This window comes from Anolis carolinensis, chromosome 4 (genome assembly GCF_035594765.1).
Source record: "Anolis carolinensis isolate JA03-04 chromosome 4, rAnoCar3.1.pri, whole genome shotgun sequence".
In the NCBI taxonomy this organism is placed as follows: Eukaryota; Metazoa; Chordata; class Lepidosauria; order Squamata; family Dactyloidae; genus Anolis; species Anolis carolinensis.
The window spans coordinates 144,030,375-144,605,752 of record NC_085844.1 but is presented as its reverse complement, the minus strand read 5'-3'; the positions used below and the strand labels follow the sequence as shown (position 1 = coordinate 144,605,752).

Genomic DNA, 575,378 nt, shown 5'->3' with positions numbered 1-575,378 from the left:
GTGGGGATTCAATGAGCATTAACTGCCATAGCTCTATGCTATGAAATCATGGGACTTGTAGCTTTACAAGGTCTTTCACCTACACTGCCAAAGTGTGCTGGTGCCTCGCCAAACTAGATTTCCTACAGCACTGAGTCATGACAGTTAAAGTGGTGTCAAATGGCATTAATTCTACAGTGTAGATGCATCCAATGTCATCACAGCTGGTCTAGGCCATTTTATTGTTTGTGGCAAGAGAGCAAATACTTCATTTCCAGAAACTGGCATATAAAACCATTGACAACTTTGTATCAGGGACATAGTGCTTTCTCTTTCCCTCATATGTCTTTTCATGAAAAGGAATAAATCATAGTTTTCAAATAGTTCCCTCACTTGAACATCTACAACCAGGGAGATAAATCCTTTTAAGTCATGGCATCCTCTTTTTCACAATATAACTTGTGTTTTAGTGAGTAGCTGGTCTTGCTTAGCTGAATGTTTGCCAGTTTTAATAATACTGTTAGTGAGATCCTTTGTCTTATCATTGATCATCTATGTTGTATCCTGATGGTTCTGTTCAATAAATTTTGTATACTACCCAGTGGCGCGTACCGGTTAAACTACTGGGCTGCTGAACTTGCTGACCAAAAGGTTGCCAGTTCGAATCTGGGGAGTGGGGTGAGTTCCCACTCTCAACCCCAGCTTCTGCCAGTCTAGCAGTTTGAAAACATACAAAATATGAGCAGATCAATAGGTACTGCTTTGGCAGGAAGGGCGCGTCATGCAGTCATGCAAGCCATATGACCTTGGAGGTATCTACAGGCAACTCCAATTCTTTGGCTTAGAAATGGAGATGAGCACCAATCCCCAAAGTTGGACATGACAAGACGTAATGTCAGGGGAAAACCTTTACCTATCTTGAAATTTGCAAACAAGGGGCAAAATAGAAATACTTTGCATTTGGCAGCTAGTACTACTGTTACCACTACTACTACTACTAATAGCATAAGCCTACATTAAATAGCTAGCCATTTATTGCCTTTTCATAAAATCTTCCTTTTGTACTGTTATAGCTAGCTATGATTGGTCATCCATATCATTCTCATATCATTTTATGGCTGTTCCATAGAGCTGCTGCTCCCACATGGGAGCTATAAGATGAATATTGGATTCTAGTTACCCAGGCAAACTGAAAACTATTCTACAATCTCTTCTCTGCAGCAGGCAGGTTTGCTAGCAGTTACCCAGTCAGAATGGTGTAGCTGTTTTGACTACAACTCTGGATACCAGAATTCATATCCCTCCTTGGTCATGAAAACCCACTGAGTGATCTTGGGAAAATCACACTCTTTCAGCCTCAGAGTAAAGCAAATACAATCCCACTCTGACCAAATCTTGCCAAGAAAACCCATGACCTTAAGGGTCTCATAAATTGGAAATGACTTGAGGGCACACAACAACACATAACTTGATCAGTACTAAATATGTACTGAGTTCAGTAGAAGCCATGTTACATTCTTTTTATATTAAATGGTTGTGCACAGTAACTTGAGCATTTCTTCTTTGGTCATTTCCATAGAATGATCAGTTTCCCCTTGATACTGATGGCATATAGAACAGAAGTGGTTCTGACTTTGATAGAGATATGACTTCTGAGATCTTGCTTAGAGCCAAGTGTCTATCATGGAATTTCCAATGAGTGTTGAAAGTGGGTAATGAGGAGTGTGCCCAAGAGTGTCTGTAAACTCCATCAAGTCCCTGAAGACTGCTGCAATTATTCAGGAAAGAGGTGGGAGTTATTTCCAGGAGAATTCAATCTGCTCTTCTTGCTGTACAGAAGCCCTAATGGTTCATTAAGTCATCATCACATTCTCTTTTTCAACTATCATCCCATTGATACTGATTCTTGGACTCAAGAATAAAAAAGAAGCCTTCATGTCAGTGATTATTTAGTGCTTTTGGTGATTTCCAATCCTTTTGTAGTTCACAAGAGAAATACAATGGACTTGTTTCAAGCAATGCTATGGTTGTGAATTGAAAGCAGCAAATCTTTTAAATGTGAAAAGGGGTGTGGAGTCCTAAAACAGAACTTTGAAATGATGAGAATAACTTTTTGAAATATGAAGGTTGGCTGTTTTTGTATGTATTTTTGCATTTAGAATTGGATGTAGAAAAAGAGAGAGATGGACTTGTCATGAGAAAAGAAGTATTTCTACTCTGAACTGGAATCGGATTTTGTGGTAGTTACAGTTAAGCTCTTATATCAGTGGTTCTCAACCTGTGGGTCACCAGGTGTTTTGGCCTACAATTCCCAGAAATCCCAGCCAGTTTACCAGCTGTTAGGGAAACACTGTCTTAGATGAAACAACAGAAGCTGACTATCTGATTACAATGCTGTTTTAGAAGAGATGTGCTAAAGACTACAAGCTGAAGGTGTTAACTCTCCATTGGTTAAATGAAAGTAAATGCAGTCACCAGATGAAGAGATGGAGGCAGAAATATGACAAAAGATATGGAGAGAAACTAAAACATACAGCCTGTTTTCTGCTTTGATTGAGGATATGTCAGAGATTTGATGGAACAGTAGAAGAATCAACTGGAAGCAGGTGGAATGATGAAGCTGCAGAACCAGACTAAGAAAACAACACAAAAGAAACTTTTCACCTAGAGAGAGCGAGCAATAGACTTTGAAGGAAGTGCTGGGATTATGGTTAAAATAGTCGAAGGGAGGAATACTGGATTTAAAGAAAGAAGGACACATGGGTACATCTCAGAGAGGGGAAGCTGGTTGGGTGAATGCTGGCCCTTCAAAAATTAAAGGAAATTGAAAGCAGACTTCCAACAGCTTTTTGTTTTGTCTCTTTATTTCTTTTCATTATTATAAGGCCATGGCAGCTTCTGGGGATGGGAGATTGTACCCAGACCATTCACAAGTGCTGACCTCTGCTACAGATTCAGCAAGATAGGTACAGGAATAAAGGAGTTATGCTTTGTATCAAAGTAACAGGAAGCATAATGAGATGAAGTAAGTTATGGATGTGAAGCATTCAGTGGCAGAAGCAGAAGGGCTTGAACAGCTCATGTGCTCCAGTGCAACCTTCATGACCTAGACTCCACCAAAACATTTTTAATCTTTGGAGAAAAAAATCTCAATACTAAATCAGTCTTGTGATATATTATTTCAGCCTCTTTCTCCCAAAGCACTGGGATTGGGAAACCCTGATATAAAAAAGCATGCTGATTAGATGCTAGACCGGTTCTCCACTCCTTCCATCCTTCTATTTTCCCTTTATGGAAGGCTTTAGGTAGAAATATATCAACTGTGGGATAAGAACTCTCAGTGTTCTCCAGTGCCCAGTTTCCTGATGAATGCTCCAATATGGATTTGTTCTGCTCTGAAGATATCCAATTTTAGTTTGGACATCTCTCAAAGTAGTCTAAATAAGTTGGATTCAGTTCTGGCTTGGGGAATTTTTCCACTATGAAGCAAAACCATAATCTCTAGAATTTAATTATTTGATTGGAGATATATGAAGCATCCTCAATATAGATTAGGGCAAAGGACAATAAATATAAAATAGGGTTGCAGACCCTGGGATTTTATATCCCAAACTGAGACCTAGTGATATCACTGGGAGCCAGGCCCTGATGAGGTTGTTAAAACAAATCATTAAGTATCAACAGGGAGAAAATTCTGGAGTCTCTATACTATAGGCTTTTTTAGTGCAGATTGTGGCAATGGGCACTTACAGTTTACAGAACAAGTCACTTCTTTTCAAGGCATAACTCTTTTCCAGAGATTTCTCCTCTCATCCTGAGACCCAGAAGAGGGGGCTAGTCCTGAGACTGAGATCTGGGACCTGAGATCTAGGGCCTCTAAAATGGTGAAGCAAACACAAAATGCAATAAATATAATTAAATACAATCATTGAAACAGCATTAAACGTCAGTAAAAGAAGAACACTAAAGAGGAGACTGGTTAATTTAAAAGCTCTAGAAAATTAGAAAAAGTTCATTTGGAATGAAAACAAACCCTTTTCTTGGTCCGAACTTAATGATATGAATTAGATTTGCAATCCAAGATGGCATGGAGGTGTTTTACCAAGACACATTCCTAGCAATGCTACTGAAATTGGGCAGATAGTTACACAGTATGCTTGCATATGCCTACAAGTGTGGACAAAGGAATAAATTGGTTCATTTGATAGCATGCACTGTGCAAGCCACAAAAATGATATTCTCAAAGTGCAACTTTTATTCCTGTTAAAAATACCATTAAAACAAACAAGCAAACATCAGTGCTCATATTTGGTAACATCTGTATGCTTTCAAGCTGCATGCCAACATATAGAATCTCAGTGAATTTCATAGAGTTTTCTTAGGTAAAGAATACTCAGAGGTGGTTTTGCAAGTCCCTTCCTCTATAACACACTTGTCAAATGCAAGGCCCATAGGCCGAATCTGGCCCACCACATCATTTTATGTTACCCACAAGGCTTTCAATGCCAGTGCATTTGTACTGTCTTACAAATACAATTGGTCCTTTACCATTACAATTACATCCGTAAGACTGATATGACCCTTGGTGAAAATGAATGTGACACCCCTGATCTATAATATATCCAACAGCAAGTGGTCTTTATTGTGAGTTTCCCATTCAAGTACTAACCAGACCTGAGGTTGCTTAGCTTCCTGGTTCAGACAGAATTTTGTAATTTTAGGGGGTTTAAGCCCTAAATAGGCAATATTTGACTCTCCTTCAGTAGAGATAAAGTCGGGTATAAATAAACATAATAATAATAATAATAATAATAATAATAATAATAATAATAATAATAATGTGACAGCAATTATTTTGACATTCTTTTGTGCATGGCTTGGGTTATTAAAACAGCACTCATTCCTATAAAATGTAAGCAGTCAACTCTGTGTAGGATTGCAATGAAAATAGCTATACCTGAAATGCTTTGAGAAAATAACCCAGAATTTGCATTATTTAATTGAAAGCCAAGGTTCTTTGAAAGATTCAGATAATGGGATTGGATAAAAGTGACGTCTGAGCTTTCTCTATCTCAAGGCTCAATGTTGCAGGTCCTATGCTTTGAAATAGCCTTCAAATAGACAAAGTGAAAGCCAGCTTACCTTAAGTAGGCTCTTTCCTATATCAGACTTTTGCCTGTCTTGATATATATTGTACATCTTCTGCTCATGTTACAGAATTCATCTCTGACATTTGCTTTGAAGTCATTGGATAATGGTATAAGAATAGTACAGCCAAAAGGGAGAAACTTTAATCCATAGAAAGAAACTTGAAAAAGTTTGAACACAGTTGTCCATCAGTATTGTGGTATTTTGTACATGGGGACTTTGTAAATATGATAAGGAAGACAAATGGGAAAAGAGAACAAAATGGGAAGGCTCTGAAGGTGAACACAGGTTTGTTCCTAAACAAGTCACAATAAAATCAGATCAAATAGAACTATGTCCTAATCATAGTGATATGGATTGTGGTGGAATTTCTTTTAAAAAAAAAATTAAACAGGTTACTTAATCCCGAATACCATTTTTGAAAATGTCATAAGCACTAATTTTTCCATTGCCAGCTTTCAGTATATTGATATTGTCATTTTGTCTGGAGAGTTTGGGGAGGTACACTCCCAGAAAGCAACAATTCTAGGTTCTGATTGAAATTAACAGAACCTCATAGGACCTAGAATATAATAGAATAGAATAATTTATTGCCATTGTTTATTGTACAACAAAATTAAACGCTTTCCCCAACACACATCACAAAAACAACACACACACCCCTCCACTTTCCAACTACCACTGCACAGCCCCCAATGCCCCATCAATGTGAAGGTTCCTGCTGACTAAGGTTATAGTGCTTACCAGAGTTGTTTCCTTCATGCATTACTTGCAAGAAGTGATACTTTTGATGTCTGGGCTCAATTTCTGAAAATAAACTGGCATTATGGTACCAGTTTACAGCATAGCCTCACTCCAGATTCCAGAATAATTCTGCAATATTTCTTTGCCTGAATAATGCATGAAGGGGCGTCTTTTCGGTAGCTCTAATGTCTGGAAGATATTTCTGGAATATACCATCCAGTTGTGATTATGGCCATATCATTATCTACACATGCTGTAAAATTCAGAATGCTGTGGATTATGGGAGGAAGGCTTTAAAATGCACACTTCTAATGTGTGCTGCAATGACATTCACATGGGAAACATGTATTAAAAAGTTAGGAGAAAGTCCAAAATCGGAGATAAAGTGCAGTGCAGCAGATTGGTGTATGGATGCTACAGAGCAGAATTCGGGAGGAACATGTGCAGCACTTGTGTAAACAGTGCCACTGCTGGAGGATTCAGATAAAGAAATTAGATATGGCATTCTCAGGAAGGTAAACCAACATATTTTCCCTCCTTCCACAAGAAGAAATCTCTTTCCCCTTTTTTGTTTTTGAGTTCGAAGATGAGCTCCATTGCTGATTCTCATCTGATAGGCTGCTGCAGTTCAACACATTTCTCCAAATGGGGTAAGAAAAATGTTATTTTGCAGGATCAATTTGGTAGGGTATGCATAATTTTGTTTTTAATAAATCTTTCAGTTCAAATTTGTTAGATTTGTGCATACGAATTGATATTAGAAACATGCAGGAAAGGTGTGTGTGTGTGTGTGGGGGGGGGGGGGGGTGATTTAAGAATTAAAATACTCACCAATAATTTTCATTACGATTCTGTAACATTTGTATGCCTTCCAACATAAGTTTAATTTTCATTATAAGCCTTAAGCAACTTTGGTAAAGCCAAGAGAACGTATAGTGTATTAAAAACCAACCCAATTTCTTTGGCCCAATTGCCATAAGCAAAGACACTGGGGAGGCAAGACTAGGAAAGTTAATGGGCAAGAGACTGAGAACACAGCATTCTTAGAAATGTAGTTTGGGAAGGTGAGGCCCCCATTGGCAGGGAATGCAAAAGGCCCTGCCCTAAACTACATTTCCCAGATTGCAGTGCTCAGTATCATAAAGCCCCAATGGCACCAGCCATTTAGAGTCAGTCTAATAATAATAAATACAATTATGAATCTGCAAAGAGAACTAAAGTAAATAAGTAATAGTATAAATCTATACTAAGTTCAAGTTATGTGGTTATGTGTCATGAAGACAGACAGACATTCAAGGGGATTGCTATCGTTTTTTGGCAGAATATATTGTTTTTGTCTAAACTTTTAAAAATCCCCCAAAATCTGTAGATTTGTCAATCTTTCTGAAACTTCTAGGGATTGATTCCCTGGTTATCTTGTGCATTGTATATAAAATTCAAGTAGATCGCTCTCGTACTTTTAAAAAATGTTGTTTATAAAAAAATTGATAATTCTCCAAAAATCTGTGGATAAGTGAAAGATTCCAAAATTTGGTGGGCTAACAGTGGTAAATGTGTTCTACCATTGTCACAAGTTTAACTCCAATAGCTTTAAAAATGAGGGAGAAAGGAGCCCCTGAAGTTTCCCCAATTATAGTAATTATGCGCAATTACTATAATGAAAGAGCAATGAAATTTCATTACTCTCGTTACAGTAATGAATTTTTCACAAACTATAGAAACACTTTAGAAATTAAATGCCAGCACCACCAGTTTTGTAATGACTTTTGAACTATTTTAATGGATTGTACATCCCTACAATTTGGCAAGAGAGGAGCTTTGTGGATGCTACAGGAACTTTTTCACAGTTTCCAGGTGGTGTGGAGACTCTCCAGAGTGGAACTGGGTTTCTTTAATCCCCATTCTGATCCAGTTTATGTAACTGAGTAGAAGCACCCTTTGATGTTTAAACTACACTATATCTATATAAATTCCAATGCTTTAGAATCACTAACAATAGTAGTTTTACTGAATGCTACTATGTAGTTGTACCTTTTTCAAAATACATTATTGATGGTGGAATACAGGCTTCGCTATAGTTAATCATCAGATACTGTATTATTTTCCATTTTATTCCATTCTGCTGCTTTATCTTTTCCCCAAGGTTTGGGGAAATGGCTCACAAAATTAAAAAAAAACAGTTAGAAAGATATGTTTAAAGTTGTCTTTAGATTCAATTTGAGGATTCAAAAAAATGTTTCCCCTTGCCTGAGTCTTCTTGCAATTATGTGTACTACTAGGCTGGCTTTCCAGCCCAGCTTCTCTTAACTGTGGGAGATCCTTCAGGTAAGAAAAGCAAATCAGAAGATCTAAAGCTTGTAAATACATTTTCAGATTCTGGCTTAACCACAGTCCAGTTCTGCCAAACAACTGAAAATTAATGACCTTTAATTAGAGAGGCTTAGTAACCCTTTCTTCCTGTTCCAAAAGACTTTGGTCCCTATGAGAGTTATTTCGGGAGGCAGTTTAAGCTATGTTAATTCACACAACAAACTCCCACTAAATTACACCTGTAGAAAAGCAAGGGGGGAGGGAGAGATAAAGAGATTAATGAAAGCCACAAGTTATCATTTTTTTCTCTAAACAAAAAATATCTTTAACTTAGAAAGGCTGTGAAGTAAAGAATAATAACAAGTAAATCTCCTAAAAGTTGCTACTGTTTTCAATGGGTTTCATTAGAAATGATTCAGTGTCTTGATAACAAATCCCCATTCTAAATGTCTTCAGTATTACTTTATGAAACAGTCCTCTCTCTAATGTCTAAATTAGCTGCATATCACACATTATTTTCTAGTTGGAGAGTGGAATAGCATACCTCTCCTTAAATAATTTATCCCTCTATAATATACCACTAAGACAGAAAAGAATGCCCTTTGCCACTAAGCAATAGGCTTTAAAATGATCTGACAAGAGACGGTATGATTCTGGGCTCCATCTCTGGTAATGATCTCTCACTGTCTTTTTTTCCTTTTATTAAAAAAGTGTCACAAAGAAGATTCCTTTGTGACATTGCCTTTTGTAAAGTCCATAGCAGGCTTGTAATCAGTTGTAGTGGTTTATTCATACATGCACAAAAACTAGGAAAGATGTTAAAATAAAAGAAACTGATTGACAGCATTACCCAGGCACTGTACAAACATTAGAGTAAAACGGATGGTGTCCATCTAATAACGTTTCTTCTACAATGAACATAATAGCCTAGCGGCAACTTCATACAATAGGGTACAGCCAATCCCATTGCAAAACCATCTCTGAGAAGGAAAAAGCATTATCTTTCCCCTAAATTTCTCTGTTTTCACAACAACTTTTGGGACATGTCTTAACATTGCAATACAGGAGACTTTTAGAAATGGTAGTGACAGTTCTTCTTAAACAAGTTCCAGTTCTGAAATCAATTAGCCATTACAAGCTGAGCCTCACAATGATGAAAACCTGAGATGGAAAGAGTATTCAAAAACGTATTTGAAAATAATGGCAAAATACATTTGTTCTTCTAGTGTTAGGGAACGCTGGTAAAAAACTTTGCCATCTAATACTTTTTTGTACAAAGTTTTCCCTTTTTGAACATAAAACACATCTGCACAGAAAATAACATCATAGGCCAATATTCTACATTAGCTGTTTAGCTAAGTTAAAAAGGCATATACATTATAACTAATTAATATCTACAGGGCCAAACCTTCTGAAATCTGATAGAAAGTAATTTTCCCATGATCCAGTCACCAGCAGAATGAACCATGTTATCCCCATACAGCTGATGCCCAGTAAAGTAGGTGGTGATAGGGAATTATTACTATGATAATATTGTGACAATTGTGACTGATTGTGCATATGGACCAGTATTACCTAGATTTACTCATCTGTAACTGTTCTGTATTCATGACTGCTTGTCAGAATTGTAACACTATTACCATGGATTGCAATCCACCATAATCGACTTTACTGCATAAGAGAAAGAGGTTAATGTTAAGGTTCATCCTGTTGATCAACAATATCTCTGTTGCACTTTATTCTATTCCTTCAGTTGGAAATAGTTCTCATGTTTACCTTATCCCAAGCACCTAACCATGATAACAGTCTCGGGTTATTTACCTCTTCCTCCAGTTTACATCCCTCACTGTATGCACTTTCTCTGACCCAGTTCATTTTTATGAGCTTTCCCAGGTTTTTATCTATGTTTTATTGCAAATGTGATTTTAATATGTTTTATAGATTTGTTTTTTTACTGCTGCGTCTTTTACAGTGTTTGTAACTACCTGGGCTTGGTCCCATGTAGGCTGCCCCAAGTCCCTTCGGGGAGATGGAGGCAGGGTATAAAAATAAAGCTATTATTATTATTATTATTATTATTATTATTATTATTATTATTATTATTATTATTCTGATAGACATTGGAGCATGAGTGAATGACATTTCGATCCATTTGGGGGGTGGGAATCCAGGATACATTGCTTACTTAAGTATACTTTCCTAAGAAACTGAATCAGAATTGTCATCATAACTTTCAGCCCAGAAAACAGTATTTCTGCACATGTGCAGCTCATGTGCAGAAATGCATGCTAATTTTGCAGAGAATAAGCCTGAACAGCAACCACTATTTGGAAACTACCTTGTTTACAAAGACTTTCTCATTGCAGAAGAAAATTGCTAAAATTACTAGTTGCTTTTTCTGAGAATGAAATTAGCAAAGAATGACATTTCAACATCAATACCAGTCCTTTGTCCACCAGTTTCCTTTTTCCTCCCCACGTAAGCACACATTTACCAAATCTGCTTGTACAAAAAGAAAACAGCAGCTGAGGTTAAAGCAAAAGGATCTTGTGGTCTGTGACTATCAACATGAATTCTGCCTATAATTGTTTGTGATATTCCTCTTTACTTACTGTGAACATTTGAGCAATACCAATCAGCTCATTGGAATACAATGAGATGCTGTCCCTGTCTCCAGCAGTATTCCTGTACATCCACAACCAGATGGCCAATTACAATTAAAAATGAAAAACCAGTGTACTAAAATAAAAACAACCAAGTAATTAAAAAGTACAAACCAATTGGGAAAATATTTGTTATTTTAATGTGTTTGGTCCTTTTTACTTGATCTCTTTGTCGGAACTCTGTAGATGTAGAAAAACAGTGGAGGCAAGAGTAGCTTGAGAGAGGCCTCGCTCAATGCAATATCCAAGCTAAGACAATAACTAGATGAATAAAATACTACCCATCCCAAAATTAAGCCCCAAAGTGGTTCTTTGACACTGAGGCCTTTTCTACACCGCTGGCACAGTGGGTTATACTGCTGAGCTGCAGAACTTGCTGACTGAAAGGTCAGTGATTCGAATCCGGGGAGTGGTGTGAGCTCCCACTGTTAGCCCCAGCTTCTGCCAACCTGGCAGTTTGGAAACATGCAAATGTGAGTAGATCAATAAGTACCACTCAGGCGGAAAGACAATGGCATTCCATGCAGTCATACCAGCCACATGACCTTGGAGGTGTCTATGGACAACAGCGGCTCTTCAGCTTACAATGGAGATGAGCACCAACCCCAGAGTTGGACATGACTGGACTTAATGTCAGGGGAAAACCTTTACCTTTACCTTTTTTACCCTTTGTACACTACCATATAATCCAGATTATCAAAGCAGATAATCCATATTACCTGATTTGAACTGAATTATATGAGTCTACACAGTCATATCATCCAGTTCAAAGCAGGTAATCTGGATTTTATATAACAGTATAGAAGGGGCCTCAGGGAAAGGAAACTGATAAAGAAGGATAAGGTGCTGGCAGAGCTGGCCCTAGGTATTTTTCAAGTGTAGACGAACAGAATTTTGGCGCCCCCCCCCCCACCAATCACTGAAAAATAAAAGCGTTGGATAAGCGAAAATGTTGGATAATAAGGAGGGAATAAGGAAGAGCCTATTAAACATCAAATTACTTTAAGATTTTACAAATTAAGTACCAAAACATTATGTTTTACAACAAATCAACAGAAAAAGTCTCGACTGCGCCCCCGTATGTTTTGTGCCCCAAGCAACCACTTAATTCGCCTCATTGTTGGACCGGCTCTGGGTGCTGGTAAGTGTGAGAGGTGAATCAATAGATAGATGGACAGATAAATACATGATAGATAAATAGATTCCCCATATTTTTTTTGGTCATACACATTTTACAGTGTATTCTTGATTTTCTGTTTACTGTGTTTCTCCAAAATTTATCCATTTATCAAAACATGTATAATCTTTCATCTCTCTGATGCCCCCCAAGTGGTGCACAGCAGAGTAAAATGTAATTAAAAAACCAAAATCAAAACAAAGTCTTGGTTAAAGCAAAAACATTTTAAAAGGACATTCCCTGCATCACAAGCCTGACAAATGTGTGCATTTCCTAGGAAGAGTGTCCTTCATTTCGTAACAAATCTCAACAGGAGTGCAATGAATCCTTTCATCAAGAATTACATACCCCCGCTCCCATCCTTAATTACTACATCTTCTGTGAAATCATCTCAGCTGATCTGCTAGCTTCCTTCCTACTTATTTTTATTTTTTATTCATCTTGCCTCAGTCTGCTTTTATTGTCTTTTACAGCATCTGTGAAGTCCACATGCAGACATGTCACCTATTTATTTATCGTGTCAGAAGCAAATTGAGAATGCAACTATAATGTATAAAAAAAACACCATCAAAGTTAAAAACTTGGCGTTATACTAATTTTCCTTTGACCGGAAACTAGCCACTTGGAATGCTTCTGGTGTTGCTGTGAGCAGGTCCTCTATTGTGCATGTGGCAGGGCTCAGACTGCATTGTAGTAGGTGGTCTGTGGTTTGCTCTTGTCCACACTTGCATGTTGTGAGTTCTACTTTGTAGACCCATTTCTTAAGATTGGCTTTGCATCTCATGGTACCAGAGTGTAGTCTGTTTAGTGCTTTCCAAGTCACCCAGTCTTCTGTGTGCCCAGGAAGAAGTTTCTCATCTGGTATCAACCACTGATTGAGATTCTGGGTTTTTGGACTCTCGCAGAGTATCTCTGTAGATCTTAGGAAGCTGTTATGCTGGTTGATATCCAAACAGAGGATAGGCCAGAGATATTAATGCCTTTGTCTTTTCATTACTGGCTGCTACTTCCCGGCAGATATCAGGTGGTGCAATACCCGCTAAACAGTATAATTTCTCCATCAGTGTTGGGTGTAGACATCCTGTGATAATGAGGCATTCATTAAGAGCCACATCCACTGTTTTAACGTGGTGATATGTATTCCATACTGGGAATGCATACTCAGCAGTGGAGTAGCAAAGTGCAATGGCAGATGTCTTCACTGTATCTGGTTGTGATCCCCAGGTTGTGCCATTCAGCTTTTGTATGATAATATTTCTAGCACCCACTTTTTGCTTGATAGTCAAGCAGTGCTTCTTGTAATTCAGAGCAAAGTCCATACATGTCGCCTGATAATGCCGAAGTCTGTCAGCTCCTGAAGCTGAAGGCAATACCCTAACTATAGATGTTCAATGTTACTAAGTATGTTTATTCCAAATATATCCATTAAATGAAGGTGACTGATACTCTATGAGTATAACTGATAATTTCCTGTACTGACTCTTTGGACCATTAACATCATCTATGAAAGATTAATGAAGATTTTAGCAGTTAACATTTCACTTTGATTTTTAAAGGGAGAGGAAAGAAATTGCCTGTGTTTAATAATGTCAACATTGCAGTGGTTCTAATTACATCCTGAAACCGACAAGTTATGCTGAACAAAGTGAGAATGGCAACCCTTTCATTAGGTATCGGGTCTCAAGTTCACACACTAATCTTTTATCTCATCCTCAGGGCAAGTGGCCATGATTTGAACTAGTAATAAAAATATTCAGAATCTTTACCAATGTATCCAAGCGCTGCTTTTTGGCTATGGCAATAACATCTTGGTAGCTAACAAGACAAAATGCTGTGATCCTGTTGTGTAAGGTTTACCTAAACTGTATTTCTAAACACCCAAGCAATATTTTATATTACTGCAATGCTAGAAATTAGTAAAAGCAAGTATTATTTTGAGCAAAGATAATTCTTATTTGGAGGGTAATGCTCTCATTTTCCCCATAATTGCACCATTGACCACAGGTATTCATAATATACACAAACACTTAAAAACAAATTCCACTCCAATAACAATTAAAAATAGGATGGATCATATAATGTGTCTGTATGTGTGTGGGTACATACATATTACATAGGGATGAAATAGGAATTTGTAGGAATTTGTGTAAAGATTGGCAGCCAGATTACTAACTAGGGCTAGCTGTAGGGAGCACACCATGCCCATATTGAAGCAGCTCCATTGGCTGCCAATAAGTTTCTGGTCCCAATTCAAAGTGCAGGTTATTACCTATAAGGCCCTACACAGTTCGGATCCAGCCTATCTTCGTGACTGCATCTCCCCCTATTAATTGGCGCAGGTTCTAAGATCTGCCAGGGAGGCCCTCCTCTCGGCTCCACCTCCGTCTCAAGCACAGTTGGTGGGGACAAGGCAGAGGGCCTTCTCGGTGGTGGCCCCCTGGCTCTGGAATGCCCTCCCCCGGGAACTTAGGCAAGCTCCCACACTACAGCACTTTTGCAAAGAGCTAAAACCTTTGTTTTTTCAGCAGGCCTTTAACAATGTTTAAAATAGTTGCCAGACTTATTGTCAATTACTTTAACACCTTATAACTATTTTTAATGGGCATACAGTCAGGATGCTAAATCATTGTATAGATCTTTTAATCATAGCTATAGCCATATTTTACTGACTCTATTTAATAGAGGTTGCTTTTGTTAATTTTATATGTTTAGTTTTAAGGAATGTGTTATTGATTTTGTATGTTGTTGTATTGCATTTATGTGCTCTATGGCATCACTGTGTGTTATTTTCGAAGCTGCCCCGATGGTCGGAGATGGTGGAGTATAAATAAAGTTTATTTTTATTATTTTTATTATTCATTAGGCACTCCATGCAGTCATGCCGGCTACATGACCTTAGAGGTGTCTACGGACAACGCCGGTTCTTCGGCGTAGAAATGGAGATGAGCACCAACCCCCAGAGTCAGACATGACTGGACTTAACGTCAGGGGAAACCTTTACCTTAGGCATGAAATATCAACCCTACTACTCCCAATTGAGATGCAGAGCTAGAATGAGCCCTGAAACTGAGCAGGAAGGTAAACAGTCAACAAACAATGGCTTTAGCCGAATGACCTATCAAACTCCAGCACAGCTTTCAAACCAACTACTCACAGCATTGGTTGAGACAGGAAAAGTTTATTTCAAGCGTCAGTATTCTATAGAACTTCAGAGTTATGCAGACAATGACAAAGTGTGCATGAGTAATATCTGTCTAATGTATATGTGGTAGTCCTTATCTGAGATCTATGTGATGAGTAAAGAATATCCAGAACTTGTTTGTTGTTTAAGACAATGTTCTTGGGGTCTGGCACTATGTGTAACCATAACTTGTGGTGGTTGGTCATAGTCACATCATATTGCAATATATGTAGAGAGAGAATTGTGACATTAGGGGTGGCAGTTCCTTGTTGCTGGAACTGGGGAACAAATTTAGGGATACATGTGTGTGTGTGTGTGTGAGAGAGAGGGGGGGAGGGAGAGAGGGGGGGGAGAAATTTCATACATTTTATGGACCTATAGGTGAGTGTACCCTTCTCTCATAGCTGTATGGTAAAAAAAACAAAAAACTATTTGCTCTCTTTGGGAAAGTTCTGCATAATCTGTCTGTTTAGTGTTCATAGCAGTGTGGGAAAAGAAATGGAGGAGATATTTGTATTGATACTGTTCCAGTGGTTAAGCATTTTAATATTAAAAGTAAGCACACAACTGAGATTATCCCAGAATATAATTAAGTATTGGTCCACAGATTCCAAAACACATTAGTATTACTGTTTACTTAGTTTTCCCAAACTGTATTTTTTTTAGAATTTGAGAGGGTTAAACTTCTAATGATTTCCTTAAGAGAGCCTTTGTCCACAGATTAGCAAAATAAATACAAATGAATGAGAGGAAACTTTATGGAATTAAACTTGTTCGCTGCTGCCCTGGAGACTAGGACGCGGAACAATGGCTTCAAACTACAGGAAAAGAGATTCCACCTGAACATCATGAAGAACTTCCTCACTGTGAGAGCTGTTCAACAGTGGAACTCTCTGCCCTGGGCTGTGGTTGAGGCTCCTTCTTTGGAGGCTTTTAAGCAGAGGCTGAGTGGCCATCTGTAGGGGGTGCTTTGAATGAGATTTTCCTGCTTCTTGCAGGGGGTTGGACTGGATGGCCCGTGAGGTCTCTTCCAACTCTATGATTCTATGATTCTAAATCCAAATTTCCTTTTTAAACTGGTAATTTCTGATTTTGCTAGATGTTGTTATTGCTGGCATGGTTTTGAAATTTTATTTTACATTAATATCTGTTTTTAGTAGCTAAGAGACAGTAAATAAACAATCATTGACACGGGTCCTTTGACTGATCTGTCTTGTTAAGTGTCAGGTGAATCTGGTTTCTTTTGCCAGGTGCAATGCACTAGCTGTGGATGAGTGAGTTATGTTTGAGACTTTTCCTCCAGTTTACTAACATTTGCAAATTTCATCACATTTGAGATAGAAAGTACTTGTGATTTTTTTTAAAAAAAATTTTTTTAAATCAAAACTGATATATTCATTCACCTACACCCAGGACTTGAAAATGTAGCCTTCCGTCCCTTTGCATTTGGCCATCTTAATGCTGAATTAAGTTTGCAACTTCTCTCCTCTGTCCATTGACTTTTTATCTTTAATGCCTATAATGGCAGATAGGTTCTGAAAATACTTACCAAGTTCAACTAGTATAAACAGGGATGAATTTGGTTTTACTTCACTGATAACAAAGTTCCCAAAATTCCAAATGTATTTATATTCAGGAAAGAAATAATCTGCAGAGTCGCTTTTTTAAGTGAACAGGAGGGAAATGGACCTGGTAGATTATTTTCCATTCCTGATGAGAGCTCATCATGGATATCCTTTATTCTATTATTCAACCTGGTGCATAGAGAAGCAGTGTTTAGGTTTCATTTTAATTCCCCACAATGATCCTAGTGTAACTGTCTGGAATATTTCAGCAATATGAAATAATTTTCTACCACCAACCATGCCATATTAATTAAGAACCTGCCCACACTATTGCCAAATATGACATCAAGGGCACATGGACAGAGAAGAGGTCCCTCCAGACCTAAACCTAGGTCTCTCTCAGACCTTTAGCCAGTGTTCTCTCCAACTTATAGCTAGTTTTAGAAATTCTGAATGGTTATTGATCAGTGGAGAAAAATGAGGCAGCTTTCCCCAGAAATGATGCCACAGGCCAAGTCTTAGTTCCTATTATTGGGAGACATGAAGGATAGGAGAGGATATCTTTAGCAGAGTTATCAAATTGGCAAAGTAGAATGTGAAGAACAGTCAGTTTGACATCCACCTGTACACTTTACTTACAAAATAGCTGCATGATCAAATGCATGATTCAATGATGGACAGAAAGATTAGACAACACTTCTGCTAGATAGAGTGTAAGTGTGGTGAAGAAAACTTTCTCTAAATACACATCTATACTTTAAGGCAGTCACATGCAAACTATCAATAGTTGAGCATAGACATGCAAAAGCTGCTAATGCTAACACTTGGGTAAAATATCTAACTAGTTCCACTGGGAACTAGTAAGAAGCTCAGCAAACCTACTGTATATACTTGTGTATGTCATTGTCTAGAAAATAGTTAAACAATTTGTTAGATAGAAATGACAAAGCATTTCTAATCACAGAAAAATACTGTTTGATGAACATGTGGAATATTGATAGTACCTGGGTAATAACTGTGAATGTCATAAGGCAATATCTAAAGGGGTGTAGTAATGGCTGAGTCACAACAGTCTTTGTCCCTTACTAATGACCTATCCACAGATAGATATAAAAGGGGGGGGGGGGTGAAAGGTTGCATCTTTCTCTCTCCGCGGTGACTCAGTACGAGTATCTGTCTATGCTATCTATGACTATTTGATCACTAATTGTTTGCAATGACAAAGCTGAAAGTGGACCAGTGAATCCTGGTTGTATATTTGTATATATTGTAACTAAGAAGATTAAAGCCTCCGGATATTGGACTCTGCTGATAGATGAGGTGAAGCATGTTTTTGCTGTGAAAGGATTCTGCTATATTTTTGCTTGTTTCTGGGACACTTGCTTTTAGTGATTCAGGGAGGTCATGATTTGGAAACTATCAATCATTTCACATACCAGCATCCCTTGACACATTAACATCCAAAAATGGGGTGACTTATCCATAAGTATGTAAATTTCCTTAACCCATTTTGTTTAAAGGAACCATTCTTTTCCATTCAGTAAAGTGACAAAAGGCAAGAACTTGGGAGAACCCAAAAGAAATACCGACTCTCACTATTTTCTTCATGACAATGTAGCTTCTGGGCTTTTTGGAATGCCAGGGTGGGAAGGTGGTGGCAGCAGCCAGGGATGGCTTCACCACTAAGGCAGGATGGGCCCTTTCCACTTTTGGCAGAATGACCCCCTAGTTCAGTGGTTCTCAACATGGAGTCCCCAGATGTTTTTGGTCTTCAACTCCCAGAAATCCTAACAGCTGGTAAACTGACTGGGATTTCTGGAAGTTGCAGTACCAAAAACAACTGGGGACTTAAGGTTGAGAACCACTACTCTAGTCACTTACCCATGGGTCATATCAAAATCCATAATTTTGGGTCCAAAATGTACACTTGACTAATAGTTGATCTTGACTTATACATGAGTGTATATGGTACAGGCAATCCAAAGTTATAAACAAGATAGGTTCTGTAGGAAAATCTTTATTTTGCTATCTGCACCCCTGTTCAGAAGATTTCACCTCACTTTTTGTCCATGTGATAATTGGATTTTGAAAAATTTGGCTTGTTCTGGAAATAAGGACTGGTGAGAAAGATTGAGTGGAGACCTCTTTTCCCCATGATAACTCTTTCAGGAGTGAATTTTGTTTCTTAGGAGTAGAGTTATCTCATTTCCTGTTGTCACACCTCAATTCTTAATTAGAAGTCATTCCAAGTTGGATGTTTGTACCTCAGGGACTGCCTGTACTAGCATTTCTTCGAAAAGACAGCTCTGATTCTATAGGTGTTTGCTATGGTTGGCTTATTTATGCATTTGTGAAATTCATTGTTCCCATCTTGAGAACATTACAAAATCTGCTCAAGATCACCTAGGATTATTAGGCCTTCTTTTTGTACTGAAAGAGTTGCTGTTTTTTAAAAGCAACAGGCTTCTGTGAAAATTCAAGGGGGATTTTTGTCTTAGCAGGAAGAGGTAACTCATAGAATCATACTAATTAAGTCTTCCGTTGCTGTTTTAGACTCATCCCGGTGAAAGACTTCTATTGTAGAAGCCAGAAATAATTCTTGCTAAAATGTCTGCAATCGGGTCATTCATATACAAGATAATGCATGTAGAACGGATATCTAAAACAGCAAAATGGCATATACTAAAGATGTCAGATAATGTATTTGTGAATAAGCACTGATATAATAACTAACACATTTTTTAGCCAGAGGAGGAAAAATGCTAGACCCAACTATTAATCTTCCCCACCTTCAATTCTGAATATCCTAATGAGCTTTCTGGAGAAAGATGTCACAGTTAGACAGTTGAAGTTTCAAAGATAAAAAAATAAAAATGTTATAAAAGAAAGTTAGTTATTATCCTTTAAACCAAATGAAGTATAACTTCACATTAACATGTTTCTCTGCCGCAGAAGAGAAATGAGTTTGTACACATTAATAACCTATCATTTGGGGGAAAGTGAAGTTAAAAAATGAACATGTGTTAAGGCAATGTAAATGAGCCTCGCAAGAGGTTCTGCTTTTTTAAAAACTCAAATAAGCAGGTTCTGTTTTGTGTGCTGCTGCACCAAATGAGAACAATGTCATCATTAAACAGCAATATTTCAATGCAAATCAGTAAGAGGGGAAAAAAGAAACAGTTGAATATACAGTAGAGTCTCACTTATCCAACACTCGCTTATCCAACATTCTGGATTATCCAACACATTTTTGTAGTCAATGTTTTCAATATATCATGATATTTTGGTGCTAAATTCATAAATACAGTAATTACAACATAGCATTACTGCGTATTGAACTACTTTTTCTGTCAAATTTGTTGTATAACATGATGTTTTGGTGCTTAATTTGTAAAATCATAACCTAACTTGATGTTTCATAGGCTTTTCCTTAATCTCTCCTTATTATCCAACATATTTGCTTATCCAACGTTCAGCCGGCCCGTTTACGTTGGATAAGTGAGACTCTACTGTAAATGGTGTCTTAAATGCTCCAAACAGTGCTGCATATAAAAATATGTTGAGCCCTGCTTGAGATGGTTTACACAATGAGTGGCGCTGAGAATATTAAAGAAAGGTGTTATAAACTTACTTCTTTTTGGCATGGTATCTAAGTTCTTTTTAATTCTTTTTATTTTTTCCAAAAGCATATAAAATTAACCATTTTGAGAACAGGATCTAAGTCAGGAAAGTACACTGTATTTTTTAAAAGAAAAAAAAAGAAAGAAAAGAAAAGAAATGTCCTAATACAGCTTATATGTAAAATCATTAAGGATGTTAACATTTTACATAATCTAAAATAACTATAAGCATAATAATATGATGCTTCCCATCTAGTTTAGAACTTTCCCCAGTTAAAACATATTATGCTTATTATTCTATTACAATCTTCTATCTACTTAAGTATATATTTTTTATTTCCTCTCCCCTCCCCCTTATCCCTTACCCTTTTCTTGTGCCACCTCAACTTGGACCAACTCATCTTTTAAATCCAAAATGTTGTTTCTGTTGCAGGTTTGCTCCCCTTTCCTTCAATTAATATAAACTCAATAAATTTACCCCATATACTCCAAAACTCTGTTTGCTTTCCTATTTCCATTTAAACTTTAATGTCACAAGTCAGTTTATCATTATGTCTTATTTTCAGGGTTTTATTGCGCAAATGCTTAGAAATCCTGCTAAGGCTTATTTTATGGGTATGTCTTATCTTCAGGGAAACATGGTATTTCCCATTATGTGGATAACGGTAACTATTTAAAAAGCCTTTTCATCAGAAACCATCATAGTTTTTTTTTTCTAAATCAAAGTATTGTGTCTATTTCTATGCACTTGAGCCATGTCAGGTGAATGGGTGAAGAGAATCATTCAAAAAGTACCATCTTAAACTGTGTTATTCTGCCACACAATGTTATATCAATGAAACTTTGCACACATCTGGCTAGAATCCTATTCCATTTCCTATTGAGAACCTTTTTACACTATACCTATGTCAAATGTAATCCTTATTGGCTTCAAACCAGTTCTACATCTGTCAAACTAATTACATCTCAGCAAAATCTGTTCCTTTTTAACCATGTCCAAGCTATCAGGATTATAGTATCAGTGTAGACGTGCTCTGAAAAGTAAATTATCATATAAATAAATCTCATTAATTCAATGGCTCTACTCAAATTGCATAATAGACTTTAGTCCACATGTTGAACAAGACTTTAAACCAGTGGTTCTCAACTTGGGGTCCCCAGATGATTTTGGCCTACAACTCCCAGAAATCCCAGCCAGTTTACCAGCTGTTAGGATTTCTAGGAGTTGAAGGCCAAAGACCCCAGATTGAGAACCACTGCTTTAAACAAATGATGTGAACACTGTGCTCCTTCAGATACAGGCCCTTTTACACATGCTGTAAAATCCAGAGTATGTGGATTATAAGGAGAGTGGCCACAAAGTGCACACCTTTAATGTGCACTGCAATATGCATCCACATGGGAAAAAGCATTTAAAAGTCAGGAGAAATTCTGACTGCAGCTGATCAATGTACGGATGCTGCAGAGCAAAAATTTGGGAGAAACATGTGCAGCACTTGTGTAAACAGCACCACCTGTGGAAAATAGGAGCCCCATATGGCACTCTCAGGAAGGTAAACGGCCACCCTTTCCCTCCCTCCCCAAGAAGAAATAGCTTTACCCTTTTCGTTTTTGTGTTGGAAGATGCGGTCATTGCTGATTCTCATCCAATGGGCTGCTGCAGTTCAGCACATTTCTCCATATAGGGTTAAAATATTTTGTTGGATTGATTTGATATGAAGGGAGCTTTGAGGATGCTGCGGGAGTTTTTTCAAAGTTCTTGGGGGGTGGGGGGTGGAAACTCTCCAGAATAGAACTGGATTTATTTAATCCTCATTCTGATCCAATGTATATGGCTGTGTAGAAGCAACCTCAGTGGAAGCACTTCAAGTCCTACCAGCCTAGACAATACTCTAACCAAATTGGGGGAGCAGAGAAGTCCTCCATCTTTTGCACAACATTGAAAGAAATGTTCCTATTTTATGCCAATCTTTTGAATGTTGACATTTAAAAAATAAAACACTGAGCAAACTAATACATGTCTTGCCTTCACCACCAGCCAAATTCCCATCATCCCTTTGTTGTCTCCCTTTCCAAGCAACTACTGACATTCCCAATGCCCAAAAAGCAAGCAAAACATGATTTGAAGCTAGCCATGTGAAAATCATGACTGCTGTGGACTAGTCATGAAGATCTCCAAGTACCCATATTTGCTTAGCTTTTGTAATGGGAGAAAAATAGTTGAACTGTATTATATTGTTTTATCTCGGAATTAAGATCTCTCTATGAGAATTAATCTATAAATAACTACCTTTCTCTTGAGAGTTTTGGTGTTTTGCTTTTTCAAGTGCAGGAAATTGTATTGACTTGTATTTCAGGAGGCACAAAGGCTGTGAGGCTCCATGCTTCTATGCGTAACAACTGTCAGGTTGCCAGATGTTATGTTTGAAACATATTTCTCCCCACAGCTGGGCCGTTTTCTTCAGTTGACATTAAGCTTGTCAGCACTGCAACCTGCAATTGTATCAAGCTGTTCTTCACATGTAATTCATGCAAAGCTATGTAAATAAGGGCAGGTCAGAATTTCACTAGGTTCAGGTTTTGCTGGAAAATTTACCAATTTCACACAACCAAAACTAAATCCCTGAAACTAAATCCCAGTACAATCCCAGATGGCACTATTTGGAATTTCATACTCAGCCATTGGTTTGCTTGATTGTTACCTTTCTCCTGCAGATGAGACTCAAGTATGTTCTGAGAACAAATTTTACACATCTTATTATAGTATGCAAAATGTGGAAAATAGTGTTAAAACCCTATAAAATGCTGTACACTATCACATGCATTTTACAAATCACAGTTGTAGATCTGTATGGGCTTCTTTTAAAATAATTGACAGAAATATGGAATCAGGGCAAACTTAATTTGGGAAAAGAAATCCCAAGAGCCATCAGGAAACAGATTAGGGATTCTATTAGTGTACCATCCACCCCACTGCACTACAGTCTCCCTGCCTGAGTTAGCCGACGTGGCCTCGGGTCTGGCGTTGCAGTCCCACTGGTTTAAAGTGCTAGGGGACTTCAATGTCCATGCCGAGACCAATCTTTCAGGTGCGGCTCAGGACTTCATGGCTTCCATGCAACCATGGGGCTGTCCCAATTAGTAACAGGCCCTACCCACAGTGCTGGACACACACTGGACTTAGTCATCTGTGAGGGATGGGAGGAAGGTGGCGGTGTGGAGGAGCTGACCATCGCTCCATTGCCATGGACCGACCATCACCTGATCAGGTTTAGATTTACCGCATTCCCTAACCTCTGCAGGGGTGGAGGACCTATTAAAATGGTCCACCCCAGGAGGCTTATGGATCCAGAAGGATTCCTGATGGCTCTTTGGGATTTTCCCACCTTCTCGGTAGGTGATCCTGTCGATGCTCTGGTTTCTCTCCGGAATGGGGAGATGACTAGGGCAATAGACACGATTGCTCCAGAACGTCCCCACTCGAGTAACCAAACTAAACCAGCCCCTTGGTTCACTGAGAAGCTGGCAGCGATGAAGTAAAAGAAGAGGGAACTAGAGTGTATGTGGCAATCAGAGCGCAGTGAATCAAACCGAACACAGCTATGTTCCTATCTTAGGACACATGCCACAGCAATCAAAGCCACAAGGAAAGCCCACCTTGTGACCAATATTGCGTCCACAAAGAACTGTCCAGTGGCGCTGTTCCGTGTTGTCACAGGGTTGTTAAATCCCACCACACAAGGGGGGAACCCTGACAATGTGGCAGCCCGCTGTGAAGCATTTGCTTGGTAATTTGCAGACAAAGTCACTCTGATCCACTCTGACTTTGATGCCATATTAACAGCAGTCTCTGAAGATGTAACACAAGAACCTGCTTGTCCAGTTTTGAAGGATTCATTTCAATTGGTTGAGCTTGAGGATGTGGACAAGATCCTTGCAGAGGCGAGACCAAGCACATGCATCCTAGACCCCTGCCCATCCTGGCTGGTGAGGGAAGCCAGAGGGGGTTTGGCCGAGTGGGTAAAGGTGGTGGGTGAAGGTGGTGGTGAATGCCTCCCTTCAGGATGGCAAGTTTCCGGCGAGCTTAAAAACAGCTGTGATCAAACTGCTGTTGAAGAAGCCATCATTGGACCCCACTCAATTTGTCAACTTTCAGCCCATTTCCAATCTCCCCTATTTGGGCAAGGTCATGGAACATGTGGTGGCCTCGCAGCTCCAGAGATTCTTGGAGGACACTGATTTTCTAGATCTGGCACAGTCTGGCTTTAGACTGGGGCATGGTACCAAGACAGCCTTGGTTGCCTAAGTCGATGATCTATGCTGGGAGCTGGACGGGGGAGGTCCCTGCTGGTTCTGCTGGACCTCACAGCGGCCTTCGATACAGTTGACCACGGTATCCTTCTGGGACGCCTCGAGGGGATGGGGTTTGGAGGTACTGTTTTGCAATGGCTCCACTCATTCTTGGAGGGTCGGACCCAGATGGTGTCATTGGGGGACACCTGCTCAGCCCCAAAACCATTGTCTTGTGGAGTCCCGCAGGGCTCTGTATTGTCCCAGATATTTAACATTTACATGAAGTCGCTGGGAGAGATCATCACGAGTTTTGGAGTGTGGTGTCATCTCTATGCAGATGATGTCCAACTCTGTCACTCCTTTCCACCTGTCACTAAGGAGGTTGTCCACGTCCTGAACCGGTGCTTGGCAGCTGTGTTGGACTGGATGAGGGCCAACAAATTGAAACTGAATCCGGAAGGCTGAACAGGGTATAGAGATACAGCCTGTGCTGGATGGGGTGACACTTCCCCTGAAGGTGCAGGTTCGCAGTCTGGGGGTGATCCTAGATTCATTGTTGAACCTGGAGCCCCAGGTCTCAGTGGTAGCTAGGGGAGGCTTAGCACAGTTAAAACTTGTGTGCCAGCTGCGCCCCTACCTTGGGAAGCCGGACTTGGCCATAGTGGTCCACACTCTTGTTACATCCCAGTTAGACTACTGCTACGCACTCTATGTAGGGCTGCCTTTGAAGACTGTTTGGAAGCTTCAACTAGTCCAATGGGAGGCAGCCAAGTTGATAACTGGAGCGGCATAAAGGGAGTGTACTACTACTCTGTTAGGCCAGCTCCACTGGCTGCCAATTAGATACTGAGCAAAATCCAAAGTGCTGACTTTAGCCTATAAAGCTCTAAACAGTTCTGGCCCAGCTTACTTGTCCGAACGTGTCTCCCACCACGACCCACCACATAATTTAAAATCTTCAGGGGAGGCCTTGCTTTCAGTCCCACCAGCCGCACAGGTGCGGCTGGCAGGGACAGGAGACAGGGCCTTTCAGTGATGGCTCACTGCTTATGGAACGCCCTCCCAAGTGAAATCAGGCAGGCTCCTTCTCTCCTATTATTCCGTAAAAGAGTTAAGACTTGGCTGTGGGACCAGGCCTTTGAACAATAGTAGCAGCATCAACTACAACTATATGCCTCAGGACACAATGACAGACCCGGTTGGGACTCGCTACGCGCCCAAATATAAATGTATATTTATATGTATATTTTATGATTGTTTTAATGTAATCAAATTTTTAAAACTGAATTGAAATGTTATTGTAATTTTTATATGTTTGTTCGTACTGTAAGCCACCCTGAGTCCCCTATTGGGTGAGAAGGGTGGCATAGAAATACCGTAATAAAAATAAAAAATAAAAAACAGAGTCGATGGAAATAATAATAACAACAACTTTATTTTTGTTTCCCACCCCATCTCCCAGAGGGGACTCAGGCGGCTCACATGGGGACCAGGCCCACAGTCTACAATAAAATACAACAATATAAAATACAATCATATAATATATATATAAATCACACAAATTAATTATCAAACTCTACAACACAACATCACAAAATAAATAAAATAAAAATAGAATTACCCGTTCTTAGGTGAATGTTAAGTTACTGAGTTGCCATTCTCAAGAGACTTCCTTCTATGCTAATCCCAATATTTGAAAATTCAACTCCATCCAACCCTATTCTGATACTGATGCTACCCAGCTGGTGCTATCGGCATTTTAAAACATGTATGTTAAAAGTAAATATATCATTAAACTGCATTTTTTTGTGGGCCTGGGATTATGTTCCCAGGGCACAGCATAAATGGGGTCAGTGATCTGACCATGAATAGGAAGATCCAATCTCATGTTTCTTCTTTTAAACACCTGCTAACTCCTTATCCTGTAAAGGAACAAAAGAATGCAGCAAAAGAGAGCATGAAGTTGAGGGTGTGAATCTACTGTTAGTTGCCAGCCATTTTTCCAAGACATAGACAAATTGAGACATATCTTTTTGCAACTCTAACACCTCTCTGTAAAGGGGGAAATCTATGTAAAGGAAGAAATTGGCTGAAAATTTATTCTGACAATACTTTCACTTCAAGAACCATAGAAAATAGGACTGACACAGATAGCTAACTCGCTTTGCACCTTAAGCTCTTTTCAGTTCTATGTGACTTGGTCTGAGACTTTTTACACAAAGGATTTTTTAAGCTTGCAGCTCAATAAAAAAACAAGCATTAAATCATTTTGGCTTGGATCACTGGTTGTCAATGAATGATTCTTGATATTGGGCTTTAAGTTCCGTCAAGAATAACTAATCACCAAAGATTCTGGGAACTGAAGGTCAACTATATCTGGATCTCCCCCTTTCCCTGAGCAAATTAAAAACTACTGTCCAATGGTATATCTGCAGTGCAGAATTAATGTAGTTTAGCATCACTTTAACTGTCATGGCTCAATGCTATCAAATCCTGTAAATTGTACTTTGGTGGGGCACCAGCATTCTTCAGCAAAGGAAGTTATATGGGTGTTGGGTAGACAGGATGATTTTTTTGTATTATGTGTCCTTTTTTTGTAACCAATGACATATTTAAAACTTTAAAAATGGTCTATTGGATTTCTAATATGAATGTAATTCAGCACTAATTTTATTCTTAAATTATTTTATTCTTGAAATGAAGAGCATTCTTCTTGAAATGAAAGATGTACTGCAGTGAGAAAGACTTCAAAAACTAAGCAAGTTTTTCAAGTAATCTAAGACTTATTCTGTATAAGATGTGCATGTGATTGATTTGCAAAGAAAACAGCCTTTTCTGTGCAGGAATGATAATTTTCCTCCATTTCCCCTTTCTTCCCTGCATTACTTCCTGCACAGCGAATGCAGCTTTCATCAACTGCATGTGAATTTTGCATGAAATGTCTGTTTGTATAACACCTTATGTGCAGTAAAAGTTTTTTCTGCACAAAAAATAATATTCTGTGCAAATCAACCATATTCAGATTTTGCACAGATTAATCCCTGAATGATGAAGATTCACAGCAATCCAGATTTTTCCTGACATGCAAGAAACCTTTCCCCCAATATTTTGTTATATTATTTCCATCCTCAAACAGTAACTGTTCCTACTCTTATTAGTACCCTGATTACCTACGGTGATGTCTGTTGCATATTAACTTCAGATTTACTCACTTTTCTTCAAGGTTACTCTTGTCTTAATTTCCCCCTGTTTCTCTTTATTCCACTCTTTTCTGGAAGGCAGCGAGAATTCACTTTTAATTTGCCTGATATGTGTTTGACTCGTCAGAGGTCTGTTTGCTTTATATATATAAAAAGATTTACTCCATTCATTGTGTGACTTCTCTGGCAAACACAAAGTCAGATAAAACTGTATTAGATAATAAGAAAGTCCCATTTATCATGCAGACTGATTTTTCAAAACACCAAGCTATAACAAAAGCAAGTGCCATCCATCTTTGCCTGGCATATAAATCTTCCAAACATAGCCTCTCATAGAGTAATTTTTAATGAAATCTAGCTAATTTCTCTTTCCTATCATCCTTCGGCTCTTATTGCCATGACAACTAATAAGCGCTCAAACTTCAGGTCAAGGTTGATTGCTGGAGATGCTGTTTTGCAACCTGCTGCTTTGCTTCCCAATAGACTTCAAGTACATTCCATCTCGTTAATGATGTAAGCATTCATTACCCAATATTTGGCAATATTAGTTAATCAAGGAACACATTACCAGTGATTAAAGGAGTATCTGAATGTGTAATTACTGATGTGGAGTCAAGACTATATTTAAATGTTATGGAAAATCCTAAGATCTTATTCTTACCGTGAACGAACTAAGAAGATTTGGAGGGAATGAAATGTCAAAAGGGCAAGAAACTAGGTGGTGGTGGTGCGGAGGGCTATATGTGAAATCCTGCTCAATGCTTGGCCTCTCACAAGTAACATCTGCTTATTTATGGCCATGTTAGTGACTGTGTTTATTATGTCTTCTATATCTCTCTCATTTATCTTGTATCCCTCTTTATGTGATGCAGCCAATCAAGGATCCCAAGGGACAATGATATCACATATACATGGTGACATCAATAAAACAACCCCATCGGCCTGCTGATTGAAAGATCGGCAGTTCAAATCCGGGGAGCAGGGTGAGTTCCTGTCTGTCAGCTCTATCTCTCCATGTGGGGGACATGAGAAAAGCCTCCCATAGAATGGTAATACATCAAACATCCAGGCGTCCCTAGGCAATGTCCTTGCAGATGCAGTTTCTCAAGTCGCTCCTGACATGAAAAAAAAATCAGACTAAGGAAGAATCGGCAGCATGCTCCACTTCACTGCCCCTTTATGCACGGAGACTGCTGGCTCCCATTACATGTTGCACTACTACTTCTGGCAGGGTGCCGTGCTTAAAGGGGCAATGAAAAGGAGGCTTTCCATGCTGTCTTGGATTGATGGGGAGAAATCGGAAGGTCGACTCTTCCCTCTGTGGGATCACCTGGCTGGTTAGCCGGGCGATACGGGATGTGGGGTGACAGGTTTCCCTCTCCACCTGGCAGCAGTTGCTGGATTTGCTACAATGTGTGGCAATTCAGACGGCTAGTGTGAAAAGGTCAAAAGTGACCCAAATCCTTACAATGTGATCATGCAGTATGAGGAGGTAAGGAAGGCATCTCCATCATTAGGTAATGGGGTAATTTCCCCTTTTTTTCCCAATGGTGGTGTTGGTTTCATCAGTGGAACAAAACAGAAATTATTGGATGGCATATGTATCTGTTCATTGTGCAAATACCTGTTTACTTTTTAATAGCATCCTGCAAGACAGAGTACACTTTTCACAAATGTTGAAAGAGCTAGCAAATAGTGCTTTCCTGATTAACTTCAACTTAGTACAAGGGATTACATGTAATACCTAACACAATGAGGCCCCCATAATCATGGATCCTACACTCTTGGTTTTAGGTAACCATCAAATAGATGGAAATGTAGATCATGTGGATACAAGATCTTCTGTACATATAATAAGAAGAATTCATTATACAAAAAATATACAGTTCTCTTGAAATTAAAGAATTATTTAAATGATCATCAATAACATGCTAGCCGTATATTCAAGGAGGTAAATTAATATGCTGCTTCAATATTATCATAAAAAAGAAATAAGAGTGAAGTTGGAATTATGATTAAAATGATTAAAAATCCTCAATCACAAAAGAAAAGGATTATGGATTGTCTGCTCATCACCCCACAAGGGAGTACTGCCATAGCTAGGTATAGAGGTGTGCATTTTTTTAGTTAGTCCTCGTAATTCAGATCAAATTCATTACAATTGTTCATAGCAAAAAGTGAACCAAATAAAAGGAAGGAATGGACTGGTAGAAATCTCTAGAGATAAAAGAATGAGGAAAAAATAATCCAATGAAAATACCCTGTTTCCCCAAAAATAAGACATTCCCTGAAAATAAGACCTAGTAGAGGTCTTGCTGAATTGCTAAATATAGGTCCTCCCCCAAAAGTAAGACCTAGGAAAGTTTTTATTTGGAAGCATGCCTGCCAAACAGAACACCAGAGCATGCAGGATCAGTAAATGTACATATAATAAAGTGTTGTGCATGAAAATAATGGCAGTAACAAGAAATTCTTGATAGGATTCACAGTTTGTCTGGTTATGCTGGTTTGTGATGACAACTACTGTACAGTATATAATAAATGTGCCCCCCTGGCTCTGGAACTCCCTCCCTAAGGAGATCAGGTTGGCACCCTCTCTATCCTCCTTTAAGAAACAATTGAAAACTGGGATCTTTAGGTTGGCCTTTGGAGAGACAGCCATTGCATGACCAGCCTCATTATAATTCTATTCTGAATTTTACTAGGTCCCTCTTATCTGGGTATTTTAATCTAATGATTCTATCTTTATATTGCTGCTGCAGTCCCCCCACCTATAAAGTTTGACTGAATTGTATTGGTGGTTGTTTGATATTATTACTGTTGTATTAACTTTTGTTTTAACTTTTGTTTTATTACTTTATTGTGTTTTAACCTTTGTATATTGTGCTAATGTATTTGTGTTGTTACTTTTGTAACAATGTGAGCCGTCCCGAGTCCCCATGGGGAGATGGTGGAGGGGTATAAATAAAGTTTTATATTATTATTATTATTATTATTATTATTATTATTATTATTATTATTTGTTCAACAATAAATGTGAATTCTTTTTCATGGAAAAATAAGACATCACTTGAAAATAAGGAGCAAAAGTTAATATAAGACACTGTCTTATTTTCGGGGAAACACGGTAGTGGAAATCTTATTAGACCAGAAAAATGGAGAAATGGAATAGACAATGTTTGAAAGAAATTAACAAGAACTACTGTCTGGACATGTAATGATTAGATGGAGGCATACATATGCTTAAAGTAAATAATCAGCACTCTCGACTGTTTACCACTAGAAAAATTTCAATAATTATCACACAGAAAGTCTTAGACTTGCCTACCACAATGACAGAAGACGTGGAAAGAAGAAACATGAATGTGGAAAAAATATAAAAATATTGCCAGTAGCAAAAAAAGTTCATTAGATCTAGAAGCATGAGATAGCCTATTGAATGAGAGATGAAATTAAATTCTTAATAATTAATATTCTTTGCATGAGTACAAGGGAAGAATTGAAAATGGCTTGTAATTATAAATCGGATTTGGGTTGAGATCCTTTTGCTGCTAAGATCCTTCTGCCTTAAACCTCATTAATTTCCACATAGAGAGACTAAAAACGCATGATATAAAATCTACTCTGTTGAGTTTTGTACCTTGGTCTCTATATGATTTGTTTTTATTATTGTCTACAGCAGGGGTCCCCAAACTAAGGCCCGGGGGCCGGATGCGGCCCTCCAAGGTCATTGACCTGGCCCCCGCCCTCAGTTTTAGACTTAGGCTTGCCCAAAGTCCGAAATGACTTGAAGACACAACAACAACAATCCTACTTAGCTTGACTATCTCATTGGCCAGAAGCAGGCCCACACTTCCCATTGAAATCCTGATTTTACACAGTATGTTGGTTAAATTTGTTCTTATTTTTAAATATTGTATTGTTCTTTAATTTACTAATACTGTGCAATCCGAATAATATAATATATTGTGTATACATATAATATTGATGATAATCTTATAATATAATACAATATAATATAATATTTATTTATTTATTTATTACAGTATTTCTACCCCTTCTCACCCAATAGGGGACTCAGGGTGGCTAATAATAATAATAATAATAATACAATGTAATAATATTGTGTAATATAATAATATTAATTGCATATTATATATTAAATGTAATATTACTAATAATATTACAGTACAATGATATAGTACAATATAGTAATATATAATGCTAATATTGTGCTATGCTAATAATATAATATATTGTATGTACACACAACTTGTAAGCCGCTCTGAGTCCCCTTTGGGGTGAGAGAGGGTGGGGTATCAATGTAGTAAATAAATAAATGAATAAATAAATAATTGTTGCGTTTTTTTGCACTACAAATAAGACACGTGCAGTGTGCATAGGAATTTGTTTGTATTTTTTTTCAAATGATAATTCGGCCCCTCAACAGTCTGAGGGGCCATGAACTGGCCCTCCACTTAAAAAGTTTGGGGACCCCTGCTCTACAGCAACACACAGTGACTGACAAGATAGACTCCAAAATATAGACATTGGGAATATCCTTCTTGCCAAATCCAGACCTGCTTGGAGACCATCCACAAAGCAGAATTATTGTGATTTGACATCTCTTTAACCACCCTAGCTACAGCTTACAGAATCCTAGGATTTGTAATTTGTTAAGGCACCAGAACTCTCTGACAGAGAAGGATAAAGATCTGGCAAAACTACAAAATCCCATAGTATTGAGTCATAGCAATTCATATGGAATCAAACTGCTATAATTCTATGCTATGAATACAGCCTTGGATGGGACTTGCAGTGTAGATCCATTTCATTTTGAGTGCTCTATTATGGGGCATGAAAATGATGGCTGCCCGCACCAAGGGGAATTAAATGTCTGCTCATCACCCCACAAGGGAGTACTCCATAGCTAGGCATAGAGGTGGGCATTTTTTAAGTTACTCCTCGCAAATAATAATAATAATAATAATAATAATAATAATAATAATAATAATAAAACTTTATTTATACCCCGCCACCATCTCCCCAACGGGGACTCAGGGCGGCTTACATGGGGCCATGCCCAAAACCATACAATATGACAAAATATAAAACAACATATCCTAACACAATTTAACAATACAATAAATAATAACATACATTACAATCCAAAATTCAGAAAAAGCAATAAAAACCAGGGCAGGCCACATGAACACTAAATTAAAACTTGATGAGAAAGACATATGAATAAAACCACGGGGAGCAGGGACATAAAATAGTGGAACAGTCTAGAGGATAGATATCCCAAGGGAATAACCGAAGGAAAATATGACACTCTCCAAAGGCACACCGGAAGAGCCATGTTTTTAAGTCTTTCTTAAAGGCTAGCAAAGTGGGGGCCTGCCTAATCTCAATGGGCAGTGAATTCCACAGTCGGGGGGCCACAGCAGAAAAGGCCCTCTCCCTTGTTCCCACAAGACGGGCCTGAGATATAGGCAGAGGCAACAGGAGAGCCTCCCCTGACGATCGAAGAGGTTTATGATAGGAGATACAGTCACTAAGGTAGGCGGCTCCCAAACCGTTTAGGGCTTTATAGGTGATAATCTGCACCTTGAATTGGGACCGGAAAATGAACGGCAGCCAGTGGAGCTCCTTGAATAAGGGAGTAGATATTTCCCTGTAGTTCGCCCCCGTTATTAATCTGTTATTAATAATAATAATAGCAATTCAGATCAAATTCATTATATTTATACTTAGGAGGTGATATCCAATACAGGACGTGGTCAGTGCCAAAAATTTAAGAATTGAAACCTACCCCATGCTTTTTTGTTTTAGTTTTGTAAATCTTGGAATGCTCCCAAACTCAGTTTCATATTCAGTGCAAGGAAGCAAAGCTGAAAGCAAAGCCAAAAGCTGCCTTAGTGCCTTTCCTTAGTGCCTTGCCTTTCTAATGGAGTCTCTGCATTAGAAGTGGGGAAAGAGGGAGCAGTTTTTCTGGGAACAGCACAGAATTCTGGGAAATGTAGTTTGGAAATGGAGAAGCCCTATGACAGAGAATGCAAAAGACCCTGTCCTAAACTACATTTCCCAGAATGCAGTATACTGCTCAGCATCAAAGAAATTTGCTCCTCCATAGCCAGCCAAAGTTCCAATAAATTACAATTTTTGTTCCTGGGTTATAAATGTCATTTCCTAATTGGTTCTATCATAAAAAAAACATGGCAAAGGTTTATTCAACTGCAAAAACTTTGTCTCTCTAATTCTGATTATCCCCAACATATTCCTGGTTACTGGTTTTTGAGGTTTGGTTTTGATACATTTTAATGATGTTTTATACCCTGCTATTTTAATTTTTTATTAGTCTTTTATATGTTACTATGTTTTTAATTGTATTTTAGTTTGTAATCTTGTTGTATGCTTTGAGTTTGGTCTCGTATGTAAGCCGTCCCAAGTCCCTTTGGGGAGATGGTGGGGGGTATAAAAATAAAGTTGTTGTTGTTGTTGTTGTTGTTGTTGTTGTTGTTATCGTTGTTGTTATTATTTGCATGAGGGACATCATGTTATAGCACATTTTGCTGTAGTCTCCAGCCCACCAATTTAACATCACCATCCACCCATTTAGCAAAGTTTTTTGTGCAAACACAAAGTTTCTGGTGTAGAACTACGACTTTCAATGTAAGGACTACACAATTAAACAGGAAATAACATTTTCAAACTAGGAATATGTTTATTATTATTATTATTATTATTATTATTATTATTATTATTATTATTATTAATTATTCAGAGGCTAGATGGCCATTTGTCGTGGGTGCTTTGATGGTTTCTACACTATGGTTTTTGTTCCGGGGTTATAAATGTCATTTACTAATTAGTTCTATCATAAAAGATGGCAAAAGTTTATTAAACTGCAAAAACCTTGTCTTTGCACGAAGGACATCATGTTATAGCACATTTTGCTATCCAGTTCACCAATTTAACATTGTTATCTGACCCCCTATTACTACTGACCACTGTGAGACATTCTTCATTCTTCAGTGCTAAAAGTGTTGCCGCATTTCTTTTTTTATATATAAATAATCTTTATTGCTATTTTATCATACATAGTTAAAATTCCAAAAAGAAAAAAAGAAAAGAAAAAAGAAGGGAAAATGGAAGGGTTGAATGAAGAGTAATGCCTCCACCTTCGTTACTTGGGTTTGGACGGGAATATTTTAATAAATCAAATGCAGAACTAATCCCTAGAATGTGCTCTTTAACTACCACTATTAACTTTTCCACATAATCACCAGACAATTGGATACATTTCTGCCAACGATGAATACGTTTTCTGAAGCCGTCACGGAAGAAGTCGACATGCTGTTTCCACAACCAGCGTCTCGCAGTACCCATCATGCACAGATCTTCCGATAGCGAAGCAAAGCAATAATGTGACCCACACGTTCTTGTGAAATGCCGATTATGCTTGAAATTTCTCTCTGAGTGATACGACTATCATCCTGAATCAATCTGTCAACCTTTTGCTTGTGAAACTCGGTGGTTGCTGTCACAGGACGTCCAACTCTTTGTTTGTCACACAAGTCAGATGTTCCCACCTCAACATCTTTAAACTTACTCGCCCAACGATGCACAGTACTCACATCAACACAAGCACCATAAACAGCTTGCATTCTCTGATGGATCTCCTTTGGGGTGACACCTTCTGCTGTCAAAAATTCAGTGCCTGCTTCTATGCAGGGCTCCATACTTCGCACTTTAACAACACAACCGTTCAATGCTAAGGCTTCCCACCAAATGGAACTGTAGAGGAGAGTCTACTGAACAAGCCGGTACCTGCCGCATACCAGTACTGCCGTCTGTTGAGGAGTTACAAAGGTGGAGGCATTACTTTTCATTCAACCCTCGTATATAAAAATATAAAAAATATGTGACTTCTAGTCATTCTCAATGTGACTTTTTCTTTCTTTTCTTCCTTTTTTTACACAATTGTTCCCCTCCTTTTCAACCCATCTCCCGGGATATCTATTTCTTCTATTTCTTCTTATGTTTATTTACTTCTTGTTTTCTTTTAATATATATTTCTGTATTAGGCTCCAATCCATTTCATTTTGAGGTCTTCCTTGTTGTTTTGTCATTAGGAATGTCGATCTGTCCATGTTGTTTATTTCTAATAGTTTGATTAACTATTGTTCTGTATTAGGGATTTCTTTTTGTCTCCAAACTCTGGCGCATACAATCCTCCCAACTGTTGTCATACAATTTAAAAAAATTCTTTTTTTCCAATTTCACATCTGTCTTTCCTAGCAGATATATTTCCGGTCTCATCTGGAAGTTAGGATTCAGTATTTTTTGTGTCCTTTCGTGTATGTTTTGCCAATAATCTCTCGCTTTTTTCCATAACCACCACATGTGGAAAAAAAAAACCCTTCTTGTTTCCCACACTTTCAACATTTTGTGTTTATGTCTTTGTAGCATTTTCCTAATTTATTTGGTGTTATATACAATCTATGCATCATCTTCGGCCAGTATTCTTTTAAGTCGTATGCATAAGTGCATTTTTATTTCCTGTTCCAAATTTTTCCCACTCCTCTAATTGTATTGTTCTCCCTATATTTGTGGCCTATTTGACTATACACTCTTTGATCTGTTCAGATTCTGTGTAGCTGCATTTCCAGCAAAATTTGGCATGGTTTGATAGTCATGTTCTTGTAGTGCACTCTTGGAGGCTCTCCCCCAATTTATAAAGGAATGCAAGATTCAGTTCTACAGTATGCATGATGCTATAGAATATGCACACAGAGGTGGTGTAGTATGCTCATAATGTTTCAAATAAAAACTTAATGCAGTCTTCATTAGGACTGTGATCTCCTTTTTATTTCTCCTTGTGCAGCTCATAAATATCCTAACCTCAGCTTCACAAAGTGAAAACCACTTAGAAGATGCAAACATTAACAGAGATCTTGCAGTAGACTCACTGTTGATGAAAAGGCAGGAGAAAAGAAACTGATACATTTGATAGTTCCTAATATGGTAGGCTAGGAGGATCAATATTTCATATATACCACCAAAAGGAACTTTGGGAGCTTTAGTGTTACGCAAATTAAACTACAGTTCCTAGAATCCTAAAGTCAGCGTAATAATTAGAGAATGGAAACACACCAGAAATTTCCTATGTGATTAAATATCATACGCATAATTGTTTGATTCTCCATCCTCTTTTTGCTTTTGCAAATAATGATAGGATATTTTAGTGCATGCTCACTTCAGTGAAATTGACTCACTTCAGTGAAATGTCTTCTCGATAAATAGGAGCAATTTCTGTAAACAGATGCAGTCATGTGAACTAATGCATATTTTATAGATTTGTACAGCCATACAGAAACAGGAATATATCTTTCAGCTATTTGCAAAATATTGCAGGTTAAAGCTCCAAAGTTGATATTTATCTCTTCTGTGTGTATTAAAAATGAGAAAATATTTTCAGATTACTGGCTAATATTTAGCTGTCTTCCTAAATATTTTCATAAGCTAACTGCAAACATAAAACTACTAAAGTGTCATCTGATCATTGAGCACACGATGTGTCACTTTCTCTAGAGCATGAAAAAATTAGCATTTTTAAAAAATTATGAGGAAATTAGACTGAAAGAGCAAATAAACAACAAGAAAATTAGCAAACAGAACATGGAAGGTTTTTCTACTTTCAAACAGCTAAACTTCTAACAAAAAATAATAGAAGCCAGACACAAGTACAGTGCAAATTAAAATGATCTTGGCATTTTATCAGATGTTATATTATTATCAGGCATTCTTTGTTAAGGTTATTTAATTGATATAAAACAAGACTCTATAATTGCCCTTATGGATATTACCACATTAAGCTTTGTTAAGAAGAGAAATTAAGAGGAAAGATAAATGGAAAACATAGTTACATATTGGTGATAGAAACTCGACAATACAACATGAAAACAAATTAAGAATTAGAGATGGAAGGGTACAATTTACATTGAGATTCATATAGACAGCGTGCTGTGATGAGCATGCACTAAAGCAAGAAAGTTTGGGATCTGGATACATTGTTTATTGGCAGATTTTTCTGAATGGTATGATTTGGCAGACATGGACAAACTGTTGACTTTGATTCAATAAAAATCCTTCTATGGCATTTAAAGCTCTTCACATATAAGGAAAAGCATGTTCAACAAGTTCATGTAATAAGCAGGCCTACTGTTTCTGTTGCTGTTGTGTGCATCCAAGTCCTTTTCGATTTCTTGCAAACCTAAGGCAAAACTTTAGTGGGAATTTCTTGGCAGGGTTTGTTCAGAAAGAGTTTGCCATTGCCTCCCTCTGAGCCTTGAGAATAGTAACCTATATATATATATATGAGATGAAGTACTATTTGCACTGTGTCATGCTAACTAAGGTAACTGCTGGATTGCAGAGAGGACCAAGAGGGCCAGACAGAGAGGGTGATTTTGTGCCCTGCCATCATTCTTGAGATCCCATAGACTAGTGGTTCTCAACCTGTGGGTCCCCAGATGTTTTTGTCAGAGTAATTGCAGTACAGCAGTAGTTGTATGGAATCAGTGGAACGCAGAACGAAGAGACACCCAGAGACTTTGGTAAAATTATATACAAGTTTTAATGTAAGCAGTAAAAATCAAGACAAACAGACTTGTAGACAAACACAGGACTCTCACTCTAGGCAGACAGAACTGAACTGAACAGATGTAATCAGTAATGCACAAACACTTGTGTCTGGACACTCCCCAGTTCCAGCCACACATCAAGGACACCACTGCTTCTTAGGAATTAACTCTTTACAGACTATAGTATACTCTGGATGATGCAATCAGCATGCAATACATGCAAGACACAAATTGCATTTAAACACTATCAATACACAAACCCCCAGTTTTGGCTTTATATTCCCAGAAACCATAACAACTGATAAACTGGCTGGGATTTCTGGGAGTTGTAGGCCAAAACACCTGAGTACCCACAGGTTGAGAACCACTGCCATAGACTATTCAGTCACCTGAAGTAGTGCTTGCATTAGGAGGATTCTGGGTCGTCTTTTCATAAGCCAGTAAAATACACAAATGCTCATATAATTGAACAGTTATGCGGTTGTAAAATCTCTACAGGGTTCTCCTATGTTGGTCTCTTTTGAATAGAATTGTGATTTGCAGAGAGTGAACTCGGATCTCATTATTATTTTAAATATAACCATATCCATTTGAGGTAGCAAAATGCTTTGCCATAACATGGAGGTTGGGGGAGATAACTTTCTTCATTGTAAAGTTGTATAATAATTGCCTTGAATTAATGCATCAACTAATTCTCCTTGCCTTTCAGAGGGTTTATATAAAATTGAAAGTAAGAGGGCAGCAACAATCAAGCAACTCTAAAGGAAAGCAATTATATTAGTTCTTCAGTTCTGAGAACATTGCTGAGATAAATTTTTGGATGCAAAGAGTTCCTTAATGGTTTTAGCTATAGTATTATCCCAGGAGGTGTCACTATTCTCTATGGTTGGTACAAGGTTCCCCACCTTTTCAGCTTCCTTCATATGCTAAAAATCATGTCTTTGGGCAATATCCTTTGATGTTCAAGTGAAAAATATTTCAGTCTCAGGGTAGGCATGTATTTCTCCAGCTTCACCAAAACTGCTCCAGGCAAACACCGGAAGAGAAAAGCATTGATCTTGAGGGATTTACGTTCTAATGACCAGTAAGCCCAGTCCAATGAGGCCTCATTAAAAGTGTTCTCTCTCTCTCTCTCTCTCTCTCTCTCTCTCTCTCTCTCTCTGACTCCTTCGTGACTGCACAATATTGTGGTTTTTTTTTCCAATAGATATTGGAAAGAAGGCTTTCTGCAGTCTGTTGGCAAAAGCAGTTGTCAATCAACAAGTTATCAATCAATAAGTGGCCTGCTGTTGGTTACAGATATTCTATATGTGACTTTTAGTTCATTCTCAATCACTGCTGGCTTTTCTTTGGGAGGACTGAAGAACTGTTTGTGGTCATATCTACACAGCCAAAATATAGGGGACTCCCTGCTCAGCTGCTGTAGACAGTCTATATGATGCATGGCTGATGGAACAGCAGCAGCTTCAAGAGACTGAGTGGCTGGCTGTGTAGATGGCCAGAGGGCTCCAAGGATGCTCCTGGGCTGCATCAAAACAGATCTGGAGTCTTTTTCACTAGATTTATCCAGCAGACGTAGATATACCCTATACTGTGGGTTCTCCCTAATACTATAGTTATGAAATTGCTCCTATATCAAGATGCCCACAATTGCATTGTATTCTGGGATGACCTGAGGATCCCTAGTAGGTCATAGAAGAGGACTTTCCAATCCATAGCTTCTCCACCATGTAAGTGGGATGTTTCTTCACCATGATGTCCTTTCTACTGCTTAGGAAATATCTGTGTCAAGAGGGGGCTGTATCAACAAACATAATAGGTTTTGAAAGGAACAAGGGAGGAGAGATACCACAATTCTGTTGGTTTAATTCTTGGTTAAGTTTTTATTTGATTGGAAATTTGCTGAATATTAAAGCAAGATGAACTAAATCCCATATTTAGCTTGGAAACCCCAATTTTTGCTCTCATGTGAGCACACAACAAGGTTGTATTGACTAGAATGCTGTTGGTGTCTTTTGCATGTGGACATTTATCAATGGAAACCATCAAACATTTTTGCCTAATGTGGAATGACTGCATTCAGTTTAGGGTTTCATAAATGACGTTGTGCATGTGATGCCACCAATCTGGAGTACATATGAGTGCATTAGTGCATGAATTCCCCACAAAGCAGAGATGTTTATTGCAATTGCATATGTAATGGACTGAACGAGGGCAAACAAACTGAAGTTTAATCCAAACAAGACAGAGGTGCTCTGGGTCAGTCGTAATATAGATTTGGGAATAGAGAAACAGCCTGTGGTATATAAGGTCACACTCCCCCTGAAAATGTAGCATCACACTTTGGGGGTACACCTGGATTCAGCACTGAACCTGGAAACCCAGGTGTCAGAAGTGACCAGAAGTGCTTTTGCACAATTAAAGCTAGTGCATCAACTGCACTCATTCCTAGAGAAGTTGGATCTGTCCACAGTGATACGCACTTTGGTTCCATCCCAGTTGGACTACTATGTAGGGCTGCCTTTGAAAAGTGCTCAGAAACTTCAGTTGTTTCAAAGAGCAGCAGCCAGATTGCTAACTGGCTACAGGGAGTGTACAATTCCTCCATTGCAACCATTCTACTAGCTGCCAACATGCTTCCTAGCATAATTCAAAGTGCTGGTTTGGCCTACAAAGCCCTATACGGTTATGGTCCAGGTTTTCTGAAGAACAGTTTCTCTTTCTCTGAACCTGGTAGACATCTACAATCTACTGGGGAGGGACTTCTCTCTGTCCCAACACCGCTCAAGTGCATTTGGTGGTCACATGGCGGCTCCCAGACTGTGGAACTCCTGCCCAAAACAGACCGGAAGGCCCCAATCCCTGCTTGCCTTTTGCAAGTAGATCAAGACCTTTTTCTGCCAGCAGGCATTTGGGAAAGAATAAGAGGCATGCTGCTGGGAAAATGTGGGTGGAGTTATGGAGGGAGGGGCCGTGAGTTTAAAAGGCTATTTTAAGTGCATTTATTATATCCTAATCTGTTTTTATCTTAATCCACACTATAAATTGGTTTTTTAAATTTGTATTGCATTTTTTAAAACTATGACCAAAGTGTGGGATTTTTAACCACCTTGAGTCCTCACAGTTAGAAAGGTGGGGTATAAATAAAATGAAGAAGAAGAAGAGGAGGAGGAAGAAGAAGAAGAAGAAGAAGAAGAGGAGGAGGAGGAGGAGGAGGAGGAGGAGGAGGAGGAGGAGTTCCTTTGTTGAACACTACCAAGCAACACAAGGAAAGGAATTAACACATAATTCTGAATACAGAGATTTATACTATGAAACAAATTAATGCGGTCTGACACCATATTAACTGCAGTGGCTCAGTGACTCCTAGTATTTGTAGTTTGGTGAGACACCAGCATTTTTGTTCAAGAAGATTACAGACCTTGTAAAATAACAGCTTCCATGTTTCTATAGAATTGAACCATGCTGGTTAAAGTGCTGTCAAACTACATTAATTCTACAGTGTAGATGAACCAATCGTTTTCACTGCATTTGAACATCTTTCCGGCCCATCAAGGACTTTTGGAAAACCTTGGAGAAGTAAATCTATGTCTGTGCATATTGGCCAATTGAGATATGATGGGAAGTGAGCACATTCATTCATAGCTCCTGGAAATTCAGGGCTAATATTACTATAGAGTGGAGAGAGACAATTAGGCAATCTATTCCTGTATTCCATAGACATCATGTTCCAAAGGTTTAGAGAGCCTATAGTGAAAAGTAAGAAAGGAAAAAAGGAACTAATAACCAAACAACATTGATTGTTGAGCATATTTCCTGTCTGATGAAAATAAGTGATTTACAGCGCAGGATGCAAAACGGATTTAGGTTTGCAAACAGGAAAGGAAACAATTTGTAAGAAAATTCAATCAAAACTAGGAGGATTAAGATAATCATCTTTTCTGACATTGTATGCCAGTAAATCATTCTGCTGTGTGTCCAAAATATTCAAGCTAGCACTGGCTCATTTCCAAAAAAACAGATGTTTGTGAGTGCTTTATGAAGCTTTTTATAACTTTTTCATGACAGCCTTCCCAAAGCAAATTCTTAAAAGAGAGAGGAAGGAACACTTCATTCACTGCATTTGCCATTTGCCAAGTGCCTTGAATGCGATTCTGTATCATTCTCAAGATGAATGTCATGGTAGCTCCTTCTTATTTTTCCCCCAGGAGGTTCTGGCAAAGCAGTCACCTCATTGGGAAGAAAATAAAACATAGACTGGTGGAATCATTGAGATGGATGGGGACTACAAGGATACATATGTAATAGAGATTGATAATATGTGGCCTTTCCAATGTTGTTGGATTTCAGCTCCCATGATTCCGCACCATTGGAGATGAATAATGGGAATTACAGTGTCATGGTCAGCAGTTTGTCTGCTGCTGGGGGCAGTCTCCAGCAGAGTAAGACTCTTCTTGGTATTACAGATAGTTTAGAAGGGGTTAATCTGGCCTTCCCCTTAAAAAAAGCATCACTGGTTTCTGGGATTATCTGTCAAGGCTTGCTGAAATGAGCAGCAGTTGAGATCTCTTGATACAATGAGGTCTGGAAAAAAATAGCTCTTTGGTAGAAGATAATTTCGTATCTTGGTACTCTTGTCCTGGATCACAGCTCTGCTGCCCCTGAGTTAGAATATTAGATTCTGAGCTTGTTCCTGTAATCCTGTTCTAGACCCTATTGTATCCTAAATTCTTGACTCTGATTCTTTGCTTTGATTTATGGACCTGGACTTCAGTTTATACCCAGACTTTCTGGCTTGACTTCAAAACTCTGACTTTGCTTTGTACTCTTGAATTCTTGCTTGTTGTTTTATGAACTCTAATAAATTCCTGGCAACTTGTTGTTTTATGAACTCTGATAAATTCCTGGCAAGGGTTCGAGAGCGCGTGTGGCACTCGAAGTGGAACGAATCAGGCTGCACCTCTTTCTGAAGGCGTATGCCGTGGCAATAGATGCTGCAAAGAACGCCTTCTTTGCAGCTAATATTGCGTCCGCGAAGAACCGTCCGGCGGAGCTGTTTCGAGTTGTCAGAGGTTTGTTAAATCCCACCACTCAAGATGGGATCCCTGACAGCTCGGCAGCTCGCTGTGAAGCATTTGTTCGGTTCTTCAAGGATAAAGTCGCTCTGATCCGCTCTGGCTTTGACGCCATATTAACGGCAGTCTCCGGGGATGTAACACGAACACCTTCTTGTCCTATTTTGATGGATTCATTTCAATTAATTGAGCTCGAGGATGCGGACAAGGTGCTTGGAGAGGCGAGGGCCACTACCTGCATCCTAGACCCCTGCCCATCCTGGCTGGTGAGAGAAGCCAGAGGGGGATTGGCTGAGTGGGTGAAGGTGGTGGTGAATGCCTCCCTTAGGGACAGCGAGCTTCAAATTGGCTGTGATAAAATCACTGTTGAAAAAGCCATCACTGGACCCCACTCAATTGGATAACTATCGGCCGATTTCCAATCTCCCCTTTTTGGGCAAGGTCGTGGAACGGGTGGTGGCAGCGCAACTCCAGGCATTCTTGGTAGATGCTGATATTCTAGATCCGGCACAGTCTGGCTTCAGGCCGGGGCATGGCACCGAGACAGCCTTGGTCACCTTAGTCGATGATCTTCGCCGGGAACTGGACAAGGGGAGTGTGTTCTTGCTGGTTCTGCTGGACCTCTCAGTGGCCTTCGATACCGTTGACCATGGTATCCTTCTGGGACGACTCGCCGGGTTGGGCATTGGAGGCACTGTTCTGCAGTGGCTCCGGTCCTTCCTGGAGGGACGATCCCAGATGGTGTCACTGGGGGACACCTGCTCGACTCCACAGCCATTGTCCTGTGGGGTCCCGCAGGGGTCGATATTGTCCCCCATGTTGTTTAACATCTACATGAAGCAGCTGGGAGAGATCATCCAGAGTTTTGGGGTCCGGTGTCATCTGTATGCAGATGATGTCCAGCTCTGTCACTCCTTCCCACCTGTCACTAAGGAGACATCCAGGTCCTGAACCGGTGTCTGGCTGCTGTGTCGGACTGGATGGGGGCCAATAAATTGAAACTGAATCCAGACAAGACGGAGGTCCTCCTGGTCAGTTGAAGGCGCCGAACAGGGAATAGGGTTACAGCCTGTGTTGGACGGCCTAAAGACGCAGGTTCGCAGTCTGGGGGTGATCCTGGACTCATCGCTGAGCCTGGAGCGTCAGGTTTCAGCGGTGGCCGGGAGAGCCTTCGCACAACTCCGCCTCGTGCGCCAGCTACGCCTGTTCCTTGGGAGGTCTGACTTGGCCACGGTGGTCCACGCTCTGGTCACATCCAGGCTGGATTACTGCAATGCACTCTACATGGGGCTGCCTTTGAAGATGGCCCGGAAGCTCCAGCTGGTGCAGCGGGCGGCAGCCAGGTTAATAACGGGAGTGGCCTACAACCCCCCTGCTAAGCCAGCTCCACTGGCTGCCAATATGCTACCGAGCCCAATTCAAAGTGCTGGTTTTGACCTACAAAGCCCTAAACAGTTCTGGTCCTGCCTATCTATCCGAACGTATCTCCTCCTATGAGCCTGTTAGAACCTTAAGATCTTCCAGGGAGGCCCTGCTCTCGATCCCACCTGCCTCGCAGGCGCGGCTGGTGGGGACGAGGGACAGGGCCTTCTCGGTGGTGGCTCCCCGGCTGTGGAACTCCCTCCCCAGCGATATCCGGCAAACCCCTTCCCTCCTGGGATTTAGAAGAAAACTAAAAACTTGGCTCTGCGCCCAGGCATTCAGCGAATAAGCTCACTGGCTGACGTAATCAGGTCTCAAATCTGTAATTGTAGCAGTAGTGAATGACTGAGGATGGTGCAATATCGCTGCCTTGCAGTGTTTTAATTTTTATATACTTTTTATCACGTTTTTATCATGTTTTTATCATGTTTTAATTGTTTTGTTTTATAGTATATTTGTTGCTGGCCCTCGTGGCAGAATGTAAGCCGCTCTGAGTCCCCTCGGGGAGAAGGGTGGGGTATAAATGCATGTAATAAATAAATAAATAAATAAAACTGGCTATGGGATTGTAACATTGGCTATTGTTTATTCTTGCACTTCTTGCACATACAGGGTTAGCCCCAGCATGTGACATAGAGGCTGGCAAAAATTCCCCGGATCTGAAGAATTGGGAGAAGCAAATCCACTTTTGATTTTAATGCTGCTTTTCCTGGAGGAGGAGTTCTGCTAATGCCAACCTTCTAAAGTAGGAGGTGGGCAAAGTATAACCTGTGGATAACATATGGCCCACAGGTCAATTTCTTGGCTTCCAAAGCTCTCTAGAAATAAGCAAAAGTTTGACTTTTAAAACATTGGTTCAAAATATCTCCTGGGAACTGGAGCATTTTTACTCCTTCCCCATCCACCTCCAGTACCATTTGAAGCACAGAAGAAATAAAAGGCATTGGGCTAAGATATCAGATGCTAATACAGCAAAATAGTAATGCTCTAGAAATAGAAACTTCAAGAAGTGTGACTTCTGGTGACCCATGAACTTCATGAGGTTTTCTTAATAAATACTCAAAGGTTGGTGTACCAATTATCCCTCTGAATTACCACTGACAATATCTGGCTTTTGATTACAGTCTCACATCCAGGTAGCGATGAGGACTGAGCTGCTTATTTTTTAGTGTATTTAGACCAAGCATGGGAAAACTTCGACCCTCCTGGTGTTTTGGACTTCAACTCCCACAATTTCTAAAAGCTAGTAAGCTGGCTGGGATTTCTGGGAGTTGAAGTCCAAAACACCTGGAGGGCCAAATTATGCCCATGTCTGATTTAGACCATATTTTTCCAAATGTACTTCAGCAAATAGTAAGAGTCCAACAACTCAATCTACAAGACAATGGCAGCTTGGCTTAGCCAGTCTTCGCAAGAGGTCTCACAAAGTAAAAACACAAGGAAGTTTCAATCCAGTACTAATGGCAAGGATGTGTGTGTGTGTGTGTGTGTGTGTGTGTGTGCGCATTCTCACGCATATGCCTTCAAGTCACTTATTGATTGATGGTGATTCCATGAATTTCATTTTCTTAATTAATGAAAACTCAGAGCTGGTGTTGTCAGTTTCTTCCCCTGAAATATAACCTATAGCACCTGGTATTCATTAGTGATCTTTCATCCATTTACTAACCAGAGAAGACCCTGCTTAGCATTCCAGATCAGACAGGATCTGGTGTCTTTAGGGTATTAAAATGGTTTTGTTTTCTGAGGAGGACTGTGCTGGAGAATTCACCCCTTCAGTGACATCGTAATTTGAAGACTAGAAAAAAAATCAAGTACATGTGTTTATTACAAATGTTGACAGTCCGTTAATTGTATTTTATTCTGTTTAATTGTATTTATATTTTTTTATTTTAAAACTCAGGAAGCTGGGCAGGTAACTTTTCATGCTTATATTGATAATTTTTAGAAGCTTTCTCTGGAGTGAGCAATGCCTATTGATCTCATTTCAGGTTCAGAGATGTTTCTTTTGGAGTTCTTGGTCTGTATTATCCACCACAGATTGTCAATTAATGAGACAGAATGTGAAATTTCCACTTCTGAAGATAATTAAATGCCAAGATGTCATTCAAATGAGTGGATATAGTGGAAAAATACTTCAAAAAGACCCTGATTCTGAGAGACAGTCCTGCCATAACCACATTAAAGTAGATGACTTCCCTCAGAGGTGCCAAATACCATCAAAATTTAAACAAAGGGACGCCAGATTGTTGAGCTTGCTAGCAGCCTCCTTCTTACATAAGAAATGGCTTTTTGCTTCTAATGTCTGAATAGGCCTTGTGCAGCCTTTTATCTCTCCTCCCCTTTAAGTACCATAGGTTTTAGACATGTCTGTCTTGATAGAGAAAACCAAAGAAAATGTATTCATGCCAGCATTATCAAAGTCGGTGAGAATTCCATTTGAGATATAATTCAAGTTCTGTCAAAATGCTCTACCATTTGTCTCCAGGCTAAGGAACTGTGTGTCTATTGTGTGCCCAACCACAGAGAAGGTCACACAAAAGGAAGATTTCTCTTATGGTGTTTATCTGCTTTTCTTCATAAAAATAGATCCGCTGTGAGAACAAAAGAGTGATCTTTTCACCTGCAGCAGTATTTAAAAGCTAGCTTACCTGCACAGTAAATGAGATTACACCAGCCAGAGGGTGCTGAATGTTGTCAGGTGGAACATGCCATTTTAAACTCGCCCTGCTGAAAGGGATTTACAATCTGGCACTGTCCAAGGTAGCCTTCGCATTTGGCAATTCCTGGCCCATTCTGTTCTTCTCTGGATGACTGCATAAAAGCTGGCTGTTTTTAGTGAGAACTCCAATCAGTACAGCATCTGTTGTTCGAGATTTGTGGCTCTTTTAGAGACCAACTGGACATATTGCACGCTTTTTACATTACAGCAACGTATGGCCACTCCAATGAATTTTTCGCATTATCTCTGAGCTTTGACTAGAGATGTTTGTCCTTCATGTCCACCTGGACTTTGACATGCAGCGTGTGTCTTCATTAATTCATTAATAGTTCCTCTATTTGATAAGTATGCACAATCTTTTTGCAGAGACAATGCTGTTTCCTCCACAGAGAATGCTAATTTTGGTGCAAACAGTGTGAATTTCATGCAGAATAAGTCCTCAGCTGCAAAGAGTTCCATTGATCAAGGATTCTCTGGGATTCTCAACATTCAAGAACACTTTTTAGCAATTTCTTTTTATTTTCTGGGTTTTTTTTTTTATATTGTTCCACCATTACAAAATGATGTATGATTCACAGGAGGGGAGTGTTTTGAAAAACAAAATTTGGCACAAAAATGTGATTTATGCAAAATGCCATTTAACCATAAGTGCTTTCACAAGCATTTTATTTTCCAAAAAAGAAAAGGTTTTATCATTGCATCAGAACATACTGCAAGTCGCTTCTGGTGTGAGTGAATTGGCTGTCTACAGACACGTTGCCCAGGGGACACCTGGATGTGTTACTGAAAGGCTTTTCAGCTAGAGCTGACAGATGGAAGCTCACCCCGTCTCACGGATTCGAACCAGCAACCGTCAAGTCAGCTACCCAATCTTCAGGTCAGTGGTTCACAAGGGTTTAACCCATTGTGCCACTATCTTCTGTGAAGAAAGAGTGCCTTCACAGTTGAGGAAGAATCTGCTATTGCTTGGCCCTCTGGGATACAAAATCTACTGCCATTAAGGTGACATCAAATTTGACCCTCGGTTCTTTCTTCTCTCTTTTCAGTAACATGTGGTGTCTTTAAAAATGGAGTGATGAATCTGCTCTGGATTTTTTTCTAGGCCTCAAAAGGGCTGTCCAAGGTGCTGCATCTTAACCCACATATAGGTTCAGCACTTTGAAAGTTCAGACCTAAGCCCACAGTAGATTCACCATTCAATTGACATTGAAACCACCAGTGGCTAATGAAATTTATTCAATATCTGATCTTTCTGGTCAAATCTGCAGGATTTAGTCCTCCCTTCTGACAGATAACAAGATAGGATCTGTTTCCTTTCTTACATGCATCCAGCTTGGCTATAAATTACATCTTAATTGAGAAATGGTTATGGTAGAAGGTGCAAATTTAAGCAGAAGCACAGAATAATATTTATAGATACAGGTATTGTTTTCATCATGAAGCTCATTCCTGCACTCTACCACATATATAGCAGTAGTGGCCAGAACCTGATATGAATACACTGGGTCACTTGCAGTAGAACAAAATCTGCCAATAAAAGCAGACTACTCCTCTGGGTCCATCCAGGGGCAATTGGCAATTGATTTTTGTGGGGAAAGACTAGCAGCTCAATTCAGTTCTGGTAGCTGAAAAACCTTCCTGGGCTTAGAAGTCTTCAATTCTATATATTGATATGTCCTTTCTCGTGGTTTACTGACATTCAAGCCTGTAGATGTATTATGTGAAAGGAAACCTCTTGAGACCCTGCATTTGAGATCCCTTTGAAATCAATATTTAGATGCATGATTGATCAAGACCAGACAGGGCTCTAGCCAAGTGAAACTACTATCTCAGAATTAGCTTATTGATGGACTTATGTTCACTTGTCCTTCTTCTCTTGAGGCCAGAATCGGAAAATTGGTAAGACAACATCACAGTATAAACCCCATTTTCCCAATACATCAACTAGCATAACAGAACAGTCATGAAGGATAATAAGATATCTTGGGTGTCCTTGAACATTTTTTCTGTATTCAGAGCAAATATCTCAACCACTTTTTCTCTAATAAACAAAAGTCTTCCTGAACTTGCTTGAATGTGTCTGTGGAAGAAAGATTAAATGTCCTAGTACAATTCTAATTTCTGTATGTATAAGTCTTTATTCCGACCTTCAGATTAGTGAACCAAGATTACGGAATGAGGTAACACATTATGTCCAATTTTCTGTTCTTCATTGGTTGAAAATACCTACAGGATTTCTTCTGGAAACTGATTAATCTCCCTTGACTTGCACTGAAGTCATCTATTTTGTAAAATCTCTTCACACCATGTAGACACCTGATGTAAGTTTTTTGGTCTACTAGAGCACACTGACAGAGATTTTTGGGTGTTGTAATCCAATTTTTTCCCAAATTGATGTAGACTTCAAATCTTGTGGCCCAGTCAATGGTGCAAAGAGACTCATGTTTCCTTTGTTTTTCCAGTACAGGTGTGCTCATCTTAATGAATGTAAATTCATGCCTAGGGGGAAAAGGTATAAACTTGAATAACACTCCACCTCCATTTTGGATTCTCTGTTCTCTTTGCTGCTTTTTTATGACTTAGATCATAGTTTACTGAAAATCAAACAACATATAAAGGAGATTAAGGACCTAATTTTGCCTTACAGATACAATAAAGACAAAGATATATAGCATGACACTTCTTTATTAATTAACTCAGGCTGGATAATTAGACATCCTTTGTCATAAGTCTGTTAATAAATTGCAGTTTGACAGGTAGTTGGCTGGTCTCCATACCCAGAGGAGACTGATAATATATATTAAAGATGGCAGGAAAATGCAACCATGGACATAAGAAATTCAAGCAACTTCCCCCTTTACCACCCAGCAGGCAAAAAACGAGTAGGTTCTAAATGTAGATATTTCATTATTCCAAAAGTCTATTCTGTTGATGGAAATGCTGAAATTTTTTTTCTTAAGATGATTCTTGTGGTTTATTCCTTCCCCTAATTATATGATGTATCAATATCAAATGTTCAAAAAGCCAATCTATCAAGAACATCTACCCTTAATAAGTATATCCTAATTAACATTCATTCTCTTGTCTTCAATTCACTATTGTTCTCTGGGGCTTCTTTAGCATGAAGTGGCAGTTGTTAGACAAACATTATGATAAATCTATCTGCATGAATTCCTGAAGTAGCAGTCGGATAAGTAGATGTACTCTCGGGAGTAGCTGTGCATTGTTTTTTAACATATGTCTGCTAGAGGGGTGCATATTTACAAGGCAATAACTACAAGAGGAATAATTTCTTCAACAGCTGGGAGATTGTCACTAGACAAAGAAACTTCAGGAAAGAAAGCTAGATGCAAAATAATTGCTTTGCTGATTTTTTAAAAATGTTGTCCTGGAAGAAACACATTCTTGCAGAAAACTATAGAACACTTTTTGAAGTGTTTTCAGTTCTAGGAAAGAGATTTCCATTGTTTCCTATCAAGACAGCAGGTGTCCTGAATAGAAGAATTTGCACTTGAAGGCTGTATTTTCCCAGGTATCCATTAACTTTGTCTTTTATCCCATCATATTCTATTTCTGAAGGCTTGGTTAACATTGAGTAGGTTAAATGTCACAGATAAGGTATCATAATTCTCTGAGGAATTGCTAATGACCTCATCATACTGGCCACCAGAATCACATCGCCCCACGCCCCACATCACCAGACTCACCGGTTGCTCCATCCCATGGGGGGAATAATTGACTACCTTGTTTCCCCCCATTGATTCCAATGTACAATGTGACTCCTCCCATGATGCTGCGGTGGTGGCATATGCCGGTTGAACTTTCCTTTTGCAATAGATTTGCACTGGAAGTAGTTTGTTATCATGAGATGGGAGCCATTAGGCTCTGTCACAAAAGGAGAGTTCAGTTGGTGTATGCTGCCAATTTGGACCCTGTCTGATGATGTGGCCTGTAACTAAGTACATCACTAAGTAAGGTCTCCCGGCAAACCCCTCAAAACCTGATAGAAACATAATTCAATCATGCTTTGGTTGTCAACATAATGGCTATCCTTCTCCCCATGAACCTGCTGCTCTGAGTTGGATCAGAGGTTATTTAGTTAAGTATAAGCTCGTTGAAAATTACAGCCCTTGGCTGCACATTGCATAGCACATTTGTGATCCACCTATTTGATTCTTGCTTGTTGATATTTCCAAAAGAAAATACAGCAAGGCTTCCTTATGCACTGGGGATATATTTTATCCCCTGCTTCCAACTTTTCTCTTTTGCTTCCTCAAGAGAAAGGGAGAATGTAAACTTCTGGTCCAAGCATACTATACAACACTGGAAGATGGAGAGAGGCTATTAACATTTCAAGTATCAATGACTGCCGCCAGAGCCAGCCCTAGGTAATTTTCAAGTGTAGGTGAACAGAATTTTGGCGCCCCCCCCCCCACCCAAACCAATCACTAAAAAATAAAAGCATTGGATAAGCAAATAGGTTGGATAATAAGGAGGGATTAAGGAGAAGCCTATTAAACATCAAATTAGGTTATGATTTTACAAATTAAGCACCAAAACATCATGTTTTACAACAAATCAACAGAAAAAGTAGTTCAATACCTTGCGGAGGCAGGCCACAGGAGACAGGAGTTGGCCTAGTGGTTGAACTGCCTCTGACTGCAGTTAACTGAAATCAGACACACACAAAAGAAATCTATGGATAACTTGGTCATATGTTTCATTACAGCAGTGAGCCATTGTGTATTCAAACTTTCTGTGTGTATCAATTTCCCAGTCACAATAACTTCTAATGGCTATTTATTTATTTCAAGTATTTTCAGGCAATCCTTTAGGGGAAAAGCTCTCCCAAAGTGCCATATATACAAAAAGATAACACATGAGTCAGAGCAATGGTCTTTCTAGTCCAGTGTGTTTCTTCACAAAGTGGTCAACCTATGACAAGAATGCAAGCTTAGTATGAGGACAACAGCATCCTCCTTTTCATTAAAACATGCAATTGTACACAATGTAGATATACATATGTACATCCATTCATGGCAGCAGTTGCAATTTACTTTTGTAAAATTATGATGGTGTGGATGTTGTGCTTTGAAAAAAACATTATTATATGTTATTTTAATAATGCTTACTTACAGCCCTGGCATCCACACTGATAAAGGGTAGCTTTAAAACCTTTCATTACTAAATAAGTGATTTTTCCAGCTGAAGAGTGGCACTCAGAAGAATAGGAAAAACTAAAACACAGAAAGTGTTTCTTATTTTACATGGATTGTATCGTATCATTATTCTGCTTTGCCTGACCTTAAGTGTTAGAGCATGAAGACAGACAGCTATATAGACATACCCATAAACAGACAGATAAGTAGACAGTTATAGATAAAGGTAAAGCATAATGTTCTATTCCATCAGGCTGAGGGTTGTGGTATTTGAGGTGAAATGCAGTTTATAAAGCTGCGGATAAGAAGAAAAACTTTACCTGTCATACATGGTGAGGATCTGACACAAAAGGACTTGGCATAAAGCAAATTTTAACCTTCCCTAGATAGAAAGGATTATTTAAATCTTATTTAAAAGAGCATTTTAAAAATCTGACACCTCCAAAAACTTCATGTGTTTATCTACAAACAAGGGGGAAATTTATACAAGCTTTCTTCAGTTAGAAATTGAATGGGCAGGCTTGTCCACACATTTCACTGTATGCACTGACAGGAAACCTTTGCACATTTTATCAGAGATTGGCTGTTTTTCTCATTACACTTCAGAAGTTATTCTACATGTTAAACAAAGATATAAGCAATAGGACACAGAAGCCCTTGCCACGTGCTCTCTATGAGGTGAGAGAAGAAAAAACAGAAAGAATTGAGGTAGGAGATGGTCAAGAAGACAAGGGACAGGTAAAGAAGCATAGGTTTTGCCAGATGATTGCACTTGTAATATGATTTTTGCTGAACCACCAGCATTTTGGTACAAGGTTTTATCAGTTGCAAGGCAGCACACCAGGAATGAATGGAAGCTAAAGAACTGGGAAGGACGCCTGAAACTTATGGGTGACATCATGCCCACTCCTCACCAACATCCTGTAATAAAGCATGACTTATGACACGGATGAATGAATATTTCTCCATGGAGAAGACTATCTCCATGATGGCTGTACGATGTACACCAGTATTACACAGATGACATTACACTCTATTACTCCTTTCCACCTACTGCTAAGGAGGTTGATTGGATCCTGAACCAGTCCTTGGCAGCTGTGACAGTCTGGATGAGGCTGAACAAATTGAAATCGAATCCAGACATGTGAGAAGTACTCCTGGTCAGCTGCAAGGCCCAAAAGGATATAGGGTTACAACTTGTTTTGATGGTGGCCGGGGGGGGGGGGGGGGGGGGCTTTTCCACAATTAAAACTTGTGCACGAGTTGCACCTGTACCTTGGGAAGTCAAACTTGGTCACAGTAGTCCATGCTCTGGTTACATCCTGAATAGATTACTGCAACATGCTCTATGTTGGGTTGCCTCTGAAGACTGTTCAGAAGCTTCAAATGGTCCAATGGGTGATTTCTCACCAGAGTGAAGTACAGGGAGCACACAACTCCCCGTTACACCAGCTCCACTGGCTGCCAGTCAGCTACAGAGCAAAATTCAAAGTGCTGGCTTTAGCCTATAAAGCTCTAAATAGTTCTGGCCCAGTTTACCTGTCCAAATATATCTCCCTCTATGAACCACCTCTCAGACTAAGATCATCTGGGGAGGCCCAGTTCTTGGTCCCACCTCCTTTGCAGGTGTAATTGGTGGGGATGAGAAACCGGGCCTTCTCAGTGGTGATCCCTTGGTTGTGGAACTTCCTCCCCAGTGAGATCAAATCTGCCTCCTGACCTTCAGGAAAAAACTTAAGACATGGCTCTGGGACCAAACATTTAACAATTAACTGGAGCAGTGCAATATGTAACCATGAAAGAATGTGATTGACAAATGGAATGCCCTGGACTATGTTTTGGATGGCGTTAATTTAATTTATGTTTTAATAATTTGTTTTTAAATTATAGGTTTTAATTGTAATTGTTTATTGATATGTATGTATGACATCAAATTGTTACCTGTTGTGAGGCCACCTTGAGTCCCTCCCGGGGTTGAGAAAGGCAGGATATAAATATGGTAAATAAATAAAAATATTACATTCCTTTGTGACCTGTTTTATGCAGAATAGATTTGCCAGAAAATTCTAAGACAGTTTGCATTATTTATTATATCTCATAGCCAGATGAGCCAATGGTCTGGTCCTTTCAGATCAAATGTTGAGCCAGAGAAGCATTGGAGCTGGAATAGGTGTTTCTGCTGAGATTTGGGAAGGAAATTTGAGCAGGTGAGGAATTATTTCTTTACATTCATCCTTTACAATGCAACTGACCTTTTCAGCATTTTGTGCCTCTCCAAATTTCACAGTTCTCTGCTTTTAATAGTACCAGTTGTTAGCTGTATTTTAGATGAAACTGTATTTAGAAATAGGTACATTTAAGTAAATCAGTTCACAAATATTTTTTTATGATAAAAGAAATGCAAAAAAAATATTTAAATAGAACATTTCATAGTAAATTTCAACAAAGGAAACAGGATCATTAATGGAGTGGTATGATTTAGGATTACACATCAAGGTTGTATCTCTGGAGGAGGTCAAATGAGTGCCTATGATTTCCATCCCCGTCCCCAATGAAAGCTTTCTTCAGTTCCCAAATTTCCACCAGTGCAAAAAGTAAGACACTGAAAATCATTCACCCTTAGAACTCTTATATTTGCTGTGTTTGAATTCCCTTTGTAAACCTTGCCTAACTTTCTATTTTGGCTACCCAAACTGCATTTCTAATGCTCAGCTAAAGTTTTAAGGTGCTGCAATGCCTGTAATTACACCTCTGGCACAGATAAAATAGACATCAGCCAGAGATAGATGGATTCATCTGTGCTTGTCCTAAGCTTTGGGACAGACGGCTGTTTTGTCGTTGCGACATAATTATTGGTATTTTCTGAGTAAATGTGTTCAGAAATGTACATCTCAATACAATTTTGTGCTGATTTTGACCTAAATGAGAAAGTGTGGAGAGCACTATGAATGCACATGAAAAATTGCTATGACTGAGAATTAAATTAACTCCATCCTTGCACTAAACTCTTAAGAGAAGTTATCTTTCCCTATGCCATCACATTTCCACACAACATTGTAATTAGCTATGTATTGGAGAAGTGCTCAGAAGAAGAAAGGGGATGGCATTACAAAAAAAGTAGGTGTATCATGTTCATCCGTATCTTTGGTTATCATGCAGTATTAAAATGGTACCATAAAATGCTATTTATCATATGTAGTGACCAGTACTTACACAAAAAAAACAAGCTCATTCTTCTTACTTCATAATGGATTAACTCCTGCCCTCTTTCCAGGTTTCCTACACTTAGGAATGTTAACAATCATCACAAATTTTTCTCATCCTGAACAAGAAAGAATGAATAAGAAATGGTCAAAAGGTTTGAAAACATTCCACTCCTCCTGGTCTGAAGAGAATTTTTGCTATTCAGAATATATTATACTCAAAATCTGCATATTTTTGTGCAGAAATACAATCTCCTGTGCAGAAAATGTTGTTTTCTATGGGAGAAACTCTACTTACACTCCTATGTGTCAATTTTGTGCGAAATAAACCCCAAACTGTAAACCTTTTCCAAAATTGTTCAAATAATTTCTCGCAATAAGAAGAAATTTGCTAAAATCCCTCAAACAAATCTCCTCATCCTTAGTAGGAAAAAATAAAGAGCAAACAATTGACTGCCTTTTCTTGGCACTCAGATCTGACCGATTTGGGAGGCTACTTCAGTCTCTCCAGTGTTAGGCCTAAGTCTAAATATTAGGGACACAGTTTCACAGAGTGGTGATGATAAATGGAAGAAACATCTTTTTAAAAAGACTTCTTGTTTTCTAGACTATTCCTGGGATATTAGTTTGGTCTTTTGATGTTATCTATGCACTCTCAGTCCCAGAAACCCCATGATGGGTTTGCCTTTGGGTTACCATAAGTTGGAAACAACCTGAAAGCAAACAACAGCAACATCAGCAACAACAAATGATGTGAATCATCAGTTTGCCTTTATAGTGTATAGCATAATTTTCCCAGAAAAAGAAGAAAAGCAGCAGGATGAGATTTGTGTGAGTTTAATCAGTTTCTGTTGCAATCACCAAGTGGCAAAGGGTCTTGTCAGGCATTAATGAGAGAGACAGAAGGTGCTAAAATTGAACATGAAGGTTTCTTGGCCTATTAGTATCCCTGCCAAGTGAACAACTTTACTGCCGAGGCTTTTAAGAGGCTCATGTAGTTAAATGGGTCTGTCACATAATCCTTGCCTTGAGAGCCCCAACAAAGGAGTTGTTGGCCAAGACAATTCCAGAGATTTCCCTTTCTTGTTAGGAAATGTTTCTCTCCCGGAGATTTATACTTCAAGTAGGGGTACAAATTCATTTGCTCAAAATACAGGCATACACATTTGAATTTTGTTTTCCCAGGAAAATACACAATATTGGCATCTATAGAACTACAGGTTGTGTTCCATAATAAATGCACAATCCACATATTATACACACACCTACCCCTCCTCTCATGAGGATAACACTAAATGATGCATAATGCATACAATCTGAACACCTGCCCCCTTTCCTTTCACAATCCCTTATCTTGTGTTATGAATAGGGAACATTTTCCAATCGAACATTACCTGAAATATGAATAATCTGCCTCTCAAAGTTTCAAAGGGGCAAAACAAAACAAAAGGAACAAACCCCAGCAATCCTGGATTTGGAGACTATATGATACATTTCGACACAACTTGTGCCCACTTCCATCTTGTGTCCTTTTCCCCTCATTTAAGATCTTCTTTATAAACATGCACAACCAAAATACATTCCTTGATGCTGTTCAGGGACTCTTTAAAAAGGTGCCTTTCGGGAGTACATTTGACATTTTGTTCAGTACTCCTTCAGTCTTCTGAGTGTCACACGGCTTTTCACTTCCATGCATATACTCTAGTGAGTGCCAGTTGAAAAACTAGGTTGCAAATTCAACAAATTTCATTTATTTTTTGTGAGAGAAACATAAAACAAATGGAATGGGGATGATGGGTTTGTGGGGATTTGTAAAAGGCAGCATGATGTAATGGGTTGACTGGAAAGACAAATGTCAGCAGCTGATTGGCTAAGCGTGCCAGGAGCCAACATTCTGATTGGCTACTGCTTCTGGCTTGCTGCTGAGAGAAACAGTTTGAGCAGGCACTTTTACCTCAGAGAGGGAAGACGTAACAGCTAGGGAATTAATGGCTGCCAACTTTCTGAAGCCTTATCATTTTTAAGGCAATGAGGCATATTTAAAGACTGTTTTAAAAGGACTGTTTATTCCCTCTGTTCTCTGTAAAAAAAAAAAAGACTACTGTATATATTGTTGCTCTGTTTGACCTATTGAACTGAAGTAAAGTTACTGTTACTTATTTCACAAACCTGAGTGGCACGTTATTAGACTGCAGGGTAAACTTTGGTTCAGAAGCTGTGGTAAAGCTACTATTTATTTGCATCTACAACTTCCAACAGGGTTCACCTAGTTCAGCTGCAAAACCTAGAAGTCACTAACATTACTAAGAACTAAAATGTTCACGATATCGTTTTTTGATACTGTATATCGGGGATTTGGGTGACCTGGATGCCTGGAAATGGGATGGGCACAGGGGGCAGTCAAAGGTCAGCAATAACAGAGCATGTAGCAGCTGATCTTCAGCTGCATCTAGCTATCACATAAGAAGAGCAACCATGAATATGTGAGTTTTTCTTCCCCTTCTCCCCCCCCTATTAGCTTTGCCAGAGCCAATCACAAGAAAGAGTATCACGTGTCTATATATACCAGGGTAAGTTCTGCCATTTTTCTGTGACGTCCTGGCATTTGAGAGAGAGATATTGTGGGGTTGCTAGCTCTGTGTGTTCTATCTCAGTGCCATTGCTGCTTCTTAATGCTTACGGATCATTTTTTTGAAAATTCCAACCTTTTTCTTCTGCATTAAATTTTCTTAGTTAATATCTCTCATAGTCCTTTTCTTTTTCTAGTAATTTAACTGGGGGGCATACATTTTGGGGAAGGCTGTGAGTTTTAAAAGGGATTTTAATTTGTTTTTGTTTAAATCTTTAAGATTTTCTTTCTTTCTTTCTTTTTTTTTTTGCTTTAAGTTGACGAGTGTAGATAGGCTTAGGAAATAGCTTGATTCCCTTGAGTCCCCAAGGGGAGAATTTCCCCAGCCTTACTTCTGGCTTCTGTATTGTGTCCTGTACCAGCAGCCTAAGTTCCTTCCCACAAAATAAAAAGCACTAGTTCAACTCTTTGACTCTCGGTCTCTGCTATTCCCTCCCCAGACCCTACCTTCTGGCTTGTGTATGTACTTCTGCACCAGTCCAGCAGCCTTCTACCTTTATTTGTAGAAACATTAAACATTTCCTAAAAATCAGTAGATGACCCAAACATTCTGAAACTTGGAGTGAGGAGTGGGTTTGCAGTCATAAATGTGTCCTTCAATTGTGGCCATTTTTGTCCTGATAGCCATAAAAATGATAGAAAGAGGAGCCTCACCAGTCACCCCATTGCTGCCAATGGGCCAGATCTTCCAGGAGCAAAAACAGAACTTCCAGCCAATGGATCACAGAATGGTATTTTTTGTCTCCCAATTTTGGGAATTTCCCAATAAATGGAATGGGGTGTGTGTGTGCTGAAAACAGACCAGAATTTTTTTTAAAGAATCACACACTCCTACTAAGAACTTAACAAGACCTGAGACCAGGCACTTAGTCTACAAAGTCACATAAATTGTGTGCATAATAATTTATATGCATATATGCAAATTTAGAAATAATGACTTGAATTTACATTTCACAAATGGCAAGACAATTAATTTCCTATTCAAGTCGCCCCAAATCTAAGTTCAATTAGTTTGCAACCCACCCTAGATCAAGTAATTCAGGTTAGCTAATATATTAATTTCATCCATTTCCACATCTGGCTCCCAATTCAATTTCTCTTCAGTTGCCCCTATTCATTAATCTTCATATTATTACTGAATCCCATTCAGCTGAATTACAAAAAGACCCAATAGGGTGCACATCACAAAACTCTTACTAAGAGGTGAAGCTGTGGTAGTCCTTCCTTTTCTCTTTTTTTTTTTTATTTAAAAGATATTTCAACCAAAAGAAGCAAGTGTTGACATTCCTACCCCTTGCAGGTTGTAAACTGAGAGGTTTATCACGTGAAGTTGTTCTACCATAGCAGCTTCATGATACATATCAGTATGAGATCCCTTTCTATTTCACACTTCTCCATTCACACAACTGTCTCTTAGTAGAACCAATCTGTGGTCCTGCACACATGCCTTTAAACCTACTCCCACCAAATCCAATGTATGCAACCTGTCCTTCTACTCAATCTTATTCCTTTCATATTCCACCCAGCCAAAAAACCCTCTTCTTCCAAAGGAAATCCAGACACATTTTAGACCTGCTTCCGAATTCAGTGGAACCAGTTTCTGCTTCTGTACTTGTGTATCCCTTCTGTCTCTCACACAGCAAAAATCGCTATCCCCTTACTCTCAAAAAACTCAGTCACCTGATCCTATTGAATCCTGTGGCTCCAACCATTCTTTCTATTCCAACTTATCCATTCACTCACGTAACCAAAATCACATCCTTCCTTTAAAGCAGTGGTTCTCAACCTGTAGGTCCCCAGGTGTTTTGGCCTATAATTCCCAGAAATCCCAGCCAGTTTATCAGCTGTTAGAATTTCTCAGAGTGGAAGGCCAAAACATCTGGGGACCCACAGGTTGAGAACCACTGCTTTAAAGAAAACTCAGCCAACTTTTAAACTTGCTGCTCCCAATGAACCCAATCATTCCAGCTTCTCCTTCTACTCCAGTTCATCCCTTATGTCTTCCAATCAAAATTAACTCCCTTGCTCCAAAGAAAACCCAGGTCCCAGTGAATCCAATGGTTCCAACCACTCCTTCAATTCCAGTTTACTCCTTCTGTTTCCCCTGACATCACTTCAATGGAAGAAAGTGGTGCAGTTAGCAGATATTGACAGTTTTTTTCCTATCAACAGCAGGTTATGGGTTACTTATGGAGATAAGGCAGACCTGCTATGAGATGTGCATGCAATAAGGAACATCACCAAAAGTGAAAGCCCTACTTCAATGACAGTTTATCTCCTTCATGTGAACCCCACATATTTTTGGAAGAGAAACAACGTAATTTTTAATTTCCTTTGCAGGGAAAGAAAAAGAAATGGAAATGATGTCATTTTCTATCTCATGCACATCCAACTTGTAAAGAATGAATGAATAGATTTATTTCAATCACAAACCAGAACATACATAAACAAAAAAAGGTGACTGATTTACAATGTTCTTATACCCTGTTTCCCCGAAAATAAGACAGGGTCTTATATTAATTTTTGCTCCCAAAGATGCACTAGGTCTTATTTTCAGGGGATGTCTTATTTTTCCATGAAGAAGAGCTCACATTTATTGTTGAACAACAAAATGAACATTTATTATATACTGTAAAGTAGTTGTCATCACAAACCAGCATAACAGACAAACTATGAATCCTATCAAGAATTTCTTGTTACTACCATTATTTACATGTACAACAATCTATGGTACCTCTTGCAATTTAGGTTTCACAAGGTTTCCATGCTGATTTCTCTCTATTCTAGTTTCAATGTAGTCATGAATGATGAATAATATAATATACTATAATAATAATATGATAATATAATAATAATATAATGATATACAATATATTAATGAGATAATATAATATAGGATATAATAATAACAGAAAATGATAATAATATGGTATTAATAGGATAATATAATAATGGGATATAATAACAGAATAGCATAATAATATAATAATAATAGGATAATATAATAGAATAATAGAATGGAATAGAATGATATAAAATATATTAATAGGATAATATAAAATGGAATATAATAATAATAACAGAATATGCTACAATAATAAAATAATAATATGATAATATAATAGAATAATAGTATAGAATATAATGATATAAAATATATTAATAGGGTAATATAAAATGGAATTTAATAATAACAGAATAATAATATAATAATATGAAAATATAATAGAATAATAATAGAATAATAATATAATGATATAATAATAATAATAGAAAAATATAATATAATGATTTAAAATATATTAATAGGATAATATAATAATGGGACATAACAATAGTAACAGAATATGATGATAATAATATGGCAATAGAATAATAGTATAAAATAATCAGTTTCATGGCATAGGATAGGAAGATGAGAGGAGAATCCCAATGCGTCCTGTACTTTTAAGGAGCAAAAGCCTTGGGGACGAGTGGAAAGCCCTCTTCCTTCCTTCCCTCCCTCCCACCCTCCCTTGCCCTGGCTCCAGGAGCCAATCAGAAGCCTCTGGGAAGCAAGGCAGCATGGCCAGGAGGGAGACGGAAGGAAGGAAGAAACGGCAGCAGCCAAGGAAGGTTCTTCAAGCCTCAGCTGGGGGACAGGCAAGGCAAGGCAGGGAGGGAGGGAGGCACAGAAAGCAAGCACTTTCCCTCCCTCCCTCCGGTGTATGAATGAGTGCTGCTTCTGCCCTGCAGCCATGCTTCCCAATGGAACTCTGCTGCAGCCTTAGTTGCTAGGTCTTACTTTCAGGGGAGCCCTTATATTTGGCAATCCCCCCAAACCCCTGCTAGGTCTTATTCTTTGGGGAAGTCTTATTTTCGGGGAAACACGGTAGTATATTTAGCATGCCAAATTTACTTAGTACATACAAATCAAACAGTACTTTAAAAATATCAACACTAACATTATCCACTTATCTCCTCAGTTTTATAACAGCTGCACAAAACATGGCCACTTTTAATGTGATCTGCTGATTCTTCTGCTCTGTTAAGCATTTTAAAGAATAATAAGCACATTTACCTGGAATTCGCTGCATAATAGGAGTAATACATTTAGACCGCATGTCCCTGTAGAAATGGCAATATAATAGGACATGGCTAACCTTTTCCACCTCACTCAAACCACACCGGCTTACCTGTTCCAGATAAAGTATACTTCCAAATCTACTATGCAGTGGTGCTGGTGGCAGAACATTAATAGCTAAGGTGAAGGATTTATTAAATTTAGTAATATCAAACTTGAACAGATACCTTGCCGGTATCTTAATAGCATATTAAGTATTTCATTGACAACTCAATTCAGCTTTCCTTTTGCTGAGAAGTGTAAGAGGACCTGGCAACTTTATCTGCATACAACTAATGCAGCAGATTTAGTTGCCACTCCAGCAAACCTAGTAACAATTCTCTGCTATAAGATCCCCAAAACATTAGCACAGGAAAAAGGGATGTGGCTGCTGATGGGCAGTAACTCCCATCATCAGTGGCTATGCGGGATAGGGCTAATGGGTGTTGCACTCCAACAGTGTCTGAAAATGTACATGTTTACCATCTCTACAATAGTGCTTCCTTATTGCCTGTACTTAGAATCTTACGAGTTAGGAGTTAGAAATTGGAGATGAAAACCTATTTTGGTTTCATGTCTCTTCTCCATAGATTTCCCTCACTACTTCTTAACTAATCGACATCACAATATTGTCCTATAGTGGTAATGACAGCTTTAATATACATGTTATGAAATGTTATTTTTAATCTGTAGTACCAATTGAGTCCATTGAATTACCCAGAGATCTACTGCTTGATCCGACAAAGATTTGAGTTGAAAGAAAATCACAGGCCATTTAAGTAGCCATTTTACCTGGGGTGTTGTTCAGGGACTCAAAGCCTCTCCTACAATTTCTGAACTCTGTCCTTTTAAAGTGCACATTCTGAAGATTTGTTTCCAAAGATATAGAATAAGTATGAAAGCATAAAGATTAAAATTAACCACACATTTCTTAAAATCGCCTATCTGATTTTAGTTCAATAATAAATTAAACAGAGATATAGTTCTGAGCATACTAAAAGACAAGTGCATTTTAAAAAGAGCAAGATACCAGGCAGTACAAGAAATTAATGCTGCCCTCATCACCAGAAAAAATATAGATGCCCTTGTTGCCAGAAGATAAAAATGCCATAGCTCTAATAAGTCCTACAGTATGACCCCTGTACCTACGGGAGATGTATTACAAGATACTTGAGGTGGCTACTAGCAAACCCTACGTTTTGACTATACCTGGGCTGAATGTAAACTATAGAATGTAAACTATAGAGAGGCCCACAAACACTTCCACGAGGAAATATTTTTTGGGAGTATGAATAAGTGAAACCATAGATAGCAAATCAATGGATAAGTACTGAACTATATTAACACACTAGAACTATAATGGCTTTAAAAATAAGTTTTGCAGAAGATGAAGAATGAAAGTTAATTGTTTTCAAGTAAGCTGCCTCAAGTTCTGCTATACATAGTTCCTATGAATATTGAAGCCCTGTTATATTAAGTCTTCCCTGTTCCATCTATTCTGAGTCTGATTGACAGAGGCTCTCCAAGGTCTCAGGTTGAGGTCTCTTTGCAGACGTATTACATGAGATCCTTTTAGCAAGGCAGAAAAGGGACTGACTGAGCCTGAGATCTTATGCAAGCAAAGCCTTTCTTCTTAAACTAAGATATGCTTTCTCCGTCTCCTCTTCTGCTTTTCTAGCTGTTGGCAGGAAAGCCAGATTTTCAAGCTGGGAGGGAAACTAATCCAGGTAGTTGGAGATATCTGTTTCTTGAAAGTTTTTTTTTGTATCAAACTTAATAGAAGCAGAGGAACATGCCCTCCGTAAAGCTTCTAGTTCAACGGATCTTTAAAGAGATTGAGGCCAAAGTCATTCTCAACAGTCAACAATGGGGCCAAGACATTTTGATGAGAGCAAATATTTAAGTTGGGACATGCAGAGTTGATTCTTTGAATTCAACAATACAATAAGCCAATAGGATAGAGAAAATGGATCATATCAATTAGTTGCAGGTTCAGTACAGCTGATAAATTAGAGAGCAGCCCTTTGCGCATTTTCACTTTGGGAAGTCAGCAAGAAGAATGTGATGGAGTCAACAGATGTATCCCACAGTTACTAATATATTCAGTGGAATACTGTCAGTGAACATGGAGATCCTCTAAAGCATAATAATCTGGAATATTTCTTTTTCCAGATGTTTTAAACTATCATTATCATCATCCCTTCCCAGTAGTTATCCTAGCTCATGCTACTGGGAACTGGAAGTCCAAAACACACGGAGAGCCTCTGATGTATCCATTTTGAGTGATTGCTTTTGTTTGACCTGTTTTTCATGGAAATCCTCTTACATTCCCTTCACTGAAAGTTTATTGAGCTCTATCGTAAGTCATTCTTGAAAGTAGAAAGCTGTTCAAAGATGTGATAAAGCTTGGAAGGTAGTCTTCAGATAAGTTAGTTCAAAAGTCACTTAGGAGCTCATCACATTAAAGTCCACATGGCGGGCAATAGCAGGGGATTTACCATGCAGAATGGTGGATCCGGCAGGCAGTGTGGGGAACCCCACATCACCCACATCATTCCTAACTTATTCCATGGTGAGAAGCGTCACTGCCCGGCTTCCCCACACACTCGTCCTATTCTTCTCAATGAGACCATGGAAAGCCTCCCATGTTCTCACTGCTGCCTCTAAGGATGATTTCACCATTAGTTGAGGGACAGAGCCCTGCCAGAAGTAGATGTATGTTTTATGTGAAAGTGTCATACGATGGGTAAATTTACCCGTATGATAAGGTTATTAATATGCTATAGGCATCTGATCTGCATGCCCACAGAAACATTTTGTTCAATAAAACTACTCTCTTCATCATAACTTCTAATTTCCTTCTAAGGTTGAACTCTCACAAAGATGATAAATGAACCCAGTATTCATCCTATGCCTTCTCTAAGAACAACATGCCAAAAAAATGGTGCAATGCTCTGTGTAGTGCTCAGTGCTCACACATATAAAAAATTATGCTGCATCTTGAGCAGTTCAAACCAAGTCATCTTTATTTTACCACCATATGTTTAGTGAGGAGGCTGGATGTGGGCATAACATTTGGTCTTTAAACGTTTTCAGAGAAAATAATCCAGTTCTCAGAAGTTCTTAGAAGGAAGAACTTCAGAGAATTGCAATAGAGGGAAATGTTAGATAAATGTTGGTTAAAATGCTTTTAAAGTCTCTAACCTTCACTTCGTTGCCAGTAGTCTAATTACAAGAGATAGGTCATGGACGTGGGGAGATGCACCTGCCTACTTTTCGAAATGTATTTAGAATGTAATTAGCTTCATTACTCTACTCGATTGGAAGGGAGGAATCCCACAGCATTACAAATTCATTCAAGGTGTGTGTGTGTGCCTTCCTGCTGACTTACGGTGACCCCATGAATTTCATAGGGATTTCTTTGGCAAGAAATAATCAGAAGTGGTTTTGCCAGTTCCTTCCTCTGAAATATAGCATACAGCAATTCAATTACTAAGCAGGACTGACACTTCTTAACTTTCAGGATCTGGTGATTTTACCTATGTTAAAATTGATTATTAAACACAGTCTGTACCTGCAGTACAACCACATGTTTATGAGGAAATATACTCCCAACTTATCTATTTCCCTGTGTGCTGTAAAAGAGTAGGGAGATGAAGGCACAGGGGATAACATGGTCATGAGAAACCAAGGGTTAGTATCAAGCGGACAAATCATGTTTGTTGATTCCTCTTTTCTCAGACACACACACATTCATTTGCCTTTTTGATGACAGAGAAGTTGAAATATCCACATTAAATGGTAGAGCACAGGTAATGGGGAGTCATGAACGTCACCTTCCTGCCAGGATTTAAAATTTGAAGGCATATTCAGCAAATGCACTATTTTAATTTATTTAATTTGAATTTTATATATCCTGGCACAGAGACAAATTTGGCAATCAATTCAGATTCCAACTAATTCCATCACCTCTGCATATTAAAGAGATTTGGGCTAGAGGTTGAGGATTGCTATGATGGCTACATCAACTGTGTGGCAGTGGTAAACTAATGGTTTCACAAGGTCCCTCCATGCTTTATAGAAGCAGAGTCTCTATTGTGCAGAGTTTATATATGGTAAATCTCTCCACTCCACAGTGGCAATGAAAGCTTTACTTCTGATAGTTCTACTGATCATTACGATGCTGATATGGATGCAACCCATCAATTATTTCACCATCACGTGAAAGGATAAATGGTCACCATAGTTTTCTCCTCATATTTGTGCATCCCATATTATTTTGAAAAAAAATTCTGTTCAAAAATGTATTTCGTTTTGCACAATACCATTTATGCAGGTTTTTTTTAAAAAAAAACATTTTATGCATAGAAAATCTCCTAGAACACTTTAGTTCATCTGAAAACTGGAAGAAAACTGTTTGAAGGTTTCACTTATGTTTCCCAATAAGTCTCCCAGCTGTTTAGAAACATTTTTGTGAATTAGAAAACAAATAATAGAGAATAGTCTTTCCATCCTTAGCTAACGATATAAAGTATTGCCCAAGACTGAAGTTTACAACTTTCCTTAGAAACCAAAATGTTTTTAACTTTCCTTAGAAACCAAAATGTTGAAAGCTCTATGTAGCGAAGACACTTTCCATGGAAAACATCACCCAAAGTGATGTTTTTCTCATCACTATTTCTTTTTAAAATACAATTTGCACAAGTTCTTTTGTTTATATTTATTATTGTTTATATTTATATCGGTATTTATATGCTTAGACAAGCATATTTAAGAAATGTGAAAATATTTTAGAATATGTAATATAAACATGTGACATTTTGACATCTGAAACAACAGCAAATATGAACCTGTAGGATGCTGAAGAGGCAAAAGTGGAAATATCTAAAAAAAATTATGTCCTTTGATTTACACACAAATCAGGTATACTGAAGAATGAATTGTTGATGAGCTTAAAGATATGAGGATTTACTCTGAAGTAAACACCAGTGCGATCGACAGAGTGTGCATCTACACTGTAGAATTAATATAGCTTGAACCCACATTAACTGCCCTGTCTCAAGTGGAAACATTGGAGTTGTAGATTGCTGAGGTCCTAGCACTCTTTGACAAAGAAGGCTAAAGACCTTGTAAATTGACAACTCCTATGATTCCCATTGCATTGAGCAGGAGCAGTTAAAGTGATGACAAACTACATTAGTTTTTCAGTGGAGATGCACCCAGAGCTTCAGACAAAAGCAATGCACCACAGGACTAAGAGTTTAAAGAGGAAAGTGTGTGTTTACTTTGCATTTAACTAAAAAGATTTTAGAATGCAGCAGGAACTCAATTTAAAACGATGCATACAAGAATGCACGGTTGCCAATTGGATTCAATTTATCCTGACTTAATTTGAATTAACGTGACGGGTCTTTTGACACAAGCTGTACTGACTAATTGTTGCCTGTTTGGGTGCACTAAATCAGCGAGTGCAGCAATCAGGGGAAGGAAGCCAGATGTTCAGTTTCTTTGATTGCCCACAGCCTTAAGGTTGGGAAGGAGATGGGTTCTGCTGATTGACTTTATTAGCATCTGTCAAGGCACTGCTTGCATTCCAGACACAACTGTCAAAATAAACAGCATGACCCCGTGTTACGTTCTGGTACCATCACCTGAAAGAATGAAGGAAATAGAATGATGGCAAGAGTGCAAATCAAGAAGCCCCAAGAAGAATAAAACCCTGTGTTGCTCTCGTAGAATTCTAGAGTTGGAAGACACCAACAGGGTGACCCAGTCCAACCACCTGCTGGGTAGGACAATACAATCAGAAAACAAGCTTGACCCCTCCTCAAAGTGACATTCTTTCAGCACCTGTTAAGAACTAAAATGCATATTCACACACAGATTTGTCAGTACTTAAATGCCCCTTTGCTATTAGTGTTTGATAGCAGAGACAACCAATCCACTCATCCAGAGAAGCAAATAGTCTGCTTCCACTGTCACTGTGTTGTGGCTCAGCCATCATGGCCCAGGTTTCATTGAGAGTTAGAGTTAGAAACAGATGAGGCGATGGATTTCGAGGGCATTCCTGCTTCAGTTCCAGGCCCCATTGCCTTGCAGGTGCCGGATATTGTGGAATCACAGGATCCGCTAATTGACCAACATTCCAAAGTCTCTCCAGTGTTACCTGTACCAGATGGTACAGACTTGGGGGAGAATGGGACTTTTAATCAGAGAGATTTTGTTACAAAAGATAGAAGCAAGAAACAAGGGGTGAGAAGAAGTCAAAGACTCGCTCTCAAATTGGATAATGATTAAATTTCCCATGAGAACTTTCTGGGTCCTGTCCTCCCTAATTCTTGCAGACTTGGGATTCTGTTAAAAGTACTCCTCACACTATTCTGATTGCGGTGTCAACTTTGCCTTTCCTTGGAAGAGGTTCCAGTTTCCAGCTCCTGCCTTGTCTCCTGAATCTGTGCTGAGTTCCTAGTTCCAGGCGAACCGCGTTGAGCCGCAACTCCTGAGTAGACCTTGATTTGTTACCGTGACTTCCTTGTTCCTGAATTGAGATTGACTCTGCTTTGTTTACCTTGCTTCCTTGACTTTGCTATGGGACTTTTCAAGTGGATTTGCAGTGCTTTGTTTCTGCTACTGCTTCATGGACAAACTTTAATTTCTAAAGGAAGCTATTGAGCTTCACTTGTGCATTATAAATTGGACATTCATAAACTCTTTCTGAATTGCAATAGACTATATATTATGGACTATTTCTTACTCTGACTGTTCCACATTAAATGCATGTGTATGTATATGTATGTGTGTGTGTGTGTGTGTGTGTGTGTGTGTGTGTGTGTGTGTATATATATATATATATATATATATATATATATATATATATATATATTCTGCTTCAATTAACAGTTTCTGTGTTATATTGGCTCCTGCCTGGTTTTCGGGTGCTCACGCTGTCTTGGGGTGCAACACACTATAGATTGATATTTCTTTATTCACAAAGGAAGTACTGGCAGAGCAAAGAAAAGCAAGAGACAGCTCTACCATTAGGCAGCAGCAGATGTTGGAGGAAAAGGAAGTGATAGGGAAGTGTTTGAGGACAGAGCTGTGTATATATCTCCATCTGCATCTTCTCTCCAATTTTTCTATGCTGCCGAAACAGAGTCCCACTGAATCTATCACATGACACAAGGTAACTTCTGCGTAGAGAAACAAAGCACTGAGTGCCTTTTGAGGAGAACACAATGAGGAAGTAGGGAGATGGGAGGCCATCCCAGAAGAAAGGCAGGGACAGTTCCTTTCACTTTCCCCCGCTTTGCCCTTACCCATCTGATAAAGTCTAAAGAGTGGATAAGTGCAATGGCTAGCTATCACAATGAATAAGGAGAAATGACACCAGTGACTATGTGAAATAACCCACACTTTTATTATTGGGTCTCTTCAAGGCTGATAGGCTAAAGTTAGAACAAGAAGAGGATTAATGGTGCATCTTCACTGTAGGATAACTGCAGTTTGATGCCACTTTGGCTGCCATGGCTCAATGCTATGGAACCTATGCTATGTAGATTGTTGAAGCACCTGCACTATTGGCAGAGAAAGCTATAACTCCCATAACTCCATAGCATCTGATCATAGCAGTTAAAGTAGTGCCAAATAACACCGGTTCAACTGTGTAAATGCATGCGAAGATGATTGATGACTTCATTGCTCTATTTTTTCTTCTCAGAAAACAATCAAAACATCAACACTTGTTAGAATAAATACCTATTTGTTATCTTTATATCTTGAGTATAAGCATATATCAGCCTTTCCTTGGGTAAAGCACTTCTCAAGGAACATCTTATTCAGCTGTTTGTCCCATACTCCTGCTGGAGTTTACACACAAGAGTGATTTTTTTAATCTTCCAAGCCAAAGGTTGCTCTATGTAAATAGCCTCTTCAATATCTCCATGTAGAAAACCTGTCTCTATGTCTACATTTTCAACATGTATTTTTCATGCAGCTGCAATGCTCAGAGTGTTCTTATTGCAATGTTTCATAACTGGTGCAAATGTCTGATCACATTTTTCTTCAAATTCTAATGAGTATTCTTCACCATTTAGCCTTGCTTTGTACCTCTGAATTATTCCATCTTCACTATGCTTGATTTTGAAAACTCGTTTGTATCCTACAAAATTCCTTTCTTGTGGTAATTCTGTGAGGGCCCATCCATCCATCCATCCATCCATCTCCTCTGGTTTTACTGTAGGCATCCAAACAACATCTCCGATAAAACCAAATTAATTTGAGACAAAGCAGAAAAACCCTGCTTTGTCCCTAATGAGTTTGATACTCCATTAGACACGGATCTTCCTGAAAGACCCGGGTCTAATGTATTATGGGCTCTGTGGGGACAGACCCCTGGGTAGTCCTGGGACTCCTGAGGGGTCAGTCACCACAGTCCAATTTGCTTCTTCGGGCCCCACACTTGGACTTTGTTGTCATATGTTGTTGCTTTTTTTGGCTTTAATTGGCAGTCTATTTTGCAGGATAGGTTGCTGATGTAAATGCCTCTTCCCAATTGTTTCCTAAAATAGGTTCTCCCATCTTGGTTGGGATTTTGCCTAAGGACATCATCAGACATGTGGGGAAAAAGCAAGGGAAAGCAGACTGAATTGTCTTAAACTGTTCCATCTTTCCCTATCTTCAAGGATGGCCAGCCATCCCATGTGCTTACCGTGCTTTCCTCCATCTTTCCTCTGCTTTATCCCATCTTTCTTTGTCAGAGGTCGATCGAAACCCAACTCCTGATAGAGGCTTGGAAAATGGAGTGTCATGGAATTCCACCAAAAGTGTAATTACGTCATTTGATGGCCTCCAGGGTACTCCCATGAGGATCTATTCTCCAAGTGCATGGAAATGGAGCTGAAAGATCATGGGACAAAGTCCTAAATTGGCAGGGAAGAGCAAGATTTAACTCCCTACTCACACTAAGTTGAGTGCCCAGTTATTTTGCACTTTGAATTCATTTTGTAGCAACTGAAATAAATGGTAGAGAAATGGGGAACGTGAAAGGAGGAGGAGAGAGAAATTGGGACATTGGAAAAATATGACAATATGCGATCAGTTACGTTCATGAATGGAAAACTAAGTCTGAACAGCAGTCTATATGGGGACTTCCACATGATCGGTGAGCCTATATAATCAGTATTTCCAATCACGCATAAACCTTTACAGGAAAAATTCAGTATGCATCACTGCTTCTTTGCAGGCAGAACATGTGGATGTTGTGGGAGGGTGGTGTGGTGGGGTGCAGAGCAGATGTTTACCATTCTGTTTTGTTCTGCTCTTGGGCTAGTAGAATTAGTAAACCTCATTTTATGGATGGAAGTAAAGTTTCACATCTGCTCATATATTCCTTTTCCAATATCTTTCCACCATGTTAAGTTCACATAAAACTTTCTTTATTCATTATTTTCCTTATGTATCAAGCCCAGCTTCAGCATGCAGCCTGGTGGTGGAGGTGAGTTACAGAGCTAATATGAGGCTCTTCTTTTCAAAAATGCTTTTTAAAGAACACTAGCACTCTTAAAAGGCACTTTGGGCAAGCAAACTATAGTTGCCTCTTGCAGCACCAGCTTTGCTCTTTATCTGCAATGTGTACCTTGGGCATGGTCTTAGAGACACAGGAAATAAAAAAAGGATAATGGAGATATATGACTATTTCCCTTATTGCATTTGTATTCTGCCTTCCTTCCAGTGTGTCATAGTGGGTCTCCTATTCCTGTCTATTTTATTTTCACAACAAATCTGGGAGGAATATTAGGCTGAGAGAAAGAGAATGACTTGAGGATATGTAGTGAGCTTTTTGATTTATTGGAGATTAGAATCTGGATCTTTCAAGTCCCTGCCCAGTTGTAACCACTTTACCGCTGTAGAAAAGGCAGTGGCAGGAACAACTATAACTGGCTTTCCCATGCTTCAGAGATGAAGAGAATATGGCCAGTGTGGCACATGCAGCACTATGGCCATGTTTTTGTTATAGCCTGGAAAAATGATCCTGAAATGTAGGGCAAGGTCAGAACATTCCTTTAAGATTGGATCTACATTGCTATATAATACAATTTCTGAAGCCACATGATTTGCTTTGAACTGGATCATATGAGTCTACACTGTCATATAATCCAGTTCAAAGAAGATATCTGGATTCAGAAACTGGATTATATAGTAATATATATGGCCCTTAAGGTGAGCCTTTAAAGCAGAGATAAAGTTCGTGGGAAACTCAAATTGTTTTTGTGAGCCTAGAACCAATTTCTTTGATTTTTAAATAAAACTTTTTTTCCATCCATCAAATGTACCCAGACACATTTGAGCTATAATCTTCTGATTTGCCTCCTACTGGCTAAAATAAATCTCTTCTGGGGCTAAACATACTGGGGAAATGCTTCCCGTGTTTCTCAGATATATTCTAGGGCATTTGGAAGGGGAAAAATGTAAAAATGTGTGTACATGAAGCAGGAAATATGTGTCTCTCCAAGGTCTCTTGAGGGCAGGTGTGGCCTCCTACTCTTCAATGTTGTTGCTTTTGTGTATCATTAAATAATTTATGAGTTATAGTGATGCTAAAAAAACTTATATGGGGTTTTACAGAAGCTAATGGCAAGTGATTTGACCGAGGTCACCCAAGGAGTTTTGATAGCTGATTTGAAGAGTTATAGTTCAATGCTAAAACCAAAACATGCTCATCTGTAATTTAAAGAAATAAAAAATTCAGTAGTGTGCTTTGTTGGTGAATTTTGGCAGAACAGGAGCAGAAAATGTAATGTAGGACTTCACCCCATAAGCTTTGGGCTCAGTTTCCATGCACTTAGGAAACACAGCCCAACTGGAGTCCAACAAAGGCCATCAGAGGGCACTTCTGGTTGGAATTCACGGGGCTCTGCTTTTGCAGAGCATGGAAACAGAGCCTGAAACCCACCTTCAGGAGTTACCTGACTCCAAGTAGATTCAAGATGGGAGAAAGCAGAAGAAAGACAGGGGAAAGATAGAAAGATAGAATGTGAGATGGTTGACCTTCCCTCAAGGCAGGGAAAGACATGAGGGAATAGGGTAAGGTGCTTTCTCCTCACTCCATCTAATAAAGTCCCACAGTCCATCACAAAAAACCTAATGTGACCCCTTGGAGCCACTAACACTGAGTGAGTGAGGTGTTGTTGCTTTTGATTTCATGTCCAGATGCCTTGGTTTCTCCCTTCAGTTGAAATTCTCTGCTGTTCCAAATTGCATCCCTAGTAATCTTAGGAGGTACCACCAGAAGGCATGGGGATAGCTGGAACTCACTCAGAGTACCCTCAAACCTGAAATCAGTCTTATAATTATCACATGATACTCCTTCCCTTCTGTGTTTATTACATTACACTCTAGTCAACACAGGTTCCCAATCAACACAAATTAAGCATTTACCTAGGCAGCAAAAGATGAAATGTCTTGGCAGGTAGTGTCATCCCCATTGCCCACTGAGAAATGGACTTGCTACCTACAGAATGTGACATTTATTCAGGGTCTATTGTTTCTGTTCTTATAAGAGGTGGCAGTTCTTTGTCATTTCAGCTGAGAGTGAATTGGGGAGGGGGGGGGCGGGTTAAGCAGAAGGGAGATTTGTTCACTCCTCCCCAGCATTTCATTAGTATTTAGTCCAACAAAACATGTTCTTATTTTCAGTAAAGTCACTGATTGTTTTCATGGAAAACAAGTGACAACAACAAAAACACAAAAAGTTTTAGTGTCATAAAATGTAATAGTGTGGCTTCTTCTCAGCATCCATCCTCCCAGTCCCTCTGGCTAATGTAGCTTTAGTTCTTCCTTTTGTACATTGTTTAGCAACTTCAATGTTGAAAAGATAAATTTAACCTGACAACACAAGATAATAGGGGAAGGATTCTGGAAGCATTACTTTGGGTGATGAGCTGTAACACCAATTAATTTGGGAATTAAGTTTACTGAATGAAACTTCTATTGCACAATGTTATGTGTACCTCTAGTCTTTAAGGAAAGCTGTTTTGAGGTGGTGATTAGCTGGAACTGATTCCAGCATAAAATCGTTTTTATGTATTTCAGTGGGTGAGAAGGAATAGCAGGGGAGAGGGAGAATGAGCTCTGATCTCAGAGAGTGTACTTCCTATTAGGCTTGGGCTTCATATCCAGAAGTCTTGTTACTCGGAAATAAATTAGGAAGTTTTTTTTAGATCTGAGCTGGTTTCTGACGCATGCACGTGCATCAGAAGCACACTTCCAATTTTGAACCATTTGTCTCTCTTGATCGGAAATAGCTCGGAACCGCTCAGAAGTTTGACTCAACAAACTGTGCACTCTCAGTCAAGCCTCATGGCTGGGAGGCAAAGCCTAACATTGGGATTGCCTCTCAGCCAATCAGGGCTTACGTTTGAGGGACAGAGGGGGTGTGTGCTCGCCATAACGCAAAACCCTACCGCATGGCCAGAAAGGCTCATTGTGGCCAGGAAGGAGACTGTGGTGGGTGGTTTGGCTGGCTGTGTCTGGCTGCCAGGCTCATTGCTGCACTGCTTGCTTTTGTTTTTTGTTTTTTGAAGAAGGAAGGGGGAAGAAGAAGATGGGGAGAGAAGGGAAGAAGGTGAGAAATCGAACAAAGGGAGAAAGAAAGCAGGGTTGGTTTCCAGGCTGTAAGAGAAAGAGAGAGAGATTGTTTTTAGGGGCAGGAAGGGGAAGGGGGCTCTTTTTTTTTAAAAAAAAATAATCTATTTCATTTTTAAAAAAATTCCTAAAAATTAGTGGATCCAAATGTTCTGAAATTCTGTGAGCTAACAGTGGATGATGTGTTCTAATCTGTAGTAAATTTAATCAGGGTAGCTGAAAAAATGAGGGCGGGAGAACCCCCTGAAGTTTCCCTCCCGGCAGTGCATTTTTTTTCTCTATTGCACATGCACATCTGCCATTAATGAACCACTTACAAAGATTCCGAAGTTTCATAAAATTTTGAACTTTTTACCTTCAAAAATCGGAAATGACTTTAGAAATGAAGCACCAGCACCCCGTACTTCTGAACACAGTTTAGAACCAATTTTTTGTGGATTGCACAAGCCTACTTCTTGTGCTTCTGCTTGGATCACTGTTATGTATGTGTATCTATGTTTTAAGGAAAGTAGGATAAACAAGATGGAGCAGAGATACAACTGGCATCCCCTACTCAGTTTGGATCATTCTGCTCTACACTGAGATAGAATGATTTGGGACAGCATAGAAATGTATCAGAATCACCTGACTTTACGAAATAAAGGCACCAGTGGATCTCCAGATATTGGCTGGAAACGTACTACTGACAGACTATTACACCAACCTATGTTGCTTTATGGTGCGGGTAGAATGAAATAGGGATGTAAATCCTTGCCTATTTGTTTCTCATATGTGAGGATGAATAATTTTATGGTAGGCATCTCTTTGTTGTGGAAGAAGATAAATATTCCATTGTGGTATTTTCCTGGTATTCAGGCATCCTGAAGTGTTGAAGATAAATTATTGTACAGAGAAAAACATGCAGAGTTTTTGCATAAAAACCTACATGTTTCTTTACACAGAATGGTTGCTTTGTATCAGGAGAAAATTGTATGAAATCCTCACTGATCTATTATTCCTAACTGTTAGGAAAACTGATTTTCAATCTGAGGGTGAATAACTATCAATATTAATTCAATTCCTAGAAAAATGTTCTCCACTACCTCATTCATATCTCACTTTCCTGCAAAAGAAAGGCTGAACTCTGGTGAAGATGTGTCGACTCCACTGTAATATAGTGGTCAGGGTTGGATGGGAAGTGGCACAAAGATTTTGTGCATCCAGACATAGAAAGGATTGCAGACCACTTGAGTGCAAATGCACCTGTCCTGCACAACTGCAGCCACCCCAAGATGTTTTATTTATTTATTTATTTATTTATTTACAGCATTTATATTCCGCCCTTCTCACCCCGAAGGGGACTCAGGGTGGATCACATTGCACACATAAAGGCAAACATTCAATGCCATAACATAGAACAGAGACAAGACGCAGGCACGGGCTGGCCTCAAACTCATGACCTCTTGGTCAGAGTGATTTGTTGCAGCTGGCTTGCTATCCAGCCTGCACCACAGCCTGGCCTTGTTCTGTCCTGTTCTGTCCTCCCTGGGACACAATCTGGCTGTGGAGCATGCACTCTCCTACCATGTGGCCTTCCTCATGACTGAAAGGCACCCTGGGACAAGTACAGATTGCAGACCATTTTTGAACGCCAGCTCCCATTGGCCCTGGAAAGCATGACTAGTGTTCAGGAAACATGGTAGCTGGAAGCCAACAAGGGCTACATGATGACAAAGTTCCCACCACATTATTTGGAAGTGTGAGCTACAACAAACCAGTAATTTTGAATCAGCACTCTTGCAGTTATTCATGTGAGACTTACTGAACATATATAGGCCAACATTTCCTTAATGGACATTTCCCAACTTGGTTTAACATGGGGTAAAAAATAGATGACTGTGTGGACTAGAAAACTAGACATTCAAAGTGGATAAGAAGTTTTGAACTTGGTCTGGAAATTTTTTCTCCATTCCTGTGAACAGAATTTCTCCAGGAAAAACAAAATTCAGGTCATTCTGATTTGTTTCAGACTCTGAAAATCTGCCAAAATTGAGATAACTTTTCTTATGCTATCTCTGCTTTACAATACATATTTCAAGAAGATCTGTGAAAGAATTACCTAGACCTGGGATAGGAAACCTTGGCCCTCTATATCTCATGAAATATGATTTCCTTATCAAGAGCTAATAGCTATGCATAGTAGAGAGCTACCAGTCAAAAATGCCAAATATTCCTCTCACAGTAACTACGCTGCCTTCCTTTAAGTGAAAAATGTACCTTTGTACACACTAATAATGTCAAGGTCATTCTGCAACTATCAGAATTGTCCTCAGCTAGAAAGGGGTGCCAGAAAAGCAAGAAAGTGTATTGAGAACTTTAGAGCATATGGGTATCCATGAAGTTTTGTATCCCATTAGAGTTAAATATATCATTTTGAATACAGTGGCAGTTGTATTCCAGTTGAGTAACAAAATTGGAAATCTGTTGTATATTTCTAAGATGTTTTTGGCAATGTGCATATTCACAGGTCATTATATGGCTAATTGGACTTGCATATATTTCAATCAACTTCAAGCTCCGTTTTCAAAAGTGTGATTTTGCTTTCATCTTACATTTCATAGTAGCTAATCCCAACCTGCTCATTAAATTTAATGAGCAATCACACCAGTTGCTGCTGTTTCCTCACCCTGCCCTTTCCTATTGCCAGCACTGCAAAAAGTATGAGAAAAGAGCAAGCTCACACATGCACATACAAGCACGCCTTCTCGCACATATTGATATATTGTACATACAAATGTAAAGCAATGTCCAAACATTGTTTCATCATCAAAGCAAAATCTTAAAATCATTTTCATGTCTTCTCTTAGTCCTTTTCTAATTTTTTTGGGGGAAAATAGGGACTAGGAAACGCTGGTGACTGATGTTTCTTGTTTCTTGGTCTGGTTGTTACCTTTAAAGCCCTTAATGGCTCAGTTCCAGACTATTTGACAAACCACATCTCCCACTATAGACAAACTTGGACACAAACTTGGTTGAGACCCTGCTCTTGGTCCCACTCCTGTCCCAAGCGTGGCTGGTGGGAACGAGAGAAAGGGCCTTCTCCGTGGCCACCTCCTACCTCTGGAACTCCCTACTTAAGGAATTAAATATGCCCCCCTCCCTCCCCGTCTTTAAGAAACAGCTGAAGACATACCTTTGCTCACTGGCTTACGAGGAGGAGGAGGAATAGATGATAATACTACCATTATTCCTTGGATTAATAGCTACCATCTGTATTCATGCCCTGTTCATCCCACCGGTTCAATAGACTACTTGAGCAATGATCAATCTATTTGCCCCCAAAGAACTCGGAAGGCTTCTGTTCAATATTTTGATGTTTTGTTTTTTGTCCAATATAACAGGTTACATTTTTAATTTAATTTTAGTTCTTAAGTCATAATTTGCTTTTATATGTTGGGTTGTCAATTTTCATCATTATAGGTGTATTGTTGTGTTCAGGCATTGAATGTTTGCCTTTTATATTTGGAATCCGCCCGAGTCCCCCCAGGGAGATAGGGCGAAATATAAATAAAGTTTTATTATATTACTAGCTGTGCCCGGCCACACGTTGCTGTGGCGAAGTATGGTGGTATGGGAAATAAAGTATTGAGAAATTGGTGGTAGTTAAGGTAAAAGGTAAAGGTTTTCCCTGACATTAAGTCCATTATAAATGGGTTATATAGCTGTGTGGAAGGGCCTTGAGTCTACACTGTGATATAATCCAATTAAAATCAGACAATCTGTATTTTATAGGCAGTGTAGAAGAGGCCTAAGTGAGGCCTAACTCTGCCTGTCCCCTGGGCTGAGTAGGTTGCTAGGAGACCAAGTGGGCGGAGCTTAGCCTTCTAACTGGCAGCAATTGGATAAAAACAATTATTCGTCTCCCTCTAATTTATTTATTTATTTTTCTTTATTTTTCTTTTCTTTTTTTGTATGAACGTAGAGGCATGGATGAAGGGTTGTGCTGCCAAGTTTTGTGTTTCTGGGATGTGTAGTTTTGTTGTTTTGTCCTAGGCCGAAATTTCATTACCCTTTTATATATATAGATTGGTTTCTACCTTATATTAAAAAGTATGCAAAATATTTCTAAAGTTAAACAATATGATTTCAATTAATGCAGCTCTTTCCTTGTTATTGCTGTACATCTTGAAGTAATGGTGATCCTAAGTCAACCCTACACAGAGTTTATGTAGGAAAATTTCTACAAAGGGGACCTGCCTTCCTCAGAGGCTGAGAGGTCTCTGGAGTCATAGTCCAACATCAAAAGACTATACCACACTGGCTTTCTGCCATTTTCTTAAAAATCTTCAATTTTGAAAGCATATCTGAATTAAAAAGTCTCCATGTGCTGATGGAAGGAGGAGCCATCCTAATCTACTTAGGGAGTGACTTCCAAAGATCCATTCTTGGTTTCTGCCAGCCTTACCTATGATGATGATGGGACTGAGAGTAGTCTTTCTGTGTAGTCTGTCAGATGTGGTCAAAGTGCCAGCTGACAAATTCACAAACCTAAAATTTCAAATTTAGGACCAAGTTGCCTGTCTCTGAGATTGCAGTTTTCAAGAACTGGGACAGCAGGTTCTATTTTTCCTTTCTTTCATAGCAGGTCATCCCGCCTTTTTTGATCCAGCACCATATAGAATAGGAGTCTGTAGAGAGTGCCCCTTATAGTTTCCAGACTACACATGTGAAAAGGTAACATAAAATTCCATTTAAAGGAAACAAAAGCCTTCTGGCAAAGAACGTAGATATGGTTTTATCTGTTGTGAGATCAAAGATATAGCAATAGAGATAAGTGTGTACTGTGTTGGGGTTACACAAAAGAAAAGGAAAATTATAATAACAGAATCTTCTGTTGTTGTTAGTGCTAAAGGAATGACCCTGAATGTCTATAGTAAAGTCAGTATTTCTAATATTCTTTTTTAAGTCCCAAGAATATTGATTAATGCAGCCATCCTGCATTTTGGTCTTCTTTATTTATGAGTTGGGAGGGGGGCTTTGGACAACAGGAAAAAACATGGTTTCAGATGAATCAACATGCAGAAGGCATTCTAATCTAACAAGAAAGGGCTTTCTGAAGCTGCAGCAAGATAAGATTACAAAATCTCCTGTAGGTTAATTATTGATATTTTGGAAGGATAAGCTTTTTACAGCCACTCCAAGATTTCCTCTGCTCATTCTGAACATTTCCATCCTATAGTGCAGTTCAATAATAATATAAAAAAGGCAGAGCGTAGGAGGTAAAGAAAGACTGGAACTATTATTTGAGTTATCAATTACGCCTTTGACTGTTGAGGATCTATTTGGGCTCCTAGTATCTGCTTGGGTTTGCTTCCAGGATGTCTCATGAACACCACCATCTGTAGGTCCTCAAGTCCTAGGATAACACCAAATTTTCTTTCAGTCAGTAAGCTGCATCAAAACAAACAGACAGCAAGGTAAGTGAAACACAATTTCAGGCATCAAAATGTAACCTTCAAAAAATGACAAAGTCCGAGTTGCTCTCAAATGAATTCATCCTTTTTCTTCCCCCAGGAGCTCTTCTACTGCAAACCTGTCTTTGCCATTTCTTCCATGTCTTTCTTCAGTAATTGTCTTCAGATCCTCTGAAGATGCCAGCCACAGATGCAGGTGGAACATCAGGAGAAAATGCTGCCAGAACAGCCATATAGCCTGGAAACCACACAACACCTCAATTGTTCCAAGTGTTTGCTATTTTTTAGTACTATTATAGTGTCATGTGTATATATTAAATTACTGATGTTCCTTCCTCCAATGTTCATGCCTCCTTCCTCCAAGTCTAATCATGCTTTACATATGATGCATTCAGTGTTCAATTTCAATAGATAGCATGATAAAAATAGCAATAGGAAAAAGCCTGAATAACCTATAGAGCCCTAGAACTGTATATGTGGAGTTTGTTTCCAAAGGGTACCAGAAAGAAAGAAAGAAAGAAAGAAAGAAAGAAAGAAAGAAAGAAAGAAAGAAAGAAAGAAAGAAAGAAGAAAAATGAGTCATAGGTGGCAGCAGTGGCAGAACTTTGTTGGTTAGGAGTAGAATAATGAACATGTCCATTTGTATTTTAGAATGTTTTTATGAATGTTGATGTAAATTAATAATTTTTAATCTGATTTATGCGTACTGTATAATTTTTATATGCGTGTTTATTGTAAGCCGCCCTGAGTCCCCTCTCGGGTGAGAAGGGCGGGATATAAATGTTGTAATAAATAAATAAATAAATAAATAAATAATATGTGCAGATCAAAATGTATCAAAATGTATCAAATCGCTTTGGTATAGGGCTTCAAAAATTGCAAAAGAATGCATATCCTCAACACATTTTTTCCAATTCCTATAACGTTTTTCAAATGGATTTGGTTCCTTTTGGAAACAAGCTCCACATATTAGATGTGGTAAGAATCATAATCAGAAGGCAGGTTGTTCATAAGTTTACCTATTCACAGTACTTGCAAGCAGAGGACAAGTTATCTTATTCTAAACTGCTGTTAAATTGATTTTAACTTATGGTGATCCAAGGCACTCCATCCTCAAGAGCTCTGCTCAGGTCTTGCAGAGCCAGAGCTGTGGCTTCCTTGACTGAGTCTATCCACCTAGAATGTGACCTTTCTCTTTTCCACCCGCTTTTTGTGTTCATAGAATCATAAAATCATAGAGTTGAAAGAGACCTCATGGGCCATCCAGTTCCACTGCTGAACAGATCTCACAGTGAGGAAGTTCTTCCTAATGTTCAGATGGAATATCCTTCCCTGTAGTTTGAAGCCATTGTTCCATGTCCTAGTCTCCAGGGCAGCAGAAAACAAGCTTGCTCCCTCCTCCCTATGACTTCCCCTTACATATTTATACATGGCCCTCATCATGTCTCCTCTCACCTTCTCTTCTGCAGCTAAACATGCCCAGCTCTATAAGCCGCTCTTCATAGGGCTTGTTCTCCAGACCCTTGATCATTTTAGTCGCCTTCCTCTGGATACTTTCCAGCTTGTCAACATCTCCCTTCAATTGCAGTGCCCAGAATTGGACACAGAAGAAATTGCACAATTGCCCACTATGATATAATAACTTGAGGACTTTCAGGTAGCCGATGTTTGTAGAGTTAATAATAATAATACTGTAATAACTTTATTTTTGTATCCCGCCTCCATCTCCCCGAAGGGACTTGGGGTGGCTAACACAGGGCCAAGCCCAAAACAATTACAATGAAACAAGATAATATACATACAAGACACACAACATCAATCGGATAAAATGCTTATACAGTGTCAAAGTAAAACAAAACATATTAACAATAGCATAGTAAAACAAAGCAGTTTGACATTTTGAACAAGGGCAAACTGGGCCAAAATGTGAGGCACAGAAATGGTAAAACCCGTGGGTGAGGGAGATAGATAAAGTGCTGCAGGTAGTGTGGAACTCGGGTGGGATAGACAATGAAATTATTCTCAACTGAGGGATAAGATAAAGTGCATCAGGAACACAGCTTGACAGTGGAATGAAACCTGACATGGGGATTAGTAGTTCAGTCTTTGAAGGCACACCGAAAAAGCCAAGTTTTTTAACTTTTCCTAAAAACTGCCAGAGTGGGTGCATGCCTTATCTCCCTAGGGAGGGAGTTCCAGAGTCGGGGGCCACCAAGGAGAAGGCCCTCTCCTTCGTCCCCACAAGCCGCATTTGCGACGGAGTCAGGAGTGAGAGGAGGGCCTCCCCTGACATTCAAAGGGATCGAGCAGGTTCGTAGAGGGAAATTCCTCCTTTAAAGTGTCATGAGGTTTTGGAGTTCTGCAATTTTGAAAATTTCCCCGAATAAAAGAAAGACTATGGAATGAGCAAGAACTGCCCTTGCCTGTGTGATGGTTCCAAACATGAGGCACAATGATAGAATGGCTGGGGAACATACGTGTCTGATGGGAATTCTAAAACAAAACCATCTCTTTTGAAATGGAATGCTACGATACTGTGCTAAGATGACAATTTCTCCTGCTTTCTACAGTTCATCTGATGAGTTCCAAAGCATCATGTTTTTGTGCTTCATGAGTGCATCAACTTGTCTCATCCAACACAGCAACCAAAGCAGGCATACATTTTTTATGTTAAGACAGAGAAAGAGAGAAGAAGAAAATTAAAGTGTGAGAGATAGAATGAAATCATTTATATTTTGCCATACCTAGGTTGCAGTCCTGGACTCAGTGTTACATTTCAGTAGACCATTTTTGGATTGTAATATTAATCAATGAAACTAACCATTAGTCTTAGAGAACCAATGAATAATTTCCACTATAAATTAAAATGGGTGTTGGGAGTAAGTGTTTGGAAAGTAATTATAAGCCCACACTCTCACTTTAGGTAAGCAGAAGGCAAAATGATGATAAATGTTCTATCAAGTTTGGTGTTTACAGTATATTTAGGCAAGTGATTAATTTCTCATTTTCATGTTATCTGTCTACAGCTTTTTCAGCACAGATGTTTTTGTTTTCGAGTCATGAAGAAGCTGGAGTGATAATCCTTTCTCTGCTTGATGCTAAGAAGAAAATACCAGATGAGTGTGAGGATGGTGACATCCTGTGAGTCACCAGGGAGTATCATGCTTAACAATCGGAAAATGTATTTTAAAAGCAGCTGAGTCTAGGTTGGTCTATTGAAGGGCAACATTTCATGAAATATTAACAGAGCTTTCCAAACCTCAAGAGCAGTCAATCTCAGTCACTGATACAGAACGTAATCAGATTATAAAGAAAAGAAATTGATATGGCTGTTCAAAATGATGGCTGCTTACATAAATACAGTTAAAATATGGGAATATTCATTATACCAGAGTAGCGATCAACCATCCTTGCCAACTGTGTGTGTTATGGTTTTGAGACTGGGGTTTAGCTACAAATATGTCGTTACTTACTTACTTAGGCGATCCCTCGTTGTCCGAGGATGATTGTCTTCTAGGTGTAGTGCTCTGGCAGTGGGAACGTAGGTGACTATGAAGCCCTATTCTTGACCCACAGTTAAGACATCAGTTTCCAGATGGAAGGCAGTCCCGGTCAGGGTTGACTTGACGCATCTTCCTTTTGGCACATTTCTCCCTTTCACCCTCCATTTGTGCCTCTTCAAATTCCACAGCACTGCTTGACACAGCTGACCTCTAGTTAGAGCGCTCAAGGTTTCCCAGTTCTCTGTATATATTCCAGTTTTTGCGGTTGGCTTTAAGCAAATCTTTAAATCTCTTTTCCTGTCCACTAACATTATATTTCCCATTCTTGAGTTGGGAGTATAGTAACTGCTTTGGGAGATAGTGATCAGGCATTTCGACAACATGGCCAGTCCACCAGAGTTGATGTCATAAGAGCATCATTTCAATGCTGGTGGTCTTTGCTTCTTCCAACATGCTGACATTTGTCCATCTGTCTTCCCAAGAGGTTTACAGGATTTTCGGAGGCAACACTGATGGAATTGTTCCAGGAGTTGAATGTGACGTCTGTAGATGGTCCATGTTTCACAAGCGTACAGCAGGGTTGGGAGGGCAATAGCTTTATAAACAAGCAGCTTGGTCTCCCTGTGGAGGTCCCAATCCTCAAACACTCTTTGCTTCGTTCAGAAAAATGCTGCACTCACAGAGCTCAGGCAATGTTGTATTTCAGTGTCAATGTTGACTTTTGTGGAGAGGTGGCTGTCATTAAGAAAGTGGTGGGAAAACGGGCTCCTAAAGTTTGTGTGCTGGAGCATCTGGAAGAAAGTGATTATCAGAAATTAGGGGCATTTCTCAATTTCCTCTCCTCCTTAGAGTCCATGGTTTCATCCCTGCAACAGTGTCCCAGGAAGCCACATTGCTCCAGTCTTTCCAGGCAGTCCTAAACTCAAGGATCAGTATGGTGTAATGATTTGAGCATTAGATTAGGTATCCATTAGACTAGGCTTCAAGTTTCCACTCACTCATAGAGATACTCATTGGGTCACCGTAAGCCAGGAATGTCAAAGCCATTTTCATCAAGGGCTGCATCAGCCTTGTGGTTCCCTTCCAAGGGCTTTTAAATCCATGGATGGGGATAGTGATCCGACTATAATTTTTTTACAAGGTGGCAGGTATGCTTTAGATTTGAATCCCCAGATGTTATAAAAAAATAACCCCACCACTTTTCATTATCTTCCATGCAGACTGGGTACAGTGGGAATTGCAGTCCAACAGCACTTGTGCCTCTGAGGTTGGGGAAAAGGTAAATGACATATTAAAGTCAGGCATCATCTCCACAAGCCCTGTATCTAAATTCAAACCCCACAATTCTTACAAAATAGAACAAATTGCAGCCTTTCAGATGTTACTGTATCCCAACTCCCATCAGCTCTAGTCATGAGGTCTAAAAAGGAGGAATACAGGAGTAATAGTCCAGCACCTGGAGGGCCACGTGCAATGACATGGTAGGCTGGATTCAAACTGCGGGCCTTGAGTTTGACACATGTGCCTTAAGCAAATCAAATTTACTCAGCCTAAGAGGAAGGCAATAGCAAACCTCCCCTGAATAATGTTGTCAAGACAAGCCTAGGTTAGCGTGCTTGTAAATCAGAGTTGACATAAAAACAGAAACCAATCACAAAGTCCTAAATCCCTTTACTTTCCAGATCTCTGCTGTGCTTCAACATGCAAGTATGAACTTCAAGAATCACCTGTTTATTTAGAATACAGTGGAGGCAACCTTAGGCCATGTTTAATTCACTGAAATGTAAACATGCTGAACTATGTCTAGATTTATTGATCCTGGTTGTTAAATATGCCATCTTTCCTCTCTTTCCTTTTGCTCATTTTGATGGTTGCAGTTGCAATTGCTTGTATTCTGTGTTGTGCATTAAAAAAAGGTTCCCTCAAGCCTCTTGAGTTTTTATGGTGTATTCAGCCCTTGATAGTCTCCAGTATGTGGTTTAAATTAGCATTTAAAAAAAATTATAACCCATCTCAGCGCATAAAGCGAGCTAAATTTAATGGGCTGTAACCAGGCCCCAATCTATGGTGTTGCTTAATCCAAAGAAACTTGGTCTCAGCTGGAGATTATAGTTTTCAGAACAATAAATGCAAATGAAAACTGTCCAAATATATTTGTAACTGTGAGCACAGTGTTCCCACATCTACATGTCTTCTTCAGTTCTTGAAGGGAAATATAACATTGATATAAAAAGATCTGGATGTCTCCCAGCATAAAACATTCTGGTACATTTCAGAACTGCTGGATCAAAGTCAGTCTGTTATCAAGTGATATTATGCATATATCCCTCTAGGTTTCAAATGGGAACACAGTTGCTTTAATTTACAAATATAAAGTTCCCGCCTTTTGGATTCATGTTTAATTTATGCCAGTCACACTGATGTCTGGAGCAAGTTATCTAGTTTTCAAGGTGAACGTGAACCCATTATATAGAAAAACATAAGAATCAAGGGCCATTTCACATGATACACTTGCAATACTATGATTCCTATGCTGTGATTTGTAATTTAGGAAAGGAAACTTTAACCCCAGAATACTACTTGAGGCAGCTATGGCAGATAAAATGGAATCATAGACATATAATATATAGTGTGAAAGGGCTCCAAACAAAGATTTATCCAACCCAAATGTTCTCCACAGTGATTACCAGATGCATTTAGAAAGCCCATAAGCCAGTGGTTCTCAACCTGTGGGTCTCCAGGTGTTTTGGCCTACAACTCCCAGAAATCCCAGCCAGTTTACCAGCTGTTAGGATTTCTGAGAGTTGAAGACCAAAACATCTGGAAACCCACGGGTTGAGAACCACTGCAAGCAGAACATCCATTCAAAAACAGTCCCTTGCTCATGGTCTCCAGCAATTTGTGTACAGAGGCAGTTATCTATTACTTCTAACATATATTTGAAGGACTATATCGCCATCCAGATTAGCAGCCATGGATGACCTCATCCTCCATGAGTTCTGCATAATCTATGAACAAAGCTCTTCATTTTTTCAATTCACTTTAATGGAAAGAGCAGTTTTATGTCATTGAAGGTTGTGCAACAAATGTTAAAATGCTAAAATACTCTGACAATTGCAAATTCCTATAGGGAACATCTTAAATTGTCATTCTTGGACTAATGTGATTCTAGATTTTCAATGGTTTTGACATTTCTAACAGGGATGGAAAAGCATTTAAGTCAGTGGTTCTCAACTTGTGGGTCCCCAGATGTCTTGCCCTACAGCTCCCAGAAATTCCAGCCAATTTACCAGCTGTTAGGATTTCTTGGAGTTGAAAGCCAAAACATCTGGGGACTCACAAGTTGAGAACCACTGATTTAAGTGATTTTGATATTCTCACTGATATTTTCCATTCCACACCTCTTAACACTCTTGCACACCTTACCACAGGATTTCTCACAGCTATGAGACTTTTAACATGGCTCAGATCCAAGGTTGTGTGTGAAGTGGCGACCAACCTCCCCCTTCCAGGAACCCACAAGGAAAGACAGATACAGTAGGTTTGGGATAGCCAAAGGCCACAACTTGTTTATTGGTTACAATGAGAAACAGGGTTGGAAGCCATGCATGAGTCCTGGGTCAAGAATCGGACAGCCCAATGCTGACCGATGCAGCTTCACAACATTAGGGGTCCCTGGTAGTGAGCTGACCGGTTCTGGCCTGGGACACCAGTACTACCACACCCCCACACCACGAGGATACTCCCCCCTCACCGATAAAGGGGGTAGGTACACAAACCAGATCCAGGGCCCATGCCATCTGGCCCCAAGTTGTGACAAAAGAAAATGCTGAGCAAGCGAACAATAAATGCATACAATGATACAATTTCATGGTGGGGGGGATGGGACCATTGAGTGCACCAAAAAGCACAGGGTGCAGGGGCTACTGAGAAGGAACCCTGAAGAGAGGATAGTAGGTGAGGTGCACCAGCTGCCGCAATCTCCCTGTCTGGTAAGTCAGGCAGGGCATTTTTTGAAAAACCTAATATTCTATTAGATATTCTGATCAATCTCTAAGATTTTTGGGAAAGGCCTTTTTCGTAGCTCCAGCCCTTTCTCAGACTGATTTGGTGACAACACAGAAAAGGATCTTCTCAGTGGCAGCTCACAGATTTTAAAACTCCCTTCCTAGAACAGCTAGAATGGCTCACTGATTGCTATCCTTCCACTGCCATAGGATTTTTTTTCTATTTATATGTGCTTTTAGGAAATGACTACAGTGGACTTTTGATTATGATGATGACGATAACAACAACTACAGTAATGATTTTATTTCTTACTTACCTCTCCTTGAGACTTGAGGCGGGGCACAACATAGTTAAAAAGTCATCATCATAAAACATTATGTAAAATACATAGAATAAAATGTCTATGAAATATATATACTAAAATACACAAAACAAAGATTAAAATAAAATTAACACAGGGCATGAGTTTAAAATTCATACTTAAAAACTCAGTAGGTCTGCTGGAAGAAATAGGTCTTCAAATATCTCTTAAATTGCAACAGCTGATTTAGCTGTCAAAGCTCTCCCAGCAGGTTATTCTACAATTTTGGGGCAGCTGATGAAAAGGTCCTCTGAGTGATGTTAGCCAGTCAGGTTGTGGCTGGTTGAAGTAAACATCTCCCAGGGATCCTTAGTGTCCTAAGGGGCATATTGTTTGGAAGAAGGCAATCCTATAGGCAACCAGGACCCAAGTCATGTAGAGAAGAGGTGTGCACTTGTGGTCCTCCAGATGGTTCAGAATCCAACTCCCAGCAGCCCTAGCCAGCTTGTCCAATGGCCAGAAATTCTGGGAGCTGTTCCAAAATACCTGGAGGGCCACAAGTATGACACCACTGATGTAGGGCTTTTAATAGTTAAAACCAACACTTTGTACTTTGCCTGGAAATTAATTAGCAAAACTTCGGACCTCCATTTTGTAATTCGGAGATTCATATGATTAATTAATATGAACCTCCAAATTACTAATTGGAAAGGGATCCCTCTGAAGCATTTCAAATTGAAACACAAGCCACAATTTGAGAGATATCTCTTGTGGATAGATATATATGTTTATTGATTAGTCATCTGACCATATCAACAGTAAAAGACAAATACAAGTATAAAGACACAATAAACACAAATCCCTATCCTAACCCTCCTGTAATAGTTAGCTAAATACATTCAGGCACTTAAAACTTGATTAAATAATAAATTTAGTAAAATCAAATTAAATTAATTTACAAAATCGATTTTTTTAAAATATTCCTAAAACTCAGTAGATGAATGAATTTTTCTGAAACTTTGCACAATTGATTTTCTGATTATTTTGTCTCATTGTGCAGAAATTCAAGGAGATACCTTTTATAGTTTTTTTAAAAAAATTTTTTGTAAAAACTTTAAAAAATTCCTAAAAAATCAGTGGATGACCAAAACATTCTGAAACTTGGCAGATTTAAAGTATTAATGTTTCTTACAAGTGTGCCTAGCTTAATCCTGATAACCATAAAAATGACAAACAGGCCTCAAATTTTTCCCCATTGCCACTAATGGAACACATCTTCACAAAGCAATTAGGAATCTTCAGAGTATGAATTGGAACACGACCCTCGAAATCTTTACAAAATGAAACAGGGGCTATCCAAATCTCCAAAACAAATTACTAATTGGATTTCAACCATTTCACACACTTCTAGGCAACTAGTAGAGTGACTTTTGCATGGGTATGATATGCTCACATCTAGATGTTCCTGTAACTAGTCTAGAGGTCATCTTTTGGATTTCTAAACTTGGTACAGAGGTAGACCAAAGTAAAGCTCATTGCAAAAATGAGGTTACCAGCATGTACACTACCAAGTTTTAATGTTGTGCCATTTTGTTGTTTTTTATGTCTCATTCTCCAATTATTTGTAAGTAACTTCAATTCTTCCCCCCCCTATAATTGTTGAATTTCTTTAAAAATAATCTTGATATAGCTAACACAGCAACAGTTCCCAACCTTTTTTGAGTCACGGCCTCATTTTATAGAGGCAAAGTGACCTGCAACCATGATATATAAAAAATTAAAGCTATTGGTGCTGCTATAGTGATGACTATGGTGTCTGGACCTTACAGCACTGCTTGACTCATGGTTGGTTGCTCTTGGATGGCTGCTTGATTGGCCAAAGAAGGGAATTAATACGATGTGCTGGGCATGAGATTCCTGGAAGCAGTATTATTCAATTTGTGTTGACATATGATTTATTTTATTTCACAGAATTTGCTGGTACTGAAGAATAATTGTTGCCCCCCATAAGAAACAAGGCTAGGCACTCAGCATGCAATCATTACTAAAAAAAATCCACCAATCACAAGCTCAGCAGGACCTGCATTCTGTAGAGGAAATCATTGAACTGTACATGAACCTGGACCTCACAAACGAACTTGGTGAACAAAGTATTGTTACACAATTATGCAAACCAATTTCTGTGCAGGGTGCGATAACATGATATTTTGTAATCACCTTTTAAAAACATTCATAGTCCACCCTTGCCTGGTGGCCCCACAGAAAACTCTTCGTGACCAATGGGTTGGGAACCACTACAGTATGAACTCCTTATTGTCAAACTCAGTACCCATGGTTTAACTTAACATTCCAGAACATATTTTCCCAGAAGTGTTTGTGGACTTCACTAGGTTCTCCAGTTCTATTCTATAGTATACCTGCAACGCAAATATAATCAAACCATAGGAATTGCTTTTATCTGTGGTTCCAGGGGTGGGTGGTTCTTGGAACGTATCCCCTGTAGATATGGGGGTTGTATTTTTAAGGCTAGAAGTGGTGCCATAGCAGACAGAATACAGGGGATTGGTGCTTCTCTTAGGTTCTCCTGGGATGAACTATCCTCTTGTCTTTTGCCACTCTGATCATAGAAAGAGATGTTTCCTTTTTAAACAAGAGTTAAAGTATAGTACTTAAATTGATCTGTGAATAAGTTGATCCAAGCATTTTGGAATTATTTTTGACTAAAATTCCTAGATTTATATTTGAGTATATATGGTAGTTTATTGGGAGAGATGGCTTTAGCAGAAGTAGCCATGGCAACAGAACTCTGTTGTAGTTTCATCTGATGTTGTACTATCTCAACCAGATATCTTGGATGTTTTAAATATATATTTACCCCTTATGGGAAATTAGTGATGCAGAAACCAAATGAAATGAAACCGAGGGTTTAAAAAAGTGAAACTGAAAGTAGAAAGCTGCACCAATTCCACCTATATTTCTACTATGGACAGTTCTTTTCTCTGCTGACTAAATGTTTTCCTGGTGTGTACATCAAGTTATGAATGATAAATAGGAGCTAGAAAGATCTTTTTGGTAGTCTAATCACATGGTAATTCTAGTGTACCTACTTCCCCCAAACTGTATAACTACAGTTTTGCAAGGCTGTCTTGACCCAATTGGTCACAGTTAGTTTCAGGGATGTACGTCCCCAGTGCTCCTAATCTTTGTGCTTCCTCTCTGAATCCCAGATTTCCATGTTAAATATTCAAGTGAAACTTTATGTTCCATCAGTTTCAAATAGGTCTTGGCTGATATTTTTCATAATACATTATAATAGGCAATGTAATAATAAAATTAATGATTTTTCTTCTACACAATGAAAATGATTTTGCCTCTTTAATAAATGTTCAAATCTTAATCCCATTTACTGAAAAATGGTTAAGCATTACGTTTCATGTGTATCTTTCAAAGTCAGTTTACTTTGGGAACAGAATTTAATACAGCAAAAATTCTCTGTAAGAATGACTATTCTGTTTATCTATATGTGTGTGTGGAAAACGTGATGCAATCCTTTTCTTAATTACCATTTTCTCTTTCTGGCAGGAGCAATTTTGCTGAAACATATGCATTTAATCCATATATTTATGCCTGCTTTGAGCTTGTTTGGAGGTTCTAGCAGGGGAGCACAGCTATCGTATACCCGGAACCGAAGACTGGAGACCTTGGTACACTCCTTCTATGGACGAAGGATTGGGGGAAATCCAACCCCAAATAGGGAAACAAGTTGTCCAGGAACACCTTGCCTCTCTAAATGAATTCAAGTCCCCAGGGCCAGATCAGCTACACTCCAAGAGTATTGAAGGAACTAGCAGAAGTTATTTCAGAACCACTGGCAATTATCTTCAAGAGTTCTTGGAGAATGGGAGAAGTACCAGCAGATTGGAGGAGGGTGAATGTGGTCCCTATCTTCAAGAAGGGAAAAAAGAATGACCCAAACAATTACCGTCTGGTCAGCTTCACGTCGATACCAGGCAAGATTCTGGAAAAGATCATTAAGGAAGTGGTCTGCAAACACTTAGAAACAAATGTGGTCATTGCTAATAGTCAACACGAATTTACCAAAAACAAGTCATGCCAGACTAATCTGATCTCTTTTTTCAATAGAGTTATGAGTTGGGTCGATACAGGGAATATTGTGGGTGTAGCGTACCTGTATTTCAGTAAGGCCTTCGACAAAGTCCCCCACAACCTTCTGGCAAACAAACTAGTAAAATGTGGGCTAGACAAAACTACGGTTAGGTGGATCTGTAATTGGCTAAGCGAACGAACCCAAAGGGTGCTCACCAATGCGTCGTCTTCATCATGGAAAGAAGTGACAAGTGGAGTGCCGCAGGGCTCCATCCTGGGCCTGGTTCTGTTCAACATCTTTATTAACGACTTAGACGAAGGGTTAGAAGGCACGATCATCAAGTTTGCAGACGACACCAAACTGGGAGGGATAGCTAACACTCCAGAAGACAGGAGCAGAATTCAAAACGATCTTGACAGACTAGAGAGATGGGCCGAAACTAACAAAATGAAGTTCAACAGGGACAAATGCAAGATACTTCACTTTGGCAGAAAAAATGGAATGCAAATATACAGAATGGGGGACGCCTGGCTTGACAGCAGTGTGTGCGAAAAAGACCTTGGAGTCCTTGTGGACAACAAGTTAAACATGAGCCAACAATGTGATGCGGCAGCTAAAAAAGCCAATGGGATTCTGGCCTGCATCAATAGGGGTATAGCATCTAGATCCAGGGAAGTCATGCTGCCCCTCTATTCTGCCTTTGTCAGAACACACCTGGAATACTGTGTCCAATTTTGGGCACCGCAGTTGAAGGGAGATGTTGACAAGCTGGAAAGTGTCCAGAGGAGGGCGACTAAAATGATTAAGGGTCTGGAGAACAAGCCCTATGAGAAGCGGTTTAAAGAGCTGGGCATGTTTAGCCTGCAGAAGAGAAGGCTGAGAGGAGACATGATAGCCATGTATAAATATGTGAGGGAGCAAGCTTGTTTTCTGCTGCCCTGCAGACTAGGACACGGAACAATGGCTTCAAACTACAGGAAAGGAGATTCCACCTGAACATCAGGAAGAACTTCCTCACTGTGAGAGCTGTTCGGCAGTGGAACTCTCTCTGCGGTGGAGGCTCCTTCTTTGGAGGCTTTTAAGCAGAGGCTGGATGGCCATCTGTCGGGGGTGCTTTGAATGCGATTTCCTGCTTCTTAGCGGGGGGTTGGACTAGATGGCCCATGAGGTCTCTTCCAACTCTATTATTCTATGATTCTACCTGGGACCTTGCCCTCTTCCACCAAGCACACAGCTTCGAGAGGGATGCACATGGAGCGGGAGGGAGGGAACAGCCGCCTAGCCAGCCGGAACAGCCGAATCAACCCTGGCGATCAATGGGGTGATAGATGTCACAGCCAGATCGCCCTCACATTCTACCACTCCAGGGGCAAACAATATATTTCCGCAGCCCTTCCAAACAAAGGTGAGAGCACAATGCTGTATGGAGCCCCTATTTGGCTAACCCCAAACAACAGTGCCATTAGATCACTTCATTCAAAACTTTCTGCACAAACTATTTGACGTACCAAACTGCATTCTGTATGCAGCTCTATGTTTATAATCTGGCCAATGCTCTATAGAGGCCACCATTTGGTTAACAATCATAAAATTTTAGTTACATATCCATTTCCTTAGCTCCAGTAACTCATAGACCCAATTCACCTTGAGTGAACTCCACCACTCAAAATGGTGCACAACAGTCCTAGCAAAGATCAAGAAACTGGGCTATGATAGCGACTACTTAAATATGCTAACTTTCACTGAGACTTTTACCCTCATTAAAGAGAGGCTACTAGCAATGGACCACCAACTGCAGAGCTTGGTCAATAAATCTTGTTCGCCAATGAACATGGCAATTCCATTCACTCAGGGAAATCCTGCCTATTATATTACAGTGCTCACTAACCCCATATACAGGAGGGCCTATAGACTGGCCAGATTCAACATTATGCCATTCCTGCTTCATAGAGGAAGGCTCAAGGGATTACCGAGCAACAACAGGCTCTGTCTCTGCAGCTCAGGACAGCTGGACTCCATCCCACATATTCTTCTCCACTGCCCACTCTACCAGGAACTAAGATCAAACTTGCTACTGCAAGCTATAGATTTTATGAAACACCAATCAGAACCAGACAAAGTAATCATGCTTCTAAATTCCCAAGATTTTAACTGCTGCCTCACAGTGGCAAGCTTTTTAAACAAAGTCTGCAAATTGAATGCTTGACAAACATGAATTTTTCTATTGTTTTTCTATTGTATAATATACTCAGCATTTTACACTTTCTTGATACATATATGCCAATAAAGGCTTATTGGAAATTGAAATTGGAAATTGCTTGCCAAAATATGGCTTATAACAGTGTTAGCAACACAGGATACAGAAATCTCATGATTATCCCATATCCTGGCTAATTTTATTAATTTTCTAAAAGAATGATGTTCTGATATTCATCATGGCCTGGGATATATACATACATTAGCTAAAGATTTTTTTAAATTACAGATAAATCTATCTACATCTTAATAGAGAAATATTCTTAGTAAACGCTCTCTGAATTTTAATTTACAAGGCAATGAATAATGAGGTAGGAGCTTGTTTCAGTTCAATTTTTAAAATTGATCTATTACAAGAATTTTTAGTGAAATCCTGGATAAACTTTTTGTTTCTCCCCTGTAAAATCTACATTAATTTGAACCATCTGCTATGAGCTATGCTCAATAAATATGGCTTGCAAGCAGGCCTTTAAGTGAGAGGATTTCATATTCTGAACAAGAGAATATAGGGAGTGCTCTTTTCTGGATCCTTGGCCATCTTGGAAGACAGCAAACCTGATTTTTTTTTAAAAAAAGAAACTTGATTTTTCTTATGAAACCTCCTATCTTACTGACAAGGAAATTGTTTCCTTGTTGCATTTAATAGAGCAATCTGTGCTGAATTATCTTGTTCACTTGTAGTGGATAGAGATCTTGCCAAATGGAATACCTATACTTGGTTGGCTTGGTTCCATGTCTTGCAGCTCCATTGTATGCTCAGAGAACCACCTAGGAGCCATTAGATGTTACCATAGAGTGTCAAAAGAGGTCATGTTCATATGTGTCCCTTCAAATACATGGAGGCAGGACTAGCAAGCTAATGAGTGGGAGACTGAGAACACAGTTTGGGAAAGCGAGGTCCCCTGTGGCAGATAATGCAAAAGATGCTGCCCCAAACTACATTTCCCAGAATGCAGTGCTCAGCATCTGAAAGCCCCAATGGACAGCCAGCTGTTTAGAGTAATTCTAATAATAATAAATAAAATTATTGAATCTACAAAGAGGACTAAAGTAAGTAATAAATCTGTGCTTAGTTGAAGTTATGTGGCCGTGTGCCATAAAGACAGACAGGCATTCAAGGGGATTGCTATTGTTGCTTTTGGGTTGGGGAAAATAAATTGTTTTTTTCTAAACTTTTAAAAATCCCCAAAAAAGCTGTAGATGTGTGAATCTTTCTGGAACTTTTGAGGATTGATGTTCTGGATATCTTGTGCATTGCATATGAAATTGAAGTACACAGCTCTTGTAGTTTTATTTTTTTAATGTTATTTATAAAACTTTGAACATTTCCCAAAAATCCATGGATAAGTGAAAAGTTTGGAACTTTGATGGGCTAACAGTGCAAGTGTAGCAAGTTTCACTCCAATAGCTTTAAAAATGAGTGAGAAAGGAGCCCCTGAAATTTCCCCAATTATAGTAATTATGCACAATAATAAAGAATATTCGTTACTCTTGTTATAATAATGAACTTTTCACTAACTATACCTTAGAAACACTTTAGAAATGAAATGCCAGCACCCCCCGTTTTGTAATTACTTTAGAACCATTTTTTATGGATCACAAATCCATACCCATTAATATTTCTAATATTTCTTATACTCTATTTAGCACATCATGTGAACCAAATGTTTAATAGTGGGTGTCTCTGATGTTAATGGAGTAGTTTGCTGCCTTGAGCCCTCACGAGGAGAAAAGTGGGGTATAAATAAAGACAATGAAGATGATAATAATAATCCATTGTAGGCTTCAACTTGATCTTTCATGGAACTATCCGAAGGAAAACACAAAGGTGGTGCAGCATATTATTTAGCAACTTTAATGGTCACACTAAACCACAGAGAAGATTCATCTACTGTTATGAGAGCGACCAGCTGCTGAAGCAAGCATTTAGATGCATGGGTACATGGGATCCTGCTTTTATGAAAATAACATTGACTGGACTGAGGCTTCTGTTCATTAAAATTAATGTCCTACTCAGATGGCCTCTGTGCAATTTTAATCCAGTGAAGGAAAAAAGTTAACTATCTCTTGTCTGGGTCTCTCATTGGCCATAGTCCCTATTAGTTAATGAATATATATTCTCCAATATGGGTGGCCAAGGGTTAGGGGGTCCACATACACTCTTTCTCCATTGTGTAAGCACAAGTTGTATGAAAGCAAATATCTAGTAGAATTTGTTGGATGAGACAATGTCTTAAATATGGCTAGTTGAGGATGAGAAAGACACAATTGCTTGCACTGTATGATAAGTCACTGCACATCGTTAAATCGGTGAGAAATTTTCCATTATTTCCATGCTTTCTTCATGTCTTCTTGCACCCCAAAAACTAATCTTCTGAAGTGACTGTAGATCCCATGACTTTCTGAACAGTATTGTAGCAAAACAACTGTAAACTGAGAGCTGAATCAAAAATATTTTCTATTTACGAGTGACCAGACCTGGAAAAACTGCTTGTTCTAAACAACTCCTGGAATCCCTTAGCCAGAAAACTATTCCACACTTGCTAGCAACTTCTGCATAGACCAGTGATTCTCAACCTGTGGGTCCCCAGATGTTTTGGCCTTCAACTCCCAGAAATCCTAACAGCTGGTAAACTGGTTTCTCTGGAAGTTATAGGCCAAAACACCTGGGGACCCACAGGTTGAGAACCACTGACATAGAAACTTGCATGAATTTAGTGTGTAGATAGTGATGCACATGTGTTAGCTTATCTACAAATGATTTTAGCTACAGGTAGATAAAAAGTGAGAGCCAAAAACCCTGTGGCCCAATCTGAGGAAGATGTCATACAATTCAGTAAAATAAGATTAAAAAAAAAACCATTCTCAGGTTTTGAAAATGAGAATTTGGACCACTAAAAATACCTTTCAGTCACATCTTGGACTACACTGACCTATATTCTTTGGTTCATGTGATGGAATATCTGGAGCCACAATAGCATGATATTACTGAAGCAGATATAACATTTCATATATAAGAAAGAAAGTGATCAGTCCAGGTAGACAAGACTTGATTTTATTAATAAAATGTATACTTTTCCTCTTTGAGGTGACAGATACAAACTTTGGTCTTTTTAAAAAGGAATTCTGAACAGCAAACAGTTGACTTTAAAATCTGTTTTACATATAAAATGTTTCCACGATTTTTTTTTAAAAAAACAGCTGGAAATGAGCTAGTGGAATCTGATATCAATTAATTTAAACAAATTTATATAAGAAATAGTAACAAACATTTACTTTTCAAGTCTTACATATATTATGAAAAATAGGTACAAAAGGATTTGTTTTGTTAAGTTAATATCTATGTCTGACTACCTGGAAAAAATGTCTTGAGGTCAGGCCAAAACAGCCATTTAGGGAAAAAAAAGTATGGATTGCAAATTAGAATTTCTTGGGTCTGAAAACAAGCTCCATAGGTAGTTGGTCCCTCATAGGTTGCTTGGCAGCTAGGTAGAATCACATGACCTAGACTTATTTGCCACAAATATAGCAAGGGGGAATCCATAAGCAGAGACATGGTCCCACTTTTGTCATCTCCCTTGCTAGAGAGGTAAATAGATTCTAGGAATACAATGAGGCCACTCTAATATCCGTACATCACTGAAAGGACAGTCAGCACAGAGTGTAGTTAACCTCCAATAAGGGTCATCAACACTGTAGAATTAATGCAGTTTATCACCATTTTAACTGCTATGGCTCAAGGCTGTGGAATCCTAGGATTTGTAATTGGGTGAGGTTCCAGCACTCTGGCAGAGAAGACTACAAACCTCTTACAGCTACAACTCCCATGATTCCATAGCTCTGAATCAGGGCAATTAGAATGTAAACTGTATTAATTCCACAGTGCAGATGCATCCTAAGTGGGAAATAGGTAAGACTGACATTCATGTAGATAGCTTAAACTGGTCCCCACCAGTGATTTTAGGAGCCATTTGATGTGCAGAAATCAGCTGGTGAAGCATTTAAGGTTTTGTTTATTTTTTATGTTTTCAGGCTTCTTTTAAAGGTACATCTATTCGGTCAAAAAGGGGAAACTTCTTTAAACATAGATCATTTTAGCAGGAAGAACAGATATACAGTTTTCTTGTATGTTCAATTATTACTTGATCAGGACTGGAGACTCAAAAGCTCACCCAGATGTTAACTGGAGAGTAAGATAAATACATATATATTATTGGGATGGACAGAAAAAAAATCTGGGATTGACTGTATCAAATGATGCCAAATGACTCAGGGAAGTATCTATAGCACAGATATAATTTAAGCACACCTGATATGAATGAAGATAAGATAACCCACAAGTAAATGTTTAGAATTTGGTTTTCATATGGATGTGAAAAAGTTTAGACTTGTTGAAAGGGATGGCTATGTGACTAAGTATTTAGCTATCCTTCCGGAGATGACCTGGAGGGTGCAACTACAGCACTTGCTTCTCCATACAACTCTAGTAAAATCTGAATATCTAGCCTTGTGAGAGAAGTTTATATCACACCTCTTCTACACACCAGCATTGCTTTAGTTTGGGAAATTGACAATAGAAGTTGTGAGGCAAGTATCCTCATCTTGAGATTTACATGGTCCACGTTTTCCGAAGTTACCAGAATTGCTGAAGAAACAGTGCTGCAATGGATCCTTAAAATTTACACTAGTAGAGGTTTTTTCTTACATCTTTTATTTTAATCACATACATATGTTCCCCATTCCCAAACATAAAACTTGCTTATTGCACACACACTCACTCACATTTCTGGAAATATCCTGGCATCAGAAACAGAAAATGAAGAAGCTTGAGGTATAGCACCATGGAAGAGAACCTCAAAGGGTCCCTTTCCTTTTCGGATTTCCTTATCACAAAGTAGTAACAGCAGACAAGTGTGCTATTCAAATGTTTCCAGTTTTGCCACCTGAGGTTTTGCTGGTGACTTCAAATAACAGAGCTCTTGAACATCAATATATACAAAGGGATTTATTATTATTCATAATAATAATATTACTATTATATCAGAAAAAATTGAATTGGATTCACTGGAAATTACAGCTTTATTTTTCATAATACATACACAGTATTGACAACATACTTTAAAAAATTATTATAGCATAAGAGCCAGTTGCAACTCAGGGACACATGCAAGTTTTGGAAATGGACAGAGAAAGGGCAGTATTGTACTGTACATAAAATAATTACAGTTTAATAAACAGACCTTCGTAGCACCTCTTAGGTTGAAATAGAAAGAGCACCGTGACACTGAATTTTACAGCACCATGAAATCAAGGGAGGCATAGTTGGGTTGAGTGGCATGGGATGGGGTGGTGGAAGGCATTTATTAAATTAACCCCATGTTGCCTGTCTCTGTCACAGGATCCTTTATATTTGCCAAATATGTTTAAGTCATGTGATTCTGGTCCTATGGGGCACTGAGTGTTCCTAAAGAAGACATACATACATGGTGAAACATAATTTTCTACTCCATTCTTATTCAAAACTTGCATGTGGCATCAAGTGGATTGGTGGTAGCACCAAGGTGCATTTTTTCTGGTTGATCGTCTTCTCAATGCTCTAAACTTAACCAAGGAAACAGACCGAACCAATTTCAAATCCAAACTTCTGATTCTGATCACCAAAGTCATTGATCATCACATCAAAAATGGGAACCTGGTCGATTTTGGGAGTGTTGATTTCGATAACAGTCTTTCCATAGCCTTTTCTCGACTGCAAATACAAAACACATACAACAAACCTTAAGCTTTTGGTAGATGCAGCAAACATTTTTAGTTTTTGTGTAGACAGGTTCATTGGACACAGACAATATAATCTTAAGTTGATTCTTCATGGGAACAAACAGCAACAACATTGGCTGTCATTATCTAGTGAACTGAGGCAGCAATAATTTTGGCTGTTCATACCAGCACGAACTTCGAAAAGTTAAAGTATATGCTGGGTTTTATAGGAGTTTGGCATTCAAAATCCAAAAGTGACCTCATATTTGCCTGATCACATACAGTTTTGACTTTTTATGTAGTAGTATGTGACTAAATAAAATTAGTAATGACATTGAGAGAACTATGTGTGGTATAATGTTGTTATTGTGCTTTTAGAATCCAGCACCCCAAAATGCATTACAAGCAGCTAAAATAATGAAAATATTTTTTCATCACAGGCCTGAAGACTTTTAAATTGGTTGAGGAAACATAGTGGCCAGAAAGAAAGCTATGAGTTACTGGGGTACAGAGATGATAGTAAGGGGGCCAGTGAAAAGCATGGGCGGTGGGGCGGCTGGTTAATAGCCAGCAAAAATATATCACTGCTGACTGAAAGGTCATGAGATCGAAGCCCGCAGACAGATTGAACTCCCGACTGTTTAATAGCCTAGCTTACTATCCACCTAAGCAGTTTGAAAACAGCTGTAGCTGTAAGTAGAGAAATTAGGGATCGCTTAATGCGGGGAGGTTAATTCAATTTAATTTATGACACCATAAAAATTGCCGGTGAGCAAAGAGTGAGGAGGAAATACTACGATCAAAGGATTTGGCATCATAGTGGATGAAATGACATCTCCCCCTGTGGCCGGAATCAAGCATAACCTCCTGAAGCCGGAAGTTGGAAAAATATTGAATCAGCTCTACTGTCTGTCTATATGTGTGTTGTATGTCTAATAATGGTATTAAATGTTTGCTATGTATACATGCATCATGATCTGCCCTGAGTTCCCTTTGGGGTGAGAAGGGCGGAATATAAATACTGTAAATAAATAATAAATAATAAAAACAGGAGACTGAGTAAATAAGGAGAAGACCTCATTTAAATAGAAATTTGTATCAAATAACCTATACAGAAGAAGGTGTCCTGGAGAGGCAGTCACACTGTAGGGCTTCAGGAGCTATGTAACACACTGGGGCTACTTAGGGTGCAATGAATAATGATTCAATACTTGTGAAGCTTTTCAGACATCTTCTCTTTAATACCCTTCTATCTCTATCAGATTGCAATTCCACTTCAAACAGCAGCTCATTGCATACGAAGAAGAACAGATACAAGATTTTATTTGACTTTTAAAGAAAAAAAGTTTTTGCACTTCTGCACCTGTTATCTGCTTTATAGTGAAATTATATTAAAATGGAGGAGGGAGACCTTTCATTTGCAGTATTATTGTTATTCATCTGCCCCACGTCATAGAGTACAAATGCTTCCCAATTACCATTGCATATCTCAATGCTCTTCCTCCAGTGACTTTCCTTACAACTGCATTTTGAACAAACAGAGCATTGTCTGTTACTTTGTGATTTGCCTTTGCTTTAATGTTATGGCTAAAGTCCCTCCTTTCTAACTCCCCCCCCCCCTTAAAAAAAGACCAATTCTGTGTAGGCGAAGAACATACAGCAGCAATGAAAGGACACTTTGAACTATGGAGATGTGAGTCATAATGGCATTAAGCCTGAACTCATTTGATTACTAAACTAACCTGCCATCTTAAGTAGAAAAGAGTATCCTGAGCTTATACTTACCGCACAGCCATCATGAAGAGCTTTGATGTAAGGATTGTTGTCATAAGACATCTCTTCATCATTTGAGCCTAAGAACCTCAGTGCTTTGTCATAGCTGTCGGAAGATACATCATGCCACGCCACTGACTGGTGACAGTTGTAAGTGAAGTTTTGTCGGGCGGAGGCACTCAGTAGTTTAAGGAATGTCATTTGGACCATATTAATGGAACTGCCTTCAGCATCAACATAGGAAAGCTGAGTTGTTTCAAAGAAAAAGAAAAACAAGGGCCCGCAAACAGGCACATCAATATGTGGTTGGTTTTCCTTTCATATTGCAAAACAAGATTACATTTGACGCAAAAACACATTAACTGGCCTGCCTGTAAATCAGCTGACATACACACCTCCTGTTTGTTCTCCAATTAAGAATGCAGTCAAGCTATGAATCAGTAAACAGATTTTTCTTTATGTAGCAATTACATGTTTATGCTTTTGGACTGTATATAAGCGTCAGCAACCTGAAAAGTATCCTAAAATTCTTCCAACGACACAACTTCCCTTTGATGTATTTCTGCAGGCTGGTTTCTATGTTCACATAAGTCAACGTTCTCCTTTAATAGTGGAAAAGCCACTGAATGCTTCCTTCCACCACAATTATGATATATAATGGACATCTGTAGGTATGCATGGATGCACATACAGAGAGGCCTGAAAAACTCTGTCCTTCATACACACACAATAAGAAAAACATAACACAATTTGGCTTTCCATGCACATTGCTAGCTGCATGGATCCCCTTATATTGTGAACCTGACAATGAAACCTTTGACTACTGAACACATTCAAACCTTGAGGAAGGGCTTGTGGGACATTCAAAATGTATACTGTCACTGAATGTTTAATTTTAGTTCAAGGCAAATTTCAGTTGGTTGACATTTTAAAGCAAACTCACCTCCCAGAATAATTTGTGAATAATACTCTGAATTTTCAGATGGATTTCTTGGTTCAAATATTATATAAGACAAGTACAATATTATATTTGTCTAACAGCCGTTGCAAGCCGCATATGGAAATCAATTTTTAAAACAATGAAATGCATGCAAAAGTCAGGTTAGTGAGCCCCTTCCACATTTCATTTATATGGTGGTGATGCTTCTGTGGTTTTGCTGAGAAGCCAAGTCAAATATGCCAAACAGCTACTGGGCAATAGCAGTGTGGAGGGTGACTCTCTCAGGACCTCATCATAAAGGGGTAAGGATTCACCACACACCATGGGACCCAGGTAGGGGGCGTGGCAAACCTGTCGCTCCATGCCTTGTATTGCCTGACTTACCTGCAACCCCAACCCACAGGGCAAGCATTGCTGCCTGCCTTCCCCCCATTGCTCGAAAGATGAGGGGTTCCTGCCATGGTGGCGTACGCCTCTTGCTCTCCCCTTTCAGCATGGAGCCAGGTTCGAAGTACACATACATCATGTAATGGGCTCAGTGTCGAACATGGAGAGTAAGCAGCATATGACAGGCAAAACAGCCTGCCTGATGAGGTGGTAAGAGACAATGGCAGGGCCATCATATTTATTTATTTATTTATTTACAGCATTTATATTCCGCCCTTCTCACCCCGAAGGGGACTCAGGGGGATCATATTACACATATAGGCAAACATTCAATGCCTTTTAACATAGAACAAAGACAAACAAACATAGGCTCTGAGCCGGGCCTCGAACTCATGACCTCCTGGTCAGAGTGATTGATTGCAGTGATTGATTGCAGCTGCTCTCCAGCCTGCACCACAGTCCGAGCCCATAGCTAATGCTTGTTAGAACTATACAGAGGGAAGGATGTAAACCTGCTTTTGTTCTCTTGTTCATTGTCTTGATCATGTAAACCTCTTTTTGAAGATCTTCAAAAGAAGGTTTACATGATCAAGACAACGGACAAGAGATAATGCTGGAACATGAAATTTATTGGCACTTAATGAACTACTAGGTCAGATGGCACTTAATGAATTACGAGGATACAGCAGAAGGCAACTATGACTAGAGCTGTGGCTTATGACACAACTGGACTTAAGTGGAAAGGACATTTAGTTATGGACATTGTCAAATGTGGAAGGAAAACTGCACATATTATAGGGACATGGGATGTGGATCAGGATGATTGAATTGGGACTATAGTACTTTATATTACAAGAAGAACTGACTGATTAGAAGAAACAATAATGTCTGGTGAGATAGAAGACAGTATGAAAAGAAGAAGACTGCATTCTGGATGAACAGATTTAATCAAGGAAACTACAGCCCTGAGTCTGAAAGATCTGAACAGGATTGTTCAGAATGGGATGTGACTTGGAGGCTTCTTATTCATGGAGTTGAAGTCAACTTCAGTTGAAGTTGACTTTACAGGAGTTAAACACAACAAAATTTAAGAGACAGAACTTCATATTCAAAGGAAATGTATAACCAGAAGCCCTTTTTAGTTCCAATACTTCATTATTTCCCCTTTGTTATTAAAAAAAACAACACATTTTATACTAAAACATTTTTGTTCCTGGCAATGTTCCTTCATTAGCATTTCAGATCAAATGCAAAATGCATATACATAACTTTTACTGAGCTGGCACCTAAAATCCAGATTTGACTTTGTATGAAATAAAGATCTTTTACTATGTTGAATAAATTCCACAGTGGCAACATGTTTTGATAATTCAGCCATACATTCTCCAGCAAAAGCATGAGGAGAATAAATTCTTCAGCAGAAAGCCTTTTTGAAATTTAATAATATTGCTTCATACATTGAGACAGCTAGTCTAAAATATCTTGTCTGAAAGAAGCAGTTGCTTTCCATTGGTAATAAGATAAAATTATAGTTTGACATGTAAAATAATTCTTGGATTTCCTCAAAACATAATAAACTCGGAAATAAAATTAATTTTAAAATATGCCTTCTCTATGGGTTGAAGAAATTTACACGTACATTCTGAACTAGTCAATAAAGCTAGAATCTCTAGTCTGTGATGGATACTAGCATCGGCTATATCTTGGGAACTTTGAACAGAACATAATACTGGATGTGTATTATTAGTTTTCAGGCCAAAGGGTGTGCTATGACAAGAAAAAGGTTATCAAAATGGTATAACATTCTGTGCCACAATTAGACATACTGTATATATTCATGTGCAAGTCTAGAAATTCTAAGTAAAAAATTGCCACCCCCTTTTCAGCACTTTCTTTGAGCTGAGTGTTGAAAGTTGAGAGCTTAGTTGGCTCCAAAAAAATGTAAAGTAGCACCTCTACTCTCTCTACTAAGGAGCCACTTCTAGCCTTTTTAAATGCCTCGATAGAAAAATGGCAGTGACAGCTAGGAGTGGAGCTGGCACTTATTCCTCTCTGCTTTAATTTATCTATGGATCATATCAAAATCCATAATTTTGGTATCAAAACCTAGTCTCAATTCATACATGTGATCGTCCTCTCCACAAGTATGGATGACAATACTGAATGATGTTTCCAGTTCATGCCTTTGATGACCACATATCTGATGGCTTTTGGATAGCACATGGCCACATAGCTAGGGTTGTGGCTGATAAAGGCATCCTACCAGTATGGAGGTGCTGCTCCTCAAAAAAGTATGTCTACTCAGTACCAAAAGCAGCAGGATGGGTGAATGCATCCAACCCAAGGAGTAAGGCATTTTTGCATACAACTGTATGCAAAAATGCAGAATTGTCTGGGATATTTTGAACTAATCTCTAGATTAAGAATGGGGAAAATATAATCTGTTGGTGGCTCAATGTTCCTTTGGTCTTACAAGGGGGGGGGGGGGGACAAGTCTTCTTTTTTTAAAGGAGAAAACATGATTTTGGAAGCTTCCAAGATCAATGTTTGTGTGTTTTAATAGGTTGTAAGGATTAAAAAAGTTTAATATGAAACAGATTCATAACTATTAAAAAAATCAGAAGCAATCACAATAGGTTCTGGGAATGAAAAAGTGGACCTCATACCTCCTGAAGGCAACTGTCTCCATTATAAAGATGCATTGGGTGGGGGATCCTAATTGCTGTGCCTTAGTTGTGGAAAGCACTTTCTCTTAACACCTAGCAAAGCCTGATGGTTATCCTCACAATATACAGCAGATTCCACTGAGGATCCTGTATTTTTTTCCAACTTAAACCGATTTTGCCCTGCTTCCAGCAAGTTTGGGGGATGCTCTGGAGTTTGCTGGAAACTATCCTGGACAGCTGGGATGGATCCAATTTGAACTGTCCAGACTGGACACCAGTGCCACCAGTCTTTGCTCAACAGCAATGGGAAAGGGGATGGATTGTGCCCGTGTTGCAGCCATTCCCTGTTGACCATGGAGTTCCATGCAAGTGCCAGACCACTGTGATCACATCTGTGATATCAGAACAAAGTCACTGCATGACCAGGAAGAAGAAACAAAGATTGTGGGTACCCATTTTGACATCAGCAGAGATATCTGCAATGGCCAGAAACTTGGATGGTGGCAACATCAAAGAGGTGAGATGCAGGCTGTCCCAGTCTTGGAATGACTATGCCAGATCCAGGTCTGCTCAAAGGCAGACTTACGTCGGGATAAACTGCCCAGTGTAGATGAGCCCTCTGAGAGTAACTTGGCCCTGAAATACTGCTGGTTGAATGGAAAACAGGTTGCACATTTCTGAGGATACTCTTTGGCCTGAGATAGATACAAACAAACCATGGGAGTGATATGCTGATTTTTTGGAAAAGAAAACTAAATGTTTGCATACACTTAATAACCTTGTGCACTTAGATTTGGGCACTTAAATCTGGACAACATCACATATTAATTCCAAAGGAAATAAATGGCAACTTACCAGTTTCCCTCTCTTAAATTCACTGAACCAGGTTCCTGGATTTTCTTTCGGCCATGATGAAATCCTTACCTATTAGAGGGGAAACATAGCAAAGGGAGTTAATTGTATTAAACAGGAAACACTACTATAGCAATACTTTTTAAAAGAAAAAAAAACAACCATAGGTGCTGGGGGGGGGGGGGGATCAGACAGAAAATGCCTGGGCTTTCTGCCCAGTTTTAATAATATTTTGAGATAGCCGAAGAGAAATTAAGTAACCAAATATGTTAATTAGACTGTTCAGGCAGATCTGTGGGAACTGAATTGTGGATATTTTGACTTTTGGCAGAATATAGGCCCAGATGGCATCTTGTTCCCTTCAGATATTATGGTTCTGTGATTCTCATTGAATCAGTTACATTACCCTCAAAGAGAGAAAGATGGGTCACTAAAAAGTAGCAAAAATATATCCGCTGCAGTTGCTATTCAGTGCCAGGGTAAGAATCTATGTAGTGGTGTAAAGATTGTAAAGTGTTTAGGATCATGGAGAACGGTGATTTAAAAACGTAATACATGAACTCCTTGAATCCCTAACTACTGCCCATATAGACTGAAATTCTGGGGAATTCAGTCTAATCCGAAACACTGGAAAGCCAAAGATTTAGAACCATTTGAGCAAAGTTTGGAAAAATGGCTTTTTGGACTATAGCTTCCAGAATCCCAAGCCACCATGGCTGTGGGATACTTGAATTGTACGCCCCTCCCCCCCCCAAAAAAACACCAATCTTTCTAATCGTTTCCATTACTGCTGATCAATTTTCTCTTCCAAATTCTCCTCTGAATCTTGATGCTAAATATTTCTAGACATTTAGATATCTGATTGTGAGCAGCTCTGATTTGGATATTTGATATAGGTAATAAAAAAGCAAGAGCCAGCATGGTATAGTGGGCTGAAGGTTGAACTGTAACTCCAGAGACCAGAGTTCAGATTCCTGCTCAGTCATGGAAACCTACGAGTTGATGTTAGGCAAATAATACTCTTTCCATCACAGAAGAAGGCAAAAACAAACCTACCCTGGACAAACCATGTCAAGAAAACCACGTGACATGTTTGTATTATTGTCACTGTAAGATGGAAATATTTTGAAGATACACAAGAAATATAAAAAGACAACAGGAGTTCTGCTATATCAGATTTTATTTATTTATTTGATTGATTGATTGATTGATAGTTTACTTTTTTTCCCTAAAAGAGCATGCAAGGCTTCAAGACTGTGTGGCATATTTACTTTGATTTTCATTTGGGTGTAGATTTTATTTATGACTGTATAACAGATATGGAGAAATACTTGAGGAATTTAATCTCCATGGATTCCAGAATGAATAATTTTAACAAAAAAAAAGGGGGGACTGACTTCTTTGGGCGACTGGCTGTGCTGGTTATGGGGAAAAGGTAACTAGGAACTGTAATTTATTTATTTTTTAAAAAGTTTTCCAAGGTCTGGGCCAATCTCAGAACAATTTGCCCTTTTCTCTATTTCCTGAATGTCCTCACACAGTTCTCATTTCACAATGCATTTAAAGTCCGGATTTTGAAGAAAAAAAAACTTTTTTGGAGATCGGCAAAACAATTCCATAAATTATGTATTTAAATATGAATGGCTGCTGTCTTTGTCACAGACCTTTCCCAAACACATGCTGGACTGATTCCAGGAAGGAAATGAAAATGAAAATCTTAAAAATGACTTCATTTCCCATGAACCAGAGTGTGCTTTCTGCATCATTAAAATGGCTGCACAGCTGTGGCAAGGGGTGGGAGGAAAATGTTTCTAATGAACGACTGCATCTGCATTGAATGAGCATTTCTGTCAGATGGAGGATGGACTTTCTTAATGGTGTATTATCATTTCACCGCCTTGTTTGAATATATGTAAATGTGGCGGACTAAATATCTTACAAATAAAGAAAAGAAGCCTGAACAAATATGTGACTGCATTTGTCTGCCTTTTGTCCCTATCTCAAAACAACTCAGCAGGAACCGTCAGCAGTGAATGAAATAACAAATTGGTACTTACTCCTTCTGACTTCTTATCTGGATAGATGCAAGTTTCCCCACCTGCTGTGAAATTACAGTACACTTTGAAAGAATCCCCAGAACAACCCTGGTTGGGATCAATCCAATATTCTCCTGAAATGAATAAGAAGAGAATTGCATCAGAGGATTTATTTGCCTGATTCTAAGGCTTTACTGCCTCCTAAATGAAAGTGTAAAAATTTAGTGATAAAATTAGATGTTTTGTACCTTTTCACAGAATAAAATGGTCCTCATTTCCTTTATTGTTTCCAAAGCAAAGTTGGTAAGTATGCCTTCTGTTTCAGAAACTTTAGGCAAAGGTTTTTTAAATAACAGTTCTGTAGTACTGCATGGGATCAATACGCTCAATAGGAATAAGAAGATATAGGTAAAGGTTTCCCCTGACGTTAATCCGACTCTGGGGGTTGGTGCTCATCTCCATTTCTAAGCTGAAGAGCTGGCATTGTCCGTAGACATCTCCAAGGTCATGTGGCTGACATGACTGCATGGAATGCAGTTACCTTCCCGCCGGAGTGGTACCTATTGATCTACTCACATTTGCATGTTTTCGAACTGCTAGGTTGGCAGAAGCTGGAGCTTAACAGCGGGCACTCATTCCGCTCCCCGGGTTTGAACCTGGGACCTTTCGGTCTGCAAGTTCAGCAGCTCAGCGCTTTAACACACTGAGCCACCGGAGGCTCCAAGAAGATATATAAAGAAGGAAATATGCACCTTCTCCCTTGGGATACACTGTATTTGTAGAGTGAAGCCATAGGCTGCACTGCATGTTCTGGATTGTAACTGGATCTCCCTGTCAAATATCAGGACTGTTGGAGCAGATCTAAGCTGGGCAAGCATAACATATGGTGTCTTCCTGTGTACTGACTGCTCCAGGACCCATCGTTCTCTTGGAGTTCTTTGAACACTTGTTACAAGTGTAACAAGCAATAATTCTTCTAAGGTTTAGCAAATAATCTGAGCCTTGTAGGATTGTGCCACTTCACAATGCATCCCGTGTTTGAATTTCCCAAGGTTTCCAAATGCTATATGCATGTAGGTTGAGAACCACTGACCTAGCAGCACTCAGAGAGTAGATCTATGTCCCCATTTTAAATTGTTTTACAGCAATGAGGAGATATTGGGAGTCTTCCTCCTCCATTTCCACTGGATTCAATTATCAGCCCTGACTGTCTGAAAAACCTTTTTTCACACATTTTAAAAATACCTAACATATGCAGAGTACCCCGCAAAAGTTTGGTCGCACATGGATTATTTCTCAAACTTGAACATATTTTATGGCGGTAATGTTTTCCTCCCCAGACCCCAAAAAGTGAACAGTATTTCTATCCAGAAGGTTTCTTCCATTATTGTTAAAGTTTGAGCTTTGACTTTAAAAAAAGATTTAAAAGATTTAGCAAGTATTTTGCTTATTTCTTTTTTAGAACTATATTAAACATAAAACTAGAATAAATTACCTGACATCATCACTTAGCAAACTGTAATTTCAGCACATTTACTTTCGCCATGTAATATTAGCGTACCATCTGGGAAGTCTGGGTGACAGAGCTGGAGATCCTTGCATGTCCGTGCTGGGTTGTTCTGAGTACCCATGGGATATTTCATGTGTTCTATGTCCTGCTTCAGAGCATTAAGGGAGCCAAAGATCTCTTCCATGCCATCAGTGTAATCAAGGAGGCTATCGGCTGCATCGGACATCATGGCATCTGAAGATCTTCTGGTCTTCTTGGGTGACTGGATTGGCAAAGGCTGAATAACCTCACCTGGAGGACCCTGAGGAACATAATAAACATGCCATTTTTCAACCTTTCAGTATTTGAGAACCACAGCATTCAGATAAGCAAATCAAGGTAAAGATCCTTATATTACTTATTTAGACTCAGAGTGGGAAAAAGAGAAAACCTTTGAAGAAACAACATTACTGCACCAAGAGGCCAATTACTAAGTAAATAAATATTTTGACCCTTCCTGTAGCTGTGGGGGATTGGTGAAGATATCTCACCCTGAGAGATGTATGGAATCTGAAGGACTCCTGAATACCCTGAAACTGACAGGGCTAACAATTTGATCGAGCTCTTGGTTTCACTGTAGAATTGTGACGTTGAAAGGGATGTTGAAACTATCTTTTAAACCCAGGCTTTAAAGGAACTATCCAAGGTGCTTAACTTTATTCTTAAATATATCAGCACTGTACATTACATTGTACAATATATCGCTATCTAAAAGCTGGCATGGATTCACTGACATAGCAACCACCAGTTGCTTCTGATCAAATGAAGGGATGGACAGCTGCAGAAAGTCAGGTGGGAAGGAATTTGTGAACCTGGGGCATTTAGAGAGACTTCAGAGACTACTAAAAATGTCATCTTGAAGTGCCACTTCTAATTTTGAAAAATAGTGATTGTAAACACACATACACACTGCTGTGGTAGGAGGTTTAACCTATATAATCAATACCAGTAGCTTGTTTCTTCTGGATGCTTTGAAGACAGATAGTTCACTATTCTTTGATAGTAGTGGTTTAGAAAAGGAATTGCCCAGGGAGTTGGTCCAGTTTATTTTATAACTGTTTCAGCAAGCATGGCACATGGACTTTCAAGTATATTTCAAATTTTGGGGAACTATCTTTTTCTGAACCATGGCTTCCATACTCTCTTAGTGTCCAACCATCAATCTGAGTGTAGGGTTCTGCATGTTCCAGAATCTTCCCGTTAGTATCATGTCACTGGTCAAGTTGACTATAGGATGCTATAAACCGCTTTTCTAAGCCTTGACTCCTTTCCTAGGTTCTTAACTATGCAAACATAAAGACTAAAAATAATTTTGGAAGCCAAATTATCCTTCTGTGCTCCCAAATAAACACAGCACAAGGGATCTGTCTGTCTGTCTACCTGTATGTCTGTCTGTCTATCTCTGCCTCAGAGTTATCCACAATGTGGCTTTGTTTACAGTAACAATTTCTTGGCCAGCTTCTCTTACAGAGTATTGGATGCCACATATATTACACTACAGTCAAAGTGATATCTCCTTCTGGCTGGAACTTACATCCAAATGTAGGATAGGCTATACATATAGCATGAATTATGCAAGATGTTTTACTTACAGGAGGCCCAGGAGGTCCAGGTAAACCACCATCACCTTTCTGACCACCAGGACCCTATGAAGGAATATAAGAAAGACAATGTGAGCAACTATATATTTTTCATAAATGGGGAAAAGAATAACCAACAATGGAAAAAGATTTATATAAAAATGTGACTACTTACTGTCGAACCTTTCGAGCCTTTGGGACCTAGAGGGCCCTAAAAGGGGAACAAATAGTATATAGGTAGGATCAAGCCATTATGAATTTATCAAGATGTTAATGTTAAAATAGATAAAATAATATGCATGGAAAGTAGCTACTTACAGGTAAACCAGGTGGTCCAGGAGGGCCAAGTGGGCCAGCAGGACCAGGAATTCCCTTCAAAAATAATAAGTAAACAAGTCAATTCCTTCTGATCATGCTTTAGTTGTTATTTTAAATAAAATAGAAACATGAAGATCTTATACACCAGCAAAATTTCATAGGATTTCTGTAGGTATCAAGTGATGGACCTAGATATTATTCATTTATGGCTAAGAACTGGGGGAGGGGTTGGGTAATCATCAAAAGGATAATATAAATCAATACTTATTTGAACACAAAAATCTCTTTTAAAAGTTGCATCAATCAGATAGGAACAGAACCGACATGTTGTAGTGGTTAGACTACTGTAACGCAACTTGGGAGATCTAACTTGAATTGACTATGGAGCCATGAAGCTCACTGAGGAACACTGGATATCATTCTCTCTCATTCTGACCTCATAAGGTGTTTGCAAAGAAAAAGCAAGGAGGACGACTATTTACAACACTATGAAGGCTTTTGAGGGAAGGAAAGATAGGAATGTAGATAATAATTCAGTAATTATAATATAACATGGAAAAAGATGTAGGGAATTTTTGATGGTTTCTTCAACAACTTTTAAACAGTGATGCTTAGTAAGAAGATCTGGAGTGTAAGATTGATGAATGGGGAAACAACCTTTATGCTAATTTTATTAGAAAAAGCTAAATATACTCTGATTGTCAGTCACATATTGCTTGCGAAAATAAGGCTAAGCCTAGCTGAAGTAATATTGTGTCTCTGCTTATTGTCAGTGTTCTAATTTAACAGAAAGTACATTTGCAAACATCTTGCATGCAGAACTAATCTTCTTTGTTTTGAGCTTGCATTCAGGGAATATTTTTGTTCTTTTACTCTTGTTTGATGTGTTCCTCAATTGCTTTTGGTACTTTTGTTTTTCTGTAGCACTTTCTTTATGTAAATAAAATATTCATTAAGGAAACAACCAGGGACACTTGAAGGCACATTTTTTAAAAAATATACAGAAGCAACATTAAAATAAAAATGAACTGGACAAGGGTGTTTCACATGTGAAGTTCTGGGGTGCTTTTTTAAAAAACTTGTTTAAGATTAAAATGCATTTAATTTGTAAACCAGTTGATGTAAATTGGAGTGCCAAGCAGTTTATTTTTAAAAGCCAGTAGCACACAAACAATTGTTTAAAACCCTTTCAAAAGAATACATTGTTATATAATTTAAAACATTCCAAATATCAATAGAAGAGAAAGAACAGTGAGAATTATTACCATTAAGGAAATGTGTGCATGGTCACAAATATTTTAAGGAACTGTTTGAAAATTAGCACAGTTCTTGCAAAATATTAGCAACTCCAATTTTCAGGATGCCTTATTTTGTAAGTGAAATGGTGTTTCTGCTTGTTCTTTGCCTATAAAAACCTGAAAGGTAGGTCTAAAGTTCCAGCAGTTGGGACTTTGTTCTTGGGAGACCTCCCTCCTGCAGAGAAGATGGATCCAGAATAACTTCCGGCTGGATGAAGAAAGGGGGGAAACTGCTGTTTTCCTGCTGTGTCTAAGATACCTCACTATATAGAAGGAATTATTCTCTTTGCACCAAGGTAAACCTAGATTCAACCCAGTGTTCTCCGAGATCAAACAAGCCTACAGGAAACCCAGTATCTGTAATAAAATACTACATTCAAGACAGACTGAACAGTTATATGACAAAGCTGGTAAGATAAAAATATGCGTTTTCACTAACCGCATCTCCTTTTTGTCCTGGGATTCCCTGGGTGCCAGGCAGACCCCGGTCACCCTTTTCTCCTTGTTCGCCTGGAGGTCCAATCAGTCCAATTAGGCCAGGATGTCCCTAGAAAATATATAAAATATATGATTGTAGGTCCAATATGAAAATGGAATTGACAATCAATACATAGAGGTATCATAACCATGCTGTGAGAGAATACTGCATGAGCTGATCGACTAATGCAAGAGTTATATAATATAGATATAGTTTTACCTACCTTTTCACCTTTGGAACCTGGATCACCTTTCAAGCCAGGCAAGCCAGGTGGACCCTAGAGATAAAGAGGGAGAAACTGTAAATGGAGGCAATTCTATTTTTTGATTCATAACATTCACCTGAGCCATAAAACATTCCACAAATGCAGATATAATTATTCCTTGAAGTGTTCAGTGAGTGGTGTCTGTCTGCCTACCAAGGAGGAAAAAAGTTATATGTAATATCTTTTTACAATAAAAGTAATTCACTTGACTAATAGTACCTGTGATTTTGATCCACAATTAAATGGCATGTAAAGCCATTCAATGAGCCATTCAATGAGCCATTGAAACAGGTTACATGTTGCCAAACCCTGTTTTATAACTTGCTTGGCTACATTGGTACTATTATCCCCTCTGGATTTTGCACTGGAACATACAATTGGTTCTATCATCTCTAATAACAATACTCAGCTGTCAATGAAATCTTGTTTTAAACACCCTCCTGTGACCAGTGACTAGTGGTCTGAGGAAGGGTGGGGCCAGACTCTGAAGTAGCAGAGCATATTCTGTAGGGAGTCTTGATTCACCAAACCCTGCCAAGAAGGTCAACTACAAAGGATAATTGGTCTGAGTCTCCAGAACTGAAGGAAAGTAAATTATGGCTTCAGCCCCTAGACAGGGCATGGACCATTGGGAGACTCATCCTTTGTGTCTTAGGTAGATCATCATGCATGAAGGGAAGCCACCAACCCTACCCACTGACCAGGAAAGAAGCAGCAACAAGCAGGTGTTTTGTCCTCCTTTGCTACAAAGAGTACGTATCAGAACTTAATCAATGCAAGTCTGTTTACAAAATACATCAGCATTGGGAAGATTTCATTAACATTGGTTAAGCTGCATGTTTAAAAGGTGATATCCAAAGAATTACAGAACAACCCAAATGATTTCTACTGAAAAGTAGATACAATGGGGTTTACATCTAGAGAAGAGGATATGGGATTACAGTTCAAACACCATGGGACTTTATGAGCAAGTCTGAACTTTTGAGGGCTTGGGGTGACATGGAAGGAGGAAGCAGTGGAGTGATGCAAGCCATAACCCTGTATACACTTATCTGGAGGTAAGAGGAATGGAATTCAACTGGATTTACTTCTGAGTAGGACTGCACTCTTGCTTATCAACAAAAATACATAGGAAATAAGGTTTACGTGCAAGGTTTATGTGGACGAAAAGATTAAGTATTTGTATTGTACTGTTTTAAATGTATTTATTGGATTATTTTAAATTGATTGTTTTAATTGCTATGTTTTATTTTTGTACTGTACACTGGCATTGAATTTGCCAGATTGTGAGCCGCCCTGAGTCCCTTCGGGTGAGAAGGGTGGCATAGAAATGATGGAAATAAATAAATAAATAAATAGGAAATGTTCAGAATCTGATTAGTATGAGCTGCTCTTTGCCAGTAATGGCAGTCAGTGCAATTTTGGGATGGCTAGCAATTACAAAGAATTCATTTCAACCACGCTGAAAGATTGGTGGAGAGGGGAGGAACTAAAACTGAAAACAGCCCAAACTCTCCTTGTATAGGGAGGGGGGGGGCAATCATTTCAAGTGTTATGTTTCTCATCCCTTCTTGAGGATATCATTAAATGAAAAGAGCCAAAAGTAATACATAATTCATAAACAAAAAGTGAAGTAGTCATAGTACTATTTTTTTTAACGGCTTCTGAGATGCAGGGTGCAATTTTTGCCTTCAGGAGGTTTTATCCTCCCACCTTATCTAATATTCTACTCACAGAAGCAGTCTACTGGATATAACCCGAAGTCAGCATCTACAGTGTCTGAACTTAAGTGGCATTCAAATTTTAAAGTCTAAATTTTCAAGGATGAATAACTAATTAATAATAATATGCCTTCTCCTACCCGCTAGAATTCATTTTAGATTTGACTCTTCATATTATTATGGGGGGGAAAGCTAAATTATTTTTCTCCTTCTCCTTCTTTCTGTTCTGTTTAAAATTCCTTTCAAATCCACCCTCAGGCAACCATGTCTGTAAGATGGGCAAAAGTTAGCCACCACTCCCCTTCTGCAAATGAATTGAATGGAGGGAACTGGATGAGAGACCCACTTCAACAATAACTGTTCAGCTGTAACATTTTCTATACATCACACATTTGTTTTACAAATGAGACCTTTCTCTTCCTATATTCCATATTACTTTAAGTATAAGGTGAATTTTAGCACACATTCAAGAACATGGATTCTCAATCTAACAAAAGAAAATGTTTCTTACTGCCTTTTCCTCCTTGATTCCACATTACTCCCCCCCCCCCCCCCACACACACACCAAATATTAGGGAGGGAGCTCTTGTAAAGAGAAGATGGGAAACTTTTTGCGAAGTTTAGGATTCAAACCACTATCTAAGTGCATGTATAAAAATATATGTAGCACAGTTTTCTTGCCTTTAATATTGTGTAAGGCAAATAATGAGGACAGAGTTCAAAGTCAGAAAAATAAGGCAAACATTGCAGACATTTACTTGCATGCAAGTTTCCTTGAAGTCAATAGATATTATGTTTGAAAAGGTACTTATAGGACTGTGCAGCAGCTTCCTAATAGCTTATACCAGTTATGACAATCTTTTGCGTTTTCAGAAGTTTCCATCTGAAGATAGATGAATGAGGTTTGCTGAAGTAAAAAGCAAGGACTTTGGTAATAAGTATGAATTTCTCTCTTTTTTTAAAAAACAAAAAAACTAGAGATGTAATGAGGTCCTGAGCAGGCAATATCATAAAATAGTGATGGGTGTACTGTCACCTTTTGCAATTGAAAACAGATCCAGAAACATCTATTAATGATACTGACCATGCACTTCAATGCCATGGCTGTTAACTATGGTGTTGAATGTCTAGACTATATCCTGGAGAAAACTGTCTAGTAAGTGATACAGTGATGTCTTTGTGTCATGTGATGCAGTACAGCTCAGAACAAATTTGAAACTATGTGACTTAAAAGGGTGCTAGAACAGGCCTGGTTCACGGTCCCTCAGACTATTAGGGGTGGGTCGTGGCGACTACAGTTTGAAAAAAACTGAATGAATTTCTATGCACACTGCACATATCTTATTTGAAGTGTGTGCATATCTATTTATGAAAGAACAGTACAATATTTTAAATGAAGACAATCTTAACCAACATAACTTTACCAGGATTTCATTGTGAAGTGTGGGTCTGCTTTTGGCTGAAGAGATTGTCAAATTAATGAGGATTGCTGTTGCTGTTGTATGCCTTCAAGTTGTTTCAGACTTAGGGTGGCCCTAAGTTTAGAGTGGGGATGCCTGCTCTAGGAACTCTTAGAACTGAACAGACCTAGTAAACATGTCTTTTAAACCAGATGAAGACCTAATCATGTCTCAACTGAAATGGCAAAAGCCAGAAGGAGTGCCCATTTAACATATATTTGGGCTACCTCATGAATACAGGATGAATTATTGAGTACCCTTCTTTTATGAAAATGTCCCACAGGGAAAGTAACTTACCATGGGGCCTGGTGGGCCATCCTGACCTGGTGCTCCAGGTAGACCTTGTTCTCCCTGTAGAAGTGACATAAATCAGGATTCTTCAGTAAGAGTATAATGTAGAAAACAAGCCAAAATTAAAAATTATATTTAAATCTACTCACCACAGGGCCAGGAATACCTCGAAGCCCCTCTGGACCTGGCTTCCCTGCAGGACCCTGTGGCCCAACTGGGCCTGTTTTTCCTGGAGCACCTTCAGAACCAGCTTCACCCTGTAAAATATAAAACAGTTAAACAAAATGGAACAAAGTAACAATAGTGGATTGCTTTTTCATGTCCTCTATAGCTGAAGAAATACAAGGAGGCTAAGAAGTGTTCCTTATAGGAATAGGTCAGTGTATTTTCTTATAATGTAAAAGGCTCAAGGTGTTGTGTATTACTAACTTGTATTTGCACATACGTGCATAATGGGATATCTTAATATTTAAACATGAAATTTATTTATGGCTTATATACATCTTATACACTAGCCTGAAATTTTTTACAGTATTTATAATTATTTATGTTTATGAAATAATGTTTGTGTGCATTGAACTATCAGAAAGCAAGTGTGTCACTGCCTCAGCCACGCATGTAGACAATTTCAGACTCTAGAGCAGCATTTCTCAATCTGGGGGGTGGGATCGCCAAAGACCATCAGAAAACACATATTTCGGATTTTAGGAACCCAAACCCCTCCAGTATTTTCTGTTGGTCATGGGGGTTCTGTGTGGGAAGCTTGGCCCAATTCTATTGTTAGTGGGGTTCAAGAGGCTCTTTGATTTTAGGTGAACTATAAATCTCAAGAACTACAACTCCCAAATGTCAAGGTCTATTTTCCCCAAATTCAACCAGTTTTCAAATTTGGGCATATTGAGTATTTGTGCCAAGATTGGTCCAGATCCATCAGTCTTTGGAGTCCACAGTGCTTTCTGGATTTGGGTGAACTACAAATCTAAAACTCAAGGTCGATACCTACCAAACCCTTCCAGTATTTTCTGTTGGTTATGGGAGTTCTGTGTGCCAAGTTTGGTTCAATTCAATCATTGATGGAGTTCAGAATGCTCTTTGATTGTAGGTGAAATCCCAGCAACTACAATTCCCAAATGACAAAAACAATCCCCTCCCAACCCCACCAGTATTCAAATTTGGGTGTATGGAGTAATTGTGCAAAATGTGGTCCAGTGAATGAAATACATCCTGCATATCAGATAATTACATTACAATTCATAACAGTAGCGAAATTACAGTTATGAAATTGCAATGAAAATAATTTTATGATTGGGAGTCACCACAACATGAGGAACTGTATTAAGGGGTCATGGCATTAGGAAGGTTGAGAACCTGTTCTAGATTATTTTGGGTTTTGGAATTCTGGATAAGAGATGCCTAGTCTGTCCAAAGGGGACAGCACAGAGTATGTTAATGCCATTTATTAGGATCCCTGATATTTAAAAAGTGTTGCATGGTGGTATAAATATTAGGTACCCAGGGAAGAAACAAGTCATCCCACAATCTGGGATGGTTTGTCGTGGGTTGATATACTTCTGAAGAAACAAAAGGGTTTTGACTTCTTGTTTCCTATCCAGTCCCCTACTTTTTGTGCTGTCATACTTGATTAAAGACTTCTGGGAGAATTTTAAAATTCACAATAACTTTGTACCACTTATGTGAAATATTTTGTAGTCCTAATAAAAGGTGCTACCCTATTCTGCATTTTATTTCTTGCTTATGGACCTCATTGCTACTTTGTTTTTTCACTTTAGGAAAGTTCCTTCTAATTGGCAGAAAACCAATTGGATTCACTCTTCACTTTTTCTTTTGATCTAAGCATGGGTAAATGCTGGGTAGAGCTGGAGGGTCTGGCAAGGAGTTAATCCATTCACTCATTATTTTTCTATTAGAAACCTACTTACATTTTGAAATATCTACGCCCCCCCCCCAATCTCAGTGCTGTGATAAGTATCCTGATATGTTTTTCATATACATGTTCATCACAATTACACCGCTCATGCTTGGGACGTATTTGAGTTTTATGTAGGTGTGACTTGCCATTTTCTTTTTCAGTGCCTGAGCATTTTGTTCTCTTTCCAGCATTATTTTCCTCATATGGAAAACAATAACAACATGTGAAGCAACTTTTTTCTTATTACATTTTATACCAAAAAGGAGATCTAGGGCAGAAAATAGTGGAAGACATTTCAAAAGAGTATTTTTTCAAGGCTTCCATCCTCCCCCCCCCCTCCCAAAAAAATCCAAATTGCAAAAAGACTTTCTGTATATATTTCAGATTTCAATATTAATGTCCAAACTACATAGTATGATATTACATAAGATTTGTGTTACATTAGAACAGTAAAGAAAAATATCACTTAAGTAAAATAAACATTAAATATTAAATAACAAAAAAATAATAAAATAAGGTGTAAACACTAAGCTAATCTGGGAATCTGCTATTGCAACACATCTAAAGAAGTGGTTTAAAACCAGTATAAAAAAAGATTAGGACTTTAGCATTTTGAGTTGGAGATGCTCAACCTGTAAATATGCTTCTGTGACCTCTGTTGATCAGCTACTAGTTTTAGAACCTTTCTATTTTCTCTTGTGGATGAAAAAATGCACACACATATATATCCATATGATCCTGTTCCTTCCTGTTGCCTCTACCATATCTAACTCAGACTGAAAGCAGACGCCACCCACATCTGGTCTTTCTTTTGATCGTTTGGGCAAGGCGTAGAGTTAAAGGCCTTTCTTAGGAGATTAAGGTGTAGCAGAGTGCAATCTCGATACAACAGGCATAACATTCCTATCAGGAGGAGCAATTGTCCATCAGCAAGAATCAACCTGCCAGGATGATGAACCTCTTGTCATGTGAATTGGTCCCCAATCCATCTCGGTGAGTCGGCAGATTTATTTTATATTTAAAATGCAGACATACAAGTCAGGCACAGAGTGGGAAACATGCACTTTGGAAATCCATTGCTCCTGTAACAAAAACATATCAGTTTTACCTTTGCTCCTTTTTCGCCTTGCCTTCCTTCTGCTCCTGCAGCTCCTGGTGGACCCTATCACAATAGAGGGAAAGTGATGAATTGGGATATATTCAAGCAATGGCATAGATTCAGAATTTGAACTGACTGGGGAATCCACTGGTGGCAGGGGAATAGGAAGTTACTTTTGTGTTGTCAAAGGCTTTCATGGCAGGGATCACAGGGTTGTTGAATGTTTTCTGGGCTGTATGGCCATGTTCCAGAAGTATTCTCTCCTGATGTTTCACCCACATCTATGACAGGCATCCTCGGAGGTTGTGAGAGTGCCTGTCATAGATGTGGGTGAAACGTCAGGAGAGAATACTTCTGGAACATGGCCATATAGCCCGTAAAACATTCAACAATCCTGAAGTTACTTTTGTTGATTTGCCACCCACCTCCCTGCAACCTCTTCTGTCTTCCAAATTCTCATCCAGAGGATTGGAGACTCCCCAGAACACTATTGGAAGTTGTACTGGGGCTGCAGTGGGAAGAGCCTTATGGTAACAAAATAATATTTTCCATTCATGGAAGACAAAATCTGGATCTATCTCATTTTAAAATGTGCATCAGATTGAATTTGAACAAGATCAGTGAATTTCCTCAGTTTTTTAAAGGCAGGAAATAATAATAATAAAAAGAGATCAATAGTAATATTGAACATATTTTTTATACTTGCTGAAAAGTTTTTTTAAGCCAGTTCAAATGCTGATTGTAGGTTCAGTGATTTATGACATTGGAAACAAATATCTTTATAGATATTACAGCTTTTCATATAACCACGTCCCAAGCAGTTTAAAACACATAACCACACACCCCAAATAAGAAATAAAAAATGGCATAAGGTAAAACACTATTATGCCACTGTCCATATTACAATTTGCTATTATTACTATAGGATTATAGTAATTTGTGTGTGTGTGTGTGGGGGGGGGGGGTTGCGAGTATCAGAGTACAAAGTTTAGCACCCTAATACAAGGTAACTGCCTGGCAGAAAATATGTTCTTACAGGATGTTTAGAAAAGTGAATATTCACTTGGGGTGTTATACTTCCCTCCTACTCAGATTAAGGCATGGAGTCCTTGCTCCTCCCAAATTAGCCCCCCTTCCAGACTAGGAAATGCCATCAGTAAGGTTCATACACCATCTACTACTATTTGAATAGGATATCTATTTGTCTTCAGAGCTGGTAGAAGGAATCCCATCCTCATGATCAGATGTCAACCCTGAGTACTTCAAGAGCTAGTTACAAACATTTGGTGTTCTTATGCTGCTGCTACTTCTTCCTTTACCTTCTTGTAAGTGAACTGAGAAAGAGTGTAGGGCAACAACAGCTACTATTGGCCTACTGGACCCATGTGGTGACAAGGTGGGTGGTTGAGTTGGTGGGGAAGAAGAGGAGATAGAACTTTGCCAAAGTGAAGGGTGTTAAGAACAAACACCACTGATGATATCTTTATAAAGATCCTCCAAAAACTAGGACTGGTGCACTCATCCACTTAATGAAAAAAAATATTTTTAAACACAACTATATTTTGTCAGTTGTAAGGGGCCACAGTGATGCAGCAGGTCAGCAGTTCAAATCCACGATACGGGGTGAGCTGTTGTTAGCCCCAGCTTCTGCCAACCTAGCAGTTCAAAAACATGCAAATGTGAGTAGATCAATGGGTACCACTTCAGGGGGAAGGTAACAGTGCTCCATGCAGTTAATCTGGCCACATGACCTAGGGGGCATATACGTACACCGGGTTTTCGGCTTAGAAATGGAGATGAGCACCACAACCCAGAGTCGGACTCAACTAGACTTAATGTCAAGGGGAAACCTTTACCTTTATACTTTGTCAGCAAGCAAACAACACAGTTGGTGCTAGATTATATTATAAACCTACTTATTTGCTTTGACATACACTTTGTGGGAAAAACTAGCTTATAACATATAAAGGAACCAAAACCTCATCAATTTACTTTTTAAAAAAAGCATTGAAAAAAGGAGAAAATATCAAGTCATCCATATTCAAATATAAAATATACTATCATATAAAATAAGTAAGCACATTTAATATAAGATGCCTTTTATATACAACTAGGAAAACAAACAATTATCTATTCATATCAATACTCTGACAGCAATAATGGCTTTATTTCTGTATTGTGTTCAATTAGATTTTTGAACTAAACCTTCCCCCATACAAATACAAATACAAATAGCATACCTTTCCAATGCTTGAATTTCCTCCGTTATAAACATGTAACAAGAGGCAACTTTTATAAACATATACTAGATGCTTTCTCCTAACAACAAGGCAGACAATCAGAAACTGTCGTCTGCCCATTTGCAGCTATTACATGCTCTAATGTTTTAGATATACTGCACATATATTTTATTATGTACATCTAAAAATGTGAATATGTTTATGCAGTGTTTTTAAAATACCTGCAAGGTAGTCGACAAAAGGCTGTGAGCACTCTGGTCAGTCAAATACAGGTTACCTGTTATGTAATATGCGAGACAAACCCTTTCTATAGGACAATTAGTGAGTTATTTCACCACACAAGACTCACTTCAAGCACACTTCTATGCTGGTTAAAGCCAAGTCTTTTCTGGTAAGAGAAGCCATGAAAGACCTTCATAACAATTATAAATATGTTTCTTGCATAATCTAGGAATGCAGCTGCAACATCAATTAGGAGAGCTTAAGAACACTGTGATCGCTAAATTATAAGCACAATGAATCATGATTGCTAAACAAAGGGGGTGAATTCATTATCCAACAGTGCCAATTCTGCATTGAATGCAAAGTGGGTAAATGAACAGCACTTGTTAACACCCTCTGATTGCGGGCAATGGGCAGATGGCACTTTTACAAAGGAAAGATGGCTAATTGTTATTTATCTTACTTCCCTACACTTGGGTTTTGTAGCATTGGGAGAAATTAGCCAGTATAAATTTTCTCAAAAACCAGAATATAGAAATAACGGATTAAAGAATACGTCATCCATTTCCCTACATCCAAACCTCAAACTAGTTGTATCTTAGGCTCAATGGATAACCTCAGGCAGGTTACTTTTTCATTCTAATCTATCCCAGTACAGTTTTGTGCTCCTTATAGAAGGGGGAATTAAAAAATGAAAATAAAATATACGAGTATAAATAATCACAAGAAATTGATGTTACTTTAAAAATAATGACTGGCAATCTATACCAGAGTTATATATTTGCAACCCAGAGTTACAGATCCATAACTGCAGCATATGCAATGGCATTACATAATCATACTAGTGGCATTACTGCCGTGATTATAAATACCCTCTCAAACCTATTTTATCAGGTAGAGGTCACATTGAGAGATGGAAATTGGGATGAAGCATGTTTCTATCCCCTTTCCACCAGAGAGAGAGGTAGCAACCAGAAATTTTGGCAAGACCCCTTCTTCCTGATTGTCTTGAAGTGGGTTGGCCTGGAGACATTAGTTACACATTCATAAACTAAGTAGGTACTATAAAACAAGGGCCAATGTCTCAAGGGGTGCATTGTTGTTGTCATCAGTATTCATCTGGTCATTTCAAGAAGATATTGGAATGAGAATCAGGTGTGAATTCAAATGTGCACAGATAATGCAAGTTGAAAGCTGTTTACCAGAGCACATGCTTACATTTGTTGATGTCTCTTTTAGTGTAAATTATTCTTTTTTCATAAATGTATGACTTCACTTACCTTACAGATCCCATCTTAACCTGGGATCCCCAGATGTTTTTGGCCTACAACGCCCAGAAATCCCAGCCAGTTTACCAGCTGTTAGGATTTCTGGGAGTTGAAGGCCAAAAACATCTGGGGACCCCAGGTTGAGAACCACTGCCATACTCTTTTCATCTTTCTACATATATCTGGGCAAAGGAACCGAGATATCAGGAGAATAGGAACACATGGCAAACAGAAAGAGAGAAACTCACATGTACTTAACAAATACCACTTATTCTGTGAATCCAGTTCCTCCTTCTCTCTTCCTGTGTGTTGCATATCCCCAATCCCACCCCTGATATCTCACTTCCTTTTTCCAAGTAAGAGAGATATTCGCTGAACACAGGACGAGGAAAAGGAGTCGGCTCTTCTCCTCTTTCTGCATGTCATGAGTGTCTGTTTTGTCTGGGCAAAGAAAGAGTGGTAATGGGCAAAACAGGAACAGTGGTAATGGGCAAAACAGTACCAAGCTCATGTGCAAAATAGCCATCTAGCTCACATTTTGAGCACAAGGCTGACATGAATATTCACACAGTAACTCCATCTTTGGGAACCTCAAACTTTGGGAACCACAGACATTTATACTTGATTCTATACATCATTATTCAGGGATGAAAGCATCTAGTTCAGTGGTTCTCAACCTGTGGGTCCACAGCTGTTTTGCCTACAGCTCTCAAATCCCAGCCAGTTTACCAGCTGTTAGGATTTCTGGGAGTTGAAGGCCAAAAACACTGATCTAGTTTACTTTACATAATGCTCTATTTTTTGGAAGGTTTATTACATCTCCAGAAATTTCAGTGTAAACGTATGTTTTTTTGGTATAGTCCCTAAGGAAGGCCAACATTTTCAGTGGCGGAAGCACTGGCCTTTTTGAAAAAATAAAGGAAGGGATAATCTATTAGCAAATGAAGCTCCTAATTTGTTTAGACCTTAGCATACCACCAAATTGCCATGCCCTCAGCTTATATTAGGCCTAGGTATATACAACAACATGGAATAGGAACTGTGTTCACTAGCCATGTGAGTACATCTCTTTAACATTACAAGTGCGTTCAAAGAATGACAAACTCTTTAGCAACAAAAGACTTCTAATCTATAAAGATTGATTCACAAATTATATTACATATATCTATATGGATATATCTATATCTATATATCCATATACAAATATATATGTCATCAAATATCATGTTTTATACATGAATTGATTTTTGTAAATCTATTTTGCATGATTAATAGGCTATTGAAAGCAGAGTCACATGAAAAGAGCAGCTATTTCCCTTTTGTAGTACAAAGGATCCTGCCTGAAATGGCTTGGTTATGAGATAACTTAAGAAACTTCCCTTAGAAGGTATGGTGGAAAAGAAAGAAATGGCCCCAACTGCAGTATTTGTGGATAGCTAGATAAGAGTCATAGATTCTTGAGGATTTAGGGAAATTGAATTCAACTGCCAATAACATCACAGCTGATTCAAGGGCTTTGGAGGATGACTAATTGACTCTGGTGGCAGGAGGTGGGGGAAGAAATTGATTTGGGGAGACAAGCAAGAGAACAAGGGAAAAACAGGGAAAAGGAGGGCTTGTGCCTGGGAAAATGCAAGAGAGTTAGAGTAGAATTGGGAGTGCAGAAGTAAAAGAGAAAGGAGACTAAATGGATCAGTGTATTTAAATGTGAAGATGAAGCAATGAATTTGCATCTTTCTGTTAGTGATAGGTAGAAATATAAATTCATGGTGGCACTGCTTTCCAGCATTGTTTTAGAGTTACCAAAATCACACATCACATTAAGCATTGGTGTCTATTGCATGGAACAGCAATTTCTGAATAGAATATATTTTATGCAGTAGTATTGTTTTCTGCACAGAAAATGTTTCAGGTGCAGAAAATGCTGTTTTAGGACCATGTGAAAAATCTGCACAGAATGAATCCTGAATAGCAAATAATCTTTGCTATTATTTGCTATTAGTCCCGGGCTGTGGCGCAAGTTGGTGAGCAGCCAGCTGCAGCCAACTGAGACCAATCACTCTGATCAAGAGGTCATGAGTTCGAGGCCAACTCGGAGCCTATGTTTGTCTTTGTCTTTGTTCTATGTCAAGGCATTGAATGTTTGCCTTATATGTGTAATGTGATCTGCCCTGAGTCCCCTTTGGGGTGAGAAAGGCGGAATATAAATGCTGTAAATAAATAAATAAATAAATAATCTTTGAAGATTTCATGGTTCGTGAAGACTTTCTTACAGTGGGAAGAAAATTGCTAAACTTGCCTATTTCTTCCATTGAGAAGAAATTTGTTCTATGATTACATCTCTACTGGAAAGCAATGCCACCATAGATATAAAACATGTTTCCTTACAGAAACATTTAGGCTGCAGATATCAGTGCAATCTATAGGTGATGAAATACCCCATTAAAAGGTAAAGGTAAAGGTTTCCTTGACGTTAAGTCCAGTCGTGTCCAGCTCTGGGGGTTGGTGCTCATCTCCATTTCTAAACCGAAGAGCCAGCGTTGTCCGTACACACCTCCAAAGTCATGCGGCCGGCATGACTGCATGGAACGCTGTTACCTTCCCGCCAGATCAGTACCTATTGATCTACTCACATTTGCATGTTTTCGAACTGCTAGGTTGGCAGAAGCTAGAGCTTAACAGCGGGTGCTCACTCCGCGTCCCAGATTTGAACCTGGGACCTTTCGGTCTGCAAGTTCAACAGCTCAGCGCTTTAACACACTGAGCCACCGGAGGCTCCAAAATACCCCATTACAGGAGAACAAAATATTTGAAATAGAAAAGTCCAGAGCTACAAATGCAATTTCCCACTCCACACCTTTCTGATTATTTTATCTTTTAACAAATGGCATGCATAGATCAGTTCCACTTCAAGCAAACTAGTTGCCCCTTCACATCTCTGACTTTGATTTATGTGGACTTGATTATTCATGGATTTGATTAAAATGTTTTCTCTGGAAATCTCCAGGTCCTCCAGTGTGGTCAACTTCCACTAGAGATTGATCACAAAATCACATTAAGGGACCTAAAATCCTAGAAATATACTCTTCCAGTTGAAACAACAAAAGTGTTTTCTTTTCTTTTCTTTTTTCCCCACTTTTACAGAGATCCTGTGCTTTTTGTGAGAGTCAAATGGAACAGCAAGTTCCTCAGCAATTTAAGGGGAAATTATAGAACGGACTGTCAATTTTCCAGTTTGGGAAGCATGTGTGAAATAGTCTTTGCCCTTATGTAGTTGTTCTCAGTTTTATTTGGTTTCAGTGATGTCAGCAAATAGACAATAGTCAAGTTAGCTAATGAGACACTTCTTTCTTCTTGGCATATCCTTCCATTTTAGTTGTTTTTCAAGCTTTCTTTCTGCTCAAATTCAACTTTCAGCTTTCATCCAGTTCTCACATTCAATCTCCCTCCCCTGTTCCTAAGCGAAGCTCACTTGCATATAAAATTTTGATTCCATTTCCCATTCTTTATAAGCCCTTGCATTTTGCAAGAAATAAACTTAGCTTGTGAACATTAACTACAAATAGACTAATTCAAAACAAAACAAAAATACTACATAATGGATTATATATATATATATATATATATATATATATATATATATATATATGAAGAACAGAGGACCCTAAACTGCCCCATATAGGGGAAGAAGATTTGTGCAAGGCCAATGGGTTTCCAAGAATGCAGTCTTGGTTTGACCAATTTCCTGATTCCAAAGAAAACAAAATTTGATTTCTTTTATGTTTCGTTTTTCTGAAGTTATTATTTTTATTTGGCACAAAACATTACCTTCTTACATCCTGATTTTGCTTGGGAATGAAGTTCCACTTTTTCCCAAAAAGGACTAATGTATTGCCTATGCCAGGGGTCCCCAAACTAAGGTCCGGGGGCCGGATGTGGCCCTCCATGGTCATTTACCTGGCCCCCGCCCTCAGGTTTAGACTTAGGCTCGCCCAAAGTCTGAAATGACGTGAAGGCACACAACAACAATCCTAATTAACTTGACTATCTCACTGGCCAGAATCAGGCCCGCACTTCCCATTGAAATCCTGATAGGTTTATGTTAGTTCATTTTTTTAAAAATATTGTATTGTTCTTTCATTGTTCTTGTTTTTGTTCTGCACTACTAATAAGTGCATAGGAATGTGTTCATATTTTTTTTCAAATGATAATTTGGCCCCTGGACAGTCTGAAGGATTGTGGACCAGCCCTCTGCTTAGAAAGTTTGAGGACCCCTAGTCTATGCAATACAACTGTATGGTTTGCAGGTTACATGCCTTTTGAGTTAGTTCTGAAGTCTCCTTTCTGGTTCTTCCCATCACTGAAAAAAAAAAGGCTCCGGGAAAACATCTCTTTAGAGCAGGCATTCTCAAACTTTGGTCCTTCAGCTGTTTGGGTCTCCAACTCCTGGAATTCCTGACCTTTGAACAAGTTAGCTAGGGCTTCTGGGAGTTGGAAGCCCAAACATCTAGAGGACCAGAGTTTAGGGATGCCTGCTTTCGAGGGCTGCATTAGATGAGTGTGATTCTGTTATTTGGCTATTCACCTTTCCATACTTTTGTTTGACCTCAAATAGCATTATGGGGGGAAATCAGAAAGAAATAACTAGTTATTTTTTCCTTATGTGGCCCGCCTAGATCTATGGCTGGTGAAAAATTGGTGGAAGCAACCTATGTATCAGGTACAGATATATGCCCTATTTTACACTCTTTGTCATGGAGGTAACAAATATATTGGGAAAAGTATAATTGGTCGCAACTCTAGCAAATACATTCATTGTTAACATTTCTACTGAGTTCTATTCTAGCCCCAGTGAAAAGATTACTAATACCACTGTAATTGTTTTCAGCATTATAAATGTGAAGTAAGTTGGTGGAACAAATAGATTATTGTGTAAAATTGATAAAACTAATTAAGCATGTCTGCTCACCCAAGCCTATTATATAGAACAGTTTATCTCATTTTGTTAAATAGATTATGGCTTACATTCAGTGGGGTTTTTGAGGGGGGGGAACTGTTAAGAATTAAACTAATTGCTTGACAGAGAACACTTAGCTGTTCACACATCTGCAAAAAATTATTCAAAGTGTATATCTGTACTGCTTCAAAGGCTAATGATAGTGGGATAATTATAAGCCTATCAACTTTTCTGATGTAACTAAAACATAGTTGTTTTTCTGAAGTTACTTTTTATTTGGCACAAAACATTACCTTCTTACATCTTGATTTTACTTGGGAATGAAGCTCCACTTTTTCCCCAAAAAGGACTAATGGATTGTCTATGCAATGCAACACAAGCTAGTGATGTGTGGAAACTCACCATCACTACTGCTGTGATTTCTTGCCAAACTAAAAATGACATGACTAATTTGAGACAAAATGAACACTGTCACATTCAAATTGCAAATGCGACACAGAATATCCCCCAACTGGTTTGTTAGTCTTCATTCACTTAACCTGCGATCCCTACATAACTGCAAACCACTCTCCTTCCTTGCTGTGCCCTGCTCATTTGGAATCATTTGCCCTAATGCCCTAAGCTTGGAACAGGTTTGGGAGGAACCACTTTCATTGCATGAGTGATTAGATTGACAGGTCTAGAACTGTTTAATGCCAGGGAGGAAATATATTATCCCTTGAGAACATGGCAGTCCTTGAACTTGTTAACACCAGACTGTTACAGCACCCACATCTGGAAAATATTTTCAGCTGTGGCAAAGAAGCTTTCAAGATTAAATGATGAAACTTCCAGATACTTTGATTCTTAGGCCTGCATTCTATTGTCAGACCCAGCTACACTGAACAGTGAGTTAACACTTATGTAGATCTTATTGCTTCAATGTGTTTCCCTAGTTAGAACTATTAATGAGATTCTGGATATTGATATAAACATTTCCTCAAATCAGTGAATGAACACATCTCACGGGGCTGGGGAAAGAGTATGAGCTGCCACGTTTTCCCCCATTCCAGCATACACACACCCTTGACATTTTTGCCCCCAAATTATACTTTGTGCAACCTCCCCATTAAATATTCACCAAAATTTCCAAATTAAGATACAATACAAAATCTAAACAACTCTTGCACATAATATCCCCCTCTACAAGGTAAATAGACAGGGACCCTTCAGTTAATTCCAAGATATATTTGTCTTAGAAGCTAGTAGTGTCAAGCAGCTGATTACAAGAGTCTACCTGTGTGACAATCAACCTAGCCAAGTGGGCTATTTAAGGAGAAAAACCAGGTGGGAAAATATAAGAAATTCACTTATTTGATCTCAACTCACTCCATAACCCAATCCCAGTAAAAAGTCAACAATTGTGTGACTAGTAGACACATGCAAGCTTATAAACCAAACCTAGAGAAGGACACTAACCATTTCTTGTAGTTTCTTAAAGATAAAATTAATCTGTGTCTATACTCTAAACTGTAAGCCAATGCATTTTAACTCATCACTGACCTTTTAACTAGCAGACTAAATTTAAATGGAACTGTTTAGGACTCAAATTTCCCTGTTTTCCAACTTTTATAGGATGTGTGTGATACCATATAATCAGTGTTAAAAAGAAAAAGGCAATCATTAATATTTTAGTTTTTACTCCCTGTTGCAGCAACATACCAGAACCATAATAGCCTCAATATATAAACCGGTGTGCCCTCAAGACAAGGGCCTACCAATTAAAAATGTTCTTCACTTATTAATCAACTAACTCTTTAGTTGATTACTATACTAATTAAATGGATCAAAGACTGTTGCTCTAGTTTAAATGGATTAGCATGTGCTAATGGGCTACTGCATTTTTTTCTTTTATAGAAGATTCAGTAAAAGAAAAAATGGTGGAGAACGAAGAGCTAAATAATACATCTGTGCTAGGATTGCTTAAAATATAAAATCACCATGTGCTCATTATATAATGCACTCAGCATGTATTATAGGAATGCCAATGCTGTTCTAACACTGAATAATTGGTCATTATCACAAACTTTGTGATCTATAACTCAGATAAGCTGATGAACTTAACCTGAGTGCATTTATTCTCATAGAGATCCCAGGTGTCTATGAGTGTGATCTGATATACTTTTGCCCGCAATTGATGCTCCATTTGTATTTACAAGCATCTTGTAAAATGGTTAAAGGGTTGGGTGTTGAAATTGTAAGAAAAGCACCAAATTACCTTCTAGATTGTGTCACATATATTAATTATGATTGTATTGGCTACAGTATGCTTCCCATAAGCATGGAACTGGTACCCTTGGTTTCATTTACCAAGTCCAACAAAATATGCTCTCTCCAGGCATTTTAAGTGCTCCAGTGTGACTCTGGTATTTTGAGGTAAGAAGTTCTTCCTTTAAATCAAATTCACTATTATTTAGAGTTTTGCATGAAGTCCAAGAATATATCCCCTGTGAAAATTATGGTTATAATTTTGGTTATTATGGTTATAATAATGGGCTGCAATTAACTGCAATGAATCACTCTGACCAGGAGGTCATGAGTTCGAGGCCCGCTCAGAGCCTATGTTTGTCTTGTCTTTGTTCTATGTTAAAAGGCATTGAATGTTTGCCTATATGTGTAATGTGATCCGCCCTGAGTCCCCTTTGGGGTGAGAAGGGTGGAATATAAATGCTGTAAATAAATAAATAAATTATACTGTATTAATATGTAACTAAAAGGAAATACAGTGGCTATGATAGAGCTCCCAGTGGTGCAATGGGTTAAACCCTTGTACTGGCAGGACTGCTTATCAACAGGCCAGAGGTTTGAATCCAGGGAGAGGTGAGCTCCTGCTCCCCATACGGGGATGTGAGGGAAGCCTCCCACAAGGATGGTAAAACATCAAAACTCTGGGCGTCCCCTGGGCAACATCCTTGCAGACAGCCAATTATCTCATACCGGGAACAACTTGCAATTGCTCAAGTCATTCCTGAGATGAAAAAAAGTGACTATGATAATCATAAAGAGATTAGCCACCTCAGTGATGATGGTTCTTTTTTACTATATTTACTAAGAATATGAAGTGGTTTGCCACCAAATGCCATTTTTTTAAAATAATATTAAAATGTCAACATTATCATTTGAGTATTAAGAGATATCATTTTAAAGATAAAGGGAGAAGGAGAGAGAATATGGGACACAAGCAAGGCTTTTCCACTTGCAATTTTTTATAGCTGTTCATGTGCTTCCAGCAGACATGTCATGTCACTTTTGGTTTGCAGTCAGTGATTTGTTTAAGGAAGGGGAGGGGGTAATTGTGAAGATTGCAGTTGAGGGAGCAAAGTACCACACCTTTTAAGCTGATGGGGTATTTTGTAACTAAACCTTTCTTGCACATTTTAAAAATCGGGTCTGCAAGCCTTGGACCTCCTTTGTGCCTGAGTGGCTTTGAGCCCCAAAAAGATGGATCCAAATGTCATGTATGGGCCATACTTTACCTACCCTCAATTTCTAGTTGTGCTTTGTAAATTTCTTGGTGTGCAGTAAATGGTGGAGAGCCATTAGAATCAAATGATTGTTAGTTGTTAGGTATAAGCTCAAGACATATTGATAGAGAAGAAACTTAAGACTGTTGTATGCATATTTATGAAAGCCAACACTGATAATGAGTTTGAGCATTGCAGTAGGACTCTGGAAAATAGGGTTCAAATCCCTGCTCTGTCCTGCAAACCCACTTGGCAACAACTTTGGCAAGTTCTTGGCCTCCAAGAAAAGCAAAGGCAACCCTGCTGTGAACAAAGAAAACTCCATGATATGATAACCGTAAGTCAGAAACAACTAGAACAAACAAAACAGTGCATTTACATATACCTAGTCTTACCAAGCCAATGGGGCATGAGTACACAATTCTAATTTTAATAACAGACGATGGAAAGGTGTATCTTTTTACATAAGGTCGCCCTTTATTTTACATATATTTAAATTAACACTAACTGCATTGACTAGAGCAAAAGTGTTGAACCAATGGTACTGTAGTTTTGAGTGCTGGAATGTAGGACGTTTCAAATCCCCACTCAACCAAGAAAACCCACTAGATGAACTTGGGACAAATCACACTCTTTCAACTTAAGGGGAAATAAATAGCAAGCCTTATTTAAATGAGTCTTACTAAGAATATCCGAGCATGGCCTTGCCATAAGCTGCAACATTCACATGAAAGGCACATATGAAACTGTACTAACATTGTACAAGACCTTATCTGATTTTAGTGGTATCTCACCTCCGATCATGTCTTAAAATACATACAAAGAAATAATATTGAGATTAATTGCCAGCGGAGGTTGTAAGGATTGCAGATAATATAACTTACTCTCTTTCCTGGTGGGCCAGGGGGGCCAGCTTCTCCTGATGGACCTGGTGGACCCTAAAGAAAAAACAGACATGTGTTATTATGACCGTGGTTCTGAAAAAAGACATAGTTGTACTGGTAACAAGTTTCCAAAGGCAAAAACTTCAAGTGTGCTTGACCTGTGGCTTTCAAGATGTCCACAGAACTAAATTGTGTGTGCCTCCATTTTGAGGGGAAAACATCAAAAGAGGTCACACTCTTTCTTATCATCTATATTTATGGGGTCAGCTAAGTTAATTAGAAAAACAGAACCTTTATCCTGTGCCATAGTATCTCCTGCAGTCATCCTTAAATATTTAGCTACTTCCCTACTGTGCCATGCAGAACACTAAGCACCAAATGTGAATCCATGAAAAACATCTCAGATGATCCACATGGCAAGTTGGGACACATTCAGAAGTTGGGACACATTCAGAAGACAGGTATGGGACTCAAATCACATACAGTGATAAAGCAATATAGTACAAAAGATAAGTGGAAGTTTCCAAAGTAACTAGCCAATCAACAATGGATTGGTATTATTGGGGATAGTATGTTTATGAATACTCATACAATATACATTTCCAGGTTACTTATAAAACTTACATATTTCACAGTAAGTAATGAACCTCCTTCAAGTGTTTTTCACACACCCCCCCCAATTTCCTCATGTATGAGTAAAAATTTTAGTTGAAAAAAATCACTTCAAAAGCCTGCATCAACTTATCGCCGGCCAATGTGAGTACTGTGCATTAACACATAACGAAATGGATCATCCCCTTCTCTGAGTGGAGTGGCAAAAGACAACAGTTTAGTCCATCCCAGGAAAAACTAAAAGAAACACCAACCCCTTCTGTTGTCTCTAATGCTGCTCTGTTTCAGGCTATTCTGAATGTCTGGGTAGGGAAATGATGGCAATGGCCCCCTAAGACTGCATTGGTACTGTCTGCTCTCCATGGAATTACTCTCATTTTCTCCACAAGTCATATCAAAACCCATAATTTTAACCGCAAAACTAGCTCTTGATTTATAGATGAGCTGAATTTATACATGCATATATACAGTACATATAAGTTTTAATCAGTGGTCTCCCTTGTTTCACTAATGCTCTTTTTATGTTTACACACGTTGGTTCTTGATTTTTGTTGCATCTATTTTTCATATTTATTTCAAAATATAGGGGAGGATAGGTTCTTCTGAGATTGCCTAACATTCCCAATTTCATTGTGGATAAAGTGGGACCCCTACCTTCTTTTGAAGTCCTCAAGCAGCTTGAGAACCTGCTCCAAGAATTTGAAAAACAATCTAGAACAATTTTTCTGCCATTTTCGGTGTTTCTAGTTGAAGAAGATGCATGGAAATTATGTGACCTACACAAGTGTCCTATTTGATTGAGGCAGATTTTCAACTGACCACCAGAAAGTGAATTGGGGCCCATCAACATTGCAGAATTACAGCACTATTGTGCTATTTTAACTGCCATGGTTCTTTCCGATGGTATCATGGGTAGACAGTGCTTGGCTAGAGAACCACCAAACTACAGACCTACAATATTCCATATGGTGGGGTTATGACAAAAAAACTGGAATAATAACATAGTAATTGTGTAGCTTGATTGGACTCCAGGTTGTTCCATATCACATATGACTTTCTGCAAGGTTCTATCTTATTGTACATTCACTAAATAATTGCACCAAAGCATCAATTCCAAAGTAATACTATCTTGTTCTAGGCAAGCAAGCCTGAACTTGGAAGTATCAAAATATTCTAACACTCAGAAAGACTGGGGGAAAATACAACAGAATGAATTACTTCTTCTGGTGCTTATTCATCCATGTTCCTCATTCCACAATGAGGAAAAAGTTAAAACCTGACAAGAAAATGTGACAATGCTAGGAAAATGTGTGCTCTTGGATACTTATATGATTCAGAAAATAATCGTATAATGTTTTAAAGCAGGCTATATCTAAAACATTATTTGAAGTACAGGTTGAAGTGCAGGAGTAAAGGAATGTCTGCAGGAAAACACTTGGTTTTCCTGCAGACATTCACCTTAACATTGAAGATGTGGGAGCATTATTACAGAGGAAAATCACAGAAACTCTACTTACAGGTTGGCCTGGGTCACCATCTTCACCTTTCTCTCCTCCTGTACCATCGGTCCCCTAGGGGAGGCAAAGCAAATAAAAGGAAAAAGAAAGTTCACCTTGTACAAAAGTCTAGGTGTGATAGAGTTGTTACAGACTGGACTGGGATTTGGGACTAGAATCTGCTTCAAATCTTTTCTCACGCACCAAAAGCACTAGGTGACCTTGAGCCAATATTTTTCTTTTTATCAGCCTCAGGATTGTTAATAACATGATTCAGGAAAAAGTTATAAGCTCTTAAATATAGATGAAAAACTTCTTTCAAGCTGACATGCGAAGTCAATTTCAGAGAGGTTCTTTGGATGTGCATGTGTATTCCAATGCACTAGAGGAAAGTTAAAAGAGTGTGGCCAAAAATATCAACCATACTGTGGTTGCTGGTGAGAAAAATGGGAGCACAACAGTTCTGCTCCATGCTCTAGCTGCCTATTATTTAAGATAAAGGAGAATAAAACCAGAACACTAAATAAATAAGATTGGAAGTATATTCTAAGGTGAAATGATGAAAGAAGGAAAACATCCGAAAGTAAGGTTTTAGATAGTTTCGGAATATGAAAGTGATATGGCATTTGGCAAGTTGGATGGAGGAAAGATAAACTGGCAACTGAAGTAAACAAGGCTTTGATAAAGCAGTTAAAGACATTTTGCTTTCATCCCAAAAAAATTTCAGGCTAGTCTGACTCAACATGGCATCAGAGTGATGACCAGTTGGATTATTTGCAATACACAGTAAGCTTTATTTAAAAAAAAAAAAACAGGCAGAGAGGGGAAAAGAAGTAGGTACTCCTATGAAAGCAGTCACCCTTGCTGTTTCTACAACAGTCTGATATATTCAGAGTATTACTTGGCCATAAAATAGATTTATACTTTCTTTCCTTTTTTAAAAAGATACTTACAGCTGGACCAGGTTCACCGGGGGGACCAGGGTCACCAGGAAAGCCAACAGGGCCCTAAACAAACAGACAATAAGATAAAGCTCATATTATCCAATAATGACAGATGCAGGTAACTTCAAATGATGACAGATCTAGCTCCTTCTTTGGAGGCTTTTAAGCAGAGGCTGGATGGCCATCTGTAGGGGGTGCTTTGAATGAGATTTTCCTGCTTCTTGCAGGGGGTTGGACTGGATGGCCCGTGAGGTCTCTTCCAACTCTACGATCCTATGATTATATGAAATAGATAAAATCTGGCTAAGATACACATTGCGGAAATAAATAACTCTCACTAGAAAATTTTGAAAAAGAATGAACCTATGGGACTACTGCACCTTAAATCAATAGCATTATACAATGTTTACCGGATTTCCTTTAGGTCCATCATCTCCTGGAGGTCCTTTAATACCAGGTGGTCCAGCTGCACCTGGTGGTCCAGCTTCACCTTTTTCACCTCTTTCTCCTTTTGGACCCTAAATGACAAACATAATTTCAGGTGAGAACATATGAACAACCTTTAGTTAGATTTTATTTACTATTGGACATTTTTGGTAGCAAATGCATTCTGAAAAACAATCTGTTCAATTCCAGAAGATCCACATCAGAATCAGTTAGTAAATTGTGTATTTTGGAGACGATACTCCCAATTACAAGCAAGTTTGGGATACAATTTGAAAGCAAATTATTAATAACAGAGAAATTAAACACAAGAGCACTGATATTGGTATTAGAAATAATGACAGGGAGGCATTTCACAAAAGGTATGCTGTTAGAACTCCATCATAGCGCTTCAGCCAAGTACAATAAATAGCTGCTGTGTATGTTCAAGTCATAGTAGAAAGAAATCTCAGTCAAGTAAACCTGGATCAGACATTTTTATATATATTACGCAGAGTTCTTTGATGCCACATTAGTTATAATGATGCTGTCCTGTAGATTTTTGTAGATTTTTTTATAATGTACTAGCTGTGCCCAGACACGCGTTGCTGTGGCTTACAGGAATCATTTGTTGACCAAGTGGAATAGCAGTGAATAGCCCTGCAGCCTCAAAGCCTGGCCGTTTTCTTCTTATGCGAATCCTTGTTTGATGAGCTGGAATACAATGGAATAGGCTTGCTGCTTGGAAGACTGGGTACTTGCGTTCTAGGGGAGTGGTTTTTTGGCCAATATGAATTGCACTGAATAGCCTTGCTGTTTCAAAGTCTGGCCGTTTTCTATATAGGGGCATCCTTCCTTGGGCAGATTGAATGGGACGGAGTAGCCTCGTGGCTTCAAAATATGAGGGTTTTCTATCTAGGGGAAATCTTGGTAGGCTGTTAGGAATGGTCGGAGTTGAAGTCCAAAACACCTGGAGGGCCCAAGTTTGCCCATGCCTGCCTTAAATGTTGGATCATGGTTTTACGTTTCTGAATCGATGTCCCTAACAGGTTAAGTATGAATTTTTGGAGACTTTCATGGCTGGAATCACTGGGTTGCTGTAAGTATTTTGGGCTGTATGGCCGTGTTCCAGTAGCATTCTCTCCTGATGTTTCGCCTGCATCCATGGCAGGCATCCTCAGAGGTTTGTTCAGAATGATTGGAAACATTGTGTACATAAAATTACCTTCATGCTATGTGAATAATAAAGATAAAGGTTTTCACCAACGTTAAGTCTAGTTGTGTCCAATTCTGGGGGGTCAGTGCTCATCTCCATTTCTGAGCCAAAGAGCTGGCATTGTCCATAGACACCTCCAAGGTAATGTGGCCTGCATGACTGCATGGAGTGTCGTTACCTTTCCGCCAGAGTGGTACCTATAGATCTATTCACATTTGCATGTTTTTGAACTGCTAGGTTGGCAGAAGCTGGGGCTGACAGCGGGAGCTCACTCCGCTCCCTGGATTCGAACTGCTGACCTTTTGGTCAACAAGTTCAGCAACTCGGCAGTTTAATCTGCTGTGCCACCTGGGGCTATGTGAATATATGGTGTATATGAAACATATCGTAAACCTCTGAACGAGCCTCTGAGGATGCCATTAGCCACGGGTGCAGGCAAAAAGTCAGGAGAGAATGCTACTGGAACATGGCCGTACAGCCCAAAAAACTCACAGCAACCCAGGTTGAGTATGCCTTATTTGTAATGCTATGATTTCTGGCATTTAAATTTGAATTGCACTGAATAGCCTCATTGCTTCAAAGCCTGGCCGCTTTCTATATAGGGGCATCTTTCTTTGGGCAGGTTGAATAGGATGGAATAGCCTCATGGCTTCAAAGCCTGGGGGTTTTCTATCTAGGGAAAATCTTGGTTGGCCAGGTTGAACAGCACTGAATAGCGTTGCTGCTTGCAAGCCTGGCTGCTTTCTACCTTGTGGAATTCTTGGTTGGCCAGGTTGAATAGAAATGAATAGTCTCGGTGCAGCAAGTATGAATGCTGCAATTAGTTACCAAGATTAGCATTGAATGGCTTTGCAGCTTCAAAGCTTGCCTGCTTCCTGCCTGGGGGAATCCTTTGTTGGGAGGTGTTCGCTGGCCCTGGTTGCTTCTTTTCTGGAATTTCCCTGTTTTCAGAGTGTTGCTCTTTATTTACTGTCCTGATTTTAGAGATTATATTGTTCTATATTATTATACCACAGTAATTATTATATATTATATTTATAATCTTATAGTATCTGCTTAGTACTGGATTATATGAGGCCCCTTCTACACAGCTGTATAAAATCACACTGAACTGGATTATATGGCAGTGTGGACTCAAAATAATCCAGTTCAAATCAGATACTGTGGATTATCCTACCTTGGCATTCTGGGTTATATAGGTGTGTGGTAGGGCCTTGAGTCTACACTGCCATATAATCCAGTTCAAATCAGATAATCTGTATTTTATAGTGTGCAAGAGGCCTGAGTGAACAGGCCCTGGGCGCCATTTCTGGCTGAGTGGGTTGCTAGGAGACGTAGTATGCGGCGCCTATCTTTCTAACTAGCAGCAAGGGGGAAAAAACAGTTCTTTCCCGTCCTTTAATTTGGGCTTAATTTTTCTAGTTTTTTTGTTTGAAAGACGTATTTTGGATGACTATGTCTTTTGTGGCCAAATTTGGTGTGACTGAGTTCAGTGGTTTTGTTGTTTACTCTATAGTAAAACGAACATTACATTTATATATATATCTAGATTTAAAATTCTTTGTCAAATGGTTCCAATGTTTCACCAACCAACAGATCTAAGTACTCCATAGGATGCGCCTGGAGAGTCAAAATGGTAGCAATGTGCTATAATGATATAGAGTGAAAGAGATCTAGACGCATGAATCAACCACAGACAGTAAATCCAGTCTGTAAATTGATTAAAATGAACCAGTTTCACTGCACAGTGCATATTGAAACCCCCTAAGAACTGATTTTTTGATTGCAGGTCAGAATCAAACTCAGGAATCACAGTATCCAGAAAATGAGTTTTTTCTCTCTCTCTCTTATTTTTTCAGCGAGCTGTGTTTCAGGGCACATTGGGAGTGTGTATTTTGTGGACACCCCACTCTCAAGTTGGCTTTGAACTGGATTATAGTGTCTATGTAGACCCAAACCCTCATTTCAAGTCAACAGGCTAGAAAATCCAATGGATTAAATAACCAGCTAGTGGTCTGGTAAGCAGACAGCTAATGAGAACCTAGGAACTGTGGTAGAATAAAGATTTGAAAAAAATAATCACACACCCAAATAAAATAAGGACAATCTACAGCACATAAGACGGAATGTCCAGACATTAGCTTTGAAAGGTCAGACAACCTTACCATGGACCTAACAGCCAACCAGCTTACATTTCAATAGAAACAAAATTGTGCAGTTGAAAGTATTTACACTATAAGGGCCCATGCATGGGTGAATTTGGTGAACAACATGGCAGGGTTGAGACAAGGGCCAAGGTTACCCAAGGACATGAGGAGAGAAGGCTTGGGCTTGTGGGAACCAAGCTGACCCCATTGTCAGCAGTCCTGACTTAACACAAAAGAATAAAGCATGGCATATAAATATCCTTACAATTGTATTTGCAGAACTGATACTTACACCTGTGCCAGCTTCTCCAGGAGGTCCAGGATTACCAGCTTCTCCAGGTTCACCCTAGAAGAAGACAAATTAAAGTAGTTGTTTTGACTTCCGTCTTTCTTATTAGAGAAAAATAAAACATTTTATTTTTTGCTTGAACTCTCTTCAAACAGAATTTTGTTATATTTTCTTTTTGAGTCTAGAAGTACATCCCTGCAAATTAGAAAATGCTAATAGAAAACTACTTTAAAGTGATTTAGTTTAATTGAAAATGATGTTAGGTGCTCAAACTAGGAAAGGAATCATAAACAAACAGAATGACAGTAAATGAAATAATATGCTAACAAATAATAAAATCTTCATTGCAGGTCTCAAAAGTAAACATTGCACTATTTATTGGTGATGATAGCTCTTTAGTAAACCAGATGGCTAGCAAGACATCCATAAAAATTCTCTGTGAAAGCAAAATTTAAACAGTATGAAATAAATGCTTAAGTTAATTTATTCTTCTCTTCAGCTCAGAATCCCACAAAATCTGAATATATCATTTCGGTAATGAGGAATGACGGGTGAGCTCTGCTCAGTTTGTTTTGAAATTAACTTGGTATTTATGAGCTTTCTTGCTATTTGTGAACATTCTTTCTGGTATCTGATAATTTTGCCTTGACTGATAATGTTGGTGTGCCTGAATACACTGTCAGTACTATCGTATACCATCACATTGGTACCTAGGAAGTGTTGTTTAATTTGATATCACCTGATTTTTGGGAGCTGTGCTAAACACAATTGCCACTATTTATGGCTCAGACACTGAGCCCAAAAACTAAGTTATTGAACATTCAATGTTTATCCCTAATCTGCTAACATCAATTACGCTTTAAAAGTTCTTATTTTAATAATTGGCAGCAGTTTTAATTCTTTTCATTTTAATTCATTCTTTATCCCTTTTATCATTAATTTTGTAAAATTTAATATACTAAAATCAATTCTATAATTGTGATGTAAAATCACTTTCTTTAAAGATATGGCATTGGCACATTTACAAGATCACTAAAGTTTCAAATCTCTGTTTGCACATTTACCTAGTTTATTCAACAGCTCAGTACTAGGAAATACAAAGCTTCAATTATTTTGTCATTGCATGAAAAAAATGAGGAATTTCAAAATGCCTCTTCCTGTTAGGAGGGATTTCAAGAGGTATGTGTATTTTTGATATTTTTTCTATTTTCTTTTCTTTTTTTGGGGGGGGGGGGGAGTTGTGCAAAAAAAATTCTCCAAAAAGTGCAAAATTGGGAGGAAATTTGGCAGGGACATGAAAATTCATTCAGCAAAGTGAGTTATTAAGGATTCTGCCAAAGACTTTGGGGGGTGTACAGAAGTATAAATCCACTTTTAAAAACATGTCTTGCTTGATTCTGCTATTTGGCACTCTCTGAATGAAGTATCAGTTTGAAAATACTGTGTTTTACAACAAAACAGAATACATTTGTAAGAAAAATACGCCCTATACTGATGAAAGTATGCATGATTATTTGTATTTGTGAATACTACACATATGTTGAGAAGAAACTACTGTAATATATGGAGAATATCTAATCTTAAAGCATAGCCAGACTGTAGACATTGTTAGACTGTAATTTCCTATCACCCCTCACCAATGGCTATGATGGTTATGATTTATGGGACCTGTAGTCCAACAACATCCTGTCTCAACTATTCCAGTTCTACGAAGGACAAAAATATGGGGGACTAAAGAAAGGGTCATTGAATTTCTTTATTATTACAGTAAAGTCTCACTTATCCAACATTCACTTATCCAACGTTCTGGATTTTTGTAGTCAATGTTTTCAATACATCGTGATATTTTGGTGCTAAATTCGTAAATACAGTGATTACTACGTAGCATTACTGCATATTGAACTACTTTTTCTGTCAAATTTTCTGTATAACATGATGATTTGGTGCTTAATTTGTAAAATCATAACCTAATTTGATGTTTAATAGGCTTCTTCTTAATCTCTCCTTATTATCCAACATATTTGCTTATTCAACGTTCTGCCGGCCCGTTTATGTTGGATAAGTGAGACTCTACTGTACTTATATTGATTACTTGAATCAACAGTGAATTAGACAAAAGTCAGTATTTTCAGGCTCCTACCTAAGTATTTTATTGTATAGTGTAAACCACTGGTCAACCAGGATAAAGACATGACTTATTACTAAAATAGCACTCTTGAACAATATCAATGGATGATGTTTCCATATGAATCCAGAAATCGAGTTCATCCTTTCTTGTTGCTTTATTGCAAAATAAAGGAAGTGATTGTGGTAGGGAATCATAGAAAGATGGGGCATCATCTGGGCTATTTCTGAACTCTGGATACACTACTGATTTGTGGGTTCACTCATCAAAGAGGCCTCTTCAGCTTCTATTTGGAAGTGGATAAAGAAAATAGGTTCCATATGATCAGGTGCACCACCAATTCATCCATGTGTTAGCTTGCATCCATCTCACATTTCATATATTGAACAAGAGCTTCTCCTCAATAGCTTAAAACTGTCCTTCCTTTCCCACTGCTTTAATTTCAAACACTTCTCTAAAAGAGTGTATTTGGGGGAATAGTTGGTTTCAAGTAGTTTATGTTTAAATGTAATGGAGACTCTTTATAGAGTTCTTACACTTATGGAGTCTGGAAACATTAATCATTTGGCAATCCACATATTTTTATAGCAGCTGTATTTTAGTGCTTTGGTATACACAGCAACATACTTAATAGAAGATGACAACACATTCCCATATACACAATAGTTGTGTACAAATGAAAAAGCAATGACAAAAACTGATCTTGAAACCTGGATCCTCTTATACATGAGTCAATGCTGGAACAGGGAACTGACATGAAGGCTATGACAAGAGGCAGAGGCAACGAGTTCCCATTCCTTGCCCAACCCAGAGAAAGAAAGGCATCCCTATTTCCTTCCTTGCTTCCGAGGCTGGAGAATGTGATGCAGTCACAATTTTGGGCACTTGAGTTGGAGTGGAATGGTAGTGACTGTTTTAATAAGGGCTCTGCAAAGAAATTGTGATGGTCATTCTGGAACATGGCTATACAACCTGGAAAACTTACAGGAACCCTGTGATGGCCATTTTTAATAGACACTTACTATAAAAACTTGTGTGCTCCTATTAAAATGACTACCATATTTCCATTTCACCTTAAGGTGTACCACATTTTTCAGGTTCTCCCATGTTATTTCTGAACGCTGCTCAGAAAGTGGGGTGAAGGGGAGGAAGTAGGAATATGGGAGGCCTGCCTTCTTTTCTTTGGGTTTGGGCAAAAGAGAGGTAATGGGGAGAGAGCTTCTCTCTTCTACCTCTTGTCACTGCCTTTGTGCTGTGTCTGTATTTATATAGTTGTAAAATTAGCAATGGAATTTGCACTCTTCTTCATCATAACCCCTCAAATAAAAAGATCATCTCCTTTAATATAGGTCTTCATAAATATGCTCACCCCATGCATTTCTAAAAGGAGAGGAAAATATTTGTTACATACCCCTAAGTTTTGCCCTTTACTTATCCATGAGTTAAAGAAAAATACATAAATTTGTCCCCCAAACATGCCCTTGATTTATACATAAAGTCAACTTATACATGAGTATATATGGTAGTTAAAATCGAATCACCAGAGAACATCAAGGTCTGAAGTGTTTAAAAGGACTTAAAAAAATTAGTTTCAATGACTGAATATTTTATTTCCACCGACCACATAGTTCTTCATACTCTCTCAGTCAACAATAGTCAGCCATAGTGACCACAAAGTTGACAAAATGTTCTTCCACTTCTTTACAATAGACTGCAAATTGTATTATCTAGGATGCAGTACAAGCCTGGAGGAACTTTAAGGTAAAACATGCTTTCACAAAAATTTGCTCCAAAAATGGAGATGAGAAGCAGAAATATTATGTGTTTTCATGGTATGAGGAATGCAGTCTGAGCAGCTTTTGACTCTAAATTGTGTGGAAATTCAGATGAGGAAAAACACCATCCATTGTATTTTTGCATAGATTCTAAACTTATATAATGTGCTTGTTGTGATAGGTAAGTGCCATGACCCAGGCCTGTAGCGAGGGGGGGGGGGGGGGGTTTAGGGGTTCAAACCCCCCCCCCCCCCGAAATTTTTCAGGTTATAAAAAAAAACCTGGTTTACTCATGAATTTTAACAGGTTAACCAAATCCCCATGCTAAATCTATGAGACACAAAACATTGAGTCCTTCCAGGCACTAACTCAAGCAGATATTGACAGGTTTGTAGCGGGTGTGGGGGGTGTTAGGGGTTCAACCCCCCCCCCCCCCCGAAATTTTCAAACCCCCCCCCCCCCCGAAATTTTTTTCTGGCTACGGCCCTGCCATGACCCTACACCTAGTCCCTTCATCATCTCTGATAATTAATTGGTTTGTTTTTTCTAGACTTTCTCAGAAGCTTTTTGGTCTTCCCAAGCATTCCCCAAAAAGCCTTAGTGTTTTTTCTCATTCTTCATCTCCCTAAGCAAACTTTATTTTGCTATTGTGGGTTGTTATGTGTGTCATTGAACTGGGAGTAGCAATAGTTGTCTGTAATAAGAAGGACTTTGTGGCCCCAATTCAGAAGCCGGAATCCTCGTGAGCATTCTTTGCTATACAGAATTGTTCTATCCAATGCCTCCTTTTGGGACAATATCACTACTTATTAATAAAGTTTAGTTGCAAAGTTTGATGATTTGGTATGATGACATCTAGTATAATTAGCTCACAATCCATTTCTCTCAGAAGGGGGAAAAGATGACTCTCTTTCATAAAGCTATCATGATATATTTATGGTTTCTGCACTGCTCATCTCTGAACCTCAGTATTGATCAGTAAGTGATTTATTCTAACAGGTAAGTAGGAAAATGATGAAGCATTGGGAATGATTCTATTAAGAGAATAGTTTGAACACATTGGTTCGGAGTCTCTGATTTGTTTTGACATGATGCTAATAGAAGAGAAGTTTTCCCTGAAGAGAATCTATACAAATAATGGGGAGAGAGGACGGAAAGTTACTCTGAACCAAAGTTTTGTGACAGATGTCAACACTAGTGGAACATATCATTAAAAAAGATTGTAAGAAGAAAGGATAACCTTGGGTATGGTAAGGTGAACTGCAGGTTATTTTACTGGATTGAAAAAAGGAAATAAAAAAGGCAGGCATCCAACATAAGCAGATGCACCTTCACTTGCAGAGAAAAGTAAAGCACCCGAAGGCTCTGTGACACCCAACTGCCTACATTTCTGAGTGTGATTAAGAAGTGCTCCATGACAAATCCAAATTATTTTGACTCACCTGTGATTTCAGACAATGTTTCTGAACTTAGAGCTTTGACAGATTTGTACCTGGAGGGATAGAAGCTGTGTAGTAGTGCATTAAAAGAATGTGGGAAGAACTCAGTATGTTTAAGAAGAAAAATAATTTAGAGAGGACTTCAACTGTGTGGAGTGCAAAGAGGAAAGTTCAAGAGGTCCCACTTTTTTTTAGTTAACCGTTAGGTCAAAATCCAAAAGCCGGACTAGAATAGCTATCTTGTTTGTCTTGCTGTGTCAAACCTTCACACCAAACAAACAGAGCTCCGTGAGTTTAGGTAACCACTTACTTGTGAATGTTTACAAAAATAATGAAATTACAGCGGCAGAATTGCATAATTTTCAGTTTCCAAAAGGGCAGCCATATGATCAATTGACTGCGTCAATATCACTTCTCACGTCATTAAAGTACCTAAGGTTGACATGCAACAGATTTTTTAATTAAAAAAAATAAAAAATATTATTGTATGTATTTTCAGACCTTGGCTTATTTCATCAGAAATATGAAATGTTATCCAGAATTTCAGGTACAAACTCACAGGTACGTAATGAACCTAAAAAGTTCACGCTACATTATATCTGCCAGTTTTTAAGATAATTTTTACTCTGGTATACTTCTATTAGCACTGAACTGCTTTTGATCTATCACTTTGTCATTATTTATGTTATACTATGAGGCTATTTTTCAATTTAAAGCTTGATTAGCTTTCAACACTGTGGTACTTTAATTTGCTTAAGCCACAGTACTACCTGAGTCCTCTGCACTTCGAAATGTTTCAGAGAATTTGCTTATGGTCCAATAACAGGAATAAATGTAAAAATCTGGCAAATGTGATAACACTGAAATGCAGATTGTTACTCAAGTTTTTGAGAACTGATAATTAAAAATCTAGCTGTGTTCTATATTCTTAATACGCTTTTGCTTATATTGTTGCTTACATTAGGAGCCTCCGATGGCCTAGGGGATAAAAGCCTCGTGACTTGAAGGTTGGGTTGCTGACCTGAAAGCTGCCAGGTTCGAATCCCACCTGGGGAGAGCGCGGATGAGCTCCCTCTATCAGCTCCAGCTCCGTTTGGGGACATGAAAGAAGCCTCCCACAAGGATGGTAAAACACCAAAAACATCCAGGCGTCCCCTGGGCAACGTCCTTGCAGGCGGCCAATTCTCTTACTCCAGAAGCAACTCTTATTGCTCCTGACGCGAGAAAAAAAAAGTTGCTTACATTGTATGGTGTGTGTGTGTGTGTAATTTTGCTTAACTAAAAAAAAACACAATGAATGTAAGAGCTTTCTTTCCCCTCACAATTGGTCAAAAATAAATCTCTCATGACTGCTAATTGACTTAGTGTTTCAAGGAAAATAGCAAAATATTTCAAATAGGAGCAATATGGGTTCAGTTGAAACTTGTGTGAAATATTCACAGGAAGACAGAACTTTTAAACCAGTTTTAATTTTAGTACAGGCAGTCCCCAAGTTACAAAGAAGACAAATTCTGTAGGTTTGTTGTTAAGCTGAATTTGTTTGCAAGTTGGAACAAGTGCATTTTTAAATGTAACCCCAGTCAAATAGATAGATAGATAGCATAGGGAAGGGTTACCATGCCTGTAGTGTTTGTTTTGCTGTCTGTGCCCCTGTTTAGAAGATTTCATTGTACTTTCTGTCCCTGTGATAATTGGATTTTGAAAATATTGACTTGTGGAAACAAGGATTGGTGTGATAGTGCTTTAATGGAGACACCATTTCCCCATGATAACTCTTGCAGGAGTGAATTTCTCTTCCTAGGTGTAGATTTCTCTCACTTCCTGTTGTCTCAGTCCCATACTTAATGTGTGTCATTTGTAAGTCAGACATTTGTAACTCAGGTACTTCCTGTACAGAAGTGAAACTGACGCTCACACGGTCATAATGTTATGATATTTATTTATTTATTGACTGCAGAGAACTGCTATCCCATTCTAAGATTAGCAGGAATTGCACGGTAGGTGCAGGATGAGGGGGTGTAATTTCCCTTGGAGCAATACATGTTCTGATATTGATAGAGGATGATGGAGTTTACAGTCTAACATATCTGAAGAGTGATTGATTTTGAAAGGGGTAATAATTTGCCCTGAGCACATTGGCAACTCTTATGGATCTTGAGGAGCAACAATTATTCCAAAATGGGGCATAGGGAATGACTTTGTTACAGGTTTTCACTTTCCCCTGAGGCTATTTAAAGCACAGAGCATGCCTTTTTAAAACCAGAAAGTTAATGAGATAAACTCCTGGTTCTGAAATAGATTTGTCCTCATTCAAACTGGCCCTGTGTGTGTGTGTTGAAATTGCTTGCAGGGGGCATTTTTATAAAGGAAAATATCAAGAATTTTACATACTGAATGAGTTGTGAGAGTGTTCTCATGGGCACAACAACAGCCTTTAAGAGTTGCTTGTTACTCATGGTGTACAGACGTAAGGTAAAGGTAAAGGTTTCCCCTGACATTAAGTCCAGTCGTGACCGACTCTGGAGATTGGTGCTCATCTCCATTTCTAAGCTGAAGAGCCGGCGTTGTCCATAGACATCTCCAGGTCATGTGGCCGGAATTACTGCATGGAGCGCTGTTACCTTCCCACTGGAGCGGTACCTATTGATCTACTCACATTTGCATGTTTTTGAACTGCTAGGTTGGCAGGAGCTGGGGCTAACAGCGGACACTCATTCTGCTCCCGGGATTTGAACCTGGGACCTTTTGGTCCGCAAGTTCAGCAGCTCAGCGCTTTGACTCAGTTTGCCACCAGGGGCCCCTATACAGAAGTGTACTTCAATCTTGAATTTGCTACGAGTTGACCTGGTTGCCTCCCCCCCCCAACACACACACAGATTAATGTTGGTCCCCTCTGGACAATATTTTTGACATGCCAAACTTGTGCTGAAAAGATTTTGCCATGCCATTTTAACATGGCAAGGTGTTCTCATTGAAGCAGCTCCCTGAAGCTACCCTGTTTCCCAGACTGGACAGAAAAGCAATATTCCTGATAAGCATGCTCTATTGCAGCTAATGCAACTAAAAATAGAATGACTGATGACTGTGTGAGTAACACAAAAAGTAACAATTGCCAAGACAAAACACTTGCAGATTTCCCTGCTGCAGTAGGAAGAAAACTTCCATCACTATATGTAAGATGCTGGAAGAAAAGGAACCTGGGGGAAATGTCTTGTGTGTTGCTCTAGGAATCCACAGGTGAGAAATTGTCTCATTTTTTCCAGTGCTTTCACAATGCATTTTCTTCATTTCAGTTTGGATCACAGCAATAAGGGCAATGAAGGGCTTTAAGGAAGTGGCTGATCTACATTATTACCTGCTGCAAGATTTTTGTCTCTAAAGGCTGTTAATGCTAAAGAAAATGTACCATTTTGTACTGCCTAGAAAAGATGTGCACTGACAGCAGTTTCCTCGAAGACAGCCTAAATAGAGAGATATTTCCCTTAAATACAGTTATGGTCATGGACCTTCTATGGAAAGTGCTGTGTTTTTGCCCATAGTCTGTTTATTGCCTAGAATGTCTGCATTGTGCAATCTTTAAACCAAGAAAAAACCACAAAGAATGAACCTTATTTCTCAGTGGCTCACCTAAAAAGCTTCCAGTAGTGACCCGTTGTGTCACAGTACATTTATTCTCCTAAACAGCAACAAATATCAAGTCCACACTAGTTCAGATCTGGATGTCTATGTGGAAATGTTTGGGAAGAAGGCAGGGAAAGAAATGTCTTGTGCTCTACAGAATGGAGAATTCACTTTCAGCACAAATGAAGGGTCAGGCCATTAACACTGACTTACTAGAATGAAAAATAGCAGGGACTAAGAAAACAGAGCCAGCAATTGAGCAACGAGAAAGGGAAGCTATATAACTGAGCATAAGGCTATCCTGCTTGACAGCTAAGTAATACTGCTGGGAAGAATTTTCTATTTATCTTTGGTGTCTTCACTTTGCCTTGTCTTACATAACTCTAGTTGGTACCACTGAAAACTTTGAATAGCCTCTGGAGAATGAAAACAGTAGAAACAACCAGTTTCTGGGCCTTCTATATTTATCTTCACTCATGGAATCTCTGCTACTTTTATTTTGAATTATGAGTTTGCATTACAGTCTTCTACACATTCCCAACATTTTCTCTTCAGTCCTTAGTTACCAACAAGGATTTTGGGATATAAAAATAAGTCAGCTGAGTAGAATACAGACACACTCCTACACCATAAGCATGCTAATGACTGAAATTGTTGACATGCTTGTGGTTGTCACAGTTAACTTGCTTACCTTTTCACCGACACCTCCAACAGAGCCAACTGAACCTGGAGGACCTTGAGGACCCTAACAGGATAAAAAAAAAACCTTAGTTGGAGCATGTGCTGCTTGTTTATTAACAAATGTAAAAACCATTAGAAGGAGGTGTTTCTTACATCAGCTCCATTTGGACCCTGAGGACCTCTTGGACCAGGGGGACCAGGAGGACCCTGTATGACACAAAAACATCAAAAGCAATCAATTAATAAATTAATATTATTAATATGTAATAGATTGTTTGACAGAAATAAATAGACTAGGAGCTTCCAGTACATGGAAAATGTAATCACAATTACAATGCATGTGCTAATGATGGTATTAGTCCTAGTTGTGTGTTTAAGTTTTTAAATTTAATAAATGAGGAAAAAACCTGAATTTACATGAAACATCCTCCCTGCAAAGACAATATTGGCTGGTTTCTTAACTAACTTCAACCCCCAGGACCATTTTAACTTTTCTGAAAGTTTATAACCAAGGGACAACCTTTTGACTAAGGGAAAAAGCAATTATCATATGGGAAGATATGCCTCCCATTTTGAGTAATTCACTCAGTAGTATCTAAGTATGGAGGGCTGGGTGAAGTGGAACTCACCATTGGACCAACATCACCATTTTCACCTTTTTCACCTGGTGGTCCAGGAAGACCCTAGTGATAGAAAAAAAACATAGCAAATTATTTTATATTAAGATCTAATAAATTACTATGCAATCACCAAATAGACCATCTTTACATGTACGTGTGTGTGTGTGTGTGTGTGTGTGTGTGTGTGTGTGTATACACATACATACACACATACATACATATATATATTCCTGCAGATCTTAGGTAGTTTGCATTTATTTCTTGTATTTACAGGGCAGCTTACAGTACCTAACAAATACAAAAATGAAAATCTCATAAAAATTGAAAATATTAAACACTAAAAATACTACTAAAACATTAAGGTGCATTTATCATCATAATTCATTTTTATATTAAAAATATGCAGGAAAAATGGCTTTATCTGAAGAGACAACAAGGATGGTGCTAGGCTAAACTCTCTGCTAATGTTCATAACTGACATTCTGTTAAAAAAAGGGGGGCCTCTCTCTGATGGTTACTTGAATTTATTTGGAAGGAACAAACTACTTGAACATTGCTTGAGTTTGAAAGCATTTAATTCTTTATCTGTGAATCATGATGGTGTGTGGCAGTTAAAGAAAGTATTGTTAAAATTAGCAGAATAAAAAGTTAAAAAGCAAATAATCCACCATAAAATTGAAACCAGTTAAACAAATTATTAAACAATGACAAATAGATGTCTAGTGCATCATGCAAGGCCTTGTTTCCAATAAAAATCAAGAACTGTGAGCAGCATAAGACTTCTCTGTTGGTCTCTAAATGTCTGTATGATCATTCATTGTTTCCTTATTTGTGTGTTAGCATAACTTGAGGTCTGGGCCTCTTTTCACACAATATTGATAGTGCTATGAGTCTGATTTGACTGCTGTAGAGGAATCCTATAGAATCCTGGGTTGTGTAATTTGAAGAAGCACTAATGCTCTTTCTAGTGGAGAATTCAATATGTCCCTAAACTGCAAATCCCAAGATTCCTAAGTATTGAACCCGGATTGTTAAAGTGGAATTATAGGCGTATAATTGTACACTGTGAGATGACACCATCATTCAAACTAAAAAGGGTTGTAAGGCTGTATTCAGTGATGGAGTTTGCTTGTTGGAACCAGAATAATTCAGCATAAGAGGGAGACAATTTACATTCCCAATACAATTTACGTTTCCCAATGTCAAAAATCCCAAAACCTCTTTGAGGACCAGAACCTCTGCCCCCAGGTATATAATTAGTTCACTCTAAAACAGTGCTTCTCAACTTGTGGGCCCCAGATGTTTTGGCCTTCAATTCCCAGAAATCCTAACAACTGGTAAACTGGCTGGGATTTCTGGGAGGGCAAAACACCTGGGGACTGACAGGTTGAGAACTACTGCTCTAAAAGGTCATGGAAGTGTGATTCCATTTCAACTGCCATGGTTCCATTTAGTGGAATCCTGAGATCTATAGTTTAAATAGGGTACTCTGAACTCTCAGTTAAAGAGTAGCAGTATCTCACCAAACTACAAAACCTAGAATTCCATAAGATATTGACACGGCAAGACTGACACTGGATAGTGTGAAAGGGGCCAGGTTTTCAGATGGCTTATATGGTTGGTGGGGAGAATGGAGAATAATAATAATAATAATAATAATAATAATAATAATAATAATAATAATCTTTATTTATACCCCGCCACCATCTCCCCAACGGGGACTCGGGGCGGCTTACATGGGGCCATGCCCAGAACAATACAATATAACAAAATATAATAGAACAACAAATCATAGCACATTAACAACACAATAAAAGAAAATATACACTACATTAAACAAGATCAAAAGAACAATAAAACCAAGGGTGGGCCACATGAACACTAGATTAAAACTCGGGGTGAGAAAGGAAGTAGGAGTAAAAACCACAGAGGACAGGGTCATAAAGTGGCGGTGCAATCTGGAGGACAAATATTGAAGGAGAGCAGCAAAAGGGATGTATGTAGTGATTACTCTCCAAAGGCACAACGGAAGAGCCATGTTTTCAGGTCTTTCTTAAAGGCTGCGAATGTGGAAGAAGGAGGTTCCATAATGCAATTTGACATAACCATGAGTTGTTCCTTTAAATTTAAGAAACATTATTTGTGCACCTGCACAATCCAATTTTTTATGGCAAGACATAGAAGAATTTCAGAGGTCTGAATCACATTGATTCCAGGCATTAAGACACTATTCAGATTCGAATACCAAGCCAGGTAATTATGTGTTGAAGAGACATGACTATACACAGTGACTAATCACGCAGAACTCCTTTGTAAAAGTTCTTTATCAGCCTGAAAAGGAACTAAAAAGTAGTTTTGACATGAGATTCAAATCACCCACCGGGCACCCAAATCTGGGTCCCCCCCTCCATTTCTCTCCTCTGGCCAATTAAGAGTTTTGTGCAAATGGGATTTAAGTGAAACTGAGGACCAAACCAGTAATTCTGTTTTGGAAAACGAAGGAGTAATAGGAGGAAGATTTTTATCTATAGGAATGTGGAGAAAACCAGTCAAAGAGCATTGCAGTGTTCTATTGTTTTGTGTGTTTTTTCTGTGTCATTTTCTAGCATGTCTGAATGGGACAACATCACCTTTCTTACTGGACAGTTTGTCCACTTCATCCCTTGGTTATTTTAAAGTTTAAAAGACTATACCGTATTTTTTTAAAAAGCTGGAACGAACAGTAACAAGCCTAATGAAAAATATCCATTGCTTGACAAAATGTGTGGACCAGAAAAGTTGATGAATTCTTGTCTCATTACTATCTCCTAAACAGCATACAGTGGTAGGTGTTTTCAGTTATTTAGAGATGCACTAAATGGATATTTATCTTTAGATACATGACTGTATGTCCTAGCATTTGTGTGCTTTGAATTTGTTCATAACTTCAGCATTCTCGCTCAGTCTTTTGGGAGAAACCATCTGCCTCTTCTAGCAAATACACAATTTATTACATTTTACTCCAACAGTCTGCAGCCATTTGCTACAGTCATGTAACAGATCCTTTTTTTAAAACCTTAGCATCTCTTTAACCAGTGGTTCTCAACCTGGGGTCCCCAGATGTTTTTGGCCTTCAACTCCCAGAAATCCTAACAGTGGTAAACTGGCTGGGACTTTTGGGAGTTGTAGGCCAAAAACATCTGGGGACCCCAGGCTGAGAACCACTGTTTTAACCAGTGCTTGTGGTCCTCCAGATGTTTGGACTTCCACCACCTAGAAGCCCTTGCCAGCTTTCTGGGATCCAAAACACCTGGAGGGCCACAAGTTCAACACCTCTGATAGTTGAATCCCACAAAGTTTCCCACCACCATTTTCTGTTTAAAGAAAAATATGATTTTCAGACAATTTCTTGTTCCCAAATCATGCATAAACCCACCAAATGCATGAAAACACACAGAATGCCCCATAACTTCCTCAAGCACCCTAGACTCCTGTACAGTCCCCAAATACTGTTTTTCTCTAAAGTCCCTCTTAAATTGTCAACTTGGGAGTGGTGCCAAAAAGAAAAATAGAGATATATGGGCTTGTTCTTGGGGTACAGTCTGCAGGGAATTTATAGAAAATTGCTCCCTGCCTTTTCCTGCAATTCTCAACTATTGCTTTCAATATTCCCTTCTGAGGGGAAAAAAGGTAAGAAACAGAAAGAGTCTGACTTTCTATTTAAAGTCCCCTATATATATGTACCAAGGAGAGGATGGGGAAAATGAGGGAAGAAAGAAGTATTCATTGGGTTTTATAATCATTCTGCTACATGTGCACATGCAAATAATAAATTCTTCCTTCACCTTTTATGCTTTCTGGTAAAATCAGACAGCAGGCATACTTTTCCCCGAAGCAGAGAATTCTCAACTTCATTGCCTTTATGAGAAAGCATGGGGTTCTTTTTTTGACAGGCTGAAAATACAACATTGTGGAACCAAGTAAAGCTGTCAATAAATTACCTATTTAGCCTGCAATTCATTAAGACCAATGGGAGTTTCACTATTTCCTTCAACAGGAGTAGTATCTCATTTGCAGTGGTCTTATTCTCTAGGGGGCAATAGAATCTCAAGCAGTTTATGAAGGATTGTCTTCAAAGGCGAATTTGATACCAAGATACACAGTCAATAACCAGTATTTCTATCAACCGAAACCCCACATTTTACAACGACAGCAAAGACTAGGGCCCCTTCCACACAGCTGAATAAAATCCCACATGATCTGCTTTGAACTGGAATATATGGCAGCGTGGACTCTGATAACCCAGTTCAAAGCAGATACTGTGGGATTTCCTGCCTTGATATTCTGGTATATAGGGCTGTGTGGAAAGGCCCTTGGTTGCTCCATTCTCATTGATAGTGTGTTAGTCACAACTATCAACAACTTCATGATGATACTTCAAAATGACCCTAGTTAAACTGGCAATATTTACTTCAGGTTGATTAGAGTCTCACTAAAGTCAGTGGCACTACATTTAGTTTAAATGGTAGAACTTTGATGTACCTGGGTCAGACATATGAGCAATAGGGCTTGTCTGTGCTGCCCAACAACTCCAGACTCACAATAAATTCACTGATGGCTGCCTCCATGACACATAGTGACTTCTCATGAGTATCTTTGGGTATTGGGGGGGGGGTCTTTACCCAACTTTAGCCAATGTTGGAAAACAATCTGGAGTTTGCTAGAAACCCCATAATATCCTTGGCCTTCATGGCAGTTTGAACTGGGTCAATTTGGACTGTCTCTCCCTACCAGCTATGGAGCCTTGTTCAAATGTCTGGTCATCATGGTCTCATCTGCTGGTGTCAGAATGGGACAACTATGTGACTGGAAAGAAGAGGGTAAATTCTTGTGGGTTATTAAAGTGCCCGATTCTGATATCAACAGATGGGACCACAAATGGCAAGCCATTCAAAGTGATCTCCACAGTATCTACATCGACCACTTACTGTGATCTGTGATCAGCCCTGCAAAGGGTTAATGCTGCATTGGGGCTGATCTGGATTAACTCAGGGGGAAGTCACTTAATGCAGCTTTTCTCTGAGACCCCTTCCACACAGCTGTAGAAAATCCACATTGAACTGGATTATATGGCAGTGTGGACTCAGATAATCCAGTTCAAAGCAGATACTGTGGATTATCTGCATTGACATTCTGGGTTATATGGCTGTGTGGAGGGGCTCTGAATTAAGTCAACTCATCAGATAATCCATATCCTGATGCAGGATTCAGGCTGCCCGCTGATTTAGGGACTTTTGAGAAAACTGGCTGATTTTAAGTGGAACCAGATGCCGCTATTTTGACAACCATCTCAGAGGATGGCTGAGCCCCCCCGCCCAATCCTGCATCACAGCTAGCCACAACATATACACCAACCTTGCAATCAGTGGTCTGGTAGCCTTTTGCCATTCTTTGGGTCTTGCAGACCCAAAAGGCTAGAAGTGAGACCCAGGGTTGGGGGGCGGGAGGGGCGGTGGTGGATTTCCATGTTTGACAGAACTGGGTAGAGGAAAGTCCCTGGTGTGGTTTGCTGAATCAAGCCCGCTTTTTTTTTTTTTTACACCATGCAGAACTACCCACAGAGGATGAGGCAATAGCCCAGGAGGGTCAATGTAGCCCCAAATCAAGATGATCATTGGCCTCAGATTTAGCAGCAGAGCTGCTCTGGGGAAGATTCACACTGAAGTAACCTATTTGATGTACACACAGCCATAGCTACTTATTTGGGAAGGACCCAGATAGATCCATTATCATGATATCATGAAGTACAGCTTTCTACTATTCAACTATTTAATATTGGATCTAGAAAGGCAGCCTTGATACTAAACTCAATTTTCCCAACATTACATAAGAGAAAACTACTACATAAAAGCAAAATTTCATCAGAAGGCATGCTCATACAACTTCTCAAGTGGATTGAAGCAGGCATGAATGGGACCATGACATTGGAGAAGTCATTATCACAATCAAATAGTTTGTTGGTCTTGCAGCATTGTTAAAGAGTGTGGTGTGAGAATCAAGGATAAGAAACCTGTTTTATGACAACACTCTGTTTTATGATACAAGTATGCCTTTGGTTTTCCCACTGAAACTACTTTGATTCAAAATGCCTCAGGTGTAAATGGTTTGCATTGTTAAGATAAGGATGCGATTTCAAACAGTACAATTAATACCTAACCACAGAACAGGTGAAGGAATATCACAAGGGTGAAGACAACACAGTCGTAAATATTTTCAATGAAAAATGTAGTATCAATCACTAATTCATAAGTGTGACTGTAGTAAAGGTAAAGAAGACCTCTTTGTAATGGATGCAAGTATCTCATCAATTACAATTTGCTGTCATGACAGATACTAACAATCTACCCAGAGCTTTGTTATTAAGATTTATGGGGCAATAAACTTGCCTTTAGTACTTCAAACTTAGCAGACCTATTTATTTTGAAAGTTACATATAGGTTCAATTTTAAATCTATAAACTAGGCCATTAATTACCATGGGAGACTTAGCTATAGTTCAATTTACATTTATTGATGTTTGCCAAATTATCATCTTGCAAATAAAAACACATAATTACACTGAAATATTTTCACCCTGAAACTTATGAGAACGTTGACCAGTTTGCTTTCAATGGAGACAAAATTTGTTAGTGGAATGTACTCTGTTGTCAATGAAGGTTCAGATGAGGACAAATAATTCAAAGCCTAATCCAGACAAGACAAAGGTGTTTCTGGTCAATCAGAGGACTAATCAAGAAATAGTGATTCAACCTATGCTGGCTGTAACTTGGGCATATTTTTTTATTCATTCCGGAACTTGGATGCTGAGGTTTTGGCAGTGGTCAAGAATGTGTTTCAGGAGTTAAAACGATATACCAACTGCACCTGTTCCTTGAGAAGCCAGATCTGGCCACAATAATATGTGTCTTGATTACATCTCAGTTGGATTACTGCAATGCTCTCTATATGTTCGTAAACTTCAGCAGGTTCAAAGTGCTGCAACTAAACTGCTGAGACTGATTGTAAGAACATAACCTCCTTGACTGAAACAGCTTCAATGAATATCTGTTTTCAGGCATAACTCAAAGTACAGTAGAGTCCCGGTTAAACAAGTTCCGGTTAACCGAGGCTCTGTATTATCCGAGGCACCGCCGGGGGAGCCCCTCCCTCTCCCTCTTCTTCTCTCAAGTTTGAGAGGAAAGAGAGAGGGAGGAGGAAGTGCCCCATGATGGCTGCTGCCTAGCAACGCTTGCGGTGTGCTTCCCAAGGGGCGAGCCCTTGTCAGGCCTTTACTGAGGGGAAGGGTTTTCCCTTCCCTTCAGTAAAGGCTCTGGAGTTTGGGGAAACGAGGCGCCCGTTGCGGTCGAGCAGCGGCCGCCTCATTTCCCCAATCCCCGTCAGGCCTTTACTGAAGGGTAGGGTTTACTGAAGGGAAGTGTTTCCCCTTCCCTTCAGTAAAGGCACTGGGCCGGGCCTCCCTATTATCCAAGAGATCCGGCTATCCGAGAGCGGCCTGCCCGTTTAACTCTACTGTACTCACATTTTAGGTCCAGACTATTTGGAAGACCATATATTCCCATATGTGCCTGCCTGAGTGTTATGATATTTGGGGGAGAGCTTTCTCTCAATCCCATACCCTCCAAGTCTTTGGGCTCATCTACACTGGCCATCTAATGCAATGGTTCTCAACCTGGGGCCCCCAGATGTTTTTGGCCTCTGACTCCCAGAAATCCTAACAGCTGGTAAACTGGCTAGGATTTCTGGGAGTTGTAGGCCAAAAACATCTGGGGACTCCAGGTTGAGAACCAATGTTCTAATACAATTTAAATCTAACATGCTAGATAAAGCATGCTGCCAAACTGTGCTCTAGCATGGATTAAAGAGTTTAAATCACATCAAACTAAGTTGGAAGAAAGTCTGAGATAAGCCTTTGAATGTGCATCAGCAATCCCAACATGTAAACTATATTTTATGGAGAAATCAGTTTTGCAGAATGTGCATTGTAGCCTGTGCTGAAACATTTTGTAAAATTCAGAACATGGAGATGGGGGCTGCTGAAAAATTCCCCAAAGGCACAGCTGGGCAGCAGTGGGCCAAATACCCCCCTGGGAAGGGTAACTGTTTACCTCCACTGTCAGCTGTCACTTTCCCTTATTGTTTCATCCTCATATGGTTCTGTAGCACACATGCAAATGGTTTGAGGCCACCTTCCATGATTGATTTTATCATCTCCCAGACTCAAACCTGTTCCAGAAATTGCAATCTAATAATCCACATAGTGAAACTGGGTTCTGCAAAAGCATCCCAAACTGACCTAAGTAGTCAGTGTAGATAAGTCCTTTGTTGGAGCTATCTTTCAAGAAAGGTTTGATCTGTCCCATCTCTCTTGTCTCTTCACTGGTAAGCTAATACCTTTTTGTTTAAACAGGTCTTCAGCCTTGGCTGACCAGAATGGAATGGTGTATAACAGGACATAGGGTAAAGGTTGTTAATGTGGGATTTGTGTATTGATAGTGTTTAAATGCAGTTTGTGTCTTTCCTGTATTGCATACTGATTGAATCATCCAGAGTGTGACATTGTCTGGAAAGAGTTAATTACTAAGAAGCTGTGATGTCCTTGATGTGTGGCTGGAACCTGGAGAGTGTCCAGACACAAGTGTTTGTGCATTACTGATTGCATCAGTTCTGTTCTGAGTCGAGTTCTGTCCGCCTAGAGTGAGAGTCCTGTGTTCATTTATTGTCTGCAAGTCTGTTTGTCTTGATTATTACTGCTTACAGTAAAACTTGTATATAGTTTTACCAACGTCTCTGGGTGTCTCTTCGTTCTGTGTTCCACTGATTCCATTCAACTACTGCTGCGCTGCAATTACTCTGACAAAGGTTTTTCCCTGACGTTAAGTCCAGTCGTGACCAACTCCGGGGGTTGGTGCTCATCTCCATTTCCAAGCCGGCGTTGTCCGCAGACACCTCCTAGGTCATGTGGCTGGCATGACTGCATGGAGCATCGTTACCTTCCCGCCAGAGCGGTACCTATTGATCTACTCAAATTTGCATGTTTTCGAACTGCTAGGTTGGCAGGAACTGGGGCTAACAGCGGGCGCTCATTCCGCTCCTGGGATTTGAACCTGGAACCTTTCGGTCTGCAAGTTCAGCAGCTTAGCGCTTTAACACACTGCGCCCCCACCAGGGGCCCCATAACAGGACATAGTGTATATAATATGTCTATGTAAAGCTTTTTAATTGTTTTGCATTTTTGTTTAAAAATAATGTTTTAACTGAAATGTATTACAGTAGAGTCTCACTTATGCAACACTTACTTATCCAACGTTTTGGATTATCCAACACATTTTTGTAGTCAATGTTTTCAATACATCGTGATATTTTGGTTCTAAATTCAAAAATACAGTAATTTCTACATAGCATTACTGCGTATCGAACTACTTTTTCTGTCAAATTTGTTGTATAACATGATGTTTTGGTGCTTAATTTGTAAAATCATAACCTAATTTGATGTTTAATAGGCTTTTCCTTAATCCCTCCTTATTATCCAAGATATTCACTTATCCAACGTTCGGCTGGCCCGTTTATGTTGGATAAGTGAGACTCTACTGTATTTAATGCCCTTTTCTCTTTTCTACTTCATACTGTTTTAGCTGCTGTGTTACAATGTATGGTATGCTTTGGATTTAATTTTAGTTTTAGTTCTACTGAATATTTAATCTACTGAATATTTAAACTGTTGTTTTTTGTTAGTTACTTATTACACGTGTTGCGGGTTTATAATTTGTTCATATATGTTTAGATCTGTTGATTGTGTTTATTTTTATATGTTTTCTTTACAAGTTGTTTGCCGCTTTGAGTCCTGGTTCAGGAGAAAAGTGAGATATAAATAGTATTAAATAAGACTTTCTCTTAATTTAGGTCTGTTCAAGCATATGAAACCTGATTTGGATTGACATGGGCATTAGCCGTACAAGAGAATGCTAGTTCCAATCCTTATTCTTATTGTGACTGGAGCCACTCACTGAAACAAAGGACTTTACCTACTTTAGTTCAATGTACATTTTTAAAATAATAATAATAATAATAATAATAATAATAATAATAATAATAATAATAATAATAAAATGGTAAGTAACTACTCTTTCAGTCTATAGTATCTTCAAGTCATCTATCAACATGTGGTGACCCTATGAATTTCATATTTCTTTTGAAAAACAAAACAAAGAATACTCAGAGGTGATTCTGTAAGTTCCTTCTTCTGAAAAGAAGCCTACATTATCTGGAAAAGATCTTACAGAATGGAAGTCTGGATAGAGAATCTCTCACTTAGGAGTACTATGCAACCTCCCCGATTTTAAGGACTATAGCTTTCAAATAATCATTTGTACTACATTTATTTTTCATTCCTGGTATGAATGGTATCAAAATAAGACACCATGAAGACAATATCAATAGGTCTGGTGTGTATCATGGAATATTATGAATAACAGCAGCAGCAAAGGACAGGGTCTACAAGAGTTTTGCTTGTTACTATGAGAACCAACCCAGTGACTAATAAGAGCTCTTGATTGCTCAATGGTCCTTTATTACCATTACAGCCTGAGGCATCCAGGTGCATAGAAACAATGTACTTGAAGAAAAATGAGAAGCAAAGAAATGTCATTCAACAAGAACACATTATTCATTTGTTCAAGATGCAAACTAATGGGTGCTTGGCCTTATACAGCTTTTCACTAAATTAAAAAAATACAAAGGTGAAGTACATCACTCGTCCCAGTGCATACCAAACTGAAATTGTATTTACATTAAAAAAACACTGAAAAAGAGCAGCATGTGTTAGTCATCTTAGAATTCTAGGATGTTTAATGCAGTCTTATAGTAATATAATGGCTTTAAAAACAAAAGCAAGGCAAAATGCAATTCTCCTTAGCTGGTAAATATTAGAGAACCTTATTATGCTATTTCATAACAAGAAAAGGGTGTTAAATATTGCACTGAATATTCACTTCAAATGTTGCATATGTGTTTATATACATTCTGTTGTAAATGGAATGACTGATCCACTCTCTTCCTAAGCTTCTCTGAAGCTGCTATTGCTGAAACACCATGAGGATGAACCTCAGGGAATAGGTGCTCATGAGGCTCATGTGAATCATGAGAATATCAAACAGCTTTCCTCATCTTTGGTGTTCTATTTTGAGTAGAAACAAGTGAGATGCCTCATAAAGGCTCTTCCCCACTTTGGATCTTCAACAATTGGTATTTGGGAACAAGGTGTACCTACATACACTGGTTTTATTTTGTTCTATTGTGGTAGAACCTTCATATTATAGCTTCTTAATAGAATTTATCTATCAGGAACAGAAGAAATTGCCTTACACCTTGTCAAATTATGGGTATATGCAGTTCTGTATTGTCTGTCCGTTGAGGTGGAGCCACAAAACCATTAAGGGAGCCACAAAACCATTAGATCTGGATCTGACCTGCAAGACTTTTTGAGACACATGACTCCAAAATACCCCAATCATTTGTCCATCCCATGTAAAGGCAACTAGGATGTGATATCATCATGCCGTCACCATGAACAGTTTCAGATAATATGGGGCTTTGCTACTTGTCCATTTGTCCTCCTTGTTGGGAAGAAACAACAGGTGGAGAGAAATGAGTTCATCTACATTTGGGCTGTTGGAACAAGCCTATAGCTTGGCCCTAGAATTAGCACTAGAAATATGGAAAATATTAAATAATAATAATAATAATAATAATAATAATAATAATAATAACAACAATAATTCTCAATCTTGATGGAAAGAGGGCCAACTGCCAAGATGTTTTTTTCAGCCCCAAGTACAAATGAAAAGGACCACTATTTTCTTCATATTTTTATTTTTTTCACACAAAAATTTATTTTGTACAGATTGAAGTATTTTCTGCAAGCACACACACAAATTGCAAAAGAAGTTGTGAAATAGAAAAAAAGATGTATCTTTAGTGCTTGCAAGTCCAACTGACGAGGTTTTACTCTTCCTCATTTAACTCTTCCTCAAACCCAAAACATTTTCTTTGTAGTAGTTGTGAAGAAGTGTATAATTATATTTTGTTTATAGATGATATGTGTATTTGATTTTGTTTAAACAGCCAGGTTTGGCTAAGTTTAAAATGGTGAGTATTTGAATTGATTATGTATGGGGGAAGGTAGCCATCTTAGAGTGCTAGAGCAGGTTACCATAGCAACAGGGGCGGAGCCAACCGCCGCCTGGAAAGGAAAAGGGGGAATATTTTAAAACCCAGCAGTCTGTGATTTCCTAGTCACAGGGAAGAATCTGATTCTTGTGTGGAGAATCAGGCTGGCTTAAATAGGAAGATTTGAGTCAGATTTAGGATAGACCAGACTAGGCAAGTTAGGTGATTTGTCTAGGGTCTTTTATAGAGCCTGTGGATTAGGGAGAATTAATCCCAGGGGATCCAGTAGGATCAGGGTTTAGTGTAATCCAGGGAAAGAAGTATTTTGAAAGTTTAACCACCTCATATCTGTTTGTAACCATTAAGCGAAGTGCCTTTACTAAGTTATCTGAAACCAGCAAGCTCTGTACCTGCAATAAACTTGTTTTGATTTTATTCTAACCAAGCCTCTGTCATACTCTTAAATTAAGTTAAGTAACATCAACACCTGAAGTGGAACAAATAGAGAAAGCTTATAAGAACCAGTACCATCTGCCTGACGTCTCCATTGGTGGCAGCGAAGAAGATAATCAAACAAATCATTAATTAACATCACCTCTCATAAAACATCTTTATTAAGTGGTGGTATCTGTGCGTGTGTGTGTGGGATCAAAAAGGGTTCCATCTCTGACACACATTCCTGTCTGACACCTCACCTCTGTACATATTGGTGGCAAAGCTGAGGGGATTCAAAAGGGATTCCATTCCCTGTCACCCTCAGCATCTCCACATAAGTTCTCCACATTATTTGGTGGCAGCGGTGGGATTCAAAGAGGGATTCCATCCTCTGTCACCCTCGATTCTCCACATAAATTGGTGGCAGCGGTGGGATTCAAAGGGGATTCCATCCTCTGCCACATCAAGTCTCCACAGTAGTCTACACTAATTGATGTTACTACTACAGGGTTTCAGGCCAGATTTCCCCCTGGAACTTGCAATACAAAGCAGACATGCTTCAAATAAACAATGGCCTCTCATGTAATGTTATATAAGATTTTGGTTTTATCTGCTTGCCATTGCTATGCTATATGTTTACAATTTGACAATAACATTAATCAACTCTGTATCTTATGTCAACTAATTTCAAATGGGACTCTTCACATTCTTGGACCTAATGGCTTCTGTTGCTGCAAATATGGCCCTCGCAATTATTGGATTTGTTATTCTCTTACTTTTACTTGATGTCAGAATTTTAACTTACTTTTTATCTCCTCTTATTGCTAAAAATCAATCTAAAGGTATTTTTAAATGTGTGCAGCTATTTATGCATTGATATTTCTATAAATATTCATATTCCTCAACAAGTCATTCTTTTTTCAAATAAAAACAAAAAACAAAAGAAAACAACCATGCCAACCTTTTCTTTGTAGAGCAAATGCTTCCAACTAACTTGAATCAGTTTGACTTTTCAGGAAGTCCCTGATTTAACTCTTGTCTGTAGAGAACTTATTTATTTGAATCTTTGCTGTCTAATTCATCTGGAGGGGCAGGGTTGGAGAGGATGCTGAGTAGAAGCTATATTGATTAACATATCTTGGTTGTGTTTATGTGCTTTCCGGTCAGCTCACATTTATGGAGACTCCCATCCTAAGGTTTCCTTGGTAAGATATATTCAGATGAGGTTTGCCATTGAGTTCTTTTTAGGCAGAGAGAGTGTGACTTATCCAGTAGGTTTCCTAAGTAGGTTTCTCAGATCCATTGTCTAGCACGCAAATCACACTACATGGTTATAAATAAATTTGGTGTTGTTGTTATGTGTGTATATGCCTTCAAATCACCTTTTGACTTATACAACTGCATGAATTTCATTGGGTTTCTAAGGCAAAGAATACAAGCAGTCCCCAAGTTACAGACATCCAACTTACATATGATCCATACTTAAGAATGGGGTTGAGACAAAAGGAAGTGAGAGAAATTTACCCCTGAAATAATGATCATGGGGTAAAGGTGTCTCTACCGAAGCTTTATCACCAATCCTTGCTTCCATAACAAGCCAAATTTTCAAAATCCAATTATCACAGGAACAGAAAGTGAGATTAAAATCTTATGAGCACAGACAGTAAAAATAACACCACAGGGATGTTAATCCTTTCCTATGCTATCCAAATTGTGTGTGTATGTGTGTATTTGTGTGGCTGGAGTTATACTTAAAATGTACCTGTTCTGATCTACGTAATTTCAACTTCCGAACAAACCTATAGAACAGTGGTTCTCAACCTGTGGGTTCCCAGATGTTTTTGGCCTACTACTCCCAGAAATCCCAGTCAGTTTACTTGCTATTAGGATTTCTGGCAATTGAAGACCAAAAACATCTGGGTACTCCAGGTTGGGAACCACTCCTATAGAAGCTATCTTGCCTGTAACTCGAGGACTGCCTGTACTCAGGTGATTCTGCCAGTTTGATCCTACAGCACCTGATATATGTTCATTGTCTCCTATCTGGGGCTGAGGCTGCTTAGCTTCTATGATCAGGCAGGATCTGATGCCTTTAGTATACTTAGTCCATTTGATTGTTATCCTTTATGTTAAGAGACAGCATTGTATAATTATGGAAACAGAAACAAGGACATTATTTTTGGTTTTTGAAAAAAGGAAAGTATCATACCTGAAGACCAATGGGTCCTGGAGGACCAGGGAAGCCTCGAGGACCTTCATCACCTTTCTGCCCAAACATCCCTTGCTGTCCTCTTGGGCCAGGCTCTCCATCACCTCCCTAGCAGATTTAAGCAGACATAATGAGTCATGAAACAAATGAACAGCAGCAGCAGAAAAAGCCATCATCTACTAATCTCACTTATGTTCTAATGCTAAATTACGTGGCACTAAAAGCAATGGATTTTAACTGCACATTTAGTTATTTATTTGTTTATTATGCACTAGAAATACTCCCCAGCATGCCATTTGCACAAATCTTGATGCAGTTTACACCACTATAATAAATAATAAAATTACTCAACAAAAACCCAGTTATCTAATATATATGAGGGAATTCCAACAAGATCAAATGGCAGCAAGCCAAGGCAAAACATCATTTTCAATAAATGGCTGAAACACATCACCACCAAGGCCCTCTGTATTACAGAGAGGACATCTTTAATTTAATCTTTGGAATTATTTTATTCTTGCTGTTTGGCTCACTCTTAGCAATTAAAGTGGTATGGAAGTACAAGAAGAGGAAGATACGTAAAATCTGCTTTTTATTTAATTCTTTCTGTTATTTGGTTGACTGTTAGGAATTAAAGTGTAGCATGAAAATACAAGAAGAAGATACTTTTTATTTCATGGGTAAATAAATGCATTAAACAATGTGGTGGGGATAAGAATCTGCTTTATAGAAAGAGAGTGGCACTGTGTGCCTGTATTCTAACTCATTCACTCAGCAATTACAGTGAACTAAAGACTCATGTTCTCCAGAAACAATTAAAGTAAGTGGCCCAGTCATAATAAAGTCAGCAAATGAGATTTTGTTACGTACTTTATTGATCAGATATTTTGCTGAGAGTTGGCAGATGCTGGCTAATTCTAATACAAGCATATTAGAATTGTTAGAAAACAGTGAGGTTCTTAACCTATTAGCTGTGTTATTTCTGAAAAAAGTCTGTTTAGAGAATGGTGGAAAAATACTATGCACAGGTTTGGACTACAATTCTGAAGGCTGCATCAAAATCTCATTGACTTCAGTTGCAGTTTAGCAACTTAAAGATGCGCATGATGGTAACATTTATTCCATCATTGCAAGTAAGTCTATAGAGATTACTATCTTGCAAAGCATACATTTTAAAAGAGGCCATAAAAAGTGTGCAAGTCCAGTTCTCTATCACAGTAAAGTCATAGAAAGTATCTATTACAGCACACTGCATATAAGCAGCATCAGTACTGCTCTATTGTTAAATAAAAGGATAAAATTCAATGCAGAGTAAACAAAGCCACAATAATGGTTTAGTGCTATCTTTCAAAGGGATCTATTGCTATAGGTAAATGATACACTCTGCGTCTCTGAAGAGATCTGAAGTGAAGAAATCATCCAAACAGCAAATCTAATTGCTATCCAATTAGAGAAGACCCAGGCTGCATCTACACTGTAGAATCAATGCAATTTGGAATCACTATAACGGTCTTTATTCAATGCTATTGAATTATTGTAGTTGTAGTTTTACATGGTCTTCTCTGCCAAATAATTCCATAGCACTGAGCCATTTAAATTAAAATTGTGTCAAACTGTATCTGTGTAGTTGCATCACCACTGTATCAGTTGGGTGAAACAAATTACTTAATAGATAGATGAGAATAGCAACTGGATTTAAGTCTAAACATCTACATTTCATTTGTCTCATTATTTCTATTTTTTTTAAAAAAAATCATAAGGAAGATACTTGTAATTTGCAGGTACTATATTTTATGGCCTCACAGAACATATTTTATTATATGGTCCAAAAAAGGAAGTTTGAAGAACAGCTTAACCACTGGATATTCACTAAACCATGAACTTTTCTCAAGGCAATGCAACAACACGAAAGGGCCCTGGGAGCGCGTCCAGACAGGGCACAAAATACATGCCCTCATGGATATTCACGGGTGGCATCCAGATGATGCCCCACAAAATCATGAATGCTGCTTTGTAGTGAATTAATTTGTTAGTGGATTTGTTCTGAATCTCCTTGGAAGGCGTGGGGCAAACCCACTATGGCCGTTGTTTGGACTGGCCAATCAGAAGTCCTGGGACTTCTGAAGGGGTCATCCAAACAGCCGTCTCACATTTTTTGGGTTGAATCTAATCCCTTCCCCACCCCCATCCCCAGTGCATAGGAATGATGTGCTTGCACCCCCTTCTACTGGTGTGTCATTCCTACTCACCAGAAGAGCTCCGGCACCATGTTAATGGAGACCAGGTAAGTTATTTTATTTTTAAAAAGGATTTTGGGGGTTTGGGGAGGGGTGGGGGCTATGTAGACAGCGGATATGTAGACAGAGGATATGTAGACAGCGGCCTCAGAAAGTTGGGCTTTGTTGACAGTGTGCAGACTATAGTCCACCCCAATCTGGGTTTTTTAAACCTGGGTCGAAGCGGACTTTACAGCTGTCTGGAACCGCCCTGGGATTAAGTAACTGTTTTAAATTCTGTCTTTTCAGTCTCATCTTTTCAATGACATCAATGACAGCATTTCCCCAGTTTTCTGCTCTTATTCAGGCTTTTAAATAGTTTCGCTCCTATAAGGCAGAAGCAGGAGTGTGTTGACCCAGAACTGGAACCTGTGGTAAGCGTGGAACTGCGTGCACACAAAAAGCCTTGAGGAGGAGATTTAAGATCTTCTTCATTTTAAGGTACATAAACTGCATCTGAGGTTCTGCTATAAATAATGAGGATTTGGGGTAAAGATACTCATTTGCTATGCGCAACAAGGAGGATACTTACAGCTATACCAGGAGCGCCGACGGGACCTTGAAGACCTGGTGGTCCAGGAGGACCCTGAAAGGAAAAGAAAATAAGCTAAAGCTGGCATCTAAAGTCAAGCAAGCAGGGGATTCACAGGAGGGTATTTTACATTATTCAGGCCTAATAAGCATCTCCACATTTCTTTGGAGGGAAGCTGCTGCTACTCCAAGGTATTTTATATTCAGGGCAGTCGAGCATTATTTGTTCATCTCCCAAAGTCTCTGCCTTTCTTGTCTATAATACACTGGAAACTGACATTTATCAAAGATAATTATGCTTGCAGCATTTCAGGGTGTTTGAAAGTGGATTTCCATACAAAAATGAATCATGGCCTCTCCTAGTTTTTCCAGAACTAGAAAATATCTACCAGTCTATCTACCTATCAGGCCTTTTTGAGATTTAACAAGAAAAAATAAAGAGATTTTTTTTCTTGTTTGTTGCCAAAAGAAATGCTTCTCATTAAAATCTTGTTTCCTGAATTAAACTATGATTTGTTCTTGTGATTGGCTTACTCTCCTTTCTATGTTAATTTTCATAATAAATATTGATCTGCCTGCCTATCAATTATCTACCCCCTTTCAAAACTCTACATTTCAGTAAAGTAGGCACTCAACTCTCCGAGTTCCCTTCCAAAAGGCATGACATGAAAGGAAAAGGACATTAGAAGAAAGACATAAAAACTACTCCTTCTTACAACAGGGCACTAGATTAGAAAAAATTGAGAAGGTGCTAAAATGGAGCTGATTGATTACTCCTTAGAACTGACACTGTGTTAGCATCCCTTCCTCTGTATTGCCATATCTGTTGAAGAGGGAGAGGAATGTTCTCAGCAAGATCAATAGAGTGGCCCTGCTTCCTCTTTCTTTCTCTACTACAGACTGTTGGAACGACATGCACAATCAAAATGTGCATGTCACAGGCTTGTCTACACTGGCCCAGGGACACACAAGAGTTTGCTGGAAACTCTAGAATATCCTGGGGTTTTTGGACAGTCTGGACAAGAATTTGAATCAATCTGCAGCCTAGATAGACAGAGTGCTATCACTTTTTCCCAGTGCTCATCAGTGCAAGGAAAGGGGGTGGATCTGCTATCTCCAAAGTATTTTGCAAAAAGAGATATTCACCCACTACTGACTTTGTTGTATGGGTCTGGTGTGTTCTACAGAGAGTCTTAAAGAACCCAAAAATGTTATCTGGGCCTATAAAATATGCCCACACTGTCATGTTACACAGCAACAGCAGCTTGTGGAGTACACTTCCTTGCCTCCCATCTTTCCATTAAAAGTGGTCAGATTTAGAGGAGTATTGGGAGACCCTGAGATAGCAAAACCCGAAGATGGGTACTTTCTCCAACTAAAAAGACAAGGGCAAGGAGGGACTTGCAGCTATAATACTGGAGGATTACTTTCCCATGGATGGACATCTGTCACATGTGCTTTTGATTGTGCTTTTCCTGCATGGCAGGGTGATGGACTGGATGGCCCTTGTGGTTTCTCCCAACTCTGTGATTCTACAGTTCTGTAATCAATTGAGACCTCCTTCTATTTTTGCTTCCACATATGGGACATGTATATTTAGAAAACTGTAATATTTGGCAGGCTCAGGGATCTGAATGTATGCTTAAAATTAGAAATGGGAAAGAAGCTGAGCTGTATGCATCTACTTAGTGCGTCATAAATTTAGTCACAAAATTCTAGTAGTTGTAGCTAGCATAGGCAGCAGTGAAACATGGTGGAAGTTGCAGCTGGAGGACCATGTCTCTCATCCATAGTCTAGGGGTGGTTCTACACAGAGACATAATGTGGGCCTGAACCAGCATTGAAAACCTGGTTCTGGCCTGCATAGTGGCCCAATGGGGCACACTGAGCTACCTCGGCAGTGGGTGGATGGTCCTTTTTCCAAGCTGTACAGAAAATGGTTCGGCTCCACTTCTCCCCCATCCTATTTCTCCCAAGTTCTTTTGCTAGTCATAAGCTATGAAATCAGGAAGAGCTACAGACAAGCACCAGGTAGGCCTCATTGTATCAGCTATAGCTGGGAGCAGTGAGGTATGAGAGGGTGGAAGTGGACAGCCATCCCACATCCCTGTGCTGCCTGAGCATGGGGAGTGTGGGATGACTGTTGAGACCCCCATTATTGGTTCCTCGTAGGAATCGGCTGTAGGTATCTTGCTCAAACATACTGGGGGGTTGATATAAGTATTCATTTAGTCATTCATTCAATTAATCAGTTATTCAAATGTCATAAAAAGAAAGGAGAGGGAAATAATTGCCAGAGGAAAAGTAACAATATACCCACATTTTCTCCTTTGTCACCTTTGCTCCCTTTCTGACCTGGTTCTCCAATTTCACCCTGTAATAGAAAGAAAAGTGTGACATTTCTCCTTTAGAAAGGCTGGCTTTTTGGTTAACTGTGTCAATACTGTAGTACTTTTAAATGTCACCTCATTATTCCTTCTGCTTTATGCCACAAATTTAAGAGTGACAGCCTAAGGAGGGCAATTTTTTACATTGATCAGTATGACAGATTAGAACATGCATTGACTACTGTGGCTCAAAGCACAGCATGGCCTCATGTCAAAACCTACTATAATTAGATTTTAAAGGAATGACCCTCACTGCCATTCCTTTCACTATAAAATAATTGTGAGTGATCAGCTGAAGGTGAGTTCCTCCTCCTGTGCACAAACAGCATCACAATTCAGATTATAGACAATTAACAAGAGATAATTATTGCTTTTGGCTATATTTGGATAGTTCTATCAGAACTTAAAATGCCAACAGGCAAATGAGTGTTCTGCCTGGGCACATAGCTCTTTGCTCCTCCTTTTGCAAGAATTGCTATTAGAGGAAGTATCAAATGTTAGTTTCTCATTCAATCGAAAACAGAAAATGATGGCTGCCAGCTGCCAAACATGTTGATGAGCCTGGCTTGGTTTATTCCAACCCATAGTTTCCTGATTTAGATAAAATAGGAAAACTGTGAAAGGCTGCAATTTCACATGTATTCAGGTGTTGCAAAAAGGCAGGACCCAGAGGGCACAAATCCCACAATTGTATCCCGATTTACTACACCATGAAATCATGGAAGCTCAGGGAATGGACACAGTTAATATATGCCTGTATTTCCCCATTTTGGAATGAGGCATCCCTGCTCAGGCTTTACATATTGCTATTGTGAAATACAATTTCCCAAATCAGTTCAGTAGAAATTTCAGCTGCATGGTAATAGGTCTGCAATGTATCCATGGGTCTTCCCAATGTATGTGGCAAGAAAAGTAGCATTTGCATAAGAGAAGCAGTGAGCAGAAAACAATAAGGTTCACTCTTTTGTTGTTTGCCACTTTTCCTTTGTAGTACCTCCTCACAACCAAGATACTAGCTATGTTTCTTGAACAACTGGGATAGCTTCATGTTTGGATTCAGGAAAAGGAAAGTGTCCCAGGGGGCCCCAAACATGGCAAAATGCCTCCACACCTCCTCTAAAGAGCATGTGGGGGCATTATTTGCTATACTTTTGACTTTCTGGTCCATGCTGAAAGCTACAAAAATTACCACTTTGCCCACCCTTGCAGTAGACCTGGGACCCTAAACTAAGCCCCGCAAGCCAGATGCAGCCCTCTAAGGTCATTTACCTGGCCCACATTCTAAACTTTAGACTTAAGATCACCCTAAGTCTGAAACAACTTAAAGGCACACAACAACAAAGTTGACTATTTAATTAGCCAAAAGAAGGCTCACACTTCACATTAAAATACTGGTAAGTTGATGTTGGTTCTTCATTTTAAATATTGTATTGTTCTTTCATATTTTTGCACTACAAATAAGATATGTGCAATGTACATAGGAAATCATTCATTTTTTTTTCAAACTGTAGTCCAAATACCCCCCCCCCCCCCCCGGCAAAAAAAAAGTTTGAGGGATTGTGAACTGGTCTTCAGTTTTAAAAGTCTGAAGATCCCTTCACTAGACAAATAAATTTTTGGCAGTGAAGAACTGACCTTGTCCCCATCCTCTCCTGGTGAACCAGCTGGACCTGCAGGACCAGGAAGTCCTACTGGTCCCTGTATTCCATCACGTCCAGCAGGGCCCTGAGGACCTTTTTCACCCTGTTTAAAAATAAGAAGCAACTATTATCCATCCTGTTAGATGTTAATGGGCAACGTAGGACACTGAACACATTAAACAAAAGATCAATGATGTTATTAGCCAAACATTTTAAAGGAGGCTCATTGAATCAAAACTTGGATAAAATCTGACTCAAAGATAGGAAAGTTCTGGATGGCCTTGGAATCATTGTCTCTCTATGTATAGTGATCCATGTAGCCTCATGGCACTCTTTGAAGACTCTTCTCTGTATCCACTTGCCATCTGAAGTTAGCTGGATGTTTACAGGAAACTTTTGCCTTCTTCATTATGGTGCTCCATCTCTGAAATCATTAGCCTGATGCTATCTCAATGTCAGGTGAAGATCTTTTTTTTTAAAAAATGTCCCTAGGCTTTATTTGAAAGGTGAATATAGATCTTTTTTATGTATGCTGCTGAATGATATTATCACTTTTAACTGCTCCTTCTTGCCATTTTGTATAATGGGCACTTGTTACAGCACATTCATTTTTGCCTGTATGTATGTGTGAACTTTATATTATTCTGTTCTAAGGTGCCCTGTAAGATTTATATCAAAATATTTTAAGTACAAATAAAGATAAAAAATGGATTTGAAAAAATATCTCACAAACTTTATGGTCTGAAAGGTAGCATTCCATTTCACAAATGAAAATACATTCTTGATGGGGATGTGCTTACCAATAATCTATATTTTGTAATATGAGGATACTCAGGAAAATCAATAGCAATTTTGAATGTAAGTGGTTTGCTGATATTGCTATTTGCTGAAACAATTTCATACACATGTGTGATCAGAATTTGAAAGCACTAGCAGTAAATAATGTATTAATCCAACTGTTAATTTCAATTAGAGTAGTTACATTAAATCAATGGGAATACAGAAATGTTGATTTACCATGTTTCATCATTCAAATCTAGTCTGGACTTCCAGTGTAGTTATTTGTATTTCGTTCTTTTTTAAATAACCAAGCTGTGAATTACATCAAGATGTATAGGCAATTAGGCATACATTAGTTAACAAAGCTTCTGACAGTGAAGTTCTCTTTTATAAAGGCTTTTCATGTCTGGGTTGCTGTGAATTTTTGGGGCTGTATGGCCATGTTCCAGCAGCATTCTCTCAGCGCCTGCTTCCTATTTATCCCCCTCTATCTGAAGCTTTTTAGCAGCATCAGGGTTGGGAAGGGAGCTGAATGACTGATGTGAAGATCTGAAGGTCGGTGGTTCAAATCCGAGAAACGGGGTGAGCTCCCATTTGTAAGCCCCAGCTTCCTATGCAGGGACATGAGAGAAGCCTCCCACAGGATGGTAATACATCCGGGCATCCCTGTAGACAGCCAATTCTCTCACACCAGAAGCGACTTGCTCACTTCTGACATGATTAAAACAAAGAACTGGGAAAATGGCTAAGGTAGGGTTAGGTGGAAGAAGACTTTGGCATCAGGTTGCAGAAGGGCATCTATAGCAAATAATATAGTAAAGCTTGAGTTGAGAAGATCATCCTATTGTGGATGTGTGCCTGCTTTCAACAGGTAAGGCAAACAGCAGATGCCTCCAAAATCTCTTACTGAGCATATATGAATGGCAAAACACAGTGGAAGGGGAGGATAAGATCATCTTAAGGAGGTTCATATAAGGTGACAAGAAGGACCATGTTGAAATCAAGCAGAATGATATTTTAGAATAAATTTTAAAACTTGTAAATGGCACCTAACCAGGTCCCTTGGTCTCATTGTTTTTACAAGGCTATAATGCAGACAGATTTATCTTTTAGCTGCCTAGTGGGTAATTGTCTGCATGGAATTTAGACTGTGAATCCCAAACCATCTAAAGTCTGGGAGATATGCCAACAGTTTGATTGGTTATCTCCAGAAAATGGAGCTGAATTCATATTGTTGTGTCTCTGTGTACTATTTTAACACAGAATTCAAAGAACACGTTTTGTATACACTTTCCAGCAAATCCCTGCTGTTATCACTATCACAATTCCATTTGCACCTTATTTTCTTTCCCTCTTCCAGATATCTGTCATCTGTTACCAACTCCACCTTTGACTTTTGCTGTCACTTCACATCCCATTCTTGAACTATATTGCTTCCTCTCTTTGTTCATCAATACACTATCCTAACCTTCTCTAAGTGCTTTGTAAAATCCAGAATGCAATGAATATACATGACTTTCTTTTTGGCAGGCAAACATCACAGGTTGATAACTAAAAAATACGCTTTTTGAACTGCTATGCCTTTGCCCAAGAACAATTCACTGCCCACATTATCTGCACCTTTACTGCCACCTAAATCACACCATATCCATCTTTACTTCTCATTTGCACTCTTGGCTGCTCTGTTTCCTCTGCTATCTCTTTTGTCTCTGGAAAAAGCATCGAGCAGAGACTGTTACACTTCTGTATTCCTATTAAATACTAAGTAGTAACTTTGTTATTTTTTAAAGTCTGTTATTATAACATTTGATCCATTTTCAATCATAGGTTTCACAAAGCATTTAACCAATGAAAAAAGGGGAGTTTGTATGGGGGAGAAAAGCAATAATAAAAGAGCAAAACATAAGCAAGGGTTTAAATTAAGCCTGCACTGAAATATTTGACCGAGGATTTTTTTGTCAAAGCTGGGTGAGCAACATCCCCCTTCTTTATAATACTCTTCAGACTTTGGCCTCTTCTGACAGGTTGGGGAAAGCCGAATTGGCCTCCCACTTTTGGTGGTGAAATCAGAGACTTTTTTGAGGAAGGATGAGTGATTACAAATGCTTCTGCCATTACTTCAGGAAAGCTTCAGTGTTATTAAGGTGAGAATGATTCAGCCCTCTTTCCCCCTCCCCAAAGTAATGACACGATGTTACACAGCTCTCTTCAACTTTGAGAAGTTTGAGGAACATAAAAGAGTTGAATCATTACAAGTGATAAGGTACCCTCTTCCCCAACTATCATAAATCACCAAATAATTTTAACTCCCATATTTTTGAAGAGGAAGAATGTCAGTGTGTGGTGCAAGGATTCAGCAATACTGCAGTTTAAATAGTTATTAAAAACCCCAAGAATTTTTTAAAAGCCTGGCATCAAAATTCTGCCTGACATGTTGCCTCAAAGCAAATGGCATCAAAATAGATACCAGACCAACTTCCCAGCAGAATTTATTCCAGGTTCGAACGCCCCAATTGAAAAAGGCCCTAATTCTGTCATCATCCATTTCACTTCTCAAAGCTGGGCATCCAAGAAGGATCTTAACTGAAATATTTAAAAGATCAAAGGCAGCCGCTCATTACAATGGACTAATATAGGGCTGTCTACCCTCAACACTACCCCAAAATCAGGATAGAAATCACTCCCAGACGTCCACATGATGTTGAGAGATTTCCAGCACATAATGTGGGGCAAAATCAGTTAACCTGGTTTTACTTCACATTAGCAGATGTCAGAGTTTTCCTAAAATTCAGAGCAGCACCACACTTAGTCACTCGGGTGAATGATTGGTAACAATTCAAAGTGCTGGCTTTAGCTTATAAAGCCCGAAATGGTTCTGGTTCAAAATTTACCTGTCCGAACGTATCTTCCCCTATGAACCATCTCAGAGGTTAAGATCGTCTGGGGAGGCCCTACTCTCAATCCCACCACCCTCGTAGCTGTGACTGGTGGGGACAAGAGACAGGGCCTTTTCGGTAGTGGCCTCTCGGCTGTGGAATTCCTTTCCCAGGGAAATTAAATCACCCCTCTCTCACCTGACCTTCAGGAAGAAAGTTAAATCCTGGTTATGTGACCAAGCACTTGCACAGTGATTCCTAGTGCAACAATTGGTATCTCAGTGCAATAATGAACAATACAAATGACAATTGGAATGGCTCCTGGCATTTTTATCAGACTGTGTGATTTTAAGTACTGTATTTTTCGCTTTATAAGACGCACTTTTCCCCCCAAAAAATAGAGGGAAAAAGTCAGTGCGTCTTATAAATGCAATATGACCTCACGTGGGCGGAGCTAGAGGGGTTGTGTGAGAGTGCTCGGGCATTGGCCCCTGGGCTTTCTCCCGCTGCCTGGAGGCAGCTGAGCCGGTTGAGTGGCTCTTTCCCTGTGCCTCCTTCGGGAACACGGGATGGGCGGCTGAGCTCCGCCTCTGCCCTTTGCAGCCTTCGGGAGCGAGGGCAGAAACATAATACCACCCTCTGCCCCTCTGTCTCCAAAGCGGCTTGCCCCCCCCCCCCTCTGCCCCTCTGCATTCTTCGGGAGCAAGGGCAGAGCGGCTCAGTACCGTCCTCCTCCGCTCTGCCTCCATCGGGAGCAGAGGCAGAATGGTTGAACTCCACTCCTGCCCCTCTGCATCCTTCGGGAGAAAGGGCAGAGAAGCCTGATGCCGCTCTCTGCCTCCATCAGGAGCAAGGGCAGGGCGGCTTGGCCCCACCTCTGCCCCTCTGCTTCCCTCGGGAGCAAGGGCAGAGCGGCTCGGTACCGTCATCTTTCCCTCTGCCTTCCTTGAAAGCAAGAGCAAAGCAAAACAATCGCTCCACGAATTGCTGATAAAAAGCGCTCAACTCTGCCCCTAGTGGCTGATGTTGTGGTACAATGCGCAGGCATTTCCCTGTCTGCCTGGCTTGTACCGTGTTTCCCCGAAAATAAGACAGTATCTTATATTAATTTTTACTCCCAAAGATGTACTAGGTCTTATTTTCAGGGGATGTCTTATTTTTCCATGAAGAAGAATTCATATTTATTGTTGAACAAAAAAAAAAGAAGAACATTTATTCTATACTGTACAGTAGTTGTCATCACAAACCAACATAACTAAACCAGACAAACTGTGATTCCTGTCAAAAATTTCTTGTTACTATCATTATTTCCATATACAACTGGTATGTAAGCTGCCCCGAGTCCCTATGGGGAGATGGAAGTGGGGTATAAAAATAAAATTATGATTATGATTATTTTATTGTATGACACAGCAAACAAGATAGACATATTGGATTTCGTATCACAAAATCAAAAGTCAAACACTTCCCAAGTGTCTAGGACTGTGTGATTTATTATTATTATTATTATTATTATTATTATTATTATTATTATTATTATTATTATTATGTACATTTACCAATCCTGCATGCTATGGTGTTTTCTTTGGCGGGTGCTGGGCATGCTTCCAAACAAAAACTTTGCCAGGTCTTACTTTCGGGGGAGGCCTTATATTTAGCAATTCAGCAAAACTTCTACTAGGTCTTATTTTTTGGGGATGTCTTATTTTCAGGGAAACAGGGTATGGATTGTGCCGGTTTCGACTGCCTGGAGGCCTCCGAGTCCTTTTCGACAGCTGAGGAGCTCTTGCTCTGCACTGCTCCAATGCCGGCCCCAGCAATAACAGAGGCTCCAGAACCTGGCCACCTGGATTTGTTGCTGGCCCTGGTGCGTCTTATCATCAGGTGCGTCTTATAAAGCGAAAAATACGGTAATTGTTTTAATTGATATGTTTTAATTATGTGGTTTTAAAGTATATGTTGTTTTATGTTGATATGTATTGAATTAGTGCCTTTGTTGTGAGCCACCCTGAGTCCCCTCCAGGGTGTGAAAGGTGGGATATAAATACAGTAGAGTCTCACTTATCCAAGCCTCGCTTATCCAAGCCTCTGGATAATCCAAGCTAAATTCATAAATACAGTAATTACAACATAACATTACTGCGTATTGAACTACTTTTTCTGTCAAATTTGTTGTATAACATGAAGTTTTGGTGCTTAATTTGTAAAATCATAACCTAATTTGATGTTTAATAGGCTTTTCCTTAATCCCTCCTTATTATCCAAGATATTCACTTATCCAAGCTTCTGCCGGCCCGTTTAGCTTGGATAAGTGAGACTCTATTGTACATTAAATAAATAAATAAATGACTGGTCATTGGTAATTGATTGGTCTTCTTATCAGCTGGCTCTAGGCCATTGCTGGGTACCTTTGCTAATGTTAGCAAATGTACTTGTAAACTTAGTGGAAAGATGGGAGAAAGGAGAAGGATTGTCCCCTCTTTTTTTCTAAGTCATATGGGTCCCTTTGCTGACATGAGGAAAGGCATCTGGCAGAGATTCTCCAGTTGGGCCAAACCAGGTTTGATCCAACTGAATAGTCAGGACTCCATCTTTCTGCCACAGAAGTGCTTAGTGTAGCTACCCCTGGGTGTTGTGACTGCGCCTTCAGGGATTATGGTTGATGGTGATGGGATTCGAAGAGGCAGAAAAAACCCTCGTGATGAGGGTTCACTGGAGGAGTTGCGCAGGAAGCGACTTAGAGAGCTTAATGGGGGATCTTCTGAGGAAGATTCAGATGGGGAGTTTGGGGAAATGGATGCTGAGGAACAGGTGGTGGCTGGGGAAGTGGGCACTGAATGGGCACAGCCACCGGAGATGTCTGGGGATTTGGGGCCTATGGATACTGCTGAACCTGGGGTTTCTGCAGGAGCAGATCCCACTTGGGATGCTTGGAGAAGGGAGGATGGTTCTTTAAGTGTTCATGGGGCTAAGTGTGGGCAGGATGATTGGGACTCCGACAAACTGTTAGGCACTCCTGATCCACGAGCCCTAGCTGTGTGGAGTTCGGAATCTGAGTAGATTTGGGACACCTGGTGTTTGGGTGTGAGTGTTTGGTCACCCAAGAGGAAGGGGAATAAAATGGGAATGTTTGGCCACTGCACTTTGCGTGTGGCAAGATGTTGCTGAGGCGCCATTGGGATCTCTGTGCTTTCGTGAAGACTGGACTTGGACTGTGATTCGGATGTAAGTTATCTGGGACTGCTCGGCAGCGGAGGGATGGAATGTGTGGGTTTCCCTGGACTGCACTCTGATTACTATTTCTAGCTGCTGATATCATCGTTGCTTGGCTCTTTGTGCCTTTTCGTGGACCTGGTTTGGATGACTGCACCCTCTTCGGACTCTGGATTGGAATTTGACCTGGCTTCTGTCTACGCCCTCTGACTGACGACTACTCCCGGCTTCTGACTACTGGTTTGCCTTTCGGAATTTGCTGCTGCCTCCTGACCTGACCTTAGATTCTCCTGACGACGGCTATTCATCATCCCTTTGAAGCTCTCGGCTTTATCTGCACCGTGGAAGCAGTTTACTGCACTTCTAGTTTGTTTTGTTTTCAAACCAGTTTGCTGTTTTTCTTTTGGGAACTGTCCCTTTAAATCCGCAGAGCTGGCTGGCTGTTTCAGAAATGGTTTGGAGCCAAAAGAGGCTTTTGCACTTTCAGTTATACTTTGCAGCTTTTGGAAGGTTTCAAGTCTTTGTTTATTTTGCATATTTTCTAGCAGTCAACTCAATTTGTTCTCTAAAGCTGAATTGAAGCGTCTTTTAGTTTTTATTGAATGCCAGCGTGGAAAAATAACTTGGCTTGTTTTTGAGTTATATTTTTGTCCGAACTACTCTTGAAACACTGATAAGTGAAGTGTTTCAAGGATACCCTCTGTGTTTATGTTACTTTTGGCTTATCTTCTGAATAAACTCTGTTTTGTTTGTTAACTGGCGTCTGACTCTTGACACTGGGGCTGATCCAAAATAGTAACACTCCAGACTGGCCATAGATTTTGTGAACTTAGTAGATGGGCCCTTAGAAGTATCCTGCAAGGGGTTATATTTACTCTAAATGAGTGGCTATAAAAGACAATGCTAAATATGAAAGCTAGAAAAAAGTCTTAGATCATAGTACAGACATATGTATTCACAGATCCACTTTGACAGTGAAGTCAGAGCATTCAAGTTTTCTATGAATTTTACTCCTAGTTACTTACTCAGGCAAGATAAGGACTCATACATATAAATGACAAAATCCAGAAAGTTACCCTGCAAACCATCTTAAACTGTTATAAGAATCCTGCATTTCAGGATTTCAATACTTTTTTATGATAAGTGCAATAGAAATAAGAGTTAGAAAATAGAAATGGAAATACAGATAATATATCCTGTTAGAGATTACTGATGAAATTACAAATAAAAATATAGGAAAAGAAAATAATAAAAAAGCTCTCATGAATACAATTTTCCAATCTTACAGTATATCAGATAAGTTGTCACTATAATATGGTTAGTGTCACAGCAATAAAACTGAGGAAGAATGGAATGAAGCATCCTACAAGAAGCCATAACTGGCTGAAAACCTGAATGGAAATACTGCATCCTGCAACATTTTAATATAAGTTCCACTTGTGTTTAAAAAGAAAATAAAGCGGCTTCGATCAGAATATTGCGAGCATCGAGAACTCATTGAGGACCCTTCCACAAAGCTGTATAAAATCCATATTGAACTGGATTATATGGTAGTGTGGACTCAGATAATCCAGTTCAAAGCATATATTGTGGATTATTTGCCTTGAAATTCTGGGTTATATGGCTGTGTGGAATGGCTCTGAGTGAAAGTTCTGCTAACTGGATCTAAACACTGTATCTATAATATTTTTTCTATTACACAGGGCTTAACAACGGAGGCACTTTCTACACTGCCCTATATCCCAGAATCTGATCCTGCTTTAAACTGGATTATATATGAGTCTCCACTACCAAATAATCTGGGATAAAAAGATAATCTGGAATCATATATGTGTGTGTGTTCTAGACTTATTTAGTATCCCAGTATCCGGTTTGGGTTCTAGACTTATTTAATATCCCAGTATCCGGTTTGGGACCCACCTACCTCCGTGACCGTATCTCCTACCATAAACCTGCCCGACCATTGCGATCATCTGGGGAGGCCCTTCCATCACCGCTGTCTATATCCCAGGCCCGCCTTGTGAGTACAAGGGAGAGGGCTTTTTCCGCTGTTGCCCCTCGACTATGGAATTCACTACCCACCGAGATCAGGCAAGCTCCCACTTTGTTAGCTTTTAGGAAAGACTTGAAAACATGGCTCTTCCGCTGTGCTTTCGGTGAGTAATTTCTGTTATATATTTCTGTATTGCTCCCCCCTTAACATCTACCCTCTAGATTGCCCCACTATCATGTGTCCCTGTCCACAGTGGAGTATTCCTCTGTCCCTCTCACTTCGAGTTTTTATTCTTGTGTTCTTGCGGCCTGCCCTGTTTTTACTGGTTTTTTCTTTTTTGATGTAATGTCTATCATCATGTATTGTATTGCTTTTAATTGTGTTATGGTATGCTGTTTTATATTGTATTGTATTATATTGTATTGCTCTGGGCGTGGCCCCATGTTAGCCGCCCCGAGTCCCCGTTGGGGAGATGGTGGCGGGGTATAAATAAAGTTTTATTATTATTATTATTATTATCCAATATAAGCTAAACTGTATTTTAGAATATAAATAATACAATGTGAATATGACATTGATCATCTAACATAAAGGCAGCTTCCCCAAGAGGGATATGTCTATCTTTCTATCTGCAGCTTTTCACTTAAGAATTGTGCTATAATAAAAAGACAGCAGGGAGTAGTAGTAAGTAGTAATGAAATCTGATGGGTTAAAATGAAAAGTAAAGGAACACTTCATAAAGTTGAGCATTAGGGCACTAAGTTAAAATCAAAGCCTTGGTTTGACAATACATTTTATAATCAAAGGCCACCACTATTGTGCACATAATTATCAGCTTTGTTTAACCCTTTTCCTTAGGCCTTAGGGTTTGATAAAGTGTGCCAGAAAATGTCATTGAATTTAATTAAACTTCTCCACTACTCTACTGTAAATAGAAAGGGAGTATGCTGGGCACATATGCAATAGAAAGGTATTGGAGTGTGAAGAACTAACATTATTGGATATGAAAAGCAATAACTTCTGTAATATAACAGTCTTATATGCTTTCTCTTCAGAATTACTCACCGGAGCTCCTTTTTCTCCTGCTGGTCCAGGGGGGCCCTGGGGGCCTGGACGGCCAGGCAAACCAATTGGACCAGCGGTCCCTGCTGGCCCACGTTCGCCAGGTGAACCCTGGAATAAAAATAAATATTTGCTATTATCACTTCTTATGAAAAAGCCTGAAATCAGGACTGCTAAAGCAATGAAATGCTTCAAACAAGGTTATTTTTTCTTGATATGTCTCTGCCTGCCTCTGTCATAACTGCAAGTCACTGATGCATAGATACCCAAGCACATTGTGGATAATAAGTGAATGTTAGGGTTGCATATTTTGGGGTATATTTTAATTTTAACATGGGTGAATTAATATTAGTTAATAACTGCCTGTAGCCTTTGTTCTATACGGGATGACAGCTTCCTTAAGTAGCACATCAGTGTACATTTGAGACACCATAGACAAGGATTGTAAACATGAGGCCCCTGGTCAAATAACCACATGTGAGCATATTTTTCTTTCAATTTCCTTTCAATTACTCTGAAAGTTGTGTTTAAGAAAAAAAATTAATGAGGAGGGTGAACATTATTTTCTTAGATTCTCAATGATCTATATATACTGTCATACTGAAGTTACCCTGACCTCCCCACCCCCAGGAAATAAGTAGTTTCAATGGGTAGTTTCAAATGGGTAAAATGGGTCGGTCTATCAAACTCAATGTAGTCTAACCTGCATTGGCAGCATTTCTTCAAGATTTCAGACAGAAGAATTTATCAACCCTCTCTGGAAAGACAGAACTTGGGGATTTCTGTATTAAAAACATGTGGTTTGCCAATGTACCACGAGAAACACATATCTCAAAGACCAATTTCAAAAGAGGTTAAAAAAAATTATATGAAACGTCTCTCCTTTTTCATTCTGGTAGGTGATAATGCAAAACTTCAAGCTTCTGTACTAGTGAAGTGTTTGTATTTGTATTGGTGTGCATTTTAATGAAAATATTTGCACTTGTGATACCTCTTCTCTTTTTTCTTTCTTTCTTTTTTGGCACAAATTGGAATTTTGACCTGGAATATGATAGCAACTGTCATTTCCCATAAACATTTAAAAATGAGAAATTGATAGTTTGTTTATATGGCACCAGCTGGCATTTCTAGGCTTGCTGTGGAGATGTTTTGTTTCACCAGCATAAAATAGACTAATTTTATCAATGACCTCCTGCACAAATTGCAAAAAGTGCCAGTTGTTTCACTCTCACAAAGATGCAAAAGGATCTTGTGGCACCTCAGATATTAACAGAGAGAACAAAGTTCATAGCATGAGCTTTTCAGATTAAGGGTGACTCTACACCAGTTGTTCCCAATCTTTGGGCCTCCAGGGGTTTTGGGCTTCAACTTATCAGCTATTAGGAAATGTGGGAGCTGAAGTCCAAGATACCTAGAGGCCCAAAGGTTGGAAACCACTGCTCTACACTAATTCTAAAAGCAGGCCCAAACTGATGTCCCAGAAACCAATTTGAGCCCACTTGGATGCTTAAAATGAACTTCTGAGCCACAGACATACGTAGGACCCAGCAGAGGACTGCTGGACACCTAACGGTAAGGAAAGTGTCTGTGTTGCCAGCAGTGGCACAGGGGAGGGGAGGGAACCATCTGCAGAGGTCTGCACTGCTACTAACTTGGAAGACAACCTGAATCCTGCTTCAGAATTTGGGTTTTCCTCCAAATTAGTTTAACTTCAGGTAAAGACAGAAATGGGCTTTTCCCTATTTTAATGTGGATCAGCCCAAAGCAATGATTAACCAGGACAAATTGTTTTGTGCACCAACCTACGTGGTCAGTCTAGATGTGCCCTATGTTTACTTCCTCAGATACAGATTTGGTCTATGAAGCCTTATGCTACCAACTTTGTTCTTTCAGTCAGTCTCCAGAGTGCTACAAAATCCCTTTGCATATGGACATTCCTGATTAATATGATGATGTCTTTGAATTATTATAATGCAGTGCAAGAAATCTTGGAAAAGTTCCTTGAAGAGCCAGAATGAGACATTTTGCTAATGTTTCTTACTATTCTTTACCCAAATTTTGTAAAAATACATTAAATTTAAAACAATCTCTTGGAAAATTGTGCATGACTTTGAATTGTGTGTAGCTTGGCACTCAGGTGGAAGGCTGAAAAGTATGACAGAATGGGTCAAGGGTGAAGCCAATGTTATTGATTCCTCAGTACATGATCAGTTAAAAATGTGACTTTTCTTTAAAAAACAAAACAAAAATGGTTGCCAAAAAGGGAAGAAAGTAGAATAACTGTTTTTGGGTAATAAGAAATCCACATACAGATAACAAAATAGCTTAGCAGTTCCCTGACTTTGGTCCACTAGATGCTTTGGACTTAACTCCCAGAAATGCTTAGCTTGCTGGACTTCTGGGAGTTAAAGTCCAAAACATCTGAAGGACCAAAGTTTGAGACTCAATGGGATGGCTGATGATTTTTCAATACAGTAATTTCAAATTTCTGATGGTTTAATATTCTGAAAATCTTTTTCTTTGTTTGGACTTTTCAAGATCACAGAATCCATTTGAGGTTGTCTTTGTTCCTTCTGTACTAGACAATTACCATGTGCTTGAAATATACAAGTCAGAAGCTAGATTGCGGAGGATAAGGGCTGGTCTTAAATATTAACATGGCATGACTGTAAAACATTGAAAAGGATTAAAGCTGCTTGGCTTTGATCATGATTTCCAGAGAGCAAAAATTAAATTTTATGGCAATTACAGTCTTATTCCACAGAGGTTGGTTGGTTTGTTTTCAATGCTCGTTGAGAAATGTATATGTATGTGTGACTTTAAAACTGGGGACACATAGACATGACTTCAAAATTGGGCAAATCATCCCCAAACAGAAAGATAAAATACAAGCAACAGGATTCTGAACCTTGCCCTGTATGAACTTCACTGAAACAGAGAACTGAAAGATGGATTAGAAGAGTCTCACACAATAGAGTTCTGGAATGTGAAACATTTAATGTTATTTACAGAAAGCTAGTATAACATTGTATCACTCTTTTGTCAGTTTTGGTATCTAAAAAGTTCTTAGGATATACCACATATAAGTATGCAATACCCCACCTGAGAGTAAAACTGGTATAATCCAGTATGGTATGCATACACAATTCTATTCATGTGATGCTATCACTCTCCACCTGTGGATTTCACTTTCCACTTTCTCATTGTGGGGGTCAATGTTTTCTAGTGGCTTTCATGATAATAAGGAGTTGTTCTAAATTTTAAAAGGAGGTTTCCTGAACCCATTTTGAGGATAGATTTGCAGTTTGAATGAAAACCTGGAGCAGATACATTGCACCAATGACATGGGAGACATCATGGTTGTGTGGACCAAAGTAATATTGGATGATTCTGAAACTGGGAACAATTATTGAGACAGGTGGGGGGGGACATATAACCTTTGGGATGGACAGGATCTTCTGTGCCCTCCTGCAAGCAATTTCCCCCTGTATTCCATCTCTTCCCAGAAACCCCACTATCCAGGCAACATTTAAACCAGAATACAGCTCAAAAAGGAAGCATTTTTGCATGTTGTGTGTATATGGGAAGGAGGGAGGTGCAGCTTATGATGGAGTTGGCGAGATAAATTGGCACTCAGTCCCACATAGTTGTCCATCCTTACTTCAAAGGCCTGAATGAATAGATGTGGCGCATGGGAATTCAAGGACAATGGAAAATGTAACAGAGGCAACTTATGGACCCTTTGCATTTACAACTACTAGCAAAGTGTTAAGCATCTTGTAAGCAACTGAACATGCTGAGCATACATGAGGAAATTGATATCATTTATGGATAACTATACTGTTTCCCCAAAGATAAGACAGGGTCTTAAATTAATTATAGCTCCAAAATATGTGTTATGGCTTGTTGTCAGGGGCAGTCTTATTTTTCCAAATTGACTTTTTAAAAGAACAATATCTAGGGCTTGTTTTTGAAATAGAGCTTTCATGCTGAAAAATCATGGTTTTATTTTCAGGGTAGGCCTTATTTTGGGGAAAACAGGGTATCACAGTAGAAATACCACTATATTAGAGTTCCCAGGGTAAAACTGGAGATGGATCTTGTACCTTTAATGGCTGTGAAGAAGAGCAAATGTCAGCAAGTATTGCTCATTACTTGGTTGCAATACAAACGACACCTTTTCTACATAACCATTAAAGTCACAAGAATCCTCTTCCGTTTTTTTTCCTGGTGACCTACACTACAGCCATACTGATTTGGTATTGCATGCAAATAGAACAAAAGTCCTTTTGAGATCTTTTGCCTAAGTCTCTTTTCACAGTAGAGCATTGCAGCTTCCACTGGACAATGCTTCCCTGCAATGGGTTCCAGTCCTTGAAGTGCACACCATATAGGTCTCTTCACAAGATTACTGTCAAAACCATTTCCTAGGCATGGCTAGGCATCAGCAGTTAGGTGTTCAAAAATCCCAAGACCATTTGGTGCTCAGGCCAGAATAGTTCACACAACAGTGACAACTGCAAGCCTTCCTCAGCATGCTATGGGACATGCTGTCACTCACCTCAGCTACACATTAAAGAGGCCAAATGATATGACAGAGCCCATTACATTTTCTTTTTTAATATCCCTTTTTCCTGAGCAGCTCTTACCAATTTCCTAAAGATAACTTTGCTTCATAACAGGAAAACCATTCCCTTCACAGTTTTACTTTCAGATGAAATTTATATTTAATATAAGGAAGTCATTATCAGTACTTAAAGTTTCCTCTTTTTATAGAGTCATCAGTTCCCCGAATATGGAGGCGATTACTTGTTACAAACACAAAAGCCTTGCATTTGTGTACTATTCACAGACAGAGGTCTGTTCCTCGCTATGCCTGGGAAAGTGATTTTTGGGGATCACTCTTCTTTGAACCCAGAGCTGCATGGTCACTAACCATGCTTTAGCTATTGTGGCTAGAGGATTCAAGGAGGCATGGTTTTAAGAAATAACAATGTCAAGCTCTGTGGAAATCATTGCATCATTCACCTTCTCTCAGCTCTTTAATTGTCTCTGAAGATGCTGTTCAAAGGAAAAAAGTATTTTCATGTGCAAATCTCAACAGAATATTGTGTGACAGAGGGATGGAATATAATTTTCAGAAGGAAAGTGTCATACTTCCCTGTCTAGACAGCTTCAAGTTCCCACAGCTAGTTTAAGCATAATGTTTTCAAATCATGAGTAACATTATCACTTGTTTGCCCTAAGCCCCAGATGATTTCAGAAAAAAAACAATTGCTGGAGAGTTTTTATTGTGGCTTCTTTCCATTCTTTTAGAAACGCAGTTCTCCTCTTTCAATCCCAGACCACGAGAGATTGCTTTCTTACCTACCTTGTATTATCTAAAGCAACAAGAAAAGGCTTTTTGCTCCCTGCCGATAACAGCAGGTTTTAGATAGGCCAATATGTTTATGCTTATAGTTTCTTCTGTTGATGGACTCATTGTCTGCCATAATTACCAGGAAACTAAAATTGACAGATATGTGGTGCATACATTTGGGTACTCTTTGCAAGGAAGCATTTATATAACAGCATGTAAGAACTTTTTTTTAAAAGGGGACACATTGTTCATGCTAATACATCCTTCCAAGGGAAATTTCATTGTCCTTTGCCCATGCAGATTGTACTCACCACTGGGCCAGGTGGACCTTGGGGACCTTCTCCTCCTTTCAAACCAGCTGGACCCTATCAAAACAGGAAAATATTGTCATCATCATTGTCACTACCTTCATTTGACAATTGACACTGTACTGCATTTTGCAACAATTTTTTTTGTCACCAACCGTATCCACAGAATATGAATGTTGCAGCATATGGATTATTTACTCATTAATTTTTCAAAAGATTGTAGAAAAAGAAAGCAAGCAAGCAAGGGAAAAAACTCACATGCATTCCCAAGAACATACAATCCTCGACAAGGTTTTTATCAAAACCTAGTTTAATTAACAGTCCATTCACCTGCTGCCAGGCAAGCATTTAACCATTAACTAAGGTGGTTGGTGCTAAACAGCCTACACTTTACTAAAGTGTTTCGGACAGGGATAGTCAATTTTGTGAACCTGGAAAGATTCTTTCCTTGGTCAATAAACTCACTCTGCCCTTGTCCAATCCACACCATCATTTGTTTGTTTAAATGTTTCTATCCTGCCCTCTGTCTAGAGATCTCAGGGCAGTGTAAAAATGGTTGTCATCTTCTCCAATCCAAACATCCCCCTATTCTCTCAATAGGGGAAAAAAATAAATGAAGGAGTACTGAAAATTTTCATATACTGCCATATGCCACCTCTATAAACTGGCATGGAGAAGATCATAATAGATTACCAAAAAAAACAAAAAAAAAAACAAAAAAAACAAGAGGGCTTTATAGTCCATGTCATTCAGTATTGTCTACTTTGATTGTCAGTGGCTCTCCAGAGAATTGACTTACATTGCCATCAGTTCAAATACCTGAAATCTCTGTAATTGGAGATGCAGGGTGGTGTGAGTGAGATTTTCAAGCAATTTCCCCACTGAATAAAATATTTTGCAAACATTTTTGCAAATGTGTACAATTTTGATATGCAGAATACAAAATGTATACATTTTGTGTGTTCTTTTTCAAATGCACAATTCTTTGCATCTAACCACTCCAAAATATGGTAATTTCAGACGAGAACAAATTTTTAGGCTTGCAAGCTTATGTTCATTCATTATTCTTGAATTACATATTTTGGGAAGTGAGTCAATTAATCTCTTACCCATCCCTTGATGACAAGGAGCCTTTTTTCACAAAATCATTACAGAATTGTGATTCTACTTTAAGTGCTGCTGTTCCTTTTAATGAAATACAGAGATTTGCAGTTTCAAGGGGCATGTTCAGAATAGAGCAGTGGTTCACAACATGGGGTCCCCAGATGTTTTTGGCCTATATCTCCCAGAAATCCTAACAGCTGGCAAACTGGCTAGGATTTCTGGGAGCTGTAGGCCCAAAACATCTGGGGACCCCAGATTGAGAACCACTAGAATAGAGCTTTAGTGATTCCCTGAATACAACCCCCAGGAATACATAGGACAATGGGCAACAGTGAAGATGGAATCATAGTGCTATAATTGTCTAGTGTATAAGGGCCCCTTGATTCTGAATTATTTTGTGATATTATTCCATCTCAGTCCCAAGATGATTACATTCCAGCTGCTTAAGTTACACAGTGGTGGTTGGAGGCTTCCAAACCATTGGGACAGTGAATGTATTCTGAGTTTTTGTCCAAACTCCACTACAATCCCCAAATAAGTATAGCATCTTAGAAAACAGCTCTGGATTTAAAAACATAGACAAAACTCCAGGATAGATTCACTGTCTTTGTACAACCAGCCTTGGTAGTGCAGATTTGCACAAATTGTGATAAATGCTGAATGCAAACCACTTGCCATTTATTATGACCTATGAGATGCTTTACTTCCCTTACTTTGAATTTCCAAGTAAGCAATAAAAACACAAACTTGATAGTGTCTCTATGGGTTTTGTTCATTTTGTTGAATCAGAAGTTGTGCAGGTGTGAGGTAATATGAGTCCTCGGCTGAAATAACAGACAAAATTCAGAAAAAGGGGGAATAATATATCCTTGTGAAATTGACTTTTGCTTATATTTCATAACAACTTCGCCCCACATTGCCTTTCAACCTATTAAGGTCTCACAACTGAGAAGCAGTTGTGGAGTAGCTGGTAAGAGTATTCAACTTGGACCAGAGAAGAAATAAATGGAATGTCCCTGGGTTAAACATGATCTTCACAGAATTGCTGTGGAGATACTGTGATGATATTCCAAACAGTTAGACAAAATGCATGATACAAAGGCCTTGATCCAACTGCAAGTCCCAACTGGAATAGACCAAAAGAATCAATGGCATTTGCCCAAATATTGACAAAATATTTGAGGCCCCGATGGTGTAGCAAGTTAAACCGCTGAGCTACTGAACTTGCTGACCAAAAGGTTGGCAGTTCGAATTCAGGGAGTGGGGTGAACTCCCGCTGTTAGCCCCAGCGTCTGCCAACCTAGCAGTTTGAAAACAAGCAAATGTGAGTAGCTCAATAGGTACCACTCCGGTGGGACGGTAACGGCGCTCCATGCAGTCATGCCAACCACATGACCTTGGAGGTGTCTATGGACAATGCCGGCTCTTCAGCTTAGAAAGGGAGATGAGCACCAACCCCCAGAGTCAGACATAACTGGACTTAATGTCAGGGGAAAACCTTTACCTAACCTTTACCTGAAACAAATATTCAGTGACTGATTCAGTGGAACTACTGTAGTTAGATTTATGCTGAAAAGTATGAGGCTTCACACTTTCCTATACATGCGCAATCTTTTGGACTGATCTTTTTCCCCCTATAGTAAAGAGATGTATCAAGTTAGATGCTAGGATGAACATCGTTGCCTCAACAATAGCACATCACTGTACCTGAGCTCCAGGCAATCCTCTTTCTCCTGGGAAACCACGGAGTCCTGGGGGTCCATCTTTTCCAGAAATGCCTTGAGGACCAGGATCACCCTAAGATGACAAGCAAAGATCAGTTTCAAAACATATTCCAGAGAATTCATCTATGAACATTGAATCCTCCAAATTGAACACTGGATTACATGTCTTATCTAGGGATTCTACATCTTGTTCTTTGTGAAATTCTGCCAGATGGAAAGAGAAGGGAGAAAGTGATGTTTTGGAATTTACTTCTTTTAACACATGAGATGGGAATACATGCAAGTGCAACACCTTGTATGAGTAAGCTTCCTTTTGTTAACTTTATTTATCTTTTCTTTTGGTCACAAAAGTAGTTACCTGGGAGTTGTTACATCATTCATAATCAATGAGTTTTATATTACAATAGATCGACATTCTTAAGAACAGAAGCACAATATTTGAGCTTGTGCTATTATATATCCTAGATTAAATTATATCTTAATTGTATTACGACCGAATTATTAGCCGTTGTTATGATTGTGAACCAGATTGTCATTATAAAGGGGAATCAGGACATATTAGGTTCCATTTTTTTTCAGCAACTGATATTCAAAATTGTTTCATGCCCCATAACTCTACAAATTAAAATCTTCAGATTCACTCTGAATTATATTAGCAGTGACACTCCAATTGTAAGCAAGTGTTGCAGCTCTGAGTTATAGAAATAAGCATATACAAATGAAATATCAAATCCCACAGGGGTCCTTAATATCTGGGGCAAACTGTCCTTAAGACTATTTCAAAAGAAACATTCATGGAATCACTGAGTTAGAAGATCAGCTAGTCTCCTTCTCTCCGCAGCATCTGTAGTGCAGGATTCAGCAGCGGAATCCCTGGCAGGAAGCCAGATATGAAACCCATTCCGCTTGCATTATATTCAAAGGCAACATAGACTTTTACACATTCTTCATACCTTAGCACCTTCCTTCCCAGCAGCACCTGGAAGGCCTTGTTCCCCTGGTGGTCCTGGAGGGCCGGGATGACCTCTTTCACCAATTGGACCTGTCTCACCAGTGGGGCCCTAAACGCAAAACATAATATTAATTATTTTATGCCACAAAAATATTTGTCCTCTTTTGCAAAGAAACATATTTAACAAATTGTCTTGTCAAGCTTAAATTATCATCAAGTCTCTGAAGCATTATATAAATAGATCATGGGATGTAATGGTGTGCTGTTTTTCATATTTTAAAAGAAATATTCTGTTTTTTTTAATGTTTTTAGATTATTTTAATTTTAAATATGGTTTAAGATAATACATTTTCAGCAGTACAATTCTGTTTTCTCCTAGTACCATTCTGCTTTAATTGCCATGGCAGCATCCTATGGAATCCTGGGATATGCAGTTTAGGGGTACACCTTCAGAGAAGTAAGTGCTTCACTGCCAATTCAGGATTTCACAGAAGTAGATATGACACTTAAACCGGAATCATAAAGCTGTAATTATGATATGGAGAGACAAATGATCCCTACTTCTGGCCCACGGTCTCCTACATTTCTATATACAACATGATTAGCCTTTATACACAGACAGCCTAATTCACTGGAATGTGGCTAACAGTATGGAACTGTTGACTTTACAAAACAATAAGCTCTCTGCAGCAAGACCAAATTACTAAATGCAAGGAAATATTATGTCTGAAGTACTTTGGTAATATGGATGGGCAGCTGTAGTGTGGTTCCATTTCTCATACCACAGGATCTGACAAAATGTGCCTTGTTTAGTTTTATGTGCCCAGGGTCTAAATTAAGATACAAGGGATTTTCTAGCTTTACTTAGAAGCCATGCCCCATAGAGGCTTCTGGACAGGCACTGGAACTGGACAGGGGCTTTGAAAACTGGCTTCATGGCCCAATGAATGGTTTTCTTCTTTGGCAGGTGGTCCATCAGTGGCACTATTCCTACATTTGCAAAAGCCTGATTAACTATCCTTGCTTTGTTGTAGATGTGTTTTCAAATACCCTGGTGAGGCAATCCCGATTTAGTTCACCATTGACAGTGTTCCTTTCAGAATTTAAAAGACAAGCGCTGCTGGCTTCAAAGGATTCTAACTATTCTTCCTGTTTGTTAAAAACTGTTTCAAGAAAGATGCAAAGAAAATACAGCCTTTTGCCACAACAGTTTAATTACTGCGATGTGATGATAAATATCAAACAGCCACATCAGAAACATAATCACAGCATGATAATTATGTTCATCACAAAAATGTATGTCCAATCATCGTATACACACAGATATAAATGGTAAAATAGAATTTGTTGATTCTAATTCATAGATTCCAATTCATGGTAACAGTAGGTGTTATATTTTAAAATGCACATAGACTGAAAAAAAAAGTGATTCGGACTCCAATCAAGTTTTGGGAATAGAAAACAAAGGAGGATAACAGCTAAGATTTCATTAGTCTTTACAACAAAATCATAGCATGGACAGATATTAGATAAACAAAACCTGGTCAATAAGACAGGAAAACAAATATAATTCTGATCAGATTGCCATCTCAGTAAGGCTGGCTGCTGTTTCAGTGCACTGAAGTGCTGAAACAAACAAAAAAACTGATTCATAAACCTTTCATAGTTGAGCTGGAGCAAAGACAAGAAAAGAGGCTGACATGCTAAAGCATTTCTTAACATATTTGCTACAGCCATTTTATAGCCTTGTCATTGTGATTCCTGACAATGCTCTTAATTCAACATGAAACAAAGACTGCTCTCCATGAATCCTGCTGCCTAGCATCATCTCTCACACAGGCCCAGCTTGTTAAGATTGCCTTGGAACACTTTAAATTCCCCTCCAGTGATACTGGTGAGATTTCTATCGATTTATCGATTCCACTGATTTCATGTTCCACTAAAATCAGCTGAAATCTCCAATAAATGAATTTAAAGCTAAAATTCCATATCCACTTTCCTAGCAGTGGGGTTTACTTCTGAGTAGATATCCACTGGATGATACTTTAAATTTTGAAAATCAAGACAGTTTTAGAGGGCTAAATTATTGTTTCTAGTATTTTTATATGCAAAAGCTTGATATACTGGTACTCTGTACAAAAGAACAACTGTTATGTCTTTGTATTGGTTTGATATAGGCCCATCTGGATTTTGATGTAATGGAATCTTTGGATATATTCCCCTCCAATCTGCTAAAAGATGTTACAATCAAGGCTCTCTCTTGTTTCTTTACTGTCTATTGTTTGTTGGCAGAGAAAGCTTCAGTCTTAACTGATTTTCAATGACATCTCTAGCTCAATGCTATAAAAACATATTTATTTGTATAGATGATAATAGTTTACCATCACCACACTGCAACTGTGCCATATTCTGTTGTCTGTGAGTTCTGTGGTAGTGATATGAGGAATCCTATGAAATGTTTCACCTAACCTTCTATTTTTCCCCCAGAGTTTCCTTGGATGTTTATTCCATTTGGAAGCTTTCATATTTTGAACCACTTTAAAATTGGGGTTCAGACTACTCTGTTTCCGAGACTTGATACCCGGTATACATACTATTGGAAATACCTCCATAAAGAAGATTATTTTCATTGGCAGTATATCAATGACTGGCTATATATAGTGTAAAATTAAGCAATATTGAAAATCTAACAAACTGATCTAGATGTCTCCAATGGTGAAAGATGCCTGTTTGTCATAGCACATGCTTTTCCTCAACTAAATGTATTAATTTTACATACAGTAGAGTCTCACTTATCCAACATAAACGGGACGGCAGAACGTTGGATAAGCGAATATGTTGGATAATAAGGAGAGATTAAGGAGAAGCCTATTAAACACCAAATTAGGTTATGATTTTACAAATTAAGCACCAAAACATCATGTTATACAACACATTTGACAGAAAAAGTAGTTCAATATGCAGTAATGCTACATAGTAATTACTGTATTTACGAATTTAGCACCAAAATATCACAATGTATTGAAAACATTGACTCCAAAAATGTGTTGGATAATCCAGAACATTGGATAAGCGAATGTTGGATAAGTGAGACTCTACTGTATATTTGTTTCAGTGCATGGTCACTGGAAGCTAAGCATGGGTAGAATCGATCAGTTTGATTGCCCAAGTCAAAGTTTCATTGTGGAAGGGAATGGGTCTCTCTTGAATGAGTAATTTGCTCTGGAGATAGAGTGAATATGAGAGCGTTCTCAACATGACCTTCATGATCATAATTTAGGCCACATCTTGGGTCATCTTCAGATAGACATGACAGATAACATTAAATATTCTCTTCACATTTTGGAAATATAAAAGTAAGACAGAAATATTATACCTGAGGTCCAACAACTCCGCCTGGGCCTGGTGGCCCAGTTTTGCCTTGGAAACCCTAGAATAGGAAACAAAGAATGGTTACTAATGCTTCTGCATATTACAATGACATTTATATATCTATGGAAGAGATGGTAAGCAAGAAGTGAAGTGTCAGGGGAATTTGTCTTTTTGAAGAATAAAGTTTGCCATTTCTATTAGTACTCTGCACACTTAAATGTAAAATATTGAAGTGTCTTTTCAATCATCTGAGCTCAGTCACTTCAATTGTGAGGTTCAAAGGGGCAGTTAGTTTTCACAGATCACACTTTCTGAGAAACAGATTAGATGGCTTTGATTGCGTTGATGGTATTCCTCTAGTTCAACTCTAATATATTTTCTGCAGATATACACATAGACATATTCAAAAGCACACAGGCAAGTGTATGTATATACATACGCAGACACAGAGGGACAAGCAGATGATTAAAAGTATGCAAGGAATGCTGATTGAGAAAGAAATAGGTTTGGGAAGGTGAAGGCTCAAGAAGCCCTCCTTTGTGAAATGGAGGAGTAACTTGGGGGGGGGGGGAGAAATCTGTTATGTCTCAGATAGAAATGAATTGAATTTTCTCTAAGAAATGTCAGTGGTTTCACAAAAACACTTCCAGCTTCACTTGAAAGTCTTTTTCACTATTGCAACAGCCTCCAGACTTGTCTTCAAGCTTTGCTGCAAGGAAAAATCCAGTAGCAACTCTAAAATTTGAGTAATTTGATACAAATACTACGCGTCATATCACTAAAAGATAAGTGTGCTACTAAAGCAGTGTGGCAAAACATTCTTTAAAAGAAAGAGGTCAAGTACTGGGAACTGATGGATGGTTCTCTAAGGCATGTTTTTCTGAGAGCATGTGTAATGTCTAGCTCACTGTGGTCCAACCTGCAGCCCATGGGTCGCATGCAGCCCAGCAATTCATTTTGTTGGCCCTTCCCCTTCTTATTGAAATTTTTTTTTTGGGAAAAATCATTTACCCTTCTTACTGCTTTAAGTTTTAAAGAATTTGTTTTCTTTCTGGAATGTCTCTGGCCCTCACATTCCTAAACTAAAGTTTGATTGGCCCTCGGTTAACTAAAGGTTGGACCACACTGGTCTAGCTAATTCTTTTCCAGTGTGGAACTGCAAAAAAACCAACAACTATATAATCTACTATGGAGTTCTATGAACCAACTGCTCTTCATTAGTATAGCTGCTATGTTACATTCCAGGGTATACTGTAGCATTAATGCAGTTAGATGCCACTTTAACTCCCATGTCTAACACTATGGAATCCTGGGTTTTGTAGTTTGGTGAGGAACTTGCACATGTATATAGGTTGTTTATAATTCAAGTTTCCTTTATTCTTCAGATTTTTGTAGCTTCAGTGTAAGAAACAATACATATTTTTAAAAATTAAAATCAACTTTTAATCATTATCTGAAAAAACTGTAGTTCTAATATTATTCCAAATGAACAAATATATAATATATTTATATTACGTAAATAACAAAGTGATTCTTAATATATAAAAATATTTTTCCCCTCAACATTTCCATTTTCTCCCTGATACCTTCTCCTTGTCAGATTTTCCACATGGGATTCTTGTGTCTCATGGCTTCAAAGAAACTTTTATCTCTTTCCAAACACAATGACTACTAAAAGTTCACAAAAAGTCTGGAAAATTGCTCAAGAATGGAAGGTGAAATGGCCAGCAGTTGAATTCTGGAGGGTAGACGGAGACATGTGCATTCATCTCCAGAGTTTGAGGTTTCCCATCCCTGTTTTTGGGATAGAACCAGGCATTTGGAATTAAAAAAGTGTCTTATACATTTCTATCACAGTGAGAAAATTGCAAAGTGAAATATAAGGATGATTATGTTTGATTATTTTTCCTTACACATGAGAATAGGAAAAAAATCTTATTTCACCCACTTGGTGAGATCTTTTGGGTGAACACATTTTAATTTTTTTAAAATTAAAAACCAAAAATGTTTGTGCGGAAACAAATATATTTGTGTGAACACATTGTAAAAAATAAGTTGTCCAAGTGAAATTTTCACAAAAAGTTCCCATATATGAGAAACACCTGAAAAAGTACACAACACTCCAGCTTTTATAACAGCAGAAGAGCTTTGGGATTAAAATGGCAGATGAAGGGAAGATTAACACCTTCTGCTTAGCTGCTCATTTCTTCATTGGAAATCGCAGCCTCCTGTTTGACAGCTGCTCGGCTATGCCTGCTTCCAGACATCTAATTCTGTTCCAGAGTTAGCAAATGTAGACATGTGAGTAATCTGCATTACTTTTGGTAGACAAGACAGTTAGTGGAAGCAAAACTAAAAGGGTAGCTCATGTAATTCCAAAGGTCACATTAGAGTACATGTGGTTAATAAAGTTTTTTAAAACTTTATTAAGTTAACTTTATCTAAACATAGAATCAAGTCTGTGTATGTGTTTAGTCTGGTTTTCCATTGCATGAAACATTGACAATACCAGTGCAATCAGCTTAAAAACATTTATAAAATATAAACTAAATCATCATCTGTCATTTTTATATGCTGTCATAATGCAATCAAGTACAAATGACTGACACACATATAAAGTTTAGCTTTCCCCACATATTGTAAATTCATATTTAGTTTAATGTTATGAACAAATACCAACAATTAAAATGGCTGTTTGACAGAGGCTCAGAATTCAGGTTATTCCACCAGGTCATTACAACCTTAGGGAAAGCTGTGTTAAGTAGCTTTCCCCAAATAAATCTGATCAGCCCCTGTTACATGTTAAACCATCATGGGGCTGGTCAAAGGTCACACTGACCTAAGTGTTTTGACCGATGTGCCAGAGGATATAATGCTCAGGGGAAAAAAAACCCTTGGTTACCTGAATGGTGGTGCCTTTTTATAAAGAGGGCAATGAAACCTCATTGCACAAGTTATTCTTCCAGGACATAACAGCTCTCAGTATAAATACACATGGCCACTGACTGCCCAAGCATAGTAGGATACCATACTGGGACAGATGTCATATACTGCTCTAATGTTTTGGCTATGTTGGAAAGCCTCCACAACAGCTGGTTGATACAGTGTCAGTACAGCAGGGCTTTTTGATGCCAGTGTTTTATTCATCTCAGTCTAAATGAACAGCAGTTCTCAAAAACAAATCTCAGTGTAGCAGAAGGATTTTGTGAAAAACAATAGGAAGCACACACTTACAGTTTCGCCCCGCTGCCCTGGGTGTCCTGGCAAGCCATCCTTTCCAGGTGGTCCCTGCAGTGGGAAACAGGAACAATGAAATGCTGGTTTAGGGGGAAAAAACAGGTACTACCAAGCCAACCATCAACCTGACATCTCCAGGGCTTCCAGGTGGTTTTCAGGTATATTACTCTAATACAAACTTAGTGGCAGTCCTTTATTAAGCTGATTGCTTGCTCTTGGACAGCAATGTTCATGTTACCAACAGGAGTTAAGAATGGGAAATATTTCTCCTCTGTCTTTGGATGGCAATTGTGTTGTCACAGCTTGAACTGGAAGTCAGAGAGCCAAGGGGATTTTTTTAAGGAGGCAGCTGGGAAGAAAGTTGCTACTTTCCAAGTTGCTACTTTCCAAGTTGCTACTTTCAAAATGTAATCTAAAACTGGTTCACTGGTTTGTAATTTTTTTGCTGCTCCCACGCTTCTACCTTTGAGGAAAGAATGGTAGCTAGCTACACATTAAGACCCAGTTTTCTGAAAGATGTTGCATAACAGTCTGAAATTTGATGGGGAAAAGAGAAGATGGGAATTCTGGGATTGATGGTTGACTTGCACAAATCCCAATAAAAACTACATCTCAGGGGAGGGAAAATTCCAAAGGTATCCGGCAGCAACAAGCTCACAGAATGTTTTTCCATTCTGCTCTGATCTTAGTGGGGCAGGCACCCTGGAAATGGGGTTCCAATGCAGTGTGGATTGGCTGAGCTGTCAGAAATTTGCCACAGGTTGTAGCAGATTAATGCATTTGAAATTCTCCCTCCCCTGGCACTTGTTTTTTACAGGCACAACCCAGAGTCCTCTCCTTTTCCCCATCAAGCTTCCGATAGTAGCAGAGGGAGAGCTCCCTGAAAAAAAATAGCTGGGGCTGGATGTGTAACTAGACCTGTCTCTCCCATCCCCATTCACTATATCAATATCACTATCTATCTATCTATCTATCTGTGTGTGTGTGTGTGTGTGTGTGTGTGTGTGTGCATATGCAAAACAATAAAAAAGACAACCTGAAAAAAAATCGTTCTGCTCCAAGCATTTGGGAAAAGGAGATTCAACTTGCATCACCTTTTTGTTTTTTTAGCAATCTGGGGGAGAAGATTCAGAGCAGAGAAAACTGATGGGATGACAGCATTTGACCCACTTCATTCTAGCCATTTTTCTACCCCCCCTCCATTTCCTTCAATCATCACATGTGTTTGCAAGCGTAATTACGTGCTTTCAATGGTTCACATTATTACAGTAGGACCTACGAAGAATGAAACTGGGAAATTCTACCAGAAATCCTATCAACCAAGGATAATAAAAGCAAGAATGATAGATCAATATGACTTCAGGCAGGTAGTTTCCTTCTGTTTGCTGGTACAAACCCATGTTATAAGTAACACTAAAAAAAGGGTTCTTGCTTCCCATGAGTTGCATTTAAGAGAAAGCAACAATACAACCCATTGAATAGGACAGATCAATTCCAAAAAGGCAAATGGCTCTCTAAAAGTTTTGACTGCCTAGAACATCACTCTGAACCACCAAATGCTTCCATTTCATTTATGAATACAATATATTAAACTCACTAACCCACCCATTGTCCACAGCACACTAATTCTGGTGACTTCCTGCAAATAGGAGATCATGTAACTTTCTTATTAACTTCAACCTTTTTTCTTGCCAAGATTGACACAAGAGAGATGGAGAGAGACCTCTAGTGGCATCTGATCACTCCTACAAAAGAAGTGTTTCTGCAAACGTTTGCGTAGCAAGCTAGTTCTGTCTGCATGGCAGGTAGTCTGGAGTAACCTTGTATATCCTTATAAATGGACTACTTCAGGGCAGGAATGGGAAACACATTGTATTCCACATGTGGGTCAAATGAAATTTCAATCAGCCCTCTCCAGCATAAACAATAGTGAAGAGTGCTAGAAACTTTAGTCCACTGACATGAGGAGTATTGTACTTTGCCTATTCTCTTTTAGAGCATGCAAGGAAAAAATAAGAAATGTCTATGTGTACATGATGAATACCATATATTTCTTTGTATAGGCTACAGTACACAGAATGATGAAAGGGGATTTGACCTATGGGAGCAGCTATGAATTTAGCAATGGGAAATTCATACAGCGAATCAGCAGCAGTTACAGAGCACGACTCCTGTGAAAGCACAACACTCTGTATTCTATGCAGCTTGTACTGTTTGGATTTTTATCTCTGCCATTTCTGTTGCTTGTTTTCTAGCCATTTCCAATTGTTGCGATCCAATTTCCCAGAAAACTCATTTCATTACATTACAGAACCAGCCCAGTTTTAGCTACTTACTTCCTAACCGGTGAACTGCCCAAGGCTAATTTTGTGAGGTTTGAATTCATTTCTCAATTCACTATAAGAGACACAAAGCACGTACTGGGTTGGCCCTGGGCTGCCACTCCACAATTTTAGCTAGTTTCATACTCTAGATATATCAGTCCAATTTGCTGACTATTCAACTCCCCTGAGCGAATTGTGGGAGAACTGAATTGATCAGACACATTAAAACAGAGCAACTAATCAACTGGGAGAAGGAAATTGCCCTATGTTTCTCAGGGATGATACTATTTGTCCATTTTTTTCAGCACTCAGATTAGTTAATCAGGGAAAAAACACAAAGTCCATAAAAAGTGACTTGGCAGCTTGACAGGGCTGGTGTTGCACCGAGTAAAAGGCTATCTGAGGTCATTATGATTTCTCTGTGGACACATATTCACATTCTATGTCGGAATAAGGGATGGCAATAAAGGAAGTCAGCACAGTGCAATGGTTTAAGTGTTGGGCTAGGATTCTATGAAACTAAGGTTTGAATCCCCGCTAAACCATGCAAACATAGCAGGCAGCCTTGAGTAAGTCACAAACTCTCAGTCTCAAAGGGTGGCAATGGCAGAATCCTGAATGAAAACTGCCATGAAAATCCCATTACAGGGTCACCATAAACTGGAGTTAACAAGCTAAACCACAATGATAAAGATGACAAGAAGCCATGGCAACCAATAAGAGCAAATGGCTCCCTCATCCAAGAGGTGCTGAATCCACTCCGATTTTGAGGCCAAATGTTGAAGCAGTTACCCAAGATGCCAAAACTATTTTAAGGTTAGCACCTTCCTTTAAGGTTTGGACTATCTATGGCAAATTCAGAGTACAGCTGACATGGAAGTCACGAGCTGCCCTAGATACCAATAGAGAGAACTGCCCCCTTGTAAAGAACACTTTATATAATGAATGCCTCTGACAACAACTGTTGTGAGACAAATGGTGGCTCCTATTTAGGTCGAACACACTCCTTTGGAGGTTGGTTAACTCCTATTTAGGGCGAACACACTCATGTGGAGTTTGGTTAACTATTTATTTCACTCAATAGTCAGGAGCACTCTAATTCAGGTTAGAAACATTGGGTAAGCTAATTACAGTAAAACCAATGGGAGCTAATTCTGAAATGAAAAATACAAAGCTAGATGAGAATTTACACATATAGGCAACTTGGAGAAGAGAATTAGATAAAGAATCTACTCCGCTTCTTTCTGCCAGTCTCCCCAAACTTTTTAGGAGACGAAAGGAACGTGTATTAGAACCTAATGGTAAACCTTCGGATAATTTGAAGTACATCATCAAGGATCTTTTACTTTTTCTGAATTAGACTAATGAATTAAAGAAAACCTGGGGAGAAAGCTGAAGTGGGCTGAGTTCAGTTCTCGCAGGATGAGAATAAACTCAGAGGCACAGTGTTTCTTAAACAAGCATGGGGTAATCATTTGTATGTTGGATTAGAATTTGAGGAACTGGGGTCAAATCCTTTCTCGGACGGAAATCCACTGGATGATTTTGGGCAAGCTGTACTACGCAAGTCCAAGAAGAAAGAAATGGCAAACCATTTCTCAATAAATCTTTCTAGGAAAACCCTATAATACGGTTACTTGAAGGTACACAACAAGTACTTTTCCTTAATAGTAAGTTGATATATACCTACAGATACTCTATTTCTACTTGGTTCCTTGTGGTTCTGGGAGAACATGGGATTCTAATAAAAAGAAAACCCCACAAGCATGAATCTTCCCACCCTGTTTGCAAACCTCAGTATAAATCACTTCACAGTGAGAAACCTTAATTAGTTGTCACTCATCTAATGGCATGCTATTTCTGTGCATTCGATATTTCAAATTTGAAAAATGATGTTTATATTTACTTTGAAATAAATACTTACAGGAGGTCCCTTTGGTCCAGGGAACCCAACAGGCCCCTGTGGTCCTTGTGGTCCCTAATAGGAAAGAAATGAGAAAAACACAGATTTTTTTTCTTAGTATCACTACCACCCATAGTAATATTGAGAACAGTTTAAATATTTTAGGGGAAGCCCTGTGATGTAGAAAATGAAACAAATGCTCCTATACCTATAGCATCAACATTGCTGCAAATAAACAGGGATGTAATTCTTCCCTAAGGGTGGATCAATACTGTAGAATTAATGCAGTTTGACACCACTTTCTCTGCCAGCACTCAATTTATATATGAAAAAATCTTCTGCATAGAAAAAGTTTGTTTCCTTATACTCAATAAGCCCCAATCACGGATTTTTCTGGCACGGAAAAATATTTCTGTTTAGAATAATTATTTTCTATGCAGAAAATGCTGTTCCCTGTGGAAAACAACAATGTGCAGATTTTTTGTGAAACCAGTTCAAAGCTGTGAAGATTACCCAGGAATTCTTCATGACAGGATTTCTTTGCAATAACAAACTATTACTATTTTAATTTTGTTTTACATTTTTGAATGTTTTCAAATACTGCTTCCCTCTCTACTGATAAGTAGAGATTGCATTGTACAAAATATTTCAACAATAATGTTCCAGTGCACACATGTATTCATAGGCAAAGCAAACAAACACATTTACCAATGACATTACACATACAGTAGAGTCTCACTTATCCAACACTCGCTTATCCAACGTTCTGGATTATCCAACGCATTTTTGTAGTCAATGTTTTCAATACATCGTGATATTTTGGTGCTAAACTCGTAAATACAGTAATTACTATGTAGCATTACTGTGTATTGAACTACTTTTTCTGTCAAATTTGTTGTATAACATGATGTTTTGGTGCTTAATTTGTAAAATCATAACCTAATTAGATGTTCAATAGGCTTCTCCTTAAAATCTCTCATTATCCAACATATTCGCTTATCCAACGTTCTGCCGGCCCGTTTATGTTGGATAAGTGAGACTCTACTGTACTTATCTTTACTATAGGATATTTAGACATTCCAGTAATATTTTGGTTCTTTAAAATGGAAACGAGCATCCTATATAATATATATAGTAAAACAATAATAATGTCTAATGAAAATACACCAGTTCTCACTGATTTCTCTGACACGTGCTTTCAAGTAGGAGAAAAATAAGACTCCTGTAGCTGCTAAATCTATATCTACAATTTAACTTACTTGTGCCAGGGAGGAAATGGTTTCCCCAGGAATTTGGTACGTTGTCCAAGCTATTCTATGATATGCTTCCCCCAGAACTTTACTATAGAGTTGTATTGTAGGACCTAGCAAATTCTTGAGCTCATTAATTCAACTTTATGGTATGCTAGGGACAAAAGAAAGCCATTTTAATGGCAGTTGATCATATCCATGGTTTCAGGCAACCACAGTCTGGCCGGGAATGCATCCCCTGTAGATATGGTGGTCATATGATTGTAACCTCAAACATTTTGACACTTCTGTATCTGTTTTTTATTGTGTTTATTCATAACATCTAGAGATGAAGGGGAATAAGGAACATGTATCCCAGCATCTCCCCCACAAGAGATTTAATTGCCACTACAGAACCTGGAGTAATTCTTGCTGCTGTGGCAGAGAATGGCTTGCCTCAGGAGTTCTTTTAAATTCTCTCATGTAGGTTGGATATGAGTGAAACATACCGAGAGAACAAATTGCACCTGTCTCTGGCAACTGAAGAAATGTATGAGGCATGTGCAAGAATTCTGCATGCAAGAGTAAACAAAAACAATTGGGCAAAATGCAAGCTGGGCTCCTGTTAAAAAGTGATTATCATTTATATACAGTTCCTGTTGAGCCAGGTGGCTGCTCAGCAGAGGTTTTATAGTGCGATCTACCATTCCTATACTCAACTGACAGCATTACAGCTCAAAACAAATTAAAGTGCTGAAAACTGCTTACAAAGCAAGAAAAAAAAATGCTTGCCTTGATTTAAAATCACCTTTAGAGGAGGGGGAGTCTTATATTTTAACGGTTCATTGACTGCTCAAATTATATGAAAATATTCACCTCCTATATTGAAATAAGGCTAGTAAATATCACTTATAATGATGATTTGTTGTTATTCATATATTTCTGCTCCCTGTGTTTGATCGTCCAAGCCTGACAAGTTTTAATGTTATTAAAGTAATAAAAAAGTAAACCATATCCATCATAAAGTAACTATATTTCACCCATTACTCAGCCCTGAATTGGGTTTGCTTCAAAGAACACATGACCACTTAAGTATTATTTTAGGGTCTTATGTATAGACTCAAAAATAGCTATACAGGTGCGGGAGTAGGGTGGAAATATTTGAAAATATTCAATAAAATCTTAGAAAAACTGTTATCTCAAGTGTTGGGAAATCTTGACAAGGCGAGTTCTAGATGGGCATCTCTGAAAGCATTATATTTTTTGCACAGGAAATGATACCGTATTTCTACCCATGGAATCTATTTTCTTTAAAAAAGAAAAAGGATATTCTATGCAGAAAATAACATGATTTAAAAACAGCAGTATTTCATGATTTTCTAACAGCAAGGAGAATAACAGGGAAATGAGAACAAAAATTTATGAAGATCTGTATCTCTTGTGTGAAACAGAATCCCAGAAGACAGCTGATAGTCATGTTTGGAGAAGCTATCTATCTAAGCATGCACATTGTAATTGCTGGATTTTTATTTATATTGCTTTATATAAACTGCTTTATGAGCTTCATCTAAAAATTGGTATAAAGATGCTGATAACAAACAGAAAAGGCACTGTTGGATAGCAAATATGTCTGTAAAATACACATATATTATAGTAAACACTGCTAAATTCGCACTTTCTATTTTAAGTGTACATATTCCTTTCAATTATGTGTATCTTCAATGAAAACTGAGCAATTCCAACAAACCTCTCCTCAGTACAGGGATGTCTTTAATTTTTTTCCCAAAGTGAGGAGAAAGTCTCTCCTCCTCACTCACCTTTTTCTAGCCCTCCACCACAGACATGTAACAGTCAGCAATAGAGAACAGGTGCAATGAAGTAAGCAGTTCAGCAAGGAGGACTATGCCATTAGCTGTCATGTCGGTGATGGAGGAATCCCACTCAGGTGTCCCTTTGTCTTTTCTCACTAGCAGAGTCATGTAATCAGAAGAAGGGGAGAGAGGCATGCAAATGGGGAAGATGGCCCATGCATATATTCTTCACTCTTACTTGCATGGCCACTGGCTAATGGGAGAGGTCAAGGAACATCTGCTATGCAAGAATCACCCTTGAACAGCTTTCATAGCTAGTGTCCAGTGGTGAAGGCACACTTTGAGGGTTCCAAGACCATAGAAGATGACACTATATTTTTCTGCCAGTGTTAGTCTTCATCACTCACCTGTCCCAGCCTTCCTGCTGGTCATATTGAAGGGTCATAAAACAGGTCAGTCTGGGCTGTGGGGCAAGTACAATCCTTCAATCTATTTGAGAATTTGGGGTAGTGGAAATGAGAAAGGGCTTTCAACAGAACTCTGCTTGTTTCCTCACATTCAAGAAGCCAGTTCTGCATCCTGCCAGCACAGGTTTTGAATGTGATTTCTGTGTTTAATGTACACATAAAACATCCTAGTAGATCAGTGACCATTTTTGTCTGGCATATCACCTTTCCCCCCTTTTATTTTGTCAACAGAGATCACAAATCATAGGTTCTAAGCAGGGTACATAAAACCGATGCTTCTGAACTACATTGAAAAAGAAGAGCATAACCTTATTAACCAGATACTGTGTTTTCAATGGATTTCTCTAATGGATTTTCTATGTAAATTAAAGGCTTTCCAATCCAAAGTGTTAGCTTTTCTTTTATGAAATGATCTTTTTAGCAGGACTGCAGTGTTTACCTTTGCATATCAATGCACAGCCTGTGTATGTTTCATTATAGGGTTCTGGAGATGTTTGTGGAAAAGCTTATACCGCTTTGCTAGCACTAAGATAGGATGAGGTAAATGGAATGCACAACAGAGAAAAAAAATCTCCTGTGACTGGTTCTTAGTCAATTTATGTAAATCAAAGGTTGGGCACTATACAGTATTCAGTTTGGAGGTCAGAATCTTCCCTTGGGATTTTTCTGAGGTTGCTTAGACCATCCAAAATGCAGGATGGAGAACTGAAAGTGCCTAGAAGTTGATAAGCTTTCAGAACAAAACTGTAATTTGGGAAGTCTCTTTCTGGGAGCTAAAACAGCACTAACAAAGGGGCTCCTAAATATGACAATGACTTTAAAGTCAAAAGGATGAACCAATACAGTAAAATAGAGGAGGAAGTTACACTTTTGAACTACCATTTCCCAATTTCCTAACAGTGTCAATGATGGATAGGGAGAATTTGACAGCGCTGTATGACTCAGTTTTAGGCTATCTGGCAGACAGTACAAACCTGCCTGGGTCTTGAGATATTCAGGAGGGACTCTTCTTTATTTCCATCACCATCACAAGCATAGTCACATAATATAAGAGATTGCTTTCTTGGAGGCTGCCCCTAGAATCTGGACTTCACAGATTAGAATGTCCCCTACCTGATGATGTTCTGTTGATAGACAAAAACCTTTTTATTCCAACAGGCTTTTAAAATAAAAAAAAGTTTTTAAATAATAGGCTGAGGGAGCAGTGTTATTTTAGATTGATCTGGTTGAATTGTTTTTAATCTTTTAATAATGCTCATTTTCATTGTTTTGAGTTTTTAAAATCATGTCAGAAGCGATTTGAGAACACACTTTAAGTCGCTTCTGGTGTAAGAGATGTCTACAGAGAGGTTGCCCAGGGGATGCCCGGATGTATCACCATCCTGCTGGTAGGCTTCTCTCATGTCCCCACAAGTGAGAGCTGACAGGTGGGAGCTCACCCTGTCATGTGGATTTGAATCAGCAACCTTCAGGTCAGCAACCCAACCTTTAGATCAGCAATCCAGTCGGCACAAGGGTTTAACCCATTGCGCCACCGCAGCTCCTGTTTTGAGTTATTATAGTATAATCAATAATTCAATCCCATTTCATTGTTAATATTTTGCAAGTTTTAGCTGTGTTGTGTTTTAAAATTGTAATCCATGTCGACTCCCAATTTTGATCGAATTGTGAGATATAAATACATCATCACCTCAACACCGTCTAAAGTGGTAACTTCTCCAAGTTTTGGGCAGAGACAATTAGGCTCCTGGAGTGAAGGTGTGGCTCTAAAAAGCAACATCTACGTATTCTTGATAGTTACATAGGTAGATCCTATTTGGATATCCATTGCTAAATGGATGTAAATACCATTGGCCATGCTAGATAATGATTCTAGGAGCTATAGCCCAAAGGAGTAACTTATCCAAGATCTAGAAAGCTTTTTGAGATGGCTCCCAGCAGGAGCTGACCTTTGCCCACCTCTTACTAATGAAGGAGCCAGGATGAAAGAAACAGATGGTAAAATACATATCTCCTGTAACAGGAGATGGATGTATGACTGAGAGTGCTACTCAATGTTTTTCATTTATTCTGACTCAATCAATGAAGCCAAGTCTGGAACAAAGCAAGGACATAATGAGCAGTGACAGCTTGAGGCTTCCATGATAGGAACTCACTCTGGGCTTCCCGCCTTTAACTAACTATCCAAGGTTCTAGATCTTCTTCCCAAAATTGATCCCGTACTTTGGATAGCTCCCATATAGTTTAAACTGAAATCCCAGATGGATTCACCACTCCAATAATATGAAAGCTATCAGTCACTACTGAGAGTGAGAGCTCTTCCAGACAGGCCCTATATCCCAGGATTTGTTCCCAGGTTTTCTGCTTTAAAGTGGATTATATGAGTCCACACTGCCAGATAATCTGGGATAAACAGAAACCTGGGATCAGATTCTGGGATATAGGACCTGTCTAGAAGAACTCTGAGAAACTATGTCACATGGGAGAGGCATAGCGGATATGCTCACTGTAGCACATAGGGAAAAAATCATTTTAGCAAGTGTATATAATTTGAAAATTTGAAATAGTACAGAACATATACAGTCACGGTGCTTTTAGTTGCCTTTGTCATTAGTTAAGTGAGCCAGAGAGCAGCCAGGAGCATAGAATAGCTAAGAGAGTAAGGCAACTGTACTAGCTTTGTTGTCTGGCAAGGGCTTCAGGTCAACCTACTATATTTTGTTTTGGTCAGACCTCATCTGGGGTATTGTATTCAGTTCATTTTGAGAAGGCTTTAGAAAAGTTGGAGCAGGTCCAGAGAAAAGCAGCAAGGATGATAACAGAGAAACAATCACATGAGGAAAGGTTGAAGGAACTGGGTTTGTTCCGCTTGGAGAAGAAAAGACTAAGGGGGTGACATGATTGCACTCTTTAAATACCTCAAGGGCTGTCATAGACAGGAAAGGGCAGGCCTGCTCTATGCTAATGGTTTGAAGTTATAGGAGAACAGGTTTTGATTAAATATTAGAAGCAGCTTCTTTACAGTAAGAGAAATCTGGCAATAAAACAAATTCCATAGAAAGGTAGTAAGGTCTACTTTGGACAACTTTAGAAAGAGTGGCCTGCTGGGGATCATTTAGCTGGAGAGCCTTCACTGGTGGTTGGATGTGATGTCCCCAAAGAAAACGTCCAACTCTATGATTCTATGATTTCATAATCCTATAAGTTTTGCTTGCAGTCTACATGCATACAACCATATCTGATTCCTTTCACAAAGAAAAATGGCACTAAATACATTTTCTACACATATTGAGCAAAACTATGTGAAAATCGATCTGGTGTCTTGTTCTCACAATCGGGGAGGAAATTGCTTAAGGATGCTGGAGAATCCTGCCACATTGGTTTGACTCACTCTGACTTGGCCATAAATAAGACATTAGTCAAACTTCTTCATACAACAACAAAGAGAACTATATGAAAGCAATGCTTTGTTGCATATAGTCTGAAAACAGCAGCTAGGCCCAGAGGGAACCAAACAGAAAGTACAAAGTAGATTCAGCAGCAGGAAGCTAATAACAGAGGTATCATAGATAAGAACTGAGTTTCAGCTAGAGAAGAACTTCCTCAATCTAGCATCATCTCTAACATCTAAAAGAAGAGATGTGAGTCAGAGATTGACCATGAGTCAAATATCTAATTTGAAGGCAGTAAATGAAAGGTGAGGAGCACACATTAGTTAAAATGGTGGAAGGGGAAAATAAATTATAAGAGAGATACACAGATTTGGAAAAAAGAGAAAAGAAACATGGAAATAAGTATGACTTGCAAGCTTAATGCTATACAAGAGAACTTAGAGGAAGAACAATTACAGCATACAGCAAATACAGCTTGACTAACAAACCAAAACAAAATCTGTAAATCCATGGAGGAAGCAAAGTCTGAAACCATGAAAGAAATGGAAAAGATGCTTTTAAAGCAATGTTTCAAAGGGAGAAGTAGAAAAAGGCTTGTTGGAAATTGAAAATTGGACACAGTATTCCAGTTGTGGTCTGACCAAGGCAGAATAGAGGGGGAGCAGGACTTCCCTGGATCTAGACGCTATTCCCCTATTGATGCAGGCCAGAATCCCGTTGGCTTTTTTAGCTGCTGCATCACATTGTTGGCTCATGTTTAACTTGTTGTCCACGAGGACTCCAAGGTCTTTTTTTGACAGCAGTGTGTGCGAAAAAGACCTTGGAGTCCTCGTGGACAACAAGTTAAACATGAGCCAACAATGTGATGCAGCAGCTAAAAAAGCCAACGGGATTCTGGCCTGCATCAATAGGGGAATAGCGTCTAGATCCAGGGAAGTCCTGCTCCCCCTCTATTCTGCCTTGGTCAGACCACAACTGGAATACTGTGTCCAATTTTGGGCACCACAGTTGAAGGGAGATGTTGACAAGCTGGAAAGCGTCCAGAGGAGGGCGACTAAAATGATTAAGGGTCTGGAGAACAAGCCCTATGAGGAGCGGCTTAAAGAGCTTGGCATGTTTAGCCTGCAGAAGAGAAGGCTGAGAGGAGACATGATAGCCATGTACAAATACGTGAAGGGAAGTCATAGGGAGGAGGGAGCAAGCTTGTTTTCTGCTGCCCTGCAGACTAGGACACGGAACAATGGCTTCAAACTACAGGAAAGGAGATTCCACCTGAACATCAGGAAGAACTTCCTCACTGTGAGGGCTGTTCGACAGTGGAACTCTCTCCCCCGGGCTGTGGTGGAGGCTCCTTCCTTGGAGGCTTTTAAGCAGAGGCTGGATGGCCATCTGTCGGGGGTGCTTTGAATGCGATTTCCTGCTTCTTGGCAGGGGGTTGGACTGGATGGCCCATGAGGTCTCTTCCAACTCTACTATTCTATGATTCTATGAAAAGCAGACAGTGTTCTGTGTTGGACTGTGATCTAAAACAATCACAGCAGAAAATGTATAAGTGGCTTAAGCAGAAAGATAAATTAAACAGGGATGTTGAAAACTTGACATTGAAATTAGAACATGAAACAACAAAGTGCTGTCTCACATGAAATGACCTCAAATTGCAAACCCAGCAGATCAATGCACTGAAAATGACAGGAAAACAGTTAAAATGGGAGAAAAGAAAAGGAGAAGATGGATTTTATTTTGATATAAGTGTCATCCCCCTTGGATTCAATTCTTGTGATACTTAACTTTAACCAGTCTGCTTCACAGCCTGTCTGTTGATGGTTCTTTCAAATGCCAGCCTTTCCCCCCCTGTGCTGCCTATTTTGCAATTCTGTGTCAGTTTTCTTCTCATTTATATGACCAATTGATTTTTGGACTATTAAAATGTATTATTTAGCTTTTATTTTTCATTTGCAAGATCAGTCACAATGCTAGTCATTCTCTCAAATGTTTCTTCAAAGGAAGCAGTATCATTTGCTTCTTCAAAAGAAGAAACAAATAAGTTGTGGTGTTCATTTCATCAAGTTCTTATTTATATCAAACATAATTTCTTTAAGCAATAATGATTCATGAAGAAAGAAGCTACCAGTAGCTCTAGTTATGATGGCTCTGAATTACCTCTACTATCACAGGGTGAGAACAGAGACTATAGATCACAACTGGAAGAGTTCTTTGACCTCCTTGTGGGCCCCTTAAAGGAACTTCATGATTGTTATGTGAGCAGAATGGTATACAACATAGACTTTTGATCTGATATAGCAGCTCACTTCTGTCCTTCCAGTCCTATCATTTTTCCTTCTACTACTTCTTTCATACTTCACATGCCAATGTTATTAGGCATGAAGATCTCAGACATGGTTCTAAATCCAGAATTGATCTAGAACTGGGCACATTTCTGAATGATCAGTTAACAGTGAAGGTTTTATCCATAGCCATATGAAGCAGTGTGGTTGCTACTGGAAATGACTTTTGGACAGTAGGCATTACCGGAACCTTGGGCTTGTTTACCATCTCAGTGACATTTCACATTACATGACTATAGCACTACATTTCCATTTAATTATTATGATGGGAACCTAGATCTGGAGGTTTGAACAGGAGAGGGCTATTTGGAATTTTTTTAAACTTTAAGATTTTCAAATGAGAATTGTCTTTCAACCTCACTGTTACAGCTGGTGAGAACCCAGGAGAGAACCATTTCTGTAGAACCCTCTTCAAAACCTGGCTCAGTTGGCCGCTTCTCTACTCTCTTTTTACCAGCTGGCAAATACTTTCTTATTTAAGCAAGCCTTCAGCTTCTACCTAGCTGGGGTAATGTGCCGGGTATGCTGTTTCTTAATATACAATAGGTTTTTAAGTAATTTTATTCCTACAAATTAATGTTTTAAATTTAAGTGGAATGAGTTTAAAATGTGTTATGGAGTATTTTAGTGATACTGATTTCACATTCATTGTATGCTTTTTGAGATATAAATAACATGAATAAACCAACAGAAAGTATAAAATGATTTGATATGAAAGTTTCTTGTTGGATAATCTGCATCAATTATTACATGTTCCTGCAGGTGCAATGGTAAGCAATCCATATCTGCCACACTAATGATACTGTAAGAACTAGATAATTGGGTTTGGCTCCTTGTATACTTCTATTGAATTAAATCTTTCAATGGACCATTTATTTTTATTAAAAAAAATGTGTTTACTGGAGTGTTGGTTTCTTCCACTTAAAAAAATAAAAAGCCTTTTCTGCTGAACAAGAGGCACTTGTGAATGAAGAAGAAAAAAGACTAATTGGACAGTTGTTTAAGATTTCTTTTCGAAATCAATACAATGGGTAGTTGGCATTCACTGGGATTTGTTTCTAGTGGCAGTTTAGAATACTGCTTTGAATAGTTGTTGAGAATGATGTACTTGATGGAAGATAAGATGTAAATTGCTTTAATAAAAAAGACAAAGAAACAAACAAGTGAGTGTTTGTATGAGTGCAATCATTCTGTGTTAATAGTTCCCTCAATCACAATAAGCTCTGAAATCTTCAGTTGGTGCAGATATGTATTGATGCATATGGAACCAGGCAGGACGGTTAAGATAGCAGACAGAAAGAGAAATGTATTAACCAGGAGAGAAGACAACAGGTTTAGGGAACAGTGGCCAGTAAGCGACTCAGCATATCAGTAAAGAGACTGGGTTAGAAAACAGAGACAGATAGGAGTTGACTTCAAACTTGTTTAAATAAAGCTCCTTTTTATATAAATCCTGCTTTATTCTTCAGAGTAACAAAAGCCACATGAAACAAGGCAAACCTAACAACCTAATTTCTTGGTCATTAAGTCACTAATAAACTTACTACTCAAATTCTGCATTGATACTTTCATATATGCTGGGTCTAATGTAACATGCAATTGCCGATTTATGAAGCACCAAACAAAATGGGTATTCCATAACAGAGGAACTTCTCTTTTGTTCCACCACACAAACCAAATGGAACCCATTCAGAACCTGCCTGCCTCATCCTTCGGTGGAGCAGAACCAGTTTCAGTAACTCTTCAGAAAGTTTTTTTGATCTAACAGACGTTCACAAGCATATCAAGTTATATGCTGAGTCTGCTGAGAAGGCTTTAGTGCTTGTAACTCAGTTATTCCCAACCTTTCAGCCGCCAAGCGTTTTGGACTTCAGCTCCCAGAAACCCCAGCCAGCTTACCAGCTGTTAGGAATTGTGGGAGAGGAAGTCCAAAACATCTGGAGGCCCAAAGGTTGGGAACCACTGTTGTAACCTGAATCATCAGCACATGCTAAATGTGGCCATCTTTCTTAGCTATCCCAGGATGGGTGAAGTATTCTGAGATATGCAAAGTATTTGGCTGTAATTCTATGGATATGCATAACTATGAGTATTTCTTCTAGCATCACAAAGTATCTACAGATACCACAAGCTGTTGAATACTAAATGCTACTAGGTGATTATGCATATATTGCAATTGTTAAGAGAGTCCAATCTGTGCTACACTGTGGTTGTGACAAGAAAAAGGCATCACTTGCCTATGGTTTAATTCTGTAGCTGTTACTCTTCTGTGACAACTACTCAGCAATTCAATTCAATTAATTAAAATATTGTAATTGGATAAATGGGAACTCTTTTACTTGGCAGATTTATATTTATTTGCTTTTTAAATATGTTAAAAATAGCAATTAGTACTTCTTCCTGTGAGAAGAGAGAGAATTCTTTTATAAGACAATGCCTCCCTGCTGGGGCACAGGTGTTCATCTTCTAAAAGCAAAGTATTTTTCCCCATATTAATGCAGGCATTAGCCCCATTGTGTGCAGTAAGGCATACTTCCAGGTACATATGCATAGAACTGGAGTTTTAATAGATCAATTTATCAACAGCCCATACTATATACTAATTACAGTACATGTGTGTGTGTGAGGATATAGTGTGAGGGTCAGGGATCAATTTTTCAGTCCCCTTAGATGCCCCTGACTAAATGCACAAAAATACCTTCCTTCTCCTTTGCTTCCTCTTCTAAACAGGGATTGAAAGTGAAATAATTTTGTGCTGCCAAAGGCTTTCATGACTGGAATCACTGGGTTGCTGTGAGTCTTTCAGGTTGTATGTCTCCTGACATTTCACCTGCATTTGTGGCTGGCAACTTCAGAGGTTCTCAAGATGACAGCCACAGATGCAAGAGAAACATCAGGAAAGAATGCTGCTGAAATATATATATTTTTGAAGTCAAAAATCAGAAACTCCTCAAAGCACAGCAGACAAAAAACCAGTACAAGAAAACCGCACTACAAACTAGAGCTGACAGCTGGCACAACAAAACATTGCATGGAAAGTTCCGTGACAAAATTGAAGGAAAAGCTGATAAGGAGAAGACCTGGCTATGGCTCATGAATGGGACACTGAAGAAGGAGACAGAAGGCCTGATCCTTGCAACCCAGGAGCAGGCCATCAGAACAAATGGCCAAGATCGAAAAATCAGCTGATGACCCAAAATGCAGACTGTGCAAGGAAACCGACGAAACCATTGATCATATCCTCAGCTGCTGTAAGAAAGTCACACAGACAGACTACAAACAGAGGCACAACTATGTGGCCCAAATGATTCATTGAGCTGCCCAAAATTGGATACAGTATTCCAAATGAGATCTAATCAAAGCAGAATACAAAGACACCATGACTTCCCTCGATCTAGACTCTATACTCCTTTAATGCAGCCCCAAATCCCATTGGCTTCTTTAGCTGTTACATCTGTAGAACTTTAATCTTATGTTAAGCCTTACGTTAACTGTCTCATGTTCTACTTGTTGTCCACGAAGACTCCAAGATCTTTCTCACACAGGCGGTTGTCAAGCCAGGCGTCAACCATTCTATATCTTTGCAATTCAATTTTATCTACTTAAGTGTAGCATCTTACATTTGTCCTTGTTGAAATTCATTTTGTTAGTTTTGGCCTAGCTGTTTAATCTTTTTGACATCCAGAAAGTGAGTGATCCAGGAGGCGGGCTGCTTCCTAGAAGCCCCGCCCCTCAGCTCTCTCTTTCAGTGGGAGGGGGCAAAGCCATTTCCCTCCCCCAGCTGCGCGGTGGGGGAAAATTTATTCAAAGCACCAAGTCATTAATTAAAATGTTGAACAGAATTAGGCCCAGGACTAAATCCTGTGGCACTCCACTAGTCACTTCTTTCCAGGATGAAGAGGAACCATTGGTGAGGACCCTTTGGGTTCAGAAACTTAACCAATTACAGATCCACCTAATCGTAGTATTGCGTAACCTACATTTGACTATTTTGCTTGCAAGAAGATCATGAGGGACTTTGATGAAGGCCTTATTGAAATCAAGATATGCTATGTCCATAGCATTCCCTTCATCTACCAAGCTTGTAACTCTATTGAAAAAAGAGATAAGATTAGTCTGGCATGGCTAGTTCTTGAGAAATCCATGTTGACCTTTAGTAATCACAGCATTCCTTTCTAAGTGATTGCAGACCTACTCCTTAATGATTTCCTCCAGAATCTTTCCAGGTATTGATATCAGGCTGACTGGATGGTAATGATTTGGGTCCTCTTTTTTCCCTTTTTGAAAATACAGACAACATTTGCCCTCCTCCAGTCTGCTGGAACTTATCCTGTTCTCCAAGAATTCTCAAAGATTATTGTCAGTGGTGATTATCCTATGTTAAAGGGTTGGAAGATGAAATGACATTTCATAAAACTTAAAACAGGCTTATAGGAAAACAGTTGCATGAAAATAAAATACTCTCGATGTTTGCTCTTGATTCTGTGTGATCATTATTCCAACCACAAAAGGCTAAGTAAGAAAGGTTCACAAACCAGAAAGGGCAAAAACATGAGGAAAACATGAAATATAAATTGCTCTTAACATACCCTTTCACCTGGTGGGCCAGGAGGTCCATCATTGCCAGCAGTGCCCTGAAAAATATCAATTTATTCAGAGATTACATGTATACTTCCATTAGAAGAAAATGTGCCAATAAAACTGACACTGGAACAGATTCTAAGATTCTGCCAAATTACCTTTGGACCAGGTTTTCCAGTTGGGCCTCTTGGACCTCTTGATCCACGTGGTCCCTGTTGAGCAATAGAAGACATGTGCCTGATTGCGCTTAGTGTTCATTGCATTCACTGAGCATTACATGCATAAACAAACTGCCATTCAATTGATATGGAAATCATTATGATAATGTTAAAAGAGTGATGGGCAGAAATACACAATACATACTGTTGGTCCTCGTTGTCCTCTAGGGCCTGGTTTGCCATGCAAGCCCTGGAACAGAAAGTTCATTCAAATTAATTATAGCATGAGGGTGTGCTGCTTCAGAAGACTGCTAGGATCAAAAGCTCTATGCTATATCTGACTACCTGCTTTGCATTCAGGTTTTGATAACTAGCTTATACAAATATTGGTCACTTTTCTTGAAAATGCAGAACTACTTCTTGTATGGAAAATGTAAGGAGTTCTCATTCCATGGCTATTTCTTAAGGCTTATAAGGAAGCAAGCTGCAGTTAGAAAAGATAGAGATGAACACAGCTTAATCCTTCTCCCTGCAACTCATCCATCCATCCATTCCCCATTCCCTATTATTTTTTTGCTAAGATCAGAAATTAGCATGGCAAGAAGAAGCAAGAGGACAATGGCACTCCCTTCCTACATAATTCTTCTCTCCTTTCAAATGTCTTCAATGCAACTGAGAGTGCGAGCTCATTATGTGTATAGCCTTCCCCAACCTGATCTCCTTCACATGAAGAACTGTGTTGGCCCTTTTGCGATATGGCTTTTCATAACTCGTCTCATTATATTTGCAAAAAATGTACTACATCTGCACAATTTGTACTGGTAAGGTAGCTTAAATTTGTCCAATTTCTCCTTAGCGTTGTAAAACTCTGCCTTCTTGCCCATTATTCTGGACTTTGAGGTTTGGTCCCTCTGCTCAAAATATGCTCCCTGTTCTACATTTTAAAGCCTAGTCCTTGAGAAGCATGAGTTAATCCCACTATTGACACTGAAACTAAATTTCCTTATGCCTAAAATCAAACCCCATTAAATCCAAATCAGCAACATTGTGAAACCTGGCAATTTTTCCTGTCCTGCTATTCCTTTAGTAACAATAATGACAAAGCAAGAAATTTACTTTTCAAATCTCCAGTGGTTAGTGGGTTTTATCTCAGCGGGAAAGCATATATGCCCTAGGTTTATTTGCTACATTTACATCCTACCTTCTTCACTAAGCAGGATCCAAGGCAACTTCATTTGAGCCTTCAATTGAAAGGCATTATCCACCATGCTGAACTCTATGCCGAAAACAGAATCAGCACATTGTAGAACTCCTCTCAAGTTCCTGCTACCATTTAAAGCAGATTCACTATCTCACTGTCCTAACCTGTGGAAGAGTATCTTGCATAAGCAGCACTGCAATGAATGGGAGATACCAGAACACTATATTGTCCTTCATTTCAATAAGGTGTCCATAGGAAAAATGTGCTTGAATGTATTATCCTCAAGATTGTCTGAGAACTACCCAAAACAGCTATGCAGTTAGTCTCAGCCCTAGATCCAGTGAGCCGGGCATCAATTTCAAAGCACTTCATCAGTATAATCCAGTCATGCTCTCCCCATTTCCCCCACTTTAGCCTCTTTTAATCAAGACAGTAACTGCAAATCCATACAGCAAGAAAAACAGAATACTTAAGACCACACACTCTTCTGGAACAAGAAAGAAGAGTTGGAGAGGAGCTTATTTAGAATCTCAAGAAATGCAAATGATAACTGAGAATTACAAATTTTAAAAGCCAATCTTAACTTCTCTGAATAGATGATGCAATGTAATGCCCTGCACTTTATAAAATATCACAGTCTTAGGGACAAGGTAGAGGTGGGAAGTAAAGCCACCTAATATGAGGCAAGGTGGTTTTCTGTTTGACTTTCTGTTTTGGGGAAATTGTACTAAGAATTAATGGCACCCAGGTTAGAGAAGAGATGAGGTCTGTGAAGAGAAAAGATATAAAAGAGAAAAGATGAAGGGAGAAAGTGGGTTTCTATGCAGAGAACAGAAGATGGAAGAATAAATAATGCAACTAAGATTAACGTGAACTATATACGTGGAATAATGTCTTCTTTTCAGGTTATGTTGGTTTGCATGAATTATGCCCATAAGAGATGGGCACCTAGAGGAAACTCTAGGTGAGATGCAAGAGTTTCTATTGGATTAGAGATATGTTTTTCAGTTGGTTAATCAATGAAGCATATTTGCTTTAGAATAATGAAATATCTGTATAAGGGTGCTTCTGGCTATACTTAAAAATGTTATTGGATATATGTATTTGGTAGATTTTCAATTATATTTTAACTGAACTGATTTAATTACTGAATTTTAATTATATTTTACTTAATGATTAGTATTTTTTCTTTTCAATTTGAGTTTATTAATGTTATTCTGTATTGTTTTTGATTTGTTGTTTTTTATTACTATGACATTGAATGCTTGCCTTTTTGTATGTTAAACTACTCTAAGTCCCCTAGGGGAGAGAGGGTGGTCTATAAAGTATTTATTATTAATAATATTTTAATATTTACACTCTTAAGTTTTAAATTAAATTTATTTTATGTTGTCAGCTGCTATGGATCTCAATCATGGGGGAGCAGGATTGTGATGATGATGATGATGATAGCTGCCAAATACAGGGTTGTCTTACTATAAGAAAGTAAGCATTATTTGTCTTATCATAAGGAAGGAAGAATCATCATTCAAAATGTCAGTATTGTAATGTTAAAGGAGAAATGTGGGTTGTTGTTATAACCTGATTGAGTAGATATGGATGGGCTGTATATGTCCATTAGAGAAAAATCGCATATTTTTAAAGGATTGGAAGTTTCTAAATATTTATTGGTGAAAAAAAAATGAGATTAACAAGTTGACTCTAGTTTTTAACAAGTTATTTTGCAGAAACATGAGGCTAGTATGTTACTAGGGATTTTGAACAAGGAAGTAGCAGTATATAATAACAACAACAACAACAACAACAACCTATCAACAATCTTACAAAAAACAAACCTCGGCTATCAAAAATCTAAGTAATCTCACAAAATTTCACATCTGATGTATATGGATGACCTGAAGCTTTACAGGAAAACTGAAACTGAAATCGAGTCTCTGACTAACACTGTCCGAATCTTTAGCGCTGATATCAGCATGGAGTTTGGTTTGGAAAAATGTTCAACAGTGGCACTGAAGAAGGGAAAAAATCATTGAAAGTGAGGACATAAATATGCCTAATGGCCAGAAGATAAAGTGTTACCAGCCAGAGGCCTATAAGTATCTGGGTATATTGCAGCTGGACAACATCAAACATGAACGGGCAAAAACTGTGGTCAGCAAAGAATACGCTCAAAGGGTCAGAAAAATTCTCAAAAGCAAGCTCAATGGAGGCAACACCATCAAGGCCATAAACACCTGGGCCATACCTGTCATAAGATATACTGCTGACATTATAAATTGGACACAGGCAGAACTGGACAAATTGGACAGAAAACAAGAAAACTCATGACCATTCATCATTCACTTCATCCTCGCAGTGATGTTGATCTAGAAGATCTAGTGACAGAGGACTTTTACAAGTAAAACAAGCAGTCAAAGAAGAAGAACATGCCCTGGCAGAATATGTAAAGGAAAGTGATGAACCTGCTTTGATTGAAGTCAAAAATCAGAAACTCCTCAAAATACAGCAGACAAAAAATCAGTACAAGAAAACTTCACTACGAACTAGAGCTGACAGCTGGCACAACAAAGCATTGCATGGACAGTTCCCTGACACAAGTTGAAGGAAAGGTTGATAAGGAAAAGACCTGGCTATGGCTCACAAATGGGACACTGAAGAAAGAGACAGAAGGCCTGATTCTTGCAGCCCAGGAGCAAGCCATCAGAACAAAATGCAACTAAGGCCAAGATTAAAAAATCATCCAGTGACCCAAAATGCAGATTGTGCAAGGAAGCTGACGAAACTATTGATCATATCCTCAGCTGCTGTAAGAAAATCGCACAGACAGACTACAAACAGAGGCATAACTAAGTGGCCCAAATGATTCATTGGAACTTATGCAATAAGTACCACCTGCCAGCAGTAAAGAACTGGTAGGATCACAAACCTGCAAAGGTAATGGAAAATGAACATGCAAAAATACTATGGGACTTCCAAATCCAAACTGACAAAGTTTTGGAACACAACACACCAGACCTCACGGTTGTGGAAAAGAAAAATGTTTGGATTATTGACTTCACCATACCAGGTGACAGTTGAACTGACGAAAAACAACAGGAAAAACTCAGCCGTTATCAGGACCTCAATATCGAACTGCAAAGGCTCTGGCATAAACCAGTACAGGTGGTCCCGGTGATGATCGGCACTCTGGGTGCCATGCCAAAAGATCTCAGCCGGCATTTGGAAACAATAGACATTGACAAAATCATGATCTGCCAACTGCAAAAGGCCACCCTACTGGGATCAGGCCTAAACACCTGGGAAGTGTTCGACTTGTTATTTTGTAATAAGAAATATAGCATATATATCTTGTTTGCTGTGTCATACTATTATAATAGTAATAATAATAACTTTATTATTGTATCCCGCCCCATCTCCCCGAGGTGACTCAGGGCAGCTCACAATAAAAATATATTTGTTATAATCTGAGAAGTAAAAATTTTACATACTATACCACGAGGAAAGTCAAAAGTTTATGCATTCTTTTTCTAACCTGTTTTTCTTATTCTATTTTTTCTTTTTGTCATATATTTTTTCTATTAAAGTAAAGAAAACCTTTTAATATAATAAAGATACTAATAAATAAAGGAAAGTTCCTGTTGATCTTGTGTGAGATGCTTTGCTAGCCTTTCTGGCGAGGAAGAAGGTGTTTTTAATAAATAAAAGGATGATGTGAACATCATTTAGCACTCCCAGTTCTGAGATTTGGAAAAAGAGTCATGCATGCAGCTCAGCTAAAATCATTCTTGGAGAAAATGAATACAGTTAAGAACCTTCCAAGGATGCTGGAAATACAATTACCTCACATTAATTTCATATCTGAAGTGATGAATCTGCAGACATACTTTTGATTTAACTAAAACTGAGTGAGGGCAGAATAATGATAGACATTATTTCAGTTTTTTAATAGCACACTAAGCTACCATCAAGCACAATTTTCAAGTCATCTTTTTTCCCCTTTGATGACTTCATCCTATTTCTACCACAAGTGATCAGCCACATCCAGTTGAGCTTTATGGATAGCGATGCAGTGACCTTCTAGCACTTGCCGACTCTGCATTATATATTCCACCTACCCAAACCAGATAAACAAAGCAGCTCCATCTTGACTTTTTACTGCCATTTAAATATGTATTCTTTTGCATACTTGCTTTAATTTTCCTATTACTCTCTATGTGTGTGTATGTGTTAAATAAAATAGTGCTGGTAAATTAGAATGAATAAAAAATTCAAGAGAAATCCCCCTGAGACGAAGCTGCAGACTTGTTTGATAATTCAATTCAAACAAGGGAAGTGCTGCTAGTTCTTAACTACAATTGCCTCCGCTGCCTCCTACTCCTCTCCGTCCTCCTCTTCCTCTGGTTTCTTACCAATATTCACTTACTGGAAATAGATCTGTGTCGGTGATTAAAAAACCAATGTACAATGTGAAATTATGATGAGAATACAGTTTGTCACAAGTGAGTCTTTCTGACCAAGGCACTGGACCATGAACTCACCATCATAGATATACCACAACATATATAACTTTCAAAGATATGTATTTCATTGACACTGAAATACATGTGGGGAGATGTGTAGGCTTTCCTTCCTTTGCTGCACTGAAATATGCACCATCTCCTCTTCTGAAACCCCCAAACCCGGTTTAGTAAGCTAGGAAACCCTCCAGACCTCAATGTCAGGGAGCTACATGAAGGAGGCAAAACAGCTCCTCAGAACAATGCTGGATTCAGGTCACTATGTAATGGACATCCACTGAGTTTGCTGATGCTTTGAATTGACTAGCAGTGTGATCTTCCTATTCATAAGCCACATTATGAAGAATGCATATCATACCCTTGCACCTTTCTCTCCATTGGCACCTGGAAATCCTGGGAAACCTGTGGAGCCCTGTAGGAAAAACACAAACATTTAGGTTACTGAAAATTAAATAACTAGATAGTAACAGACATTCCATATATCATTTATTCACTACAGATTATAATATGGGTGATCACATTTTTGGTGGATTTATTAACTACTTGGCCAATGGCAAAACATTTTATACTGCACCAGCAATTACATCAGGAAAAACATGTTTAATTGGGAGACATCATAGAATCATAGAAAAGTAGAGTTGGAAGAGACCTCATGGGCCATCCAGTCCAACCGCCCGCTAAGAAGCAGGAAATTACATTCAAAGCACCCCTGACAGATGGCCATCCAGCCTCTGCTTAAAAGCCTCCAAAGAAGGAGCCTCCACCACAGCCCATTTTTGTAAAAGTCCTAACAGAAAACACAGGGACAAGGCTTCTGTTGAGTCAGATGATTGATCCATTTAACTCCACAGAGTCCATTTTGACTGGCAGAACTTTTCTGGGTATCCAACAAGGGCTACTTTATAGCTATACCTGGAAATGCCAGGAGTTGAAACAAGGGTCTTGCCTATGCAAAACACATGCACAGCCACTGATGTTCATGTAAGTTGTACAGAGTGCATTACATTATTTCATATATTAACCTGACTGGACAACACACTTATCTGTATGAAAATCATTATTGGCAATTGGCGTCTTGTTAACTTACCATAGTTCTTCAAGTCCAGAATGCAATAAAAACATTAACAATGGAATCATTTAAATACATCTATATCTTGGGTATTGCCAGTAAAGAAAAGTCAATGAATCAAAGATCAGCAACAGAGAAAAATCATATATAGAGTACAAATATATACTTATGGTCTGTACAACAGATAGCAACCAACGAGGATAAATTGTAACAATATGTATAAAAAAAATCAAAAGGGTGAGGCAAAAAGTGGTAAAATTATAATGTATGAAACTGCCATACTAAATTGATTCATTCAACCCAACACTGGCTGCTCCACAGGCGGGGAAAGTGTGATCCTCTGGATACTATTAATGAGAATGCAACTCTCATATGTTTTAGCTAGCACAGACAGTGGTACTTTCACCCTTTGCTTGGTCTGCCTTTTATTTGCAGGAAGATGATACATTTTTAATTACTCATGATTATAACCAAAAAGTAAAGGAGTACACAAGTGCCTCTGGGCTTGAGGAGTATCCCTATAAAGTTCCTCCAACCCTACTCATCCCTCTTTGGTCATTTTTTGCTGGAAAGACTGTCCTCTACTTTGCTCCTGATACCTGGCACTTAACTTTACAGAGATAATGAAATCTATTTCCAGGTGCCAGTTTTGTGTTAATTCCAATACTCACAATGCAAGAAATAGAAAGGAAAAGAAGCTGAATTGTCTGTATCTTTCATTATGTATGAACCTTTAAATTTTAAACTTGGATTTATTTGTTTTTGTGTAGGCCCTGAAGGTGACAGTTGAACTATGCATAAGGGAAAATATGTTGGGCCTGTTCCAAAATAAAAAAAACAGCCATTCACTGACCACTGGGATATTTATTCCCCCCCCCCCAAAAAAATCCATTTTTTCTTGTGAATCCCATGTTAATGGTAAAGTGAATCTTCTCTGAATATAATTCTGAAGCCGAAAGAGCTCCCCATGATACTGGTAGTGCTTAATGCAACAGTTCAGCACCGTGAACAGCTCCTTTTCACTCTTCTACCACCCCAAATGTATATATGTCTGTCCACTGAGGCATGCCACTGACAGAGTAGATTAAGTCTCTGTAAAACCTTCTTCCCAGTCAGTCAACTAGACTCCTTGTTTTGTTATTCTATGTTTTGTTATGCTAAAACCAGTAGTATTCTCATTTGAGAACTACTTAAAATATTGTTACAATATCAAATAAATATTTGGGATGAGATGTACTTTATCTGTTAAATGTTGGATTGCTGTTGTTGAATGCTTTTAAGTCATTTCTGACTTATGGCAAACTTATCATGGAATTTTCTGGGGCTCTGTGTATGAGACTTGTCCGAGATCACCCAAAGGGTTTCCATGACCAAGCAGTGAACTGAACCATGCCTTCCAGAGTTGTATTCCAGTACTAGATATTATTTGAAGAGAACAAGCACTTATAGTCATGGGAAAGAGTAGGATTAGAGAAATATATTTTCCTCTGCTACTCTTAAAGAGTATGGTCTGTATTCTGGCTAATGCAACAATCATCAGCATTCAATTTTTGTTACTAATGTAGGGTATAGTGGGTGATAAAAAGCAGGCATTTGAACAGTTATTATCTTACAAAAATTTTGTTCTCAGTGAATATAGCCCATAGACCATATGTTCCTTACTTCTGATGAAAGAGGAGGATAAGCAACGTAAGGTTTATTGAAAAACAAAGTTGCCCATAGGATTAAGAACCAAAGGGGAAAGTATAGTATGTATCAGTGATCCTGTGAATCTCCAAGTATTTATTACTTTTGTTCCCAAATTATTGTCCATTGTCTGGATTGGCTACAGCTTTAGGGGGTTGAAATCCAAAACTAGAGGAGCAAAGTGTAAAAAACATTAATATATGTAATACAATCTAATATAACAGTCAGAGGTGGTCTAAGGGCCCTTCCACACAGCCCAATATCCCAGAATATCAAGGCAGAAAATCCCATATTATCTGAGTGTGGATTCAGATAACCCAGTTCAAAGCAGGTATTTCGGGATTTTCTGCCTCGATATTCTAGGATATAGGTCTGTGTGGAAGGGCCACAAGACATTTCAATGATCGAGATGCATCATCATCATCATCTCAGCAAGCAGAAAATCCCAGAAACAATTCCCTCTATTCCTGATCTTAAAAAAAAATCACAACAATAATTGATGTAATCATTTCCACATATATATTTAAAAGACTCTAGAGGTCTTAGATAATTGATTTAACAGTACTTTCTGATTAGAACAGAAATGATTGTAAGCCTTGTTATTTAGATATTTTAGAAGGTCATACAGTTATAAAAATACATAACTTTTCTGAAGTGTTTTTAAAAAAGAAAAAAAATGAATATATGACAATGTAATACAGTGAATTCTCACGTATATAATACTAATTTACTAATAAAGGGAATTGATTTCAATGGATATATAGGGCAAAAATTAAAACTAGAACAATATATCCAAAGAACTGAAAAGAATATTGAAAGAGTACTGGATACAAGAAGATACGACAACAAGTTTTGACATCAGATGACAAAAATAATGTATCTGCTTAGCTTTAGAGGACATTTGGAACTTTAAAAAATGTAGATGATGTGTATATAATAATACTTGTGTGGAAGATATGGATGTAACAAAACTATCTATCTATCATCTATCTATCTTTTATTTCTCCAAACAGCTTTCTCTTCTTCGGTGATAAAGCAAATATTTGTATAACTCTAATCTACTAATTAGAGCTCCACAACCCCACCCCCTTTTTATTGTTATCTTTTTGTGAACACTATTATATGCTTCAATTTTTAAAGGTATAATAATATTTTTTTAAGTTTCTTCCAAGGCTGGTGTACTACTCAGCAGAGTGGACAGGGGGATTATGGGAGTGCCTGTCAACCTCTACTTCTACTGCTAACATTTTGCCTTTAACTGTTGGAGCAAAGAGCTGTTCTGGGCCACACTAACATAGCCCTGGTATTGCAGCCAAGCAACAGACTGTGAGGCTTATAGATGAAATCATAGCACAAAACCTGAAGCTTGCAATATAATTTAATGGGCATATACTTTTCAAGGGTTTTCAACACTTTCAAACTTCTTGGAAACATTAAGCCATGAACACTGCCTAATTTCAGTTTTAATGTAATGAAGATTTGGCTTAATAAAATTCATACTGACACTTCAGTTCCAGGGGGGAAGGCCACAGATTTTCTTTGAAGTATGTCGTTTGTGTTCATACTTTGAATAGCGGAAGATCTCTTTGATCTTAAGAAACTGCCTGAGAGTTTTGAAGCAATGGCAGTCAAAAATAAAGAAAAAGAAGATAAAAATCACAGGCGTTTAGGTTAAAAAAGCAGGTGCATCAAAGCCCTATATTTGAAGATGAATATTCTTGATGAATACTTTCCATGACAAAAGCAGTATATCACATTAATACAGACTGTTGCCTTTAAAAAAAAAGGATGAAAAGTTCACCTGAAGAAAATGAAAGGAGATTCATAATAAACATGGACTTCTAATACTTAAATGGAAAGACAAGATAAGCCCCTTTTAAAATTTTACAAAAAAACACTAATAATTTTTTAAAAATCTGTGGTACCTTTCATGCAATGAATTAGCAAACATATCACACAGAACCAGGTAGTTATTCAAGATAGATGTCCTAGCAGATGGGTCTATGATTCCATCTGTATCTATCCATCTATTTTATGTGCTTTAAAGATGTAACACTAACTTCCTTTTAACAGCGGTTAACTAATTAAAAATCTGAACTGAGAATGTGTGGTTCTGCTATCTTTTTCTCTTTGAAGTGTTTTTCTTTCTTCCCCCACAGGAGGAACTGTGATTAAGGTTAGTGTTCACCAAGGTCTAAAGCACAAATGAATCTACCTCTCAGATTCTCCTCTTCAATATCACAAAAATTATAGCAGAATGTCCTGGAGGATTGACAACATTCTTACAGATTTAAATGATCAAGAATGTATCCAAAATGTTGTAGAGCAGTGGTTCTCCACCTGTGGGTCCCCAGGTGTTTTGGCCTACAACTCCCAGATCTCCCAGCCAGTTTACCAGCTGTTAGGATTTCTGGGAGTTGATGGCTAAAACATCTGGGGCCCATAGGTTGAGAACCACAGTTGTAGATGATCTGAGTATAAAGTTCTATTACACCTGGCCCGCCACACATGCAGCTTTGATTATTATAGGTTCAGGGAGTGAAGCAATAGTGATATCAGTCACTCATCCTCCCAAGGTCTACTGATTTGTAGACTTGGTGGTAAGGGGTGCCAACAGCCATCACTACTGCTCTGCTTACTGCAGCTTCAGTGGAGTAGGACAGTAGTTATTTCAGCTGTCCCTTCCCCAAATCTCCTATTTTATAGGCTGGAAGGAGGTTGGTATAATCATTGCCACTGCTCTGCTCTTCACAGTTTCCATCACCAACTCCCTGCCCAAGTTGGCTGCTTCCTAGATTTTTGTGGGTGCAGTGGTTGGTGACAGCCACCATCGCTGCTCTTGACCCCACAGCTTCAGGGTGCCAGCAGTGGAAATCTCAGTCACCAGTTCGTAGACTTTGGGTGGGTGGTTTGGAGTTAGCCATGGTTTATCCCCTTTGGTGGAGATTTTACACTCTTAATCCCCACAAATATGGAGGGTCCATTGTATTTCATGCTTTTGGATGTCATCTCTGAAACATTCAGCACGAAAAACTATTTAAAATGTGTTTTATATATATATATATATATATATATATATATATATATATATATATATATATTGTGACTAAACTTCTAGGTTCCTATTTGATGATGCTTATGACAGGAATGGGACTTTATCAGAGTCAAGCAGGCCATGTTATTTCCACAGGGGAACACAAAGGACCACATCTTATGGAGGAGGAATAGTATATATTCATACATATCCTTGTTTACGTATGGGAATTCCAACTTAGTTCAGTTGGTTGCCAATAGTCATTCCATATTTTAATGTTTTTAACTTCTCGTCAATTTATGTGGCAAATGTTTGGGAAGTATAATAACTTGTTTACTCAAAGTGTTAATTTTTTAATTTTTGTTTCTTTGGGTTTAGTTATCATAAATTTTATATTGTGATATTTATTGTTTTTGATTTTATATGCTGTTTGTATATATGTGGTTTATATACTGTAAACCACCCTGAGTTCCCTCGGGGAGATAGGGTGGGGTACAAATAAGCTATTATTATCTTTTGACTATGGCAGCATATCTACTTTGTTTTATGCCCCCATCTCAGCAAAAGCCATTATACAACATTTTAAAAATACTACACTTTGCATACCTCTGGCTTACTGGGACAATACCAGAAAATGTAGATTGCCCATTCTAATTTAGCATTTTTGCATGTGTGTGTTCCATCCCCTGGTTTCCCTACAAATCATACAAATCTGTCACCCTTTTACAAAGGGATGACTCCCAAATGCAATGGTACAAGCACATATTGTTGCTTCAGGAGTACAGTACAGTGTGCAAGATTCAACTTAAACAGGCATCTTTCCCAAGAAACAAATTTAAATGCTAAACGAGAATGGGCAGTCTTCAAATTTTTTCTTTCTTTTCTATCATTCTAATGGGATCTGTCCCTATGGAAGCCAATGTGCTTTCTACACAAATAAAAGTTCAAATGTAGCAGCCTCCTCTCCCTTTTAATCTATGCTTATTTTTCTAGACTTGTAAGGTAAACATACTTAAAAACTAGAAATGAAAAAGAGGCCCAATGAATCTACTATAAGACAGAAAAAATACTGCCCCCTGGTGGGTGCTGCAGTGATCCAGGGGGGCAGTGATGGCTACAGGTGCATTTGCCATATGCATTAATACATATATCTTTCTGTTTAATTGCTATTAAAATTAAAAAAGTAATTTCCAGGAGGTGCTGAGTAATGTTTTTTCTGGAAAGGGGGCGGTAGGCCAAATAAGTTTGGTAACCACTGATTTATAGCAAAGTGAGACCTATTAGGGTCGTTTTACAGTTTTCAAGCCTCAACAAGAACTCCCATGATATTCACAATTTTCAAACTTTTTTTTCTTAAGGAAAATGTGTTTTTGTGAGACCTCCAGGAACTGCAGATTTTGCACATTTTAGGACTGCAGCTTCCTCCTTAATAATATTTACTCATACAATAAACCCTCACATCAAAAATGAAAAGAATAGTCCTATATTTATGTGTCTTATGATTTATAAGTTTGATGTGACAGCAAAGAAGGCTGGGGTAGAACTGATCTGTGGCCCCAGACGTGCAAAGCCTGCCCACCCACTGTGATTTAGAATGGGGCAGTGCCATATATTAGCTTCATAGCTGTATGGCTCTTAACACAACTCATTACCATCAGCATGATTAGGGTGGATGAACTGAACCAAAATGAATTATTAGATCACATTCTCATTTAGGAAAATGTAAGCCACACGTGTACTTCATTACTGATATAATATAACTTCTCATTTAGAATGATGAATTCAACATGTGGACTTCATTATAGATACAATATAACTGAATATGATTACCACTTGCTTAAATTTGCTGTTCCATGTAACTCAAAAAACCTTTAACACTCCATTTAGCACATATGTTTTCCACACTGTACATTTAGAGAACAAATTTACCTTTGGCCCTTGTCTTCCTGGATATCCTGGTAATCCTGGAACACCAAGCTTGCCCTGTAGGTAAAGAGGGGAGAAATAATAGTTTTGAACTCGATTCATGGTGCTCAAGTTACAGTTCACTGAATATCCCATCCATGCCCAAAGAATGGCAATTACAAAATTTGTCAAATTAGACCTGAATCCAAAGAGTTATCAATCCTTATAGGTACACTAATCTTCTTCCCACCTCGAATTAAGGCTCTGTCTACACTGATCATGTAATGCAATTTGAAGCTAGATTCAAACTGTGGTGGCCAGGGAGCAAACTTCCACAAAAGCACAGTAAATAAATCCCTTAATGTGCATTAGTTCTTGTGGTTCTGCATTTATCATCCAGGTCTCAAACTGGTTCCAGAATTTCCTATGCAATTATCTGCACAGTGAAATCACTTTCTTCAATACTGGTTTGAAACTGGATTTAATGATCAATGTAAGATGTTAATAGACCTTTTTATTTCCAAAACTCTGTGAAATCCATTCGATCAATGAAGACAATAAGATGGTGAAAGAAATACAGGTATATGATATGCAAAGATTATTCTGTTAGGATGAATGTAGCTTGTTCAAAATCCTTTCAAGTCTTGAAGTTTCTGGGTCAAAATTTGCGACCTAGGAACAGCCCTTGGTAATATGATTACACCTAAAGTTTCAATAACAAATGTTCACAGCTCATCACTCAGACCCACACACACATGAAGAAATTTTCCTGATTGAAAATTAAGAGAGCAATCTTAGCTAAAGTGGCTTTGACAAATGTGAAATTAGTAGACTACTCTTATTCATTCAAATAAAACAATATAAGGAAAACTAAGGCCAATTCTACATGCTCACAAAATTGTGGCCCAATAGGGACACCCAAGCCATCTTGGCTGTGGAAGGATGTTCCTTCTGCCCAGTCACAGACACCAGTTTGGTGCCACTGGGCGGGAGCTGAATATCATTCTGTCTTCCATATTATTGCTGCCAGCAAGTAGGAGGGAAAAGACACCTATATGGTCTACAACTATTCTTCCTAGTCCTTTGCCATGTGACTGAGACAGTCATCCCACATGCCTGGGCCTTCTAAGCATGGTGAACATTGGATAGCTGTTGAAACACCTATTGCCAATTCTGCATAGAAATCAGTGGTGAGATTCTACACTTCCCAGATGCAGGAGGAAACTTGGTGTAGGATTCAGGCTTTACCTTGCATTTTTCAAACTTAGGATAGAGCCACATTAAGTGGTTTTCCCAGAGTGAAATTGGACCAACCTGCATGCGTTTTATAGATGCCTTCAGGTTGATCCAATTTCACACTGACCTCAATGGTCACTTTAGATGTGCCTAAATGTACTTGCTTTGAGCCAGAAAGTGAATGCAGAACAGAGTGAAATGTGAGCCTTGGATCCAGCCAGATTGGAAAGGAAAGAGGAAGTAAACAAATAAATGGACTCCTTGGTGAGGTTCTACTAGTTGCAGAAAGAAATCAAATAATCTTAGTAAATTGGAATGAAAAAAAGATTTTGTGCATAGCCCTTTCCGCTTGTCCATCTCTTTCTTTCAGAAACAAAGTTGTTAGCAGCACTTTTTTCACTTTCAGACGTAAAAAATAAATTGCCCTCATTCCGAATTGATTACATTGTCATGTAGTCAAGTGTGACTAATGACATGTCAATATGACATACCATGCTAGCAAAGTAAGTGCATTTTAGCTAAGATCATATTGTTAGCAAATTTACAATATGCTGTCATAGATTTTTTTCTGGAGTGTTGGAGTATCACTGCATGTCAACAAACAGGCATGAAAAACTAGAAATGTACAGGAACTCTTCACTCACCTACAATCTCTATTCTGTGCTGAAACATTCATTTACAAACAATCTAGCTTTTGGGTCCACTTATTGCAGGGCAGACATGATTTGCCAAAATAAAACTAGCAAGGGAATTTCTTTCTAGTCTCTACAGCTGTATTTATCAAGCCTACAGGAAAGAACCAATAAAAAACCAGAACTAATAAAATATAGTTTATCGATCTGAAGACTATACCTCCAGGATATAAAATTGAATTCCACACACAATTATGTCCATTTTCTAGTGTGATCTAACACTCCAAATCAACAGAAATAGGGGCAAGCAATGAAAAATCAGTTGCTCACAGAAACAAAACATGGTGATTTATAATAATTTCACTGTAATTTCTCCCAACTTTACTACTGCTCTTAGCTCTATCTTTTAGAAATGTTTGTAAGACTTCAAACCTAAACTTTTAAATTGTTACACTGGGTTACTGAAACAACATTTAAAGGTGAAACAGGGTGGCCCAAATAGGAATATGAGAGAGAGAGGGGGGGGGGGGGGAGAGAGAATGAGAGAGCGAGAGATTGAGATTGTTGCTGTTCTTGATAGTGTGGAATGACCATTGTGGTACACAAACATTGTATATCTTTCAAAATAATGCATAAAATACCCCCTTTGCAATGCTATATTTTTATGAAAAGTCAATCAATAAAAAATCATGGATTGGATCCAAAGCTGTCCCTCCAGCAGCTTTGACTCAATCTATAATGGATGATAAAGCTACCATACAACAAGGGTTAAACTAAAACCAAGGATCTTATTCCATCTGTGGAAAAACATTTTGTTGTGCAGGGCCGTCTCTGGCTAGTAAATAGTATTTCCTTTTATTTATATCATGGCTACAGATGCATCTTTAACTATTAACAATTACTTAATGAATTAATATACTCATCTTTTTATCTTGCACTTCATGTTTGATTGATAATTTAAAAGGAAGATAAGTGAGAACCAGTGAGATATAATGGTTTGGTGCTGGACCAGGATTCTGGGAGACTTCAGTACAAAACCAACTGAAATCCAGTGGTTCACATTCTCTCAACCTCAAGCAATGAAAACTTCTCTGAACAAATCATGCTTTGGAAATCCTGTGATATGTTTGCCTTAGGGCCACCGCAAGTTAGAAAAAAAAAATAAGGCATGCAAAAAGAGCAACAATAACAACAGCAACAGATAAATGTAATAAATAAATAGAAGTACTGAGGATTTAGCTACTGCTCCCTCACATATAATTTTACAAGTAAAAGCTGAACTCCTGTAGAACCTATGTATTCTAGTATTATGAAAACTACTATAATTCCTTTGCAAACATCCAAAAAATAAAAGAGCAGTCTTCCCCTTTCACTCATATCTATTTGCATCCAACTCTACATTTCTCATCATATTTCTAAACCATATACACAGATGGAAGAAGATGAATAGAAATTTTCCTTTTTTGGGAGGGGGGAGGTCAGAATTGATAGTCATTTATCCTATTTTTAATGGAAGCTGATTTGAATTTGAATTCAATCATGAAATTCCAATTATGCTTTCATTCATCCATAATTATAATATTAGCTTTCTTGATGCATGACCTTGTTAACAGCTGGCAGGATGTCTTGCAACATTATGGGGAAACATTAATTCCTGCATAGTTCCCAAAGTTAAGTGAAGCTGAAAAGAATGCCTTCTGGAGAGAGTGACCTGACTTTTGAGGCATTTTTATGATACCTTATAAAGGTCACCAGAATCAAATAATAAACAAAGTACTTTCCTTCTCTTTTCAGAATTCTAGTTCATTGGCTGGTCTTTCTCAGAGGAACCCTGAGAATCATTGAAAGATTGGAGGAGTATAAATCCTTACAATGAAATATCAAGTCAACCTTCCAGTAAAGCAGAAATATACTTGCATGAAAACTCAAATTCAGAATTACAGTAGCTTGTGTCTAGCTTGTGGCAGGGCATGTGAAAAGAACTTGTGAGTGGTGAAAGAAAAGAACACATTTAGTTCCATATACATGGTTCAAAGACAGAGCCAGAATCTAGCAAGAATCAATCAAGATGTTCATATTTCCAAGACATATGTGTATACACACTTATATAAAGTTGTGTGTATTCAGCACCATCATTACACAGAAATAAATAAATGGGGTTAAGCTATAAAAAAAATGCTTTAAATTCTGGTGTAAAGAAATATATTGGGAACATGAAAATGAACAGGGCTCATTTTAATTAGGGCCAACAGCAAAAAGTTTTTAAAAAGAAAGGAAGAAAAAACAAGATTTCTGATGCAGACTGGGGTCACTGCATTTTTTTAATTAGAGGGGAAAATACTAGTCACAAGTAAATTTTTTACAGAATGTGAAGAGAAAATGGTTCTTACTTGGAAATCTACAAACTGTCCCTCTTTTCTGTTCCTTTGACTGATATCTTTCATGTTCACAAAAAAGCAACAGTAACTTTATCATTATCATTCAGCACCAAATGCTCAACCCCTCCACATTCATTACGTTAGCAATCTTCTCAACATACTGTATATGCCTGTATTTTATCTCCATTTTTGTATAGATGGACTGAAAGCTGAGACAGTGGATAAAATAAAATTTGAAACTAGAGATTTTCCCGTTCTCACCTTCTCCCCACCCCCATATTTTAATTATTTTTAACTGAAAAACTTAGATAAACAACACACAGACAAGCCTAGCAATTACATGTTGAACTACACAACGTACATCTCTACTCTAATTACACCAGTGTTTCTGAGACTGTGCTCTTCTGGATGTTTTGGATTTCAGCTCTCAAAAATCCCAGCCAGCTTACCAGCTGTAAGGAATTGTGGGAGCTGAAGTCCAAAACATCTGGAAGAGCAAAGTTTCAGAAACACTGAATTACAGTACAGAAAACCTCCAGTTTAAACCCCCCAGTTCCCTGCACATATGCTGCCCACACAGGTGCCCAAAACTTTGTTGGTGAGGAGTTGGCCATATTCCCTCCCATGCTGAACAAGCATCACTATGGAAGTGGATGATATGGCCACTGCTCCTCTAGCTCCCCCTTGGCCTCTTTTCTTGTTGCAGAGTAGTGTTTCTCAAACTGTTCCTCCAAATGTTTTTGACTTCGGCGGTCACAATTCCTAACATCTGGTAAGATGGCTGGGATTTCTTGAAGTCTGAGAAACTCTGCTGTAAAGGGTTAAAAAGACTGATTACCAAGACTGGGAGCTTCTAAGGGTTTTGTTTTGCATGACAGAGGATATGACAGAGTTTTTGGAAAAAGAAGCCCCTCAAGAGCACCATGTATCATTTAGATGCAAAACAAAGCCCTTAGAAACATCCACATTCAGTAAGCAGCCTTTAAAACTCTTTACAGCCAGGAAAAGGTGTGAGGGAAGGGAGGGTGGCACTTACCATCTCTCCTCCATTGGCTGCTTGATATGAGTGGATCTTGAAACCAGGAGGCAGGATCACTGTGGAGATTGCTGTGAGATCATAGATGGTCTCCACTGGACCCACACCTCCAAAGATCCAACCCTTAGTGAAAGGTCTAGATCTTTGGAGATATTATTTTAACCTGTAATAAACCTTGATTACCAGGTTTATTTCAAGTTAATCTGCATTATCATGAGGCTCCGGTTGGACACCTCATGATAATGCACCTCTTCACTGTAGATGGGGCCTAAGTCTAAACTACAAACATATATACATACATAAATTTTAAAAGTAAATTTCTTGCTTTCATTTTCTCTATAATTTAGTATGTTTTCTTCCACCTTCTGTCCCACAAATAATTAACATCTGGTTATTTTAACATTAGCAAATAAATATCTCAACAGTTTATATTTCTAAACCTACACAGTTATCACTTCCTATAAATGTAGGAGTTGTCACAATGTGAAAAGGGGACTGAGGTCCTTTGTACATAGTATTCAAGTTCTCCTGAAGTTGATGAGAAACACATATATGTGACCCACGTATGCTGTACAAGCATGTTCTACAAAGAATCCTATTTGGACAACATGTTATTTGTCCATTTTCTAATTTAGAACATAGTATTACACTAGAAAATCCTCATTATTTCAAAATTGTGTACTGTTGCTGCAGTACTAACCTTTTCTCCAGCTTGTCCAGGTCCACCTGAGTCCCCTGTTGGGCCTGAACGACCTTTTGGTCCTTCAGGGCCATCTTCTCCTCGAGGACCTAGAGGACCGACTTCGCCCTTTGAAAAAAAAAAGTTATGTGAATATAGTGTATAAAAACTAGCTACTTGTTTTCATGAAATAATGGTGTAATGAGCATTTCAATAACATGAGTGTGTGGAAGGAAAAGAAAAATAGAGGACCTTAACTGAAATTTAGAAGCTTGCCAAATTAACTCCTCTAATTTTACTTAAATCATTCCCCCAAGAAAAAGATGTCTGGCAGCACTCTCAACATTCTTTTACTTCAAACAAATAAAGTATCAATTAGTTTTGGTTGAAATATCTCAAAATGTCAACCACTAGCATTTTAGAAAGAGCCATGCACTGCATTTGAAAAGCCAAGGTGGTTTCACCATTCTTTTTACCACCAAACCCACCCATATTCAGGCTCAACTTTCCATTGCCCATAGTTCAGTGCTTCCTGAACTTAAAATAATGATTGCCAATAATATTTAAAAGGTGTCTGTGAATTTGAGACATATTAATATGATGTACATAAAAGTTATCTATATTCATGAGAATTGACAATAATATGTTTGTCCCAATAGTAAAATATCCAAAATTGCAATAGAAATGTATGCACTTTTGTGGAATAGCGGGTTTTATTTTACAAAGTGTCTTTTGGGATCTGGGTGCATGGATTGTATGTCTACTCCAAGAACCTCCTGAACTCATCCACTGAGGGGAAAATCCTTCCACTATTTGCATAACACTACATCTTCATCAGCAAAGCTAGTTTCCGTTTCTTAGACTTTTGGGAACTGGGCTTGAAAGAGAGATATCATGTATACGTGAATGAGAGAATGAGAGGGGAGTGAGGGGACTTACTCTGTCACCTTTAAGGCCCATGTCACCTTTAAACCCGGGGAAACCATCTTCACCCTAAATCAAAAGGGAAAATATGTTAGATTTGTATTTATAAACAGAATGAATGATTAAAGAATCCATGAAAACAATGTATGTAGCAATCATAGTTATTTTTGCTCTAAGTCTCTAATTTACACTACAAAAGTAGGATCATAAAATGCCAAATAATTTTAGCATGGCAGTTTTTCTATCAGAATGAAAACCTCTTATTGCCACAGCTGAATTGAGTTACATTTGAGCATTAAATGGGAGAATGAATAATGAGAAAGGTGCTTAAGGCAACAGGAAAATTCATTTTTAAATTCATCAAGAGGCTTTTCATTACAACATTGCTCCTCAGTATTACAATGCCCTCCTTATATTTTCAGAATTAGAATTTTGGGCAGTTCCTCCATGAGACAACTCACATACAAAGGTCAACTAGAACGTGCCCAAAGATGTTAGCTAATCATTTAAAGCTGATTAACACAGTCAAATTTAATCAAACTACTGATTCCATATTAAGAACCATTTTTTCTACACCTATTCAGATCATGTTGATGGCTATGGACTTCACCAGAAGAGTCTGGCAGAGCAGAATTTCTGCAGAATAATAGAGTTTGTGGCCAGTACTTATCACACAACCCTATGTTAGTCCTGCTGTTTTGCATCCCATCTGTTAGTTTAGTGCATCTTTTAACTGATGGTTAACACCCATCAATGGCTCTTGATCCCAGTGCCTCTCCATTATTGGTTTCTGTACTACTGTTCTTCTGTAGCAGCTCCAATATCGGTAGGAAAGACTCTCCTCCTCCCCCTGCTTCCATGTTACTCTGAAGTACAGTGCTTCCCTTTTTCCTGTATTTTTTTTCTTTTTGTTATGTTGCTATATTTGAAAAATAAAGCATGGCATAAAGCAGTAAAGAAGAGTTATGGGGCTCACGTGGAAGACAGATCACAGGACCATAGACTGCTCAAGCAGTGCTGTTAACACAGTGGTTCTCAACCTGGGGTCCCCAGATGTTGTTGCTCTTCAACTTCCAGATATCCTAACAGCTGGTAAACTGGCTGGGATTTCTGGGAGTTGTAGGCCAACAACATCTGGGGACCCCTGGTTGAGAACGATTGTGTTAACGCAATGCAAGGAAGTGTGATAATGAATGTTCGAAAACCAGTACGTTTCCATTCCCTACACGAATGCAACTGTGGCAAGACAAAAGGCTGATGGGAATACAGTCCACTATCAGAAGCTGATACATGGAAGATTAAGCCCTTGGATGCTACTACACTGCTTCAAGAATACCTGTTAAATTAGACAATATAACTTACTCAAGTATGCTTTTTTCCTCATAGTTTCTGAAGTCTAGGATGCTGCTAAACATACTGAGAATCATATCCTAGGAATTGAGGCACACCAATTAACTAGCTGACACAAGTAAGATTAGTGCAAGCTGTCTTGTTATACATTGTATTTGGCCTGGACAAGCTTGTAACAGAGTGCACAAAAATGTCCACAAGCTTCTCATTGATTTATAAAGGGAAGTCAGACTGCTTCCTGTCAGCTGAGGACGTCTGGTATGAACAACTGACAGTAAGTACTAGCTATTGTTAAGAAAACATCAAGACATTTGCATTCTTCTTACAGTCATAAGAACTGTCTGTCTTGCATTCCCCTCTAGTCAAAAATGTCTTATTTTCCATCACTAACAAAAAAGCTTCTTTTTTTTTTACTTTTTGACAGGACTAAAAAAAACCCAAACAAATGAAAGAACCTGATCCTTTTCTACAACCAAGACACCATCTACACTATCATATGCAGTTTCAGAATGCAGCTTAACTGCACTGAATTGCATTAAGTGGAAGTGTAGACTCATATCATCCAGTTCAATGCAGTTAAACTTCATTCGGAAACTGCATTATATGGCAGTGTAGATGGGACCTAATTAATGATAAATATATTTTAACTACCTTTAATTTGCCCTAACTTGTTAACTTGTTTATTATGTTTCAGCCTTCTAAAATCATTCTTCCTGCCTACATGGTTTTATACTGATCATGTTGATTTATGGTATGCTTCCCTGACAACCTTTGATATGATAAACATAAACATTAAGTAAACAAACAAATGAACAAATAAATATTGCCTAGTACATAAGTGCTTCTTTGGGGGACACTTGGGAAATAGTTTTGCCCTCAAGCAACCAGAGAATGTGTCAGTTCCATGCTGGCTTCTCCTCAATATTTCAGATATTCTTGGGGAGATATCTCCAGGGATTTTGCATCAACACAGCATTACATATGAGAAACCTCTATCCCACATTTGTAATACTAGCCAGCCAGCTGAGATGTATCCCTCCACTCCCATAGGCTGAATATTTAACTTAGGTTATATTAAAAAGGCAAAGGTTTCCCCTGACATTAAGTCCAGTCATGTCAGACTCTGGGGGTTGGTGCTCATCTCCATTTCTAAGCCGAATAGCCAGCATTGTCCATAGACACCTCCAAGGTCATCTGGCCGGCATGACTGCATGGAATGCCGTTACCTTCCCGCTGGAGCGGTACCTATTGATCTACTCACATTTGCATGTTTTCGAACTGCTAGGTTGGCAGAAGCTGGAACTAACAGCGGACACTCACTCCGCTCCCCGGATTTGAACTTGCGATCTTTCAATCTGCAAATTCAGCAGCTCAGCGCTTTAACACACTGCGCCACCGGAGGCTCCTAGGTTATATTAGCTCCTAGGGATTGCCTAGGACCAAGCACAGACAGATAGCAACTAATTTCATGCAACTGTTTTTGAAGGCAAACTACTTTTGAGCTAGAGGGAATTCACAAGAGTCACTGGGTTGATGACACAGAGCCTGGAGCTTTCTAGGATGGCTGAAATGCTCCAAGGTGGCTCAGAAGTGGCAGCTCCTCAGCCAGATATCGAAATGTACAGGCTAACAATGGCATTGAGGTTCCATTTCACATGCAGCATCCATAGTCAGCATAAAAGAAGGGGTAACCCATTCTTCTTGGCTCCAGATTTTAAAATGTCCTCTTCATTTTTTTCTCTTTTTTTCCTCTTATTTTGTTTTATACTGTTCCCAGTTGCGAATGAGCAATAGAAATCTAGGAAATATTGAGGCTGGCATTAACCAAAGGAGTCAAACAACATGTTTTCTCAGATGATTCCTACAAAGTTATAAGACACAGTTCAACATCTTTATTCGCTTTGTCCATACAACTCTCCACTATGTATCCAGCAAAATAAAAAGAAACACTCTTCTACTTATTTTGGAAGAACAAAAAATCATCCCCAACTGGAAACAGTTCACACAGAAGCCATACATTTTTACATCTAACAACTTATCCAATGCCCTTCAACATGTGCACATCTATTATTAACATTAACAACATAGTGATTCAGTACACACAACACAGGGTTTTCTATTACAGAGAGGGTTCATATTGTAACAAAGTAGAAACAATGGTTTTAACATAGCATTACCTTTTCCCCTTTGCCACCTTTTAGACCACGAACACCATCTGCGCCCTTTTCAAAAACAGAGACAACAATAAGAGATTGTAAATAAATGTCGAATTAATAACAGAATGAACAGAAATGTTGTATCTTATATACCAAAGAGCAAAAATAGCCATACCTTTACTCCACGAGGGCCAGGATAGCCAATTGGACCTTGAGGACCTGGAGGCCCCTAAAAAGCATTGGATTATAATTACATTATGTTGTTATAAAAGACTTCATTCAGGGACATTCAAAGATTTATTTTATTTTATCTGTCATAAGGGTGACTTTCAATGCTAGACAGCATTTACAGATACTTTTCCTAGGTTGCTCTATTGAAAAACATTTCTACAAGACTCCAGAATTTACTAGACACTTGATATTTTCTGAATGAATCTACCATGCTACTGTCTGTACTCATGATACTCCCCATTATCAAGGAATTGTAAACATTATTTCCTTTGCATGCCAGCATTTCTTTGGGTTGCTCAATGATCACATTTAAAATTGTGGCAACTGAATAAAAGATGTTATTTTCTTGCTGTCATTACTTAAACTCAAATATGTACACATATACTGGTGTTCATATGTACTATACTCTTGACAGTTTGTCTACTCCAATTCCATTCACTCATGGTACTAAACCGACCATGTGAATGTCACAAAGGGGGTTTAAGTTTCATCCTTCCATGTTCATCTTCACACCATGGGACAGTTCAAAATCCTGCAGCTACATTGATGAGTAGCAAATCCACTTGGCAGAGCCCAGAGAAACTAATAGTGATTCTAATAGTGTACTTTAATCAGTCATTAGAACTGATTTCAGCCCATAATCTGGAAATCTAAGCTACAGAGTGCACACTATATGGGGCATATATTTACTCTGAAATCTTAAATAGATTCCTGCTGTATCCTTATAGCATGTATAGCATGTATAGCAAAGCATGTATTAGGACATGCTGAAGAAAATATGTGAAAAGGCATGGACTTTATTTGCAGCAAAATAGGTTTTATACATTCTTCTCGACAGTAAGATAAATTGGCAGATTAAAAAAAAAAAAGAAGAGAACAGGTAACTGCCATCTCCTAAGGTTTTTCAAGAAGAAATTGAAGGGAAAATTGTCAGAAATCTAAGAAACTGACAAAGAAGCTGCCTTTTACTGACTCAGACCTCCATCCACCTAGTTCAGGATTGTCTACATTGAATGACATCTCATTTCCAGGGTTTTAGACAGGAGAGACCAGAATTCAGCCAAAGGCTTCCTGACTCAAATCTGCCCTCAAATGTTCAACTACAGCCCCTGCTCTTGTTTTTTCAACACCTTTGCCATCCATCTCAATAAGTATTTTCTATCTCTATAACACAATTCTGGTATAATTTTCTTTCTCAACATAGGGGAAGAGAGATAGCTGAACAAACAGCTAAAAAGAAATGGCTAGACTATGAACTGCTACTCGATACCCATGTAGACTTTACATAAATGATCTAAAAACACAAGAGGGCTATTACTGATCAGTCTTACAATATCAAAATGGCATTGGCCCTTTTTTGTTCCACCTGTGACCATGAGCAAACACACAAACATGTCCATTTGCATGCCTTCTCACACTTAATCACTTTGTCAGCCCAAACAAATGAGGTATCTTCAATTAAGTGTTTAAAAATAGTGTAATCTTTCCCGACAGGAAAAGTTTCCTAACATAGTAATAACTGAACAGTACTGAAGGGAAGGAGACAGGAGCTTGAGGGAAGAGGTAAATGGATGCAAGACTGTCAAATGATATTACACATAAAAATTAAAGGAAGAAGGTAGAAAATGCCAAGGGACAGAAAGCTTATACTTTCAGTAATATATATCCCCTTACATTATCCTGCATCTGAAACAATGTATATATCCATGATTATTCCTAATAGGAAAATTATTAATTGTACATCTACCTTTGGGACATAAATGTAACTTAGGACATAAAAGACTTTGTTCCATATACCCCTTTCTGAATATAATATAAGCATTTATTCACATAGCAAAAAAGTATGAACATACCAATGCTCCTTTGTCTCCAGACTGGCCTTCTTTACCTGGGTGACCCTATTTACAAAACATGGTAGTATGTTAGTATATAAATGTATATACTATACACCATTAGGCACATTCTGTTGAATCCATACATTTCTATATATGAATAAATTCTGCTTGATTCTTCCATACCAGGTGTTTATTTTGTAGACAATAGATATGAATTTCATAACTTTCCTTTCTTCTAGGAAAATAGTTGGGGAAAACTGGGGTTTTCTAATCAAAGTTTTAGCCATTCTTCAAGCTCTAATTCTCAGGATTTTTAGAATACATCCTCAACATACTGCAAGAGTCCAGTTTGATCATTGGAACAAAGATCTAGGTAGATTTCCTCTCAAGCAGGAAATCCAGGAGTTAGCTGTATCCTTGAGTTGTTATATATTCAGCAACACATTTGGTTGTCATTTCAGTCCAGTTTACAGATCTACTCTCTCCAATAAATATATCTATTCACCATTAATAAAATTACACAGCAATCATAACAGACTAAAATGGCAAGAGCAAGCTAAATCAAGTCTAGTTTTGAAGGGGAGCTGGATCAAAACTTAAAACAGGAAACTACGTAGGATTACATTTTTCTTGGTTTAATTTCTGTGACAATGTTGTGGCTGCTCGTGGCCTGGAAGAGGTTCTGATCTGGAGTAATATAGGAAATCCCCTCTCCCACTTTTATTTTCGTTAATGCTCTTCAGCATACTGCATTGTAAAGCAGTTCTAGCAAGCTGTTCTGTCAGCAGGTCTCTTAAAAATACTGGAAGAAGAACAAACTGCAAGCAAAAGGACATTTTGACTGGATGAAAAAGTGTCTAATCCTAAAATCTTGCAGCTGGCAGATCTTTGAATCAGGATTGCATTGTCTAGCAGTGGCCACCTTCACCATTTGGAGGAATCACTTCCATGCATTTATGACAGTGGTCAGAGTCCTTCTGAGGACATATATATGTGCAACCTGGAGTTATCCATATTTAACCTTTTCAGATCATAGAGAAGGAACTAGTCATTCCATTGTTCCACACTTTCCACAGCTCCCCAAAGCTTTTGAGCATTTAAAGTGTGCTGTCATACCTGTGGATCAACCAGGACTGTGTGTGTGTGGGGGGGGGGGGGGGGGGAGGGGGGTGAGAGATGGGAAAGGCACCCAGTTAGCCCCTGGTCTGGCTACAGTGCTACAACTGGGAGAAGAAAGCTGACTTAGCTTTCCTGGGTCTCAGCAATTTTCTCAAGAGTCGGTAGCCAACTGCTCTCAGAGATGGCTTGCCCTCCTCTTTGCAATACACACTGCCTTCAGCGGGTGAACTGCATGGGCTCCAAAACCTAGATGTGAAATTGTGGTCATAGTATAGATATGTGCTTTCTTTTTTTTTATCTCATCTCAGATTTCATGGAGATATGCAGATAATTTGTTTAAAATTAGTTAAAATGACAAGGAACATCTGGGATCCATTAAAATTGACATAAACCAAGTACTCAGCACTCTTTTGTGGTCCATTTTACTAGATCAACAGCAAGGGGGTAATAAAAATAATTATGATGTCATCACCCCAGACATATGTTTACTCTTATTCCCATTTTGCTCCTGCCATTTAAGGGGAGGAATGGTAACCAGGCACATGATTTATGATAAAATCAACTGCAATGTCTCTCCTGATCTTTTCTTCTTCTCCCTGGTAAAAGTGATATCCCATCATACATTTTTCAGCACTAGATGTTAGTGGGAAAACTCAAAAAAGGAGAAATAGTACTACTGATCTCAGTGGTAGGCAGGAATCACTGATAATGTCTTATTCCAGCCTTAGGTACCCATTGGATTTCTAGTACTTAGAAATACTGCAGTAGCCCACAGACATACTTCTTAAGGAAATACCAAAATCATTTCGAAAAGGCTGTAGGAAATCTCATGAGATTCATCTAATCACATTGACAGTATTAAAACACTTCAGTGACTTTTCATGAAATAACAAATTACTGTCTAAGATAAAAAGACATTTTGGAAGCTGCTGTTTTGTTTTAGGACCAAGTCATTCCATAAAAAGAATGCAAGGGCATGTCAACATTTATGAGTTTTCCCATTTGATGCATTTTTCTATGGATGCTGTGAATTGATTATTTTTATCTGTCACTGAACATTATACTAGGCACACCATTAAAATGATAACACAACAAGATGAAAGAAAACAGCAATGGAAATATTTTATAGCATAACAAAATCAATAGCCAGAAGGCTCTTCCACTTGGGCGAAATCCACAAGCAGTTGAAGATAGCAATAATTTTTCTGTTTCGTGATCCATACAGCCATTTTCAGAAAGCCAAAAAATATTATTAGATTAATAATATGATTCAGGTCTAATTCTATATACACCAAACCTGAAGTATCACTTCACTGAACAAAACTTATATGTCAAAAGACATTGATTATTTGTTTTATTTTTTCCCAGCATACTCTGCAAAAGATCAAATGTTTAGCCCATTTCTATTATCCTTGTCTCATCCGTTTCCCCTTGTAAGTAAACAGTGTGTTTGTTGGTCAGGATTTTTAAAAGAAGCCTCTTTTGTGTGTGTTTTGAGGACTAGTGCCCTGTGCCTCGTAGGACATGTGAAATTGCTCTTCAAGAGGAACTTGTAGAATAATTCTTTGGATCCGAGCCTGTGTGTGTCTAGTTGGCATGATTGACTGATAGCTCAGCGTGGCTAAGAATATCTGCATCTACATACAGTAGAGTCTCACTTATCCAACATAAACGGGCTGGCAGAACGTTGGATAGGCGAATATGTTGGATAATAAGGAGAGAATAAGGGGAAGTCTATTAAATATCAAATTAATCTAATTCAGACAGTACTTTAAACTCTGACACTACATCTGCCCTGTTGGCTTGTTGCAAATTGCCTTTTTACGTTTAATGTTTTAACTGTTTACTAATATTAGATCTATTAGTAAACATGTCCTAAATGTTTGATTTACATATTTAATTTTCTATTTTTGTTATTTTTGAGTTGTTTGATAAGTACACTTGATGTTGCTCATTTATTGTTTATGATTTGATCAGTCTGTTATGTTTTCTAATGTACGGTTGGCATTTTGCCATTATGTTGTAAACCACTTTGAGTCCCCCCAAGGGTGAGAAAAGTGGTATATAAATGCAGTAAATAAATAAATAAATAATAAGATGCATTATAAATGAACAAAAATAGGCTTTTTGTTTTAAAAATACCAGATTTCTCATATATAAATTTAATAAATAAATCAATTAAAATTCATACAACTAGCTAACTATAATTTGTTTAACCATGTCAAATAGCCCTAAATATAGGGCTATTTCACTCTGATGAAGATTCACTGGCAAAGAAAAGCTTGGCATAATAAATGAGTTAGTTTTCAAGGTGCTAGAAAACACTTCATTATGATTAATTGGCTTTACTCACTCAGAATTTAATTTTCTTAGTTTGGGGTTGGAACATAAAAGCAGTTATCAGCATTAACAAGTTAAGTGTTCCATCTCCTTATCACAGCAGTTGGATGACAAAGAAAAATCCTGCCAACAGAATAAAAAATCACATTTCCCTGCAAAGATAGGTCTCTCCTAGCCTCTCATCATATTCATTTCCCATAATTTAAATCTGCACCAGACCAAACATGTTAAGACATCTGAATGTGTTTTCTTTTCTTCTTCAGTGTCCCTGGTGTTTCTTGCCTGCCCTTTAGTGGCTCTTTTTTGAAACTTACAGTCCTAGATGAGAAACATGGATCAAGTTCAAATAATGAAACTGGATATGTTTTACAGGTTCTGCTGCTAGCTATCAGTGATGCGATTGCCTTGTTAAAATTCATGAGCACAGCGCTTCAAAGTGATTTTTTTTTGTCTTTCTAAAACAAAATAAAAATTGACAAAATGTTATACTACTTACAGGAGGGCCATCAGCACCAGGAAGTCCAGCAAGGCCAGGCTTGCCCGAAGGTCCCTGAAGGGAGATGAAGAAACACTTTTGAGAAAGCAATCAAAGATAAGGTATCACAAGGCTGCAAATGGCTGCAAGCAAAAGATTACTTATGAACAAAGTGAAAATGCAATCTGTAAGAAGGAAAAGAGATAATGTCTCAACATTCAGAACTTTGTAAAAGTCATTTTGAACTTGACACCTGACTGATACTTAGAAATGTGTTATTTGAACGTGGAAGAGCTACATTCACAATTGACAGAGTTATACTAACTTATTAGCAGAGCTTGCAAAAGATACTTTACTTACAACCCCCATAATCCTTCTCAGAAGCCATGCTTTACTGGAACACCACTGTCACTGCCCATGCTGACTGTGGAATAACTTTCAAAGTGCTGTTGAACATAGCATGTTTTATCACACTTGTGTATGCATGTGAGTGTCTCCAAGTTGTGTGTTTACTTTATGTCAAGCCTGTGAATTTCATGGGGTTTTCTTAAGCAAAAAAAATTACCAAGATACAGTTTGGCTTTTCCTCCTCAGAAATATAGCCTACACTGGTGGCTATATGTATTGGAGGGGAGGTATCGGAAGACCCCCTTCAAGGAGAGATTATGCTCATGTGAGTCCGGATACACAGAAACAACCGAATATGTGCTCCTTCAATGCATGTTCTACAGAGACAACAGAACTAATTTCATTACCTCGTGGCTTCTTAAATACCCAGGGCACACGGGAAAGTTTTATACCACTCTGCTGCTCTCGGACTCTAGCACTACAATAACTTACAGTGTTGCTAGGTTTTGCACTGCAGCACTTAAAATTCAATGGATTAAGATTAACCCCACTGGTCAGCACCCTGACGGGAGCATGGCTGGAACTATCTGTTGCTGCTGAGGTGTTGCTGGACATAATGTGCCCCCTCCCTCTATCTCTAACGCTCCCCTAGTGTTTTGACCCCTTCTATCAGAACTGTATTTCCTCATCCCAGGGCATTTGTGCCCATCTCTGTGCTGGTCATGGACCGTAATGAAGTCTTGATTGATTCATTGATTGATATAGCCTACAGTAATTGATATTTGTTGTTGATCTCTAATCGAAGTACTAAACCAGGGTTGAATTTCCAAGATCAGACAAGATCAGCCTTTAGAATATTTAGGATTACATCTCTTTATTTTTAAGGCATTTGTACCCTAGTCCTTTTATCCAATTAGACATAATGAGCCAGTATCCAAAATCTGTTCTGTGCCAAAATTCCTTCATGAATGATGGCAATCTCAAATAAAAATGAACAAATGCCTAACAACAGAAAGAAAGAGATTTCCAAGCTTTAGAAAGTTATCAGTGAACATAGTCGGTCTCCTTTGTGAGACTATCAGCATATGGTGGTGCTTCTCTGAGCTCACCAACATTTGCTATTTTCCCCTGGGCTTGCCAACAGTGCTGATATTTACCAAGAGTAATGATACCTCAAAATATTTAATATTTAATGATTGGCTAGGAATCCTCCAATATAACTAGAACACAGAAGAAAATTATGTAAAACCAGCTACAGACACCCAAACACCCACTTGAGCAGGAAACAGCATTTATATGCAGAAATATTATTTTCCTATTAAGAAAACTCTAAGTTCTTAATGGAAAAGCCATGTGTAAATTTTGCACATAGTAAGTCCCACCTTACAAACAATCTTCAAGCAGGGAACATTTTAAGAGACTTTCTTGTAAGAGGGAATAAGTTCATAAATTACTAATTTCTTCATTTAATAACAAACTTAGTGAAGATTTATATCTCTATATGGCACACTAGTGTGCAGCTGGGAATGCAGAAAATGCCCCTGATCAAGATGCACGTGAGGTACTAGTTCTATTCAACTGCCTCATCCACAAGAGACTACTAGGAGTTCAGTGCCCTTTCAAGCACCCCACATATGTACAACCTGACATCAAGAACTTTTTTTGGAAGTGAATCTGACATTCACTCTAAAGTCCCTGTAAGGATGTGTTTTAACTGAGGAAATAACTAAGAGATAACTGTTCTATTCAATCAGTCAGTCTAATTTCAACACAGTGAGTTAGGAAGTTCAAGGCTGTCTGCCTAGTGTCTAAAAGCTTGATTTGCCCTTCAGTGTATAAAAGAAACATTATTCTGAGGGCCATTTATAATTATCACAAGACAGAATGTGACTTTTGAAAATCAAATATTCTCCCATACAGAGAGGCATGCATGCTAATAAAACTCTCCTCAGGAGACTGGAGACCACAGTCCTTGAACTTAAAATGAATGAATACATGAATCAATATGTATGTGTGTGTGTGTGTGTGTGTGTGTGTGTGTATATATACACACACACACACACACACACACACACATACACACACACACACATACATACATATACATACAACTGAAATTAAAACATTCCTAGAAAGGAATATATCCTAGTTTCTACGTTGCCAACAGCAACAGAAAAAATGGGGTAGAAGCAATAAATGGTTCAAGTCTCCCGAAAACTCTCCCCCAAATCCACTCCTTCTATAAACTAGAATTTACAAAAAAAAATCAAATCTCATTAAAATATAAGAGACTCACAAAAAGAGGCTGAGAAGACCAGGATTAAAGACCAACTTCCTGTGAGTCTCTAATGGGGGAATGACTGGTCATTTAACCTGTTTCTCTTACTTGCTCTTCCTGTCTGTTTGCTTGTTCTCTCCAAGGATATAATCAGTGAGAAGAGCAAAAGGAAGGAACAGCATTCTTTATTTGGCTTACATTCTCTTTGGGAACATTTGGATTAAGCAAAAAGGAAGCAAATGGTCAACAGAAAGAGGGGAGCATGAGGTCATTTGGCTCAAATCTCCCCCACCCCAAATTATGGATCTGGTTCCAAGGAGATATGGAAAGGAGAAATACTTTATGGTGGTAAAATTTAGACTAGGACTAAACCAATCAAAGATATGATGACTTTACAATATAGAAAACATCAGCTCAAACTATCCCTCAGCTTTGAGGGAAATGCTAGTACTACATTTCATGAATTCTAAGATGCTCTCTCCACCCACCAAAAAAATCCAGGCTTATAAAAAGGCACCTGTCTTAGAATTGCAGGTGTCCTAGATTTGCTTTTTTAAAGAGGATCAGAAGCTGCTGTGAAGATGAGAGAGCTTCCTTCTCTCTCCCTCCCGTCCCCCCTATCATCTGGGCTTACCCCCAAAGATCTATCAACTGTCTCTTTCTTTTTTTTCTCCTCAGTATTCTCACATTCTCAGAAGTCTATGCTTTTTTAAAGAAAAAATATTTTTTCTAAAATTGAAGCTCAAAATGGGGGGGGGTACATTTTAGAATTGATAACACCCTAGATTTGATGAACTATGGTAAAGAAGATCCTGGGAAACTATCATAAATCACAGCTACTTCTCACATCCCATAGCTGTAAGATGAGCCAAAAGGCTGTAAGCTAAAGCAAGACAATGACATTTTATAAGTAAGCACTTCTGTTATTCTAAATAGGATGTTCGGAAAATTCCACACCTACTTGATTCAGGCAGTCCACCTGTGTCCTCTACAACTTAGAGGAGGGAGACAGCTGTACTACGTTGAATTGCAATCAGTAAGGTCATGTGGCACCTGAAGAATTATTCGGGTTAATTTGGAGTACTGCTTCAGAAGGGCAGAGCATTCAGTGAGGTTGGCCAGAATAGGGGCAGCCTCATTTCTGGTCTGCTCCAGTGGGCTATAAGGAGAGCCTATATACAGCATTCATCCTGACTGAAATGGGCCACAGCTACACTAACCACTTAGATTGATTGCAGCCAGAGCAGCCCCTCAACAGCTAAACACTGTGTAGGGATGTTCTGCCCCAGGTAAAGCTACTTTGGAGGAAAACTGAAATTTTGATTGAGTCCTCTGACATCCCTTTCCCACATGCCATGGCTATCACCAGCTACAACACAGCCATGTATCCTTCTTGTGGGCAGTCTAGTTACCATCAGGCAGACTACCTGCTTGCTTCATTGTGAGTGGATGCTTTGGCTAATGTCAGCCAGAGTGACTTCCAGAAGGCAGGTAAGGGAGCCACAATTGATGACAACCACAACACAGCATATAAGGTGGCTGTCCCATGGCCCCAAATCATGTTTGTTACATCTGCGGCAGCTCAGAGCATCTATTAGGTTTGCATTTTCTGTCTGTGCAGAATCTCCCCAGGACACCACTCACTTGATCTGTTCTGTATTGTATAATAACTACAGCTATGAACACATGTTAGCCACTGCTTAAAAATCCAGGAAGGAATGGGCTTATTTGCAATGGGGTTTTCACCTTCCTTCCACAATTTATTCCTGGGACTTGGTATTCCTGGTATTCCTGATGCTTCTAACATGGTCCCTCAGCAGTCAGGTTGATAAAAGGATCCAGACGTATGTTACACCAGAACATATTGCAAGCTGCATTCAATAAATGCCTATAATTTTTCCAACAAACCCTGTCCTGTTACTCACTCCAGTTGGTGCCTTCAGTATGGATAAGCTCCAAGTGGGAAGTGTGGAGTTTTTTATTACTTTAAGTGTGGTGTTTTTATTTACTTTTACGTATAATAGGAAAATGATGTGTGCATTTCAAATGTAGAAAAATGCTCCCCCCCCCCCCCCACCGCAATTGTGACTTCAAGATAATGTAGGAAAAGAATATATGCTGGGTCTCTGAATCTCTAACAGCTAAAAGGCTCTTATGATGGACTGTGGGAAGCATCTGTTGTATGTTCTATAATCTCACTGAATAACATGGTTACAAGCAAAAATACATGCATTTTGTTTCATAAATATTTTCAAACCCCTCTATAGTAACAAATATTTATAAAAATATTTAAATCATATGAAATAATGAAGGAGGAAGAGAGAAGCAAAAAATGGTTCAACATTCACTGAAACTACAAAGGTAATGTAAAGGACATCAGTAACCAAATGCATGCAGAGTTCTACATGATTTTAATATTGCTTTGTGAATATTATTACAAAGCAAGAAAGTAAAAGATCAGTTTGTGTGAAATACAAGGTTTCAACAAAGTAAGTCTAAAAAGAGAAAGGCTAAATTGCTTATAGAATAACTAAATGTAACATCTATGGCTGAGTTGCCCAACAAGGAATGGAAAGAAATGTCATTGAACTGGGCAGGCTCATTCAAAGTAGTACACTTGCTTCACGGTCCCTAAGAGATGCTGTGAGAAAATGCATACCTTGCCTCAAGCATCTGAGAGACTTACAGAGCTTGCCTAAGAAATAAAGTGTGCGATAAACAAAGCTTATATTTTAAGATGTAAGGGGCCAGAATAATAAGCTTGCTGAAATAAACAAATATAACTGCGTTTAATCATCAGGAATCTGAATCTGCCTAATTTAAGGACATTATGAAAAACGCATTAAAATGGCATGAATTAACATGCAGGAAGAAAACGGAAAACCTTGCTACCTAAGATGGAACAAAAAATAAAGGGATGGAGGGAACAGATGAAATTCAGAAGAACATAAGTGGAAAAAGGGGACACATTTCCCTATCCATATATTTACAATCCTATGGTCATATTCACATGGATATAACTGATTATTATTGGCAGTAAAATAACCTATTATTCACTATGCCATTGACATGGATGCCACTAGCTGCCACTGTGACCACATGATCCAAGCCAATCTAATGCCATGGCACTGGCACTACACTATAATGACATTGATCAATTCTTTTCCTGGACAAGAGACAACAAAAAGACCTGTCCAAGCTAGGCTGGGCTTCGTAAGAGAGGAATAGTTAAATCAAGATTAATTATTTACCATGCAAATAAGAACAACTGTGCAAATCACCGTCTTGGTGAATATTTTAATAGCATAAAATTATTACAATAAAATGTCTAGAGTTCTTGTAGCATCATAAACTGTTGCCTTAAGAGAGCATGAAATCACTATTCCATATAGCTTAGTACTGTCTCCACAGAATGGCAGTGGTGACAGATTAAAATCTGTCCCAGCCCCATCTGGATGGTTGCCTGGGATTTAATCTGAGACCTTCTCAATATAAAGCACATGTTATTCCATTGAATTACAGCCATTTTCTAGAGTACAAATAAATGAGTTCTGAGGTCTTAGGGAAACAATGGTTACAACCAAGACAATTTATAATTATAATTTAAAATGACCCTTGTGGTTTTATTGTAGAATTCCTTGGCTTTGAGAAATATTCCCATTTGAGGTTTTTCTAACAGTTATTCTATATTTTGTGACCACACATACAAACACAGTGTAGACAAGACAGAATAGCTGCAGAATGCTTTTTCACTGGACAAGCATGAACAATCTTGTTCTAATGAAAGACAATACCAATTCACACATCCAAGAATTTCAGATTTGAACTTTTGTTTATTCAGTAATGGAGTTTCACTTACTTTTTCACCAGGAACTCCAATTGGACCTTGTGGACCAGGAAGCCCCTATTTAAAAGACCACAGATTGTTACAAATGAAAGACAATTATTAATAATACTTTCCCCATTTGTCTGCCTCATTAAGATGTTTCAAAAAGTCACCATTAAAGGAAGGAAGGGAAGAAAGAGGAAGAGGTTATAAGAGCTTTTATTCTGGCTACTTTGCTGGCAGTAAACATGCAACTTGATCCAATACAGATCCCTCCTCCAGGTGTGGCTGTTCTTGTTGGCATTCATGGAGCTCTAAATGAGTCATTTTTTTCTCTCTAAAGGAGGGCAAAGTCAGGAGGGGGAAGTGTCTGTGCAAACATGATCCCACCATTCTCCCGGCTGCCTTTGCTTGCAGTAGGGATATTTTCAGGATAGTTTATGAAAGCCTAGAAGCAAGAATAAGCTCACTGAAGGGGAAAAGGCATACCATCACCCTCCTTGCTCTTTAGCTCTTTAACGTTTTTGGTAGAAAAGTCACTGAATACTTACTTGTGGGCCTGGGATTCCTTGTTGGCCAGGAGGTCCAGGTTCCCCTTGTGGGCCCTGTTGTGTAAGAAATGCAAAAGGACATTTTTATTTTGGTGGCAAAACATTTAGACATATTTCTTCTCCCCTTTAGATGTCCAGCACCATTGTTATAAGAACAACATATGTTAGGAATGGAAGGAATATTCAAAACATTTTTGGCAAATGATTTAAAATGTGTTTTTAGAATGTCAAGAAACCTAAACACAAAGAATTCTGCAGTGATGAAAATTTGACATTTCAAAATTTATTCTGTACAAAATTTGCGCATAGCATACGGTTAAAGGTAAAGGTTTCCCCTACGTTAAGTCCAGTCGTGACCGACTCTGAGGGTTGATGCTCATCTCCATTTCTAAGCCGAAGAGCCGGCATTGTCCGTAGACACCTCCAAGGTCATGTGGCCGGCATGATTGCATGGAGCGCCGTTACCTTCCCACCTATTGATCTACTCACATTTGTATGTTTTCGAACTGCTAGGTTGGCAGGAGCTGGGACTAACAGTGGGCGCTCATTCTGCTCCTGGGATTTGAACCTGGCACCTTTTGGTTTGCAAGTTCAGCAGCTCAGCACTTTAACGCACTGTGCCACTAGGGGCCCTTAGCATATGTTATTTAATTTTCTCTTCTGTACTCCTCACCCTGATGGTATCTCAGAAGAGCATTTGTGATGGGCTAATAATTCCATACTTTCACTAATGTCACTCACAGATTCTATTCTTCTGCATCTAAGGCACATGTAATTGGTATTAAGATACTGATAACACTAACATGGGAATAAAATACAATTAATCTATTTATTTATTTTTGCAAAGAAGAACTCCTTCACAGTTACCTACCAAGTTTCCTTTTGGTCCCTGTGGGCCGTCAACACCTGCGATTCCCTATATTGAAGAATGGAACAAAGCTATGCTAGTCAGACACAAATTTATGAGGAAATACAAAATATAAGCTAATGAATTTCTTTAGAAAATACATACAGGCTGTCCTGGTGGCCCAGGAGTTCCTCTTGGGCCCAGTAATCCTCGCTGACCCTGTGAAGGAGGGAAAAAAACTCCATAAAATTGTTTGCTCACATGAAACATGACAAGAAGCTGTAGTAGGCAAGAGATTCCAGGAGAGACAATTAACATGTTAGAAATTAAACAACTCTATAATCTTATCCTGACAGGGCTTATGTGTAAGGTAAAGGTTTTCCCCTGACATTAAGTCCAATCATGTCTGTTGATGAGCATGTTGATGCTCATCTCCATTACTAAGCCGAAGAGCCGGCGTTGTCCGTAGACACCTCCAAGGTCATGTGGCCGGCATGACTGCATGGACCGCCGTTACCTTCCCGCCAGAGCAGTCTACCTATTGATCTACTCACATTGTCATGTTTTCGAACTGCTAGGTTGGCAGGAGCTGGAGCTAACAGCGGCCGCTCCCGCCGCTCCCGGGGTTTGAACCTGGGACCTTTTGGTCTCCAGCTCAGTGCTTTTATACACTCCGCCACCGGGGCTCCTGGCTTATGTGTACGCGCCTTTAAATCACCAAATGGCAGCCACATGAATTTCATAGGGTATCTGTAAGCAGGGAATACTCAGAGGTGTTTTTTCCAGCGCCTCTAAAAATATTTAGACCCACATAGTAATGCTTGTACTAAAAAAAAAAATGACCCCGGCTCTTCCTATCCTTCTATAACTTCATGTTTGGAAAAAAGTCTAAATTGGCCCTAAAAATAATTCACACACATGTGGAAAATAATCTATTGGACCTGTCTATAAGCTTTGGGGCTCTGGAAACAATATTTAAACAAGATTTTTTTATAGAGCTTAAGACAGATTTTGGTAAGCATGAAGTGGATGAAGACTCATTAAGAGCTACAAAAATGTTATTGAAAATACACTTTGCATACCTGTGCTCTAATACCTTATTCTAAAAAGGATAAGACGTGTCAATTTGTTAAAAGGATGTTAGGATAAAAAATGATTCCTGATGTTATCACAGCCCTTTCCTTGTGGAGGAACTGGAATATATACATCTTTCAGAGAAATGTTTACAACCTCACCACCCAAGAAATCAGCCCTCCATTAGATGCACTCATTGGCTAGGATGAAGACTGGTCTAAGTAAACAAGTGACTGGCTTCACTCTTCCAAGCAACTTGTCCAAACCCTGAAGCTGCAGAAAATGCAACTTACTCATCAGTTACATCTTTAGAGTTCACTCTCATGTCCAAGTGGATAAAACCAATTTTGCTAGCAAAGTGTTGGGCAAATTCATCAGAGCACACCTCTGAGAGCTCCACCTCATATTCTGGCATTTAGAATGTCATAGTTCTTTAACCACACAAACGGAATTTGGAGTTAATGCAAAGAAAGCAAAAAGGAACAAGATGTGTGCTGACTTCACATCCTTACAGTAATACTAAAAATGATCTATAGCCTATTGGATTTGCCCCCTTTTTGCCCACAAGCTGGTAGAGGCAACTGGCAGAGCTAAAGCAAATATTCACCTCAGATTTGCTCAGAAACACTACACCTTTCAAAGTTTTATTTCATAATCAAAGAAACTGCCTTTTTACTGAGTCAAACCATTGGTTGTCTACGTCTACGTCAATACTGTCTATGGTAATTTGCATTAGCTCTCTAGTCTTTTAGTCAGCTGTCTTTTCCAGTTCTACCTACTGAAGTATATGCTGTATTTGTGGACAAAAGACCCTGGTTTACAGAGGCCTTTTATGTATAATTCTCAGAAATGCATCTATTGTCTTCCATTATTCTGTTTGTAGAGAATGTTGTAGAACAAAATGAGCATGCATATACAGAAGTAATCCTTATCCATTCACATAGTCTTTATTTTCTTGTAGACACACATGGAGGCAGTGACAATAAAATAAAAACTATATGAAATTCAAGGTCTTTCTTCATGACCCATGATTTTAAAGCTGTTTTAGCATCATTCAAGACATTGAATCTGAAACCACGCAGGCTGTCTTTCAGAGGTCCAAACAAGTAAAAGTCAGAAGGGGCCAAATCAGGGCTGTTGGGTGCGTGAGGCACTACTTACCAGCCCATTTTTGCAATTGCCTGGGTTGTGAAAAATGATGTGTGTGGGCATGCACAATCAACAGTGATACCTATGTAACCACACTTAAGAAACTTAAGGGGGCAATAAGAAAGAAGAGGCTACTAAAAGACGTTTGTTCCATCAAGCTTCATCACGATAATGCATGCCCACACACGTCATTTTTCACAACCCAGGTGATTGCAAAAATGGGCTTGTCAATAGTGCCTCATCCACCCTACAATCCTGATTTTGCCCCTTTTGACTTTTACCTATTTGGACCTCTGAAAGGCAGCCTATGTAGTTTTAGATTCAATGACCTGAATGATGTTAAAACAGCTTTGAAATCATGAGTCACAAAGCAAGACCCTGAATTTTTCCAAAATGGTTTTGATTCCTGGGTCAAATGATGGAGCAAATGTATACAAATTGATGGTGAATATGTTGAACGATAGTTTTGTGTAGAGGATAGTTCAGGCTATGATCTGCTGCAATTTCTTCTATTATATGTTCATGGTGCTTTTATGATGATTTTTACTCATTCTTGTATTATTATTATTATTATTATTATTATTATTATTATTATTATTATTCATTTTAAGGTGTTTTTCTTGAATTATGTGCAGTTTCTGAGCTGTCTTCAAAGGCAGTCCTACGTAGAGTGCATTACAGTAGTCCATTCTGGATGTAACTAAGGCATGGATCACTGTGGCCAAGTCAGGATTTTCGAGATACCGTTGCAGCTGGCATACCAGTTTTAACTGTGAGAAGGCCCTCTCAGCCACCACTGACACCTGAGCTTAAAGCGTCAGTGACGAATCCAGGAAATCCCCCAGACTGTGGATCTGTGTCCTTAGGGGGAATGTAACCCCATCAAGCACATTTTGCCACCCCATACCCTGATTGGCCTTGCAACTGACCAGGAGGACCTCTGTCTTGTCTGGATTAAGCCTCAGTTATTTGGCCCTCATCCAGTCCATCACAGCTGCTAGGTACTGGTCTAGGATCTGAGGGAGGTGGAAGAGAGTAGCAGAGTTGTGTGTCATCTGCATAGTGATGACACCCAATTCCAAAACTCCAGATGACTTCTCCCAGTGGTTAAATGTAGATGTTAAAAAGCATGGGAGAAAGAATGGAACCTTGTGGGACCCCACAGGTCAATGGCCACGGGTCTGAACAGGTGTCCTCCAGCATCACCATCTGAGTACGATCCTCCAGGAAGGAGTGGAACCACTGCAACACAGTGCCCCAAGACCCATTCTGGAGAGCCAACCCAGAAGGATACCATGAATAATCATATCGAAAGCCACTAAGATGTCCAGGAAAACCAGCAGGGACACACTTCCCCTGTCTAATTCTCTGTGGAAGTCATCCACCAAGGCAACCAAAGCTGTCTCCATTCTGTGACCAGGCCTAAAACCAGACTATGAGGGGTCTAGCTAATCAGTTTCATCCAAGAATCCCTGAAGGCCAATCACAGTTTACCAAGATTCTATATGTAACAGAGACTAAGACCCCATGTACACTGCCATAGAATGCAGTTTGAAATTGTATTATATGGTCAATGTAGCCTTGTATAATGCAGATCAATGTAATTAAACTGCATTACATGGGTCTACACTGACCATGTAATACAGTTTTAAACTGCATTATAAGGCAGTGTAGATGAGACCTCATCACTTTACCACATATAATTTTGGAGCCTATATGAACCAAGCCAAACTGTGAATCAAGCCAAATAAATTAGTATATGTAATCGATACCACAGATACAGTAGGATTATAATATATTTAAAGATTAAAAAACCTCTTAAGATGTTAAGAGTTTTCAAAAGTTAGGATGATTTCTAGCTTAACTCGTAGGAATGTACCCATAAATCACTGCTATAACCAAAATCCTAACTAATGGGATTTAAATTCTGTGTGTTCAAGAATAACACAAATTTTGAGAAACCTCAAAATACTAAAAAGGGAATGTGTTGAATTACCTCAGTAAGGAAAAAAACTCAAACAGCAGAACTTTTATGGACAAAATCACTATAAGAGTATTCATTTATAAATGGTCTCCAAATAGAACATAACTTTGCTGCTGCATTTAGATGCACAAATGACACCTTCCATTGCTAATACTGCAACATAGGTAGTCAGTAGACATTATGAATAGTGAGCAAGAATAAAGCTTTGCTTACAGCTTCACCTGGGAGGCCTCTTGGTCCAACCTCTCCATCTTCTCCCTGTTGTAAACAGAACAAAATTAAAGCATTAGTTCATGAAATCAATCCTGTGTTTAGATTTTATTGTGCAGTTTAAGAATGATAAGAAACTGTGAATGACATACTCTCATTCCGTCTTCACCGGGAGAACCAGGAGGTCCTTGTGGTCCACGATCCCCCTGGAGAAAAAATAAACATTAAAATCACATTGCTTGGAAGAATTATGATTATGTGCCAATGAATATTTAACTTAAAAATGAGATACAAGCAAACACTTCAGATTCAAACTGGCAAGTCATAACACATCTTGACTAAAGGGATAGAAATCTCTGCATGCAGCATTATGATACGCAAACCTCCATTCACATTTGGGTTTAAACCATTAGCCATAATCCAACACAGAGTTGGGCATGCTGAAATACACTAAAATCCGCCAGTTTAATTGATTTTATTCATCCCAACACATACTTATATTTCGTATAAATAAATGACAATATAGGAAAAAACTGCACAATCATTTGTTTCACATGTTCACGGGTTGACAGAAATGCAAGCAATGTCCTGGGTGAGCAAAACAGTTATGTTCAGGGTGGTTTACATCAACATATTCATTACTTGGTGACCACAACATCAAATTATGTCTTAGCCATCTATGATTCACTTACCCAGATCTTAAAAGCAGAAAATGACCACTGACTTACTTGATTGTAATGAGCTACTGTTGGGAGGGGGACGATGAAAGTACAGTAGAGTTTCACTTATCCAATATTCACGTATTCGACATTCCGTCTTATCCGATGCCCCCCTTTTCCTCCAGCATTTCCCCTTCAATTAAAGGAGCACTCCCTAACTCTCTCTCCATTCCCAATAAGTGAAAAAGGCAAGAAAAGAAGAGGAGGGAAGAGAAAAGGGGGAAAAGAGGCAGGACTGGAAGCGGAAGCGTTCTTCCTCCATCCCTCTCCACACTCCTCTTCCACGTCCGAGCACTTCCTGCTGGGCCACTCTAGTCCCGGGACATTGCCTTACCTTAACTCTTTGAATCCCTGTTGTTAGCATTCTAGATGTCTAGTGCCACACAGTCGAAAGGTGGCATCAAAGACAAGAAAACTGGGAGGCATGGGGGCTGGATATACAGTTTGTGGAACCATTTGCTGCGTGTTGCTGTGCAGTCACGAGTATGATGACGAAAAGAAGGAAGGACATTGTATCAATGGAACAGAAACTTGAGGGAATCAAGAGTATGCACAAAGGAGAGACGATGCAGAAGGTAGCCAACGACTATGGCATCAGACGGATAACAGGAGGAGACTCCGTATTATCCAACATTTTTGTTTATCAGACGTGCCGCCAGCCCATTTATGTCAGATAAGTGAGACTCTACTGTATACAAAAGTGACATTTAAAAAACAATAGAACAAGTGGAAATGTTGTAACAAGTAATGCTTCTATTTATTTTCTAAAAGCGTTTTAATAAGAATGTGAAGAAAAATTGCAATTTCTGAGTACCTAGTAAAGAATTATTCTCTCAGCATGATGAAACACCACTTCAAGGGCTCTCTAACCCCTTGAGAAATCTTGCTATCAATGCTGGATGTGCCAAATCACGGAATGAGGGATTCATAATGCTCTCTGCAATTTGTACACAATACACTTTACAAAAAAACTCTTGTGTATGAGCAAAATTAGCTGACATTTCTCACGGTGAATCTAAGCATAAAGTCACAGAAAGCACATCAAGTTGAACTGACAGATCAGAAAGATGCTAAAAGTTCTATGATGGTGTCTATTTGAACTGGAAGACTACTATCAATGTGTTACTCAATACTGCACATTTTACAGTAAGAACAAAAAAAACATTTAAAATGAATAAATTTCCTGTGACACCACCACCCAAAATCCAAAATACATTTCAAGCATGTTTGAAAAAGATATTCCTGACCAGGCCTGTAGCTGGGGGGGGGGGAGTGTTGGGGTTCAACCCCCCCCCCCCACGAAATTTTTCAGGTTAAAAAAAAACTGGTTTACTCATGAATTATAACCCCTCCCCCCCCCCCCCCCCCGAAATTTTCAAAACCCCTCCTGAAATTTTTTTCTGGCTACATCCCTGTCCCTGACTGCATATGCCATCATATAAAATGCTCAAAATTGTGCATTTAAGTATTTTGACTATGTATTTTTGTGTATGTACACAAGGCACCACAAGCTAGTTACTTTTATTGTTGTTGTATGTATTTCAGTCAGATCTGATTTCTGGCAATCCTAAGGTGAACCTATCATGGGGTTTTCTTGGCAAGATTGGTTCATAGTGTTCTGTTTTTGTTTTTTTGTTTTTTGCCTTCCTCTAATGTTCAGAGAATGCGATTTGCCCAGAGTCATCCAGGTTTCCATAGACCAGGTATTTTAACCCTGGTCTTACAGTCCAATTCTCAAACCATTACATCATGTTGTCACTAACACTCTTCAATTACTTGCTTAGACTCCCTGTAGTACAATAGCAACCATTAATTTCATTGATGTGGCTGTGAAATCAAAAGAGAAATTGTTTATGTGAACTGCAAGGTGGAAACCTCAAGACTAATACAAGGAACATAATTTTTATTGTCAGCTATGAATGGCCGGAGATCCCTTTTTCATTAAATATTGTTTAATTATTTTGGGAACACATCCAAAAGTACAACAATTAGAAAACTTGTCTGCACAGCTCACTATATGAATGAATCTTTTCTCCCTTAGGTGAGGGACTGGCTGCACATGATAAGGACACAGTGGAAAGAGACAATGGTGTGATGACAATTTTAACTGGATTACATTATTGTGTGGTAATTTAAACCTCTGATTATTGAACTCTCTGTATTCCTTAAATAATACTATCCTTCTGATTATCAAGAACACCAGAAAGCTAGGCATATTCAGCAGGAGAGTTTACACATTGAATATTGCCTTGAAGTCATTCATAAATATTTGGCTTGGTACTGATCCATTATCTGAGTGGAGGCCACAAGGGGGAACTAGAGAGAGAACGATTGTCCATTTTATTGGGGGGAGGGGGGGAGAGAGTTGAAAGAGAAAAACTGTTTTCCTCATTTTCTATAGTTATTCTCCTTCCCCACTTCCCATTTAATAAACAAAAATTGTTTCCATGACTGGGACATGGGTAGGGGGAATAACAGGAAAACAGGAGAAAATGTTTTTCCTCCTTCAACCCACCCTCCAACCCTATAAAATGGACTGTCATTCTCTCTCTAGTGCCTCCTTGTGGCCTCTGCCTCGATAATGGAACTGTGCCAAGCCAAATATTTTCCCCCGTTTTCTTCTTATTCCCCCCATCCATGTCCCCATCATGAAAATAATCCTTGTTTATTAAATGGAAAGTGGGGAGAATAACTAGCAAAAATGGGAGAAACAGTTTTCCTCCTTCAACTCCCCTTCCCCCCCCCCAGTAAAATGGACTATCTTTCTCTCTCTAGCGCTCCCTTGTGGCTTACACCCGGATAATAGAGCAGTACTGTTGGCTTTTTTGATTTTCAAACAACTTGACAGGTTGTTCTCCTCTTTTGTATGACATCTTATTCTAGATGCCTTTCATTAAATACAGAGTTGGGATTAAAGCTCTTGAGCCATAAGCTGCTCTTGGTGTGAGATAGAGCGGAATAGAAATATAGCAAATAAAATAAATAAATACATTGATCAAGACAGCCCAACCTGTGGCCCTCCAGGTATTTTAGTCTTCTGCTACCAGAATGCATGACTGTTTTGCCCCCACACTATCTTAACTACTTGAAAAGTGAGCTGGCTGTTCAAGGAACAGATCAGAGACTGTATAGTTGAATCAAACAAGAATGTATTAACTGACAAGAACTGTAGGCTTTCTCTCCTCCTGAGTCTCACTACAAAACCTCTATGAGGAGACGTAAAGTCTTTGAAACATAGACTCATCTACTGCCCCACAGAGAGGAGAATGGCTGAAACGGAAACTCACAAGTTAGGGTGCAATATGCCCATATTGACCTCCTGAAAGCAGCCCCCCCCCCAGGTGTCAAATATGACATAAAGCCCAGTCCACTGAGAAAGGAGCTCCCCCTCCTTCCTTTGTGGAGAAAAATCACAGAAGTCATGCTGCACTTCTGCCCTCTGGGAAAGGAGCCTCTCCTTTCTTTCTGGGGAGAGAAGTGACCAGATCTCCATTTTCTTCAACACAGAAAGGAATCTACCTGCTTTCTTTCCTGTTCCTCTTTCCCTCTCTCCTTCTTCATTTTCTTTGATAAACATATGCAGATGCATTCTTGGGACTCCTCTGTTGAAGACCACACATAGACAGAGATGTGAAGGACAAATGTTGTTCTCATCTCCACTGATGTGAATGCAATCGTAAATTCATATGGAGAAAAGTAAAAGGATTTCTGAAAAGGATTAAATCTGTTCAATGACTCTGGTGATCCTATTGACCTCTGCCACTGAAAATTAACCATGGTCCTTTACACTGAACTTCCTACATAGCAAGATCTATATGTGATTCTCAAACTGGTGGTAGTAAGAGACAAGCTGGTAGGCTGGCAGACACTGTGTGTGTAAACAGTACATTTATGTGTATGTGTATATGTATGCATGCATATCTGTCTACCAATCTATCTCAAGAGATTCATATGGTGGAACCCATCACGTGACCACATGTCTCCGTATGAACCTGTGCAGATCTTAAGATCAACTGGGGAGACACTCCCCTCGCAAGTGAGGTTGGTGGGGACGAAAGAGAGTGCCCTGACTCTGGAATGCTCTCCCCAGGGAAAGCATCTACTCTTTTAACATTCAGGAAGGAGTTAAAAACTTGTCTATTTAAGCAAGCTTTTGATAATGGCTAGAGTATTACTTAATTTTTGGACAGGACCTGAATGACGATTGGTACGTAATGCTGGATAATCTGACAACAGGAACGGACTGGTTTAAATGATGGTTATATTTTAAATTGTTTTAGAAAGCAAATAGCTTTTAAACCATTTATTAATATTTAATTAGTATGTAATTTTAATTTTATGTAGCAATAATTGTTTACTGTTGTTGTCTGTTTATTGTTTATATTATTTTCTGCATCCGGGAATTGTTGTAAGCACCCCAAGTCCCTTTGGGATGAGGGTGTGGGGTATAAATAATTTTTTATTATAATATTATCATCACATTCAGAGCCTAAGACTGCACATAGTATTCCTTAATAGATTGCTCAGCAGAAATGCAACTTACATAAGGGTGAAGCAGATTCTGAGAGGAAATATGCTTTCAGTTATCTCCTGCTATGGGTGATTAGCTGAAAGCACCAGTCTGTTCTACAGAGGGCAGATCAATATATACTACTTCACTATGGTCAATATTGATTTTAATTTTCAGGGTGTGCACATATATAGTTGTAAATATGGATATTTTCATATCAGAGCTCTTGCTGAGAAAATACGGAGTGCTGTGTACAAGTACTTTGCTACTGCCTCTCAGACATGCAGTGTGTTTCACCATATAACTCAAAATCTAAATCCTTGCAAAGTATTCTATTTTTGAATTTCTAATAGGATATCTGGTTTGTTTATTTATTTTGCTCTTTTGTAAAAGTATGGCTCTCTTCCTTTTTTGCATTTGAAAGGCTTTGCTTTAACAAGAATTCAGTCATGAGGGATGAAAATGCATTATTGGAGTTAATGTTGCAAAAGAAATATTTTGGCAGGAGCCATGGTGTAGTGAAAGAGCAAGAAAAAAATATTCAGTCGCACAATTGAAGGTCATAAAATGTGTTAATTTAGCAATACCTGATTGGATGAGGGAACATATTCATTGGTTCTGGGGCAACTTCAAAATGTTTACTTAGCCATAGAGTAGTGTAGGAGTATACAAAATGAGTGCTTAATGTGCAGTGCCCTCTGCTGGTCACTCACACAATTGTTTCAATTTTTAAAGGAAACCTGCTTTTTCCTGTGCGTATGTGTCTCCAAATCGGCCGTGACCACCCCCAGCTCCTTCAAGGTCAAGCCAGTCACTTCAAGGATACCATCCTTGAAATGACTGGTGTCTTAGAGATACTGGGACCCTTTTTTCTCCTTCTTAAAACATATTATAAGTATTCTAAAGTGCAACATAAAACTTTTTGTCTACCAAATTTTCACTATATGAATAGGGCTAATACAACTATAATACAGTTGTAACCCTAACCCAGAACCCCTTTTAGCTATGCCTAATGCCTCTTTCACACAGCTTTGAACTGGAATATATGGTAGTGTGGGCTCAGACAACCCAGTTCAAAGCAGATATTGTGGGATTTTCTGCCTTGATATTCTGGGTTATATGCTCGTGTGGAAGAGCCCTCAGTTGTCTTTTTCTTTTATTTATTAACTAAAATAAGCAATAGTCACTGGGGTCCTTTCAGACTCCATAATAATAACCCTATGATTCCACCTTAACTTCCATGTTTCTATCCCTTAGGTACATCTGGAATTTGCAGTTTAGGGAGATATGCTAAAGATCCTCACCCAGAGAGCTTTGGTGCCAGTCTACTATCCCAGGAGTACATAAAATGCAACCATGGTCATTGAAGTGCAATCACAATGTTATAACTGTGTAGTATTAGGCTTTGCCATGTTCACCCTTGGGTCTCCACCCTGACAACTCTGAGCTTTTGGGATTCCTATTTGTTGTCACATTTTACATGATTTTGGCTCTTCCTATGGGGAGCTTGGCATCATGTGTGGGAGCTCTACTCTGGGTTTAATCTATATTCCCTTCCTGTTTTGTCATATGCCTTCACATGCATAATATATGTTTGTTATTGTCATTGTTTGTTTACAAGTAATTTTCATGGGGTTCTTGGCAAGATTTGTTCAGACGGAAATTGCCTTTATCTTCTTTTGAGGCAGGGAGAATATGAATGGGCTCCACGGAGAGATAAGGCGGGATACAAATAAATTATTATTATTATTATTATTATTATTATTATTATTATTATTATTATTATTTATTGTTATTATTATTACTATGTCAACCAGTGGGTTCAAAATCATTAAATAAATCAGTGATTCTCAACCTGGGGTCCCCAGATATTTTCGGCCTTCAACTCCCAGAAATCCTATCAGCTGGTAAACTGGCTGGGAGTTGTAGGCCAAAAACATCTGGAGACCCCAGGTTTAGAACCACTGATATAAACTATTTATTCCAAATTTTCAGATCCAATCCAAGTTGAATTGTGAAATAGTTGGGGATACAATCTAGTGAGCCACTAAGTCTGCAAGAACAAAAAGGGCAATTGTAGCCCTCTTGACTGGCTGACAATTATGGAGCTTACTTACAGGCTTTGCCTGTTACAAACACTGTATTTACCTACCTGAGGGAGCTATACCTTCTAACTCTTGTACTCCATGTTCATTGGGCTAGCCCTGAAACAAGCATGCTATCAGCTACGTAGAATGTACAGTTATGGTATGGAGCCTCAAAGCACAACCAAGCTAACAGGTGAATGACTTAAAAACACGATAACACAGAATTATTCTTTGAACAATTCTTCTTATTGACTATGTCATGTAAAGCATTATGTTTAATCTGGCCTTATCCGAGCAGTTTTTCACATTATACAAACAAAATGGGAATGAATGCAGAACTGATGTATATTATAAAGTCAATTAATGTTGAAATACAACTATCAGTCTGAGTGAGCTGGACATACATATGCTCACTCCTCTTTTACCTCTTAAGATATAATTCAGAAGCTATAAAATATGATGGGTAGAATATCATAACAATAGCTATAACACCACCAGCAAAAGCTTCATAAAATGTGAAGCAGCACCAAGAGAAGAGTGAGGGAGTGCCACTTGGCATATTTGTAGATGCCACTTCAAGAGAACTGGGTTGAGCTTAGATTGAGGTCTCACATAGTACTGAGACATGGTAGATAAAATGGTGTCAGATGCGGTAATTCAGTGGTTCTCAATCTGTGGGTCCCCAAATGTTTTGGCCTTCAACTCCCAGAAATCCTAAAAGCTGGTAAACTGGCTGGGATTTCTGGGAGTTATAGGCCAAAACACCTGGGGACCCACAGGTTAAGAACCACTGCACTAATTCTACTATGTAGACACACTCGTGGTAAACAAACTAGCAACCCCTAAATTATTCGCACATGCATTTTCTTTTCAAATTGATACATTGAATTCAATGGAACTTATTTCTGAATTGGTATGTGCAAACTGTACCACAAAACTCAGTTGAGTTTGAAAAATACTGCTGTTGTTTTTAATGATGTATGATTTGACCTCCCCAGGTTTTTCAAAATAGATTTTCAGATAAACATGCATCTTTTTTTCTTACCCTGTGGCCTTTTTCACCAGGAAGACCTGGAAGTCCATCAAAACCTCTGTCACCCTAGTGGGAGGAAAGAAAGAATAACTTTTGCATTCACTCTTGTACTATGCAACAGTTCAGAAGCTTCATGGGGTCTACTGTAAATCTATTATTTCAACTGCCATGAAGTCGTGTTGCTTGAATCTTGATTCAAAGATATATTTAGAATAATAGATTCTTATAGTTGTAAAAGACCACAAGGGCCAACTAGTCCAACCCCCTGCCATTCAGGAACACTGACAAATGGCCACCCATCCTCTGTGTGAAACCTTCCAGAGGAGAGTCCACACCCTCCAAGGAGGCAGCCTATGCCACTGCTGAATAGCTTTTATAGCCAGGAAGTTCTTCTAGAGTTCAAGTGGGATCTCTTTTCCTTGAAAACATTGCTCTATATGTTACCCTCTAGATCAGCAAAAAAAAAAAGCTTGCTCCCTTCTCAATATGACATTATTTCAAATATTTAAACATGGCCACCATGTCTCCTGCCTCTCAACCTTGTATTTTCCAAGTTAAACATACCCAGCATCCTCAGCCACTCCTCACAGAGCTTGGCTTTCAAACTTAAAGCTGATATTTGTATATCTGATTCTGTACTTTCTATACCTATATAAAACTATTACTACATCTGATTCAAGTGTCACCTACCAGAACCTTAAAGACAATGAGGTAATCTTAAAAACAGCAGAATACCATTTCTAATTGTCATTGTTCATTTATATTTTGCCTTTTCACTCAATATTGGGACTCTATGAGCCACAGAAGGGCTGCTCAGGCAGTGCACCAAAGCAATATCCAAATAGATGCCCAATGTAAATAGATTGTTCTGAAGCATTGTGGGAAAACAAGAGATCCCAGGGAGCAACTTTACACATACAGGTGACACATTTATTCCAATTGATAAGTCATGCTGACAATGGCTCTTTCAATATGTACTTGAAAATGTAGTAGCAGCCAACACAAGAGTATTCCCTATGACTATTCCTTCCATGTGCTGCCCTGCAAAGGCAGTCATTTGTATGCCCACATTTGTATGCCCAGGATGATACTGGTTTCTCATTTGAACACACACCTGGAGAAAGCTCCAGCATCAAAGTATTAGAAATGTATATTTACTAACCTTGGAGCCAGGTTCCCCTGGCATTCCTCGGGCTCCATCTGCACCTGGACGACCCTATAAAAGTTTTTAAAAGGCGGTGGTTAAATACCAAATGTGAAACATTGCAGCTTAATTTTCTAAAACTTTTACCAAATGTCCTTTTACAAAACACTCAGCTATCTTGGAGCATTCAATACTTACTCTTTTTCCAGATTTTCCAGGGAGACCAGGTGGACCTTGTATGCCTCGAGGACCCTGGGGGAGTGAAAAGATACAGAAATGTAATTCCTCTCAAAATTTATTCCCAAAGGAAGCAAGTACCTGTAATTCTCTTCCCAATACAAGAACTTCTTCAGAAAGCACAGTTTGCAAAGTTTATCTGCAATGCATATATTTGCAATACATATAAATATTATTCTTTTTCTGTAGAAAGTGCTGTTTCTTGAAAAGAACCTTTTTTGTTTCCTACACAAGACAATTGCAACTAAATTTTGCACAGAACAAATCTCAAACGATGAAGATTATCATCAGTCCAGGATTGTTTTGTAGAATGAGTTTTTTAAAAAAATTATTATTATTTCTATCCCTCATTATGATGAGCAACAAGAGCATCATAAAGTAATTGTGATTCATTATTCTCTACCTCCAATTAAGGCTTTGATATCCCTTGATATCACCACTATTTTATGACCCTGTTCTTTGTGGTTTTTATTCTTATTCCTTTTCTCACCCGAGTTTTAACTTAGTGTTCATGTGGCCCGCCCTTGTTTTTATTGTTCTTCTGATTTTGCGTTGTAATGTATATTATCATTTATTGTATTGTTCAATGTGTTATGATTTGTTGCTCTTTTTATATTCTGTCAAATTGTATTGTTCTGGGCATGGCCCCATGTAAGCCGCCCTGAGTCCCCGTTGGGGAGATGGTGGCGGGGTATAAATAAAGATTATTATTATTATTATTATTATTATTATTATTATTATTATTATTGATGTAAGTTAGGAGGTCACTAAGGGCTTTTTAAGTAAAGACAGCCCTCTATATTCACAGAGTTCACCATCCATGTATTCTGCCATTCACATCTTAAAAATATTTTCAAAATCCAAAAAGCAAACTCTGATGTTACAATTTTATATATAGAACACCATTTGTTACACAAGTGTATATAATGTAACATGAGCATTCATGGATTTTAGTACTAATAGGGGTCCTGTGACCAAACCGCAGCAGCTTCCAAAATCCCTCTGTCCTATCCTTGCTATATATCATTTTATAAATAAATATCACATTCTTTCAGAAATATCAATCTATGGGATTCTGCAAACTGTACAAAATTTCAGCATTGGGAGTCCTAACCTAGAGTGAAATCATTTATTGATGAGTTCTATATGCTGATACACTGAGTACTGCATGTTATAGTACCAACTACTTCAGAACAGGTCAGCAGAATATTGTAACACTCAAAACAATCATAAAATGAAGAATGGGTGATAACGTTTAGCAAAGTGCAACTAGGACTAAAGTAAACTGAAGGGAGATGCATTATGTTCTGGACCAGTGCCTGGTTGCCGTGTCGACTGGATGAGGGCTAACAAGCTAAAACTTAATCCAGACAAGACACAGGTCCTCCTGGTCAGTCGTGCGACCCATTGGGGTATAGGGTGACAACCCATGCTTGATGGGATTACACTCCCCCTGAAATCACAGGTCCGCAATATGGGGGTCCTCCTGGACTCAGCGCTGACACTTGAAATTCAGGTGTCAGTGGTGGCTGGGAGAGCCTTGCACAGTTAAAGCTCTGCACCAACTGCGACCGTAGTAATCTGACTTGGCCATGGTGGCCCACGCCTTAGTTACCTACAGATTGGATTACTGTGTGGGGCTGCCCTTGAAGACAGCCCAAAAACTTCAATTTGTACAATGGTCGGCGGCCAGGTTGTTAATGAGAACAAATGATAGAGAGCAGACAATCTTCCTATTAAAACAGCTCCACTGGCTGCTGATAGGTTTCTGTTCCCATTTCCAGGTGTTGGTTATCACCTATAAAGTCTTAAACAGTTCAGGTCTGTCTTATCTTTGTGATCACATTTCCTACTATGAGCCGGCACGGTCTCTGAGATCTGCTGAGGAGGCCCTCCTCTCTCTTCTGCCGCTATCTCAAACGTGCTTGGTATGGACGAGGGAGAGGGCCTTTTCGGCGGTGGCCTCCCAGCTCTGGAACTTCCTCCAGAGAGAAATTAGACTTGCCCCCATCCTGGCCACATTCCATAAACATCTGAAAACCTGGCTATTTAAATGTGTGTTTGATAAAATTGGCATAAATTGACGACTGTTCCTTACCTCCACCTAGACCCAATTACTGCACCACTTCCAATCCATTCAGTAGAGGATTATTATTATTATTATTATTATTATTATTATTATTATTATTATTATTATTACTTTCCCCTCTCCATGTAGTATTGATACCATTATTTTTTTTCTTTTTATTGAACAAAACTCATTCCTTTTCTTTGTATTTCACAAATGTACATATTTTTTAAAAAAAATTGATACATCGCTTAACCATGTCTTTACTTTTTGACTAAAGGTTTGACTAGAGTTTTTCATACATCTTAAAGGTGAGCATTTATCTTTGTTTGACTTTGCAAACATGCCCTTTTTGGGAAGGAATGTGTTTGCAGCAATTCCTAAATGTGCAAATACCAAGACGCAAATTGGATCCATCCCAGGTCAAAAATGTGCAGAATGAATAATTTTTAAAAACCTCACCAAACAAAATTGCCTATTACAGTACATAATGATATTAGTTTTGCCATGCAGGAATCAAAGCATTCTCGACAGATGGCCAGCTACCATTTAAGAATCTCCAAAGAAGGAGACTCCACCACATACCAAGACAGCATATTCCACGTCTCCTCTTATGTCAGGATGTCTTTCCTAATGTTTTGGTGGAATCGTTTTTCCTGTGGTTTGAATTCACTCGTCTGTGTCTTAGGGCCCACAAAACAGGCTTGATCTGGCATCCCGGCAGTCAGTGGGAGTTGTCACTGATCAGTAGTGTCCAACACAGTTTGGGGACACGGAGCAAACACCCTAAAGGGGATCCCCATTCCCAGTGTTGTTGCTGGTGACAGCCATGACACAACCGCTTACCTGACTCTTGATCCCACCCTCACTACTGCCCAGCCTTCTTAGTGAGGCTGAGCTCTAGCAAACAGCTGCCAGATTGTTGAGGCAAGTAGATTTGAGTGTCATGGGGAGAAAGGGACAGGAGGTGACTGCCATCCCATGTTCACAGACTTTCTGAATGCATGGAAAGCAGAATGGCTGTCAAGACAGCTGTGACCAGTTCTGTTTAGGAACCTACCTGGCTCTCTTTACTGTCCCTAACTCATGTCCTAGGTCAAGATTTGGTTTTCTCCTAAGGGGAAAACCCTAACCCAGAGGAAAGGTTAACATTTAGTGGTTTTCCCTAGCTTAACCCATATCAACCAGATGTTGAAATGATCTGCCAGGAGAGCTCCGGCAGCAATTTAATGGCAGCTGAGTAAAGTAATTTTATTTTTTAAAGTTTTTTCAGGAGGGTAGTTTGGGTGTCTGTGTGTTCTCCTAGAAGGTACCTGAAGGACATCTAGACACCACCACCCCCTGCAGAAAGTGCAGGCTTTTGGGGCTGGTATGTAGACTAAAGTCCGCCCTGACCCGGGTTTTTTAAACCCGGTTCAACTTGTTTTCAAGTCTTAAAATGAACAATGATGGTGAATACTATCAAATACTGCTTTGAAAAACAGCTTATTTTTAGCTTTATTTCCAATTTGAATCTGGACCATTTGCCTGATTATGTCTAACTCTGCATCTCTCACCATTCCTTCATTGATGGCACCACAGGCTTTAAATAAAAATTCTCATTTAATCTGATTTAAGTTAATTTGAATCTTCTCAGTCTGGAATGCAATCACAGTTTTATCACTCATGAAATTATGTGAGAGTAAAAAAAATGTATTTTGAATATAGAAATTATTTATTTCATTTCCAGAAGGAAAATTTCATATTTTATTATAAATAAGCATCATGGATAAGCAACCTGATCCAGAAACACGGAGGCTGGTGACAGAAAGAGCAGTAGCACAACATAAAGCAAAGTAGTAATGCCTGTGTTTAGACAGAAAACAAATTAGAAATATACCAACACTGCTATTAAAAAAAAAAAAAAGCTTGGTGATGCTTTCAATGGAAAGTAATAGTAAGAACTGTGACAATACCTCTGATGGTATTGCAGAAAGGTAGACAAAAAATGGAGAAAAGTCACATCTCTAATTCTCTGGGATCAAAGTGAAAATATGTTCTGAACATGTAGATGTCAAAAAAAGGTCAGAGGTCCCAGGTTTAGGGGAAAGTTTTTCAGTCACTAGTATTTCTGGGTAATTGTTGTCAAAACAATTTGTGGCTTTTCGTGTTACTGATGGCAATCTGTTTTGTCGTGAAGAGTCTTACCTGAGGACCTGGGTCTCCACTATCACCTTTGGCACCTGAACCACCGGGAGCACCCTATATATGACAAGAAGAAAAGCAAACTTTTAGCTCAATGGAATTCCTGGTTTAGCTGCAAAGAAATAAAAATCTGTGCATTGCTGGTTCTAATCATTTGGGACAGATCCACAGTAGACTAAGGTTTACTTGCTAGCAAGAGACAAAGAATTTAATTCCTATCAACTCAATGAAGTTGTGGTCCTATTCAATGCACTCCTGATAACGTTAGAAAACTAAAACTTGTTGTACCAGACATATGCACATTAAGGATGCTAATCTCCCCTCCCCTGTCCTTTTTGTTCCCAACTGAGATTTATTTAAAAAAATATTTATTTCATTCATTCCAAGATCTTTGAAAGAAGTTTATTGGAAATGACACCTGAAGGCACCAATCCCCAAACCCCAATTTAGACCCCATCCATTCATTCCTGGCCCATCCTTCCTCCTCCCAAAAGCAATCTTACCTGGGGAACATATTTGGGATACCTGCATTGGTCATGCTGCAAAATACAACAAAATTCAAAACCCACCAAAAGCAATATTTTATTGGCCAAATACAATGCATAAAACACAACATAGTTTTTTTCATTTTAGTTGGCCAGTAAAAAATATTGCTGTTTTGTAGATTGTTTATTTTGTTGTATTTTATCTTGGTGAAGACTGAGTGGGTGTCAAAGAGAACTAGAAACCATACAAGGTTTCTTATTGGCTGCATATAGTGCCAAATCATTTCCTGTTCAGGTTAAATAGTTTATAATTAAGAAACATGATTCTGAGAGGGAACAAAAAATGGTACATCTTTTTCTGCTAAAGAGAGTTCAAGAGCTTTTTAATTATTGCTATCCTGTTACCCTCAAGATTTGTCTTCCTCCTGTTTCTAGGAGAAGGTGATAGAAACAGCTAAAGTGAGACTTGAGCATCATTCTGGGTCAAACTCTGGTCAAAAGTACCTGGCTACTACAATACTAAAAATGAAAGAGTGGTGAAGACATAACACTCTGTCTTTCTTTCATAATACTTAAAATAACACATAACCAAGGTGTGGGTTTTGAGGAACAGAAGCATAGCTCTTGTATAAGCATATTATATTCATAACTTTGCTAGAAAATTATCCTTTGAACAATGTCTAACTAGAAACCTAAGCTTTTTTGAAGCACATTACAATGAGGGAGAAACTATGCTTTTAACAAAAGGAAAAATATCATTGCTTTATGTTGCTATTCTAAACCAGAATGGCTGAATTTCTACAGCCTCCTAGTGGCTTAACAGGAAAATAGCTAAGATAGCACAGCTGCTCTACAAGTATTACCTTTCTTAATAATAAAATAACCAATTTATACTAAAACTTGCCAAAGGGGTTTATTCTCTTAATGTATATATAAACTCCTCTGAAATAAAAGTCTGCATCTAGCATGTCAGTAGACAAATGAATGGTGGCACAGAAGTATTAAATATATGCAATTTGAAAGTAGAACTTCAACATACTACTACTTTTGGCAGGTCTACACAATTTGTGGCAATACAGCATTTGCCAGATAGGATAGTTCATCATGTGTTATCAATCTATCATTTATCTATTCATCTATCAATCATTTCAAACAATGCACCAAGGCTTCGTTTACAATGCTCTAGACTGCCCCAAAGACAGTCACACACATTGTCCCCCAATTCAAGACAGTTGGATAGTCCAGATGGTCCAGAAGGAACAAGATCATTTTGGCCTTGCTGGACTATTACTGAACTATATGTGTCGGCATCAGATCTGCCTGATGCCTACAGAGCTCTGTGAGATCTTTTGGCTGTGATATCAGCAGAGGGAAACCTCCACGGCCATGGAGCTCTGGGTGTGTCTGGAAGAGGCAACAGCAGTGACACAGGACTGATCTATCCCACTTCCATGATCTGCTGAATACAGGAAAAAGATGATAGTGGCCCATGTAGACAGAGCACAGATCTGAATCAGATCTGATTCCATTGTCTACACCGTGCTGAGGCAGCATTTATGGCAATAAGCCAGATTAACTCAATTTACCTCACAACATGCACTGGATGTTTCAGAAGTGCATGAAGACAGCCAGGTGAGACTCTACCATAAGTACGGATTATTAAACTGTGGAGTTGAGCCTCAAATCACACCAAGGTAAAGTAAAGCTAGGAGTAAGAAAGGTACTGCTTGGACACTTTCAGTGACAGAAAAAATATTAACTTCATAGAAAGACACAGCTTAAAGGTGCATAACAACAACAGCAAGTGAAGGCAGCACGCAAATAAAGATTTTTTTAAATAACTATGTTCAGGCATCATTTTGTATCAATACCTCCTAAAAATCTCTGCACTAGGTCATCTCATCTTTGGAGTATTCCTTCTAACTTGCCTCATTCCCATGAAATGGACAGAAAAATCGGAGTCAAAAACATCTGCTTAGCTTTATGAATTTCATTTCACTGAATTATCATTTCAGAGACAAAATACTGGCCAATCCATTTTGGCTAAAGGAAATGCTCCACATTGTGTTAGAAACTAAATATATCCTTTCAATCTGGGTGCCACTCGGTTGTTCTTAACCTGGCATCTTAAGCTTTTTATTTTAAAAAATGTAATTACTGAGGTCTCTCAAGAGACTACTGGGTTTATGCAAACCTGCAATCTTGGTTGAACTAACTATCATTTTGTATTGCTGTAAATACACTTGTATAGCTTCTAAAGCGATGGTAACTGCTTAACTGCAGCATTTAAGTGATTCATTTGATTATCTCTGTCAGCAGAGTATCGGTTTTGGAAAAGAGGAAATCATCATTAGGAGAAAATTGCTCAGGTGATTTAGCAACTACAACACTACTTCTGGTTTTTCCATTTAAAATATTCAAAATGTATTTAAATGTCAAATTTCTATCCAGAAAGCATTTAGTTTGGAAGTCTGCAATTTCATTTCACTTATTATCCAAACTAGTTATTTGACTGGGCCAGTAGGTTTGCATTGTAGCTCTACATTCTTTTAACCTTCCATATTTTGACCAAATAGAAAAGGGCAGAAAAAGGAGCCACAGATTACATGAAAGCTCATTTTTTTTCCTTTTTGCACTTCCTTGCATACCCTTCCCACTAACAGATCTATTATTCCTTCATTGAACCACTTTTGCAATTCCTTTTTATAACGTCCTAGTTTCTATCTCCCATTTTCTCAAGTTTATCCTCAGCTTACTCCTATTGCCTCAAACTGAGTTCAAAGTACAAAAACAGATTGCACTCAATTAGATCAGAAGGGAGTTTCCAGCAGGCCCCAGCAAAAGCAAACTGCTTCAACCTCTGTTAGCAGGGTAATCTTCTGACTTAATAACTTCTACTATTCTGACAACACTCTGATGATGCTTGATCACACATGTCCTAGTTTCCATGTGTAAACTGTTGAGTGGCACAAATCTGCTTCCCATGTCAGCTACATCACTCTTCCTGATAGTGAGTCCTGAGCAATTCCAAGTGGTTTTTGTAAAATGACTGGTCAATGACATTGCGACTGAAATAAGACACCAGAATGATGATGCTTTGCTTCTTAGTTTAACATACCACAGGACCTGATCTTCCAGTGAGCCCCATAGGGCCAGGGGGTCCCCTCATGGCAATCTGAAAAGTGGAAAGGAAATAAAAATTCAACATGAGTTACATGCTTAATGACTGGCAGGATTTGCCACACTCACCTATGTGGTTTCAAAAGCCATTTGTTATATGTAGTGAAGCAATGATAATTGATACAGGATATTTGTAGTATGATACAGGTTATACACCTGAATAATCATCATCCGAAAATACACCACACAGTCCTAGATGCTTGGGAAGTGTTCGACTTGTGATTTTGTGATACAAAATCCAGCATATCTATCTTGTTTGCTGTGTCATGAAATAATAATAATAATAATAATAATAATAATAATAATTATTATTATTATTATTATTATTATTATTATTATTATTATTATTATTATTAGAAACACAACAAGATGAGTCCACAGCAGACACTCTGCTGGCTGTTGTATTGGATCACACGTCGGACACTTCCCAAGTGTGATGTATCAGCGAATAATGCGCGCAGATCCCAGCAAAGTGGCCTGCAGCTGGCACGTGGTAATTTTGTCAGCGCCAATTGTGTTTAAGTGCAGGTCAAGATCTTTAGGCACTGTACCCAGTGTGCCGATCACCACTGGAACCACCTTGACTGCCTTGTGCCAGAGTATTTGCATTTCGATCTTTAAGTCCTCATATCGTGTCAGCTTTTCCAGTTGTTTTACTTCAAGGAGATTCCACCTGAACATCAGAAAGAACTGCTGAAGAGCTATTCAGCAGTGGAACTCTCTGCCCCGGACTGTGGTGGAGGCTCCTTCTTATTTATTTATTTATTTATTTATTTATAGCATTTATATTCCGTCCTTCTCACCCCGAAGGGGACTCAGGCAAACACAAATAGGCAAACATTCAATGCCTTTTAACATAGAACAAAGACAAACAAACATAGGCTCCGAGCGGCCTCGAACTCATGACCTCCTGGTCAGAGTGATTCATTGCAGTTAATTGCAGCTGGCTTGCTCTCCCGCCTGCGCCACAGACCTGGTCTTTGGAGGCTTTTAAGCAGAGGCTGGATGGCCATATGTCAGGGGTGCTTTGAATGCGATTTCCTGCTTCTTAGCGTGGGGTTGGACTAGATGGCCCATGAGGTCTCTTCCAACTCTACTATTCTATGATTCTATGATTCAATCCTGCTGTCCTCTGGGATTGCAACATCAACAATCCATACTTTGTTTATTAACACGATCGTGAGGTCAGGAGTATTGTGCTCCAAAACTCTGTCTGAATTCGGAAGTCCCAGAGTAGCTTGACATGTTCATTCTCTGTAACTTTTTCCGGCTTGTGATCTCACCAGTTTTTGTCGCAGGCAGATGGTATTTGTGGCACAAGTTCCAATGAATCATCTGAGCAACGGTCTTATGCCTCTGCTCGTAGTCTGTCTGTGCGATCTTCTTGCAGCAGTTGAGGATGTGATCTATTGTTTCATCTGCTTCCTTGCAGAGTCTACATTTGGGATCTGTCATCGACTTTTCAATTTTGGCTTTGATGGCATTGGTTCTAATTACTTGTTCTTGGGCTGCCAGAATCAGGCCCTCCGTCTCCTTTTTCAAAGTTCCATTTGTGAGCCACAGCCATGTTTTTTCTTTGTCAATTTGGCTCTCAATTTTTCCCAGGAACTGCCCATGAAGAGCCTTCTTTTGCCAGCTTCCTGAATTATTATTATTATTATTATTATTATTATTATTATTATTATTATTATTACTATTATTATTACTTCTTGTTATCATCATCTCTACCTATCTGCTACCTTTTACCCAAGTTTAGGAATCAATGCGGCTGACAAATTAATATGATTACAATATAGTCAAAGACAAATAAAAATTCAACTTTAAAGCAGATTTAAACTGCTAAATTAAAACAAATTAAAATATACACTAAAGCGGGTAAACAAAGAAAATAGCACAATATAAAGTAGTATCCTTAAACATGTGTTTTTCTTAAAATGTATCAATTCAAAAAGTCTGTATGAATAATAATATTAATAGTCTTTGCCTGCCAATGAAAGAATTGTAAGGAAGTGACCACATCTAGTGAAGGAGTTCACATGCATAGGAGCAAACACTGAGAAGGCCCTATCTTGTTTTTCCACTAACCATACTTTGAAACATTTTTTTCCTTAAAGGGCTCCATCTACACTACCATATAATGCAATTTCACTGCATTATATGGCAGTGTAGATGGGACTGGAGTCTCAGAGTCTAGAAGTCTTAGAGTCTAACAAAGGAGTTGGCTCTACTGCAAAATCCAGGAATTTGAGAACCATTTTAGGTAACATGTTAATGTTTTAACTCAGAAAATCCTCGCCAAGAATGGGGAAAGTACCCTTCTCCATCTCTAACTTAAGAGTATTTCCTTCTTACCCTGGCTTGTTGAAGAATTGCTTGAGCTTGGGCTTCTTGAGCTGAGATCGCTGGGCCTTTCTCACCACCTCCACCATAGCGAAACTGTGTAAAACGATAAGATTTATTTTAAATATAAACTCAATTTCAAACATATTGGAATAACCTCTTGCCCAAGCTTATTAAGATATTAGCTTCTTTGGCCTAAAACATTTCTTTCACTGTGTTGAAAACTGGTATGTGCTGATTTTTCATTTTCTGCATATACATCTTATACACCTAGCCAGAAGGCAACTGTAAACATTTTTAAATATGTTGTGCACATATAGCTTGAACATTCAGAAAATGCAAATGTGTAATTATGTCATCCACCAATGTGGATAATTTTGAATTTTAGAATATTTCAGAGTTTTTAATTCCTGATACCTGTACCATTAATGTCTTGTTTTCAACATTTTTAGCTGTGGGGAACAATAGATTAGATGTTATTTAAAGCTTATGGCTGAAATACAAAGCTGGATCAGTATTACTAGCTAACTTTGAAATAATATTTAGCTTTTGGTTGAGGTAAGTGATGTAAATATTTGATTTTTTAATTTCATGTCAGATTACATTTTTGTTGCTTTTTCACATTTTAAGACTTTTTTTGTAAATATATGAATTTATACATACATACATACATATCCATGTTTTTCTTTTGTAAAATATTTCTTGTTTTGGTAAAAAGGTAAAGGTTTTCCACTGACGTTAAGTCCAGTCATGTCTGACTCTGGGGGTTGGTGCTCATTTCCATTACTAAACCAAAGAGCCGGCATTGTCCGTAGACACCTCCAAGGTCATGTGGCCGGCATGACTGCATGGAGCACCATTACCTTCCCGCCGGAGCGGTACCTATTGATCTACTCACATTGGCATGTTTTCGAACTGCTAGGTTGGCAGGAGCTGGAGCTAACAGCGGCCACTCACGCCGCTCCCGGGGTTTGAACCTGGGACCTTTCGGTCTCCAGCTTAGTGCTTTTACACACTCCGCAACTGGGGTTTTGAAGATATATGAATCATTACCCATCATTTCACTCTTACAATGAAAAATTCATGATACTTTGTAACCTACTCAGTGAGAGAATCTTATACGAAATACCCTTCCTCACTGAAAATGAAGAGACATTCCTATACGAAATACCCTTCCTCACTGAAGATGAAGATACATTCCTTTGTATCACTGGTCTTGAATTAAATCCTCTATTAGGAAAAATGATAAATTCATCATTTCGCATTTTTACTCTGCAAAAAGATGAATTTTGCAGAGTAAAATTGACTTACCGGCAACATTAACATAGTTCCTGGGGGACCGGGCAAACCATCAGCACCTGGAAGTCCAGGACGTCCTGGTGGACCCTAGGAGATATGGAAGGGACACATAAATTTGTATAATTCATGTATGTTTATTTGGAACAATGTGCATTATCCGTTCACTAAAAATGGAAAATAAGGCTGTGCTTTTGCGTTATTAAACTTGCAAGGATAATTCAAATCAAGAAAACACAATGATATGAACATTATTTTCCCCGATGGAATGTAATTTTTGTTTCAGCCAATGATCTATTTGTGAAAATATCATAATTGATGTTTCCTTCAACAAAATCTACAGATACATATCTACATGGACACAGCTACACCCTTGAAATGTAAATGGCCAGTTTTGCACAGAAATGTGAAGCCTGGAGAAAGCCTAAAAGATGTTCAGGGGCAGAAAATAAGAGTTGTTTTCCTGTTTTGTTTTATTTTGTTGTTGAAGCAAATATTGAAAAAATTAAGAGTGGTGGAATATTTTCTTTCCAAATGAGGAAATGTATTTATTATCTCATCATATTCTTTAAAACTATATAGCAGGTATTTTTTATCTAAGATGATGTAAAGTCTCACATGAGTATAATTGCCTATAAATACTTTTATAGTTCTTTTTTTAAGGTCTTGGGTAATTTATGTTTTTTATGGTAAAGGATTTATTTTCTTTACTAGCACCAAAGGGTTCTTCTATTTTTTATTGTTGGTGTTTTTTGTCTTTTTCTAACAAACTGAAAAAATACAGGGGAGGAAAATCTATTTTTTCCTCAAAATTGCAAGGTGTTTTTTTTAAAAGAAGAAGAAGAAGAAGAAGAAGAAGAAGAAGAGGAGGAGGAGGAGGAGGAAGAAGAAAGAAGAAGAAGAAGAAGAAGAAGAAGAAGAAGAAGAAGAGGAGGAGGAGGAGGAGGAGGAGGAAGAAGAGGAAGAGGAAGAAGAGGAGGAGGAGGAGGAGGAAGAAGAAAGAAGAAAGAAGAAGAAGAAGAAGAAGAAGAAGAAGAAGAAGAAGAAGAAGAAGAAGAAGAAGAAGACGACGACACACACACGTGAGATGCAGGGTTGCATAGCCTCAAAAATTTGATGAATGTTATATATTGAGTTTTAGAGACCTCCTTGAACTGTCTTTTGTTCTTGGAGGTGAAACAATTTCAACTATTTCCTTGAAAGCAAAAAGGACATTTCAGGAGAAAGTCATATTGCCTAATAAGTCAGAAAGCTCTCCTGAATTATTACATCAACATCAATCTTTCCAATTTAGAAGGAGACTTGTGTTTCCAGTATTTGATATTTTGGCAACCTACATAGTTACTAGGCTTTCCAAAAAGATTTTATAAAAGCAATCCTTACAAAATGGGTTGCAAAATAAAATTGGTTCAAAATAAAATTGGTTCAGTATGCCATGAAGTACCATGATTATAAATGAAATCTTTCCATTTTCAATTTCCAAGGCCAAATACAATAGCATTACAACAGGGTGTACCAAAAATGTATACACATGTTAAAAGCTGATAGCTAAATTGATGGGGGGGTTTTTCCAGGTTAAACCCATTGGAATTAATAATGGAAGTCAGACTAAGCTTTGGACAAAGGAAATTCATTTAAAAATATTACTGGAAGTGTGAAAACATAGTTGAAGTACAAAGACAGTTTAGGATGGAGTTTCAAAGAGATGTACCAATGCGACTTGCCATTAGTCAAAACAGAGGTAAGTTTGAATCCAATGGAACTGTTCAGAATGACACACTTTCCTACAAAGATTGTGTGGAGTGATGAAGCCACATTCAAATTAAATGGTTCAATTAACTACCACAATTGTACCTACTGGGGACTTGATAACCTGCATGTTATGGTGGAACATCATGTTAATTTACCAGGAGTTACAGTGTGGTGTGGCTTATCATCCAGAGGATCAATTGGACCTTTTTTGTGCATCTGTGACTGATGTTTAATTTGAATGTAGCCTCGTCACTCCACACAATCTTTGCTGGATAGTTTGCCATTCTGAACAGTTCAATTGGATTCAAACTTATCTCTAATTCGACTAATGGTGAATTGCATCAGTGGATCTCTTCAAAACTCCATCCTAAATTGTCTTTGCACTTCAACTATGTTTTCACATTTCTAATAGCATCTTAAATTTCCTTTATTCAAAGTTTAGTCTAACTTCCACTATGAATTCCAATGGGTTTAACCTGGAAAAGAAAACATCAATTGAGTTATCAACTTTTAAAGTGTGTATACATTTTAGGGCACCTTTTATAAAAGAGAGAGGTATCATATTTAGGTGGATCACTAAAGTTTAGATTATTTGTTCATGTGAATAAAAACATCTGCTGCACCCATGTGAATCAAGGCTGGAAAGTGATGCTAGTATATGCACTCAATACATGTTAATTCCTCCTTAGAGCCATTCTTTGCTAAGAAATTTCAGATTCATGTCAAAATGAGTTTGATAATGTGAATTGTCAGATAAAATTGTTTTAGAAATATGTCTTTGCAAATAAAATACACTTGGAAATGTATCTTCTTGGGGGGGAAATGTGGTGCAAAATGTGGTGCAAAATGTTCATTTAAGAATGTACTTCAATGTAAATTTATTTTTTTTAAAACCAGTAGATTAATGTGGACATGTATTTATGTAATCTGGATTACAAATAGGTCAGGGGACAGAAACCTGTGGTGGGACTGTGCAACCAATTATCTGCCCCAGGCTCCACAGACTCCAAAAGGAACAACAATAAAAAGTCTACATACCAAACTAAAAGTCCATTTGTGGCTGAAAAAAATTAGTAAGGGTTTTTTTATCATTAAGTGTAATAATGGTGCAGTGTAGTTGGGCCCCCCGACAATAGGGATGCAGAATTTTTCTTCACAAACTTCTTGTTCACTTACTAATTTAAGACACCATTTTTGATGTGTGTCTCTGTGTGCATACCAGTTGTGACGCCCGTCATGCTATGTAGTTTCAGCAACAATGCCCAATTAAGTAGCAGCCGCCATGAAATATATTCTCTGCACCTCCAGATACAAATATTTCAGTGAACTGTCATTTGTAATGCCAAGAGAAATTCATTTTTACATCAGTCACAGTACGGTATCTTCACAGCATGAATACATGTAGACCGCTTTAATTACTATATTAATTGCAAAAAAGGCCTCCTGACAGGACACGTAAGCCTTAATTCAAAGCGCTATTAGACAAATGGAAACACAGATGGATTCTGAATTATACATTTTGCCAGATATCTATTAGTTTTCAAACACTTAATGGAATTTAGTGCTAAGGTACTAAAGCCTTAATGTTACATTCAGCCCCTTCTGCAAGGATGAAGTAGCTTTGGGAGTAGCTATTCTGGTGCTTTGAATGTGATTTTCCTGCTGGATGGATGGCCCATGAGGTCTCTTTATGAGTCTATGATTCTATAATGAAAGATGTTGAGCAGTCTGCTTCTCTCTCACCTTCATTTACATGTGATGTGCCCAAATGAACAGTAGGCTTTCAAGCTCAAGCAAGAATTTGAACCCTGGTTCCAGAGTCATAGTCTAATGCTCACTAAGCCATGGTGGTTCTCATCTTATAGAGAGAAAGTCATTTTATTAATGCAGATCTACATGTAACTATTGGTCTTAATGGACCAATACACTCACATGTTCAGGGATGGAATATCTCAGTTTCCCAAACCGATTTTCACTTTTTATTCCCTACTGGTAATTTCAATTTATTTGTTTGTTATTTTAAAATTATATACCATTCATCTAGCTCAGCTTCCAAGAAACCCCTGGCCAGACATGACTGAAGGCCTAATATGGGCTGGGCTACATACATTCCGAAGCGGTTTTATAGTCAATCGGAAAGCAGACAAGGGAATAGGAATCCATGCTAGGCAGATTTACATTCCTCCTGAAGACAAAAATCCATAGTTCGAGGTGTACTCCTGGACCCAGCATTTAACCTGGTGGCACAGATTTCAGCGGTGGCCAGGGATACCTTTACACATTTAAAACTTGTGTGTTAACTGTGTCAAATGCTGGATCCACCCATGGTGGTACATGCTTTAGTTGCATCCTATTTAAAATATTGCAATATGCTCTACTTGGGGTTGCTATTGCAGAGTGTTTGGAAACTCTGGTTGGTTTAAAATGATGTGACCAGACTGTCAACCTGGGCTGGCTACAAGGAGCACACAACTACCCTGCTGCAACAAGTTCTAGCAGCTACTAATCTGTTTCCAGGTACAATTCAAAGTGCTGGCTATGATCTAAAAAGCCCTACATTCCTCAGGTCCAAGCTATTTGGTGGATCATATCGCCTGGCATTGTATGTTTGCCTCTATGTGTTTTTTAGTGCATTGTAATCTGCGCTAAGTCCCCTTGGGGAAATAGGGAAGAATATAAATAAAGCTGCTATTATTATTATTATTATTATTATTATTATTATTATTATTATTATTATTATGACACAGCAAACAAGATAGATATGCTGGATTTCATATTACAAAATCACAAGTCGAACACTTCCCAAGTGTCTAGGACTGTGTGATGTATTTTCGGATGATGCGCGCAGATCCCAGCAGGGTGGCCTTTTGCAGCTGGCAGATCGTAATTTTGTCAATGTCTATTGTTTCCAAATGCTGGCTGAGATCTTTTGGCATGGCACCCAATGTGCCCATCACCACCGGGACCACCTGCACTGGTTTCTGCCAGAGTCTTTGAAGTTCAATCTTGAGGTCCTGATAGCGGCTGAGTTTTTCCTGTTGTTTTTCGTCAATGCGACTGTCACCTGGGATGGCGACATCAATGATCCAAACCTTTTTCTTTTCCACAACTGTGATGTCTGGTGTGTTGTGTTCCAGAACTTTGTCAGTCTGGATTCGGAAGTCCCACAGTATCTTTGCATGCTCATTTTCCAATACTTTTGCAGGTTTGTGATCCCACCAGTTCTTTGCTGCTGGCAGGTGGTACTTGAGGCATAAGTTCCAATGAATCATTTGGGCCACATAGTTGTGCCTCTGTTTGTAGTCTGTCTGTGCAATTTTCTTACAGCAGCTGAGGAGATGATCAATGGTTTCGTCGGTTTCCTTGCACAGTCTGCATTTTGGGTCATCAGCTGATTTTTCGATCTTGGCCTTGATTGCATTTGTTCTGATGGCTTGCTCCTGGGCTGCAAGGATCAGGCCTTCTGTCTCCTTCTTCAGGGTCCCATTCGTGAGCCAGAGCCAGGTCTTCTCCTTATCAGCTTTTCCTTCAATTTTGTCAAGGAACTTTCCATGCAATGTATTATTATTATTATACCTGCTCAGGGCTGAAGATCCTAAGAAGAGGCCCTTTTCTCTGTCCCACCACCATAGCAAACTTGTCTGCTGGGAAGGCAAGAAAGGGCCTTCCCAGTAACTGCCCCTAGACTCTGTTATACTCTGGGCACTTCCAGACAGACCTTTAAACTGAGAATATTCATGTTTAAAAAATGCAAATGTTCCCAGTCCCTAATCTACACATGCTCCAGAAAGCGCATGTTTTCTGGGGTGGGTGTCCAGATACGCTCCCGGATCCTTCTGGGAGAACACGTGAACACCCTAACCCCCTCCCCAAAAAACCCCAAAGCCCCTTTTAAAACTAAAATAACTTACCTGGCCTCCATTAGAGTGGTGCTGGAGCTCTCCTGGCACGTAGAAATGGTGCACCAGGAGAAGGGGGGCCGGGAGCGATTTTCCTCCTTCCCACCCTTTCTCCTGGTGCATCATTCCTATATGCCATGAGATCTCCGGCACCACTCTAATACAGTCCAGATCAGTTATTTTAGTTTTAAAAGGGGCTTTGGGGGTTTTTGGGGAGGGGGTTAGGGTGTTCTTGCCATTTTCTCAGCTAATTTAGCTCGGAAGAATGAGGGACTACTATCTGGACTGCGCCCTCAAAAGTCCAGAAATTTTGAGGGAGCAGGCCAGACAGCGGAAGTAGTGGATTGTCCCGCTCCTTCCACTAAAGCGCAGAATAAACCCACTAACAAATTATCTCACCTCAAAACAGAGTTTTCCTAATTTGTGGTGAATTCAATAGCATTTCTCTAGGATGTCATCTGGATGCCCCCCCTTTTAATTGTGGGAAATCCAGCATTAAAAGGGCTGTCTGGATGAGCCCTCTGTCTAGAGACGCCAGAATGCCCCCTCCCTATTGTCCTTCCAGAAACAGGCTAAAACCTTTTTATTCAGGCAGGCTATTAATAAAGAAAAAAGTTGTTGAAAGTAAGCCAGAAGGGTGCTGTATAGTATTTTAACTGTTTTTAAGTGTTCAAAAATATTTTAACCAATTAATATGTTTAATTCTATTTTAATATTTACATGCTGGAGGTTTTGAATTACATTTTTAAATTGTTGTGAACCACTTTGTGTTTCAATCACAGAGATAAAAGCAGGACACAAATATAGTAGTAGTAGTAGTAGTAGTAGTAGTAGTAGTAATAGAATATTCCAAAATGGTGATGTGCCACTCCAACAAGTGACCTGACATACATAAATACTGATTTTTCAAAACTAGAAATAGACTTTTGTACATTATCTGGGTTTTATTTTATTTTGTTTTGTTTCTTTTGTTGTTGTATTTTGGGTGTTATGATTATGTACACATCTGGCAAGATTAAAGAAGATGAGTCTTAAATCAATGGTAAAATCAGTATTTCCCATGGGATACATGGTCAGGCTCAATTTTATTCATCCACTGAGCTCCCTTCTATATTCTCAAAGTCCCCAGGCCCCACTGTGAAACTCAGGGAGAATTTTCAGGGACTGATTTTCACCTTCACATAGCCCTAAATGCTCCCTAACAGGGATACATGCAGCTGTGTACTTTATCCATTCCAAGAAAACGCTCAACCTCCAATGATGAAAAATCCACTTGAAAATAACTAATGAAACTAGACATGAAGGTGTGAGTTAGGGGGTTCAGAGAGTAAAATTATCCTCTTCCTCCTGCCAAACCTTGTCTTATCAGAGAAGTAGATAAAATAAGTATATGTTTACAATCAGACCATAATGACTTTCAGTATGGAAGATATGACACATGGAACACTAAGAGTATCTGCTTATTTCCATGGAGATAGTTGTTCATCTGTGGTCTCCAGTCAGTGAACAAGAAACATTATTTCTCTTCAAGAGGAGATATGAAAAACATCCCTTCAAATGCAACATTAAACAGAAAGAAAAAGGCAGTTGTGCTTCTGGTTCACCTACATTTGATCATATTGAAAGCAATTTAAAATTAACTATAATTGGTCTAGGAATAAGCAGATGTTCTTTATTCCTATTTATAAAAAATCAGTTTGGGAACAGTGTGTTCATTGAATTTTAAGTCTCTAATGTGTTTTCCATTATAGTTATTTAAGCAAGTGCATGATGTGCACATCACAAAAACACCAAGGAATTTTCTTGAACCTGAGGTTCCCAATATATAGATGAATGCTCTCTGTCACTGCCATCTTCCTGGGTAAATTTATTAGATTATTCAGAGATAAAAGGAATAGCAGAGGAAGCTTTGATTGTGACCTAAAGCTTTCAGTATGTTATTTAGCTTTAATGCCCTAGCTGCAGTGCAGCAGAATAAATTTACTTTTGTAGCTTATACAGAGACCTTTGCTCATCTCCATTATTTTAGACCACAAGGTGAGAGTTCCAAGAGCATTAAGCCTTATGCCAGTGGTTCTCAATCTGTGAGTCCCCAGGCGTTTTGGCCTACAACTCCCAGAAATCCTACCAGCTGGTAGGATTTCTGGGAGTTCGAAGGACAAAACATTTGAGGACCCAAAGGTTGAGTACCACTGCCTAATGCAGTGTACTTACAGTGTATTCAAATGAGTAAAATTTATATATCCATTTGAATACACTGCACATAACTCTGTGAGGTCACCCGAGGTCACCTGTGAGACTCATGGCTTAGTGGAAACTATAACCTAGATCTCTTGATTCATAATCCGACACTTCAACTATAGTCTGCACCTTATACAGCAAAGCCAGCTATTATGCTGTGATTGCAACTTTTTAGACATCAAGAGGGATGGACTTATCTTCACTTGTCAGCACACAGGATGGGATGTTTGTTTCATAAACTAGACATGCTTCCAATCACCCAACCTGGCACATTTCCTTCAGTCATTTACAACCCACACAGACTTACCCTGTCACCAGGGTCACCAGAAGGACCAGTGGGACCTTGTGTACCTGGGGGACCCATAAGACCCTATGAAGAGAAATGACATGATGAATGAATTACAGTATATTAGATAACTGTCCAGAACAGTGGTTTTCAACTTTAGTCCTCCAGGTGTTTTGTACTTCAACTCCCAGAAATCCCAGACAGTTTACCAGCTGGTAGGAATTGTGGGAGCTGAAGTTCAAAACACCTGGAGGACCAAAGGTTAAGAAGTACTGGTCTAGAGTAATGTTTTACACAACCTGTTTCAGAGAAGATGGACAAAAGGTTTTCTGTATGAACCAGACACTTTTTCAACAGAAACAAAACCATAAAAGAATCATTTTTTTGTAGATCATTTCTCACTGAAAAGCTACATTTTATGTGGTACTTATTAGCAGCTATATTACAATATCTGCATCAGTTATATCAAGCCATTATGCAAAAAATCAGTTTTACCATCCAATACAAGACTTGTAACAAGAATGACATATAAAGGATTGTGAACTTACCGGAGGTCCTGGGAGTCCTGGGGGTCCTTCGATAAGCATCCCCTATGGAGAAACATAAACAACCTGTATTAGTTGGAAATTTTTGAAAGCAAAGAACGTTCCACAATTAGCACAACATTAATCTTTCTGCTTTTCTCATCTGTACAAATCCTTCTATTTCTGACATTTGTTGCACATTTTTGCCACTATGAAGGAGACCATCTTTTTGTTTTACAGGCTATATCAAACTATTCCTCAAAGTGCTTGTTCATCTTTTGCAGGAAGAAATGCTAAATGAAATGTTAAAGGTCTTGTTCTGCAGATTGAACATGCAGTCTCAGAGATGGTTAAAGAAATTAAAAGATGCTTAAAGAAATTAAAAGTTAATTAGATTGGTAGATGAATTAATATCTTAGTAATGCTATTTTAATGGCATATCTCTGTTTCTAACAAAAACATAGAGACATGTTTCAACTTCCAAGACACTTATCCAAAACTTTTCACTGTAAATTTTTTAATTGTAAAAAAAATGTCTAGCAGAAACTAAACCAAAACTAGACATTGGTTGCTTCAGTAGTACTTTGAGTGGCTTCCAAACCTCCCTAATGCTCACATTCTTGTTGGTTTAGGATTGTAATGTTTACATTACCTTCCTCTCACTGCAAGAGTGGAACTTTGCCTATGATACAATATAGGATATACAGTAGCAAAGAGAGACAGACATTCTATAGGACACATTCGTGCAAATGTCTTTTCTTATTATTGACAGTGTGTTTCATCTTTGACTTGTGACTGAACTGCTGTTTCAGTCCATGCATCATCTATGGCCAGATATCTAAAGGACATAAGCTGATGGAATGGGGGAGGAGAAATCCTAACTGGTAATGGAAGGAAGCCAAGGTTGAAAATTGAAAGGGGCGTGGAAGCTCAAAAAGGCAGGAATGTTATGAGCCAAGATTTGCCCAGTGCTTGCATTTCCCATGGCTTGTTCTCTACCATCTCCACTTTCCCAAAACTCTGAAACTTAATGTTCCAAATATGAAGAAGTAAGTGCTTGGGGAAAAACTATAGGAGCATCTAAATTGTCATCTTTAAGGTCTGGTGCATAGCACTAGAATACAGATGCAATTGCATTGTCCATGGTCTCCATCAGCAATGGAGATTCCTGAACAAACTTAAATGTAGCCACAATAGAGCATCTCATAAGGCAGTGGTTATCAAACCGGTGTCCCCAGATGTTTTTGGCCTTCAACTCCCAGAAATCCTAACAGTTGGTAAACTGGCTGGCATTTCTGGAAGTAGTAGGCCAAAAACATCTAGGGACCCCCAGGTCGAGAACCACTGCCATAAGGGTTTGCTATCAATGTCACTGCAATTGGCTATAAAGGTCTCTATAACTGCTGCTGCCAGCTACATTCTGGAAAAGAGGAGTTGTGGAGCAGACTAATGGGAAACTCACCTTAGGAGCCTTTCAAAGTTTGAATAGAACTCTCTGGGAAAACCAAGCTTTCTCTTATAATCCTCCCCTCAAAAATTGAACAAATTCCAGTTTAAGATTATAGATGATGTAATTTATCTACAATCAAACAGGCATTCACTACACTGATTTTAACATGTGAACAGAGAGAAAAAGCTAACACCACTCTCTTAATGATTCCTCTCTTTGTATGAGGAGCAACAGTTCCAAAGGAGAACCTCTTTTATATTTGCAGCTGCTCCATGTGATCAGAAGTTTTGTTTAAAAAAAAAGTTACTAGGGATTCCGAATCCACAGAGACTCTCCATACATCCCAAAAGCCCTCATTTTTAGAATAGCCATTCTCCAACCAAAGAGCAAGACTAGGGGAGTAAGCTAGCGAGGACTAGCTTACTCCTTGTCTGTTCATTCAAATCAGTCTTTTGTTATCTACTTCAACAGGGTGCAGCTTTTAGCATACCTGCTAACTTTTTTGGTTACAGAGATATATCATTACCCCAGTAAGGTCCAAATATGTTTACAATATTTTTCTCTCTTATCTATAAAAATATATCTGTTTTCCAAGATATCGTCTCACATAAGTGCATTTGTACCAACCCACAAAGAGGCCAGGGTAAATTCTGATGTAAATGCATCTAATTTATTTTTATTACTTAATGTATTTTTTATACTTAAAGGTCTTGTTCTGCAGATTGAACATGGAGTTTCAGAGACGCTTAAAGAAATTAAAAGTGTACACAGGCAATGCAATTTAAATTTCATATAGTATCTTATATGACTCTATTTTATTGTATTTTGTTGTGAACTACCTTGGGCACCCCACAAGGCAAAGTAGAATAAAAAGGCAGTCAACAATTTAGCAATACAGTTGAATAAAAATATCTACGATCTATGCACACTTATGTTGGGGGTTTTTTTCTGCAAGCCCATATATAGCTGAGTAGGCCTCACTGAATTTAAGGCAACTCAATTTTAATATGGAATTAGAATGCAAAGCGTAGAAATGGTGCAGTACATATTACATGACATCATCTAGCTCAGTGACATCAAAACAAATTGACAGTGGTTCTCCTCAATTACTGCCAGGAATGGAGCCCCTGGTGGCACAGTGGGTTAAACTCTTATGCTGACAGGACTGATGACTTGAAGGTTGGGTTGCTGACCTGAAGATTGCTAGTTCGAATCCAACCCAGGGAGAGCGCGGATGAGCTCCCTCTATCAGCTCTAGATCCATGTGGGGACATGAGAGAAGCCTCCCACAAGGATGGTAAAAACATCAAAACATCCGGGCATCCCCTGGGCAACATCCTTGCAGATCGCCAATTCTCTCACGCCAGAAGTGACTTGCAGTTTCTCAAGTCGCTCCTGACACAAAAAAACCCTGACAGTAAATATACTGAGAAATGAACGAAAAACCTTCAAATGCAAAAGATGTTTTCCAAAACTGGGCCACAGTGATGTAACAGAGCATGTTCTGAATCAAAATTAGTAGAGCTAATAGACTGTATAAGATCCCCATACTCCCTGGGACCTCCACATTAACAAGCTGGAGACATTTTTTGCTCCTTCATTTTGCTCCTATGTTTGAAGAACAGCTGAGTCCTGCCACGATGCTGACTTTCTGGATATGATTTACTTGAAATCTCCATGATGTGAAGTGTCCTGTTTCTGATATAATTTGCAAACTTTCAGTATTTGGCCTTCCAAATACTCACTGGTTCAATCACAGCAGCTTCTCCCTTCTGTCCCTTTTCCCCATAAGCACCATGGCCATTCACCTGTTGGGTCAATATACAGAGAGACAAACATATTAGAACTGAAGTCTTAAAATCACAGAACTACAAAGATGAAAATGATTCCAAAGATCAACTAGTCTGGTGATTCTCAACTCTAGTCTTCCAGATATTTTGGACTAACTCTTCGAACCTCAGTTGTCTTGGCCAATGATCAGGGATTCCAGAAGCTGAAGTCCCAAACATCTGGAAGACCAAAGCTTGGGAACTTGTCTAATCCCCCGCCAGTGCTGGAATCCAGATCTACCTTATAGATCTAATTACTAAGAAGGAAAGGGTCATCTAAAGATTCCCAGATTTCACTGATTTCTAATTAAAGGAAGACATGTATGAAAACTTTTGTAGTATTTTCAACATGAATCTAAATAGCTGGAGCATTTTTACTATAAAAATAAAAAAGGCCATGGGAAAGAAAGATCACTTTTTTAAAAATTCAAAGTCGGAGAAATTATAGTGGACAAAGTTGTCCAGAGCCAGGACTTGAAGTAGCTAACTGTTAAAACATCTGAATTAAGACTGCTATATTTTTTTCTAATAGTTTCTTCAGCTTTAATACATATATTTATAACAGACAATTTAAAATGACATTCTCCATACTGGAAATGCATTTTAAAGGAATGGGCTTAGTGCAGATAAGAAGGAACCACATTTCAGTTATTTTAAAATAATTTAACCTTTTCTCTACAACAAAGTTCTGCATATATAGATGGCAAAAAGGTGATATGTTTTTTTAAAAAACACTACACATGGGAAATAACTTTAAAAAACCTATTCTCCTGAATTTAGTGTACCTGTCACAAGCAGCATAATTTCATATTGTGCAAAATGAAAAAGTGAGAACAATTTTAATAGAACTGATGTTTTTAAGGCCATTAATAAAAACTTTAATTATCATTTAACCTTGGATGCCAATAGGAGTGTAGTATGGCATACATTACCTAAATGGGGAACTTACACATTAGCACTAGAAAAGCCAAATAAATAAAAAATAAATATGAAGGATTACAAAATTCATGGTTGTTCTCTAGAGGCCCATCTAGACAAACCCAAAAACTGGGACCTGTCTCGTTTTTTTTCTAGAGGCATCCAAATGATGCCTCTGGTAAAAATTAATTAATTCAGAACAAACAAAGGTTTCCTTGGTTTGTTCCAAATTAATTAGATACCTCATGAGATCCGGGCCTTCTTGCTAGGCCCAAGTCTAATGGGGTATTGTACCTTTGGGGGGACTCGTGTCTTTAGGCTTCCAAAAGCCCGGAGGAGTGGGATAATAACCCCCCTCCCCTCCCAGCTCTTCAGTCCCTCCTCTAAAACTTATACCTTGGGCTTGCTAGGCAAGCTGTGGAGTCACTTTACAATGATGCTGGAAGATGGGGGGATTTTCCCTCTCCCCCCTCCTCCAGCGTCATTCTGAAGTAACTCCAGAAGCTCTCCGGAGAGGCAAGCCCATGAGGTAAGTCTGGGGGAGGGAATGAGGGGCTGGAGAGTGGCTGGGTGCATGTAGCCACCTCAGGAGGGAAATTCCGAGGTTCTGGAAGGGGATGGGGACTACAACGTGTGCAAAAATGGGTTAGTTTAACACACTTTTAGTTGTGTTTTAATCATGTCTGGAAGTGCCCAAAGTGTGTGTGCCACTGAGCATAAGCTCTGGAAAGGCTTTGAGTATGGTTCTCAATGCAGATCGTCCAAGAACAATCCCGGCTAGGAATAAAGAGGCTCGTTATCATAAAAACAGTCAGAATTGACACACAGAAAATATGCATGAAATAAGTGCAATCAACATTGCTGTGAGGATCAATTATACAAATGAGATCACAGACCTTTTAGGCATTACTTGCTTCAGCTTTTCAGACACTAAAAAAAACAAAGCATTCGCTCCTCTATCTTCCTTCACACATAGTAATGAAAAAGTTTTTGTATTGAAAAGCATTCAATGACTTTTGTATTGGGAAGTCATAAAATGCTTTAATTGGCTTGAGTCCATAAACCATGACAGAAATGTAGACCAACATATAATGACCTAGTCATGACCCCATCCCTTCAAGGAGTATCTCAGATGCCCCCAACTTACACTTGTTTCTGTGACATCAGTCTCTGCTGGAACACCAGGCCCAAACTCCTCATTAGTGGGATTGGTTGGCTTTTCTTCATACTCTTTATATTCATAAAAGTCATATTCGCCTAAATCTCCATCTACCACAACTTCAGTTTCACTGTGGTCTACTCCTCTGTTTCCATAATCTGTTTCCTCAGTTTTTTTATTCTCAGAGTTATACTCCTCTCCCGTTATGTATTCTTCAGTAAATATTTCTTCAACAGGAATTTGCTATTCACATAATCAGCAAAGGTTTGGGGAACAGGATGAATATGTGGATTACTGTTAGTAAAGCAAAGCATTCAGAAGATTTGAAAATAATGGTTGGTGAAATATCACAACATTATTACAGCATTGTATCTTTTAATTACATTCTGAAAAACTGAGGCATTGATATTTCAGAGATATTAAAAGATCACACAATGCATGTACAAATATGGACAGGTTGCTTACCTGTAACCGTGTTTCTTCGAGTGTACTCTGTGAATTCACACTAATGGAGAACGCTGCGCCTGTGCAGGCTCCAACGGATACTCTTCCAAGCTAAAGTTTGAAATTTGGTGGTAACCCCGCCCCTCTCCCCAGAGGGTATAAAGGGCGCCCTCCACGCCCGCTCTCCAGTTCCTACGCCGCAAAGGCAGCGAGAAAGGGAGAGGTTTGCATGTGGGGAAGGAAGGGCGGGATTGTGTGAATTCACATAGTACACTCGAAGAAACACGGTTACAGGTAAGCAACCTGTCCTTTTTCTTCGTGTACTCTGTGAATGCACACTAATGGAGACTAGCAAGCTGAGGTGTAGGTAGGTGGGATAGCAAACCCGATAACCAGTCTAGTGTCCAAACAACACATTTATTGAGCACAAGGTGCAAAAACAAGCAAGTGCAACAGTCAAAGAAAACGATGCAACAGCATATAGTGCAAAAAAACCGATCCTTGTTATTAGGACCCAAAACACAATCACAACATTGTATGTGAGCAATAGTCTGTAAGAAAATACAGAGGTAAGTATAGACCCATTTCCTGAAAACAGAGGTAGAGGTATTCATGAAATACATTTCAGTGCAGTGGGTAAGTATAGTACACAAGCACTATGTTAATGAACCCATGAACATATCGTGTACATAAAGGCTGAATGACAGCGGTCAGCTTGTAAGAAGGATAACCAAAAAAAACTGGTTTTGAGTAAGGCAAAAACGTTAGGCAAGGCAGGAGGAAAGGATAGACCTGGCAAAGGCCGAGTCCTTGAGGTTCTTTGAGTCCATCCTGTAGTGTGAAACAAAGGTGGATGGAGTGGACCAGATAGCCGCTCGACAGATGGAGTCGAGAGGGACGCCCCTCAGGAAGGCAGTAGAGGTGGAAAGGCCCCTCGTTGATCTAGGGCGGATCGAAGAGGGGGGTTGGCGTTTAGCCAGCTGGTAAGCGAGTTCGATAGTCTGAGCAATCCAGTGTGAGAGTCTTTGAGAAGAAAGTGGTTCGCCCAGCTTGTGGGTAGCGTAAGCCACAAACAGTCTAGGTGACTTACGTATGTCCTTAGTCCTGTCTTTGTAGAAAAGGAGGGCTCTCCTGACATCCAGGAGATGAAGTTTCCGCTCCAAAGAAGAAGAAGGATTAGGAAAGAAAGCAGGAAGTATTATGTCCTGGTTAAGGTGAAAAGCAGAGACCACCTTAGGTAGGAAGGTGATGTCCGGGCGAAGAACAGCCCTGTCGTGGTGGAAACGGAGGTAGGGTTCGTCCACCCGAAGAGCAGCCAGTTCCGAAGGCCTGCGCGCAGAGGTGATAGCGATTAGGAAGGCAGTCTTCCAAGAAAGAAGGTGAAGGTCTGCAGAGGCCATAGGTTCAAAGGGAGCTGAAGCTAGTTGAGAAAGGACGAGTTCGAGGCTCCATCCGGGAGTCGGAGGTTGAACTGGAGGGTGCAGGTTGTTGTAACCTCGAAGAAAGGTCTTAATGAGGTTGTTAGAAAAGAGAGAGGGTTGTCCCTGACGTTGGAAATGCCAGGAGAGAGCAGCGAGATAGGATTTTATCGAGGCCAGAGAGAATTGACGATCCGCAAGAGAAAGTAGGAAGTCCAGGACCAGCGGGATCGAAGTAGAGGCGGGATCGACGTGTCGGTCCCGAAGGAAAGTTTGGAATTTTGCAAGCTTGTAAGCATAGGCCCTTGACGTGGCCGGCTTATGGGCGGCACGAAGGATCACCTGCAGGTCTGGGTGGAGAGAATTTAAGGAAGTATCCTCCAGGCAGTCAGGTGTAGGGACGGGACGTCGGGGTGGAGGACCTGTCCCTTCTGTGAAGATAGTAGATGAGGGAGAGTTGGGAGAGTGCGGGGAGGATCCGCACACATCCGGAGTAGAGTTGGGTACCACGGCTGGCGTGGCCATGCAGGGGCGATCAGGATGGCCGATGTTGGCGTTAGAAAGAGTCTCTCTATTACCCTCGAGATGAGAGGGAAGGGAGGAAAAAGATAGACGGGCTCGAGGGTCCAGTCGAGGAGAAACGTGTCTCCGAGACAGCCCGGAGTCGAGTTTGGAGGTAGTCTCGCTCCGAAGCGAGTAAGTTGAGCGTTCGAGGGGGAGGCAAAAAGGTCCAGAGCTGGCCAGCCCCAATCGTCGAAGATGGATTTCAGGATTTCGGGATCGAGATGCCACTCGTGGGGGGAGGTTGTTATTCTGCTTAGAGAGTCTGCTAGCGTGTTTTGAGCCCCCGGAAGGTGAACCGCCGACAGGGTTATGTGTCTCGCTATGCACCATAGCCAAATGTCCATCGAGAGAGCCATCAGTTTTCTCGAGCCCGTATCCCCTTGTTTGTTGATGTAGTACATAGCTACTACGTTGTCCGTTTGTATCAGAACAGTATTGTGGGGAAGAAAGCGAGCAAACGCCTGGAGGGCTTTGAAGATTGATAACAGTTCTAGAAAGTTTATGTGGTGAGACTTCTCTTGGATGGACCAAAGGTCCCTGACGGTGAGGTTTGACATGTGGGCTCCCCACGCAAAATTGGAGGCGTCGGTCGTGTTGGTGACTGACGGGAGGGAGGGATGGAAGGGAAGTCCCACACAAACGTTCGCTGGGTCCTGCCACCAACGAAGGGAGAGGCGAACCTGGTTCGGTACCGTGAGAAACATTGAGCTCGGATGCCGATGGGGTTTGAAAGAGTCTATAAACCATCTTTGGAGAGGTCTGAGACGTAGTCTGGCGAAAGGAGTAACCATGACCGTGGAGGCCATGTGACCCAGAAGAACTTGGACAGAGTGGGCTCGGATCCTGCGGTTGCGGAGGAGGAGAGAAAGGTGTTGTTGAAGGGCTAGGAACCTGTCCTTCGGTAGGGAGGCGGTTTCCGCGATGGAGTTGAAGAGAGCTCCAATGAAGCAGATCTCTGTGGTCGGGAGGAGTTGGGACTTTGAGACATTCAACTGAAGGCCCAGCCGTTGTAGAAGAGAAAGAGCTTGAGAGACGTGGTTTTGAAGGGATGAGGGGTCGGACGCGACAATCATCCAATTGTCCAGATAAGGAAAGACCATTATGTCCTGTTTTCTGAGGTGCGCTGCCACCACGGCGACCACCTTCGTAAAGTCCCTTGGGGCCGTGACGAGGCTGAAAGGGAGAACTGTGAACTGGTAAGACTGTCCCAGGAGCTTGAAGGAAAGGAAGCGTCTGTGGGATTGACGCATCGCGTAAGTTTATAGAGGCAAAGTAGTCTCCGTGTCGGAGCATCGGGCGAATGGAGGCCACCGAGACCATTCGAAATTTTGAAGGCAGAATGAAGAGGTTTAGGGCTCGCAGGTTGAGGATAGGCCGAAGACCTCCGCCCCGTTTGGGAACCGTAAAGTATCTCGAGAAGAAACCTCGAGTGTCCTGCTCGGAAGGAGAAGGCTGGATTGCGCCCTTCGCCAGAAGGGAGTCGACCTCGAAGCATATTTCCGGTGAAGGGTCGGTGTGGAGGATGTGACCCGTGGGGGGCAAAGTTTCGAATTTCAAGGCATAGCCGTCTCTGACAATGCGAAGAACCTAGGCATCTGAGGTTATAGACTCCCATTCGCGGTAGAAAGGAGCTAGGCGATCGAGGAAAGAGCAGAGAGGAAGGATCTGGTCGGGGCCTAGGAATGGCATGGCAGTGGCAGTAGTAGTGAAGGTAGAAAAGTCCCCGAGAGAGTGGGCGTCAGGCCCGTCGTTGGGGTTGTGGCATAGCTGCAGCACCCTTGCCCCGACCTTTCGGGACCTGGTGCTGGCGGCGAGGTTGTTGCTGATGACTGTGGTGACTCAAGCTCGACGAGTGTCGAAACGGCTGGTGACGAAAAGGCTGAGGGTAGCAACGGTACCGTTGCGGGAACCATCGGGTCCGCTGAGTCTGAGGTTGATCGGTCCCGCACTTTGTTGCGAGAATCTTGAAGTCATGATTGGACTTCAGTTTGTCATCAGTAGCAGAATTGAAAAGGCCCTGGGTGTCGAAAGGAAGGTCTTCGATCACTTGTCGAGAGGAAGAAGAGAGTCCTGAGGACCGAAGCCATGCATGCCGTCTGATCGCGACTGCGTGGGCAATCATTTTTCTGGCGGTATCACCGGTATGTTTAGCCATTTGAATTTGGTGGTGTGCGAGGGAGTCCGCCTCCTGTTGGAGGGTCGAAAGGACTGACCGGTCTTCGTCAGAAAGTTTGGCGAAGAAAGGTTGGGCTTTTTTCCAGAGGATCTGTTGATAAGCGCCCATGCAGGCCCCGTAGTTCGCCATACGGCAAAGGAGGAGAGCGCCGGAGTACAGCTTGCGGCCTACCGCATCGAATCGTTTACCTTCCCTGTCGGCAGGGGAGTTGGACTGTCGACCCGACGATTGGGAGGCCTTTACCACCATGGAGTTTGGGTCAGGGTGATGCTTGAGCCATTCCAAGGCTTCGTCATCGGTTCGGTACCAGGCCTCTATTTTCTTAGAGGTTGGAGGTATGGCATCTTCCAGGCATCTTGGAAGATGGAGTCTTCCAAGATGCCTGGATTACGTCCAGGAGGTATGGAAGAAAAGGCAGCAAGGTGGCTGGCGGGGCTTGGGCTTGGACCCTCTTGAAAACGGGGTCGGTAACAGCCTTTGAGGTTTGCTTAATTTCCATCCCCAGAGCGTCTGCCATTCTGACCATCTGGTCGGAGAAAGCCCGGATATTATCCGTTGGGGAATGTGGGTCGACCACGTAGGCGTCGTGAGGCGGGGAGAGGTCGAGACCGAGAGAGACAACGGAGGCGGAGAGGATCGACTCGGGTGTTCGATATCGGGGTCATCCTCCTCGGGTCCTTGAGGGGACCGGGGAGGAGAAACAAGCACAGAGTCCTAATGAGGTATCACCTCAGGAGCAGCGGGAGCCGGCTGTGGACGAACGCCCTTGGACGCGGAAGCCTGGGCGGCACGGGCTAAATGCGTCATCTGTCTATCCCTCTCGGGTGTTTGAGCCGGGGGAAAAAGTTCTTGTCGAGCCGGAAGACGAGATGGTGCCGGCTGGGGAGCCTTAATAACTGTCCTGACCGACCGGTCGGGGGAGGCTTGAGCGTCCGCATCCGAGGACTGACCATGAGGAGAGGAAAAGGAGCGGAGGCGTTGTGGTGGTTGGATAGGAGAGGATCTCCTAGAGGAAGCCACAGAGGAGGGGACGTCCTTCTTCGAAGACGCTGAGGAGGACGACCTCTGGATCATTCGTTTGTTTGCTGGAGGTTGCTTCGACGCGACCCTCAGCGATTTTCCCGTCGTCGGGGAGATCGGGCACACAGCTGCCGAGTCAGATTGGGCCCGTCTGGATTCCTCCTGAGCCCTCTTGAAGGCAATCTTCATGGCGGAAGAAGATGGCGGCGAAGCCAGGCGAGATCGAGTGGAAATGGCCGAAGCCACCGAACTCGAAGTCGATGAAGGGCCCATTTTGCCCGACCGGGTGGAAACCGTAGCGGTGGTCACCGTGCAGGGCGGTTTGGCCGGTTTTGGTCTCGAAGTTTTCGAGGTTTTGGATGATACCGATGGAGCAGGCCTGGACGCCATCGAGGCCGAGGTGGAAGTAGAAGCCTCAGGAGCAAGAGTTTTTTCATAAAGAGCTGTGCAGAGTCTCGCAGCTCTATTTCTTCGGGCCTGAGCTGTAAAGGCCAGGCAAAAGCGGCAGGTACCGACGACGTGGCTTTCGCCGAGACAGAAAAGGCACTTAGCGTGACCGTCGGAATCTGGAACGCTTAAAACGCGTGGTCGACATAAGAACGAAGAGTCCGAAGTGAGCTTTGCGGCGGAAAAAAAGGAACTGGGGAGCGGGCGCGGAGGGCGCCCTTTATACCCTCTGGGGAGAGGGGCGGGGTTACCGCCAAATTTCAAACTTTAGCTTGGAAGAGTATCCATTGGAGCCTGCGCAGGCGCAGCGTTCTCCATTAGTGTGCATTCACAGAGTACACGAAGAAAAAGTAATGAAATCAACACTTCCATAAATGTACTTTTTGCAGCATTTCTAATGACATTCAGACTGTTACAAATCACTTGGAAAACAATTGGTCTATTACAATTATCTGAGATTTAATATAAAATTAAATCACTAGCAGATTATATTGTCCTGAAATACACTTACTGATATATGATGAACAGAACTATCCCATGCCAATTGTAATAGAGAGCAAAACATGAAAACATTAAATCTTTCATTAATATATCCTGTTTTGTAGCACTAGTATATTTTCCAAGTCAGATTTGAGCTCTTTTACAAGAAAAGAGTAGTTTGCAATTCTTTATGTACCATTCAATAAGGATAAAAATTCTAGTGGTTAAAAGGGTTAAGAACAGCCTATCTTAAAATATTAATGTGTGTTTTCTGTTTTAAACATCAAAATTGATACAATTATTTCTTTAAGATACACACTCACATCAACAGTCATTTTAGAGGGAACTAGTTTTTGTTGTAACAAAATGAAAGGCAAGTTTTGAAAGGGAAGTGGCCTATTAGAAGTGTCTTTTGTGTGGATCCTTATGAACATTAAATGGAAACCATACAAACGTAGAAAATATGAGACAACTCTTGTTTTTAATAGTAATAAAAATAATAATATGTAGGCTTTCAGTTTTGCACTAATTTTAATGTGATTTCCAGTAGTCTTTTGGATTTTTATTACATAGATGAAATGTGTAATTACAAGAGAGGCTGCAAAATAAATATGCCTTCAGTGTAATGCAAACTCTTTGGAAATCACAGCTTAAAAACTCATTTCAGCATGTCAATATTTATGAAGCAAAGAGCCTATGTATATAAATGTCAGTTGATTACACACATGAAAATTAATAGATTTAAGCTACAAGAAATGCTGAGTAGTTTTCAATAATCTTTTCATGATTAAGAGAATCTGAGAGTCACATATGTCTTATAAATACAATTGATTCTGTACACTAGGGATTGAGATGCAAACATCCCAATCCTGTACAATAGGTGAACACATGAAGGCAGCTTGTATGTATAAATGTATACCTTTTATGTATATATGTATACCTATAGTGGATTGGGAACTATGTACACAAATCAGGAGTGACCTGGATGCTCTTCTCTACTGTGCTGTGCATCCAGATGTGACTAATACATGCATTTCGATAACCCTCATTCATTTGATGGTATGAATGAGGTGTATACTACCATTCACATTGCAATGTAGATACATCATGGTCATTGTCTGGGACAAAGTGCACATTGCTGTACAAGACTGTATCTACATTAGTGATCTGGGGTTTAGATTATATATTTAAAAGCAATATCAGTAGGATAGGATATACAGGATCAACTTAAAGACATCTTTTCAAAGTTTGTTATGACTGTTTTCTGTCTCCAGTCACCAGCCAGACATTAATTATGTGCCATTAATCAATCATTGAGACTTTGCTCTTTCCTCCTTCAAGGTTTACTGAAAATAAACACATCTTACATTCTCGCATGGCAGGGAAGCCACAAACATGTGCATAATCTCACTATTTGAGCTGCAAAATATATGATTGAATATCCTATTTTTTACTCACTTGAAGTTGAACCTCAAAACTCAGATTCCAGGAATAGGACACAGATTGGTTTTAACTACATATGCCTTCATATAATGAGAGAAACTCAGCTCCTTAAGACTTGGCAACAACTTGTTATTGTTTTAAGATCTTTGAAATAGGCTTGCCTGTATATTTTTCCATTGCTTATTACCTCATTTGGTCCCGTTGTTTGACTAGGAGACACAGTCTGGTAGCGTTCAGAGGTTCCATAGTCAGTTTCAGCCACACTGTATTCATGATATTCATCAACAATATTGGCCTGACAGGAAAGAGAAAGCATGAGATTACCCACAAGAGGGAAAAGGCAGAGATACAGAAGGAATCTCCATTTAATTGGGTTATTCATATATTCGTCTACTAGGGTTAGAGCTACATATTTGTCATCATCAGAGATCTTCCAGGTTTGGTCTAGGAAAGATCTTGATCATTTTGTGGCTACTTTTACCCCTGTTTTGCCTTGTGCTGTAGCTTGATAGTTTTTCTTCTTCTTGGATGAATATGTTTCAGTTTTTTTGAGTGTGAACTTTTGGGGTTTGTTCTTTGAGTTAGTGGCCACTGTCCTCTTCTTCTTTGGGGCTTTGTTCTTTTTCTGAAAAAAGGTGGTGAAAGATGGAATGGGAAACATAAATAAGTGAAAGGGAATATGAGGAAGGCATGAAAGGAAGCAAAGTAAGAAAAGCCAAAAAAGAGAGAGTGAAAATAAAGAAACATATTGCTGTCCATCTTCCAGCCTGCTGCTGTGGGATTAAAAAGAGTTTCACAGAGAAACAGAAAAGGAGGGAGGAGGAAAAAGTATGGAAAGCATGATTAACATAAGACACCACATGACAAAACGGCATGATAGATGAGAGGGACGTCAGACAACAAACAGACTACATGCTATTACCTCAGTCTGTGCTACTGTCTCTTCATATAGCGGAGGTCCCTCTGTTACAGTGTCAAGGTCTTTATAATCTCTATAATCTGGATCCCCATAGTCATAGTCATATTCGATTAAATCTTCCGTTGCATACTAAATTGCAAAGGGAAAAATACCAGGCATTGCTATGTTAGTAGAAGCAAACTATATTAGAAATCATGGAAAGCTCTTTCTTAACTTTTACTCACTCAGAAGAAAAAGTTAAGGGAATGAAAGCACTCGCTTTATCAGTAACATTTCCTTATATTCTTTTTTCTCTCTTTCAGATTTATATAAACTGAAAAAGCAAGCTGATCAAGGTTGGTTTTTTATTAGAAGGAAAACAGATTCCTTTATCATGGTTTGTTATTAGCAGATATTTTGATGATTAGATATTATATACTGGGTGTCCCAAAAGTTGCCATACACAGGAAAAATGGGGAATTGTATTTAAATGTACTTTTATTTACAAAATAAACATTTACTCTACATGTTGGTCACCTCTTTTTACACACACACATGAAGTCTTCTCCCCCACTCATGGCGAACACGTTCCAAGATCTCTGTTGTTATTTAAGTCTAGATGTACCCCTTGCCATTGATGCCTCAAAGATAAGGAAGATGTCATCTCAAACCTTGTTTTAAATGCAGTCTGACAGATTGTGCAAATACTGTATATAGAATTAAATATATAATATATAATGGCATATAAATATAATATGAGTTTGTTAATTTTTCTTATGTATGGTGACTTTTGGGTCATCCAGTCTAAAACACATGGATTAAAATGCTTCACCTCAGATTTCCCTAATGTCAATTAGAAGGAAAGTTTTCTTGACCGAATCTGAAAGCAAATTATTGTGCAAAATTCCTTTCAGTTCGTCCCTCTTTCATTGTATTTTATTGATTTTCCATTTATGAAAGACCAATAAAGTAATGTTAGGGATACAAAACACTTCCAACAATCACCCAGGTAAGATATTCTACAAATGCATTAACATATTTGAAACAAAATCCCAGTCAGTAGGTATGCAGCAGTAATATACCAACATGGATCATGGAAGTGCTAATCTGGTGAAACCAGTGCAAAAATTAAAGGTGACTAAGTTCATTTTGCTTCCCCAGATAACTTTTAAATTAGGCCCAATAAGTTAGTAAAGTTAATTGAAAGAGAACTATTTCAGAATGCAAGCAGGAGGTTCTTTTTACATTCTTCCACACGTAATAAACCCTAAAATACCAAGTACTCTCTCACACAGACAAGGGTAAAAGCGGCAGCAGTTTTGTTCTCATCCTTCTCATCACTTATACAAGTACAATGTAGCTTGGATTGCAATACTGCAGTGTTGTCACTTTCCATCCTTGTCAGAACAACAGTGGTAAGGAATGAAGGGCAGGGGATAAACAGCACTGTAACAGAGTAACATAAGTAAGTCCTGTCAAACATCAGAGAGAAAGAAAGAAAGACAACAGATGGTAGCTCTCCCACCCAAAAAAGCTGAATATTTAATGTAGCTTCCTGTTGGAATCTCAAATCCAATTTCTCAATGGACTCAATGAGATTTACAATAGTATTGTGCTATAATTCAATGAATAGTCAATGATTTGATTTAGTAGGGACTAATAATTAGACTCAGATTTACTTTTGGCAACAACGTTTGTACACAGCTTAAAACTCAAATGGTTTAATCTGCATTTTCAAGTAATAATCACAAATGTTTTTGTAGCCTGTTCATTGCTGGAGCAATATCATCTCATGATGTAGGGAACAGCAATCAAAGAACAGATGAACCTTTTGGCTTCACATTCTCCACATTCATATTTTAATGGCATTTTTTCATATATTTGTGCATTGTAGAAAGCCACACATCCCTAAATATGACTCAAGCAACATACTGTGATAGGGTTTGTTTGTTTTTTAACTAATCATGGAACAAGACTTTCCAATATTTGTGAGCTTCCAGTTGTGAATTACACTGTCATGCAGATATTTATGTAAATACCTGGCTCTAGAACACTGAACTACAAAAATGTTTGCATTTGCTCATAGACAGCCACCTCTTTCCATGTATTGCAAAGAATGATTCACAGTGTTAACGCTGTGATGAATTACTTTCAAAGTTTCCACACTCAATGAAATAACCCAGACATACTAATAAATGAAGGTGATGCAAAAGGTGTCAATCATTGATAAGGAATTGTAAATGGTGCATAATCTAAGGCAGGGGTCCCCAAACTTTTTAAGCAGAGGGCCGGTCCACAATCTTTCAGACTGTTGAGGGGCCGAATTATCATTTGGAAAAAAATACAAACAAATTCCTATGCATACTGCACATGTCTTATTTGTAGTGCAACAACAACAACAACAACAACAAAAGAACAATACAATATTTAAAAATGAAAACAATTTTAACCAACATAAACCTATTAGGATTTCAATGGAAAGTGTGGGCCTGCTACTGGCCAATGAGATAGTCAAGTTAATTAGGATTGTTGTTGTTGTTGTGTGCCTTCAAGTCATGTCAGACTTTGGCCGAGCCTAAGTCTAAAATTAATTATTTATTTACTGCATTTATTTACTACATTTATATCCCACCCTTCTCACACCGAAGGGGACTCAGAGCAGCTGTATGTACATACATTATATTATTAGCATAACACAATATTAGCATTATAAATTACTATATTGAACTATACCACTATACTATTATATAATATGTAATATATAACATATAATTAATATTATTATATTATTATTATATTGTGTGTGTATGTGTATGTATATATATATATATATATATATATATATATATATATATAATTATAGTATTATATTGTACAACATAAGATTATTATCAATATTATATGTATATACAATATATTATATTATTAAAACTGATATAAAATATTATATTATAAAACTGAGGGCGGGGGCCAGGTAAATGACCTTGGAGGGCCACATCCGGCCCCCGGGCCTTAGTTTGGGGACCCCTGATCTAAGGACATAGCACAGGTGTATGAAACCTGTGACCAAAAAAAAGACCACAGCCTCATTTGGCACGGACTTCAGACCATTTTGAAAACTCTAGCCATTCTTGGCTCTAGCCACACAAACATCTAATTCTGTCATGCCTATTTCTGGAATGTGAACTTCAACAGTTTCTCCACTCTTGCAATATTCCCCATTAGTTCTCAAAGCTTGACATAAACTTGTATATAATGGAATTTCCACATTAGAGAATTCTAGGGCTCAAATCCAATGGTTACCTTCAACTACAGTAAACTCGATGAATAATTCAGAACTAGGTAAGTCAACATTTATGTAAGTTCCGCTGTTTCAATTGATGTATTCCAGTTGTGACTACCCTTTGGATTCAGATTGCTTACTGAACTCTTTGAAAGAAACCACTGTTTAACAATGTGAGAGTTTATGTTTGATGGGAATATCTTGCAAATGTTAAAGTTTTGGACTACAATTCTCATGTACAAACCTGGGAGCTATAATCCTAAAATATAATGATTCCACAGCTCCGCTAAATATATCTTGCTTTCCATTTGATGCAAAAACCTTATATAAACCTTCTCATCAATAAAACAAGAAAAAATATCAAATTTCAATAATAAGTAATCCAGATTTAATGGGCACATTGTTATTAAAGAAAAAAATCCTTTTTGCCTCAGACTTAATTATTAAACTTCATATTTAATAATTTGATGCAACCTGAGTAAATTTAAAGGTGGAATATTATTATAAATATTGGCAAAGCCTGCCTTGTTAAAATTAGTACTTAATAGTGGCATTCAGTCTTATTGTAAATCTTATTCAGCATCGGCATGTTTTTATTAAAAACCATTTTGATATTCAGTGGTGAACATCTTTTCATCCTTATGAAAACATAAACAAGCTGTAATAAAAGCCCAATTATCCAGAAAATAGTTGGTATGCGCAGAATTTATAAAGGGGGGAGAATAGAATCCTGTGTATTTATTACTAAAAAAAGACACAAGGAAGGAGAAAGGGAGGGTTAGACCCATCATTGGTCTTACCTACTAGCATTCATACTTCCATATAATTCTGAAGATATTTTTAGGATTCAAATTCAGTAAATGCAAAATAAAACAGTCTCACTCATTCTTCCTTATCCCTTCCGAACAGAGAATTCCCTCTAAATAAAAAACATACTGGGCAGTACTCTCATGCATGAGTGATGGACAAACACCTTCTCCTAACCTCTATTTGTAAATATAATTATGATATTCAAAATACAATGAGGTGTAGAAACTAGACTAGAAGAAACCTAAATCTTGATCACTAGATTCCTCTTAGTCACTATTCCTTATCCCTTCCCGTTTCCAAAAAATGTTCTAAGCAATGCAGCAGCTTTTGGGGTTCATGACAGAAACTGAAAAAAAAAATCGAGAGTCTCAAGAACCATAGAAGCCACACATCTGAGTCTGCGTGCTGTATCTCCCTATTTTCAATTTCAATCTCCTGTGCATGAATGGTAGACAGCCACTGCTGTCTATGATGAACACTCCCCATTTTTGTTGGAGGTTTCTACTTACAGGAGAGTTTACAAGAGTAAAAGAGGCTCTGTATATTAGATTTCTTCAAAAATCTAATGTACAAGTGACAGGAAGTAGGGTGACAGGTTCAGTATCCCTTATCCAAAATGCTTGGGTTCAGAAGTATTTTGGATGTAGAATTTTCTTGGTATTTGGAAGTTCTGTATTTGCATATACACACAAAACAAGATATCTTGACTATAGGATCTATGTCAAAACACAAAACTAATTTATATTTCATATGCATCTTACACGCATAGCTTGAATGTAATTTTGTACAATAGTTTCAATTATTTTGTGCATGAAACCAAGTTTGTGTACACTGAATCATCAGAAAGCAAAGGTATCCCTATCTTGTCCATCTATTTGGACACCTTTGAACTTTTGAGTATTTTGGATTTTAGAACTCTGGATAACCCATAATACACCTCATGTTCTTCCTTCCACCTTAACACAACATGCTTTGAAAATACTTGAACACAGCTATATCATTCTTAGGGCCTCATCACACTTGAGCATTTATCCACTTTAAATCAGGTTTCTGCCTCCTGCAGAATTCTGGGGTTTGTAGTTTGGTGAGGCCCAGAATCTGTCTGGCTGAGCTGTTTAAAGGCCCCTCCCTAAAGTGGATTTAAAGTGGATCCAAACTGTAGATGAAGCCCTTATATCCTGTATGCTGCTAAACAGGGAGATGAAAATGTCCCAGAAATCACAACCATTAAGAAACTGTGTTCCCATAGTTTTTGAGTTCCTTATTTTCCTGACAGTAGGCACTGCATCTTTCCTGCTTCCCAATGAAAGGGTTAATGATAACTGTAAAAGAGTTGCAGGAATCCTACCAGGACAAGGATCTCAATTGACAGAAGCACTAAAGCCACTGGCAGGTACTAGTGCTGGTGTCACGGGGTTGTGAGTTTAATACAAACTTGGAATAATCTATATTGAATAACTCATTTAAAAGTCAGATAGAGAACAAATTGACTGTCTCATTGATATCAGTGCCAACAAACTCACAGAGAGAACCTTCTACCATTTGCTTGGTATGGTTTGTGGGATCTCCCCATACCACTTGCATTCTCCCTTGTGCCACTTCCCTCCCGTAATGGATTTAAGATTTTAAAAAGACAATGAAATCATTTTGAAAGCCTAGCTGCCATGGAGAGGCAAACAAGGATTGGGTGCTGGTGTGTTGTATGCTTAACAGCTGCACAGAAGGCATAAAATCAAAAGGTGCATCTTTCTGTACTGTAGAGAGAACCATGATGGGACACACTTCAGCCTGATGGGATCATCTGTTGCAGCCCCAGCTCAGTGCATAAGATCCAGGTATTTTTTTTTAATCCCGGTTTTATCCCTGTAATAATAGTGACCTACATCAAGATGCTTGTGGAAAAACAATGGAGTACAGGGAGAAAAGTGAGAATGGTGAGCAAATGAGCACAATCTGGCATATTACTAGTACACAATAAAGGCTGGGCCTTTGCAGTTATAACACGCTGACCATCATAGTGTTGGTGAAAGGTAGCAACCACTCTAAACTAAATAATCCTTAGAGGCTGGTTTTTGGAAAAGCCATAACAAAGACTGATGCAAAATTACCACCTTTTTATGGAGTAGGCCAAAAAAGTATATGGTTTCTGGGCATTATGAAAACTGGACAAAACTTATTAAAAGCCAGCCAGAGGACAACTGGAATTCCAGTGAGTTAAGGAGCTAGCAGTCTCAAATGAAATCATAAAAGTATCTTTCTCAAATCTCCAGTGCTCCTTAATTAAATTAAAATATGCATGTCTAAAAGAAGACATGGCAGCATTTCCCTGAAACTCATTTTCTTACTATTATAAAAGTGCAACTTTTACAAACGTTTCTTTTCTGCCTCTGCCTCTGTGAAAGCTCTATTGATAGAGAACAAATAGGTTGTGTCTGCAAAGGAATGTAACACCTCAGTGTCTCTCTCCTCTTGCAAGTCAGCCAAGGAGGCTCAATTGCAAGCATTCATGGGCTTCTTTGGGGAAACAAACAAGAAATGAATGAAAAATTTGTCGCTGCCGAAAACTGCATTGAATTTAGTACAATCATGTTATGATGGAAGGTGAGGCAGGAAACCATTTAAAAGAGATGAGACAGATTGAGAGCATTCCAATGGTTGGATTTGCATATTCTTTTAATTATCCACAACAATGCCTTTCTGCTGCACGAATTTGACTAATATCATCCCCATAGTTGATGGTCTAATTATTGATAAATATGGCTGGCATGTATGAGAAAGAGAAATTCCTTGGCCTCCCTAGGGTTTGAAAAATATATATAAACTGACAAAGATATAGAATCCTTAATATTAGTCACTTCCAGGGCTTCTGTAATGCAGGAGCCAAGAGTGTGGATGATGTGCCATGAATAAAGCCACCCATGATCTCAAGTTCTTGTATAAAAGACTAATGATAATAATAATGACTTAACTTATGATGTTTCATGAACACATGAGCCACCAATTCAATCAACACTGAGCAGGCAGAAAGAAAGATTCATAGTGCAAGAACAGAGAATATCCTTTGCATACAAAAGTATCAATGATCAACTACTGGCATCTCCAGATGGGTCCAAGGAAGACCATAGAAACCTTTTGCCAGCCAGGCCCCATCTATACATGCTGTAAAATCCAGAATGAAGTTGATTATTGGGAAGAGGGGAGATGTGTTTAAAAAGTCAGGAGAAAGTCCAAAATTGGTAATAAAATGCACTCCAGATGAACAGTGTAAGGATGCTGGAGAACAGAAATTGGGAGGATAATGAGCAGCCATCACGTAAATGGTGCCATGTCTGGAAAATTCAGATAACTCAGTGGTTCTCAACCTGTGGGTCCCCAAGTGTTTTGGCCTACAACTCTCAGAAATCCCAGCCAGTTTACCAGCAGTTAGGGTATCTGGGAGTCGAAGGCCAAAACATCTGGGGACCCACAGTTTGAGAAAAACTGAGATAAAGGAACTGGGTATGGCACTCTCAGGAAAGTCAACCTTTTCTCTCCCTTTCTGCTTTTTGTTTTTTACTTGGAATAAGAGTTTCATTGATTATTCTCATCCAGTTCAGTACATTTCTCCAAACAGAGTAAGAAAAAAGTCATTTTGTTGGATTGATTCGGCACAAGGGGAGCTTTGTGGATGTCACGGGAGCTTTTTCATGGTTCCTTGGGGATGTGTGGAGACCCTCCTGAGTGGAACTGGATACAGCTGTGTAGAAGCAGCCTCAGTTTAGGGTTGTTGTATGTTTTCCGGGCTGTATGGCCATGTTCTAGAAGTATTCTCTCCTGACGTTTCACCCACATCTATGGTAGGCATCCTCAGAGGTTGTGAGGTATGGAGAAACTAAGCAAGGAAGGTTGTGAGGTATGGAGAAACTAAGCAAGGAAGAAAGTCCAGGGTGAGAGAAGAACTCCTTGTCAGTTGGAGGCCAGTGTGAATGTTGTAGTTAATCACCTTAATTAGCATTGAATAGCTTCATCTCCTGGCTTCTTCCTGCCTGGGGGCATCCTTTGTTCAGAGTCGTTAGCTGCCCCTGGTTCCCATGTCTGGAACTCCTCTGTTTTCACAACAACCCTGTGATCTCGGTCATGAAAGCCTTCGACAACACAGCCTCAGTTTAGTTGACCTTATTGAGCTAGATGACCCAATGATTGGGCATGCTAAAAAGTACATTCCTATGGTAGCCAATGAGAGGCTTTGAGAAAGTTTTAGGACCTATTTAGGATCTAAAAGAGGTGGGAAAACACTTACCAGGCTATATTACATGAATCATAGTAATGAGGAACCACAGTACTGGTTATTGAGATGTGGTCCATTCAGACTCTTTCTACACTGCCATATAAAATAGATTATCAAAGCAGATAATCCACATTATCTGTTTTGAACTGGATTATATGACTCTACACCAGGGGTCCCCAAACGTTTTAAGCCGAGGGCCGGTCCACAATCCTTCAGTCTGTTGAGGGGCCGGATTATCATTTGAAAAAAATACAAACAAATTCCGATGCACACTGCATATGTTTTATTTGTAGTGCAAAAACAACAACAAGAAGAAGAAGAACAATGAAAGAACAATACAACATTTAAAAATAAAAACAATTTTAACCAACATACATTTATCAGGATTTCAATGGGAAGTGTGGTCCTGCTTCTGGCCAATGAGATAGTCAAGTTAATTAGGGTTGTTGTTGTTGTTGTTGTTGTGTGCTTTCAAGTCATTTCAGACTTTGGGTGAGCCCAAGTCTAAAATGTATTTATTTATTATTTACTGCATTTATTTACTACATTTGTATCACACCCTTCTCACCCCAAAGGGGGCTCAGAGTGGCTTACAAATTATATGTACATACAATATATATTATTAGCATAGCACAATATTAGCATTATATATTACTATGTTGAACTATACCACTATAGTGTAATATTATTAGTAATATTATATGTAATATAGAATATATAATTAATATTATTATTATATGGTATTATTATTATTATTAGTGTTATATTGTATTACATTATAATATTATTATCAATATTATATGTATATACAATATATTATATTATAAAACTGAGGGCGGGGGCCAGGTAAATGACCTCGGAGGGCCGCATCCGGCCCCCGGGCCTTAGTTTGGGGACCCCTGCTCTACACTGCCATACAATCTAGTTCAAAGCAGATAATCTGGATTTTATGTGGCAGTGTAGAAGGGGCCACATAGTTGGTCTTGCATTTATTGCACAAGCCATTTCTATCATGTAGCACTTGAAAAACATCTTGGACCAGCGGAAACATTTAATCCATTCATTCCAGTATGCCATGAGCAGTTCTCTATGGACACAGCAGCTTTGCGTGATATCACTCACAATTATTTTCTATCACCTGTAGAAGTCAGGGATTGGAAGACAGAATCTTTTGAATGCAAAGCTTATGCTGTACCATTGAGTTATGGCACCATACTTAGATCGGCAGTTACTCAGCATTTAAAATAGAACTGTATACAGCTTAATCATATATATATTAACAATGGTATGATCTGTCTGACAGCAGAATTAGTGACTGCTATGGTCTCTGCCAATCTTGCGGCTAATAAAATTGCTAAGGGCAGGTTAGAAAAAGTTCTTAGGAGACCACAAAACAAACAGAAACATTGACTGAATCAAAAATCAGTGCCAAGTATGTTAGAAATAAAAAAGGCACACAGTGAGTAAATTGATATTTATGCTAAGTATTGCCAGAGGCATAGTTTGAAAAGCCAGTCATTCATGAATGAGAACCAGCAAAGGCACACACAAAAAGTGAGGGTATTCAGAAGGCTGCCTTGCATCATGCACAATGAACTGGAAAATATTTCAGCTCTTCTAGGATGTTGCTTTTGACATTTCAATAAAGTTTAAGGTCACTTTATTTTTATTTATTTTTTTAAAAAGCTGCATTTGGTTGTTTGTTGTCTTCATGGGGCAGAAATACATGGCCCACATAAATAGTGGCTGCAACTTTCCATCTCATGCTATCATAAATTTTTGGAGAGCCCATTTAGAACAGTGCAGGTTTAGTGATATAAAATCAAGACTTTCACATTTAAAGGGATGTCCAGTGGGGTCCAATGGCTACTATCTTAGTTTTAGATATAGATTGTAAGACAGTAGGCTGTGGTCCCAATCGGCATAATTTAACAAGTTCTAATTTTCCAGTGTCCTGAATTCACAAAATAACAGAAATGGAGACCATTGTATATTTTTACAACACATATTCCTGTAACAATTGTTATTCCAATCCCTATTGCCATACCCTCATTCGTAATTATATATCATAAGAGTTTGTGATACTGGTTCCCCATAAGGAAGCATTAACAATTCACAGGCTAACACATTTTATTATGAGATACAAGGAGTCTATACAACTTTGTGAACCATGAGAATCAAGGTATCTTTATGTGTGCAAATCCAGAATGTGGGGTGCATCTACATTGTAGAATGGTTGCAGTTCGACTGCCATGGCTCAATACTATGGAATCCTGGGAATTGTCGGTTAGTGAGACACCAGCAGCCTTTGGCAGAGAAGACTAAAGACCTTATAAAACTATAACTTCCAGGATTTTATAGCAGAAGCCATAGCATTTCAAATGGTATCAAACTGCAATAATTATACAGTGTGGATGCACCTACAGTCTGTTTCTCTTTTCCTTAAAGAAGGAAATATGGGTCAAATGAATGATTCTGTTTTTACATTACTAAAACTATAAGGATGAGAAAGTAACTCCTGAAAGAGTTATCATGGGAAAAAGATGTCTACACTGAAGCTTTATCACCAATCCTTGTTTCCACAACAAGCCAAATTTTTCAAAATCTCATTATCACAGGGAAGGAAAATGAGATTAAATCTATAGAACAGGGACACAGACAGCAAAACAAAAACCATAGGGGTTTAACCATTCCCTTTGTTATCCAAAGCTTAGACAGATAGATGATAGATAGATAGATAGATAGATAGATAGATAGATAGATAGATAGATAGATAGATAGATAGATAGACAGACAGAGTTGCAATTAAAATATACCTGTTTCGACTTACATATACATTCAGCTTAAGGACAAACCTACAAAAACAATCTTGTTCCTAACTTGGGGACTGCCTGCATAAAGGTATGATTCAGTTTTAATGGTCACGGAAACATCTTATGGAATTCTGAGATTTATAGTTGAAGGAAGGATCTTTGGAAGGCTCAGGCAGAGAGCTCCTGATTCCACAGTATACAGATATTTACATTCAAATCAGTTTGCTGTGGAAGAAAAGGAGCTAAAATTAAGATCTGTCTCTGGCCATGTGCAATCTCTTTGAAACTATCCTGACAGGATTTTTTAGGATTTTGTTTAAAGAAACAAACAAGACATCAAGCGGTTTGTACCTCTCTGTTTTCTTGCTTAAAAAGGCATGAAGCAGCTGGTTTATACTAGGCTTTCTAGATTTGAAGACCTGTAGCGATGTCAGCTAGGGATTGCCTCTGTATCCATCCTGGCTTGTCACTGCTAGCTTAACTATTTCCCCCCTTCTAGTACATCTGAAAATAAAACAGATTATTTTTCGCTTTCTTTTCTTTCTTTTTTTACTTTTAAGTAAAAACACTATGTTCTCTGGTGTTCCTGAGTCCAGAAAGAAGGGAAATAACCCCATCAAAAGCATCCCACTGTTTAGGGAAGTACAGAGATGTGAAACACATATTGCAAAGATTAAGTTGTCTCACATCTGACCACAACTTACAGAAACTGTCTGAAATGTTATATATTTTCTGAAGATCAGAATTTCATGTGACATGTGTAATGCTGGACTGTATATCTCAGTAATTTTCCACCTGGGGTCCCCAGATGTTTATGGCCTACAACTCCCAGAAATCCCAGCCAGTTTACCAGCTGTTAGGATTTCTGGGAGTTGAAGGTCAAAAACATCTGGGGACCCCAGGTTGAGAACCACTGGTATATCTGCAGATATAAGTATATTGCTGGATGGTACATTGGCGGATATAGATTCAATTATAACCTCGTACAAAAGGTAATTAAAAATAACAATGAAATATTAGTAGTGTGTAAATGTTCTTTTTTATCCCTGATTTCGAATGCAGTGATTTTTTTTAAAAATGTCATTTTGTACAGAAATTTTGATATTATCACACAGGGGAAACCTCCCTCCCCCCCCTCCCCCCAGGCCGGTGCCATTTCACCAGCAAGTGTGGCAAAACAGTAGGCGTGGTGACGCTTCCCCAATCATACAGGAAGGGGAGCATTGCCCAAACATCACTCCCATGTTTGGGAAGAAGCATCTGAGGATGCTTCTACCTGGTTTGGGGCAGGGATTCCACCAGAAGTCACACTACATTGTATGATGGCCAGCATGAGACTCTGTCCCCAAAGAAGGCTCAAGCATCCTCGGATGCTTATTTTGGAATGTGTTGAGGTGGTTAGCGGAATGATTCCCTAACGCCTTTCCTCCAGAATGAACAGGAGTGTAGATAGTGGGGGGGGGGGGGGAGGGGGGAGATTGCTCCCCAAATAAGAATCCTGCCAACCGTGAAATTTCCCCAAATGTCTCCAAATCATTTCCATTGAAGTAACTTAAAACTTCACTTTAGCATTTAAAAGTACAGTTTAGGCATTTGAAGAAAAGGAGTAGGCAAAGTTAACAAGGGAATGTGAATATAGACAATACAAGACTTCTGGGATTTCAATGTCTCACCCTGCAATGCTAGAAATTTGGGGAAAAGTTATAGGGAGTAAAATTCTTAGGTGGGTAAGGCATTCAGCCCTCATCCTTACCCAGCTCCGAATGATAAAGTCCCCATGAAGATTGACTATCTCTTCAATTGTTTGTCAAAATTTCCTCTCCAGGTTCATAAAAGTGTGTAAAAGTGAGCTGATTATTTGTCTTGATCAATTGGATCTGTAAGCTACTCAATCCAATAGGATCAGTTCGCAGAAAACTTTCCCCTAACAATCAATTAATGCAAGTTGTATGGCTTTCTCAATGTATATTGTAAACATAAACATATACAGTGTTCCCTCACTTATCGCGGGGGTTAGGTTTCAGGACCACTCGCAATAAGTGAAAACCCAAGAAGTAGGGACACTATATTTATTTTAATATTTATACATTATTTTAGTAGTTATATACTATTTTAAGTCTTTATCAACCAATCGTGTGTTGATAAATTGTCTCCTTCTCCTTCTGTTGCCGCTTGGGCTCCTTTTCTCTCCCTTTGACTTCTCCTTCCTCCCTTCCTTAGGCTGTAAATTGTAATTTTTATGATTTATAACAGTCTTTTAGAGTTTATCAAAAAACCGTGAAACAGCGAAACCGCGAAAAGTAAACCGCAAAGTAGTGAGGGAACACTGTATACCAGGGGTCCTCAAACTTTTAAAGCAGAGGGCCAGTCTACAATCCTTCAGACTGTTGAGGGGCCGAATTATCATTTAAAAAAAAAAACGAACAAATTCCTATGCACACTGCATGTCTTATTTGTAGTGCAATACAACAATAACAATTAAAGAACAATACAATATTTAAAAATGAAAACAATTTTAACCAAAATAAACCTATCAGGATTTCAATGGAAAGTGTGGGCCTGATATTGGCCAATGAGATAGTCAAGTTAATTAGGATTGTTGTTGTTGTGTGCCTTCAAGTCATTTCAGACTTTGGGCGAGCCTAAGTCTAAAATATTTATTTATTTACTACCTTTATTTACTACATTTATATCCCACCCTTCTCACCCCAAAGGGGACTCAGAGCAGCTGTATGTACATACAATATATTATATTATTAGCATAGCACAATATTAGCATTATATATTACTATATTGAACTATACCACTATACTGTAATATTATATGTAATATATAACATATAATTAATATTATTATATGGTATTATTATTAGTATTATATTGTATAACATTATAATATTTTATCAATATTATATGTAACTAGCTTTGCCCGGCCACGCGTTGCTGTGGCTTATGGGAATCCTTTGTTGGCCATGTGGAATAGCAGTGAATAGCCTTGCAGTCTCAAAGCCTGGCTGTTTTCTGGAGTAGCTGGAGCTTTTTGTTGTATGAACGAAGAGGCATGGATGAGGGGTTGTGCTGCCAAGTTTAGTGTTTCTGGGATGTGTAGTTTTGTTGTTTTGTCCTAGGCCGAAATTTCATTACCCTTTTATATATATAGATATAATATTATATTATTATAATATAATATAATATTACATATAAATTATTATTATTATTATTATTATTATTATTATTATTATTATTATTATTATTATTATATGTAATATCCCCCCCCCCCCCAAAAAAAAGGTCTAACTGCCATTCTGGACCAGAATGAAGAAGACAGGGCCAGGAAGACTTCTTTCTACCATGTCTCCTGTATCAATTTAATGATATAATAATATATAATAATATTATACTATACCTATATTATAATATATTGTATATACATGTAATATTAATGATAATATTATGATGTAATACAATGTAGTAATAATTATAATTCACTATTATAATTGTATATTTATATTACATGCAATATTACTAATAATATTGCAATATTAGTTGTATAATATAATATATTGTATGTATATATACTTGTAAACCGCCCTGAGTCCCCTTCGGGGTGAGAAGGGCGGGATATAAATGTTGCAAATATATACATAAATAAATAAATACAATATATTATATTATTAAAACTGATATAAAAATATTATATTATAAAAATGAGGCCGGGGGCCAGGTAAATGACCTGCCCTCCAAGTTTAGGGACCCCTGCCGTATACCATGAATTCTACTGGGAATCCATTTTTATTGATGGAGATGGGGGCAGAAAAGATAAGAGATTTCTTTTCCTTTTACTCTCCCCATTGAAAGGAGTCAAGTGCCACTACAGGCCTAAGTAGACTAAAGAACAGTTGAAAGCTCTTCTTTGGGAAAGCCAATTTGATGATATAGGCCCAATCCACCTGTCTAACGGAATGCTACAAATAGGTCTGCCCCAGGATGCTTTGTTGCCTGGAGGAAAAGACAAGATAGTTTTCATCTCTCCAGTATCACATAAAGCAATTAAGTGGACCACACTAGCAGATTAGTCATATTTAGTGCTGGGAAAAAGACAATATCTGTCACTTAGGAGTGCAGCTGAGGAGGCAAACTAGCATGTATAATTCTACTTAGAAAAAGCCAATTTGTTTCCCAACATCCTGAATAACAGTGAAGCCAATCTTGCCCTAACCAAACCAAGCTATATATAGAATACATATAGCTTTTGTGCCAAAACTGCAGCTGTCATGTAATGTCTCCTGCAAATGCTGTGAACAGGCCACACACAACCAAGCAGCCCTCTCTTTGATCCTTGTACTTTCCATCTGGACCAATCATTTCTCCTGATTATATCTTGCAAAAATATGTGACATTGCTGCTGCTCCTGCATCTAGTTCTAAAACTCTCTTTTGCTTCATGATGGGATATATTGTAAAGGAGAAAGTAAATGGCTCCCCATTACATTTTGCGCGCTATGAGGTGAAAAAAGAATTGGCTACATGGCAGACATGTGACATCATCAATGGCATGCACTAGGAAGTCAAGTCAGAAGAGGCCATTTTGTCAAGGCGACCTGAACTTCTTATAAAGCAAGCCAAGAATCATTTATTCACCATTAATTGTGTATAAAGGAAATCAATTGTACAGATATCCAGAATCTATCAGAGTGGCAGAGACTATAGAAAAAATGTAGAGAGTCTGTGATCATGGAAAACTTTCCTGCAGTCATGAAAATGACTTTAAAATATGGCTTTAGCACATTTCACAGCTCATTAGTGCTTGTCCTAGTGGATCAGCACAACTTCTATACTCACAAGGATGATTTATTTGGCACAAGTATCTCCCCCTGCCCTAAAAAATAATAAAGGAGAATTTGGCATAGTTAATGCAGCAGCACATGAGAAAACTACCTAGGCAGACATTTGTTTTAATAAATCCAAAACTTTGCAATTACACACACAAACACACAGAATTGTTTCTCTTGAGAATGAAATAAACCTCTACGAATAACGCTGCATATGTGGTTAATAACAGGGAAGTCATTTTTCACTTTTTTCATTTTTAAAGCAATGTATGATTAATTTTAGCCATTTTCTTTGGGCTATGAAGAAGTCCTTGTGCATTTTTTGAAGAGTTTACGTAGTTTGGGACTAATTTTCTGCAAAAAATTGTTTGTTGGTTTTTCTGTTTGGTTATTTTCCCCACAGAAAACATTTTTTGACACAGAAAATAATTTTCAACCTCAAAAGAGATTTAAAAGGAATTTAATCCGAAATAAACAAATAAGGCTCAGTCAGATGGTACAATGGACAGTCCATGCAATGTCCCACCATTAGCTCCCAATAATGACAACTTTTTTGCACAAATAAAGCCTATAAGGTCAAGACAGGGACTCAGATCATGACTCATATCGTAACTCAGGCTTTTGCACTGTATACTAAAAAGGTAATATTTGATTACTTCTGTCATATAGAAAGAACACAGCAAACGTATCATTTTACAAAGGTGGGTGGTTTCCAGTAATCTGATGTTTTTGTAAAGGCCCTGAAAATATTAATATGAGGTAATTTTCAATGGCGAGGTTGACCAAATGCCTTTCCTTGTAATGTGTATCTTGGCTCCTTATGATGACTGTTATGGAACTCTTTATTCTACGGGCATCTTACTGAGTCTGCCACAAAGGAAGTTGCTTTTACCAGACATGATTATTTAACCATTGAAACTAACCCCATTGAATCAATTCAGCAGTCACGCTCTGGAATATCCAACAGAAAGTATTTCACAATTATTATTTTTTGCTATAAATGTAACAAACAGTCATGGGCCAGGTAACTGTCTCATCTTTTTGTTTTTTTAATTTTTTTTACCACTTTGCTCATTCGGAATGAATGAAACGGTACACCCCTCTCTGGTACAGAAATATCAGTGAAAAGAAAGGAAAGTGGGAATGGTAATTGTTTGGTCAGCTGATTTTTGGCATTCGGCTGCAGGCCCTGGCAAACACAGGTGCTTTGTGCCTGCTCAGTCCTCACACACTCTCTTTTCAAGGAGAATATGTGTGTGGCGAGCATGCCTAAAGTGCCAGTACCTGCCAGGGCCTACAGCCAAGCACCAAGCACCTCTTATTCAGTGATTGGACCAATTGGAAGGGCCTACAGCAGAGAGCCTCTTATGCAGCACTTGGCACACTCGGATATAGACCCTGGCAGGGCCTACAGCCAAGCGCCAGGTGCCGAGCGCCAGGTGCCAAGCACCAAGCACCTCTTATTCAGTGCTCAGCACTCGGCGCACTCAGATGTAGGGCCTGGCAGGGCCAGGCACCGAGCACCAAGCTCCTCTTACTCGGCACTCGGAGCTCGACTGTAGGCCCTGCCAGGCACTGGCGCTTTGCCTCCAATGGGCTGAAAATATTCATTTTTTGGACCTTTGACAAAAAAGCTCATTTGGAACGGTGCCCGTTTTCAGGATAGGTGCTCGAAAATTAAAATGGGCCATTACGAATGAAACAAACAGGAACGGATAGTGATTCTGTACAAATGCACAAGACTAGTAACCAACTGATCTTAAGAACATGGACATGAAAGGTTCGTGTGTTGTATTACTGATGTTGGGGATCTCTACAAGGCAGCATTGCCAAAAGAGTATCACCAAATCTGTAACCTGCCTCAGGGCAAATTTTCAAAATTACCCTTTGATTTCTGAGGATTTTCCAAAGGAAGAAGGGTTTTCTGACAATTTCATTACACTGGTCCTGGGCCTCGTAATCACAGCATGGACTATGTACAGATTGTACACCTTGAAAACATCTGCTTTAGCCAGATTTCACCTTCATTGTTCAATTCTGGGCACCACCACTCAAGAAAGATATTAAGAAGCTGGAATGTGTCCAAAGAAAGATTGCCAAGTTGATCAAATATCACATCAAGCCTTTAGAAGAATGACTTAAGGAGCTGAGTATGTTTAATATTTTTTATCAGAAATAATTTCTTAACTAAAAACTCTATGACAGTGTAACAGACTGTCTTGGAGAATGATGGACCCTTCTTTGCAGGTCTTTAAACAAAAGTTTTATTGACTTCTTTCAGAAATGCTTTCATTGTGTATATCTGCATGGCAGATGGCTGGACAAAATGGTCCTAAAGGCCCACTCCAAATCTATGATATTGATTTTGTATAAAATAATGGGACCCCTGGAAACCTCAAGAATCATAATTCACAATACATTTGGATGAACAATGAATTTTGTTCTCTTTTGTACGTTCTTTGGCTAGGAGTGAAGTCTTTCTGCCACCCACTCCAAATGATTATGCAAAGTGAAGTAGTATTGAATAGTATCCTGTTCATTTCATTTCAGTGTCAGACATGGAACAATCCCATTGTTGCATACCAATATCCAGAAAAAGGAAAGGCTCATTTTCAATTCAAACTCATCACCAAATGGGAAAATATTCCAAACTGAGTTGAAATCATGGATAGGCAGTGCCAGGAGTGATACCATGGTCCAAACATAGCTACCAAAAGTAAAATAGTGTGACAGGAAACCATCCAAGCTCCAGCTGTAGAAACAATTTGCAAAATCCTGTCATACAATTTCCCCTTTTAAACTCACATCAGAAATATGCCAACAACTTAATTGTTCTCCTGTTCCTTCTTTAGAATGTCTGTAGTTACAATAAGATCGTGAGAACATATTAAAGATACATTCGTAATTATTATTGCACATGGTTAGGCAGTGTGATTGCGAAGTTTAAGGATGAACAAAACCTGGCATTCCTTGATGCAAGACTATCTTTCCATTGTGATCTCATGCTTCCTACATTAGAGAGGAGTGTATTTGTATTACACAATCGGATCATCATCAGTTCCAATAAAAGAGGCTGTTTTCTTCATTAGATACATTTCAGAAGCATCACTTCACCAATGCAAAGAGAAGAAACTAAACCATAAGGGAAAATCCATTAAAAATAAAATAAAGAGATTGCTTTGGAAGTAGATTACTTTCTGAATACTGGAGGAAAGTTTTCTTAACTCCTGAATCACCTTTATTATGCAATATAATTTTGGAAGAAAAAAATGAAAAAAAAATCCTGCTTTAAACATGACAATTTCAGAAACATTAAAAGATATGTTTGTACTAAGTTAATAGTCGCTTTGAATCTCCTTTGTGGAGAGAAAAAACAGGGTATAAATAAACATAATAATTCAAATGATACAAAGTGTTGTAGCACTTCTGATATAATTATTGTTTTCAAAAGAAGTTAACTATTATCATGTACGCTGAACTCAATCGACAGACCCAGTTTTTTGAACTGAACTCCCCTACCTGTATTTTATAATGTGTTTTATGAATACTGATGTAAGTTAATAATAATTTTAACTGATTTATATTGCACTGTATAATTTTTATATATGCGTTTTATTGTAAGCCACCCTGAGTCCCCTGTTGGGTGAGAAGGGCGGGATATAAATATTGAAATAAATGAAATAAATAAATAAATAATGGGAAATGTTATCAATTTTCTTGCCACTACAAAAAATGACTGTACATCTAAGTCAATGTTCTGCATTCATGAATCACTACTTTAGTCATGATTATAATATTATTGCCTCAATAATAACCTTCAACCTTCTTTACTGGGCATCAGCTGCATGGAGAGAAGGAGAGTACCTTTTATTGGTGATCAGAGCATGGGTGAATGATATCTCCATCAGGTTTGGGTGAGAAGGTTGAACAGAACAGCTTAATTAATTAAATTTACTTAAACAAAGTAGCTAGTTTAGAATACTGCTCACACTTTATTGGGTTAAATTATTTAGGATAATGCTGCATCCAAGTGAGCAGCTCCTCAAGAGTGCACAAAAATCAATGGCTACTGGAATATTTATGATTTTCATTACTCTAATTGCCCTCAGGAAACAGACTGAAATGCCTTACTAACAAGAAAATTTATCTCTACAGGCTTCAGTCCTACAGGTATGGTTAAATCCTGCATGTCAGATCTGAAAGTGGTGCCTCATGCAATCTGTGTCTTAAAGGAAGTAGATATCCAGTAAGTTTGCAAGTCTTTGGAGAATAGAAGGGTTAAATTAGCATTCTAAAATATGGTACACAGGGGTATTCCAAAGAACATGGTTAAGCTTCATTGGATCTTCCGTTCAAAAGAACAGTTCATTTAGAAGCATCCCCCGCCTCCTTTCGTTCACATACTCCTTTGAATTGGGGCAGGGCCAAAATAAATGAAGCAGAGCTCCCATTTGGGAGCCATTTCTCCATCCCCAGTCAGGCTGTGAGATTTATGAGGCTATGGGATACTGTTCCAAGCAAGGAACTGAGGGGCCTTTACTATGAAGTCTTTCTGAACCAGACTGCACTGCTCACTAGAATGAGTATATATATATACTACAGGGAACAATTCAGCTTTGAGAAGGCCAAGGGGTGCATGACTAAATAGGACTTTTTCATCTCTTGACTCCAGAGATGTGGCTAAATTAATGTGATTTGCCTGGACACAGTTCAATGCATTTGTGTTTACAGTGCAGAGGGAATATTTACAAAAGTCAATGCTCAGGTTTTTCAAAATGTTATATGGGAGAAATAGAATTTCACCCTCACCCAAAACTCTTTTGATTATGACTACGATAATGATTTTGCAGCACTCTTTAATGTGGGCTGCAGTTCCATTACCTGGATATAGAGGCCTTGAATAAGATCCATAGGAAACTAGTATCTAGAAAACCACTGTATTAATCTGTTGAGGATGAGGCTAAAGTCCTGGCTGATACCATGATTTAATCATGTCTGGTAACTTAAACAGTTGGATCCCTGCATTTGTTGAGGCCTCACAATCCTAACTAGCTCCCAAGGCTTTTTTCTTGCCCTAATACTCATGAGTTCTTTGTGCTAAATCAAATCAAACAGTATAACTGGAAGAGAGGGGAATGATATTAACAAAATAATTGGAAAATGGTTTAAAGGGTATTCTCAAATGTCTGGAAATCCTGACAAGAAAAATCCCAAACTGAAGAGAATCTTCATGGTTTGGGACTTTTTTAATACAAAAATTCACACATGGCTGTTTTGCCCAGCATTTTCTATGCAGGAAACATTGTTTCTGGGAATAAAATGCTGTTTCCTGCATAGAAAATATTGTTTTCTACACAAGAATAGCCCGTGGGAATTTTGTGTAGAGTCAGTCAGAAACTACAAATAAACTTTTATAACTTTAATTTGACAATTAAAATTTCAATAAGATTCTTCCTCTAATTATGCTTGTAATATGATTTGCCGTTTTCACCACAATTTTACCTTTTGAAAAAATTTCATTGCATTAGCCATCAAGGGAACAAGATATTGGGTTGTTGTAAGTTTCCAGGCTATATGGCCACGTTCCAGAAGCAGTCTCTCCTGACATTTTGGAAATCCTGGAATGCTTCTGGAACATGGCCATACAGCAACCCAATGATTCCAGCCATGAAAGCCTTCAACAATAAATTGAACAAGATATTTCTTCATCAGTCAAGATCAGCAGGCAACTACCAGTCCTTGTAGAGTTCTGATACTTTTTGTGGTCTCTAAACAATACTGATATTTCTAGATCTTGAGAGTATACAAATTGTGCACGTGAGTTGCAGAGTTCAGTCCATATGGCCATGTAGAAGCAGAATAAGCAGTTACACCATAAGATAAGGAATTACTACATCAGTAGGCATGACGACCCATTGCTGAAATGGCCACTGGAAGTAGCATGAAGAAAGGATGTGACAAAGTTTGGAAAAGTTACCAAACTGCAGTCTTATATGATCAAAAGCAGAAAGGAAACACTGATTATTTGATGAGTTAATGGATGTGTGATACTATGTGAAATATTTTGAAAACTCAACATTGTAGAGAAAGAGAAAGCATGGCGAGGGAAACCAAAGTAATCAAGGCTCTTGCACTAAGTCCACTATAAGAAAAGGATTTGACAGAAGTCAACTTTTAAGTAAGGCTAGTGAGATATGGGATCCTGCTCAGCCCTACTTAAAAATCATAATCTCTGACATGGGAAACCTATGCAGAAAAGAAGTAAGACTGAGATCACCAACCTTATGTTGGATGGATTTTGTGACCCTATATATTAGATAAATTAGAGTCACACTCTGATAAACATGTCTCACAAAATGTGAATTCTAGATATTTCTAATTATTGCTTCTCCTATGTAGTGGTATCTAGTGTCTTCCATGTTATTGCGATGCTGAATCCCTCCAGATTGCAGGGCAATCTTTAAGGTGCTCTCTACAGTTCTGAACCTTATCCCTAAATGGATTCAGCACTTTGGATAGCTCCTTTCAACATAATGAAAATTTGGAATGGATTTATCTCCCGTTCCAATAGTAGGGTTCTCACACAGTAGTACAGATGGAACAAGAGATCCTCCTCTCCTTAGCAACTCAAACAACAAAGCCAGATTTTGGAACAAAAAAAAAAACCTCACTTAATTTTATATGACCCTCCAACTTCCATCATCTCTGGAAAGAGAATAATAGAGAACAAATTATGATATCAAGTATATGGATTTGATGTTGTAAGAAAGAGGTGCAAAGTTTGCTCCAACAGTGAAGATAATAGTTTTTTTTCAGTTTCTGTCATAGCTACCTCCGGCCTCCCCAACTGCTAGGAGAGTTACTCTCCCAAACCATCTGACACTGGAGACTTCCCTCTACAGAAAAAAGCTGCACACCTTAACTTTTTGTTGAAGCATCCTGTGGCACATAGCAAAGCCTATGTAGGTGGAAGATCCAGTCCTTGAAAATACCTATCTGTTTCTTTGCCTTTAATATCATTGCTATAGGAACTTTTCAGGGAAATGCTACCAGAAAGCTCATCTTATTCACAACTTATGCAACAACTTGAAACATCAACAGCTAAGAATAATGTATTACTATTGTTAGAAGATTTTGTATGTCAGGGTGGGGATATGTTCCTCTTTTCTTTCTTTCCTTCTTTCCTTCTTTCTTTCTTTCTTTCTTTCTTTCTTTCTTTCTTTCTTTCTTTCTTTCTTGCACCTCTCATGCAACCACACACACACACATGCACAGCAAGCCCCATCACATCACTATGTCAAAACTAGAAGTGATGTACACTGTGCCCTTCTTGTTAACTGGAGTTTTATTCCAGAATCCCCATGGCTATCAAAATCCATGGATGCTCAAGTCCCATTATATACAATGGCATGGTAAATGGTATGTCTTGTATGAAACGGCAAAATCAAGCTTTGCTTTTGGATTAAAAAATTGTTTTCAAGCAATGGAAGATTGAATAGTTATATGAAAAATCTGTGGCTTTGGAAGCCTAACTGTAACATCATTTCCAATTTTAGTTTTGGTGGTGAGAAGGTGGGGGTTTGATGAGAAGGAGAAAACAAAACTGCTGCATTTTTACAGGGGTTTTATCCTTTTTGAAGTTTTGGGAGCCTATAATATTTAATTTGGGGCAGATCCTGATTGCTTTGATGAGTATGTTTAAGAGTAGCAAGGATTACTCCATACAGTCTGAAAATTGCATTTCCCCCACCCGTTCAGTAAGCTTTCATGTTTCAGTGTCAATTTAATATGTGTGATGTAGGAGGGCTGAGGCCAAGTCTCATCCCCACCAAGAGTATCCAGTTCAAGTTCAGGAATGCATGCATTTTCCATCCCTGACTCTTCCCACTGGCTTGCTCTTCATGATGCCCACTGGCACAGCTTTGATATTCTTTTCCCTCTTGGATGCTGACCACCAACTACAGCAAATTGATACTCATCACACCATCTCACTGGTCACTTCTAATTCCCCCTTAATTCATGACATACATTTTGATGATGTTGGTACTGATGATGATGGTAATGATTTCTATCCTGATTTGTTTCCCAGGTCAAAGCTTAAAGCAGCTCCCAATAATTACAGAAGACACCAACAGAAATGCACAAGACATAAAGTTCTAAAAAGATTAAGCAATTAAAATAATATGATCCATGGATAAACAGAAGCATTTACTTTATCAGCAGGACTGGCTAATTAATATATCAAAAGCCACGGAAGCAAGTCAGGAAAGATGGCCCTGACACCATTAAAAAACTTTTTGGGGTTAAGCTTTGTATGGCCTTGATATAATTAATCATGAATGCATACAAGACTAGGCATAGTGGATAATGTATGTGCCCTGAATTTACGCACATGCACACATGCACACCATGTTATTCAACTATGCACGCAATATACAGTGTAAGATATAAAGAACCACATTCTTTTATGTAAATCATGTAATATGAAATTTTTACACCATTTTTCAAGGAATTATTTACAGGAAGAAATGTTAAATAGAAAAACTTTTTAAAACATACTCGATCAAGATGGTTAAATACACATATTAGTAAAGGAGGCTACCCCTTTAGCTCTAAATAAATGCTTAAATGACTACTTGCAGAATAGCCTGAACCCAGCCTACCTATTAAAGTAAAATACATCTAATAAAACATGGCTCATTACTCACCTCATCAACCTGAGGTTCTTGAGCTTGGGGAGCATTGGGCACAGGGGAATCGCAGTCTGGGCTATAATGCTCACAATAGTCGTAGGCTGCTCTAGGATCTCCGATGATCAACAGCTGCTGGATATCACCCTGCCGGGAAACATAAGAAGATTGTAAATCAGCCACCATTACATTCATGGGGAGTAATGAATAAGAGTCCTTCTGTAGAAAACAACCTTGATTAAGTGAGATCTAACAGAGGTTTAATTATTCTGTAGCACCCATTAATTTATCAGTACAATTTATATTTCTCTATTATGGTTTCATCAGGCTGTGTTAATGGCTTTGTTGTGTACAAACAGGTGATTTAGTGAGAGGTGAAGTCATTTTGTAGCAAGAGCCAAATCTTTAAGTCCTTATGTGTAAATTAGTTGCATGATTCAAATATGGGCTGTAATTGTCCTCTTGTGATCTACGAGGTAGTAACAATGCAATCTCTATATTATCAGACAACAAAGGTGAGCAGAGACAAATTTGTGATGGCTGCCTTTGAGGATGCAAACCGTTCAGAATCAAAACAGTCAGTATATGTTGAAACATGAACTAGGATATAAAACTAGGATATATGATATGGGAATTGGTTAAAAATTACTTAAGAGAGGAAAAAATGAGAATTATCATATGAGATCCAAGTATGTAAAACTAAAAACTGAGCCTTACAATAGGAGAATAGGAGCAGACCGAGCTACCAGAATAAATCTGAGAAGTTATGAATAAAAAAGAACCTTAACATCACCATGCAATAGATGGAAGTCGATTTTAGTGTTATTTCTTTTGGTTTCTCTTTTTCGTTTTTCTTTTTTTTCTTTTTTTGGTCTCTCTCTCTCTCTCTCTCTTTCCTTTCTTTTTCACATTTTCAACCCTGCTCTCAATTTTGCATTTTACTTTATTATATGTCCATGTCTATGTCATTGTTGATTTGAAAAAGCTTGAATAAAAATTTATTTTGGAAAAAATGAAACTATGATATAAGGTGAAGTGTGGTGGCATATATAATATTTTTTAAATCCCTACATATACAAACACACACAATTTAAGAATACCAGTTTGTATGTATCTTCATTTAATGAGGGGTTTTTTTTATCATGTCAGAAGCGAACAAGTCGCTTCTGGTGTGAGAGAATCGGCTGTTTACAGAAATGTTGCCCAGGGGGCGCCCGGATGTGTTACCATCCTGTGGGAGGCTTCTCTCATGTCCCCGCCTGGGAAGTTAGGGCTGACAGATGGGAGTTCACCCTGCCTCACAAATTAGAACCGCCAACCTTCAGATCTTCAAGTCAGCAATTCAACCAGCACAAGGGTTTATTAACACATTGCGCCACCATGGCTCCTATTTAATGAGGTAACAGAATAGCTATTTAATTTCTTCTGCCCAAAAAAGGAATGCTGTCACAAAAAGAGAGCTTATATCTGCATGCAATTTGTATATTATTTTTAAAAATACACACATACATACTTAAATATACAGACTCTTGAAAATGATCAGATATACTGAACATCATGCTTGAAGTGAACATCTTCACTAGTTAACAGCTGGCCAGAGTCTTTTTTCAAAACAGGATGGTTTCCACAGAAAATGATATACAGGCTGTCCCTGAGTTACAAACATCCAATTTACAACCAACTAATAGCTAAGAATGATGGCGAGAGAACAGGAAGTGAGACAAATCTACCCCTACAATGGGACATTCACTCCTGAATGGATTATCATAGGGAAAAGCTTTGCCAACTGAATCCTGATTTCCACAACAAGCTAGCTACATTTTTCAAAATCCAACTGTCACAGGGACAGAAAGTGAGGTGAAATCTTCTGAACAGAGGCACAGACAGCAAAACAAACACCACAGGGGTATTCACCCTTCCCTATGCTAGCTATATATATACTTGAAAAATGTATCTGATCTGACTTACATGTACATTCAACTTATGAACAAATCTACAGAACATATCTTGTTCGTAATTTAGGGACTGTTTGTACAACCGCATTAATATATCTACTACCCTTGAATGGAAATAAATAAGGCTTAAAGAACTGGATAATACACTGAGATACACACACACACACACACACACACAAGTAATGATCAGCCCATAATGAACCAAAAATTTAAGTCCCAATACCTTAAAAATTATTATATTGCTATCTTCTTGTTAGAACCTACAGGTCTAAAAAGGGCTTACTTTGAATGGTCCAAAACACCCGAAGAGCCAAAGTTTGCCCATGCCTGATCTAGCTACTGTTTAGTTGATATTTTTTAGCAGCATCAGCATGGGTTGCTGGTAAAGGAAGGCTATAGAAACACTGATCTTTTGTGTCAGTTTGAGAAACATATTCTTTCCATGAGTACGTAGGGTGTTCACATTTAAAGAAGCAATTGCATGAAATCAACTCAAGCTATTTTGCACTTAAATTATACAAAAACCCTTAATACTTACAGCCTTATCAGATGGAGCAAAATAAGGATCCTAGGACACTTCAGCCCCAGTTCATTCATGAGGCCCCACATCGACCATCTTATGACACCAACACAAACGCATTCCCTGTTTAGTAAGAAACAATGAGGCTGCTCCCGGTGTCAGCCACACAGCAATGCTTTCCCAGGTGTCAGCTGCTGGCCGAGGCACCAAGGTTGCTCTGCTGCTGCCCTGATTTGCCACAGAGGCAGGTGAATCACAATGCTGGTAAGGCTGCATGTTTATGAGGTCCCTAGCCTTTTACTAATAGAACATTTCAAGTAACAATAAGACATCATAGCATAAATATGGAAGGATCATACAAATTAAAAACTCTGTCATGTAAGGAGATATGGCAATAATGGCACTCCATGCAGTCATGCTGGCCACATGACCTTGGAGGTGTTTATGGACAATGCTGACTCTTTGGCTTAGAAATGGAGATGAGCACCAACTCCTAGAGTCAGACACAACTAGACTTAATATCAGGGGGAAACCTTTACCTTTGGCCATTATATGCTGCGCTACCTGCAAGTTAACTCCACATAGATTTTTTTCAAATTCGAGAACATATAATTCTATGTTAGACTGCATTCTATATCTCAATTAAGTTTAAAGGTCTTGCCAGTTTTGTACAACTAGATCTGATTCATTTATCACAGTAAGCCTGATTTAACATGAAAGAGCAGTCTGTTTATATCCTCTTTCCAACTGCTCCCATTTTTAGCAAATGGTCTAAACAAATCACAGGCCTTGAACCCTTGGTTTATACAGTGTTACATGTTAATGAAAAACCAACAACACCAAAAAAGAAAGAAAAACAATCAAACAAAAACTAAAGAAATATGCACAGAACAGATCTTTCTTCCTGTTAAAGCTTGGTCTGTTGGGGCAGAACGAACCAGAGCTAATTGATTCAAGGGGCACATCTACATTGACTACATAGGTCAGTAGATTCATCGTAACCTGGGTTAAGCTAACCTGGGGGAAAACCTGAATCCTGAGGCAGGATTAGGTTGTCTCCCAAGCTACGTCTGTCCAAACTAGTGGCAGCTGTCTTGACAAATTGACCTGCTTACTAACATTAACAATAGTCCATCTTGTCCTCTCCTATATATTTGTTCTAAAGCAAATGTAGTTGCTTATATGTTTGTTTTAAACAGAAGCTTCAAGTGCACTATCAAGCTAAAGCGCACTATTTGTGATGTACAAGTACATCCTATGGTATACAACATCGTGCCCCATCACAGTTACATTATGCCCTCTGAATCAGTTTGTCACATGTTAGGCTTCAAAGAGAATTAAATTTATAGGCCTAGAAAGTTAACCAAGGTTCTGAACAAAGAACCTTAATTTTATACAGTCCCCATCCTCTATCCCATGTATAGGCAAACTTTGGTCCTCCTTGTGTTTGGGACTTCAACTCCCACAATTCCTAACAGCCGGTAAGCTGACTGGGATTTCTGGCAGCTGAAGTCCAAAACACCCGAAGAGCCAAAGTTTGCCCATGCCTGATCTAGCTACTGTTTAGTTGATATTTTTTAGCAGCATCAGCATGGGTTGCTGGTAAAGGAAGGCTATAGAAACACTGATCTTTTGTGTCAGTTTGAGAAACATATTCTTTCCATGAGTACGTAGGGTGTTCACATTTAAAGAAGCAATTGCATGAAACCAACTCAAGCTATTTTGCACTTAAATTATACAAAAACCCTTAATACTTACAGCCTTATCAGATGGAGCAAAATAAGGATCCTAGGACACTTCAGCCCCAGTTCATTCATGAGGCCCCACATCGACCATCTTATGACACCAACACAAACGCATTCCCTGTTTAGTAAGGAACAATGAGGCTGCTCCCGGTGTCAGCCACACAGCAATGCTTTCCCAGGTGTCAGCTGCTGGCCGAGGCACCAAGGTTGCCCTGCTGCTGCCCTGATTTGCCACAGAGGCAGGTGAATCACAATGCTGGTAAGGCTGCATGTGATGAGGTCCCTAGTTAACACATAGAATCATAGAATCATAGATGGAAGAGACCGCACGGGCCACCCAGTCCAACCTCCTGCCACGATGCAGGAAAATCACACTCAAAGCACCCCTGACAGATGGCCATTCAGCCTCCAAGAAAGGAGCCTCCACCACAGTCTGGGCAGAGAGTTCCTATGCTGAACAGCTCTCACAGTTAGGAAGTTCTTCCTAATGTTCAGGTGGAATCTCCTTTCCTGTAGTTTGAAGCTGTTTTTCCGCATCCTAGTCTCTGGGGAGCAGAAAACAACACATGCCAATGTAGATGCAGGTACACAATTGTGGGCAACAGTCATGATTTTCACCCACTTTCAGTTTCCCACATAGAAGCTTTCTCTTTCTATACTCACTATGACACCAGCACAGCAATAAAGAAATCAGCTCACATGTTTTTATTATGATTTGTTCTGCATTTAATCCTGTGGCTAATCGAGCGCATAGAAGACTAATGCTTTAATCTTATTTTACTTACACTGCTGCAACTGACTCACAGTTATTCCCATTACCCTTCCCTTTTCCCCCATTCAGATGTTTTATAATCTAATAATCATCCAGAAGCAACAGACAGTACTTTAAAGTCACGCATAAGATTCCTTGACTTTAATTACATTTGCTTATGAATATGCACTTCGACTGTTCAGAAATCATCAGTCTTCCACCTGACTCCCTCTGCCCAACCCCTCATCCACGTTCATATATAGTTCCACAAAGACACATGAAATCAACCGGAAAAACTACAAGCCTCTGCTTGAACATTTCATCTCCTTTAAACTGAAGATGTGCATCTGTTTCTGGAGGGAATGTGTGCACACTGGCGTGGGGGGAATTCTCTTTCTTTTTGTGCTGTCAATATTTTTAATCACCAGGAACTCACCTACATTCCTAAGATCTAATTCAGGATGATTAGCTTTCCTAACATTTAAATTGAAAAATCAAGTATATTATTCCTATCAGTAGGTTCACACATGGTGATTCATCCCATTGTGACGTTAAGAAGGTTCACTGACAGCCACCACAACTGAAAGGATGCCTGTGATACTTGAAGAATCACAACACTCTGAACATGACTCTAAAACCGGGTTCTCCAAATTCTATTTTAAAATAATATTTTTGTATGTGTCTATTCTATCATATTAAAATACTGATATCTCTTGTGAAATCGCAGGCAAAATCTGTGTAACTAAGGGCCGTTTCACATAGCCATAACACCCAGAATATCAAGGCAGAATAACCCACAATATCTGCTTTGAACCGGGTTATCTGAGTTCACACTGCCATATATCCCTTAGGCCTCTTCCACACAGCTGAATAAAATCCCACATTATCTGCTTTGCACTCAGATAACCCAGTTCAAAACAGATATTGTGGGATTTTCTGCCCTGATATTCTGCATTATATGGCTGTGTTGAAGGGCCCTAATTTAAATCTATTTCAAATTTAGATCAATGAAAATAATTTCAACTAACTTCAAGGTTTTGAACATGCATACTTTCTGAAATGATTATGTAAATGTGTTACTGTTGTAGAACAGCTCTGGGACCCTTTTTAATTACTGAATAGTTACTTGTTATAACTGCAGTTGTTTCAAATATAACTCTTTCCTTTCCTGTTTGTCAGTGGCATGTGTGTGTGTGTGTGTGTGTTAATTGTCTGTGGCATGAAATACACTTTCTTCACAGCAAATACCGAGGGCCCACTTTACAGAACAGTTGCACTACAAAAGGAAATAAATTGTCTAACATCCAGTTATTGCTTTAGTGTAACTGAGCCATGTCACTGCTATCTGGAAAGGGACTTGCTTATAAATTATTTGCAATATCTTACTTCCAAATTCTGCTTTGAACATATAGATGGCAGGACTTGTTCTTTCAAGGTGTGCTGGGATTTTTTGGGAATGCCCTTTGTAATATAAATTGAAGGCTTCCTTGGCAGATGATCTATCAGAATTGTAGATCAATAGACCTTCCTAGTGTTGTGTAGAAACAACTTTGTACAGGGAGACAGTGACAGAAGAAGAAGTAAAAGGTGACAGTAATGGTAGACTGGAGGAGCTGTTCACTTCCTCCCATTGCTATTTTTATTGCTGCTGCTTCCCTGTGAGATTACTGAAGACAGTTTCACACTATACCATTATAGCATGATGATACCACTTTATGTCCTCTTCTACACTGCCATATAATCCAGATTATCAAAGCAAATAATCCACATTATCTTCTTTGAACTGGATTATAGGGCAAACTCATCAGAAAGGCTAGACAAAGTGTCCTGCTTCATCTGGTTTCTGGGAGAAAAGAGAGGGGCAGCAGGGTGAATATGTCACCCTGGACACAGATCCCTCTGAGGGGAAGTGTCTCCCAAGGATTCGTGCTACTCATAGCTCCACCTGCACAAAACAGGAAGCCTCCCATGTTGAGAGTGAAACCTAAGGCGATGCTTTCACTTCGGTTGGGGGTTGGCCTCAGCCAGAAGTCACACATCAGTTTACACAGGGGAGAGGGGAGGAAAGCATGTATTTTACATAACTCCAGGGTATGCAGTCTTCCAAAATGCACATTTTTCAGCTAGAATTGGATTATAAGTGTACATTTTTAACACATGCTTTTTGTCTCATAACTCGATCCCTCCTGCATTTTGGCTAGACATTATTTAGCCAGCACCCCTTTTAACCTTCTGGGTTAAACTTCTAGGTTTTATAGCATGTATAGAAGGGCCCATAGATGCCCTTCATCACTTGGGGAAGCATCTCTGGAAAACACTGTTAAATGTATTATGTACTCTGGGTTGGTGAAGTGCACATAATTGCTCACATATGGTTCTCAGGGTGCTCAAGGTAATCCCAGAGTGCATGGATATGAATCGTTTCCAGATATCTTTACACAGAAATCAGCCATTTGCTTCTTACCCCTGCCTTTGGATGCTAAAAATAGACTAGAAATGGCATGAAATTACTTCAAGGTAGAAATGGTTGTGCATCATGCAACCATTAGGGGAGGACATGTACATAAATATTGATACTCAGTAGTTGTCTCCCCTGTTGAAGTCTGGGCCTTGGATAATTCTTGCTATGAGCAGAGATGTTGACCATACATTAGCAATCAACTGCTGACATAAATTAACAATTTTAGTATGTGCATGCTGAGCTCTTCCAAACTTTATGGGACTTCAAGGGATCCCATGCAGCCCCCGCCCCCAATTTCTTAATACCTGCAATACAGAATGGAAACATTGTATAACAGAGCCTATTAGATGATGCAGGAAGACTTTCTCCCTGCATCCATCATTTCTCATCGGGGAAGCGTTTCTGAAGTGTCTCAAAGCACTTCATGGGAAATATCGGCATTTCAAAATATGACCACTTTGTTTTTTTCTGTCATTTCTCCTTCATAGTAAGCTTGGCTTTTGAAATTGCTATACGGCTAGAGACTAATGAGATTGTTTGGAAGGAGAGGAGCCCAGAGAAGGAGGGATGCAAATCAATTCCTCCTCTCTCCTTGGGTGTCTCAGGATTGGAATAGAAAGTCTAGTATCCCCAAAGTTGTCTTCCCCAAGGGTTTTTTCTTAATGAGTGGGTAGCTACTGCACTCACTCATGAGATAAATCTGAAAATGGATGATTATAGGAGGAAAAGGCAAAAAATGACACTGTGTGATGGGACCTGATAAATGATATAATTTGCTTTCTAATGCAACAGGACATAACATCACAGATATATAACTCCCCTCCAAGTGGTATAATGTCCCTACACTCAAAGATCACAATATACCTAATATTCTACCCTCCCTATGTCTACTTGCTAATATTCCTCCTTAGCGGAAAGGAAGAAGAACAGACAACAACAATGGCCAACTGGTACGCAGAGATTTGTTTCTCGCTAGATACCTTGCCCTGCTTGAGAACACCTCCATGCATCATCCAGAAATAAAATATGGCATTGTTTCTCTAAAAATATGTACACAAATTTAAGCAATTGATACTCATTTCATACAGTCAATTAACTAATTTTCCCTAATTAAATGACAGTCAGAGTAACTACACATAAAGATGCACAACAAAGCCATTTCTAAATATAATAACCTCATTCATTTAGTTGCTCAGGTAATAAAATCCAAATTTCCTTGAATAATGAAGTGAACAATGCAATGCTTTTCATTTATGGTGCCTGTTTAGCGTTCCAGCTGACGATAATCCATTGCCTCCCTTGACAATTGAGACATCAGAATTAAAATCTGGCATACAAACACTGGGCCCAATTCCCCACTCAAATTTAAATGCTAGCTTGACCACTACTCAAAACATTTTCAATCCTAAATCCATTAGGTGTTTAATTACGGAACAAAATTGGCTTCAATATGATTTCATGTCCAGTCCCCATGTGACTCCTGTAACATATATTTAAATACTATAATACTGAAATGAGATTCTTCATCATGCTTATGACATAATTTTCTATTCCACATTTCAATAACAGCTTGATCCTGAAATCTAAAGAATAAACCTGGAAGGAAAAAAACAAAATTATATACTATAAAGATTTTGCATAATACATGAACCATTTCTTGATGTAGACTCTGTTCCCAACAACTTACACATTATTTTGATTGGTGAAATTGTAACATCATGTGAAATGCATTAACCTCATAGTATATTACACACCAGCTGTTATCATCATTCCATGCAATAACCCAAATGAGTTTATGAACCTTCCAGATCTATTATATGCACACTGGGCTAGTAAACAGGCCATTGGACATCAATTTTGCCCCTGGCAATAATACTAAAGGAACGCTTTGGAAAGCTATTCATTGTCTGGCTATTGTTGCCCTAGTCATTTCCAGTTAATTTTTTACTAAGCTCTACAATATGTTTTTATAACGAAATGATAAATCCTGTGTGCAGGTATATTAATATCTCTAAAATTATTTCAGTTGAGCTCTGAAAAAACAATTCATTGGCATTATATACTGAGAGCCAAGTTAAATGTGATGTCAGCAGTTCTTTGTATTTAAACATTTGAGGTCTGTCCTAAATTAAATATACATATGATGCTTGGGCCCTGATTTTGAAAACAATAGAGGACAGCCAACCCCACCCACAACCACATCTAAGATGATTTAGGCCCATTCTACACTGCTATATAAAAACCGGATCATCATATTTGAACTGGATTATATGGCAACGTAAACTCATATAATCCAGTTCAAAATAGATAATGTGTATTACCTGCTTCGATAATTTGGATTATATGCCAGCGTAGAAGGGACCGTAAGGATACTATCTGCAGTGAACTATTATGGAACAAGAATGCATTTCCCAAAATTGGGATTATGGGGGAATATCTCTCCTAACATACAACTTTTTAATGGCATTCCAGCATACTTACAGGGCAAGGGTTTGGTATCTATAACTTCAGCAACCTGGTCCCCAAAGATGAAAGCAAATAAATCATTTCCCAAAATAATCATTACAACCTGTAGTTGGATTCTGCCCTTCCCGTTCCATCTGAGTGAAACAGAGAGGGAGTAAAATGTAGGAATAAAGTATTTATTTGCCTAGAAACTGAGTGGGCTTCACGGAGCTTTCTCTCTCTTTCTGCCCTGATGCTTTTGGATTTCACCCAACTATACTCCACACTCTTTGTTTCCACTGAAAGAAAAGAAAAAAAAGGAAAGACCCTGAAGGACTCCAGAGCTATGCCTGCCTGTCGGGCCTCCTTCCCCTGCCTGAGATATTCACATCCATCAGCATCTGTACCAAGGCATCTGTTGGGTGTATCCAGAGGGAGCAGCCTTCACTTTCTATTTAGTTAGGCAGTCCCATTTGTGAAAGCCTGTGGAGCCAAAGCTCTCTAGATGCTGGCTTGTGTTGTGGGGTGTACTCTTTTTAAAAAAGCAAAGCTGTGGAATTCTGGCAAGGGATTGTTCTCGCTGGAGCATGTGTTTGCAAGAAGCACACCAGGTCTTGTTACGGTTTGGCAAGGCACATAGAAAATTACTTAAAGCTGCTGCTGTTTCGCTGGCTGCAGTGTTCAGACCCTCCCTTCAGCCATCCCTTGAGCCAAAGAAATGGGAAACTGCTAATAAGAATCCACATTTAAATAGGAGTGCAGGCGTTGTAGTCTAAGCGTTAAGGCCTGAGTGAAACAACTATTTCAAGGTGGGAACAATGCTGGCTATTAGCCAACTGCTCCACCATTTCCCTATACCTGTTATTTTAATTTCCTGGTCACCCTCCAACCAATGTTCTTTTTTTGAGAGTTGGCTCACATTTTATGCATCAGGAACTATAGTTGGAATTGCAGGTATATGATTTAGTCACATAAATAAATTCAGCTATGATTTGGACATTTGGATCAACAACAATTTCTCTTTTGTATGGTAGCCATAACAGGGATTAGCAATTGCATATGCCCAGCCATCATCAAAAGAGTAATGTCTTCTGTCAGCCTGGTGTTTTTGCACACAAATGTTTCTGTCTGAGTTCTTTGTGTGATTTAATAGGGCATGCACAAGAAGAATATGAATTGATATTGCTTGTTGCCTGGGCTTGGCCCCATGTAAGCCGCCCCTAGTCCCCTCGGAGAGATGGGGCGGGGTATAAAAATAAAATTATTATGATATTATTATTATTAAATCTGACAATTTTAAAATCAATTGGTCTTCTTCTTACTTCATTTCTACATATCTCAAAGGCACCCACATTCCATCTTATGGAGTGAGTGTAAAATATTTCCTGTCTTTCTCCTAATATGGTAATCAAGGTGACTCACCTAGATCTAGAGAAAATACAGTTTAAAAGGACAAAATACAGCTTTAAAATAGTACACATAATTTCAAGAGTTTACAATTAATTAAATCAACTATCTAATCCAAATATCATTAATATAAAACAATTCCATATCAGATTCTGATATCTCTTCACCCTTTCCATACTGCAAGATTTCTGTGCATTCATGTGTATTCTTTTTTTTTTTTTAAACTACCAGCACACATATACACCCCTTTTAAAATATACACACCGCTATCTGCACTTTTTCTACTGGTTAAGCATATTTGAATGCATCTTTAAAGGAGTGCATTTTAAACAAATATAATGTTCAATATATACCTGGTTTGGTGTGCATTCTGCTACTCAAACTCTCTCTCTCGTCTTAGAAAAGCATACATTTCTAAAGTAAGATGAACTGTTGTAAATAGAAGAGTGTGTGTAACAGACATTTGCATCTGGAAAGATTAATACAACCTCCCCCCCCCCTTCCCATTCCCACATCATGTACGTGGTGGAAATAATACAACCTGCCAAGTTCTGACAATGTAAAGGGCTTTATTAAGCACCTATGACTGAATGAATGAATGAACCAGTGTACACAACTTCTTTCATGCAAATGTTACATTTGAACAAATTTCCTGGCAAGATTCTGCTAGCAAGCCCATATAATAATAATAATAACAATAACAATAATAATAATAATAATAATAATAATAATAATAATAATAATAATAATAAACTTTATTTATACCCCGCCACCATCTCCACAACGGGGACTCGGGGTGGCTTACATGGGGCCATGTCCAAAACAATACAATGTAAACAGCATATAAAAGAACAGCACAGCATATAAAGGAACACCACAGGAAATATCTACTGCTGAACTGTACTTCCGGTGAACTTCACACCTCTGATACCATATTAAACCAGACGTGGGCAACTGCACCAGGCCCAGGGGCCAGTGTTTCATCCACACACACACCAAGTAGGTCAAACCACTGCATTCTGAGCAATCTAGAGGTGACCTGAAGCCACTTCTCAATTCAGATTTAGTTTGAAATGTGTCCCTTCCCCATCCCCCCAGATTAGTAAATCAAATATTTGGGGGAAATTGAGGGGGTGGGGAGGGAGTCAATCCAGCTAACTCATTTTAAGCACTTTAGCACCAATTTTGTCAATTGGGCTAAAGAAATAGGTGCTAAATAATAATAATAATAATAATAATAATAATAATAATAATAATAATAATAACAACAACAACAACAACAACAACAACTGACAAAGTTCTGGAACACAACACACCAAACATCATAGTTGTGGAAAAGAAAAAGGTTTGGATCATTGATATTGCCATCCCAGGTGACAGTCACATTGACGAAAAATAATAATAAATAATAAACCTTATTTTTACATCCTGCCCCATCTCCTCGAAGGGACTCGGGGTGGATCACAACAGGGAAAAGCCTGAAACAACGACACAACATATTTGACAAAAACTTAAAACCTTTCAACAATACACAAAATAAAATAATAGACAATACATTAAAATCCAAGCAAATAAAATCAGAGCAATTAAAAGCAACCAGCTGAAAAACTCAGCCGTTATCAGGACCTCAAGATTGAATTTCAAAGACTCTGGCAGAAACCAGTACAGGTGGTCCCGGTGGTGGCACATTGGGGGCCGTGCCAAAAGATCTCAGCCAGCACTTAGAAACAATAGGCACTGACAAAATTACGATATGCCAACTGCAAAAGGCCACCCTACTGGGATCTGCAAGCATCATCCGAAAATACATCACACAGTCCTAAACGCTTGGGAAGTGTTCAACTTGTGATTTTGTGATATGAAATACAGCATGTCTATCTTGTTTGCTGTGTCATACAATAAAATAATAATTATAATTATAATTATAATAATTATAATTATTTTAAAAAATCACGTGTCAACTACAAAAGGCCACCTTGGATCTGCGTGCATCATTCGAAAATACATCATACAGTCCTAAACACCAGGGAAGTGTTCGACTTGTGATTTTGTGATATAAATCCAGCATATACATCTCATTTGCTATGTCATATTATGTTTTTGTGTCAGTAAAATAATAATAATAAATTTTATTTCTACCCTGCCACCTTCTCTCCAAAGTGACTCGGGGCAGCTAACAAAATACAGCCAAGTGCCGCAATATAGACAATACATAAATCTAAAATGATAAAGCCATAGAATTACAATCATGCACATACATAATTAAAACGTAAAACATTAAAATCATACAGTGCACAGATCACAAGGTCTGTGGAGGTGGGAAGCAAGACATTAATAACTGTATTATTTATTAATGAGGCTTTTTTATTCCAGACTCCTATCAGGACATCTCAGTTTGGTACAAGGTTTCATAGCACAGTCATCACACAATTAGGCAAGCACACAACATATATTTTTCTTTCAAGGGTTTCCAATCAAAGGATAAGAGGAACTTCTTGATAGTGAGGAGAGTCGAATTTCTTCGATTTTGAATTGTCTATCTTGAATGTTCCTTGGATCATAAGGTGACCTTCTCTACCATGAAACTGTGTAATGTGTGTTAAGCTTACTGTCAGTCCCAGATAAAACTCACTGACAGTCCCAAATAAGCAATAAGTAATGGGTGAAATCCATTACTTATTACACATCCTTCACATCTGACCAGAAGTTTCAACACAGGCATAATTCTAGAGGCATGCTTTCTTTAACAAAACTGTCACATCTTGCATTTCTGCATTGGCCAACTATCAGGAGTCCGAGGTGCTTATTGAAACAATTTACCTAGCTGCAAAATCTCTGCTGAATCAAATCAAATGCCTAAAAGCTGCTGGGCAAGTGCCAGGCACTTTCTAATTAGTTGCTTGATAATAAAACCATAGACTGAAAATAACAGCAGTCTAGACAGCCTGGATATCATTACCATAGAATTTGGAATAACCTGCTGCAGAATTCATTTAATCTTCCTGCAAAACACACACACACACACACACACACACACACACACCCAAGGGGACTGATGATTTCCAGAAGCCTTGAATACAATATTCCACTAACCAAAGTCTACTGCAGACTTGAGCAGCAGAAAGACTTTTTATACAGTGTACCTGCCAGGTTTCTCAAAGGCTGGAAAAGCAATATGTGATGACAACAAAACTTTTTTGCCAGCCAGAGCTTCCACAGGAATCACTGACACCAAGCACTTGATACTTAAACCCTAGAGGCAGGCTTCAAAAAGTGGAAGCAAGCAGTACAGAAGACAGCCATAGAAATGAGTCGCCAGTTGAGGAAGCAAGAGGAAAGGCCTCTTTTGATCCCTCTGTTCTCTTCATTCCCTCACAATATAACTTTTGTTGGAGATTTTTCTGAGTGTAGTAACTCCTTCCCACTCCCCAGTAATTGATACTACTGTAGGATTGAAGGTAGGGTGAAGCAATCAGCTGTGTTACTGGGGAAGGTGTGACTTGTAGTTCAATAGAAAGAATCAGATCAGGCAAGTCTATTGACAGCTATCATGTCTTCTCTGAAAGATGAGAATGGGATGCCATGTGAAACTATGGTACAGTGCCTACAAACCCAATCCTGTACCCTGGTATTACTTTGAAATCAGAGTAGGAAGATAACTGACCAGTTCTTTGCAGTGGATGAGCAACAGATATTACACCTAGTTGCTAGAATCTTGTTGGTACCATAGGTCATGGGTTACATCAGTGTATATTCTTTTAGAACTGTTGAGGAAGGAGATATCCAGTACCACCTTCTGCAATACTCTCATTTAGAGTTTTCAAGAATAATTGGGGAATCCCTAGTGGATCTCCGTCTCTGGCCACTGCTTGTCTAACATGGTGCATTTAAAAGGTTCTGGATGCTTTTGAATACTTTGCAAAACAAAGGAGTCTTGTGCTGAGGGCTGAAGCATTTTTTTCCTTTAACAGGAACCCAAAACCGACCAGATCATGCCAAGTGCACCCAAGCAGCTGATCGGTGGTCAAGGTGATGGAGCTGTACCAAGGAGGGCCCTGGTTGCTGTTGAACATCTAGAGAAGAACTGAAGAAGACCCTTGGGAAGAAGAAGTAGTAGTATATTGGGGGAAATTAGACTCCACAGACTGCAAATTGGATCTTATCCAATATCCAGCATTATGATGTTATATGCACAGTATTCATTTGTTTTATAGTACTACATTGGAGATTAAGAGTGAAATTTGAAAAATAAGATGGCAAGAAGGGTTTATTTCATATGCTTTTAGTTTTTACCTTTTCTGGGGAAGAGTCTGAAATGGCCACATTATAGAGAGTAGCATTTAAAGGATGGGAGTGAGGCAAAGATGTAAGAAAAAAACAGGTAACAATACATCACCAACATCAATACTTGGATCACTCCATTTCTTGAAAGTTCTGCAACTTTATTATTTAAGAACAAAAACAACCAAAGATTGATTGCAAATATATATTTGCATCCTTTGACTGGTAAGGAATATTGCCAGAGACAAAAAGGAAACACGCCACATGGCACTCATCTGGAGACAACTTTGGGAGTTTTCTACACAAGTGAGATTTTCTGGTTTGTATAATGTCACTCTGATAGAAGAAAGCTTCTAGTAATTGCAGAAACTTCACATACATCTCATCTGACATATCCAATACTTTAATTTCATTTGTGATGCTTCACTGCACATGTCAATTCACAAGTTACTGCATTCTGCAGTATATTACACAAAATTATATTTTCCTTAGTTGTGTTGCTTCAATAGTGATTATTCTAGCGCCAGTTAAACACCATTGTCACTTAGGCTAGGCCTGCACAATCTGTGGTCCTCCAGGCTTTGGACTTCAGTTCCCAGAATTCCTGACCATTGGACAAGCTGGCTAGGGCTTCTGGGAGTTGGAGACTCCAACAGCTGGTGGGCCACAGGCTGTGCAGGCCTGATTTAAACTTTTCTTACTAACACGATATTGACTTCCTAACAAAGGGTAGATAATGCATGGCTTATGGACCACGTACAGTATAGCCCCTGAAGTAGCCGACATCTAGGTCCCCAGCTCCCCCACAGAGTTATTTTCTGTTGATTTAAACCTGAAAACCTCTTAGAATCCACACAAGACACAAATAATACACAAAACACTACACTTCCAAGGCCCCCTTCCCACAAATACCTATGTTTTACCTGAGTTCTGCTCAAAATGGTGATAAGGTGCCACAACACAGCCAGTGAGCGGGGGTCTGGGAGCGAAATTAACATCGTTCAAACCCATATAGTTTCCTGCTCCTGCTATATCATCTGTAAAGGCTCTATCCACCTTGAACATGAATGCCAAGTTGATCCAACACTTCATCTACAAACTAATGTTTTTTCTTCTTCTTTGATACTTGGTTACGGTATGAAAGTAAGATTATATATGGCAATTGGGAAAGCTTCCCCCATCTGGCATCCTTCTGGTGTGCTGCAATCGCAGTCAAATGATTCTTCACTGCATACTAAATAGCCACATAAACCAGAACTAGAATTCTGCTATGACTGAGAGACAAGGGTTCAAATCTCTATTCATTTGGCAATCCAATGAAAGGCAGTGGCAAATTTCTTTTGAATACATCTTGGCAACAAAATCCCAATTGTTGCCATAAATTGACTTGCACGTAACAATCTGTCTGGGGTACATTGAAAAAGGGAGGCATTCACAGAAACTAAAGTTTGTTTTTCTTTTTGTTGCTATCACCATCTGTTGATTTCTGTTTTTGGTCAAAGGACTTTTTCTCATCCTTGACAGAGCCAGCTTTTGTTTATAGCTGGATTTCATCCACCACCACCTACCACATCATGAAAGAAAAGGATGAATATGAGGTTTTGACTAATTGAAAAGTTATGGCTATTCTCAGTTATAAAAGTGTGTTCTCAAGCGAAACTGGAGCTGGCTAACAGGAACAAGTGGCATCAAACTAGAAGTGACAAATTCACTTTTCATAAGGTTAACAAGAATGAGCTATTGCATAGTGCTTGCAAATTGCACAATGGAATACATATAGTATTAAGATTACTCAAGAGAGTCATTTAGTTCACCAGTATTGACATGACTGGAGTGAACTGCAAAACTACAAAAGTACAATACTATTCTTTCTTATTAATACTGGAAAGGGGAGGAAACTGTCAAACAGATTAAATATTTGCCCTGTGATCTGTCTCATCAATGAGCTGCTGCTCGTTTATTTTTTATTCCTTATTTAAACATAAATGAATCATACCAAAGCTCCATTTAATCCAGGGGCAGGGATTCGGGTAGCCCTCTAAATATTGTTGAGAGACAAATCCCATTAGGCATAGGTAGCCTTCCTGGTGTTTAGGGATACCAGGCATTGCCGTCCAGCAACATTTTAAGCCACATGGACGTCCCTAATCTCGTTCATCATCTAAAATTATCCTTACAGAAAGTCCATGAACAGAACACACAGGAACAACAACAACAACAACAACAACAACAACAACAACAACAACTTTATTTATATCCTGACACCATCTCCCAAGAGGGACTCAAAAGGTATCAGCCCTTTCTCTGATTTCATCCCATCATCTGGTATTTGAAGGCATCTTCAAATGGTGAGCTTGTTGTTTAACTTTTATTTATTTGTTTATTTACAAATTAGTTACTCTTAGTCATGAATTGTATTGATCAAGCTATACCCTGAGAAATTTGTTAAACATGAGAGTAAATATGGAAATTTTGGGACTTTGTTCACCTTTCCCCTTTGTGACTCTTCATACATATTTATTCGTTACTTTGTTTCTACTTCAGAAAGTTATATGTTTTTTATCTGTTTTTAAAGGGTTTTTGGGGGTTTTTTTTACTGCACTATTCCAGCCAATCCATTTTTCAGTTTTGGGAGAAAATTAACAACACAGCAACAGCAATGACAACATTGACCAGGAATCATGACATTTAGCGAATTGGAATATGTCATAGCACCATATTGTTCAAGCCTAGGGGAGAGTGTGATACAGTAGAGTCTCGGTTATCTGACTTCCACTCATGTGACACTCCATATTATCTGATGCCCCAGGGCCACCCTCCCTCACTCACTGACTTACCCTTCTGGTTGGGTTTCTAGTACTGAGCGAAGGAGGGCGGGAGGCAAAGGTAGTAGAGCCAGCAGGAGCCTGGCCTCCCCTTCCTGCCTCCTCCGGACCCTTACTCCCTACCTCGCTCACCCCGGCAGCAAAGGCGGTGGCAGCAGCCACCTTTGCTGCCCTCACTTGCTCAAATGTCCTCCCTCGCTCACTCATTCACTGGGCCAGGTCCCACTTCTGCCTTTGCCACTCACCCTCCCTCGCTAGCTCGCTTGCTTTCTCACAAGGACGGATTGCAAAGGCAGTTGCAGCAGTGGTGGCAGAACCAGGACTCGGCCCAGTGAGTGAGCTAACGAAGCCGGGTGGGTGGGTGAGTGAGAGAGAGGGTGGGTGAGAGAGGGCAAGAGAGAGGGAACTCGCTGCCTGAGTGATCTCTCCCTATTATTCAACATTTTCACTTATCCAACATTTTGCCAGCCACTTTATGTCAGATAACCGAGACTCTACTGTATTTCAAACAGCTGTGCTGTCATTCAGTGTAACAAAGCACAGTACAACCCCTGTCTCTGCAAGACCAACAATTTCATGTATCTATGTCCAAGAGAAATAATGCCTACATAATAAATGTAGGCATTTTCTAGGTCCTCCAGCACAACTCTGAGATATATTGTTTCAATAGAGTTTATGATTATACAGTTTTGAGTATGCACATGAAGGCCAGAAATATGTCTCCCATGGATATAGGATTTGTACCATATACTGTACAGAAAAGTACAAGCCCTATAGTACCATTTTAGGTGATATTTTTGCCAGGTTTTCCCCTATTTGTAAAAGTTATTTTTGGCCAAGGTTGGAAATGCATTCCTACAAATTTGAAATTATTTCTGGTGATGGGGGATCCTTATAATGTTGCCATTATATCCCCTAGAAAGATCAAGGGGTCTTTTGCAGTGGGATGAATGTGGGTTAGTGTAACCTTCCCAGGTTAATCAAGAAGCCTGTGTGATCAATAAGTTGTCCAACAGTGAAATTTTAGCTTTGTGACAATGTCACTGAGAATCAATGAATCCCTTTCTTTACTCGTGTTAATACAGTCTTTACCTTGTGCATCAATCTGAAGGCCTGCATTATCTAGGACAGGATGATGGTGATTTCTAAGGAGACAAACATTAAGATTTTTTTTCACTCTTGAAATAATTATTGGCAATACAGCTATGTCATAAACACATGAAATAAGATGCATATGTTTACAGCCACAATTTTGACACCTCATGCACAACACTCATTCAAACATTCTAAATGATCTGGTACTACACTAGATCAAAAGCAAAGGCTTTAATGAATCCCATGTACAGGATTTTCCAAGTCTCAAAACAGAGTATAATTGAGATACATAATGTCAACATTCAAATTTAATCATCAACACTTTGGCTACATGAAGACTTTTGTAGCTCTAAGCAAATGCAAATCATTCCCAGATTTCTTTTTTAAATCTAGACTGAAGGCAGAAAATTCCAGAAATGTTCTTTGTATTTCATTTTATTATTGTTTCAGTTAAAATAAAGAATGGAAGCTTTCCAACCTTCTTCATGAAATCAATATCCTCTCACAGTTGATGATTAAAGCAAGGATGTCATTAGATATCCATTTGGATTGAGGGATTGATGGATAGATAGACAGACAGACAGACAACTTCCAGCTTTTAAAATAATGACTGGAATTCTGTATTGTGGATACAACTTTATAAGTTAGGGATATGGATCGGTAATAGGTCTGGATTCAATATAGTCTTACTGTAGGCTTACTATGTAAACACCAACAGTTCAAACGCATCTTAACAGCTAGCACCTGCATTGAATTAAGCTTAGTTGCTGATCAGGGTGCAAAGAGGATGACATTTTGCATTGCAGCTAGTAAGGCTGCAACAATCAGAAGTAGGATCCTGTCACAGTTCCTTAAAAAACCTTGTTAGCTAGTGAGAAGGGGTTGGTAACATCATCATCTTCATGCCTCAATCAACAGTTGAAGAGCTGTCCTTCACCCAATGCAGCAGCTGGCTATTAAATTGGGCTGGAAAGTTACTTATACATGCATACATAACTAAATAGCCAATTTAGAATACCAGCTCAAATTGCTCTGGGTCCATTTTGATCAGTACCATTTTATGTATTTAGAGATAACAGATTTATTTATTCTTTAAATAATCAGCTATAAAGTGGTCTTGACAGAGAAGGGATGATGAACACATGAGGACATTCTGAAAGGTTTAATTTTTATGAATCCTTGGCCAGGGATAAAACTCACTGGGGTCAGTGGAAATTGCCTATAACACATTCTTCCCATGGGCTCATCCTTGTCCACTACTCAGGGGACAGCTCAAAAAGAATTAAAAAGCAAATGCTTCCTCAAGAGTCAACACATCAAGGTGCACCAAGCACTATGAGACTATGGGAAGGGAAGCCTTTAAAAACAGTGATATATTGTGGAACCAGCTTTCCTCACCACAGTGGAAGCTTCCATGGAAGTGAGTGATGAATCCATTCCAGATTTTCATTTCAATTTTAAAGAAGCTATCTAAGGTACTGATCTCTATTGCCGAACTGTGTTCAGACTGAAATTTGGAACAGAGCCTGCAATCCATTGACATCAAACCACCAGCTGTCAATGTAAATTTGCTTTCCTGGTGGGACAGACCTTGGGAGGGGTATTTGGAAAGCTTGCACTGTGACACCAGCTTATACAAGCATGTGTTAAAAAGGAAAAATGTGGACATGGAGATCTGTTTCTCTTTTGCATAATACTATAACCTTCTGCAGCCCTTCTCCATGCAGAAACTAATATTTTCTGAAATCTACATAGATATGAGAAATGTCCAAACGGTTAGTCAATTTTAAGAAATAAACAATATGCATGAGAATATCCATATTCCGATTTTCTGATATCAATATTATTATGACAAAGGGTTTGTAAAAACAAACAAGATGGCAACAGTACAAACTACACTTCTTTCATTGTATCTGTCAAGAAATATGGGTATAACTAGAAGTGGTTTCCAGATGAAAGGGTAATATTTAGGGGCCTTCTACACAACCATATAACCCAGAATATCAAGCAGAAAATCCCATAATATCTGCTTTGAACTGGGTTATCTGAATCCACACTGCCATATATTCCAGTTCAAAGCAGATAATGTGGGATTTTATTCAGCTGTGTGGAAGAGTTCTTTGATAGACTTTGCTGAAACAAAACATAAGTTCATAGTTACATCTGAAATATGTACTTGGACCCCTTCCACACAGATGAATAAAATCCCACATTTTCTGCTTTGAACTGGAATATCTGGCAGTGTGGACTTAGGTAACCCAGTTCAAAGGAGATATTGAGGGATTTTCTGCCTTGATATTCTGGGTTATATGGCTGTGTGGAAAGGCCCTTACTAAATAAATGTATTTGGTGATTTAAAGAGATTTCCAAGGCTATACTGACACAAGGAGTAGTTTATGCAGGAAAGGGCAAAACAGATCTCAAACTCCTTATATTTCTACAAGCAATTTCTACATTGCTTGGGGAGAAAAACACTTTGGTGAGTTTAAACCTTAGTGAGTTTCCAGTGGAGAAACTCTGTATTCTCCAAAATGAATCTCTGTGTTCACATTGACTATAGTAAATAAAGAGTGACAAATCCGTAAAGCTGGCAAAATATGAAAGAGTTGGACTATTTGCCAACTATTTAAGCTACAAACACTTCATTGGTTTTTTTAAAAAAAAATTGAGGTCATGGACTTGTAAACCAACTAGGCATTTTTCTTTCTTTTGCTCTTTGTCCTGTGACATTTGTTTTCTTTCTAGGTATATGACTCTGGGCTCATACCTACAAAGTATTCAATGTACTTACTAAGTTTCTTATTTTAAAAGATTTTTAAAAATTTCTCTTCCTCTCAAAAATAAAACAATAAATACAGACATCCTGCCAAAGATGTGTGACCTAATAAAATGGGAAATGAAGGAATGAGGAACTCCGGGCAGTTCCAGATAGCACTTTAATGTGAGTACAATCGAGTTTTAAAAATGCGATTGCACTTGCACTGAAGTCCATACACACCCCAGAAAGTGCATGCTTTTCTGGGGTGGGTGTCCACATGTCCTGCCAGGCTTTCCAGCAGGGTACTGGGACAGAAAAGTAACCCCCTTTTAAACAGCCTTTTAAAAAGCAAAATAACTCACCTGACAGCCATTTCCCCTTCTCCAGAGTTCTCCTGGGTTGCACCAATGATGCATCAAGAGAGGGTGGGACCAGGAGCAATTCCCCCCCCCCCCCGGTGCATCATTGGTATGACCCAGGAGAACTCTGCAGAAGGGGAAATTGCTGCCGGATGAATTATGTTACTTTTTAAAAGGCTGTTTTAAGGTGTTTTTGGAGGGAGTGGGCATTCTCTTGGATTTCTTGGGCTCCAGGAGCCCAAGAAACCCGAGACAGATTGTGTAGATGGGCACCGGAAGTCATGAGGTGTGATCCCCAGTCCCACCTACACAGCCCCTGCAGCTGAAAAGACACGGGTCTACTGAAAGACCCATGTCTTTCCAGCAATCAAATAATATCGGCATAAACCAGAGTTTTACTGCATTGTACTGAAAGCATTCCTGTTTTCATGGGGTGTCATCTGGACGCCCTACTTAAAGAAGCGAGAGGGTGTGCGTTTTAGGGCGTGTCTGGATGGCTCCTAAAATAAATATGATAAACAAGCAACCTTGATACACGTAATCTGAAAATACATAAATATAAAAGTAAACTTTTTATGTAAAAGTAAATTTTAACATGAAATTGAAAGGAAACATGAATTCCAACCAAAGAACAAATTTTAGAATAGTAACTGAAGCAAGAAATAGAGAGACAATTCAGAGAGCATGGGAGATGAAGGGAGAAAAGATGGAGCTGAGCTAAAAGATTAAAAACCACAACCCTAGGTCGGATAAGAAATATGAAGTTTTACAAAATGAATATTTCATGCAAGTAGAAATGCCCTTTGTGTCTTTACCAACAAGTTCTAAAAACAAGCCAAGGACTCATGCACTTTCAGCAAAGCATTAATATGTGCCAACAGCAGGTGAATACGCTCCCCACCACTAAGCCAAAAGTAAAAGAAAGAGGACTCTATGGGTATCTGCCCATTGAATGAGTGCTCGGATTAGGGGTTGCATATATGCAACATCTGAGAAAGTTTGACAACTTGTGCTATGATTTCTAAGCTATTGTAGTGGCCCAGCTGGTTGCAGTCAGATGTGTACTATCTTTGTACACAACTTCTTTTTAGGCACAAAAGGCAACTTCAGAGATGTATGTCTTCCACAAATTTATCTAATCATATTTTGAAGTTTGGTCCGCTTCATATTTTTTGTAAAACATGACCGAGCTTTGATCTGCAAGGTAGAAGAGCAGCACTTGATTGGTAGAACAAGGGGTGAGAGACAGCAGTGCTTGGTGGGTTGCACCAATGAGTTCTGCGGGCCATACAGGCCTGTTCCATATGAATAGGTTTTAACCATAACACTATCCCTAAGTATTAACTATGGTGTCTAAATTGCACATCCATATATTCTAAAGCTAAATTATATGGCAGTGAATATGTGGCCTGTGTGGTCTCACTACTTCATTCTCGTTGCAACTATAGCTCAACAGTTTTAAGGTTATTAGGAGTTATTAGACTATCAAGGTCATGAGTCTTTATCTACTTGACTGAGAGTGTCACTGAACTCTAGAGGACAGAATTTTTAAGTACACAGGCATAGGACTGAGCTGTTATGAGCGCTTTAAAATTCAGATGTTTTCAGATACTAGTAATGATCTTGCAGGTTCTGGCCAAAAGTACAAAGTATAAATAAATCTATATACAAATAACATTTTTTCATAAAACATAAAAGAGAAGATATGGGCCTATTAATTGCAACTAAAATTAATCAATTAAATGAATTGTTACTTGTCACGTCAATACTTAATGTAAGTTCCATTCACTCAACTGATTTACTCCAGTTGGGAGTAAGCACTGGACTCAAGAGATAGACATTAAAATTAGGCACTTTATTTTCTACTGCCAAATACGATCAGAGCTTAGAAAATATATTTTTGACTATTACAACCTCTGGAATCCCCCATATCCCCAGTTAATTATAGGAGTTGTAGTGCAAACAGTAATTTCCCCACATTCTAAATATGGCCATCTGAATTCAATGAAAACTACTGCTAGGTAAAACTGTATACATACAGTTGTTCTGCCTCGATTTCAGATTTATATCAAGGAGAGTATTATGCGAGTTATTAACTCTTTCAGCTTTGGAACTCAAATGAAAACAATAATTTGTCTTTGCAATTCAAATGAAAGCCAGAAAAAATGTCAAACATTTACTGAATCACAGTTTATACATTTATCATGAGATGTTCAACACCACAATCCATTCAGCCCTAAATCCTGAAGTTTCAGAATACTGTGAATTACTCTAATCATGTATTTGCCTAGCTGTGCAGTGCTTGCAGAGGGTCAGAAAAGAGCATGTCCCTTCTTGAACTCGGTTATGTTCAGCTCACTGAAGCCTGAGATTTGATTAGCCCTATAGCAGGGCTCATTACTGCCTAACGTTGATTAAAGTGTCATTAGTAGAATCTAAGGGCCTTCAGCACCTGACTGGATCAGGTCTATCACTTGCGCAACTATAATTGCAGTTATTGCCCATATAATTGTCAGATCATTCCAAAAGCCACCTATATCATTGACCTTCTTTGACTTACTGAGGTGCTCAATTACAGTAAGGTACTTGCACACAGTATGTATTTTTCTTTTTTCTTTTCTTTTTCTTTTTTTTTTTTGGTGTTGCATCTCTCCGAAAGCAACTATTTTGTTTTTCAATTAACAGAGTGACTTTGCTCATTCACATGTTCTGATCAAAAACTCATTCAGGATTTCTGGTATATAAACAGCAGAATGAGAAAGAGTATAGATTATACCACTTCAACAAAAGTATAAAGTGTACTTAGCAGATCAGCAGACTAATCTGGCATTTCCCCTGATGATCTAGCTTTCTACTTGCAGTGTGCTTTCAAAGAAACATAGTTGACATACAAAAATGTGATACCTCAACTCCTACTCTGGGATACTCTAGTGCAGTGATTCCCAAAGTGGGTGCTATTGCCCCCCGGTGGGTGCTAGAGTGATCCAGGGGGGTGGTGATGGTACCTATTAGGACATGGGGGCAGGGCCAGAGGAGGGGCAGGGCCTCTTCCCAAGTACCGGAGACAGGGCTGAGCATCTGAGGTGCCTGTTAGGACACACAAGGGGCAGAGCTAGAGGAGTGTGTGTGGCTTCTTCCCAAGAGTCTGAGACAGGGCTGAGGATCTATACCTCTCCTGAGGCACTTGTTGGGACACAGAGGGCGGAGCTAGGGAAGCAGGCGGGGCCTCCTTCCAAGAGCCCGAGACAGGGCTGAGCCTATATATCTCTCCTTCGAGGCCTTTTAGGACTAAAGGATAGGGGTAGGGGTGGGGGACAGGCCTCTTCCCAAGAGCGCAAGACAGGGCTGAGCCTCTGTATACCTCCCCTGAAGTGCCTGTTAGAACACGGGGGTGAGGTTCAACCCGTCAGGCACTTGGGAAGAGGCCCCGCCCCCTGCTCTAACCCCACCTCCTGTGTCTTGGCAGGCACCGCAGGACATGGATAGAAGCTCAACCCCACCTCAGAGCTCATAACTCCGCCCATCCCAGTCCTGACCGCCCATTTGTGGCCCCACCCACCTCCCTCTCCCCCTCCCAGCCCTGCATCTTGGACTAGGGGAGAAGCTCAGTACCGCCCTCTTGAGCAGGAGACATGCCCCCTTTCAAGGGGGCGCTGAGTCATATTTTTTCTGTAAAGGGGGCAGCAGGCCAAATAAGTTTGGGAACCACTGCTCTAGTGCAACTGTCCCTACAGCGCTTTATTCTTTTGCCTACTTCGTTAAGGCGGACTTGCCCCACATTACTGGGCATCTGCCCTGTGTGATCCTCATATGCACTGACCTAAGTGGTCAGTGAAGATGGGACCTTAATCTATGAAAGCTTTTGTTACCATCTTCTTTATCTCAGTCTCAAAGGTGCTACCAGATCTCTTTGCATATTTATCAGACCTCTTCACACGGCCCTTTCAGGCTGTGCCATTGTGCTGTGAAGCTCTCCTTCCTCCCCTCATCACAAGGAGAGGACGGGACAGGGACCCTTTCCCTCCCCTCATCAGATGGCAGAAAGGGCAGCAACTGTCACGCCCTGGCCGCAGAGCACTAGAACCAACACACGGAGGCCAATAACAGTCTAATATCTTTATTAAAGAAATGAGTAATTAGGATAAAAACAGATAGAAAATGAAGTTCATCAATAGACCTTTCAGAGAAGGTCAAATATAGGCAAGAATTGTCAACAAAAGGCATCTGGAATGGCACAGTCTCTTGCTGAGATGGCAGAAATCCCATGTCTTCATCACCATGATCCATAATGGCGCTAGGGTCAGGACTCAGAGGCCCATGGGGCATCACAGCAACGCACATTGCCTCACCGCCCTTTTCTCCATCACATGGGGACATGGGGAGGAAAGTGCAGGAAGCTCTGTTGGAGCGAAGCAAAGTAGACAAACGGAGCAAAAATGCCCCGTGTGAAGAGATGGTAGCACACCTATGTCTTCAAATTATTCCCAAGTTGACCAGTATTTGTGCAATTTCCTTATGGTATTTAATAGGCTTGTCCGATCGATGGAAAAAATGTTTCAATTCTCGTTTCTAAAGTAGGGGGTGCCGGCGCTTCAATATAGAAAGTATTTCTGAATTTTTCACCCAAAAATTTCGGATATTTCTGAAAATTCGTAATGATTCTTAATGTTTCTAAAATGGCGGACGTGCATGCGCAATCGCCAAAAAAAAGGAGACTGGGGGGGGACTTTTACAGGGCTCTCCCACCCTCATTTCTTGAGCTATCCTCATCAAATTTGGTACAGTGGGAGATCACATTCAACACTCTTTGCTCAACAAATTGCAGAACATTTCCTGTCTCCTATGATTTTTGGAAAATTTTCATAACATTTTATAATACACTATTTTTCAATATTTGAAGAAACCTGTTCCTGGTTTGAAAGTCTTATTTCCTGTTCAATTGGGTTCTTATCACTGTAGAAGACCCTCTTCTACTTGTGTAGACTTTGGATTAGAAACGCAGCACATGCCAAGCAATGCCTTGGCAGGAGTGCCACTGTCCTTTGGAAACTATAAATTGCCTTTGAACCTTTTGATCAATGGTGCCACTGGCTGACCTTGTGATTGCAAAAATGAAACTCTGGCTGAGGACTTTGGATTAGAAACGCAGCACACACCAAGCAATGCCTTGACAGGATTGGCAATGTCCTTTGGAAACTATAAATTGCCTTGGGCCTTATTGATTGATGGTGCCCCTGGCTGACCTTGTGATGGCAAAAATAAAACTCTGGTGGAGGACTTTGGATTAGAAACACAGCACACACCAAGCAATGCCTTGACAGGATTGGCAATGTTCTTTGGAAACTAAAAATTGTTGTGGACGCTCTATTGAATCAAATCAATGTCTGACTTTGTGATTGCAGAAATAAAACTCAGCCCAAGGCTTGGGATTAGAAACGGAGCGGACACCAAGCAATGCCTTGGCAGGAGTGCCCGCATCCTTTGGAAACTATAAATTGCTGTGGACCCTCTATTGAATCAAATCAATGGCTGACCTTGTGATTGCAGAAAAAAACGGAGCGTGAGGAAAGTAATGCCTTGGCAGGAGTGCCCGCGTCCTTTGGAAACTATAAATTGCCTAATGCCTCTTTTCAAGCAAGGACTCTTTGCCAGATCCCACAAGCCCCAAGCCAATGCAATATTTATTACCCCAAAAATATACACAATCTCGAACCAGCAACAAAAGCCCAAACCCTTACCAGACCCAAACCCCTCTGTCTCTCTACAGCCAGAACTTCACCCTCCCTCCCTCAATGCAGGCGGCTTGTTTGCTTGCGCAGTGCACCACCCGCTCCGCTCGGAAACCCACCCAAGAATGGCTCGCCAGGGCTATGGAGGGGGCTTTTATGGAGATCTTCCACGTGGACACAGAGGACGCTAGCCCCCACCTTTCCATCCATCGTGGAAGCGTCTGATTGGCCTGGGAGCGGCAGCCATTTTAGGCTGCGCTAGGCTCCCATTCAAGGTAGGTTGCAGAAACAAAAAATTACATTGCCAGTTGCGCCCAGGGACAATGTCTCAGAACTCGATTCAAAAAGCGAGAACAATCCAAAATAATTCTGATATAAGAATCATAACGAATTTTTGGACAACCCTAGTATTTAATTAGGTCCTGAAGGACTGAGGATGGAGCTAAGTTATGCTACATCCTAAAACCTTCACCAGCCCAGAGATAGACAAAATGTTGCTTGCGAAGAAAGGTGGGGTAAAATATCTTAAATAAATAAATAAATAAAGAACAGGCCAGGAAGATGGGGATGTTTATTATTTCCAAAGCCTCTAAATTTAGAAGGGTCTTGATTTGGCATAGCTTCAGCTGGCCTAATGTCAGCTGGTTTGACCCTTAGCCATCTTGGCCAGTTTGATTTATGCTCTTACCGATCTCTATAATTGCAGCCAACAATACATTCTCTTGGAAATAAATCTCATTAATATCACAATGAGTTGCATGTAAGTAAGGTTAAAACCCCATTATCAATTACTGGTTTTAGTGGGAATCGGGAATCTTTCCTGAACTGTGCTTAATACATGTTTGTGCGCCACCACTTAATGGATATATTTCATGCACATTTGAGGAAATAATTTTCATAATACAATACATTTCTGGAAGGATTGATTTTACTTTATGTACGTTTTTGTGCATATAATTCCCAATAGATGCATTTGTATTCATTTTTTGAGAACACCACTCTAGAAAGAAGTGTATGTTTCAAGGAATACAGGTTTTCTGGTGTGCATTTTAGTTTAAAAATGGAAAATAAATGTGTGTCTGCAATTCAAATCAATGTTCTCCATTTCTATTTCAGACATTGCTATAATATTGGCTACCTCCTCAGTGCTTATGTCCCAGTAGCAGCACCTCACTGTCATTTTTACTGACCACATAATCCACTCTATAGATAAACACCTTATCTCAGTTCCAGATATGAGAATTTCAGACAAAAAATTCATAGTTGTTTGCAGCCATGGAAATTTTTATGACTAAATACAAAGACATCATGTTCAAATGAAGTCAAATTAACACTCACCCCTTTCACTCTCACTGCAAAACTCAAGGTGATAGTTACTGGGAAGCAATCCTGACAGTGTTCAGTGAAGATTATTGTTAAGTGAGCACGGTTAGGAACATGGCTTTTAAAACTCAGGTTTTGAATGAATTACATCCTGTTTGTATTTGTCAATATCCAAAAGGAGTTATTTTAACTAAAGGACTATACATTTGTTTGGCTAAATTTGCAGATTGGCTACATGCTGACATAAGTCACCAGAAAATGTAATGTTTGTCTCATATAAAGAAGATATAATTAATTACTCCTAAATAGATAAATTCAGAATCCAGTCCTAAGTATCCTTATTTGGACATTAAGGCCTATTCCTTGAAATGAGGATTCCTTCAAGTGATCTCAGACTTGGAGAAGCTAGGACCCAATGGCCTTCTGAACAGAAGACTGCAATTCATCTGAAAAGTATTCAAGGATGTGCATAAATTTAAGTTGTTCAATGACAACAGGAATTTCTGAGAATATGGTCATAAATCCCGAGGAAGACCTGGAGTCTGTAAAATTACATTCATAGACATTTTGTCTGGAACCCTATTGGTGTCATGCATATTGGTTGTTCTATAATGGGCAAAGTCAGTTCACGGTCGCATAAACAGATATCCACTTCACAGAAGCCTAAATCCAGTTGTCAGTTCTAACCACAATTGAGTTATTGCATCAACTGGATTTATCTAGGTATTGGCTTACTCTTCAACAACTGATTCAATGGAACTACTCTCCTTTAGACTCAGAATCCCAGCCATGCAGTTGTGCCTTCCACACTGATGATGGTTCCTCATCAGCAAAGAGGAAAGGCCACTGCTCAGGAGTAGAACACATGCTCTGTGTGGAGATGGTCCTTTGTCCAATCTTCAGTAAGACATCTCTTGGCTGGTAAAGCTCTAAACAGAAATGCTGGAGAGCCAACATATATGATACTGACCTGGAGAAACCAATAGCTTGACAGATATAAGGCACTTTCCTATATTCCTCTTGCTCTAGTGAAAAGATTAAGCAAATTCAACTTTGTGAAGTAGCACAAAGAAAGGATGATTGAACTAGTCATCATCCTTTTTTTGTTCCCTGTAATGTGAGAAAGATGCCTAAGAAACATACTTTCAACCTGAGCTACTTTTCAATTTATAAGGTTCAAAGTTGTGCATTCTCAACATGCATATTTTCATGAGAGCACATCATCGTGATCCACAAAACAACAGCCACAGGGTGAAAAGAACAAATAGGAGTTGCTGCTAGAAGAAATATAATATTTAATGGAAAAGACTCAAAAGCCCTTTTTTATCCCCAATGGCAATAATGTCAGAACAGTAGTTCCTTTGGTATTTTTGGCACTCCCTATTCTACTCCCAGCCAAACCCTAGATGTCACTGTGTGGAAAATCAAATAAAGTATTTGAAATGCAGTGCATAAGTTTCCAGTGAAATCTGGTTTGGGGAATCTGTTAAAAATGGAGTGGGTTCAGTGTTGTTGCAAAATACTTTTCCTTCTGTTCCCAGTAAGAATTGGATTGGATAATCACATTTACTGCTACTTTGAATTCTGTTATAAATCTACTGCATAATTTTGACCTGCCTGAGAGTAAAACCACCTGGTGGTGGTGGTGGTGGTGGTTGTTGTTGTTGTTGTTACAGTTTTATATTTATGTATACGCCACTTTTTCTCTCTTTTTCTCTTTTTTCTCTTAAGAAGACTTAAAGAATCTTACATTAAAAGCATTTCAATACAAAATATATAAATGTTAAAACAGAATTAAACATTACAGATATTTAAAAATTCAGAGTTTAAATCCATAAAAACATTTTCAAAGCTAAAAACCACAGCACCCCCTTGTTTGATCTCAAAGACCTACTTCTTTAAAAGCCTGCCTGTATAAAACTGTTTTTGTCTGTTGTGGGAAGAACAGCAGAGAGGAGGCCAATCTAGCTTCCCTGGGCAGGGAGTTCCAGAGTCGAGAGACAGCCAAGGAGAAAGTCCATTCTCTCATTCCCACCAACTGAACTTGAGATGGAGGTGGGACCAACAGAATGGTCTCTCCTTAAGATCTCAGAACCTGGGCAGGTTTATACAAGGGGATGCGGTCAGCCAAATAGCCTGGACCTAAACCATATAGAACTTTAAAGGTCAGCTCGGGTCCAGACTACTTAGCTGACCACATCCCCTTGTATTAGCCTGTCCAAGCCCTGAGATCTTCAGGAGAGGCCCTTCTCTCAGTCTCATCTCAATCTCAAGATCAGTTGGTGGGAACGAGAGAGTGGGACTTCTCGGTGGCTGCCTCTTGACTCTGGAACTCCCACCCAAGGAAACAAGAATGGCCCCCTCCCTGTTCTCCTTCTGGTGGAAGGCTAAAACCTTTTCATTCAGGCAGGCTTTTATAGAAGGTTTTTCAAGATCATGTCATGCTACCCAAATGGCACATTTATATCACAGTTTAGAACAGGCATAGGCAAACCCAGGCCAGTAGGCTAGATGTGGCTCCTTAGGCTCTTGTCTCCAGTCCTGGCCCCAGCTGCATAGGTACTCCCAGTCATATGCAGCTGTGCAGAGCTCTCAAGAGTTTTGCACAGCCACATGTCACGCCTCCTCATTGCAGAAGGACCCTGCAATCACATGCAGCTATCCCGGGCTCTCCCAAGAGCCCCATGTAACCATATGTAAAACTCTCTTCCCTTCCCCCTAAGCCAACCACCCCCTGGCCTCTCCACACACCAATTTTCCTTGGCCTCCCCACATGCCAAATGTCCCCCTGCCCCTACCCCCAACCCAGCCTGGCATATGTCCCCCTTTCAAAAAGGTTTACCTATGTATATATGAATATTTCTTGATTTTCTCCAGTGTGCATCATTTTACACAGGGTTACACTAAATCAAATTTCTGATTTTAATCAACAGCTAATTGATTACTATGCTTGCATCTTCCTTCAAAGTTCCCAGGGCCTTTCTCACACTACCCAATTAGAGCATTATGATTCCACTATGAATCCTGATCATTGTAGTTTGGTGAGGAAAAGGTCCCTCACTGAGCATTCTAAATGCCCCTTCCTAAACTTCCAGTCCCAGGATTCCATAGAATTAAAGTGGAATCATAATGCTATAACTGTGCCATGTGAAAGAGTACTTCCTTAATCATCTGCCTGACAAAATAGGCAAATCAGACACCAACTGCATTAACTTATGAAATGGTAAATAGTTTAGGAAGAAAAGGTGTAGAGGAAAAAAACTTGAATGTCTAAATCAACCACTTCAAACCCAGAGATAGAATTCAACTCAAGCTAAATTGAGATGGTAATGTAACACCCCTTTATTTTGAATCTGAATGACAAATAAACAACCAGAGTAATAATGGAGATTACAGCATTTGGAATGTTAGAAGATAGTACTGTGGGTTCTTGGTTGAGTTTTGGTTGCACAACCCTCATGAATACTAAATCCAAGGATGTTGAAGTCCCACTATATTTGGTGGCATACTAAAAGGGTATAAATAAAATGGCAAAATATGGGTTTGCTTTTGGGAATTTAAAAAAAAAAATTCAAGCTCTGAAAAGTTGAATCCATGGATATAGAATCTATGGCTATAGAATACCGACTGTCATTAAACCCTTGTTGTCAACCATCTCATGCACAAATGTGTGCCATCTTTGAAATGTTTAGCAATCACTATGTCTCTCAAATAAATAGGACTCCCTCAAGTCTTCTTCACAAGCAACCCCTTTGCAACTAACCCCTTGCCATTATACAGAGAAAATAACAATCTATATCTGCTTCTTGCCAAAAATACAATATTATTACTCAATGTGAATGTCTTGTCTACAGCTATGCTAAATCCCATGGAAATGTTGCTGTTCTTAGTGCTGAATGTTTACATTCCAAATAAAGCATTTACAAGGAGTTATGCTGCTTTTCTAATGAGTCATGAGTTAACTTCCTTCTTAGCAATTGTGCAGATCCTGGAAAGGTCCTACAATATTTCACATTTTATGGTTTTCTGTGCTTTCTACCACTGAGAACTTTCACAAGCTTTGCAGAATACATTCCAAGCAGTGTGTGTGTGTGTGTGTGTGTGTATACAGATGGTGCACCCTCTCATCTGCTCTCTAGAACAAAGAATCCCAATGCCATTGTAACATATTTTCCCTTAATATTTATCTTCTCAAATCTTGCTGACACTGGGTTGTTGTATGTCTTTCGGGCTGTGTGGCCATGTTCCAGAAGCATTCTCTCCTGACGTTTCGCCCACATAGGGAAACATAGGGAAGTCTACATAGGGACCACCAAACGCAGCGCCCAAACAAGAGTCAAAGAACATGAAAGGCACTGCAGACTAATTCAACCAGAGAAATCAGCCATAGCAGAGCATTTGATGAACCAGCCTGGACACAGAATACTATTTGAGAACACAAAAATGCTGGACCATTCTAACAACTATCATGTCAGACTACACAGAGAAGCCATTGAAATCCACAAGCATGTGGACAACTTCAACAGAAAGGAAGAAACCATGAAAATGAACAAAATCTGGCTACCAGTATTAAAAACCTCAAAAATCAGAACAGTAAATAAAAAAGCAATACTCTGAAAACAGAGGATTTCCAGACATGAATCAACCAAGGGCAGTTAACGACTCTAAACAAAGGATGCCCCAGAGGCAGGAAGAAGACAGCAGATAAACTTTTCAATGCTAATTAAAGTGATTAACTACACACATTCACACTGACCTCTCTCACCCTAGACTTTCCACAGATATATATTAACCTCTTTGCTTAGTTTTCTCCATACCTCACAACCTCTGAGGATGCCTGCCATAGATGTGGGCGAAACGTCAGGAGAGAATGCTTCTGGAACATGGCCACACAGCCCGAAAGACATACAACAACCCTGTGATCCCGGCCATGAAAGCCTTCGACAACACACTTGCTGACACTATTTCAATAAAAATACTCATGAAGATCCTCTAAGATCACATTCTCAAACATAACAAAAACCTTCAATAACAAACTTCTATCCCTCTGGCTCTATGCAAACACCTACACTTTTGGTTAAATGCCCAAACAGCACTCAAATTGTGACCTGTATTTGTCAACATATATCCAACATTACAAATGCTACAGACCAAGCTTCCATATCACCTCGCATTATCTGAAACACAGTCACTATTGGCTCCGTTTGTGACTCCCAATATTTGGCAGTGAATTGTGATAATATCCCAAATGATGCAGGTTTTCAACAATATTGGTATTTTTCAGTCAACCACATGGAATCAAATTCATTTTCTCATCCTTATCTGGATTATTAAAAAAACAAATCATTTGTTTAAAACAGTCATTTCTCAGATAAACAATCAATTTCTAAAAGAGAATGAAAAACGAGGTGCAAATATCAAATATCAGATGTAGTTGATACTTTTGCAGTTCTTTACTGTTCAGCTTCTGTTTTCCTCATCATTTCTCAACTTATCTAGCTCCCCCCCCCCCTCAAAATTCCTTGATGCTGCACTTATGGCAGAACTTCCAAAATCACTGCAAATTTTGATTTAGGAACAAATTCTAAAAAGACTGAATAGCATGCACTGTTCCACAAATATTTGTCTAGCATGATCTTGACTTTTAGAATTGACGTTGATAAAGAACAGTGATCTTGATGTTTTCTTTAATAAGAATTTTGAGAGTAGCTTTACTCAGTATGTGTGGAATTCACAAGGCTGAAGAAACATTGACTTTAATTAAATTGTTACATTTCCGACAGTGTGAGTGTATTTTCCAGGAAAAAATGTGTCTTTCAAATGAAAAGTGGCACCTGAATTACTATTATTGGCGCCCTGCTAATCAGCTCTGTTTGAAGTAAAAAGGCTAACTAACTACCACTACATCTATTCTTACAGTCTGTCTTTTCAGTTTGGAATATTTTCATTGGCAGATGACAGACCTGTGAAGTCAGATGCCTGAAAACCTAAATGTCCTTTAACAGTCTGTTAAAATAATCTTTCTAGGCAATTCCTCATATAAGGCGTTCAGTCTCCCATATACGTTCCTCCAAACAGATGTATTTTGCTCTTCTGTATAATCCTTCTTCCTGGCTTTTAAAATGTGGAAAAATATATTTCCTTTTGCCAAAGCTTCTCTAGTTACTGGAAAGATTTATGAAATAAATAAACATCAGAAGGCAAAAGTCATAAACAGAGTTCTTTCTGGGCCACCTTCTTGCTGACTGCATGAAGGTGCAATAATGCACTCATTTATGGACAGTGCAACCTCAGTCTTATGCACAGGCTCTAGGAATAAGAGACAGAATACATGTAATAAATATGTGCAAACTCCCAAAAATAGCCTTCATGAGATGACATTCCCTGGCTGTAGCTGTAATAAGTAACACTGGCACAAACATTTTCCACAAGGGTGCTAAGTCTACTAGAATACTGCTGACACTGATGCCAAAAAACAAAATGGTATAGTGACCAGTGCTTATATATTAAGGATGATCAAAATCTCCATGAGGCAGAAATCCATCATTAATGTTTTTGTTTTTGCTATAAATCCCAAGGTGATCCATACAAAGCAGGGTTCTATGGAATCCTTTGTATGGATCACCATTTTATGTGCCACTTCTCACCTCTGTTGAGTTCATTGACCACAAATTACTTTTGCATTTTGGACTCATGTTGTGCCATCAGAGGTACACTGAACGAAAAGTGTAAAGTTGTATGAACAGAGAAACTCTGGAATATTTTAGTATCAGCTGAACAAGTGGGAGAACAGAGGGATCATCCCTGCCACAACAATCTTCTGCATAATAATAATAATAATAATAATAAAACTTTATTTATACCTCGCCACCATCTCCCTGCAGGGACTCGGGGCAGCTCACAATGTCACAAAAGTAACAACACAAATACAACAGCACAAAATGCACAGGTTAAAACACAATAAGATAATAAAACAAAAGTTAAAACAAAAGTTAATATAACAGAATAGTATCAAACAACCACCAATACAGTTCAGTCAACTTTATAGGTGGGGGGGGGGGGGGGGGACTGTAGCAGCAATATAAAATAGAATCATTAGATTAAAATATCCAGATAAGAGGAACCTATTAAAATTCAGACTAGAATTATAATGAGGCTGGTCATCCAATGGCTGTCTCTCCAAAGGCCAACCTAAACATCCACGTTTTGAGTTGTTTCTTAAAGGACGGTAGAGAGGGCACCAACCTAATCTCCCTAGGGAGGGAGTTCCAGAGCCCGGGGGCCATGGCCAAGAAGAAATATGATTAGACTTATACAAGCCACAGTGCAACGCAGCTGAGATGGATTTCCTAACATTTTCAGCTTTCATCATATTCTGTTCCACAAAGAATATACTTCAGTGCCTGACATTTACCTCAAAGACTTCCTCATCGAGAATCCTTGTTCCAAAGACAGTGATGCCATTGGTGTCAATGATTGCTTTGTCACTCCTCTCAAGTGGTTTTGTGGCTTTCTTCTTACAGTCCACAATCATAGTAACAGATTTCTTCTCCACGCTTATGGCTACCCGATGCCACCTAATGCAAGAAGAAAGTTGTGGAGGTTTTTTGGGGGGTAAAGTACAAAATATTTTACTTTATAAACCACATTTCTAATTATCAAGTATTTTCGAATTCACAACATTGTATTCATTTAAAATATTAATACCTCACAATTTTAAAGTTAAAATCTGCTAACTCTCAGCAACAACTTTAGCTTCCGTTAAGCCAGCGGTTCTCAACCTGTGGGTCCCCAGATGTTTTGGCCTTCAGCTCCCAGAATTCCTAACAGCTGGTAAACTGGCTGGGATTTCTGGGAGTTATAGGCCAAAACACTTGGGGATACCAGGTTAAGAACCACTGTGCTAAGCAGTGTGCCTTTTGTAAAATCCTCTAGTACAGGAACCAGGAAAAAGTTGTTCATGGGCTTAACAAATACATTTCTATGGTCTTAGAAACACCCTAAATTGGAAAGGGTGTTTGTTTTTCAGTAATGGACAAACGTTCTTTCTACAATCCTCCCAAAGGGCAATTTTGTTAGGGGGACTTTTTAGAAATAGGAGAACCATTCTTAAAAGCTGAAAGCCAACAGAAAGTCAATATCCATTCACTTCTTTCTTTTTAAAAAGCCCTCTTCTGAAAGTAGAATTACTTAGAGGGAAATGCAACAAGAGCCCTATTTCAGGGGTAAATATACTGAATGTGGAGTCAGGACAATGATAACTTTAATACTTAAAAGAGTTTTAAGAATTATGAGGTGCTATGAAAATTCTCCCTCATTTTCTAACCCTAACTTTCAACATTATTTGTGGTGCAGGTACCTCTGTGCATCCTCTTACTACTTTACACCAATGAAAAGAGAGCCATGATGAGTGGGGATGGTTGCAGCTGAAAGCTGATGTTTAGAAGACAAGACAGCATGAGTACCTTTGGTCTGTTTAACAGAGCTTTCCAATACTCACCCTGCCCGAAAAGCTGTTAAACATTTGTTACAGTAGTCCTGTTCCAGATCCAATGCAGCAAAGCCTCCTCAATGGTGCATGGACAATTCTTATTAAAAATCATTTTAAAAATTCAATGCAGATCTTCCAGAGTCCATGGAAAATTAATATGTCCTCTCAAGATATTAGCAATTGCCTATCCTACTACAAAATGTCCGTCTCATGGATCTTTGGGGGGGGGGGGGAACCCTCAAGAGTGTTTTGAAAAAGTCCTTAAAATCTACTTGAGTTGTTTTTTGCATTGCTGTTGAAATTCTTTGCATATCATGATGATATTACTTGGCCATACATCCAGTCACTGGGGTTGCAGATACCAGCAGCATAATTGTTCAAAAAGAGACCAGTTAGCTACCTACTGTACATACTCCAGCTCAGTGGTTCTCAACCTGGGATCCCCAGATGTTTTTGGCCTTCAACTCCCAGAAATCCTAACAGCTGGTAAACTGGCTGGGATTTCTGGGAGTTGTAGGCCAAAATACCTGGGGACCCACAGGTTGAGAATCAGTGTTCTAGCTCGAGATCCTGCATTGAGCAGAAGGTTTGACCCAATAGCTAATAGGGCACTTTTCAGCTCTATAATTCTATAACTCTGTGACTCCATAACATGGCAAGACTGCCACACATTAGTAAGATGATGCAAAGTCAGACTACAGAAAAGTGTTTTTGGTAGCTACCCTACCATCTTGGTAACATATACATTTGTTCTAAGAAAAAAGTGTAAAAATGGTGTTCCGATCATGCAGTCCCTGACATGAGTTGCCAATTTAGATACCATACTTCGGCTGTTTTTGGCTGCTGCTGCTGCTGCTACTGTACTTACTTTCCATCAGCAATATTGACAGTTCTGAAAAGGGGATAATCTTCGGGTGCAGGCTTTCCATTCTGATCTTCAAACAGGAAGACAGGTGACCGGCCAACCTCAACGCCAACTTGCTGAATCCCTTGTTCATTGTAGATAGATAAAAGAAAAGACTGAATTCCCTTCTTAGGCTTTACCGTAAATACTATTGAAAAGTCTGCAGGAAAGCTTCCACCTGATGAAAGAAAAAAACAGAGTCACAAATTTTGCATAGTCATCACATTTTCTCTATTAAAAACAACAATTATCATTTATTGATTAAAAGGCACTGTGGCATCCTTCCTTTCATTGCCGTGTATCTTCAAGTCATTTTCAACATATGGAAACCCTAAGATGAAACTATAACAAGATTTATTTGGCATGAATTGTTCAGAGGTTTGTTTTTGCCTTCCTCTGAGACTGAAGCCGCTTCCACACTGCCCCAATATCCCAGGATCTGATCCCTGATTATCTTCTTATCCCAGATTATCTGGCAATGGAGACTTATATAATTCAGTTTAAAGCAGATAATCTGGGATTGGATCCTGGATATAGGGCAGTGTAGAAGTGGCCTGAGAGAGTCTGATTTTTGCAAGGTCACCTAGTGGGTTTCATGGCCAAGCAGGAATTTGAACGCTGGTCTAATGTTCAAATGAATATACCAAATCCATGATTCCAAGACCTGAAGTTTGAATACAGTGCTAAACTGTGGAAGCTTCTGATTTCACCAAAGTACAGAAATGGGGGAATACTGGAAACCAAGACACATTCTTATGGCATTGAAAAACGTAAATTATTTGGACTGGAGTTTCCAAAAACACCCAACCAGCATGACCATAAAAATACAGCCATATATCTTGCAGTCCTTCTTGCCTACTGAGAAGTGCTTTGTACATATACTTTTAGCATTAGTGTTTTGCTTGCAATAGTTCATTATCATGTGCATTGTGTTAAATTACTCTGTGGGGGAATCATACATTCTGCTCAGGAAGACAGGCTTGTAAGTATATATACATTAGGAACAATTTCTGTGTTTAAAAAACAAAGTTCTCTGTTCCTCTTGAAGAAAAAAGAGTGGAAATTCAAGTTGAAATTAGAGTATCATAACATCCCAGTGGGATGGTCCTTTGCACAAATTGCATCTCAGCAATGTAAAAATGAAATTAAACTGTCTTTGTTGGGATTAAATGGGTTTTAAATTAGATAAACCACTCAAAGCCATTGAAAGTGAGAGTAGGGCTGACCCAATTATTTTCACGATTTAAAAAGTATCCCTATTTGAATTTTTCTATGCCTTGGAGATGTTCGTGAACACTTACTTTTTTATTAGACTGCTTTGAGTCTTTTATTCTGGAAATGTATAATCTAACCAAGTGATGTAAATATTTGATTTAGAATCGAATGATGGTTTACCTTTTTAGACCAATGTTGTCTGCCAACCCCAGCTTCATCCTGCTATACTCGTATTCCTCTCCTAGTTCCATGCAAATCAGTACACAACAACATTTAAAAGGGGTCATGGTATGACTTGTATTTCCCCAATCCTATTTTAGAGTTTCTTTTGCTTGTGATTTGTAATTTAATTCTGTTTTGATACTACTTTTTAAGAAAATAAACGGTCACGGTCCTAGGACAGTGCACCAGAAGCTACAGGAAGTAGCAGAAATATTCTCTTTAAATGAATTCCAACTTCTAAATGGTAGATGAAATTGTAAAGTTCCTTCTAGCCACCCAACCATGGCAATTCCAGTCCTCTTAGATCAGAAAGGGCAAGGGAAAGGGCATACTGGGGTTTAACAGGGATACAAAGAATATTCAAAAATACAGTTGTCTGTCCATGCTTGAGGTTTAGACTTTTGCAGATTTGATTATTCATCAATTTTGTTAAAAAATATATTCACTCTAGGAATCTCTTAAGTCTTCCAGTGTCTCTATGTTCAACTTTCTCTAGTCATTTTGCAGGACCTGAAGATTTCTGGAGGAATGTTTTGTCAGGTTAAAAATGACAAATTTCTTTATTGGTGTTTTTTCACTTTCACGAGGGGTCTACATTTACTTGTATTACCCTAGCAAATGTGGAGAGCTAACTGTAGCTGACCTTTTCAATGTAGCTGGACACTGAAAAACAGGAAACATTCTAGACTGACAAGAATTTTCACAGTTCAGGACTTGTCTTGCACAAATTTGCACATTGCTGCTTTGCACAGAAAGCAATCTCTTCTGTACAGAAACAAGGTTTTCTGCATAGAAGATTTGGCGAATTATGAATTGAGTTTTGAAGCAACATGATTTTCAAAGACTACCTGACAATGAGAAGGAAACTGCTAGGTTTCCTTCAAGAAGAAATGTAGTGAAGAATTGCACCCACTGTAGCAGTATGCAGGGAAAGAGAAGACAGAATTAAATCAAACTATAAACTTCTTAGCTCACAACCATGTCACCAACAAAGAGGCTCTGAGAACAGTCTAACACAGTGGTTACTTCATGTAAAGCAGTGGTTCTCAAGCTGAGGTCCCCAGATGTTTTTGGCCTTCAGCTCCCAGAAATGCTAACAGCTGGTAAACTGGCTGGGATTTCTGGGAGATGTAGGCCAAAAGCATCTGGGGACCCCAGGGTGAGAACCACTGGTCTAACAAAATTTCCTCCAAATCATTATAAAGTATTTTTAAGCTTCATTGCTTGAGGTGGGGGGAATTAGTAGGATAGTTAAGGGGCTGGCAGAGGCTGACACCAGCATGTTCTCTCATACAAGCCTAAATTCAATGCCAGTCCAACTATAGAAATCTCATTATACCAATCGGACATAATATAGAACCACTTCCATAAATTCATTGATTTAATAGACCTACTTAGGGATGCATTTAGAGTCCCTTACACACTGCTCCTATATCCCAGAATCTTACCCCAGATTATCTGTTTATCCCAGATTATCTGGCAGTGGAGACAAACATAATCCAGTTTAAATTAGATAATCTGGGATCAGATCTTGGGGTATATAGCAATGTAGAAGGGGCCTACAGGGAAGTATTAATGCAATTTGACATCCCTTCAACTACCATGGCTCCCCTTCAATTACTAAACTATGGAATCATAGGAGTTGTAGTTAAATAATAGAATTCTTTGTCAGAGAAGGCTAAAAACCTTAAAAAACTATACATAATATGACTCTATGGCATTGAGCCATGGCAGTTAAAGTGGTGTCAAACTGCATTTATTCTATGATGTAGACGCATCCTTTGTTGGGACAAATAAATGGTTTTAGGGCTAATGCTCCTTCTTAGAACTGCACCCTGAATCTAATAATTTATTCTTAGATGGATATTACCTCAAGTTAAGCTTTGTTTTATTATTCTCAGCACTATAAAGCATTTTTCCATGTTGGCTGTGACTACAGTAACCCAAATATACAGAGGCAGGATTGCTGTCCCTTTAACAGTGTTGTAGAAGAATTCCAACAGGTATTGCTTGTTACACAAGCACTGCAGCAGAATAGGTTGGTGCATTATTTTGTTGCAATTCCTTATTAACTCCTTAAATTGCGTCTTCTTCACAACAATTAAAAGTGTAGGACCCTTGTGTTACATCCCACATGGCAACCCTAGCTGTAGCAGACATACACAATAAAGGAGAATCCTATGTGTGAAAAAACTCACATCATTCATAGCTTTTGTAATGACACAGCGCACCTCTTTAAATGCATGCACACCACACCTTTCTTTTTAAAAAGCTAATTTAGGTAAAGATCTATGAAAGGAGAGGGGGAAGCAAGACTGCAGGAAGGAGGGCAGAGAGATGGAGGGCTTCAGACTTGAAAAGAGACAAACACCTGCCTTGTCTGAACTGCTAATCCAATCGAAAAGATATGCTGAGAATGCTTAAGGCGGGTGGCATTCATTCGTCTAGTCTAGGCATGTGCTCTCAGTCAGAAACAGCAAACGGTAGGAACCCTGTGGGAAGGTCATGGACAGGCATTTGGCAGCTTGCTTCCAAAACTGTGCAGTGGCATTATCTTTCAGTAAAGTATTATCTTTACTATTTTGACTTCTGGGGATTGGGGGGGGGGGGGAGAGAGAGAGAGAGAGAGAATCCTCTCCTATTCTTGCTGTAGAAAAATTCTAGATAATCAGCTAGTCCTGCTGATGCTGCACACTTTCTAGCGAATGAGAATTTTATATTCTAAGAGTAAAATATTTTTCACTATCTGGGTTGAAATGACTATCTTTTTCCACCTGAAATATGATGTTAAACATGGCACAAATGCTTGGAAAAAGGTTCCAAAATTTGGAAAAAAATTATCATTATAATTTATGCTTTTGTTTTCAATATCGGGTTCATCATTGGGTAGGATTTGACATCACTTTAACTGCCATGGCTTAAGGACTCACCAAATTATAAACCCGAGGAATCCTTGGCATTGAGCCATGGCAGTTAAAGTGGTATCAAACTGTGTTAATCCTACAGTGTAGAACCATTAAGTGTTTCAGCATATGCTTCCTCATCAAAGGGAGAGAATTTGCAATCTTCTTTACTTTCCTGCTATTTGTCAGAGGGAGACGTAGACAGTCCCAGCTATATAAAAGTCTTGAAAACCCCAACCCTTTTTATGGGTAAGCCTCACTTCCATCAGTAGGCAATTTGGAAAACAGTTCTTCAGTTGGAACCAAAAAGCAAACTATTTAGGCATTGTATGCTCTTCCATACTCTTTTTATCCCTTTATGTGTCTTTCTTTATGGTTAACCTTCCAGCTGCCCTTCTTATCCCCCTGGCACCCTTTATCTACCTCTCTGTCCCCAATAATTAGTCATTATTCTGTGCACACTAAGCGTAGCTCTATACTCATTGGTGTCTACAGCTTTGGGAATGCATTTGTCCAGCTCTCTCTCCTCCTCCACAAACATTCAGACTTTTCTAATTCTGCTGGTTTCTCTCTCTTGCACTTGGCTGTTGACATATGTCTAGGCATTTTTCCAACCAGATTCAGAATCAAATGTATAGATATGCACAGTTGTCATTGCTCACCGGCAGTGCTGTCATTATGCCCTGGGACAAGTTATTCTAGCAATGATGCCCATTAGTTTCCATTTCTTTTACAAAAGCTATCTCCAATCTATGTGGCATATGCACATTGCCAAATGTAGTGAGATCTATTGAAGCACGCAGCTATGCTTCACAGCGTGTCACTTTTCCTTGTCCATTTTGGCCAAAATTTATGGCAGGGATGGCTGCTAAATGCTAGTCCTGATCCATCTACCTGTCCTCACACTTTATCTGGATTCATTTTGCTGTTCTGGGCATGTTCATGTAGATTAGCTGGAAAGTGTGCAGCAGCAGCAGGCTGCCTTACTGTGCATCTGCACTGTGGAATTAATGCAGTTTGGGACCACTTTTCTGGCATGACCAAATGGTATGGAATCATGGGAGTTGCTGTTTTTAAATTTGTGGTTTCCAGAGATGTCGTCCAGATAGCCTCCTTTTTGTAGCGGGAAGTCCCACATTAAAGGGGCTGTCTGGATGAGCCCTCAGTATGGAGTGGGCATTATAAAAATATTTATCAAAAAAATTAAAAATTCCTGATTTAACCTATCTCCCCTGACTCAGGCCCCTTCCACAGAGCTGTATAAAATCCACACTGAACTGGGTTATATGTCAGTGTGGACTCAGGACTCTTCCACACAGCAATATAACCCAGAGTATCAAGGCAGATAGTCTGCTATATCTGTTTTGAACTGGGTTATCTGAGTTCACACTGCCATATCATCCAGTTCAATGTGGATTTTTTTATACAGCTGTGTGGAAGGAGCCTTGAATAATCCAATTCAAAGCAGATATTGTGGATTATCTGCCTTGATATTCTGGGTTATATGACTGTCTGGAAGGACCCTTAGGCCCCTTCCACATAGCTGTATAAAATCCACATTGAACTGGAAATCTTCTGAACAGGGTGCAAAACAAGCACAAGAGGGGTGTTCACCCTTCCTATGCTATCCAAAGCTAATATATATATGGCTGGAGTTACACTTTAAAATGTACCTGTTACTTCTTACATACAAATCCAACTTAAGAACAAACTTATAAAACATATCTTGTTTGTAACCTGGGGACTGCCTGTACCAAAGATATAACAACTACTTCTACTCTGCAAGCTCACAGACTATTGATTTTTACTTCTTACTTTCTACTCCCTTAAAATCTATATATATAAAAGAGTGATGGCATCACGGCAATTCACAAAACAACAAAAGTACAGGCCCCCCAACCTCAAAATTTGACAACACAACCCATCATCCACGCCTCAAGGTTGATACAACAAAAAGAAAAGAAAAATAAAGTCCTAATTAGAGGGAGAGCAATAATTTTTTTTATCCAATTGCTGCCAGTTTCGAGGGCTAATCTCTGCCCACTTGGTTGCCTAGCAACCAAGGGACAGCCAGGTTTCAGTTAGGGGACAGGCAGATTTAGGCCTCACTTAGACTTCTTCCACAGATTATCTAATTTGCACTGGATTATATGGCAGTGTAGACTCAAGGCCCTTCCACACAGCTATATAACCCATTTATAATCTTATATTATCTGCTTTGCACTGGATTATCTTGACTCAACACTGCCATATAATCCACTTCAGTGTGCATTTTATACAGCTGTGAAGAAGGAGCCTCATATAATCCAGTTCTGAGCAGATAATATAAGATTAGAAATATACAGTAGAGTCTCACTTATCCAACGTAAACAGGCCGGCAGGATAAGTGAATATGTTGGATAATAAGAAGGGATTCAGGAAAAGCCAATTAAACATCAAATTAGGTAATCGTTATACAAATTAAGCACCAAAACATCATATTATACAACAAATTTGACAGAAAAAGTAGTTCCATGCGCAGTAATGCTATGTAGTATTTACAGTAGAGTCTCACTTATCCAACACTCGCTTATCCAACGTTCTGGATTATCCAACGCATTTTTGTAGTCAATGCTTTCAATATATCGTGATATTTTTGTGCTAAATTCATAAATACAGTAATTACTATATAGCATTACTGTGTACTGAACTACTTTTTCTGACAAATTTGTTGTCTAACATGATGTTTTGGTGCTTAATTTGTAAAATCATAACTTAATTTGATGTTTAATAGGGTTATCCTTAATTCCTCATTATCCAACATATTCGCTTATCCAACGTTCTGCCGGCCCGTTTATGTTGGATAAGTGAGACTCTACTGTACTGTATTTACAAATTTACCACTAAAATATCACAATGAATTTAAAACACTGACTACAAAAGCATTGATTATGAAAAGGCAGACTGTGTTGGATAATCCAGAACATTGTATAAGCGAATGTTGGATAAGTGAGATTCTTCTTTAATATGAAATAATTACTGGGATAGAATAATGCAGAACAATATAATCTCTAAAACCAGGACAGTAAATAAACAGGGGAATTCCACACAGGAAACAATCAGGGCCAGCTAACACCTCCCAACAAAGTATTCCCATCATCAAAGTCTGGCAAATCCTGTTTTCTCAGGGCCACAGACAGTAGAAGCACATAAAATATCGCAAACAACATCACTCTGAAAACAAGGGTATTCCAGACAGGAAACAATCAGGGCCAGCTAACACCTCCCAACAAAGTATTCCCATCATCAAAGTCTGGAAAATCCTGTTTTCTCAGGGCCACAGACAGTAGAAGCACATAAAATATCGCAAACAACACCACTCTGAAAACAAGGGAATTCCAGACAGGAAACAATCAGGGCCAGCTAACACCTCCCAACAAAAAATTCACTCAGGGAGGAAACAGCCAGGCTTTAAAGCTGCAAGGCCATTACATCCTAATCATTTTTCCTAACAAACAAAAAAAACCAATCAGAAATATTGTATATTCACAACCTTTAGGAAATAATATCCCCTGATGGCGCAGCGTGTTAAAGCGCTGAGCTGCTGAACTTCTGGACCGAAAGGCCACAGGTTTGAATTGGGGGAGCGGAGAGAGCCCCCACTGTTAGCCCCAGCTTCTGCCAACCCAGAGGTTCAAAAACATGCAAATGTGAGTGCATCAATAGGTACTGCTCCGGCGGGAAGGTAACGCCGCTCCATGTAGTCATCCCACATGACCTTGGAGGAGTCTACGGACAACGCCGGCTCTTCAGCTTAGAAATGGAGATGAGCACCAACCTCCAGAGTCAGACACGACTGGACTTAATGTCTGGGGAAAACCTTTACCCTTGACCTTAACTACCACCAATTCCTCAATACTTTATTTCCCATACCACCATACTTCGCCACAGCAACGCGTGGCCGGGCACAGCTAGTATCATTATATATCAAAATTCTTAGTTTTTTTTTAAATTAAGGCATTTGCATAGACCACATGGAAGAAAGGACCCTGCTACTGCTGATAGTTTGCCATGGAGGCCACGCTTGCATCTGAGGGCCCTTCCACACAGCCATATAACCCAGAATATCAAAGCAGATAATCCACAATATCTGCTTTAAACTAGATTATTTGAGTCCACACTGCCATATAATCCAGTTCAATAATCCAGGCGACTGTAATTTTATGTTTGTATTGTTTCAGTTCTATGTATAGTTTATTTCATGTGAGGCAATTCAGAGTGTTTGTAAACTGCCCTGGGTCCCTTTGGGGAGATGGTGGCAGGGTACAAATAATAATGATGAGGATGACGATGAGGATGATGATGATTGTTGTTGTTGTGGATTTTATACAGCTGTGCGGAAGGGACCCTAGCTAAATACTGAATATCACATTGGGACATAAAATATCATTGGTAATGCAGACTGAGATGATATGGACTTAGTCCAACCAATATCTAAAAGTACACCAATATTATGTACTTCAGTTTTTTTAAAATATTATTTGTAATAGCAGGAAAAGACATGGGATGATGTTTACTATGAGATGATGTGGTGTAAACTAACTTGTGGCAGAAGGGGAAACAAACTACAAATTTCTTCATGTTTTATACTATGGCAAAATACTTAAAAGTTCAGTCAATAATTCATACTGCCTATCATCCTTCTGTTCAGATGGAGCACTATATTTCAAAGTGTTTTTTTTTCACACTCTATTCAAAGTGCATTCTTTTTTTTCACCAGTATGCCCCAGAGAGAAAATCTCATCAGGCTAAATGGGGACATCAAACGTACTTCCTTAAACCCAAGACAAGATATCCCGCAGATATCACAAAGGACTGGTGGGTGGGGAGCAAGTAGTCTAGAATCAAAGGCTATTTTATTTTCGACAACTGCTAACAAACAGAATGACTGTATTTATTTTGGCATTCAAAAATAATTACCAAAACAATGAGAAGTTGCAAGGTAGCTGCTGAGTCTATGGTATCATTCCAAAACTGCAAACACTGCAAAACAAAACAAGAACACACAACCTAAACTGAGTTAACATGAGATTCCTTTTTCCCTGAAGTAATGTCTTCTCTGAGCACTAAGCCTGGCTTTGGCAGAGGGTGCTTATTCCTTTCTAACAACTTCTAAAAGGCAACGGTCCAATGACCACTGAAGAGTTGTCAATGGCAAGGTCACTGCGATTTAAGGCTGAGTGACAGCTCCACTCCACCAGCAGTTCTTATGTGTGTAAGTGAGCCTTTTAAAAACTCTGTGGCTGGCAGGAAAACAGTGATAAAGCAACAGGACTCTTTAATACTGTGGAAGAGCAACCTTGGAGGGTAGCCAAGCTGGTTCGAAGCAACGAGTGCCATTGTTTCTAACAATCTTAGAGCTCATTTTCACAACCAATAATGGCATGGTTGCTGCTGCTCAGACTGCTGGCTCCTCAAGAGGAAATGTCTCTGTGATACCCAGTGGCACAAAAGAAACTTTGAAACCTATTGAACTGAATGGGACTGAAGCCACCAATCTGCAAGACAGAAGCAGCCATCGAATTGTACATTCCAGTTCTATGCTAAATCTCAATGTTGCCCTGAAGGTTGTCACCTGTTCATTGTTTTAAGGAATGCCATAAGGAAAAAATCTTACTTTGCCTACTCTTCCTTGCTTTGTAATCTAACCATGTGAACTTCAACTACATGTGTGTAAGTGTGTGTCACACATCTAACAAAATGGGTTCTGTACCCTATACAAAAGTTACACTATAATAAAATGTGACAGTCTTAAAGGTCCCACTTAACAGTGTCAGACAGTTTCAGCTGATTCAGCAGCAGGGATGGAAAGAAATGTTACTAGATCTGACAGTCTTTATGAAAATAGCCCTTTTGCATCTTTAAAATGTTTTGCAAATGAGTACGCAGCTGGCCTTGAGCATCAAAGGTGTATTCTATATTCTTGCACGGCAGAGGTAGGACTGGATAAACCTCGTGAGCTATAACTTTATGGGCCCTTCCAGACAGCCATATAATCCAGAATATCAAGGCAGATAATCCACAATATCTGCTTTGAACTGGATTAATCCAGTTCAATGTGGATTTTATACAGCTGTGTGGAAGGGGCCTATAATTCATACATTGGTGAGGCTTGCATTTCTCCTTTTCCTTCTCTTCCTCCTTCATCAACATCGAGTGTGCAAAAACAATGTTTACCATTCAGTACTGCAAAATTTATAACCTAGATGTACAGACCCACTAACTGCTATGTACAGTAGAGTCTCACTTATCCAAGCCTCGCTTATCCAAGCTTCTGGATTATCCAAGCCATTTTTGTAGTCAATGTTTTAAATATATCGTGATATTTTGGTGCTAAATTCGTAAATACAGTAATTACAACATAACATTAATGTGTATTGAACTACCTTTTCTGTCAAATTTGTTGTATAACATGATGTTTTGGTGCTTAATTTGTAAAATCATAACCTAATTTGATGTTTAATAGGCTTTTCCTTAATCCCTCCTTATTATCCAAGATATTCGCTTATCCAAGCTTCTGCCGGCCCGTTTAGCTTGGATATGTGAGACTCTACTGTATTCAGCAATACTACACAGTAATACTACAGTTGACCTCACATTTATGTTGAGGGCAGATTCTGATGATAAAATTATGGCTTTTGATATGAACTGTGTATAAGTCAAGGGTCATTCTGTGAAGAGGGGAAAACACCAATGCCTCCTCAAGAGAGAAGCCATCTCTGGATGCTGTTGCCATTTTTTCACCCTGAGATTGAACAAGGTCAGAAGCAACACCATTGCAGATAGTAGAGACAGAGCATTGGGACATGTCCTCTCGAATCAGATTACACTCTTGCATTTTGCCACTCTACTCAGAGAAGGGAATTGTTCCTTTTTTGATAAGAGTTAAGGTAAAGTACTCGCATGGAAATTACAGATAGGTTGACCCAGGTTTTTGCGGTCGGTTGTTTGACTAAAAATTTTTAGACATTCATGAATATATATAGCATGCAATCCTATTGTCAAATTAAGTACCATGACATTTCAGCCCACCTTAATAGCTAGTAGTTCATTTGCATGGAGAAGATCTGTTCAGTTTCCGATCAGAGTGAAAAGTACATGACACAGCGCCTAAGCACAGAATCAGGTGGTAACAGGGAAATAGGCTAGTTGTTTCTTAATCTCCAAATTCTTGCTAGGTCATGCTGCTATCTAGTCCAGATAAAACTTCTAGCATTGTAAGAGAGAAACTGTTTTCCTGTAACTCAATGAATCAATTATCAATGAAGAACAAAAAGAACTGTGATCTTAAGAATATGTTGTCTGTCTACTATCAATGACTTGGCTGGACCATTATCTACTTTGGTATCTTTTGATGAGATCCTTCATGCTAACAGCGATTTGAATGGGGGGGCCTGCCATTTTGAAAGTAGCTTTGTTCTCTTTGTTTATATGTTTTAGTCTTTTGTTTCCTTTTTGTTCTTTGCTTTATTTGCTATTGCATTTTGTTATTCTTATTTGCTATACTTATTACATTTCCTCTACAAAGTCCTCTTCTACCACTCCATCGTGGAGTAGAGGCCACCCTAGAATGGCTATGTGTCACTGCAACACAAAACTCTGGCAGGTCCTATCAAGTTGATGGGGCTTTGTGTAGGGCATCAATGATTGGCAGCTTGATTGACATCAGAGGACTCATTACCAGAAGGTTGGCCTTCAGTAGACAAATTAACTACAACAAGGAGGAACAAGGAGCCCCATTGCTCAACTGGAGCACAAGAATACTAGGCTGTTGCTCCGCCAACTCGGGAGTCTCCCCATGTTTCATTTGGAACATCAGGGCTACTGTGGGGACAAGCCACACAGTGACACTTCCCCACATATGATGGGGAAGAGTTGTTACTAGTCAGCCAGGTTATGGGACACCCGGGTTGCCCTGCTGCCCCACCGATTCACCATGGAGGCTGGAGAATCAGCACAGAAGACCTCATCAATGTGATGAAGTCCCTAGAAACTCATAGGGTGACCTTAGGCAAGTCAGACTGTCTCAGAGGAAGGCAAAATCAAACCAACTCAGAATAAATCTTGTCAAGACAATTCTATGATAGGTTCACCGTAGTGTCGCAATGAGTCAGAAACAACTTGAAGACACACAAAAACGTAAGTATACAGATAACTCCACAGCCTCCCTCCACATTTTTGTGTCCCAGTCACAATAGTGAAAAGCAGTATTTTAACCAGGGAGGGATTCAAGGATTGGGGGCACAAAATTGATCACCATAAGTCAGAAACAACTTGAAGGCAAACAACAACAGCAATGCTTCTAAAATCCTTTTGTTAAAGGTTGATTATGAAAGATTTTAAAGATATACACAAAGAAAAAGACATAAAAATTAACGCCTGAAATAATAAAATGCAGTTATTAAGACCATGATCAAAAACAAATTCTATGAAAAGCTACAGTTGAAAATATTTGCTATTAAATATCTAGTTGTATAAAAACATTTTCAATTGGTCAGAAAGATGACAGGAAGCAAGCAGATGATGATCCACAGGGCATGGCCTCCAAAATCCTACTGCTATGAGTACAATGGCACTGCCATTTGGTCTGACTCACTTAACTATACACAGTCAAAGACGGATGGCACTGAATCTCTCAGATAACTGTATTCAAGACTTTCTGAGACCTCTTTTACACTGCCATATAAAATCCAGATTATCTGCTTTGAACTGGATTATATGGCAGTGTAGACTCATATAATCCAGTTCCACGCAGATAATGTGGATTATTTTCTTTGATAATCTGGATTATATGGCAGTGTAAAGGGGACCTGAGACAATAAAAATTAACATTTTTAAACTAGCTCAAGATTTTTTTTAAAGTAGGTGGCATAGTGGTTTCATCACTGGGTTATGACTAATGCTGGATCTACATTGTCCTATATCCCAGAATCTGATCCCAGATTATCTGATTATTCTAGATTATCTGGAAGCGTAGACTCATATAATCCAGTTCATTGCAGATAATCTGGGCTCAGATCCTGGGATGTAGAGCAGTGTAGATCCAGCCTATGAAATCTGGGTTTGAATCCCCTGTTGGCCAGGACAATCTACTGAGTGATCCTGGGCAATTCACACACTCTTAGCCCAGCAATTGCTGTTATAGGGTCACCTTCAGGCCTACGGAAGTCAGAAATGTCTTGCAGGCACATAATACACACAAGCAGTGAAAATGGAGAATGACCAGAATTAGGTGCCAGACAGAATTTAAGCTACCACATTTCAGATCAACTCAAGTGGAAACTCATAACTGTGTACCTTCCGCTGTATGGTGTGTGTTAAAGGAAATGTTCTTTTCCATGAACAATCAGAGTTAGCAGTTTGAGCTAAGCAGGTACTGACATGGGCAGAAGCATACTCAGAAACCAGACATGCATCAGATAAATGAGTAAGCAGCCTATATTCAGGTTATTGGGTGTACAAAATATGGTACATTCTACATGAACCCTGTTGAGCAGGCAAATGGAGTGTCACTTTTCTGTTCATCTTCAGTAATAGAACTAAAACACAACAGAGATGCAGTTAAGGAATTCTTACTCTAGCAAGTGCTTAAGAGCACAGGAAGTGTAGAAGACAAGGTATATATGGGCAGTTTTGGTTCACATCATCTTCTGACACATTAAAGGTCAAATTCTCCAAGATCAAACAAGAAATATAAGACATGTAAAAAGTGCCTCATTAGATCAGACCAAAGATCTATCTAGGTCTAGAGTTTGGGAAAGCTATTTTGGAGATGACATCTTCCAGAATCCTCCAGCCAAGCTAGGCACCAGAAATGAGGATTTCAACACATACATTCAAGTTGTGATCTAGTTCATCGTTCAGTTCCTACAATGGTCAAAATAGGTGTCCATGGGAAGCCCTCAGGCAGTACTTTCCCACGTGTATTTGTCAGGAACTGGTATTTTGAGCCACAGAATAAACAGCCATTGTGACTGATAGCTATTAATAATTTTATTTTCCATGAAATTGTCAAATAACCTTTTAAAACTACCCAGCTTGGTGGTCATGTCTATAATATCCCATAAGCTGAAAATTGTGATCCAGTTTACAGAAACACAAAATTAAAAGAAGGGTAATAAGCATAGACTGTCATAATACACAAACATATAAACTCACCTGGGTACAATTGCTTGGTTGGGGCACTGAGTTGTGCATGTTTTGAAACTCTGTAGGCGACATCTGATCCTTTGGAATTCCTTCTGTTTGTGCAAAATCCTGCTGTTTTTGAAACTCCTTCTGGTGAATTATGAAACTCTAATGCTTTGAGCACATCAACTGCTTCGGCTGAAAAACAAAAGAACGTGTATCTGTAATTTACACTTTTTCCAAAATATTATTCCCCCTTTTTCAAAAATGGAACTGCTATACTTCATAGCTTTTACAGTTCATATAATTTTGTTTACTACCAGCAAATGTTCTCATGGTAAATAGCCTACTAGAAATGGCCCATTCCCTCCAACTTTTCACAGGAGACAACTGGGACATAAGTGGCCAAGCAACATCTGAGTATGGTCAAGAAGGCAAAACTTATTAATGAGAAAGAAAACAGAAATCAGGAGCAGATGTAGCAGTTAGTTTTTGCCTATGCCTACTGGGGAATGCAAGATTCCAAGCCCTTCTGTCCTCTCTCTCCTACTGAGTTAGCTGAATTACTGCATTTGCAGCCACTGAGGTAAAATGAGGAAAATAAGTTAAGTGGGAGGGGGACTGAGAAAATGAGACATTTTAAAAGCAGCTGAAAATGGGCTAGCAGAAAATTAATTGGGACTGACCCTGCCATATTGGGGCAATTGGGGGATAGGGTGGTCCCACTAGACCAAAGGAGGGGTTAACTCTAGGCTTTATAGGTAGTAATGCACTATGATTCCACTTTAGCAGCTATAGCAACATTCTATAGAATCATGAAAATGCATTTACAATGGATTATTCAGAATTATTAACCAGGGATCTTTTATGTTTCATCAGAATAGAAATACCATGATACCAGGGAATGAAAGATAAAGTGAACCACAACTCTGTAATTGTCTACTGTGAAAGAATCAGAAAACTAGCTGCAGTAGAGTTGCATTAGCGTGCATGCATCCACACAATGACACAGACTGATCCAAGTTAGCCCAGAGAAAGCTGCTTAATATGGCTGCACTCTAAGTTTAAAAAGCACAGGGGAATCCACTTTGGCAAGATGATAGAAATGAAGGGCAATCCCCCATAAGTTACTGGTGGGGGGAGCTATCAGATGTATTAGATACTAATCTATAAGATCTTTGGATCCACAGAGATATGCATTAGGAGGAGTATTTTTACAGCAGGATTCGGACCTCCCCCTGTGTTGGAGAAATAGGAACACTCATCTCAGATTGCTATGCAGAATCCCAGATCACTGTCTGGGGAGGCTGGGTGGCTGTCCCTTCTGGCCCCTAGCACTCCAATCCCCCACACCCAAAAAAGACAAAAAGGAAACATATCTGCTTTCCTGGTTGTTTAATTCCGGTTTGCTGCCATGTGACTGAGCAAGGAAGCTTGGGAGAAGCAGAAGGAGGCTCTCTCTTCCTAAGCTGTTTTGCTCAGTTATATGGCAGCAACCAGGAACTAAACAGCCAGATGAGCAGTTGCATTGGGGGTTTTTTTCTGTCTTGAGTGGGGGATTGGGGTGCTGGGAGGTGTAAACTGCCCTCATTCCCAGCTGTGCCCAACCTGCTGGGGCTACTGTCCTGCCACAGAGGCAATTGTCATACAAAATTGGGACTGCATTTTGTGCCAGTGTAGAGGTTCCCTCTTTCAGCCCACTAAACTTTGCCATCTTCTGCTCAATCTCAGATGCAAAGTACAGATTTTGGTAACACAGACTCCGTATGTATTAACGAATATACAGTTGTATGTGAAGTTATGACCATACACCTCTTCAGCTAATAAGAGGAGATGGATGGAGGATGAAGGAAAACTACAGGAAAAAAAATTCAATGTCAGAGTACAACAACAGAAGGAGGGCATAATCAAATCATGTTCTGGTTTCAATGAAACATTCTTATTTTCAGCTTCAAAGTCTAATTCAGTTCTCCACATGCTTTCTTTTTAAGAGAGTCAACTTGCTTTAAGAGGATTTTTATTTTGCAACTAAACTGCCAAATTTTGGTAGCAGTTTTAGTGATAGACTGGGAGGTGGCAATAGAACATCCTGGTTCCAGAGGTAACATTACAACCGCTCCTATTTTAAAAGGAGGATCCTTAATCCAGATCATTGTAGTATGGTGCAGAACCAGATAGCCACCCCACCCCCCTTTTAAGCACTCCATCTGCTATCAAAGTTCTGCAGTGACCTTTGGCTTTGGCAGGATGTCAGGAACCCAGAGCAGTGTGAAGTCTGGGCCTCTAAGAAATTAAGTAATTTCCTACATTCACCTCTGCCTCACACTTTACTCGTTCTTTCAAAGCACATGTTTTTACACCAAAGGCATTCATCAGGAGCAACTCACTGCATGAAAAAAGGATTTCTTGCTGGGGCTCAGAAAAGGGAAACAACCAAAGGCCAGATCTAAAACAAAATGGGGAGGCTTTCGAAGCTGCATCCATGGTGGTTAGATCACCACAGAATAAAACTTGGCATGATTTGGTGTCAGGAGTAAAGGATATGCATGACTGCCATATCTTGCACAAATTACTAATTTGATAAATGGTGAGAAAAATTATCTGATTCCCGTCTCCCAACTAGGAATGCAGAAGAAATATGTACAATTTGCTTTCCATATGCACAAATTCGGTATCCAAAGGACTCAAACATCTATTGTTTGAAAATAGTCCCAAAACAAAAATTCAAAAAGCAAATCTTGATTTTGCCATTTTATATACATGATACCATTTTCCTATGCTGATGTACAGAATGGAACTTGAGCATCCACAGATTTTGGTATACATTGGGGTTCCTGAAACCAAACTACAGTAGATATCGAAGGCTTGTTTTTCAGCCATTGAATCACAACAATGGCTGAAAAACACTGGTTAAAAGGCGCTGAAAATCAGCTGAAAAATGTGCACATTCGCATCACTGTATATCCCTACACTCAAGAAAAAGATGGGACTTTGTTACAATACACTGGTGTGGACTGCCCCAGCACATGTGGGCATTTTAAAATCCCAAAAGAGCTGATAAAGACTGTAAACAGATGGTGACAAGGACACACAGGTGGTTAAATGGAAGCACAAATGGAAAGCAATTCCCATGAAAACTATCTGCAATCATTCCTTTGTTCTCATATTTATGAAATTAAATAGAGCTTGAATTTATCCAGTGGGTGCCAGCATGGCAGGCAAGTGAACCCAAAGGAACGTGGGATTCAAGAGGGCAAACATAAAAGCAGAAGGAAGGTGAGAAGAGATAATGACATGAAATCTGCTTGTATGTGTATTTATATATCTGCATTAGCACTTATGAGGTCCAGCATATCTCGAAACATCAATAAAAAAAATTTAAATAAAACATCCAGCGGATGTCCCGCATTGCAATTTTCTAAAATCTGCTACAACCAAACCCGTCAGTGGCGAGAGACTATTTGCTAGGACTGACAGCTCCATTGTTTGGAGTTGTTTTCAAGCGCCATTTTTTAAAATCCACTTCTTTGTCCCACATTATGTGGCTGTCTGGAAGAGTCCTGATTGGGATTTAATTCTTCACTAGGTTTCTTCTCAGTGCAGTGAGTAACTTCAAAAATGTTCTTTCCACTCTAAGAAAGTCTTCAAAACCACTCTGTTTTCAATTGCAGTAAAATTTGGGATTTGTCCTGTGCAAACCTTTCTGTATAAGAGACAGTATTTCTGTCATGAAAAATATTCCAATATTAATTTCTGTGCAGAAAAGGCTAGTTTCTAAGAAAATAAACTACGTGTGAATTGTACACAGAACAAAACTCCAATTATGTCATTTTTCACACAGAAACAAATATTCTTGCAGTGAAATATTATCTTTCATATAGAAAATGTTGTTTCTTGTGCAAAAAATGCTATTTTCTGGGCAAATCAGCATCATGCATAGAAAAACTCTTTAACTGTGAAGATTCTTATCATTCCAAGATTCCTCTCATCAGGGTTTTTCTCAATACTCAAAAGGGTGTTTTTCATCCATTTACCAAATGCTTCCAAGTATTATTTTTTTCCACCCCTACACGGTGAATACTCTGTTGTTTCTAAAGACTAAACAACAAATCAGATTATCTTCTCTTCCCTTTATGCTCCTAATACTGACTTCAAATCTTTTCTCCCCACCGACCCTGATCAACTATCAATAGAAAGGTTAAATCTTGCTATCTGCCCTTCTCTTTCTACTGAGGCAGCTAACATTTTTCCTCACTGCTCTGTCACTGGATTGCCCCTCATCACTTTTCATATTGATCATTACAACACTCCCAGATTTACTATGTTACTTAAAAAAAAACCTAGCTGATTCAAAATTCTTCCTTTTTGCATTAGCTAATCAATTCTGATCATTTGTGTGATCATTTTTATGGTGTACACTGGGCCCCTCTCATTAAACAGGTTCACTATTTCTTATTTCAAACATTCTTCTCTAATTCTTCATGTCGTTTCTTGCTTTTTCCATTGCTCTGGTAATCATTCTCATTAAACTGAATCTTCATCCTCTAGTCACATCTTTCTTTTTTTACTATTCCGTGCTCCTTGATCTTGTTCCAACTAAGTACACTAGCCTATGCATGTTTATTCAACAGAAAAAATCATTGACTTAAAAGCAACTTATAGTATTACTGTTTATCTATTTGATTCTATCTACATATGTGTTTTTTTCTAAGGAGGCTAACAACTTGACTTTAAAAAGATTCAGCTAAAAACATAATGGCTGAAATTTGGCATCAGGAGATGTAAGTGGCTCACAGAGGTATGTCTCCATATCTACGTTTCCTGATGCTGTCACCCCTAAAACCCACCGTAGGCTATGACACATCAATTTCTGGGTTGTTGGAGAGCAGAGAAATTAGCGCCAACATGCTCAGCCATGCTCTTTTATCAGAATACTTTATGATATGTCTCTGAAAATGATGTCCATATAGCATAGTGGTTCTCAACCTGTGGGTCCCCAGATATTTTGGCCTTCAACTCCCAGAAAGCCTAACAGCTGGTAAACTGTCTGGGATTCCTGGGAGTTGTAGGCCAAAACACCTGGGAACTCACAAGTTGAGAACCACTGATATGGCACATCCAGATGAAGGAAACAGTTGAATATGACATATTGATCTCCCTGCTTTCCAGCAACTTGAAAATGGCCATGTTGGGTGTGGGCTTGATGGCTGGGTTTGGGGTGAGATTATTGGTTTTGGAGTAGTAGGAATCGAATTCTAACCTACACAATAGCGAGAATGGTGAGTTGTAATGGCATAGGCTGGGTGCATGCCAACAAAAACCACTAATGCCCACAGCATGTACTATTCAATGTACTATTAAAATAAAATGATATAACAGATTGCCACACTGAAATAAAATCTGTCCCCACCAAAGGTACATGGTACTGTGTTAAGACTGAAAGAAGGGCCTTCCAGGAAGTATGTAAGGATTGCAAGTAAGTGCCTTAAATCCTGCCTTGGGAAAAAGGCAGAATATGAATCAAATAAATAAAATTGCAGCTTACATTTACTGTTTGCTTTTGGTTACTGTAAGCACTTTAGAAAATATTATATTAACAAAAACCAAAAGAACTGTTAGCACAAAAACAATGAAAGTGTACCAAACTAATATATCTTATGCCCAATCACAGAAAGGAAGAAAAGTTGGACAAATAATGGATACACTTTGATTTACACAATCCTTTCTTCTTAAAGAAAACAAAATCCTATGAACCACCAATACAAGACAGTGGCAAAAAATAACAGCTTCAACTAGAGTGGTGTAGTGGTATAGTGGTTTGAGCATTTGCCTAGAGACCAGGGTGTGAATCCCTCCTCAGCCATGAAACTCATTAGTTGGCCATTGACAAGTCATGCTTTCTCAGCCTCACAGGAAGGTAATGGCAAATCTTGAACAAATCTTGGTAATAAAACCCAATGATAGGTTTGCTTTAGATCACAATGATTTCAAAGTACACAATAACAATTAAACAAGTTCACAAATCCTTCAGCATAAAAATCCAGTTGTGGTTTCATTCACCAAGTAGCAGGTGATGGCTTCCACATAAGAGTGTAGTGAATCAACTCTAGGTTTTAGTCCAATTTTAAAGAAGCTATTCTAGATACCGAACTAGATCCTCAAAATCCGTTTGCCACCTTGGACAGATCTTGAAACCAGAAATGGATTCACAAATCCACAAATGTGATAACTAACAGCAGACACCATCACCACTCACAATGTATTCATTTAGCAGCCTAATGAGGTGTGGAGATTTTTGATGTAATTATTTTTAGACAACAAGGAGTCAGAAATCCTTACAAGACCTCATGGATTATCTAGAGATCTCCTTTCTGCCATCGATCGACTTGCCCCACAAAAGGAATTTTTGAGTGAGATTCCAAGAATCATAGAATCAATTAATCATGTTGGAAGGATCACATAGGTCATCAAGTCCCTGTTAAGTGCAGAATTTTCAGAGAAAACATTCCCAGCTTTAGACATCCATAGAAAAAAAATACCACCACCTATCTAGGCAATTGAGTCCACTGCTGAACTTACTGTTAAGATGTTCAATTGAAATTTACTCTCCTGCAATTTGAAATCATTAGACCCAGTCCTATCCTCTGAGACAGTGAAGAACAAACCAACTCCCTCCTCTCTGTGACTGCCTTTGGGGTATTTAAATGTCACCCCTCAGTCATTTTTTAAAAAACAAGTTGAACAAGCCCATCTCCTTCAAGTTTTTCTCATATATTTTGTTTTCCATACCAAAATGAGATATTATCCAATACTGAACACAATACTCCAAAGCAAAATAATGAGACTATTACTTTCTCAAACCTGAAAACTATATTTCTATTAATGCAAGCTAAAACAGCACCCAACTTTGCTACAGTAACACAGTTAATCAACATTAATCCCAAGGTCTTTTTTGCCTGTAGTAATGTTGAGTTATGTGCCCTTCATTCTACATGTGCATTTGCTTTTGTGGACCTAAATGTAGAATTCTGTATTTGTGTCTATTGGTTCATTTATTACTTTCTGCCCAATTTACTAGTTTATCTATGAATTCCCTTCCTATTTTCCAATGTGTGAGCCACACTTCCTAATTTTGTGTCATTTACAAACTTAATAAGGATCTCCACAACCTTGTGATCTAAGTCATTGACAAAAAATATTAAAGAGTAATGGCTCGGGGGGGGGGGGGGGGGGGCAAGGCAATCCACTCAAGACCTCCTTCCAGTTAAAAGCACAGCCATTGAATCATATGGAACATATTAAGAAAAGCAAATCTCAGTGGGGCTGGCTCTGCTATTGGACATATGAATCAGCTACCTTGAGTGCAAAATATTGAGTGGGTAGCATCAGAAACTTATCAGCAGAATAAATCTGTTAACAAAGCAAAGAAAATACAGTTATTTCCTGACAGCTGGCTCTGTTTCACTGGCCTGCCCACTAAGAGCCGTTGGAGAGAAAGAAACACTGTTTGAGGGAACTGGATTGTTATTAAAGCTTCTCTGTGCTTGGTGTTACCATGGACATTTGAATTCATGGATGGGGCAAAGGGTCAAATATTAGTTGGCTCAAGAAGATACTATCTTAGCAAAGCTTGGCTCTCTGCAAAATTGTGATGTAAGGGACCGAAATTCCTATTATCCTGCTACTCTGTCACACACAAAGGTTCCTTCTGAGTTAATTCCCAATCAGTTAATGAAACTGAATGTGTGAGCAACACTCGTCCATTAAGTTTCTTCGCATAATAGGGTTTTGAACTCTAGAATGAGTGCATGCTATCCAATCTCTCATCTTCCATTTATTTCTAACCTCTGGAACAACACAAGGGTTAGGTGGGAGAAAGGCCAGTCTTAGTACTGGCAACAATAGAGTTCTCTCACAGTAGAAGGAGGTATCAGCTTGAGTTCATGGGAAGTTTGACAGTTTTAAAGGCTGGAAAAGATGACATAAAAGAATGTAAAAAAGTAGCCAAGAAAGAAGTATTTTCACATTTGTATTCCTCAGAGTGGCACATAGTTCTAGCCTCTTTTATTCACATAGGAAAGAGAGCTACTGGTCCAAAAATATCAACTGAACTTTATCCTCATCAAAATTAAAGAAAGTAACTTTCTAGTATAGTTCCAACATTTGTTCCATGGTACAATTTTAACTTTCACAAAGGTTTCAAGAGGATTTCCACACTACATTTAGATTTAAGTCGATTTTCACTACAAACCACGATACCTAAAATAAAAAATTTAAAAATCCCTATCTTAAGGAAGCAACAGAAATATAAACAGGAAGAAACAGAAACATTTTTCCAGACTAATTTATATTTATGAACTCTTAATCCATGATCTAGATTAAATTACCCTTGGAAAACATTCCAATGTGAAGAGACTACAACTGAGTTGGTATAGTCCAGATTGTCTTTTTCATAATGGTATAATGAATTCAATTGCTATTTGAATTGTGGTAAACTATCGTAATACGCCACTAGAGCAAACCTGCACCGTATTATGCAGGTGCTTATATTAAGTCTGACCACCATTTTGGATGCTTTTCTGTCAGGGATTTTATGTGGTGAGTGAGGATTAGAAGGAAGGTTGGAGAGTTCCGGGGTGAGGGACGCAAACCACTGTTTTTGGGTACATCTTTGGTGTTCTTGGACAATCCTGGGCAAAAAAAATCCCCCAAATATGTGTGACTCTTGAGAAAGGAGTCTAAGGATTTTGGAATTTTCATTGGCTGCAGGATGCACTGTGGTCAGCCCTGATTTAAACATTTAAATTAGCACATGAAAATGTATACACATCAGTATCCTCTCTGGTTTTTTGTATTTTATTTCCATTTTTCATTTTTTTCAGCAATCACCCACAAGTTGTCATCCTAGTGGAAAAGTCTTGGAATCCCTTAACATTTACTCCTGTATCAGCTTTGCTCTATCTTTCAGGTACTGCTCCAAGTTCAAACCCTATGAAGAGTAAGGGTTGTCATAGCAGGGAACACAGCTTTTAAACATGTTACCCTGTGATGACTCATGGGCCATGTAGTCCCGTTCCTAGTACTATTGTGGCAGATGAAGAGGAAAACTTGGGTTTCCCACCGTTTCAGCCAGAATTGGAGCCCTTGCACCTGCAAGATGTTTGCCCACAAGAAGTCAGCCAAACAAGCCTTGAGCAGAAATCTCCCCCATTTTCTCGCCGGGATTATTATAATCGAGATAGAGGCGCTAAGGAGGCGATTCGCAGAAGCGCCAGGGTTGCTGCCAGACAATTAGCTGATTAAGCCTGTTTCCCTTGGGAAATTTTAAGGAGTCATGCATCTGGACACAGTATGGGTTTCGTTTCTTGTTTCCCAGGGAAAGTGTTCCTTGGCGGGAAAACAAGATCCTATATAGGTGTTTACCCGCAAAGAAATCCTTGCGGAGTCATTTCGTCACCTTGTGGAGTGAGATTGTGTGTGGACTACGCTACTCCAGTCCCTTGCCTCCAGGACCAAGTTCCAAGCCTTGTTTCACGGACCTCGTTCTTGCATCCAGGTTTCCTTGTTTCCACGGACCTCGCCACGGACCTTGTCCTTGTTTCTTGCCTCTTGTTGCCACGTATCAAGCCTTGTTGCCAAGAATCTAGTTTGCTTCCAGCCTTGTTGACAAGCTCCATTGGATTAAAGGACCCTGTCATTTCCCCACACTTTGCTTGGCAAAGTGTGTGTTTCGGTTATTGGATTATAACTTTGGTCTCTAATATCACATATTGGACATTGTTTTCTTGGACTATATTTGAGCTTTCCTGAAAGGTCTACTTCTGAACTATATTCGTCACTTGTTTTTATTGACTTTATATATTCCTTTAATAAAGATATTAGATAAGATTCTGGTCTCTGCGCATGGTTATTGGTGCTCTGCAGCCTGGGTCCTGACATACCCAAAGGCAACTGAAAAATTTCCTCACACACTTTCAAAAGAACTTTAGAATGGAGAAAACTATTGCTGAGAATCCATATGCTTGGCTTAAGAAAATGAAGACATTAAGGGAGCCAAAAAATACTCAATTGTTTACGAGTATAAACATTTTTCCTCCCTTGCATTGGATCTGGTATCAAAATTACCATGGATTGTTATCCCTCCTCCCTTCTTCTAGTTTAGCATTTCATCAATCTGCATATCCTTTGTCAGGAACACATGGCAGCAAAGCTGGAACCATTCACTCAAGCTGAGCCTGAAGGCTGATATCAAAAGCTGCAGAGTTTGTGGTTAAATCTAATATAGCCTCGTGAGTGCTCTAAGGACACATGTTCCAGGTTCTGCTTAATCGTCATAGATTTTTATGCAGTTCCTTCCATCTGGAAATAACATTTCAGAAATAAAACAATAAACAAACTAAGCTTTCAAGGGCAGCAATGTTTCAAACTCTTTTCCAGGAAACCCTGAAGTACTTTCAGAGACTCTTTAGAGTTGCTAGAAAGAAAGATTGATAAAGGGTAGAGAAGCCTTCTTGAATGATACCTTGCTCATCATAAGCAATTTCTTGTGCAATTTTAAAAGATTTTCTGGTGCATTCAAGGCCCAGCCTAGAATAAAGCCCTGAGCACTCTTAACTTGGCATGCTCTGGATATGCAGTACTAAAATCCCACCATCCCTGTCCAGTGTGAAAATGCTATTTGGGGATGGTGGGAATATCAAGCTTGGAGAAACCATTCAAAATTTAGAGTACATTCAGTACATTCTCAGATCCTGTAGGTCAAAGATGAGATCCCATAACTCTGATCTGCACCCTAGAGACAGTCTGCCCTCAACGTAAGATTATCGTGTCCTCTCCCTGAATCACTGCTTCTTCCAAATGACTATAACCTTGCCATCTTAAAATGTTAAAAAGTATGAATTCAGAAATATATGGGGCAGGATAGAAGTTGCTACTCCAAAGGTATTGTGAAATGGAAATGGCAGCCTACAACTTTCCATTCACTACAACTGCAAAATGCATAACCTTTAAAGAAAAAATAGACCTGTTATCTCCATCATTTATACCTTCAAATCTTGACAGAACATCTTCCCTTCTAACCAAGCTGCCATCTCTGAATGAAATGGCAAATGATGGAGTGAGGAGTCCCTGAACCCTCCTTCAGACTTTCTCCAGGATCGTTTGCTTAATGCATGGAGATGTCTACTTGCCTGAATGATACCTGGAGGTCCAAATGTGAACACTGTTATAATCTATTACAGTTCAACCAGCACTCACCAGCAGAGGGATGAGGACCATTAATGGATCAGTGTTAAAACCACATGAACAAAGAAAGTAAAGTTTCAAAGAGATGCCAGTCAATTTAAAACTATTAATTTCAAATTTACATTCTATTTGTACTTTAATATATGTGTTTGTATTGTAGTTTAATCCTTGCATCAAGTATTTTAATATATGTATTTTCTGTGTATTTTAATATATGTATTTTACTGCATGTATTTTATAGTGATGTATTTCAACTGAGTTGTGCCCCAACTTGAGCCGTGAGGAGAGATGCATAACAAATAAATGATGGTAAGGAAAAACACCAAATATTTAATTAGAAACATCCAACCTTAGAGTAAAGGTAAAGGTTTTCCCCTGACATAGTCTGATAATGTCTGACTCTGCGGGTTGGTGCTCATCTCCATTTCTAAGCCGGAGAGCTGGCGTTGTGCGTAGGTCATGTGACTGGCATAACTGCTTAAAGTGCTGTTACCTTCCCACCGGAGCGGTACCTATTGATCTACTTACACTTGAATGTTTTCAAACTGCTAGGTTGGCAGAAGCTGGGGCTAACAGCAGGAGCTCACCCTGTTCCACAGATTCAAACTGCCAACCTTTTCGGTCAGCAAGTTCAGCAGCTCAGCAGTTTAACCTGCTGTGACACTGGAGGCTCCAACCCTAGTGTAGAACAATTCAAATGAAAGGGATTTACTAGCTGACATTTATGAATGCCCCAGTTGTTTTCATTGTGCCTGCTCTTTAGTTAAGGGTAACACTAAATTTAGTTGAAGCTTAACCAAGGGGAGGGAATCATAAGGCCTTCTAGACACAGTTAAATTGCAGCATTTCTCACCACTGTCTATGCTGACAATAAACTCTACTGTCCAACAGTACCTAAAGGGCCACGGGCTTCCCATCCCAAATCCAGTATCATCCTGATCCTCATCATCTTCTTTATTAACTTATAGCAAATAGTTCCAAAGAATAAAAGAATGCATTATCAAATATGTTTGTGACGGCGCGAGTGGCGCCATCTATGTGTTGGAACTATAAGTTTCAAGATTTGAATTGTTGTATCATGCCTGATTTTGCCCTTACCCTGTAAATGTAGTTGGATTGGTTATTTATATCTGTCAATCAATGTTGTTTGTACCTGTTACATTGCTCACTCAGCAAAACTTTTTGGCTCCACCTCTTCCTGGAGTAGGACTGTGTTTCCTCCTTTTCATTCCATCAGCAAGTTCTCTTATCGGATGGACGTGAAAGAGAGGCTTGGCTCAAAAAGCCCTTCAAAAGTTACCTCTCAGCACCAATTCTGAGGTTCTTACCCTTGGGACTCACACTTCATGTTCAGGGCCAACCTGAACAACGTTGAGGAGTCTCAAGCGCCTTCACATCAGTCCTTTGGCAACAGAGGAAGACTCTTGTCTTCAGATATAGGTCATTGGACTGAGGCTGAGTTTGCTCCGGCATTCACAGCCAGAGAAAGAGGGATCTGGACAAGCTTCATGGACTTAAACAACCAAAGACTGTAATGTATATTTTCTTTTACCCCCTTTGTGAAGAATAAACCCAGTTTTTGAGTTAACTACACTGTTTTGGTCCTTGGGAGTTCCAGTTTCCCTAAAGGAGGGCAAGAAGCAATCCCCTGGGGAAAGATGTCACGTCCATGCCTCTTTCACTAAGAGTTTACAGCCCCAGGCGCGACGGCACAATGTTCAAGTATTATTATCTATGTTGCCAGCATATTTCCCTTTACATTTAGAATACCAGTATCAAGCCATCAGAACTACATTGTGGAAAGTTCTAAATATGTTAATCTGGAGTTTCTGTTATAAAAAGGTATACAATGAACACACAGTCCTATATAATTTTATCTGGAATTAAAATATCCATGCGGTTAACAAGACTTATTCACAGCCAAATAGGCATAGTATTGAAACCCAAGTCCCAGAACCTGTTAGAAACTTGATGGAGCATAACATTCTGCCTGCATAGTTATGCTGGAGGTTGCTCCTTTCACCAGCTGAACAGCACAAACTGGACAGCTCCTGAGAGAACCTCAGTGGCCAATTAGGTGGCCAGGGTCATGTAGCACAGCTGGAGAAAGGAGCAAACTTTGACATCCCAGAAGGTAAAATACCCTTCTTTCCTCAGTTATGAAAGTTATAAAAGACCTGGACACAGCCCCAGAACCTATCAGTATTTTCCAGTTACCCTAATGAGGCATGGGGAAAATTGTACATGGAAGTATTGCATATCTTCTCAGACAACATCTTTCAAATGCAAAGTAACCCAGAGGCCTCCAGGCTAAATCTGCAAACCCATGCATGCTAACTTGGGGAGACAGCCTATCAGACTCAGCAGAACCTATATATGCATCAACACAAATAGGGTTGAGTTGCCAGGAGAGTGTGTTTGCATGCGACACTGAGACCTTCAGTGTTGCTTTACTCATTATCCTCAGCCTGCAGTGTGTAGTCATCAAAAATAACAAAGTCCGACTTTTAAAAACTGGGGATAATTGGCTTAGTTTCTTCATACCTCACAACCTCTGAGGATGCCTGCCATAGATGTGGGCGAAATGTCAGGAGAGAATACTTCTAGAACATGGCCATACAGCCCGGAAAACATACAACAACCCTGTGATCCTGGCCATGAAAGCCTTCGACAACACGCTGAGGATAATTGTCTGTCTCAATTTCTCCAATGAGGACTAAGCCTACTATTTGACCCCTGGACACCTTCTGACTGATGATGAGGACAATCATCTCAGGAATAAGAATACAGCAGTACGATTGGACTTCTAAACAGGACCCAGTAAATCCTGTTATGTTCTATTACAGGACCCAGCTGTCATTCATAAGGATACTATCCAAAAAAAACTCATAATATATTTGCTTTCCTATATCAAGCTTTCACTAGAAATGATATCCTTGCATGCTTACATCTATCTGAGGGGAGGAAAACTGTAGACATGTGCAAAACCACACTTTTAAAAGCATTCCTGAATTATCTGCAATCAAGGCAAGTTTTTGTGGAGGCTTTGCTGGTGCAGCTGACACACAACACCTTCCCCAAAATAACTAACAAAATAGTAAAACCCTTTGGGTAATAAGAGATAGCAGGTGTTTTTAAGCATAGCCTGAATATTAGACCTGATTAAATGCTTCATGATTGTTCAGTTGCCAATTGGCTGTTTGGTTTCACCCATTTTAAGCTTGCTTTCACCCATTTAAAGTCGGCTGTGTCTACTTTTCAAACTTCTTTCGATTACAATTCACAACTGACTAAAATATAAAATGTATTAGAAGCAAGAGTCTTTATAAACTGGTTCTAGAAAGCATCCTCACAGTTTAAGACAGGATGTAGTTGTGTTACATGCAAAAGCTCTCAAGAAACACACTAATGTGTGTGTGTGTGTGTGGGGGGGGGGGGTCATATTCATTCCCAACATGGAATATCCCAGCAATGAGGAGGAACTTTGCTAGGATTAGAAATAATGACTCCAAATCTTTGGGTTGGATCCAAATCAGTTTCTTTTAAAAGGCTGAAATGATTCAGATCTTCTCAAGATGTTTGATGGTTCTGTAATGCCACAGAGGTGACTGATGGTACCTATGGTGGTGGAATAGTGTATCTTCTCTGGGTTTTAATATAAATTCTCAAGAATTTAACTTTCCCTCCAAAATAGGTGTTTAGAAGTCACCATCTGCCAGTGATGGGAACTGACCAGTTCTCCTTCACTTTGCTTTCCTAAATGGAGTTGGAGATAATGAAAAAAATGGTTCCATATCTATTGGAAAGAGAAAAGCAGCTCTTAAAAGATGCTAAAAATATGCATTCTTTGCAAGGTTTCAGAGGATCATAGGAGTTCACCTTCCAATGAAGATGAGGTTCCATCTTAACTAATTTTGATTTTCATGACTTCAGAGGTCAGTTGCACCACAGCCACAACATATGCACCACATATGTTGGAGGGAAGATACCTTTGTTCCTTCCAACTTCCTGTCACTTCCAGATTATCAGCATGCTAACCAGGCAAGCAAATGGATGGAAGTTGTGATCTAGGAATTCAAGGCAAAGAAGTGTTGGATTAAAGGCAGAGAAGAACTGAGGGATAAGAATCACTTCATTTTTCAGCACTGAAATTCCGGATGTTCTGGGCCAAGGAATTACCAGTCTGAAGGGTTTCTATTAGTTACATATTGCAAATAGTGTTTTCTGCCTAATAGCAATACAGTCCATACTGTTGAAAGAGATTTATGAGGGAAGTAGCAATAACAATTTCCCTTAAAAAGAATAGAACATCAAATATTTAAGGGCATTGAACAGAACATTTAATCTATTGATCTGGTCCTGCTTAATTAAAGAATAGCTGTAAGTATTGCAAACACATTCAGAAACATTTTGTTTCTAGATAAGCTGTTCGAAAAGCTAATACATGCTAACACACCAGATAGAATATGCTAATACATTTTATTGCAAAAAGATTTGGTTTTTTGAAATACAAAACCAACTATATGTTCTTTTATGGAAGCTTTATCTTTTTGAAATTGATATTTCCCACACTGCCAAGTTAAAACTCCTGGAATGCATTTTCTTCAAGATTGTATCTGAAAAGATGGTAACACAAGAATTGGTCAGCAGTGCAAGAAACACAATGTACTCTTTTCAAATAAGATGCATATGCCATAATTAAATAAGAAACATAGACAGGGAATAAGACTGAGGATAGGCAATGCAGAAATTTTATGTTATAACTCAGTTGCTTCCCAAGTTATCCTCAAAATTTTGCAGATATGCTACTTATACTGTACACTAAAGATCACAAGTGTCTCCAAACCACAACCTTTGAAGGAAGCGGCAAATCAGAGAATAGAAGTGAAGACTATTTTTACTAGTTTCTTTTTTAGCACATTAAAAATAAGAAACAAATATTAATGTGCAAGTGAGCAAGTATCATTTTTCCTGTGACCTAGACACAAGAAAGTGGAGTCTGGAGAGCAACTGAGGAGCCTGTGGAAATGTAGCAACATGATCACAACAGGCAAAAGGCTCCCAGAGGTAAAAACAGTTCAACCAAATGAAAGGGTACAGTCAGGAAAGCAGTGGGCATGTGTATATGAGGGTGGCAAAAGTATTTGGGTATTAAGTTCCTAGAAGGCTAAAACCAGTGGTCTATTACTAAATCTTAGATAAAATATTGGGGGAGGGAAGAGAACTGACGGATCTAAATCATCATTTATTTCATAGTTATACATAAGAACTAACAGTTTCAACTGTTTTCTCTCTCCTGGAAAAGGTTACAAGAGTTGGGTTTTTTATTTAAAAAATCACAATTTGGGATCTTTTGTTTAATTTTTTAAAGGTTCTGCACTTTTTAGGAAAGTCACTGAGAGATTTACCCCTGTTCTTTGTTGGCAAGATAATGCACAGAACTACAAAATATCTTCAGAACCACTGCTACACATTGATGGCTATTGTAGAGATGCTCAAGTGGCGAATGGGAGAGTGTTCATATTTAAAAAAATAAAAATAAAATGTGAAATATTTTAACAACCAACTCAAAGCTTTGGGAACAGAAGGTGGGCTATAGTACAACTCCCACATCTGCAGAGGATGAACTCCCAGATTTCACATGGATATTCAAAACCGTGGGTAACAACAAACCCTATTGAAATGAAGATTTCCAGAATACCATAGAGTCATACTAGACAACCAAGAAAATGCCTAGAGAGGACATATTTATTTGGGATGGATAGATGAAACCATGTTGATACCTAAGTCATACTGTAAATTGAAAGCAAAGGCTGAAGGCCAACACTGTGGAGTGTAGCATAGGAGCTCTACATGAAGAGCTATATTATGGAGGTATGTTTTAATATGTGTATTTTACGGAGTGTTTTAAAATGATTATGTGTTTATGTTTTATTAATGCTGTAACCCACCTCAAGCCGGGTGGAGAGGCGGGTAAGAAATAAAATTATTATTATTATAATTATTATTATTCCCCTGCCATCATGACCTGACTCCCTATTTTGCTCTATGGCATTGCAGATAAAGAATTCTAGTCTTGCTATGTTTCCAATGTCATCTGTCTTCATCTGGCTACAGAAAGATGCTTCTCTGATCCCCCTCTGTTTCCTTACAGCAAAACTATGTGTGCTAGGGATTGGTGATAGGAAGAAAACAGCAACTACCACAATCAAAGAAATAAATAATATGGACTTACACTTGCATATGTCACTAATTCCAGCTGTGTTCACATTGTGACTCATAGCCTACACATGTTTCCTGAACACTGCTTTTTTGATACAATTCTCTTGACTTACATGATTCTAGCAGTGTGATTAAAGCTACACTGATTGATCCTTTTGAACATCCAGAGTATGGCAAGTGATTTAATTTGTAAGAACTGTATTTTTAGTTCCAGAAAAAAGAACGGATGCTTTTGAAATTTTCTGTTTCACATGCTAAAGTACCTTGGCTTACTTGGGTACTAAGCACCTTGGTTTGGTAAGATACCCCAGATGCAAAATGTCATGCAAACACACAAAACTCTTAACTGCGTGATGCTTCAATCCCAAAATCAGATTTATCAGTGTAGCAAAATAGGACAGTTACAGACACACTGGACTGGAGTTCATAGTAAGAATCACAGAATTGTATTGCTGCTGCTGCTTCAGTAACAAACTAACTTAGCTTTATTATGACAACTAATACAATGCCAATTTCCACTATGAAGAACTCTACTTCACCTTTTTTAAGCCTTTGACACATTTTAAAATAAAAAATGTAAGCTGATCAAGTTTCCAGTTTTGCAATTCAATATTTGGAACACATATAGAGGGAAAAGAAAGAGCCATGGTCTTCCAGTTCTTACATTTCAGTTTTTTTACTGAGCACAATTGCCTTATTACTTGTGCTGTGTGCAGTTAGTAATATGTGGATTTTGATCCTGTATTCAGAAATGTGAACATTCAAACACAGCTTTACATTTTTAGTAATAGCATTTGGCACCTATTGAGGTTACTAATGGCACTGATGCACATCTCTTCAGGAAATGAAAAGGGAACTCCTGAGTAGTTAGAAGTCAGGTTCTTTGTTCAATGTAATCACCTTCCTGATTTCAAATCAGTTTTAGACACATCAATATAATCATCCTGCAATGAAACGGATTCCTTTTGAATCGGTTCCAAGCTGGATTATAGTGTCAGTGTAGAAGTGCCCATAGATGACCTCTGGGCTGTCCTTAAGATAAAAAAAAATTTATTTCTGTGCCCTCTTTCCCCAATGGGGTGAATGTGCTTCCTTCTTCTAATTGTTACTCATCATGACTTGGCCTCATCACACTTGAGCATTTATCCACTGTAATCAATTTTAAGTGCTGTGACTGTCTCCTGCAGAACTCTGAGGTTTGTAGTTTAGGGAGAGGCCTTTAAACTGCTCATCCAGAGAAGCCTTGGTCCTCCCTAAACTACAAACCCCAGAATTCTGCAGAAGGCAGTCATAGCATTTAAAGTGGACAAATGCCCAAGTGCGATGAGGCCCAAAGAGAAGCACAATTTTCAAGAGAGCGAAGGGAGGAAGAGATGAGCACATGATTTCCCAGTTTGTTTCCAGGCTCAGTGCTGACTCCTTCATCTTTGAGTCCAGCAATGAATCCAGATTCACCTCTAAATGAATATACTGTAGTTCAAAACAACAAATGGCCCTATTCCTTGCAGGTTTCATACCTCAAGAACTAGCACTAAACAAGTAAACTCACATTTCTCATGCTGATGGCACTACCGTTTTGGCATACATTGGGATTTCAGTCCAGAATATACAAGATATTTATTTATTTAAAAATTATCCATGAGTATCCATGCACCGAAAGAACTCAACAACTGCTCTCTCCTGCCAGAATGTAAATAAGGTTCGTGATTTTTCTATTAGCTTGTCCAGTTTGCAAATGTTCAGCTAAAAGAACCTGATACTATCATTATGATTACTGGTAATGTGTTTTTTCTATGGACTTCATCCAACAAGGGGTGAAAGTGGGTGAAATTGACTTCTTTGCATGGCGTTTCAGAGGGCTCAGTCTTTGAAGAAGATGGAGAATTTACTCACAGTCATCACATAGGAGCACCTCCTCCCATTTCTAGCTCAACCATTTCAACCATTTCAATATACCTCACAACCTCAGAGGATGCCTGCCATAGATGTGGGGGAAACGTCAGGAGAGAATGCTTCTGGAACATGACCATACAGCCTGGAAAACTCACAGCAACTCATTTCAAGAATATCAGGACACTTTTTAAAACACCAGTTTTCATGTGCTCTTTCCCCTGGAGCCCCTAAACTAAAGGAGACAGGCACACTTTTAAAAACACTTCTTTCAGTGGGACAGACACCATCTTTATATCACTAATGGAAACAAAAGGAGCATTAGCAGACTGCCCACTTGAACACCCATAGTGAAGCATCACAAAATAATTGAACAATTCCACCACTTCCCATCACAAGGAAAAATACCTGTATTTAAGCATTTCTATGCACAGGGAAAATATTAGAGTCAATTTTTGCCAGTCTTTGAAATCCTCCTATATCTATATGCTGCAGAGACAGTCCCACGAGCATTCACAGGAAGCAGTCCTGTGTTGCATGATGGGCTCAGTGGGAGGCTGTCTTTGAAGTGTGTAGAAATGGATAGAAAAGGAGCAAAACTTGCATATGATGAAGTCTAATGTTAGTGCAGAGATAATAAATAGTAGGTACTCCCCCCCCCCTTTATATTATTGTTTTCTCTCCCCCCCCCCACCCCCACTACTCTTTTTACTTTCATTCTTCCAGTTTTGGAGGAATCTAATTTCTTTCTCAAAAGCATGAGACAGAGCTTCTGCATTCCATTTAGTTTATTTGTATCCTCAAATAGCCAGACAACAAAAATTAACAAATAGTGAAAGGATTTCCTACTAAAGAAAGCTGAGAACTAGGCTGAGAAAAGAAAAGAAAAAAGCTTTAAATTATGCTGGCAGATTGAAACCCTACTGTTTTGGACTGCAGAAAACAAAACAAAAGAAACATAATTCCTGCAATGTGTTTGAAGTATCATTTCCCTTCCAGCAATAATGTCGTAGTTCTTTTGGTACAGAGCACTCACCTTCCTCACTGTTATTACTCCCACTTTCTTTTCCTTTTTTTTTGGCATATAGGACCAACTTGGGGAGCCAGTTTACCAGCTGTTAGGATTACTGGGAGTTGAAGGCCAAAAACATCTGGGGACCCCAGGTTGAGAACCACTGCACTAACCCTAATACTGCCTACTTGGTCTGTCTGTGGTTCTTCATATTCTCAGGCTGAAAATGCCTCCTTATTAAACGACCAGTTACCGTGTGTTTTTAAACTGCTACCAAGGATTGAACATGCAGTCTTCACGCAGTAAATCATGCCATTATGTTCTGAGTATGGTCCCTTCCAAAAGGGATTTATCTTAAGAATATTGACTATGATTTACTAAAAAAAAAGCTCATAGGAACTTCAGTATTATCAAGACATGATGTGTGTATATGTGTATCTAATTCTCCTGCCATCTTATAGTAACTCCATTAATTTTATACGTTTTTAAAGAAATCTTCCAAGGTAGTTTTGCCAGATCCTTCCTCTGAAATATAGCCTAAAGTATCTGGTATGTGTTGGCTGTCCTCCATCCAAGTGCTAACCAGGACTAACCTTGCTTAGCTTCTAGAATCACAAAGGATCTATTGCCTATGTCTATATAAACTTCTTGGTCTTGAAGTATGCTGAGTTGATATTTCTATTTTTTTCCTTTCCTCTTTTTCTTTTGAAGCAAGTATATCTAGTACACAGCCAGTTTGGTATACTGGCTTTAGTTTTAGGCAAAGATGCTGGGAAACCACGGACTGAATCCTCACTTAGCCAATGAAACCCACTGAGTGATGCTGTACAGTATTATTTAAATCAATGGTTCCTCAGCATGGATTTACAGTTAGACTTCAACTCTCAGAAGCACCAACCAGTTGAAATCTGACATCTGGAGACCCATGTTTCAGAATGACAGCTCGGCATACTTATAACAAAAGTATGTCAACCACTCTAGCAGGCCTGGGTATTAACTGCGTATGGTCTCAACTGCAGAGCCCTCCCTTTGTAAAATACCTCAAAGAGTTCACTTTTAAACCAAAGCATCTACTTTACTGGAAAACATCAAACAAGAAAGAAATATTTATGGATTAAGAGAATTTTCTCTTTTCCTCTCCCACCCTTTAGTATACACATCACAGACACTATCATTGCAAATATTGCACAAGACCTTCTGTCTAAATGGAGAGGAAAGTTTATTAATCATCTGAAAAATATAATAATCAAGTCCAATAGGACTTGGTGTCTGGGAGAGGGAGGAAAAGACATCTCTCCTTGCTTTCAGGGGTCTTTCTCAAGCCTCCTTGGTAAAGGACAAGTAAAGAACTGCACGACCTACACAACATACCAAGCATATTTCTGTGTCAGCTGCCAAGGCTGAGCAGGGAAAAAGTCAGTGTTTAGCCACAGGTCTACTGCAGAAATGCTGAATTTTAATAGCAAAACTATGAGACAGGGTTCTTGCTGTTTTCTACTGCCAGAGTCAGAGCATACGTGGAGAGAGATGTGATCATCTCACCTGCTGATCCCTGGGACTCAAAACAAGATTTACACTTTGGAGCCATCCAAAGTTAGTTCCAATCCCCTTACTTACTTCCTTCCTAGCTCATCTGTGGAAACCCACTGGGCAACCTTAGGCAAACCACATTCTATCAACCTCAGAAGAAGGCAAAGGCAACCTCTCTTAACAAAATTTGCCAATAAAACCCCCTGATAAGATTGCCTTAAATTAGAAAAGACTTGAAGGAACACAACAACCAGTTTGTTGTGCAAACTACCAGTAGAGAACTTTTCCCTTCTCTACAACTATATAACAATGAAAGAGCCAAGAATGCTTTTGAATTTGGCCACATCAGTCACTACTGGCAAGTGAGTACCATATTACACACAGTGCATTAACCACAAAACAGAGTTGTAGATATGACATCAGAACATTTACTGAAACCAATGGTATTAATTTATAGGACTGCTTGGCCTATCTGTTAAGATCAAGGATGCTCAAATATCTGTGTGAACTTTGTAAATCAGCAGCCTTTAAAGATTCACATTGCTTTGACATGGAATAGCTTTCAGTGACTAACACAAAAAAGAGGGGTCTGAAATGTTTCTGATTTCATTATAAAAATAGTGTAGAAATTCTATTCCAATTTTCATACAATTGGGGTCTTGTGTTTCCATTTTGTGGTTTCTGCAAATAGCTACATAGCTTAAGTTAAAAAATGGGCATATTTAGAAATACCCAGCCAAGAAAAGTAGGCCTCTTTTTTTATACATTTCAGAAGTCTGACTGGCTTCAAATGGAGCCTGAGAAGCACAACGAATTCCGTTGTTGATTTTTAAAGGTGTTTTCTTTTCATTAGACTTGCAAATCAGTCCACAGACATTGCTAGCCCATAATTTTTCCCTGAACTGTCTCCTCATGTATCCTTAGGACAGTCATTGGTTTACCATGTCAGTAGCAAAAAAAGGTGGGGAGAAGTGCGGCAAAAAAAAAAAAAGATCCAACTTTCTTCTAATTCACAAAAGCTCTTCTGATTTGTCGCCTGATGAAGCCTTTAACTCAGACTAAGTGATCAGGCCATTGGCTAGTTATAACCTTCCTTTAAATTTCTTGAATTATATTTATATTGCTTGTTCTTATAAGCACATACGTAGGTAAAGTTAAACAGATTTGGCTAGTATTTGAATCAGTTTACATATCTTTATTTTTAATGTGGAAAAATAATTTGAATCAGAATGCATACAGTCAGGATAAATTAATCAGAGTCCATTTGCCCAAAAATGTGATTTTAGAGTATTCACTGGATATACTGTATGGCAATGGTTCTCAACCTGGGGCCCCTAGATGAGTCTGGCCTTCAACTCCCAGAAATTCTAACAGCTGGTAAACTGACTGGGATTTCTGTGAGTTTTAGGCCAGAAACATCTGGGGACCCCAGGTTAAGAACCACTGCTGTATGGTGCTGCTAGCTTTATCATTCAGTGCCTCAATGTAGAGACATTAACGCAGTTAACACGAAAGAACCTGTCCAAATTGTATCTAATTGTTCACATTGAGCATCAATGCCGGTATGGTGAGTGTGGATTAGATAAAAGAAAATCTTAGATATTCAAATATATTTGCACTGACATAAAAACGTAAAGGTTGTTGAGGAGAGTGGATGAGAGAGGTATTTTGTAGCTAAAGAGCAAAGAAGCATGGAATTGGTTGTTGGAGCATTCTGAGAAATGAAATTGGACTACTGTATTCCTTCCAGGGATTCATAATGAATATCAACCCTCTTATTATTAAAATTCAAAAGGAAAGTTTGAATGCTGCAGTAGCCTTTCTAAACTGCACTGAGGTTGCAATCATATGTACACATTATTTAAATTTACCTCACAAGACACAGAGGACCTGTTTTCTCTAAAGGTGCATAGAATTGGAGTGCAAGTCGACAGTATAATCTTATGGGTGATTGCTCAGAAATCATAACATGAAATGATGTGTAAGATTACAGGTGTTTCTTAGAAGGAATGATATTTACACACTCCAGAGGTTGTCATTGGTTTAAAAGTGTTTATAGTATGACCACTGCTTCCATAGGAGTGAAATGTATCCCCTCTAGGCATTTAATAGATCCTCCAGTGCAACTCTATGGCATTCATGAGCTAAAGGTCCTTTATTTCAACAGTGTTCACTATTATCCATGGTTTCATTTATCCATGCAAAGTCCAGGAATGTGTCCCTCACAGACACAGGGATTGTACTGTAAAGTTTGTTTTTAATCCTCTGCTTTGCTTGGATAATCAAGGTTTCTGATCTTATTTATATCTTTGAGGGCTTAATAACAACAAAGGAACACACGTACAAATAAGTAACTGCCAACCCACGCCTTTAGAAGATTCAATGTCCACTAAAACGGGTAACTACATATCCTCTCCAGTGTGGTGTTCTCCAGCTGGGTTGCATTGCAACTCCCATCAGATTAGTGCTGTAGCCTAAACATCTGGAAGACAGTGGACTGGATGAAACTTAGTTACACTGTCTACAATTCAGAAAATCTCTTTTCTAAGAGAGAAAAACAATCAACAGAAAGGAGGGGGGTTGTGTTCCATAAGGACAAACATGTTTGTGGGAATGGGATTCAGAATTTGTCAAAATCGTCAGATCTTTGTATGACATCAGAATTCTCTACTTGGATGTCAGTCCATGTTCCAAGAGGACATTCTTCCAAGGCTGAAATACCTAAGAGGATCACAACTTTTGAACGATTGGCACCATGTGGCAAAAATGTGCCAACATATTTTCAGTCACCTGGGCAGCATTTGGAGAAAGCAACTTTGATTCTGTTGGAAACAACCCCCAACACATGCTTCCCAATGGACTTGCATTCGGTTGGAGACAATCCTCACACATCCAGCACACTCTCACTTTCTAGTATAGGACAACAGTGATAGCCAGAAAAGACAAGCCTCAAAACCACATACAAAGAAAGAAAGAAACAGGAAGTGAAGGAAACAGTAGCCATGTTGGTCATCTGCACAGAATCCCTCCTTAAATGGCTTCACTTAGCATGAAGTCAGGTCATGGCCATGGTTCACATGCCCTCTTGGCTCTCAGAAGAATGAAGTTAGGAGATTCGGAAGGTTTTTCCTCTATCTCGGTTTCAAATGGAACCAGCAGGGGGCAGAGAGACAGACGGGTGTGACTGACATGCAAGTCCAAGAGGTGATCAGGAACCCAGAGGCTGAAAGGGAGCTCTCTATCAGAGTGAGAGCAAGCACACCTTTGGGTCTCCGAACATGACTATGGGAAATTCAGACTGGAAACCCAACCTGCTGACTCTCAAAACCAAGAGCTGCTTCCAAAGAGAAAAGAAAGTTGTAATAACAGAGATTTCCTTGAAACCAACCCTTAAGGATGCAAACACCGCAAGGTGGGTCAAAACACACACAACACCCAATTGCTTCAACAGGTTTGTGATAAGTTCCCAAGGAAGAAGGTCAGTGTGCCACTCCTTGGAGAAAGGAAACTATACACACAGCCAAGTCACACTAGAAACCATTTTCCTTCAAGAACTAACAGAGAGGGGAGCCCCACAAGATGCAAACTAGTCTGTCTCTTTGAGGTGGCAAACTAGGGGGTGCTTCTAACACAATGACTCCCCAGATGTCTGTTGGAGGACAACTCACAATCTATTCTACTATAGGTGACTATGTGCACGGGCTGACTGCTGGATGTGCAAAAAGAAGACATTCCCTCTTATAAACTCCTTCCTAGCTAAGCCCCTATCCTTCTTCAACGAAGTTCCTTTGAAAATGTGTTGTAGAAGGCTTTCATGGCTGGAATCACTAGGTTGCTGTGAGTTTTCCGAGCTGTATGCCCATGTTCCAGAAGCATTCTCTCCTGATATTTCAGACATAGCAGAGCAGTCGATGAACCAACCTGGACACAGCATATTATTTGAGAACACAAAAATGCTGGGCCACTCTAACAACTATCATGTCAGGCTGCACAGAGAAGCCATTGAAATCCACAAGCATGTGGACAATTTCAACAGAAAGGAGGAAACCACAAAAATGAACACAATCTGGCTACCAGTATTATTATTATTTTTTTAAAAAAAACCTCTAAAATCTGGACATTACATAAAGAACACTCAAAAACAGGGGAATTCCAGGCAAGAAACAATCAGGGCCAGTTAACACCTCCGAACAAAGGATAAAGTAAATAAATAAATAAATAAAGTAAACAAGGAGTACAGTAAATAAATAAATAAATTCCCCAGGCAGGAACCCGCCAAGCTTTGACACTGGAAGATTATTCAGTGCTAATCAAGGTGATCAACTGCAACATTCATACTTGCTTCCAAGAGACAAGAGTTCTTGCTCCCACTCTGGACCTTCCACAGATATATAAACCCCACTTGACTAGTTTCCAACAAACTTTACAACCTCTGAGGATGCCTGCCATAGATGTGGGGAAATCGTCAGGAGAGAATGCTTCTGGAACATGGCCATACAGTCCAGAAAACTCAAAGCAACTCCTTTAAAAAGTTTATCTTTGGAGAAGAGAGCGTCAAGAGGGCTAGCTAAGGGGGAGAATAAGAGTGTTGTCTTCCCCTAATTATGTTTTCCTTCACTCCCCAAATTTCCAGCCTTGCAGAAACTTAATACTCGAGCTGAAGCACAGCAGGCATCCAAAGAAAAGAGGCATGCAGGGCAATCTAGGGGAAATGAAGATGGCAAATACAGAAGTTTTCAAAACCTCACTCTCTGGAATATTAAATACTGAAGGGACATTTCATTTGGATGGGGAGAGTTCTTATTTTGAAGGGGAAAGCCTTCATTTGGTCTCCCTCCTGGAAGGGACTGCACCTTGCTAACACATGTGCCCACAGACACCTAAGGGACCATTCCCTCCTCCGCCTGGCCAAAGATGCACCTAAGTGGGAGGAGAAAATGAGGAGAGCCCTCCTCTCAGGCTGCCACAGCCTTGCCACGTAAGCTGAGCTTACTCGGAGGGGAGGGGGTGTACTACATCTCCCTTTTGCTTAGAAGGGATGCGGGGCAAACCCAAGGTGTAAAGTGGTAGAATAAAGGAACAGCTACTGCTCTGGATAGAGAACCTGCAGGAGTCTATTCCACACACAGAAAGCCTTACTGAAGATCTCTGTGGCAAGGAAACCTGTCACCCTCTCTATCTGTCCAAAAAGAGACCCACTTCCCTAAACGAGATCCACTTCCTTTCATGTCATTTTGTCACCACAAATAAAGTTTTCAACCACCTAAGGAGCAGATCTGACTTTTTTGTGTGTTTTGCTCATCTCTTGGGAAAAAAGGTAATGCTTGACAAAGTCCTATTGACATCCACACATAGTTCCCTCTTGAATGCCCCTTTTGGACCAGGGGAATCTGATCCAGTTCAAGGGATGAGAGTGGCATGGGGAGAATTCGCAGTACCCTTCTCCCTCCCCCTTCCTCAAAAAGTAGTCCGGCCCCACAAAGAAAAGTGGCTTTGTTTCCCAAAGTTCAGCCTCTGCCCACTCCTCGCTTTGCTCGCTGGCACTTTTAGGGGAGAAAGGAGAGGAAGGAGGCAGCTTCCCACTCCCAGATCCTGGATCTCTGGGGCTGGGTTTTACTCAAAAGCAATCCCCACAATGTGGAGGAAACGAATGGTCAAGGCATAGGAGTCTTTATGCACTTAGGGCTGTATGGCCATGTTCCAGAAGCATTCATTCCTGACGTTTCACATGCATCTATGGCAGGCATCCTCAGAAGTTGTGAGGTCTGTTGGAAACTAAGCAAGTGGGGTTTATATATCTGTGGAATGTCCAGGGTGAGAGAAAGAAGTATTGAGGCAGGTGTGAATGTTTCAATTGGCCACCTTGATTAGCACTGAATAGCCATTCAGCTTCAAGGTCTGGCTACTTCCTGCCTGGGGGAATCCTTTGTTGGACGGTGTTAGCTGGCCCTGATTGACTGATGTCTGGATTTCCTCTGTTCTCTGAAGACACTGAACAGACTGTGTTCTGTCACCATCAGATGCAGAGCCGACCTTATGAAATGGGTCCACAAAGTGGAGAAGTGTGCAAGTGTGCAGAAGAGCAAACCACCGACCACCTACTACAATGCAGTCTAAGCCCTGCCACACGCACAGTGGAGGACCTTCTTATAGCAATACCAGAGGCACTCCAAGGGGCCAGCTTCTGGTCAAAGGACATTTAGTATCATGCCAATTTTTTAAAACTTTGTTTTTTAAAATACATTACAACTGTACCCTTGGTTCGTTTTGACACAATAAATAAATATATTTACCCAGGGCCAGCTAACACCTCCCAACAAAGGATTCCCCCAGGCAGTAAGCAGCCAGGCTTTGAAGCTGCAGGGCTATTCAATGCTAATCAAGTTGGCCAACTGCACCATTCACACCTGCCTCAAGCAGACAAGAGTTATTTCTCCCACCCTGGACTTTCCACAGATATATAAACCCCACTGGTCTAGTTTCCAACAGACCTCACAACCTCTAAGGATGCCTGCCATAGATGTGGGCGAAACATCAGGAGAGAATACTTCTGGAACATGGCCACACAGCCTGGAAAATTCACAGCAACCCAGTGATTCCGCCCATGAAAGCCTTTGACAACACATCAAGACAATACTTCAAGTGTATTGTTTTCTCCTGTTGTAAGCCGCCCCAGTCTCTTTCGGGAGAGGGGGCGGGATACAAATAAAGCTTTCTTGTTCTTATTACATCCCTGTAGAAAGATTGTAGAGAGTTTTATAAGGCAGTAAGCAGCCAGATCTTGAAGCTGCAATGCTATTCAATGCTAATCAATATGGCCAGTTGCAACATCCACACTGGGCTCAAGCAGAAAAGAGTTCTTTCTCCCACCCTGGGCATTCCACAGATATATAAACGGGATGGATGCAGCTTGACACTCCTTGAAAAGCCAAAGGTCGTGGCTATGGGATCCTGGGAATTGTAGCTTCACAAGGTTGCTGTGAGTGTTCTTTATTTATTTATATCTTGCCCCCCTCTCCCCAAAGGGACCTGAGGCGGCTTAGGTAAAGGTAAAGGTTTTCCCCTGACATTAAGTCTAGTTGTGTCCAACTCTGGGGATTAGTGCTCATCTCCATTTCTAAATCGAAGAGCTGGCGTTGTCCTTAGACGCCTCCAAGGTCATGTGGCCGGCATAACTGCATGGAGCGGCTTACAATAGGAGAAAACAAAACACTTGATGTGTTGTCGAAGGCTTTCATGTCCAGAACCACTGGGTTGCTGTGAGTTTTCTGTGCTATATGACCATGTTCCAGAAGCATTCTCTCCTGACGTTGCACCCACATCTGTGGCAGGCATGCTCAGAGGTTGTGAGGTCTGTTGGAAACTGGGCCAGTGGGGTTTATGTATCTGTGGAAAGTCCAGGGTAGGTGAAAGAACTCTTGTCTGTTTGGGGCAGGTGTGAATGTTTCAATTGGCCACCTTGATTAGCATTGAATAGCCTTGCAGCTTCAAGGTCTGGCTGCTTACTGCCCTATGAAACTCTTCTGGAATGGGTTGTTGTGTGTTTTCCGGGCTATGTGGCCATATTCCAGAAGTATGCTATACCCCACAACCTCTGAGGACGCCTGCCATAGATGTGGGCGAAACGTCAGGAGAGAATGCTTCTGGAACACGGCCATGCAGCCCGGGAAACTCACAGCAGCCCAGTGATGCCGGCCATGAAAGTCTTGGACACGGCATCTTTCGCCTTCTCTCCCCAAACTACGACTCGGAGGATCCCACGGAGAAAGTCAGAGAAAGACGCTCTGAGAGCAAAAGAGATCTCCAGAGCGCGTGCAGAGTGCTCTGGAGGGATTAGGGGAGGAAGGAGTGGGAAAGCGGGAGGGCTCGGACCCCCTTCCCGGCGCCTTACCTCCTCGGACCTGCTGCGCCTGGAGCACGAGCAGCGCGCCCCAAGCCAGGAGGAGCGGCCACCGCTTCGTCTTCCACCTCGGGGACCACCGCCGCCTCGTCGTCGTCTCCATGGCTCCGTCCGACCCACCGCTCGCCCCCTCTTCTTCGCCGCCGCCTCCGGGCTGTTCCGCCCCCCTCCCCGCTCTGGGCTCCCTTCAAGACCCCAAGCTGCCTTCACTGGTCCATGAGGAGCGCCGGACTCCGAAAGAGAAGCAGTGGAATCGTGAGGAGGGGGAAAAAAAAGGGCGCCGAAGTCCCGGGGCGCTGGGGTTGCTGGCTGCCTCCTCTCGCCGGCGCCTCGCCTTCAGACTGAGGGGCTTGGAAGCAAACGCGGAGAGCGCAGCAGCAGAAGCAGCATCCCCCCGCGAGGCGGCATCCCGTCAAGAGGGCTGGCCCACAGCGAGCGCAGGAGCAGCTGAGGCGGCAGCCAGCCAGCAACCCGGACCCCTCCTCCTCCTCCTCTCTCTATCCCCCCCCCCCCCACACACACACACAACTTTAGATCTCTCTCTCTCTCCCCCCCCCCCCCCGCCCCTCAACCCAAACAGACAGGGCGCGGAGCCAATGGAGAGGGGCGTTCTGCGCTCCAAGCCACGCCCACACCGCCCCCTCCTCGCGCTCGGGGAGACCCGGAGCGGACAGGTCTCCTCTCCAGATGCCCAAGCGGCGCGCGCCAAGCCTGAGGCGGCTGCTTCAAGCAGAACCCGCGAAGGACGGGTTCCTATTGGAGGCGCCCTCCGACCAGACTTTCAGGTGCACCTTTCTCTAAGAGCTCTCCCAACTCTCCTATTGATTTATTTATCATGGAGAATACAGTTACAGTAGAGTCTCACTTATCCAACGTTCTGGATTATCCAACGCATTTTTTGTAGTCAATGTTTACAATATATCATGATATTTTGGTGCTAAATTCGTAAATACAGTCATTACTACATAGCATTACTGTGTATTGAACTACTTTTTCTGTCAAATTTGTTGTATAACATGCTGTTTTGGTGCTTCATTTGTAAAATCATAACCTAATTTAATGTTTAATAGGCTTTTCCTTAATCTCTCCTTATTATCCAACATATTCACTTATCCAACGTTCTGCCAGCCCGTTTATGTTAGATAAGCGAGACTCTACTGTATTTATTTATTTATTTATTTACATCATTTTTACCCCGCCCTTCTCAGCCGGAGGGACTCAGGGCGGCTTACAACAGGCAACAAATTACATTGCCCAAAATACATTCAATAAAACGACATATTAATAAACAATAAAACAGTGCCGCATCAATTAAAAACTCTTTAATTAGACTCTATAAAGTTTTCCAAGTTATAAGACATGAAAAACCACTAGTGTTGTGCTTTTCTATGGAATTACAGTAGAGTCTCACTTACCCAAGATAAACGGGCTGGCAGAACATTGGATAAGCGAAAATCTTGGTTAACGAGGGATTAAGGAAAAGCCTATTAAACATAAAATTAGGATATGATTTTACAAATTAAGCACCAAAACATGTTTTACATGAAATTGACAGAAAAAGCAATTCAATACATAGTAATGTTATGTAGTAATTACTGTATTTACTAATTTAGCACCGAAACATTGCAACATTTACTACAAAAACAATGACTACTAAAAGGCAGACTGCCTTGGATAATACAGAACCTTGGATAAGCGAAGCTTGGATAAGTGAGACTCTGCTGTATAATCTATCTATCTCTATAGAAAAAAATGTAATGTGCATAATTAGGACCAAGTTAACAACAAAACTACTGGGCCAAATAACACCAAATTTGCCCACAATACTCATCACTTTCCAAGGAGTAACCTTGCAGCTTCAAAGCCTGGCTGCTTCATACCTAGGGGAATCCTTTCTAGGCCACTTTTAATGCCACAAAGAAACCCCCACTTAGGACTATGCCACAGCAATGCATGGCCGGGCACAGCTAGTATATATATAAATGTAATGTGCATAATTAGGACCGAGTTAACAACAAAACCACTGGGCCAGATCACACCAAATTTGGCCACAATACTCATCACTTTCCAAGGAGTAATCTTTCAGTTTCAAAGCCTGGCTGCTTCATACCTAGGGACTCCATTGTTGGCCAATTTGATGAGTACCATTGAATAGCCTTGCAGCTTCAAACCCTGACTGCTTCATACCTAGGAATCATTTCTAGGCCACTTTGAATGCCACAAAGAAACCCCCACTTAGGACTACGCCACAGCAATGCATGTCCAGGCACAGCTAGTATATATATAAATGTAATGTGCATAATTAGGACCGAGTTAACAACAAAACCACTGGGCCAAATCACACCAAATTTGGCCACAATGCTCATCACTTTCCAAGGAGTGACCATCCAAAAAAAGAAAAGGCCATGCCCCTATGTAAAAAGTGGCCAGGCTTTTAGGCTGCAATTCAAGCTGTCCAAATATGGATTCCCCTACAAAGGAAGTAGCCAGGCTTCAAAGCAGCTTTTTGATTGAAGGTGCTACTCCAGCTCGCCAAACAAGGATTCCCCTAGGTATAACAGCCAGGCATTGAAGCTGCAAGGCTATTCAGTGCAATTCAACCAGACCAACAAAGGATTAACCTTGGTAGAAGGAGGCCAGGCTTTGAAACAGAGATACTACTCTGTACTATTGAAACTGACCAACCAAAGATTCTTCTTGGTAGCAAGCAGCCAGACTTTGAAGCAGCGAGGCTATTCATTGCATTTCTAGCATCCCAAAAAACCATTCCCCTATAATGCAAGGACCCAGGCTTCCTAACAGCAAGCCTACTCTGATGCATTCCAGTTCACCAAACAAGGATTTCCGTAAGAAGAAAAGACCAGGCTTTGAAGCTGCAAGTCTATTCACTGCTATTCCACCTGGTCAACAAAGGATTCCCATACTCCACAGCAACATGTGGCCGGGCACAGCTAGTATAATAATAATTTTTTGAAAACTTTATTTATACCCCACTCCATCTCCCGAAAGACTCAGGGTGGCTTACACTGGGACAGGCCCAAAATAGAATTACATCAATAAAAACAGTAACACAATAACATCACAGTATAATAACACATCTTATAAAAATTAAAATAACTTAAAACATAGACAGTAATCCCAATCAGTAGTCAAGCACCATAGGACATGGACCATTTTAAGGGGAAATAGAAACCTGAAAGTGCATATTCTTTGGTGACTAGGGATGGGAGCGACTAAAGGTAATAAAGTGCATGGAATGGCCAAGGCCTAGGCAAAGTGCATGGACAATTATCAATTACAAGAAGGAGCCCCGGTGGCGAAGTGCATTAAAGCACTGAGCTGGAGACCAAAAGGTCCCAGGTTCAAACCCCAGGAGCAGCGTGAGCGGCTGCTGTTAGCTCCAGCTCCTGTCAACCTAGCAGTTCGAAAACATGCTAATGTGAGTAGATCAATAGGTACCGATCCGGCAGGAAGGTAACGGCGCTCCATGCAGTCATGCCGGCCACATGACCTTGGAGGTGTCTACAGACAATGCCAGCTCTTCGGCATAGAAATGGAGATGAGCACCAACCCCCAGAGTCAGACATGACTGGACTTAACATCAGAGGAAAACCTTACCTTACCCTACAAGAAGGCACTTGTGAACATCCACGTTTTTAGATTCTTCCGGAAGGAATCCAGGGTGGGAGCTATCTAATCGCCTTTGGGAGGGAGTTCCAGAGCCTGGGGGCCACCATTGAGAAGGCGCTCTCTCTCGTCCCCACCAACGGAGACGGAGGTGGGATTGAGAAGTGGGCCTCCCCAGAAGAGCTTAGAGCCCATATGGGTTCATAAGGGAAGATGCATTCGCAAAGATAGGCAGGTCCTGAGCCATTTAGAACTTTATAGGTGATCACCTGCACCTTGAATTTGGACCGGAAACTGAGCGGCAACCAGTAGAACTCTTTGAATAGGGGAGTTGTACGCTCCCTATAATCGGCTCCAGTTAGTAGTCTGGCCGCCGAATGTTGAACCTGTTGAAGTTTCCGAGCCATCATCAAGGGCAGCCCCACGTAGAGTGCATTGCAGTAATCCAATCTGGAATTGCTGTTCATTTTGTGCAGCTTCATTCCTGTCATCTCATTTTCATATTTGGTTCCCACTAATGAAAATGGGCCACCTATATGACACAAATTTTCATCTGGCTAACGAAAAACATTAAAATATTCGTGCCGTTACGAACAATGGGAGGGCTTCCGAGGATCATTCCCCCCCCCCTCGGTTTTTGGGCTAGAGGGGTGAAAATCGCTACATACAGATGGCATTTTGATCCCTTTTAGCCCACCAACTTTTAAAACGTTTGAATCTTCCTCAGAGTACTATTCTTATTAATATTAATATTATTATTAACACCCATTTCCACACATCAGATGTAATGAGGAGGCATTCCTCTCTCAGGCTCAGCTTAGATTCCCAGAGTAGCTATCCTTAATATATATATAGATATTATTATTAACACCCATTTTCACACATCAGACATAATGGGAAAGCAGCCCTCTGTCAGTACCTGCTTATTGTTACGAGGCAGAATTGAGAGGAAAATGAAAGCAAGCACGATTACTGCGGTTTTTCTTTTTGTGTCACCTCTCGTTTCCTACAAAAATGTCATCATTCGTTTTGTGTAGACAAACCGTCGAAACGAAACAATAGCATGAAGAAAACGAAGGAAAAAATTTCACACACATCTCTAAAACTTGGCATGATGCTAGATGTCTTTTGACCAGAAGCAGATAACAAGGGCCACTACATTTGCAATCTTCTTTCATAAAGAGCTAAATGGCACACAACTGAGCCTTCCTTCTGTTTTTACATTAGAGTCTCGCTTATCCAATATAAACAGGCCGGCAGAACCTTAGGTACGCGAAAATGTTGGATAATAAGGATGGATTTTGGATTTCAGCTCCCACAATTCCTAACAGCTGAGAAGCTGGCTGGGATTTCCGGGAGTTGAAGTCCAAAACACCTGGAGGTCTAAAGGTTGGGAACAACTGCTCTGGACCATGCTCCAAGGCACCTTAATCCACTACCGAAAAACTTACTGTCAGGAAGTTCTTCCTAATGTTTACGTGAAATTTCTTTTCTTGCAACAATGTGAGATAGAATGGTTCTCATGTTTGTGATTTTAATCAATTAAATTATGCCCTTGGAAGCACCTACACTGGCATACAGTAGAGTCTCGCTTATCTAACCTTCGCTTATCCAACATTCTGTATTATCCAAAGCCTTTTTGCAGTCAATGTTTTTGTAGTCAATGTTTTCAATACATTGCAATGTTTTGGTGCTAAATTTGTAAATACAGTACTGTAATTACTACATAACGTTACCATATATTGAACTCCTTTTTCTGTCGATTTGTTGTAAAACACAATGTTTTGGTGTTTAATTTGTAAAATCATAACGTAATTCGATGTTTAATAGGCTTTTCCTTAATCCTTCCTTATTATCCAACATTTTTGCTTATCCAATGTTCTGCCGGCCCATATATGTTGGATAAGTGAGATTCTACTGTACTTTGAATCAAACCCAGAGCAACTATGATGGTGGTCACATACACTAGATTTAACTCAATGCACTGGTTGCATCAGCCCCTCTAAGACATCAGCTCATCCTCTGTGTTGCCACTACTGCTCTGCACTGGCAGCAGAGCTCACTGCCTATTCCTTCTGCTGATATCAGAACTGTGTCCCTGCAACCACAAGGAGTTGATAGAATAATGACACAGTAATCTAACTAGTGGAGAGAAAGGGTTAGGGTGGCAACGTCTGTCCAGATAGTGAATTGGGCCAAATGGAACTCAATCCAGCGACCCAGATGGCTGCAAAGCCTGCAGGTTTCCTGAAAACTCTGAAATATCCCTCAACTTTGCCTAAAGCAAAACAAAGCTGGGTTAAGAGCAGAAAACCTTGAAAACACACCAGCAGTCCCTATGAATCATGAAAATAGTACTGGATTTGAGGTGACTCGAAAGGAAATAATGCCTGACTGCTCACTGGGGGGAAGGATATTAGAGGCAAAGATGTAGTACTTTGGCCACATCATGAGAAGACAGAAAAGTCTGGAGAAGATCATGATGCTGGGGAAGATGGAAGGAGAAGGAAAAAGGATGGGGGTTGACCAAGGGCAAGATGGATGGATGGTATCATTGAAGTGACTAGCTTGACCTTGAAGGAGCTGGGAGTGGCGATGGCTGACAGGGAGCTCTGACATGGGCTGGTCCATGAGGTCACGAAGAGTCGGAAGCGAATGAATGAATAAACAACAAACAACATTTTTAACTCATGTAAACAGTCCCCTAATTTCCAGAAGGCACTCTTTCTTCATCCTCTAATGATATTACTTCAGATATTTTGTGCTAGGGATGTCCAGTTCTTATTAAAACAATCTCTGAGTGTTACTCAGCTAAGAAACCCTCTGAAATTCATGGGATCACCATAGGTCAACAGGAGACTGGAAGGTACATACCACATAGCCAATTCTAATTTTAGATTTGATAGAGGAAAACCTGCACTTAAAGAAGGGTATATGTTGCACCATGGCCATATGATGAAGGGGCCTATATTACATAATGGGCCATGGCATAATAAAGAGCTTGACTACTGCTCCCTTAATTTCTCTCCATCCACCATAGGTCATAAAAGGTGATTCCCAGAGCTGTAAATCCAATGCCCCAAATCTAATAAGGCATTCAATTAACTCCTTCTTATCTTGGGAATAATACAAAATGTATTAAGAATTCATCCTGGCCCTCTGACAGAAAGACTTTGTGTTTGTAATGTGCAGAAAGAGAAATTGTACCTCTATAAGAAATGTTTTTAACATGCTGTTCAAATTCAGGAAGATTGTTTTCCCTCCCCCTCCCTCCCTCCCTCTCTCATGTGTATCAGATTTCCACATAATACTTGATCTGTGATGTAGTTGATTATACCATGGAATAAATGGAAAGAGACACTACTTGAATGGTCAAAAGCAAAGTAATCCTGTCTGACCACATGAAGGAATAGTTGAGCACACCTCTGACTCTGAATGAATCAAATAGACAAGCATATACAAAGGGATGCCTTCATGGATGGTGGGAAGTAGGGTGTAACAAACATGTCTTAGAGCTGACCATCATCTGCCTAACACATTGTAGGCTTTTATACTGCTATTGGCAATGGTTCAGAATCTGATTTATAGTTAGATGAAGTTAATTTTGGACATTAAAACTGAGCTGACTCTGCAAGTACGTTCTTAAAACTTCTTAGCCCACAAAAATGTTATTACTTACCCACACATTCCTTCAAAAATCATTTTTAGCCTTAAAATAATACAAAGAATTGATTTCTTCGTTTAGCTACCTAGAAGTGAGTTTCACCATAGGCTTACACTGCTATCCTAGGAATTCTTTCTCAGAAGTAAGCCCCACTCTGTTCAGTGAAAATTTACTTCCTGGTATGTGTGGCCAGGACTAAAATTGATCACTGCAATCCAAAGCATATCTACTCAGAAGAAAGTTCCAGGTGACTTCAATGGAGTTTAATCCCTGTAATTAAACTTTCCAGTGTTGTCCTGTGAGTCCCCAGGTGTTTTGACTTACAACTCCCAAAAACCCCAGCCAGTTTACCAGCTGTTAGAATTTCTGGGAGTTGAAGGTCAAAATTTCTGAGGACCCACAGGTTGAGAACCACTGTCCTATACTCTAGATAGAAGTAAATCTAATTAAGCTGGAACTTAAGAGTGAAATCCCAAACTACAGGAAATCCCCAAGTTACAAACAAAATAAGTTATTTAGTTTTGTTCTTAAGCTGAATTTGTTTGCAAGTCAGAACAGATACTTTTTAAAGTGTAACTCCAGATATAGGTAGGTAGGTAAGTAGGTAGGTAGATAAGCTTTGGATAGCACAGGGAACATCCCTGTGGTATTTGCTTTGCTGTCTGTGCCCCTGTTCAGAAGATTTCACCCCACTTTCTGTCCCTGTGACAAATTGATTTCAAAAAAATTGGTTTGTTGAAGAAACAAGGATTGGTGATAAAGTTTCTTCCAGAAGTTCATTTCCCTTCCAAGAGGTAGATTTCTCTCACTTCCTTTTGTCTCAACTCCGTTTGTAATTATGAGTCATTTGTAAGTCGGATTTTTGTAACTCCGGGACTGCCTATATACTGTTGATAAATGATAGTATGAACTGTTATGCTTGGACCAGAAATTCCAACGCAGCAAAAGACTTCTGGAGGTGATGTGAGGTTAGGAAAATGTATGTGAGATTTTCTCTCACACACACATTTTCTGTCCCACCCCTTTCTATTTTTCTGTCTGTATAGACAGACAGACAAACAGACTAAGCATTTTGATTCAGAGTACCCATTTTAGCTCAGCGACAGAAGGGTAAAACTTTTCAGACAGACATGAGGAATTTGAATAAATTCCCTGACTGTGTCATATGTTTCAAGGAAGCAGGAAAAAAAACTTAAAAGCATAATCACTTCAGCAGCCGAATACAAGAGGTGGGGGGAGCTGTCTCCTAGCTAGCAGTCCCTTTGTGACCTGCCTTCATTCAGCATGCAGGGTGTGTGTTAGTAATCCATATTATCCAACATGAGGCAAAAGCATTCAGCAAGGAACAATCATCTTGTAAAAGGAACCCTCAACCCACACCAGGAATCAACATTAGGAAACTCAAGGAAGTCATTATGACCCTCTGCAATCACTGCCTACAGTCTGCAGGGTTTGGCACACACAACAAGCAAGATTGCATCCACTGTATATGATTCTTGCCCATATTTAACAGTAAATAGGATTACAGTTAAACCATTCCCTGCTCCATTTCACATACCTCAAATGTTGTTCCAGATAGTGGATGTGTGTTTTTTCCCTACCATAGACATGCAAACCCCATGCTCCAGTTAATAATAAAAAGTTCTGGTTTTATTTGAAAGTTTAATCAGTACAGGTAATTTGTTTCTTCGTAATGTTATGGTGAAACTCCACTGAAATCAAAGGGACTTACCTCTGGATGGATATGACTAAAGGATTTAGGTGGGAAAACTTCTGTACTGGCACCAATACACAAACATCCACATCTATTGACATTGTTCCATATTATGGACCTGAACAGGCTTCAGAGAAAAAAGTATTGTGCCCATTCATTAGGTGAAAAAAAAAAAGTCAGTTCTCACTTTCATACCAACCAGTGGGGTATATTCATTCAGTCATTCATTTATGAAATACTATTTCAGGACTTCAAAGTAGTTTGTATAAAATATATTTAATAAACACATCTATATATATAAAAGAGTGATGGCATCATGGCAATTCACAAAACAACAAAAGTACAGGCCCCCCAACCTCAAAATTTGACAACACAACCCATCATCCACGCCTCAAGGTTGATACAACAAAAAGTAAAGAAAAATAAAGTCTTAATTAGAAGGAGAGCAATAATTTTTTTTATCCAATTGCTGCCAGTTTAGAGGGCTAATCTCTGCCCACTTGGTTGCCTAGCAACCAAGGGACAGCCAGGTTTCAGTTAGGGGACAGGCAGATTTAGGCCTCACTTAGACTTCTTCCACAGATTATCTAATTTGCACTGGATTATATGGCAGTGTAGACTCAAGGCCCTTCCACACAGCTATATAACCCATTTATAATCTTATATTATCTGCTTTGCACTGGATTATCTTGACTCCACACTGCCATATAATCCACTTCAGTGTGCATTTTATACAGCTGTGAAGAAGGAGCCTCATATAATCCAGTTCTGAGCAGATAATATAAGATTAGAAATATACAGTAAAGTCTCACTTATCCAACGTAAACAGGCCGGCAGGATAAGTGAATATGTTGAATAATAAGAAGGGATTCAGGAAAAGCCAATTAAACATCAAATTAGGTAATCGTTATACAAATTAAGCACCAAAACATCATATTATACAACAAATTTGACAGAAAAAGTAGTTCCATGCGCAGTAATGCTATGTAGTATTTACAGTAGAGTCTCGCTTATCCAACATTCTGGATTATCCAACGCATTTTTGTAGTCAATGCTTTCAATATATCGTGATATTTTGGTGCTAAATTCATAAATACAGTAATTACTATATAGCATTACTGTGTACTGAACTACTTTTTCTGACAAATTTGTTGTCTAACATGATGTTTTGGTGCTTAATTTGTAAAATCATAACTTAATTTGATGTTTAATAGGGTTATCCTTAATTCCTCATTATCCAACATATTCGCTTATCCAACGTTCTGCCGGCCCGTTTATGTTGGATAAGTGAGACTCTACTGTACTGTATTTACAAATTTACCACTAAAATATCACAATGAATTTAAAACACTGACTACAAAAGCATTGATTATGAAAAGGCAGACTGTGTTGGATAATCCAGAACATTGTATAAGCGAATGTTGGATAAGTGAGATTCTTCTTTAATATGAAATAATTACTGGGATAGAATAATGCAGAACAATATAATCTCTAAAACCAGGACAGTAAATAAACAGGGGAATTCCACACAGGAAACAATCAGGGCCAGCTAACACCTCCCAACAAAGTATTCCCATCATCAAAGTCTGGCAAATCCTGTTTTCTCAGGGCCACAGACAGTAGAAGCACATACAATATCGCAAACAACATCACTCTGAAAACAAGGGTATTCCAGACAGGAAACAATCAGGGCCAGCTAACACCTCCCAACAAAGTATTCCCATCATCAAAGTCTGGAAAATCCTGTTTTCTCAGGGCCACAGACAGTAGAAGCACATAAAATATCGCAAACAACACCACTCTGAAAACAAGGGAATTCCAGACAGGAAACAATCAGGGCCAGCTAACACCTCCCAACAAAAAATTCACTCAGGGTGGAAACAGCCAGGCTTTAAAGCTGCAAGGCCATTACATCCTAATCATTTTTCCTAATTGCAGCATTCATATTTGCCTCCAACAAACAAACAAAACCAATCAGAAATATTGTATATTCACAACCTTTAGGAAATAATATCCCCTGATGGCGCAGCATGTTAAAGCGCTGAGCTGCTGAACTTCTGGACCGAAAGGCCACAGGTTTGAATTGGGGGAGCGGAGAGAGCCCCCACTCTTAGCCCCAGCTTCTGCCAACCCAGAGGTTCAAAAACATGCAAATGTGAGTGCATCAATAGGTACTGCTCCGGCGGGAAGGTAACGCCGCTCCATGTAGTCATCCCACATGACCTTGGAGGAGTCTACGGACAACGCCGGCTCTTCGGCTTAGAAATGGAGATGAGCACCAACCTCCAGAGTAAGACATGACTGGACTTAATGTCTGGGGAAAACCTTTACCCTTGACCTTAACTACCACCAATTCCTCAATACTTTATTTCCCATACCACCATACTTCGCCACAGCAACGCGTGGCCGGGCACAGCTAGTACAGTATAAAGCATAACAGAAAGTATAAAAGTAAAACACACACACACACAAATCAGTTGACACGAAAATACCTTCAAACTATTCACAAAAAACAAAGCTTTGCCAAAATCTCCAAACAAACTAGGAACATTAGTAACTAGGTAGCCTTTGGTGAACACAGAGCAATCACAAATTTGTAACTCTCTTTCTAGACCAGTGATCCTCAACCTGTGGTCTCCAAATGTTTTGGCCTTCAATTCCCATAAATCCTAACAGCTGGTAAACTGACTGGGATTTCTAGAAGTCGTAAGCCAAAACACCTGGGGACCCACAGATTGAGAACCACTGCTCTAGATTATGTATCTCTAATTTAGCAATAACAGGGAGCTCCTAAATATTATTGTTAGAGATGGAAAACTGGTAACAAGATTAATATTGTGATCTAATTGCTAATAGTTTAGCATTACTGCTCACGTAAGCATGATAATTCTGTAACATCTCTTACAATAATTTTTTGGTTTTTAATTTCTATTTTCAAAAAGCAGTAAAATGAATTACAGGCAGTCCCCAAGTTATGAACAAGATAGCTCTGAAGGTTTGTTATTAAGTTGTATTTGTTTGTAAGTTGGAACAGGCAAATTGTTTAAGTGTAACAGACATATATGCTTTGGACAACATAGGGAAGGGTGAACACCCCTATGGTGTTTGTTTTGCTGTCTGTGCCCCTGTTCAGAAGATTTCCCTTCACTTTCCATCCCTATGATAAATGGACATTGAAAAATTTGGCTTGTTGTGAAAACAAGGATTGTCAGAGGAGACATCTTTTCCCCGTAATAACTCTTTCAGCAGTGAATTTCTCTTCTCTTCTTGTTCTTGATTAGGAACCTTATCACATGCCCACCACACCGATGCTGTTTCACCAGAAAGCATTGCAAAACTGCAGCTGCACCAGGCGACTCCAGCACCCTGCGCGCTGATCAAATGCGGCAATGTTTTTTCCATCACACGAAGGGTCGCCCAGTCGGGGCAAAAGTGTGCTGACTCAATTGAAGCCAGCACAATACAGGAGGCCTCCTATGTTGACAAGGAAGAGTCCTAGGATGCTATCATGTGGGGGCGGGGCTCCACCAGAAGTTGAGGGACATCATGTGATAGGCTGTGTACCTATCTAACCCTCAACTGGCTAGCAAGCATCCTAGAATGCTTAAATTGGTAAGTATGATGAAGTCCTTAGTCTTCAAGTGTGCAATTTTCTTGAGATTCAATTTATCCAAAATTAATGTTATATATGGGCTAATTATATGGTGTGCCATTCAGATCTATGGAGTTCAATTCCTGGACCCTGCAGAAATGTGGGGGAAAGTGGATGACTATATCCCACATTATTAAATTATGGTGATAGGCACAAAGGCACATCACCAGTGTATCCATGTTCACAATGACAACATTTTATGTATAGTATGTGAAGGTGGAAATTGCAAATCCAGCCAATGGATCTGGAGGGTTCACCATATTGTTATTGCTGACATATCAGTGATTTAAAGTTATTTTTACTACAAAAAGGTAATGTGAAATTCTATGAAATATTTGCAACTCTTAAAAAGTGAGTGCAGGTGGCCTAGCGTGAAAACATAAAGCTTTGTGGCAGTCAGCTCTCTGAGTTGTTTTTTGCTGCTTTGCTTGCTGTATCCTATATTCATCAGATGTTAAATTGGTGAGGTCTTCATATTAATGGAGAGACTGACATTCATATGATATCCATTATGCTGTCTCCCTGATAAAGGCAGAGGAGTTCTTTGGTTACATGTTGTTGCTTTCTTGTATTTTGACAAATGAGTCAGTGTTATATTTCCAGCTATGGAGTCAGGCTGAAAGAGTACTGAGTGGAGAATGTATTTTTTTTCTCTTCCTCTTGACTGAAGAAGATTATTGTGACTCTTCCACATTATTGTGTTTGCAAACTCTGACAAAAGCATGCAGTTTTACCCTCTGTAGACACTTAACTGTTCAATCCAGTGCATATTTATTGTGGGCTATATGACCTACCAAGTTCAATGGGACTTACTCTTAAAAAAAGCCTTTGTATCTGTATAACGTTAACTGAAAACCTTTACAGCCCACTGAATAATTTCAGCAATTACCTCCAGACATATCCCAGCCTCCTTCAAATGCAAATAATGGATAATAACAAATAACAAAGATGAAAGAAATGGAAAAGGTATTTGGTTCTCAACAATCATTCATAGTCCACTGAAAACAAGGAAAATTCCACCTACGGTAAGTAAGTATCCTTATGTTAGATAGAGGGCCTCCACCATCTTGCTCCCTGAGGTTGCAGGGAAGGTATATAAAGAGGGGTTGGAACTCTATGGAGAGGGAGATGGTGGTGGGGGAAGAGAAGGGATCTATGCTAATTGCTGTAATAACATGTTTCATGCATATGTCTATGTTTGATGTTTTTATAGTTTTAATGGTTTTAATCTACAGTTGTATGTTTTTGATTTAGATATGTGATATATTTTGATATATATGTGAGGCACTGAATTTTGCCATTTATTATGTTGTAAACCATTTTGAGTCCCCCCAGGGGTGAGAAAAGCAGTATAGAAATGCAGTTAATAATAATAATAATAATAATAATAATAATAATAATAATGATGATGATAATCGATATTTAAGAAAGGTCACTTGTCTGAGTTGTTTTAATTACATGATATGTTGTTTGTATCCCTGACTTGTTACATCCAGTACCAAAGTGAGTTAAAGAAACCTGCTTCAGCATAGGTTTTATGGCTGTCTGAAAGCACCCTCAGTCTCTTAGGTGCTACGAGGTCTCTTTGCTCACTATTCCAGTTAAAGCACAGCAGTGTCTTTGAATTCCATCTTCCCAAAAATTACTTTGATAATAATTTCTGCATATCTATGTAATGTTTTTCACATATGGGGTGGCAACAGTTACTTGTACAGTAGGGTCTCGCTTATCCAACATATACGGGCCGGCAGAACATTGGATAAGCAAAAATGTTGGATAATGAGTAATTTAGGAAAAACCTATTAAATGTCAAATCATATTATGATTTTACAAGTTAAGCACCAAAACATCATGTGTCAAGGACAGAACGCCACTAGATAAGATTCAACACAGTTTATTAAAGGTACAGAACCAAAAATGCTCGTAAAAAACAAAGAGCTAGGCAAACACTCGCCTTCAATATGAAAAGTCACTCAAAAACGGTTCAAAAGATAAACCGGATTAAACAGGAGTTTAATCCGGGTTAAACCAAAAATGCTTACTTCAGCCTGGGACCTTAAACAAACAAAAGCTGGTAAACAAAGATTCAATAGAACATAAATATTAGCAGCAGATTCCTCTCTGCTACTCAACAGCTGTGGTTGAGCAACTAAGTTGTTACTCCTCCGTGCAGCGGGCGAACTCCGGGTCCAAACACATCAATCAAGGGTTGCAGCGGTCAGCGGGGTCCCAATCCGGTCCGAGGTCGATTACCAGGTGCAGGCGTCTTAGGTTCCACGAAATCCTCTGATAGACAAAGAAAGGGTCGTCCAAGATCGTAGTCAGTCAGTCAGTCAGTCAGCCAGTCCAGCGTCAATTCCGAGTAGGTAAATAATGTCCGTCAAGAAGACGACGGAGGTCCAAGCTAATAAGATTAAACACAGGTTGCACAACAAAAGCCCACACAGTTCCTCCCGCCGCCTATGCCCAGTGTCCTTGGTAACTTACGTATTCAGCAAACGAAACACACCCGTCTTCAGGAATTTCCCAACAAGATCCCAAGCGTCTGTCCAGATTACCTTGCCCAACACAATTAGCCCTGGATTCAAGACCCCATTTTATGCCAGTTTACAACTCCTCATCGCTATCAGCTGTTACCCTAATTCCAGGTGCCTCATCATCATCATCCTCATCAGAGCTAAAACATCTTTGACTACGCCCCACAGCATCCCCAGCTGTGGATCCCGTCCCATCCCTCCAACTCGTCCACGGGTCCGATCCTGCAACCCGCCAGTCGCTTCCCATGCTATCATTACCAGGAACACCCAAATCCTCCCTTACACGAGTCCATTCCATATCATCCTCCTCTGAGCTAACCACCTCTTCCTCCATTCTCTCAGTAAAGCCCTCAAAGGAGTCTTCGTCAGATGGTTCTGCAAAGATGTCTCGCAGCCGTTTCCTCTCTCGCTCCTCAAGAGAGTCTGACTCTCGAGGAGTCTTACGACCACGTCTCCCAGTATTGGAGCCATAAGGCTCAACCATAACATCATGTTTTATAGCAAATCGACAGTAAAAGCAGTTCAATACACGGTAATGTTATGTAGTAATTACTGTATTTATGAATTTAGCAGAAAAACATTGCAATGTATTGAAAACATTTACTACAAAAACATTGGCTACTAAAAATGGACTACAACTAAAGATAGAATTGCATAAAGTGAACTTGCAGTAACAACATTGTTGGGAGTTAAATCCATAAAAAGTTCAGTCCTTGCTGCCTAGAGAAACAGCTGTGGCTCCAGGTGGGATGCAGACTGCATTGAATAATCCAGAACACTGGATAAGCGAAGGATGGATAAGCGAGACTCTACTGTATTATGATAGCAGCATATGTCTTCCCCACTGCCTAGTCTCCACATCCTTAGCCATTGTAAGTAGTGTTAGTCATCTTTCATTTCCTTGAGGTATTGAATCTTTTCTGGGTTTAAAGAAACTATTAAAGATCCTAACCAAAAAGGCCTGAGTAGATGTGTTGAAATCTTTGGAGTGTGTGTCCTTCAATTCAGAAGACCCAAGGAAAAATCCTGGAGGCAAAAGACATTGTTTTATTGACTATCAGCATGGAAGGAGCCTTAACATGGATAGAAACAGTTGGGCAAGTTAACAAAAGACCCTCTCCATAAACGTATAGCACAGTAAATTATTAATAGCAGCATGATCCAGCACCAGTAGCCAAATGTTATAAAATGAACAAAAACACACAGGCCAATGTTATCTCTTCCTTAGGAGGCTTTTCAAACAATATGAGTGCACTATTTATAAAAACAGCCTTAATATTAACATCCTTAGATATGTAGATGATACTGCTTTGATAGCTGAAAGCAAGAGGGGCTGAGGACCCTTATAACCAAGGTGAAAGAAGAAAATGCAAAAGCTGGGTTGGTTAAACATCAAGAAAACCAAGATTATAGCAAACAGACTGACTGATAAATGGCAAATAGAGGGCGAAAACGTGGAGGCAATGACAGATTTTCTATTTCTAGGTGCAAGGATTACTGCAGACGCAGACTGCAGCCAGGAAATTAGAAGATGTTTACTTCTTGGGAGGAGAGCAATGACCAATCTTGATGAAATAGTGAAGAGCAGAGACATTACACTGGCAACGAAGGCCCGCAATGGTATTCCCCGTAGTAACCTATGGATGCGAGAGCTGGACCATAAGGAAGGCTGAGCAAAGGAAGATAGATGCTTTTGAACTGTGGTGTTGGAGGAAAATCCTGAAAGTGCCTTGGATCACAAGAAGATCCAACCAATCCATACTCCAGGAAATAATGTCTGGCTACTCACTGCAGGAAGAATATTAGAGGCAAAGATGAAGTATTTTGGCCACATAATGAGAAGACAGGAAAGCTTGGAGAAGAGAATGATGCTGGGGAAAAGGATGAGGGATCGACCAAGGGCAAGGTGGATGGATGGTATCCTTGAGCTTGACCTTGAAGGAGCTGGGGGTGGCGACGGCTGACAGAAAACTCTGGTGTGGGCTGGTCCATGAGGTCACATAGAGTTGGAAGGAACTGAACAATTAAACAACAACAACAACAAATTTATAAAAACAAAGTTTTCATAACACAAATAAAGTTCTTTTTACTCCCTTCTTTGCTTCCATGCTGGGCATCTTTCTCATGCAGATAAACAGCTTCTAGCTTCACTCTCACACCAAACGTACACAGGAGCTTCACACAGAGCAACCTTCACACTGGAGCTTCACACATGAGGCCTTCAATCTGGGGCTTCTCTCACTGAAGCTTCTCACACCAGGCCTACTCACTCTCCTCAGGACGACACTAGCTTTGGCCCACTAATTCTGAAAGGCTTCAGCCTACTCACTCTCCTCAGGGTGAGGCTAGCTTATTTAACCGTTTCAGTGCTTGACTCACATTTTTGTAATTAAAAATACCTAGTGATTTTTTAATATTTCTGACAGTTATTCCAAGGCTGATGCTGTACTGTTGCCCTTTTATGATCTGAGGTCCCAGCAAGCAGAGTAATAACATGGTTAGGTTGTTCACTGAGGACATGAGTATCATTAAGCCATGAAGGCAATCAAAGGGTATTTGTCCAAGGCCTTCCCCTTTTTGGGGGGGAGGGGGGGTATTTTCTTTCTCTATGAATTTTTAATTGCTCACTTGCTTGATCGGCTAATTGTAATGCATACTCATCTAATTAGATTTTATATTAGGGAAGTTTTAAATGAGCTATATTGAGGGTCCTTCATTGTCCTATAAAGAACACTACATAAAGGCAGCCCCAAAGAAATGTCCCAAGGAATTTTAAAACTTACTTCCAATTTTTGCTTCCGACTAAAGAAATGGACAGGGTTAGGTGATATTATAAAGAAAAAAAGAAAGGAAAACAAGAGAACAGTGTCCTGTAAATTAAATGAAAATCTGTTTTTTGCAATCCATGAAGCTATTACCTTTAGAATACAAAACACAATATTCTTCAGGGAAAGAGTAGATCATAGATAGTCAAGGTTTTAATATACCAGTGTAACAGAAATTTACATTCTAATTTAAAGTTAGTTGTTAAAAATGTTCATCCAACTCAATTCATAGGTAATTGGATTAGAAATTACAACATTTTAATAGTCAACTTAATGTGCAAGCCCCCCTGTTGCTTTACAATATTACTAAAAAGTCTTTTTTAACCCTACAGCTTGTGATCCATTTATCTGCAAGTGCTGGTGGAGGAAGAAGATTTATTTGAAGCAGAGAAAGACATAAAGAAGGTATAATGCTTCGAGAAATTTACAAAGGACATTTTAAAGCACCTGTTGTTGCTGTTGTATTTTCCATTTTCTCTACCTGATAGGGAAAAAAGAAGAGCGCAACTTGAGGTTAATTCATTTCTGTGGTTGCTGCAGCAACTAGTCTGACTTCACACTCTATGGGTTGGAATTCATTGTCTTTGCTTTTTAGATGGACAAGCAGTGTTGGCCTAGGAATGGGGGCACCAAAACAAATTCTGCCTTTGTGACTTTGGGAACAATACAAGCCTTGTGTTCTTCAGTAGCACCAGTAACAGTGTCAGCAGAGCAGGTAGAAAGAGGGAGGCAGAGAGTGACACACTGTCAGCACAAGACAGTGTCATTCAGGTTGTGTTTGAACCACTGGGTGGTTTTGAAGTTGACAGCCAGAAATGATTGAATGTGCAAGGTTACACATGCATCTCCTTATGAAATATCTGTTCTGATGCAAGATGCAGAAAGAGGAAAGCCATATAACTCTTTGATGACTTCCTTCGTCAGAAATCATGACGAGCAGGTGCCCGGGCAGAGTAGTCCTTGATCTGAACTTCTGAAGTTTTTATAAGCAACAATGGCAACCCGTGAAATTGCAGAGGTCTGATCGAAAAAGAAAGATTTCCAGTTAATCCAAAAGTTTACCTTTTTTGAGCTCAGGAAAAAAATGTTTGAATTCCAGGCCATTGCAATAGACAAATAAAAATAAGTAATTAAAACACAGTATGATCCCCTTATCCACTAATATAATAACTACTTACCCATACTTCAAATAATATCGTCCCCCTCCCAAAGTGTTTGTGGCTTTATCTGGTACTCCAATGCATATATGATATTTTCCAGCTCATATATAGTCAAAACATAGGTTTTGCTATTATCCCTAGTTTTAGAGACCAAATTACCAATATCCGCTGGATAATGAAGGAAGGAAGGGAGTTTCAGAAAAACATCTATTTCTGTTTTATTGACTATTCTAAAGCCTTTAACAGTGTAGGGTATAATAAATTGTGGCAAGTTCTTGGTGGTATGGGGATACCAAGTCACCTTGTCTGATAACTGATTAATAACTGGCAAATAGAGGCAGTGACAGACTTTGTATTTCTAGGCACAAAGATTACTGCAGACGCAGGCTGCAGCCAGGAAATCAGAAAACATTTACTTCTTGGGAGAAGAGCAATGACCAATCTCAATAAAAAAGTGAAGATTAGAGACATCACACAGGCAATGAAGGTCCACATAGTTATAGCAATGGTATTCCCTGTAGTAACCTGTGGATGCGAGAGCTGTACCATAAGGAAGGAAGATAGACACTTTTGAACTTTGGTGTTGGAAGAAAATCCTGAGAGTGCCTTGGACCGCAAGAAGATCCAACCAGTCCATACTCCAGGAAATAATGCCCAGCTGCTTACTGTAGGGAAGGATATTAGAGGCAAAGATGAAATACTTTGGCCACATAATGAGAAGACAGGAAAGCTTGGAGAAAATAATGATGCTGGGGAAAATGGAAGGAAAAAGGAAGATGGGCCGACCAAGGGCAAGATGGATGGATGGGTGGTATCCTTGAAGTGACTGGCTTGACCTTGAAGGAGCTGAGGGTGGCCACAGCCATCAGAGAGCTCTGGCATGGGCTTCTCCATGGAGTCAAGATGAGTCGGAAGCGTCTGAACGAATAAATAACAAATAGAATCTTAGAGAGTATCCCTCATAGATAAGGGGATTGTACAGAAGACTGATAAGGCTAGACAACAAAATAGAAAAGAGAAATATAGATATAAATGTTCACAATGTTCACAAGTGTTCAATGGTGTAATGGTGTTGTGAGTACTTGTCAATGAGTTTGACAAATATTCACATCACAAAGCCAATGTAGATTTCATTAGATTTTTCAACTTAATTGCAATACTTGTGATACCATTGTTAGAATAATGTGAACTAACTTAAACATTGGATGGTGGTGAGCGTGGTGATGCTTGTGATGATGGTGAAACATCATCATTTCACTAGTGTACCGTAGGAGTCATCTCCAGTTTTCTGCCTTGCAACCTATTCTTGCCCTATGGATAGATGAATAAATCTGTGGCAATACCTAATGAGTTCAGCAGCATGTATGTGGCTAGAGACAACTGCAGTGGCATCATAGCTAACACTTACCTCACAGAAAGAACCCCTTTTGCAAGGAAACTCCTTTGGTGAGACAATCCAGAATGAAACAAGATGTTGGAAGGCACTCAGCAAGCCACTGGGGTACAGCAGAGGACAATTACAAGTTACATTGTAGCTAATGACACAACTGCATTCAAACTGAAATGACATTCAGATGTTCAGAGGTGAAAGGAAAATCCAAAGCTGCACAAGAGCATGAAATGTGAGATGCATTAATCAAAGGGACCTAGACATAGTAAAACAGAAATAGAATTCATAAATATTGCAATACTTGGAGTGAGCAGGGCAAATGGACAGAAATAAGACATTTTGAATCAGATAATTACAATGTGTATCACTCAGGAATTTAAACTCTAATAAGAAAAATGGTGGTGTTAATAGGAAAGAAACAGCAAACGAAGTCACAGTCTTTAATGCAAAGTCTGAGTAAATCATATCAACAAAACATGGAAAAAACATTAATATAGGCATAATCAAAATCTATGCCCAACTACAGAAGCAGAAGAAGAAGAAATTGAAAGATTTTATGCTGGAGTCTAGGAGGAAATTGATCATGTATCAAAACTGGATTTCCTGCTAATCATAGGCAATTGGTTTACAAAAATGCAAAATAGAGCAGCACTATTCAGTTCTCAATATTCAGTTTACTGTTTTGGCATGAAACAATTGGGAATGTTTGACCTTCTAGTTACCATTTGACTGCAGGCTCAGAAATGATCAGTTCTGGCCCAAAACAAACTGGAGGGTCCTATATTCCTCATCCTTGTCATATAATTCCTAATCTCACTGCTGCTTTTGCCCACATTTCTCTGTTCCCATTTTTTCCTGTGGAATAGAGTTACAAAGAGTTCTCGATCCTCAGCATGAGAAAAGGAGGAATCTCAGGGTGAGAGAACTGTCCTGAAAAGTTGTTTGAGTGTGAGTATTTCCTTATTGTTAGACTTGATGTATTTTATTTGACATAATTTGCACAAAAGTGATTGATGTTTAAGGTATTATACTATATTATGAACTTTTCTTAATAAGTTTGGTTGCCAGACTCTGTTATACTGTCTAAGAATATCATTTTGACAATGCTACAAAGCTATAACACTATGCTTTGGAAAAATGGGAAGGATAGTCTTGTCCATTTAACTGCCAATAATAAGGTTAGTATGTAGAAAGCCATCAGCCTTCCACTTCAATATTGTATACCCCTGACTTGTCCTACCTGATAAGAGCAAGCAAATATCTTGATCCATCTATTTTCATCATCCCATTCGTGCTTAGTTTAAAGACAATTTGTGACATTCGGTCTGTAAGCATAACTTCAAGCAGATACTTTTGTCAGGTGTTTGCTTTTCTGTTGAAAATATTTGGACTCTATTAATGTGATAGTCAAAATCTGCATCCAACCTGAGTGAAAAGAACAAATTCCTTTGATTTCTTCTATTAACATCTGCATTAGTTCTGTTACCAATTTGCACTCAGATTTCACAAGCAGTGAGAGTTGTCTATAAAATAGTCTTCAAAATGGTTGTGAACAAATGAATTCCAGTGGGAAGAATAATAACGTTTTAAGTTGCTTCTCTATTTCTTACTAAATTTTGGACTATGACATGTTTATCCAGTGATGGTTGGTGGCAATCAGATGTTCAGGTGCTAGCAGTTGAAAAGGTTCTTTTCCATATCCTTCCACTACATATTGCCTCCACTTGTGCAACACAGAAAAATACCACTTCCACAATGAACTATAGCTATTATAATATATACATGTATGTGTATATGTACATAATGTACGTTTATATACAAATTATGCATGCATATTTTATGCACAACTATGCACACAAATCAAAGTGCTGTTTTTGACCTATAAAGCACCATATGACCCAAGTCCATGTTACTTGAATAAGTGTACTCATATAAAGTAATGATATTGTAGAGATCTTTCAGACCAGCCCTTCTCTCTGCCCCACTGGACTCCAAAAAGGGTGAACCCTGTAGTCTGTCGCTCCATGGGGATTAATTAGGGATCTCACATTGACTTGATTCCTAGTTTTGGACTATCTTTCATTAAGCTCCCTAAAAGGTTGCACAAACAGCATACATACACACCTCAGACCTCAGGGAATGGCAACACATTAGTTAACATAATCCCTTCGCAATACCCTGGGTAGACTGACATATCATAGAGTGGTCTTCAGAAAGAACTGCTGGGTCTTTTCCTTTTTTTCCTGGTATGTTCTTATTGTAATACTGGGAATGTTTCTTCACCTCTGTTGCCAAATCAGACCCCTTCTTTGGGATCTGCATTGAAATTACCAACACGCTGAACACCCTTTTGTTTACCTGACTGGCACCATTGTACTGACCGGAGCAGAGCTGTTAAAACCCATTTATTTATTTATTTATTTATTTATTTATTACATCACTTCTACCCCGCCCTTCTCACCCATCAGGGGACTCAGGGCGGCTTACAGTATAACCATACACATTAAAAACAGTTTTCATCAAATTTAAAAATCCATCAAGATTAAAAATTACAATAAAATTAAGAATAGCCATTAAAATATACATAATTATACATTTAAATATACATTTAAGGCGCTTTCCATGTTCATGTGGGGTCTGTCAGTAGGTCATATATTCTTATCTCATTTTTGCTGCTACTCATGCTCAAATGCCTGGTCCCATAACCACGTTTTTGTCCTCTTTCGGAAAGACAGGAGGGAGGGAGCCTGCCTGACTTCAATGGGGAGGGCGTTCCATAGGCGGGGAGCCACCACTGAAAAGGCCCTGTCTCTCGTCCCCGCCAGCCGCACCTGTGAGGCTGACGGGACCGCGAGCAGGGCCTCATCTGACGATCTTAAGCTTCGAGGTGGGTCGTAGCGGGAGACACGTTCGGACAGATAAGCTGGGCCGGAACCGTTTAGAGCTTTATAGGCTAAAGCCAGCACCTTGAATTGTGCTCGGTAGCTAATTGGCAGCCAGTGGAGCTGGCGTAACAGAGGAGTAGTACGCTCCCTGTACGCCGCCCCAGTTATTAACCTGGCAGCCTCCCGTTGGACTAATTGAAGCTTCCGAACAGTCTTCAAAGGCAGCCCCACGTAGAGTGCGTTGCAGTAGTCTAAACGAGATGTAACAAGGGCATGTACCACCGTGGCCAAGTCCGGCTTCCCAAGGTACGGTCGCAGCTGGCGCACAAGTTTTAATTGTGCGAAGGCTCCCCTAGCCACCGCTGAGACCTGGGGCTCCAGGCTCAACGATGAGTCCAGGATCACCCCCAGACTGCGCACCTGCGCCTTCAGGGGGAGTGTGACCCCATCCAGCACAGGCTGTAACCCAGTACCCTGTTCAGCCTTCCGACTGACCAGGAGGACCTCTGTCTTGTCTGGATTCAATTTCAATTTGTTGGCCCTCATCCAGTCCGACACAGCGGCCAAGCACCGGTTCAGGACCTGGACAGCCTCCTTAGTGACAGGTGGGAAGGAGTGACAGAGCTGGACATCATCTGCGTACAGATGACACCGGACCCCGAAACTCCTGATGATCTCTCCCAGCAGCTTCATGTAGATGTTAAACAACATGGGAGATAACACAGAGCCCTGCGGGACCCCACAAGTCATCGGTTGTGGGGCCGAGCAGGCATCCCCCAATGACACCATCTGGGACCGACCCTCCAGGAATGAGTGGAGCCACTGCAAAACAGTACCTCCAAGTCCCATTCCCGCGAGGCGTCCCAGAAGGATACCGTGATCGACGGTATCGAAGGCTGCTGAGAGGTCCAGCAGAACCAGCAGGGACACACTCCCCCTGTCCAGTTCCCGGCGTAGATCATCGACTAAGGCGACCAAGGCTGTCTCAGTACCATGCCCCGGCCTAAAGCCAGACTGTGCCGGATCCAGAAAATCAGTGTCAACCAAGAAACCCTGGAGCTGCGAAGCAACCACATGTTCCAAGACCTTGCCCAAATAGGGGAGATTGGAAATAGGCCGAAAGTTTCCGAATTGAGTGGGATCCAATGATGGCTTTTTCAACAGCGGCTTGATCACAGCCATTTTTAGGCTCGCTGGAAACTTGCCCTCCCGAAGGGAGGCATTTACCACCACCTTCACCCACTCGGCCAAACCCCCTCTGGGTTCTCTCACCAGCCAGGATGGGCAGGGGTCTAGGATGCATGTGGTCGGTCTCGCCTCTCCCAGGATCTTGTCCACATCCTCGAGCTCAACCAATTGAAATGAATCCAACAAAACTGGACAAGCAGGTGCACTCGTTACATCCTCGGAGACTGCCGTTAATATGGTGTCAAAGTCGGAACGGATCAGAGCGACTTTGTCCGCAAAGAACCGAGCAAATGCTTCACAGCGGGCTGCCGAGTTATCAGGGCTCCCACCTTGATTGGTGGGAGTTAACAACCCTCTGATGACACGGAACAGCGCCGCCGGACGGTTCTGTGCGGACGCAATGTTGGCCGCAAGGTGGGCTCTCCTTGCAGCTTTGATTGCCGCGGCATATGCCCTAAGATAGGAGCCTAGCCGTGTTCGGTCTGACTCGTTATACCCTGATCACCACACGCACTCTAGTTCCCTCTTCTTTCGCTTCATCGCTGCCAGCTCCTCAGTAAACCAAGGAGCTGGTTTAGCTCGGTTACTCGAGAGGGGACGCTCCGGAGCAATCGTGTCTATTGCCCTAGTCATCTCTCCATTCCAGAGAGAGACCAGAGCATCAACAGGATCACCTGCCGAGGAGGCGGGAAATTCCCCAAGAGTCATCAGGAATCCTTCTGGATCCATAAGTCTCCTGGGGCGGACCATTTTAGGTCCACCACCCCTGCAGAGGTTGGGGGGCGCAGTAAGTCTAAACCTGATCAGGTGATGGTCGGTCCATGGCAACGGAGCGATGGTGAGCTCCTCCACACCGCCACCTTCCTCCCATCCCTGACAGAAGACCAAGTCCAGTGTGTGTCCCGCACTGTGGGTGGGGCCTGTTACTAATTGGGACAGCCCCATGGTTGCCATGGCGGCCATGAAGTCCTGAGCTGCACCTGAGAGGTTGGTCTCGGCATGGACATTGAAGTCCCCCAGCACTATGAGCCGCCGGGACTCCAACGCCAGGCCCGAGACCACCTCAGCTAGCTCAGGCAGGGAGACTGTAGTGCAGCGGGGTGGTCGGTACACTAACAGAATCCCTAATCTGTCCCGGTCTCCCACCCTCAGGTGGACACATTCAAACATGGTCGACTGTGGGACGGGGCACCTGGTCAGGGGGATGGAATCCTTATAGACCACCGCGACCCCACCTCCCCTCCCTCCAGTTCTCGGCTGGTGCTGTACGGAATAACCTGGCGGGCAGAGCTGGGTGAGATTAACTCCTCCCATCTCGTCCAGCCAGGTCTCCGTAATACATGCCAGGTCTACATGCTCATCCAAGATGAGATCTTGGATGAAAGATGTTTTTCCGTTCACTGACCTGGCATTAAACAGCACCACCTTTAACCTGGAGGGACCGCCATCCTGGCTACCCAGATTAGCTATGTCAGGAGACCGTTTTGGAACTATTAATGTCCTACCAAAAACCCTAGGCCGAATTAAATGATTTGGTCTCCCTTTCCCGTATCTCCCCCTCCCAGACACCACCTCTATAGGGGCTCCCCACCCATCAGAACACCCTCCTCCCCTATCACACTGTCCTTTCCCTTTCTCTTCCCCTGGTCCAAACGATGTTATTTGGTTTACTAGTTTTCTGTTATAGATTGGCATCCTTTCACACCCATTCCCTTCCCCCACCCTGCAGTCCCCATAACCCTCCAGCCTCCCCCACCCCCCTCCAACAATACAAAGTGCAAATGCAGTTGTAAAGTGCAGAGGGTGCATGAGCAGCATAGGTATAGGGGTCTGAGCTGACTAAAGTGCAAGGCAGGCAGTGGGGATTATGATGGTGAACTAATTCAATATGGTGCAATATGGTATTATAAGGTGCCAGGGCAGGACCAATTAGAGATGATAGACTTAGTAAACTAGTCAGGGGGACCAGGCTCCACAGTGCATAATAGTTATTATAACAGCATTTAAAGATTGTTATAGCAGCAATATATAAATAATGAGTGGACCTCAGTAAGACAGACTCTTAGTTCAATAGCCAATGCTGGGGAAAGCGAGGAGGGCAGTAGGCCTGCAGCAAGAGACAGAATGATTTTAAAGTCAGTTCCTCTGCCTTCTTCCTCCGGATGGCTTTGGAGTTTTAAAAGTCTTCCCTCCCTTCTTATGTCCACTCACCAGCGCTGGGAAAAAGGGAGGGGGGCAGTAGGCAAGGAGTCCAGAGGCAGCAACAGGCAGACTGGCTGGAGATGTTTCTGGCCTCTTCTGCAGCACAACAGCAGGCCTCTCAGCCCTGCCAGGGCCTTGTGGACTCAGGCTTTATAGATGGTCCTTCTTAGGAAGTGCTGAGTCACACCCAGATGGAAAGGGCCCGGGGCTGCAGTCTACTCACAAGGAGTCCAGAGGCAGCAACAGGCAGGCTGGCTGGAGATGTTTGTGGCCTCTTCTGCAGCACAACAGCAGGCCTCTCATTTCAACCCATTATCTCTTGCCTCACTGCATTCCTTTATGCTTGCACCCCTCTCCTGGGTGGATCAATGAATGGACACAAATCTTCAAAATAATCCAATGACAGTTTGTTAAATTTCCCACCATAGCTGGAAAAAAAACAGCAATGATGAAGGACAGAACCCCAGACCAACCAGTGAGCGGATCCTAGCCAGCACCATCATGGACCAATCAGGAGCTAGTTCAGCTAGTTCAGCAATGTGTCTTTATCTCGAAGGGCTGTCAAAGTGCTATAAATAAACCTGTATGTTTGCAATTCCAGCATGGCAGGTTTTGGAGCACTGTTTTTGCTGACATCCGCTTTGGCCAAGGAGAATAAAGCATCTGATCATTCCCTTCATCCTGTATGTCCTTTGGAACTAGACATGCCAGGCTCCCAACCCACAGTCCTTGTGATAGCTAGAATCACATAACACCATTATCCTCACTGGTACACCTGGTGGGACCATGGGAAACGGCTGTCACAGTGGCTACCCCAGGTGCTGGAACTCCCTTCTCAGAAAAGTTAGCCTTGCACCCTCCCTACTTTCTTTTCATATACAAGTAAAGCTTTTTCTGATCACCAAGCATTTGATGATTTATTGTGTAAGGCCCATTTTACATAAGCAGTACACTGAATCTTGCTAATCATTGTACTGAATACATGTGTGAGAGTGTTTAATATGTTTTAAACTGGTTTTAGTTTTTTTAATCATTTAATCACTTTTTAACATTGTATTTTGTCAAAGACTGTTCATCTAAATTTGTTGAAAGACACTTTCAATCACAAACTGGGGGAAAAGAATGATAGAAACAAATATTATAATAACTTCAACAATAGAAACAATAACAACATATAAACTTCTGGATACAGTAGAGTCTCACTTATCCAACATAAACAGGCCGGCAGAATGTTGGATAAATGAATTTGTTGGATAATAAGGAGGGATTAAGGAAAAGCCTATTATACATCAAATTAGGTTATGATTTTACAAATTAAGCACCAAAACATCATGTATGCAACAAATTTGACAGAAAAAGTAGTTCAATACGCAGTAATGCTATGTAGTAATTGCTGTATTTACGAATTTAGCACCAAAATATCACGATGTATTGAAAACAATGACTACAAAATGCGTTGGATAATCCAGAATGTTGGATAAGCAAGTGTTGGATAAGTGAGACTCTACTGTATATACATATGCATATAGACTGACACATCAATTTTTGATCAAATGATGGAATCAGCAAAGCTGTATAATGATGGAAAATTCCGTATAAGCATTTTGAAATTTAAACTGTAATGATAACTTGTCATTGAAATTTCAGTATGCTTATTGATAAGATCACAATGGTAAAAATGTGTTGCCACATTTCCAAAGCATAGTTAAGAGATCAGATAACTACTGAAAAAGTATCATTTCCCCTTCAAGCAGTAGCTTCTTTGTTCATGCCCTTACACTTTTTTTGAACACTGATTCAGTAGCACCCTGAAAGCAATTGTCTTTTGTTGGAATAAAGTTTGAAGTTAACACATGTCTGCAAGGTGGCGGCAGCTGTCCAAGTCTTGCATTCAAACAGGCAGACTGCCCAAACTATAAAATAATTAGTTTCATTTGTAGCAGCTTGTACTGAATCAAAGAGTAGAAAGATCTACATGGCAGATAGAAATGCAAGAAGTGTGAAAACATTGAAATTTATTTTGAAAATTAAGGTGGCAACTAGAGAAAAGTGTGTGTGGGGGTGTGTAAAACTACCTTTGTCATTTTCTATTTTGCCAGATGTATTGACGCTATGGAGAAGTATTTTTTAAAATTCCTCCAAAAGTTTATTTTGTACAATTCTGCAAAATACAGTAACAATGGATTCTTACCTTGATGGTTGTACATGTGTTGTGTGATACATTCCACATTCATTCGACAGACTATTTATATAAGTCTTCTTATATACACACATATACACACACACACACACACACACACACACATATACACACCATACTTAATTAATTTTTCACAATAATTAAAAAACCCATCCATGTTGCCCAGCCCACCCATCATTCATCCCTCTAAACACATATTGTCTTATGGAGTAATAATGATAATAAAAAGAATGTGAATAGTTTACATAAGTTTTGTGTGTGCTCATGCACATGTGTGTATGTATAGGCATGGTTACACATTATAACATACACACACACACACACACACACTTTTATTAGGTATGTGTGATCCAGAAAAAAAATGGTTCTAAATTCTGTTCGAAAGTAGGGGGCTCTGGCGCTTCGTTTCTAAAGCCATTTCTGAATTTTGAAGTCAGAATGTTCAAAACTTTCCAAAACTTCTGAATCTTCATATGTACAGTAGTGCCCCGGTTAACCAAGTCTCTGTAGCTCGGGAGCTCGTGAGGAGGAGAGGGAGGAGCAAGCGTCTCGGAAGTGCCCCTCCTCTTCCTCTCCTTTTTTCGCACGAAGGGAGCTTGAGAGGGAGGAGGAAGTTTCCAGGAAGTGGCCTGCGATCACTGCAGCAACAGCGCTCATGGACTCCTTCCAAGGGGTGAGGCCTCGCCGAGGGATGTCTCCCCGGATCTACCTCGGTCAGGCTCTTGCTAGAGGAAAGAGTTGCCTTCAGCAATGGCCTGGCCAAGGAAAACCTGCGGCACACTCCTCATTTCTCGGAGGAACAGGAGCGTGCCGCGGGTTTTCCTCAGCCAGGCCATTGCTGGAGGAAACTCTTTCCTCCAGCAAGGGCCTGACTGAGGGAGATCTGGGGAGATGTCCCTCAGCAAGGCCTCGCTCCTTGGAAGGAATCTACGAGCGCTGCTGCAGCATGAGCAGTGCTGTAAATCTTTCCTCCAACAAGGGCCTGGCCAAGGGAGATCCGGAGGGTGCTCCACTTTTCTTGGAGGGACAGGCTTTTGCTCCAGCAAGGCCTGTCCCTCCGAGAAATGAGAAGCGTGGTGCAGTTCTCCCTTGGCCAGGCCCTTGCTGGAGGAAACTTTGTCCTCCAGCAAGGTCCTGGCTGAGGGAGATCAGGGGAAATGTCCCTCGGCGAGGCCTCGCCCTATCCAAGCCCTTCGGTTATCTGAGATTGGGCCTGCCCATTTATCTTGGATAACCGGGGCTCTACTGTACCTTGTTATAGGCAGACGCACATGCGCATGAAGGAAAACATTACTGGCAATGGGGAAAATAGAGGGGCTTCTCTTTCCCTCATTTTTTGAGCTATCCTGATGAAACTTGCTACACTGGTAGAACACATTTACCACTGTTCACTCACCAAATTTCAGAACATTTGACTTCTCAGAGTTTTGGTGAATTTTCAAAGTTAAAAAAAAAACAATTTTTAATAATAACAGAAATCTGTTCCTGGTTTGAAAGTGTTACTTCCTGTTTAATTGGGTTGTCTTTACTTTGAAAGTCATTGTTATACTTTAAGAACTTTGTTTTTGTGGCTGAAACTTTGTTAAATTGGTGGAGAGAGACTCAACAAAACATAATGTTCTATTTATGGAACGATGTCCCTTGCGCAAAGACAAGGTTTTGGCAGTGTAATAAAGTTTTGGCATATTTTTATGACAGAACCAATTAGGAAATGACATTTCTCAACCAGGAACAGGAACAGGAACAGAAATCATAGCACACCATCAAACCACTCCTGACCGGTGGCCATCAGCCTCTGAATAAAGAAATCTGTTCCTGATTTGAAAGTGCTATTTCCTGTTTGACTGGGCTTTTGGGGACTGAGAGTGTGTGACTTGCCCAAGATCACCCAGTGGGTTTCCATGGCTGAGTGGGGAATCAAGCCACAACCGGAGTCTAACTCTCAGACCACTACACTACACTATGCTGTCTCTCTCTTTTTAAACTTCTCATACCCTCCAAGAATTCACAGATGAAAACCAGGACATGCAACATCCAAGTTTGGTCAAGATGGTCAATGTTATTAATAAGGAAAGAATGAGGGCAAAAGGGGGTGGGAAATGTCATGAGGAGAGAGGAACTGGGACATCTGGGAAATGTAGTTTTAAAGCAGGCATATGGCTCCTCTGTTACTACTGGGAAAACTTCAGGGTCTGTTATCTCCCTTATTTTTAAAGCTATTGGGGTGAAACTTGCTACAGTAATAGGACAAATTTTTACCATGCTTTGCCTATTAGGTTTCATAATGTTTCACTTATCCACAGAATTTTAGGGAATTATTAAAGCTTTTAAAAACAACTTTTTAAAAAGATCCTCTCTGCCTCCCCCTCCTTCCCTTGTCAGCCTTCATTGGCTGAGAGGGACAGGTTTACCTTCCCTCATATTGACACACAACCACATAACTTTGCACAGGTTTATATACTATTATTTCCTTGACTCCTCTTTGCAGATTGCATGATTGTATATATTATAATAATTAGACTGTCTCTCAATGCCACAGATAGCTGCTCCAGCCCAATACATTCTGGGAAATGTAGTTCAGTGCAGGCATGTGGCGTCTCCTCACTTCCCATTAAATTACTATAAATGGGGAAAATTCAATGGCTTCTTTCTCCCTCATTTTTAAAGCAATTACGGTGAAACTTGCTACAGTGGTAGAACATATTTATCACTCTTTGCCTATCAAGTTTCATAATGTTCCACCCATCCACTAATTTTTTGGGGAATTTTCAAAGTTTGTTAAAACTTCACCTCTCAGTAGGGCTTGGTCACAGCTACATCTGAAGACATCAGAAGAAACTGAGATGGGGCATGATAAAAAGCAAGAAGGATCTCCTTGCCCTAGTTTGTATAATTTAGAACCTTGTGAATTGAGCAGGAAATAAATACAGAATGAGTACAAGAATAAACAACTATTCTGTAATACGCTATGGAAAAAAGAGGGTTGTACATCTGCTTTCATTTTGCAGTATGTTAAAATCGTCTTGAGTTGTTTCTTCAACTATCTTTCCAGATGATATGTACAGAAATCTCATCGTAAATACCCTTTTGTCCAGTCCCCTAGCTGTATAAAATCCAGCATTTTTTCCTGAATATACTGCATCCAGCTTTCCCCAGCTGCTCTATATATTTTGGCAGACTTCAATTGCTCTGCATCTTCCAGTTACTTAGCAGGCTACTTACTGCAAGCCTTATTTGAGTGGCTTTATTAAATACTAATGCTTAGATTTTGTCAGTAATAGCATATAATCCTGACATGCTGACTAATCTATCAGAATTTGTTAAATTTAGACCTGGAAGCTATTTTGAATTAAAACAGTGGTTCACTGCAAACATACTGCCCATCTTTTGGCAAATCACAATTTTTTGCCTGTAAACGTTCATATGCAGGTGAGAGCAACCTACAGCCCATAAAACCTCATGTAGCCCTTGGCATAAAATCAAAAACTTATCATTTCAGAGCTGCACAAAGAGCAAGGGTCTATTCACAGTAAAGAATTATAGCACTATAACTCCACTTTAACTGTTCCATACTTGCCAAACTACAAACCTTAGGAGTCCATGGGATTGAATCATGACAGTTAAAGTAGAATAATAGTGACATAACTGTATAGTGAGGGGGGGGGGGGGTGAGTAACAATTTTTTTCACAATTTGGAGATTAATACATCTGTGCTTACTGAGAAATTGACTTCCACTGGGCACAAAATGGAATAGGTTATAGCTCACTTTGTGATTTTCTTGTTTCTAAAATCTTAGAAGGCACATATATCTGCAGGAATGTCTGAGAGACTTTTTCCAGGTTTCTCTTACTTTTACATATAACATTTAGGTCCCAATCCTATTTATTGTTCCATGTAGAGTATACCCATTGAATCAATGGAAAGGTGACACTTGTAAGTTGCATGGATTCAGTGAAAGTAGTCGAGCTGGGACCAACAATAGGAATAAGGCCTAAATTTCCTGCCAAGTATTCACTTAACAAAGAGCTGCAGGCAATTATATGTAGCACCCTGATTAATGTACCAGTACAACTGAGAGATGTGAACATCTGTTTTCCATATTCCTAATTTACTTATTAAGGTGTACACTTAGAATACTTTAGCCAAATGCATATTTATGTCTGTCTTTGGCCCTGTGTAGAATGAGTATTGGGTTGAGTCCAGAGGAAAAAAAAGGAGGAAAAGAAGGGAGGGAGACAGCAGCAGTTCTATTTGTGTCATTATTTCAATACGAGAGTATGTGTGCATTTTTCCTGATCCATTCACCTTCCTGTCTTTCTGTTATTTTCCATATCTTTTTATCCTTTATTAATAAGCCTCAGATGAAGGCAAGCATCACCAGTTGGGGTCAGTTCAGCTTGAAAATCTTTCCTTTAACCAAGGGTAAATTCAAAGGTAATTTTTTATTTATTGATGTGAAGACTGCTAAAAACCGTTTCCACATGGCAGCCCACTCTTCACAGTCAGCTGCCATTTTTGTTTTGATATTGCCATGCCAACCCAATTACTTGGAGTGTCTCCATACTGATGTCAGTCTCTGTCAGGAGATAGTGAGGCTGGATCTACACTGCCATATAATCTAGATTGAAGCATATAATCCACATTTATCTGCTTTGAACTGGATTATATGAGTCTTTACTGACATATAATTCAGTTCAAAGATAATCTGGATTTTATATGGCAATATAGATGGGGTCTGAGAACTTAACGAAGTTATTCCAAAATATATATCTGCCTGTATAGCTATTTAAGTAGTCATACATGGAAAAATAGTGAGATGTAATATAGGTCTTTAAATATAAACAAGACACTACCCCTCTGTCAAAAATTAAAAGATATAAGCTACATAGATTTTTTTTCCCCTTCCCCTAGAGATTAAAAAAAATTCAAAACAATATGAACAATTGTTGAAAAATTTGTTTCTTGTGTATCAGAAAGCTTTGATGTAGAGTCCTGGAGTGATGGGAATCTTCACAGTTCAAGTCTTATTTTGTGCAAATTTTTTGCACAGAAAATAATAATTATGTGTAGAAAATATTCTGCATAAAACTCCACACAAATATTTGGTACAGAACAAGGTCTGAACTGCAGTTTTTGAAAGATGTATAGCTTTGGATACTTTCTTGAAGAGAGAAATAGAATTGCTAGAATTACCCATTGCGTCCTTTGAAATTGAAATTCATGAAGATTCATGCAAATTAAGCTGGTCTCTATCACATTATACTATGTACATCTAGCTGCTAATTTTCCCACTTCCCAGTGATTGTCCAATCTTTACCTATTATTGGATAAAACACGTCAATATCTCCCAGTTCCACAACATTCTTATCAACCCACCTTGGTCCTTTCGGCTTCTGTGCTGGAAGTAAAGAAGGAAAGTAACATTAGAGGGTTGAGTCCTTTCTTCTCCCCCTCCCCCTTCCTATTCCCAAACTGGCTATTTTCATTTTCCTTTATATTTAATTTTTATATTTGCATTTTAAAGAAATGCTGGAATTGCACAATTGTGCTAAAATTAATATTGTCATCTAAGGAATAGTAGTAGTGTTGGAAGGCAAAGTTACAACAGTGTACAAAGCTAGGATTGCAGGGTCATAGGTTGGCAAATCAGCACAATTGTGGTAATGAAAGTGTGATATCAGAGGTGCTCAATGCAGTATTTATTTATTACACTTACAGTACTTAGGTGATCCCTCGTAGCTCGAGAATGATGGCCCTCCAAGTGTAGTGTCTTGATCGTAGATGCGTAGGTGGCTGTAGAGACCTGTTCATGATCCACATGTTCTTCCGCAGTGAAGACATTGGTTTCCAGTTCGAAGGTGGTCCCAGTCAGGGTTAGCTTGACATGCCTTCCTCTCGCTTAAGCCCTCCATTCATGCCTCTTCGAATTCTGCAGCACTGCTGGTCACAGCTGACCTCCAGCTGGAATGCTCAAGGGCCAGGGCTTCCTACATTCTCGGTGTCTATCCCACAGTTTTTAAGGTTGGATTTAAGCCCATCTTTAAATCTATTTTCCTGTCCACCAATATTACATTTCCCATTCTTGAGTTGGGAGCATAGCAACTGCTTTGGGAGATGGTAATTGGGCATTAGGACAACATGGCAAGTGCAGCAGAGGTGATGGAGTAGGAGCATTGCTTCAGTGCTGGTGGTCTTTGCTTCTTCCAGCACGCTGACATTTGTCCACCTGTCTTCCCAAGAGATTTATAAGATTTTTTGGAGGCAACGCTGATGGAATCGTTCCAGGAGTTGAGTGTGACGTCTGTAGACACTAGACAGTTCACGTTTCACAGGTGTATAGCAGGGTTGGGAGGACAGTAGCTTTATAAACAAGCACCTTGGTCTCCCTATGGATGTCCCAATCTTCAAACACTCTCTGCTTCATTCAGAGAAATGCTACACTCACAGAGCTCAGGCAGTGTTACATAACCAGAACTCAGGTTCTGGTTTTCTCCCCATGACCAGTAGTTTTGCCTGGGGTTAATCTAGATCAGCCTTGTGCATGATTTAACTGCTTTGGGTCTGACCCATCCTCACATTAACCAAAGTAATCCATTTAGATGTGCCCTGTGTCTCCTGGAAACTTATTCTAGAGGGTTTCTCAGATTTTCTTTTCTTTAGTTCCTCTGCTGGAAATCCTTTTGTCAGAAGGAGGACAACATCAGATCTTGACCACATTCTGGAATTACAAATAAAAAAATTGCAAAGACAATTCCCAGACTTGCTCTTAAAGTATAATTGGAACGAATTAAAGATAGTAATTTATCAGGGATCTGTGTCAGAAGATTTTGACTGTGTATGTATGTGTGTGTGTGTATGTATGTGTGTGTGTGTATGTGTGTGTGTGTGTGTATGTATGTGTGTGTGTATACACACACACACACACACACTATTAATGTTCATGTAAGTAATCTGACCCTTAGATAAACTGAGTACAATAATGCTGAAAATGCCTAAACAGTTGCAGTTCCATTAACTGCAAGGTGCTCTTCTTTTACCTTGACTGAAGGATTTCAAAAACTACCAGCAAGAAATACAATATGTAAGCTTATTAAAAAAGACAGAGGCCTCTTTTTTGCCAGGAATGTAAGCTGTGAAATACCTGTGAAGCAGATGTTAAATATCTGGGTGTGTTATGCTTCAGAGGCTTGAGAGCCCCTGACTTGGGAGTTGCCTCTGGCTGTCAGTTTCCTCATTTCCATCAGAGCTGATTTTTTTCCACGCTCAATCTCTTTGATTTTCCATCGCCTTTAAGGAATGTTTATGCCATGTTCACTTTGAATTTGGTGCTTGATTCAGATTCTGTTGGAAATTCAGCAGCTAACTGGTGATGGTGATGATGTTGATCCTTCTACTAGAGAGTTCTTAAACTGGACAGTTGAGAATATGTACAACTTGGCAATGCCTAGCTCTGCTGAAAACATAAATCTTTTTTGTCTTTTTTATTGTTGTTTTATCGTTTTATCCTTCTCCCACTCTCCTCTCCTTGTACATGCAATTTATACAGCAAACTACAGAAGTTACATTTGAAATCTCAATCTTAATTTTTCCACTCCACATCTTAGCACATTCTCTTAATAGTTCCTAACTGGTTCTCACATCCACTTGATTATTGCAACCTTTTCAATTTTATCTATATTGTAATTTCTGCATTTAACATATTAACTATATACTTCTACCAATTGGCTAGAGTCCATTTTGTTTTATCTTTCCGACCCCTCACTAAAACAATTTGTACACCCGCTATTAATTTGTGAACCATTTTTTCTTTTTGTATATTCTTCACTCCTGTTATCCTTGCATGTAGTACATTTCTATTAACTATTACTATTTGTAGACTTAACATTCTTTTGATTTCTCCTTCAATCATCCTCCAGTATTCTTGCACTCGATTGCCTTCCCATATCATGTGATTAAACACCCCTCTTTGTTCACAACCATGCCAACACCTGTCCTTCATCCCTGGTAAAAAACGTGAAAGTTGAAACATAAATAACTCTATATTTCCTGTGAAATTTACAAATTTTATGTTTTCAGCATCAAGTTATGTTTTCTTTAATAGATGGATTTGATTGCACTTCAGTCATTATCTACTAAAATCAGAGCTTGGAAAACTTTTTTTAAAAAATCAGTTATAAAGCCATCCACGATGTTTAGTCACAATTATAGTCATAGTGTTTAGGAGGGAGGACTCTTTACTGTCACATTTCTCAAAAACATTTAAGATGGTTACTTCTGAGATTTACCAATGTTCCAGTTCTTCCCAGTGATATAATGGGTTAAACCTGTCAGAAATATTAAATATTAACTGGATATTTTTGATTAATAAAGGTAAAGGTTTTCCCCTGGCATTAAGTCTAGTTGTGTCTGACTCTGTGGGGTGGTAGTCATCTCCATTGCTAAGCTGAAGAGCCAGTGTTGTCTGTAGACACTTCCAAGGTCATGTGGCCAGCATGACTGCGTGGAGCACCGTTACCTTCCCACCAGAGCGGTACCTGTTGATCATGATGTTTGGTGCTTAATTTGTATAATCATTACCTAATTTGATGTTTAATAGGCTTTTTCTGAATCCCTTCTTATTATCCAACATATTTACTTATCCGACGTTCTGCCGGCCTGTTTATGTTGGATAAGTGAGACTCTACTGTATATTTATAATCTTATATTATCTGCTTAGAACTGGATTATATGAGGCCCCTTCTTCACAGCTGTATAAAATGCACACTGAAGTGGATTGTATGGCAATGTGGGGTCAAGATATTCCAGTGCAAAGCAGATAATATAAGATTATAAATGGGTTATATAGCTGTGTGGAAGGGCCTTGAGTCTACACTGCCATATAATCCAGTGCAAATTAAATAATCTGTGGAAGAGGCCTAAGTGAGGCCTAACTGTGCCTGTCCCCTAACTGAACCCTGGCTGTCCCTTGGCTGAGTTGGTTGCTAGGAGACCAAGTGGGCAGAACTTAGCCTTGTAACTGGCAGCAATTGGATAAAAACAATTATTCCTCCCCTTCTAATTAGGACTTTATTTTTCTTTTGTTTTTGTTGTATCAACCTAGAGGCGTGGATGATGGGTTGTGTTGTCAAATTTCGAGGTTGGGGGGCCTGTAGTTTTGTTGTTTTGTCCGCTGCCCTGATGCCATCACTCTTTTATATATATAGATATTGATTATGAATTTCTACATATATTAGTTGAGAAATAAATACACTATTAGTCCATGCTGTTGAAGCTGGAGGCAGTAAAAGGATTGCCATCCCTGTGTCGTGATATAGCCGCTTCTTAAAGAGCCACACACACAATAAAAGTTCTTAAATGTTTATTAAATGATGTTTTAAACTCAAAAACACTTAACTGCAGTGTTTCTCTTAAAAGGTAAAAGTCTTAATTCAAAAGAAGTCAAAAAGCAGGAACAAAAGGATAATCCAGATTATTTGACTTGATAATCCGCATCAAACATAACCCAAACGCCACCAAAGCTGGCGCCACGTAATGCTGTGGCTCAGAGGGCTAAAGAGGAGCTAAACGCTCCCAAAAGGTAGCAAACAGAAGCGTAGTTGAAAGCCAGGCCGAATTTCAAAGACCAAAGGAGGAAACTAGAGACGCCAAGCCAGGAGCAAGCACAGACGTAGTCAGGAGTCGAACTGGGTTCAGTAGCCAGAAACGCCAAAGCAGGAGCGCCAAAGCAGGGACACCAAGGCAAGCACCAATCTGGAAACGCTGAAGCAGGCTCACCGAAGCGAACGCCAAACTGGAAGTGCCAGAGCAGGAAAGCCAATGCAAACGCCAAACTGGAAACGCCGGAGCAGGAATGCTGAAGCCAACGCCAAGCTGGAAACGCCAGAGCAGGAACGCCAAAGCAAACGCCAAACTGGAAACGCCAGAGCAGGAACGCCAAACTGGAAACGTCATTGTCAGGAGCCGAACAGGAGTCAGAAGCCAGGAACACCGAAGCAGGATTCAGTCCGGATTATCAGGAAGCTGTACAGCCAGGACCCAAGGAGAAGAGGCAGTGACAAAGCAATGTCCCCAAAACGACACCTTGCCTTCTGCAAGGCAATAGCTCTTGAAACTCCACTTTTAACTTACTCATCAGAGTCTGATGCTGATGAGGCCTCCACCCTGTCCTCATCATCCACAGCTGATCTTGATCTCATTTGTGGACCTCGCCTCTCATCCCTCCAGTCCCTCCATCTTCATTCAAGACTTAGATCTCCCCATGTCCCAGGAGTATGAGAGGCTTGCCAATCCCCTGATGCAGCCACATGAGCTGGCTCATCATCCACATTTACTAGAGTCCAATCAACATTCTCCATCTCACTCCCAGACCCATCATTCCCAGAGAACCCCTCAAATGTCTCCTCATCCGTGGGAGCAGTGAGTATATCCCGGATCTTTTTCCTTTCTCTTTCCTCATCTGACTCCTGCTCTCGAGGAGACCTTTTAGTTCCTCTACTCTCTGTGAAACCATCATCCTCCATCATGGACTCCTCATCACTAGAAAACCCATAAAACGTCTCATCCTCTGAAGGAGCCATAAGTATTTCCCGGACCCACTTTACTTGTTCTTCATCAAGCACCTGCTCTCTATTAGCCCTTTTTCTCCTTCCAGCTGTTTCATCCATAGAACCATTACTGCCCCTTGGCCCAACTACAGCACCCTGTTTGTTTGTATTCAACATAAAAAAATTAATTAACTTTTTAAAAAATGTTTTTAAATTGAATTTTATAATCATAACAGTAATACTTCCCTTTCTTTAACATTTTTAACATTTGCCTTTCAAATCTTTATTTATTATTATTTATTTACATCATTTCTATCCCGGCTTTCTCACCCAAAGGGACTCAAGGTGGCTTACAGACCTGGCAAAAATTCAATGCCAATAAAACAATACAATACAATAAAACATAAAGCAATTAAAAACAATTTACATTAAGCATTAAAACTTATGAGATAGTATACAAAACTTAAAACATATTAAATGCATAAATCTTCCTATATTTTTCCCCTCCCTCCACAACCACAATATATTACTACTAATCTTGCATCAATTAACTAATTAAACATTAAATCATGGCTCAGTCCAGCAGGGGACAATATATACAAAATAGCATTACCCTAAGGCACCAGATCCCATTTGATATCAGATGCTAAGCAGGTCCAATCATGGTAAGTGCTTGGATGGGAGACTGTCAGAGGAACTGGCAATATTTCTTCTGTAAGAAAAATCACATGAAATTTGCGGGGTGGGCATAAGTCAACAGATGACTTTGAAGGTGCATACAGACATGATAGTACATAGTAGGAAGTTGGTGCTGGGTGCAGATTTCCCCTCCCTCACTTGATTGACAGAGTAAATAATCCAAGTCTTCGTTTAAAGGGCCAAAAGTCATTACACCAATTTTAAATTTGGAATGAGTAAGGGACAAAAATTGTATCTCCATCCTTCCTGTTCTGAATAAATAATTAGTATGAAAAATGCTTCTCAATAAGTTCCTCTTGATGCATAACTACCACCTTTTTGTGGTTTCTGTCTGCACTTCTTTGGTGTAATTCAAAGCAGCGTAAGCTAATGAAGCCAGAAGCTTTTCCATTCTCTCCCTCTGTGACATCATGGAGCTTGGAAACTTATTATTAGTATAGACACAGTGGGATTAGGACAATAGTGCTGTTAAATCAATGTGAAGTTGAGTAAACGTTTAAGGGGAATAGTGTGGCCAATAATTTCTTCATAGTTACTGCTTGCTGTTGAGGTGGTGCTTCCTCCCCCTCTTCCCCACTTTCCTTCTTCAAAAAATTATTCTTCTATATTCATAAAAATAGAACCAGGTTGTTTTCAAAATGGTAAATTATTTACGTTTGGTGCTCTAGATGCTTGAGTGAAATAATCTGAACAGAATTAAACATTAAAGAAAGGGACAGCAAAGCAACAAAACATATGCAATCCTGGTCTCAAAAATATATGCTCTGTTCTCTCCCATCATACTCATAAATTTTAATGAACTGAACTTATGGAGTCATTAACATTCTTTTAAAAAGAAAGAATACAACACTGAAACAAAGCAAGATGGTAAAGTCTACTGAATGTTCAATACAGACCACAAAAAGTGCCTTGCCCATTTTATTTTCTCTGTTTCACTTCCAGCTGTGGGAACCACAGGAATGAGACACAGCCAAAGTACATGGCAATCCGTTCACCAGTGTTTTCCTTCTTTCTTTCTGTAGACTGTAGCTTTGAAAAGCACAGTGGCTGCTTTCTGCTCTGGGCAGCAGGAAGAAAATTAGCATTAAAAAAACCTCAGTGACAAGAGTTGCCTGAAAAAAATCCCCTAAAAAGATGTGCATTCCATGAAATGATCTGGTGCCTGATTCATGCTCACTCCTTGAGCAATTTTATACTCTCTGAAGGATTTAAATATCAGCAAAACCAAAGATGTGGGGTGGGGAAGACGATTGTATGATAACTTGTGACAACCTCCAATGTAGTATTACGAGGTTGGTAAGGGGAAAAGTGAAGTTGATAATAACATTGACTTGTATTCTCACAGACAAACTAAGAAGAGTGCCTGCTTTTAGGGAGGGGATTTGATTGGACATAATAATATGAAAATCGTGGCGTGTGCTTGTAGCTATGTAAGAGCACATTTTGCACTGTTCACTGCACGATGTAATGGTGTACCATGGTGTTCCAGGTTTCTCCCCATTGTTTGGCTGTACCTTTTAATTCGCAAGGGAAACTCATGAATCGGCTCCTAAAGGTACTTCACTCCAATGTTGATATTGGTGCAATAAGTAATTAGCACTGCTGCCGTGATACTGGTTAAATCCATTTGGTGATGTGAATATGTTTTAGGTGAACTTTTCTCTGTTCCTCTTTCCTGTTTCCAAGCTGAGCCCACTGAATTTCCAGCAAGCAGACAGAGGACTTTGCCCCACACTGCCCCCCTCCCATCCCCATTTCTAAACACTTAGAATCATAGAATTATAGAGTTGGAAGAGACTTCATGGGCCATCCAGTCCAACCCCCTGCCAAGAAGCAGGAAATTGCATTCAAAACACCCCAGCCGTTGCTTAAAAGCCTCCAAAGAAGGAGCCTCCACCACACTCCGGGGCAGAGAGTTCCACTGATGTATAGCTCTCAGTTAGGAAGTTCTTCCTCATGTTCAGGTGGAATCTCCTTTCCTGTAGTTTAGAATACATTGAGGGTACAATTTATGACACAGCTCTTCTCATGACACAGGTGAACTTCCAGTCAACTCGGTTATGTTTCATTAGGGAAATACCTGACACAATCCAAAGAAAGGGAGGAAGGAGAAGACAGCCAGATATCTTCTGAACTCAGGAACCAGGATATAACTGGACAAAACACCCAAAAACATGTGGGATAGGAGGACTAAACTAAAATAAAAAATACAAGTTTCAGGTTAATTGGGAAAGAAACAGATATTGATCAAAGACGAGAGATCAAAAAAACACATATATTTGTGGTTGATTTTCTAATTGATTGGCCAGCTAAATAGTAAAAACCCTTTAGAATACTGTACCAATTTGGTTGTTCTTTGCTGCTATCCAGTTCCTTTACTGATAGCATTTCTATGGCCAGATTCTTGATTCTTGAATCTGGGATTGATACTATCACCTAACATTGGAATAATTGTTTCATAGCCAGAAGTGATCTGGTTAATTTCAAAAGTTAACTGTTTTGATTAAAGCACCTGTTTTAGACTATAGCACTCACGGATTGCTTCTCTGACACTTTGATTTTGCTTCTGGTTAGTTGTTATGTCTTTCTCCTTAGTTTTATTGGAAAGGCTGGCAGGAAATCACTGATCACAGCCGAAGACAGAAAGTTGCTCTCTGCAAGATCTGTTTCACTCTGCGACATGCCTGATGGTTCAGTGTGTACAGTCTCTGTGCTTCTTAATGAGAGGCCTTGAAAGGGACTACTGTTCATTGACCAAAGTTCTACTTTCAAGTCAGGTCAGTTTGTTATGATAGCTCCCTCTGGGAGTTTGCTCTAACTCTAAAGTAACATTTCGTGAAAAGGGCCTTCTTGGTTTGGATAAATAATTGCAAACTGGAAAACATTAAAATGGTACTCGGACATCATAGAGTTGGATTTATTCAAAAGAGCAATACCTTCGCTGCCAGAAAATACCCTGTTGCTAAATACCACCACCTCTGATATATGAAGGGGTCAACAATAAATCAAGCAGTGCCAGATAATGCAATGATTTAGCATTTTTCTCTCTATGCCCCATTTCCTGCTAAACACTGATGGGTAATTAGGGTCAGTGACCTATAAGAAGGAGTTTGAGCACCATTTAGGAGATTCCTGTAGAGACTAGATTGGAGCAACTTTCTATTTGACTATGTCCCTATTTCCACTTTATTTCCAGTGGAATATTAGGCTACTTGATTTCCTTAAAAACTGATTTGGAGCCATGGTGGCGCAATGGGGTAAACCCTCGTGCCGACTTAACTGCTGACATGAAAGTAGGCAGTTTGAATCTGCAAGTCAGAGTGAGCTCCATCTGTCAGCTCTAGCTTCCCATGCGGGGACATGAGAGAAACCCCACGTAGAATGGTAATACATCCGGGCGTCCCCTGGGTAACATCTTTGAAGATGGCCAATTCTCTCACTTCAGAAGCAACTTGCCTTGATTAGTTTCTGATACAATAAAAAAAGACTGACTGCAAGGGGAAGAACCAGAAGAGACCAAGGACCTCATCACATGGAGGTCAAGAATCTGAAGGACAGTGGGGGAAACCATGGGGTACCGTAAAACTTTGTTCCCATATTGTCAGTGGTCATGGGATCCCATACCACAATATTTCCGCCCTGCACCCCCCTTCTACTGCTTCCTCACCAGCTTCTATGAGGAGTCAGGTGTACATCTGACTCATTTGGGCTCTGCTTCTCAGTGATGCTGGCACACTGTCAGCATGGAGTCCAATGGAGAGACCCACCAGACTGAGTCCTGCATCATTTGATGGGCTCTGGGAGAGTCTGTGATGGCAGTGTGCCAGCAGTGCAGAGAAATACAGAAAAGATGTTTCTGGACCTCAGTGTGATGAGGTCCCAAGATGCAGACTGATTCATCACATTTTCCCTGAATGTATATGGCTATAATAAATTTATAAGAAATTCAAATGTCCTCTACTTATGACCATTACCTATTCCTGAATGGCAAAATGCAACATACACACACCTTATTTGTTAGTGAATTTCATCTTATATGAAGGAGTTGAGGTGTTTTATGGAGGGAACCAACCATCAACATTTCCAATAACTTGTCTTTACATCCTTATATATTCAAAACATGAACTAATCATATCATCCCTAAATTTTGTTTGTTGGGTCCAGCCCAAGATACCTTGCTGCCTGAGGGTAAAGAACAAGGTGAGTTATTTTATCCATTTCATACACAAGAGTTGGCTGATCAAATTTTTCTTCAGCCCTGGCAATGAAATGATGTCCTCCACCATAACTGAAACTAGAGCACCAGCACATGTGACATGCTATACACAGGTTTGCCCTTCACTAAACAGCTGGAAAATCCTGATAGAACAGTTAGATGCCTATGATTACTGGGCCCTCAACCCAGCATCTGCTTCCTGTAGTGACCTCACTTTTTTGGTCAATTTTAAACCATGAATTTTCAATTAACATTCTATTACTATCGTATTTTAATCTTCATACCATGTTTTTTAAAAAAAATAAAGTAATGTGTTTTAATATGTGTACTAGACTTGTGCATTTGAAGTAGAAGTCTTGGAAGTCGTATGTATATTCGGAAGTTTAGCACATCCAAATGGGATTCCGACGTGCATGTGCATGTCCACCATAACATTTAGATTTTGAAACTTTTGAAGCCATTGCTCAGATGTCTTTGGATGAATGACTCAGCTATTTAACTGTACAAGTCAATCAAGCCTGCTGGCTGGGAGGCAAAACCTAACAGTATGATTGCCTCTCACCAATGAGGGCTTACGTTGGAGGGAGGGAGAGGGATTATCAGCATGTCCAGTCGCTACTAGCCTTTAAAAACCTGACCGCATGGCAGCAAGCCTCAGTGCTCCAGGGCAAGGAATGGTGGAGGGTGGCTGGCCACTCTTGGGTGCTGTGCTGCACTTGGTGGGAGAAGAAGGGAAAAGGAAGGGAGGTTTTGGGGAGAGAGCGAGAGATATTGGGAGAGAGTGATTTTGGAAAAGATATTGGGGGGAAGAGAAAGAGAAGAAATGGAGAAAGCATTGGGGGGAGAGAGAGAGAAAGAAGAAAGAGAAAGAGAGAAAGCATTGCAGGAGGGTTTGTTTGGTTAAAGTGTGCTGCTGGGTCTAAAAGACTGGGCATTTGTCTTTTTAATTTGAAATACAAATTAAGTTAGGGTTTGTAGTAAGTTTGTAGTTTGTGGAAATCAATATATCCGCTTCTAAAATCTAGGTTTGGATAAATTAAAATATCTCTGGTTTGTTTGACTTCTCCCTATTATTATTATTACCTTTTCATATTGTTTTAAAACATCTATTCAAAACCTACAGCCCCTGTAAGGGCCCTCTGATTCTTGTATGTTTGAGTTTCCCTTCCATATTATATCCTACGCTGCAGGCAAAGCATTCCTTTTTCACCAAATTCCACAACTTTGCCCATTAGCAGTTGATTGAGATCAAAATATCAGATTCTAAAAACAGTGTTTGGATAAATTATTTCCAATTCATTTCATAACTAAATATCTGGCTGGTAAGACAAGCCTGGGCCCTACATTTGGGGGCCAGGCCAACATTACATCTGGACTGAGCAGTCCAGTTCTAGATTTCTGTGCTCAAACTCATTTTGGTCACATTCCTAACTAAATCTCCGGCTGGAAACACAGGCCTGGGCCCTACATCCAGGGGCCAGGCCAACATTACATCTGGACTGGGCAATCCAGTTCTAGATTTCAGTGCCCAAACTAACTTTGGTCACATTCCTAACTAAATTTCCAGCTGGAGAGACAGGCCTGGGCCATCCATCCTGGGGGTCTGTTATCCTTCTTGATGTTATTTTGTTCTCTTATTTGTATCCCGGATATCTCCTTTCCCCTGATGTCAGTGGGCACAACTGAGCAAAATGGGAAATGGGGAGTTGCTTGCTACAACCAACATTTTGACTTATCAAGAAAACATCATACCATATTCCTGCCATCAATCTGGTAGATAATTTCCACTTCAGAGGGAAGATTCCCATCAACAAGGTTTTGAATAGATGTTTTAAAATAATACAAAAAGGTAATAATAATATGGAAAAGTAAAACAAAGCAAAAAAGTTTTATTTTCTCCAAACACAGATTTTAGAAGCTGATATTCTGATTTTCACAAACTACAAATCCCACTTTAATTTGTATTTCAAATTAAAGACACAGCAGCAAATTTTAACCAAACGAACCCCACACGGGCTGCTCTACAAAGGAGATAGCTTTTCACACTCCTCCTGCAATGCTTACTCTCTTTCTTCCTCTCACTTTCTCTCTCTTTCTCTCATAGCGATGAAGATGGAAAATGAGGTAGAGGCAATTTCACATCCCAGTTAGACACCTGATTCCAGTTTGAATGGGTCACATTGGGGGCCACTTCTGTGCAAGTCTGTTGCTGTCATCCCATAGTGGAAGAGGCACAGGGACTTCAGAAATTTGTCAAGGCATCCGATTTTTGGAGGGTGGTCCAGAGAGCACTGCGATTCACTGTGTCAAATGCCTTTGCAAAGTCAATGATGAGTGTAGATGCATACCTACCAATGTAATTAAATCATATGTATGTATCCAAATATCCAGCACAGAATGTCATTAGTTACATTCTTGGTAAAGGATACATATCTTGTTTTGGGATTAATATCTCCTTTGAAGTTTTGGGCTACTATTTCATTTGCTTTACTTGGGTGCAGGTTCCATGACGTTTAGGACCACTTGCACTGCATTAACATGTATAGGATGATATACTAAATATTGTTGTTGTTTTTTATCAGTGTGATAAACTCCATAAAATGCTGAATGCTGCAATTACATATTAATATTTTTAAAAGGGTTTGCATTCATATGTGTGGGCATTTGCCTTTTAAAAATTCTATTATCTTGTGTCTTTTTATTGTTAGCTTCCTTGAGTCCAATGGAAGAAATTTTGGATAAATATTAAGATTATGACAACAACAACAACAACAACAACAACAACAACAATAAAGTGAAATCACAACACAGCCATGCATTTTAATTATCATTATCATTGCATTTATTTAGATCTCACTTTCCTCTCTCAAACAAGACTCAGAAATATTCCCAAAAGCAATACTGTATCATCAGCAGAGGAGCATTTAAATATAAGCAAGATACCTACATCTCTCACACAAACAAGCAAATGTGACACCATCACAACAGACTACTCCTGACATCATAATATAGCTATATATGTATAAAAATCAGTGTTTATGGGTTTATATTTACCTTTCTGCTGGGAGATCAGACAGAAAGACATCTCTGACTTCAGTCTCACTTGGGGCTTGATTCAGGATCATCACAGAGAGAGATTCCTAAGAAGAAGATGTCAGATTGGAGAAAGGTGTCATCTTCACTTACTTGTTTGGTTTGGTGTCTTCCAATTGTTTCTGACTTATCTTAAGGCCAACCTGTCATGGAGTTTTCTTGACACAGAGCAGAGTTTTGTCTTCTTCTCAGGATAAGAGTGTGATTTACTTAAGAGAAGCCAGTGGATTTCCATGGCTGAGAAGGAATTCAAACCTTGATCTTTAGAGTTGTAACCTAGGATTCAAACCAGTGCCCATGCTTGATTTCTACTTGTTTTGGTGAAAAGAGAAAATTGATACCTCAGATTTAGATGTGATAAGGGGTGGGTGGGGGTGGGGGTGCCTCCTCCCTCTCAAAAACAATTGATATACACAGTTCCGCAGTTTATTTTAAAAGGTATGAAATCCATCTGAAATTTCTTTTACAGGAAATAAACTCACTGAGGATATACATTTTTTGCTATAAAATGCAATTTCCCAAGCAACAAACCAAAGTGACTCTATCAATTTTTATATTTTTGATCTGTTCTAGCTAACAGTATGCTACCACATGTAATTCATTTTTTTAAATTGTATCTTTTGGAAATAAACTCCACAGTTGTGTGTTATCTGGCTATCTGCATGAGGGTGCGGCCATAAGGTCTAATCAAAACATGGAATTTTTCAGACTTTAGAAACAGAAAGAATTCAAAGTTATTGTATTGGTTTTACTCTAAGCCATTCTGAGTCTTTTTAGGAAGAAAAGATGGGATAATGATGATGATGATGATGATGATGATGATGATTATGATGTTAAGCCTTTCCCCCTTTATCTAAGTTCCTATGAATATATCAAGCTGTGATTTCACTGATAAAATTAGTAACATCAAAAATTGTGTCAAAAGAATGGTAGGAAACTTAACAAGTTGCAAGTTGCTTCATCAGTTGACACATTCTTGAACAGGACAATGATGATGTAATTTGAACTGAGCTAATTTCTAGCAATATATTTAGTTTCATAATTGGCCCTGATCCAGCCGAAATTGAACACACCCAGTCATGTGCAACAATAACCCGTCTGGATGAAGATTTCTTTCAAAAGATTCATTCAAGTAGGTTCAGTGGAGCCTGGATCAGCATCATAAAGCATGTGGCCACCCTGGTCAGCTAAATGGAAGCAAATTTCCTCATGCATATCTCATTTGCTGGATCCAAGGATGGCCAAAAAATGCAAGGATGAAGTTTTCTAGTCTGTGCAAATTCATATATGACAGAAGGGATATGTGACAGATTAAAGAAAACTAAAAGCATAGAAGTAATTTAAGGGGTGAAAAAGGAGTTCAGCATTTATTTTAAAATATGCTTTCAAGGGGATAATGTATTGCTACAGAGTAATATTTCTGTGGTTTGTTTTTTTAAAGCACACATCAAAGAACCTGACTGAATTGAGGACAGACTTTTGTACATAATGTTATTCTTTTTAATATTGATTTTTTTTTACTTTGCTTTATGAACTGCTTTTCATTTAATTTAGGTATAGTTTCTGCAAATTCTCCAATATTCAAGAGGATGAAAATAATCCTGGATTGATGTAAATCATTTTTAAACCTATCAATCAAATATGAAGAGCTTCGCCAATTATAAACACAGCATTCACTTCTGATATACCAATTTATTTTGAAGTTTTAGCTCTCCGAAGCTTTAGGTGCTCTTACTGCCTATTACAGGGAAAATCAACTGATCCCTAATCCATCTAAAATGCGGAGGTGTATTTTTCACCTTAAGAACAGACAAGCATCTTGAGATCTGCGGATTACCTGGGAAGGAATCACACTGGTGCATTGCAGAACACCAAAATACTTGGGAATTACCCTGGACCGTGCCCTGACTTACAAGAAGCACTACTTGATCATCAAACAAAAAGTGGACACTAAAAATAACATCATACGAAAGCTAGGGATCACAGTCAGACACTGAAGACATCTGCTCTTTTGCTTTGCTATTCTGCTGCTAAATATGCATTCCCAGTGTAGAATACATCTCACCACATTAAAACAGTGGATGTGGCTCTTAATGAGACATGGCGCATTATCATACCGTGTTTCCCCGAAAATAAGACCTCCCCAAAGAATAAGACCTAGCAGGGGTTTGGGGGGATTGCCAAATATAAGGCCTCCCCTGAAAGTAAGACCTAGCAACTAAGGCTGCAGCAGAGTTCCATTGGGAAGCATGGCTGCAGGGCAGAAGCAGCACTCATTCATACACCAGAGGGAGGGAGGGAGGGAAAGTGCTTGCTTTCTGTGCCTCCCTCCCTGCCTGCCTTGCCTTGCCTGTCCCCCAGCCGAGGCATGAAAAACCTTCCATGGCTGCTGCTGCGCTGCCGTTTCTTCCTTCAGAGACAAGCCCATGCTGGCCATGCTGCCTTGCTTCTCAGAGGCTTCTGATTGGCTCCTGGAGGGAAGGAAGAGGGCTTTCGTCCTGCTGCTTTTGCTTCTTAAAGGTACAGGACGCATTGGGATTCTCCTCTCATCTTCCTATCCTATGCCATGAAACTGATTATTTTATACTATTATTCTATTGCCATATTATTATCATCATATTCTGTTACTATTATTATATCCCATTATTATATTATCCTATTAATATATTTTAAATCATTATATTATATTTTTCTATTATTATTATTATATCAGTATATTATTATTCCATTATTATTCTATTATATTTTCATATTATTATATTATTATTCTGTTATTATTAAATTCCATTTTATATTACCCTATTAATATATTTTATATCATTATATTCTATACTATTATTCTATTATATTATCATATTATTATTTTATTATTATTAGCATATTCTGTTATTGTTATTATATTCCATTTTATATTATCCTATTAATATATTTTATATCATTCTATTCCATTCTATTATTCTATTATATTATCCTATTATTATTATATTATTATGCTATTCTGTTATTATATCCCATTATTATATTATCCTATTAATACCATATTATCATTTTCTGTTATTATTATATCCTATATTATATTATCTCATTAATATATTGTATATCATTTATTATTATATTATCATATTATTATTATAGTATATTATATTTTCCATCATTCATGACTACATTGAAACTAGAATAGAGAGAAATCAGCGTGGAAACCTTGTGAAACCTAAATTGCAAGAGGTACCATAGATTGTTGTACATGTAAATAATGGTAGTAACAAGAAATTCTTGATAGGATTCATAGTTTGTCTGGTTATGCTGGTTTGTGATGACAACTACTTTACAGTATATAATAAATGTTCATTTTGTTGTTCAACAATAAATGTGAGCTCTTCTTCATGGAAAAGTAAGACATCCCCTGAAAATAAGACCTAGTGCATCTTTGGGAGCAAAAATTAATATAAGACCCTGTCTTATTTTTGGGGAAACAGGGTAGGATGTCTACGCCCCACACCATTGGAGAATTTATAGTGTTTAGCCAGCATTGCACCACCTGACATCCACTGGGAAGTGGCAGCCAGCAATGAAAGGACAGAGGCATTGACATCTCCGGCCCACCCCCTGTTCAGATATCAGCCTGCATGCCAATGCCTTAAATCAAGAAATAGTTTTCTAAGATCTTCAGAGATACTCTGAAGAACACCTCAGCAAGCGAGAGTCCAAAAGTGGCAGGCTAAAACCCAGAACCTCAAGCCATGTCTGATACTGACTGAGAGACTCCCTCCTGGGCACACAGAAGACTGGGCGACTTAGAAGGCACTGGACAGACTGAGCTCTGTCACCACGAGATGCAGAGCCAGTCTTAGGAAATGGGGCCACAAAGTGACGACCACAACATGCGAGTGTGGAGAAGAGCAAACCACAGACCACCTATTACAATGCAGTCTGAGCCCTGCCACACGCACAATGGAGGACCTTCTTATAACAACCAGAGGCACTCCAAGTGGCCAGATTCTGGTCAAAGGACATTTAGTATATTACCAAGGTTTTTAAAACTTTGTTTGTGTTTTCAAATACATTACAACTTGTACCCTCACTTCACTTTTGCCATGATAAATAAATAAATATTTTGAAGTAAGCTGAAGTAAGATGGGCAGTGGGATGTGCACAGCATCATGTAACAGGGAACTCTGTAATGCTGGTTTGCCTGCTTCATGTGATAAAGTCCAAAGTCTGAAAAGCTACCTGTTCACTATAACTTATCCTATTTTGATATTTGTAAGCAGCACTGTTTTCTCACAGTCAATTGGAAAGCTAATTCCAATTGACTGTGAGAAAACAGTGCTGCTTATAAATCTCAACATAGGAAAAGTTATAGTGAACAGGTAGGTTTTCAGACTTTGGACTTCATTGCATGAAGCAGGCAAACCAGCATCACAGAGGTCCCTGTTACATGATGCTGTGCACATCCCACTGCCCATCTGCCTCCTCTCCATGATTATCCCATCCCTAGCTATTCATGCATAAAATCCAGCCATACTTCCCAATTCTGCAATGCTACGGTCACCTACTTCATGCAATAGATCCCATCCACTTCTTTGTGATCTTGCCAACAGTAAAGTGACATCTGAAGACATCATTCCCCTCCACTCCCTCCTTCCCCATTACTATTCCCAAGATGTCCACTTTCTGTTTAGATTCTATTTTACAGTTATATTTGCTTTTTGGGGAGTTATTTTTCCAAGCTAGAGTCGCAAAATTATTCTAAAAAATATGGAACAGTGGTAGTGTGCAAAAGGTGGAGTAATGCAGAAATTGGAGAAGCATACACAGAAGCATGATAGCAGGGCCACATATTGGCAAATCCCCACAATTGTGCTATTGAAGGGAGGTGAGCTATTAAAGGTGTTCAACTGGGTATGTGTCCACTATTCATGATAGTACAACTGTAGTGGAACAGCGGCTTCATGCAATAACCTTGGAATTCAGCTCATATCACTTTCAGTCAACAACATAGTACAGAATGTGGCTTGCTATGAGTTTTCCGGGCTGTATGGCCATATTCCAGAAGCATTCTCTCCTGATGCTTTGCCCACATCTATGGCAGGCATCCTCAGAGATTGTGGGGTCCTTACAATAGATCTCACAACCTCTGAGAATGCCTGCCATAGATGTGGGTGAAATGTCAGGAGAAAATGCTCCTAGAACATGGCCATACAGGTCGGAGAATCCACAGTAACACAGTGATTCCAGCCATGAAAGCTTTGGGCAACACATAGTCCAGAATATTGGGAACTGTAGCCTCTGGAGGGTCATACAGTCAAGTTTCATATCGCTAAATTTTAAATTATGACAATGAACTAGCGACTTCCTTAATTTAAAGAGGCATAGCTTTATATGTAAGTCTCATTAAACACTTTAAAACAAATGGGCAAAAAACACTGACACTTCTGCAGTGACATTGTCACAGTAGCAAACACCAAGGTCTCTCACTTCGTAAGCAGTCGTTCAGTTATGGAGCCAAAGAAACAGCTCCCTGAGCTCAGGCTGGGTAAATCTTTATGGCTGTCAGTCCAGACTACTTTACAACCAATACAGTAATTATTTCAGGCTTTATATTGTACCCCCCCTTTTTTTTCTCCAAAAGACTGATTGTATTTGGCTAGCCATTCATATATAAGTGGAACTGGGAGTGCCAAATATGGCAAGTCAATCATTACAGCACTTTGATAGGGTTCTTTTTACACAGCCAAACCAAACATTATCAAGCTCCGCAATTATGGATTACCAGCCTAACCATTCAAACACAACATCCTGAATCATAACATAGTCATTTGGATGCACAAAGCAGACTTTAGTATATCGCAATCATATCATTAAGCATATTCCAGGCAACTGCAGTTCTTGATGCAATTATTTGTGACTTCATGAAATCAACATCCAAGAGGACTTTTCTTTATAATATCATTAAACTATCGGTTTGTGGGTTCTTCAGACTTCACTAACTCTGTGGAGTCTTAAAATGTTAAGGTTTCTCTGTACTACCAGGCAATGCTGGAGGGTGGTACATAAATATTTCAGATTCAGGACAGTCCAAAAATGCCAGCCTGAGGCAACGGAATCCCCACTCCAGTCCAAATAAAGATGCTGGTTGAGAAGGGAATCATGGCACTGGAAATGGGACAGGTTTTCTAACATCTGGTTTAAGGGACACAAGACGGCTCGGCACACAAGATTGTGTCCCTTAAAGGTTGTGTCTGGCTCTAGAGAAATGGTGGTGAGGTCTGAAACATCTCCTAGCATCTATGACATGAGGCACTTGCCTCACGCTCCCTTCAGAAGTGAAGATGTTTGTCTTTTATCCCCTACCTGCCTCGTTGGCTTTTCAAATGCAAGCAAAGACCTTTTGTTCCCATGGGCTTTTGCTGCCTGATTTTTCTGACAGTGCATTACTGCATGTGTGTGTTGCTGCCTTTTCATTTACTGGTGTGTGTGTGTTTTTTTAAAAAAAGCTCTTGTACATGTACATAACCCTGGTGGAAAGTAGGTTAAACCGCTGAGCTGCTGAACGTGCTAACCAAAAGGTCAGCAGTTCAAATCCGGGGAGCAGGGTGAGCTCCCGCTATTAGCCCCAGCTTCTGCCAACCTAGCAGTTCAAAAGCATGCAAATGTGAGTAGATCAATAGGTACCACCCCAGCAGTCATGCCAGCCATATGACCTTGGAGGTGTCTACGGACAACACCGGCTCTTCGGCTTAGAAATGGAGATGAGCGCCAACCCCTAGAGTCGGACATGACTAGACTTAACATCAAGGGAAAACCTTTACCTTTACCACCTACATGTTATATTTGATGGTAAACTGCCCTGTATCCCATTTGTGATAGAACTCTGTACAAGTAATTAATTAAACACAAAGCTTATGCAAATCACTAAAGGACAAATTTATCAAAGGAAAAAAGAAATACCAGAAAAGGCATGCCTAAACAAGGCCATTTTATCTGGCTGCCTGAACTGTATGAAAACAGTGGGATGTTGGGTTTCTTGTGACAGCAAGTTCCACACTTTCCCCAGTTTGGTGTACATTAAATATATTGTTCTATACTATATATTAGTTCCACCAGTGTTTGACAAGCTTCTGTGAGAAGAGAAATCTAGGATTGTTATACAGACGAGGCTTAACACAAGTCAGGAATGGAAAAAATATTTGTTAGAATTCATTTCCAGGCTAAAAAATAGTATTTCCAACTATTGGGAAATCACCTCAAGAATAAGAAGATTAGACTAATGAGAATCTTGGACAATCTTTTCGTTGTATTGAACATCCCCAAATATTGTAGAAGTATTATCTCTAGGAAGAAAAATATACAAATATTGGATGGGTGATGTGTGGCTTGAAAGGAGTACATGTGGAAAAAGGTCTAGGGATCTTAGTGCAGCACAATCCATTGACAAATATGAGTGTGATGCAGTGCTCAAAAAAGCCAGTGCAATTCTAGGCTTCATCAACTTGAGTATTGTCCATATCAATGGAAGTAGTAGAGCTACTCATCTGGCATATTGTGTCCAATCCTGGGTTGAACAATTTAAGACACTGACAAGCTGGAACACATCAAGAGAAGATTGAAAAAAGATCTGAGAAAGAAGTGTTATGAGGTACGACTTGAGGAGAGAGCTATATTTAGAGAAAACTGAAAGGTGACACAATGGCCACCTTTAAAGAAGAGATGTCATATTACAGATGCAGTGAAGTCCTATCTTGCTGCTCCACAGTCTACAACATGAACCATTGGACTCAAATTACAATAAAGAATTTCAGCCTAAGCATTAGGAAGCCTTCTTTGCAGTAGGAGCCATAGCATAGATTTCCTCAGAGTGTGGTGGACCCGCTTCCTTTGGAGGGTCCACCACACTCTGAGTACTTTATCCAAAAAATTCAGGTACTTTATTCAAAAAATTCAGGAATTTGATACATGGATTGAATACTGTGGAGGAGTGTTGGTTTTCTCCTACAATAGAAAAAAAAACTACTATAATAAACTACAGCATAATTCCTGTATCAACAGGAAATAATTTTTTTGACTTTGTTGGACATGCAAAACCACAAGTAATAGCGAGCTTTATAGAAATACAGGACACTTGAAAGATTACTTTCATATGCATCTGTGCCTTCAAGTTGCCTGTTGACTTAGAGTGATTCAATTAATTTGATAGGGTTTTCTTAAGCAAGGAATACTCAGAGATGGTTTTGCCAACCCCTTCCTCTGTCATATAGCCTAGAGCACCTGGTATTTGTTGGCAGTCTTCCATCCAAGGGCTGCCTTCACTTTGTTTCCAAGATCAGCCTTAGGCTCCTGCAATTGTAAAATCCTCATCTGAGGTCTTGTGGTGTATCCCACCATGCTTGAGGCTATGCTGTTGGGAACATGTGGCAGGGCTTTATCTGACTGCTGACTATGCAATTGCCTCCCACTATCCTTTCTGAGTTTCTGGCAGGAGGCTAAAACTGTGTTAGTGTGATTGATCTTTAACATTAGGAGTTGCTGCTTTGGCTGTTCTTAACTTTTGAAAAATATATGTGATTCACTTTATTTATTTATTTTTAAAAAGAGATTTTCTAGCTTTTTCCTAAATGTGTTTTTGTCATGAATTTGGATGCTTTTAGCCATTTTGTATCACCTTAGGAGCTCTGGCAGGCTGCGTGGTGACCGACCAAAAATATATATCCATAAATCTATAGTTTTGAATAAATAACTTTAAAAAGAAAAGTGCACAGTACTAACTGGTTTCCTGGCAACCAGAGTCTAGAAAAAGCCCATCACAATGCCATATATCAAGTTTACAATTTATTTTTTTTCCCTTTTCCCTGTGTAAAGCATTAGCTCCATGGCTGACGAAGTATTTTTTGTTCCCAGCCACCATTTAAAGTGGCATTTGCTCTATGTGCTTGAAATTGCCATGTACAGCACCTGTTACAAGTGTCATTGTTTTGGCCGCTCTCAACTCATTCTTGGTATTTAAATGGTTTGTTTAGCAGAGGGAGAGGGAAAATGGGGACAGCTGTTTTTAAACTCCTCATTAGTTTACTTACCTTTGTGTCTAAATAACCAGAGACCACAGGTCAAAAGGTCACGCTACTTTTTACGGTGGGAGGGTACCGCCATCCCAAAAGCTGTTTTCTGCCACCCACTAAACACACATCCATTTCAATGAGAATATGATTTCAGCTGGTGGCATTTAGACATATGGCAAACATCCCCAAAAGTGGAGAGGGAGGGGAAAGGGAATCCACACTCTGTTGGGAAAATGTGGAGGAGGGAGTCAAAAGAGCTCCTCTAAATCCTATTACATTCCATGGAAAGTTTCCTCTTTTCTTTCTTTGGCTTTCGACAGCACTCAGGAGACAAGAACGTTTACAAAGCAAGTTTCCATCCCACCTGGACTTCTGTCAGAGTTGCAAAAAGAAAGTAATTTATTGTCAAGAACTGAGCAAGACACCTTAGGCAACATGCCTAACCAAGGAATTCTGGGAGAGGCAAGATTGCTGAGCAAGGGGAAAGAGGCATTGCTGTGGGCAGTAGTAAAACCTGACAGATCAATGTGAAGGGGTGAGATCATTCAGGCAAAAAAGGGAAACATTTCCTCAAAAACAAAGAAGAAGTGAACAAATAACATAGATTTAGAAATAGTTGAATTGGCTAATTTGGTATACTGTATGTTTAACTTATGAAGGATCACAAAACTTGCAATACTCAGATATACAAAGTTTGAACAGATTTAACCGTTCCCTCCCCAATGCTGCATTTCAGTTTAGCATTGCAATGGTAGTGGCTGTATATTTGCATTACTCTGTGTGTGTTTGCCTGCTTTTAAGTCACCTGTTGGCTCATAGAAAACTCATGACTTCCACAGGGGTTTTCACTGGCAAGGAATATTCAGAGTAGGTTTTGCCAGTTCTTTCCTTTGCAATATAACCTACAGCACATGGCAATCCTTAGCCTCCCACCCAAGTATTAACCAGGACTGATCTTGCTCAGCTTCCAAGATCAGGCGGTTATCAGAATTCTGACTGTTATAGCAAGGCTCTCTTACACATACAAAATTTAATGTTAATTATTGTAAAGACCTTTGCTAGAAAAGAGTGATTATTTTCCACCAGAATTGCAAATTATTTACATCTGCTTATCATCAGCATTTCCTAGGGGCCAAACTGAACACGGTACTATTCACACCGTAGAGATTAGGCTTGCTCAAATAATTCGTTTTCCCCGTTTACCGTTATTGATTCGTTTTTTTCGATTGTTTTGAAGCAATATCGAACCTTGGTTGTCCACACGTCTGGATATCGCGGTTTCGAATCGCGAGAGGCCGTTTTTTCTTATTTCTTCGTTTTTTTCGAAAAGAAAAAAAAGCTTTTGCAAAGCACCCAAACTCCTTTCCTTTTGCCCCTCAGCCAATGGGAGGCTCAGCCAATGGGAGGGGGCGAGGGGGAAGGAGGCCGAGGAGGAGGAGGAAGACGGAGGGGGGAAATGGCCGCCGCCGCCGCCGCCTCGCCTCAGCTCAGTGCATTAATTAATTGGGCCTTAATGAGCCCCCTTCCAAGCCAAACCCACCAGAGAAACACCCTCAATGCAAACCTTGCAACGTCCTTCTCTCCTTCTTGGACACAAAGGCAAAGGGAGGAGGCACTTCGGGTTCCCAAGTGACCTGAAAAGAGCCATAGAGAAAGGGAGAGCCAGTGCGCATGCTCCACCCTCCAAGGCACACAAGGGGGGAGTTCGCATGGGAGCCGGAAGTGTTGGGGCCTCCGTCCCTCCCTTGCTTTTCCTCTTTGGTCTCCCTATCTTGAACACAGAACACGCATGAAAAAAAACACACCATAATTTCACAATATATAGTTTAAATAACAAAAGGAAGAGGAAGGAAGAGGCCCGGGATGCGAGGGGGTGTGGGCCAGGCCCGTCCTCGGCTGCTCCCAGGGGCCCAGATTCGCACCCTCCCTCCCCCCAATACAGGTCTCCAGTCCATACTACGCTACATGAACTTGAATGGATACTGTGGTTGTGTTGTCGAAAGCTTTCATGGCCGGGATCACACTGTTGTGGTATGTATTCCGGGCTCTATGGCTATGTGCCAGAAGCATTCTCTCCTGACGTTTCACCCACATCTGTGGCAGACATAGAGGTTTTGACGTCTGTGCGAAGCTAGGCAAGTGGGGTTTATATATCTGTGGAAGGTCCAGGGTGGGAGAAAGAACTCTTGTCTGTGGGAGGCAAGTGTGAATGTTGCAATTGGTCACCTTGATTAGCATTGAATAGCCTTGCAGCTTCAAAGCCTGGCTGCTTCCTACCTGGGGGAATCCTTTGTTGGGAGGTATTAGCTGGCCCTGATTGTTTCCTGTCTGGAATTCCCATTTTCTGGGTGTTTCTGGGAAGGTAATGGCACTCCATGTAGTCATGCCGGCCACATGACCTTGGAGGTCTATGGACAACACTGGCTCTTGGGCTTAGAAATGGAGATGAGCACCAACCCCCAGAGTCAGACATGACTGAACTTAACGTCAAGGGATACCTTTACCTTTACCTATACACACACACACACACACACACACACACACACACACAAGCAGGGACTATATATATATATATATACACAATATATATCACACACACACCAATTTAACAAAGTTTCAGCCACAAAAACAAAGTTTCTGAAGTAGAACAATGACTTTCACAGTAAAGACAACCCAATTTAACAGGAAATAAGACTTTCAAACCAGGAACAGATTACTGCAATTATTAAAAAAAGGTTTATTATAAAAGCTATGAAAATTTGCCAAAAATCAGAGGATAAGGGAAACGTTCCAAATTTTGGTGAGCTATCAGTGTTAAATGTGTTCTACCACTGTACCAAGTTTGAAGAAGATCACTCAAAAAATGAGGGCGGGAGAGCCCCCTAAGTCCCCCCCCCTTGGGCTGTTTTTGGGCCACCGCGCATGCGCGTCCGCCATTAACGAATTAATTTAGAAAATAACGAATTTTCGTTAATTTCGAAAAATTTTGGGGGCCAAATTCGTTATTAGCAACAAAAACGAAAAACTGCCCCCTCTAGTTTTGAAACGAGTTTAGAATCAAATTTTTCATGGATCGATCAAGCCTAGTAGAGATGTACAGAAAATCTACACATGGAGAATTTTTTTCAAAAGAAATCACTGAATATTTTCCTATACTTCCTTCAACCAACTCAGGGGAAATCACATGGGAAGGATAGATTATCATTCCAACTTCACAACAATACTTGAAGGTTGGTTATGTGGAAAAACAGAACTGTGCAAGGTCATTCACCATGCTTCATAGTGGAGGAAGAATTTGAAACAAGGTTTTCTATGTCAGTTAATCAGTGGACATCGAGAGATATTTAATCTGAATTTTAAAATATTATGTGAAGTTCTGGAGATAGATTCAGCACTATGGAAAGCTCCAGTCAAGTTTAGACTAAGACCTAGAGCAAATTCTCCACTTCACTGATTTTGGAGCCACCAGATGCTAAAAAGTTGACATAAATCCAATAAATCAAATCTTCCCAAAGAATGATATTTTGCTACATTGGGTAAGGATGTATGGATTTAATTGAATCTGCTAGCGCCAAAGGGCAAGGTACATGACTGGCTATGGACAACCATTGACAAATCATGGAAAAGCAAAAACTCAATTTTGAATCGTTCACATATGATTTTGTAGCACTTTTTTGTACTGTGGAAGTTTCTGCCCAATATTTCCATCATTCTTTAGAAACTTGATTTCTTTTGTTAAATGTCTTTAATTTTGTCATTCTTTCTAGAGCAGTGGTTCCCAACCTTTTTTTTGACCAGGGACCACTCTCCAACATTAGTACCAAAAGGGTTACAAATCAGTTTTTGGTCAACTTTAGATTCAGTTCAATTATTTGGAGTGCTGATTCAGAAACTTGCATTGGATAGGCTACATCAGCTTTAGTTTCTGATACAGAATGTATGCCATCCGGTAGACACCATTTGCTTGCCCACAGAAAACCTTTTTTAATAATCTAAAGCTGATGTGGTCTATCCAATGCAATTTTCTGAATCAGCACCCCAAATAACCCCAGGAAAAGACCTAAAAACAAAAACACCAAGGGCCCCCCGCTTCCAGGTGCTACATGGAATGGCTCCGCTCAGGGGGAGGGAGGGAGGGAGAAGCAGCAGTCAGGAGGCTTGTTGTCACACCTTTTGTGGGTAGTCAGCCTCTCCTCTCCTGACATCCCTGTTGCCTTAGCACTATAAGAGGGTTTTGTAAGACCAGTTGCTCTTGTTGCCATGGTGTAATAACGGTGAGGCTGTGAACCATATTTTAGTTCTTGGGGACCACTGGTGGTCCACAGACCACAGATTGGGAACCACTATTCTAGAGAGATACTGGAGACCAGATTATTGTTTATGGTTTGCTGAACTTCTTTTTAATGCCATCTAAGAGTGAAATCTTCATTTGATAAATACACAGATGTAATAGCAATTTGAAAGCTGGATTCAGACTCTGAGGAAGAGGGTTCAAGTCCCTGCTTGGCCATGCAAAAACCCACTGGGTGACTTTGAGCAAGTCACACTCTCTTTGTTTCAGAGGAAGTCAATTTAACTTTCCTTCAAAGAAATATTTTTGAGAAGCTCCCGTGATAGGGCCATATTAAATTGAAATCAACTTTAGAGCAAACAAAAAAGAAAATGGTTTTTTTAAAAATCTGGGAGCTCCAGAGCTTGCAAATTCAGGGATTATTTTGAACCTGGTTTTTATTAGAACTCTTAAGGATTAAATTCAGAGGGAAACTACTCTTTGCAAAAACTGATAGACAATTTAATCAATCATCATCACCATCACTGCCACCATCACTATCATCAGTGTTGTTATTTTAATTGCATCCATAGCTTTCCATCATTAAAAAATCCCCTGAAGTTGCAGACTCTGGGGCTCATTAAACAGAGAAGTGTTCCCAGAAATTGAATTGGAATGAAATGCCTTATTTTCCTTTCTGGAAGACTGCCCACCTAATGTGCTTCTGATGTTCAGTGTTCATCCTTACCATGGCTTCCTATTAACAAGACAAAGGCATGTCTGTTTTTAATGATAGAGGAAGCCAGCCCTTGCAAGAGTCTACTGTGAATCTAGGGATGAGAGGCTGCAAAGCTTGAAAGCAGAGCCCTGCACATAATACACCAATTCCATTTTTCCACTGGTTGTAAGGGTTCTGGCTAAAGGGGAGACCTAAACCAGTTCAAACTAGGACACAGCTATCACACCTCTGACCCTTTTCTTTGTTAAAACTATCATGAGGCTCAAGAGAATAAATCTTAAGCGCCTGTTATCAGTTTCCCAGATCTGTTGTTGTTCCTTATTCCAGACACATTGTTGTGAAAGAATGCAGAGGCAGAGCTTTATTTTTAAGGAAGAAAAACAAAGTAGGAAGAAGATTATAGTGACACATTGAATACATCCATAAATGATCAATGATGGTCTTGGGCACTGAGCATTATTCTGTCACTGCTAAAGTGTAGGTAGTTTCAGCAGGTCATTATATATACATTCTTCCCCACTACCCCATATTTTTTTTCCAGGGGCTGCATATTTCCTTCCAGGGGTTCATGTCACTCACTTTATTAAATGGTGTGTTGGTTTGTAGAATTCCTGGCTGATGTATGAACATAGAGATACCTGCTTGTGGCCTTCTGGTTGATGTACCATAAGCCTATTTACCCCAGGCATATGAAAATACAACATGGTACTTGAGATTCACTGGAAAGAAAAATGAGCAATATGAAGAATGGCATGAAAGCTGGGGGGAAATCTGCACTTCTTTCACCTATCCACACGGGCTACTTCCCAGGCACACCAGAAGTAAGTGATGCAATGTCACTTCCAACCACTATTTGGTTAGATTTCTTTTGGCTTATTCTGCCTTTTAAAAACTCTATGTCTGTGGAGGTATTTTAGAGAATGGGCAAGTGAAACTGCTATGTTTTAATGGAACTTTGTCATCCTAAGCCCAGCTTGGAGTGAGAGTTGCTAGATGTACGATCTGGGTTTAGAAAAGGCAGAGGAACGAGAGACCAAATTGCCAACATCTGCTGGATAATGAAGGAAGGTAGGGAGTTTCAGAAAAACATCTATTTCTGCTTTATTGACTATTCTAAAGCCTTTGACTGTGTGGATCATGATAAATTGTGGCAAGTTCTTGGTAGTATGGGAATACCAAGTCACCTTGTCTGTCTCCTGAGGAATCTGTGTAACAGCCAAGTAGCAGCAGTAAGAACAGACCACCGAACAAAGACTGGCTCAAGATTGGGAAAGGAGTATGGCAGGGTTGTATACACTCACCCTACCTATTCAACTTGTATGCAGAACACATCATGCAACATGTGGGACTTGATGAATCCAAGGCTGGAGTTAACATGGAAGAAACATTAACCACCTTAGATATGCAGATGATGCCACTTTGATGGCTGAAAGCAAGGAGGAGCTGAGGAGCCTTATAACCAAGGTGAAAGAAAAAGTACAAAAGTTGGGTTACAGTTAAACATCAAAAAACCAAGATTATGGCAACCAGACTGATTGATAACTGGAAATCAGAAGATGTTTACTTCCTGGGAGGAGAGCAAAGACCAACCTCGATTAAATAGTGAAGAGTAGAGACACCAAACTGGCAATGAAGGTCTGCATAGTGAAAGCAATGGTATTCCCCATAGTAACCTATGGATGTGAGAGCTGGACCATAAGGAAGGCTGAGTGAAGGAAGATAGACGCTTTTGAACTATGATATTGGAGGAAAATTCTGAGAGTGCCTTGGACCGCAAGAAAATCCAACCAGTCCATACTCTAGGAAATAAAGCCCAACTGCTCTCTGGAGGGAAGAATATTACAGGCCAAGATGAAGTACTCTAGCCACACAATGAGAAGACAGGAAAGCTTGGAGGAAACAATGATGCTGGGGAAAATGGAAGGAAAAAGGAAGAGGGGCTGACCAAGGGCAAGATGGATGGATGGCATCCTTGAAGTAACTGTCTTGACATTGAAGGAGCTGGAGGTGGTGATTGAAGACCGGGAGCTCTGGTGTGGGCTGGTCCATGAGGTCACAAAGAGTCAGAAGACAACAACAAACAAAGCCCAGCCTAGGATTTTAAATTAGGCACTTAAAACTATGTTCTGAGAGAGAGATTAAAGCACTGCTCCACCCTTGTTTGAATTAATAAAGCTTAAAAGGAGGGTTGCTTTCGCTGTATTTCAGTTTTGGCCCATTCTTCTGGAAACGAGCTAAAAGACATGACACCTCCTCTATCAGATATAAGTGGGCTGAATAGGGAATGTGGTAGCTAGTCCTGCCTTCAAGTTTAGAAGTTGACTTGATACTATAAAACAAGAAGTACTTTTTATTTAATAGTTTGATGGGCTCATGTCTTGCTTATCTGATGCTGTTCCTTGGACACTGAATCCAGATGTATCCTGCCAATTTTTTTGAGAAAGACAGAAGATCATAAGTACTGAGGAATAACAGGCTGAGGAATACAGTGTTTGGAGCAATTGCTTTAATAGTGAAACAAAATAGAGACGATGTGTTACAATGTTCTTGGTAACATACCAATGAGCAATTCTGTCTTGACTCTCAGTCCATTTGCACAGTGGAAATGAAAAGAAGATAATGGAATAATAAAATTTATTCACATAGGATTGGAGTCATGGTAATGTCATGAGAAATAAACCTAAACCAAAGAAGTCTTTTTCAGCTTCAGGATTTTTAGAGTCAAGATAGTCAAAGGCATGAGTTAAGGGTGAATAAGAATTGTGATATTATCCATTTGATCATGAATGCTTCCAAGATCTAATTATCAATATGCTAATTATGATATGTCTCTGTTTTTATCCCTGGCAATGTAAAGACAGTTTGAGGCAGCACATTTTTCTCAATGGTTGAAAGAGAAACTTACTCAATGTTTGCTGGGATCAAATGAAATATACTTATAAAATTGATGGACAGCCTCCAAAACCACTTCTCAGCAGTTTCAAAATGCCTGTGATAATTGAATTTTGAAAAATTTGGCTTGTTAGTGAAAGAAGGATTGTTGATTGGTAATAAAGCTTAAGTTGTGACACCTTTTGCCCATGATAACTCTTCCAGCAGTGAATTTCCCTCCCGAGGGGTAGATTTCTTTGACTTCCTGTTGTCTCACTCCTGTTATTAAATATGAGTCCTTTGTAAGTCTGATGTTTGTAATTTGGGGACTGACTGTACTGACTTTTTAGATGATGAATTCGAGTGACTTTTTGAAAAGTGACAATTTGCTATGACGCGGATTTAGTAAGTGGGTAACATGGATTGTCCTGGTATGTGTAAGGATCTCATCAGATGTGGGGAATTTAGTGTCCTAGGATGCTTTCACCCTGGCTTCTGGATGGGGCCCCATGCCAGCCATCACACGACATCATGCAACTTCTGGCGGAGGCCCCCTCCCCCTCAACTGGGGTGAAAGCATTGCCAGAGGCTTCCTCCACAACATGGGAGGTCTCCCATGTCGTACTAGTTCCAATGGAGCCAGCACAACACGGATCCTCTTGGGGAGGGGGATGATGCTTCCCCCATATGATGCGGAAAGCGTCGCCAAAGGGAGCTATGTGCTGGGCAACAGATTTGCCTTGCTGCACCTCTTTTTTCCACCTCTTTTTTCAGGACACTTTGCCTGACCTTTGTGATGAAGCCCTAAGTCCTAATTTTAATAGATCTAGATAAGCAGTAAATTTCCTCTTATTAGAAAAGTGTGCATGGAAAAGGGGACGAGACATAGACACTTTCATACCATGCAGTTGCAGCTGTAGCTCATCAGGACATGCCAACCAATTCAAATACTTGTCTGATCTGAGATTAAACAGCAGCCAACTAAAAAGGCAACATGCACATACATAGGCAAAATGACAATATACAATGTGAAAATAGGGAAATTGGGAACTCCAGCAAGTTGACGGAAAGGTTGGCTAAGAGAAAATGTCATGCAATCATTGGTTCAAAGCCTTCATTTATTCCTCCCAATGCTAATTAGATCAATGATTATGAGTTGTGGTATCTTATACAGACTATGGTCCAAGGCACTCTCAGGATTTTCCTCCAGCACCAGAGTTCAAAAGCATCTATCTTCCTTTGCTCAGCCTTCCTTGTGGTCCAGCTCTATTTTCTATTTCACATGGTAGTCATGTGAAATAGAAAAACAAAGCAGTTGTAACTTGTGTAAGAAGGCAGCTATGGAATATTCATTGCAAAACTGTTCATTGCTTCCCCACCCAAGTATTAGATTACACTTGTTTTGGTCCTAATAATGCTCTAGCTATGAACAGGATGAAATACATTAAAACGTCATAATATTTGAAAAGGAAATGTCTGAAATTCTTGCCTGTATATTAAGATGAAGTACAGAAGTGTTCTGCCTTCTACAGTTCAGTTCTCTCTCCACCTTTTCATATAATAAATTTTATATTCTACAAGATCCTATCACAGATTTTCTTAGTACAAAATGTTGAAAGGACATTTGATATTGTCTTCTTTTAAGATGGAGGCACCTGGTGGATTTCCATACATGATTGTGATTTGAACTGTCATTTTCCAGAGTCATTAGACATTAACACATGCAAGTCCGTCCTTCCCCCCCACACACATACACACTTTTTTTCCTCAAACACTTGTAAAACCATTCATAGACAAATATCGTGAAGCCCATCATATGATACAAACAGACATCTGGCTGCCATCCGTGGTGTTTCATCAGTGAACTGTGTCAGAAGTATGGAGAAATGGGGGGGGGGGGGGGACTGAAGCCAGGGAGAAATAATCTTCTGAGCTCTGATGCGCATGGAAATAGGAGAAAGCACTTAAAAACACATGGGGTCTGTCAGGTTCACTTGTGTTGAGTTGTTTCAGTGACGTGGCAGAATAATTCCTATGGGTGATCTCCTATGCTCCACTTCTTTTACAAAAAAACTTCTGCATGAGCCTGGAACAGTATTTTTTAAAATTACAGTAGAGTCTCACTTATCCAACATTCGCTTATCCAATGTTCTGGATTATCCAATGCATTTTTGTAGTCAATGTTTTCAATACATCATGATATTTTGGTGCTAAATTCATAAATACAGTAATTACTACGTAGCATTACTGCATATTGAACTATTTTTTCTGCCAAATTTGTTGTATAACATGATGTTTTGGTGCTTAATTGGTAAAATCATAACCTAATTTAATGTTTAATAGACTTCTTCTTAATCTCTCCTTATTATCCAACATATTCGCTTATCCAACATTCTGCTGGCCCGTTTATGTTGGATAAGTGAGACTCTACTGTAATGTTATCCTAAGAAATAGCGCAGTTGTAAGATGTCACTACTTTGCTTTTGCTGCATTTTCTTCTTCATAGTAACTTAGGCTTTCAAAATTGTGCCATTGCTAGCTTTTAAACTTTTTGTTCCTTTTTGAACCAACTATACAAAATTAGAATGGTGCCTTGGGTCTTCTCTAGAGTAAGGGATTGAGAGAGAAATTAAAGTAATTCAGAAGTGGTGTCTGTCTTAGGGATGGTGCCTTGGGTCTCCTCTAGAGTAACGGGATTGAGAGGGAAAGTAAAGGCGTCCATAGAAGAGATGTCTTAAGAATTAGGCCTTGTTTTTCTAAGCAAAGTGGGAGGAAGCAATCATGTGTGATGGGGTTCTTTCAAGATTGAATCCCATGCAGTGAAGATGGTGCTACACACAAGAATAGGATTTCCCCTGCTTTCTCCCCATTTTCCCCAATCCATCTGATGAAATCCTTAGTCTAACAATTTGCTAAACCACCGTACGTGTCCCCTGTCAGGGTATTGTGAATTGTGTCATCCCCTGACATCCCCTTGGCGACTGGGAAAGCACAACTGAATAACATTTTTCAGGCAAGATAATGTATATAGTGTGGATGCACAAAGGAGAAAGAAGACTGAATAATTTCAGAGTTTTCTGCTACAGTTTGAAGAAAACGCACACATCTTTACATCTCCCTGCATATAAACATCTGAGGCTCCAATGGCTTTTCTGGCCCACTTTTATCCTTGTTCCCTTTCTCCACTTCTGAAGAATGAAAAGAGCAATCAAGGTAGGGAGTATGTCAGGAGTGGAGAACTCTTGAATCTCTTGATATTTTGACATACAAGTCCCATATGATGTACCAAATATAGCCAATGGCAAAGGACTGTGGGAGTTATAATTCAAAGGGTTTGTCACCTCTAGATAGGAAGTAGAAGGAAAGTCATACCTTTTTCTTTATTCTTCACATCAAAGTTAATGGGATTTCCACCTTTCAATTGTCAGTTCAAAAGTTATTTTATAAAAATAATTTGAATTAAGAAAAGCATACACACACACACACACACACACACACACACACACAGTGCTTAATTTGTAAAATCATAACCTAATTTGATGTTTAATAGGCTTTTCCTTAACCTCTCCTTATTATCCAACATATTCGCTTATCCAACATTCTTGGTCCACAAGTTCAGCAGCGCAGCGCTTTAACACACTTCGCCACCGGGGCTCCTTAGGCCCCTTCTCACTGAATTACAAACCCCAAAATTCTGCAGGAGGCAGCCACAGGATTTCAGATGGGATGCATACTCTTTGCCTACTCTTTAAGCTCTAGTGTGATAAGCAGTTATTCTGATCTTACATGCAACTTGCTACGTGCAATTATCCTTCCATTTTGTTTTGCCTTGAGCCATGCTCACAGCTGTTGATATAATCACTTGATAGTATTGGAATCAGCATGATGTAGTGATTTTGGCATTGGAATACATCTCTTGAAACAGGGTTCATATCCCCACTTAGCCATGGAAGCCCACTTGGTGATCTTGAGCAAATCACACTTTCAGCTTATCCACTATGCCAACTGAGGAATATGAGAATTGCAAGATCACTTGTGGTTTTGAGGTTGAGGAAAGGTCAAAGGATATTTTAATGTCAGACATCATATACACAAACCTTGTATCTAAATTCAAACTCCACTATCAAGACTAAAGTTCAAACTGCAGCTTTCCAAACGTTACTATATCACAACTCCCATCAGCTCTAGTCATGTTTAATGAGGAATATAGGAGTCCAGCATCTAGAGGCCTACATAAAATGCCATAGCAAGCTGGATTTCGTTTGATTTGTGTTTGACTCATTTGGCCTAAAAAAGGAATTGCAAACAAACATTCCTTTGTCACCCCCATGTTTCATTTTATTGATGTCTCACTGAGTTAAGAATAAATGGTGTTGTCCCGGTAGAGACATTGCTTTGTATTCTTAATTAGATAGAAAAATATATGACCTTTCATGCATTGTTGGACAGAAGTCCCAGCAACCTTAGAAGGACGTCATCACATGGGGCTTTGGCCCCATCATAGGATGCTTTCAACACAAAGCCGGTACAGATCCTGCTGGAGCCAATAATAATAATAACAATAACAATAATAATAATAATAATAATAATAATAATAATAATAATAATAATGCGGTTTTCTGACATTGTATATTTCTGCCACTTCTGTGACTGTTCATTTGTATTTTGATTCCGTAGCTCACTTGTTGATGGATGTCCAGAATCAGCAGCATCCACCGCGGTCCTTTTTATCCTGGGTGATGACCGAGCCAGTATAGACTTTGTTTTGGTTTGATTCTCCATAATGCTAATGGGTTAGGTGCTCTTGGTTCCATTCCTCAGTTGAGGCCTCTCTGGCTTGGTTGGACCTGCCGGTAGTTACACTACCACCAACACAGCCCTCAGCGTCCTCGGAATGGTTAAGCCCCCCCACCACCACGTCAAGGTGGCACCTGCGGGGGGGGGGCGTCTGGAACACAACACACCAGACATCACAGTTGTGGAAAAGAAAAAGGTTTGGATCATTGATGTTGCCATCCCAGGTGACAGTCGCATTGACAAAAAACAACAGGAAAAACTCAGCCGCTATCAGGACCTCAAGATTGAACTTCAAAGACTCTGGCAGAAACCAGTGCAGGTGGTCCCGATGGTGATTGGCACACTGGGTGCCGTGCCAAAAGATCTCAGCCAGCATTTGGAAACAATAGACATTGACAAAATTACGATCTGCCAACTGCAAAAGGCCACCTTACTGGGATCTGCGTGCATCATCCAAAAATATATCACACAGTCCTAGACACTTGGGAAGTGTTCAACTTGTGATTTTGTGATACAAAATTCAGCATATCTATCTTGTTTGCTGTGTCATACAATAAATAATAATAATAACAACAACTTTATTTTTATATCCCTCTCCCATCTCCTCCAGGGGGAATCGGGGCGGCTCACATGGGGACAAGCCCAATATCAGCTTACATTAAAACAACCATAAATTAAAACCAATATAAATACTAAAACCATATAAACATATAAACAGTATAAAACAAACATATCAAGTCATAACATGACGTAGGGCTACTTCCGGTGGGGCACCATGCTGGCTCCATGTGGAAATTGTGCTGGAATGAAGAATTCAGGTGACTGTCTGCATCATGACTGAGCTGGGGACAATATGGGGGGAAGCCGGGTAGTGATGGCTAACCCTGTATGATGGGGAAGGGAGTGATATGATACAGGACACAGAGTGACAGTTTCCTCCACTGTCCCACGGATTCCCCACACTGCCCCATAGATTCCTCCGCTGTCACCTGGGTTCAGGAGCTCAGTGTGATGAAGACTAGCCAATGTTGAGGAATATTATTATTGACTCCACAGCTATTTATCATGTCATAAATGCAAGTCATAGATGTGTGGTTAGGTAAATGTCATAAAGCAATCACATGTGCTTTATGGGAAAATCTGCTCACATTTATGCAACAAAAAAAGAGTTTTTTCTAGGGTAGAAACTGAAACAAATATATCACAAAGCCCAACATTGCAGCAACATCTTTGTATTGTCATGCAGTGGGGAGAAGAATTCCTGACATTATTCATTCTTGAATGCTAGAATGCAATTAGTAAAAAAGTATATCCGTGCTTTGCTCTTTCAATGCAATACTGTTGGGATAGGTGTGAGGTTAGGAGGCGCTTTGTTGAGAGAATTGCCAGAGCTAAAAGAGAAAAATCTTTGGCTTCTTATGCACCTTTCCCATATGGTGAGTGATCAGGAGTGCAGAATGGAACATATTCCAGGCAGTGAGTTATTTTCAGGCTTTGCACGGGATCTGCTATCCCCATTGGGCCCTCCTAAACATTATGAGTTGTAAAAACCTTCCTGTTTAGGAATGAGATCTTACTTGAGCAAAAAGGACTTTGGGGTATTTGTCTGTGTTTCCTGTCACTGAGAATTTTTACAATCATAGGATGAGGTATAAAAGTTGTTTTTGTTGTTTCCAATTTTCTTATTGTTCTTAGTATTAAAAAGTACTGATAATGCTACAGTTGCCTATGGCTTATCTCCAGCATACTCTTGGCTCACGGTGGTGGAGAGCATGACCCAATAGCAGCGACCAGCACCATCAATATAGTGGAACAAGAAAAGATTACACAATGATAGAAAATCTGAAAATGATTACTGTATATCAAATTCACTCATAAGTCTATTTCCTCATGATGGATAGCCCATGGGATCATACATAACCCCTTGGAAGGCAACACGGCTACTAAGACATGTAATATCATGCCGGATAGAGCTCCTTAGTAAACGATCTTACAGATGTTGTAAATGTCTGCCGTACCACTGCTGAAGCCAAATGACAAAACTAATTATAGTGCAGTGTAAAAAAAATCTAGTCAACCGAAAAGGATTAAGGCATTTTAGAAATAGTGAGTATGCAATAACAGGGATCCATTCCAAACACGTCAGTAGATACTAGCTAGTGTTTTTGAAAAGGTGATTAATAAAGGTCAAAGGAGAAAGTTCCTTAACACCTTCCTAAGGAAACTTTAGTTTATTTATAGGCAGGCAGCAGCCAAACTGGAGTCATTTCAAGCAATAGTTGTGTTAAATTATGACCCCTAGTTAGCCCCTCTGGCAAGATTTAAGCTGCTGTGAAAAGAATTAGACATTCAGAGCACATGAACTTCAAAGCTCTTCTTGGTTTAAAACAAAGGCAGAAGTAGTTCTATTTGTCTTGAGAAATCCTGGCAGAAGATCAAAAGGTCTTCCCACAAGCAAAAAAATAGCTAGACATCCCAAGGCTTCAAATTATCTCTACCATAGATGTGAAACTGCAAGCTGGTTCAGAGGATGTTAATAGTTTATCTGTTTATCTGTCCCAGAAGAATATGTGTATGTGTACCTGTGCATCTATGAAAGTGTGTATATGTGTATAAAAATTCCACATAGAGCCGTGAACCAAGCCTATCAATCAATTCTGCAAAATCTTCAGGCTATGCATTATACACATGGTAGAGATTGAGACTTGGTTCACACATATACTATTGAATGTGAATGGAGATGTATAAGTATTTCACATAATCCACCCATGAAATTGGGTCTCCCAAGTTTGCACAATTATGACCCTGTCATAACATAACATTTTAATTTTCATACTAGCATTTAGTACTCAATACTGTCCATAGTCAATAAATGTATATTTCCATAAAGCTTTACAAAGGATTATTATTCCATCCGTTTTAGAAACATAGCTGAAAACATGCTTAGTCCGCTTCTACACTGCCCTATATCTGGGATCTGATCTCAGATTATCTCACACCAGAAGCGACTTGCAGTTTCTCAAATCACTTCTGACATGAAACAAATCTGCTTTGAACGGGATTATATTTAACGGGATTATGTGAGTCTACACTGCCAGATAATTTGGGATAAGCAGATGATCTGGGACAGGATTCTGGGATATAAGGGCAGTGTAGCAGGAGTCTTAAAGGGAGAAGTCATAAAACCAGATATATTTAATTGTTAGGTAACACACTGAATATGCTCAACTATAATACCACTTCAGCTTTTGCTGCTACCATTCATATTTTATCATAATTTAAAACAGATTTGCTGCTGCTTTCAACTATAATGTAAGTATATGAGATATAAATGACTGTGCAAAATGTGAAGGTTTAATACTAGACATTCCAGCTAACCCTTTGCAGACAGGAATGTGTATTTGTCTGGGCAAGCTTTAAAGGGCTAGGGTTGCTTAGTACTAAGACCTGTGTTTACCGTTTTCAAGAAACATGTGTAGTTTAAATTGTACACTGAGAATTGGGTACTGAGTGGCCAGCGACGCATAATCCATCTTCCAAGGGAATTTTGCCAGACAGAAATATTCCCATCAAGAAAAAATTATTTCATTTCTTCCTCAATGTGAATGGCAGTGGAGGGGCTTTGGTAGAGCTCACCACTTTACTCCAGTTCTAATACTGGAGAGGCATAGATTGAATTTCTATCAAGCCAATCACATCAAAATCAGTTATTTCGCTTTCTTCTCCCTGTTTGGTCCAAATATGTTCAATCCAAAGAAGAGATATGAAAAATGTATTTCTGCATTTTTATATGCATGCAGTAAGGAATGAAAGTATCAACAGCAATATCTGGTAGTTATGCTACAAATAGCATGCACTGCAGGTGAAGCGTTGGTCAGTTTTCAAAGTACAGTAGAGTCTCACTTATTCAACATTCACTTATCCAATGTTCTGGATTATCCAACACAGACTGCCTTTTAGTAGTCAATGTTTTTGTAGTCAATATTTTCAATACATTGTGATATTTTGGTGTTAAATTCGTAAATACAGTAATTACTATATAGCATTACTGCATATTGAACTACTTTTTCTGTCAAATTTGTTGTAAAACATGATGGTTTGGTGCTTAATTTGTAAAATCATAATGTAATTTGATGTTCAATAGGCTTTTCCTTAATTCCTCCTTATTATCCAAAATATTCACTTATCCAACGTTCTGCCGGCCCGTTTATGTTGGATAAGTGAGACTCTACTGTAGTATTTTATTTAACTATGAGAAATGCAAGTAAAATTCTTCTACATATGCAGATTTATCCTTTCTTTGCATCATGGTCTTGTTTTTTAAATCAGGAAAATTAACATATGCTCACTGGATACACACCAGGAATGAAGACTGAAATCTTTTTATAGTCAAAAGAGTCCAGTGATAGAAAGGTAAATATGATTGTCCAATTTTACATGTTGGAAAAATAGTGGCAAATTATTTATTCCTGCCCATTCCTTTGAGTAAAGTCTTCTGTTGATAAACTATTTGGACGGTACCCTATGTCCTTAATGTATTATGAGGCTAAGGTAAAGATAAAGGTTTTCCCCTGACATTAAGTCTAGTTGTGTCCGACTTTGGGGGGGGGGGGTGCTCATCTCCATTTCTAAACTGAAGAGCCAACGTTGTCCGTAGACAACTCCAAGGTCATGTGGTTGGCATGACAGCATGGAGCGCAGTTACCTTCCCGCAGAAGCAGTACCCATTGATCTACTCACATTTGCATGTTTTGCTAGGTTGACAGAAGTTGGAGCTCACCCCACTCCCTAGATTCGAACCACTGACCTTTCGGTTAGCAAGTTCAGCAGCTCAGCAGTTTAATCTGCTGAGCCACCAGGGGCTCCCCACTATGAGACTAGAGCAGTTATATTGCTGATTGGAGAGTATTAGGATTCACCAGCACTGCAGAATAAGTACAGTTTGACACATCTTTAACTGCTATGGCTCAGTGCTATGGAATCCTGGGATTTGTAGTGAGAAACCTGCACTCTTTGGCAGAGAAGGCTAAAGATCTTGTAAAACAAAAACTCCCAGTATTCTTGTAGCCTAGATAAAGTTGCACACATGCCAAATATGACACAAGCAGAATCCTCCAAAGCAGCTGCCCAAATAGCAATCTATGTTATAGTATATAGCTTTATAGATCACAATTATATGCTTTATAAGAATACTCCTTTCATGCAAACCCACATTGCAAGATTTGTTTAAGTTATTATCTGGCCCACATCATTTTCCACTGAGCTGAGTAGCAGGAAGGGAAGAAAAAAAAGGTTTACTACATTATTTATCCTTAAAAGGCATGTGTGTATATATGCATACATATATAACCGAACTCAGCAAAATTGCTTCTGTTTTAATAGAATTCTGAGCATTCCTTGGTCATTACACAACACAGCAATAAGATGCTCTCTCCTCTTAGCCAAAATGCACAACTTAATTCCAGGATTAAAGATCTTTTGGAAGAAAGAAAACATCCTTGAGAAGTTTCTCACAATATCCATCTAGGGACCAAAATCAGGTTTATTGTGACAGGGAGAAGGCTGTTAGGGTAAAGAGATATCTCAGTAGCAGCTTTCTTTCTCCCTCTCCAACTGGAGAGAATCAGAAAGTACAGTAGAGTCTCACTTATCTAACATAAACGGGCCGGCAGAATGTTGGATAAGCGAATATGTTGGATAAAAAGGAGGGATTAAGGAAAAGCCTATTAAACATCAAATTAGGTTATGATTTTACAAATTAAGCATCAAAACATCATGTTATACAACAAGTTTGACAGAAAAAGTAGTTCAATACGTAGTAATGCTATGTAGCAATTACTGTATTTACGAATTTAGCACCAAAATATCACGATGTATTGAAAACATCGACTACAAAAATGCGTTGGATAATCCAGAACATTGGATAAGCGAGTGTTGGATAAGTGAGACTCTACTGTAATGAGAACAAGAGATGAAGAGACTCAAGACAGGAACAGGAGAGCTATAGGTTATCTTAATATTTGGCTATGTACCTCACCTCTTGGAATTAATATCATCCATTCTTTGAATATTAGCTGGAGTGATGCCACACCACTAAAAATGTGCAAAATGTGTTGTGATTAAATCTCCCTTAAATGTATGGCTGAAATTTGTCCACCTTAGCAATACATCTAGATTTTAGGTGGGTATATTAGTTAAGTGTATGAGTCTAAATACAAATACAGCTATATATTGACCTAAGAGTTTAATTCATTCCATGACAGAGCTCTTAACTCAAAATGGTCTTATTTCAAAGTGAATTTTCCAATTGAAATGCTATTAACTTGTTCTGCCCCCACTCTGAAACTCTCCCCATTTTTGTTTTTAAATAAGAAAATGTACTTTATAAATAACAAATAATGTATAAATGCACATTCATATGGAACACTAAAAAAGAAAGATCAACTTTAAAATGGAAGAAGCTCAAAGTTGTGGCAAGGAAGCACCAAGCACAAAGTGGAGAGGCAGAAGCATCATTTTCTTCATACTGTACTCATTCCAGCCTCCCTCCCTCTCTTGCTCTCTCTCCCTCTCTCTCTTCATTAAGCCTAATACACCAGGAATAAAAACCACACAAACTCAACTATCCCAACGTTCTTCAAAATGGACAAGAGCAAAGTGGACAGCAATCTCCCAAAGTGGACAAGAGCATGAGGCATGGAGGCTGCTCCCTTGAAGCCCTAAAGCCCTCTTTTCTTATGCTAGTGCTCCCTCTGGCACTAGCTCTTAACTGAAATTGCTGGTCTTATGTCAAAGTGAAATTTGAGCCGAGCGACAACTCTTAACTCAAAACACTCTTAAGTTAGGGTACTCTTAAGTAGAGGTTCCACTGTAGTCTTTATGTCTACAGTAAATAGGTAAAGGACATGTCTTTAGTCCTCTAGCTACTTTAGACTTCACTCCCAGAAGTCCCACCAATATAACTAAAAAAAGACTAGGGAGTTGTAGTCTGAAACATCAAGGGAACAAAGATTATCCCATTCCTGTTATAAGGGGTTATACTAAAAATGGAAGTATTTGTACCAGGTAATGAAACCAAACATTTTTCCTCTGGTATCCTTATACACAAGTTATATGTATGAGATTAGATTCTGGGATCATATATTTGGTTTTGTTTTTTTTAGCACAATGATTTTCCAAACTTTGGTTCTTAGGGTGTTTTGGACCAACTCCCATAAGCCCTCAGTCAGCTTGGCCAACAATTAGGAATTCTGGGAGCTGAATTCCAAACTTCTAGAAAACCAAAGTTTAGGAATCACTGCTTAGTACCTATACAGTGCTATCTGCAACATGAAGTTCACCAGCATATGTCTTGCCTGATCTCCTTTTGGAATAGATGCCTTGAATGTATTTCTTCATGTAGGAATGATAGATGCATTCATATGTATCCCAAGTCACACATTAAAGTCAACCTTAAAACTAATGCATTGTGAATAAATAAACACAAAGTACGCATCAGTCTTTATGGCTTTTCTATCACCATGAAATGTTTATGCATCCAAACATCCAAAAGTCCCATCAACTGTAATGCAAGGCAGACACATAAATTCATAACGATCGTCCCCAGGTTCCATTCATTTTGACTGATCTGGCTTTTAAATTTATGTATGAAATATTTAGTTAGGAATTCCACTGAAGGACTATGTCAGCAGTTGTATCCCCCCCCCCCCCCCGGCCAATCATTGTGGTGAGGAATAGCAGGCAAAAGCCTAAATCTTATTTGTTAATCTCATCAAATAGTGGTGAGCCAAAACATAAGCAAATTCTATTTATTTAATTGGCTTACTATAATAGGGACTAGCAATAGGATTTAAGTCAAAATCTTCTGGTTCTGAGCAGGCTGTTTCTTATTTTTCTTCCTTCCTTTGCTATTGCCTACACTGGTTAACCGGTGTAGTTCACCAACAGGATTCTGGGCTTAATGAGTAACACAGATCACTAGCATATTTATGGAAGATCTTTTTCAATCTGATCTAAGGACCTCATCATAAAGGTCCATGGACTCACCACGGATTGTGGCAAATCCATGGGTCTCGGCAGGGAGTGTGGAGAACCTGTCGTTCCACGCTCTGCATCGCATGACTTACCATGGACCACATCACATGTGGGAAGCGTTACCACCCGGCTTCCCTCCATGGCTCTGAAGACAACATGGAAAGCTTCCTGTGTTGCTGCGGCAGTGGCATATGCTGCTTCCTCTCCCTTTTCCTGACGGAGTCTGTGTCCTGTTTGTCTTTCAAGAACAGCCTAAAACTGCTTTACTTCAGCAAAACATAAAGTACAGCACACTCAGTGGAATAATGCAAAAGAAAGCCAGGAAGTCTTACTTCAGACAAAGAAACAGCAATAAATCCAGATGCAGACTCTGAGCAGGCACATGGAAAACAGAGGTATTAGAGTCAGTTTGTTACTAGCAAGGGCTGGCTGAACCTGGTTCTGCTTTATAGCCTTGGTTCCCACACAGCTGCTAGGGCAGTTCCTAATTACTCAGCTGCATTTCTGGCAGATAATCTAGCTGAACAATGTCTCTACTCTGTTTCCCTTTGCCTCTCCTGGAAAGAGGGTACTTGCAAAGTCTCCTCCTCAGATCCCAACTCACCCTCAGATTCATGAATACTTTCCTGCTCCCCTTCCTCTTCTGAAGAAGAGGAATCCCTAACAGTCTGGCTGGATGTACACAAGCATCATGTAATGGGCTCCATTGAGAAAGAAGAAAGGAAGTGGCATACAATGGAGAAAGGAGCCCATTAGATGAGGTAGTAAATTGATAGTTATCTGAGAAATAGGGTTCTGAAAGTGAGGAATGTAGACAGCTCAATACATGATGGTGGTACAGCCAGTGCGTACCAAGAATCAGATAGGTGTGGATTTTGCAGGATGGTAACTGCCATGACATTGGGGGGGGGGGGCATTTCAGGTGGCTTTCCAGCAGTACCATACTGTGTTTGGTGTTACTGGGCAGTGGGTACTCCTTGCTGCCTTCAAGGCATCTCAGGGAGTCTTTTTTGGGTCACCATGTGGGTTTGATCAGGAGTCCCGAGTGCCAGATAGAGCCTGTATTTTCAGTCAATATAGAAGGTCTTTATTATTTATTTATTTACAGTATATATATTCTGCCCTTCTCACCCCGAAGGGGACTCAGGACAGATTACAATGCACATATACATGGCAAACATTCAGTGCTAATATTAGGCATACAACATACAGACAGACAATATAGGCAATTTAACATTTTCCAGCTTCCGGTTTCATGAGGGTATGCTCGATTCCAGCCACAGGCAGAGCTGCCACTTCATCATCCGCTGTGACACTGAGTCCTTTTGATGGTAGTACTTCCTCATTGCTCTTCGCACGCTGGGAGTTTTATGGTGTCGTAAATTAAGTTAAATTAGCCTTCCCGCATTAAGCGATACCTAGAATTCTCTACTCACAGCCGCAACTGTTTTCGAGCTGCTTAGGTGGGCAACAAGCTAGGCTATTAACAGTAGAGAGCTTGATCCCAACCTGGGCTTCGAAACAATGACCTTTCGGTCAGTAGTGATTTATTGCTGCTGGCTACTAACCAGCTGTGCCACAGCCCAGCTCTATGTGGTAGTCAGAGGTGTGAAGAGCGCACAGATCCAGCCCTGGGAGGTGTATATGGCCCAAAGGCTACATTTTGCCCAGCTCTGCTTTAAATGAAAATGCTGCAGTTTGATAAGCGTATCCCCATCTTTGAACAGCGTTCTGATTTATATTGTTCCTAAGCTGATATAGTTTCAATGTGTACACAACATAGTATGCTAATTTCTGTATTCTGTATTCACAGTATTAAAGTTTATAAATTAAAAGACTATACACATAAAGCAGCTACCTATGTGTGTAACGGCGCTCCATGCAGCCATGCTGACCACATGACCTTGGAGGTGTCTATGGACAACACCGGCTCTTCGGCTTAGAAATGGAGATGAGCACCAACCCCCAGAGTCAGTCATGACTGGACTTATCATCAGGGGAAACCTTTTCCTTTACCTTATGTGTGTAACATTACCACCTACTGCTATATGCCTTTAACAATCCTTTGGTGAAATGAAGCAGAAGAATAAGCACAACTCCTTTACTTGCAGTTTTTTCTATATAGGGTGGAAAGAAGATTATTTGGAAAAGTCTGGAAAACTATTCCATGCATAACACGCAGGGCTTGGATATGTTTCTTCCCTGAATAGTGGGAAAGGCTCTCTGTCCAAATTGCAAGTTCCTGCCAAATAGATTTGCAGGAGGTGAGGTGGAATGGGGGAAGTCAAGGTTTTAATTTCTTTTCATAGGAATTAACATTTGGAAACTATTGGATGAGATTATGATAAAGTCAGACGGCAGAAAGTATTTGGTTTGTAAACCACAGGGGTTATAGTTGAGAATATTACTGTACATTTTTCTCTTTGTTTTCTATTATTATTCTGTTAGTCACAGTAAATGGGGGGATTTATTTTTCACTACAGGCCTTGGCATACAGTAGCTGTTTGGCTAACTATTGGCATATGTTCCTCCATAGCTTGCCCAAAAGATGACCTATAGACTAAACAGAGTATTTGGAATGTGGAACTGTTGTTATGCTTAGATGAATCCAAAAAGCGGATTTTTTAAACAAGCAGATGTATTAAGCTTTTTTGTTGTTTTTATTGAATATTTTCCCTATTCATTTATCTCTGTGATTTTATTTGCAAACAGACAGTGTGATATTCACCAGCTTGCATAGTAAAGTCGTGTAGGCAGCACTGTTAGTTATAAGCAGTCACTGTTTTATACGCTATCAGGGACCCAGGATACTTCAGTCCTTTGTGGAAATGAAGAGCCATAATATAAAAAGAGCCTGTGTCATAGGCGTAGTCAAATCTTCTCTAGACTCTAAAGATTTTAATGGAAGTTTGAATTGAACATTTGTTTTTACAATATGTTTTAACTTCCACATTTCCTAGAAAACAACGCACGAATGCTTGAATGGTTTTTTCATATGTTAAGCTGGACGATGTTTTTACAAACTGTTCTTTTGGAATCTTCTTTTTTGTGCTGCTCATAAAGAATGTAGTCAATGTGAATATAATAATATTATAGAAGTTCTTTTTAAAGCATATGTGTGTTGTATAGTTATACACACACACAGATACATATTTGTTTGAGGTATAAAGTGAAGATCTAGATTTTACAAGAACTATGGTTTCCAAAACTTCATTGTAATCACTTAAGACAATGATCAGTTTGCATCCATGTGGTAAACTTTTATTAAGCTTGAAAAAAATCATCGCACAGTCCCCTCTCCATTTAATGAAATCTGCTTTCTAACTGAGAAAAAAGGAAAAGGAAATGAGCTATAACTAATTACAATTTCTTCTAGAATATAACTTACTTAAAATAAAAGGATGTGCAAAATTGTACTCAATCAACTCTTTTATAAAGGCCGATACAACATCTCATTGTGTATTGTGGGTTTATTTCATTTGACTTTGATTATTAGAATATTTTTGTTGTTATGAACTATCATAATTGCACAATTTTATGTCTGCAAAGCTTAATACTTCTTTACAATAACATTATAATGCAGAAAGAAAGAAAGTGCAATAAATCACAATTTAGGCTAAAGAAATTGTAAAATGAATGTAGTTTGGCACCACATTAACTGCCATGACTCAGTCCTATAAGATCTTGAAATTTGGTGAGACACCAGTACTCTTTGCTGAGTCATAACTCCCATAAATCCATACTATTGTGAAATGGCAGTTAAAGTAGTATCAAACTGCATTAATTCTATAATGTATAGATGCACCCTAAGTGATCCCTTGGTTGGTTCATTTTCCCCATACTCCCTTAGTAATGATGAACAGATATTTTCTTCACATGGATAAAGGTTCTCCCAAGAGAGCAAGTAAAAGTATCTATGAAAAACAATGATATTCCTTTGGAATACACATTCTATAAATTTTGCAATAGAGTTCATCTTTGGTCAAAATTAATGGGAAAACATTTTGCATATTTAGGGAAAGGTGTACAATAAACATATTTGTGCAAACAATGCTTACAATGTTCACAAATGCATTGCATCAGGAAGACTGCTTGAAAAATCCATAAATCACACTAAATGGCATATAGAAGTACTTGAGTCAGGAAAAATGTGTACAGAAATGCCTACACGTTTACATGTGATTTTTTTATTTTAAAAAATCTGAAACTTCAGGATGACCCAAAGTTAAGACTGCAAAAATGAGTAGGCAAGAGCAATGAAAATTGGCAGATTTATGTGTACCTACTTCTGACTGCACAAAAAAAAGCCAAAAGTGAAGACTCATGTCTTCATCATGTCTTGAAGACATTACAAAATCGGCAGTTTAAACATTTTCTTTCCTCCCTGAAAAAAGAAATCCGGAGACATGTTCACACAGGTTTGTTCTTAATATCTTAAGAGAAAAGGATTTGACCCTGAGGCTTCTTAGAAAAAGAAGGAACTGCAATGTGAATAGCATGTCACTAGGAGAGTGTTGTTTTTGAACATCTTTTACTTTTCTTTCTGCAACACACTGCACAAAATACATTTTCCCTTCATATTCTAAGGACTTTATCATACCAATTCTTTGTTCCGCAATAGCAATATCAGTATAGATAATGGATACATACTACATGTAACACCTTTGATTTCACAATTCTCTTCAGTAGCACAATTGTGCCAGTTCACCAGTCTGTAGTCAGACTTCCACACACTTTATAATCCCACCTTCCTATTCTACTATGGTTTCTTTATTTTTTATTATTTTTATTTTTAGTACAATTGTGCAATTTAAACATTAAAAACAAAAAAATATATAGATGTGAAGTCGACTTGTACATCTACTTATGTGTAAGTCAACTTCATGTGTAAGTCAAGGACAGGTTTTGGGGCCAGAATGATGGATTTTGATATGACCTGTAGATAAGTCAAGGATCATTCCATAGAGATGGAAAAGCACCACTTTCAGGTGGCAGCCACCCCTGACCACCTCCACAGGCCATCACCAGCATTGTTCCAGCCAGGCCTTCAAAAAAGGTCAGAAGCTTTTGCATGACAGAGAGTGAAGAATAGGTCAGTGTTTCTTTTAGGTTCTCTTGAAATGGATGAAAGTCTTGCCTTTCACTACTCCACTCTGAGAAAGGGATGGTTCCTTTCTTTGTAACAGTTAAGATGTAGTACTCACACTGACCCAGAATCATGTGGATTATGGGGGTGGGGCACTTAGAAAATGAACACCACTAATGTGTGCTACAATGTAAATCAACATGGAAAACACATGTTTAAAAAGTCAGAAGAAAGCCCAAAATTGATAATAAAATGTGCTGCAACTGATCATTGTATGGATACTGCAGAGCAGAAATTCAGGAGGAACTTGCAGAGCACTGATGTAAACACTCAGTGACATCTCTGGAAATTTTGTATAAAGGAACTAGATATGGCACTCTCAGAAAAGTAAACAAATGCCTCCCCTCATCCTCAAGTTCTTCCTTGCATAAGAGCTGCCTTACATGCTGTCATTGGAGCAGGGGCAAGCCAACAACAAGGTGCCCAGCAACTCTGTGAGTGAGATTACGCTGGATCAGTTTCATTTGGTGAGTACTGTTGATGTGGACAAGCTGCTGGAGCAAGTAAGGAGTACAACCTACTTTATTGACCTCTGTCCTTCTTGGCTGATTGTTCAGTGAGGAGACGAAATACAAGAAAATATCAATTGACCTCTTAGGGAAGGAAATTCTTCACCTTGTTTAAAAGCAGTAGTTAGACCACTGCTGAAAAAAGCCCTCCCTGGATCCCCTGGACCTTAAAACCTACATACCAGTTTCCAACCTTCCTTTTTTGGTCAGGGTGATTGAGAAGGCAGTTGCTATCCAGCTACAGGAAGTCTTGGATGACACACACTTCCTTGACCCATTTCAAACCAGCTCAGAGCACGATATGGAGCTCAATTCCACTTTAATTGCCATGGCTCAATATGGTAGAATCATGGGAGCTGTAGTTTTAAAAGGCCTTTAGCTCTTCTCTGCCAAGGATACTGGTGACTCACCAAACTACAATGCTTATGATTCCATAACATTGAGTCCTGGCGGTTAAAGTGATGTCAAACTGCATTAATTTTACAGAGTAGATGTACCCTAAATTGCTAAAGCTTCAGTGGTTTAATTGCTAATGGTCAATTGTAAGATATGATTCCCCATTCTAATTAGATAAGGATGAAAGTTAAAACAGATTTATTTATTACACCTCACAACCTCCTTCCCAAGTTTGGGTATGTTATTGTAAGAGAGAACAAGGCCAAAAATATAACGAAAACCCTTTATTTCTAACAACAATTAGCTTTGTTATAGAACTGTGAATTATTTCATATTTTGGTATCTCAAAAAGTCTCCATGTGCATAATTTTTGTGGCGGGGGGGGGGGGGGAGGGAGTGAAATCTGCAAAAATATTTTGGTTTAAAAATGAATTAATTAAAGGCAGATAATTAATAACGGAAAACTATTTGAAGTACAGAGGGAAGCAAAGGGCTTTTCCCCCTCTCCTGTGTGTGGAAGAAATCATGTTGACAAAGAATTAACTGAAGCATTGATCATTTGCCTTCAAGTTCTGTCAGCCCCTAATTTTTGTTGCATTTATTTTGTTTTGCCTTTGAAAAAAATATGCCTGAACTTGACTTTTCATCTTTTCTCCACATTCTGGCAGTGTTGCTCTGTATCACTAATCAATCAACTTGTCAGAGGGAAACATCTGTGGTTTTACCATATTGTGTTTAGACTGCGTTTCTTTTACCCTCAAACCCAATTCAAATAGTTAGATCATAAAATTAAATGATTACAGTTGTTCTTTGAACAAATGCAATTGTGGTGTTTTATTGTTGTTTGTCTAATCCAATTGATGTTGATTATATCCTAGGGTTTTCTTTGCAAAATTTATTCAGAGGGGGTTTGCCATCACTTTCCTATTAGGGTAGTTCTACACAGAACGCGCTCATCTGGAATGTTGAATTCTGGATCTGCCACAGGATCAACCCCGGTAGAGGCAAGAAGGAGTCCTCTGAGTGTCCAGTGGTGCCAAACCTAGTTTGTTGCCACTGACCAACCATGTTTATCACTCTTCTCCTCTTCTAATTGTAGCGGTGGCCTCTGGGCACAACTTGGCTGATAGCAGGGCTGTAGCCAAGGGTGGAGGGGTAGGGATTCAAACCATCCCCAAAATTTTTCAGGTTTTTTTTTTTAAAAAAAAAACCTGGTTTACTCATGAGTTTTATCTGATTAACCAAATCCCCATGACTGTCCACTGAAGTTTATCTGTCTTGAGTGTCCACTAAAGTTTATTGATGGATCCTGATTTCTAAATTATTTTGCATTATGGAACTGTTTTCACTAAAAATGTTTGACACCCCCCCCCGAATTTTTTTTTTGGCTATGGCCCTGGCTGATGGCCATCATTTGTTGCCTGGAATGACATTAGCCAGAGCAATGTGGCACAGAAAAGTGGGGAGAGGCGTAACCACCTTCCCTTTCCCGATCACCCTTGTGCCCTGACCAATGTCACTCCAGGTCACAAGTGATGGGCACAAGTCACGTTGTGCCAAGAAGCCACTGCTATGACTAGAACAGGAATGGGACAATAAGTGCCATCCCCTGTTTTGGACCACCCAAGCTCATGGAATATGGAATGGCAATGAAATCAGTTGCATAATTCTGTCTCGGGTCAGAAGTCATAGTTTGCTCCAGATTCTTAGGGAAAATTTGGAACAATCTGTGACTTTTTTTTAACATGGTTCAAGGCTTCATTAAACTAAATCAGTTCCATGTGTCATGCAGCAGCCACAGAGCTGACTGGCACACACACACCCTTTTGGGGGAGGAGACAGATTCCTTGTAGATCTGCTCTTAGGCTGCGAATTGTTGGTTACCTAGTGCTACCCAGTGGATTCCCATGGATAGATGGAGATTTGAACCCCGATAACCTGTCTTAGATCAATCCTATGATCAATACACCACATAGTATGTCACTTATTGTAACGAGTTAGAGGTTTTAACATGCCTTTCATGTTATGTTTTGAGGCAGATTGTGTTTCATTGTTTCTTTTGTTTTAAAAACACTTAATATCAGGCTGTTTTAGGTTAAACAATCACTAGGCAACATTCAGGAAAAAAGCTGAAACCCCATCATTCAGCTAAGGGGACCCCATTTGGGGTCGGGACCCACAGTTTAAGAAGCCGTTGTCTGAGATACCTCTATTCCATATAGGAGAGAAGCACAATAAAAATTGGATGAATGGATAGATAAAGAGATAGATGCCATCAGTATGTGTAGTTCAACAATCTTAGCCACAGTAACGTAATAAAATCTCTATCATTGTTATAGATGGATTGCTACAGATACTCCTGTGACTTGCAGCAGGACAGAAATTCAGAGAGGGGGGGGAGAGAGAGAGGGAGGGAGAAGGAGATGCTTGTTTGGGCAAAACACAGATGTTCTTGTGAGTGAACAAAAGAGACCAAGATAGTGTGGAAGTACATGTTCAATAGCATCGGAAGCTCATTTTCCTCCAACATCACTGGTGTTTTTGTTTTGATTTTTGATATAATCTTCAGAAATGCAGGCACTGGATGCTCCAATAAAATGTAAATTCATGCTTATTTTTCCAGATGTGTCTCAGCATCCTCTGTATGCAATTTGGCATGGGTCCAAATAGCTGTAAAAATTGTTCCCCCGTCATATTGGATTTCTTACGCATCCTGGTGTATTATTAACATATTCCAATGCAGGATTTCATTTGTTTATTTGTTAGCCATTGTTCAGTCGTCTTTTTAGTGATGGATCTTTTTGAGACACTGCATGTCTCCTAGAAGCCTTTCATGTTTACTCTGTGCAATTTCTGTAAGCACTTTACTGAACTCTATGAAATAGAACTATTCAGCACTTTATGGGATAAACTTGATGGTTGTTCTTTTTTTAATCAAATTGAACCGCTCTACCTCATTCAATATTCCATCAGACGCCTACTGATCTGAAATGGCCCTCTGAACTAAGCCTTGGACTGAGTATTAAGTATTACAGCACTTTATTTGTACTATTATAGTTGCTGTTATAACATCTACTATGGGTCTTACCAACTGGGATAATAGTTGAAGGCGGGGAGGGGCGGTTGGAGGGTGGGAAGGTTTGTTTTGTTATTAGAGCTTATGTGATAAGTACAACTACTGGCCACAGGAAATAGCACAAATAGTATAAAGGGTTGGCTATGTCAATGCACCTGGGCACTTGGTGGAAGCAGGATGCAGCTGAAATAGGAATTCTGGCCACTCTAAAACCCAGGGTTAATGTAATTATGGACCAGGTTGGGGGAGGGTGGATGTCCAACAGCTGAGGGGTCCCTATAGAAGTAATTCAGGGGAGGGGGAGATATGGGAAAGGGAGGCAAAAATTAATTCGGCCTAGGGAAAGAAGAAGAGTCCTTGTAGATTTAAAACAGCCTCCTGACACAGTAAATCTGGGTGCCCAGGTTGGCGATCCCTCCGGTCTAAAGGTGGTGCTGCTGAACGCCAGGTCTGTTAATGGAAAAGTAGCGATCATCCAGGATCTTATCCTGGATGAGCGGGCAGACCTGGCGTTCATAACGGAGACCTGGCTGGATGAGGCTGGGGGGTCCAATCTCACCCAGCTTTGTCCACCAGGGTATACCGTACAGCACCAACCAAGATCCGGAGGGAGGGGAGGAGGGGTTGCGGTGGTCTATAAGGAGTCCATCCCCCTGACCAGGTGCCCCATCCCGCAGTCAACCTTGTTTGAGTGTGCTCATCTGAGGATAGGTGACCGGGACAGAATAGGGATTCTGTTAGTGTACCGACCACCCCGCTGCACTACAGTCTCCTTGCCTGAGCTAGCAGGGGTGGTCTCCGGCTTGGCATTGGAGTCCCAACGGCTCATTGTGCTGGGGGACTTCAATGTCCATGCTGAGACCACTCTGTCCGGGGCGGCTCAGGACTTCATGGCCACCATGGCAACCATGGGGCTGTCCCAACTAGTATCTGGCCCTACCCACAGAGCGGGGCACACACTTGACTTGGTTTTCTGCCAGGGATGGGAGGAAGGTGGCGGTGTAGAGGAGCTCACCATCACTCCTTTGCCATGGACCGACCATCACCTGATCAGGTTTAGACTCACCGCACCCCCCAACCTCCGCAGGGGTGGAGGACCTAAAATGGTCCACCCCAGGAGGCTTATGGATCCAAATGGATTCCTGACGGCTCTTGGGGAGTTTCCCGCCACCTCGGCTGGTGATCCTGTCGATGCTCTGGTCACCCTCTGTAATAAGGAGGTGACTAGGGCAATAGACACGATTTCTCCAGAATGTCCCCTCTCGAGTACCCGAGCTAAACCATCTCCTTGGTTCACTGAGGAGTTGGCAGCGATGAAGCGAAAGAAGAGGGAACTAGAGGGTGTGTGGCGTTCGAAGCCGAGCGAGCCAAACCGAACACGGCTATGTCTCTACCTTAAGGCATATGCCGCGGCAATAGATGCTGCAAAGAACGTTTTCTTTGCAGCTAATATTGCATCCGCAAAGAACCGTCCGGGGGAGCTGTTCCGAGTTGTCAGAGGTTTGTTATATCCCGTCCCGCAAGACGGGATCCCTGACAACTCGGCAGCCCGCTGTGAAGCATTTGCTCGGTTCTTTGTGGACAAAGTCGCTTTGATCCGCTCTGGCTTCGACACCATATTAACGGCAGTCTCCGAGGATGTAACACGGGCACCTGCTTGTCCTATTTTGATGGATTCGTTTCAATTGGTTCAGCCTTAGGACGTGGACAAGGTGCTGGGAGAGGTGAGGGCTACCACATGCATCCTAGACCCCTGCCCATCCTGGCTGGTGAGAGAGGCCAGAGGGGGATTGGCCGAGTGGGTGAAGGTGGTGGTGAATGCCTCCCTTCGCGAAGGCATATTTCCAGCGAGCCTTAAATTGGCTGTGATCAAACCGCTGTTGAAAAAGCCATCACTGGACCCCACTCAATTGGATAACTATCGGCCTATTTCCAATCTCCCCATTTTGGGCAAGGTCGTGGAACGTGTGGTGGCCGCACAACTCCAGGCATTCTTGGTAGATACTGTGATGAACCATGGGCCTTGTAGTCCTGCTCAGGACATTGTAATCCCTGATGAAGATGAAAACTTGGGTTTTTTACCTTCCCAGTCTGAACTGGATTCCTCTCAGCCAGATCCTTCCCAGGCAGATCTGGAAACCTTGCACCTGCAAGAAAGTTGTGCCCCAGAAGTATGTCAAACAACCCCAGAGCCTACTTCTCCCGTGTTCTTGCGCCGGGAGTTTTGTAAACAACAGAGAAGTTTGGATTCAGCTTCGCGCAGGAGTGCGAGGTTAGCAGCTAAGAATGTTGCCAATTAACATTGGTTCTCGTGAGAATCTTTAAGGAGTTTAACATCTGGTCTCAGAGTTTAGCTTTCGTTTCTGATTCCCAGAGAACCGCTTTGGTGAGAAAGTTGGACTCTATATAGGTGTTTTGCCCGCGTAGCAACTTCGCGGAGTCAATTCGTCAGCCTACGGAGCGAGTTGTGTCTGGACAGCGCGCTCCGATTCAAGCCTCGCTTCAGCTCAAGCCTTGCCTTGCTATCCAGCCTTCGCCTTGCTTCCCAGCCTTTGTTTACCTACGGACTTTGCCTTGTTTCCCAGGACTAATCCTTGCCTTGTTTCACGGATTTTACCAAGTTATTCCACGGACCTTGTTCTTGTTCTTAGTTACCTTGTTCCACGTTCAAGCCTTGTTTCAAGTATCAAGTTATTTCCTAGCCACGCTCAAGTTTTATGGACTAAGGACCTTGTCATCTCCCCTCACTTTGCTTGGCAAAGTGAGTGTTTCGGTTATTGGATTACAACTTTGGACCTTAATATTTCTTATTGGACATTGCTTTTTTGGACTAATTCTGACCTTTCCTGAAGGGTCTAATTCTGGACTATTTTCTATACTTGTTTTTATTAACTTTATATATTCCTTCAATAAAGATATTAGTTAGATTCTGGCCTCTGTGTATGGTTATTGGTGCCTCTGCCGCCTGGGTCGTGACAGTTTGACTCCGCCACCCATAAGCACCAACTAACCGAGGCCAGGATGTCTACCGGAGCCGCGCCGGCTGGACAGCCGCTCAGCTACACCATCAGCAAGGACGAAGTGGACCGCATCCGTGACAGACTCAACGCGCAGGATGGAGAAATAAAAGGGTTGAGGGAGCGCGGAGTTCGCCTCCCGGCCATGGCGTTGCCTACCAAGTTTTCTGGAGAAGCTGCTAAGGTTCATGTTTTCCGCCGCCAATGTCAAGCTTATCTAGAGGCCCGTGATGCCGAGTTTCCCCAAGAAGACATCAAGGTGGCGTGGGTCTACAGTCTTCTAGACGGACCAGCGGCTAGCTGGGCGACGGCCCTGTTTGATCAAGCCTCCCCCCACCTAAGTTCAGCACAACGCTTCTTGGATCACCTTAAGGAGACCTGGGGAATCGAGGACAATTTGGAGGCAGCCGGTCACAAACTCCGGCGCCTCCTTCAAGGAGACAGACCCATGTCTCAGTACATAGCCGAGTTCCGCGTGCTGGCCCACAACACCGGCTGGAACGATGTAGCCCTCAGAGGACAATTTCGGGAGGGTCTCAACATTGAAATGCTGGAAGAAATCTCCAAGGTGGATCCTCCCCAGACCCTCGAGGCACTCATTGATCAATGTTTACGGGCTGAAGTCATGATTGCCAACAGGAAACAATGGGTTCGAGGCCAGGGCGGTAGAGCCGGGGCAAAACCCCCCGCTCCCGCCAGTGTTCAGCCACGTCCGGTGTGGAGAACCCCGCCGCCAACCCCATACCCCAGAGGAGGCGAGGAGGTGCCGATGCAGTTGGGCAATGTGCGTCCCAGACTAGATGCCGCCGAGAAGGCCCGTCGTCAACGCTTGAACCTCTGCTGGTACTGCGGGAACGGGGGCCACTTTGCCAGAGAGTGCCCAGCCAAAGGGAAGCCTGCCGCCCGTCTTGCGGCGGCGTCCTCCACGGAGTCGAAGGCGTCTGAGCCGACTGGCACACAGCCGGCGGGGGAAGCCAACGACCGGGTGTAGAGAGGCTCGCCAACCCGGTCAAAAAATCCATCCAAGAGCCGCCAACCGGGGTCCTGTTCCTTCTCGTGGTCACATTATGGTCAGCAAAAAGGGGACCCGTCATGATCCACGCCATGATAGACTCTGGAGCTACCAACAATTTCATCGATAGAGAGTATGCCGACTCTCTGGGATTACAATATCATGATTTCAAGAATGCCCGTGTGGTGCAAGCCATAGACGGCCGACCCCTCAAGACGGGCCCCGTAAGCCAGTGGTCGGAACCCACCAGGATGTGGATAAGGGAACATATGGAAGAGATTTCCTTCTTTGTTACCGAGGTTCCCCATTTCCCTGTGATTTTGGGAATTCCATGGCTGACACTCCACGACCCTAACATCTCCTGGTCCAACAGAGAACTGCAGTTTGCTTCACCGTACTGCCAAAACCATTGCCTCGTAGCCAAGGTATGCCATGCCACAGACTCCGAGCCCATCATCACCTTGCCAAAGAAGTACTCCGAGTATTGGGATGTATTCAATGAGAAAGAAGCCGAAAAATTACCCCCACATAGACCTTATGACTGTGCCATTGACTTGGTGGAGGGGGCCCCGATCCCGCGAGGGCATCTCTACTCCCTGACTGAACCAGAGCAAGAAGCTCTCAGGGAATTCTTAGAGACAAACCTTCGCAAGGGGTTCATCAGACCCTCTCAATCCCCAGCCGCCTCCCCAGTGATGTTTGTGAAGAAGAAGTCAGGGGAATTACGCTTGGTGGTGGACTACAGAGCATTGAACAATATCACCAAGCGGAACAGCTATCCCCTGCCCTTAATCTCGGATCTACTGGACCGACTTCGAGGAGCCAAGGTCTACACCAAGCTGGATCTTCGGGGGGCTTATAATCTAGTTCGCATCAGAGAAGGGGACGAGTGGAAGACCGCCTTCCAGACTAAATTCGGATTATTCGAGTCCCGAGTTATGAATTTCGGTTTATGCGGAGCTCCCGCAACGTTCCAGCATTTTGTCAACGATATTTTTCAGGACTATCTAGACAGATTCTTGATAATCTACCTGGACGATTTTTTGGTGTTTTCCAGATCACAATCAGAACATGAGAACCACGTCAAAATGGTGTTGCAACGACTGCGGGATCATGGACTTTATGCCAAGCTAGAAAAATGCGCTTTTGATCTACAAGAGGTAGATTTCCTTGGCTACCGCATCTCGCCTCTAGGGCTTTCCATGGATCCAGCCAAAGTTTCAGCAGTATTGGAATGGCGGGCGCCAACTAACAAGAAAGAGGTGCAGCGTTTCTTGGGGTTCGCGAACTACTACCGCAAGTTCATTCCAGATTTTGCCCGCTGGTCCGACCCCATCACTAGCTGCATCCGTGGAAAGCAGCCTTTCCGCTGGACTGATCAAGCAGAGAAAGGGTTCCAGCAACTGAAGAAACTATTCACCTCCCAGCCAATTCTACAGCACCCAAATCCTGGAACCCCTTTTGTGGTGCAAGCGGACGCCTCTGATGTGGCAATTGGGGCTGTACTCTTACAACCGGTGGGAGATCACCTCCACCCCTGTGCCTTTTATTCTCGTCAACTAACCACACCAGAGAGGAATTACACCATTTGGGAAAAAGAACTACTGGCCATAAAGGCAGCCTTTGAAACTTGGAGACATTGGCTAGAAGGGGCCAAATTCCCCATTGAAGTCCACACTGATCATCGTAATCTAGAACATCTAAGAACTGCCCGCAAACTAAATCAGAGGCAGCAACGTTGGGCTTTATTCTTTGAACGTTTCAACTTCCAGATCCATTATGTGACCCCAGCTCAAACCAAGCAAGCAGACGCCCTGTCACGTAAACCGGAATACGCTGCAGGACGCAAGGAGACCTTTGAATCCCAACTGCTACAACCTGAGAACTTTGCCACGCTCACAGTGGGGAACACCAAATCCAGTCCCATTGGTTCAACTTCCCCTACTCCAGGACCCATCTGTGCTCAAGAAATCAGGGCTAGTCAGCAAGCAGATGCCTGGGCGCAGGACCAACTTCGCCAAGGTCTGCATTTTCCCTTTTCGCTTAAAGATGGGCTGCTCTGCTATAGAAATCATGTTTATATCCCACCCGGACCGGGCAGGGAAAAAGCGCTTCGTCTGTGTCATGACTGCAAACCAGCAGGACACTTCGGACTATTTAAAACCATGCATTTGATCCTAAGAGATTTTTGGTGGCCCAAGATCCGCAAGGATGTGGAAAAATATGTCAACACCTGCCCAGTATGCCAGCGCTCCAAGATACGAAGGGAGAAGCCCTCAGGGCTTTTGCACCCCCTTCCTACCCCATCTCGCCCATGGGAAATAATTTCCGCGGATTTCATCACTGACCTACCACCTTCCTGTGGATTCACCACGATCTTAGTGGTGGTGGACCTATTCACCAAGTTAGCCCATTTCATTCCCTGCGAAGGCCTCCCCACGGCCAAAGAAACTGCGGATCTATTTCTTCAGCATGTTTTCAGACTACATGGATTGCCCAAGAGTTTAGTCACAGACCGTGGATCTCAATTCACCTCTCGTTTTTGGAAGGCACTACAAAAACTACTGGGCATAGACTCTCGCTTATCTTCAGCTCATCATCCCCAAACAGATGGGCAAACGGAGCGCACCAATGCCACTTTGGAGCAGTATCTTCGCTGTTATGTAAACTACCAACAGGACAATTGGGCTTCTCTGTTACCACTGTCTGAGTTTGCCTACAATAATGGAGTTCAAGCTTCTACAAAAGAAACGCCGTTCTTTGCAAACTACGGTTTCCATCCACGTTTCTTTCCCCCTGTCATTGAAACTTCAGAAGTTCCCGCAGCAGAGGATTGGCTGCAGGAACTCACAGCGGTGCAACAACTTTTGCTCCAGCAACTGGACCAAGCCAAGGAGGACTATAAACGCCACGCTGACAAACACCGCCAGCCGGGCCCCGAAATCAAGGTAGGAGATCGGGTTTTTCTGTCCACTCGCTTTCTGCCCTCCCACCGCCCATGCCGGAAGTTAGATGCCCGCTTCATTGGCCCCTATCCAGTGGTGGCGCAATTAAACCCCGTGACTTTCAAACTCCAACTTCCGCGTTCAATGCGCATTCACCCAGTGTTTCACCGTTCCCTGCTCCTTCCGGCGGATGGTGTGCGTCCTGATACAGACCAACCGGCCCCCCCTCCTGTTTTGATGAATGGGGAGGAGGAGTTCGAGGTTGAGGACATTTTGGATTCTCGCTTTCATCGCCGCCGCCTACAATATCTCATTGACTGGGTGGGTTTTGGGCCTGAGGAACGCTCTTGGGAAGACGCCTCCACAGTCCATGCTCCTGATCTAACCCGTCGCTTCCATCTGACCTATCCCACCAAACCGCGACCTCGCGCCTCGGGGAGAGGACCCCAGTTTGGGAGGGGCCCTGAGGAGGGGGATAGTGTGATGAACCATGGGCCTTGTAGTCCTGCTCAGGACATTGTAATCCCTGATGAAGATGAAAACTTGGGTTTTTTACCTTCCCAGTCTGAACTGGATTCCTCTCAGCCAGATCCTTCCCAGGCAGATCTGGAAACCTTGCACCTGCAAGAAAGTTGTGCCCCAGAAGTATGTCAAACAACCCCAGAGCCTACTTCTCCCGTGTTCTTGCGCCGGGAGTTTTGTAAACAACAGAGAAGTTTGGATTCAGCTTCGCGCAGGAGTGCGAGGTTAGCAGCTAAGAATGTTGCCAATTAACATTGGTTCTCGTGAGAATCTTTAAGGAGTTTAACATCTGGTCTCAGAGTTTAGCTTTCGTTTCTGATTCCCAGAGAACCGCTTTGGTGAGAAAGTTGGACTCTATATAGGTGTTTTGCCCGCGTAGCAACTTCGCGGAGTCAATTCGTCAGCCTACGGAGCGAGTTGTGTCTGGACAGCGCGCTCCGATTCAAGCCTCGCTTCAGCTCAAGCCTTGCCTTGCTATCCAGCCTTCGCCTTGCTTCCCAGCCTTTGTTTACCTACGGACTTTGCCTTGTTTCCCAGGACTAATCCTTGCCTTGTTTCACGGATTTTACCAAGTTATTCCACGGACCTTGTTCTTGTTCTTAGTTACCTTGTTCCACGTTCAAGCCTTGTTTCAAGTATCAAGTTATTTCCTAGCCACGCTCAAGTTTTATGGACTAAGGACCTTGTCATCTCCCCTCACTTTGCTTGGCAAAGTGAGTGTTTCGGTTATTGGATTACAACTTTGGACCTTAATATTTCTTATTGGACATTGCTTTTTTGGACTAATTCTGACCTTTCCTGAAGGGTCTAATTCTGGACTATTTTCTATACTTGTTTTTATTAACTTTATATATTCCTTCAATAAAGATATTAGTTAGATTCTGGCCTCTGTGTATGGTTATTGGTGCCTCTGCCGCCTGGGTCGTGACAGATACCGATTATCTGGATCCGGCACAGTCTGGCTTCAGGCCGGGGCATGGTACCGAGACAGCCTTGGTCGCCTTAGTCGATGATCTACGCTGGGAACTGGACAGGGGGAGTGTGTCCCTGCTGGTTCTGCTGGACCTTTCAGCGGCCTTCGATACCGTTGACCACGGTATCCTTCTGGGGTGCCTTGCCGGGATGGGTCTCGGGGGTACTGCTTTGCAGTGGCTCCAGTCCTTTCTGGAGGGTCGTTCCCAGATGGTGTCATTGGGGGACACCTGCTCGGCCCCACAACCCTTGTCTTGCGGGGTCCCGCAGGGCTCTGTATTGTCTCCCATGTTGTTTAACATCTACATGAAGCCGTTGGGAGAGATCATCCGGAGTTTCGGGGTGCGGTGTCATCTGTACGCAGATGATGTCCAGCTCTGTCACTCCTTCCCACCTGTCACTAAGGAGGCTGTTCAGGTCCTGAACCGGTGTCTGGCCGCTGTGTCGGACTGGATGAGGGCTAACAAATTGAAATTGAATCCAGACAAGACAGAGGTCCTCCTGGTCAGTCGTAAGGCTAAACAGGGAATAGGGTTACAGCCTGTGTTAGTCGGGGTCGCACTCCCCCTGAAGACACAGGTTCGCAGTCTGGGGGTGATCCTGGACTCATCGCTGAGCCTGGAGCCCCAGGTCTCGGCGGTGGCCAGGGGAGCCTTCGCACAACTCCGTCTTGTGCGCCAGCTGCGCCCGTTCCTTGGGAGGTCTGACTTGGCCACGGTGGTCCACGCTCTTGTTACAGCTCGTTTGGACTACTGCAACGCGCTGTACGTGGGGTTGCCTTTGAAGACGGCCCGGAAGCTCCAACTAGTACAACGGGCGGCAGCCAGATTAATAACTGGGGCAGCTTACAGGGAGCGCACAACCCCCCTGCTAAGCCAGCTCCACTGGCTGCTGATATGCTACCGAGCCCAATTCAAAGTGCTGGTCTTGACCTATAAAGCCCTAAACGGTTCTGGCCCAATCTACTTGTCCGAACATATCTCCTCCTATGAACCAGTAAGATCACTAAGATCATCTGGAGAGGCCCTGCTCTCAGTCCCACCTGTCTCACAGGCGCGGCTGGTGGGAACGAGGGACAGGGCCTTCTCGGTGGTGGCTCCCCGGCTGTGGAACGCCCTCCCTGGAGCTATCCGACAGGCTCCTACCCTGCTGGGATTCAGAAAGGCTGTGAAAACATGGTTATGTGCCCAAGCTTTTGATGAGTAAATGACAAAGTTGACATGGACTGATTTAAGGATGAAGAATGAGGATCTCGGACGAATGGAATTAATTATATATACGTTTTTAAGGTTTTATAATGTGTTTTAACGATGTTATTAATATATCTGTTACTGTTTTGTTTTTATGATTGTATTCAGGGCATTAAATTTTGCCAATTTTTGTAAGCCGCCCTGAGTCCCTTCGGGTGAGAAGGGCGGGATATAAATGTTGTAAATAAATAAATAAATTAAATAAAATAAATATATGCTGTGAAGGAAAAGCTGTATCTGGAACTCATTTACTTGTTCAAATGTGTCAGTGAGGTTATCTATCTCTTCCTTGGTCTCTTACCTGCTATTCATCCTTGCCAATAAATCAATCCTACTAATTAATCATGTGTTCTGTATCAATGAAGCACACATTAAAACCACAGTCAAAAGGATTAATAATCTGTTTTAACTCACCTAACAGATAAATTTACATATCATCAAACTTTGGATATTATTTACTTTTTGAGATATTTCAGGAAATTCAGATCAATTAGAAATTCAATGCAATGGCTAAAAACATATACATATTTTTAGATGAAAGGGTTCTCTTTAATATTTTCTTCTTTGTTTGCTCAGCCTATGAACAACATACTAGGAAGAAAACAGCTTCAGAGGATAAACAAATGAAGCCTTAATTTTCAATATTTTTAGCCTCATTATTTAATGAACCAGATCAATTAATGAATTAATAGGTTTTATTAAAAATACTTTCACTAATAAATAGCATCTTTTGGTGAAAAATAAAGAGGAGGAGCAGGAGGAGGGAGAAGAACGGTGGAGATACGACGAACCCAAAACATAGGAATTTTTGGCATCTTGTTCTGTCTGTGTAGAAGAAAAAGCTTTCCAACTCTAAAATAGGGAACCTTCCTAATGGATACCTGGAAATCCAACAGCTAATGGTGGGGGAGGGAAAAGCTGGATGGGACAAAATTCTGAGTGAGGGTTAATGACAACATTGGCATTTAAGGCTGCATAGTTTATCTTTTGAAGCATCCAGGTTAAACATCTTATTCCAACTTAACCCTGAGTTTGAAAAGAATTTCCACAAAGATCCGGATCTTCTAGAAATATCCAAAACTTTGTGGGTGCTCTGGCTGTGGAATCTGTCATCTGGGAACATCATTTTTGCAGGGAATTGGGAGGCTGTGCCCATGCCCGGTCGTGCCAAACTAGCATCGGCATAGCTGGGCAGTGTGGCCAATCCCTCACTAATACGGTGGTTTTTAGCAGCCATTAGCAGCATGATGGGGACATAGTTCAAGACACATTTTTGTCAGTGTGGAAGGGACTGCAGTTGAAGCTAGCTTCAATCCACAGGAAGATTTTTTTTTGCAGGATTTTAAGTAAAAGGCTTAAGGTAAAGGTAAAGGTTTTCCCCTGACATTAAATCTAGTCATATCCGAATCTGGGGTTTGTGCTCATCTCCAAGAGCCGGTATTGTCCGTAGACACCTCCAAGGTCATGTGGCCAGCATGATGACATGGAACGTCATTACCTTCCCGCCAGAGCGGTACTTATTGGTCTACTCATATTTGTAAGTTTTTGAACTACTAGGTTGGCAGAGGATGGGGCTAACAGCAAGAGCTCACCCCGCTCCACAGATTTGAACTGCCAACCTTTCAGTCAGCAAGTCCAGCAGCTCAGTGGTTTAACCCATTTTGCCACCGGGGGCTCCCTGAGTTGAAATGCATTAGAATGGATGCATTCTTAGGACACAACAAACGAATGTGTTTCCTACACTGTATTATATGGTAGCATAGATGGGACTTGCAGCAGCCAGACAACAAACTCCAACAAAAGTATCTGACATGCATTGGTGCTCTGTGATTTGTGTAATCACCATCCAGTCCTCCAATGCTTCCAGGATTTCCTATGTAATCAGCTGGTTTCAAATCGCACTAAATGGCCAGTATAGATGGGTCCATCTCAGTATGTGTGTCAGTATTTCTGCTTGAAACTTCCAATGTTTTAAAAAACCCATTGGGTTTTAATTATGAATACTGAGTTTTATCTTCTTGAAAGTAAGGGTAAAAATTATGCTATAGTTTTACATTTGGTGATAAATTTAGGCACTGAATGAAAGAAGAAACCAAATAGTAAAAATTCAGAAAACTAATGAACAAAGGAAACCACAGATGAAAAAGGTTTTGCTTTATTGGAGAGCAGACATAAAATGGAAGCTTTAGCCTATGGAATGAAATTTTCTCAAAATGGCTTCAGGGAAAATATTTAAGAGAGAAGGGGAAACACACACCTAAAGAACATTTATTTTTTTAAAAAAAAAACCATAGCATATAATTGTCAGCCAATGCAAAGAAGAGGTTTTCCCTTGATATGCATTGAGCTATAAAATCCTGACTTCTGTCTGGAAATTCAATTTTATTATGTAATATATTTTGGAGCAAATGTCCAGCTACAGAGCCAAAACACAAGTGCTATAACAAATGGAATTTTCATTACTGCAAAACCACTGCTTTTACTCTATTTCAGCAACAGAAGAAAAATTCATAAACTATAATGGATTATCTTTAAAATTTATTGTGTCATTTTGAGTTGACCCTGTCAGTCACTAAACCCGCTATTTCCAATGGACTCTTTTGTGCTAGTCACGTTCTTGGTACTGACAAGAAACCCCAGCGGTCCATCAACAAGTATTGAGCTGTATTATCTGGAAGGATACATATCCCTTAAAATGAATGAAAAATTGTATACATCTCAAGTGTCTGACTAATCATTTCCATGTGACTCAAATACATGTGAGCCACTGAATGTGCTAGGAGTATAAAATACTATGGAATTGTTTGGGTCTTTTCAAAATTTGCCAAATTCTCTATAGGTAGTCATTGTATTCAGGTTCAAAGCCATTTTTTAAAATGTATTTTGACTTTTTTAAACAAAAGAGAACCGCCCCACTTCTGAGCTAAGGTTTCACCCACTCTTGATGATGTAATGTAGGAGTAAAGAGTTTAAGATGATATAATTACCTTTTATAGGTAATTATATCATCTTAAACTCTTTACTTCTACATTTTTGTCATGGAATGCTTCTCAATATGAAGCCAACAAAAGGAACCCACCACTATTGTCATTATGCATGAATGATGGGAAAAGTAGTGGAGGCTTATTCGTTTACTATGCTTCCCAGAATAGAACAGAAAACAGAACTTAAGTGTGCTACTACTACAGATGAAAGACCACCTAAGTGCTGTATCTTCCAGCATAAGAATGGGGCTGCTCGCCCTATCCTTATGCCAGGAGGAAGGTGGGTGATGCAGTGACTACCCCGATCCTCCCCCCATCTCCCGCCCCAGATCTTTGCGCTGTCCTCTTGTCATGCTGCGAGGAGGGCAAGACAGATAGTGATTGAGAGTGTTCAAGAGGGCTCTCAGTTGCTGCATGCCTTCTTTGAGTCTTCCTCCCATCATAAGGATGGGGTCACTCGCATTGTCCTTACGCCAAGAGGAGATCAAGACACATGTGACTGAGAGCACTCCAGAGGGCTCTCAGCTGCTATATGTCTTCTGCCCCCATCTTTTTGGTGGTGGGCCACCATGCCCTTCTGCCAAGAGGACAGGGAAAATGAGGAGGGGCTGAGGTAAGCACCCAAGGGGCAGTATCCGGCCCCCTGGCCTTATTTTGCTGATGTCTGATATAGAGTGTCTGGTAATATATCAAGGATAGGAAAGCTATGGTACTCCAGGTGATCTGTTTCTCCTGCTTCACCACTGAACAACACAGCCAGTTATAATTATAATTTGTATTACCAACATCTGAAGGACGACAGATTCCTCCATCTAAAACCGAGGATTTTACTGTCCCCTCCAAAGTGGAACACACTGCAATTTCCAATGGTATCAAGCCTTTTTTAAAAACAAATCCAGTCTTCAGAGATCCTGAGCTAAATTAAGAAAGTACTGTAGATTTTGAAACCAAACACCCTGCTTGCTAATCCAGGCCACCATTAGGTTGACCTTATTAACATTTTTTGCTTGGTTTGATATTGGCAGATTTGACATAATTTTTTATCTATAGAGAACCTATCACACATGGCTGAAAGTGTTTGGCTCTTCCAAAGTCATCCAATGGATTTCTGTGGCTGAGCAAAGAACTGAGCCTGGTCTCTTGAGCTATAATCTAATGCTCAAACCACTATACCATGCTGACTTTCTGAAATCACAAATATTACTCTTGCATCTTATCAAAGCAAAGCCTGCATGAAAAAAGACATTTCATAAAAACTGCAAAATAATGTCTATTATATTAACCAGGCAAACCAGCTTTGCAGCTGGACTGTCCATTTTGGTGACAATCCCTGTTACACAATGCCATTGGTATCCAGATACTGGCTTGCTACCTTCCACCCCCACCCCTTGTTTTCCCTTCTAACTATTGATGAGTAAAACCCACCAATAGGTCACCACTATCTAGATTAATGTGATGGGTCCCTTCTGCTATGTGCCAGCATGCTGGCAATAAAATAATAATAATAATAATAATAATAATAATAATAATAATTATTATTATTATTATTATTATTATTATTATTATTATTTTATTTCTTACCCGCCTCTCCTCATGACTCAAGGTGGATTACAAAACAATTTAAATACATAAACACAGCAAAACACTACAAATACACACACACTAAAATGTACCTCCATAAAAGTTATATACCAAAATATATCTCCAAGAAATACATATTAAATCAGACAAAAGATTAAACAAAGGACACACATTAAAATTCATGTTTATGTTTAAAGACTGTCTGGGTAGGCCTACTGGAAGAGATAGACCTTCACTTGTGTCTTAAATTCCGACAGCTGATTTACATGTCAGAAGCCTTCTAGCAGGTAATTCCACAGCCCTGGGGCGGCCAATGAAAAGGTCCTTTGAGTGGTGGTTGCCAGTCGGGTTCTGGCTGGTTGGAACAGATGCCCCCCAGAAGACCGAAGTGTATGGGGCGGATTGTATGAGAGAAGGCGATCCTTTAAGTCAGTGGTTCTCAACCTGTTTTGGCATTCAACTCTCAGAAATCCTAGCAGCTGGTAAACTGCCTGGGATTTCTAAGAGTTGTAGGCCAGAACACCTGGAGATCCACAGTTTGAGAACCACTGCTTTAGGTGATGTCATTGAGTAGAAATTTCTTTCTTTTCACCTCCCCCCCCCCCCCCCCCCAGACACTGGTTGCTTTGCTTTTATTTTTTATATATCTTTGCTGTTTTTATAATTATTATATTGTATTTAATTATCTGGTTTTCACGTGTTTATTTGTTTGCTTTATATGGGAAAGACCTATTGACTAAGCCTCAAATAAAACTTGAAACTACTTGGGTAATGCTAATGAATCACAAGGCATGCTGAATAGAGAATAGTTCAGGAAGGTGAAGTTATGAGGGTATCTGTAAGACTGTCACAGGACCATGAATTGTTGAAGCAGTGTGGTTGTGCTAATAGAGAAAGGTGTGATACTGGAGGTGTTCAACTTGTTATGCATCCATTATCTCCTGCAACTATTACAGAATGGTATTCTGGGGAAAGTATGTATATCATTAAGTAACTGTTCCTTCTAATACTGAATATTATTTCACAACAATGATCAAGGAGTCAACCTGCTCATCTTAAACTTTGATGCCCAAATGACGGTGAGGCCATATTGCCCCATATCATTCTGTTGATTCATCCAAATGGTGACCCGAGTCCTCTGTGTGAGTGTTCTTATATCAGAGGTGTAATGATGAGTGACAAGACTTTTTGGTAGCCAACTATGAAAAAATGAGACCAGACATAACCAAGGAAGAAAGGATGCAGAGAAAGAGACTACTTGAAGAAAGGCTTTTGCCAGCACGTCTGTCAGCTGCATTAAAACCAGTCTACCACTGCAACACATTTCACAGTTTAAGGCCTCCCTCATTTCTTGCCAACCCATCTCCCAAACTATTCCATCTTATTAACCTAGATTGTGTTGTAGAGCCTAGACCAAATGCTGTGATGCAAACTGGTCCAGCACCCATCTGCATTAAGACCAAAGAGGAGCCAAATAAATCAACAATTAAATAAATAAACTTATCAGTAGACCAAAAAGAACAACCTAGCAAGCACCATTCCTCACATTTAAAACTTAAAGAAAGGCATGCGATGAAGCTCCCTCTCACAGTGTATCGGGCACAGGTACCTAATGCTCCTTGTCTCTATCTACAGAGGCCATCAAAGGGTTATCTTTCACACAGCATCTTTGTTGCACTATTTGGAAATGTATTAGTGAAGACATCTCACTTTGAAGAATGGCCCTACAAGGTCTCATCATTATTTAGGCCATGGACAAAACACACTGATGCACTTCCAGGTTTTTAACAACTGCTAATACTATCATGCTGAACTTGGAATAGTTTCAACTACACTCCCTGTTTTGATAGACTGTTGCATTACAGCATTGGTTTAGCGTTTTTGTTGTTATTTATTATTTCTTCATAAATTGAACTTCTGTGGCCATTTTTTAATCTCCTTTGTTAGCTGATGCAGAAAAGTCTATTTATGTCAATGGCACAGGTTATAAATTATGTAAGTACTGTACATACATACAAACAAAATATTGAAATAAAGGGTCACTAGCAATCAAAGGCAGATGTCAAATACCCGAAAAATATTGGTGCATTCTGTGAAAATCTGGATAACATTTTGCATTGCAAATTAACAAAGGAGAAATCTGAGAATAATTTGGAGGTGTCAATTCATTTCAGCTGTATTCAGAATAAGAGAAAACAAATGTTCTTTGAGTGTTCCAAGGTTAACCATCTCTTCTAATTCAGCTATTTTGTTAGCAGTATTCTTGTGTCTTAGAGAGTAAAATAAATGCTACAGATGATACATCAGCATGATTGCTTTTTCCACTTCTACTTACCTACCCTCAAATATGTAGATATCTACAAAAATTAAATCAGCAATATGTCAAGCACTGTCAAGCACTTTCTTAATGTTAAAATCCACTGGTTACATTTCACCAAAAGGTCCCAGGTTCAAACCACGGGAGTGGCGTGAGCGGCTGCTGTTAGCTCTAGTTCCTGCCAACCTAGCAGTTCGAAAACATGCCAATGTGAGTAGATCAATAGGTACCGCTCCGGCAGGAAGGTAACTGCGCTCCATGCAGTCATGCCAGCCACATTACCTTGGAGGTGTCTATGGACAACGCCAGCTCTTCAGCTTAGAAATGGAGATGAGCACCAACCCCCAGAGTCAGACATGACTGGACTTCACGTCAGGGGAAACCTTTATCTTTACTACATTTCACAGAACTTACATAATATTTACATTCCCTAGCTTCCTTCTCAAGGATGTATTCACATCACAATTTTGAAATGTGGATTGAAGTGCTTCCCCCTCTTCTGAGCATATATAGAAGTAATTTTATTATGGTTTTGACTTGTATCTAAGTCCCACTTCGGCACACAATGATACATCTTTGGGAAATGGTCTAAATTATTAGAGTCTGGGAATTTCCCATCTAAAACTTTGTCAACAGTGGCATTGTTACGTAATGTTAAGCTCTGGAATTTTTGGTATTCTGTGGTCTTTATATCCATGGCCTTTAGATGACCATATGTGCATTACCTCATTTACTTCAAATGTGGTGAGCCAGCCCTGAGACGTTCGGGCGCCTTCTCATTCTGCTCAATGAGACCATGGATGTCTGTCCCAAAGTCCTGCCCTGGTGACACCCAAGGCTATACATGCACATAGATATATCTGAGAGTTTCACAATGGCTAGGTTTACAGTGTGTGTGTATGTTTGATATACATTTTGTCAGCTCACCACAGCCGCTCCTGAATGAACACACGAGACTCTCTGTGTTATCACCAGAAACTTTTACTGTAGGAAACATGAACATCAAAAAAGCCAAGAATGGGAGGCTCCGGCCAACCATCCTTTATATACCCTCCCCCTCATTTGAAAAGTCTCTTCCCGCTCAGCAAAACCCCGCGCAAATTCCCCGCCAAGTCCAGCAGCCGTTTCTTCTCCGAGTCCTGAGCCGCAGGTGTCTTATCAATGTCAGTGACCCTGAAACTCAGAGCCACATCCAGGCTCTAGTAGCAGGGTTCTGACATGGCATCCTCCTCCCCTTCGTCCTGGAAGGAAAAGATTAAACACAACTATTGTTCTCCGCTGTCCAGAGTTCCTTTATACTTTTTTAACAGGCTGCAATGGAATACCGGGTGTACCTTTCCTAGGTCCTTGGGTAGCCTCAGCTCATAGGTCACTTCGTTTATTCTTTTTGCTACCCTGAACGGCCCTATATAGCGTGGAGCCAATTTTTTAGATGGGAACCCCAATTTCAGGTTTTTTGTGCTCAGCCAAACCAGATCCCCTTCGCCCAATTTGTCCCCCTCTCGGCGCCTACGATCGGCAAAGAGCTTGTACTTCTTTTGTGTTTCCCGCAATGCCTCCACCACGGTCTGCCACCCTTGCTTAATTTTGGCCGGCCATTCCTTGTCGGTCTGGCCCTCTCCTTCCTTCCACTCGGGTAGCCTGGGGAAAGGTGCCACCTCCTGTCCGTATACTATTTCGAATGGGGCACGACCTGTGGCCGAATGTACGGCCCCGTTAAAAGCCATCTCAGCAAACGGTAGAAGGTCCGCCCAATCATCCTGTCTATAATTGGTGTACATCCTCAAGAATTGGCACAGTGTTTGTTGGGTGCGTTCGACTCCCCCGTTGGTTGCGGGATGAAAAGCCGAGCTCAGGTTCCTTTCTGCTCCTAACAGCTGTAAGAATTTTCCCCAAAATTTTGCAGTAAATTGGACTCCCCGGTCGCTAATTATTTTGTCGGGACACCCATGTAGGCGATATACATGCTTCACATACAAATCAGCAAGTTTTTCAGCTGAGGGGAGTTTCGGCAGGGCCACAAAGTGTGCCTGTTTTGAGAATAGGTCCAATATTGTCCAAATGTATCTGTGGCCTCTGCTGGGGGGTAGTTCGCCTACAAAATCCATGGCCACGCATTCCCATGGCCTCATGGGCTCCACCACCTTCTGCAATAGCCCCTGGGGCTTCCCAGGTGGTGTTTTGCCCTCTGCACATAATTCACACTGCGTGACGTACCCCCTGGCGTCTTTCCTCATTCCGGGCCACCAGCATTGTTTGGCCAACAGTTTAATAGTCCTGGTGGGGCCTAGATGACCCGCACCCTTGTTATCGTGGCACTTCCTTAACATTTCTCGTCTTAAACATTCAGGAATATACAATTTCTTATTTACAAACACCAAATCCCCACACAATTCTCCCTTTTCCTTGTTAGTTTGTAACCATTTGTCCATTCCATACGCTCGCTTCAACTCTTCCTCCCATATTTCTCCTCCCCCCGTGGAAATGGCAGTACGTTTGTTTTCTTTGGCCGCTTGTGCTCGAGTTAGTACTGCCAGGCCCCACTGCTTATCTAGGAACAGGCTCCCTTCAGATTCCTGAATTCCTCCCCCGTGCTGAGGCATCCGAGAGAGAGCGTCAGCGAGTATGTTATGTTTCCCCTGGAAGAATCTGAGTCTGAAATCAAAACGGCTGAAATATTGGGCCCATCTAATTTGCTTCGCTGATAGTTTACGAGGGGATCTTAGATACTGTAAATTTCTATGATCAGTCCACACCTCAAACGGTGTTCCACTTCCTTCCAGAAAGTGTCTCCAGCACTCTAGTGCTTTTAGAATCGCTAAGGCTTCTCTCTCCCAAATCGGCCAGTTTTTTTCTGTATCGCTAAACATTTTTGACAGATAGCCACATGGCTTCAGGTTCCCCCCCTCGTCTTTCTGCAGCAGAACTGCCCCATATGCCCGGTCTGACGCATCGCAATGTAGTACAAAGGCCTTAGACATATCAGGGTGCTGTAGGACAGGTTCCTCAGTAAAACGCTTTTTAAGGGCTTCGAAAGCTTCCTGGCATTCTATTGTCCATGTCAGTTTGGCCCCTGGGGCCTTCACTTTGGCTGTTTCTCCCCTGCCTTTAGTTTTTAACAAATCCGTTAATGGCAAAGTGAGGCGCGCAAAGTCCTTGATAAATGTTCTATAGAAGTTTGCGAACCCTAGGAAGGATTGCAGCTGCTTCCGTGTTTTGGGGGCTTCCCACCCCCTCACGTCTTCCACCTTCGCAGGGTCCATCGCCACTCCCTGGGAGGAAATCCTATACCCCAGAAAGTCTATCTGGTCTTTATTGAACTCGCACTTGGCAAGCTTCGCATACAGTTTCGCTTCCCTCAACTTTTGTAGGACTTCCCTGACTAGTTCTACGTGTTGTTCCTTAGTTCGAGACATTATCAATATGTCATCTAAAAAAATAAAGACTCCCTTGTACAACAATGGATGCAATACTTCGTTGATTAATTGCATGAACGCGGCCCCTCCCCCGCACAAACCGAAGGGGAGCACACGATAATTGAATAATCCGAATGCGCAGGAGAAGGCCGTCTTCCACCTGTCCTCTGGTTTGATCTGCAATTTATGGTAGGCCTCAATTAAGTCCAATTTAGTGAATATCTGTCCTTCCGATAGCTGGGCGATCAAGTCCTTCACTAAGGGTAGGGGGTATTTATTTACAGTACTGATTGCATTTAGGCCCCTGTAGTCAATGCAGAGCCTCAGCGTTTGGTCCTTTTTCCGCCTGAACAACACAGGCGCCCCTAGAGGGGAATTTGAAGGCTCTATGAAACCCCTCGCTAGGTTTTTATCAATGTATTTTCTCAGTTCCTCCTTTTCCCTAGCTCCCTCTCAACTTCCTGGCTCCCTTCTTCCAAATTCATCCTGAAGATCATGCTCTTATCCTCCCAGTTGATTTGCGGGTTGGCCTGCCCCAGCCACGGCATGCCTAGTATAACATTATAGCTGGCTATTTGTGATATCACAAATGACACCTTTCCTTCCCAACTCCCTATCTTACACTTTACATCTTCGGCACTGTACTTAGCTAACGATCCCGATGCTGTGGATCCGTCCAACTGCGAAAAAGCTATTGGGGATTCTAGGTTCGTTCTTTCGCATCCCAATCCCTCGGCTAATTCAGGGGAGATGATGTTCCTGGAACATCCACAATCCACAAATGCTTTGCAGGTTGCTTGTTTGCTGCCATTTTCAAGCTGAATGGGGACCACTATCATAGCTTTGTCCTGACTTACCAACCCCCCCGAGTGGTGCCTCATCGGTGGTTCTTCCTCGGCGCGTTTTCCTGCCACGGCTCTGGGTTTGGGCTGGCCTCCGCCTTCCCCTTTTCTCTGCCAGCACTCGGCAGCCCTGTGGCCCAACCGGCCGCACACGAAGCAGCCACTCCTGCTGGCGCTCACGTTCCCTGTCGGCTCCGTTCTCCTCCCGGCTGGGGTTGATCCCTCCTTCCGGCTCCCCTCTTTCATCTGCGGCCGCTGCTGTAGCCCTCCTCGGTGCCTCCTCGCCTGGGCCAGCGATGTCTCGACGCGCCCCGCCAGCTGAATCCATCCGCGCAGTGTGTCAGGCTCATCACGACGCACCGCCCAGGAGAGGATCTCCCGCCTGAGACCCTCTTTGAAGAGTTCTATCTTTGTTACCGCAGACCATTCCGGCACCTTTTCGGCGAGGCATTGGAACTCCTCCGCATACTCAGATACCGACCTCTGCCCCTGGGAGACGGTCTTCAACTTCTCCCTCGCCCGGATCTGCTCCAGTGGATCTCGGAAACGGGTCTCCAGGGCCCCCATAAAGCGTCGGAGTGACCCCAGACATGGGTCGCGCCGCGCGTGCAGCTGAACGTACCAGCTGGCCGCTCCCCTCTTCAACACTGCACCAATGGCCCGTATCCGGCTGGATTCCGTTCTAAAAGTGTGAGCATTGTCCTCCATATAGCCCCTCACCGTGGTCAGGAAAAAATCCAGTTCAGAGGACTCTCCCCCAAACTCGATCCTTAGTTCCTCTCGTCTCGGTAGGGGTCCCTGTGGTGGCAATCCCCAATTCTCCGCCCGTCGCAAGCCCCCTTGCGGACCAGTGGGCCCCGCTGCTGCTTCTCTTGGCCCTGTGCCACGCCCGGCATTCGCCAGGGGCACCAGGGTCTCAGCTGGGAGCGTAGCTGGGATTCTCGGAGGTTTTTCCCCTTCGTCGTCACTCTCCTCCACCCGCGTCAGGCTTGTTTGGGTCTTGGGCCGGGCGCCGGGCTCCTTTCGCATTTCCCTTCCCTTCGGTGCTGGGAGGTCTGCAAAGCCCTGGCTGCTTCCCACGCTCACGTCCCACATTGAGCCAGCCCGAAGTTCCCTTCCTCTCTCTGGCTCCGCCAAAAACGCCAGGCGCTCCATCGCCCTCGACATCACTGCCAGGGTGGTCTCCATCGCCGACATCCTCTCCTCCAGAAACACCATCCTTTGTGGGCCTGGGGAAGGTGAACCTTCCTCTCCTCCGGTGCTGTCTCCCCGCACCACTCCACGCCTCTGGGTTACCCCATTTGGCTGGGCATAAGCGGTGGATGACGCCAGGGCCGCCAGCTGGTGGAACTCAGCGTCCGGCTCGGGAGTGGCCCTTTCCGACCTTCCTCCTCCTGCGCCCAAGAGCTCTTCATCCTCCACTTGCATGTTACACCTCACCGCTACAGCGGGATGGTGTCCGTTTTCTTGGCTTAGTGTCAGCTCACCACAGCCGCTCCTGAATGAACACACGAGACTCTCTGTGTTATCACCAGAAACTTTTACTGTAGGAAACATGAACATCAAAAAAGCCAAGAATGGGAGGCTCCGGCCAACCATCCTTTATATACCCTCCCCCTCATTTGAAAAGTCTCTTCCCGCTCAGCAAAACCCCGCGCAAATTCCCCGCCAAGTCCAGCAGCCGTTTCTTCTCCGAGTCCTGAGCCGCAGGTGTCTTATCAATGTCAGTGACCCTGAAACTCAGAGCCACATCCAGGCTCTAGTAGCAGGGTTCTGACACATTTGCTGTGCATTCAACATTCATGAGCCACACTGTGCTCTAAATGAGCATACCCAAGTACTCAGCTGTGGGACAGATGATGAATGTGTTGGTTTTCCAACACCATGTCGTACTTCATGTTTTGTATGAAGAATTTTTTTGTCTGCAACTTTTAGAGCTGATTTTTCTAGAAAGCAAAGAAGTTTTGCAGACAGTTTATGAACTAGTGCACTTGCAGACTTATCAGTGGCAGGCTTCCATATCAGTCAAATAGCGTATCTACTTTGGATTTTACTCCAGGTGCAACATTTTTTGTATCAGAAATTTGGAGAACTCTATTAAGATCCAGACTGAATGGATTTGCACCTTCAACCACTGAAGTGAAAGATTTTAGCCACCACTAAAACTAATTCTATAAGGTTGTGACCACATTCTACACATAATGATACCAAACTTCTAACTGGAGCTAATTATAGGGAGTACACGACGCCCCTATTAAAGCAGTTCCACTGGCTGCCAATAAGTTTCTGGTCCCAATTCTAAGTGCAGGTTATGACCTATAAAGCCTTAAACAGTTCAGGTCCTGCCTATCTTTGGTACCGCATCTCTCCCCATGAACAGGTGCGGGCTCCAAGATCCACCGGGGAGGCCCTACTCTCGCTCCCACCACCATCACAAGCATGGTTGCTGGGGATGAGGGAGAGAGCCTTCTCAGTGGTAGCCCCCAACTTTGGAACTTCTTCCCAAGGGAAATTAGGCAAGCCCCTACATTGTCCTCCTTTCGCAGGGATTTGAAAATCTGGATGTTTTAGCTTGCATGTAAGAATTCCTAGTTCCTAGTTATAAATGCTCAGTTCCTAGGTTCTGTAATAATATTTTGTTATCTGCACTTCATTCAGTACTCAGCCCTACAATACACTGCTTGCACTATCCCATGCTCAGCCCTTTTATAGCCTGGTCATGCCCATTGTAATACAGCAGTTAGTTTTGTTGAGTATTGTTTTGTTTGAGTTTTAATACTGCTGTTTTATACTCTTATGTTTTATTGAATTGTGTTTTTATCTGGATTGTTATATTTAACTATATTTTTATTTTTATTGTGTTTTTCGCTTTGATTGATTGTTTTATATTTGTGTCTGTGGGCATTTTGTCCCATATGTTAGCCATCCCGAGTCTCTTTGGGGAGATGGTGGCGGGGTATAAGAATAAAGTTATTATGAGTAGAAAAGTAATGGAACATGTAAAGAGGATCCACTGACTATCCATCCAAAAAGTGTTTTATCGTTTATGTAGTGGAAGGTGCAGCCTGCAGACCGACTCTCTTCAACGCCAGCTACACCCCCGCTGCCCCCCCCCAAAAAAAAGCCTGCGAGGAGGAGGTGAAAAAGAGGGCAGGAGACTTTGGCTTCTCCAGAGTGGAAGGTGCAGCCTGCAGACCAACTCTCCTCGGCGGCAGACACACCCCCACTAGTTGGTCCCTGCGTGGCGCTTTTGGCCTGCCTGTAAAGCTCACAATTGACTTGGGCTGTGGGCTCTTGCACAATCCAGTTATGACACCACAACTGATAAAATTTCTGTTCCTCTGGACTTTTATCAAACTGATCAGTAACCTATTGACATCATCAGATAGGACTGTCCTCCCGCCCTCCCCAAGGACCTCATGTCACATTTACCATTCCTCAAAAAGGCCCAGGACATTTTTACCCTCCCCATTTTGGACTCAATCTGTACCTAAAGAACTTTGTGTCTTGTGGGATGCGGGAGCATGGAGGGTATAAAAAAGAAGGGTTGAAACTCTATGGAGAGAGAGATGGGGGTATTGGAGGGGGGGAGAGAAGGGGTCTACGTTAATTTCTGCAATAATATGTTTCATGCTTATGTCTATGTTTGATGTTTTTATAGTTTTAATGGTTTAATCTACAGTTATATGTTTTTGATTTAGATATGTGATATAATTTTATATATATGTGAGGCATTGAATTTTGCTATTTATTATGTTGTAAACTGCTTTGAATGCCCCCAGGAGTGAGAAAAAGGTATAGAAATGCAGTTAATAAATAAATAAATAAATAATCACTACACTACAGAACCAGTGTGGCATAGTGGTTTCAACACAGGACTACAACTCTGGAGACTAATGTTCAAATCTCAGCCAGCCATGGAAACCCACTGGGTGGCCATCTGTTAGGGGTGCTTTGAATGCGATTTCCTGCTTCTTGGCAGGGGGATTGACTGGATGGCCCATGGGGTCTCTTTCAGCTCTACTATTCTATGATTCTATGTGACTGTAAGCAGGTCATACTCTCTCAGTCTCAAAGAAAGATAAAGACAAACTGCCTCTGAACAAACCTTGTCAAGGAAATCCAATGATAGTTTTGCCTTAGGTTTGCAATAGGTCAGAAATTACTTGAAGGCATGCAACAACAACAACAAAACCTAGACACTATTGTGCAGTTTATGCCACAGTGAGTATGAGTGAATTTACACAAACATTGCATGAAGCCATTCTTAATGGTAGTAGAATAAGACAAGACTAAATCGATTTGCCTGGTCAGTGAATTTAATAAAATAACCTGTCCAATGCAGTAATGTGGTGGCAAATATAGTACAGGCACTCATCGTGACAAGTCCTTCAGGGTAATAACTGTATTTTCATATGTAGTCATATATTTAGTGTTATTTTAAAGTTTATATACTTTAGATTTTAATTTACTCATTGTCATGATTTTTAGTGTTAGCCATTTTGAGTCTCATTCAAGAGAAATAGGTGGGATATAAATCCTACTATTACTAAGACTCATTGTCTTCATCTGAAAGTGTAGGGATCTGTATTGAAGCATATGAACAAACCAGCATTAACAGTTTTTATCTTGTTTGTAATGCCATGTTAAGAGAGGAGAACTATGAGTTTTCCAGTTGCGCAAGCAGCAGCATAATTTTACATACCTAGATACACTTATGTTTGTGCAACTGGTTGTACAATAAACTGTATTTTCCCCTTGCAGATGCACCAAAAACTGGTGTACATTAATACAGCATCAGTTGGGCTAATGGAATGAAACAGTTGGATATTGGGCTTGATTGCCACCACGAGCAAATCTTTTGTGAGACCAATAGATTTTAATTACCCATTCAAGACTGAATTATCCTCAGATAAATTCTGAGGATTGTAATGAAGATTGTTCACAGCACTATTCTGCTAACTGGGAAAGTTCATCTCTTCCTACCCCTTAGCTAGCGTACAAAATACACCTAAGAAACATGTCAGTCTGGAAGGCAGTGACAAAAGTTGTAATCCTGGTCTTTCATTTCTGTGACCCTTGGCTCCAGCACACCATTGTTCCAGTGGGGAACTCACGTAACCCTAAAACTATTTTGACAGAAGCTTGAGATATTAAACTTTGGATGGCGAAGCCTAACAGTTTTATTTCACACATTTAGTTGTTTGACTACTATAAATCTTTACTATTCTCAGTCTTTCTCATTTTAATGCCAGACGGAGAGCCTGAAAGTTAAATAGACTGTTTCATGTTGAGCTAAGGAAAATCCCTCATCCAGTTTTGAGTTAATCATCTGGCTTCAAAGCAAACAAACAGTAGTCTACGATGCCTGACAAATGTTTCTAGAAGGATTTGTAAAGTTAGATTAAAAATGTATCTGCAGAATGTAATGCATGTTTAAAACACATTTAAAACATATTTTCATTTTGTTTTGATTATAGATTGAATATATTTAATATTTCAAAGATATAGGACATTATGCGGATAAAAGTATTATAGAAAAAACACTTTATACGTGGGCAAATATGCAACACTGGGCTCCTAGACTCACAAAAATCAGGGGATTAAAAAGGGTTGTGCTACCAGGTTGGTTTTTTTACTTACAATTCCCATCAGTCTGACTCAGATTATTCTATTCAAAGGTTTATGGGCATGATAGTCCAGAAATTTGGAGACAGTTTCCACAGCTTTGCCCTTACTCTTTGCCATTATGACTTCATTTATTCCTTGTGTTCCTGACATGTTCCTACTATATGATTAAAGACATAGACCTTTTCTTCAAGACTAGGAATTACTGGTTGTGGGGAGTGATTTTAAGATACTCATTTGCTCTTTCACATGTTTGTAAGTTATGTGAGCCAAATGGCCGTACAGAAGTGAAATTTGGTACATATGTTTGGCACAGCATTCTGTATTTCATGTCTTGCACCTTCTCTTGATTGTTCATATTTATGTGAAGTCAAATGCAAAGTATGTATAGTGTATTGGATGATACCAGCAGTACTTAAGACGTTACTGAAAAAATAAAATCCTGACTGCATTGGGTCTGCTTCAAATATAACCAAGGCTCTGGTTCCAACCTATTGTGATGCAGATTTACTTTGAAGATTAAGATGTTGGATCTAATGTTGGTGTGTCCAGCCAAGAAACCATCTGATATTTCCAACTTTAACTCCAAAAATATTTCCAGTTCAGTTCTGGATGACCAGGATGTGATACGATTCACCAGTGGAATGTAATTGGAAAAGAAAGAACAGGAATCAATAAGCAGCAAATATTTCACTAATCTAGCATTTTTCTATATAGAAAAGGGGTTCTGACAATTTTAAAATCTCATCACAAAGGCTGCCGGAATCGCCATGCATCATGGCAATTCTAGCAGTGCTCACCATGGGGCAGGGGGAACCCATCTTCCCATGCCCCACATCGCCTGACTCACCCAAGTTCCCGTCCCACGGAGAGAACTATCAACCGAGCAGCTTCCCCCCTCCCCATTGTTCCTGGTGCAACACGGGAAGCCTCCTGTGTTGCTGCCATGGCAGCATGCTCCACTTCGTCTTTCCTTTAAGTACAAAATCCCTCTGGAAGTATCTGTGTATCATGGAATGGGAACTGGCAGGCTCCATGCTTAAAGGGAAGGTGAAGTGGAGCATGCTGCCAAATTCACCTTGTCTTTTGTGGTCACCAGAGAGATTGTCTTGTTCTAGGAGTAAGTTAACAATAGGATTAATGGTCATTCCAAGGTCAATTAACCACATCTCACAAAAATCAAGTCATCCCAAACTTTGACATTAGGTATTGGCTAGAGGAGAACTATTCTTCTCCTTTAGGAGACCTTTAGTTTCCTGGTTCTAATGGGGCGTTCTCTGGAGATATGCTCTTACCTTAGAACAGTGGTTCTCCACCTGTGGGTCCCTGGGTGTTTTGGCCTAAAACTCCCAGAAATCCCAGCCAGTTTACCAGCTATTATAATTTCTGGGAGTTGAAGGACAAAAGATCTGGGGACCCTCAAGTTGAGAACCACTTCCTTAGAAGTTCCTGTGTGAGTACTTTCATTTAACGTTCCCCTCATGTACTGAGAAAGAATCCAGCGCCCTCATCTGATACTAAAGCACTGCTGCCTCCATCTAAAAATGAAGCCTCATGTTCTTTTCCATTCTGAAAGTGTTCTTCCCTTCTAGTACTTTAAACATTAAAATTATTTATGGGGAAGAGTATTTACTTATATTTGTATTTGAGATCTTTCCACTCCTCTCTCCTTGCCCCAGCACAAATTTCTCCTTTTTTTAAAAAAAAATTATTATTATTTAGATGGTACTATGTTTACTAAGCATGTGTGATCCAGAAAAATGGTTCTAACTCTGTTCGAAAGTAAGGGGTGCTGGCGCTTCATTTCTAAAGTCATTTCTTAATTTTATAGGCAAAAAGATTGAAACTTTCTGAAACTTCTGAATCTTCGTAAGTACTTCGTTAATGGCAGATGCGTTTGAGCATGAAGGAAAACTTTACTGTCAATGTGGAAAGTTGAGGGGCTTCTCTCTCCCTCATTTTTTGAGCTATCCTGATGAAACATGCAACAGTGGTAGAACACATTTACCACTGTAAGCTCACCAAATTTCAGAACATTTGACTTATCCACAGCTTTTTGGCAAATTCTCAATTTTTTTAATTAAAAACATTTTTTAATAATAACAAAAATCTGTTCCTGGTTTGAAAGTGTTATTTCCTGTTTAATTGGGTTGTCTTTACTTTGAAAGTTATTGTTATACTTCAGAAACTTTGTTTTTGTGGCTGAAACTTTGTTAAATTGGTGGATAGAGACTCAACAAACCATAATCTGCTATTTATAGGATGATGTCCCTTGAGCAAAAACAAATTTTTGGCAGTGTAATAAACTTTCACCATGTTTTTATTACAGAACTAATTAGGAAATGACATTTATCAACCAGGAACAGAAATCACAGCACACCATCAAATTATTCCTGACAGATGGCCAACAGCCTCTGAATAAGGAAATCTGTTCCTAGTTTGAAAGTGTTATTTCCTGTTTGATTGGGTTTTCTGGGGTTGAGAGTGTGTGATTTGCCCAAAATCACCCAGTGGGTTTCCATGGGGAATCAGGCCAAAATTGTAGTCTAACTCTCAAACCACTACACTACACCATGCTGTCTCTTTCTCTAAACTTCTCATACCCTCCAAGAATTCACAGATGAAAACCAGGACACTTATGGCCAAGCAACATCCAAGTTTGGTCAAGATGGTCAATGTTTTTAATAAGGAAAGAGTGAGGACAAAAGGAGATGGGGAATGTCAAGAGGAGAGAGGAAATGGGGCATCTGGGAAATGTAGTTTAAAATCAGGCATATGGTTCCTTGTTGTGACTCAGCCTTTGCCTTTGTATAATTCTGATGTGCCTTTGCATGACTCTGATGAAGATTTTGGTTTACAGTAGAGTCTCACTTATCCAACATAAACGGGCCGGCAGAACGTTGGATAAGTGAATATGTTGGATAATAAGGAGAGATTAAGGAGAAGCCTATTAAACATCAAATTAGGTTATGATTTTACAAATTAAGCACCAAAACATCATGTTTTACAACAAATTTGACAGAAAAAGTAGTTCAATATGCAGTAATGCTACATAGTAATTACCGTATTTACGAATTTAGCACCAAAATATCACGATGTATTGAAAACATTGACTACAAAAATGTGTTGGATAATCCAGAACGTTGGATAAGTGAATGTTGGATAAGTGAGACTCTACTGTATGTGCATAATGATGGGATTCATGATGAATTTCAAGATGACTCTGATGCTGGGAATTTTAGCAGCGTTCCAGGTGTGGGAAATGAAGAGCAGGGAGCTGGAGATGTTCCCATGGGAATAAATCATGATGTTGTTTCTAACCAAGAGGTTCAGGTGCAGGATGTAGATAGGGAGGATGCTGCTCTATTGCCTGATAAAAATAATGAGCTCAGTGGCCTTGGTTCTGATGGCTCTGACTTGGAGAATCTTGATTGGACTTCGAGGTTAGAATTCCAAGGGTTGAGGAGAAGCGTTTGCATAGCCAGTAAGCGAGAGTTCAATGGGCACTCACAGAGAGTTCTTTTTCAGTGCAACTCCTTCGCTTGATCTAGAAGCAACTCTGTTTCCCTATGCTAAGTTTTGCTTTCATGGATGTCTCGTGGATTTATTCTGTTGCTGGGACTTTTGGCTTCTAAGGAAAGAACCTGGTTTTATGCTCTATGTTTCTATGGACTTATTCCTTACAGCCTTGATTTTGATACCTTTCTTTTGGAACTGAACTATCACTCTTTTATGAACTACCTTTTGCCTATTTTCTAAATAAACTACAAAGGACTACTTCCTGTGTGTGGTTTGGTGTCTATAGTAAGGTGAAGCTAACCTGAGGTGTGACACTCCTCCGTTACTATTGGGAAAACTCCAGGGGCTGCTCTCTCCCTTATTTTTAAAGCTATTGGGGCGAAACTTGCTACAGTAGTAGGACAAATTTACCACACTTTGCCCATCAAGTTTCATAATGTTTCATTTATCCATGGAATTTTAGGAAATTATTAAAGCTTTTTAAAGCTACTCTCTTCCTCCCCCTTCCTCCTCCATCAGCCTTGATTGACTGAAAGGCACAGGTTTAGCTTCCCTAGTATTGAAACACAACCACATAACTTTGCACAGGTTTCTATACTATTATTTCCTTAACTCCTCTTTGCAGATTGTATATATTATAATAATTAGACTGTCCCTCAATGGCACAGATAGCTGCTCCAGCCCAATGCATTCTGGGAAATGTAGTTTAGTAGTCATGTGGCTTCTCGCTTCCCATTAAATTACTATAAATGGGGAAAATTTAGAGGCTCCTTTCTCCCTCATTTTTAAAGCTATTGGGGTGAAACTAGCTACCATGGTAGAATATATCACTCTTTGCCTATCACATTTCATAATGTTTCACCCATATATTGATTTTTTGGGAATTTTCAAAGTTTTTTAAAATAACATTTTTTAAAAAGACTACAATAACGATGCCTCTGCCTCCCCCTCTCTCCTACTTCAGCCCTGATTGGCCGAGAGGCATGCCAACATGTTTGGCTTCATCTCTCAGCGGGGCTTGGTCACAGCTACATCCAAAGACATTTAAGACTTAAGAATCCTTTTGATTCAAATTCTTAATATTGGGAAGGCAGTGAGCAGGTGGGTCAGAACTTGCTTCAAAAGTGCTTTAAATCCAAATCAGATCTGAATTTAACGAAATTCCAAACAAATTGCACAAGCCTAATGTTTACACTGTGTTGAAATGACAGCTGGTGATCCCCATAGCAATCTTAACTTTCAAGAAATTATCCAAGATCCTGAATCAATTTTGAGGTTGATATTTAGCACTTTAGACAGCTCCTTAAAATCCAGGTTGAATTCAGAATTGATATGTTGCCCCAGTATTTGGAAGTTACCAGCCAACACTGTTATGACAAGACCAAAAAAAAGTTTGTAACTCAGTCTCTAATTGTAGACACAAGATCTGATTTACAGCTAATCAAAATTAGAATTAAAGTTTCCACTAATATAAAATGAAGGAGAAATGGTAGGAATTTTTGGGAGGAAACAGGGAAGAGGACAGGCATAGCATAGATGCCAAATTAATTTCCCCTGTCTTCTAGACATCAGAAATGTTACATCTGCAGCCAGATCATGCTTTGCAACAGCACTTCATTAATCAGATTGTTTAAATATGAATGCCTGGCTTCTCTTACACTGCCTATTGTACTATTTGTTATTGGCAGTAAAAACCCAGATATTATCATTTTGTAAAGCTACTTTATTATCCCTCCTTTGCAGTTAAAATTAAACCTTATAAACCACCCTTTGCATGTGGGCAAATTCATCTCACAAAATTATCTAAAGCTTGTTTGCATAAAGTCATAATATAAATATTTAGATAACATTGTATTATTATTTTTAGTAAAGCGTATGAAAGTGCACTTGTGAATTAAAGACTGATTTGATTTGCATGACTGATACTCATTTGTTAGGCTGCATTTACAGCCAAGAGCAAAGTAACCTTATTTAACTTTTAAGTTTTAAATGTCTAAGAAAAAATAATTAAAGCTGATGGGCCCTGAAATCATTGGCTGAAATTCTATACTATGGTTCAGAGTATAAACTTTTATTTATGTAGTGACAGGGCGGTTGGACTATGCCACACTTCTTCTGAATACTGACATTGTACAGGTGATTGTGTGCCTGCCAATGGCCCTATGTATGGTCCCATGGTATGATGTGGAATGTGCAGTAGGTTTTTTCTGAAATCCCAGTGAATAAGCTGGCACATTGAAAGCACTGATGAGATGTTATGGACCTTATAACTGAGTGTACAGAGGTCTGCTGTGAGAAGCTTGGTTACAGCCATCCTCTCTTTAGTTTCTTGCCCAATCCTAATTTGCTTTCCTTAAGTAAAGGTAAAGGTTTCCCCTGACGTTAAGTCCAGTCGTGACCGACTCTGGGGGTTGGTGCTCATCCTCATTTCTAAGCCGAAAAGCCGGCATTGTCCAAAGACACCTCCAAGGTAATGTGGCCGGCATGACTGCATGGAACGCTGTTACCTTCCTACCTATTGATCTACTCACATTTGCATGTTTTCGAACTGCTAGATTGGCAGGAGCTGGGGCTAACAGCAGGCGCTCATTCCGCTCCTGGGATTTGAACCTGGGACCTTTTGGTCTGCAAGTTCAGCAGCTCAGTGCTTTAACACACTGTGCCACCACACATAAGCTTTCCTTATGATTGTGTAATTACAAAATCTGTGAGCTGGATCTTGACTTTGTCATGTTAGAGCAAATTTATTTCAATCAATGGTACCTAAACTTGTTACTGTTACCTTCTAATCATTTCTGACTTATAAGGACCTGAAGGCAAACTTGTTACAGTTTTCTTAACATTTATTCCAAACTGAGCATGAGAGAGTCTGACTTGCACAAAGGCGCCCAGTTGGTTTCATTGGCCAAGTAGGGATTTCTATTCTGGTCTCCCAGAGTCTGATTCCAACACTCACACCATTGTACCACACTGACTTGGGACTTAAATTACATGTTACTAATTCTGATTTTATTTCAGTGTCTGTTCTCTGAATATGATGATTTAGAGTGTATTTGTTTCATATTTCCAAATAAGAACAAATAATTTAAAAAGTTTCCTTTTTGTTGGGCAAGTTTATGACATTTTATACAGCAAATAAAATGCTAAGGAAAGAAAATAATCAGAGAAATGCCACAAGTTTGGTGATAAGTATTGAAATACCCTGAAATGTAACTCTATATTGGTTGGCTGCTGACCTCTTTGCTGAACAGGGATTACATTGGCACGAGCGTGGGTATTTTTCCTGCTTCAGCAAACCCAAAGAACGACTGTCAAAAAGAGGCACTGAGAAGAAAGGCTAATCTAACATTCTGCTCCGGTGCATGAACTCTTGTACCTTACAAAAAGACAAATTATAATGCACCTTTCAGAAGAGATGGCCCAGTTTAGAAATTATTTCTCCACTATTTGGGTAACAAAATCTGCCCCAAGGGACTAGCTTGAGGGCTGGCTTCAAATTCTCTGAAGACTGGAGTCTTAGAAAGCAGTGTTGTTTGCTTTAGCTCCCAAAGAGTATTCAAATACAGTGGGCCCTTGGTATCCTTGGTATACAGTGGGTCCTGGTTTGGTTCCAGGACTCACCATGGATACTAAAATCCATGCATGATCAGGTTTATTTATTTATTTTATTTATTTTCTATATTTATACCCTGTACTTCTCATCCCAAAGGGGACTCAGAGAGGCTTACATATTATGGAAAATTCAATACCAGATTAAACGTACAGATACACAAATATAACATTTCAAATTATAAAACAAGTAAAACATTTAAATACAATAAAAGAGAGTAAAACATAGTGCCTAGTCCCATAATCGTTATTCAAGCTGCTACATTCAAGTCTGATTCCATATTACTTCCCAAATGCTTGCCTACAAAGCCAGGTCTTTAGCTTTTTCCCAAATATCGGGAGGGAGGGGGCCAGTTCTGATGTCACTAGGGAGAATGTTCCATAGCCAAGGGGTCACCATTGAGAAGGCCCTTTCATTCCCACCAGTTGTGCTTGTGAAGGGGGTTGGAACTGGGCCATCCAATCCAACCCCCTGCCAAGAAGCAGGAAAATCACATTCAAAGCACCCCTGACAGATGGCCATCCTGCCTCTGTTTAAAAGCCTCCAAAGAAATTGTCTCCACCACACTCCAGGGCAGAGAGTTCCACTACTGAACAGTTCTTACAGTTAGGAAGTAATGTTCAGGTGGAATCTCCTTTCCTGAAGTTTAAAGCCATTGTTCCACGTCCTAGTCTCCATGGCAGCAGAAAACAAGCTTTCTCCCTCCTCCCTATGACTTCCCCTCACATATTTATACATGGCTATCATGTCTCCTCTCAGCCTTCTCTTCTGTAGGCTGAAGTCATCAATGACTTCAGCATCAGTTTTGTTCCTTGATCTTCACACTGATGTTCCAGGCTACAAAAGTCTGTTTCATGTTGATGGTATAGCTTTAAACCAATGATGAAAGCAGACAGGATTGGTGGGAAGGTATGGCCCCCATCTGCCTGATAATCGGTTATTTCACATATAATATTTCACTTGTGAGAGAACCTTACAGGTTAAATGGGATCTCAGTGGAATAGTTAGCAAATAATATTTTAAATAAAATTCTATATATGTGATTCTCAATCTGTAAGGTGTGTCATCTGCACTCTCTGTTGCTAGGTTAGTGGCACTCTAATTTCCACCTTGCTTTTCTGTTGCATGAAAATATTTCCTTAGGTTTTTCTCTGTCTCTTATGCTACATACTTCTTTTTGTCTTATCCTATGTTTACTCCCTCTTTGACCATGATGTCGTCACCCATGGAGTGCCAATGCTGTCTATAAGAAAAGAGAAGGAGGTAGGAAATCGGGAGAAAGAAAGAGAGAAATCCAAATACTTCCGATTATTTGCTGTCATTCTTCAAGAAGTGCTTATTCTGGAATTTTGAATTCTTTCTATGGCAAAAGAGAGTGAGAGTGTGGGAAAGAAACTTTTCCCCACAATGGACATTGTCTATACACACACACACACACACACACACAGTGTATATACAGTGTATATAATATGTGACACATTCCATTCAACCTAAGACATCCTTTTTGCAGCAAGGGCAGCTGGTGGCTGGAGTGCCAATATGGCCTGAATCTACTCTGATTTTTATTTCAAATTATAAAGGAGTTATCAATGTGTTGAAACTTTGAGGAAGAATAATTTTCAGGACCACGAGTGGCTCTTTAATATTTGGACTAAATGCAGATGGGATTCGCCATCCCAATGACATAGCAGCCTCCAGTTGACACCAATGGTGAATCAAAGCTTTCCTTAACAGTTTTAACCTTCCATGTCATATAGGTCCCCATGGGTCTCTAATTTTTATGCCTTGCTCTTTCTGCTTCCAGTTCCGTATTTTAGCTTACACTTAGTTTATTATTCTATTTCCAGAAAGAAGGAAGGAAAGAATTTGATGGATTAAATGTTCCATGGAAAAATAGTTTCCTATGCCTCAGATCGCTGAGTTTCTGTATGTTACTGTATCTACATAGGCTTTTCAGTCTTTTATTGAACCCATAGAGAAAGAGTCCCACTGCCACAGCATCATGTCTGATGTATGAATATTTTATTCTTCTATTACCTCTGGCCCCAACCTAAGGAATTTAAATTTTGTGTGGTTTTCTTCCAATGCATCCTTGAATACACACACACACACACACACACACACGTGTGTGTGTGTGTGTCTATGCTGGACTATATAGCATTAGCAGTCTGTCTCTGAAATATATGGATCCTCAAGGAACATATTTGAGATCTGCCTCAGTTTAGATCTAGTTAGTGTTTTGATAAGTTATTTGTATAGCAAATGGCCATGTCTTTAGCAAATAGCTGGTTCTATCCTTAACACTTTGTTCCAAAAGGGATGATCACTTCCCTGTCTCTCTCTACTCTAACTCACATTCCTTATTGAGCTGTAACAATTTATTTCTTTTGCCTCCATATTGTACACTCTTCCCAAATGTAACAGCTTAAATTTTTACATATCTATAGCCATTAAAAATAACACCGTGGTGATATGCTGACCAAAACAGTCTTAATTAGACACTCTGTTCTATCCTTACCAAGCCCCATGCCCTTATGAAAAGCCAAAGGAGGAATCTGAGTATGACATTATTTTGTCATACCAGAATCTATCCAGATTGAAGATTTTTAAGTGCAATTTTGTATGCACAGCTTAAACAGAATACCACCATGGTGTAGTACAGGCATGGGCAAATTTCGGCCCTCTGGGTGTTTTGGACTTCAACTCTCAGAATTCCCAGCCAGCTTAAAAGCTGTTAGAAATTGTGGGAGTTGAAATCCAAAACACCTGGAGGGCCCAAGCTTGCCCATGCCTGGTGTAGTGAATTGAGTCAGTACTCAGTCTACTACACCATGATAGCTTTCTGTTTAAGCTCAAGGAATGAAATTCATTTGCTGGATCTCAGGTTACTACAAAAACATTGTTATGAAAATGAAATGGAAGCAAGGTGGACTGCATGTAATGCTCTGAGCTCCATGGAACACGGCATATATAAAAAAGAGCACGACACTGTCAATCACTGACATACATAGGAAACACCTACCATTTTCTTATGTTATGTATCACAAACAGAGAAACATGAACTATTGACAGGAGCTGATTTTTTTTCAGTAAGGGGTTTTGAGTGAATCTGTCATATATAAATGCATTTCTAACAATGATACATATACTAACTGGGAATATAGCTGTGCAATGAGGCTGATGTCAAAAGGTCTCACAGCATCTGTTTTCACTGCATCTTAAAATATTTTCTGTAACTAGGTGCATCTGACAGCAATGAGGGAAATCAAGCATTTCTGGCAATGTGATGAACACAAAGACATTTAGTGCTCAAGAGAGAAGTCTAACCAAGCCAAAATAGATACCTCAAAACTATCCAAGTTATTGTGGGTCCCATGGAGCCCCGTAAAGCTGTAGCACATATAGTTGTCACACCAAACCTTGCAATAGCTTTCAGATTCCTGCAGATATCATTTTCTTAAGGTGGTAGTATGCTGAAGTATGGTTCAAGGACACAGATGGACAGCAGCTAACCACAACCAGTGTGGAGGATGAGTGCAGCTGGTTACTTGAACTGGCCAAAATCCATTATAACTGAGTGGCTAAAAGTAACAATAGACCTATATGTAGGAGCCAAAAAGGGTGTAGCCAATGCTGCAAATTATCCATAATATATATAATTTAGATGAAGCCAGAAGGTTGATGAAATCAGGCCTTTAGCCAGTGGAAAAATCTGCTTTACTGTCAAAATATTGTCCATCTTTAGTTTCTACTTTAAGCACATACTCACACAAACATATTGTCATTAGATGCTCTTTGGAACACTATAACTGCCAGAACTCAAATCCCAGTAGATAGGTCAATTTCAGCTGGTATAATAGGCAGTATGTGTTCTACTTAGCAGTGGTGCCAGTTTAGATTTCACTAACAGAAGACCAAAGAGGAAAGGGCTGCATATTCAACAACGTTGAACAGCTTGGTCTGGGACAGATTCATCCATGAATTGCAAAACATATGTGTATGTTGGGCTGTTAATATTAATTGTTCATTGAAATGTATATTGAAATGGTGATGGATTTTGATATTATTCTACCGGTGTTTACAATAAAAACATATTAAAAATATTAATTGTTCATCATAATGGTATTGTTAGAACGAATGTGTGTTGATTGAATAATATGCAAGTCCATTGGGTAACTTTATACCTTCACCATGCCTGACAATGCTCAAGAAGCTATTGCTCGGATATACACTAGAATAACCCTCAATTATAGCAGTCAATGCCAATTTAGAACTAATGAGGCTCTGTGATGGTTAAGTTGTGAAGTCCCTCACTTGGGCCTTGAAGGATGTAGGCCCATTAGGCTTTGTGGCACACTCTCATAGACTATCAACTCTATCATGTCTGGAATCGTGCCGAAGTAGATTGCCTTCAAATTCAGAATTGCTTTACATGAGCAAAATCCATCATAATTTCTTTTTTGGCAGGAAGATGGGCCTCCTGACCAACAGCGCCCTGTGCTTAAGCATACCTAATTATAATGGTGAATCTGGCACTGATGCCAATAGATGTCTTTTGAATGACATTGCACACAGAGGTATCCTCTGCCTCCCTATACAATGCCATTGCTTCCAGTGTGCAAAAACAGCCAGAGAATGTTCTCAGCGAATGATCAAGTGGGTAGATAATACATCTACCCACCTGTCAAGTGGAGCATCATCTACCTGAAAGGCTGAAAGGACAGAGTCACACTGGAAGCCCCCAACTTCCCTTATTCACTTGGGAGAATGTAAAGACAAAGTCACTTCTAACCACATCACAATAAACACTGGTGGGAGCTTACTCTCTACCAGCAGTTTTGTTGGATCTAAACTAATGTTCAATGTGTTGTCGAAGGCTTTCATGGCCGGGATCACAGGGTTGTTGTATGTCTTTCGGGCTGTGTGGCCATGTTCCAGAAGCATTCTCTCCTGACGTTTCGCCCACATCTATGGCAGGCATCCTCAGAGGTTGTGAGGTATGGAGAAAACTAAGCAAAGAGGTTAATATATATCTGTGGAAAGTCTAGGGTGACTTCTGTTCATAGAATCCAGTGTCCCACTGAAAGTAGCTAGTGGTGAGGCAATGGTGAAACAGGGCTGTGATGTCTTCTGGGAAGTTTTGTTTGATTAGTGTGAGGGTGTCAGCTACTGGGACTTTGGTAAAAAGGGACACCACATCAAAGCTGATCAGGATGTCCTTGGTGCTTAGATTGAGGTTGCTGATCTTTTCTATAAAGTGTGTAGAGTCCTTGATATAATAACCCTCACCACTAGCTACTTTCAGTGGGACACTGGATTCTATGAACAGAAGGATGGAGTGGCCATGGGGAGCCCTCTCAGCCCAGTAGTAGCAAATTTCTATATGGAATACTTTGAAAAACAGGCCCTTGAAACAGCACCAAAAAAGCCAACTGTTTGGTTCAGATACGTAGATGACACCTTCACAATTTGGAGCCATGGAGAGGAAGAACTCAGCAAGTTCCTGGACCATCTTAACAGCATCCACCCAAACATCCAATTCACCATGGAAAAAGAAAAGGAAGGAAAACTGCCATTTCTAGATGTTCTGGTCATCCGCAAACCCAATCAACAATTGGGCCACACAGTTTACAGAAAACCTACACACACAGATAGATACCTTCATAAAAACTCCAACCATCACCCAAGTCAAAAAAGGAGCACAATCAAAGCCCTGACAGACCGTACACAAAGAATCTGCGAACCTCACCTCCTCCAAGGTGAACTCAACCACCTAAACTGGGCTCTACAGGCCAATGGATATTCCACCACAGACATCAGAAGAGCTGCAAGGCCAAGAACAAGCCATGAGAGTCAAGACAAAGATCCACCCAGAGGAAAGGTGTTCTTACCATACATCAAGGGAACTACTGACCGCATAGGGAAGCTGATGAAGAAGCACAACCTACAAACTATCTACAGACCCACGAAGAAAATCCAACAAATGCTACGGTCAGCGAAGGCCAAGAGGGATCCTCTCTCTTCTGCAGGAGTCTACCGGATACCATGCAGCTGTGGACAAGTCTACATAGGGACCACCAAACGCAGCGCCCAAACAAGAGTCAAAGAACATGAAAGGCACTGCAGACTAATTCAACCAGAGAAATCAGCCATAGCAGAGCATTTGATGAACCAGCCTGGACACAGAATACTATTTGAGAACACAAGAATGCTGGACCATTCTAACAACTATCATGTCAGACTACACAGAGAAGCCATTGAAATCCACAAGCATGTGGACAACTTCAACAGAAAGGAAGAAACCATGAAAATGAACAAAATCTGGCTACCAGTATTACAAAACTCAAAAATCAGAACAGTAAATAAAAAGCAATACTCTGAAAACAGAGGGTTTCCAGACATGAATCAACCAAGGGCAGTTAACGACTCTAAACAAAGGATGCCCCAGAGGCAGGAAGAAGACAGCAGATAAGCTTTTCAATGCTAATTTAAGTGATTAACTACACACATTCACACTGACCTCTCTCACCCTAGACTTTCCACAGATATATATTAACCTCTTTGCTTAGTTTTCTCCATACCTCACAACCTCTGAGGATGCCTGCCATAGATGTGGGCGAAACGTCAGGAGAGAATGCTTCTGGAACATGGCCACACAGCCCGAAAGACATACAACAACCCTAAACTAATGTTATTTATTAAGAGAAACCTGTGAACATTTCCTGTGCCTGCTTACCAACAGGATTTGGAGAACTGACATATATCAGCAGTATTTTGGACATTCTCTGGGCATTAGACAGCTCTAGCTAGGAAACTAACATAGACGTGCAGGAAGGGCATTTGTTCTATCATGGCACCATTGACAATGCTATGGATTGTATTTCTGAAACCTTATTATATAGTTTCTTACTTTCAATATTTAGATGATGAAATTTTTAATTATTCTGAAAGTATAATCACTCATTAGCCAGCATCTTATTAATGACACATGTGCAGGTAAGTCTAGTGTGTGTGTTTGTGTGTGAGTGAACCCCTTGTTGGATGGATGCAGAGGGTGATTCTATTTTTGCCAGAACAAAACATCTGAGAAATTTCTGAGAGGCGGCACAGCAGTTCTTCTCAATTTTAAGTTCTCCAAACACACACATTTGACCTAAATTAATTTGGAGGTGAATATATAAATGTTCTAACTTTGATGTGGCCTCCTAAGAACCAAAACAAACCTTGATAATAATGAAATTTTTCACGACTGGTTTTCTACACTCGATTTTTGCATATTTATTAATGGAAAACTGTAAGCATCTCTTTAATCAGACAGGGGAAAAAAAACCCAGCTCACACATTCCAATAAATTAGGGACTATAGAATGCCATAAAATGATTTTTTTTTTTGCCCAGAATAGTTTGTGCTATAATCAAAGAGCAGGTGCACAATGATCTAGGACAACTTGAAGAAAGCATTGGCATAACAGTCTTTATTTCAGGGCACACCCAAGAAGCCTCAAAAGTTTTCAATTTTTTTTACAGAGTTCACATGTTGTGATTCTTCAGTGTTCCTTTCAGTATCCATCTGGACTCACACTAGTCTTATAAAAGACTTCCTAATTTAACAATCTTGGAAATGCACCAAAATTTGGCATGGGATGCACACCACCCCCACTCACATTTTTATTTATAAGCCCAGATGTTGACTTATGATGTAGTTGCCTGTCTTTTTTATCCTCATTATTTTATCACATAATGCAATATAGGCAGGAGTTTACTCATGAGAATAGAACTGAGCTACTCATGATTTCATCATAGATCAGAAGAATCAGGAAGTGTTTGCTGCTGCCCCTATTTAAAGACACTTCTTACTGACACTTCATGTTTCAGGTCTTGAAAGAAAGTTTGCTTATTGTTGTGCTTTCTTGAGAGCTGAGAGTTTCTTGGGAAAGAAATTGGTTTCTTGTAACTTGCAGTTTCCAAAACGAAATACAATATGATCCCTGCATCTACAGGTCCAGTCTCTGCAATTCCATTTACCCAGATCCAGCAAAATTTGAAGTCTCAAGGCATTTTTTTTACATCTTCCAGTGCAACTCTATGATATTCTGGAGCCTAAAACCCTTAATTTTAAAAGGGTTCACTGTTATTCATAGTTTTACATAACTATGTGACGTTTGGGGATGTACTCCTGTGGATACAGGGGTAGTAATATAATAATAATAATAATAATAATAATAATAATAATAATAATAATAATAATAATAATAATAATAATAATTGTGCGGTTTTCTGGCATTGTATATTTTTGCCGCTTCTGTGACTGTTCATTTGGGTTTTGATGATTCCGTAGCCCACTTGTCGATGGATGTCCAGAATCAGCAGCATCCACCGCGGTCCTTTTTATCCTGGGCGACGACCGAGCCAGTATAGACTTCGTTTGGGTTTGATTCTCCATAATGCTAATGGGTTAGGTGCTCTTGGTTGTGCTCCTCAGCTGAGGCCTCTCTGGCTTGGTTGGACCTGCCGGTAGTTACACTACCGCCAGCACAGCCCTCAGTCATCATTGGAGCAGCCAAGCCCCCCCACCACGTCAAGGTGGCACCTGCGGGGGGGTGTGCCAAAAGATCTCAGCCGGCATTTGGAAACAATAGACATTGACAAAATCACCATCTGCCAACTGCAAAAGGCCACCCTACTGGGATCTGCACACATCATCAGAAAATACATCACACAGTCCTAGACACTTGGGAAGTGTTCGACTTGTGGTTTTGCGAAACGAAATCCAGCATATCTATCTTGTTTGCTGTGCCATACAACGTCGTTGTGTTGATAATAATAATAATACTTTATTTATATACCGCCCTATCTCCCGGATGGGACTCAGGGCGGTTTACAGTCATAAAAGCAACACAAACATTACATAACAACGTAATACACATTATTAAACAAAGTAAAATAATACAATTATAACAATAATCACACTTACATGACCAGATCAAGGGGACGGGAACCATAAACCCAATATATTAAAATGTATCATTTTAGGCTAGGGAAATCTTGTGCAATATATTCAGGCTCAGAAATCGGCGGTAGTCCAACATAATTACTCAGAAACCTGCCGACACCACCAGGTCTTCAGTTCCTTACGGAAATTGGATAATGTAGGGGATTGCCTGATCTCTTTTGGCAGTGCATTCCAGAGCCGGGGGGCCACTGCCGAGAAGGCTCGTTCCCTCGTCCCCACCAGCTGCACTTGAGATGGTGGTGGGAGCGCGAGAAGAGCCTAACCGGAAGATCTCAAGGTCCGCACTGGCTCATAGGAGGAGATGCGATCACGGAGATATGTAGGGCCCGAGCCGTATAGGGCTTTATAGGTCAAAACCTGCACCTTGAATTGGGCCTGGCAGTTTATCGGCAGCCAGTGGAGCTGCTTTAATAGGGGCATTGTGTGCTCCCTATAGCCGGCTCCCGTTAGAAATCTGGCTGCCGATCTTTGAACCAGTTGGAGTTTCCGGGCCGTCTTCAGGGGAAGCCCCACGTAGAGAGCATTGCAGTAATCCAGTCTGGATGTAACTAAGGCATGGACCACTGTGGCCAAATCAGACTTCTCAAGGTATGGTCGCAGCTGGCGCACAAGTTTTAAATGTGCAAAGGCCCTCCCAGCCACCGCTGACACATGGGCATCAAGCGCCAGAGATGAATCCAGGAGGACCCCCAGACTGCGGACCTGCGCCTTCAGGGGGAGTGCAACCCCGTCGAGCACAGGTTGCCACCCAATACCCCGATTGGTCCCACGACTGACCAGGAGGGCCTCTGTCTTGTCTGGATTAAGCTTCAACTTGTTAGCCCTCATCCAGTTCGACACAGCTGCCAGGCACCGGTTTAGGGTCTGAGCGGCTTCCTTTCAGTTTGGTGGAAAAGAATAGTAGAGTTGGGTGTCATCTGCGTAGAGATGGCACCGAACTCCAAAACCCCGGATGACCTCTCCCAGCGGTTTCATGTAGATGTTGAAAAGCATGGGGGAGAGAATGGAACCTTGCGGGACCCCACAGGTCAAAGGCCAGGGGTCCGAGCAGGTGTCCCCCAGCTTCACCATCTGGGAACGACCCTCCAGGAAGGAGTGGAGCCACTGCAAAGCAATGCCCCCAAGACCCATTCCCGAGAGCCGCCCCAGAAGGATACCATGGTCGATGGTATCGAAAGCCGCTGAGATGTCCAGGAGAACCAGAAGGGATGCACTCCCCCTATCTAGTTCTCTGCGGAGGTCATCCACCAAGGCAACCAAAGCCGTTTCAGTCCCATGACCAGGCCTGAAGCCAGACTGTGACGAATCCAGATAATCGGTCTCAACCAAGCATTCCTGGAGCTGAGAAGCAACCACTCTCTCCAGGACCTTGCCCAAAAATGGGAGGTTGGAGATTGGCCGGTAGTTGTTCAATAATAATGAATCTAAAGTCGCCTTCTTTAAAATGGGCCTCACAATTGCCTTTTTAAGGCAAGATGGAACATGCCCTTGCTGCAAAGAGGCATTGATGATACCCGTAAACCTAGTACTGAAAGGAAAGGCAGCTAAATCTCCGGATCCTCAGGTGGGAAGTTAGATATTGGAGAAAATCAAACAAAATATTAGTGAATAGGTCTATTGCCTCTCTAGAAGACATAAATAATGCAACTGTGAGTTTAATCATGTGCACTCACCCTGTAAATCTTGTGTTTCTTTGTTCTGTTCAATTTTATCTGGTTGATTTGACACAAACCTTCTGAACACTTCCCCATCAGTTCCAATTGATAAAAAGTATCTAGAAAGTGAAAAATAGAAACAGTAGAAAGATACCAGAAGAAAGGACACACAGAAGCCAATTATTTTGCAAAATAATGAGGTAGATGCCCTACACATCAGAACTAGGGGGAAAATAAATTAAAACACATTTTGGAGTTAATATTTATTGTATTATGTTAAATAGATATCAGTGTCTCTTGCTTTGTGGACTGTAATGGATTAGTCTACCTTACACGGTTGGTGTACATGTAGCTTCAGGCCTTGCTTGCAAAAGCTAAGCAGAGTGAGGGGGAGGAACTATCAGGCAGCCATTACTGGAAGTTCAGTCTGATTGGCTGATGTAAATGAAGGGAGTTGCTTACCAACTGGAGATGGGCAGAGCCAAAGTGACAGTTGGAGCTAGGCAGTCAGAGAATTTATTTAGTTAGTTTGGGAGTTAGTTGGATGGTGTTTGGAGTTTGGAGATATAGTTTTGGGAACTGTTATTAGAGAGATAACTCTTTGAGGAATAGGTAAGAGCCTTCAGGGAAGAAGGGCTAAGAACTATATATTAAGAACTATATAGTTTAGAGTTCTGGTGTCAAGCAACAGGGGAAATGGTTTTTAAAAGGGTTTCATAGACCTGAACTGTACTCCTGTATGAAGGATCATATCTTCACAGAATTCAGATTATAAAACCATTCTTTGTAAGAGTTAAGCCTAATCTTTATTTGAAACCATTACACATTTTTACTGTTACAATATAAATAAACATCATATTCTTGTTTTACTTCATCTAAAGAGTTTGGGTGTTGTTCTGTCCTCTGCATGGACCATCAAAACACAGAGTTGAAGGGTGAAGATTGATTTCACAATTTGGCAGTACAAGCCATGCATCCTTACAGAGGAACTGAAGTCTGATGGCTTCCTTGTAAATGGAAGGGAGAATGCACATATTTTGGGTATTAATCTGAACTTTGAAGAAGAATTGAGGCTATTTTGGAGATTAAAGATTAAAAAGTTTGGATAGTTGAGTGTATTTCAATTTAAACCCAAGATGAATACACCAGCATACTGACATCAAAACCACAAGATGTCGCTGTAGAAAAGTATGGCTTCCATTTTGAGTAGTTTGGTTCAGTTTGGTGAAAATGAAACTTGAGTGTCTCTCAATTCCCTGTTGCTCAGTTTAATCATTATTAGTGAATAACAAGTCAGAGAGAAGAAACAGACAGACAGAAAAATATATAGAAATTTGAGGCACAATTCTTACTGGAAAAGATTTTCCCCTGTCATGATTTCAAAAAAGCTGTTTATTGATCACCTGGATATAAGAGCTAGGGAAGACAGATGTTTTCAACATCTCCTGTGAGAATATATATTGTGATTCAATTCAAACACATTGATTCCAAGCATTTCCCCCTCCTTGTTTGTTTAACATATTTTATGTGCTTTCTTGTGAGATCAACAATTAATAAATGCAGACCAGGGAAAAATATATGTGTTTGTATTACCACATTCGACATGCCATTACTCACTATAACAGCCAAAACAATGAGATAATAACATGTGCATAGTTAAATAAAGACAACAAAAAACTCAAAGTAAAAAAGCTAGCAAAAGAAACTTCTGTCCCAAGCATATAATTTAGTATATTCTACGAAGCTGAATGCTTTCAGAATTGTAAGAGGTCCAAATATCTTCTTTACACCTGCAGATTCAGTGTAGAAATTTGTATGATATTTTTCCCTAATGAAAATTGATTTTTGCAATTGCCTGCTATATATATATATATATATATATATATATATATATATAATATATATATATATATATATATATATATAGAGAGAGAGAGAGAGAGAGAGAGAGAGAGAGAGAGAGAGCCTTAGATTTTTAATCTCATCATTGCCTTAATTTGCCATGCAGTAAATATTAAATTTACTATGGGATTTATAATTACCTTCCTCTTAGGCTGAGAGGGTTTGATGTGCCCAAAGGCAAAAGTAAGTTTGCAAAATTTAAAAAATGTGAAATTTGATAAACATCTTTAAAAAACCAAATGAATTTTTCAGCCTAGATTCAGGCCCATTGAAAATACAAGGTGACATCCTTCTTCAGGAAGGAGAATGATTACTAAATATAGGCAAGTCCCCAAGTTACGAACAAGATAGGTTCTGTAGGTATGTTTTAACGTTGAATTTGTATGTAAGTCAGAACAGGTACATTTCTAAAGTGTAATTCCAGCCAGAGATACAGTAGAGTCTCACTTATCCAACACTCGCTTATCCAACGTTCTGGATTATCCAATGCATTTTTGTAGTCAATGTTTTCAATACATTGTAATATTTTGGTGCTAAATTCGTAAATACAGTAATTACTACATAGCATTACTGGGTATTGAATTACTTTTTCTGTCAAATTTGTTGTATAACATGACGTTTTGGTGCTTAATTTGTAAAATCATAACCCAATTTGATGTTTAATAGGCTTTTCCTTAATATCTCCTTATTATCCAACATATTCACTTATCCAACGTTCTGCCGGCCCATTTACGTTGGATAAGAGAGACTCTACTGTAGATATAGATAGCTTTGGATAGCATAGGGAAGGGTTGACACCCCTGTGCTGTTTGTTTTACTGTCTGTGCCCCTATTCAGAAGATTTCAGCTTACTTTTTGTCCCTGTGATAATTCCTTTCCCACCCTCAGCATGAAGGCGGGGAAGGGCTTTGCTCCCTTCCAGTGAAGGAAGAGAAAATAGTCCCGGCTAGTCACACTCCCCACCCTTCTCCTTGTTCCTCATCTGTTTTGAAATGAATTGAGGTGAGGATGAACAGGAGTGACCTTGAGCGGGGAGGGTTATGGCATCAATATCCTCTGTAGTTGGGACTGAATTCTTCACCCGTTTCCCTGAAGGGTCACTTTGGAAACAACACTGGGGTGCATCTGGGGACCATGGTGTCTCGCCATTGTTTGAGGATGAGTTGGTTTCTGATGGCCACTGTCCTGTTTTATTACACACCTAATTCAAGTTTAAGTTCAAGTTCAAGTTCAAGTTCATGTTCATGCCCTTAAATTGGTTGACAATCACACACAGATTGATTGGTAACATATAAAAAAGTTGCCCATAGTTAACCCACACAGTTGTGTTGTCTCATTATTTCACTGGTGGGAGAGCAATTGGATTTTTTTTAAAAAATTGGCTTGCTGTGGATACAAGGATTGATGATAAAGCTTCAGAGAAGACACCTTTTCCCTCATGATAACTCTTCCAGGAGTGAATTTCCCTTCCGAGGGGTAGATTTCTCTCACTTCCTATTGTCTCAGCTCTGTTTGTAACTATGAGTCATTTGTAAGTCAGATGTTTGTTACTCAGGGACTGTCTATATGTTGCTCATATACAAATCTAGTAATTTTTACTTTAAAAAAACCCTGAAACCAAAAACCCTTATTAAAGAACAAAAAAAGAGGCATTTCTTAGTAAAGTGGCAAAATATTAGAATTTAGGGCCTTTCTACACTTGCACAAATGTGGAATTTATTTATTTATTTGTTTATTTATTTAATATACCACTCTTCTTACCTAGGGGTAATGAGCTGGTATTAAAAAATTTAGTTTGACACCGCATCTTAGCCACATGGGTATGCCATACCCTACCTCATTGGCAGAGGACTGGCCATAGAACCTTGTGACCTCCCCTCTACATGGTGTGTGGCATCATCAATTAGGATGATTCAAGAACAGAGGAACCTCTAGCAATGGTAAAGAAGCTTCCTCACTATTTTGAAAGGGGAAACGGGGAGAGGTAGGTTTGAGAAGCACTCCCATGCCACCTTTCCTGGTTGCCTGGGGAAAATGTGATGGTTGTGATTGTGGAAACTCTACCCAGGATTGCACATGGCTATACCAGATGGCAGTTTCCACAGTTTGAGCACCCACAAAGGTTTGGATCTTTGAAAAAGACCTGGGGTTTTACAGGTGTTTGTTTAACCTGGGTATTAGCTGGTGTAAAAGGCTTACCCCAAGTCAAACCGCATTATTCTGGGTAGCGTCCTAGTAGTATAGGTGGGGACCCATCCCAGGAGAGCCTAAAGGAATCCTTGATACTATCTACTCTCTCCATGGTGTCATTGCCTTTAGCCTTTTAGAATGCAAGAGTGGGAAAATCATGGTCACCTGAGAAAACAGTGGCACTTTACCATCTCTGTGAAATTACTCTGAACTTATCCATGGTCATATTAAAATCCATAATTTTGCTCCCAGTCTTGCCCCATGAAGACCCTCACTGTTTATCCCTAGTTAAGATCTTTTTAGTTAGAGGGATTAATATTATATGTATAGTTTCTGTGGGGTCAGTCTAGACAGCCTCTTTGAAGCCTTTGTCGCACTGCCCCTTTAAGAATTCTCTCAGGGGCGGAGCCACAGGCAAAGTACTTCTGGTTCTTGGAAGAGTCAGCCTTTTCATGACTGGAAAGTGAAGAGATAGGAAGGCCGGAAAGATTAAAAAAATAACACGTTCAGTCGGAGCTCTATTCAAGTCCAGTCAGAGTTAAATATTGAGACCATTTTAGAGACAGTTGAACACCATACAAGAAAGAAACAATAAGGAGAAATAAAGATTCAAGAGCCTCAGTTTGATCAGAACTCTGTCTATCTCTCAAAGACTTTACCTCTCCAAATAAAGACTTTGAGGAGGAGAGAAACTCTAAAATTCTTGTCATTTTATAAATGCTTGTTTGATTCAACTATATAGTATCTGATCTATTCCCTGAACAGCCAGTTCACCTTCCATGTAATTAAGATAGCATGGGGGCATAACCCCCCCCCCCCAAAAAAAAACATGTCTTTGACTTATGCATGAAGTTGACTTTTACCCAGCTATGTATGTTATATTGTCAATAAATAAAATGTGCAAGGAGCAGAGGTTTTGAAAAGAAATATAGAACTTCTGATGGATCACTATGGAGGCATGTACTGAAAACAATATAAAAATATTAAAATATGGAAGTCATATCAAAACTAGAATGGCAATGTTACATAGGCTTCATTATGAATAAGCTCAGTAAGCATAGTAGAATTTTAAAGGTCCAGTTTAAAATATATAATTTAGGGTTCAAATGATGTTTCATATGAGCTGAGGTGTGAGGTTTAAAACAGCCTTGATCAGTTGCCCCAGAAAAGGAAGTTATGTCAGGCAACCTGAAAATACTGAATTCCAGCATCCAGGCAAATTTTCTGGAAGATGGAACCAAGTAGCGGAAAAAACAAGTGGTTCTTGGAAGGTCTGGGAGATGGAATCTAACAAAAAGGCTGTCTGTTCAGGTAAGGGGTAGAGATTTTTACAAATGCCAGAGGGGAGGGCCTCACCCTTTGCTTTCCTGGCAACCAGCCCAAAGGCAAAAATAAAAACAAAAACTAGCCAAGCAGTTTTGCCTAGTCAACTGCCAAATCAAAAGGGCCTTATTTATAATGCATCATTAAAGCAGAGTGGGTATCTTCTAGCGAACTTGATACCATAAATATTTAGTCCAAGATTTTTTTTTAAGGAGCAAATTTCTGTTTGTACCATTTCTTTTACATTTGCTTTAGAAGCAGCCTTCTTCCTTCTTGAATAAACATGGCAACTAGCTTGAGTTTTATTTGGCCAGAATGCCATTTGCTGTAGAAGAAACACACATACCTTCTCTGACACTTTCAGAGAAACAGTAAATTGAATTGCACTTTCCTCTCAGATTGAGATGACCTTTTTAAAATGGAGAGAATCTTTTTTTAAAACAGCAGCTACGTACTATGCTGAAGTATAGGAAGACCTCATGCCCCTTCTCAAAGATGGACACTTTATACTCTGGGAGCAAGCTTACTCCATACCAGAACCACAGTCAAATGAAATCTTCTCATCCTGATGCAACATGGTGGGCCATGTTGCTATAGAAAGTTTGAAACCAGGCCAATGTAAACTACAGTGTCAAGGAAAACACGTCTACTTTGGACATATTATTTAAGAAAAGTGCACTTCTTCATCGGAAAGATGGACATTCTGTATTTGAACAATGTAGACAACATCTGCCTCAAGCTGTCTGAGGTTATTGCACTGTTAACAGGAAATCCCAGACAATAGTCCCAACACTCCTGATGTCAATTTAATCTAGTCTGAACCTGTCCAATGCTTGGAAAAGAGATTGTTTAGGGGGAATTTCTTATACATTCCCCTGAGTTCTTTAGGGGAGGGTGGGATACAGATGAACGTAATAAATAATGGAAACTGAGTGAACATATAAGAGAACGGGAAGCATTAAAAGTAAGGTTTGCTGTCCAAGAATTTCCATTTTTTTATTTCATTTCCTTGACTTCAGCAGCTTGGAAACATTACCTAAAATGGATAACATGTTAGCAATTAGTTTCATATTTTACAATAACTAACTGCATTAGTGGCTAATATTTTTAATCAATCTATTTCTACTGTTGTTTTTTTAAAGAAAGCTTTTAAAATGGGGACATGTTTGGAAAGAGACAAACTAGTGCCTCAAAATGAATCAAGGCAGGATCTTGTTGGTGACTTACCTTTTCATGTGCTTATGGAATTATGCTTGCGGAATTAGAACTTGGCAATTCCATAAAATTAGAATTACGTAGTTCCAGTATGAGACTGCTACTATATAGGAGAGCCAGCAAAATGACTGATGTGCACCAGGATAGAAGTGTGTTGCTTCTTTTGTTCATTGGAAGACCAGCTAGGGAATAATGATGCAAAGTGATAGTTTGATGTGCATTAAAACCCTCTTGCTTGTGGATTTTTTTAGCAGGTCTCCTAAATACTGTATGATGCTCATAACTGCAGAGCGAGCATATATGCAATGTCATTTATGGACAGTTTCAGTTAGAAACTCCTATGCAAGCTAGACCCTCTTCTCAGTACCTTGGTCATTTATCCCACTGTAATCTATGTTTCACATTTCCATGTTGAATCTGGGAACATATCACTCATGGATATGGGGGCTGTTGTGTATTCATAAAGTTACATAATGTAGAAAGGAACACATCTCATCTCAAGGGAATGCATTTGTGCATACAAAATAATGCATATACAGTATAACCTCGACTTAAAAGAGTCCCAACTTAAGAGTATTTTAAGAGCCATCGCTCGGCCCAGGTTTTGCTTTGACACAAGAGCAAAGTTTTGAGTTAAGCAATAGCACCAGAGAGAGCACTAGCAAGAGAGTACGGGGCTTTAGGGCTTCAAGGGAGCAGTCTCCCTGCCTTGTGCTCTTGTTCACTTTGGGAGATTGATGTCTGCTTTGCTCTTGTCTGCTTAGAAGAAATTTGGGGTAAATGATTTTGTGTGGTTTTTTATTCCTGGTATGTTTGGCTGCATTAAGAGCGAGAGGGAGAGAGAGCAAGAGAGGGAGAGGGGCTTGAATGAGTACAATATGAAGAAAATGATGCTTCTGACTCTTCACCTTGTGCTTCCTTGTCACAACTTTGTGCTTCTGCCATTTTTAATTGTTCCATGTGAATGTGCATTTATACATTATTTGTTATAATCAGATTATGATGAGGTAAAAAAGTACATTTTCTTATTTAAAAACACGTAACAAAAATGGGGGGGGGGGGGTTGGAGGCCAGAGCAAATTAATAGGTTAGCTTCACCTTGCTAGAGACACCAGACTGCACACAGAATGTAGTATTTTGTAGTTTATTGGAAAATAAGGAAAAGATAGATCATAAAAGGTAAAAGTTCAGTTCCAGTAAATAGTTACAAAAACAAGGCTGAATGAAATAAATCCATGGAAACATTAGGCATGAAACAAGGTCCTTAAAACGAAGCCAAAGTCCCAGAAAAGTGGATACATCCAGACTACAAAGAAACCCAGGAAAGCAGACTTGGTTCTTGATTCAAGCGAGGAAATTGCTTTGACGAATTTTTCTCTCTCAACAGACTGTTTTAATAGCATAACATAAAGGTGTTTCAGGGTTGTTGTATGTCTTTCGGGCTGTGTGGCCATGTTCCAGAAGCATTCTCTCCTGACGTTTCGCCCACATCTATGGCAGGCATCCTCAGAGGTTGTGAGGTATGGATAAACTAAGTAAGGAAAGGAAAGAATATATATCTGTGTCCAAGGTGTGGCAAGAGTCCTTTGTCACTGGGAGCCAGCATTAATGTTTCTGTTAATCACCCTAATTAGCATTGGAGATGTTTTGTCCCTTGCCTGGGGGCATCCTTTGTTCAGTCAAGCCTTCATTGTGTTGGTTCCCATCTACTGTTTTGATTTTGGAGTTTTGTAATACTGGTAGCCAGATTTTGTTCATTTTCATGGTTTCTTCCTTTCTGTTAAAGTTGTCCACATGCTTGTGGATTTCAATGGCTTCTCTGTGTAGTCTGACATGATAGTTGTTGGACCATTCCAACAGAGAAGCCATTGAAATCCACAAGCATGTGGACAACTTTAACAGAAAGGAAGAAACCATGAAAATGAACAAAATCTGGCTACCAGTATTACAAAACTCCAAAATCAAAACAGTAGATGGGAACCAACACAATGAAGGCTTGACTGAACAAAGGATGCCCCCAGGCAAGGGACAAAACATCTCCAATGCTAATTAGGGTGATTAACAGAAACATTAATGCTGGCTCCCAGTGACAAAGGACTCTTGCCACACCTTGGACACAGATATATATTCTTTCCTTTCCTTACTTAGTTTATCCATACCTCACAACCTCTGAGGATGCCTGCCATAGATGTGGGCGAAACGTCAGGAGAGAATGCTTCTGGAACATGGCCACACAGCCCGAAAGACATACAACAACCCTGTGATCCCGGCCATGAAAGCCTTCGACAACACATAAAGGTGTTTCTTTGCCCTTTGAACTCCCTCTTACTTGCTATCCAGAGACTTCTACGCAACCCCCGAAATTCCAGACTACTAGCCCAATCTAAAGACATAGCCTCATCGCTTTTGCTTTCAAGGCCACTGGGCTTGTTAGCGTTATCAAACAGAGGCTGAGAGCTGCTCTCCCTTTCTGCTTCTTGCACCTGAAAACCATCATCATTAACAACCACATTCCTTCCCGTGGGAAAGCCTCCCTCTTCCTCATCTCCCACAGCAGGAACACTCTGCACCTGAATCCCATAATTCCCATCAGAGTCATCTTGAAACTCATCCTGAACCTGAATCCCATCATCTGGAAACTGCATCCCAGAATCCCCATCAGAGTCACACAAAGGCTGGGTCACAACATTCAATACAAAAATTCACATTGAGATAAGAGAGATTTAAGTTAAGAACTCAGTCACAGAACAAATTAAATTCTTTACTCAAGGTATCTGTATTTTAAAGTGGTACCTACCAAAATGCATACATTTTTTTAAAAAAAATGCACAGGTTGGGTATATTAATAGTTTGATCAATGGGGTTTAATTGGTTTAATCAATAGAGAAATGATTCATTGAGATGTGATAAAAATCAAGACTGGGATTTTCACATCTCCGCTCTTTTGTTACTTTGCACATTCTGAATAAAGGAAGAAACCCATGAAAGAAAGCTTTTACCTTCTCATCTTCAATTAGCATTCTTGTGCATGCAAGGATATCTCCATTCAGAAGCAATGAGTTGCAATATTGAGGCTTCTGGGTGAATAATCAAAAGATGCATTATAAATACACAGTAAAATATATGTGCCCTTTTCAGGACTGCAAGTTATGTCTCCAAATATTGGTTTTGGCTTCCTTTTTCTTTCTACTGCATTTCAAATAGTTTACTGTCACAATCCAGCACACTTTTCCTTGCTCATAGCTTTGGCCATGGTCCTCCAATTGCGATATACTGAAACCAGGAGATCTGATTTACGGCAATAATGAAGGCATATGGTGAAATGACATCACACTGAGGGAACGGGATGGTTGATACTGGCAAGTCTAACATGCTTTAGATACAAGTTTTATGCCATTCTCCTCTTTGGTTAAAGCAAGCAAATTACAGCCATCTATCCACATTTGTGGGTACCCTTAACCTCAGTGGAGGGTTGACTGTACAACAGAAAGAGATTGTGATGATGTGAAACAGAAAACAAGTTGTTGCTGCTATTATTGTTTAGGATTATTAGGATGGTAGCATACTAAAGGTAAAGGTAAAGGTTTTCCTTGACATTAAGTCTAGTCGCGTTCGACTCTGGGGGTTGGTGCTCATCTCTATTTCTAAGCCGAAGAGCCAGCATTGCCAGTAGACACCTTCAAGATCATGTGGCCGGCATGACTGCATGGAACGTCATTACCTTCCCGCAAGAGTGGTACCTATTAATCTACTGACATTTGCAAGTTTTCAACTGCTATGTTGGAGCCAACAGCGGGAGCTCACCGTGCTCCCTGGATTTGAACCACCAACCTTTTGGTCAGCAAGTTCAGCAGCTCAGCTGTTTAATCCACTGCGCCACCGGGGGCACCAATGGTAGCATAAAATTATAGTAGTATAATTATAATAATAGTATAATTATAATAATTATAATAATTATAATAATAAGAGAACGAAAAGAAAGAAGAGAAGAAATGTATCAGCAATGTAAAATTGCTATATGATTACCATAAATGTATTTATCATTAGTAATGTGATATATGAAAAGAAATCACAGATCATAACAGAATGATTATATTATAATGGGAAAATACTGCTGGATCTGGAATTGTATGGAATAGAAGTCTGCAAACTGGATGATCCATAAGGTCAGAACTTTCCAAACGTTTCATGTTGGTGACACACTTTTTAGACATGCATCATTTCATGACACAGTAATTCAGTTCTACAAGCAAACCAGAGATTAAACCCACCCATTATAAGAGGTAAGGACACATACATAAATTGCAGTAATGAAATATATAGACACATCATCTCTCATGAAACCCTTTCATAAATTTCTATATCTATATCTATATCTATATATGATAATAGCATAGATTTTCAAGATTGTTGCCATTTCTCATTACGTTTTCACAATACAACTACAAACTGCAGCTGACACACTAGTGTGTCACAACATACAATTTGGAAAGCTCTGCTGATAGGGATAAGGAGAAAGCAATTTCTATGCATTACCTCTCCTGACTGCAAATATGTATACACACGCAAATCTATTCTCAAAGAATGGAAGACAATTCACCACAATACTTGAGGCAGTGTTCTGGCTTTGCCATCAATTGACAAGTTCTGCTGAATCCTATTTCCCTGAACCAATTAGTCTGGTTTAGGGTAGTGGTCCTTCTGTTTCTGCAGGGACACAGATCACGGAAACTTCCGATCCTGTGCTGTGGTAACTAAGGTATGCTCCCTTTTCTTTAGTCTTCCCCACTATATATCTTTGTGTTCTGGGACTAGAATGATACAATGTTGTAACGAATCAAAATTCCAACGTATGTTTTCCTCAAAGTAACATGGAAATTGGGTTGAGACATTATTTTATGGAACAATAAGTGAGGAGAAGGGACTTTGAATTTGATTTTCCTGCTTCTTGACAGGAGGTTGGAATGGGTGGCCCATGAGATCTCTTCCCCGGCATGGGAACTCTCTCCCCAAGGAGATTAGATTCGCTCCTTCACTGTCCATCTTCCGTCGGGAACTGAAAACATGGATTTTCTGAAGTGCTTTTCAGTAAAATGGCCACCAGATGCGAAAATTGTATGGTACCTTCTTATTGCTCCCCACTCTATATGTCCTAGCACTTTATTGGAACCTTATTTCATCCCTTTCTGCCCTGATTTTACTCATGGACCCTTTCAGAGTCCGTGCACTATTCACTTTTTATTATATGTGTATTGATGTTGGGTTTTAAGGTATTTATTTATGTGCATATTTTATTGCTGCATTGTTTTAACTACTGTTTTAAATCATTGTTTTGATGATGTTATGTTGTTATGCTGGGCATGTCCCTGTCGTAAGCTGCCCCGAGTCCCTTCGGGGAGATGGTGGCGGGATACAAGAATAAAGTATTATATTATTCCAACTCTGTGATTCTATGATTACACCGGCCACATGATTTTCTTCTGGTGTCTGTCCTTAACTGGGACACATGAAATAGGGGATTTAGTGGATAGGGAAGAGTTAAGTTCCCTTTTGCTAAGCTATCATTTTGTTCTTGCAGTGGTTTGTGGACATTAAAAGAAAAGAAAAATGTGGGGTTCCAACCATCTCTTGTATTTATCCACCTGCCCTGCTCTTTGGAATGTGCTAAGTGTTGGGTGATGTCCGCTGACTTGTGCCAGATGATTGCCAATCCTCTCATTGTCCATGTAGGCACCAGCCATAAAAAAGGACACATAACCACATCAGTTTGCATTTCAGTTGGAACAAGAACAATCTTTCAGTTCACAATTGTTTCAGCGATGGAACAGCTAATAACTGCTGTTGCACCTCCTACTTTTTTCTGTGACAAATTGCCAGGAGTAGGAGAGTTAAATGTACCTTTCACATCTCTAAAATAAAGCCATCTCTAAAATAAGGGAAATTATACCTATTTTGAGTTAGATGTGAGCCACCTAGCAAAATGTGATATTAGTTGCCAAGTGACTTCTATAGTCACTGAAAGCTTTTATACTTCAGATCCTTGATAAAGAGATATGTGACAATCCACTTGCATTATCATCAGCACCTGCTACCTTATTTAGCTATAATGTTGAGGTCTGATTTGAATTATGCCATTTAAGGAGGTCAATATAGTGAACTAAAAGTCTGTTGCCTTTCCTTGGTACAAACATTACTCCTCTCCAGATCTTGAGAAAGTTATTTTTCCCAGGGAGAAGCGCAACAGAGTTCTTGCGACCCTGGAGAGGAATAGGTGTGGTAGTCTCCAGGACAGACCCCCCGGTCTTAAGGTTCTACTTTTGAACGCCAGATCCGTCAACGGTAAGACAGCTGTCATTCAGGATTTGATCCTGGATGAGGGGGCGGATCTGGCACGCATCACCGAGACGTGGTTGGACGAGCTGGGTGGAGTGAATCTCACCCAGCTGTGTCCACCGGGTTTCGGGGTGCATCAGCATGCCAGGGCTGGGGGGCGGGGAGGAGGAGTCGCGGTGATCTTTCGGCAGTCCATCGCCCTGATCAGATGCGCCGTTCCGCAATCTTCGAGGTTCGAGTGTGTCTTCTTGAAGGTGGGAGCCCGAGACAGCCTGGGGATTCTGCTGGTGTACCGTCCACCCCACGACCCAGCAGTCTCTCTGTCTGAGCTAGCAGAAGTGGTCTCCAACTCGGCCCTGGTCTCCCAACAACTCATAGTTTTGGGAGACTTTAACATCCATGCCGAGACCACATTGACAGGTGCAGCATTTCATGGTTGCCATGACGACCATGGGGCTGACTCAAGTTATATCTGGGCCCACACATCAGGCAGGACACACGCTGGACCTTGTCTTTATTGTGGACGGTGGGACAGTCAGAGTGGAAGAGCAAAATATCCTTCCATTGTCATGGTCTGACCATCATCTGATCTGTTTAAGTTTCGCCGTGTCTTCTAACCTCCGCAGGGGTGGTGGACCCACTAAGATGGTCCGCCCCAGGAGGCTGATGGATCCGGATGGACTTCTGAGGTCTCTTGGGGATCTTCCTGTTCTGGAGACTGGCGATCCTGTCAATGTCCTGGCTGATCGCTATAATAGTGAGCTGGCTAGGGCACTTGACACGATTGCTCCCGAACGTCCCCTCTCGCTTCGTAGAGTCACATCGACTCCTTGGTTCACTGAGGAGCTGGCTGTGATGAAGCGTGCGAGGAGGGGACTAGAGTGCATCTGGAGGAAATCTCAGGATGTGTCTGACCAAGCACGGGCTAAAGCCGCTATTAAGGCTTACTCCGTGGCTCTGCGAGCAGCCAGGAAAGCTTTCACGACTGCCCGCATAGCGTCTGCAGCCAACAGGCCATCGGAGTTGTTCCGAGTTGTTGGGGAGACCCAGGGGCTTCCTGATGACTTGGCAACTTGGTGCAGCGATTTCGCGCACCATTTTGCAGGCAAAGTTGCTCAGATACGCCGTGAGTTGGACTCCAGCTTAACTGTAGTTCCAGCGGAGGTAACCGAGGTACCTGTCTGTCCGATCTTGTGGGATTCTTTCCGGCTTGTTCTTCCTGATGACGTGGAGGGGATTCTTGGGTCTGTGAGGGCAACCACTTGCACTCTGGATCCTTGTCCTTCTTGGCTGGTTAAGCTGGCCAAAGATGGGTTGTTGGATTGGTTTGTGGCTATTATAAATGCCTCCTTGGGTCAGGGGTCAGTTCCATCCTGCTTTAAGCAGGCAGTAGTAAAACCATTACTAAAAAAGACCTCTTTAGATCCATCTGTATGTAACAACTACAGACCAATTTCCAACCTCCCATTTTTGGGCAAGGTTCTGGAGCGGGTGGTTGCCACGCAGCTCCAGGAGTTCCTCGATGACACTGATTTTCTGGACCGCTCGCAGTCTGGCTTCAGGCCTGGGCACAGTACCAAGACGGCTTTGGTCGCCTTGGTGGATGACCTCCGCAGGGAGCTGGACAGGGGGAGTGTGACCCTGCTGGTTCTCTTGGACATCTCAGCGGCTTTCGATACCATCGACCATGGTATCCTTCTGGGGAGGCTCTCTGGGATGGGGCTCGGTGGCACGGTTCTGCTGTGGCTCCATTCCTTCCTGGAGGGTCGTTCCCAGATGGTGAAGCTGGGGGACACCTGCTCGGACCCCTGGCCATTGACCTGTGGGGACCCGCAAGGGTCTATTCTATCCCCCATGCTATTTAACGTCTACATGAAACCGCTGGGAGAGGTCATCCGGAGTTTTGGAGGGTGTTGCCATCTCTACGCAGATGACATGCAAATCCACTACTCGTTCCCATCTGACTCCAAGGAAGCCCCTCGGATGATGAACCAGTGCCTGGCTGCTGTGGCGGACTGGATAAGGAGGAACAAGCTGAGGATCAATCCTGACAAGACAGAGGCCCTCCTGGTCAGTCGCGCGTCGGATCCGGGTATCGGGTGGCAGCCTGTGCTGGACGGGGTTGCACTCCCCCTGAAATCACAGGTCCGCAGTTTGGGGGTCCTCCTGGACTCAGCGCTGACGCTTGAGGCCCAGGTGTCGGCGGTGGCCGGGAGGGCCTTCGCACAACTCAAACTTGTGCGCCAACTGCGACCATACCTCGTGAAGTCTGACTTGACCACGGTGGTGCATGCCTTAGTTACCTCTAGACTGGACTACTGTAATGCACTCTACGTGGGGCTTCCCTTGAAGACGGCCCGGAAACTACAATTGGTCCAGCGCTCGGCTGCCAGGTTAATTACGGGGGCGAGTTACAGGGAGAGATCTACTCCCCTGTTCAAGGAGCTCCACTGGCTGCCTTTTATTTTCCGGTCCCAATTCAAGGTGTATACCATCACATATAAAGCCCTAAACGGTTTGGGACCCACCTACCTTCGTGACCGTATCTCCTATCACAAGCCTACACGATCCCTTCGCTCATCAGGGGAAGCTCTCCTGTCCCCACTCCCGATATCCCAGACCCGCCTTGTGGGAACAAGGGAGAGGGCCTTTTCTGCTGTGGCCCTCCGATTGTGGAATTCTCTGCCAGCTGAGATTAGGCAAGCCCCCACACTAGCAGCCTTCAAGAAAGACTTGAAAACATGGCTCTTTCGCTGCGCTTTTGGAGAGTAACCATTTTATATTTCTTTTCCGTTGCTCCCCCTAATATCTATCCTCCAGAATACCCCACTCCCTTATGACCCTGTTCGCTGTGGTTTTTATTTTTATGTCTTTCTCACCCCGAGTTTTAACTTAATGTTCATGTGGTCTGCCCTTGTTTTCATTGTCTCCTTGTTTTATTTTGTAATGGATATTATTTACTGTATTGTTTATTGTATTGTGTTGTGCTGTTCTTTTATATGCTGTTTACATTGTATTGTTTTGGGCGTGGCCCCATGTAAGCCGCCCCGAGTCCCCATTGGGGAGATGGTGGCGGGGTATAAATAAAGTTTTTATTATTATTATTATTATTATTATTATTATTATTATTATTATTATTATTATTTGGGCTCCCGCTCCCAGAATTAACCAGTAAGAAAGGCCACTGGCAGGTTTGTCTAACCCCTCCATACTTATTCAGCATTTTTAGATCATAGTGGGGAACATCTGTTGTGAGTGAATGCATATACAGCTTTATGTGGATGTTGTCATCATAGCACGGGATATGCTTTTTTATTCTATACTGCAGTCTTTCTCTCCCACATACATGGATGGATACTCCTTTCTCTCATTATAGCATGTGTTCTTTCAGGAACCCACAAATGACTAGCTGAAAAAACTCAACATATCCTCCTTGGCTTACCTAGTGATTTCCTAGAGCAACATTTCCTTCTACACAAGAATAGCTCATCATGGATTCCAGTTACACTTAAATATAAATACATGAGGAAACTTCATATGTATGCATATTAACATAATACACATGAGCGCAACACATAAATGCTTGTGGCATTTTAGTCCATTTTGACTAGTGTTTCATGACTGCACTACTAGTCAAAAGTCTCCATTTACACAATAAGAGACTGGAAGGATTAAAAGCTAAAAAGTTACTTGTTCTAATAGCAACTACATGAACTTTGTTTTCCCGTTAATCTATAGTAAAACCCAATAGAACAGAACCATGGCAGTTATCTATGTGTTCTTTGTCCGAATCATAAAAATATATCGGTTTCCATGATTCCTAATTTTATTGGACAATGGTACAATCATGTGGTAATGACAACAGTGTCCTTCCAGAACAGATATGGAACGGTGTATGGGTGAGTTTTCCATTCCAGAACCACAGAAGCAGCAAGACTTCCTTCTACTCCATGGTATCAGCCTCATTCTCCCTTCCATTCTAATAATTAAAAAAAAAACTATGTGAATAAGATCACATTAAATTCAGTTCCTAAGAAGGTGTTCCAACACTGGTCTTCTCATAAATTAATCACATTGAATTTAATAGGGGCCTAAATATCCTGAAGGCACAATATCATCCTGTCTGTTCTTGGAAGCTAAATAGAATCACCCCTGGTTAATACCTGTATGGGAGGTTGCCAATAAATACCAAGTACTATAGGGTATATTTTGAAAGAAGGAACTGGCAAAATCACCCCTGAGTATTCCTTGCATAAGAATGCCCTAAAAAATTCATGGGATCTCTGGAAGACTTGGTACTCCTTCGCACGGGGCTTTTTTCATCTTGTTCTTGAATTTGTAGTGGGGGCTGTTGAGCATCATCAGACAGCGCTGGCTTGGACCTGCCCACATTCTTCCCAAAGTGGGGGGGAAGTGTTGCAAGACGCTTCCTCCTCTACAAAGGGGAGAGGAAGGCCCTCTCCATTTCCCCATATGATGGAGGAAAGGACAAAGGTGCAGTGCGCATTGCCACCCTTTCTCCCATATGATGGGGACAGGACACAAGCCACCCCATGCACCTTTTCGCTTGTGTCTGCCGGTGAAACAGCATGGACCCAGGGGCCATGTGAAGAAGTCCTGGATAGTGTACATGTGCATGCGCATGCACACACATACACAAATGCCTTCATTAGAATTGAATTACAGTCACATTATCCAGACAATTTCAGAATGATCCACAGTGTTTCTCAAACTGTGCTCCTCCAGATGTTTTGAACTTCAGCTCTCAGAAATCCCAGCCAGTTTACGAACAAAACATTGGAGGAAACAGCAGAACTTATATCCTTTCTTAACCACAAAAAAATATTAACAAGCCTAGAGCCTCATTCGGAAATGGGTGAATGTAAGTGATGCAATTCTCATATTTCCTGCTTATATTTAAGGATATAATCTAAGGGTTTTGCACATTAAGTACTTGTGAGAGAGGTAATATGGAAGGGTAAAAAAGAAATCTCCAATGTAAATTAATGAATACATTTTCAATATCTGCATTCAAAGTGAAATGATGATATTTCTGTGATAATTCACTTCACCTTGGTGACTGAGGGCCTTTCCACAGAGCCATATAACCCAGAATATCAAGGCAGAAAATCCCACAATATCTGCTTTGAACTGGGTTATCTGAGTCCACACTGCCATATATTCCGGTTCAAAGCAGATAATTTGGGATTTTATTCAGCTGTGTGGAAGGGGCCTGAAGTATTTAAAACAATTAATACAATTACAATAAATTATGATAAAATAATTTTGTATGTATAACTTCCATATCTGCAAAGTAGTGCTTGCCTGAATTTATCGAGGAAATACAAACTGTGACTAATAATCAACACTATTGAAATGAATGATTTATGGTGGAAGCATACCATAGAATCATGCTGGGGAACCTACAATACGCATAGAAAGAACACCTTTCTAGCATTTTTAAATCCTCTAGCATGACTCCATGGTCAATTTCTGCCAGAAGCATATCATAACATTTTACTGAAATGAAATTGTGGATATCATTTCTGCAAATATGGGGTTAGATGACTTTTTTTTTTACATTAACCCCGCTGTTGAAACCAATTTTATACATACAGACCAAAGTTCCTTCTAAAGTCCTTTCTAAAATAAATGTCTTTACCTGATAGGGTCTTTAGGCAGCGCTTGACACAAGCAGCCAGTCACTGATATTTCAGATATGAATTAAAGAACACTGGCCATGACACATTTTGGTACCTCAAATGTTAGAGCCATTTCTGGGTATATTTGACCCACTGATTCCAAAAATTTCATTTTCCCCTGTCAGCTCTATTTTTGAGATACAAAATATAAGCTGTATAGACCAGTCTTCATCTATCTGCCAATAGAAAATTATAATAACCATATTTAAGAAACTAAGCTGATGAGGTCTCTCCAATGCAATTTTCTGAATAACCCCAGGAGCAGGCCTAAAAAACAAGACACCAGAAAAAATTGGTTGTGCTATATAATCCATGTGCAAGGACAAAATAGCTCTTAACAATTCATAGATAAACATGTGGAAGTTAACACATCTCTTACATCACTGGCAATTTACATTTTGGGGTGTTGTGTGGTTTTTGGGCTGTATCACCATACAGCCCAGAAACCCCACAACTCCCCAGTGATTCTGGCTGTGAAAGCCTTTGACAATACATAATTTAAATTTTACAAGTGACCTTGGTCCTGCCTGTTTTTTTCCAGTCTGTGGTGTGCATGACTAGGCAGAGCTTTGGTAAAATTACATTTTGGACTACAGTTCTCAGGATCTCCCCACCAGCATCTTGGGAACTGAAGTCAAGGGCCAATGCAGGCAGAATTGCTGGAGTATATAGCAGGTTGGCTATACAGTTGACTGACCATAAAACCAGTATACAGATGCTTTCTTAGATGAGACAATTCCATACATTTAACCCAAATAACAGGAACAGAGAAATTTTCCAAGGTTATAATCTACTTTCCAGACTGACACTCAGTCCTCCATCTCATCTGGAAGCAGTTCAAAGAACTATCTTTCAGTGTCCAGCTCCAGTAATGACAAGGTCCAATGTCTAACACATGCTAGATGCTTGTTTGTGGTCACTGCTACTCACTAAAAAAGTGGGGAACAAATAAAAATAGCACTATACCTTATGTCAATGCTGCAATTTGCAATATGTAATCTGGAGTTTATTTTAAATTATTGTTTCCTCTTTCAGGTTTAATATTTAGTAACCAACAATTTCATGCTTGTGGAAAGGCTAAAGAGCAGTCCTTGGATTAAGGAGACTTACCCTCATGTACATGTGAATTGTGGTTCTCTTCTGAGACTAGAAACACAACCTCCCCTATACATTCTTGCAAATTTCTGGGCTAAGGTTCAGCCACATGCTTCCTATATGCCTGTCTCAGTTGTGTGCTGGTTGTATAGATATGATTTTTCACAAAATTTCACAAAATGTGTGTTTTTAAAGGTAATAATGGCACAATTTAATTTTAAATAAAGTTTGTCAGCACCTACACATCCTTAGTCTGAAGCTGAAGTGAAATTTCAGTGAGGGATTTTGCAATTCATGACTGATACTCAGTTACTATGCCACGCCAATGATCAACAGAAAAGGTCCCCCCCCCCGCCCTATTTCCCATATTAATAGCCCCTAGAGCATTTTTTGCAATGTTACATGTATTTTGGATCAAGTGATACTTCCACATTTCAAGCAGCAAAACGTTTGGGGCAGACTGTAAAGTTAAAAATACGTTCCTGATACAGTAATATTTGCTGTGTCCCTTTCTATGTTGAGTGATGGAACAACATATTTTCTAAATTATAGACACCCTTTCTCTGTAGCCTTTTCATTTGAGAGCAGGGTTTTCAGCATCCCGGGTGTCCTTAGCAAATAGTTTACAGTACTGTTCTTTAAACCATTTATACTGGTCAGAGTCCAGAAGCACTGACTTAGTCATACCCAACTAATATTTTCACAGTTGGATAAACTGTGCTCCATGAACACACTGATGGTCTTGTAACAAATACACCTTATTTTCAGTATTACCAGATCCTACTTATTCCTAAACTCCATCCTGGATGCCTGTGGCTTACATGCTATGCATTTGGTGAGCACAGTGTCAATGAAGTCTTTCTGAAAACTCCAACCAAAAGCACCAGTCTATGTGGAATGCAAAGGTGCTGCTAAACAACTGTGCAAATGGAAGTGAAGGAACCGTTAAACTGTTGCAGAGGTTGATTATATGTTCTCCAGGTCAAAACTGGGGCAGTCTGAAAGACTGGGACAGTCTTTGAATATCCTAAAACATCATCAAAAAAATCAGACATCCAATTCTCTCTCTTTTTGCCCTTCTTCCCAGAAAGATGTCCATTACATATTTTAATATAGAAGCAACATGACTGTGCAAACTGATGAAAGAAATCAGTTTTTGTAGGTTTCTAACATTTTTACACCACCTGTTAATAAAAAAATTCCAGAGTAGTACACATCATCATCATTGGCTATCACTCATGGTTGAGTCCTGGTGATGAGTTAGAACAACTCAATCCATATCCAACACCCATGGGCCAGATCATATCTAGGGCCTTCCAGATTTCATAGTCCAGCCCCTGCTGCCACTTCCTGGTCACCATAGGAATTTTGTTAGTTTCTGTTTGCTTGGAAGATGCCTGCGTATGATTTTTTTTTAATCTAGGGATCGGTGCACAGTGACTTACACACAATTTTTGCAGAAAGAGGTTCTGATCCGATGAATACTACAATAACATACAACAAAATTATTTCTAAATGAAACGTGGTAAAAATGGATCAACCCTGGCGATCAATGGTGTGACAGATGTCAAAGCCAGATCACCCTCACATCTAAATTAAAAGTGGTAAAATGGATGAACTTTATTCCCTTTCAGAAATATGCAGAATGAGATCTTGTTCCTAAGCTGTCACTCTGGAAGCCCCCGGTGGTGTAGAGGGGTAAAGCCTTGTGACTTGAAGGTTGGGTTGCTGACCTGAAAGCTGCCAGGTTCGAATCCCACCTGGGGAGAGCGCGGATGAGCTCCCTCTATCAGCTCCAGCTCCATGCGGGGACATGAGAGAAGCCTCCCACAAGGATGGTAAAAACATAAAAAAAAACAAAAAAAAACCATCCGGGCATCTCCTGGGCAACGTCCTTGCAGACGTTCAATTCTCTCACACCAGAAGCAACCCAGGTTGCTCCTGACACAGAAAAAAGAAAGAAAGAAAAAGCTGTCACTATCAGTATAGAATCAGGGCAAGTCCTACTACCATGTTTCCCTGAAAATAAGACATACCCTTAAAATAAGTCGTAGCAGGATTTCTAAGCATTTGCGCAATATAAACCATACCCTGAAAATAAGACATAGTGATAGGCATGGCTATGCAGCATACCGTTGCTAGAGGGAGAAATAGAAAGTGAAATGCAAAGACTTTCTGGTGGAGACAAATCAGGACCACCTTCCCTCTCACGTCCTGTCTCCTCCTCCTTTTCCTCCTCTTTTTTCTCCTTCTCCTTCTGTTCTTTCTTATCTTCATGCCAGGCCAGGCAAGGCAAGGCTTTCTCCTTGAGTGAGTGAGAGACAGAGTGAGTCACTTGTTTCAACGGAGCTACATTTGGTGGTGCTGCTTCTCTTTGGCCCACCCCCCAGGAAGTCTCCTCAGTGAAGTGAGGAACAGGGCACTCTACTTTAGGTATTGTGTGTCCTCCAGGGGAAGAAGTAAAGCTGTGGCTGCCATTTTATTCAGAACTATATTTGAATAAATGTAGATTGTTGTACCATACTTAATAAATACGAGGCATCCCCTGAAAACTAAAAATAAAAGACAGTGTCTTATTTTCAGGGAAACACGATATTAGATATATCTATTTTTGTTATGGTCACTTTCTTCTGCCTAGTAGTAGGACTAATAATAATAATAATAATAATAATAATAATAATAATAATAATTTATTTATATACCGCCCTATCTCCCGGATGGGACTCAGGGCGGTTTACAGTCATAAAAGCAACACAAACATTACATAACAACATAATACACATTATTAAACAAAGTAAAATAATACAATTATAACAATAAATCACACTTACATGACCAGATCAAGGGGACGGGAACCATAAACCCAATATATTAAAATGTATCTTGTGCAATATAATCAGGCTCAGAAATCGGCGGTAGTCCAATATAATTACTCAAAAACCTGCCGACACCACCAGGTCTTCAGTTCCTTATGGAAATTGGATAATGTAGGGGATTGCCTGATCTCTTTTGGCAATGCATTCCAGAGCTGGGGGGCCACTGCCGAGAAGGCTCGTTCCCTCGTCTCCACCAGCCGCACTTGAGATGGTGGTGGGAGCGCGAGAAGAGCCTCCCTGGAAGATCTCAAGGTCCGGACTGGCCCTGATTTTATACTGAGAGTGACAGTTTGGTAGGACTGGTCCTGATGGTGGCAGCAGTTTCAGTGTCCCATTTCTTCCTAACTAATTCGCCTTTGCAGGGGACAAAGGGTTCTCTGTTAATGTGCCAGTTCAAGAAAAGTGTAAAACTGAAACAAAAATGAATGAAAAAATAACTGCATTTGTGGTAAATTTCTATAAAAGCTCACCAAATGCCCAAATATAAATATAAACTTCATATGTACGTACTTCGTTCATTCAAATGATGTCGATATTGCTATCCATGGGGTTGTTGGTGGAGGGAAATTATTTTTCTAGTAACAAAATATCTTTTAGGAATCAAAAGGGGGCAAATAATCCACTTCTGTTGGCCATTTCTTAATTTTCAAGAAACAGATAAATTCAGAAAGATGGCCTTGAACATCAAGGAACTTTCCAATATCAAATTTGTTTGTGAGACAGACTACTACTACCCAAATTTAACTACTATGGGACAACTGCAAAATATATGTGTTGAGGAAGCATTAACATAATTACATCAACAACAATTTGCTGATTTTGAAATCCCTTTTATATAGATGACCATTATAAACAAAAGACCAAATTATTCTGTATAAAATGTGTAGCCATATTAGTTATAAATGTTCAAACTGATAGCTATTGATTAGTCAGAAGTGAGCACTTCAATTCTCAATTCTATTCTTGCTGGAAACCTTGTAGGTCATATTTATATTGAAAGTGAAATGTATAATGTGAGATTTTTGGTCTGGATACTTGGTAGGTATCACTTAATGTATTTAATATTAATGGACCATAGGATGCACTTAAAGCTGCAATGCCAAATCTGGATTATGACAAATGTTTCACTTTTAATATTGCCATTTAACTGATAGAAGTAGTTTAAGCCACTCCTGTAAAATTGGAAAAGGGGAAAATTTATAATTTACTAAACATTTCATTAATTTTTGAAAACGTCCAAGTTATAAGTAGATGAATTTTAGGTATAATATTCATTATTCTAATTACTTTGACCTTACACTACTAAGGACCTCATCAGATGGCCCTTTGTAAAGCAGGGTACAGTGGGGAGCAGCAAGGTGGAAAGAAAACAATGTGATAAATGAGAAAAATCTTATGAAGAGGAATCCGGCTCACTTAAAAATGAGCAACCTAATACATATATTGCAGGGAGATTCACACTATTTTGGAAGTATGCAACCCACCCACCCTTTCTTTTTATGTCATGGATTATTGTCTACAGATAGTAAAGTTCATGTAAGGTCAGATTAAAATAGAACTGGATGGAAATACAATCCTCATATTTGCCCAGCGTGTTATCCCCAAAGCCACAAACAGTATGAAGAAGCAAACATCTCTATTCATCTCCTAACCACAAAGGAACGTGCTGAAGCTTGTATCATAATACCACCGATTAGAGTTTCTTCCCATGAATTGAATTATGCAAAACCAGTAAACATTTCTTTTGGTCAAAAGGAGAGAGAAAACACTGGGTTTAAAGTACAGTGGTGGGTAGTGTTACACTTGCTTATTTGATTTTCATCTCCACCTTTGAACTAAATGCCACTCTCAAGGAAGCTAGCAAAAATACAATGTAGATGGAATCCAGAATTATAATTAAAGTGCAAAAATGAAGCAGTTGATTATGCATAAGAGTACATTTTTGTTATTGCCCTGTCTTAAAATTGTTGATTTATATTAGTATGAACTGTTTATGATATCCATAGCATATTACAATGATATATATATATATATATATATATATATATATATATATATATATATCTATCTCATTGTAATATGCTATGGATATCACTTTAAAACCTTTGAGTAATAAAAAATAAAGAAAATAAATTACTTTCCATATGTATATATATTTGTGTATAACTAAAAATGACAAAAATTGGACCCCGAAATCGAAGGTGAATTATACACAAGATAGGGACCCAGTATGAAGTCAGGCTCCCCCACATAGCTGCTTAAGGCAGGGGAAAATGATACAAAAGGAAGGCTGGCTTTCTTTCTTTCTTTCTTTCTTTCTTTCTTTCTTTCTTTCTTTCTTTCTTTCTTTCTTTCTTTCTTTGGTTTGGGCAATGGATGTATAATGGGATGGGAGTATCTTCCCTCTGCTTCTTGTTATTGCCTTCACGTTGAGTCTGTAATAGACACAGGTTATTTTTGTTGCTCTCCAACTTTCCTCATTTAAATTCCTTTCTGTGTCTGCATCTTATATAGATGTGGACATTTTACGATCAGTTTACCCTATCCACCATTATAACTGTACTCATTCCAACCTCCCTCTCTTGCTTTCTATCCCTCTTTCTCTTCATGAAGCCAAACATGCCCAAAATAAAAACCACACAAAATCAACTACCCCAAAGTTCCTCAAAGCGGTCAAGAGCGAAGTGTACAGCAACCTTCCAAAGTGGGCAATTGCAAATCAGACAGCAATCTCCCAAAAGCAGAACATGAGGGGAGAGGGTACAAGGCACAGAGGCTGCTCCCCTGAAGCCCTAAAGTCCTGTACCCTCATTATAACATTCCCTCTTGTGCTCCCGCTTAACTCAAAACACTGCTCATATGTCAAGGCAAAACAAGGGGTGAGTGATGGCTCTTAACTCAAAACACTCTTGTTGGGATGCTCTTACATCAAGGTTCCACTGTATGAGTTTTACCAAGGATGGTTCTACACCAAGCATGGGTAAACTAAGGCCTGGAAGGACTCCCGCCGCATGGCCTGGAAGGACTCCCGCCGCAGCCTGGCTGGGACAGGGTGCACAGTGCAGGAGGCAGGGCCAGAGCTGGCCCCACCTCCCGTCCCACGCATCCTGTCCCAGCCAGGCTGTGGCGGGAGTCCAGTCCTTCCAGGCCACGGCTGGGCCTTCGTCACAGCCTGGAAGGACTGGACTCCCGCTGTAGCCTGGCTGGGACAGGGTGTGCGGGGCGGGAGGCAGGGCCAGAGCTGTCCCCGCCTCCCGCCCCATGCACCCTGGCCCCGCCTCCTGCGCCACCCACGCTGTGGGAAGTGAGATCTGGATGCGCGGCATGGGAGGTGGGGCCAGGTCTGGCCATGCCTCCCGCGGCGCAGCGGGGGGGGCACGCAAAAATTTTTTGCGTACCCCTGGAAATTTCCTCGGGCCGGTCCTGTGCACAATGTTATCATGGCAACTTGTCCTAACCATTTTTGTTCCAAATGTATGTCTTAATTCTGATATTTTTCTCTCCTACTGCTTTTGTCAGCTCTGGCTGGCTAGCTGGCTGGCTGGGTGAGGAAATATGTTCAGCTAGGTAGCAGTGGCAATGTCAGATGGTGGAACAAACCAATATTTAAACAATCTATAATTGTTAAGCAAAAACAAACCATGAATTACTATGGTTTGTGACTGGCTAACCAACCACAAGTTGCTATCAGTTTGGCACATACAAGATTTCAACAAATTATATTATGAGCTGTTATAATGTGCCAATGTAATTGTTGTTTGCCTCCTTACTGAACGCTTCTTTCCTACTGTTCCCACACACCGTGCTCTTTTGTTGTTCCTGCATATTTTTTTCAGGTTTATATTTAAGTATAAATTAAGGTATAAGGTATAACACTTATTTACTTATTTAACACTGGGAGACTTCTTAGGTAATAGGGACTTATTAGGCAACAGAGTGAAATTGTGGGAATCTATCCTAAACCTTCAGGAATGGATGAAGTTAATCTGTTTGTCCATCTTTCCATCCATCCAGGAAATGAAGCGGGATAATTTTAAGACTGTCTCATATTTGTACAAGGGAACCAGCTCCCAAGAATAAGCTATGAAAGCTTTGCCAGTCTGAGAAAGAAGAACTAGACTCCCCATTTCAATTTTCTTTTAAGGGGAAAAGTGCTATGATTCATAACTTGAGAAGAATTTGGATTTGACAATTTGACTGAAGTAGCCTTTAAGCACCCCCTGAGACTCATTTGAAAAAAGAATGAATATTGCCTAAAGAATTTGCACATTTGTAAGACTGATGGGCTATTTGGGAAGAATAAAATGCAGACAAAACAACATGAACACTTTAAAATGCAAAAGGGTAAAAAGGGGGAAAAGAAAAAGAAAACCTTATAGTTCATATGGGAAAATGTGCAAATTAGGTACAATACTAATAAATGTATTAGGAAGTAACTTAAAATGTGCACAAATATCCATTTTGAAAGTTGATATGAAGCAAGGACAGCAGGAAAAAGTAGGTAGAAATTGGAGAAACATAGAAAACCTGGCACTGAAATATGTTCATATGTCTGATCCTTATATAGCGCTGTTCCCTTTATTTAACTCAAAATACATGTTTGGAGCCCCTGGTGGCACAGCAGATTAAACCACTGAGCTGCTGAAATTGCTGACCAAAAGGTTGGCGGTTTGAATCCGGGGAGCAGTGTGAGCTCCCACTGTTAGCCCCAGCTTCTGCCAACCTAGCAGTTCAAAAACATGCAAATGTAAGTAGATCGATATGTACCACTTCTGCGGGAAGGTAACAGTGCTCCATGCAGTCATGCCGGCCACATGACCTTCGAGGTGTCTACGGACAACACCGGCTCTTTGGCTTAGAAATGGAGATGAGCACCAACCCCCAGAGTTAGACACAACTAGACTTAATGTCAGGGAAAACCTTTACTTTTACCTAGCCAAATCATGCCCTTAATAAAAATGACAAAATTAAGCTTTCTTTTTGGATTTTTTCTTGAGGTGGTATTTTTCAAGCTGTGGATTTTTGAATCCATGGATACAGGCGGTCAAATGTATCTTACTAAAGGTGAGAAAGTGGATCTCTTCTCTTTTCACTCTATATAATGCAACTTCTTTCCATTCTCATGCAGAAGAAATGGCTAGACAAGTAGATGAGATTTTATTCAACGCTAGAAATGAAACAATGCCATCCAGTACCCCAAAGGCTTCATGCTGACTAAACAGACAAAGCGCAGGCTGAGACCACACAGTTTTTCTCCTTCAGTTACTTGGTATCACCTCTTAGCATCTCCTGCCTAAAGTGACTGCCTCATTTTGCCTAATGGCAAAGTCAGCAGTTCCAAAACAGTATGCTATCCAAGTTTTTAGATAACCTCATTTTAGAAACACTCTCAGCTATTCAGAGGAAGCTTCTGTTCTTCAGTTTGAAAATCTGTGCTGGAATAATGGCTATGTTGAAGGCTGATGCTATAACACTATGTTTTATATCAGTATGCAGTATTGTAGCAAGTGGAGACTATTTGCAAATAGTTTGCTTATTATATGGCCCTGCTTGAAGACCAAGGAAGAAATGTGCTTCCAGCTATTATAAATGCATGCAAATAAAAACCGTTCACTCAAATATCTGGAGCCAAGTTGTTAGTGGATGTTAGAGATATGCAAAGTGTATCAGTAAGTGATTTTTTTTTCATGCACCCATACTGAAGGTGTGGTGGAAAATAAACTTTACTAGTAAGAATGACTCTGTATATTCACCTCTAACAAGGAAAAGTCACCACATAATTTTTCTCTTCACAAGAATTTTTTTCAAATGGTTTCTACAATTTGTTTGTGCCAAGTGGCTTTATCCCAGTGGTTTTCAACCTGTGGGTCCCCAGATGTTTTGGCCTTCAACTCCCAGAAATCCTAATAGATGGTAAATTGGCTGGGATTTCTGGGGGTTTTAGGCCAAAACACCTGGGGACTCACAGGTTGAGAACAGTGCTTTATCCCAAAATTCCAACATGTTCTCTGGAGTTAGGGGCAAATGACTCTGCTATTAGTAAGGCAATGAATTTGTTTAGGATTTAATTCCAAACTTTAAAGGTGACGTCCATGGCACTAAATCTCTTTGAAAGACAAAGATTCAGCACCTTGTCACTGATCCTGGAGCCATCAGTCCCCATTCTTGTCCCTGTCATTATGCACAGAAGTAATGTCGTTTCCATGGGTATAGGGATTTTGATCATCCAGGCTTTCCATTTCTTAGAAGAATCAGTGTGTTTGTACATAGGAACACAATTAGGGTATCATGATGACAATGATATAGCCATTAGGAACTTGACCAATAGGTGTAAAAACAGTCAATTTCTTAAGTAGTCAGTAATGTGAGATGGGAATTATTTGTCGATCTCAGTTATCATATCATTTTACACATCTTAGACTGTTCTTATGTATTTGACCAGAATCTCCATATGTCAAAAAATGTGCATATATATATATATATATATATATATATATATATATATATATGAGTGATGGCATCACGGCGACCCACAAAACAACAAAACTACAGGCCCCCCAACCTCGAAATTTGACAACACAACCCATCATCCACACCTCTAGGTTGATACAACAAAAAGAAAAGAAAAAGAAAGTCCTAATTAGAGAGAGAGGAATAATTGCTTTTATCCAATTGCTGCCAGTTAGAAGGCTAAGCTCCTCCAACTTGGTCTTCTAGCAACCCAATAAAAAATAATAAAAAAACACTAAAAATAATTAAAAACACTAAAAAATTAATACAATAAAATACTATAATAACAGAAAATAACTAAAAATAATACAAGAAAATAATAAAATATAATAAATAAAAAGATAACTTACAATAAAATTAATTTAAAAAATACAAATGTCAAATAAAAATTACACAACAATTTTTAACCAATACCACCACCACTTTGCCACAGCAACGCGTGGCCGGGCACAGCTAGTATATATATATATATATTATATATATATGAAATAGAATCAAATTCTCAGGGTATTTCAATTAGAGACTGATCGGCTTTAACAAAATCTCAGGAGCATTGCGTGTCAATCTATGATTCCAAAAATCCCTCAGTTCCATTCTGGCTAGGGATTTTGAAGGTTGAATTTTGATATAATTCATCAGAAATAACGGTGTATAACTTTATAGTGGTGGTCACACTATGTCACTGACTAGGCTAGTAGATTGCAATGATCAACAACTGGGGACTATACAAGATATTCTATTTCACAATGGACTCTTCCATCGCACATACTGTACTTTGTGGTATGTGCATCTTGACTGTTGTACAACAACCATTGTGCAAGCAAAGCCAGCAATTTGGCTTTGTCTCACCTGAAAAGAATACAATTGTTGCAAATGGCACAATTCAATTTTACATGATTGCAAGTTATTTTATGACAAAGTAGCTTCCCAACAGAATGCCAGCCATAATTTTTCCGAGCTCATCCTACTGCAGGCACCGTCATGTGAATTCAGAGGATGTATTTTTCCTACATGGCAGGGGGTTGGACTAGATGGCCCATGTGGTCTCTTCCAACTCTATGATTCTATGATTCAGTGTACCCTAAGTTCTAGAAGTCACAGCAACCAAACTTTACTGCTGAGAAATGTATAAGATAGTGTGAAGGAATAATATATTAATATATATGAAAGGGTTGAAGGGATACTATATGAAACCTTCTCATTAATCCACCAATAGCCGAACATTACAAGGCATCTACAGTAATAATAATAATAATAATAATAATAATAATAATAATAATAATAATAATCTTTATTTATACCCCGCCACCATCTCCCCAATGGGGACTCGGGGCGGCTTACATGCCCAGGACAATACAATATAACCATATCATAATGCAATTAAACAATACAATACATAAAATAAACAGTACAACATAAGATCAAAACAGCAGTAGCTGAAAACTTTACAGATGCAAAGGGGGGGGGGGTGAAGAGTAGGACAGGTAGTAAAAATATTGTCAAAATTCTTTCCAGATGAACTATTTTCAACTCAAAAGTAATTTAATCTTAGGGGAAAAAAAATCAGGGGGGCAGGGAATAAGTGTGATCAAGCAAATTTCATCCCATTCACTTGAAAAATCTTGAGATGACAGGTTTCTTATTTCAACACAAAATTCCAACTCTCAGAAGCAGTCTTTTCTATTTTGCAAGTTAAGAAGGAAAAGAAAATTAGAAGGGATTCAGCCTTTCCCACTGGGCAGGAAATCCATTTTGATCTACCCTCACTATGGCTCTCTTCAGACAGATGAGCCAACTCCAAATGATTCCTATGCCCAGAAAAACCCCACAAATGACTATAAGGAGACTGAAAACGAACGGTATATTTAAAAAGAATACCAGGAGTTTCTTGTTGCTTCAGCAAAATATATAAAATTTAAAATCACCACTGTGCGCTGTACTGTGTGGGTGTGGATATACATAGGGAATGAAATGAGATCACTGTAACATTGAATTATGTTGACATAAATATTCTGTACTTCAAAGGTGAAGTAGTGATTTTAATTTGGCAAAAATGCATCAGATCCTAGGAAGTTATATATTGCTAATCAGGGGCTTAATGTCACACTCTCATACACATGCCAACTGATCCAATACAGTGTTATTTATATGGTGATGGCATTTACTAGTGTAGCAGGTAGACAAAGATAATGAAGCATGCAACTAGTTCTCCCGCATCCTTTTTAGAGAGACATTTTTGAGTCAACCCTGATGAGCTATTAAAAGTTTATGTTAGCTCTTTAAAATTATTAATATAAACAGTTTGCATAAACAAGTTTGCCTTGTTGAGTATGAAGTTATTTAGCATAAAAATGTCTTGAGAAAGGCTTAATGCTAAACATTTTTCTCTGCAACACTTTTACAGATGTTCTTTTGTGGTGCAGCTTTTATTTGTCTTCTTTCCACAATTCAGATGTTACTATTGACTAATATGTAATGTGGAGCAGGAAGAAGTCAGAAATGGACCCAAATTTGCAAATAGTTTCCATCCAATTTAAGAAAACAATTGATGTCTCAATAGCCTTCTCAAAAATCAACATTTCCCTGAAGTATTCATCAGTAATGGTGAAATTTGAAACTAGTTCAAAACACAGAATATTCCTGTGCCATACCACAAATAGGTGAATTTCAAAATTGCTGGCCAGGGACAGAAAGGCAATGAGTTCTGTGGCGGAAATACAGCTCAGACCTAACTAGGATATTTGCTGTGGTGGTAAGTAGACACATAGAATCATAGAGCTGGAAGAGACCTCACAGGCCATCAAGTCCAACCCCCTGCCCAGAAGCAGGAAATCACATTCAAAGCATCTCCGACATATGGCCATCCAGCCTCTGCCTAAAAGCCTCCAAAGAAAGATCCTCCACCACATTCTGAGGCAGAGAGTTCCACTGTTGAACAGCTCTCATAGTGAGGACGTTTTTCCTAATGTTCAGGTGGAATCTCCTTTCCTGTAGTTTAAAGCCATTGTTCCGCGTTCTAGTCTCCAGGGCAGCAGAAAACAAGCTTGCTCCCTCCTTCCTATGACTTCTCCTCACATCTTTATAAATGGCTATCATGTCTCCTCTCAGCCTTCTCTTCTGCAGACTAAACATGCCCGGCTCTTTCAGCCACTCCTTGTAGGGCTTGTTCTCCAGACCCTTGATCATTTTTGTCACCCTCCTCTGGACACTTTCTAGCTTGTCAATGTTTCCCTTCAATTGCGGTGCCCAGAACTGGATGCTGTGAT

At 39.7% G+C, this 575,378-nt stretch overlaps 2 protein-coding genes and 2 long non-coding RNA genes across 8 annotated transcripts; 1 reads left to right on the top strand and 3 right to left on the bottom strand.

Annotated features, from left to right (window-relative positions):
- Positions 1-98,151: 98,151 nt before the first annotated feature.
- Positions 98,152-412,637, bottom strand: col11a1 (collagen type XI alpha 1 chain). Of its 5 annotated transcripts, XM_008109137.3 has the most exons (68): positions 412,185-412,637; positions 382,426-382,593; positions 367,853-368,066; positions 365,908-366,070; positions 328,858-328,986; positions 304,171-304,296; positions 303,730-303,873; positions 303,436-303,543; positions 295,245-295,499; positions 293,096-293,158; positions 289,925-289,966; positions 289,398-289,460; positions 281,214-281,288; positions 279,915-279,998; positions 277,501-277,557; positions 273,901-273,954; positions 269,607-269,660; positions 269,427-269,480; positions 268,277-268,330; positions 260,068-260,121; positions 259,919-259,963; positions 255,664-255,717; positions 255,523-255,567; positions 254,652-254,705; positions 254,134-254,178; positions 247,670-247,723; positions 243,733-243,777; positions 241,824-241,877; positions 241,670-241,714; positions 238,158-238,211; positions 237,240-237,347; positions 231,282-231,335; positions 223,922-223,975; positions 218,051-218,095; positions 217,846-217,899; positions 217,696-217,740; positions 203,884-203,937; positions 199,633-199,686; positions 196,403-196,456; positions 193,028-193,135; positions 192,058-192,147; positions 189,250-189,303; positions 183,583-183,690; positions 173,651-173,758; positions 171,949-172,002; positions 169,630-169,683; positions 166,822-166,929; positions 151,984-152,037; positions 151,508-151,561; positions 151,365-151,418; positions 141,717-141,770; positions 138,049-138,156; positions 137,648-137,701; positions 136,716-136,769; positions 134,587-134,640; positions 121,522-121,575; positions 118,633-118,740; positions 118,490-118,543; positions 114,970-115,023; positions 114,708-114,815; positions 112,971-113,024; positions 112,828-112,863; positions 112,665-112,718; positions 111,085-111,334; positions 109,545-109,657; positions 107,491-107,559; positions 102,655-102,888; positions 98,152-100,861 (listed from the first exon to the last, which is right to left on the bottom strand). In XM_008109137.3, the coding sequence occupies exons 1-68, from the start codon at positions 412,294-412,296 to the stop codon at positions 100,715-100,717; spliced, it is 5,595 nt and encodes a 1,864-aa protein (XP_008107344.1). In that variant the 5' UTR covers positions 412,297-412,637; the 3' UTR covers positions 98,152-100,714. The 5 variants fall into 5 exon arrangements, with proteins under 5 accessions (XP_008107344.1, XP_016848593.1, XP_016848591.1 ...); XM_016993104.2 differs by lacking the exon at positions 295,245-295,499; XM_016993102.2 differs by lacking the exon at positions 304,171-304,296.
- A 192-nt stretch (positions 412,638-412,829) lies between these two features.
- On the top strand, positions 412,830-431,923 carry LOC134298293 (uncharacterized). Its single transcript, XR_010005299.1, has 3 exons — positions 412,830-412,978; positions 424,480-424,810; positions 430,545-431,923. It is a non-coding gene; the product is annotated as an uncharacterized LOC134298293 (long non-coding RNA).
- On the bottom strand, positions 426,729-427,870 carry LOC134298292 (uncharacterized). The gene is made up of 2 exons (XR_010005298.1): positions 427,338-427,870; positions 426,729-427,254 (listed from the first exon to the last, which is right to left on the bottom strand). It is a non-coding gene; the product is annotated as an uncharacterized LOC134298292 (long non-coding RNA).
- Positions 431,924-437,333: 5,410 nt separating the features above from the next.
- Positions 437,334-439,231, bottom strand: LOC134298291 (uncharacterized). Its single transcript, XM_062977952.1, has 2 exons — positions 439,047-439,231; positions 437,334-438,942 (listed from the first exon to the last, which is right to left on the bottom strand). The coding sequence occupies exon 2, from the start codon at positions 438,651-438,653 to the stop codon at positions 437,337-437,339; it is 1,317 nt and encodes a 438-aa protein (XP_062834022.1). The 5' UTR covers positions 438,654-438,942; positions 439,047-439,231; the 3' UTR covers positions 437,334-437,336.
- Between the last annotated feature and the right edge of the window lie 136,147 nt (positions 439,232-575,378).

Coding starts and splice junctions, on each gene's coding strand:
- col11a1 (XM_008109137.3), bottom strand. CDS start 412,296: ATGGAGACGACGACGAGGCGGCGGTGGTCCCCGAGGTGGAAGACGAAG. Junction 254,179..254,651: donor AAGGAATCCCAGGCCCACAA/GTAAGTATTCAG, acceptor TCTTTTAAATAG/GGGCTTCCTGGTCCACAAGG. Junction 238,212..241,669: donor AAGGTGGCAAAGGGGAAAAG/GTAATGCTATGT, acceptor CTTTTGATTTAG/GGTGAAGATGGTTTCCCCGG.
- LOC134298291 (XM_062977952.1), bottom strand. CDS start 438,653: ATGCTGCTCATGCACCCTCTGCACTTTACAACTGCATTTGCACTTTGT.